The following is a 576,716-nucleotide window of genomic DNA, read 5'->3' on the forward strand; positions in this document are numbered from 1 at the left end:
ATTTCAATTTTATCCAATAATACAACAAAAGTAAAATCTGCTCCATGATCAAGATTAATTGCGCGTATCAAAAATTTCAATTTCATAATCATCTTTTAACTTTCTTTTATTTTACTCCATTTTGTAAGATTTATTATGTAACTTTTTTTTTTTTTTTTGATTTCATATGCTTTTGAAAGTTTTTACCGACGAGTAATTTTTTCCTAGTAGTCTTTTCAAATAATTACGATGTATTTTTATGCAACGGTTTTGCCTTTTTCATCGCATAACTTCATTTCTTCCATTGATGAAGAATATCCCAAAACTCCCGAAACATGCGCATTATCTTGATTACAAATGTCCCCTAAACGACGTAAAATTTGTACATGTCTTCAGTCATTCTATGAGTGATCATTTCAATTTTATCCAATAATACAACAAAAGTAAAATCTGCTCCATGGTCAAGATTAATCGAGCATACCACGAGCTTAAATTTCATAATCATCGATATACTTTCTTGTATTGTTGAATTATCCTATTTGTTTGTTATCATGTTTCCAAATTTATAGGTTTCATCTAAAAATGAGTTTTCTTTTCATAGTGAGTTATCTGTTGTATACATGTAGCACAAAGAAAAAATCGCTGTCCCTTTCAGGCCGAATTCCTCCAATCTATTATGGTATGGAAAAAGACATGCGATAAAAATGTTAAACTTTTACAGAATCTCATGGCATAAATTCTATTGTACTCTTGGAATGCAATAAAAATAGCCATTGACTGCCGCCATTTTTCAAGCACTAAAACGGTTTTTGTTTTTCGTTTCTTCCTCGCTTTCTTGAGTATTTGTGACCGTGAAAACTTAAACGTATCTAAGAGATTAACTTGAACTTTTCTTTGTATCTTTTGAATGCCTTATTGTCACTTAGCGGATTATTTTTTAAGAAGATTTTTGTTATTGACCATTTTCGAAAGGTAATCTTTAATTTTAAAACCCAAAAAAATTAAAATAAAAGCTTAATTCCCCAGAAAAATTAAAGGCGTTCAGTTTAATGTAAAACCACAAGTAGTTAACACTCTCACTACCTCACTAGTAGTTTACATTGCACTTGTAGTTGACACTTATAACGAAAAAAAAATTACAGCTGAAATTATAAAATTGTACAGAAAATACGAAGTTATAAAATGATGTGTAAGTTTGCCACGCTATCCTTTCAGCTTATTTTTAGCTAATTCTTTGGTGTGAAGATTTCTCTTGTTAGCTAATTGTTTTCTGAATAAAGAGATGAAAAATAAACATTGTAAATTTTAACACTACTTTTTGTAATTTTTGCACAATTTTAGCATTACACTCGTTAGTTTATTTTTTCTATATAAAAGCCAACTACTAATGCGGGTGTAAACTACATGTGGTTTTGCTTCCGTTTACATAAGGATGAAGTCATATCCCCCTTCACAAAAATAAAAGCATTTTCTTTCTTTCCTAGTTTAGTTGTGGTCAGGATAGCAATCCTGATTAGTAGTACTTCTCCAACTATTACTGGACCTAAGATGTCTTGTGGTGCTTTAATTTTTTGTCTTTCAGTTCATGGAATAATACGACCTAAAGGAAAATGTATGGTAAATGTTCTTCGATAACAAAAATAATCATTTCACATTTTTCAATTTAATAAATTTCAAATTAAAATTCTTTTTTCTCTCCGTTTCTATATTAAGTTTACTGATATAACCTTAGATCCACATTAAATTTTAAATCACAGATCATGAGAAAAACCCTAAGCAAGTATTATGAAGTAGGATCAGTTGTGATAAACAGAAACTGAATTTGAATGTTTGAAGTTTAGATCATTCCGTTTCTTTTGGATACATTGAGAGATAAAATATTGTGCACTGTGTCCAGAACCACATCCCTCCGAGAGTAATGGGTATGAAAATGATGATTTTATTACGGTTAGCGAATGAAATCACATTTCCTCAGCGAGCTCACAGGTTGTATGTGACCCGCTGATCCCTCCAATCAGCGGGTCACAAACAAATCATTTTTAAATCAGTTGAAAAGCAATATCAAAAAAAATTTTAATTGTGAGCTTAATTTATGAAAAATAGAATCAAAAGTATAATTTATATCAAACTTTAATTTTCCTGTAAAAAAATAGCAAAAACGACAAATAATTGGTTATTCTCTATGTACCCCATGCGCACAGCATGTAAGAGATAAAGGGAATCACCAAGTGAAATTCATAACCAATTGTTTTTAATAACCTTAAACATCATTAATAAAACTAGTTGATGCCAGTTAGCTAGAATATGGGGACCTGCTGGGGAAAAAAACGTAAAATCAATAATCTTAAAAGAAATCAGCATTTTTCACAGTGCCATTTTCAAACTATGGTTACGCCTAAACGATTGTTTGGAATTTACACCGAATTCTCAGATATCTTAGGCATGTTATCTATACTGCATTCACGGGAAAAATAGACTACATGTAAGCAAAGAATCTGATTGACATGCTCCATTTGGCGACGTCAATCAGGTGTTTGGCTTGGCCAAGAACAAATTGGCGTCAAGCAGACGGCAACTGCAAATGCTATTGGTTTTCTTTTTTTTATTCCAGAGAAAATCCCTAAAATTGGCTACAGTGGCAAACCTTCTGGCAACCTATTTGTTTACTTTCAGTCTATTTTTTCCATGAACACAGTATAGTATTCATTCACAGCAATAACATGGTTTCAAATATTCCACAAGTGTGAAAATAGAATTTGTTTCCATCTACCTCACGTTAAATTTTACTCCAACGGACCTTGCATTTGCAGAAGCGTACCAATATACCATTGTAAATACATTTATCATCGAAATTCCAAAAATCTTGGTATAAGTTATTTTATACAAATATCTAACAATCTCTATCAAACTAGTATTTGTCTAGCAAAAAAACATAATAATTATTATATTTTTTTCTATTTCTATGTAGTTTGAAAATTTCTATATATTAAAAAATATGGAGGTAGAAATTTCTGGAGAGGGTTTTTGCATTTAAAGGGACTGTGATTTATTTACTAATATTGTGATACTTTTACTAGTAGTCTGTGACACTTTTACTAGCGTTTTTGATGAACGCTGATTTTAATCTTTGAAACAAAAGGTTTAATTTTTGCCAAACTTGAACTCCAATATAATTTACAGTGATATCATTTTAAAGCTAGTGAAGTGGACCGAGTTTGTAGTAGATATGACTAGTCGTAGTTCAAACGATTATTTTTGAAAATGCTGTTTACAAATTTTAGCGCTAATACAACTTTGAGTACTTCGAATGTTTCAAAGCTTGTAGCTCGCTGAAAAATGTAACTATCTCGATGAAAAAATTTCATTTTGTAGGATTTTGTCTGTTTTTTTCAAACATGTTGTTGTTCTGTGTGTAGAATTCCCGGGAATCTCAGAATTCAGTCTTAATCTCAGAAGTTTCGGCTCATTTTTCTTCCTTCTACAGTAACTCGGTTACGGGTACGAATTGGACAGGATAATTGGTATTTCTACGCTCCACTTGAGCTCTTCTAATACACCCTTTCGTTTGCAGACTAAGTCAAATTCACCCTGTATAGCGTATATATGTCATTTAATTCACTCATTCTTCCTCATCCCCTCGACTTGTTTATTATTTTCTTGTACTTTTTCTACTTAAAATCTGCTAGTCCTACAGGTACTATAGTTTTAACGGATTCACCTTTTTTCATAATACCTATGAGACTATATGTCTATTATGAGACTTTATATGTTTGTCTAAGACTGTTTCTATGCTCTATAGTTGCCATTGATTATTCATTCAGTGGCGACTATATGACAGAAATAAGAATCTAGTAAGTATTTAAATTCTGAAGTGAAGTATTTAATTTTCATAAAAATATAATGTAGTTGAAAACGTTGGTGCTAAAACTTCTTTAAGTAATTGTGAGATATGTCCGTTTGTTGAAAGAAAAAGCCAAATAAATGTTGATTTTGTGAAGTGTTTTCCTCTCTTCCGGGTTCATTCATCAAATATATTCACAACAAAGCGTCGGAGAAAGAGTTATTGAAAAATATATGTGATCATTTGGGTCTATCTGACTCAATTTTGAAAGACAGTCTTTAAACAAAGGAGTTTTAAAACTCCCTTGAATGTTTATTCGCATTACTATTCATTCATGTTTTCTATAAGAATGTCCGCATAGATCCTACTGCGTTTTTTTTTTTTTTTTTTTGATCGACTGTAATTTTAAAAAGAAGCGCTCCGTTTTGAAGAAAGGTAGTTCAGTTTTAAACAAAATTTACGGTATATATATTTTTTATAAATATGTGGCTTATGATATTTAGAGCTTATGATATTTCTTAGCTTTAGATCTTCGTTCTAACACGTATCTAAGAGTGTCTTGAATAAATAATGTGATCTTTTAAAGATCCAAAGGGTTAAAAGCACAAAGGTTTTAGTAAAATCTTTGTGCATCGAAAGCAAACAGGAAATAACAATGTTTAATTACAGATCACTGCATACTCGTGTTTCCGGGTTACAAGAAACTCCTTGCATTGAAAAGGGTGTTTCTTTCTAACCCCAGAACACGTGTATGCAGAAATCTTCATTTATGTGCAATTAAAAGTTATTATTTCTTATTTTACGTATCTGTCTTCTTTTATAGTGAATTTATTAGATGTTTATGCTCCATTTTAGTATCGGATTAATTAAAGTGGTTTCTTCAAATATTTTTATGTATTACTATGAAATAAAATTGCTCTTCTATAAAGACATATCACGTCTTTTTAAGAATCTTATCTAATTAGATAATGCAGATCATGATAGATAGATAAGACGCATGAATGAATTTACGTAAGACATAAATCATCTGCTTAAGTTTAGCCATATTTTTCAAAAAGTAGAATGCGATTCAATAAAACCTTTGTTAATTTGATTTAATTTGTTGTTGATTTGTTAACGCTACTTTCCATATCACATTTTTGATACAAATATACTAAGTGTCTTTTATACTTATATTGCAGCATTTTTAATAAACGTACACAAGTGTGTTGTCCACTTCCCTGACCAAACGACGTGATACAGAGAGCTTAAAATTTATTTTCGCAGAATATTTTAAAATGCCGCAAAACATTTTTTAATTTGTTACTTATCGAGGAATATTAATTACACTGAAGATAACCAACTTTTGAATTAAACATTTCATGCTTTAAATTGAACTGTTTTTGATGCCAAAACTTCGGAGAACTATCTTAAGTGTGAACAAGAGTCGTTATCTAAAAAAGTATTTCGTTTAAATTTTTCGCTTCTTTAAAATGTATGTACAATATATTTTTCTTTTAAAGGAGTTATTATTTCACTTTTTCCCATTTTAATCTCTCTTAAGATTTGACAGAGCACAAGAACTTAATTTCCAGTAAAATTGAAAAAATGATACAGCTGTCAGAAAAGATTTCTTGCGATATTATACTTTCCTATATTACTAGCATATTTAGTCCTCAAACATATGGACAGTAAATATTAAAAGAATGTCATTTTCTTGCTCAAATTTGCATAAACACCAAGACACTTTTAGCGGTGGCAAAAAGAGGAAACAGCTCTGAATCAATGTTTGCGAAAGACCAAAGTAAGTAATAAGGAACTTCAAAACTATGGTTCCAAAGACCCTGCAAGTTTATTTCAAAATTAAAATAAATAGTTTTTCCTTCTGAGAAGAAAATTGCGGCAACGGAATAATTTCCAAAAGAGAAACTAAAAGTTTTCCTCTGAGAATTCCCAAATTTATGCAGATTTGTATGGAAGATATTAGCAGACAAATCTTTCCAACTTTAAGACTTTAGAGATGGTTTTTTATGTACCTGATTTAATGTTCTTTCACTCAGGACATTGCAAAATGTCGCATTAATCTGAATTACCATGTTACGAAAATGTCACTTCGCTTGAATGAATTTATTTCTCTCGGTTACAAATAAATTATGCATGGGCACCCAGCGATTTAAAATCGCGATGAAAAGTTTGTTTTCGACATTTTTTCATTTAGAATTCCTAGAATTTCTAAGTCTTCTCAAATTGCGAGGTTTCGGGTTAAAGATCGTTTGAAAGCACAACTCATGAGTTCTTTCTTTTTTATCGATTACATTTAATAACTTGCGAATAAAATAATTTTGTGACCGAAACAGCTGCCAGGAAGGGCAGATGAAGAATACATGAAAAAAAAATTAAAACGTTACGATTTTTTTTTTTTTTTTTTTGCTCGAATCGAGTTCAATATGGCAACAGTGAGTGTTTAAAGAGTAGAGTTCATTGTTCTGTTTGAAAATACAACCATACAATACAAATGTAACCAGCAATAGACTTTGAATCCAACTAGGCTTGTCCTAGTCAATTTATTAGTCCCCAATGAAGATCAGTGGTCCTCTTAAAGCTATTTACACTGTAAAAAATGTGTAAGGTTACTAGTACTAATGGGTGTAACGTTACACGAATTCTGAAGTATGTAGTATTATTGTTTTCAAACTCCAACTGTTGAAGGAACCTTGCACTATGGTAGAATCCAAACCGCATGAATCAAGTTCAGCATCAGCGCAGAGCAGGTAAAATCAGCGTAACGAATACCGGTCATTGTGGCCGAGCGATGAAAGCTCTTGTTTTGTGACTTGTCTGAAATTCACGTTATGGGTTCGGATACCACTCGGGTTATTTCTTAGTGCAGTAAAAATAATCAAACAATTGTGGTACATTGGTTGTTAAAAAACATGAACTTGATAAATATTGAATGAACGAATAACTAAAAGCAAGAGCTGCAAAGAACTGCAGCAAATTTTCTCTGACAATTCAACAAAATTACCATTTTTCTGCAAAATTTGTCATTCTGCTCGGCAAAATTATCATCATTCGGTGAAATTTAGAGTTAGATTTGGCAAGGTTTAGAGTTCCAATCAGCAAAATTATCATCATCCGGCGAAATTTGGAGTTGCATTTGGCAAATTGAGAATTTTTGCTCTCTCGAAAATTTTAAGTTCGGGGCGCTTCTTCTTAGACAAGACAGTGTGGCAGGAACAGGGTTGTCGCACTAACGTATACTGAGTAACCATTGTTCACGCACGTAACATATGAAGATACGTAAATGAATCTTGAACTGTCTCTTTTTATTTTCAAATGCTCTTTTTTGATGTATTCGTCATAGTTTATCATTACATACGACCTCTCTAATATGAACTAATTGCAACCAAGGTAAATTGGGAACATCGAATCGTTCGGATGACAGAACATATGGTATTTTTACTTGTTTTGTACATAACAACATAGAACGTGGCTAAAATGGGTCATAAGTGTTGCAGAAAAGAGAGAAATGTTTTAGAGAATAAATTATGTATTTTATTTAATAAATAGTAAACATAAAATACAAACAGTATTTTAGCACAAAACAATTATATTAATAAGCATACCATATAGCACTGTTTTACTTTGCATTATGTGCTAATTAGTCAAAGTTTTAAAATTTAGAAAAAGTCACCCATTTTCTTTTGCACCAATAATGAAGCACGTTAAATGCTATACTACTTTTATTTACAGTATACAGTGAAACCTGTGTTTAACGATACTGTCTATAATGATAACCTGTCTATAACTTTTTTTTTTTTTTTTTTGGCCCCAGCAAAATGTCAGCAAGAATAATCAAACTGCCTGTAACGATAACCTGCCTGTTACGATCCTTTTTTTAGGTCCCAACAGTATCATTGTAGACAGGTTTTACTGTATTTGTTTCATCTCAGTGCTGTTCTGCTTAATAGGCGTTTGGATTACTGGAGTTCAGATTAACGATATTCTTCTGAATTATTATTATTATTCCCCTTCAAAAGCCTAAAAAGAATTTGAAAAGCTCTGATATTCATAGAACATGTAGATTCTTATAGCACGTTCCCCGGTATATTCAACTTGTAAGATAGCAGAGAGCAGTTAGAAACATTCTTTCAAGTAGTGTGGATTCAGTGAGAGTTATTGTGCAAATTGATGGTTTTTTTTTTTTTTTTTTTTTTTTTCCTGCTAACTTTTAAGATGCATGTGAAATCGTTTTCCTTTCATTTTATTATGTTTGGTTGGAAACAATTTCATAGTGATATCCGGAAAGAGGAGATCTTAAGCTACTTTTTGAAGCACACTTTTAGTAACGTGCACTTTTACGTTACATGTGATTCTTTTTTAGGTGTAGTTCGTGTAAATATGGACCCCCATTTAAAGAGTGCCCCTAATTATACCACATCTTTTTTACTTCCTTTTACAAAAAAGGAAGTATTGTATTCGCAAAAAAAATTTCACTCAAAAATTGACCTTAATTTCCATTTTACTCACCCGCGAATGAACATTGAGTTTTTTTTTTCGACTCGACCATACGTGGATAAGTGCCTAAGAACGTATAGACTCGCGAAATATCCATAATGACGATTCCCGAGTTAATTACAACGAATTTCTCTCGTGAAGTCTGTATGTGCGTATGTATGTGCGTATGTACGTCACATAACTCAAAAACGGTAAGTCCTAGAAAGTTGAAATTTGGTACGTAGACTCCTAGTGGGGTCTAATTGTGCACCTCCCCTTTTGGTTGCATTCGGGTTTTTCTAAAGGGGTCTTTTGCCCCTTTTTCGGGGAAATCATCGTTAATTTCGATGTAAACTCAAGTGGTGTTATAATTTGCCGGACACTTGGCGATATATCGCCAGTCTTTTGGCCGCTAAGTTTTGTCGCCAACTTGGCGACAAATTTGGCGTTTTTTTTTAAATCTGTTTTATATTGGCCACTGTTGGTGATATTTAGAGAGTAAACTATTGAATCACATTGAAATTGCCAGCAATGGGGAAATGACATTAAATTGGAGTAAAAGGAAGTCATGTGATGCACACATTAGCTCATTTAAAGTACAAATAGAATTAGACAAGCGGTACATTTTTTATCTTTCGTGAGGGAAAGTTCTCTGAAGACACTCGCGAAGAGGTGTGGGTGAAATGTGTTATGTGCCAAATGGTGGGCACACTTAGATTTTGTCTGTGCCGAAAGAGCCAGTTATGTTTGTAATTTCAGTAAATGTTTTTTTACCCTGCAATAAATAAATTATCTACCATTTTGTATGATTTTATCCCGTTTTAAAACCATTTTTGGTGAGTTTTTTGAAGAGTGCCCGTATTTACAGAGTACACCACATTTTTTCGGGTTTCTTTTTTTAAAGCTTTTTGCAAATCGCCGTTTTTGATACGAAATCATTGATATTAATCATTGTTTAACCTTCTCGCACTTAGGATACTTGCTAAAGTGTTTAATGAAGGACAAAAATCTAGATTTTTTGAATTGAAAGTAACTTTAAATAAAAAATAAAAGAGGGTGCCCATATTTACACCTTTTCCTCTAATAATAATTCACACGAGTCAGTAGAGACTCAAAGACATATGGCTCTGCATTTGAATCCCGGATGATATTTCCTCACTTCCCTTATAAGTATCGAAAACAAAGTGAATAATAAAATTTATGAGATAATTAGGTAGAAATGTTTCATCGCTCAATGTATTTTTTAAGTACTGCATTTAGTGATCAGACGAAAAACACATTCATTTTTATAGCAAAATTTTGAAAATTTTTTTTTTCAAAATGTGTGGTTAAAGAGCGAAATATACAAAGGAGAAATAATTTATAATATCTTAGCCAATAAGCATTGATGGAAAATACTCGTATAGAGTTTTAAAGATTTGAGTGCCTTTTTTTCTATATTTATTCATGAAATCTCTAATATTAACTAACAAATTATGTTTTCAAATAATTTAGAAATATACATTACCTTATATGAAAAATTGTTACACATTAATAACAGAACTAGTTGATTACACAAACAATTCAGGTGTTACTACCAAATAACGTAATAATTACGTAAATATTACATACATACGCAATAATACTGATGTTTTTATTCATACGTGTCAAAAGTATTTTCACGGAACATTAATACCTGAAATTAGTGTTTTACATATAAAAGTCTTAAATTAGCAAACCGAATTGAATAAATCCAAACACATGATCTTTAAAGCATTTCGTTAAAGTTTAACTGATGTAGAATTTATATATTTACGCATAAAACGTTAAACTTACAGCTGGGAATAAAAGCTTATCTAAAATTACGCCAAGCAGCCTCAAATACTGAGATAAATGATACGCATATTTGATCGGTAAATTCCTTTATCATTTTTGAAATAAAAAATAGATGAGCGATTTCTAAAGAGAGTTAATTTTATTGTCTTCTAAATTCTGCTTTATGAGCCGCCAGTAATTTACCGATGTTAACCTAAATAAGACTCTAAAATTTATACAATGGCTTAATTTTATCTCCATAAACTAAGAACACCTATTACCTTAAAATAATTCTTAATCAGGTGCTTAAATGTGTTTGAGGCTGCAAAGCTTGGAAGTATTTTAACAAGAACTTTTAGTACATCGCCAAAAAAATGGCCGCCTGTTCACAAGGCTGAATGTGCGTATATTTATATTGGTTATAAATATACATTAACAGAGGAGACTTGCCAATCTTTGTTGGTTCTACAAGGAATTCTGAATAGGCACAAGCGTATTAGTAGAACATAAAATTTATGACCGCTTGAAGAGGGATTTTGCATAGAGTTTATCTCCGCTGCCTCATTTATATGTTACCGAAAATTTTACAACATTTTAGAGTGATTACAGAAGTATTACGAGTTTATAGGCTCTTTTCAAATCCTCTTTTGCTGTGAAAGACTCGGTGATTCCCTCAGTAATAAGTGCTGCTGTAAAATTTTATCACAAGGCTACAGCATTGTTATCGGTTAACTTGAAGAACTCGCGTGCTTAAACTTTCCACTCTTGTTTTTGATTCTCAAAATAGTAAATTAGAGCTTTAAAGTTATTTTTTGTCTAAATTTATTTGAAAATTAAGTACGCGTAAAAAGCACTTAAATCTTAGAATAACTTTAATAATTCCTCAGTTTCATTAGAAATACTACCAATATTATAATTTGACGTTATAGAACTTTTCAGATATTTTAATATTGACGAAAATTGTAAAAAAAAAAGTATTAAAAGAATAAATACACCAGTATATAATATTGTATATTTTTGGGTTCCTAATTTGTGTTTGTGAACCACAACCGGTTATTTTTTGTACCTCAAAGTCAGACTGAACTTAACTCACGCTATCACTACTTTGCAGGAAATCATAAAAACGTTTGACTGGTGCATACAAAGAATGAGTCAAGCGATCTTACAGCACTCGTAAATAACTATACAGGATTTTTTATGAACTATTTATTTATTTAAGCCATGGCAGCTGACTGACATGTTAAAAGAAGTATGTCATTCGGTTACCATGTTTTTAACACTTTTTTAATCGTTCAAAATGTATCTAAAGAATTTATTTATACCATTGAATTCAGTCTAAAAAATACAATATTTCACTGGAAAAGATTGTTTTTACAATGCATATTGTGCGTTGCGTTGAATATTATAAAATTGTTTTGCTTCAAAAATATCAATCACTTATCCGTGGAATTAATTACCCACATACTAACAAGAAAAAGTTTTTCTCAAAATTCAGTCCAGTTGAGACAAATATTTAAAACAAAATATCATAAAGAATTACTGCTGTTGATGCTTGGAATAAACTGTTCATAGCATAAATAAATTCAAAATTACACTCAAAATTAACATTCGCTAGAGGGCATGCAACATGGCACATGAGTAGGACATGGAAGAAATAAAAACGTGGTACACATAAACCTAAGAAAATGGGATTCATCGTACCATCTAGTGATGATAATATCATTTTGTAATCTGTCCTCTTCATTTTTTATAGACAAGAAAATCGCCCGTAAAGGTATGACGGTTGAAAACTGCTTCTACATTTCAACAAAGCCATTGCCTGTTTGGTGATATTTTGATAGTTGGAATTGTAACCCTAACTCTAGTGTGTTCATTGTTGACCATTTTTTTGTTTCTTCATTCCCCTGAAATGACAGTCTTACCAGTAAAAGAGTTAAGTTGCCGGACTTTTCAAAATAAAGCATTTCCCTGCATGTCGAACATTGCCAAAACATATTATCAAATTATCATGCCACACCGCAAGTTTCATTGTTGAATCTCGCGCGTTTCTTGATCATCGGTTATTATGTATATGAGGATATTCTATTAATTCGAGCTTTTGAAGCCAATTTTTTACATAAATAGAATGCTTTTGGTACTGTCTAATCAAAAAACAAATTTATTTTTAGAACTACAGTAGATGTTTCATAAGTTAAATTGAAAACTCTTCAATTGAAACATATTTATCATTTTAGTAATGCCGAAAGTACGGTGTTCTGCCTCAGCTAATACCGGTATTAAAAAATTGAAAAAGATCTTAAAATACCGGTATTCGGTATTGCTATCACTATAGTTGGGGCAAACTTAACCTGGCAGCATTGTGAATGCTATGCAGATCCTGATCAAAGCATTGCGACGCTGCCAGGTTAGGTTCCCCCAACTATAGCTGGAGAAGAACAGAATCGATGGTTCTCGGGTGCGTGACTGAATCTCAACTCTGCAGGTGAATCTGCTTTTAAATGACAACTCTCGGCTACGAAAGGAGTATTTATCTTCAATTAAAAACCAAAAGACAATATTTTTGCATTGTTGACGAGAGAAGCAATTCAACATCTTGTTTTTTTTTTTTTTTTTCCTTAAACAGAATACTGAATAGAATATCTGCTACACTAAAAATACTGAACTCTTACTACAGAAAAAAATCATGGAATGAAAAAGTTTCATTGACTTCTTAAAATATTTAACACACGACAAAGTTTTCATCTTTATAATACATATATTATTTTCTTAAAAGGAATGGATATTGAATCAGTAAAACAAGATTTCTACATTATTAAAATTCCTAATTTTTATTTCATAGTATCAGAACTTTTCTGTGTAATTCATTATGTTACTTACAATATTACGATTTGAAACGGCGTTTCTCAACCTTTATTGAACCGTGGACCGGCAAGAACTTTTGCAAAATATTCGCGACTGGTAATGCTTATTTTTTTCTTTCCCGTTTTCTTTCTTTTTTCTACAAAAAAAAAAAAGGATACCTTGCATTTGCTGACCGTTTAAAGCATTTTTCCCCTGAACCGTAAGGTTTCCCCCTCCCCCATTTTTTTTTCTCTTTGCAAAACAAAAAACTTTCGCTTCGAAGACCGTTCAAAACTTAACTTGTGAAAACATTTTGCGAACGGCTCTCTTCTTTACAAAAAAGTAATAATAATAAACGAAAAAATAAATACATAAATAAAATTTCACTTAGTGTTATTAAATTTCCGCTACAAGAAATATTTAAATGTTAAGAATAGAATAAGTATTAATTGCAATAATTATACATAAGTAATAAACATTGCTTTAAAAAAAACATAGAAGCCAGCGAAAATTAATCATAAAACTCACAAAAAGTAGTCGTACAGGATATTATTAGTTTTTTTTTTTTAATCAAAGAAAAATTTTTTTAAGCGGATCAAAAACCTCTGCAGACGCCGGTCAAACGTTTCTGCGGACCGAAGCAAGTCCGCCGGATCACCGGTTCACCGGTTGAGAATTGATGTTTATAGGACGACATTTTTTAATAAATTAAAATCAACCTTCAAAATTAGCTTTTAAGCAGTATTTGCTGAATTGATGAATTGTCCAGTGAGTTATGTAGCTTTGCAAACCTTTCGTTTTTAACAAGAAAACTAATATTTTGACCTTACCAACAAAATACGGCAATGGGCTTTTTACAATTTCTTTTTGACGTGAAACGTCCTAAAAAAACATGAACTGATGCATCGTTATCCTATAAACTATAAACCAAAGAAACTTTCAAGCTCATACCGTAAGAAAATAGCCTTTAGAACTATTATTTAGTAATCATTTGCATTCTTTAGTACATAAATTCAAACTCCCAAAACATCTAACAGCACTTAAGCTTCAAGCCTGCGCCATCAACAGGAACAAACTGCTTCACCAAATTTAATATTTAAAAGATCTTTCTTCCCGGGGTTGAAAAATCCGTGTTGATGTCTCACCTCACCTTTTGCATTACTCTCAGAGACACTCTAAAGCAGAATACGTATTCCAAAAGAGCCATTTCACATAAAAATTGCTTTGATGCTTGAAGGTTCTGCAAGGTAGTTATAAAGAAATTCCTCTTGCTCTAATGTTTAGTAACGATATTCTTGGTGTCACGTCCCGTTTTTACGCTCCTCAGCAGGAGTTAAATAAAGCTGAAATCGGTCAGCCATTTTGATTTGATAAGTTCTCAAACTGCCGTTGAATGTTTTTCACTTAACATTGTTTGTGATTCGTAAGACTTTCAAAAAATAATTTGGTAGTCATTCGAAGACCAACCCTAAACATTTTTATTGAGAAAGGAGCTATTTTTCTAAAATATATTTGAATTAATAAAATTACTAGAATTTAAAATATTTACGCTCAGTACAAAAACCTTTACGTAAAACTCTTCGGATAAAAAGGAAAGAATATTTTAGAAAGGTCAATATCTCAAACAAACTTGTAGAAGATATTTCAAGTAAAGTACAATTTTTGTTCGTTTATCTAGAATTTTTTTAATTTCCCCGATTTGCTTATTTACCCACTAATTTTGAGTATTCATTTAAATTTTGATTTAATTCATTTGCTTTCTAAATGGCTTACAATAGTGTGGGAAATGTGTTGCAGTTATTTTTACAGTAACAAGCCATATTTAAATTAAAAATTAAAAAGAAAAACTCTTATTAAGTGAGGCAGTTGAGCAACAAAGGGAAGCATGTGACAAAATCAAAATTTGGAGATATCCAGTATAAATGATAGGAAAACATCTCCTCTGTTGCTGCATTTCTGTTTTTATTTAGTGTGAAACATTAATAACAGAAATATGCTGCATAATTAAATCTGTAGTGCATATACAAATTCTGTTAAAACTGATATGGATATGAACTAATTTAAAAGTTTTTGTTATAAGGTTGAAGATAACTTTTCTACAAGAAACCTAAAGGGGAAAACCGGGAAAAATCTTTAGAATCCTCTAGCAAGTAGTAATAATTACATCAGTAGCCACTCTTTTGAAATTCTACTTTGTGATCCCTTTTTTCGATTCAATGAGCTAAACTATTTTTGTACAATTGGTAGAAGTTGATAAGTTCAAAATATGTTTAAAAATATTTTTTATAAATTAGATCATAAAAAATGCTTTTAAATGCTGGTAGAAAAAAAGACCTAGTACTTGATGCCTTTTGTACATTTTCAAGTTATTAATGCATATAAAAATTGTTATACAAATTGCTACTCGCTCTAATAATATAACAAACACACTGTTCTCTTACAATAGGTAAGACAACACAATACCTCACCGTAAGTCTTCGTTAGGCAGCACAAAACCGTACAGTGAGTCTTCGTAATGCAGTACGAAACCTTTCAGTATGTTTTTGTATTTTAGCCTTTACCGCTAAAGTATTTAGAAGCAGGGATAGGGTAGCGATTGACAGATGATTTTCAATCGCCATTTCTTTAATTTAGTCGACTTGTGACCGGTGGTGACCACTAATTTTACCCTTTCTTAAGGAATACTTTTTTTTTATTTTAAAAGGAAGCTTAATCTACCGATTCGTTGAGAAGGAATAAAACTTTGAGAGAGTGAAGCTTTCAATTCTTGAAGCACGGATCCCAAGTCACGTGATATGTTTGAAAATAAAGTATAGGGGAAAATGAGATTTCGTCCACTCATTTCACGTAAAACGTGTCCTCCATTCCCCGAAGTTGAATCACGTGACTTGAGATCTTTACCTCAGCATTTCCATGCCAGTGATTGGAGTGCTGACGGTGTATTTTATGAATCAATGACAGGTGACTTAAAAGCATAACAAGTAAATATAAATTCCTTTAATATAACACTTTCTTTATCAAAAACGCAAAAATTTTGAAAATCTTTAAAGTATAAATCAATAGCATTTGCTTAAAAATATTATCAGAAAATACTAATTCCTTGAATCACTGCATTTTGCTCGGTAGAAAAAGAAACTATTTCGAAGCAGAAGAAAGTACTTGGAAAAAAGTTAATGACTAACTAGCTCAATTACTGAAAATCAGTGTACATGAAGTAAAGTACAAAGGTAAAGAAAAGCGGCTGGAAATCTGTAATTAATTTTTAATTGGTGGCACGAAAATGAGGTTTGCCGCATAAGAAATTCATTGGTTTTTTTTTTCAGATGAACTTCTGCTTGCGTTCACAAATCATTTTCAGTCTCCATAATTAGTGCATGCTCGATTAGAAAAGAGAGTTTTTTTTAACATAAATTGACGTAAGAAACCAGAAATTTCACGTTGCAGTACTTGTTTTATAAGAGAAAAACAAAGTAATACTAAAGAAGACTTTTTACATTGTTATTACTTGTTTATCTTTCAGTATAGTGTTACTTAGATTTGAGTAAAATATCTTTAAATTTCAACTTTTGGATGTAAACCTCTATCAATCCAAATTATTGGACACAAAATGTATACGTAGCACCCCCCACCCCCTCCGCACAAGCATTTTTAAGGAGTTTGAAAATCAAACTCCCCTATGCCCGAAGTTGCCTCCCCGACTGAAAAAAAAAATTTCAATGGTTGAGAATCACTGCATGGAGTTTCAACGATATAAAATCAAATAACCTGAAAATAAATTTGACAAAATCGGTCAGGAAATTGGAGAGTAGAAAAAGTAAGTTATGCACTAAATTCTATAGATTTATTTGAGCAATTAAAATTGTTGATTGTTGTAACTGTGCCGTGGCTTGGCGTTCCTCTCAAATCCATCATCTTTCTAATTTGTAGATAGCGAGTCACGTAGTACATTGTTTGCGTTGCTATTGGTAGATACTGATCAATCAATTTATTTCGTTAATTGACGTGTCCGAGTACTTGAGATAAGGATAATACAAATGACGATTCTTTACATTGAATCTAACTTAGAAATTTTATACCAAATATATTTAAGTGAATTTATTTATAAGTTCTTATTTCATTGTTTTTTTTTTCTTTTGTAATTCCTTTGTGAATTATGGTATGGTTTTAAAAATATTACTCTCTAAGAGTGCTCTTTTCATATGATAACTGATATGAATAAAAAGTAAGAAAAGATAGACTAAAATGAGAGCAAATTTTTAACTCTTAGAAACACGAAATAATACGGTAGAGAAATTCGAAAAGAAAAAACAATGTGTATCATAGAGAGAAAAAACAATATCACAAATTCGGCATCTTGATTGCGAAAATATGAATTCTACACAACAAATTCAACATTTTTTACTTGTTTTAATTTGATCTATACTTAATGTGTGTATGTTTTTTTCTCCTTTGTTGAGTGTTTTTTGTAATATTTTTACGAAAAGTGTAAACTTTTTAAATTTTGAATTTTTCTTTTTTTTTTTTTTTTTTTGAATACTTTGCTTTTTCTGAAAAACTGGGTCCATCTTTTCGTCTTAAGGCAAGTTAAAAAAACAGCTTTTACACTTTCCTTCCAAAAACACTTTTATATTTCTGTGCCTTAAGTCCAAATAAATGTGTATCCAAATATATGTAGGTCCAAATAAATGTGTGTATGGTTTTCTTTCAAGCGTCGATTGTGTGTATGTGTGTGTGTGTGTGTCTTGTAATATTTTTACGAAGGGCATAAATTTATTTCACTAACATAAACTTTTTTTTTATTTTAATTTTATGCTTTGCTTGAATACTTTGCTTTTTCTGGAACGCAAGATCCATCTTTACCCCCAAGGCAAGTTGAAAAAATCGGCTTTTACCCCTTCCTTCCAAAAACACTTCAACAATTTCTGTGCCTTAAGTCCAAATATCCTTGTTATTCATCATGTTTTCGGATTTTAACCGGTTACGTCCATCACGAACGTTACTCACATTGAAAGAAAACCGATCACCGGAATCCTTTCGCTCAATAACCGATTCCGTCGGGAGCGATTCTTTCTGAAGGATCCGGTCCCAAAATCTATGAGTTCGGGAAGTAGCCGACAGGGGACTCGTAGAGCAGCAGTAGATTGCCCTTCATTCATCTCGAGTGGGAAATCCTTTGAGATCGATGAAGGTCATAGTCCGTTGATAGATTTTTCGTGCTCAAAAATGAGTTCAATAAAATTTCACTGTGTCTCAAAATGCAATAAGAATGCTGCTTCTGGAGAAAATGCCTGTATCTTTTTTCGACGTTTTACTTTGTAAATATTCAGTTAAATTGCCGTGTCATAGTAGGGGAATGTGGGGCAATGTGAAATGGTTAAGATGACTGAGTTTTTTTCATAATGAACAAATCGGAAATTTGTTTGGAAAATTACAGTACATAAAGAAAGAACATTATATTTTAGGATAAAACTTGCGTTGAAACAGTATTTTTTACTTTTGGCAGTAAATATGAGTCTTCAAAAAAATGTGGAAATTTTTCACTTTTTTTATGGGACATAGTAAAAAATAAATATTTTTCTCGAGAAATATTTTCTATTCGACTATAAAACATATTTTTGACCAAAAGAATCAGTAAATAAAAGGTTGAATGAATGAATGAAAAGATAATGAAACAATAAACGAATAATTAAATGAATAAATCAATTAATATAAGAAAAATAAATGAGCAAATGAAAAAATGAATTAATAAGAAATTAAATGCAAAAATAAGTGAATTACTAAATGTAAGAATGTAAATTAATTAATTAATAAATGAAAACGTGAGCTATTTACCTTAAATAATCGAGTGAGTAAGTGAAACAAATTATTTCACTTTGCCCATCTACTTTTCCTCGTATGTGCTTGACTTATTGTACAGTTTATTTAAAATACAAATAAGCTCAATATTAACTAAATTTTTACTGCATTTAATATTAAGGGATCTCAATTAATATTGAAAGTGTTAGCAACAAGAACTTTATCATTTTAAAATAACAAAAATAATTTTTGACTTACAACAAAACATTACAATATGAGTATCATTTTTAAAAAATTGCCTGTATTTCCAAATGCTTCAATTTTTTACGGTATTTTTTCCCTGACTCGAATAGACTAAATATGGTACTACATAGTTAAAATAATACCAGATAGGTGGAGCTAAAAGCAGAGTAAATATTTCACCATTTCACTTTGTCCTATGCTCCCCTAGTATTGAATAAAAAATAGCAGATCGCAAAGGCATTCAACTATCAAAGGGACCTCTGGTCCTCAAACAATGAAGGACTGTGTGCCAGGCGCCTTGCCTTCAGAAGACAACACAATAGATGGTGGTGCCATCTATGGACAGTTCGAGAATTTAGAACCAGGCCAGGAGCCGAATAACTTTCTGGTCTAGCAACCCTTACCGTTCAGGTCGATACGCCACTACGGCCGAAGGCATTCAAAAGATTTACTTTTTCGTAAAAGGAAATATCAATTACTTGCTCTTTACTTAATAAATTTATTTGAAGATGTTATCTCTCCATGAAATTTTGTTGTAAAAGTTTCATATTGTTGTGTGTGAAACTGTTTGAAATACTAGCGGTACTATCACGGTGGTGTCCGTGCTAAGTGTAAAAGCGGTAGCATGGAACAAAACATGAAATGTGTGTGAAACAAAATAAAAGTTCTTCTCTCTCATAAAAACAAGAATTTTGATATTTAATTTAATTAAGAATCAAATTAAATATTAAAATTCATTTAACTAGAACCGAATGAAAATTGTCTCTCTGAAAAAATCGGAGTTTAGTTAAAATATGCATTTCAATCAGAAAACATTAAGCATCACCTCCCAACTCGAGGAAAAAAACTTAAGTATGCATCACACTCAGAACAAACGAAATAGTTAAAATGCACCCTCTTCTGGAATTGAAAAAAAAAAGGGTAAAAGGAAAAATACGCGTTACATATGAAACGAAATTAAAATCGTCCACACCCCACCAAAGATAAAAGAACTTAATTTTTTTAAAAAATATAGATTGCAATTAAAAGAAGTAAGGAAAAGAAGCAAAAAATGGCATAAAATTTGTGCAATTCGGAGTAATGTATATGTGAATCAAGTTTAGCCTAGGATTTTCCTTAAACTAGAAACGCTTATACTTCCGTGCTAAGCGCAAAAGTTGTACCAGCAGCTAAGTTCAGCTGTTTCAAGTTTTGTCTCCATGTATTTGATTCAGATGTATCTTTTTCAAAATTTTCAAAAAATATTTCCCATTTACAAATGAACATAAAACATTGTATTTAAGTGAAATATGTGACAAACAACCTCCTGGTGACTGTAACTCAATTTTGATTTTAAAAAATGCAGCTACGACTTTTGTGTTTACACGGCAGTAGAACTCATCAACTTAGAAATTCGGAACGAACTTCTTTGTGCAGAGAGAAAAAGCATTTTAAATTGATTTAAGATGTAACAGAGAGCGAGAAGTTTTTTTTTTTTTTTTTTTTTTGCCTTCACGTATTACGCAATTTATGAAAAAATTAAACTTATGCACATTCTCGGGTTCAACGATTGTTCTATAAACAACTATTTCATGCTTGATCAAAAACTAGCTGTACCTCCACGGCTTTGCCCGTAGTAGGAAATTAAGAGGTAATTTCGTTCGCCTGTATATTTACAAATAATGGACAATGAATTTCTCGCAAATTTGCTATGTTCGTTTTCTCGCTCATGTTATGGTAATTTGCTCGTCCACGTTATGATAATTTACTCGTCCATGTTATGATAATTTGCTCGTCCACGTTATGATAATTTGCTCGTCCACGTTATGATAATTTGCTCGTCCATGTTATGATAATTTGCTCGTCCATGTTATGATAATTTGCTCGTCCATGTTATGATAATTTGCTCGTCCATGTTATGATAATTTGCTTGTTAAAATATTCTTAAAATTAGAATAGAAAAAGAATAAAATCGAATTTTCAAAAAATTCACTTCCAGGTGCTCACCCCTATGCTGCGAAATAATTTTGTGCCAAATTTCATGAAAATTGACCGAACGGTCTAGGCGCTATGCACGTAACAGACATCCAGAGATCCAGACATACAGACTTTCAGTTTTATCTTTATTACTAATAATAAAGCTGAAAGTCTCTCTGTCTGTCAGGATCTCTGTGACGCGCATAGCGCCTAGATTGTTCAGCCGATTTTCATGAAATTTGGCACAAAGTGAGTTTGTAGCATGGGGGTGTGCACCTCGAAGTGATTTTTCAAAAATTCGATGTGGTTCTTTTTCTATTTCAATTTTAAGAACAACATTTTCATAAGATGGGCGAGTACATTACGAAATTATCATAACGTGGGACCGTAACATGGGCACAAGCCAACTGGCGAGACACAAAATTATCATAACGTGGAACCGTAACACGGGTACAAGCCAAATGACGAGAAAATTCATCATACATTATTTGTAAATATACAGGCGAACCAAAAGACCTTTTAATTTTTCTATTACGGGCAAAGCCGTGCGGGTACCACCAATTATTAATAAAGATTAGAAAGTTATTTCCATAACGTAATACAACACTTTAGTCAAAGTCTTCTTTTGAACAACAACCAAACCCTTGCTCAAAACTCACTTTCAAAAACTATGCTACATATACATGTAAGATATTAGAAGTGAGTGTAGAAAGGCCTGAGGAATATCTATTAAAATATTTTTCCATTCATCTCTATCTTTTCTTACCTTTTTTAAAAAATATACTTACTCGCAGTGATTTCCCGGCCTCTCTTTTTCACTCCATTATTCTAAGAACACCGAGGGAAATTTCTCTCCAAACTACCAGATTCTGTCATATTTAGGATTTTACTTTGAAACTTGGAGCATAAGAACCTTGATGCTCCCGGACCTCGTTCCCTTACACGCCATCATCATAAAGTCAACTATTTTCACCTACCTAATCTAAAACTTGAAAGAAACTAATTCCAGAAAGTGCTGGGCGAACGATAAGTCTTGATATTTGGTAACACACTTTGCCGCCTTCAGGAGATCATTGAGGGGGCTGAATGTCTGCTACAAATATTTCAAGTCTCGTAAAAGTCGCTACTTCCAAACTTTAGCGCTCTGCACGGAGCATAACTCTAAAAGATTTTGATGAATCTGTTCCTGGGGGATAATTTTCTGATATTCACGTTTCTCTGCTGGCAGCGAAAGTTCATTCGATGTGCATGTTGTAGTATATTTTGGTTTCCTAAATTGGTTTTCACTATGACATGCTTCAAATTCCCATGACGATAGTTACCATTCAATCCCTTGGTGGAATGGCAAGTCTTCAGCATGAATTCGAAACAGATGTTTTGGATGTCCACTTTGATAGTGTTATTGCAGCAATGCTAATTATGAAGGTCTTAGAAGTTGATATAATCTAAGATAACGGTGAAATGTGTAAATATTGCCTCTCGTCTAGTAAAGTTTTTGCTTTAGATGCTTCAGTATAACTGTATTCGTATTTGTTACTTTGTATTTCCATGTGAAATGCTTTTCATCTTACTTAAAGAAGTCTTTTTACAAACTACCATGCCACCCGCTCGTATGTTTTATGTCTTTCTTTTTTTTTATTTAGTTATGTTAAAATCAAAGGCGAAGTTAGTAGTCGCCTGCATCCTTAGGGCGGCTAAATGAAAAATTGGCGAATTTAATTGGCTAATTTAAAAGTTCCTATCAGTTGCCACTCGATTGCTACCTCACAGAATGAAATTATGACCTTAAAATGTACTAAAGGCGCAATTGGCAAAATTTTCTCCGCCAAAACTACGATGCAGCCTTTATGAATTAACTTATTAGAAATTATAAATTTGCATTAATTAATGTATTTATAATTATTAAGTTCAAAAAATTAAAAAGAAACGTGTAGTTCTTTGAGTTAAAAAAGTGGCCACTATTCCGAAAAAGTTGCTATTAATGAAACTGTTAATACCAGCCACTGATAACCAAACGATTTCCCCAGTTTTTAATTATTGCTACACTGTTTGTCAAAATTATTTTTCAAACACTGATTTTACTAAATAACCTTCTCTTTTGAAGACATCGGATTTATGTAAAAATGCCGATATAAAAGTCCTGCAAAAACTAACATAATCAAATATTACGTCGAAATAGATGAATAATACTTTAAATTTAACAGAGATTTTTTAAATTTAAATGCTTCAGTGTGGTATGACTTTTCCACCATTTCTTACTTAGTCTTTTCATGAGTGGTTTTCTTAACCAAAAAAACGCCCTTTTTGGAGTAATTACCATGCATCCTGTTCGTATTTTCGTATGTTTTATTTTACTTTAAATTTAATTAGGTTATATTTTTTAATTCATTTTATTCATGATCTCTAGTCATACTAAATAGCGTTGCTCTTTTTGAGACATATCATATTTATTTCAAAACTAGAAAGCAGTCCGTCAAAGTATGACGGGTGAAAATTGCTTCTACATTTAAACGAAGCCATTGCCTGTTTGATGATATTTTGATAGTTGAAATTGTAACCCTAACTCCAATGGATGAACCCTAAACTCCTAAATGGTAGCATTCATTGTCGACCCCTATTTCGTTTCTTCATTCCCCTGAAACCGGATCGAGTTCAGCCTTGTTACAATAAAGCCTTTCCCTGCATGTTAAACATTATCAAAACATATTATCAAATTATCATGTCGTGACGCGATTTTCACTGTTGAAACTCGCGGGTTACTTGATCATTGGCTATTATACATATGAGGATATAATTATAATTATATTCAGTTTTTTTTCTTTTTTTTAACAATATAAATTTAAGCAAAAAAGATAACATCGTCCTGCCAGATGAGAAAATATAGAGGACTTTGAATAGGTGCAACCGCATCAGGCCACGTGTCTGTAAGAGTTCGTAGTGAAATATTGTGATTTTCTTTTTTTTAGTTGTCAATATATAGTCTTCAGAATAAGTAGATAAGATTAGTGCTTTACTTTCAAATATTAACAATATGAATTTAAGCAAAAAAGATAACATCGTCCTGCCCGATGAGAAAATATAGAAAACTTTGAATAGGTGCAACCGCATCAAGCCACGTGTCTGTAAGAGTTCGTAGCGAAATATTGGGATTTTTTTTTTAGTTTTCAATATATAGTCTTCAGAATAAGTAAATAAGATTAGTGCTTTACTTTCAAATATTAACAATATAAATTTAAGCAAAAAAGATAACATCGTCCTGCCAGATGAGAAAATATAGAGGTCTTTGAATAGGTGCAACCGCATCAGGCCATGTGTCTGTAAGAGTTCGTAGCGAAATATTGTGATTTTTTTTTAGTTGTCAATATATAGTATTCAGAATAAGTAGATAAGATTAGTGCTTTACTTTCAAATATTAAAAAGTATCTTTTGGTCCATTTACAAACTCCGGGTATAACATAGTATAGTACATATTCGCCACAAACAATTTCAGACTGTCTTTTTCGGTAAGAGGGGTTTTTAAACAAAAAATATTACCTTTAATGCATAACTAGCTGCGTTTCCCAGCTTTGTACGGTCTACCTTGAAAATTAAAAGTTATTTCAAGTGACGCGAGTTCAACAATCAGTCTGGAACAAAAAAAAACTCTAAAATTTTTCCGACAGATTTAAAAAAAAAAAATCCAAAAAGGTAAAGTTTTAACTTCCCCAATTACAGGAAAAGCATCAAAACAAAATCCAGAATTTTATATGTTCATATTCACGAAAAAAAAAGGCAAAAGATATTTCTTTTTTTATTTCTCGTTACAAATTTTAATTAAATCAGTGTTCAACAATAACGGTATCAACAATGAATTTCTAAGGCTTACCTACATTTTAGCATGAAATTAGTTAAAAACAGTTATAATTCACGTTTTAATTACAGTGGAACATTGAAACAAACTTTATCTGATGCAGCAAAATTACAGGTTTCTTTAGGTACTTTACTCTAATTTTTGCGAGCATTTTTTCTCCCTCATATTATTGAAAAACCCCATTTTCGGATCCGTAAATTAAAATTCGAGAGTTTTGGTTCTTTTTTGACGTTTGAAAACACCCCTACGGTTCTTCTCGGGAGCCCAAATACCTACCTGCCAAACTTGGTCGAGATCCGACTTAATTTGTGGATTTGTATAGGGAACATACATATATACACACATATCGCTCATTTGGAAGAAGAGTGGTACCACACTATGAAGAAATGAAATTTTACAGGAGAAACGTTTCGAGTTGAACTCTTCAGGCAATTTGCATTAAAAAAAGTTAGTTAGCTGTGCTCGCCAGTATTTAATATTGGAACAAAAAATCTGTCATTCTTTTCCAAAGAAGATAACGTCCTTTGAATGCCTTTAAGCGAAAAAAAAAGAAAATTAAAAAAAAAATCGTATTGTTTCACTCTTCTTCCAAACGAGCGATATGTGCATACACGTATATTCCCTGTTTTATTTATATAGATTATTTTTTCTATTCCTTTTTAAGAACAAATAAATCCTTGAATTTCATCAATAAATTTAGATAATATATTTAGAAAGAGATTTGTAGCGAGAGAAACTATCTTTTATTATAGTTGTGAAAATACGCCTTGACATAGTTAATGGGAGAGAAATCCATTTTAGAGGAGTGAGATGCGCTAACACACTAAGATCAAAGTGAAGATCAATACCATAAGAAATAACTAACTCTAAGAATGAAAATAGAAGAAACCAGGAGAAATAAAATTTTATTTGCTTGATCTGTTTTGATTTTCAACATTAAATATGTTTGATAATTTGTATTTTAAAAACTGTATTACATTCAAATGTAATATTTAAAAAAATCCAATTACTTTTTTCTCCATTTTAAACGATGCTAGACAGCATTTAAAATGCAAGTCGTGAAAATGCGCTTGACTAAGTTGCTGAGGTATATTATCGAATTTCAATGCGCGATAAATCTCTTGTAGTGCAGCAAAATGTTGAAAAGTGGCAAAACAAGCAAAAAACTGGGTAACATTGTAAAATTTAATTGTTTTAAATTTGCATTTTGTTTAGATTTATCAAATTTCATATGCATAATATTCGTAAGCTTAGTATATATAAATGTACACTTTTAAGCTTTTAACTATATTCCTTTCTTATGCGGTTACAAAACTTTGGTTCATGTTCAGTGGCGGTTTTACCATGTCGCAAATATCGCAATTGCGAGGTTCCTTAACGACCATAAGGGCCCACGGAAATTCAAAAATGGACCTGATAAAGGTTTTTCTTTAATTCTGCGATAGACAAAACCCTTGTGATAGATCCTTAAAAATGCACTGCGACGGATCCCCAAAGTTAAAATTTCACTACTGTGCCTGTTCGTCTAAAAACGTTATTTTCAGTGTAGAGAACAATTATTCTAAATAAACTCACTTTTTTCTTTCGTTTTCTTCCCTCGCATAGAACAGTCATACATCAAAAGTCAAGATAAAAAATCAATGAAATTTATGAATTTATGCATCGAGGTTTCCTCAAGTCAAAATGATAGTTGCAGCTATCAGAAATAAATAAATAAACGAAAAGAAAAAAACAGAAATTATTTTTCCATTTCTGTTTTATTCATAGAATGTATCTAATTTGACATCATTTCTGCTTTGGAATACAACGCTGAACATGTCGAATGCGATGATAAGTTTATCCCAAATCTTTCCCCAAATTGTGTGCCGAAGACGCGTGTTGTTGCCGTCTTGTCACCATTTTCATGTATGTGTGAGGGGTGAATTCAGATTGAAGAGTTCTTCTCGAATGAGCTTTTTCATTTCCTGACATTCTCTCTGGGGTAAAAGTTCTGCCACATACCCTTTCGGAACTCCCTGCTAGTCACCAAGTGAATTTTCTCCAATTTCATTCCTCCCTTTTTCACTTCCGTTCTACCTCACATAAGAATCTGTAATGAGTTTTTTTCGTTGCCTTGTTCCCCTGCTTGTGTCAATATTTTTTTACCCTAGTAAATGTAAAATGGCAAAGAGCAGGAGAGCAATTTGAATGCTGGAATATTTTTCTTTGTAAAAGGAAATAACATGTGGGTCTTCGCCGTTATCTTTTCTAAACCGAATGTGATTATATTTTGGCGTTGAATTTTTCTTTATTTGGTTATTTATTTATTTCTTTTTCTCTTCGATGCGAAAGAAGTGAGGCGTAAGAAAAATTCAACGCAATCACTTTCCTTTTGAAATTACAAGAACCTGTAGCCTTTTTTTTTCTTGTCTTGACAGAGGCAACTTCTTTTGACTATTGCTTTTCAAGCGTGTAAAAAAAAATTAAAAACAATTAAAAGCAATAAAAAAATAGCAAATTTCAAAAAATACAACTGTAACTTTTCTGTAAATTGTAAATGAGACCTTTCTTTCCTTGAGAATATCGAAGGTAATAGTATCCAACCTCCAAAGTCAAAAATGGCAAGTTTACAGGGGAACATTAAGAATTTTTTTATATTTTCATTCCTGGTTATCAGTAATGTGAGGCTGGAGGCTGGATACCTTCCCCATCGAAAATGTAGATAAAATCAAGTTAGTGATGAAGGAATTCTTACTGAAAACTGGATATTATTTGGTAATTGTAAAGAACCCATTCTCCAGAGCGCAAAAAAGAGATTTGTGTAAAAGCATGCTCTTTTTTTACATTGTTTTACTTCCAAGTACTAAAGGGAGGCTCCTTTTAACTCCAAAGTTACATTTCCAAGCACTGAGAAAAGTTTCCTTGCTTTTTTAAAGTTTCATTTCCAATCCCTGAAGATGGTCCTTGTAGCTCCCAAGCTCCATTTCCAAGCACTGAATGAGCACTTCCAAGCTCCTTGTAACCCAAAACTTGTACCTTAGTTGAGATTGTTTACTTCCACTGTTAATTGATTCTTACCCTAAGGAAGAAATTTTAGAGCGAACTCTATTCCACAATTTACTTTATCAATATATTCTATTCTGTTTTAATCATTAATTTCATTCATTTGTGTTTTTAATTTGAGTGAATTTTTGAAGCGGCAGCAATTTTTTTTTTTTTTTTTTTGAATGGATATATTCTCTCTAAATGTTTATGTAGACGTATTTTAAATCAAAATAAATGTACCAAATAAAAGATTCCAAAACATCAATCATCATTTCTAAACTGGAGATTCCCCCCCCCTGCTTGTTTTGCTCTCCAACCCCCGTTCGCCACTTGCGAAGGGTGGCAATTGATGATTTCGATAAAAACTGACTCCCACAGACAAATGCGCAAGAATATATTACATTCAAACTACAAATAATATTCATTACAAATAATATATTACAATTATGAATTATTACATTATAATTCATTGCAAATAATGTATTACATTCACTACTGTACTTAATATTATTCTAGTGAATTTTTCAGTGCTAATCATACTGATATCCGGCAAACTGCCAATCTTCAGCCGGTAAAGACCTAAACCGATCAACAAAAGCAATTTGTGTCGTGTAGATGGATAATTAGCATGAAATTTGATTGGATGAAAATTTGAAAAAAAAAAAGCCTATCGCTTTTACTGTTTTCAGATTATTACAAACTTAGGATAACCAATTCATTTTAAATCGTAGCTTGAAAAATATTTTTGAAGCTTCGTAAAGCTTTAATTTATATATGAAAAAGTAAAACAGAAGCTTAAATTTTTCGGCGTCACTTTTGGTTAGGGAGAGTTTAAGTATCAAGCAAGCGATAGCTTTCTTTTATAATTGGTTTATTCAACGAAAATGTCAACCTGTAGGCCAAAATTTCAAACTGAATCAATATTAATTTGTTATAGGGTAAGTGCTGCAGTAGTCGGCCAGTGTCCAGTAGTCGACCACAGGTACATAAAACTGCTTATAAATAGAATATGTATAGCTCAAAATCGGATATGATGCATTTCCACATCCCTTTACTTGTCCCCAATTATCATCCAATAACAGTGAAGTTGTAATTACTTTTCATTCAGTAGTAATGAGTCATTTTATTTTAAATGGTGTGCACCTTCATAAACTAGTTTACGATTCTGCTTATTTTTTTATTAAGAAGACACATCATCTTTAAATGTTAAGTACTCTTCTTTTTTTTCGTTCTACTGTAAATTTGCTTTAACTTATGTTTTAATGGATTGTATGACATAACGTTTCAATTAAAAAATAAACTCCTTCTTAGACTCAAGTATTTTTAGAGGGGTAGCTGATCACTGGGTACTGAATTCTTATGCATTTTCAATAGTCGGCCATCGCAGATTGACCACTGGTTCTGTACTATTTGCTTGATGTACCCAATAGTTTACTTTGTACTTAATATAGATTTTCTAAAGTTCAAAAAATAGTAATTAAAATAAAGTACTGACACAGTGGCAATTTAGCTGTTTTGAGAAAAAATTTCCTTTCTTTCTTTAAAAGACAATGTTTAAATTTTGTGCCTTAACTTCTTCTGACAAATATAGTCGTTTCATCATTTTACTGCTTCTAATGTTGGGTTTAGTAAAGAATTCGCAAAATCAGTGTTGAAAACAGGTTATAAATTCAGTCCGTCGTTGCATTTTGAATATAAGTTCTAATACTCAACTTGTCATTACCAAATGTTAGTTTAATAGTTTAACTTTTTTTTTAATCAAATCATGATGCATTGATGAAAGTGATAAAACAATTGAACAGATTGCAATTAGTATTTAATCAGCAACAAATAAACATTTCCATTGTAAGGAATTGAGAGGTAATACTTCAATAGTTGCGCAATTGTTTCAATGAGCGTTGAACATGTAATTATTTATTCTATTGCTCATTTTGCTAAACAATTTGCTTCACCAAAAGTTCAGAAAACCTGTATTCTATTCAGAGTAATCATTCCAAATGCTGGTACTACTTCTTATTACTGCTTCTAACCAAATATTTAATTCATTGGGGTTTTTCACAAGGAAATCTAAGTTTAATTCTTGTTTAAACGTATGGTGAATTTATTTTTAAATAACATGGTTTCAAAGTTGCATTACGTTGCTACCCCACTCTTTTTTTGTTTATTCATTGTTGATTAATGTTCTTGTTGAAAGCTGTAAGATTATCATCATGACATCCCCTATTTCTTAATTTCCATTTACCCACATACAGGCCCGACATCCGGACAATAGGCGGGGGGAGGCAATTTACCCTCTTTATTTTCAAAACATAATATAAATGTGCATTTTTGCTTGTATTTTGATGCATTTTTTCGATAAAATGCACTGAATTCATACCCTTTGCCTCCCCCTCCCCCCCGAGAAAAACTTTGAAAATAGGCTCCAGTTCTTTTACAATAAAAGTACCTTTTTTTATGATACATTTTGTTTTAGATGTACGTACGATTGCCAGTCTTTTAGTGCTTTTTGAACAGATTTTTACTTGCTTTGTTTCGAGTTGAAATTATTTACAAAACTACAATTTTAATTTTATGTTCCGTATTTTGAAGTTTCGTTTTAATGAACATGGACCAACCAAGTATCAATCGTATTGATCATTGGTTCACTCTTTATCGATCAAGAATTTTATCAACTCTTTTATTCAGTCTTTATCTTAGCATACCCAGTTAAAACTTTTTGCGCCAGAGGCGGGGGATGGGGAGGACAATCTTCGTTCTCTTGGTTTCAAAATACCTTTCCCAACAAATCTATGTCTTTTTCATTCTTTAATTTCTATTTTCGCAGTATATGATATTACTTTATTAAGCGATGTAGAAGATAAATAATAAAAATATTATTGCATATGATGCATATCCAAACTAGTTGCAAATTGAAAAACAATTTTAACGTAGATGTTACGAAGACTTCAAGAATGCAGAATTCTTTCGTAATTACTGGAATAATTAATTTTGTAAGTACAATGCTATGCTGTAAGTTCCGCATTATAAATTTTGTTTAAATTTATTCACTCATTCCCCCATAAGAGTAATGAAAAAGAAACGGACCACTACTGGACTCATACATATCTGAGCACTCGATTTCTATGGCCGACTACTGGAGCATTTTTTCGTGTTAACAATAGATTAGTTTTTGAAATAAAAATATTTTTATTTCTGAAACAGTTTATTGAATCATTATCAGAAAGGTATAGCCTAAAGCCTTACAATGTGTTTGTCGTTGAATTGAATGCTGAAATTTATAGGTTGGCAAAAAAACAGCAATCGCTGTCTTAAATGGTCGACTACGGGAGCTCTTACCCTACATAATTTTAGAGATAACATTCTTAATTTTCGAATATCGTAAAAAGTTTTTCAAGATGGATGCCGTGAGTAGAAAAATTACTGCTAGGAAATCTTCAACAACAACATGTAAATGTTAACTATAAAAAAATTCAAGAAACCCGACTTCTAGTTTTTCAAACATACATTTGATATAAATAATTTCTTTTTCCAGTCCTTGCTTATATTTTGAGATTTCAGTCTACAAGTAAATGATTATTATATGTTTAAAAGTCATGTTATGCAACGAAACAATCTCTGAATGTTATGTTCCTCACGATGGAATAACCCAATTATTTTATTCATCATCCACTTAAACCTTATATAGCATTTTTGACCATTATTCGGACTTTTATTTTACTTGTTATGTCTTGGGAAGTAGCGACAACCTTTTTAATCATTGCCAACCACAAAGAGAATAATATTATTTAAAAGGTTATTGTTAATATAGTTAACAAATTAATTTCAAAAATGAACTTAATCCAAGGATGAACATGGAATGGTGGATAATGGACTTTTGAAACTTGAGAAACTTTGAAAATTTACCAAGTTTTCGAGGTATTCCTCCATTCTATTTATGAATTTAATAGCTTTTCTTTTTCTTTCTTTTCTTTCACAATACACTTATTAAGCGTTTACTGGGCTTTAACCCACGTCAGGTTCATTATTCCTCATTTATATGTTAAAGATTCAAACTTTTTTTTTTTTTTTCATAATAGACTTATTGAGTGTTTACTGGGCTTTAACCTACATCAAAAGTATTCCTCATTTATATGTTAAAGATTCAAACTTTTTTTTGTTTCACAATAGACTTATTAAGTGTGTTTACTGGGCTTTAGCCCACGTCAGGTTCATTACTCTTCATTTATATGGTAAAGATACAATCTTTTTTTTTTTTTTTTTAAATTTTTTCGTGACAAGTAGAAACTAATCAATCTCTTCTACCGATTTTTGTTCTCTCAAATTAAAATTTTTAAGATTGCCATCAATATTAATTATTGATTTGTTTAAATAATGTCAACATTTTAGCTCTGCATTAATTTTTCAAGGATTAATTCAAACTTCTAATTTCAAAAATGGCAATGCCCTTTATTTTATGGAATGTTTCCGCAATAAAAAGGGTAAAAAATATTTTTATAACACTACTATGTAGCATATTTCCTAGTTTGCTTTATGGCATCAAACCCCCCTTTCGTAGCATCCTTATTGTCCATAAAATAGAATTATTACGTCATATTTCCTCCCATGTATTCTACTCTGACTTTTTTCTTCATTTTTGTGTGTTGACTTATCTATAGCTTTGAAAACCAAACGAGCTCGAACATCAAGAGAATTTATTTCGAACATTCATGTTTTATTTAGGAAAAGTCCCATTTCAAAGGAAGCGTGAACGTAAGCTCTAGCCGAAAGAAAACGTTTACCATAAAAGAAATAGGTTGTTTTTGAACTAATCGAGACTCTTTTCCCACAAAGTGTTGGGGGGGGGGGATTTCAAGGTTGAACCAACACTAATAACAGAAAGTCATTTGTTAAATATACGTTAGCCAAACAATTACATTACTTACGGCAGAAGATACTTTAGAATTTGAGCTCTAACGTGTTGTAATTGATCTTGGGCATTTTTATTAGAACTGGCAAGCTTTTGAACTTATTATTAAAAAAGACTAAGGTTTTTCTTTTTGAGCAATCACGATTGCTTATTGTTCTCACTTGACTGTTTTTGGCGTGCTATGATTTTATTCCCCCGCCTCCCTCTGCAGCATCACCGTCGACCGGCCTCATGATGCTGCTCCTCTAGCGAAAACCTTCTGCAGATTGTGTCCATATCCTACACGCATACATACACACATACCCACACACACACACACACATGCATGCACACACGCAAAAAACATGTGATTGCGAAAAACATAATTTGAATTCAAGATGTCAAAATTAATTTTTTTTTCTTTTTTTTGTAAAAAATATTGCTGCAAAAATATTGAAAGTCCTTAAGCCTAAGAACTGGAAGAGCTTAGCTGCGAATAGAGGAAGTGGGAAACGGCTGGTTCAGAGAGAGAGAGAAGGCCTTGATCCACCCATGGCTGTCGTGCTAAAGTTAAAAACTGATAATAATGCAAAAGGCTTCCTGCTAAATTCCATTTTTTCATCTAAAATATTTAGCTGTAAAAATTGAACATAAAAGGACTCTCCCCCTCCTTTCATGTAACCCTGGCTCTCTTTTAAACTAAAGTTCTACATATAGGGTCGTCATTTAGTAAAGTTAGATGCTTACAGGTTAGAGGAATTGAGATAATAAGAATCAAACGCGTTACTTCAATGAGTAAAAGTTTGTTCAATATGGGACGTTTAACTGCAAAATCAAGATTATATTTTTCTAAATACTTTGATAACTATTTTTTGAAAATCCTTCCTTACATCTAACAAATATTCGTAGTGTATTATTCGAATTAAAATCAAAATGCTTTCGAAATACTTCAGTTTCTCAGCTTCTTCAAAACCCTCTTACAAACACTATAAATGCTACTTTCTCAATAGCAGAGGCAGACAAAAATTTTAATTTCAAGAGCTAGAAAAAAAAAAAACTTTTAGGCTCTACATAAATTATTTCACGAAGCTTAATAGAAAACTCAGTATAATATGTCTTCTTAAATATTCCTGTTTTGAAAGAACTAGTCGCCAAGCAGGGCGGTAACCAAACTTCTGTTTCGGGGAGAGTTTAACCAACATATTTCTCGTGAAATCTATAAAATTCGATTTCATTTGAATATTCTATTCATTTTTGTTCCATAGGTTAATTAAATGAGCCATAGGTTAATCATGCTGATTTGAGGGCATTAATATGGTCAAATGTAAAAGATGATATATCTATTAAATGAAGAAAAAAATTGATGTGCATAACATAACATTACATTACATTATTTCCCCTCTGTTAAGTGTTTTATGCATTTTTTGTAACTCAGAAAACAGATGCGTATACTCATGTACGCTCTTTCGAAGCAATATTTCTTATATTCATATTTTTTGAGCAATGATAAAAATATATTAAATATAGAATATGGCCTCTTCAAATTTAAAGAATTGCGATGTTTTTGTTAGCAACAGGTACAAAAATTTTGAAGGAAGTTTTGTAAGAAATGATGTTTACAGTAACTACAAAAAACAACAAAACTAAATACTACAGAAAAGCAATGAGTTTGTACATTTCGTCAATAATAATTATTATTTCATTTTTCAAAAGAAGTTAAAAAATAAATAAAGAAAGAATGAAACAATAATAATAAGTTTTAAAAGCAAAATGAAAGATATAATAAAAAGCAAATCTTGGAATAGCTTTAAAATTTTTCGAAGGGGGTTTGGATGCTAAAAACCCTCCCCTCAAATGCGGCCATGTCACCAAGATACTTCTTTTAGCCGCCTGAGTGACCTGTAGCCCGACATATCGTCGCCTTAGAGCAGCACTAAGACATCTAATCCTAGAAATAACACTATGATATCCTACTGTTGCTCTGAGGCGACGATATGTCGAACTCCTCTAATAAGCACCTGAAAATGAAGCTCAGTAATACAGCATAAAATGTGGTCGGACTTATCTCTGTTAGTCCTAGATTATAGAAGATTTTCAAAGTAGAAAGAGGATTTAGCCGATTTAATGCATCTAGCATAAGTTTTAAGAAGTAAAATTTTAATGACGTTTAAACGTAAAACTTAAAAGTATTCAAGATTAAGTTATTTAGTGTCCTTAACCAAATGAGCACCAGAAGGATGTAAGCCACACAATATTTTTCCTAATTAATCGAGATTGAATAAAGGTAGATTTTCTCTTTAAAAAATTTGCAACTCTTGTTCATTAGCAATCGGGCTTCTCCGGATTAATACCCTTGACTTAAGGCAAAGATTAGAGCTGTACGTGTTTCTGTTCAATATCTTAAATTTGAGGTTTATGAAAAGATTTTCCTGGCTTTTGTCTCATGCTTGTAAATTAATTTTGGAAATCTAAGTTTAAATGATTATCAAGAAAAGCTTTTTAAAAGGTGTTAAAATCAGCTGTAAAAAATTGGCACCGTTACCTTCGGATTTAGCTAAAATTATTTATACAATTATTGGATTACTGGGGTGATGAGTTTTGAAAAGAGAAACATTTTTTGTAATCCTAGCTTTCAGCCAGAATAAAATTAGAATAAGCATGGATATAAATTATAAGGGTAGCCTGAGTTACAGGAAGCGGTAAAATTTACTATAGGGATGCAGATTATTTATAGATAAATAGATAAATATTGAGCTACTTTGCTACAAACGAAGAGGGAATAATTATATTTTCTGAAAAGTTTTCCTGAAATAGATATTGAATACAGATATTGATTACTAAATACAGAGACATTAAGAGATAGTAAAATATAGAGTTATAAGTAGATAGATAACTAAAGACACATGCACGCCGATTATAAGTTATTGAAATAGCTATAGAAACTGTTTCCTTGAGAGTAGTATGTATATAGATCGATACAGATTGATGAATATAGACAGAGGTAAGTAGTTAAACATAGAGATAGATAGATAAAGATATAAAGATGTTTATAAATTCGTAAATATAGAGAATTTACATAAATATAGAGGTATGCATAAATATACATAGATTAATAGTTACAGAAATAGCTCAACTAGATAAATTTAAAAAGGTTGACAAAAGTAAAAATTACTACATTTTATATATACAGTGCCGGCCAAAAAAATATTTACATTTAGTTGGCAATTAAAAACTTAACATGCAAACTTCTTGTCTTGACTTTATTTAGCATGTTCCCTAGTTATTTGGTCGAAAACCTAATATTCGTCCAGGTTGTGGCCGAATATTTGATATTCGGCCAATTCACAAGGCAGCATGCCAAGTAAAATCACGAAAAGAACAGTTATGTAAAATTTTTAATTGCTAACCAAATGTAAAGATTTTTTCGCCAGCACTGTACAGACTATGTAGAATTTACTTTTATATTTTTGTGAAAGTGTTGCTTATACGGACGGCGATATAAGCATTTCTTTCAAAAATGCAAATTTTATTTTAAGGTTTTCGCCTCATAGTACGCAGTTTTCCGTCAACCGTTACTAAACTTTTAGAATATTTGACATCATACAAGAGAAACATAATAACAAAATTTGTTGAAATATGAACGTTTAAAGCAGTTGAGTTTTCTTTGCGCATGCGCGAAAGATATCAATTTATGACCTTCATAATCCAAAGCCCCAGATAGATTCTACACCTCGTGCTAAAATTCCAGCTCGATATCTTAAAAATTCAAAAAGTTATCAGCGATCTCATAAGCCGAATTTCAATAATTCTTGGATAGGCGACGAATCGTAAGGGGTCGTTCGCACTACTGGTAACACTTGCCTGCCTTCATTCAGTGTGATTCATGATAAAAACAGATTATTTGTGAACGATCCCTCATGAGTCTTCGCCTATCAAAGAACTGTTGAAATTCGGCTCATATGATCGCAGATAACTTTTTGTATTTTTAAGATATCGAGCTGGAATTTTATCACGAGGTGTAGGATCTAACTGGGCTTTGGATTATGAACGTTATAAATTTCTATCTTTCATGCATGCGTAGTGAAAATTAAATTGCTTTAAAACTTTAAAGTTCTTAAAATTTTCCATATTTTAACATCATTTTTTTTTTTATTATTATGTGTCTCTTGTATGCTGTCAAATATTCTGAAAGTTTAGTAACGATTGACGGAAAACTCCGCGTGCTATGAGCCGAAAACCTTAAAATAAAATTTATATTTTTGAAAGAAATGCTTACATCTCCATGGGTATAATAGATACTTTCACAAAAATATGAAAATAAATTCTACATAGTTTGCACACTGCTGGCAAAAAAAAATCTTTACATTTCTTTAGCAATTAAAAATTTTACTTAACATTTTCTTGTCGTGATTTTACTTGGCATGCTTCCTTGTGAATTGTCCGAATTCCACATATTTGGCCACAATCTGGACGAATAATTTCGTATCCGATCAAATAACTAGGGAGCATGCCAAGTAAAATCATAAAATAGAAGTTTGCATGTAAAGTTTTTAATTGCCAACCAAACGTAAAGATTTTTTTTACCGGCACTGTATATATGTACTGTAGATATCTAAAGTACAACTTCGTTTATCTGGACTAACTGGGACCAAAGGCAATCGGGATGATCGAAATTCCAGATAATCAGGTAATACCGGAAATAAGCAAAATACCTATATTAGGTTGGATTACTCAGAAATCCGAAGGAACGGGTGCTGGATAAAGGTTCCAATGTACCTTTATATATAGTTTTCTTCTGTGCGTGTATTTGTCACAGAATTCTTCCTAAACGGAAGTTCTGAGTTAGAAGAAATGTTGTATATATGTGATTAGACTGACATCGTTACTTATGCTGTTATTACATTAAAATTCTTATTAACTGAAATTGCGCTCTCATTGACAATATTCTATTTTTATTCATAGAAATAACGTTTTAAATTGCAGGTTTTATATATATATATAATATATATATATATATATATATATATATATATATATATATATATATATATATATATATATATATATATATATATATATATATATATATATATATTGCAAATTTGTAAGGTGATATATTGAAATGAATATTTGACGTGACTTTTCATTTATTTTACCGATGTATACGTGTGAATTCAATAACAAACAATCTAACTTGCACAGTTGAATCGTCAGTTCTCTTTGAATTTTATGCATCTTATGAAGTATTAGACAGCTCAATAAAAATGAAACAGAGAGTTTATAAAGTTAATTATGACATTAATAAAATTGAAATGTACAGTACAACATCTGTCGGGTCCGCTAGTATACATTATAATAGGCACCGCACAACAAACGATAAAAACCCTACAATTCTTTCTGCATCCGATGTGAAGCTTCATGAAAGTATATATGTATAGCTATATCCTTATTCTTTTCCGTTATTTATATGTATTTTTATCGTGCTACCCTCTGACAAGGAAACAGGAACATTAAATGCATGAAATTTATTTTTATGACTAGTATAACAGTGAGAAAATATTTCATTTTGTGGGAGAGCTGAATCGAAAATCAAACTAAGGAATGGGGAGAGCGATTCTCTCAAGAAGTCGTGTAAAAATATCTGTTTTCATTGTAGAAATTTTTATGGAAATTGAAGCTAGTAATTTATGGAAATTTACATGTGATACTTGTGATAGTTACACATTTTAAAACGCATTAGCACGAATAAAATGATGTTTATATACGTCTGAACTCATTTAATGCAAAACAATGTATCTTTAAGAGTTGAAAAAATAGATTTGTGCTTGAAAAGTAAAATAAGAAGTGACGTTTTATTGCAGAAAATCTGAAATTTTGTGAAGTAGTAAAAAAAATTGTTGTTTCTTATTTTACTAATGTAACCTATTCTAAACTGGCAATAAGGATTAATTGATACTAGTGTTCGCCCAGTGGTCGAAATTCGATCATATTCATAAATGAATATTTGAGAAAACTTGTATGAATTTAACTGCTTAAAACATTTTTTATTTCTACTCTTACTCATGTTAACTGCATATCTGAAAACATACAATTTTTATACGGACACACAATACCACGGTAATAATTTATTCCAATTTTGCTTTTTATCTGTTAATCTCAAAATAAATGGATGAAAGGGAATATTTCGGTAATGGGGTCGTTTCCGAAATTTTCAATGTATTTTTTACTGAAAGAGGATGCTTAAAAACAAAGGGTTTAACCATTTTTTAAATAATTCAAAAAATTTAATATTTTTTAACAACTATTCTAATTGGTGTGCACATTGAAATTAATATTTTGGCATCAGAAGCAATAAAATGCCACTCATTGATGCTATTATCGCACAGTGCAAATTATCATAACCCGAAAACGCGGTTGAGAGCAACCGTAAATATTTAGCTCGGCAATGGAGTCGCACGCCAAAGTACATCACTTATAACGTCACAAAGACCACGCCTTATTTCCAAAATCGGACAGTCAAAAAAGTTTTTAAAAAAACAACTGTTGATAAAATAAAAGTTTTTTCTGGCTCAATATTTTTTTTTCTTATTCTATCAATTTCAGTGACTAAAAATAGTACTTTTGATCGAAGGAAACAACCCCATTGAGAAATTGGTCTGGTCAACAAATTGCTGACTTGAATAATTTTATTTTGGATCTCATGTTCTTTGTGCTAACCCTATGCAAATAAATATTTCCCTACTCTTTGTTCTCATATGCAAAGGAAAAACATTTTTTGCGCTGGCATTGGAAACAAAAAAATTGACGCCAATAGATTAAAATCAACAATTATCCAATTTTCGAAATCTTCCCTTATGAAATCAAGCATCAAAACTCAATTTATACGTAAAACTTCTGTATGAACAATGTCACTTATAAAACGTCCACTATTATCGACTATTATCTACTATATTGAGTAAGTTGCTTCTTCGTCATTAGAAATATAAATTTCCAAGTAACAAATGAACGAACTCTACTCGTGGCAACTGTCCATTCGAAAACACTGGACGTCGCAATAATAATTCATTTTTAAAAAAATGTCGTCTTTGTGATTTGTTTATAGTTTAGGGCGGAGCGTTACTGATGTCACACTTTTCAACATTTTCGACAATCTTCCCCCTTTGTCACAAAGTTTCGCACTTCACCATACCCCATCTTCCTTTAGTCACATATCACGCTGTTTTTCATAACGTTCCTATTAAAAAAAGGCTTGTTGTCACGTTCACCCCATTGTATGCTCCTCTTGTCATGTCTTTCTTCTCCCTTGTCACAAGCTGTTATTATTTCGTGAACCCCACCTTAAAGCGGGACTTCATTCGTGGACTGCGCTTATTTTCTGGTAACCGTAAGCAAATATACATTTCCCTGCTCTTTGTTTTCGTATGCAAAGAAAAAACATTTCTCGCGCTGCAATTGGTGCCAAAAAATTGACGCCAATAGATGAGAAGCGCCAATTTCCCAATTATCGAAATCTTCCCGAATGAAATGATGCTGCAAAACTCAGATTATGCGTAAAACTTCTGGATGAACAATATTTCTTTTTAAAAGTTTAATATTATTGAGTAAGTTGCATTGATCTCTGCCATTGAAAATATAAAATTTCAAACAGTAAAGTGAACGAATCCTATTTGGTACATTAAAAATTGTCCATTCAAAAACACTGGACGTCGGAATAATAGGGTAATTTTTTAAAAAATCGTGTTTGTGATTTGTTTACGGTTTAGGGGAAAAATGACAAATGCACTTTTCAAAATTTTTGATCTCTCACCCTTCGTCGCAAAGTTTCACACTTCACCACAACCCCTCTTCCCTTTGTCACATATCAAACTGTTTTTCATAAACGTTCTTATGAAAAAAAAAAGCTTGATGCCCCATTCTCCCCATTGTATGTTCCTCTTGTCATGTATTTCCTCCGCCTTGTCACGAACGGATACAATTTAATGAACCCCACCTTAAAGAGAGACTTCATTCGTAGTCAGTTCCTTGCAAATAAACATTTCTGTACTCTTTTTTTACGAATGAAAAAGAAAAATATTTCTCGTCTTGGCACTGGTACCAAAATTTATAAAGTTCTTCAATTTCACAATTATGGAAGTCGTTCCGAATGAAATGATGCCGCAAAACTCCCTTAATACGTAAAACTTCTGTACAAACAATATTTTTTGTAAAAGTAGGCATGATCTTGCCGTTAAATATAAAATTTTCAACAGTCAAATGAACGAACTCTACTCACGACAGCACATAATTGTCCATGCGAAAGCACTGGACGTCGTAATAATACGCCTATTTTATCAAAAGTTTCACCTTGAGATCTGTTTGTGGTGATAGCAAATGCAGGTATTATTGGGAGCTGGAACTGAAAATCGTCCCTCACTCCGTAAAATAATTTATTTAAACATTAAAATCGCGAAAACATAACCAAAATGAAAATATTTTAAATTCCCGTAGTTATCCAAAAAGCCTCAATAACAAAAACGAATGCAAGTATTTCATTTCTTTATGCTCAAGCAAGAATTGGCAACACCACAATATTATATCCAGCAATTTCTTCACGCTAACTATGTCGCGTGAAAAAGCAAATAAAAATGAATTTTCACTAACTTTTAATTGCTTCTAGCGCTGTTTCTAGCCAACATAGCGATTTCGATTTTCGCGCGGTAACCGGGTAAATCGTGTTTTAAAGCACTTTTCGTGAGCTTTCCAACCATACCAAGCTCGAATCAATAAAATGCATTTTTCGTGTAGAAAAAGCGGTTTAAAAAATGAATTAAAACTCAATGTTTCACGCTTCCAACAATGAATTTCAACAATGGAAAAGAGATAAAATTAAAATTTTTGAGTTTCGCTAACTAAAAAACGCTTATAAATTTTTTTCTAGTGGGTTTAGGTTATTGGACCTCGGGTGTCTTGACAATTTTTTCGTTAGGAGCGTTTCTTAAAGACCTTTCGAACCATATCAAATTCGAAAAAATTGGACCATACGTTCTCGTAGAAGGAGCCATTTAGGACGAAAATGCGTTTTTTATTAATATCTCCGTTAATTAGCGTTCGATTTCAAAAATTTTTATTGATGACACTAAAAGTCGGCAATAGCTACCGAACAAAAAAAGAATGAAGGAAATCGGTTCACAAATAGAGGAGAAATCGGTACCGAAAGAAAACGGCTTGCCTGTTAATATATAAAGATTAGCATATTGATGATATAAAGTGCAGAAAATCTGCAATTTTCAGAAGTAGTAAATTAAGAAACAAAATAGTTGTTTCTTATTTTACTAATGTATCTCTTTCTAAACTGGCGATAAGGATTAATTGATATTAGTACATTGATGATAAAAATTGCAGAAAATCTGCAATTTTGTGAAGTAGTAAAACAAGGAGCAAAATTGTTGTTTCTAATTTTACTAATGTATCTCTTTCTGAACTGGCGATAAGGATTAATTTATATTAGCATATTTATGATACATTACTGACGTCCGTGTACATCCAAACTAAAATTATTGCAAAAGAAAATTTAAAAAGCCGTTATATAGATGACAAGTTTTAGTAAATTGTTAAGAGTTTTCGGTGATCCTAATGAATAAAGTTTTGAGAGGATTAGTCTAAAGACGCCATTTACCTAAGTTGATCGCTCTTTATCAGCGAATCGAACCGGATTTTGAGTGAGATCTTTTTCGCGAATAAAATATTTCCTTTTTTGTAAAAGGAAGTAAAAAGTCATCTTGCCTTTACTACATCTAGTGCGCTAATTATTTTATTCCTTTCTCATGTGAATAATAAATTTCATTTCACATTAACAGGCTATTTCCAATGTTTTTCTGCTTGAATCTTGGCAGTTACCAAATACTCTTAGTTTTTAATTTCAATGCATCTAACTTCTCGTGATATAATTCTTAGTCATATTCTTCAAGAACCCGTTCTTCAGTTGCAGTCAACAATTTTTGGAACACGTTCTCTCTGCTGGAATTTATTCCCTCCTTAACTGCAAAAAAAAAAGTGTTGTTACTAAACACCTGCTGCAGCTTATGAATTAAAAAAAATATTACTCAAATATAACTCTTTATAACATGAATGTGTGTGCAAGTCGGATGGCGATAGCTCTGAAATTTGCATGAAGCTGTGACATTCAGAAATATTTCTGTATCGATGATATAGCATTTTTTTTTTCAAATGTATTTTATTCAGAATTAGTTGTATCTATTTGCAAAATTCCATGTTGGAAATTTTTTTACGGCTGCAGTTTTCATTTGTGAAGATATAACAAAGAGCGCTTTTAATAACTAATAGATTTTACCAAGGTTTCATTATTTTAAAGAGGGGTAATGCAGCTAATAATTTAAAAACTGTGACTTCAATACTTTAAATTTGTTCTACCTTGTTCTACTTCATCATCTAATTTCTCTTTTTAGTTCTATTCTGAACTAACTATGGTAATTATGCTAGGTTTTTAAAATTATTTTCTTTATTTTTTATAGTCCGCTTTTTTTAGCTTCTACTTTGTTTTACTTTTTGTAATTTTCATGTTTTCCTTTATTTCCTTATTATCTCGCCTCCTTTTTTGCCTTTCTGCAGCAGTTAATGGCATTAGTGCGATTTGTTTGAGGTTTATTACTGAAAAGAGAAATGTTACTGATATTTTAAATAAATTTTAAATAATTAAATTCAACTATTTCTAAATATTTAGGGGATTAATATTAAAGATATCATCATAAATGAAGAGAATATGACTTTTTATAAACTTGGGTTTGTTTTTGTTTAAACAGTGCAAACTTTTATACAATTTTGTGACTGATGTTACATTAGAGAGAGTATGAGGCCTAGTTAAAAAAAATTGTTAAAAGACAATTATAACAGTTTAAAGTTTCTTTGTTGGTCTAATCTCTTCCTATGTAAACTAAATTTCAATTAAAAAAAATAAGATTGTAGACATAACAATTAATTTTCTAAGTGAAAAAGGGGATTAACTTTTTGAGCCGCTTATACAACGACACATGGGCACTGAGTAGTGTTGTTCAAATTTGCCTTTAAAACTTACAAAAAATGTGTTTATAACTTTTTTTGCATAGTTTTATAAAAATACAGTCTTTTTAACCTCATATGAAAGAAAAAGGTTACTGATACAATGAAGTTTTTTTTTTACTGTGATGTCCTAGTTTCATGGAATTGCCCTAAGGTGGTTTTCCGAAAATTCAATAAGAGTGAAGGAGTATGGTGGAAACTGAAACTAAGAGTAATTATGTGATAGAATACATTTTTATATTCATATTTTTAATATTCTCTGTTGAAATAAATTTAAAAAGGTATTTCAACTGGAATATTTTTTTTCATAAAATGTGAATATTTACAGGAAACTACTAATAAACTGGTAACACTTTTCTACTGCAGAATAGACTTTCTCAAAAATGTATTTTTCACTGAGAGAAAAACTTTTTCTCCATTGGAAGGAAAACCTGTCGGTTGTCCTGTTAAGATGACGTTAATTCAGGAGCAGAAAATAATACATTGATGACACTAATGCATAAAAGATTATCTCTTTCATTTAGGGTTGGTTGGGGTAAGTGGGACCCCTTTTGAGAACAGTTCGTTTTTGAAACCTAATGCAAAAGTTTTGAAACAAAACAATTGGAACTTATTGTCTTATTTTATCTTGTACATTATTAATGAAGTAAAGTCCATCAGTATGTTCTAAAATATTGCTTTAAATATTCTTACCGAGCGTATTTCAAAAAAAAAAAAATCAAATAGGTGTCTCACTTACTCCGTAATAAGGGGTAAGTGCGTCACCCCCCCCCCTTTATTTTAAATTCAAATCAAGCATATCTAAAAAAAGGGGTAAGGAGGTTTTACAGGGTCTGTTCAATAAGTATCGGAACTGGTTCGCTGTGTCCTCCATGGAGCGGTAGAAGACACGAAGACCAGTTGGCATCGGTGGAGGGGGTCCTCCACCCCTCAGGCCCCCTGGCCCATACAGCCCAGACCTGACTCCACCAGACTTTTTCTTGTTTCCGTGAATGAAACGGGAGCTAAAACGACATCGGTACAACTCCATCGAGGCGGTTCAAGAGGTGACGACAAAGGTTCTCAACAGTATTCCAGAAACCGACTTCCAGCGAGCTTTTGACGAGTGGCAGACGCGCCAAACTAAGTATATCAATGCAGGAGGAATGTATTTTGAAGATTATTAAGTAATTACAATGATACCTACAAAGAAATTTGATTTTTGGAACCTTTCCCGATACTTATTGAACAGACCCTGTACTTGATAAAGTATGTTCATTTTTAGTTTTACAATTTACGTTAGTTAGTCGATTTTCGAGATATTTTACTGTCTTTTAAATTTTTATAAAAGAAAAAAATCCACGAAACCCAAATTTCTAAAAAACCAATCACTGTGGTGAATTTTAACGTAATCTCTCGCACTGTGGTGAATTTTAACGTGATCTCTCTCCCTCTCTCTCTCTCCCCTTCCTCCCCCCTCCCTCCAACAGCACAGCTTAACACTAATGCAAATTTTAAAAAATCTTAACCATTCCCATAACTAGTCATCTTCCCTAATTAAATTTAGAAAACCAGCCGAATATCTCATTTTCTCTCTCTCTCTCTCTCTCTCGTTTGTGTAAAACTTAAAATCTAAACCTATCTATCTCTCTCACTCTAGCGCATGCTCTCAAAACTTGATTTTAAGTAACATGCTAACCAAAAATCAATGGAAAAAAAATGGTTAATCTCAAATGAAAAGTCTTATAATGTGAACTTCGAATTTGCTTCCTCCTAATATCTTCCCTGAAATACTCTCAAGATACTCAGGAATCTAAAGATATGTCTGCAATAGAATATCAAAATACTCAGAAATTGCACAAAACGAACCCCTATACTGCAGCTGCCTCATTAATCTTTCACTGCTTCGTACGAGTGGGTAATTATAATTCCTTTGCAGTTAACTGCATAACAAAATAATATTCAAAGAAATCATGGGGAAAGATTATTTTTAATGTACTCAAAGTATTAAGTGAGAATTCACGAGATTTGTTTAATTACGACGCAGTAAATGCTGATTAAAACTTCTGCAAAGAAGCGAAATCCTTCAAGAGTTTTCCCGCAGAGAAATGAATATCATGCAAATATATATTCAGCTAATTCACTGCCTGAGATAAAAATTTTCTCTGATATATGGAGAAGTTTAAGGTTGTAATTAACTACAGCGATAAACCACTATCTCACTGTATTCCCTAAGCAATAAAAGTTTTCTCCAAGACGGATTTTGAAAATTTTTGATTGCAACTTTTGTTGCATATAATTTAGAGCGGAAGTATTGCTTAAGTCTTTCATTATCTTTATTTCTTTAATGCAAAAAAGTTAGCATTCATTTTCGAGTTGTTTAAAAATGTATGATGTTTCCGAGATTTTAAATTTTACTTTAACGTATAATGTCAAATATTCATTTCTGTGTACTTTTGTAAGCCTTTCTTCGTTATTTTACTGGGATTAGGAAAAGTTCTTTAAGGATATGTTTATGAATGTTCAGATCATTAAAAATCTAGTTGTAATTTGATATGTTAATATACAAACATCAAAAGTTATTCTTTTCGTTTTTTTGTGCTAAATTTAAAAGAAGAAGAATTAAACTTATATAATGCAAATTGCATAGTGACGAAGATTAGCATAATGAAAGAAAGCAAACGCTTCTATGCTTCGATGTTTACAGAGGGACATCAAAAAAAAAAAAAAACATTTTTTTTTTTAGTTAAAGATTATTAAGTTTAAGATTATTTTTCAAGCTGTTTATGACAAATAATCATCAAAAATATATTTTCTCTGTTTCCCTTTGCCATTGTTACGAGATTACATGGGGTTAAGTGCTCGCTGAAAAGTGCGTAAATATTTTTTTTTTTTTTTTTTTTTTTTTTTTTTTTGCGTGTGGCCGTAAGTTATTCTTCTACTTTTTCAGGGTCTAAAATGTTTTTCAATTACTTCTAGATTAGTAAGGGTGAACCAATTTCCCGCAGATCTGACACTTATCTACGAATGCATTTTACATGGCTCATACTTTGGATTATTACAACTTTTTTAATTTTTTATTTTTTTACATTTTTATGTTTCTTTAGTTATTTATTTCTGTTTTTTAAATCAAACAGCGGAGAGACAACTGAAAATATACAAAAATTAAAGTGTAATGTTTTACTGATGTCGGTTATAAAAGTGAGATCCAAAAATAACAAATAAATATAATTAGTTATTTATTTTACTTTTAAAAATGAATTAGCTGAATAAATAACAATCAACCACATCTTGTGCTTGAATATGATTAAAATGAATAAACAAGTAATTACAATTAATAGAAATATGTAGATGCATATGACAGAGTCACAATATTACGTGGCAAAATAGAAAGCGAATTTTTTTTGCAATTTTCCCTTTTCCTTTTATGAATTTTATTTTGATTTGCGTTTTGCATATAAAACTAAAATTAATTAATTAATCTTAATTGATGAATTAATATTTGGAAAAACTGTATTAACATCAAGTGTCATTCACTACCAAATTTAAAAAAAATGTACTTGAACTTCAGTGGATGAATAAAAAGTATTTTTTTAAAGACTAGCGGCGTTGCCCAGCTTTGCCCGGTCTACCTTGAAAATAAAATTGGGCCAAGTAACGTATGTTCAACAACTAGGCAATCAATAAAAGGAAAAAAAAAACATCATGCAAAATTTCCCTTCCAAACAATGACGACAGATATAAAAATACCTTTAAGAAATTAAAATGAAAAAGATGGATTTGAATAGCGTAACCATGGAAGAACAAAAAAAATAAGTTTAAGAAAACAATGGATTCAAAAAGCGTAACCGTGGAAACGCGAAAATAAAATGGTTGACAACTTGAATGGAGATGAAATTTTGGCACTTGATTTAAAACGGCTTCTAACGTTTTTTTTTTTCCTTTGGAGATAGAAGCTTAGTTTTTCGACCATAAGTCGAGATAGATCTGGAGTAAAAAATGTCGCTTCTTCCAATGGTGTCAAAAAGAAAACTGTGGGACTATTCCTTCACTTTTTATTGATGGATGTAATAAAGAAAGTAGTTCCTAAATGTCAGCTAAGCCTAAAACAATTCGAGGTAAAATCGCGAATAACTCCCGCCGTAATTGCGTTAGAGCATTGAAACAAGTTGTGTAGAAGCAGAAATTCTACCCTTTCCAATTATATGTAATATTAATGTGTGTGCAAGTAATTTTTCACCAACATATTCGGGAATTTGTGTGAAAATTGGGCCTAAATTGGAATAAAGAAAGAGCTACTCATCGAATTTTTTTTTCGAACTGGACTGCAAACCTTTCCGGTGCTGAAAGAAAGTTACTCTGAGAACTTCAGCGAAATCGACTGGGTAGTTCTCGAGTTTTGCGCGTTCACAAAAACAGACGCTTTTTGGAGAATTCATTTTATACTATGTAGAGATGGAAAATATGAATAAGATACATATAGGGAGAGAAATATGTAGGGAGAGTGTGAACCAATAGTAGGAAATAAATAGTAACGTAAATAAAACAAATTGGGTAGAAAAACTTTTTTAGACAATTTGGTTTGTTTACGCTGCTTCTGTATTTTAATCACTGAATCAACCGTCATGTTTTTCCGTTAACATTTATGATCAGTGCTTCCAAATTATGGTACCCTCTCAACCTTCCACCTTGGAGGCCACTAATTTCGTTACCCAGTGATTAGTTTTTAAAAAGATAAATAGCAAAATCTATACCTGAGAGCCAAAGGAACGTAAGTCATATTATGATAATTTCACAGCAGAGAGGAAAACTTTTTTCTTGCGCATGTAAATGATGGGACGCGCGCTCTTTTAACCAGGGTGAAAAATTGAAAAGGATTTTTTTTTGGGGGGGAGGGAGGGGAATCACATTGCTTACTGTTTTTATTTGACCTTTGAATGGCGTTCCTTTGATTTTATTCCCCCCCCCCGCCTCCTTCTGCAGCACCACCGTCGACCGGCCCCTCCCGATGCTGCTTCTATAGCGAAAAACGTCCACAGGTTGCGTCCGTATCCTACACACACACACATACGCACCCACACATACCCACACAATCATGCCTGCACAAAGACACACACACACAATCATGCCTGCACACTGACACAAACACACACCTACACACATACACATACACCTTCACACATACACACACACAGATACAAACACACACCACACGCAGACACAAACACACACCACACACAGACACAAACACACACCTACACACACATACATATACACACAAATACACACACGTACATATACATACACATACATACACACACATACATATACACACACATACACACACATATCCACACAATCATGTCTGCACACAGACAAGAAAACACATACATACACACACACACACGCACGCACACTCGTGATTGCGAAAAACATCTTTTTTTTTTAAAGAATTACGTTCACATGGCCCGATGCGGGATAGGCTTCTACGTACAATGCACTAATAACCAGAAAATCGCAATTTTTGGACTTACGTCCTTCTGTTTCTGAGGTACAGAAACAAGACCTACTTTTAAAAAAAAGAAAAGAAAAAAAAAGAGCTCTCACCGTCGCTGTTCGAGACGAAACTAAATACGTACGTTATATCTGTGCGTTCGATCTACCGAGGTAGTGAGTACAGATCAAAATAGATCATGACCTGCTCTTCTCGAAATATTATTTTCTCACCCATTTTAAAACTTCATTTACGTAGCTTTCTATTACTGCTGAGCCGTTAAACAAACAATCCTTCAGTATACAAATAAAAGAATAAATATTATTATTTTTAGCAGAACATTCTGAACAAAAAGAATGCCTTGAGTCAACCATTTCCCCCAAAATACGAATGCAAACATTTCCTGTTTTTCGAATTTCAGAAGGAAGATGTTTCAACAACGGATTTTCAAAAATTAACCTGATTAAACACAATATAAATAGTATTTTTACCAACCAACACAAGATGTTACTTTTTTATTAAAATGTCATCCCTGCCAAACGTTATACGATGTGCTCCTTTAACGTGGGAATTTTGCTACTTTTCTTCTTGTTAAAAATAATCGTAAGATATTCGACAAACATAAGATCTTTCACCAAAACATTTTTCTAAATATTTCTAAAACCCGACGTCACTGAAAGTATTTTTAGATGCAGAAAATTATTTTTAGCAGTAAATAAATAGGGTTTCAAACTTCTTTTCACGTATTATTTTACTACTTACACTGTGTTTCAAAAAAATAAGCTAATTAATTAATCATCAGTTTTCATATTGCTACATAATTTTGTGTACGGAATGTGATCCATAGAAAAAGCCTGATTTGTTGATTGGCCACGAGACATGCATTTTGCCTTTTTCGAAGCTTTTACTATCTTTCCCACTTGCAGGTTGGTGAAGCTTGAACTGTGTTATTTCAGTTTTAAAAAATTTCTCTGATCGAGGTTAGTTTTTTGCTGTTAGTTTTTTTCTGTAGAATAAAGAAATAAGAATCGCGTCGTTTTGGTTTTTAAAGAGTCGTTTGTATAGCGTAGTGGTAAGACATTGGCATTATATGCCTTTGGTACCGGGATCTGACCCGCGATCCAAGTGGGCAGTCGGTGGATTTTCAAGACGCAGAAAATTGTCATCGCCTATGTCGTATGACTATGTAACAGATTCCGTGGGTATTCGTTTAGCATTAAGTACCCTCTGAAAATTTAAATTCCTAGTGCAGTTTCGCATCGACGCCAGCCCTGGTGCCTCCATCCATGATAACAGACTTAATAGGCTTAAAATGTATAGCCTGGAGCAAAGGAGAGCCAGAGGGTACATGATTCAGTTGATTAAATTTATCAAAATGAAAGATGTTAACGAGTTAAACTTTCTCACGAAAAGCAAGACAAGGGAACATTGTTTTATGCTATTCAAATCTCAGGCTAACCTATAAATTAGGAAAAATCACTTCTTTAGCAGGGTCGTGGGCACTTGGAACAGCTTACCGAAAGAGGTAATAATGAGAAAGGGGGTGAATAGCTTTAAGAGGGCCATTGATCTTTATTGGGGAGTTATAAACTGACTAGGACCAACTTAGCTGGGCCCAGAGCCTGTTGCCGGCCGTCACATATGTATTTGTATCAACTGTGACTTAAAATTTCTCAATGGAGTCAAAGGAAGGACTGGATATCCTATCGAGGATCATTCTAGGTAAACAAGAAGAGAGCCTCTAATGCAGTCTCACTTGGAATAAAAAACAAGATGTTGAAAAAAAAATCTGAAAAGTTAGACTAAAATGTATGCAGAATAGAACTTTTAGAAACAGAAAGAAATTTAAGAAGAAAAATAAACAAGGTCATCTCTAAAGAATAAAGCGTACTGTTTCAAAATCTAGCTATAATTCTTGATTCTGAAATCTTTAATTTATAAGAAATAAGTTCAGTTATTTTATTTTCCCTTGTTTTATTTTTGCTATTATTTTCATGTAATGTTAGAATTAAAAGATACAGCAAAATGTTGCAGTTTGGTTTTAAACCGAAAAGAAATTTATAAAATAAAGATACGTAGTGTATTTAAAAAATAAAATGGTTTCCAGCAGAATACTATTTTTACGAAAACGTACACAGTAGGTTTCAAATCACGAGAAGTTTGATTTATTAAAATGCTGAAATGGGTTTTTTACTACAAAGAACTACAAAAATAGTTGCTTTCAATGTTGAATATCATCAAAGAAGAAAAACATCTGCTTTCGAAAGATTTTCCAATTCCATGTCGAAGATTTAAAAAAATAATAAAAAGCTTTTCATTTCGCAAAGTAATGAATAATTCAAACTAATGGATATTTGTTTTCTGCCTGAATTCCCATAAATTGTTGCTTTATTATTTCTAAAATGTACGATGTTATTTAAATATTAACTTTCGGTTAGCTTTCTACTACAAAAATATTTAGCCGCTTCATTGTCACGTGCAGATTCAAATGTAAGTATTGAAAGTTGAAGTTAAAAAAACGCTGCGAAAAAATAAATTAAATATCGTCGCCTCAGAGCAACAGTAGGATATCTTAGTATTATTCCTGGTATTAGATGTCTCACTGTTGCTCTGAGGCGACGATATGCGGACATGATTGTACATTTTGTCACGTATTGAAAGGATATTAATTAAACACGTTTATGAATAAATTATTCAGATGGGCTGCAAAAATTTCCTTTGCTAATGATATTCTAAGTCTTGGAATATATTTTTAAAAAGCATTAAGGTGGGGGTAGAGAAGTGAAAACATGTGCAATTATTATTCATGGTAATGTTTTGAAGAATTCATGAAGCAAAATTTCTTAGCATTAAGTCAATTAGTGCAAAATTTTGTTTTGTTTGCTAATTTTAATATTTATGACTAGAGTTGCAAAGAACAATTTAAAAGCTTTACGTCTTTTTGCATGAGCATGAGAAACAGGGAGTGATTCGTAAAGAGTTGAACATTTTTATTGCAAACCCTCCCCCTCCCGTAACCCATACTTCAGGTATACTCATGTAGACATTCCTCATAACGAGAAAAGAGAAAAATCTCAAATGGTACTTTCCTTATAACAAGATAACAGATATGTTTTAAATGCTAAGTCGTACTTTCTTAATAACAAGAAAACAAATGTGCTTCAAATGATAAGTCGTACTTTTCGAATAACTAGGAAACAGGAATGTTTCAAATGATAAGATGTACTTTCCTAATAACAGGAAAACAATAAAAAATAATTATTAAATAAAACAAAAAAAAGGACTACGTAAAAACCAAAAAAACTAAAAAGAAAACAAAATCTAAGCCTAGTAGTTTAAAATTTTATCGGGGGGCACGGCAGTGCTCCCGCCAAGTCGAGCGCGAAGCAAACACTGCCGTACCATCCTTTACTAGAACCATTTCGCCGCATTTTCAGGCCCCTGTTTGAGTACCTCTGGATGAGACCAGAAAGCAGAAATTTTCGTCATCCAGCAAGCTATAATCACATACTTAAAATCCAAAATTTCAAGGCTGTAGGTTATTTAGTTCCGAAGTTAAGCGAAAGCAAAGTTTCGCATTTATGACACTCACTCACTCACTGATGATCATCAAAATAGAAGTAGTACTTCCCATAAACTTAGAGAGGTGAAATTTAGTACAGAGTTAGGGTTTAATGGCCACATAAAGGGAAAACTATAAAAACTATGTTAATCGAAGATCTGGAGTGACGCTGATTAGAAAACACAAGAGCCCAACCAAACTATTAGAGATCGACATACCGTCTTTACAAAAAAATATTCAACTTGGTGGGCCGCTTCATCTGATGTCAAAAATCGAAAGTTTGAAGTATCTAATGAAGAACCCTCAGCTGTATTAGAGATATGGTAATGCCCCCTTCTACTATTGGTACATAAAAAAAACCGACTGTCATTGCAAAAGTTTAGCGTAGCGGGACACATCTTCTAATTTAATCTAGCCTAACTTGAGTCTACTCGAACATTACACAAATTAAATGTTTCTACAAAAAGAAGTGAAATCCCACTAAAAACATTCTGTAAAAAACTAGCCAAATCTCGATGGAGCTGCTTGTTTATCTCTAAAAAGTAATGAAATCTAGACAAAGTCATGACAAGTCTAAGGTTCCTTACTGCGATTTCTTTATTATTATAGTTAATGTTGTGTGACTTGGCCGTTAAAGGGTACACAAGGGTACAAAACCAGGTGCTCCATGACACCATTGCACCAATCTGTCGCCAGAACCGCTACCCATTGACGATGGAAAATTGCCACTTGGAAAACGTGTAAACAAAATTGACTTGTACCCACTAACATATAAAGAATGTTTAACGGCCAAGTCACACAACATTAACTATAATTATAAAGAAATCGCAGTAAGGAACCTTAGACTTGTCATGACTTTGTCTAGATTTCAATACTTTTTAGAGATAAACAAGCAGCTCCATCGAGACTTGGCTAGTTTTTTACAGAATGTTTTTGGTGGGACTAAGTATTACTGCATAACTACTCCATTGAAATAGTTTTATAATCGATACACACATAAAACAAATCATAAATTCAAAAGCAGAATAGAAGGTTCAACAGTCAGGGCACAATAATTTTTGACAAGTCAAGGAACCCCGTAAAATTTGAATGGGCCCCGACTGTTGATCCTTCTATTCTGCTTTTGAATTTATGATTTGTCTAATGTGTGTATCGATTATAAAACTATATGAATGGAGTAGTTATTCAGTAGTACTTAATAACATTCTAAACTACTGGGCTTATACATTTTTCTTTTTAGTTTTGAATTACTTGAATCATTTTGGTATGACATGTTTGTAATATGACAAGCCAATTCAAGCAGAAAAATTTGCTTAAAAAGTTCAAATTTTTATTGAAACAGTACAATATTGAAACTGCTTTCAGATTTGTTGCCACGAGTCACAGGAAAGGACTGTTGAGAGCATTGATTTAATCGTTAAACGCACTGCAAAGAGATCAGTAAATTCATAGATCAACTTCCAAAAAGATGAAGCAAAAAGGATCCAAAAAGATTCATTCTCATCCTTATACACAAAATATGCACTATTTGAATCCTGTAACAAGTTCTGTTATTGAATATAGTAAGTACTTCAACAATTCGAACGAGATATCACTTCGAAGTCAACAGACTCTCAGTTATAAATAATGCTTAAAATGATTCTGCTGAATTAAAAACACCAAATCATAAGAATATGCCAAAGGATTCATTAACGTTTGGACAAGTTTTCCAAGTCGGATAGAAGGGAAAGAAATTAACAAAGAGCAATGTTGGATAGGTACTTCATATAGAAGATGAAGGAATAGAAATAACTTGTTTGAGAATGCAATATGTAGAAGAATATAGAAATAATGTGGGAATGATCTTCGTGTTTGTTGAGAAAGAAGATAAATGTTCTACGCATTATGATAAATTATTGTATATTTAAAGAATTCAGAATTGCAACAGATGGCTTAGGAATTAGATATCATTGTTTCAGACTGCTGTATTAGCTGAATAAATGTTTGTAAGTTGAAATTTTCCAAGTTTAATTGTTTTGGACTTCTTGTCCTTCCGTTACTGTCCTTCCGTTACCCTTAACAAATACATAATTTATATTCTCAAAATAATTATTTTTTAAAACTAGAGGTGGAATTGTAATGTTTGAACACTCCTGAACGTGCTCTAATTTTTGTAGAATTTTTTCCTTTTATAGTTTAGCTGAACTTTAGGGGAGAACATAATAGCGTGAACATCATCTCGTAAAAATGTATTTCCTTTAACTTTTTTTAAGTTGGATTTAAAAAAAAACGTTACTAACAAAATATTCTCGGCTTTGACTCTTATAGCAACTTACTATGATGTGTATAAAAGTCTATGCATCAGTTTTTGAAAAAATATGTATTTTAATATGCTTATAGACAGAAATGCATCGATTTTTTTGTAAAACTGTCCTTCCGTTACCTGTGGAATTCACCATATGCCACCTTTGGCCAAAATGCGCGAACTTAAATCAACCACAGCTAGATTAACATCGCGGAAAAGTCGTAAGTCAAATCTTTCTCCCAAAACTAAAAAAGCCGAGGTACAGGTTGCGAAACTCAGTCCCCTGAATCACAACAAAAACAAATGCAACATGTTAGAGATGAAAATCGAATTAGTACGTTTAGTAAACAAAAAATTCAGGCGGTGAAAACGCTACCTGCATTTGTCGCACGCTGTGTAGCGCGCAGGTAGGGTGCGACACGACCTCGAACTGACAATATGGCGACTGGTTGTTGATAAGGTGAATTTTGATTACTATCATGTGCTTAGTGACACACCTAAGATTAAGGCAAATCGATTAACATAAGATTTATCAAAATCGGCCAAGGGGTTTAGCCTGTACAACGCCACATAGGAGCAAACATAAATACATAGACTCATAAACACATTACCCTCCTTTGCGTCGCGTACAGCAGTTGGGTAGTAAAAATGATAAGCAATACTTTCCTGATAACAATAAAACAGATATGTTTCAGATAAGTCGTACTTTTCTAATAACTAAAAAGCATGTGTTTCAAATGATAAGTCGTACTTTCCACACGTACTTTTCACTAGAAAACGGAAATTTTCAAATAACTAGTCATTACTTTAAAATTTGTGAGAAAACAAAAATTTTCATTTTGGTCACCCTGGCACCAAAAGATCATGAATTAAAAGTTTACGCAAATACGTTCACAATTTATATCCCAGAAATAAACAATCATTCAAAACCGCAATCATTTTTTCAAGAACATTGCGTGCAAAACAGAAAATTTCAAGGTAGGAAAAATTACCAACAAAAGACTCGCTCTCTAGGACCATTTTTTTTCTCCAAGGTACTCTATACCCCCCCCCCCTTCCCAAAAAAAATCTCGAAAGGGATATCATTTGTGGCAAATAGCCCGTCGAGGCTCTAAAGGCTTCGAACACAAAAAAAGAAAAAATATAGTTTCCTTATATCAATTAAAGAAACTATCGCCACTTCCCTTGAGTAGCGTAAGTCCCTTGAATAAAAAAAAGTGTTTTTATTCAAGAAAGCAATGATTAACGAAATCAACTCAAGGAAAACTTCTTTGGACTTGGAGAAAATAAATAACCTAATATATACATAACACCACTCAGCAATGAAAAACTTCTCTTTTTTTTTCCACAATAAAAAAAGAACTGAGAAACGAAAGCGCTTTGAATAAAAATCATGCTCAAAAAAACTTGCCTATTTACTAACATACAGTGGTGTATGAATAATTTATTTAACATTAGAAAAATACTTTTTTCACAAAAAGATTGCTTCATCGTAGCCTAATGTTAATATTTAAATAAAATACATTATTTTTTAAAAGAAAGAAAAGATTTTAAAGGAGTCTTGAAGAAAAGACAGCAAGATTTATACCTCGTGAGAAGTTTTTGGTTTCTTCTCAATTTTTATTATATTAAATGCTAAAAAGAATATTAAAAAAAAAGAGTTTTTATTCTTTTTTGAAGTATTTTCAGTTAAATATTCTCCATATTTTAGCTTATTTAGTAATACACATTATTTCAAAATCCCAAAGTTTTAGCTTCGAAAATTAGTTTTAGTTTTGCCTGAATCATAATTGTATTCTTTAAGCGTAGTAATCTGAAATGATTTTTCTTGTCAGGTGCATTTTTCTCAGGTACAGAGCTGATACGGATAACCAACCCTGTTGAATGTAGTATTTGAAACTAGAAGGTAATCTTCAACAAATGTTCATGTGATATTCATCGCTGAGGTATTCTTTTGTTATTACTTATAGGTTTTGATTTTGTTTTATGTTAATTTCTTCACAAATTATTGCTTTTTTTTATGCAATGCTTTTTTGTGCAATTGCAAAACATTTCTATTGCAGAAAAATGACCTTACTTTTCGAATATTTTTCTAAACTCTTAAATGTTTGTTACGCTCTTAAATGTTGGTTTTCATTAACTCTTGAAATATGGTTAGCGGTCGTAAACAAATGAGGCTGTTTGAAGCAAAAGGATGCAAGTGGACTATTTTAAGTTTCGAGTAAAACGCGTTTAAAGATCAGATCCTAGGTAGGCTTTCATTAAGTTTTTTTTTAAATAATGCTATACAGCAGCCCCTACCAGGGCTACTAATACAATCTCTTGCCCCAAGACAGAGGAAAGGTTCACCCACCATTTGTACTGGTCATCTCCAAATTTTTAATTTTGCACTTGCATCCCTTTGCTTCTCGCTACCTCAAATGGCGTCACACTTTGAGGAAGAGAGGAGTTCAGGATATTGTGACAGTTCGTGACTAGAGGGAGGGTGGGGGTGAGGTGAAGTGTGAGACTTGGTGACAAAGAGGGGTGGGAGTAAAAATGTTGAGAAAAATTGTGGCATCATATATGGACAGCGCCTTGTCAGTATTAAACATAAACCAAACAAATCCCAAAACTGTTGCATGCATTATACAGATAGTCCGGTTATCACATCCTGGGATTGCAGTTTTGTCCTTGTTGGGGACTCATCAGACTAGAATAGTGAATAACTGAGCTGGAAGTAGATTTCATCAAATTGAAGCTGAGAGTAGTAACAAACTCGTAGATAACGAAATTTATCTCATCAGCTAGAGTTGGCAGTCATACATAATCTTCAGCGTTGTTTTTTCACTTTTTATTATATAACTAGCTGCGTTCCCGGATATGCACGGGATACTTAAAAAATGGTTGCGGTTTTACTTGTAAGTTGAAAGCAAGGGTAAGGTATAAAGCAGAAAGTTACAACTTTTAAGCCTGATAACATGTGTCTCCAACTCGGTTATTCACTATTTCAGACTGATGAGTCCACAACAAGGGTGAAACTGCAGCCTTTGAATGTGATAATCGAGCTATCGGTACATTCATGTAGTTCTGTCTTTGCTCTGGCTTAAGGGCAGTAACCGAAACAGTACCAAATACTGTTATTATCTCTTTGATTACCAAATTAAAATTTTAAATCGTTCACATGACATGAAAGTTAAATGTTTTTTTTTTGAATAATCACGTGCCGTTTATAAACGTTTGCATACTTTTTTTTCTGGATGTCGGGATCTCTCTTGGTCTGGGTCTCTGTGACGCGCATAACGCCAAGACCGTTCGGCCGATTTTCATGAAATTTGGCACAAAACTAGTTTGTAGCATGGGAGTGTGGCCCTCGAAGTCATTTTTCGAAAATTCGATTTTGTTCTTTTTTTTATTCCAATTTTAAGAACATTTTACCGAGCAAGTTATCATAACATGGACGAACAAATTACCATAACCTGGACTAGCAAATTACCATAACGAGGACTAGCAAATTAATGTAACGTCAACGAGCAAACTACCCTATGCTACCATGGGCGAGCAAATTAACATAGCAAATTGGCGAGAAATTCATCATCCATTATTTGTACGTGTACAGGCGAACCAAATGACTTTTTAATTTTCCACTACGAGCAAAGCCGTGCGGGTACCACTAGTTACTTAATTAGTACATTAATCTGAATGTGATAGCTCAGACTCAAATTTCTGAAAATAACACTAGGAAATTTACTAAAGATGGTCGAGATTTGATTGCTACGGAAAAAAGCAATATTGATACAAAAGTTTGCAAAACAGTTTGGAAGCTCAAGAATTTGAAAAAATAAAGGTAAAAGCAGAATGAAAAGCAGCATTTAAAAAAAGGGGCCATAAAGTTAATAGAAGCAATTTTAAAGAGAGTAAAGTTTAATCTTAGAAAACCATATGCATAAACAATTAGGTTACCTTGTCTCTATTGTTAATGTACACCAACTATTAAAAGTTAAAATATTTCTGTAATAGCAATTCGTTAGTTTTAAAACCACGAATACCAATCAAACATTCTTTGTAAAACTAAAGTGTACCAATTGCTTAAAATCATCAAAAAATAATTCAAAAGTTCTGGCTAAATCATTAAAATAGCATTTTATTACTGTGGTACAGCTACTTATTTTTTTTAAATCTATCCTTAAAAATAAATGCAAAAACCACGTGAAGAGTTTCACAAAAGAAAAAATTTTAAGACTTTATATCAAACTGTCAAATAATCTTTAATGCATACACAAAATATGAATCTGCATATTTTTAGAAGAAGCCTCTTGGGAGACCTTTTACTTACTTCCAGGAAAATCTTCTTCGAAAAGTTTGTTGCTTCGCTAGATATTTCTGAAATAAAAGAAAACTAATTCAATAAATTTGCTTCTCAGAGTCAAAGCTTTTGACAAAGTACTTTTTTCACTCATGGCTGTTTCGAAAATACGCTTCTGTGCTCTCGATTTTTCTCTCTTGCTTTATTTGCTGCTGTAGCTTATGTAAATCGCTGATTATGTAAATTGTGTAAAATATTAATTATGCATAACTGTATCAAGAAGAGAAGAACAGGTATTTGGCGTCATACTCTTTTTGAACGAAAAGAGGGTTTAAGTTTTTTTCAGTGAATGTCAAACGTAATGTAGTTATATAATGAGGAGTTTAACGAAACACTACGAGACAGATTTAACTGTTTTTACCCCTCGATGGAGTTCTCTTCACGTCAGCTTAGGTTCAAACCTTTCTTAAAACTAAAACTAATAAGCAAATATGTTAAAGTTAGCTCTTGGGCGCCATTTTGTCTCTTTAATAAAGTAAAAATAACAGAAACAAGTTGACATTGAATACATCAATGACTTCGTAGGTGGTTTGTATGGGGCGGTCAAGGGGGCACTTGCCCTCTCACTTACAAAAATAAAGGGACTGGTCCTCTCACTTTTCAGAGTTAAAATTTACTGATGAATCGAAAAATGTTTATTATAGGGTGGTTTGATTTATTTTCGAAAGTAAAAACTAAAACTTTCGAATAATGAACTTATATCATCTTATTTTATAAGAAAGGAACTTTGAAATGGAAGGGGAAAGTCTGTGGTGGCTATCCGTCCAGATTTTCGATGCGATATTCCACATTTTTACAAGTTATTATATCAATCATGTTAAAAGCCGGTAATGCAGCCCAATTTAAAAAAAAAGAGCTTCTTCGGACACGTCCCCCGATACTTCTTCCCCCCCCCCACCTTTTTTTTTTGAGTACCTGCCACCTATGAATGACTTTGTTCACAAATAGTGTTCGTTCATTCTTTTCTGTTAACAGGAGATATAAATTAGGTCAGTAGTTTTAGCTTCCGCAATACTAAAATGTTATGTGATATTTTTTGTTTGCTGTGAACCCCTTAGCTGTGAAGCATTAAACACCAAACCTGTTTGGTAAACTGCAAAACATATCTTGGCCCAATTTGTATATTTGCATTACATATAATCTGTTAAGAGGGTTAATCAAGAAAGCAACATTCTGAACTAGATTTTGAAACAATAAAACGGGTCGAGAATGCCTGGTCAGAGAGGGAAAAATAATTTGTACGCAAAAACCGAAATAAGGTAATAAATTTTATGATCTTTTATTGCTTACTTCTGAGTCTAAGTAGGTAGATAGTCTTCATTATAATTTTTTTTTTTTTTTTTTGCTGTGAAGTGTGCTTTTCAAGGAACATTTCTAGCAATCGTTATATTTTTTTGGTTTCATGAAGTACTTCATAATGTGACTAAACACAATTTACATGGATTTCATCAACCTATAGAGTGTCCGAAAAGTATTTGACAAATTTTTGAAAAACCATAGAAAAACAACAAAATTGTTGTGCAAATATGCAGTTTTCACAAGAATACTTCACATGTTGCGATTTTTTTTTTTTTTTTTTTGACGTCATAAGAAAAAGAAAAAAAAGAAAAAAGAAAAGTAAAAAAGAAAAAAGAAAAGTAAAAAAGAAAAGAAAAGTAAAAAAGAAAAAAAGTAAAAACTTCTAACTTGTGTTTAAAAGTCGCATTACAGTCGCAGTAATAAAAAATCGTAATATGAGGTGTTTAATTATTTTACTAAATAAAACACAATATCTCATTACTAGAATTGAATGTGTGAACCGTTTGTTGCTCAAAACACATCTAAACGGTCCTCAAATTCATCCCATGTTCTAGCTGTTCTAGCCAGCATGCTATGCATAATCTTTATGACCATAGCTTCCGATGTTTCTTATTGGTTGTTTCGTTAATCCTCAATTTTTATTGTATAGTCCCCCCCCCCTCTCACCCTTCTCCTGCATCCGTTCTACATCCGTAAGCTCACATATTCTTTCATAACAAAAAAATCGTTGGAACCCCACATTACTTGTCTACAATTTTGTTGTCAATTTTTGCATATTTAACTTTATTGATTTTGCATTTACTTTTAGCATTAAAGTATTTATTTATTTGCTATGTATTTCATTTCTTTTTTTGGGGGGGAGGGGGGGTTAGCTTAGTACTTAATTCGTGCTTCTCAGTCACAATGATTTTACATGTATTCAAGTTCTAAAACCACTTCATTTCCATGACTAAGCAAAACCTGTGATTTGTACAAGTATTGTTAAATTTGATATACAGAGGAACGTCGGAATTCATAGAGCTATGGACGATAAAAAAAAAAGAGTATTGATGAAGCTAATTTAAAATGGGAAAAAATCTAATCAGTGACTTTTTACAATGTTATTGTGAAGAAATGGAACAAAAAACATCATTTATTGCTAAAAACAGCTGCAAGCAAACTAGTTTGCGCTGAGCAATAAGATCGTTTGTGAAATTTCTTTTAAAATCAGGGTATTACCATTGAAACAAAGGGTATTTCGTTTGATTGTTAAGTAAATATAACTACGTTCGTATTTAAGTTTATTTTAAAAAAATTTAAAAGAACGTTTTTCTAGTTCGAAAAAAAAATTGTATTAAAGAAAAAAAGTCTGTTTGATATTCAACGAAGGCAAATATTTTGAATTTGAAAATAAATAACTTTAAATTAACTTTGAATAGAAAACAAATGTTCCGTAAAATTACTTTTTAACGTGTTATATAAAGTTTGAAGTTTGTCTTGTTTTGTGAAGCTGACATGGAGAATCAATTTCCTACTCTCAACTTCTTCATACATCTGTTTGTTTTTAGATTTAAAAAAAAAATAGCCATTTTTTACAGAATTGTTTCAAGCAAAAGATTTTCCACATTCTGCGAAACATCGTATTAAATAACAATCGACAAATTTGAATTGTCGACGCTTTTTTAGTTGAAAAAAATGTCAAATATTGACAGAAGTGAGATCTTTTGCGGATCTAATGCAGATAAAAAGGTTTCTAACTTTCTGTTTTTTAAATGTGCAAAAAAAAAGGCAAAAACTGTATATATTTAGACAAATAAAGCAAAAAATATATTTGCTTTATCATGCGCATGTTATATTCTTCCCTTATGTGTATGTAATCGGTATCGTAGAATATGTGGTTCCTTACTTATATTTTACGTTTTTGGAAGATAAGTTTCCAAATCTGTGCACAAAAACATTGATGTAAAGGCCTTTTTCGCGTTAGTTAGAATTTATTATTGGAATGCAACTGATTTAACTGGTCGAAAAACCTTCATAACTTTCTGGGGGAGGCGGGGGTTAACTTGAGTAGGACTTTTATATGATGAAACATTACTTTACCGAAAAACGCTGTATATCAACGATTCTCAACTTATGGGACGTTGAGGAATTTCAAGGGATGCATTACTGTTTTTGAAAATTAAGAAAAAACGAGCTGATGTGTGCATCACATGACTTCCTTTTACTCCAATTTAATGTCCTTTCCCCATTATGTCTTCCTTTTACACCAACTTAATGTCATTTCCCCTTTATTGGCACTTTTAATGTAATTCAATAGTTTGCTCTCTAAATATCACCAACAGTTGCCAAATTGAAACCAAATTTTAAAAAGAAAATAGCCAAATTTGTCGCCAAGTTGCGACAAAACTTGCCGACCAAAAAACTGGCGATATATCGCCAAGTGTCCGACAAATTATTACACCACCTGAGTTTACATCAAAATTAACAATGATTTCCCCCCAAAAACGGGAAAAAGACCCCTTTAGAAACACCCGAATGCAACCAAAAAGAGGTGCATAACTAGATCCCATTGGGAGTCTACGTACTAAATTTCAACTTTCTAGGACATACCGTCCTTGAGTTATGCGACATACTTACGCACATACATACATTCGTACATACAGACGTCACGAGAAAACTCGTTGTAGTTAACTCGAGAATCGTCAAAATGGATATTCTGCGTGTCTATACGTTCTTAAGCACTTATCCACATGTGATCGAGTCGGAAAAAAAACTCAACATTCATTCCGGGGTGAGCAAAATGGAAATTAAGGTCGATTTTTCAGTGAAAAAGTTTTCGCGAATACAATACTTCCTTTTTTGTAAAAGGAATTAAAAACAGGCTAGCTGTAATTACTCAATTTTGTGTTAACATTCACATCTGCGGAGTCGGAGTCGAAGAGTCTGAGCCGGACTGATTTTGGGGTGAAGGAGTCGGAGTCGAAGATTTAAAATTTCAAGAGTCGAAGTCGATCACTTTTTCCCCAAAATCCGCAACTCTGCCAGTGCTAGCAAAGTTGGAGTAGGAGTCGGAACCGGACTGATTTTAGGTAAATGAGTCGGATTCAGAGCTGGAGTTTGTCATTTTTCCTCCAACTCCACAGTCCTGTAAATATGTTGGACATTATCACTTTTTTTTTTTTTTTTTGAGATTTCCAGTTTAGTTTCATCCACATTCCTCTTTAAATCTGTATATTCAACATTTACATACCTTAAGTCAGAATATCGATCTGGACAAAGTGGCCATTGAAGACGTGAAAGTGATTGGTGTTACATGTCTACCTCACTCTGATACCACAAATGAATTTGTGTTCAAATTTTTTATCCTCAAAGTTCATGCGTTCGCATAGTAGCTCATATTAAATTTTGTGAATGTAATCAGGGCTGGATTTACGTATAAGCTGAGCAGGCTATAGCTTAGAGCCCCCGTTTTGTTACCCCCCCCCCCCAACTCCCAGAAAATTGCATGATTCGTTCAAAAAAAAAAATAAGAAAAGTAGGGAAGACCGGGATTAGTTTGCATAAGGGGTTAGTACGCATTGTGATTTTAAAAAACCTCGCGGGTTGATTCAGAGCGCCACTGAGCCTATCACGTGATCATCATGGATACGTCTATTTTGCATGAGAACGTCAGCTAGATCCAGCCATTACTTTGAGTGGAAGGAATGAAAATGTGATTTTCGTTATCAGTAAGTAAAATTTTTATTATTCAGTATTTGTCGTTTCGTATAGTAGCGTATTCACACAGAGTTAACATTCACAAGTTTTTAGTATCTTTGGACATTTAGCTAAGAGGTTATAAGTCCCTTTCTCCTGTAGTTGATGAACATTTGTTTGTTAGCCATGTTTATTTTACTTGCCGTGTTGGCGTTAGTTAGCATACGTAATCGGGGGCTAGTTGACATAAGCTGACTGTGTATGCCAACTATCCCCGCAACAACGGATAAGTTAAGGTATGCCAACATTTAAAGGCAAAGAAAATGAAATGTGTACTTAGCTCCACTGATGAAAAGGAGGATTTAGAGATTAAATGTGTAGAGAGTAAGAATAGAGTTTAGGTTGACTTGGATTGAGTTTGGGCAGTGATAATGATGACAAAGATGGAATTTTGCCTTTGCAAAGTCAGGTTGGTGTGAAAAACTCAAACGGGAAAAAGGTCTTAGGGACTCAGAGTCATAAGATTGATGTTGGGGTTCTCATTGTGGGGACTGTGTAGCTGTGAAATACTTTTACATGGCATACCATGGGAAAAATTACGGAAATTGGGAATGGCGAATTTAAAGTATCCACCGGGAAGAAATATGAGGGAAACTCGTGCTGGGCTGAAAACATGGACATAATCCGATACAAATCTAATAAAATCATCAAAAAAATTGAAGCATCCGTTATGATAAGCAGTGACGCCGCACTTTATTGAGTTGATATGTGACTTAACTGGATGATTTTGACTTCTTATGATTTGCACATTTTTGTCAATATACTTTTTATGTACTTAAAAATGTTTTTTTTTTCTTTTTTGACACATACAATGTTCAATTTCAAGCACATTAACATTATTTCTAGTAGAAACGCTTTCCTCACATCATATGCCAACTTACCCCGCTACCTATGCCAACTAACCCCTGGGGTTAGTTGGCACTGCTGAGGCGTCTTCGGAAAATATTTTTCACGAGCTTTCCAGTGAATTTTAGATGATGCTCCCAGTGTTTTTTGTGGTAGCCAAGATGTTATCCTATGAGAGGCATAAAACACTTTTACCGAAAATAGTACAGAAATAAATACAAAAATCAAAAAGTGAAAACTGTGCCAACTAGCCCCCCCCCCCCCCCCCAACTCTCCCCTACTTCTTGAAAAAATAAATTTTATTTTCTAGTGCTTGAAAACCTTGCAAATTTGGAAAAGTGTGGCTACAAACGACAAATGGGAGGGGGTAGAGGGAAGGAATGCTAATGTATGTCAAATTCAACTCCTTGTTACATCCTGCATCAAAACTGTAAAAATCATGGTTCCCACGTTTCTGAAACACAATTACATTTTTTTTTTTGACTTTATTTTGGCAGTATTTTGGAAATTATTTTGTTGTTGCTTGCTTTTATCTTACTTCTACTGCATATTGTCAATCTGTTTAGCATGAAAATATATTACACTACCTCTATTCCTTTTTGTTTTCTGTCCTACTTGTAGTTGAACGAAAGTTGTTGTCATGAAAAATCTATAGTTTATTTTTTCTTTTAAACTTACAATAGCCATTTCTTACAAAGTTAGAACAATACTGTAAAAATTTACAATCAAGTACAAAAATATCAGAGACTGGAAAGTACAAATGAAGTACCTCAAGTGAATTTAATTGTTCTAGAGTTCTCGAATATAATTAGATAAGTCTGAAAACACTAAGCTAAGTGGGCTCCAAATGTATTTCTTAACAAGTGTATAAATTATGAAGTGTCCAAATGGACAGTAAATTACTCTTGTACCTATTTCCTAAATCTGTTCACCATTTCTTTTCAAATATTTTTTACTATTGATCATGTTATATTTAATTCATTGTTGTATCAGTCGGTGGGTTGAAGAGGTGTTTGAAAAGTAATTGTACTGAAAGAAAGCTGATGTGAGCAAGTAACAATGCATTGTCTTTTTTCTTCCCCCTTTCTTTCTCTCTATCAACTGATGTTATTGATTTGTCGAACCAAAAAACAATTTTTACTGTATATTATCTTAATTTCCGAAAGAGTACATAACTTTTAAAAAGTTCTGTTTGTCTATATCTATCCTGATATTTTTGTAGTTCCAATTACACCTTATAAGGCTTCAAAAAGCGGAATTTTATATATTTTTTTCAAAACTTCCTCTGAGGTAGAAACCCCCTTGGGTTTCTACCTGAGGACCCCTACAATTGGGGATATTCTATACTTCCAATGTAAGGGAAGTCCTACGTCACTCTCTTGATACCATTCCCCGGCTTAAGGTCAATCCAAAAAGGACAGCAGGAAAAACACGTTAAAACACAAACAAAACAGTTGAGTATTGCTGTATGTATCAGAGGAAAGAGACAAATATAGAAAGGGGTGGGGATAAAAATTGCCTCTTACACCACCGAGAGAAAACGTTGTTTGGACTACAAGAGGGGTCCCATACCTGAAATAGCTTAGTGCCTCGTTAGGTCCAAATCCGGTCCTGAATGTATTTATCCATATTTTGCACTTATAACCAGTTCCAGAAATTGAGAATCCCTGCTGTATATCACTTCACTTATGAAAATAAAAATGATGAAATAGTAAAAGAAATGGGCATGCTAAAACGTGGCCCACAAAATTGTTTTGATCTGAAAACCCCAAAATAAATTTATTTCATTTAACAAAGTAAAATATTTAAATATTCGTGTTTACAATTTGTTGATTTTAAATATATTCATATTAATTACAAAACAATATTAATTTATTAATAAATTAGTTTATTTCGGACAAAAAAATGCGTAAAAGCTTTTATCGAAAATGTAGCTTCCGATTCTCTTGCTAAAATGCATTCACTAGTGAACAACAGGTGTTCAGTTCATCCATTATATCGATGTTCTTAAAGTTCTCTTTGAATCGTAATTCTCAACCACATCGATTTTTTCCTGAACTACAAATTCAGTCACATATTTACATTTTTTTCTTTTTTTTTTCTAGAAATGCAAACTGAACCAGTAAACACATTCGACAGTTTTAGAAAATTTAAATTCCATGGATTTCGTGTAGTTAAAATTTCAAAAAAAAAAAAAAAGAAAAAATGGCTTTTTAAAAGTTATGTTTTTGAATAAATTCTGTTTAGATATTTTATTTATGCTTAAAACTATACAAAGAGAGGAATAATGATTCGTGATTTTTAAAAGTTATTGTATTACACATGACGAAATCATTTTAAAAAAAAATCTCTACGCAGCAAGAAATGTATGTAGGTATAATGTGGAATAAAAGATACAGCTAAAAAACTTTGATATCAAAAAAAGTTTAAAACGTATTTAGTTTAAAACAGACAAAGTGAAAATAAAAGTATATTGTTACAAAGTTTATGATTTTTAAATCTTAATGGATTTAATTTGCAGCAATCTTGATGAATTTGATGTTTATTCCATTAACTAGAAAATAACCCGTCATGGTATGACTGGGGTGAATTGCTTTTTTATCAGAGATATAACTCAATCCGTAATTTAAGTACTTTAATAAGTTTCTTTGACAATGTCAACTTTTATTGCGACCATTTTACGAGACAGCATTTCACCAGCACGTCGTTCTCGGTAGTTGTTTACCAGAATACAAAGCTGACAAAAACCTAAAAATATTCGATTGCATTTTTTTTTTCTTTTACAACTGGCCACGTTGCCTTTTGCGAACTTCCTTGTTCACTTGCAGTCGTTTGGAAGAGGAAATGCTGCTGCCACTCAGTTCGAAAGAATCTTTCAAGTTTTATTCTTGAGGCTCGACAACTGGGGTTGTCTCGTGGGAACGCTATGGAATCGAGTCGGACGATTTTTCTGTATTTTACGAGGCAGCTTTTTCAGAATCCTGACATTGCTTTCATTTCTGTTTTCTTTTTCTGAAACATTTTTTTTTCTATTTCTATTTTTGGCAACGGGTGAAAATTCGTTCACCTCTGTCGTAAATTTCCAGCGTCTTTATACGATGTTCTCCTCCGCTTCAGAGGACCAAAAGGGAATTGGAGTGGTATTAAAAAATATCTAGAAAAGTTTTCCTCTGGAAAACACTATTGAAAGTAGGAAAGGTTTTGAATTTCGGGAATTTAAGGCTTTATCCGAAAGTCATTCGAAAATGTCAGAGCTCTTCCCTAAGCAAATGATAAAATTGATGTCTCCCAGAATCGTAAAAAGAAGTTCTATCCAATCTTTAAAAAGAAGTTTCTACGGAATAATTTTTTAGACAAATGAAATGATAATGAGTAGGCACAATATTTTTTTCTGTTCATTCAACAGAAATGAAAAAATAAGAAAATAGATTTTAAAACAAAACAAAATGATAAAAACAAAATGCACATCAAAACATTGCTCCTTGAATTTGGTATATCTAAGAACATTGTTTTGAAAAAGGTTTATAAATCGAGTTATTATTTTCTTCATCTTTTTTGCTAATAATAAAGCTGAAAGTCTCTCTGTCTGGATGTCCGAAGGATGTCTGTAGGATGTCTGGATGTCTGGATCTCTGTGACGCGTATAGCGCCTAGACCGTTCGGCAGATTTTCATGAAATTTGGCACAAGGTTAGTTTGTAGCATGGGAGTGTGCACCTCGACGCGATTTTTTCGAAAATTCGATGTGGTTCCTTTTCTATTCCAATTTTAAGAACAAAATTATCATAAGATGGACGAGTAAATTACGACATTATCATAACGTTGATCCGTAACATGGGCACAAGCCAATTGACGAGATACGAAATTATCATAACGTGGAACTGTAACATGGGTAAAAGCCAATTGGCGAGAAAATTCACCATACATTATTTGTAAATATACAGGCGAACCAAAAGACCTTTTAATTTTTCTATTACGGGCAAAGCCGTGCGGGCAGCACTAGTATAACCTAAAACCGCACACGTACAAAACATTATAGTTTGAGATTTTACAGCATTTTATTTTTTTCGTTTATCTAGTAGGAATATGTAGTATATCGTAAAGAAATAAAGTTTAAAAACAGAAAAAAAAAAAAAAACAATAAACAAAAATTTACATCAAAATAATTCTATTAATAGACTAATAGCAATATTTTTATGTGCATGTTTGCTTATTATTACTATAGTAGTAACTAATATTAGCAAAATATTGCTAATTATTAGTTTATCTAAGTACACAGTTTTGAAAAATGTTTTTAAATTAAGGTTTTAGTTTTCTCATATAACCTAAAAACACATACAACCACAAACTAATACATCGAGATTTTATTTCGTTTTATTTTTTTCTGTTCACACATTCAAAAGCGATGTGTAGTCTCCCATATGAAAATTATGTTTGAAAAAAAAAACAAAATAATAAGTACAAAATGCGCATTAAAATGCTTTTTGAAAGAATTGTTTTATCTAAGAACACTACTTCGAAAAAGGTTTTGAAATTAGAGGTTTTGTATAAACGTATAATTTAACATTAAAAACAGCGGGAAAACGATTTATATACTTGAAGGCTAAAATAAAAAAAAAAAAACTTTCGAAAGCGACTTTTCAAACTTACAAAACTACCGTTTTGCAACGCTCAGTGGCCCTTTTAGCTTATAAAACTAAAGGGCCATAGTTGGTAAAAATTAGTTTGAAACCCGGAAAAGGGGTGATCTTCAAGGCGATTTTTTTTTTTAATGTCTCAGTTATGCACATTTCTAACATGTTCTTTTTGTCATCGAGTGGGAGCAGAAATGTGCTCTAATTATGAGTTCTTTACTGAAATTCTATTTTCTACGGAAAGGAGAGGAGGATTTTCACGGAACTCATAACGCGTTTTTTTATCTGATTCTTTCGAAGAGACGATTTAAATCTTTGCGAATGAAGGTTGCGAAGCCCACTTCGGGGGGCTGGTGAGTGCCAACGAACAGGGGGCGGAGCCCCCTAGCTTATTAAATAATTATTTTCATGGAAACAAAATAAACAGTTCTTTTTTTTTTTTTTTTTTGCAAGTGACGGGTCATTACGGACAGTTATAGTATGCACTGATGGTTATTTGGATATTTTTATCCAAAAGAAAGAGTTGAAAGTTTTATTGATATAAATGCAAATGTGTGTGCATGTGGTGTTCCGTGTTACTTCCTCTCACATATATATATATATATATATATATATATATATATATATATATATATATATATATATATATATATATACTAGCAAGAATACCCGGCGTTGCCTGGGTCAGTAATAATTTAATAATTGTAAGAAACAATCGCTACATTCTTTCGTTTTCTGTTTTAACTGAAAGAACTGAAAACACACCGCTTTGACGTGATTAAAAATCGAGCTTCTTCCTTACCCATAAAAGTAAAATAACAATAAGTATGAAGAACCGACGAATATTCATTTAGGAACGAAAGCACGAATTTAAGCATATAAAAATTTGAAGAATTTCCAAAATATGAACTAGCAAAAACAAAGATCAATAAATAAACCGTGCGCTTTCTTCATTTTATTAAATAGTACACACACACACAAAAAAGAAAAAAAGAAAAAAAGCTCTCTACTATGTTTCCCTTAGGGTGCGAAAAGTAGAGCTTCCAAATGTTTAAATGACTTTAAACTCATGTTTGCTCCGGAGAAGCCATGATTCAAAATTTTCGTTATGATTAATTTTAATATCGCTGTTGTTAGGCAACGAATTTTTGTAACAATGGGTTTTATATTTAATTACATAGAGTAAAGAAATTACATAGAGAACCCTGCTATACTAAGAAATAGAAGCCGTAAGTTGCACCGCTGTATCCTAAGATCCTTAGCTTCTTGCTAAGTATTTTAAGATACATCTTGGTTCAAAACATTCCATTTCTGAATCTGAATCAGTTAAACTTAGATATTGTTGCAAATTTATGAAGCACGTTTTTGAAATTGCACTAAAACATGAATTAAAATGCAAACCAATCCTCCAGCAACTTTATACGGTCTCTTTGCGAGATTGGTGAAAACTATACTCGAGAAGCGATCACGTTATCATAACCCCGCTCATCATTGCACCGCTGTATCCCATAATTCCGGCTTCAATTTCATCTCCATTTTACTATAGACGGGGCCTATCTATGTGTATTTCTTCACTCTATGTTTAATCATAACATGGGGAAATACATAAAATTTACTGTTTTCCAACATAACTTTTTTATGAAGTTTACCCCGGACAGAAGTAGCCCTTTATGTATAAAGATAAATGTCATGCTTGCTCCAGAGAGGCCTTGTTTCAAAATTTGCATTATGATTACTTTTAATATTGCTGTTGTTAGGCAACGAATTTTCAAAACAATGGGTTTAATCTTTAATCATTTGATGTGGAAATTACATGACATTTACTGTTTTCGATCACGACCTGCTTAAACTAAATTTTTTAGCGATAAATTATAGCCTAAGTTGTTCCCTGATTATGTAGCTATCTATGGTGAAAAAATGGTTAAAATCCCTCAAGTAGTTTTGAAGTTTACCCCGGACATCTGGACAGAGATTAGCCCTTTATATATATATATATATATATATATATATATATATATATATATATATATATATATATATATATATATATATATATATATATATATAATCATGTGATCAGACACTTAAGCAGCAGAATATCCAACAGCCAAAAATATCCGCATAAGTTGGTTAGATCATGCAAAAATATTAATTATAGAAATGTTGTAGTTTTAAGAAAAAAAAATAAGGGAATTCATAATGAGTTAATTGCTTTCAAAGTATCATCATCAAATCCCACCAAAATTTTTGATATCTGCAGTACATTTTGCAATGTTTCCGTTCAGTCAATCCGTAAAAGAAAACATACTTTCAGTTTCAAAATTATAAAGCTGCCTAAACACAATCTATTAAAAAATACTCTACTTAAAATTAATTTCAGATCAGGATTTTTTTGAATGTCTATCAATTTTCGGTATTGCTGCTCCGTTTTCAAAATAAAATAAAATGTAAGAACTTTTGCGTCAGAAAAATTTGACAGCGGATTAAATCCCTAAACATTGAAACGTCCTCATTCATAAGAAAATGCAGCTGTTTTTATTTATTTTATTTTTTTGTTCATTACAATTTTCCTTAATTACGCTTACTCTTCCGAAGTAGCTGTCAGTATAGGTTGCTGTAAACCCACTATCGATCTTATGTCTAATACTAATGAATAAGAAAGATTTTCAAAAAAAAATCTCTGAAATTTAATTAGTATAAGTTCTACGAACCGTTCTTGTCAGTATTTCTGCGACATGCTATAATACAAAAATTTAATCCAGCTAAACCTATGTTTACATAAAATAAAGTTTGTCTCATATCTTTTTAGTAAAAAACAAAAGAGGTGTTTACTAAAATTATGAATCTTAATGTAAAACATATATTTTACGTACCTAAATTCTTTATTTTGGCTTTTTCAGACCTCAGAAAATTTAGCATTGTTTCAAACAAAACCGTAAATTAAAAGTAAGAAAAGTGCAGTGCAAAGTTTAATAAAGTAGTTTCAAATTCCGCTATGGGTGCTTTGTATTTTTAAATTCAAATATTTTATCATGTCATATTTTTCTATATTTTAATCATGTCGTAAGTCAAACAAAAATAATAATAATGAACTTAAAGACATAAAATGCATATGCAGTTCCTAATCATTGAGAAGAGAGAAGAGGAAGGCAAAATGAAAGTTCTGAAGCCCTTCTAGCTGATGCATTTTCAAGAAACTTTGCACTGTATACTACTTTTCTGGCCATATTCAACTGGTTTGATGATAGAAAAAATAAGTGGACTCCGTAGCAAATACGTATTGTAATGGAAGAAATCATCATCATTAAGGATGGCACGACAACCCAGGTTGGGCCGAAGTCTACTCTACCATCTGCCTCTAGCTTCCCCTGTTAGTAGCTAAACTTTTCCAGTTCTTAGACCAAGGACAATATTATCCTCTTATACAGCGTCTACTCTACACAGCTTTGACATTCCACGTCTTCTAGTACATTATGATTTGGCCATAAAAAAAAAACTCTCTTTAAAATGCTGTTTTTATGAAGGTGGATAACGTAGTCTACCCAATTAATACTGTGTCTAAAGCTAAGCTGTAAGCGGCTAATCTTAATACTGTGGACAACATCTGGGAGTTTAAATACCTTGTACATTTCAAAATTGCATATTCTCCAACGGACTGCATTTTCTCCAATTCCTCTAAAAATGCTTCCTATATGATTCTGCGCTCAAAAATACTCAAAAGTCTCTTCTCATCATTGACAGGGTCAAGTATCTGAAGCAATCACAGAAATACTAATAACACTTAAACATGTACGGACAGCCCGATTACGAAATCAAAGATACTTGGCAACCCAGCGAACCCAGTACCTAAAAATTCAAATGGTTTATCGAGTTTAAATACCACTGCAGGCAATGGCACATGGGTCAATGGGACTTCCACAATTTTGGCATTGCTAGAAACTGACCCCAGGGTTTTCGGACCCACTGATTTTACGATCCTGTACTCGGTAGTTATTTTCGGCGTCGTGCTCCAAACCCGAAACCTTCCGACTTCGAATCCAACTTCCCATCCACTTGACTACCCTCAACTCGACATCGAGATAATGCAGTTTGACCCTTACTTAGGATCATTAGTCTGGAAAAGCCGTAACTGAACTAGGGAAAGGTAAAATGCCGTTTCATTGAAGCCTGAATAAATTAATACTGGTAGCTAAATACCCAACTTAAACATTACCATTCAAAGCTTTTACCTTCATTAGAATGGGTGGCGGGAAAAAACGTTGTATGTAGGTATTAAACATTTTTTTCGGTGGAAAAACGATGAATATAGTCCTAAGAATGAATCACCTGTGTTTTTAGGTCGTTTACACGGTCAGAAAATGCTGCATTGGTCTTGTAAGTAAAGTGTTTATAATTGATGGAAGAACGTTGTATGTTGTAAACTTGCCTCGGAGCTTCCTTGCAATAGGCAGTAAGTAGGAAATTGAATGTAAAAACGTTGTATGTTGCTCTCAGTGGCCTGTTTAGTGTATTGAACTAAGCAGATTCGTTTTTTGTCTGTAGTGAAAAGTTGTTGTTTTCAACAAACAACGTTTTCCCCGCCACCCATTCATTTGAAAAGATGAACTGCACCATGCTTATGGATTCTCGTTGGTGTGATATCCTAATTTTAGCTACCGGTGTGAAGAAAATTGCACTCTTAATGAGAGAACACCAGTCTCCAGCTAAGTAATGGCTATTACAGATTGATAGTCCCCAATAAGGATAATATTGCTCTCTCTCGATGTTGTTATTGGACTGTTGGTTCATGCGTGTTGTTATGCATTAGCTCAGTTTGGGGTCGATAGCTTTCCAGCAAATTGATAGACAGATAGTTATTTAAAAGTAAGATAAATTAAAAGATTCCTTATTTATCATTTATTATTCCATCTTGAAATAAGCGCAACTATTCTGAAACAGTTTATGAATTTGTATAAATATATTCCAGAATTAATTTCTTAAAAACAATTTTAAAAAAATACCACTGATATACCAATAATACCAATAATAATACCAATTTCAATAAAACTCGTGACATCGTTAACCTTTTTGGTTAAACTTCAGAAACGATTCTCTCACTAAAAGCGCACAAATCAATTTGTTTAATAAAATAATTGGATAAATTCTGAAAAGAGGAACATTATGTTTTTATATGAAGCAATTTCTCGCGATCAATGGTACTTGTTTAAACACTATGCAAAGAACGGCAGCTCTAAATTGACGTTATTAAGGGACAGAAACAGTTAGTTGCAAAGAATGGCTCCAAAATCCGGATTTAACAGATCTAAGTTAAACAAAAGGGACTCTCGAAATTTACCAGAGCGTGGAATTAAATAGAAACTATTTCACTTCTAAATGGGAATTCTATTATTTAATCCCAGCCAAATCTCTTTGAATTCCTTTTCTAAAAGTCAATAAGAAATTGCTGAAGCATTTAGTACACAAGAGTAATTCTAAATTGAACTCTTTTAAATTAAGAAACTAAAGTATTAGAAGACTTTGCGTCTACTGTTCAATTGATGGACTTTGATCTTGCACTTTGAGAACTACTACCTTTATTTTCAATGCAATTTATTTCTGTCTTTCCAGAATTTACCGTATAATATATCAAATTCTGCAATAGCATCAGATTTTTGGACATTTTGATTTTGAAACCTTCATTTCCATATCGTTTTGTATACCTTCTTGAAGTTAAAGAGCTATTTTATTATTTAGGTTTTTCTTATTTTCTGTTTACCAATAATACCAATAATAATACCAATTTCAATAAAACTCGTGACATCGTTAACCTTTTTGGTTAAACTTCAGAAACGATTCTCTCACTAAAAGCGCACAAATCAATTTGTTTAATAAAATAATTGGATAAATTCTGAAATTATCCAATTATTTAATGGACCTTTAATTAATGGTAACTGTTTAATTAATGGACCTTTTGAAAGTAATAGAAATTTTAAAACCTGCAAAAGGTGTAATAACTTTTTTATAATCTATAATGTATGCAGAATTAAGGGATTTATTCAAGTAATTTATATTTCTAAGCTATATCTACCAAAATGTGGGGGACAAGCTTTCAATCAAACGTTAAGGGGACACTGGACCTTGAAAACAAACTTTTTTAATTATTGATGGATTTGCATGAAATTTTAACCATATACTTTAAACACTAGTACAAGCTTAATTATAAAATTTCATTAAAAAATTTTAATTAGAAGACCAATTATTTAAAAAAATGTAAATAACCTTAACAAAACTTTGAAAAGTCCCTTGCGTAATTATTTTGATTTCACAACACTGAAACTTATTTTAAGTCATTATCTATGCTATAATAAATAAAACAAAACTCACAAAATTGTCCTCATATTCAAATAAATTCAAAAAATAAAAATTTCAAAAATTTGAGAAAAATTTCCTCTTTTTGAACGTCCAGTGTCCCCTTAAATAATTGTTACCAGAAAGTTTTATTCCACAAAAGAAACTCAATTTTTCTTCGTCTAAATTAGTTTTTTTCGGTGTGGGGGAGAAGTATTTTTAAAAAACACAGTTTTGTGCTCAATCACAACTAAGAACTATTATTTAAATGAAATTTAACTCTGCATATACGATCCGATTAAACTGAAAATCCGGATAAAGGGGAGCCGAATGAACGAGGTTCTACTGAAATTTAAAATCACATTACAGATTCATCGAAATTGTTAATGAAAGAGTTTACAATAATGTCAAAGTGTTATTTAACCCCCTGCAATTACATGTCAATTGACTAAACGGTATTCGTCAATTTATAGTGGAAGGCGCTAACCGTTTAAAAATAATTATTGGACCAACTTCATGTGACAAGTCATCAATTTTTCTTCTCATAATTTCTGGCTTTAGTACAAATGTTTTCCGATTATGCAGTATGTCAGCAAAATCCACGAACGCTTACGAAACTTGAAGAAATAATCAGTGACAAATGTGCACTGTGCAGCCATTCCATTGAAAACTTGCCAGAAGATGATTACAATTTCGCTCCCCGGATTACGACAAGTGTTTGAGCCGAAAGTAGACATTCTGAAAAATTATTAACATTTTCGAAAAATTGTGCTTCGGTTTTTACTAATTTTTCTTTGATTTACAGGTTTACTATCAGCAACGCCATCTATTGCAAAAATTTTGAATTAAAATTAGGACAAGGGAGAAAACATGTATTCCCAGTCAAATGAATTTTATGCAAGAATTGACTTTTTTAACATCAACCTTTTTCCTGCAATAATTTTTTTTAAACCATCAGTTCATTTCAGGAATTCTGTAGTAATTCGTTCCTGCAGCCTTCAATTGAATTGTATTATTTTCTTTTATCATCATTCAAAACTCGGAAATAGCCAGAATTCGTTATAAGTTTTTCAAATAAATAAGAAAACTAAATTCTGAAAACAATTTAAAAATAAGGAAAGGGTGGTGAAATATCTGAAAAAAATTAAAGTGCTTTTGTAGCAGAAAAACACTTTTGGTAACTAATCTGGTTTTTGTATGCGTTTCGCCACTCATCTTTATCTTCTGTGTGAAATACATTCATTACAAAACAGAGTGAGATCAAAAATAAAATTCTAAATTAAACTAGATAAATATATTTCCAAAAAGCTTGAGTTTTGAAATTAAACGGAACTGATAAAAGTTTACTAAAAAGTTACTCATAATTATCAATTTTTAACTGCCTAACAGCAATCACGTGCAAAACACTTTATAAAATTATCTATTATATTGCCACACATATTAAAAGAAAAATAGTTTTATTCTAAAAGAAATCGTTTCTTGAACCACATATTGCCATATCAGAATGCAAAGAAATCTTCATTTTGGATTTTTATATTCGAATTCTGTTTCGAACATTCTTTGTATAAGTTGAGATAAAATAACTTCAACTTCTATTGTCATCTTCTCTAGCGATGCCTTTGTTTGCTATCTCAGGGTGTCTGCTTTTGATACCATGGTGGCAACATCTGAATGCCTCTCAATTCGAAATCTTCTTTCCATGTCGCTACTTTTCTAAGAGCTACGCAATACAATCTCGTGAAACATCCGTCGAAAATCTAACATTGGTATCTGACGGATGCACCAGGGAAATATTTTTTTTTCCTTCGTTGAGTTACACTCCGTGGGCTTTTGTGAATAGCCAATGTTGATATCAAATGCAGTTTTTCAGGTTTGCTATTTATACGAATAGAAAATGGAATGCGTTTAGCATGAAAGTGACATAAGTTACTCTCTTGTATTAAACGGATTATAAACAAAAACCAGCATCAAAAGCCGCTATTTTATTTTCAACTACCTCTCTTGAGATTATGACTAAAAGGAAGAAAGTTTTTATGCGCATTTGAAAAATTCAAAAGATATAACCTGCAAGTCTCCTAATCTTTAAGAGTATTAATGCTTTTAAAGCTTGGTTAAATATTACTGAATTGGGAGTTTTTATTTAAAATATTTTTATTTAATTTACATATGAGGCAGAGAGTAGCAAACGGGTGTAAGTGGCAAAATTTAAAATTTGGAGATAATCAGTACAAAATGGTAGGAGGACCTCCTCTCTGTTTTATGGCAAGAAATGGTACTGGTGACCCTAGTAGGTGCTGCTGTTAAGCATGATTTAGAACAAAAAATCAATGAAAGCCTACCTAGGATCTGAACTTTGAATGTGTTTTACTCGAAACTTTAAAAAGTATACATACGAGGGCAAATCAAAAAATCTTTGCGCTTATTTTTTTTAGCCAAAATACGGCTGTGCATACAAAGCAAACATATACATTCCCAGCAGTGACTGTTCCTTGAACCGTACCAGCCGTATCTGCTTTTTGCTCGGAAGAGCGGAGCTGCTATCAGTCATTTAAGATGACGGTTGTTCTTCAGACATCCACATCTTATGAGCAGCGAAGTGTTATTCGTTTTGTATGGAGCAACGGATAAAAGCCCAAAGCAATTCACAAGGTCACCTACAGTCCAGACGCTACCCTACAGATTTTCACATTTTCGCCTCAGTGAAGAAGTTTTTGGCAGGAGAGAGGGTCATATGTGACGGAAGAAGCCAAGAACGCGGTCCGACGGTAGTTCCACTGGCAGCCGGAAGAATTTACCACAGGGGATCTCTAATTTAGTTCTGCGATGGGACAAATGTCTGAATCGGTGTGGTGACATGTGGAGAAGTAATGCAAGGTACGTAGTACAATACGTATATTTGTAAATGCCTGTATGTACCTGTTTTTGGCGAATAAAAAATAGGCGCAAAGACTTTTTGATTCGCCCTCGTACATCCTTTTGCTTCTCACTACCACGTATGTAGTAAAAGTATTTGCCGGCTGCCTAATTCCTTTTATGATTTCTGTTACTTCATCTGTCGTAAATATTCCCCATCCTAAGTTATCTAGTGTCTTTGGTGGCTAATATTCTATGCATTATTTCTTTTTCTTTAGTATTGTTTTAACTTTATGTGTCATAACTTAGCCACATCCTAAATTATCTAGTACCAATGGAGCTAAACTTCGAGTTATTGTTATCTTTTTTTCCATCATCCTAATTGCTAACATCAATTTTAATATCATGTATTATATTTAACATTGCTTAATTATTTATCATCCAAAATCAAAGTTATTGTTGTAATCATTTATCATTATCATCAACAGCATCCACATCAATGCAATTTAACCAAGGAATATATTCGAGAAATATATTTACGTACGTACTATATATACAATTATTTTGCAAATTTTCTTGAGAGTATCACTTATATTCACGAAGATGTAAGCATTTCTTTTCAAAATACCAATTTCGTTAATAGTTTTTTAGCTTATAACACGCACAGTTATCCGTCGTGGGCATACCAGTCTTTCAGAAAACTTGACATCGGACAAGTATAATACTAAAATTTAAAATGTACAAGTATTGGTAGAGGTAAAAGAATTAATTTTTCACTGTGCATGCGCGAAAGATATCAAATTTTTCCTTCATGATTTCACACCCAAGTAGTTTTGGCAACTCATAAAAAAAACTTCAGTTGAATATCTTAAAGATTTAAAAAGATATCGTAATCTAATGAGCTGTGTTTCATTAGTTCTCCAAAGAGTGATGTATCATAAGGGATTCTTCACAAATAATCTGTTTTAATCTCAAATCACACTTTAGAAACGTTGAACGATTACAAGTGTTGCGAATCCGCGAACGAGCCCTTACAATTCGCCGCTTATCTTAAAATAATTTATGTTCGGCTCACTTTGCCAAAATCTTCCTAAATTTTTAAGATATTCAACTGAAGTTTTTTAATGAGTTGTCACATTTACTTGGGTGTAAAATTATAAATGCTATGAGTTAGCTTCTCCCTGCGCATGCACGAAAAAAATTACTGTTTTAAACGCTCATATTTTATAAAAATTTTAATAATTTTATTTCAATTTTTAGTATTATACTTCTTGTATTCAGTCAAGTTTTCTGAACGTTTGGTAATCCAGAATGGAAAACTCTGTACGTTATGAACTAAAGACCTCTGAATAAAATTGGCATTTTAAAAATAAATGTTTATATCTTCGTAAATGTATGTCATGCTTTCACAAAAATCCACAAAATAATTGTAAATATTATGCAAATTATTTCATGAAATTCATAGAATATATCTGCAATTGTTTTTGGATATAAAAAGAACTTCCAACAAACAAATTGCAAAAAAAAAAAAAACATAATTAAATTCACGTTTGAAATCTTTTAAGCATTTGTGCAACAATTTGATATTAATAAATATTTGTAAAAAAAAAATATCCTTGAGTTTTCGGATTTTGGGCATCTGAACAGGATATTTACCCAAACTTAAAAATGCGTGGCCATGGGCACGTAATATACCTCACCGGAATTGCCTCTTTACGATTACCACTTGTTTGCTTCGACGGGCCGACACTTGCGGAGCAGTGCTTTGACTCGCACGATCATGTGAAAAATGGGTTGGTAAACGGTTTTCAGCAGCAAAAAAAAAAAAAAAAACAATTTTTACTAGCGTTGTAGTCAAAAGTTGAGAGGAGGAAATGACCACCGTGGAATGTATGTTGAATAATACACTTTTTTTTTCTTCCTCTGAATTTAGCATGCTGTTTAAGGAAAAAGAATCCGCATTTTTTACTTGTAGCCCTAGTATTGTCAGAACAACGCGATTATTTACTAAAACTTTGGCGATTTCTCCTAACTTCCAATTATAATAACTCTCACACTTCACAAAAGGAAAGAACAGCGTGCAAATGAAACTTGAGTTAAAATTATGCAATGGATATCAATTGGAACTCAGCAGATAGGCCTGGGAAAACCAAAATATCTTTATACCAACCTCAAACTAGTCTAAACCAGTGAAATGCAAACTGTGTTAACTCACAAATTGGGTAACAGAGTTCTATTATCGAACTACAACTGACAGAGTTGCTTGCTATTTAAAGCCATTCCACGGAAAATGGTAATTTTGTTCCGCACGTGACGCTTCATATATTTCATTGAAAGTGATACACTGTTATAACCATGGGTTCCAGACTAGTGAATCTATTCCCCCTAAGGTGAAAGCAGGGTGCCCAAGGGTGCCATGTTGGCCAGGAAACAGAGCAGGGGTGTGAAAACAGCAGACAATCGCAGACAGGGGTACCAAAACAGCAAGCAATCGCTACATGACACGCTGGCGCATGCGCTGCCGGCATACATTCAACCACTTCAATAGGGCGGACGAATGATAGGTTGCATCTATGCGTGGCCATCTATGTCTTTCATATTGAATGAAGTACACTATTGGATTAAATCTCAACTTTTCTAGGATAATTCTTTAAAATATCAAGTAAGTACAGCTTTTGATCACTTTGTAGCTTTTAGGGCTTTCAAACATAGTTAAAAGTACGTTCACTGCTTTTCGGTTACCGTTAGTCCGTTACGGTACCGTAGTATGGTTAGTTGTTTAGTTTCAGTTTACCGTTACTGTTGTGAAATTTCCATCATTCAAAACGCTACTAAATATATCTATCATTATTTTCTTGATTACTTGATAAGCATAATTTAATCACCAAAATAATAACCGCAATAAGATTATCAATAATCAAGAAGTGAGAACCTAAATAAAAATGATTCTTGTGCTTCGTAGATTACTACAAAACAGCAAGCACAAAAAATTAAAAAGAAATCTCTCTCCGTCATTTTTTTTTTCATTCAAGTGTTTAAATCATTTCCTGTTAGCGGTTAATATTTCGATAGCGTTAGGAATTTCTTTAGGTTTTTAAACTGTCGAAAAATTTCATATGTGCATTTTATTTTATTGTTACTCTTGATTGAAATTTTGAACGTTCGAGAAACGATTTTGTTTTTCCGTAACTGTAATATCCCAGAATATTTTTGGCTCTTCATGTAAATAATCCATAAGTACCTCTACACTTTACTTTCGGTGTGGTTATTTCTCACAAATGATCATTAATTTAACTATAATTATTGAAATAATTACTCGTCGTTAACTTTAAATATATTTGTGACAACTCTTTGATACCAAGTAAAGTGGGTAGATATTTATTGTTTTATTCATTTTTAATATTACTTTGTAAAAAAAAAACCTCATGCAGAATTTTTTCACAAGTTTTTAACGGTCCGAGTGTTATTATAATTATTATTATGTATTTTATTTATTTTTAAGAAAAGGATAAAAATTTCACAGGTCCGCAATGTTTTTCATTTGCTTTTACCGACCCGTGAGTCAAAAGAGGTTGAGAAACACTGAGTTAGAGCACGATCAGATGAATTAAAGCAATGAGCACTTCTTAACTATGTTGAAAACTCTGAAATATGATCAAATGCTGTAATTACAAGTTTTAATCATTTCCAGTACTGAATTCATGCAATGTGAAAAAGTCCAAAACGTAGAATATCATGAATCAAAACAAAACTATTAAAAAAAAAAAAAAGAATTACACAACTGTATCCAAAAACGCACACAATACGGGGGAGGGGGAGGAGGATCTACAGTAAGAGTGCCATTTCTCTCTCCGAAGGTTCATTCTTTTCACCCCGGCTGCCGATTTTTTAAAAGGTGCCTGCTTTTCACCCAAGTTAGAGGTGTCATTTCGACTCCGTATTGGGTGCCGCTGGTGAACAAGCGTTTCACCCCTGAAAGGTGCCGAATGCAACCTGTAGTTTTAACAGTGTAGTAGCTTTGTCAGTATTAGATAAAGGAATTAACTTTGAAGATAGGAAAAGACTACTTCAAAAAAATTCTTGCTCATAAGGAAGACTTGTCTGATGACTGTATAAAAAATTTCAGACAACAGTAGATGATTTGGAATACTTTCAAAGAAGGATCCTTTTTATAGAACCAATTACAACTCAATAAAACTGTTTGATAAGTTACAAATACCAAAAGATTTTTTCCTATTTGGTCCTATTTGGTTCATAGCAAAATGAAGGAAGTTATTCAAAGGAAAGAGATATCGTTAAGATGCTGAAGGTTGTGAATGATACAATTGAAAGAGGAGCACAAATTAATCGAAGAATTTCACAACCAATTTACCGAATATGAGTCACAAAAGCAATTTATTTTAGACAGTCCATGACTATCGAAAAAAAAAACATACTATCGAGATATGGGAAAAGCGTACGATTAAGGTAAAGTTTTTAAAGCATTATTTCATTCTTATTCAACGTAAAATCATTAGATAATATAAAGTAATTAAAAAAGATTAATTTTAGTGCTACTTCCCTATAAAAATATTTTGCAACACTAGGAGAAACGATGTACTGGGTCTGAAGTAAAAACTCGAAGATTTGTGGGAAAATTATCAAAAGTGTTCAAGTTCAACGTCCTACGGGCACCGTGTTCAAATTTTGCACACGTTAGTTTTTATCATAGTGTCACAAAACTAGGGGGCGTCACTTGTTGAATTCCGAATTTTTTTTCGGAATTATTTAAAATTAATTAATTTTGTCTTTTAAAATTTAATTTATTTGTATGATTCACGAGCAGGACATCCAAAGACAACCTCCTATAACTTGGTTATGAATTAGTTAATATTTTCGCTCTATTAATATATAAATGTAAAAATGAATTGCAGGCTTTGAGAGCAAAGGGTCCACTGTTTGTTAAGAAACAATAGTTACAACAATTTAAAAAAAAATACGTATTGGGCGATTCTATAAAAAATTAGTCCCTTTCTCCCGCACGTAACGATTCATATATTTCATTAAAATGTAATTATTTAAAAAAGTAATGATGAAATCTTTTGCTTAAGGAATGACACATACGTTTGTAGTTTGTTAAGCAATAACAGTTTTATCATTACCCTTTTAAATTACACTGTTAAAACTGCAGGTTGCATTCGGCACCTTTCAGGGGTGAAACGCTTGTTCACCAGCGGCACCCAATACGGAGTCGAAATGACACCTCTAACTTGGTTGAAAAGCAGGCACCTTTTAAAGAATCGGCAGCCGGGGTGAAAAGAATGAACCTTCGGAGAGAGAAATGGCACTCTTACAGTAGATCCTCCTCCCCCCTCCCCCGTATTGTGTGCGTTTTTGGATACAGTTGTGTAATTCTTTTTTTTTAATAGTTTTGTTTTGATTCATGATATTCTACGTTTTGGACTTTTTCACATTGCATGAATTCAGTACTGGAAATGATTAAAACTTGTAACTACAGCATTTGATCATATTTCAGAGTTTTCAACATAGTTAAGAAGTGCTCATTGCTTTAATTCATCTGATCGTGCTCTAACTCAGTGTTTCTCAACCTCTTTTGACTCACGGGTCGGTAAAAGCAAATGAAAAACATTGCGGACCTGTGGAATTTTTATCCTTTTCTTAAAAATAATTAAAATACATAATAATAATTATAATAACACTCGGACCGTTAAAAACTTGTGAAAAAATTCTGCATGAGGTTTTTTTTTTTTACAAAGTAATATTAAAAATGAATAAAACAATAAATATCTACCCACTTTACTTGGTATCAAAGAGTTGTCACAAATATATTTAAAGTTAACGACGAGTAATTATTTCAATAATTATCGTTAAATTAATGATCATTTGTGAGAAATAACCGCACCGAAAGTAAAGTGTAGAGGTACTTATGGATTATTTACACGAAGAGCCAAAAATATTCTGGGATATTACAGTTACGGAAAAACAAAATCGTTTCTCGAACGTTCAAAATTTCAATCAAGAGTAACAATAAAATAAAATGCACATATGAAATTTTTCGACAGTTTAAAAACCTAAAGAAATTCCTAACGCTATCGAAATATTAACCGCTAACAGGAAATGATTTAAACACTTGAATGAAGAAAAAAAAATGACGGAGAGAGATTTCTTTTTTATTTTTTGTGCTTGCTGTTTTGTAGTAATCTACGAAGCACAAGAATCATTTTTATTTAGGTTCTCACTTCTTGATTATTGATAATCTTATTGCGGTTATTATTTTGGTGATTAAATTATGCTTATTAAGTAATCAAGAAAATAATGATAGATATATTTAGTAGCGTTTTGAATGATGGAAATTTCACGACAGTAACGGTAAACTGAAACTAAACAACTAACCATACTACGGTACCGTAACGGACTAACGGTAACTGAAAAGCAGTGAACGTACTTTTAACTATGTTTGAAAGCCCTAAAAGCTACAAAGTGATCAAAAGCTGTACTTACTTGATATTTTAAAGAATTATCCTAGAAAAGTTGAGATTTAATCCAATAGTGTACTTCATTCAATATGAAAGACATAGATGGCCACGCATAGATGCAACCTATCATTCGTCCGCCATATTGAAGTGGTTGAATGTATGCCGGCAGCGCATGCGCCAGCGTGTCATTTAGCGATTGCTTGCTGTTTTGGTACCCCTGTCTGCGATTGTCTGCTGTTTTCACACCCCTGCTCTGTTTCCTGGCCAACATGGCACCCTTGGGCACCCTGCTTTCACCTTAGGGGGAATAGATTCACTAGTCTGGAACCCATGGTTATAACAGTGTAGTTTATCCCTTAAATACCATAAAAGATTTATAAATTTTCAAATCACTGCATCATCTGCATGATTGTAATCATTTTGTACGCTGCTAGTTTTTTAGACACATTATATTTTTTAAAGGAGCCTCGATTGGGTTAGTTGTGAAAAACCATATCTTCATACATCATTTAACTGTAAAACAGAATTTAAGGGCTTTTTCTTCATGTAAGACCAATTTAAATTGTTTCCTAAACATACAAATTTTCAAACAAAAATTCTTTTTTTCCACCTATCTGGCTCAGGGGTAAGCTCCAGGTTGCCGAAAAATGTTTTCTCTAGGAGGGACTTCACCAAGAAATTTTATTACAAGTTATATGAAAATTCTCTGTAATCTTAAATGGAAAGATCTTTCTTAATTTCCCCTCATACAAACAATAATATGACGTAAACTTCGACTTTTAAAATTTAACTGGCATGAGTACGTGATTGAAACGTTATAAGTTCTAAATGATGGAGGTCTTTACACAAAATTTTTGAACGCTTAAATAGTTTTATTGGGTCTAGAAGTAAGAGATGCAAGAATTTCTTTTAAGTGCATGATGACGGCAATCCAAATGTAATATATCGCCGTTCAGTTTCTGCTCTAAAAAATTGCATGCACAATTTACAGGGCCGGTATTGCAAGCAGTTGTATCAAACAGTTAGCAATATCATATACAACTGAAGAAATTTCAAGTCCAGTACCTGAAGTTATCTGAGGACTTCCGAGTAGGGTTTGTTCACGGTGACTGACGTTACAATTTGACTCTATTTTTAACTTATAAATGAGCACTGTCTTGAAATTAAATTTTGTTTCTTCTTAAATTGATCTAAAATATCATGGTTTGGTACATCACTGCCCCCACATTTGTTTTCAGACTTGAGGAAAAAATTTAGTATGAAATTAAGGGGGATAAGAAAACGTGACTGATTGAGACATTGAGAAAAGTGACTTATATATAATTTGAAATTATCTTCAAACTAATAACGTAAAATCTAAACAGATTTCTTCCCCTTAAAATAAAAATTTTAGACTTGATGAAAATACTTTGTTTTATTGAAATAACTTAAAAACTGAAAGTATAAAAATTATTTAACACCCGTGACTGATGATACAAAGATTTTGTGACTGATGTTACATTTACAATAAATTGCTGTAATTATGAATTATTTCTCCTTAAAAATAAAATTAGCATTTAAAATTGTAAAATTGCATTTGAAATACTAGAAAAGTTCATTTATAAAGTTTTAAAAGTTATATTTTTGATGCATTTCATAAAATAAAAATCATCTTGCCTTTACTACACCTAGTGCGGTAAATATTTTATTATTTTCTCATGTGAATAATAAATTTCATCCATATCGACAGGCTATTTCCAATGTTTTACTGCTTAAATCTTGACAGTTACTAAATACTCCTAGTTTTCAATTTCAATGCATCTAACTTCTCGTGATACACTCATATTCTTAAAGAACTCGTTATCCAGTTGCAGTCAACAATTTTTGAACATGTTCTGCTGGAAATGATTCCCCCCTTTACTGTAAAAAAAGGGTTTTTGCTTAACACCTGCTGCAGTTTCTGAATTAAAAAAAAAAGTGTTACTCAAATATAACTCCTTATAACATGACTGTGAGGGTCGGATGGTGATAGCTATGAAATGTGCATGAAACTGTGATATTTAGAAATATTTCTGTATCGATGAATTAGCACTTTTTTTCAAATGTAATACATGAAGAACCAGTGGTATCTGTTTACCCAATTTAATGCCAGAAAAATTATACAGCAGCAGTTTTCTTTTGTGAAGATAACAAAGAGCGCTTCGAATGACTAACAAATTTACCAAGGTTTCATTATTTTAAAGAGGGGCAATGCAGCTGCTAATTTAAACCTGGAACTTCAATACCTTAAATTTGTTCTATACTTGTTCTACTTCTGCACCTAATTTCTCTTTTTATCTTATTCTAAACTAACCTTGGTAATTATGCTAGGGTTTAAAAAAAATATTTTATTTTTTTGTTAGCATCTGCTCTTTTCAGCTTCTACTTTGTTTTACTTTTTGTAATTTTCATGTTTTCCTTTATTTCTTAACTAGTGGTACCCGTACGGCTTTGCCCGTAATAGAAAATTAAGAGGTCTTTTGGTTCGCCTGTATATTTACTAATAATGTGTGGTGAATTTTCTCGCCAATTGGCTTGTACCCATGTTACGGTTCCACGTTATGATAATTTCGTAATTCACTAGTCCATCTTATATTTTTTGTTCTTAAAATTGGATTGGAAAAAGAACCACATCGAATTTCCAAAAAATCGCTTCGAGGTATACACACCCCCATGGCACAAACTAACTTTGTGCCAAATTTCATGAAAATCGGCCGAACGGTCTAGGCGTTATGCGCGTCACAGAGATCCGGACAGACAGAGGGACATTCAGCTTTATCATTAGTAAAGATAAAGATAAAGATTTATATCGCCTCCGTTTTTGCCTTTCTGCAGCAGTCAATGCCATTTGTGCAATTTGCTTGAGGTTTATTAACGAAAAGAGAATTGTGACTGATGTTACATCTTTTAAATAAGTTTTAAATAATTAAATTTAACGATTTCTGAACATTTAAGGGTTAATATTAAAGATAGCGTCATAATTTCATCATCATAATCATCTTTTTATAAACTTGTTTGGGTTTGTTTTTCTTTAAGAAATGCAAACTTTTATAAAATTTTGTGACTGATGTTACATTAGTATGCGGTCTAGTTTAAAAACAACTGCTACAAGACAATTATAATAGTTTAAAGTTTCTTTGTTGGTCTAATCTCTTCCTAGATAAACCATATTTCAATAAAAAAAAATAAGATTGTAGACATAGCAATTAATATCCTAAGTAAAAAAAAAAGATTAACCTTTTTAGAATCGCTAATGCACCGACACATGGGCACTAAATAGTGTTGTAAAAATTTGCCTATTATATAAAACTTACAAAAAATGTATTTATTACATTTTTTGCATGATTTTACGAAGATACAGTCATTTTTACCTCATATGAATGAACAAAATTACTGATACAATAAAGGTTTTTTTTTTTTTTTTACTAGGATGTCGCTATAATCATGGACACGTCCAGTAGCTGTTCAACGTTGTCACCTGAAGCTATCACGGTAAGCCTATCTCGGCGTTCTTTTTTCAGTTACATCTAGAAGTAGCTTTGTATCCTAGTGATTAACTACAAAATCTAAATTTAAATTCATGAAATTTAATTTTACTTCTCGAAGATTACGATTGATCACAAGGTCATTTGGATTTAAAATTGCTGCATCTACATAGGCTGTTATTAAACGCACAGCGCCTTTATCCCTAATATTGCATTTGTCTAACAATGATGAAAGATGATCAGATATCAATAGTTGTGAAGCTTTTTTGCGTTGTGATTGACCAGATGTAGAAAAAAGGTTCAACAGGTTAAGATAGATACTATTTCAGTTTCTAAATCTTGTGAATCGCAAGAAGAATTTGATGATAATAAAGGACTATGTACTGAAATAGAAGAAAAGTAATTTAAAGTAGGTTTTTGCATTATTCCGATCTGGATTTTTTTTAAATTTATATTTTAAATATTAAAAACTGCAGAATCATTGAAGTACATTTATAGCTAAAGATCAGGGAATTAAAATATAATTGTCATTTCTTATATTTATAGCCTTGAAACCTAGAGACCCTATTTGCCACACCTGTTACTTATACAGGAAATTTTGTAAATCAACTCTCCGAAAGCCTGGAGGAAGCAATTTGTTATTGTCAAATATCATTCATTAATGACCTAGGCCATCCATTAATGACCTTTAGAATCTCTTGTGTCCATCTTGGTGGAAAGAAATGTTCCCTTGCCGCTTGGTTTGGAACGAGCGCTGACCCAAGGCTATTCGTGCACAGGTTCCTTCTGTAACATGTAAAATTTTTCAGAATGAAAGTGAGAAAATGGTCGGTCTGGAATTAGCAACATATACTGAGGTTCAAAATTATTTTAAATGTAAAAAGTAGGAATATTTTTACATAATAACAAAAAAATTGAACCGCCGAAAAAACTGAAAAGCAAAAAATAATAAACCATTTTAATTAAACCTTAATAACTAAGTTCTTAAACTGATGTAAGTATACTTATGTATATATTTTTGTAATAATTCAGAGTTTTTAATTAACCTTAATAACTCAGTTCTTAAATTAATGTAAGTATACCTAAGTAGTTTCGAGTCGGTGCCAAACAAGCAAATTAATTATTTTTGTAAAGCGTGAGGCGCAGCGGTGGCGTATAGCGACACGCCCCTTCGCCGGAAAATGCCGAGCGTTCACGAAGTTAAACCCGAACGTCGTCGAGTGGTCTCGAAGAAGCACGTGTCGAGTATTTGGCTGCTACTGAGCTTTTGCCTCATATACAACAGTCAAAATGTTTATATCATTGTTCATCATACTGAAGAAGGATTTCTCATCTTGTTAAAAGCTCAAATAAATGGTTTTGTGGGTCATAGTATTATTCAGCGTAAGTATGGCATAACAACTGTAGCCGTTAATTGCATACATGATCCTCAAGATTTTTCTCACTGGTTGTTTGCCTCTCTCGTGCGAGGTCCCAAAGGTTTCAAAGCTCCAACGAGAGGTACTTTTCGTTGTATACGATCTACTAGTATTCATGATTTAATGATGGCGTGTGGAGGGAGCATTTTTTTGAAACATTTATGTTTATCGCCGGACATTTCACATTACATTGCTAATTTTATTTAGTTATTTCTTTAAATTTAGGTAATTTAGGGATCTTTATTTATTGTTTGGCACCGACTCAAAACTACTTAGGTATACTTACATTAATTTAAGAACTGAGTTATTAAGGTTAATTAAAAACTCTGAATTATTACAAAAATATATACTTAGGTATACTTACATCAGTTTAAGAACTTAGTTATTAAGGTTTAATTAAAATGGTTTATTATTTTTTGCTTTTCAGTTTTTTCGGCGGTTCAATTTTTTTGTTAAAAAGTTTTTATTTTATAATTTTTTGTGGCTATAAGCTACTATTGTGGCTATAATCTGTATGCTTATATTTTTGATTACTTTTAAAATAGCTACCTACCTTACTTTAGCTATGAACATATATATATATATATATATATATATATATATATATATACATATATAATCGTATTTTAACAATTATCTGTTGTGTTACATAAATAATTTTAAAAAAGCAGGCTTTATATACTAACATGGGTAGGCCTACAAAAAATGCTGCTCGGATGAGGAAAAGATGTTTAGAAGAATCTATTAATGAGAAAGAAAAAAGGTTGGAAACAAACAGAAAGAGAATTACATTAACACGTTCACAGGAGAGTTTAGGTCAGCGCGAGGAAAGACTGTCGAGAATGAGAAGCTACAATAACGATAGTTTATTGCAAGAAGGTGATAAGCAGCGCGCTCGTCGTTTAGATATAAGAGAGCGACTTTCAAATGAGAGTGAAGAGCAACACGCTCATCGTTTAGATCTGATAAGAGAGCGACTTTCAAATGAGAGTGAAGAGCAACGCGCTCATCGTTTAGATCTGATAAGAGAGCGACTTTCAAATGAAATTGAGGACGTCGTGTCTATACAATCCGTTCCATAGATGAGTCTCGTGAAATTGCTACCTATGGAAAGAAACCTCCAGATAATGTTGTCCCGAAAGATGTGAACAATTGTGGTGGACTTTTATCAGAGGTAAAACTTGCTGCCGAATCTCGTGTGATGTTGAGACGTAACATATCAGTATCTGACCGCCTCGTCAATGGTGCAATGGGTATTTTAAAAAAAAATAAAATGGCCATCAATACGTAGGGATCAACTAGAGGAAGGAGAATTACCGGACTGCATATTAGTTAAGTTTGACGATGAAAGCATAGGAAGCAGACTAAAAGATAGCGATGGTTGTGTCGCCATACCTCCAGTGGTTGCAACTTTTCAAGGAAAGAAAGGTTATGGTGACATTGAGCACAGGATGTTGCCAATAATTCTATGCTGGGCCGTCACGGTACACAAATTGCAAGGTACGACCCTTGATAAAGCTGTAATAGACCTCGGAAAGAAAGTGTTTGCTAAAGGACAGGCATATGTGGCACTGAGTAGAGTAAAAACACTTGAGGGTATTGCTTTATCTGATCTAGAGCCAAATAAGTTACTACACAAACCTCACGATGAACGAGCTTTAGCAGAAATGCAGAGACTGAGAGCTCTAAATCAAGAGACTGACAAATCTAAAGCTCATTCATCGTGAGTTGTTTTTTTTTTTTTTTTTTTTTTTTTTGTAATACACAACTCAGTAATAAAAAATCTGTGAGCGAACAATAAATCACTCCTAATATCTCACCTTTAGATAAGGAATTTTTCCAAATTTACATGGGACCAAATTCTAGGTATACTCTTTCCAATAAAAAAACAACTATCGAAATCAGACTATTCTGTAAAAGTTATGCGTCGTCTTACACGAAAAAAAGTAAAAAACCTTTGAGTGAACAATAACTCACCTCCGTTTTCCATCCTTTAGGATAGGAAATTTTTTTCCAAATTTATATGGGAACAACTTCTGGGAAAATTCTTTCCAATGAAAAAAGAACTATCAAAATCGGACGAACCTGTGAAAAGTAATGCCTGGTCACACATGAAAAAAAAGAACTTTTATATACGGGTCGACTTGAGAGCCTCCTCCGTTTTTTCGTCGGTTAAAAAACTAATCCTAATTACAAATACCAGAGATTGAGAGGTCTACACTGCCGTGGGCAGGTCAAAGGCAGTAACTGCATTTTTTTTTTTTTTCATTTTTTTTTTTTTTTTTTTTTTTTTTTTTTTTTTTTTTTTTTGCATTTTGTCATCTATTGTACGTTAGCTTTGTTGTACAAACTAACTTATTTGGTTTCCGCTGAAAAAAATATATAAATCCAACATTTTCTTATTGTTAATACTACTGAATCCAACACACATTTCTTCAAATATCTCGAAAACTCATTTCTGCAGATACTGCCGCTTACCTGCCCACAGCAGTACAAACGAGAGACATACAGGTCTGAAGCTCATTCATTGTGAGCTTTTTTTTTTTGTAATACCCAACTAAGAATCAAATATCTTGGAGTGAACAACTAATCACCCCCCTCTTCCCCCCCCCTTAGGGTAGGAATTTTTCCCTCAAACTTATAGGGGAATTACTTCAGGCTATACCTTTTCTAATAAAAACAGTATATCCAAAATCGGACTATTCTGTAAAAAGTTATGTGTGGTCATACATTAAAAAAAAATATATATACGTGTCGACTTGAGAACCTCCTCCGTTTTTTCGTCGGTTAAAAATAGTATGTCACCATCACTAAACTTCGCCCTATTTTTTCATACAAATCCTGAATATAAATGTTTGACGACTGGCACTGAAAACTAACCCTAATCACAAGTACCAGAGATTGAGAGGTCTACACTGCCGTGTGCAGGTAAAGGGCTATAACTGCAATTTTATCTTTTTTTTTTTTTTTTTTTGCATTTTGTCATCATTGTTTGTACGTTAGCTTTGTTGTACAAACTAACTTATTTGGTTTCCGCTAAAAGAAATATAATTCCAACATTTCCCAGTTGATAGTACTGAATCCAGCGCACAATTCTTCAAATATCTCGAAAACTCATTTCTGCAGATACTGTCGTTTACCTGCTCAAGACAGTACACACGAGAGACATACAAGTCTGCATCTCATTCATCGTGAGTTTTTTTTTTTTTTTTTTGTTATACCCAATTCAGCATCAAAAAATCTTAGAGTGAACTACTAATCGCCCCCCTTTCCCCACCCTTAGGGTAGGATTTTTTCCCTCAAATTTATATAGGAACAACTTCAGGCTATACCCTTTCCAATAAAAAAAAGAATATTCTAAATCGGACTATTCTGTAAAAAGTTATGTGTGGTCATATATAAAAAAATTTGTGAATGAACAACAAATCTCCCCCTTAGGTTAGGATTTTTTTCTTCAAATTTATATGAGACCAACTTCAGGGTATAACCTTTCCAATAAAAAAAGAATTATCAAAATCGGACTATTTTGTGAAAAGTTATGTGTGGTCATACATTAAAAATCTGTGAGTGAACAACAAATCAACCCCCTTTTCCCACCCTTAGGGTAGGATTTTTTTTTTTTCAAAATTTTTATGGGACCACCTTCGGGGTATACCCTTTCCAATAAAAAAAGAATTATCAAAATCAGACTGTTCTGTAAAAAGTTATGCGTGGTCATACATTTAAAAAAAAAAAAATATACGTGTCGAATTGAGAACCTCCTCCGTTTTTTCGTCGGTTAAAAATGAGAAAATCCTCTTTTTTTTTTTTTTTTTTCGAAACTCAAAAAAAAGGAGGTGAAGCCCTAGGGACACGGGTAATGGGTTAGTCATGGATTGACTTAAAATTTTGCAATTATCATTTATTTGTATAATGGAACAAATTGAGGGGGCGTCGCGTAAAATATCGACATCTTCAAAAATAAGGACCACCCTATATATATATATATATATATATATATATATATATATATATATATATATATATATATATATATATATTAGGGTGGTTTTTACTCAATGCACGTACGATAACAATTTCACGATTTCTGCAGTGCTCACCCGCTATCAGTATTCCGAGGAAGGAAATTCCTACCCCGTCAAACCGGAGATATGTTCGTCAAATTTCTTTCCCAAGACTTTACGGAGTTGCATTTCTCCTAGTTATTCCAGGACAAGTCGAAGCTCGCGGAAAAAGTTTTTGTTCCGAAAAGCGTTCGAGTTCTTCAAACATGATATGATAGGTGGGGGGAGGGATGCCACTTGGAAATGCGATAGTATTGAAAAGGATGCCACTGAAGTTGACAGTATTTTATCTCAATTTAACAAACAGTGTCAGAGCAAAACTTTAAAGCTGGAATTTTGACTAAACTTAAAATTTTTAAAAACAACGTTGAAAGAAATGTATCACAATACAGTTCATTGAAATAAATACGTGGTGCACGACTGAATTGATCTTACAAGAAGCAGGAATCTCTTTCAATCAGAAAAAGTAACAATTCATGTATGAGATAAATAAATACCTTTCTGCTGAACAGTTCCCTGTAACGCCGAAACATGTGTCGGCTGTAATTGGCAAATTTGTGCTTTTTTTAACGTTGTTTTTCTTACTTTACAATTCATGTATATTTTACATGTTTTTCAATTGTGCAATTGGGTTCCTTCCACTAGTTTATTTTCCTTCTTCTTTCTTCTTACTGGACAAGAACTTAATTCATTTTTGCTAATATTCTAGTCTCGTTCGTAAACAAAATACATTAAAAATCTCATTTCTGCGAATACCAATACAACGAAATATCTGTTTCAATAGCCATTTTGTTTGAATTCTATTACAATGAGAATCCCGTCACAACGAACAAAAGTTGCAATCCCTGGACAGTATTTCTTACTATCTCTACATTCTAATGGGATTTAAACGAATATTCCCTTTTAACCATTTTCAAAGGTAACTAAATCCAGAAAATCTCAAAAACGTAATATATATAGTATACATTACAAGAGTACCAGTATAGTATACCGCTGAGATCTTAATTTTCAAAAACAAATCGTGGGTGTTTAGAGGGAGGGGCTGGCCCTAACTAGCCATTTGAACTAAAATATGGTTAAATTGTTGACCTGCCTCGTCTCCAAAAATGTACAATATGGCCCGTGAGTAGAAAAAGTTGGAGATCCTTGATCTAAGATATATTCTAAAAAGAAAGAAGTTTGGTTTTCCTTTTTACCTTTAAAATATTTTTCAACAGACCAAAATATGGTAACGTCTCCATTTATGACGATTTCCCCAACTATAAAATTGTTTTGCAGTTGGTGCATTAAATACGTTTCTTTTCTTTTTTTTAATTTATTTATTACACTTTTTAGAGAGTATTTCATATTTTATGCTTTATCCCAGTTTTCATCATTAAGTTTAAAGGAATATTAATGAATATTTCTTTACTTTTGCTGTTGGTTTTATACAAATTGCCTCCGTTGTGTGACACACTATGCAAAAACATTAAACTTTAATAGCTTCTTCAAGAAAATGTACCTTTTACTAGAAATAACATTCTTGTACAAATAAAAAATTGATTCAATAAAATTACATCGAATACTTTCAACTAATCAAAGGAAACGTTCAAGAAATTCTTTTTCATCGCACACTAAATACCATTACATTAAATATAAATCGAAAGTCATACATTGATCCCTAATAACGAATAAAAAAATCCTCCGCACAGTTTTCAATTTATGAAGTGTTTGGGTTTATGTGTTTAGAAATAATTTTAGCAAATATGCTGTTTAAAAACATTTATAAATAACGCAATTATATTTTAAACTTATCTTTCTCTCTCATTTCTGTTTTTAAAAGATAAACAAGTTTTTAGTGTTTGCATAAAATATATCATGCGGTATTAAATATTCAATAGCTTTAAAGAAATAAATCAAAGAGAATCGTTAAACATTTCAGATGAGTATTTGCTAATTATAAACTGTCTCTCTAATGCAAAAATTCCGAACAGAATAAACATTCTAAAAAAATATTCAAAATTCAATGAAGGGGGAAATATTATATTTGAAGTTTGGAAAATGTTTAACCAGTTGATAATATTTGCTTTTCAATTTTAACTTTATCGGTGAAGCATTTCACAGTAATTGATATTAGTTATTCTCTTTGTGTTGGGTAAAAATGTATTTTACTAGTGTTTCAAGATTTTTATTTTGATTGAAGTCAAATAACAAACTTTTCGTCTAGTAAAAATAAAACTTTTTACGTCTGTTTATTTTGATAAATTGCAATATATTTTCAGACTTTTTGTTCCTTTCAGAAATTGAAATCGTGGTATAATTGAAATTCAGTTTCATATTGCAAATAAAAGTCTTAAGCAAAACTAATAAAAAAAATCAGTTATCAGTACAGTGATGTACAGCTTCCATCTGATTTAAAAAAAAAAAAAACAGGTAATTCACTACTGCTTGAAATTCAACAATTTGGAAGCAAAGTATAACATTCTTGCTTCAAAAGTGCATGCAGCAGGTTTGATCTCGGGACCTGTGAATTGGCAGGCAGTTTTGCTGCCCACCATACGAGTTAGGAGACTGTAAGTAATGTGGTGTATCAATTGGCGCTGCAATCTTTTTTTTTTTTTTCGGTACAATTTGATGTAATTTTTTCTTGGCTGTAAGCACTCTATTTTACTGAAGTATTTACCATAAACGTTTCTGAATTTTTAACAGTGTGCATTTTCCCCTACCTGTTAAAAAATTACATAAATGTGTTTGTATCGAAAATAATTTTTAATTTCCCGAAGTTTGTGTACTTTATACGTCAAGTAATTTTACAATTTTTGTACTTTTTTTCCCATTATTTTACCGCCTTAAAACTCTCGCTTGATATATCCTATTAAACTTCCGTGGCCAGGTAGATGTCTATTTATGTGGACGCAAAATATAGTTTCATGGAAAATGTTCGATGTCGCTTTTAGTCACTCATATGCACAAAAATAGTTATGCTGATTTATAGGTAACTTCAAAATAGACGATCGTTTTTTTCCTTCTACAGTCAGGTCGAGTTTAACGCTGGTATACATAATTTAACTACCATTTCAGCTCTGCATGAAAAAAAATTTTAAATGCTCCACAACTGCAAAACTTTTCGTCACATTTCAGCATACCATCAATTGAGAAACTAGCAGTCAAAATGATATTTGTCATCAAGCTTTATTATCCGGCTCCCTCTTTTCAACTTTTAGGCTACATTTCTCACTTTCTCGCGCAAGATATCAGAAGAGATTGAATTGCGGAACCGTTTGATGAATGAACTATGCCCAGCAACAATGAACCATCCTTAACGATATTCATGGATTTCAATAACAAAAGCTGCAGGGGGAAAACTTGGTTTGTTGTAGTTCGTATATTTATCTTATTTTTTGAAGTTTTACGACAATTCACCATAAATCAAGCCAAGCAATGATCCGAAGAAAAGGAAAAGCGCAGTTTTATGAATGAGTGTTTCGCCGCTCATGGCCGATAAATCACAGCGGAGAACGATTGATTAAGTGCTAGAAGGATAGAAATCGAGATGAAGAAAAGCATTCAATTCTTAAAAGATAAGTTCGACAGCTCAAGCGAATGCGTTATCAAATGTATTTGGGTGAAACCATCGTATTCATTATTTTTTCCCGTTTATAAACATTTTTTATACATAGATAAATACTGTTGCTAAAATTTTTAATTTATGATGACTTGTGTTGTCCCTGTATTTTTTTTTTTTTTTAAATTTTCTTTGCACGTTAATGAGGGATTTACTCTCACGAAGGCTCAGAACGCGCAAAGCTTTTCCTTTCATAGACGCCGTGTTAAGTTTTTGATGATAGCACCACCTGCAGCGTATTGGATAATACTTTTCAAAGGGGAGGGGATTTTATGAGGTAAGGAACAAAATTTTAAAAAAAATTACAAATAAAAAATAGTACACTGCTTGACAATTGCTAAGGAACAATTACCTTTTTTTGGAATAGTTAAGAATACACAATGATTAAAGAAACAGAACTATACATAGTTAGTAGGGAGGCTTTTATTATACGTACGAAATAAAACAGATAACACTGCATCGTTGAAGTAAAACTAAAAAATAAAATCCTACTTTAATGGTTTTTAAACAAACCACAAAAAATCGATTTAGGTCAGAATAATGGAGACATGAGCCTTTAGTATGATGTGTGATTACCACGGACACTAATGCACATTTTGCATCTGTTTGCCATACTCCACACTAAACTATCGAGGAGTGATTGGGGAATATTTTCCCATTCCTATCTCAAGGCGGATTTGAGTTCTTGTGCTGTTCTGGGATGGACTGTTCTTTGCGCAACACGTCTGCCAAGAGCATCCCAGGCATGTTCAATTGGATTTAAATCGGAAGAGTAAGCAGGCGACATGATACGGAGAATGTTTTCACTTTGCAGTGTGTCTGATACTTCAACGCTCCTGTTTGGCAGTGCTTTGTCCTCCATAAAGAGAAAGCCTGGATCTACAACCCCTCTTAAGAGACAAACATGATCCAGTAAAACTTTTCTGCAATACTTTTGCGATGTAACGCTTCCTTGTTCAAAAATGTGAAGCGGGGTTCTGCCATTGTGCTTTATGCCTGCCCAGACCATCACGCCTGGGCCGTACCGATACCGTTCACAAACAAATGTCTGGGCATAACGTGTTCCACGCTCTCTCCACAGTAGTTGGTGCCCAGAACTACTTGTCATACTGAAACGAGATTCGTCGGAGAACATCACTCTAGACCAATTTTGACGATCCCAACCAACATGTTCCTTACACCAGTGCAATCTCTCTCGACGATGGCGTGGTTGAAGTGGTATGCCACGCACGAGCTTCCGTGCATACAAACCAACATTATTTAACTGCAGTAGGATGGTTCTTGCAGAAACATGCTTACCGGTAGCGGTTGCAAGATTTGCAGCTATCTGTCCAGGAGTGAAATTTCTGTTCCTTTTTGCTATTAGGGCTACATAGCAATCCTCTGAAGGTGTGGTGTTCCTACCAAGACCCCTGGCATGCTTTCGCAAAGCATTTCCACTTTCAGCGGCCTTCTGTAACCGCGGGACGACACTTTTTGATACACCCATTTCAGCAGCTACAGTGGTGACTGCAATGACAGTAGCTACAGTGGTGTGGTTGACCTGCTTCCAGTCGTCTAACAGTCCACTCGTCCACGATCGTAGGTACTCAAATGGTATCTTGCTGACATTTTGGTCTTAAATATTTCAAGAACCAAAGAGAATTTCAAAGAAAAAAATTTTTCAACGTCCAGAGCTATTTTTGTGTAACACCAAACAGCGTGAATTTTCGTACAAACTTTGAGCTTGTATGCATTGTCTTTTATACAGATAACGGATCTTGATCTGCCACGCCATATGAACTTGAATTTATTTCAATTCGCCAGCTGTCTGAGGTACAAGTTTGAATAAATCACTTGTTCCTTAGCTATTGTCAAGCAGTGTATATATATATGTAGTACTAGGGGTTTTTCGCTCCCTGCTCTCTATCACTCACCAACCCGGAGGATCCGCAAACAGTTCCATTTCAATCGCTTTGCGATCCGGATTCGCCGCTTTCGTTCATTATATACTAACTACACCATCATTCATCATAGAACATTTCCCGAGAGACTCCCATCTAGTTAGTCGCCGTGTGGTAGGAACAGGGGACCCTTTGGGAGTGAAAGCAACTTCAATATAGAATGCTCATAAGTATAACCAATTTGGAGCGCTAAAGTAGTTTCGAGCTTGCCGACCTCGCCAGAATGAAACTATAACTGCCTAAAATTTGAAAAAATGTGCCAAAATTTCCCAGTGCCTAGATATTCAACTACAAAATATTTTTTTGAAGGAATGCATCAATATGATACAACAAATTTATATAACAGTGCCGCTCCAGTATTATTTTAATCTTCAGCAAACCATAGCTGTTGATCTATTTCAGTCTTTGCTTGAAATTTTAAATGCGCCATAGTGAAATTCAGTCCTCTTTCTTTATGTCACGACGTTTCAACAAATTTCATTGGAAATTGCGACGCCATCATTAGATTTTTATTTTTATTTCATATATATATATATATATATATATATATATATATATATATATATATATATATATATATATATATATATATTAGTCGAGGCGAAACCCCTGCTTTTAGTTTTAGGTTTGAGCTCTAGTTTATTGTTTTTAGCTTAGCAAGTGGTGCTTTTGCCCATTGTTACACTGTAAAAAATCTCGGAAAACTCTCTGAATATACAAAAAAGCTTTCCGTAATACACAGATTCGTACGCCCTCAGCAGTTTTCTGCTCTTATCAAATACATTTCCCGTTTAACAAGAAAGTAAGAGTCGACGCATGCGCAGCTCACGCTTCAATTTTATAGTCCAGCAGAAAATCCAAACTGAAACTCGTGAAAGCACGCAATGACTCATGTGCGAAGTAACATTCATCAAGGCCATTAGTAGAAGTTTTGTTCCTCGCATGAATTCACTGAAGATAATTTTAAAGTCTTATACTTTCTTGCTAATGTATCGTCATGAGATTGAATTTGAAGCTATGGTCACTTATTTTTAAGTACGAAGTGCAACTTCTGGACGTATGCTCGCGGAAGGAATACAAACTGAAATTAAAAACCAAATAACTGCCGAGAGGACGCCATGAAATTCGTTGCGTTGCATAACTTGTGTAGGTAATTTACTTTTTTCTTGGATACTTTTCTTCCTACCAAATGGGTAATTTTTGTAGGCAGAATTTTATTCTGTCATAAAAATCACCTTTTTGGTGACCAAAGCCTGCAAAAGACCACCACCGACGAATAGGTAAGTCGCTTTGCAACTCTATTACTTTAAAGTGATTTAGTTCATATAAATCTCGTTAAAAAAACTATTCCTCAGTATCATTTTTCCGTTGTGAACTATTGCGATTTGAAAATATTTTACATTACGTAGAACACATATTTAAAGTGCAAGTGTGTCTAGTTTTATTCTGTAAAATTTATGAATTGAAGATTATAAAAAAACTTTAAATAAGTGTTATTGTGTACTTTGTTTTTATGTGTCCATCTCAGTTAATATTTGGCTGAACATTTATGTATCAAGCATTATGAATTAAATGTTATAATATGCAAATTGTCAGGTTTGATAGTTCGTCTTTAAGGTTGCATGTTTTCATTCTCTTGTAAACAGTGTAGCTAGATTGTATGAAGTAAAAAACAAAAAAAAAACTATCTCTTGTAATTAGGAACATAGTGCTTCAGTATTATCTAAATGACGATATCTCTTTAAATATTTGCATTAGCGAAACGCTTTAAATTAGTTAAATGTGTATTAATTTCTTTAACAAATAGATTCATATATGTATTTAAAAGTGTCTTCATTTTTTTCGTTTTACGAGCCTCAATTTTACCAAAAGCAAAAAAAAAAAAAAAAAAGACTTAATAAAATAAATAATTTTGTATTTTTACACCATATTAAAGTATTTGACTTATAATTTATATGATACTTTGATTTATAATGTATATGATACTTTGATTTATAATTTATATTATACATGAAATATTATTTATCTCAGCAGAGCTTCATTAGTACGATTTATTTTAGTTGCAATGTACCTGCCCTTAAGGGAAAGAAGCTGCAAATATAACAAACAAGAATTATTTCTCAATAATATATTTTTGTATATATATGAAATACACAAGCAATGAATAGCAATGAGAAAAAGAAAATTAAAACTAGCAATTATTAGTATTAAGTTGAAAGGTTGAATTCGCGGAGCTCATCAGCCGTGGAATATCCGATAAATATGGTCAAAAGACCAAAAGATATTAAACTACTTACTAAATGGAGAGTGTTTAAGCTCTAATATATGCATTACATTGGGCCAAACGCACCATATGCTAAATTATATGCAATAAACAAGAGTTTAAACCTAAAATTAAAAGTAGGGGTTTTTTACCTCGATTAAATTAAGAAACAAGTCCCTATAATTTGTCTTCCTCAGGACAGTACCTACTGCATGCATACTAGTTTAATGTAGGACAGTCAGGAGGAATGAGTCAGTGGCAAAAATGGAACAGCTGCATTTACATGCCAAAATAAAAAGTAATATTATTTCATGTCATTGTTTTAAAAGTGATCATTTTTAAAAAAAACTATATTATTAATATACAATGTACATATGGGGAGAAGACGAGGGGCGTTCACCACGCAGACTGTGCCATTGACATTATCAGGGGTTGCTTTTTTAAAGGGGGGGGGGGCGCTTTATAGCATTTTATGGGTGCACCATCACTCTTATGGTGGGGGGGGGGATTCTCGTATATATGAAATGGAATAATCATGTAATAGAGTTCAATGTTTTAATAAATAAAATATATATTGCATTTTGCGCACACTGTAAAAATAATATCAGTAACCTATTTTGAATAAGTATTTATATTTGTGATGAGCTGGAAAAGGGCAAGAACAGAAGAATCAACCCGAATGAATACTGAAGTTTAAGATTGTTTAACAAACAATCCCCACTTTTCAGAAGATACCCCCCCTCCAATTCCCCGACGATTTTGTGATTAGGAATGAAACTACTAGATTATTTCATAATTTTTAACTGTGCATATGTTATGCTGTTAACCATGCTATTTGTCATTAGAAATTCAAAAAAAAAATCAACGAATGATTCTAAAATTGCTTGTATTATTGCTCTTAGATATGAAAGAATTGAAACTGATATGGTATGTAATACTATAATAAAGAATTATATTTTAGAAAAAATCACGGAAAAAGGATTCCGAAATTCTCGGAAACGTTTTTGAAAATTGTTTGGAGAATTCCAAAATACTCGGAAACGTTTTCGAAACTTTCATGAACCACAGCTGCACAGAATACTCAGAAACATTTCTGGAAATTACGGACAGAGGATTCCGAAATACTCAGAAACGTTTCTGAAAATTACAGAAAGAGGATTCCGAAATACTCAGACACATTTCTGGACATTACAGAAAGAGGATTTCGAAATACTCAGAAACGTTTCTGAAAATTACAGAAAGAGGATTCCGAAATACTCAGACACGTTTCTGGACATTACAGAAAGAGGATTCCGAAATACTCAGAAACGTTTTTGAAACTTTCATGAACCACAGCTGCACGATATACTCAGAAACGTTTCCGGATTTTTTTTACAGTGTACTCTATATTGCATGTACTGGAGCTTAAACATTCTCTTCTAGTTCATAGTTAAAAATTTTGGTCTTTTGACCATAATTAATGAATCCTCCACGGCTGATGAGCTCTGGATTCACTCTTTATCTATTCCTACTTAATAGCTGTTTGCATTTTTCCTTTTTATCATCACTTATTATTTATAATTTGTTTAATATTTGAAATTCTGATTGCTTAATTTTATATTTACTTGGCTTTTTAGTTTTGCTGCGTTGCGCATCTATGGGCTCTTGGTGTGGTCTTTTCAATATTTTTCACTTTTATTATTATTATTATTATCATCATTATTATTATTATATATATATATATATATATATATATATATATATATATATATATATATATATATAACAGAGGTGGCGAGTGGGGCTTATAAGTGCGGGGGCAAATTTTTTTAGAAACTTGAAGACTGGGGAGGTGCTTCTGATGTTTGCTTGCGTAATTGTTTTGGAATTGTAGTTTTAAAAACGCCATTTTAATTGAGTTTTGTCAACGTTTTGATGAATGGAGAAGATTTTCCAGGGTTGTCCTCATAATGTTTCTTTTAATAAAGCCTAATTAATAATAATAATAATAATAACGAAAAAATTTAGACTGTCTTCGGTAATGTAAGGGTAAGGAAGGCTCTTCCGGGGGAAAAAACCTTAAAATGATGTCTTAAAGACGCAAATTATAGCCATTTTTAGCAAACTTAGAGTAAGGGGTTTGGGGTTATTTAAAACATTTTTAAACGTCTTTTAAAACGTTATTTCGAACTTCTCTTTTATTGACTTAAAGAGGAACAAAAGGGTTTGGAAGTTCTTCCAGTATTTTTTTTTTTTTTTTTTTTTTTTTGAAATGAAGAAATCCTAAGAACTCTGGTTTGAACTTCCTTTTAGGGACTTCAAAAAGAGATCTCTGGATTTTTTTTTCCTAAATTGGAGTCATAAAAACAGTTCTACGCTATCTAGAAAGATTCACTTCCAGACTTTTTTTTCTCCAAAGTGGAGTTTTGATAACGCAATTTTAGATGATCTTTGAATTTAAAGGAAGGAAAGAGTGCTCTCGAGGATTTTCTCCCGGAAAATTTTTGAGATTGAAGCTTTAAAACTGAAATTTTGAACAATATTTGGTGACTTTAATGTTCGGGTAATCTCACCCAGAATGTTTTGAAATTGAAATTTTGACGTTGAGGCAATCTTTAGTGATGAAAAAGGTGCGGGGGCAGTTCACCCCCCCCCCACCCCGAATCACCGCCACTATATATGTGTGTGTATATATATACAGTTGGCTCTCTGTTTAACGACGGCTTTTCACGGTCCCAGATGGTCCACTATAGTGTTAAAAGCATTCTATTTAAGGACGCTTTCTACTTAAGGACGATTTTTTGAGGTCCCTTAGTGACACAACTCAAATAATTAGTAATGGAGAAAAACAAAGTTTTATGGAATAGTAGTTTTAAGTGATTTAGTTTCAAAAATTACAATACGAGCCAAAAAATTATGATGTTTATTGGTTAGATTTTTGCTGTCTAAATCAATAGTAAATTCTGAAAGTTCGGAAATTTTTCTTCTAAATTTCGTTATTTTAATCATATGTCACTATTGATTATATCGTTTTAACGCCACCAGTTATATAACATAACTAATTGCGGATTTTTTAGCAAGAAAGAGCATTGGAGCTGTGTCACTTTCTTTTCCGGGGGGGGGGGGTGCGATACAAAACATAATAACGTCTCTTCTTTACTTCTTCAGAACCTAACGTAAAGAAAACTGCATTTTAAGCAATTAATTGAACAATTTAATGAATGACTCAAACATGCTTCGTTCTTTACATCAATGTTTTTTACTCAATCCACAATCACCACGGAAGAAACCTATGCAAGTTCACTTGAAGGCTATTTCCATTATGCTCATATAAAACTATCTCGAACGAAAATGCATTGCTTTGGAAGATGTTTCTCAGTTCCTTCTCATTAACAGAGTAGCACTCTCGAACGGGTCTCGGATAATTAGCGTTCACTTGCGTAAGTGGTCTTGAGCACTATTCATCGACATCAAGAGGTAATTTCAGTGCGGACGTAAGGCTCGTTGAAGGACCACAATATCCGGCACAATATCATTCTAGTAAATGCACGTCATGAATTTAATTTATGCACCAAAATTATTTTACGGTTACTAATTACCGGTAGCCATATTTCCACATTAAGTATTATTACGTATCTTTAATATTAACTCGAAATTATTCGTAATTTTGAATAAAGGATGCCATGTATACAGGGGCGTGCACAGAAATTTTTGGGACCGTCACAAATGAATTTTTCGGGCTCTACTCCATATTGTTTACCCCTATATTTCATCCCTTGTTTTAAAAATATTGGGTCCCCTTCAGGATCGGGCCAACAGGTGTCCCTTCCTCCCCCCCCCCCTCCGTATGCGCGCCCCTGCATGTATAAAGCTTATATATGCACTATATACGTTCACTGCATAACCATTATAAGCTCTGTATGATTCATTTCAAACTACGAAGGAAGAAATACTTTTGAAAATTCATTAACTGAGCTAGTTTTGATACTAAACACCTGATATGTTACGCCATATATCCCAAATTACTGGAAATTATAGAAAGCCATCATTTTTTACGTGTTTGTACCACATCAACGGCCACAACTTCTGAAAAATACTGCGTAGAGGCAAAACAATTTTGTGTAACATAGCACAACCACCTTTTCCCCTGAACGCGTAGAGAAAAATAAGGAAAGATAACTCGGCTTGAAAACTAATCGTGCCAAGAATTGAACAGTTTGTTGACCTTTTTTACAGTAGATACACACTATAAAATAAATTCGGAAGCGTTCCTGAAAAATAATGGTCAGCTAATGAGTCTAACCCGAAAACATGAAAGTTTCCCATTAAACGGAACTGCCGGAAATCAACTAGGAATCTTTCTAAAGAATTCGGAAACCTTCCCAATAAAAACTATTCATGTTTCTAGAGAAAATTAGGAGCTTTCAGAGAAATCTTCCATATGTTCATACATAGTACCTAATAGCTTGGCACCTTCCTGATTTAACAAGAAAGCTCTGAAAACAAATACAGTAAACTCCCGATTATCCGCGACCGGATAATCCGGGGGGCGGATAATCCGTGAGTACAAATACTGTCCGACCATCACGAGAAAAGCCACCGCCGAAGTCTGCGCTTGTCTACTGCTATAGTTACGAGGCGCTTCTCATTTTTCTAATGGAAGCTTAATGCTGGAAAAACCCGTACGACTCCACAAAGGCGAGCAGACGAGTGGCGAAATGGCACCAAAAAGCCTTCCTGCTAACCCTTGCAGAAAATGAACAAAGTCCATTTCAATGGCAGTGGACGGGCTCAGACTTGACGGCGGGAGCTTTTCTCGTGAAAGCCAGACAGTATTTTTTCTGTACTTTATACATTTTCACCATTGAGAAAAAATACTAATGGAGGGAGCCATATCAAATGTCTCAGTGAAATAAACTTGGGACCCAATGTTTCCCAGGTCAGGTGACTTGTTTGGCTGAGAAGTTGTCGCGTTTTGGCACGCAATCGCTCTTTTGGCATTAAATATTTTTCAGACGACGCGACGGCGCTTATTAATGAAGTCGGGGCTATAAATCAGAGCAACTCTGGGCTCCAACTCCTTTACCGCATAGTAATAAATAAATAACGGATACAAATACAGGCCTATCATTCAAATTCCCTCTCCCCACTTCTTTCCGGATTTTAAAATATAATGTAATTGCATTTTTTCATGTATTTTGATGTTTATTCCCTAAAATGACGGGCATGTACAAATAGTTTAAAGTGTTCTGTTATTGACTGAAAATTTATGGATTCATATGTATTGTAATCAATGTTTTGAAATGATTTCATACGCAGGCATACTAGTATTTAAATTGAAACATAAAAATAGCAAATCTTTATTCTTGCGCATCTGCTGTTCACGGGAGCTTGGCGAGAAGATACTCGCCAACAAAGCAAATGTACACAAAATGCTTAAGAGCCTTTAAAATAATTACTAGTTAAGTAAAAAGTGTTTTTATGGAACTAAAATGTTATTTGCACTCAAGATATACAATGTTTTACAACTTTTATAGGTAAAATAAGTGCAAAAATTTAAAAATCATAGGCAACTGTGGAATATATACTCGTTGAATGCATATAAATGTTATTTTTTCTTTATTTAGAAGTTAAAAACATTCGTACATGCTAGGGAAAAGTTACTGGACCTCCTGGTGTGGCTTTTTCCTCACAGTTTACAATGCTAGAATACTGCACTATTACTATAAATCTAATTTTTCCCTTCTACAGTTAAAGGTTGTTATCATGCATGGCTTCAGGTAATGAAAACTTCTTCAGCGGTTACGGTCAACTTGAAATTGCTCCCCAGGTCACATGGTACTGTTGCCGTATCGGGATAGTAGGGTTGCACTCTCTCCATCTATTCCTTCTCAATGATTTTAACTGTTTGAAGAAAGTAAAGGGTGTTTTTTTAGAGGTATGGAACTTTAGGTTGGCAACACTGTTTCATATGTGTGCCATTTTATAGCTGTCACTGGTTTTGTTCAGTTCGGTTTGCCATTTCATCAAGAATAGACAACAAGTCGGTGCAACATGCCACACAGCGCGTGTCACAATTGATTTATTGAAAGAAACGTTTGGTGAACGAATAATTTCGCGTAATGGACCCGTGAATTGGCCTGCAAGATCATTTGATTTAACACCGCTGTACTACTTTTTGTGGGGCTATGTAGAGTCTCTGGTCTGCACCGATAAGCTACAGACGATTGACGCCTTGGAAGAGAACATTCACCACCTTATTACTGACATACGGCCTCTATTGCTGCAAAAAGTGAGAAACTTGGTCTTTCCAGTTGAACTTTCTCCGAGCCAGCCGAGGTGGCCATATGCCAGAAATAATATTTAAATAAAAATGGCAAAGAATCATCTTTCGAATAAAGCAACATTCATGGCAATTAACAACATTTAATTGTGTTTTATTTGAACTTAAAGTTCTCTACCTCTAAAAAAAAACACCCTTTATTATGCATCACTGCAGCTAAGTTTTTTGAGGAAGGACAATTTTTACCTCATTTGATCCTCATTATAGCCTGTTTGCCGGTTTATCCGCGATTTTTATTATCCGCTGCACTTGTGCCACCCAATTCCTCGGATAATCGGGAGTTTACTGTATGGCGGAAGCTAAGGCAGAATTTGAAGCAAATACAGAACAGCTTGTTTTCTTGAAATTCTTCTAAAGCTACAACATCCAGAAACTGCACTTTGCCCTTGTTTAGGGCTCAGTCAATCTGGAAGGGCGAGCTCAGATGAAAATGAAACACCTAATAAAAAAGCGGAATTTTTTTTTCACATTAGTTGGTAAAAATGTTTTTTTAAACTGAGAATTCTGCATTCAAGAAGTTGGTAGCGATTTAGGAAACTTTTTCGAATGTAGTACTTGTTTCTCACAAAAAAAGATAGAAACCCGTAAAAGCCCGTAACGTTCTCTGAAAAAAATTTTTTGAATAGTCAGAATTTCCTAAACTGCAACAGTGGGTTGAAACAAAAAAAAAAAGCAGGGTGGCCTCAAACGAAGCCACTATACCTCAAAGTGTTGATTATCTACACTGGTGTGCAAAAATTAAGTACGAGACGGTTTTTTCAATATAACTTTGTACAAAAGCTTTCTAAATCAACACATTTAATACCGTAAGATCCCCAATACGTAAGGACATGTGTAATGTAAGCAACACTTACTAAAAGAGAAATCAGAGGGATAAAAAGAAGCTTTATTGAAAAAGTAGCATGGAGCGCAATGCGACTGAAGGCCGAAACATCCCTATGATGGGTGTCCAGCAAGAAACATCCGGTCTTTAGTAGGGGATATGATCTCCCTCGACTGCTAGGCAGGTTTCACAGCGTCTGCCCATGCTGAGAATGAGGGTGTCAATGAGTTGTTGAGGCACTGCTGCCCATCCGTCTTGCAGCACCAATCGAAGCTCCCGAATCGTTACTGGTGGTCAGGTACGAGCTGCCAAGCGTCTGCCTAGAAAATCCCATACATGCTCGATGGGATTGAGATCCGGAGATCGTGCCGGCCAATCCATACGTTCAATATCCTCACTCTCTAGGAGCTGTTCGACAGCCACTGTGCGATGACATGGTAAATTGTCGTCCATGAAAAGGAACTGCGGACCCATAGCGCCTCTAAAAAGACGCATATATGGAAGAAGAATCTCGTTACAATAACGGGTCCCGTTGACTGAACCTGCGTCGAAGATGTGAAGGTCTGTACGACTACCAAGCATGATGCATCCCCAAACGAGAACACCGCGACCTCCATACCTGTCCCTTTCAATGATGTTCGAGGGATGATTGCGGCTTCCCCGCTCTCTCCAGGTGAGTACGCGATGAGAATTGCTACTCAGACTGAATCTGCTCTCATCTGTTAAGAGTACTCGTCCCCATCCATTGTCTCTCCAATTCCGGTGTTCCCGGCATCACAGAGAACGCCTTCTCCGATGGGCAGGCGTTAGAGGTACACACCGTATAGGGCGTCGTGCAAACAGACTACCACCGTGCAGTCTTCTGGCCACGGTAAAACGCGATATCGGTCGTCCAGTCGCCCATTTCTCCCGCTATCTGCCGCCTGTTTCTTCTGGCCTGTAAGACAATATACCGGTCATCTGCGGGTGTGGTTCCTCGTGGACGACCACTACTGAACCCCCGGATAGCTGTTCCTGTAGTTCGAAATTATCTCCAAAGTCGTGAAACGATGCTGTGAGCAATTCCGAACTCTGCAGCCACACTACGGCCTTCCTCCAACTTCTCAATGATTCGACCTCGGGTAAAAGCATCCAGATGTCGTCTAACAGATTGATTATTCGCCATTTCTCGCTGAGGCAGCAACTGGGTGTGATTTTAACTGCTATACGGCGTGCAATCTCTTTGCCAGAAATACTGATCTTACACCGACAACATGCTTTATACTACTCAGACACTCCCCCATTACGCTTGCCTGCATATCTGCGCATGTGCTACCGTACACTGTCAAAAAAATCCCTTTTTATACGCTACATTTTTTCTCATTTTTCGAGGAGAAATATCTGTTTTGGGAAAAACGATATTTATCTGTCATTTATCGCAAAAACACAGAAACTTTCTGTCAAGTCGGTCCGCGCATGCGCAGTTGACATTTTTATCGTTTTTTCACTTGCGTAGCCTACGAAGATCTGCCTGAGTGCAGCTCAATGGAGTGCAGCGTTTCACCCTCGTAGGCTACGTCACTTGCCGCCGGTTAACGTGGTCAGCCCGCCAAATGCCTCCCGAAAAGCCGACTACGGCTACGTGAAATTCGTTACTTCAAAAAGAATAGGGTCTGGTGGGGTAAAGTGGTCATAAAATCACAGGTTTTCAACTTTGGTGGATAATAAATACAACAAATTATTTAAACACTTCAACTTTTTTTGTTGTTATTTAACATTGCATTATTAAAGAACACAGTACATTGAAGTTAAGAGAAAAAAATATTGATTTAATTAGTTTTATAACACTGTCTTTTCCCTTTGTATTTATGACCACTTTACCCCATGGGATGGGGGAAAGTGGTCATAGCATGGGGTAAAGTGGTCATAGTTAAAAATAAATGCAAAATCATATTAAATGACCCTAATATTTGTATATTTTCAGTTATTTTTATGGTTACAAGTATATGCACTAATATATGTGTGTATTCACGAGTATATAAGTGTCGTGTAAATATGAGTAATCACGTTCATATATGAGTAGATACCGTGCATACCTGAGTAGTTACATGTATAGTAGACATATATACGCAAATATGTACAAGTGTACATGTGGATATATACATAAGTGTACATAAATGTATATACGGGTATACACGAGTTAATTCGTGGATGCATCCAGTGCGTGTTTGTACGTGTCTACTCATGTATATACATGTATATATGGAAGCACGAGTATATACGTATGTATACGTGTAAACACAATATATATTCAACAACACACGTATATACGTACATTTACGTGTATACACCAGTACATATATGTATTCACGAGCATATACGCTTTATATACATGTATGCCTACAGAGTGAATCCAAGCTCTTGAGCAAAAATCTAAGGGGGGTGAGAGGTGAGGATAAAAAGCAAAAAATAATAAGGAGCTTATGGTCGCTGACGCGCTACATGCACATAAAGCCAGAAACTGATGGATGCAAAACAGGTCACAAATTTTTTACCCAAAAATTATTTAACTCAAAATTTTAGTTTTTAAGAAATATTTAGAGCACTTGTTAAAAGTTATGGCCCGTAGTAGTTCTAATACACACATCGCAACAAAAGCGCAGCGACAGATGAAAGTTTTTCACAAGTCTCGTTATTAAAACAGAGAGTGCTTTGTGATTGCGACGCATGTATTACAGCTACAGGCCGCAAATTTCTTCAATCGCTCTAAAACTTTCTTACGACGTAAAACGTTGTGCAAAATTGTCTTAGTGAAACAAATTTGTGACCTGTTTTGCATCCATCAGTCTTTGGCTTTGCGTGCATGTAGCGCGTCAGCATTGTGTTTGTGACCATATGTTCCTTGTTATTCTTCCTTTTTATCCTCCCCTCAAACACCTTTTAAAAATTTTCCCAAGAGTTTAAACTCACCCTGTATACTTGTATGTCATATGCTTGTATGTGTCTACTCGAGTACGGTTGTGTATTCACGTGTCTACCTGAGTATATAAGTGTTCGTATACATACGAGTAAAAGCATGTGTAATTGTGTTAGTCGAATGTATATCTGGATAGATAAAAAATACCCATATCGCAGATACCCATATACGTATTTATTTGTGCATTTATGTGAATACGTTTAAATACGCGCCTACACGAGTATATGCGTATGCATATGTATATACTCGTATATTTAACCCCATTTATGGTAAAAACAATGAATATTAAGTGAAATTATTATTATATCTGCCTTATACATAACTATTAAGTGACATTAGAAGAACAATATTCGTTAAGCTTAATATTATGACCACTTTACCCCATCTTACCTAAATTGTTCTAAAAAATGTTCCAAAATATATTCAGCTAACTGCTAATGAGTAAGTGATCTTAAGACATGTAGGAAGCTTCCTGCGCCGTCAATCTGTTCATAATTCTAGCAAACAAAATTTCCCGAAGAAGTTAAAAGAGGTGTTTAGACTTTTAAATTTTTCATATTTACACAAAATATTTTTTTTACAAAATGAAATTTTGGCAGTTTTGAATATTTGTATTCAAAATGTAGTTTCTAACTAGCCGAACCTAAAATAAAATTTTCACATTCATTCGAACATTTATTTCCAAGCTATAGTCATTTATTTGACGTATGACCACTTTACCCCGTTGACCACTTTCCCCCACCAGACCCTAGTCAGCAGGAGTAATTAATCCGTATTGGGTGAGTACTTATTTTAGAATTTGATTCCATAAGTATGTATTGTTCCTCTTTACTTAAAAGCAGTACGTAATAAGCTTGAAAAAAAAAAATCTTTCTTAAATTCGCAGATGAGTTGACGCCGCCATATTTAAATTTGTATCAAAACAAAGCTTCTATTTATTCAGTAGGAACACAACAGGGCCGTAGCCTACGACTTCGTCAAGCTTCAAAACGTACTTTTATTTGGACTTACTTGAAAAAGATTTGCATTAAACCTAAATAATTGTTTTGGAAGTTGAGAGCACGATATTTCCAGTCAATTGATTTTACAGTAGCGAAACAAAAATGTTCCTTTTGATAAGCCTTGAGAAAGGTTTTTGTTGAAAAATTTCAATAAAAGCTGTGTAATTTCGTTTTAATAAAAAGTTGTCTTTGTTGAAAATGATAATACAAATTCGTGTGCTAGTAAGAATAAATCTTTGTCTATATTACTTGAAATAATTAATAAGTAAATTGAACAAACCTTTTAAAATTCTCTATCGATGAAAAATATTTTCCTTTTTGTTATGAAATTTAAAATATTCTGTATCATGGAATTTGATTCTTGTTTTCATTTTTAATACATAGGACCTGGTCTATAAATTTTGGGGCCCCCTGCCAAAAATCAGTAGGGTACCTAACCACACACTAAGTTCCTCATTCCCCCCCCCCCCCCCTCCGTCAAGAGTGACTGTTGTACGTTTTTAACTGCTTCAATATTTCTACTTAAATTTTGATTTTTTTTATTTAAATGTTTTATTTATTTATTATTATTGTTTAAAGGTTTTTAACTTGCTTAAACGCTTCTGGGTAGCTGTATGGAGATTTTATCCAGATTTTTGGAAACTCATTTTATTAATATGTATCAGCAAGGAAACAAGTGTCTCATAACTTTACATTACCCCCCCCCCCCTTTCCTTGCTTATGTGCTTTAGTAATATGTGAAGAGTTTAAATTTTTCTCACATTTGTACCATAACATTGAAAAATATATTGAACTGATAAAAGACTTGTTATAAAACATTACTATTTGTGTCAGTGATATTTTTTCAGAATGTTAGGGGAGAATTTTTATGGGGTTAATATCCAAACCCCTTTTTGTCCATGTGTTGAGTATTGCTTTTTGCATTGAAGTACTTTGTTAGCTTTCTTAACATTCAAATTTATGAAAAATCCAGGTAATGTATTAACTGCTATACGGCGTGCAATCTCTTTGCCAGAAATACTGATCTTACACCGACAACATGCTTTATACTACTCAGACACTCCCGCATTACGTCTGCCTGCATTATCTGCGCATGTGCTACCGTACATCACCTTACTTAATCTCCTGATTGGTCTTTCTGTCCGCTCTGCCTCTTCGTTTAGCTGATATGCTAATTTTTCGACTTCGTCCTTAATTTTTGCACACCAGTGTATATGTAAACGGTATCGATTAACAGCTCATATAATAAAATATAGGAAATTGAAAAAAATATTTTCTTGAAAAAGATGTGATTAGAAAAAAAAATGAGTTTAAAAATATTTAAGTACGGCCCTTCTAAAATACTATACTATAGAATCGTGAAGATTGCAATTACGAGTTTTGTCCTATTTTTTCCCCTTATACTTTTATTCATTTTTTTCTACAAAATGAAAAAAAAAATCAACATTCCAAAAAAATCTGCCTTACGATTTTTTTTCCTTTGATTGAGTAACTGAATTAGCGTAACGCTCGACACAACTTTATGCTTTACTTAGCATGAAATAAGCAGAATTTCATTATATGTACAGTGTCTCTCGATTTTCTATGCATAGGTTCTCAAACTTTTTGTTGTACTCCCAATATTTCAAAAAAAAAAAAAACACATTTGAAGAACAAGAAGGTTTTTCTTTAGATTTTCCTACACACACTTATTAAAACATAGTATTTCTCCTTTTTCGGCTTATTAGTACTGAATAATAGATCAAAAAAAAAAAAGAAAAACGGAAATTAACTTATTTTTTTACGTCACAAGGATACATTGCTATTTTCTGACTTTGACTTATTGCAACAATTTTTAAATCATGGGGCAAAAGCACAGAATATAATTACCTTTTGTTTCTGCGATCTACAAGTAACACATTCAAGAAAAATTTTTAGAAAATAAAGCGAATAACATAATTTAGGATTAGGATTCTGTGATGAGAATCATATCAATTTAATAGCTTAAAATGATAATTTTAGATATATTAGTATTAATTCTGAATGTCCGAAAATGATTTGTTACCTCTGGATGCTTCCTGTTATGGAATACTTCAAAAATAACATTAGAAAACAAGTACAGTTGGCTCTCTGTTTAACGACGCTCTATTAAACGGCTTTCTCAATTTAAAGACGGTTTTTCACGATCCCAGATGGTCCACTATAATTTTAAAAGCATTCTATTTAAGGACGCTTTCTACTTAAGGACGATTTTTTGTGGTCCCTTGAAAGTCGTTAAACAGAGAACCAACTCTACTTGTTTTATATAAATCAGTTATAAGCACTTCATACAAATAATATTTCTTTTTTCGATTACCAGCAAATCAATATCAACCTGTTTGGGACGTTTTAGATATCAAACCTACTGTTCACCAATGATTATTTGAAGATAATCTTGCGCAATGAATATATTCTTCGGTCTTGTTGTCAAGCGATTAATTTCTGCTGCCATATTCTCACTATGCAATGTAAAATAAGCTATAGTTGGGGCAATTTTTAATAAACAATTCACATGCCACTAATAGTTGCTCACAGTAAACAATCACCAAATGCGATAACTCGCCAGAAAAGACAACCACTCAAACACGCGCTCCAATCCAAAATGGCTAATCTTAAGCTGATGCGCCAGCTCGTATATATAAGGGTCTTAGGGTAAACTAAGGCCCCTATATACACGAGCCGGAGCATCAGCTTAAGATTAGCCATTTTGGATCGGAGCTCGTGTTTGATTGGTTGTCTTTTCTGGCGAGTTATCGCGTTTGGTGATGTTCAATGAGAGCGATTATTAGCTGCACAGACGTGAATTGTTTATTGAATAAAATACTATTTATGGCAAATTCGGTGAAACTCGAAACTTTGCTACGTTAACCCTAGCTCCGCAACAACGAAAAATCCGATCCAAAATGACTAAATTTAAGCTGATGAGTCGGCCTATCTTTATAGCGGCTCTGGGGCAAACCTAACCTGGTAGTTACGTAATACTGTGATTAGGATCTACGTAAGGCCCCTATATATACGAGCCGATGCATCAGCTTCAGATTAGTCATTTTGGATCGGAGCGCGTGTTTGAGTGGTTGTCTTTTCTGGGCGAGTTATCGCGTCTGGTGATAGTTCACTGTGATCCATTATTAGCGGCACGTGAATTGTTTATTAAATAAAATATTATTTTCGGCAAATTTATCGAAATCCGAAACTTTGCTGCTGTAACCCTAGCAGGCGCAACAATGGAAAATCCGATCCAAAATGGCTAAACTAAAGCTGATGCGTCGGCCTATCTATATAGCGGCTCTAGATCTACGTAGAGCCGCTATATAGATAGCCCGACGCATCAGCTTCTTCAGCTATTTTGTCAGATTTTACATTGTTGCGCTGCTAGAGTTACCACAGCAAAGTTTCGGTTTTCGCCAAATTTTCCGAAATTAATATTTTATTTAATAAACAATTCACGAGCGCTAATAATTGCTCACAGTGAACAATCACTAAACGCGATAACTCGCCAGAAAAGACAACCACTCAAACACGCGTATAGTGCCTATAAAGGCACTCTTTCTAGGCACTATAAACACGCGCTCCGATCCAAAATGGCTAATCTCAAGCTGATGCGTCGGCTCGTATATATAGGGGCCTTAGATCTACGTAGCCTTCGCAATGCTGCAGGGTAGGTTTGCCCCAACTATAGGTACAACAATTGTGCAGTTAAAGAGTTCTGTTTAATTCTGAATAGCAGAGTTTTTGTTTTATTGCTATTAAATATAGTACATATGCTCTCTTAAATAACTTTTTACAGCACCATATTGTCTTGACTTTCAGTTCTCCATTCTTCCTTTTCTGATAAAAAGAAACTTGCTTCGCCACATATTACGCATTTTGGTCGATATTGTGACCTAGCCTATATTGCGCGCTTGTCTTTCCTAATTTTCATTCTTAACGTCACTTAAAATAACTCTTATTTTCGAGGTAGACCGTGCAAAGCCGGGCGACGCAGCTAGTTAATAAACATAATAACAACGAATGCTCATTTAACCTCATTGTTCCTCCTATTCAACAAAAACCATCTGGTAAAACGATATTGATCAACTGCAGATGTTTAACTTGTTTTACTGCTGATTTTGACAAATCTTCGGAATGGTCTTTAAAGTGATAAATATTCCAACCACAATTTTGTTCAGAGAAGAAAAGTAAAATCACCTCAAGCAAAACAAGAGTAAACTAAGTTAAATCACAGTATAACTAAAGACTAGCGGTTCAACGTCAACTGCACGAGTTAAACGCTATATTACATTACTTCAAGGTGGAAAAGGAATAGTGTTTTAGAATTAGAAAGAAAGAGAAAACGTCAAATAAGAAACCGCTGACGCATTTGAAAAAACCGCGGAAATAAATCTGGATTTTCCAGCGCAGATGGAAAGAGAACATGACAGCAATTTTGAAATTCCAAATCATATATGGATAGGTATTTAGAACTAAAAAAGTAGAATTAGATCCAAATAGAAATATAACATTTGTAAGCAGTCGTAACTTTTGATTGAACAACAATGATAAAATTTCCGTTCTTAAAATGATTAGGTACTTAACAAAAATAGGAAACCTAATAATAACTCTAACCTTATAAAATTTGAGTTGTCTCATTTTTCTTCTCAAGTAATTACGTAATTAGCGCCAAATCAGGAAATTTTTTGTCTTCAATTCCTCCCATCGTCTAAGGATTTGTTTTGCAAAATGCAAATTAGTCCAGACATATTAGACATTAAAATCGCAAAGTGCGATGTAGTTCTCATTTTTTAATATGTTGTTTAGGTCAGTTAGGGTAGAGTAAACCTAAGTTTGCAGTTTTCAAAAACCTGTGCTCGCTGCATAACTCGCGAAAAACTGCGAATTTTTTTTAACTTTTTTTTGTGTTTCCTTTTTAACTCCTAAATTTTCCAATTTTTGATACTAAATGTGAATACCCATTTTAAAGCACATTAAATGATGAACAATTTAAGCTCAAGTGTCGCTCTGTGCGACGAATGATTTAAGAGATAACGTACTTCGAAAATTCGCCATTTTTGGCGAAAAGTAAAAAAATAAATAATTCTTCGATCACATTTCAGGCCAAATATCGACATAAATTCCTACTCAACAGGAAAAAAACTGGATAAACTGTTACAGTAAATTTTATTGACTTTTATTTAAGCCAAAAACGGAGTTTGTAGACTCAATAGTTCTTTTACAATCACGAGACAAACAAATAATCGGAAAATTCGATTTTTGAAGAAATGAGACAAAACACTTCTCAAGACAATATGGAAGATCCTATTCTGAAAAGGGGGCAAAGGATGATATAATAAGACTTCAATGTGTATTTATATAAGTTACCTGGGTTGGGGAAACATGGAAGTTATGAAATAAAATAAAATAGGCTGATAGTTGACAGCCCTATGCAGGTGACACAAACATTCCTTCCCAACGTATCTACATACCTTTCACATTGATGAATTTTCGACCGTATTTCGTTTTTCGACTTGAAATTTACCTACCGAGTTTGATTTTGAATAGATAATGTTTATGAACAAAAGATTTCAAAAACTTTCCATTAGAATAACAGAAATCTGGACAAAAGAATGAAAACAGAATGATTTCAAAAGGGTGAAACTGTGTTTGCATGTTACTTTTATTATTAAAACAATTAAACTACATTTAATATCTTGGTTCTTATGGTGTCCTTGATGGGCACGATCGTACTCTCGAACTGAAAAAAAGAAGGTAGTAATAGGTCGATTTTTTTTCCATTTTATTATTTTTTTTCTCATTTTTGTCGATTAGAATGACAAAGATGTTGTGGGAAGTCTTTTCAAATGGCAGATTGCACAAAGCTGTTCAGCTAAGACCACCTCTGCAACAACAGCATACTCCCATATATTCCTTCTTGCACAAACATGAGAGAAATCTGAAAAGGATGAGTCAGGCTGGTTCGTTTAATGTTGTGATTGGGGGTAACGAACCAATCTCAAAATTTATGTTGGTGTTCGACCAACTCTACTATGAGGCATCCTTCTCCTCTGCCAACCATTTGTTTATTTGTCAGTCCTGCGATACGAGTGGAATGAAGCTACTCTTTTGGTCGGTGGCTAATAAAGACGGTTCACAGTTGCATTACATGCTACTTTGACGAACTGGAATTAAATACTCTCGTAGGATATCGGTGGATGCCTCATTTCCACAAAGAGCAACTAGCTCCATCTCTTCAGCTGTTTCGTGACTCACTTCAAAAAGGAAAACTATGGTGGCGTGGTCAATCCAACACCGGTTCGCTTGAAAAACACCGCACAGTTTTGTTTTTCTTAGCCAGACATGGGAACATTGGGGTATATCACATCCACTAACTGCTTGAAAAGATAATGCGAATCTAAGAGCTATTCCATTTTTCCTTGGTTGAAAAAAAATTATAAAGCTGAGATTACAAATTAACTGGATTTCGTCACTTTTTTGGGATGGAAATATTTTGAATGTCTGAGACAAAAACAACAAATAACATCCCCAAAAAGAGATCCACATGCTCTCCATCAACTATCACGATCTATTGAGATGTACTTTTTTCGATGGCGGTTCGGGTAAACGTTTCAATCTGTTTCTCTTGTTGTTTTTTCTTTTTCTTTTTTTTTTCTTTTTTTTTTTTTAATGCCTCAACTCCAAACCTAAAGAGCAACTCATTATTGAAGTGTCGTTTACTACATGATTTGGAAACCCGCTTTTTTTTGAGGTACTCGGATGTTGAAAAGTCAAAAATAATCATCATATGGTTTAGATCGTCCCAGAGTCATTCCAGTTCTTCAATAAAGTTCGCAACGTGAACACAATTCATTAAACTCACCGAAAAAGCGCTCAGCTAATTTTTTTGGATATGTTAAAACTATGGATTTCTTCTTATGGGTTTTCCATTAGTTTCATTAGAAACTTTATTTACCAAGTAAGCTCACAAACTAGGCGAAAATTTATTGATTCGCGTAAACCGTTAAGTTTTTTTCACTGCACATAAAAAATCTTTTGAATACATTCCCTTTTTCAGATCTGTTGTAATATACAGGGGAGCATATTTTGCGTTAAAATCGTGACCTGGTAATCAAAAAATGGCTGCGTTTTGGTTAATGTTTCCAGGTGTATCTATATTTTTCCATTCTTTGTACTTGAATGATTTATAATAAGTATAATCATTCGCTAATATTACACCTAAGGTGTACAGAGCGAGGCGCTTTTCATTCTTGGTTTCTCGCTGATGCTTTACGTTTGATATGGTGAATCTGGACAGCTTCATTTTCTTTAGCAAAAAGAATGAGTGAATTTTTATTTTTTCTTTGTTTCTCTCTTTGTGCCCTTCTTCGGATAATTGGAATCTCATTACAAATTCGTCTGGTCTCAAAAATATTCTCTATTAGGTAATAAGTTACTTTCCAGTCAAAAAACGGAATGCGGATGAAAATTCATCAATGCGAAAGGTATGTAGATACGTAGGGGAGGAATGTTTGCGTCATCTGCATAGGGCTGTCAACAACTCAGGTAACTTATATAAACACACACTAGACTCTTATTATATCATCCTTTGCCCCCTTTTCAGAAGAGGATCTTCCATATTGTCTTGAGAAGTGTTTTGTCTCATTTCTTCAAATATCGAATTTTCCGATCATTTGTTTATTTCGCGATTGTAAAAGAACTATTGAGTCTACAGATTTGGTTTTTGACTTACATGAAAACCAATCAAATTTACTGTAACAGTATATCCAGTTTTTTCTAGTTGAGTAAGAATTTATGTTGATATTTGGCCTGAAATGTGATAAAAACACAATTTTTTTTATTTTTCGCCAAAAATGGCCAATTTTTGAATTACGATATCTCTTAAACTATTCATCGCACGGAGAGCCACTTGAGCTTAAATTGTTCAACATTTAATGTGCTTTAAAACGGGTACTGACATTTACTATTAAAAGTTGGATAGTTTAGGAAGAAAAACTAAAAAACGTCCAAATATTTCGCAGTTTTTCGCCAATTACGCAGCGAGCACAGGTTTTTGAAAACCGCAAACTTAGGTTTACACTACCCTAACTGACCCAAATAACATATAAAAAAATCAGAACTAGATCGTGCTTTGCGATTTTAACCCCCCCCCCCCTTTTTTTTTTCTTTTGTATAAAATGACTGGACTAAATGTCGAAATGAGCGAAAAGAAAATGAAATATTGTGACGTTGGGGGGAAAAAACCTTGTTTTCTTTACTTTTTCTTCATTATAATTTATCCTTTTTTTAACTTATACTGTACTACAATACTAATTTTTCGGGGGTTTCGTTTATTTATTTGTTTATTAATTAATTCATTTATTCTAGTTATTCATTTAATTTTATTTATGTTTTTATTAATTAATCAATTTATTTATTTATTCATTCATTCATTTAATTCATTCATTTACTTATTTGAAAACTTTAAAATCAGTGTTTTACAAAAGAGCTTTGGGAGGCATGATAAAAATTAAGATCATTTCAATATTCAGCTGTGAAAAATACATCAGATTCAACTAACGAAACCTGAAACCCAGTCATCTCACATTGTGCTTATTGGAACCTAAGTGAAATTGTCTGTTGAATTTAGCACCGTAGACTAAGGATGAACTATAGTTGGGGTAAGCCTAACCTGGCAGAGTCGTAATGCTGCGAATAGGATCTACGTAGCCTTCACAATGCTGCCAGGTTAAGTTTGCCACAGCTATAGATTGAGCATTAGGATAACTTTTAGGCTGTCAGCGTAAAAGTACTTCAGGCCACAATCACGTTTATATTTTGCAAGTTGAACGGTCAGTCTTTCAATCTTATCATAATTTGACATCAATATTTCAACAATGACATTATATACAGATCTCTATCCTGGTTATACCATGAGAAAATGGTGAAAATTTCTAAATATCAAGCCACCCTTTGTATAAAGTCACTTTTTTCTTATTTATCACCCATTTTTGCTTTTATCTTAAGTCAATGTGTGAAAGAAAGTTACTGACGAAACGTTTCAAATGGGTATAGGGGAGAAAACTGACATCAATTCAAAATAAATGAGCATTACCCCTCCAAACGTCTTGTCTCTCCCTTGCCGACCTTTACCAATAGCTATATATCTTTAGGCCAATTCTTCTAAACGCAATCACCCCCATGGGAGGTTGCAGTTAAATATCAATTCGCTGCGTTGAAGTTTTTTTTTGCCTGCACAAGAAGACACGAAAATGATACTTTCTTCAAATATTTTTAGATCGAAAGTGGATCAAAAAACAATAATACTTCTTGTCATGAATTTGCAGATTTATGTTTTTGAAAAACATACAGTTAAGACAGTCAAATAAAACTTGCAATTCTCACAATTGACTTAAGTCTGAAAACCCCGTAATCTAGACATTTGTGTTTAGTGATTGCAATACCGGTATACCGAATAAAAGTATTTCAAGCTATTTTTCAGTTTCATAACACCGGTATTTGCTGAGGTAAAATACCGGTATTTTCGGTATTAGCTAAATATAATAAATAGTTTTAACTAATGAGTTTTACATTTTGCCTATTAGATATCTACTTTTGCTTTAAATGTACATTTCTTTTTCCATGCTACAGAGATACAGAACCAAAGTCAATCTATTGATGTAAAAATATGACTTCAAAAGCACGAACTAATACAATATCATTAAATGAAAGTATTGGAAAGATTGTAAAATGATATTAGATGAATCGCACTTATAATCGTGTGGTTATATGCACCGTGTTTTTTCCCCCATTTCCGTGACCACTCACTTTCCCTTTTGTGAAATTTAATTTCAAGTGTAATTAAGAATGCATTTATCCTATAAATAATTTACTTCAACCATCCATTGCAGTATTACTCTTTTTTCTTCAATATTTGCGTCAACTGTACTGAATTTTGACAAAAAATTTTCTTGTTAGTATAAGAAAAGATAGTTTTGTGTCCCCGGTATTGGTGTATGATCTTGTTTTACTACTTAGCTATATACTTGGCGAAATAACATTTAGAAATTATATAGTACCTTGAAAATTTGCATAGAGGTAAGGCATAATCAACTGGCACATATTTTCAGACATTCACATAATTATAATTCTAAAGAATTTTGAAAAGAAAACGAAAACGATTTAAAGAAACTAACAAGATTGAATTTAGTCAAGTTCACTGTAAATTTCAGACAGGGCTAATAAAAAGCAAACACAAATCTATCCTGATCAAGGGGAAATCGTTGAAGACGATGTTAATATCGGAAAAGTATTTTCTGTCAAATAGAAACTACAACTAGCTATAAATTCAAATAATAATAATCATTATTATTATTACTAGAAAGTCGCCCATCAAGGTATGATGGGAGAAAATTGCTTCTACTCTTCTACATTTGAACGAAGCCATTGCCTGTTTGGTGATATTTTGATAGTTGAAATTGTAACCCTAACTCCAGTGGATTAACCATTAAACTCCAGTAGATAGCGTTAATTGTTTTCGATTCTTCATTTCCCTGAAATGACACAATCTTACCAGTAAAACAGTTAAGTTATCGGATCGACAGCCTTGTTACAATAAAACCTTTCCCTGCATGTTAAACATTACCAAAACATATTATCAAATTATCATGCCGTGGTGCAAGTTTCATTGTTGAAACACGTGGGTTACACGATCATCGGCTATTATTTATATGATAATTATAACAACACAATATGAAAGAAACTACACGCACAAAAGGGTTTATCCCAGAATAATACGCAAGACAACGAATTATTTGAAGAAGAAAGACTTCGAGGTAATTAAAAGCGGTTTATCGCACATTGTTAACATTTCCACCGACCTGCGTGAATTCAGAAAGTGTTTTCAACTGCAGGGGAAGTTTTTGCCCTAAACTCTGAGCCTTAGAGACTCAATAGATGCATTAAGTTTTTTTCTATTATTAATTTTTAATACATTTGTTCCTTCATTTTTTTAGTCAACCTCGGAGCTATCCTCGGATGACTTTTCACCGAAAAACGATTTTTCCTTGCAACACCAAAACACGTGTCTGCAGTAATTTTACAATTTTTGTGCTTCAAGACGTTAAGTTAATTGATTCATTTAATTTTCAGCACAAAGGTATTTATTCGTTATTCGTTAAAACAAATGTAGTTTAGAAAGTGCGTAAAAATGAATTAAATTTTAAAGGATCATTTCCTAAGTATATGTTACCCTCACCCCTGCTTTTAATGACACAACATTTTTTTTTTCAGTCATTTTGTTAATTCTTACTATACATATGATTACACCATACATTTTACTAATTAATCATTATTATTTAAATTATTAATTTTGGATTCAACAAAAAATAATATTTATGAAATATAATTTATTTTTAAAAAGTATGTACATACTTTATTATTATTATTTTTTATAAAATGATAGTTGAAGTAATGTTATTTTTTTAATTTTTTCTATTTTGAATAAATATACACTGGTTTACAACGTGCACCGTATTTCATGTGTCAATACTTTTCTGCTTAAACATAGCTCTTAGAGATAAACTTATAATTTTTATGAAGAAAATAAAAGTCTTGAATTGAATGGCTAATAGTAATTTTGAAAAAATAATTTAGATAAATTTAAATTGAAAGCGCGCCTACAATTAGCCTGCTGATCACAGACTACTCCCGAAAATTTTAAATTTTCATATCTAGTTAACATAATGTTATTTTATAAACAATGATAGAAAAATTGGCTCAAAGAAGGCGAATGAAACCTTTGATGATGCCTTTAGCTCTGTGTGCAGGTGCGGAGTTCTATTGGAAGGTCCATTTTTTGTTTCCAAGTAACTTCTGCAACCAAGGTAAGAAAATATCTTCCGAAATGAATAAGCGATAAGTTTCTTCATCCCTTGATCAACAAAAACAAGTGGTGTTTTCCTACTAGAACTTATTCCACCCCAAACCATTACAAATTGGGGTCGTTGACGCCATTAAACAAAGCAAGGTCTTGGAGACCAGGGTGTGTGCTAAGTCTCATAAAATGTTGGCATCCCTAAAGAAATACTTATACAATGGGATACAACATCAGTAAGTGAGTTATGGCCCACAGCAGAAATGTTTTGCCACGTTTAAGGTTCTGTATTAAGGCTAAAGGTAACCACTTTGAAAATTTGTGAATATATTAGACGAAATAAGGTAGTCATGTTTATTGTGAAGTTTGGTAGTAATATTTTCATTAACATTAAAATTATATTGCATTCTGTGTGTCCAAGTTCTTTCTTGACACCTGTGTAACATTAATTTTCTTCTTTAAATTGCCTCTTTCGAAAAAAAGAACCTTGATAAAAATTAACAAACGTTTTGGCTTAATGTAACATTAAACGTAGCTTCATTTTCCTAAATAAAACCGGAGAAAAATATTTATGCTTCAGAGATCGCGAACATAATAAACTTCCAGTACAATTTCCTCCCGCTCGCAGAAGCATCCCTTCCATCATTGACCCCTCCAGCAACAACAAAACTCTTATGAGGAAAGAATTCCCCTCCGTTGAAGGTAAGGAACTTCATACAAATTGCAGCATTCCACTTAATAAATCATTACTTCTTGCCACCAAAGATTTTCAGAAGCGAACAACCATCCCACACCTTGCGACTCGCCGATAAAGGCAAGACCATAATTTATGCCGAATGGGCACCACCATGGGAGCCTGGACATAATTCCTAAAACACCAAGAACTGCATAAGCCCTCAGTCGCATACTTCCGTTGCCAATATACCCTGGGCGGCAATTCATTCTCGTCCTCTCATAAAAGTAGCATGAGATGACGAACAGTTGGTGTTCGGAATCACTCTTTTTAGGTATTTCCCCGGGAAAGTAATAAACCGTTATCTTTTTTCCGGATCAAATATTTCAAAGTGATGAAGGAGTTGATCCGAATGTAATTTTTTATTATATAAGGATGGAGAAGATGTAAAAAGGCAATGTGCAAGCGTAAATCAACTTTATCCTTTTCGATTGCAGCTTTATTTATGAGCCCCAATGAAAGAAATTACGGGAAAGAAGGGTAGCATCAAGAGCGCCTCTTTTTGAATCTTCAAGAGTTCTTTTAGAGTCATCCTTCAGAGCCTTCGATCTTGGGCTTGGGTCCTCACCAAATTTGCTTTCTTAAAAAAAATGCTTGATTGAAAGTGTAAACGGAAAATATAAAGTAACAAAATTTAAAATATTTATTAAGCTTAGTTAAATGTTGATGGATGGAAGGGATGGAGGAGAAGCAGATCGATTAATTTAGTACAAAATGAGTGAGCAAGTAAAACACGTTGAAAAAAGTATAAAAATTTGTTGCTTCTGACAAATTCAAGTTTTCGGAAAAAAGGATTGCAACCCGGTGGTTGCTCCGTGGTTTTAACAGTTTTGCATAAATTTATAGTTTATATGTTGAGATTTTTGTTTTTTCTAAAGGCCGTTAAAAATCAATACGAATGAAATTTACTCCTTCAATGCAAGATTTTTACAAAGCACTTCAAAATGTTTTTTGACTTTAAACTTCTGTGCAGATCACGAGAAAAATACTTAAAAAAATCATAATTTCGTTTAGGTATGGTTTATGGTTAAACAACCAATTAACAACATCGAGTTATAATTGAAAAAAACAACATTTTATCCATCGTAAAATGTCCCACAACATAGATAAAATGTGTAAAAATGCTTTACTATTAAAGTGGTAGAAAAACTTATTCGTCATAGAATTAAAAGAAGTAGGCATTTTCAAGGGCACTAAACTAAGATGAAAAAAAAAAGCCCTACATTTGCGAATGCGAAAAAAAGAAATTGATTTTTGGTTTCCATCAGATTGGAGCATTTACAAGTTTTGAACTGATTTAATAGCATCTTCAGGGAGTATTTTCTTGGTTATTGGCAACTGCAGAGTTTCAACTTCTTCTTAGAATATTTTAGAAGACTAAGTTGGGTATGTTGCCAAATGACAATATGATGCATTTAATGGTTACTATTTGAAAATTTATCCCGTAATACCTGAAGCAATCATCAAATATAAAGTGTCTATGCTGTAAGAGATGTCCGCAATTGTAACTTTAAATGAAAAACTATGTTCGCACCCAATCTAGGTGAGAGGCACCGTGCTGATGGATGGATGGCATCTGTGTTGTATGATGTCTTAAACGGTCCCCTCGAAGAACCGGGCGAAACCTCGTCGAATTTAGCCTTACACTCGTACACTGTGGTTGTGCGGGTGTTGATCTTTTTACCACCTCACAGTTCTCAGCTCCCGTGGAGTTGGAGGCTGGCTTGGAGGAGAAAACCTGCAACCTTGCTGATGGAGGAGGTGAGGGTGCAGGTCTGCAACCCACCGATTCTGCAGTAACACTGGGCCGGTCTTTCCCGAGAAGTTAGGAGAAACCAAACATCTTTGATCGGAGGTTTCAACTCCTTCCCCAGCACAAACTGCTGCAGAAGGAGAGAACCAGCAACCTTGCTGCTGGAGGAGGTGAGGGTGCAGGTGTGCAACTCACCGACCATGAGGGTGACGGTGCATGTCTGCAACCCACCTACTCTGCAGTAGGGAGGCAGGGAGTACTCATTTGTGCACAAAGATGCAACAGGCGCTGGCGTCGACAGGAGAGGAAGAATCTGGTATGGGAGGCGAAAGTCACTGGACCAATCATTCCTGAGAAGGCAGGAGAAATCAAACGTTTTCGGTCGGAAGTTTCAACTCCTTCCCCTGCACAAACTGCTGTATCTTAACGAGTATGGACAAGTCAGCCACAGTCCTATCTATGCTCAAGCAGTGAGTATGTTTAAGATGGCTGTTGTGAGAGAAACCATCCCGTTGAAGAGGTTATCTCGCGATGACATTGAACATCCGATTCGATTCCAAGTCACTACTGACTACAACTGTATTTATGTCGAGGACTGCATACTAAGTGCCTTGCCTCCATTATTTTTTATACCGATAGATGGCAGCACCATCACCGGATCGAACAGTTAATGAGAATTTAGAACTAGACCAGGAGCTAATAGCTACCTGGTGCTAGCACCCCCAGAGGTATCGTTTCACTTGGAGGACATTGAGACCACGAGCATATTTAACGTCGCCCAGTCCCCTTTAAGGACGACGGTGGATCTTCGACCATCGAGGTTCGAACCCTCCGGCCCCGAATCCGACACTCTACCGATCGGGCTACCACGGCCACATTGAACATATTCAGCTTGTTATCCTAAGAAGAACAGACCTGATTCTCTCTGAGGATCATATGCCAAAAATACTGGCTTCTTAACAAAAATAGTATTGGGAAGGCTTTTGGTCTACTTACTAGTATTTACACCTTAATCATCGTTTGCTTGAACCGTGGGAGATTCATGATATTCCTATTGGGTGTTTGCTGAATTTTACTTCAGCTGCTGGTCTGTTTTAACACTTCTATTTGGGGACTAGTACAAAAGGGTTGTACTAGTCCCCAAAGGGGGGGGGGGTAGGTTTGGTTGAACCCCCTTTCTTTCATTTCATAATGCATAATTGCATGAACATTAACCGTGCGTCAATCAGGTCCCGCTCATGCCTTAGCGGCAGAAGTGCTAAATGGTTTAAGCGACTTTAACCTGTTGCTGACAGGTTTTTAAGAAGTTCGATAATCTACTAAAAAACCTTTTAGCTGTTGACACAGTGAATGAAATGGTATAAAAAAATCTGATTACAATACACAGATTTATGAAAATAGTCGAAGGTCTTTCTCGTAAATGGTGTTCAGAAGTTCAGGGACGGCGAGAGGTCATGTCGGCCCAGTCGGAAATAAGAAGCTTGGTCATTAGAGAGGACCGGTTCGGAATCGGAAAGTATGTCTTATGTGAGGGGAAAGGGGTTCGGCGACAGAACTGACAAAGGATCTGCCTGGGCTTTTAGTGGCCTTGGAAAAGTTTAATCATATATTTTTCCGGATTGAAATGCTGTCATGTGGACGCTCCTCAAGTGTACAATTGCTTCAGCTGAACTGTCTGAGTGTGCAACGTGCGAATAATATTTAGAGACAAGATCGGTTGTTTTAACTTTCAATTTATCGTTTTCCACCAACAAAAAAAAACCACCAACAATATTTTTACTGATTGTTCCTGTTGAAATATGCAATATAATTTAATCGCGGTGCGGATCAATTCGACTCAAAATGATGTTTAATTTATCACGAGGATGTTCATTTACCAGCTAATGAAGAAGATTTAAATGATAAAAATACATCTGAATATACCTTGGCGATACTCTGCCTCTGACAATCTCTGGTCTTTCTTATCGCCCGACTAATGATAATTTATCTGATAAAAATTAATTTTCTAAGAAAAGATACACATACGCAAAGGAAATTTCAAAAAGAAATCTGCAATAGCGTTCAAATTTTTAAATTTCGGAGTTGGAAAAGAAAGAATTTTGAATGTCACCCATATAGGAACAAACTATATAGGAAGAAAATCAAAGTGTGATGTTTTGAATAAATTTCGGGTCCCAACACCACATACTAAGCGCAATGTCATCTACAGGAGTCCTTCAGGTGCTTGAAAACTTGATACATGAATTGATATCGAAATACATAAAGAAATGTAATGAAGTTGAAATGTATTGGCAGATTCATTGACAAGAATTAAATATAACATTAGAAGAAACATATGCTTTTATATCAGTTTTATATACAAGTGGAATATGATGTATATAAAGACTCCTGTAGGATAGTTTGTAGTCAAAGGACTGGGAACTATCGGTTCATCCAGAACAAAATGTCAACAGACCAAATTCTTGAAACATGAGATTTTCATGTTTCGATATAAGCTCAACGGCCGGTTTTATGTAATATTTTCAACCCTGCTGCAATGCCGTGGTATTATATATAGACCTAAGTGGAACATTCACTATAGTTCGGGCAAACCTAACCTGGCAGCGACATAGTACTATAATTAGAATCTGCGTAGCCTTCACAAAGCTGCCAGGTTAGGTTTGCCCTAACTACAGTGTGCTGAAATTCATTAAAAATTTGTCGAAGAATTGCGAGTAAAGTTTGTTCTCTCGATTTAAAAAAAAAGTTACGAAAATAGAGTATAACAACAAATAAAGCGACGAACAACTACAAAATAATCGTAAACGAGTCCGATACCACAGTTTAAAATGTTATTATAAAACTATAGATGTCTGTTTAAAACATAATGCAGAACGCTCATTAGTGAACAGTAAGTTACTGCATGCAGACAGCATCTGCGTCTGTTCCCAGACAGCTTGGTTATCATATCAAGAGACTGCAGTTTTGCTCTTATTAGAATTCATCGTTCTGGATTAGTGAATGACTGAGCTGGAGGCAGATGTCATCTCATTGGAGCTGAGAGTGTCAACGAGCTGGTAGATAAAGTAAATTAATCTCACCCGGCGAGTGTCCGCCATGGTGCGGTTCGAATCGTGAATCGAAGGCAAAGCTTGGATATTTAGCAGAAAGTTATCGTCCCTAAGTTAGATCTAAGGCAGCACTACATGCAATATACCAAACAGCCCGGTTACCACATCTAGAGACTGCTGTTGCGCTCTTATTAGAACTCATCGGCATAGGCGGATTTACGGGGGTGCTAGGCGATGCGCCACACTCCCAATAATTTTGGTTGGATTTTCAAAGAAAATTTAAATGAAATATATTTTATCAGAAGAAAATACATATTTCTCCTCAAGAATTTTGTAAAACAACTTATATTTTTCTACAGCTAAATGCAAGTTATTTTACTTGAAAGCAAACCCAAAAATACAATAATAGGCAGCTTATTGTGTGATCTGGTCACCACACATCGCCAGTGCGAGAGAAATTGTGCTACACGAATTAAACAGAAGTATTTCTCCATTTAAAAAAAAGAAAGATGATAATTAATTACATAAATCAAATTAAACATTCCTTTAATTATTTTTCAGTACTGTATTTTATAATAATTTTGTACTCTGCAATTTAGTATTTATTGGTATAACATTACAATGTTCTTTTTCTTTGAAACAACCATGGCTAATACAGTCAAAAAATACGCTATTGTGATGTAGTTCCTCAAAATCGATATAAAGTCCTTACACATCATTCCAGTAAACAGTACAATAAAATCATTCTGAAATCAACTAAAAACCAACATTTCCACTACAAAATTTCAAAATTTTCTGAAGGGGGTGGGGCAGTGCTATCCCTGAGTTCCGCTACTAAAATTAGTTGCTTTTGTTGCCTTTAATATGAATAATAGTCTCCAAAATAGTTACTAGATACAGAAAATAATTTCTAAAATAGTCTCCTATTTTAAAAAAAAAAGCATTTATATCATTTTAATGCTACGAAGTGGGACAGACCTACGTGGGGTAAATTTTCTCCAAACAACGTTTAAAAAAGAAAACTTCAAAAAAATATTTTTCAAATTTTAGCCCAACCCTGAATAAACACAAGAGAGAAACCAGCACTGACACATTCTAGTATATTTTTCTCACTGTCTGACTGTTAATATTAAAGACAACAGTAAACGACTGTATAAAAAGAGCTCGAAGCGTCACATTCATATTTCCGATCGAAAGAAAATTAGCTCTCGTTTAAAAAAAAAAAAAAAAGAATGTATAGTACGAATAAAAGAAATTAAAAACCAAAAAACAGTTGAGAAACAGAAATCGCGATTGCAAAAACTAATCCTTTACAAAACTCGTACTCACAAAAACGATACCGTTAAGAAAATTGCGATCTTTTACGATCGCGACGAAACTTTACGAAACGTTTTTCATACAAAAATATAAATTTCACATTTTTTTTCTGGTCGTGAATGTTTTATTACATTTCATTTTCCCACTTTTAAAACGATCAAACGTTTTCAAAAATTAAACGCGGTAAAACTTTTCCATTTTTTCCGTGGTAACTAGGGAGTAAACTTAAAAGCGATTTTTAATTTCTTTTAACAAATTTTTTCTCCTAGGAGAAAAAAAAAACTAGCTTTTTTACGAATTTTAGTTACACTTACTAAAATAGTCGCTGTATTTTACAACTGATAGCAAAATAATTGCTTTTGACATCAAACTAGTCGCCTTCGCCGTCAAAATAGCAGCTTTAGTCGCCATTTGCAGTGCTGTATTCCCCCTCCCCCATCCCCTGTATTGCAATGGCGTAGCTACAGTTTCTGTCGCCCGGGGCGATTTCTCTATTTGCCACCTTTTCATTGAGACATATCCAATACCTTAAAGCATTGAAAATTATCGCTCAAAATATAAAAATTCATTTAAGGTAGCAAAGGGAAACTAATTTAATCCGTATTTTTCCTACAAAACGAGCTGATGTGTGCCTCACATGATTTCCTTTTACTCCAATTTAATGTCATTTTCCCATTATTGGTAATTTTAATGTGATTTAATAGTTTCCTCTCTAAATATCAACAACAATGGCCAAATTGAAACCAAATTTAAAATTTTCAAAAAATCGCCAAATTTGTCGCCAAGTTGGCGACAAAACTTGGTGACCAAAAGACTGGCGATATATCGCCAAGCGTCCGCCAAATTGTAACACCACTTGAGTTTACATCGAAATTAACAATGATTCTCCCCCCCCCCCAAAAAAGGGGCAAAAGACCCCCTTAAAAACACCCGAATGCAACCAAAAGAGGAGGTGCACAACTAGACCCCACTAGAAGTCTACGTACCAAATTTCAACTTTCTAGGACATACCGTTCTTGAGTTATGCGACATATATACGCATATACGCACATACATACGTACATACAGACGTCAAGAGAAAACTCGTTGTAACTAACTCGGGAATCGTCAAAAAATTTTTGGAAAAAAATAGAACCGACTTCAAAATTGCTCTAAAAAGGGAAAAATAATTTTATTCTTTAAACACCATCGATAATACTTTTAAACATAATTTTTGAAGTTGGCGCAAAAACAAAAAGTAAAATCCAGTGTAACCATGCTTCGTTAATATTTTTTTCAGAAAATCATCCAAAGTTAGAAACGAAACATTTATATCGTTACCCAAAGATGCTGTTATCAATGCATAATGTATGTGGTAGAAAAGGAACTGGGCCTGGTAAAATTTATAGTTGTAGTTGAATTATGGCGGTGAATGATCTGTTCTATCGTTTTTGCGCCAACTTCAAAAATTATGTTTAAAAGTATTATCGATGGTGTTTAAAGAATAAAATTATTTTTCCCTTTTTAGAGCAATTTTGAAGTCGGTTCTATTTTTTTCCAAAAATTTTTTTTTTTCATCCTTTTTAGTGTAAATGTATATATTTCTGTAAAAGTAAGAAGTTACCAGTATGAAACTTTACCCTTTTTTTTTCCTAAAAATGCTACATTAAAAAAAAAAAAACTATAAGCACATCTTAAACTTTAAGCGATTGACACTAAAAATGTATCTTTACCACTTGAGAAAATGCCGGAATTTTCCAGAATCGGAAAGATACAGAAATCAATAGAACATTCGAGAAAATACGAGAAACAGTAGAAACGAAATCTTAGTAAAATTCACTTCGTCCTAGTCGGAATTTGAACCCGGGTTGCTCGCGTGGAAGGCGAGAATTCTACCACTGAGCCACCGTTATACACGGAAGGTAAGCGTGAACTTCGTTACAATATTTAATCATTTAATAGGGAAATTGCATGAAATGTATGGTTTTTTGCCCATAACGTTTTTTCTAAAGGACAAATATGGTCAAACAAAGTAATGGGACCTAAGTTGAGCCATCCCCTATCCATTAAAGAAAGAATCATCAAAATCGGTTCACTAGTTGAGACGCTGTGAGTGGACAAACAAAAAAAAAACATACATACGGTATGAATTGATAACCGCCTCCTTTTTGAAGTCGGTTAATAATGGGACCTAAGTTGAGCCATCCCCTATCCATTAAAGAAAGAATCATCAAAATCGGTTCACTAGTTGAGACGCTGTGAGTGGACAAACAAAAAAAAAAAACATACATACGGTATGAATTGATAACCGCCTCCTTTTTGAAGTCGGTTAAAAAGGATATTTCGCGTGTCTATACGTTCTTAGGCACTTATCCACGTGTGGTCGAGTCGAAAAAAGAAAAAAGCTCAACATTCATTCGGGGGTGAACAAAATGGAAATTAAGGTCGATTTTTGAGTGAAAATTTTTTCGCGAATACAATACTTTCTTTTTTGTAAAAGCAAGTAATAAAGGGGGCGAGGTCAGGCACTTATCTTAGAGAAATATTCTGAATTTACATCAAAAATTGCAGTTAAAAATAACTTTTGGGGGAATGGGGTTCTCTACAGAATCTTTATCAAAACTGGAGTTAGTTTAATGGGTCTAAAGACCCTTAACCTTCAAAATTCTCGATTTTCTGGAAAAAATTCACGTTATGCATAATTTAATTCTGAACAACTTGATACCTTATTTATTACCATAGGCAAAAAAATTTTCAAGTTATCGTGAAAATGCGTAAACTTTCCCCATAGAGATTCATGTTTAGCAGCTGTTTAAGCCTCTTTTTCTTAGGTGCCAGTTTCTCGTTTTGCGTGCATTATATCTTAGAAAGTTTCTCATTTATTTCCGTAAAACTTTTCATGCAGGTTTGTCTGATTTATTTTTATGATCTGAACCTGAACTTTAAATAAAAATGAAAGTTAATATTTTTAAAAAAAAATATTTTCACCCAAAATTTTAGAAAATTTTGATATTAACTTATAAAATTTCAGAAAAAAAAAATTGAACAATTTTTAAAAAATAAATAAAATTAAGTTCAGATAATAAAAATAAATCAGATAAACATGCACAAAAAGTTTTTTGGAAATATATAAGAAACTTTTTGAGATATCATGCGCGCAAAACGATAAACCTGAGAAAACGCAACCTGAGAAAAAGAGGCTTGAACAGCTGCTGTTAACATAAATCTCTATGGGGAAAGTATACGCATTTTTTCGATAACTTGAAAAGTTTTTTGCATATATTAATAAATAAGGTATCAAATTGTTCAGAATTAAATTAGGCATAAAATATATTTTTTTTCCAGAAAGTCAAACATTTGGAAGGTTAAGGGTCCTTAGACCCCTTAAGCCTTTGGGGACGATAGAGAGTCAGCTTTTATTCAGTAACAAACAGGGTTGCCAGATTTAAGAACAGTAAATACGGGACAGGCTTATAGGAGTGAGGGGGAGGGGGATATTTTTGAGATTGAGTGCAATTACTGGGAATGGTGTATTTTTAATTGGTGACAAACAACCATGTTTTTATAGCTTTTGGAAGATTCCTCTCAGTATGTTTATAGGTGAGCACAATGTTAGAGGAGCTCTATCTCAGAGAATAAAGCAAACAATAGAGCGATGTTAAGTTTTCAGATCGACGTTAGTAGGAACAGGTGCTAATTAGTTTTTCACTTGCGTTTGCTATAAGAGAAACGGTGCAATCGAAAAATTTTCTTGTTTAATGTGACTACTTTATCTGAAATAGTAATGTAATGAATCGTGGAGAAAACTTGTTTTTTAATGCCACACCAGCCAATGGGGAAATCTAAATGAGTAAGCCTCCTGGTCTGCCGCCAATACAAAAACATACAAAACAAATCTGAATGATAACAATTTTTACACTTGCTGCCACATGATTTTTCTTTTTGCTCTTTATGTCACATTTTATGTTACTTTTCCCCTTAAAATAATGTCTCGTTTTGTAAATCTTGTTATTGGCTAGAATACGGGACTTTATCCGTCCCGTATGGAAGTTCCCCGGGACGCGGGACAATTTTTCAAAATACGGGACTGTCCCTTGAAATCCGGGACGTCTGGCAACCCTGGTAACAAAGTTCCAATAATTTGTTTTCCCTGCATTAATTCAGCACTGGCAAAGAAACAACTTTTACAGAAATATATTTGATATTAATATACATAAACAGATGTTATATTTCGGAAACATATTTGATATTACATATTTGAACATTTTCCGAAATTTAAGTTTTAAAAATACGATTTAAGTGTTGAATTACAATTTAAGGACATTAAGTGAATGAAGAAGGTTCAAGGGCTCACTACGGAAATATTTCAACTTTGAACTTTGAAATGAACGTTCAGTCATACCAAAACCTTACATTTCAAAGGGTTTTTTTTTTTTTTTTTTCTCCTTGCCTCCAGCATTAGATTTAAAGTATGATTCCCTTATTTCATTTTTTTTTTCACACCAAAAGTGCTGAATCGCCGCTCCAAAAAGTACGCCGCCCCGGGCGAACCACCCTCTCCACCCCTCCCTAGCTACGCCACTGCTATATTGTTGCACCTCCAGAATTCACGGACTAAATCCGCCTATGCTCATCGGTCTAGATTAGCGAATGACCGAGCTGAAGGCTCTAATCCAGACGCCAGACGGATAAATTTTAAATCATGGGGAGATTTTTTCTAAAATTTGTAATATTTTTGAAAAAATAAAGAAATGAAAGAAAAAAAAATGTTCACGTGTGTCCCCTTTCTTTTCACTTAATTCCATTTCTTTAATCTTTTTGTGCAATTATTTATTTCCCGAAATGTATATGTTTCTTAGCAATTGTAGAACGGTTTATTTTGTCTTATTCCTTATGAGAGAGAGTTCGGATTTTCGAAGATCTACTGTATATCCATTTCTCCCATGCATATTCAATCTCTGAAATGATTCCATGCATTAAAATAAGCAACTGAAAGATGTTTTTACATTTAAAACAATGAAAGAAGCGAAAAAAAGAAGTTTTAAAGAATCTGTCCCCTGCAAGCAGAAACGTCGAATGTAAATCTATTCCTCGCTAAGCTTTTTTTGATGAAAATTTCCCACACATCCGGGATCTTTTATGAACGCAGTCTGAATAACTTTACATAACACTGACTTGCCCTCTTTTATTCTTAGACCCCGGAAGAAATATTGTTGGTTCCATTTTCACCCATGCGATCTGAGCATTCATTCATTCTATGTATGCAATTTCAAGGCAGGGAAAAGTTACATACAGGTTTTTTTTTTTCCAAAACGCCAGCCAAATCCATATATTTATTTTCTTTCTTTTTGGATCGTATCAGCGTTTTCTGATTAGAACCGTTTTCTTCTCACGGCGTCTTTTACGCCCCCCCCCCCTCCATGCATTCTCTTCCCGCCCACATTCTCTTGCTGTCGGTTACAGTGCACCGAAGGCGCCACTGGGGTCCACAGGGGACTGCTGAAGATGACAATGCAATAAGTATAAAGCGAAAGGGTACGGAATGCAATGCAAAAATATGAGACATCTATCAGACAATTTCCAGAAATTATGTTTGGCAAAGAAGTTAAAACTTTTTTCGTCCCCAATTTTCTGTCAAAAGCAGAAAGTAATCTCCTTTACGGGAAGATAAACTGTAGTTTAAATAGATTTTCACTTGAAACTAATTTGCTGCTTGAATGATACTTAGTTTTTTAAAAAATGCAAAATGGAAGGGGGGGACAGCTTAATTGTTGTATTTTGATTAATTTATTGAATAATTGTATTAGCCCTGACAATCAAGGATTCGAATAACCAAGCATTACCATTTGAGTTAACTTGTGTTCCTTAGATGAATATTGAAAAAAGTATATAAATAAAGGGAAAACTAATCATTAAATTTAATTGCAGTCATTTTGTAGTTTGTCATTCATATAGATGAGTAGAGCAGGAAAAGTTTGTTTGAACGAGTTCCGGTGCCACGGATTTTTCAAAGAAATATATTTTTCGAGAAGATTTTTAAAGAAATTCATACATTTTGTACATCACAGTTAAAATAATTTTGACTCGATGATACTATCAAAGCAACATGGGTATCTTCTTCGGTTGATGACGTAACAAATATTTAAATTATTTCCACGTTTTATGGGTCATCGTATTATCGTCTGATTTTTTTTTAAATTATTATTATTACAGTGAAACCTGTGTAAGTTGATCACTTGAGGTGCAGTACTTTGGTGGTCAACTTAGACAGGTGGTCAACTTATAAAGGGTAATAATGAAAATATAATTTTTTTTCTTTTTTTCATTTCTTGTCTCATGCATTTATTTTTTAACTAATTGGAATACTTTAAACTCACTTTCATTGTTTAACATTACTTTAAAACAATAAGAAAAAAGATTGTTTAAATATTTTTAGAGATTATTTACCAGAACGATGCGTAAAGTATCATACAAATTTAAAATTTCTGTGAATTGATCGAAAAAAAAATGCCTTATTGCTTATGAAAAACTACTTACTTGATATTAACAATTCCTAAAAATTCATAACAAGTCAAAAGTGACTCAAATTCTTCATTTGATTTTTTCTTGTACAGTCATAGAAAAAAAACGAAACACTCGAACGTATTCAAAGACTATTGACACTAGAGACACGTGTAAGGTGTCATTGTTTCAGGAATAAAAAGTTCTACATAATTATGGTAAAAAATTGTTGTTAAGGGGTGGTCTTCATATTAAAACGAGCATCAACTTCAAATTTTTCAATGAGAACCCTCTTTTTTTATCACATATTTGTGATCAGAATACTTTTTTAACTTTGATACAAAGTTTTGCTTATTTCGATCCAGCCGTTACTTCAGAATCGAGTTTTGAAAAATTCCTCTCGTAATGTTAAAACGTATTTTGATATATTTACTCATAACACAAAAACTAGATTAGGCACGGCAAAGATTGTTTTTTTATATCAAAATATGAATCGAACCAATAATAAAAACATAATTTACAACACCTAAAATGTAATTTTAGTTTTTTTATGAATTATTTTAATATTTTTTGAAAAAAATATGATCTGAAACCATATTAAATTTTAACAGAAAAACAATTTAGAAGAGCTTTTATGTTGGAATCCAAAATTTGAGCTCAAAATATTCAGTAGTTTTTGCGCTATGCTTAAAAATTCTTTTTTTCCTACTTTAAGGGACCGTATACTTTTTTAAAACAGAACTTATGAAAGTTAGTTTCTTCGTAAAAAAAAAAAAAAAAAAAAAAAAATTGTTCGATAAAATAAGCAAACAAATTATAACGTGATTTTTCTACATTAGAGTTATGTCTATGAAATTTTTAAATGCATAAATTTATTCGCTGTCTCTGCAGAAGAACAACACAATATTGCAACCGTCAGTTTTTTGTGGATATCGTTCAGACGTCAATGTGTAAATAAAGTGAAACACTACTTCATTGTCTAATAAAAGAATATTTTATAGAACTTTTTAAATTAAAAGCTACACTTAAAATACTTCTGTTTTTTTTTTTTCCTTTCTGCGTTTAGCCATAGCTTTTTGTAAAACAATAACTCAAAAAAAAAAAAAAAAAAATATATATATATATATATATATATATATATATATATATATATATATATATATATATATATATATATATACATTAATTTGAATTCTTAGCATCTTGAATTAAAATAATATTTTTCGCAATCACGAGCGTGTGTATGCAGTGCTGTGTGTGTGCGTGTTGTATATGCAGTGCTGTGTGTGTACACGCGTGTGTATAGGCGTTCGTATGTGTGTGTTTATGTAGGCTTGTGTGTTTGTGTCTGTGCAGGCATGAGTGAATGTATGTGCGTGTATGTGCATGTGTGTATGTATGCGTGTGTGTGTGTGTGTGTGTGTAGGATATTCACGTAACCTGGAGACGGTTTTCGCCAGAGGAGCAGCATCGTGAGGCGGCCGGCCGACGATGGTGCACCGGAGGGTGCTGGTGGGGAAATAAAATGATAGCACATCAAAACAGTCAAATAAAAGCAATAAGCAATCGTGATTGCTCAAAAAAATTAACATGCACAACTTTTTCACAGAAACATACAGTAAAACCTCATTGCCTTGCTAGTCATGTTGCAATAGACAGTGTAGAATTAATGGCTCTTCCCGGTGATAATCTACTAAAAGGAAAAATTATTGTATTGTCTAAATCGGGAAAAAGTACTCGAAAAATAGCCGACAGTGTGAAGTTTCGCTTTTAACAGTATCCAGATGGGTCAAAAAGTAATATTTGCTCTTAGATAAGTTTACTGGTTTTAGGAATTAATTTTTTCTTTTTTGTATAGTGTTTTCAATGTGTTAAGATGTAGGAGAGGAAATCTCAGTCGCATTAGCGGGCCGCGTGCTTTGAGCTGTATTCTGCACAAAAGTAATAGTTGTGGCTAATTGTGAACTTTTTTTTTTTTTTTTTTTGACTTCGTCAAAAATTTAACAAAACATTAATTTGCGTGTTAGATTAAGTTGAGTTTTTGTCTATTCTTAATTATAATTTAAATACTATTTTTCTATTTACATTCTCGGTCATTGCCGTGCATTTCACATTAAATCATTCTCGCAAGACAAAGATAAAATTTTAATTATTTTCTTCTCTTTTGAACAACATGGAAAAATACCGTCAAAGAAACAAAATGAAAAAATTTATTGTTATCAACCAATGGGTGCCTATTTTATTATAAACACATGTTTTTCAGAATCCAGTATCTGAATATTCGGCTCTACTTTATGACACTGGAACTAATTCTACGTTCTGCTCTTATTCTCTGCACACACAACGGGCCGCCACATGGACCAACTTCGCGAGCTGAATGTGTCTTCACTGTGATATAATTGAGGTTTGGTCATCCCATTTGCTCGCTGCTGTGGGTCCTAATACTGAGCACAACAGCTCTGAACTAGATTTAACCGAGCAACGAAGCAGGTGTCATGTCATTGAAGCTGAGTGTGCCTAAAAGCTGGTGGATGAAGAAAATTTATCTCACCAGTGAGATGCCGTAAACATACAGCAGATAAATTTACTTTACGTACCAGTTTATTCACACTCTCAGTTTCAATGAGGTGACTTCTGCATCCCGCTAGATTTGTCTCGATTCCAATCTGCGAAATCTCCAGCGAGGACGAAATTGTAGCCTCGGGATAGATCAACCCGACTGTCGGGTATGCTGCGTGTAGTATTGCCATAGGTGCGCCAGCCTAATGCCTGATGCTATAGAAAATGTTAGTTTGTAGGTATATAGTGCGCGAAACAAAATCAAATAATGCTAAGTTTTGTTTGTAATGTTACAAAATCGGAGAAATGACAAGAAGTCAGATTTCGGTTCACCTTGGTTAAAGCTAAAATAACTTTTGTCTTTTTAAATTACGGGATGGACCATCTCTAATCTTGTTGCTAGAAACAGCATTGGGAAATTACTTTCCCAAATTGCTTTTAAGAACCCTTACATGTTTAACTAAAACCACCGATTGTGTTTTGCCTTTTTAATAATATCACGCATAATGATCTTTCGCAAAAATTAGGATTTGAAACAAATTCTCTTTTTTTGATTACAAAAAAGCCTCTAGAACAATCAACAGTCTCTGTGTTTCTTCACTGGGTTAATTCAAATAACCAAATTTTTCCCAAATAAAGTTCGAGTATGTACGGTTTGCTCATTAACGGGTATTTATATTCTCCTGTTTCTGCTTTGTTTTTTAGATTGATACTTCGTTCATTTTATGTATTTAGAGCAAATTTTCACGGAATAAATGGACCTTGCTTCGCTCGAGTCTCCAATCTATTTAATGCTGCGCCTTCCCACGTAGTGCGGTACATTTTTTATATTTTTTTGTGCGATGACCTAAACTTCTGCCGATGTTCTGCGAAATTAAAAACGCGCAATTCCATTTTATACCAAAAGACTTCCTATTCATTCCAAAATAAACCTGTAACATAGGTGCAATGCATTTATCAAACATATTCACATTATGTTTCTAGGTATTAGGTTGGATATTTACATTTCTATGAGGTTAATTTGCTGAATGTTTATATAAGCAATCCAATAGGTTCATATTAGAAAAGGCAAAAAGTTCCATTACTTTTAATTTTTCATTATTCGATTTACTAACAACGACCTATACGATGGACCAGCCAAAACTCATCCGTCTTTCTTAGGTTAATCCAGATACACAAAAATCAGTAAATATTTTTACTTTTTTTTTTTTTTTTCAAAAAAAAAAAAAAAAAAACGACCGTAAATCGCTTTTTGCTGCAACATAATCGGCTAAAAAGTATCGGATTACGGAAAAAAAAGACAACTTAAAAAATCATGAATTGAGCTGGATAATCTCGATCTTTTCTTTGTTTTCATTCCTTTACTTGATAAGCCGTGACCTTGAAAGAAGCGTTTTCAATGTGGTGACGGTCCCTAAAACGTTTTTCGTTAATAACTCCTGTTCTACTGCACGGAATGCAGTGAAATTTCGTATCCTGGCTGTATTTTGCGGTCTAAACATAATAATGTAACAAAAGTTAAGGGTTCCCATTTGAAAATCAAGAGTTGATGCTCATTTTGCTTTGTATATGGTCCCTTATCAAAATTTTACCTACGTAGTTTTAAAGAAAACTTTAAACCAAGTCGGATGACACCTTTCTTTCCTTTCTAGCATGTATAATGGCCGAATAATTAAAAGTGTTTCGTTTTTTTTTCTATGACTGTACATTTGTAACCATGGTAATCTATTTTTCAACAAAATAACTCCTTACATGGGCGGATTTATGGGGGGTCAGAGGGGGGCAATGCCCCCCAGTTTTGGGAGGGCTTTATGTAGTAACAACACATCTTCCAAAAATTAAAATTTTTTTTTTTCTTTTTTGAATATTTCAGAAGGGTATGGGTGGATATATTATAAGGGGGGGCATAGGGGGCAATGAACCCCAGTTTTGGGAGGACTTTATATAGTAACAACATATCTTCCAAAATTTTAAAACAAAAAATCCTTGCCATTATTGAAATCTATATAATTGAGTCATCAAAATTTTTGGAAAATTTTGCTGAAATTTCATAAAAGTCTATAAAAACCTAACAAAGATTGGTAAAATTGTAAAAATCCTTTAGCCGTAAAAGCTGACAAATTTTCGTAAAAATAACAAAAAATCAAACAAAAATTTGCAGGTAAGAGTGAATTACAAACAGGGCCAAATTTGCCTATAAGATAAACAAGCTATTGCTTAAGGCCCCTGCTTTGAAGTGGGTCCCTAACTCCCAAAAAAAAAAAAAAAAAATTCGTTCCTTAAAAAATAGAAATTGCTTGAAAAAACTAATTTCATTTTTAAGTGCTTGAAAACCTTGAATACTTCAAAACGTGTGACTACAAACCTTAAATTTTAAAATGTCTAACAAATGGTAGAGGGGGGAGGAATGCCAAAATATGTCAAATTCAGCTCCTTGCCACATCCTGTATTAAAAATGTAAAAATAATGGTTCTCACGTTTGTAACTATATTTGAAATAAATTTTTGTGAGTCATATGTTTCATATCTTGCTAGTTATTCAATCCCGAATGCAGTAATTTGAAAATTCTTTTGTATTGATTGTTTTTATCTTACTTCTTCTGCATATTGTCTATCTGTTTAACACGGGAGGGGGGGGGGGAAACACAATACACTACTTCTATTTCTTTTCGTTTTCTGCCCCACTTGCAATAGAAGAAAAGTTGCTGTCATGAGAAATCTATGGTTACTTTTTTCTTTTAAATTTAAAATAGCTATTTCTCAAAGTTAGAACAGGATTGTAAAAATTTACAATCAAGTACGAAAATATCAGAGACTGGAAAGTACAAATGAAGTGCGTTAAATAATTTTATTTATTTTACTTACTCTATAGTCCTTGAAAATAATTAGATAAGACTTTGAAAATCCTAAGCGAAATGGGCTCCAATTCTACTGCAGATTGTTAATCTTTTCAGCCAGGAAAAAAGAATGATACACTACCTCTATTCCTTTTCATTTTCTGCACTCTACACTTATAATTAAAAAAAAGGTTGTTATAATGAGAAATCTATAGTTTATTTTTTCTTACAAACTTAAAATGGCTGTCTCTTACAAAGTTTGAACTAAACTGTACAACTGTATAATCTAGTTATCAATTTCTATGTCTATCCAATTAACCTCTAAAAGGCTTCAAAATGCAGAATTTTATATCCATTTTACAAAATTTCCTGCGGAGGAGAAACCCCCCAGCCCCCTAAAATTGGAGATATTCTATTTCCCACTTTAAAGGGAGCCCTGCATCACTCTCTTGATACCGGCTCCCTCTCTTAAGGTCAGTTCAAAAAGGACAGCATGAAAACACACATTAATGAAAACGACACACAAAAAAGTAAAGCATGGACTTATGCATCACAGGTAAAAGACAAAAACATGAGAGTGGGGGGGGGGGACAATAAAAATGTTGCTAAAAAAAATCCTGCCCCCCAGGAACTCAGTCCTAAATCCGCCTATGACTCCTTATTGAAGTTTGGCTCATTTTCTGGGACTTAACACTAACCTAATGTTTTTCGATGGAAACATAAATATTCATATGTTTTTCTAAAACGTCTGGTTACTTATTTGAGGCATAACTGATGAAACTTTTAGTACAATCTAATGCTTTTGCCTAGCGGTAATTTACAAAGGGTTTTTACAATACTCCAAACCAAAGTTGGTGAATATTAGTGGTCAAGATAGAGAGGTGGTCAAGTTACAGAGGTTTTCCTTCATTACATAACATAGGACTTAATTCCGTTCCTGACAAAAGTGTTCAACTTATGCAGGTGGCCAACTTACAAAGGTGATCAACTTTACAGGTTTTACTGTATTTCTCTTTTTTTAATTACTTAATCATTACCCTTTTCAATCATACCATATCATGTTATAGTAGCACCAGGTTGGGTGGGATGCAAACGTCAACAAAGATGCATCGTCAACATGCGGAAGGACTTGCAAATTGTGTATGATGTGTACATTCCTCTAGCCTCTACTTAAGAAAGTAAAATAAGAAAGTACAGTCTGACCACGGATTATATGGAATTGGCAAACGTCCAGTTAAGGTGAGTCTACCTGAATGAGGGGGGAAAGTGAAAATATGATGCCAGTGTTCCTCTCGTTTGAATGTGACTCTGCTTAATTTAGCTGCTAACTTTCATCTGCAAAAGCTGACATCCCTGAAAACTAATAGATGCGTTCATTTCCGACAGTAAACCGGATGTTTGCCTTTCCATTTAATCTGTGGTCAGACTGTACTATGATAAGTATACTACTTTGGAATGGAGCGGAATAGATCCACATACCAATATCGCCACTAACATTACTCTGCAAATATGGCAAACCCTCTTCTTACTGATTGTTGTCATGTCGTCCCAAAGAAGAAATAAACGTGGCAAAGTCTTCTCTTATCGTCTCTCTCCTATCTTATGATGACCAGACTATAGCCCCTCGAAAAAAAACTCTGCTATCAATTATAAGTTGTAGCATCATAATTGCCTTATATTGAGCTTTCTCTTACCAAATTTTGGTAGGCTGCTCAGCGTCGTATTATATACATAATAGTTTAAATATAACGGCGTTGCTTCGAAGAATCATTGCTTCAGGGGACCGTCATCAAGTATCCAACTAAAACCTAAAAAGCGTTTTGACCGCGCAAGTGATAAATCTCTATGTTCTAAAATGTATTCTATCGTTCTTCAGGGTGCTGTTGCAGCAAAGAGGGAATCGACTTCGAGTAAGTATTGCACATAGTTCAAATATAAAAGTAGTCATCTAGGTGAATGTTCTAAAAGTATTCAATACTTTCTTACTAAAGCGTCTCCTGGCAGTCACGTTCCTCTCCCGTGGCAGCTGAGAAATCATCTTAAATTGAGCTCGAAGGGGCAATTTGAACGAGTGAGTATACCTAATAAGTTTTTTTATTACTCGTTTCAAAATCCTCTAATGGCAAAGACTTTTGAAAGTAATGGTCACTCGCAAGAATACCACTAAAAAGTAGTTACAAGTATTATAGTAAACATTTTCAAAGGAAGTGAGTGGTAAAACAAAACTTTCTTTGACGTTCAATATTTTTCTCGAAAATTTGCAGGCAGCGCAAAGGGCATTTATAGTCCACAAAAATCAGTAACCAGTTTCTATATACATTTTTTATGCTCTTGACATTTTTAAGTTTTAAGTTACGAGAAAAGTAATTTCAAGTAATGACATTTGTGAGCTTTTTGCACAATATTTATTGATTCACCCCCCCCCCCCACCCCTACTTTTAAGTAAGTTTACGTAAACGCTAGCTCGTAATGTTACGTAACGCGGAGGATGTAATGCATTCAAATATGAATTTAGTACAGAGGTGATCAGAACAGAAAAAAAGGAAGTATTTCAGTGAAATTTATACACAAAATGCCTTTTCATGCTAGAAATCATTGTGGAATGCAGAACATTTAAAAATACGAAATACAAATGTTTTTCCGAAATTCTTTTTTAAAATTTCATTGTTAAAACTGGACAAAATTATAAATGCAACGTGCGTTTTGCCCTGAAAAACCCTAGTAATAAAAAAATATATTTTTCGATGAGATTACATCTGATGAAGAGTCCGCATCAATAACTAATTAAATTAGTGCCCTTTTGAGTTCACAGTGTAAATGGAGTCATTTGTAGAAAACAATACCTGTGGTTGAAATTATTTCTTTTTATTTTCTCCATGGTAATATTATGCAAAGGTTTCCTCTGCGAGCTATTTACATATGAAATATGAAATTGGAAGATAAATTTTCTCGGAGCATTGATAATTTAGTAAACTTGCGAAACCATCATTGATTAATTTGTAATATGACTAATAAAAAGTCATTCATCTAATTGGGGTTCAATTAAGTTAAACGTTAGGTTTGCTGACAAAGTTTACAATTTTTCAATGTCTAATCGAGAGCATGACGGCTAACAGCCGACTCGGTTGACCAAGAAACTAAAAATACGGCGACTTAAAAGAGAGAGAGAGTATCTGAGCTGCCGAAACAATATACAGGTGAGTTCGATAGAATCTGCCATACGAAAGGGGGTTGAGAAGAGCTCAAGCAGAGCATAGAACCACCCTTATCGTGTCCAATGCTTAACTGTAACCGAGTTATGGTAGATATAAGGAAAATGAGTAAAAAAACAAAATTCTGAGAAAACGACCGATTTCTAAGATTCCTGTAGGACCTACAGACAAAATAAGTACATATTAGGAGCAGACTTAATCCTACAAAATGACACTTTTCCCATCAATATAGTCACATTTTACAACGAGCTACAAGCTTTGAAACATTGGACATACTCAGAATTAAAATGGTGCCAAAGTTTTCAATCGGCATTTTCAAAAACAACCGTATGAGCTACTATCAGGCAAATCTACCAAAAACTGACCCATTTCACTAGCTTTCAGATTATACAACATCAAATCATATTGGGCTTCAAGTTCAGCAGAAATTCGTGCTTTTGTTTGAAACAGTGTAAAAATCTGCAACCGAAAACACTTTGCAACATACCTCTTTCGAACTCCAGAAAAAGCCATGTTTTATAATATGAAATTATTACTTCCTACCTTAGCGAAAATACGTCATAATATAAGTTCTAGTTTTACTAAACTAGAACAAGACTGCGAGAATCATTTTTTATCTACATTTTCGAGAGATAAAAACTGTATTTATGCAGTAAAATTATCCTTCCATTCATCTCCAGAGTTTCTAGGTGAGTCTATACAAGTAGCAGTTAGCAGATTTAAATCATTGAAGAAATCATTATCATCTAAGCCTGAGGTACACAAGTAATACACGAACTTTATGAGTGAATACTATAACATAGGACCCATGGAAATGGTGCCTAATTATAAGGTGTTTAGTGATTCATCCTATTATTCACCCCATCATGGTGTAGTAAAAGAATCGAGTTCTACTACTAAATTAAGAGTCGTTTTTGATGCTTCTGCGAAATCAACCTCAGGCCTTTCTTTGAATGATCTTTTGATGACAGGGCCAAGAATTCAGCAAGAACTCTTCCCTATTCTCCTTCGGTTTAGAACGTATGGAGTAGTCTTTTGCGCAGATGTAGAAAAAATGTTTCGTCAAATTAGAGTGCATCCAGAAGATAGAAACTAGCAAAGAGTTTTGTGGCGAGAAAATTCATGTGAACCTTTAAAATCTTACAGATTAGTAACGGTTACATATGGAACTGCGAGCGCCCCATTTTTATCTACAAGAGTAATGAAACAGTTAGCTTTAGATGAAAAGGATAATTTTCCCTTAGCGGCGGACGTTGCTATTCGTGATTTTTACGTTGACGACCTTCTACCAGGAGCCCAAAGTGAAGAAAGAGCCAAACTCGTGGCCAAACAAGTTTTTGAGATGATGTTGAAGGAAAGTTTTACGCTGAGAAAATGGCTTTCAAACGTGCCAGATGTTTTAGAGGATATTCCCGAAAGGTTTAGAGCAAATAATACTTCTGTAGAGATCAATTGTGACACAAGAGTTAAGGTTTTGGGAATTCAGTGGCAACCATCTACAGATACGTTTCATTTCACTGATTCCATTGATATGGAGAAGCCATGCCCTAAGAGAAATATTCTTTCTGAGATTACCAAAATTTTTGATCCTATGGGATGGTTAGCACCTGTGATTGTGTACGCCAAGATCTTAATTCAAGAGTTATGGGGTTACGATGTTGGTTGGGATCAGTGGCGCACCCACGGGGGGGAGCTAAGGGGCTTAAGCCCCTCCCAGAAGCATGAAGACGAACCGCTTTGACCAAAGAAAGCCTAAAATTGCGTTTTTTTTTTCCCTTGAGTTTTGGAAATTTACCAGGAGTACTCTTTCAATCACCAAACCCCATCCTAATTTCATCAAAGATAACTTTCATTTTTTTCAATTTCTTTAAATTCGAAAAATTTCCGAAGGAGGGCCACTTACCCTCTCTTTTTTCTCTAACTGGCCCAAAAGTTGCCTAAAATGAGTTCTGGGGACCTATTAGAGGATAAGAAATGTCGAATTCCTAACATCACGAAAAATTGTTGAAAATCGTGCGTTATTAAAGACTTCGATTTTGAATATTTTTCAAAGGTAATCTGAACTCTTTCCCTTTATTACTAACTAGTGGTACCCGCACGGCTTTGATCGTAGTTAAAAATTACAAGGTCATTCGGTTCGCCTGTATATTTACAAATAATTGATGACGAATTTCTCGCCAATTGGAAGTGTTCATTCGCTCTCCCATTCCAAGTCATGATAATTTCGTAATTTACTCGTCCATCTTATGATAATTTTGCTCCGGAAAATGTTCTTAAAACTGAAATAGAAAAAGAACGAAATCGAACATTCGAAAAATCGCTTCGAGGTGCACACCCCCATGTTACAAACTAACTTTGTGCCAAATATCATGAAAATTGGCCAAACGGTCTAGGCGCTACGTGCGTCACAGAGATCCAGACATCCTACAGACAGAGAGACTTTGAGCTTTATTATTAGTAAAGATAAAGATACCACCAATCACAGCCTTCAATTGCGTTTTTCCTCAATCATCTCTAAAAACTTTCCGGAGAGGCTTTCGAACCTCTCCATTCACCTAGCATCTACTCCCCCCCCCCTCCCCTCATCTTCTATTAACATCCCTGAAATTTCATTTTCAAGGCTTGAGAATCATTTTCGGGACAGTTCTCCTGAAGCGCTCACCTCCGTTTATTCTCTGGCGTCAATTAGAACTCCTTAAAATTGTGCTTTTTGGGACTTGTAACCTTTTTTTTTTCGGGGGAGGGCCGTTTGAAACTTTATTTATTTTGACTTTCACTTCACTTGTCTAAATTTCCTGCGAAACTTCTAGGCCCTCGCAAACCAAACCTCGAACCAAAAGACCTTTTGATTTTCTACTATGGGCAAAACCATGCGGATACCACTAGTTTAGAATATAATAACAGCTGTTTCAAAGTTATTGTGTCGTGACTTACTAAGTAGTTGATCTTGAACTGGATCCACCCCCTGCCGTAGGTGGGGTTTGGTCTTTAGGGGACCAGGCCTGTCCCTATGCCGGTCCCAAGCCCGGGTAAATGGGGAGGGTTTTGCGATGGTGTAGCATCTATGCATGTAAAACTACCACTCTTTACTTACGCTTGAGCAGATCTGTATCTGCCCAGTGGCTATCGAGTGGAACAGTATGTAGGCAATGGGCACCACCGGAGTCAGGTCTGTACCTGGGTCCACGGTGTCTAGAGTCGTAAGTGGTTGGATTTCGTTCCCGTATGGGTTTAGGGGGCCCCGGCCGAAAGGTCAGTACTCTGGAAGCCCAAGATGGCATAGCAGAGCGGGGTTCCCTATTGTGTACCCCCTCCCCCACCCAAAAAGAAAAAATATTTTTAGACAATATTTAATTCAAAAAATCGTTTTTCTCAGTGGGATTTCTGACCTGAAGCTTAAAATGGAGCATAATTACAACTGTTGTAAGCATAATTTCTAAGTGGCTAGTTCATGGCTTATGCCTCGAGTAATTGCACTTTTGAAAAAAAAATATTTGGGAGCTTTAGTTAAAAATTAGGTATCATGAGCTTTCTGACCTGGATCAAAAACTACAGAGTGTGTCAGTACAGCGTTTACAAACTTTCAGGGCAGATAGAGTACAAATAGACTATGGGAAACCACATAGCAATGCATGGTCGGAAACGTTTTTCTGGCGCTGTAGTGACGACACAAATCACCAAAAAGACAAGACACACATTTTAAGAGAAGAAAACATGTTTATTATCCTTAGTACAGCAAAAAACTAAGAAAAGAGAACATGGAGGAGCGTCATCAAAGTAGGTGTTCGAAATTACGACCCCGGGCCGTGATGCATGCTTCACATCTGCGGCGCATTGAAGATCGAACGGGAAAGTGAGCGAGGTAACAAGAACCGCGTGCGCGCATGCACCGTCAACTGATGCTTTGGTTGACGTAACGACATCTATCGTGCACACCAGACAAAAAACTTACCACCATTTGTGTTGTATTGAAAATAATAAACATGTTTTCTCTTTTTATTTGTATTTCTTGTGCTTTGCGCCGCTACTATCGTGTCGGGAAAGCGTTTCCGACCATGCATTGCTATGTGATTTCCCATCATCTAGGTTTACTCTATCCGCTCTGAGAGTCTGTAAATGCTGTACTGATACACCCTGTATACCATATGGAGTGGATCTATAGATGCGTCCAGTAGCAGATTTTAGGGGGAGGGACTTATTGCTTTAGACGCGAAATGGTGATATAGTCAAATCCATATGTTCACAACCTTAAACTTTGACTTCTACTCAAGGCCAAATATTTGAGACTTGACAGCAAAGAAGCTTCACTTTTTCTAATCACAATATGACTAGCATAGCCTGAAAGTTTTAGGAATACTAAAATATCAACTATCAGGCTTTTTAACAAGAGCAGCTTATAAAAAAAATTAAGATGTCCCTGATTATGGGTCTATACGGGCGGAGGCGTACTCATTGTTATGTCTGGATTTTATACTGATAACTTTGACTCTATGTAGAACTAGTATCCAAACCAGGTACAATCTAACAACAGATTGTATGGAAATGGCAAAACGTCTAGTTAAGACGAGTCTATCTGAAGGAGGGGGAAAAGTAAAAATTTTACCTGCATGTTCCACTTATTTGAATTAGACTCATTGGCGTCGTCAGCTGAAATTTATTGGGGGGGGACCATTCTGACTCTGTCATTTTTAAGTAGCATTAAGAAAAATTCGTGTATATATATATATATATATATGAGACAAAAAATTAAAATCAAATAGAAATGGATTTACATTTAATACAATACTTTTAAACGGGTACATCTTGATTTATATATTACACAATAAGAAAAAAAAATAAATACCAACAAATACATTTTTTCTAGACTGCATATGGGATACGAATATCCGTGCTATTTTTTTGTGATCAATTTCGTCCAAGATGTTTTTGTGAACCTAACATAAAGCAACATGATTCAACCGCTTTTGTGTCATAGTTGACCTTAGATATAATTTCAGCTTTCTCAGCGCACTGAAGCTTCTCTCAGCTTTGCACGACGAAGGGTGGCACACCAAGAATAGCCGCAACAAATTTTCAACATTTTGAAACAGTGGACAGTTGAATTAACCGTTCTTAATGAATGAAATCATCAAAAACGAAATCCAGCTGTATTGAATCAGCCATTTTATGGAATCAAAGCTGTTTAGAACAAAATGTGACTCATATATATATATAAGCCGCGACAACTGTATAATTAAACTTTTATATTACATAGTGATAAACCCTGCAGCTCTAAGTTCTTGGCACAAGTTGGATTCGAAGGAGTTTAATTTGATGTTTTTTAATTAAAAAATTAAAGTGTATAATTCACCGTTATGACATTCACGAACCTACGAAAAACACAACTACAAAAATAAAATAAGACACAATTAAGCTCTCATGACATCATATTTTAATAATGCAACCTTTTAAAGTATTTTCTTAATTTTTTCAGGTTTTTTGTAACAAATGCATCAAAATTTTGCTTTTTTGTTGAATACTCCATACACTCAATGCATATGAAACCAAAAAACAGCAAAAACCATGCCCATGTAAATACATTAATTTCTGATTTCTCAAAGTCAGCAAGGAAAGTGCCTCTCCTGATCCTCACTAAGTGACAGGCCTGCCTTCAGAGGCACACCCCACAGATTGAAAAGTACTGGCCTACACAGAGAACAAACAGCATTTGGTGTATAATTGAATTCTGATCAGCGGACGATGGGTAAGAGAAAGAGAAATGAAACTGCTTTTTTTCTGACACGTGACAATAAGTTTTAAAATGGTTATTTCAATAAAATTTGTTCAGTAAAGCAGGATTATTAATGGATAATTTTCTGTCAAGTTTTAATAACTAAAAGGAGTATTATTTATTCCATTAAAATTTACAAAATTTGAAACATTTAAAAAAAAGAGAAAGTTGAAGCATCAGCTCCGATAGGACTCATAATGTCAAAATATTGACTGTAAAGCATACCTGATCAGCAGGCATTCATGGGCTACTAGATAGCAGGCCACTGAGAACTTTCATAAACTTTCCTTTCCCAGAAAACTTTGTCTGACGAGTCTTCAAATTTCGAGTAGTTTTTTGTGAAATATTGCATTATAAAGATATTCTCATTAGATGTAGTGATGTGGGTAATTAGGAATTTCATTCGGAAAATCGAGAAGCAACCCCATCTGAATAGTATAAAATCAGGAAGCCCCTGCATATATTACACTAAACAGAATGATACTTACCTATCACGGTCTTTTGACGTTTTTAAGACGGTTCTGTGGATGTTGATGATGATTCAGTAGTTAAAAATTGCTCAGGTTCATTTGATGTAGAAGGTTTGCTACATTTTCCCGTTTCAAGCCACCTCTCCATAGCCGTAATCGAATATGTAAAAAAAGGTATTTAAAGGAGCGCTCTTCACGTCACCTACCCTCAATTAGACCAAAAGACCACATGAAATTATCTTTATTTTTGTCGGAACGTTTTCCAATAGGGAAGCTCCTTTTATTTCTGTCTTTTTTTTTACTGGTCATCTTTCGCTTCTTTTTTCGTTGGTCTATCGGAAGTGACATCACAGTATCCATCGTTATGCTGGCTTACGATTTGCTTTTGAAATTGCACGTTAAATTTTAAACTTCACCTCTTTTTTTCTGTAACGTAACGCTTTTTTGGTCAAATTTTAGATGCAGCAAACACATTTGAGAAACCGCGCTTTGATAAGGTACTTTGAAGCCACGTGTTGAATGATGTCAAACACATGACACGTCCTTTCCCTTTCTACCCCAAACTTAACCTTTGACCAGCTAAGTGGTCTTCTAAATTTTTGTCTATCCTTTGGCCAGGGTGTGTTATTGCCAGCTGCAAAAAAAACGGCCAAAGAGGTCTGGTGTCTCATTTTGTTTCGGTAACATCGGTGTTGCTATAAATTGAATCGAATCGAGAAACAAACACTGCAAAACTCGAAACAGAAACCTGGAAGCGCCAAGAAACGAGATAAGAAAGAAAGGGGCAGAAATTTAGATCTCCGTCTGACTTCTGTTGACTTATTAGCCCGAGAGTCGTAAAAAAGGGGGGGGGGGGATTTGTCCATCTAGTTTCAGTATCTCAAAGTTGTCCCGTTTTTCCCCCCTAAATAGCAACAAATACGCTGGAATGATTTTCAAACTGGGGGGGGGGGGGCAGCGACATAACTCTGGACGGTTGACATTGCACTAAGGAAAAAGGTGTCCCCTTTCTAGCATCATCCTCCACCGAAGTTTGTGTGCGCAGAGAGCGGAGCAATGGTTTGTCATTGGAGTTCACTTTCCAACTTTCCGTTCACTATATACGTCACCTATTTTGTTTTTAGTTAGTTCATTTCTTTTTTTTTTTTTTTTTCGATGTTCATTTCGTTTTATTTGATATGAATTAGACATGGTAAATTATGTACTATGCAACTGTTTAAAGTCTTCAAATCAAAAATAATTTCCCCAAAATAATGAATTTCATCTTGACAATCAATCGAGGGGATCCGATTTTCAAATATTGAGAGGGTCCAGTCCTCAAATATTGTGGGGGGGGGGGGGGGTCCGGACCCCTTGGACCCCCCCCCCCCCCGGCCGCGACGCCCATGATTAGACTCTGATTAATTTAGAGGCTAACATATATCAGCAAAAGTCGACATCCATGAAAACTAATCGATGTATCCATTTCCGCCTGTAAACCGGATGTTTGCCTTTCTATACTATCTGTGGTCAGACTTAATGTGTATGCAATCAGGGGAAAAACTATTAGCAGACCATTTGTATAATAAATTTTATTTTTTAAAACTAATTATTTAACCAGTTGAAATAGTAACTATGCAAAGTTACATTAAAAGATGTCAAAAATGAAGCTTGACCTGAGTATTATGTCATGAACACAGGGTTCATACTCTATTTGGATGAAAAAATTCCATGACTTCATAAAAATTTTCATGACCTTGTTACATAAAGAGATAGTACTATTTAATACAAAACTTGCCATTTTTTGAAAATGAGCATTAGCAAAACTTCCACATTAATGTCACTATCTCATCCAAGCATTTAATAATTGAAAAACAATCAGTGTACACCTAAAAAAACTAAACTTCGTATATGTCTTCTTCATATAAATTTAAGTAAAGTAAAAATACAGTGAATCAAATATAATGATGCTTAAATGTGTAGTTCTTAATAAGCATTTTTTTAGAAACAGGCAGAACGATAATGAATGGGACAAAGGTTGAATGAGTTATTACTAAATTTCAATAAATTTGCTTTAAAAGGCTTTAGTGTCAACAGTGCATTTAATCATCCGAATAACTTGACAGTACTTTGGCTCTTCAAAGTAAAGAAACATTCATTACTAAATTCATGTTTCTAAACCAGATACTTATTTAAAAAACGCATTTAGCAGTGAATATATCTTCTGATTCAAACCTACTTGTTTATTTATTTGCACATTTTCAAATGCATAAAAATTAATAGGTTCAGAAATTCTGGAACATAGTGTTTGATTCTTGATATTGAACATAGCAGTGGGTCGCATGGATCAGTTTTGCGAGCCATATGTTGGGCACTACTGTTTTAGGGTATTAGAATTCCCCTATTTAAGTATTCTATCACCTAACTCATGTCTTTATTTTTTTAAACCTTCAAGAAATTAAGATAAATTTAAAAATAAATTTTATACAAGTTACGGAAACGAACTCGGATGCAATTGAATTGCGTTTTTTGAGTGCGTGTGGCAAAAATCAAGAACGTGCAAGTTCGCTACTACAGAATATAAAATAAAACTAGTATGCTGTGGCCATCACGAAACTTTCTTCTATATCCTTCTTATAATTCTGATCCCTCCCCATGCTTAACGAGGAAGCAATATTCCCAACGAAAACAAAATTACACATGCCAAAACTTGATGACCATCCCAATTCTTGATTTATCTCAAAAGCAAAGCAAAGAATGAAAATTGAAAATTATTTTAAAAGCCTTGCTTAAAATAATTACAAACATTTATCTGTTAACAGACACAAGATGGCAACAGTTAAAAATTTTAAATCATTGAGATAATATTTCGGATCATTTCCATGCGCATACCATTTCCATACAGGCACTCATTTTCTTTGTGATTGATTGTGGAACAACGATTTTCATTTGTCTTATTTTACTGCAATGGTCTGCTTATAAGAGCCGAAAAGTATCTTTTCAAATGATGTAACTTGTTAACATCATTTTGTTTTACACAACTGGAATTTTTCCAGATTTCGTTTGATTTTTTGAGTTATTTTTCAACGCTTAAAAATTTCGCAAGCAAGAAGTATTGCTATGCAAGAAACAGAAACTGCCGCGCCGAGTGCGCTGCATCAAGAGACTTCTGATCCACCTCCTGGGGTGACGCTGTTGACCAGCGAGATTTGCAAATTTACCGATTGGCATTTACATGCCTACTGCCAACTTAAAGGGCTTTCTGATGAAGCTGACCACTACCTTCTGAACCTATGCTCCTTAATGAATGAAAAGAGACTGATTTTGGACGCCAACGCCTGGGCCCCTTGGGTCAAGAAGATGAACCGTCTGGCCGAAATAATGCTGGTGAAGTTCCCGCTGGATGAAGAGGGTAAAAACCCAAATTTCATTACTCTGCGGGAGTACCATAGCATGACAAATCTGCCAGGCAAAAAACCTCCTAACTTTAAGGCCACAGTGCCGTATCAAAAGAAAAAAATCTACTGAAGACGGGTTTCAGAGCCCTACAAAAACCTGCAAGGTTAAAAAGAATGAGAAGGTTCAACCCTTAAAGGTTGGAAACATGTTCAATGCTCTTAGCCAGGGTGGGGGGATCTCCACCGATTTGTCTGACCCAGACATGGATACACAAGAGGAGGTTGTCGCAACCGTCCCTCCTAAAATAAAACCCATACTAGCCGTGTACCCAAAAGAATACAGGGACTTTGTCACTGGGCTTAAAACAGAGACTCAAGCTGAGTTCAAAGTAAAGGTTTCCGGAGAATTTGCCAGAATTTTTCCGGCCACTTCTGACGATCACAGAGCCATTTCGGAGTACCTGCTCCGAACTAAGATACAGCATTACGTACAGCTGGCTAAACATAATCGCCCTGTCAAAATTGTTGTTAAGGGATTGCCATTGACAACGGATAAAGATGATTTAAAGTGGGCTCTTGAAGAGCTTGGCTACGGAGTTAAGAAGGTTGCGCAGCTTGTGCGAAAGGGTTCCACTCCTTTGCCGATTTTTCAAGTTCACCTATCACACACTGAAGGGGTTGAAAAAGTCTTTGACTTGACCAACATTATATATACATATGTCACTGTGGAGGCATATAAACCTAGGAAAGGGCCTTCTCAGTGTCACAGATGCCAGAAGTTTAACCACAGCTCCGAGAACTGTTTTATGACCACGAGGTGTGTTCGGTGTGGGGGTGAACATCTCTCCAGTGACTGCCCGCACAAGGCTGCTAAGATGGATAAACCTATGTGTGCCAATTGCCAGGGCCCTCATCCTGCCTCTTACAAAGGATGCCCAAAATATAAAAACTTTATCAAGAAGTCCTCTAAAACTTCCCCCAACCCCAGGTCATTTACTTCCAACTCAACTAATTTCCCGGCACTCCCTAGTCAAAAAGAAGCTGAGAGTAAGAGCGATGGCACTGTGAGTGCCCCCAATGTTCTCACACACTCATTCGCCCAAAAGGCCCGAGGCTCAGCCATCGCGGGAGCTTCAAACAGAGCGGCTCAAGCCACCTCTGCTAGCGACGTGAGCACTCTGGCCCCAGAGCAGCCTCGTCGCAAACCATCAACCGGTGCTTTCTCGGAAGCTGCCGGAACATGGGACTCCATTAAGGAGATCTTGAACTTTTTCAAAGTTCTGAACCTCCCTGCCATCATTAAAACTATCAAACTGGTTCTGCCTGAAATTAGAAAACAATCTGACCCTATCAATAAACTTTGGGCTCTTTTCCAAGCTTTCATGGAAAGTGATGAGTTACTTCAGCGCACATAATGGCTTTCCCCCTCGGTCTTTCTCTTTTGTCGTAAAATGCCTGCGGGCTGCTCGACAATATCACTGAACTTAGGCAGCTTGTTTATGAACAAGCGCCCGATATTACCTGTGTGCAAGAGACGCATCTTAGACCAATCAATCGTGGAATTGGGATCCCCAATTATAACTTTTACCGCAATGATCGACTTCCAGATCAAAATAATTATACTAGGGCATGGGGGGGGGGGGTACCTTAATTTATGTTAAGAGCTCTATTCCACACCACCAGAACCTAACACCAAGCCTTTTGGCACTTGAAGCTACCTCTATCACAATTGCACCAAAAGGCTTTTGCCCCATCACGATTGTCTCTGCGTATGGCCTAACACTCAGACACATGAGGGCGAAAGAAAAAGCCTCGAAGCTCCTTCGGGATCTAGAAGCAGTCTTTCAATACCCTCAAAGCACAATAGTTTGCGGAGATTTTAACGCACACCATACCTTCTGGGGCTGCAATGGAACCACCGCCACTGGTAGAACTATTTTTGACTTTGCCCAAAAGGCAGGAATTACCATCGTAGCTCCTCCCACACCTACACGTATCACTGTGACCAGCGCATCTACTATTGACTTTGGGATGGTCAAATTGTTTCCCTACAGTTGCGAGGTGACTTCGCTTGCAAAGCTCTCCTCGGATCACAACCCAGTCAAATTTGTCTTTGACACGGTTACAGTGAATACTGCACTTCCACATGCCTCGAAACCTGATTGGCCCAGGTTTCGTAAACTCCTGAACTCTATTCACTTTGATTTTCAGGACATCAATACTGGGACTGAGCTCGATTCTTCTGTTCACAATTTAACTAATACCATTATTAATATCCATTCCAAAACCTCCATCCCCATTTTAAAGCAAAGCTATGCTAAGGAGCTCCCCCTCCACATCAGAAACTTAATTAGGTCAAAAAATCAGCTACGAAAAACTTATCAACTCCGCAGGGATCCTGCTTCCAAGTCCGACCTCAATAAGGCACAGGAGCTAGTTAAACAAGCAATTAAAAGGCACAAAAATGACTCATGGACTCAATATATTTCCTCCCTTACTGCAGACGACACTTCCATTTGGAAAGCCGTCAAGCGGCATCGGGGGACGTATAGACACATTCCGCCCATTAAAGGCAAAACCTTTCCAGGAGGCCAAACTGTAACTGCTATGACTGATATTGAAAAGGCAGAACTTTTTGCCGATCATTTCGAACAGCAGTTCACACCTAACAACACCAGACATGACGAAACTGAATCACTTGTTAACATCACACTCAGATGTTCTAAGCTATGTCAAAAAGTGTAAGAAAAAGAAAAGTCCAGGCCTTGATAGAATCACCAACTCTCTAATTAAAAACCTCCCAATTCGTACTATTTTCTATATTACCCAACTCATCAACAAAATACTCGAGTTGGGTCACTTTCCGCAGGAGTGGAAAACTGCTATAATAATCACTATTCCAAAAAAGGAAAGAGCAACAGCGGAGCCGTCGGAATACCGACCAATAAGCTTGCTCTCTGCTCTCTCCAAAATTACTGAATTCTGCATTCTCAATAAACTTCTTGACTTTCTTGCGGATCACAACATCATACAAGCTGAACAATTCGGCTTCCGCAGGAAGTACTCTACAAACCACCAACTACTTAGAGTCACAGAACTAATCAGAGAGGCTGAAAAAAATCATCAGAAAACCATCGGGCTTTTCCTTGACATAGCGAAGGCATTCGATAGGGTTTGGATTGATGCGCTAATTTACAAACTTATACGCCTTGGGTTACCTCATGCACTCAAAAAAATTATCAGCTCCTATCTTATGAATAGGCACTTTATCGTTCGAGTGAGAGAAACTCTCTCAACACCTAGACACATACGGGCCGGGGTGCCTCAAGGCAGCCTCTTAGGCCCAACTTTTTACTCAATTTTCTCAAACGATATCCCACACACGGACAACACGCATCTTGCCATTTATGCAGATGACACCTGCATACTAGCCAGGGCCCGACTAACTGAAAGTGAGGCCCAAGGCCCCCAATAATTTGGAGGCCCCCTGAAGGCTATTATTTTAAAAATGTGTGTATTTTTTGTATAGTCGTAATGCTATGGATAATTCTTTAAGTAATTTGGGGCCCCTTAAGAAGAGGGGCCCAAGGCCCAGGCCTAGTAGGCCTGTGCGGTAATCAGGCCCTGATACTAGCCTCCGCTCAGGGACTTTATCAAGCCTTTTCAGCAATTCAAAACCACTTAACACATCTAGATATCTGGCTAAGGACTTGGAAAATCAAAGTTAATGCCAACAAAAGTATAGCTACCTGCTTTTTTACAAGAACAACTGAGCTCCCTCCTATTAAACTGCATCTTTATACCGACCCGATTGATTGGTCTCAGCGGGCGCAATATTTAGGCATAACGTTCGACCGTAATTTAACCTGGCGACCTCACATTGAAGAGGTACGCAAGAAGTACCTCACTTCCAAAAAACCACTAAATTGTCTCCTGCACAAAAAAAGCGTTTTATCAACGGATAATAAACTGCTCATTTATAAGTCCTGCCTAAGACCCATTATTACCTATGGAGCGCCCATATGGGCGACTTCTGCAATCTCTAACTTTAACAGAGTTGAGAACTTGCAGAGAGTGATGGTTCGAGCGGCGTGCGACCCTCCCTGGTACGTCCGTACGGACAAGCTGGTGGAAGAGGTTGGCATCCCGACGCTCCACAACTTTTGCAAAAAGCTCGCCAAGAGATTTCACTACAACATCCCCCGTGTTGGCAATCCACTACTTAACATCCTTCCAAATTACGATCCATTGGATCCGGCAAATTCTCGCAGGCCTCGCGCTCTGCTAGCTTAGTTTCAATTTCGAAACGGGGTGAGTGAATCCGGGGTTCATACCTCGTTTCGACTCTTGTTATTGTGCTACACTCTGGCTGGGAGCATGCTCCTATCTATTTTCATTTCACTATTTTCTTTTTTAATTTCTTATCAACATTTTATCATTGTCTTAATTTTATTTTATTTTTATTCATTCAAATAGCCTAGAAATCCCCCACGGGGAAATAAAAGTATAAAACTTTAAAAAATACGTAGGAAGCGAAAAAAAAAAAAACTTAAACTTATTTAAATAAAGAAGAACTTTAGTTGAAATTTACTTTGAAGAGCCTTCGGCTAACCATTATGGTACTCCCGTTAGAGGAAGCCACATCTCTCGTACATCCACGCAACCATCTTCTGCGCCAAAATAAAGCCATGGCCCCAACCGGGGAACTATCAACATACCACACCAGAGGATAAGGGGCAGGGCCCCGGGTGCCTCAAGCAACGAACTTATATTTCCGTGGCATTTCCATGCAATTAAAAGCACGAGCTGAACGCAGACGACAGTCTGTTACGATTTATCTTTCTAATTGTTGCAATTAAAAAGCTATTTTTATTCACACAAATAAAAACTAGTATGTTGTGGCCATCACGAAACTTTCTTCTATATTTTTCTTTTTTTTTCTGATCCCTCCCCATGCTTGACGAGGAAGCAATATTCCCAACAAAAACAAAATGACACATGCAAAAACTTGACGACTATCCCAATGTCTGAATTATTGCAAAAGCAAAGCAAAGAGCGAAAATTGAAAGTTATTTTAAAAGCCTTGCTTGAATGAATTACAAATATTTTATTTGTTAACAAACATAAGATGGCAACAGTTAAAAATTTTAAATCATTGGGATAATATTTCCTATCATTTCCATACAATTAAAATCACGAGAAATACGCAGACGACAATCTATTACGATTTATCTTTCTTATTGTTGCATTAATAAAAATATTTTTATTCGCAAAAAAAAAAAAAAAAAAAATCAACACCTCTTGGAGCGATCGGCGTCAAAATAGAACCAAAGCCTGTTTACATATGGATTCACATATATTCCAAATTTCAACCAGAACGTAGCATTACTTCTTGAGATAGGGCACTCAAAATGGAAAAAAAGAACGGGTGATTGCGCTACCCCCTTTTTAGCTGTTGACACAAAAATAAAATCAGTTCTTATACCCACTAAAAGCTACTTGCCGATAAATTTTTCTTTCATTCCGTTCATTATTTCTTGAGATACAGCAGTCACAATTGACGACAAAAAACGTTCTATAACTCAACCCCCGTTTGAGTTATTGACACCAAAATTGAATCAGCACCTGTTCCTGTTAATACCAACATATGGACCAAATTTTTAATATCAAGCACGCGTAACTCGAAAAACGTCCCATTGCTCCACCCCCCTTGGAGGAATTCGCGCCAAAAACTAATGGGCACAAGTTCACATACGGGCACACATGTGTACCAAATTTCGTTCGATTTCATGCGGTAGTTTTTGCTGTAGAGCGGCCACAAAAAACTGGTCACACACAGACGTGACACACATACATACACACATACATACATACACACACACACACACAGACAGACAGACATTTTCCAAAAATGGTCGAAATGGACTCAGCACACCTCAAAACGTTCGAATCCGTCAAAATTCGAAAATTTGCACGAATCCAATACTTTCTTCTATATATTAGATATAGAAGAAAGTAAAAAAAATCAGCCCACCATGGAGCGATTGGCGCCAAAATTAAACCAACGCCTGTTTACATATGGATTCATATTTATTCCAAATTTCATCCAGAACGTAGCATTACTTCTTGAGATATGGCACTCACAATGGAAAAAAAAGAACGTTCGATTGCGCCGCCCCCTTTTTAGTTGTTGACACCAAAACAGAATCATTTCTTATATCTTCTAAGGGCTACTTGTCGATAAATTTTTGTTTGATTACGTTCATTATTTATTGAGATACAGCAGTCACAATTGACGGCAAAAAACGTTCTATAGCTCAACCCCCGTTTGAGCTATTGACACCAAAATTGAATCAGGATCTGTATCTGTTAGGGACAACATATGTACCAAATTTTGTCTGATTCCGCCAATTACTTCCTGGGGAATAGCAGTCACGCAAAACTCAAAAAACGTCCCATTGCTCCACCCCCCTTGGAGGAATTCGCGCCAAAAACCAATGGGCACAAGTTAACATAGGGGCACATATGTGTATCAAATTTCGTTCGATTTCATGCGGTAGTTTTTTCTGTAGAGCGGCCACAAAAAACTGGTCACACACAGACGTGACACACATACACACACACACACACACATACACACACACATACACACAGACAGACAGACATTTTCCAAAAATAGTCGAAATGGACTCAGCACACCTCAAAACGTTCGAATCCGTCAAAATTCGAAATTCGAAAATTTGCATGAATCCAATACTTTTTTCTATATATTATATATAGAAGAAAGTAAAAAATGTTGAAAATAATGTAACTTCAAAATGAGTGATGTCCAAGCAGTAAAATCACATTGCAAAAAAAAAAAAAAAAAAAAAAAAAGAACAGAAGCTGCTACAGAAGTGGATGCAATGAGAATTCAAAATTCTGATTTATTTTGGGATCGTTCAAATTCCCAGTTTTAATAGCTTTTATGTGCAATACTGTTAAATCACTCAAAATTTCTAATGCTCTTTAAGCAACTGCTAATTTATCTTTGCCCAGGACATTTTTTCATGACTCGAAATAAATTTCCATGACTTTGAATTAAAATTTCAATTTTCCATGACTTTTCCAGGTCTGAAATTTGCTAAAATTTTTTCCATGACTTTCCAGAATTTCCGTTAAAACCTTTATAACTCACACCAAGAAGAAAAGAAATTTTTTTTTTATTAATTTGTTTTATTACATAATATTATTTGTTATAACACTTGGTGCAATTTCTCACAGTATTTATTTTGAAGCGAGCTCTGGAGGGTTAAGACTTTTTATAAACAAAATATCTTAAATCAAGAATGTTAGCAAACATTTGTTTGAAGTAAAAAGTGCCAAAAATTATGCCTCTAATGCAGCTAGCTATAAATGCACTAAAAAGCACATTTTTTACGGAATATGAAATTTTTCTTTGGCTTTTTATTGTAAGTTAGTTCAAGTTGCAGTAAATGAAGTATACAAGAACCAAGTGAGAAAACACATTTTTTGACAAAAAATTTTATTGAAAGGTAAAAATCTTTCCGCTAGTTTTTTACATGTAATTCAGCTTATATGAAGTATATTTTGAGGCACATTGTACTGCCAAAGTATATATTCTAATTTAAACTTATGTGGGCACAAAAAAATATACATTTTGGCTCATCTTAAGGATTCAGAATTTTAAAAGACTGATACATAAATTAGTGACATGTCAGAGCACATTTACACATCTCTCATTTGCTGCAACAATGTCAAAAGTCATAAAGCATAAGATGTTGTAGAAGTAAAATGAGCAACACATATATGAAGGTATGTGAAATATTGAAATTTAATTGTATTCAGACATAATAACTCCAAAACTCATACTTTTTTTTTTTTTTTTTGCAGACCCACTTTTTAAGAGCAATTATGAAAATATACTTTGGACTATATTTTTTGAGCCAAGCATCATGCCAAGATTTCATAACAGAACATAGTACTAAATTGGTTACAAACTTAATTTTAATAAAACCATAAATACCACAAATAATAATTAAATCACTGGCCTTAAATTTGAGTTACAGTACTTAATTTTAAATTAACCAAAAAATTTCTTAAGGAAAAAGAATAACACAATAACTTTATATAACATAACTTGTAATTGAAAATTATTATTACAATTAAATTATAACATCTATTAGAAAAATTAATGAAAATACAAATTTAAACTCATTTGATAAGCAGACTAAATTATTCAATAAAGAACACATTAAATGTCAGAAATATCTTTCTTAGAAAATTATACAACTGCAATTAAATTCACTGTTGGCTTTTAAACTAACACATGTAAACATAGGGATGAAATAGAAATTAAATTACAAAATATGAGGTTCATTAAATAAGTATATAGATGCTTTATTTTAAAGTAGAGATTCCATGGAACTGGGTATCTGAAAAACGACTGTAGTATGTGAAGCTTAAGAATCTGAAACATTTTTGAATTCATATTCTTGCATTTAAGAAACAGTAAAATACCACCATGATATTATTTTAACAAAATAAAATGCATTATAATACTACAGTAGAACTTCAATTATCCGACTCTGACTATAAATCGCTGATTATCCGGATCAGTTTCTGAATTTCAAGGGGGGGGGGGGGTTAAGACAGAAACATACTGTAATTTGCAAAATTATCATTCTGTCTTCGCACTGTATTGTTCTTCCCACCGCAAAGCTGGTGTAGGTGCAGGGTGAACATTATTGCGACTGATTAGTCACTTTCTCATCTCAGGGGTCAGCTATATTATTGTGTTCTAGCATGCAGTACTAGCAAATTTAACAAGTAAAAGTTCTGCTTTTCTTAAACGTGTTTCTGCCTCTTTTTGTTTCTTAGTTAAAAGCTATTTTTCCTTAAAAATTGATTTTTTCTCCTATTTTAAACATACATACAGTAATTAAATAAAATACACTCTTTTTCAGAGAAAAATCCAAAGGTACGAATAGGGTCCAATTCCAGTTGATTTGGATAATTTGAGTTCTGTATTTGGAATACTAATACTTATTGGTTGTTTTAAATATTTGATTCAACAAAATTGTTTGCTAAGAACTATTTAGATAACAAAATAAGTTACTGTTTATCATAGAAGAAAGTTAGATTGAAATTCAAATGTGGGACAAGGGGCCATACATTATTTAAAAAAAAGAAAGTGATTACAGATTATTTATCTTAATTAGTTTTAGTTCATTAAAAATCAATTTTTCAAAAAAAAAAAAATTGAAACTTTTATTTATAAGATTAATATAGTTTGTGGTTTTCATAAAGCCTTAAGAAGCAATGATGTATTTGATGTGTGGTTGGCATGAATATCATTGCCCTGTATTAACTATCCATTAATGAGCTGAAAAAATATCTAGTCAAGGCAAATTGACAGCTGAATATTCAACCTCATGCTGTTAAATATTCAACATTTAGCTGATTTAGTATTTGTCACTTTCTGTTTTAAAAATGCTAATTTGAAAAATTCATACCTATACCTGTGTATCGAAACTTGAGATAATCACACAAAAGTTTTTTCTTAAGAAAGTAGTATTAACACATTATATAATTTAATGCTATGATAGACACAATTGTGAGAAGCACATAAACAAATGTCAAATATAAAATAAATTGTCATAAAATATATTGGAATATTTTAAACTACATGCACTTTGAAAATAATATCTCTGCATCATACGACAATACACTTCAAAGTTTTTCAGTTTCTAAAAGATCAATTTTCTTTAGAATTATCACACTAGTCCATCATTTCAAGGAATCACATAAAGAATTCTCTTTAAAATTTCAAGGATAAGATAAAGTGACTAAAAAAATGTTACAAAAGAGATTTCAAAATTAACCTAAAAACCAACATCTCTGTGGATTTGTCACACAAGTACATCTTTTAACACTAGAATTACGGGAGGGGTCATTTAGACCACAATCAAACTTTTTTTTTTGCTAACTAATCCTCTGTATTTTCATAAAATGCTCAATCCTTCATTGACTTTTCCTAAATCATTGTGCTGTGTAATAATGAAAAATTTTCAAGAAAATTGTAATTCTTTTAAAACCAAACTAAAGGGTTACAAATAAAAGTGCAGGCTGGTGTCATTTTGACCTTTTTGAGAAAAAAAGAACTGCAAATACATTCACTGAAGCTGAAACAGGGCAGAAACTCAAAAACGTCTCTTAGAACTTGAAGCATTTATAATGTTTTTGTATAGAAAAGGAAACATTAGCCTCTAGCTTCTGAAATGCGACTGAAAGTGCGCTAGTTTTTTGAAGAGCATTTTAAACTTTTTTTAAATATTTCATTATGTACCCTGAAAATCTCTGTATTCTTTAAATTAATTGCATTTATTATAAATATGTCTATTTTAAACTAATTTTTACAAATATTTAACATTATATAGGAAACTATGCAAATTTCTTCTCAGGGGTCAAAATGACCCCCACTGTATTTTTAGGTATGATTGCCGTAATTCTAGTGTTATAACAACTACAAAATGAATTTCAGGAAGAAACTTAATTGATTAAAAAACATTATGAAGGAGATTTCAAAATTTACCTAAACAATAATTGAGTAATTAATCAAAAGTGAACAAATCCACTTTTTTGAAAAAAATACTTTATGGCATTTTAGCGGGGAACATTAATTTCCCCTGAATTGGTAAAACCGATCGTCGAACAAAAATTAAAACAATGCAAATAATTTGCAGATTTCTAAATAAATAATTTAAATCAAAGTTTGTTGAAATGCAAGTCTATTTAAATACAGTTCTTAAATTTTACCATCAAACTACAATCGATTAATTGATTAAAGGAAAGAATTTTTTGTAACAAAAGAGCAATAGGACGGAAAATTTTAAAAATTTCAAAAATTGACTTGAAATATTGTTAAAAAATTCATAATTTATACAATTTAAATTCAACAATGATTAAAAATGCAAAAATCAGTATTGAACAACACTGTTTCTGCACAAAATTTACTTATTACAAAAATGATTGTCTAAACAAGAAAATAGACATGAATTTGTAAACAAATTTATGATTTTTCTTTACATAAAAAATTCTACAATTACTAGGCATTAAAAGACTATTTTTAATCTAAACTGATCTCTGATAAAGATTGCTTTTTTTTCTTTTTCATATTTCATTGCATCATTTCTTAGCAATAGATTTCTAAATACAAAGATTATTGCCATAGAAATTTTATTATATTATTTGAATACATTTAAATCAAACTTCTAAAACAAATCAAATAATTGTTTATACAATTGACTCATTACAAAAACTACATTTGACCAGTATGAAAAGATATTCAGTAAACAATATTGTACCAAAGTTTTTTTTTAACATTTACATGATTATTATGAGATTTCTTTCTTTTTTTTCTTCATGTCTGTAATTTTATTAAATGGACTGAAAAAATGGGCAGTCATTATAATGAGTGTCATGTATAATTATAATAAACAAATATTTTTACCAATATTTACAAAATAGATAATATATTAACAACAGAAACTATATTCAATTCTTAACAAACAATAATTAAATACTAAAACAGAACAAAAAAGAAACACTTTAAAAATTTCTTATTTTCATTTTTTACTCAGTAAAAAAATATGCATGGAATACATTGTGCTAAAAGAATAGAAAAGCAGCGACAAAGACTAGGAACAGCGCAATGCATACTTGCAAGAATACATTGCATCACACAATGTCTACAAAGGTATATAAAATATAGACTAGTGGTTTGCATCTTTTATAAGAGTCCAAGATGCTTTAAGTAAAAGTTAAAATGACAACTTCGGTCAGATTCGAACCAATGCATTTTCTTCAAAGACTGGACTTGCTCTAGCAGTAAATGAAGAATCATCAATGGAAGAAGACAAACATGAAATTATTCACAGACGCAATCCAGTCTCTATTCCAACAATGAAATATTACAAGGAAGAGCTGAACTTGCAGTTTTTTCTCAAAAAAGAGTTCCTTCTGCATAATGGACAGGTTATTAAACTCATTTTTTAATGAAAACACAAACAAATTATTCTTTGAAGTACATGAAAAAAAAATTCTTTAACACATTAAACATTGAACAGCATTTTGAGCTTTTAACATAGAAAAATGTTATTAAGGTTTTAAATAACTTTTAAGTAGAATAAAACCAGTTTCTTGACATGGTATTGATAACTGAGTTGGTTGTTTGGGAAAAGGGGAAAAACAGTTACACAATATTTAATATTTTTACACAGCAAAACTCTGCTTATACCAAAAATGAAAAGTTAATTTAACAATAAACATATCGAACAAAAAGAAAAAAAAACTAAAGATGCATGTGAAAAAAATCAATCTGTTTATGTTTGGAGGCAACACAGCTCAAACTTGAATTACCAGAATTTGATTTTTAACAACAGGTTTGGAAAATTAAGAAGATTCAAAATATAAATCCAATACTAAAACTGGATAAAATTCAGTCATTGATGCACACAAATATGAAAACATTTTATATTCACAGTAATAGAAATAGGATATGAATTCAGAGGCTGATCCTAGGATTCACAACTAGAAGATCCATGATCTTTTTCTTCACCTCTTTTGACCTGAGGGCTTGGGGGAGAGCTAAGTAAAGAACTATTATTGGAGGCTATTGAATTTCGAGGACTTGACTGATCATGAGCATTCTGAAAACAGAAGACAAAACAAGAGTTAGATATTTTTGATGCAAAGAGTAGCAAATGAGAACATTCAGTGTGGGGGTCTTGATTCAATAGGAACATTTAAAAAAAGCACAATTCTGATAAATAATGTGTGCAATTTTTTTTAATTTTTTTTTTTCAAAAAATTAAGATTTAATTGCATTAGTTAACTTAAAAATGTAATACAGGGGAATCCTGTTACAACAAACTTCAAAGCACAGTAAACAAGGGCAAGTAACAAGAGTTTTTTTTTTTTTTTTTTGTAATTTAATTCAAGAAATGTACTACAACTTAAAATTTATTTCAGCCCAAAATGAGTATTTTGTTGTAGTGGTATTTATTGCAACCGGATTTCACTGTATATTAATTAATAAATGATGAAAATCTAAAACTGATATTCAAGTTCCTAATAAATGCTTATTGACTGAATTTTACACTTGTGAGAGCAACATAACATTGTTATTGTGTGGATATTTTAATTGTGAGTAACTAGAACTAAATTTTATGGCAAAAAATAAGTTTGCAGAATTATCTTTTTAGATTTAAAAAAAAAAAAAATCAAAACAGAATTTAAATACGAAATGAACAAATACTTATGTGCAACAAAATTCAAGTAGTAAGCAATGTTAATCAAGCACAAGTAATTGAATTAATTGAACTGCAGACAGGTGTTTCAGGGTTTCAAGGAACCCCTTTTTCAATGCAACTAGGTATAAGTTATGTTAAGTCATTCCAGAAAAGCTACACAGTGGGGGGAAAAGACAGTTTAAAAGATTAACAATACAAGCAAACAAACTGAAACCCAAGATCTGTAGTTGGTTGCATAATTCTGATCAAGAAAAAAACATTACGCAACAAATTTCCAAAAAAAAAAAAAAATAATAATAATAATCCTAGAAGCATTATGCTAATGATTTCCTTCCCCTTCTTTTTGGTTTATATTATATACAACAGATAAACATGTGACTAGTTTGAAAAAGATTGACCACTTAATCTTTAATGAGAATTTATTCACTCTGAATGCAGGAAATGTTAGCTTCTTTTTATATCACTAAAGATGTCTGTAAGAAAAGTTTGAAAAAGTAAAATTATCGATTGGAAATTAAACTTTTTTTTACATTTCTAATTACTCATACACAGACCATGAATGTTAGACTCAGCTATTAGTAAATTGAAACACTAACTTTCACAAGAAAGCTGTAAATTTACAGGTGTACAAAACATTTGTTCAAGATGAACAAACATACCAAATGAAAACAAAAAACATATATCGTTGCCTCAGAGCAACAGTAAGATATCTTAATGTTATTTCTGGGATTAGATTTCTTACTGTCTCTCTGAGGCGACGTTATACAATAAGAACTGATAACCATCTCCATTTTGAAGTTGATTAACACTAGAATTATGGGAAGGGTCATTTTGACCCCAAGCACACTTGTTTTGCTAACTGCTCCTTGGTGTTTTCATAAAAAGCTTAATCCTTCCTTGACTTATCTTAAATTATTGTGCTGTGTAAAAATATAAAAGTTTTTTAAAAATTGTATTAGAAGCGTGGGAAGGTGTCTTGACCCCGTTAAGAAAAAAAAGAAATCCAAATGCATTTACTGATGCTGAAATAGTAAAAACTTTAAAATGCCTCTTGGAATATATAACTTCAAGAACTTGAAGCATTTATAATGTTATTGTACGTAAAAGGGAGCATTAGCCTCTAGTTTCTAAAAAGCAACTGAAAGAGCGTGTGTTATTATAAGGGCTTTTAAAACTCGTTTTAAATACATCAATACACATAGTTAAAATCCCTATACTCTTTTAATAAACTGTGTTTCATATAAGTATGTTTATTTTTAACTAATTTTAAAATGTATCACATTATGCTTGGAACTATACATATTTCTTCTCAGAGGGTCAAAATGACCCCCACTGTATTTCGAGGTATACGAAGACTGCGGCAATTCTAGTGTTAAAAACAAGTCACATTTAACTTAGTATATAAACCAAAAAGCATTAGATTGTTACTACTCACATCTTTCTGATCAGTTGAGCCTTTTCCAGAACTCACCGTGTAAAAAGTAGCAGTTGAATGGTCTTGTGATGAAACTGAACCATCCGGAGAAATTACAGATATTGACCCTGTAGACCGTTGATTGTGTAATTTTCCTTTGAAAAAAGAAGTTGATTTTGAAGAAATACTACAAGTGAATTCATTACAAGTGTACATTATGAAGTATGCATAAGAAAAGATTTTAAATAATTGTTACTATGGTGGTGAATTAAAATAAAAGCTTTTTTCCCCTTCACAGTTTATTTATGAATTTTCATTTAAAGTCATGAACACTAAGCCAAATATTTGATTTAGGTTTTAATATACAAAAAGAAGATCAAATTAGACATCCAAACAATGTACAACGCACAAATAAAATCAGAGCAAGGTGATGCATATCAAAAGGAATAACAATTATGCAAAATTAACAAAGCAGGATATGGTATTAAACAGTAATTGCAAAACAATAGTGACATTTAAACACTATTGTTTTGCACACAACAACTAACTTCATTCTGTAGTGCAAAGCTTAATTAAACCAACAAAGATGAAGAGATTGCTTAATATGTATATTTTATATTTCATACAAAATATGAAAATTTTGTCTGTAAATTCTTTAAAAATTTGATATGGGATGAAAGATTTCTTCTCCTTCTCTATTGATTAAAGATTTGTCAGAAAAATTTTATATTCCACTCGCAGTAGTGTGCTGTACAACTTAAGGGATGGGTTTTGCCTCAATTAATTTTAGGGGTTGGGGAAGTAAACAAAAAAAAATTACATTCACAAAAACTGCAGAATAAAATATGTTTTCTGATACAAATTCATTTTCAAGATTTTTTCTTTTTAAGATGAAGCATAACTCACCAATAAATTCATTTAAGCAGATTGTATTGCATAGACAAAAAAAAAAAAAAAAAAAAATCATGTTCATTACATCTTAAAGTTTTGCATTTTAAATATCATAACTTTGAGAGAAAAAAATAAAAATGAGAAAACAATTTAAAGAACACAAAAATTTTCGTAAAACAGTGCTGTTGAAGTGTTTAAAATCGATTTTAGTTTTTTTTTTACAACAGGGGTTAATTTCTACTGAAAAAAAAGTTGTATAGTCACCAGCAACTTTTTTTATACGTAAAAAGTCCGAATTCCATTTAAAATGTTAAAATTTGCATAAAAAGGAAAAGAAGTGTAGGAGTTCAGCTCCCATTACCTCTTATCCAAATTTAGCCCCAATTAGCATTGTTCAAACTGTTTCAAAACTTTTCCGAGTTATACTACAGGCATCTACTTACATTTTTACATAAAAATGTTTAGAAATCAAACTCATTGATTTTTGCCATTTGAGAGTCGCCTTAAGGCTCTTGGATACTTGATTTTTCCTTTAAAGCAAATAAGATCTTTTGAAGAAATTGAATTTAAGCACAAGAACTTGGAATCTAAAATTTCAATATTTCCACTACATTTTTTTTTTTTTTATATATACAAGTTAGTGCAAAAAATGTTTACCTGAACCCGGTAAACTTCTGTTTTTCTCTTCTGGTGGCAAGGAGTTTAGTTTATACTGAAATGACAAAAAATAGCTCATTAGCTCAGTTTGTCACAATAAAAATTTATTTTTAACTTGAAATACCTCATTAAAAGTAAATCTCAATAAAACAAACTCAAAGAGAACTTGTAATGTATTGTCTCAACTATAATTTGTCTTACCCAAAGAACAATAAACAACAGATAATAGAACAGGGATTGCAAATGTAGCTGATCTGAGAAGCAGTTTGTCTTAAACATGCTTGAATTAACGCCAGTGAACGAACGGTGAAAAAATATAAATTGTGAAATCATGTCAATATTAAAAACACTATTTTACATAACATGGTTTCAAAGCAAACTGTTTGTTAACATTATGCAACACAAGAACCAAAATATAGAATATATTTTTTTACTTTCTTTTCTAAGGTCAGTTAATTGTACAATTAAATGAGAGAAACATCAAGTATATAAACTTTCAAGTTGCATTTCAAAGTAGGTTTAAAATATCTTACTTGAGGTAAATCTACTAATTTCTGTAGCTGTATTCCAGCTCCTGGTCCCATGTGAGAAATATGATTGAAATTAGTTGGACCAGAGATTAATCTGGAGCGACGATCTACGTTTCTGAAATAAAAAATTAAAGAACCCGTATGTACTTTACCTGAAAGTTACAACAAACAAGCTGTTCTAACTAGTTAAAACTAGTTAGTCGCAGCTGTCACACAAAAATGTTCTGTGACAAATATTCTGCTTTTAAATCTAAATTCAATTTTTTTTTTTTAAAGGAGTGTCACACAATGTTTCTCACATTAAAAATTTTCAATTGTGAAAAATAAATCAATAAATGATCATTACAAAAGTACATGTAACCCAAATTAGGAAAAAAATCAAATTAATACCAGCATGGAAACATATGATAGTGATACAATAAGGAAATTTGAGATAAAGCATTATTTTTATATGGAATACTTGCCGACCTTCGAAGAAAAAAAAACAGAAGATTCCACTAGAGGAGGCGATTCACCAGCGACATATTTCACATCAAAATTATTAAATTATGTTTTTAAATAACATGAATACTTAATTTAAAGTGAAATAGGGATTTTTCTGAGATGTAAGCTAATTTTAGCAGCAAAAAAAAAAAAAATACAAATACTGCAAAGGTAAAATAAAATGAGGAGTGAATTTGCTTAAAATTTCGTACATTTCCCAGTCCCTACCAAAAAAGTAACTAAAAAAATTTAATTACTAAAATCCAGAAAAAAAATCATATTATTAAAATACAATTTAAAATAAGTGGGTGTAGGGTAGCACATGTGCAAATAACTTCTAACTTTCAAAATGATTGAAATCTTTTCAAGGTGCAAAAGGATTGAAATCTACTGCAATTTTCGGCAAAGCAAGTACTTTGTTTTGAACATGCAATATGGAAAGCTTCCAAAAATAAATTTTTATAAAATGGGTAATTAATTGAAAAAATTATTTTTAGTAAAACTCTTAAACAAGCCATATCCTTCAGTACCCAGATTTTTTTTTTTTTTTAATAAGAAAAAAATTGGAAGTAGTCAGATTTTTTAATCAAAAAAAATAGAATTTTTGCAGTATACACATAAATATGGGGAAAATGAAGTACTTAACAACTTTCCTTTTCTGGTATACCTATATAGTATGCTTAGGAGGGAAGGGGGGGGGGAATGGTGGGAACATAAGTGGGTGACTAGAAATAGGCGCCATCTATTGAGAAGAAAGTGAAAATTTTTGATGATTGAAAAAACTGCAAAAACAGGAGAAAATGAAAAAACGGGAAATCCGGAAATGAACGCAAAAAACGGGAGTGTCCAGTTAAAAAAAAGTAGAGTTGGCAAGTATGATATGGTATAGTACAGTGCAATTAGACATGAACCTCAACATCCAAAGTAAAAGTTTTCCGTCAACTCCTAATTGTTGTATACTGTCCACATATTGTTTGATAAAAAGTTACACTGTTTTCAGCGTCAGGTTTTGGGGGGAGGGGGGAAAGAAGTAGGTAAATAAGTAGTTTTTATCAGTTTTTCCGAAATATTTAGAAAACTATGGTGTTTAGCGCGAAAAGTGCAATATACAAAATAATCTACACTAAATTACGAACAAAATGGTCCTAAACATTATTTTGTTAAGTGAATGGTTCCAGAGTTACGGCGGGTGTAAAAGTAGAAAATTTTCGCATTTTAAAGATTTTTTGGAAAATGCAATTCTAACTACTACGTAAACAGAAATAACTAAACAATTTTATTAAAAAGGAATATTGTACAATCGTATTTCAGTCTAGAAGAAGCTAAGAGGCACAACATGGGGTTAGAAACGTAGAAATACTGGGAACGAGAACCGATTTTCTGCAATTTGTGTGAAGTGTGATAAAGCACTTGAAGTTAGACTACTAGCTTCAAAAAAGATTGAGAACAAAACATTCAGAGATACACTTGAAAAGAAAGTTAGCTGTTCAGTCTCTAGCCTCTATTACCAAGTCTATGATAATTAACAACACCACTGTATGTGAACTCTAATACCAGGGGTGTTTGTGATCCGAAATTTCAGAAATTTTCAAATGTTTTGGGTTGACAACACATTCTTAAACTGAAAAATTATTTTTAAAAAAACTTTAAAAATAATTTTCATCAATGATTTAAATGATTTCTGTATGCATATTTGAAGAGTTTTTACTGGGGAGGGAGAAGGGTCGAGCTTCCTCATAGTTTCAGAAAATGTCACTGTCTTCAAAATATTTTACTTGAGTCCACGTGCACTCCTGCATAATACTCTTTCACATCGGATAGTGTGCACAGTAAGAAAATATGAGAGACTTTAAGAAATACTGTCGAACCCGCTTAAGTGAATAGCCATTTTGCCACAAAAAAATATCCTAATAAGCGGGATATTCCAAAAACCGAGATAAAAATAACCACATTACATTGGTTTGGTACATTGAAAATGTATTATATTAAGCGGGATATTCTTTTTACCGATATTCTAATAAGCGGGCTTGTCTTTATTTTAATTCGAATTATGTGCATATCCTCCAAACTTGTTCGACGAATCAGGCTTGATAAGGAAGGGGAGCAAATCTCCCAGTGGTGTCTGTTTTGGTTCCAGATTCAAATGAATCATCGGTCACCACTTATTTAGAAAAAGCGTCATGTATCATTGATGAAGATCACCTTCTTCATCGTGTTTTCTGACATTTCCCAGCTACCTTCAGACAGATTTACGAGCAATACATAAATTTCATAATTGCTCATTATAGGCCAGCAACTTGTTTTTGATGAATACGAGCAAGGAACCACAAAAGATGAAGAACAATTATGTAGATCACGTTCTACTACTAACATTGAAGTCAAAGTTGAAGACTCAATCAATGTAACTATCAAACAAAGTGAATTTCTAGCTAACACTAAGAACAAAATGGGCCTAATTTCTCTCCTGACAATGTATTGCAATGAGGCGGTTGCACAGCTTATCAAGCATCGGGTGACGATGACTTATTTATAGTTTTAACAGCGATCAATAAAGCTAAGAATGGAGTTGAAGCTTGTGTGATCGGTAATGACATGGACTTACTAATCTTGTTGAATGTTCACACACCATCAGAAAACAAATTGAAAATGGTGGTACCAAAGAAAGACAATCAGCAGGAGAAGGTGTGCACTGTTTCGGACATTCAGCGAAGCATTGGAGATATGAAGGGTGTACTCTTTGCAATATACCCCTTCACAGGATGTGACAATGTACCATCTTTCTACAAGCAGGGAAACATTTCACCGTATAGGAAAGTGTAAGTCAACAACGCTCTTCGTACGAAGCTTCTAAATCTTTAACGGTTCCAAGATCCCAGTGCAGTGGCTGACGCAGAAAAGTATTTCTTTCTTGCGATGTTTGGAGCAAAGAATACTGAAGATCTAGATAACTTTCGTTACCAGTGGTACTTGCAGGCTATTGCAAAGCAGCCCATACATTCATTGTTCTCAAGTTGGCTTACCATCACTTCAACAGCTACCAGGCAGCCTTCATATAGAACCTACCACCAGGTTCAGCAGCGGCTGGATGAGGAAAAGAATTTACCTCCAGTGGGGGTGGAAGAAAATTGGTGAATGTCTGAAACCAATTACAACAATGCCTTCTGCAACTCCCTAGGAATTACTTTTCCTCATAGTGCGCATTTAAAAAGCCGAACACGTCCATAACTGCGAGTGCAGAAGTAGTGGTCTAAACTGCTCAAGCATGTGCAGTAATTGCTCAGGTCTAGGAAGTAATAACAGAGGCACTAATATCATAGACGAAGATCTAGAAAAGGACGGTGGTATGCTTGAAGAGGACTGAATCCTGGTGAATACATCACAATATGTCGCATTCAACGTTCTACATTTTTATTAAATAGTAGTATTGGACTCAGTTTATGAACGTCAAAAAGTTTGACAAAATATGGTTGCAATATACAGGCAAATATGCCTATTTTCTAAAGAAAAAACTTCAAAAGCTGCACTTATAAAAATGTTATTATTAAAAATGATATAACTATAAATCATAATTGTCATGAATTTTTATAATTTAAAATCATCTATGTTTAAAATATATTCATTCTTTTTGCGGCATTGTCTAGAGGAAGCTTGGGTTTCTCCGTGCCGCAGATTTATATAACTATGGTCCATGAATGCTTCTTTTCCCTTAAAAGTAGAGCCCCTTGAGTAGGTGGTGAGGTTGTCGTTCCTTCAAGGGCTAATCACAAACATACCACCAGCCCAATAAATCGCAATTTGCTTTCACAAAACACTCCTCATTAGTGATGTAAAATACCCGGGTATTTATTTTTAGGGGTAAATACCCAGGGTATATACCCGGGTAAATACCCAAAATGGGTAAATACCCGGGTATTTATTTCAAAAATTTATATTCATCTAAAATACTTTTCTGTATGTATTCCATTATGTATATATACAACCAACTATATACAAAACAATAAATTTTTGCCCAAAAATTGTATTTTGATCACATATTTAAAGAATTATTGTGTGAAACAGCTTAGCAATCTAATATGATATTCACATTAAATGTGTTGGATATGCCTAATCAATGTTGATAGCCAAATTTCAGATATAAAAAGCCATTCTACAAAAAGAAAAAAGCTTAACTGGTTACAAAAAAAAAGCAAACATCAATTTTTTAAGGTCCTAGTCTTTTATAACCCAGTAATATGTCCCTGCATGACATCAAAATGTAACGAAATGTCGCTCAATTTATTATTACAATTTATTTACCTATATCTTATGCAGAAATTTCCTCCAAACTTAGTTCAATTGTTCAGGTGTATTCTGTATCACACACACATATATATATACACACACACACATAATATACATAAACAGTTAAAATTCATTTAAAATTTTTAATCTTTTATTTTAGGGTTTATGTTTAAAAAAGATAATAGTCACCTTTTAATACTATCCAAAAATTTTTTGCAAAATGCGCAATTACTAGGGGATTTACCCTGCCTTCGGATAAATACCCAAAAAAATATTTACCTTCCCACCCTACAGGGGAGCAAATGCAAATGAGCAAGGCAACAGAAAAGAAAATTTTGCTTTTTTTTTCTTTTTTTTTGTTTATTAGTGTGAAAACTGTTTCTATATTTTCCATGACATCACTTAAATATCAATAAAATAAATAACACCATAGTTTCTTAATAACTTCTCAGTTTATTCTTCCAAACATCCCTCATGCTTCATTTTTTTTCATTTTGGATATGACTAACCTAGATTGTGATTTTGAAATCCTGAAGTTCATAATGAATTGCTTATACTTCTCCAATTATGACAATGAAAAGAAAGGTTCTTTGGTTCACGATATGTTTCTTTCATGATTTCATCAAGTCTTCCAATAAAAAATATTATAAACTGTGTAATACATATGTATTTCTCAGTTTTACCAATTATTTCATATTTTGATTTAAAAAAAAAATTCTCATTCGCTTTTTTGCATTTTTTATTAAATACCCAGTTTTTGGGTATTTACCCAGGCATTGGGTAAATACCCGGGTAAATACCCAAAAAATATTTACCCACCCGCTGGGTATTTACCCGATCCACATCACTACTCCTCATACAAAAAAGTAGTTTCCCTAGTGATAATGAATTTGTTTTTCCGAAAAATCTAAAAAATACGAAAAATTTCTATTTTTCACCTATTGTAACTCTGCAACCATTCACGTAACAAAATAATGTTTAGGACCATTTTGTTTGTAATTTAGTGTAGATTATTTTGTATATTGCACATTTTGCGCTAAACACCATAGTTTTCTAAATATTTCGGAAAAACTGATAAAAACTACTAATTTACCAACTTCTCCCCCCCCTCCCCCCAAAACCCGACGCTGATAACGGTGTAACTTTTTACCAAACAATATGTGGACAGTATACAACAGTTTGGACGTGACGGGAAACTTTTACTTTGGATGTTGAGGTTAGGCCTTTTTTTGGTCTATTTGCACCATACTAGTAATCTTTGGATGAGGTTGTAAAAAATCCTTCTCTTTTTCCTTAATTCGAAATCATGACTTTTGTGAAGGATCAATTTTCAGCCTAGTTCTACACATTTATTCCTAAAATATATTCCTTATTAATAATAGTATTAATAAATAAATAATGATAACAAGAAATAAGTAAACAATAATTAAATGCACAAATGAAGATATTTTCATAAAATATCCTTTAAAAAACAAAAATTAATGTGGCTAAATTGCAGTATAACTTCTTAAATATAGTTTACACAAAATAGAGGCATTGATTTCAATTTATTTTATTACGTTATCAAGCACTGTTTTATTATACAACCGAGTTAATAGGCCTCCATCTCGGGAAAAGAGGACCATTAACTCAGTTGGTAAGAGTGTTGTGCTAATACCATATATACTCGCGTATAAGTCAAGAAATTTAATACAAAAAATGAGATTAAAAGTTAGGGGGTCTATTTATATGCGGAGCAGAACTTACGAAAATTTTTCACAAAAAATTCTTGGAAAAAATACACTCGAAAACGTGAACATTTTGCAGATTTTCGTCCAACCCTTTTAAGCAGATGCAATAGAAGGAAATACTTGCACATTCTGTATAATTTTACATGGTCTGACTGTGAAATAAGGACTAAATAATTACAGTAAACGGCGGACAACACGATAAGTGCGGGAATCGCTGTATCTGCGAATTTTCCTGATAATCGCAAATTAATGCTCATTTTTTAAAAAATAATGTATAATATGGCTACAGAGCAGAATTTTATTGATATTCATTCAAAAGAAAAGCAAAAAGTAACAAAAATTGTAACAGCAAAATCGAACCCTTTACAAAAATCGCGATTACAGAAGTGAGCCCTTTTTGTGCAAAAGAGTAATAATCAGAAGTTTTTTAGCTAAAATGTTCATTGCATTTCATTTTCCTCCTTTTTAAAACTTTTATTTTCAAAATTAATGGCAAAACGTTCCCGATTTTATCTGAAAGTCGGGGCTCGACTTATATGCCGGTTTTGATTTTTTCAAAATTTTCCTTCTAAAAGTAGGAGGGTTGACTTATATGCGAGATCGACTAATACGCGAGTATATACGGTAACGTGTAAGTCATGGGATTGTCCTCCAAAGATACAGAAAAGGTAGATTTTGAATGACTAATTTTCCTCAGCTAAATTCTGAAAAAATAAACACACATGCAAGTCACATTTTAGCTGTTATTCAAAAACTTACACTTTACGAAAAAAGCCGGATTTTTGAATTCCTGTAGCTTCTTGGAGATTTCTAAGCTTAGAACAGGAGTTATAAATGCTTTTTGCTTGATTTTTAAGGTTTTTTTCAATTCTCATTGATTCATGGATTAAAAAAGAAAATATATTCCTCACATATACATGAAAAGAAATGGGAGACATGGTTTATTTGTTCTCTTAGGCTCTTATCCTGCTATCCAACACCTGAGAGGCAATACTTCCTACTCAAGTATTAGTTCAATGCATGGACGTTGAGAGCCAAGGTGGGCCCCTACTCCCTAAAACTTATTAAACTTATGCTACTATCTGATTCTGAGTTGGGTCTTCTTAAGGGACGGGCCCCTAGTTTCTGATTAGGCTACAATGGCTTTTCGTCGGCCCAAGCTCAAAGTTTAACAAAAAATTTTCAAAACTTGTTGCTGGTCATTAACAAATATCTTAATGGTTCAAAACCACTTATGATTGCACACACAACCATGATAAATATCAATGTACATCCTTCTCTGACCAGGCAAGTGAAGTACTGGCTCATATTCAATGAATGAAATCATTTTTAAAAAAAAAACTATTGCTTTTAATTTTCTTACCCTTTTCCTGCTCGATCCGGTTCTCTGACAGAAAACCGTCTACGGACTCTATTTAGCATAGCTTTACTTTGCCTGCTTTTCAAAGGATGATGATTTGCTTCTGGCACACATATTCTGTTAGATCGATGCAAAACATTATGAAGATAAATGATATGAGGCAAATCTGTTGCAAGGGAAAAGCATAACACCCCATTTTTGCATAATGGCTTTGTCTGTGAAGAAAATGTTTGAAATATGTATTAATAACACAAAAAAAAATGTTTTCACAACAACTCATATAACTTCCAATAAAATATTAAAATGCTGCAACTAAAAATAAAGTTTTTTGTAGTAAACTACTTCAAATCAATAAACCTATTATGTTAATTGAAACATTTTATTAGCTGAAAACTATGAATTTCAAGTATTGAAGGTGAAAATAGAGGATTCTTCGTATTTGTTCTCAACACCTCTTACTACATACCTTGTAATTTAATTAACAAAAGTAATTTAATTTTGCACTTTACATTTCTCTTTTTCATCTTTTAACCGTTCATCTAAAATCGGTCCTTTTCTAATAAAATGGAAGAATTTTGTTTCACAAATGCTTATTATGCTTGTTATTCAAAAATAAAATGAGCATGAGCAAAAGGTAAGCATTAAAATTGGATATAACATTACATTAATTTCTTAGATGAAAATTAGCTCATTAATTTTAATTTTTAACCTGCATGTTCCTTATACCCCATTCTATTTATACAATTCAGTCAGTTTTCAATACATGATACTGAACATTTTTATTCATGTAAAATATTTTTTTTCTTTCCATCTCTTCAATCTTGAGTTCTTTAAAATTTCTTGTCTTCCATGTTTTACAATTACAAGTAAGTTGTACATTATTCCCTGTAGTGCAGTTTATGGAGTAATTGTAAAACATTGTTAAAGGTTAAAAAAAGGTACTGGTGAGATAGAACTAAAATTTGAATAAAAAAGCAACAAAAATCCATTTAAAACATGTCTTTATCAGTCAAAGAAAAAAAATCCATTAAGTTTTGTTAATGATGGAGAAAAAACAATTACAAATAAAATTACATACTTTTTTAATATTTAAGGTCTGTAACCACTCCCCAGTTGAACAATCGAAAACATCAACATGAGTTTCACTGTACACATTTAAGAAACCATCTGTGTAACCTGAGTTGAACAATTAAATAAAAATATAACATAAATGCAAAATAAAATTGTGATCAAAAATTTTAAAAACTTCTACTTACTAACTGCTTCAGGAGGAGCAGGAAACATCAATTCTTTTTCCCTACTCTTTTTGCCAAAGCCATCAACATAAATCCCCAATTCTGCAAAGCAAAAAAAAAAGATACTCAAACAGAAAAATAAATGGCAGACTATCAATTGGTGAAAACATTGAAAACATTTCAAAACATTTTTGAACTGATGAGTTGAATCGAGGAACGGCGTGAAAACCTGGATTATTTTCAGTTAGTTAACTTTCAACGGTTTACTTTCAACAATTCTCAACTCCAGCGCTTGAATATGCTACCTTGCGGTGATTTACAAAATTAAAGAAAAAGGTAAAACATTGCGTTCCATGTGTGTCTGTTGGTAAATATAGGCAGTTTGTTCTGAGTATTTATTAACACATTCGATGTATCTTACATTGCTTTCAGCAACAGAAATTGTTTCGTCCCTTAATGATAATATAGAGCTTCTCAAAATAATATTATTTTTCATTATTTCCCTCTAAAAGGTGAGTTGATTGTCGTAAATGGCGAAATCATAAACACAAGAAAACTCTGGATTAACAAACTTCACACTTGTATGAAATTATCAACGAATATCATTATTTCCCTCTAAAAAGCGAGTTGATTGTCGTAAATGGCGAAATCGTAAACACAAGAAAACTCTGGATTAACAAATTTTGCATTTGCATGAAATTATCAAGGAATATGCTTGTTTGTTCGATTTTTTTTTTTTTTTTTTTTTTTTAAAGGATAACGTTATACCAGGTAATTGTTTTTTAAATCTTAAGCTCGAAAGAAGGAAAAGAAGCAAAACTTCATTAGCAGAAGAATTAGGGCTTCCATTTCCGCCCAGGTTAAAAACAACTAATTTAACTCACCTTATTTGACAGCAGCATTTAGTTGGAATGGATAGAATGCAAAATATTTTCTTGAATATATTATCGTAGAACAAAATGAAAAATGTTTAATGCTGAGAATTTTCATTGCCACAATAGTGCACCAAATTTATTGCTTCATTATCAACTTAATAATTCCACCAAACATTTGTTTAGGGTTATAGTTTTAGTATTGTGCTGTGGGAGCTAAGAACACTTGGCGAGATTTCTCAAGTCAGTTATAAACCATTTTTATTTTTTATCATGTGTGGATTAAAATGGTAGAGAAATTACAGAGTTCGAGAAGTTTAAAGAAATAATGGAAGATCAGTTAAAAAGAAAACTACCACCATGTATCAGTGAGAATTTTATTGATGATGCATGACAGAATTAAATCATAATTCAGAAATTAAAAACATACGAAACAGAAAAAATTAAAATTAACCGTTTTGGCAATTTGAGAAATAACTCAGCTACAAATGTAAAACAATTAGTGCTAGCCAAACAAAACAAAGAAGTATCATCTTCCTTTTTTGATAACACTGGTAAAAAACAAAGGTTTTGTGACATGAAATATTTATAGTGTTCTTATTTCCACAATAAAAATGTAGTTCCATCAAGAATTGATAAATATCGAATTCAACATCGTGGAAATGGCTGCTTACAAACTATGAACTACGAAATGTGCATTAATTTCTAACATTTAGCAATGCTTGTTGAATTCTCATTTCTTTCTGCGTGGACCAGAATATCCACAAGACTTTAAAAATTAATTTTAAAAGAATAAAACAAAAAAGTCATGCGAATAAACAAAAATTACTAGGCTTATTAGCATTTTCTGTGGTGTGCGTTTGTTTTACCTTTTTTCATCCACCATTAGACGGTGGTTGCAGTGCCTCCTATGGTTTGTTGGAGTTGTAAATTCTATGCTCATGTTAATTTAGCTTTAAAATTAATTCAGTAAATCTACTAGCAATTAACTGTTATCCATTTTGCATTTTGGCATCCATTTAAAAACTTTGTCCAACTTACCTGTCCCCTACCTAGGCATAGCAAGTAAAACAAAAACAGCTAAAAGTGGTTTCAAAAATCTAAAACCAAGACCACACACTTTTCAAGTAAAGAGGTTTAGGTAAAAAAACAATTTTGAGATTTTAAAAGGTCCTATATGGTTTTAAAGTCAAAGGCATTGCAGACTGTTAGTGATATTAGAGTCGGAGCTATATTAAGCAATATAGTAACCCCTTGTTACACCACTTCTTGTTATGTAGTGCTGCATTCAGATATGATACAACTTTCTATCTTCTGCCAGAAATTATCAGTGAAAAATATGCTGCTTTAAATTTGAGAGCATTGAAACAATGGTATTTCTCTGGAAAAAATTTTCCTCCTTTTAACAAATACCAATAACTGGTACATTTTCCATTTATTTGAATTTACTTTGTATAATTTGCAAATTTAGATTCTTATTTCACCAAAAAAAAAAACAGTTAAATCTTTCCAATTTAAATTTTTCATTTGGGAAGAAAAACTGGTAAGCTGATTTTCTGTTATTGTTTTAGTTTAAGAAGTTTTCCTAATTTGATGACGGGTAAAATTTAGGAACCTCAAATAGTTATTTTTCATTACTGGTAAAATTGCAATTTTTGATCCGTCATGCTTTTTGTTGTCTTTCGACAAACTTGATATAATAAGAAGTTACTATACATCTGCGGAGTCTTTAGATAACCCACTGATGAATGTGCTTGAGAATGAAATGGTTGATGTACATTGGGACAAAGAAGAGAGTGTTGGGCTAGTTATCAGCAAAGTCAATGAAGGAACTTGTACATACAGCTGGGATACAAGCTTGGGGTTTCAAATTGTTAGCTGGTAAATTTAACTAGCCAGATCAGTCTTAGCCAACGACTAATTTTAATAAATCAATGAACAAATTTACAATTTTTGAATGTACAAAACGCAAACACATGTACTTATGTTTTAAAGACGCTGCATACACCTTCATACTTAAGATAAATAAGACACTTGTTTACTTCTTTAGCGGGGTTAATTTTCCCTAACTGAAGTTTTTACCAATCTTATAACATAATTTTGAGGTTGGTATTTTCCTCTGGAATTTTTGGAGAATTTCCTTTTCATCAAATTAGAGTTTGTTTTGCTAAATTTACATTTTTATAGGGGAGACGGCGAATGCTGGTGCAGGTCCTGATACAGGATAAAAACTACCAGACATTCATTCATGAGTGGGAAAAACAGGAAGAATTATGAAGAACTCAGCATTGTATTGGATATGGCCTGCACAGAATGATATACACAAAATTAAACAGGAATGAATCAATTATTTGGCCTATAATACACATTTCACTCTGAATGTATCTTCTATAAAAAAAACAATTCTTTTTCGAACAAGTTGATCATATTTTAATGAATAATATAGTCACTACAAACATATACTAAAAAATTTAGATTATATTATTAAAATTATAGAAAATTAACACCGCAGTTTTATTATTTTATTGCTTAACTTTGAAGTAAAAAAAGAGAGAAATTTGAGTTAAAATATTTAAAAAGTTAATAAAGACATTTTTCGTGGTATTCAAATAATTTTGCATCTGATGATATTGCAACGGATCCGGCCCGACTTCCAACTTTCTTGAAAGGACAACAAAGTTCTTGATTAACAACACAGAGAATTTATTTACACTATGTACAGGAAAGATCGTCAACAACTGCTGAATTAATCATCAGCAATTAAGCAAATATCACACCACACCGTAAACTCAACGGTTACACATGTATTTACTTCCAAATACGAAAAACAACACAGCGAAATGCCTCGCAATAAACAGAGCTAATGCACTCTCAGTTCGAATTCTCAATCGAAACTAAACTTTTTATCACGCGGGACGCTTTTATAAACATCGAAAGAAATCTCTCAAATATTCCACAAGATTCCAAACGCTTCTCGAAAATAGTAGACCGTTATCAAATTTTATCAATGAACAAAAAAGAAACAGAGGGATCGTATACTTTAGCCATATGTATAGGGGTTGTATATTCATTACGCGAAACTATTTACAGGTTACGTTACTATAATAATTACTATTTACAGAATTTGTAACATTGCCCCCTTCCTAAGGACTGCACGTCCCAGGCAGTACAATCCCCAGAAAGGGTGCCATACTTCTATCACAAGTTCACAAATACACACATTAAATAATAACCAATAATGCATAGGAAACACAATAATAACAAGAAATATTACTAAACATTAAAAGCAAAAAAATTATCTATAACTTTTATGTTATCAACCATGATTGTTTACGTAATACTCATGAACTATGGCCATAGTATGGGGCTAACCGATCATAATGTACAACCCTAGGTTTTGCATTAGGTGATTTTTGGATCCTCACTACGATGTCATTCAGTCGGTTAAGGACTTTGTAGGGTCCATCCCAATGCGACTGCAATTTGGGTGAAAGACCTTTCCGTCGGATGGGATTCCATAACCAAACCTTGTCGCCTTCGTTGAATTCATGTCCAGTAGACCTTGTGTCGTATCGGGTCTTCATCTTCTCCGCCGCGATGTTGATTCGCTCTGGAGCGAAGTTATGAACGTCTTCCAACCGGGCCTGGAGATCCTGGATGTACTCCTCAGCCAATGAAAGCGCATCCCGAGGACGACCGAAGACGAGATCACAAGGTAGCCGAAGCTCTCGTCCGAAGAGCATCTGAGATGGGGCATATCCGGTAGTCTCGTGGACAGCACTGCGGTAGGCCAGCAGGAACAAAGGTAGCTTCTTCTCCCAATCATGTTGATTTCTGGAGACCATAAGCGAGAGATTATTCAGTATTGTGAGGTTAAATCTATCCGCCATGCCGTCCGATTGTGGGTGTAGTGGTGTTGTCCTAGTTTTCTCAATTCCGAGAATTTGACATAGGCCCTTAAACACAGCAGAGATGAAATTCCTCCCTTGGTCGGAATGGATCTGCAAAGGTGTTCCATATCTCGCTTCCGGCTATTTGGTGAAGTAGTCGATGGAAACAAGAATGTATTTGTTCCCATCAGCAGTTCTTGGTAGAGGACCCAGGATGTTGATCCCAATTCGTTCGAAAGGAGCTCCAACGTTGTACAGATGTAGCTTCCCTCTGCTTCTCTTCTTCGGTCCTTTACGAGCAGCACAGGCGTCACAAGAATGGCACCACTTCTCCATGTCATCCTTTGCCTTGCTCCAGAAGAAGCGCTCCCGAACTTTATTGAGGGTTTTCAAGACACAAAAATGTCCTCCAGTCGCACTACTATGCATTTCTTTCAGAACATCTGAAATCCTTGATCGGGGAAGTAGTAACTGGCACCTAGATGTTTTGCCGTCATCAGATTCCCATTTCCGGTACAGTACGCCGTTCCATAAATGGAGTGAGTTCCATAAAGCCCAGTATCTTTTTGTTGCAGGACTGAAGATGGAAACGGCCAGCTAGGTAGCCGACTGTCACTTTCCATGAACTCCAAAATTGGTTTTATGTCGGGGTCTTCAAGTTATCTTTTCGAACTTCGTCGTCACTCCATGGATCAGGTTCTGATGATGTTGGAGTCACTGTCACCTGATAGGCAGCAGGGCTAGTCGCTCCATACTGTTTCTCGATTCGGGAACAATAATTGCAGTTCTCAGGACAGGGTCTCCTGATAAAAAGTCAGCATTACCGTGAGACAACCCTTTTCGGTGCTTCATCTATATGTCATATTCTTGGAACCGCTGTATCCACCTGGCTATCTGGCCTTCTGGATTCTTAAAGTTCATAAGCCAAGTTAACGAGGCATGATCTGTCCAAAGCAGAAACTTTCGGCCGTAGAGGTAATGATGGAAGTGTTCTACAGCTTTCACTATGGCCAGTAACTCCTTTTTAGTGACACAGTAATTTCGCTCCGACTTTGATAAGCATTTGCTCCAGTAAGCGATGACATGTTCATTGCCGTCAATTTCTTGGGATAAAACAGCTCCGATGCCCTCGTGGCTCGCATCAGTGTCTAGGATGAAGGATTTTCCAGGCTGAAGATATGAGAGAATAGGCGTTGATGTTAAAGCCTCCTTCAGTCGTAGAAATGCATCTTCGCATTCTTTGGACCATTCAAACTTTTGCTTGCTCTCCGTCAGCTAATGCAAAGGTCGTGCAATGTTGGAAAAACCCTCCACAAACTTCCTGTAGTACGTGCAGAGCCCCAGGAAACTTCGCAGCTGATGGATGTTTTCGGGACGACTCCAACTCTTGACCGCGGATACCTTTTCTGGATCGGTTTGTACACCCTCAGAAGAAATGATGTGACCAAGGTAGTTCACTTCCCGGCGGAACAAATTACATTTGGACGGGCTTAACTTCAGATTGGCTTCCTTAAGCTTTTACAGCACTTTCCTAAGATTAGCCAGATGTTCATCGAAACTGCTTCCCACAATGATGATATTGTCTAAGTAGACCAGACAGGATTCGTAGGAAAGTCCTCTTAACACTGTCTCCATAAGACGCTCGAACGTAGCTGGTGCATTGCAGAGGCCGAAGGGCATCACTTTAAACTGCCATAAGCTTTGTCCAGTTGTAAACGCCGTCTTCTGTCGGTCATCAGGGTGTATCTCAACCTGCCAGTAGCCGCTCTTCAAGTTCAGGGTTTAAAACCACTTGTGTCCGGAAAGAGTGTCCAAGGTGTCGTCTATCCGTGGAAGAGGGTAACTATCTTTCTTCATGATTTCATTCAGCCGTCGGTAATCGACACAAAATCTGGTGGAGCCATCTTTCTTTCGGACTAAGACGATGGGAGAGGCCCAAGGACTGGATGACGGTTTGATGACATCATTCTCCTTCATCTCTTTCAGGAGGGTCTCAACCTCTTGCTTCTTGGCGAACGGTAGTCATCTTGGATGCTGTTTAATAGGGGGGTGTTCTCCAGCATAGATCCTATGCTGCGTTAAATTCGTCCGGCCCACATCCACCGATGAAGATGAAAACAGATGCTTAAAGTCGTCCACCAATTGTTCTGCAGCAGTTCTTGGATCTTTCGATAATGGCGCACTCCCAATTAACTTCGATGTCAAGGACTCAGAAGACACAGTCTCGGGGGAATTGATTCTTCTAATGATGCAGTTTACTGGAGTACAAGTTGCCAACACTTCACCTTTCCGGATATTCCTTGGCCTTTCACTCACGTTGACGACTCGCACAGGAATTACATCTTTAGAAAGGTTCACAAGCGTAGATGCTACCAGCACTCCTTTTGGGTTATTGCTTAAGTTGGGGTATTCAATGAGTCCAAATCGAAAACTATTGCTTTCTTCAATGGAGTCAGGTATTAATGATTCTGACCTTGAGGGAATCGATTAATCTGTTTGGGCTATTATTTGATGAGTGGATTTTACATCATTTTCTGCGTTGAAGATGGCTATGTCTTCTCTCATTGATTGCAGTTCATTAGTCTTGAAATCCAGGGTAAAGTCATACTTCTTTAAAAAGTCCAATCCGAGAATGAAGGGGTTCGTGATATCAGCGACGAATGCCGTATGATGGTAGGTCGCATTCCCAAACACTATTTCCAAGTCCACTTTGCCTTCAATCTTGATTTTGTCACCTGTCACAGTCTGCAGACTTACGCGTGGCGATGTCCACAACAGTTTCAATCCAAATTCACGAGTTACATCCGTCCTAATGATTGTCACATTGACTCCAGTATCGACAATCAGTCTGCAGGGATTCCCATTTACATGTGTGTAAATGAAAAGTCCATTACTGCCGCTACTAGAAGAGGAAATCTGCAGAGCTCTGGTGGTGATTTCCTTCCCTCGCGTAGCTTGGCGAGCCGGACAACTCCTTCGCAGGTGCCCTTCACTACAGCATTTCCAGCACTTCTGCTCTTGTTTCTTTTCAGCTGTTATGCTGTTCAGATGTCTTGCCAAGTCACCTAGTTGTCTCTCAAGTTCAGCGAGGTGGGACGACCTGGAATCAGACTCATCAGCTTCCTGAGTATGGATTCGATGGCGATCCACACGGGCTGTTTCTTGGGCGGCCTCGTATCTCATCGCATATACTACAGCAGAATTCAGGTCTTTGACATCCGCCATCCGTAGAGCTTTCCGGATTTCCGGATCTCGAACCCCGTCGATGAAGTAGTTGAGTGCCAGGTTGTCTCGAACATCCGCAGGACAGTCGCAAAACGCAAGATGAGACAGCCTCTCGATGTCCGCCGCAAGCTCTTGCAGGGTTTCCCCAGTTTTCTGGAAACGGGACTTCAACTGGAGTTGGCTGAAATCTTTCTGGCACTTCTCACCGAAGCGAAGCTCCAACGCAGATGTGAGGGCGGCGAAATCCAGGCGCTGGCTGTCCGGAAGGGTCTGAAGAATGTCCACTGCATCACCTCTCAAGGATGCTGCAAGGTGGCAGGCCTTGGTAGCAGAGTCCCATCCGTTCGCTTCCACCACTATCATGAATTGAGTTTTGTGAACCTGCCAAGAATTTTCCCATCATATGTGGCAAGTTTAATGGACAGTCGAGCAACCGATGTGGGAGCGCCAAACTGTACAGAGCTACTTTCCGCCGGTCGCCAATCTCCTTTCCACGTTCTTAATTTCTTCCTTAAATGAAGTAAATTTCTTTTCTTCTTCTTCCAACTTATTTTCCACATTGGCAATGCGCTCTTCCACAGTATCAAATTTTTTTTCCAGAGCATTATCTCCCGTGGCGGTTAGTTGATTCTCCATCATGGTTTTCATCGACGTTAGGTCACTTTTCATTTCATCTTGACTTGTAGTAATTTTAGCAGTTAAAACATTATTTAACAGTTCTTGATTAGTCACTAATTCATTTTTTAATTGTTGTTGATTTGCAGGAAAACTTACAGTTAAATCACTTTTTAATTGGTCTTGATTATTTGCAAAACTTTCAGTCAAGTCACTTTTCACAGCATTGATTGCGTCAAGAAGTTGTTTTAATTGATCATCCATTGCACGAGTAATCACCATAAAAACAAAGTCTATAAATTCAAACAGTCTTTATGAAAAATGTCCAAAGTCACACTTACTCCAAGAAAGTCCAGAAGAAGCCCCACGTTGGGCGCCAATTGTAACGGATCCGGTGCGACTTCCAACTTTCTTGAAAGGACGACACAGTTCTTGATTAAAAACACAGAGAATTTATTTACACTATGTACAGGAAAGATCGTCAACAACTGCTACGTTAATCATCAGCAATTAAGCAAATATCACACCACACCGTAAACTCAACGGTTACACACGTATTTACTTCCAAATACGAAAAACAACACAGCGAAATGCCTCGCAATAAACAGAGCTAATACACTCTCAGTTCGAATTCTCAATCGAAACTAAACTTTTTATCATGCGGGACGCTTTTATAAACATCGAAAGAAATCTCTCAGATATTCCACAAGATTCCAAACGCTTCTCAAAAATAGTAGACCGTTATCAAATTTTATCAATGAACAAAAAAGAAACAGGGGAATCGTATACTTTAGCCATATGTATAGGGGTTGTATATTCATTACGGGAAACTATTTACAGGTTACGTTACTACAATAATTGCTATTTACAGAATTTGTAATAATATATTTAATGCGACACAATGATTTACGAGGTTCAAATTTATATTCTAAAAAAAACAACAACAACAATGCATGACCCAGTCGATTGCAAACCAATATTTTAAAGAGAATTGAATTGAAAGCCCTTGAATGAAAATCCCCCGACCAAACTTATGATATTATAGCTCAGTAATTCAAAAGTTCCTGCAATATTTAAATGAAACTCTCAAATGACCACATATCAACTCTAGTCAGAAAAAAAATTACTGGACTCACTATTTGCACACTAATAATTTGTGTTTTGAGATTTCAAATTATTTATTAAAAGTACCCAACTTTTACATGGCCAAAAGAAATACTTCCTTATATTCAAACAGAAAAAAAAAAGTTCGCAATGCATGAATATAATAATGTAATAACATATTCATACATCAATATTTATAATTCCACTTTAATTGAATACAAAATAAAAATAATGAAATCTATATTTCCATTTCTTTAAAAACAAAATATACATAAAAGATTAAGATACTTTCCACAGTACATTACTTGCTGTCTAATATTTTGAGTTGTGCGGAAAATTAGATAACTCTGTAATACCAAACAAGAAATTTGAAAAAAAATAACAGAAACTTACGTGAAAAAACTAACAGGTACTCATTATTTTCTAACTCTACAGCAAGAAAAGGATCCATGAGATTGTGTGATAGGAATGATAAGTCATTGCAATCTGTATTTACAAGTGCTGGGGGAAGAAAATGTGAGATAAAAGTTAATACTGAAAACAAATAAAAATTACATCTATCATGTAAAATAAATGACTTAATAACTGAAACACTTTTCATCATGAAAGGGAAAATATTTCAAATTCAGGTTTTAAAATAAACGCTGGCTTTAAGGCTCAGTGGTAATTATGAGTTCATGAAAAAAAATACCTGAAAGTTTTAAAGAGAAAACCAGGGATGGGGGGTCATATTTTTTAACTAAGACCTATAACACTTAAATCAACATAACTTTATACACATAAAGATTAACTTCTTTTGACAAGCATACAAAGCACACTTCTTCTGTTAAAATAGTTTGTGTTAACATTGTGTACATTTTTAACTGAACTGTTAATGCATTACAAAGTTACTTTTGAGCTGGTGTTACTCTAATTATGTCCAAGAAATTATGTTAAGGGGAAAGCAAAAGTCTCCCAAGAGATTTTCTGTTTGACCCTTGCAAATATTTTTAGGATTCTTAAAATTACATTTGCTACTGAACACATTGAAATGAATTCAACTGGGTACAATGCATAAATCTTTAAAAAATATAATATGAACTGGTTTAAAGATTTCATCTCTTTTTAATACAGATGTCAAATACTAATAAGAAATACTATATATGTAATTTAAAAAACTTAAAACAATGGAAACAAATAAAATTCAGCCAATGATACAGTATTTAACTTTTTGACATTTGTCACTCTTAAAAAGCATGAAATTTCATTTAAGGCTTTACAACTTATGACCCGAACCATAGTAAAACATTATTTTGGTATTTAAAAGGCAGTAGGAAACAAAACAAAGTCCTCATATGAGAGGAACACAACCACAGTAGGACAAGTAAATTTTTACTTTTAAAAGATTAAATTTGCAGCATAGATTGTCTTTCGAATGCAAGAAGCAGACCCATAGTTTATGAACTGTTTAATGAGCAAACTGTGAATTTAGTTTACTGTGGCTGAGCATAAACCTTCCTTCGCCTCCTGTGTAAACACTCAAGACTTAGTACTATTGTTGTGAGTCCCACAAAACTTGTATTTTTGAGTCTGATTAATAGTTATTTTATGTTAAATGACTTTTTAAACAGGAAATATCTTGAACAATTTTACATTTAAGACTTCAACTTATGACCCAAATCATAGTAAAACATTAATTTGATATTTAAAAATCAGTAGGAAACAAAACAAAGTCCTCATATGAGAGGAACACAACCACAGAAGAACAAGTAAATTTTTATTTCTAAAAGATTAAATTTGCAGCATAGTCTTTCGGATGCACGAGGCAGACCCATAGTTTATGAACTGTTTAATGAGCAAATTTTGAATTTAGTTCACTGTCGCTGAGCATAAACCTTCCTTCGCCTCCTGTGTAAACTTTCAAGATTTAGTACTATTGTTGTGAGTCCCACAGAACTTGTATTTTTGAGTTCAATTAATAGTTATTTAATGTTGAATGACTTTTAAAACAGGAAATGTCTTGAACAATTACAGGCAAACAATTTTTAAGTTTCCGTGTGTCCATTTTAAGACATCATAGCTAAAATGCAACTGAGAGGTTATTTATCAGTCAAACAACATCCTCTTTCCCTGTTAACAAAAGAAAGGAGACGAAGTATTATACTAAAAGAGGGGTGCCCAATCTACAGCCCATGGACCACATCCGGTCCGTGAAGCTGATCTGTGTTGTTCGTTATTTTGTTTAATGTTAAAAAAAGTTGTTTTTATTTTCTTTCCTTTTCCATAGTTAGAATTTTTTTTTAATATTTTGAAATTCTATGTGTTTTGTCTTGTAAGAAACATTTTAATTGACCTGCGGCCCTCGTATAGAAAAAGATTGGTATCAACTGTACTAAACATGTGTAGAGAAGACATTTTTAGGGTTGGTCATAAAATATCATAGATTATGACAAACGTGTTTAAACTTACAAATTGGAGGGCTGTCATCAAGTACAGAATAAAGGTGAAATGCAGATGGCAACCCAACACAAAGCCTATTACCAATAACATCTAAAGTATGAGCAGGAACTGGCAAGCAAATTTCTTTCCTCCTGAGATGCCTTCCTTTTGTTCGGTTTACTTCATAAACAAAAACCTAAAATTTAGGGAGGAAAAAACATTTCAAAAAGGGAATTTAAAAAACATTAGAAAGATAAACAACTCACATATACAATATTTAGCTATTTCTCAAAACAAAGACAAATTTAAAATAAAAAATGAAAATAAAATTTTAAAGGAACCAGCCTATCCCTTATATAATATTTCTGTTTAATAATGAATATAAACTACCTAGTGTCAAACACTATCATCTTTTCAAGTTATCTAAGAATTTAACAGGTTTCATTGAATAAATGTTAATAAGTTTTAATAAAATATGCACTTTAACAAATCCAAACAGTGATACCAAATGGACTTCTACAAATTCATACGTATGCAGTATTGCACTCTTTTTGTTAACTATCAACAAAAATCATTTGGTGTTTTACTCTTTAAGAGTATAAGTTAGTAATAACTGCTCAGCATGATTTTCTACTGCCACAAAGAGCATTACAAGATAGTATGAAAGATTCTGAAAGTTTTTTTCTTTACCTCTCCTTGTATGTGTGTAAAGCAAAGTCATTTGGCCATCTCCCCATATCAGACAAAAAAAAACTACTAGACATATGTCATGTATCAAAAGGTATAGAACACCCTTTATTTGATTTTCAAAAACTTTATTGTATAAAGCTAATTTGAAGTGTTTAGAGTAAGTTCAACATTTTCCATAAAATAATCATTTGAAATCAGGTCTTTTTGAAACACATTGTACAGCAGAAATATCAAACCATTGTCAGTTATTAAAATGGAAAGAAAACTTTTAAGGAGATTGCATTTATACTAACAATTAAATTAAGGGATCACCATTATGTTTGTGATTTTCTTGATCAATAAACTTTTGTGCTTGTGAAGTTTGAAGGGACTGTTTATGCTATTATTAATTTTTAAATGCCATTCTGGAACAAAAAATAAATAAAAAAACTTAGAAAAACTTTTCCCGTGAGTGCCTTTTTCTAATTGTTTCCCACCCTGTGTCCCTTTTCTTTCACACTTACTAAGCTTCTTCATTAAAATTGTAGCAGTAGAGAAATGTTCAGTAGAGAGATGATTCAAACTTAGAGGAGAAATTAATACAACAACTCAAAATTATTCAGTTCTTCTTTGAAAATAATAATAATAATATATACAGGTAGTTATCAAAATAATGGAAACACCTGTGAATAAAAGTGACCTTTTTGAATGCACTTTGTAAGGAATAAAGAATAAAACTAGGTGTCTGATTGCTTTATAAAGAGCAATGAATGTATTTTGGCTGTATGTGGTGGCTTAATTGAAGTTCTGGAAGGCTTGGATTTTTTTTCAAGCGAGCGAAATGTCGGACCCCTCAAATTTAAAAGAGATGAAATTTTTGGGGCGCATCTAGCTGGAGCAAGTGTAACTGAAACATCTCAACTTTTTGGCGTTTCTAGAGGTGCAGTATCTAAAGTCATGACAGCATACACACAGTGCAGGAAGACAAGCTCGGTAAAGCAAAATAGTGGCGGAAAGAGAAGCTCAGTGAAAGAGGTCAACGGGTATTGAAGCGGATTGTAAGGTCCAAAAAGCGAACAACAGCAGCAAAAGTGACCACAGAACTCAATCACGACTGGATTCACCAGTGTGAGTGATTACAGTTAAAAGGGACCTTTATAAACCGAACATTTATGGAAGAATAGCGATTCCCAAAACACTTGTCACAAATGTCAATGCTAAACGTCGTTTACAGTGATGCCACACTCACAAATCCTGGTTGATTGATGAGTGGAAGAGAGTAACATAGTCTGACAAAACATCTTTAGCACTTTTTCCGACTACAGGACGGGTATGAGTTTGGAAGACACCAACACCAATCGTATGATCGTGATTCTCTCCTTTCAACGGTCAAGCATGGACAGGGATCTGTCATGATATGGGCAGTCAAGTCGTGGGTTTTGGCAGGACCAGTCATAACCCTAAAAAGAAGGATCACTGGGGAGAAGTATAGACACATTTCAGCTGACCAGATCCATCCTATGATGCAAACTTTGTTTCCTGAAGGAGATGGAGTTTTCCAAGCTGATAATGCTCCAATTCATGCAGCGAGACTTGTCCAATCGTGGTTGATGAACACAAGGGTGAATTTAAACATCTGCCTTGACCAGCACTGTGAGCTGACCTTATTATAATTGAACCGTTATGGTCTATTTTCGAGCAATCGATACCCTCCACTAACGTCTCTCCCAGAGCTTTCACAATATCTCCATGAAGAATGGTACAAAATTCCTCTGAACACTATTCAACATTTGTATGAATCGATTTCTCGGCGAATCCAAGCTGTATTGCATGTCAAAGGTGGTCCTATACCATAAAAATAAAGAATTCTTTATAAATCTCAAGTGTTTCCATTATTTTGATAACTACCTGTATGTTACTAAAAAAACAGCAAGCTCTATTAAACAATGAAAAGTTACAAAATATTTCATTTTTAACAAATGCTATATAATATGCATTTATTCATATGTTAATATGTAGGGGGAGGAGGGTTTTCTTTTTGGAATGTTATAATAATAAAAGTTTTATGGAACTTAATTACTAAAGCTCTAGATTAGCGGAAGCCAGTTGCCATCGGGCGATCATTTTATTGAAAAGGGCGACAAAAATCAAGTTTTAGTCACTAAAACTGACAAGATCATATTGTATATCGTGCTACGACAACACGGTTCCCATCCTGAGATATCAAGTGCATCAGTCGACTCCACCTTGGCAATATAATTCAGAGCAAACCCCCTTAAGAACGTTAGCATTTTACACTGAATGTATTGAAAAAAAAGACTACCATAAGTCAAAAATGGCTTCCATTTTTTTTGACTCTGGTAGCCAGTGGCTATTATTCAAAATTCCTAGTCTAGAACTTTATTAAATCCCTTTTTTAAATGTAAGTTTGTAGTGTTAATATTCATGGACTCTTGCTTCAATGAAACCATAGTGAATGTTAAGGTGCTATTGAAATAAACATCCTTCAGTTGAATGCGTATAACAAGTAAATATTATGCAAATAAATTTTTAAAAAATAGTAACACAATAAATAAAATTACAAAAATTACCTGTTTTTTAATGGCAGTACAAAACAAATAAAGAGAAGAACTTCCGTTATGAACACACATTGTGCAGAAGGTAATGCAACCTTTTGTATCTGGAACTTTGGTCCACTCAACATCTTGACCATCTAATGCACCAACTGGTATTAATCTCAAAAAACGCTGCTTCCCTTTAAAAACAAATACACTAGTTAAAGAAGTTTGTTCAGTATATTATTACAACAGAGTTTTATGAACATTAGTTATTGACTTATTAAACATGCTACAAAACATAGAAAATGAACTTCAACACAACATGTAGTATAGTTAGCATAGTACAAGTAGTCGTAAGTAAGCTTAAACCTTTCAATAATTTAATTATTTTGCAACAATCCAAGATCCAGTCAGAATCAAATTGATTCCTTATCAGATAAATGAGGAGTAATAAGCTGACTTATTACAGACATTAAAACTTTAAATGATTTTTCATAAAACTTTAATTATTCTAGAATAAGCAAATTCAAGGAAGCATGTTTGATGGCTATCAAAATATTTGAAATTTTACATGATGCATTAAAACCTCAAACATGGCATGCAATGACTGGCAAAGCAAGTGTTTGATGTTGCATGCTTACAAAATTTACTTTTGGGCAGAATTTGCAGTGACATATTGAGAGAGAAAAATATTAAAGGCCCCTTTTTTTTTCTAACTTATGACTTTCTCTAACTTTTCACGATTTGCAGAGTAAATTTAAAAAGACATGCAAGTTTTCCCAGTATTTCAAGGATTTTTCATATTCCTGAATTTTTTCAGTCATGTAACAACCTTGCATTTAAAGATACATTTGTCAATTCTTTAGCCTAAAAATGATGCATGTTTCAGATAAAACTAAACTTAATTTGTGTGTGGAATAAAAAAAAACTCACCGGCCACAGCAAGAAGAAGTTGTTCATCCCCAATATATTCTAACTGAGAAACTTTTTTACCATCACCAACACGAGCAATTTCTGCAGAAAAGAGAAGCATTAAAACAACTGAATTAGAAAACATTTGAAAAAGGAGAAAATATATCTTGTTAGTCAAATAAATTTAAGTTTTAAAACTGTTTTTAGCCAATTATGTCCACAGTAAAGCATTCTTATATGTTTCATTATGAAAAACAAAAATACTTTTTTAACATTTCAAAGTAACCCATAAAAAGATACGCTTTCTGATTTCTTTTCTGAACTGCTGAATTGTCAGCTAGATTGGACAAAAATCGAAAAATTTGGTAGGCAAACTTTTTATTGATTTAATTTCAGTAACCTGTTTATCAAAGTTTTGTAATAACTCTTTTGTCACTGATCTTTGAAATATTTGCTGCATAATTTTACTATGCAATATGCAATGCTACAAATGATGTCCAGTTAAGAAGAGGAAAGATGGATCAAAATATCCATGCAGTTTCTAAATTAAATAGACAAAAGTTTGCGAGGCTGCTTCAGGAGGAAGATGGAGGATGGAGCTGATCAGTCACAAAAAGGATGCCTTGTTGTTAGGCCAAACCTTGAAAGTTCTAAAATGAGGAATGTTGAAACACCGAGTATAACATCTCTTCGATGACTTTAACCCATCAAACGCCGCTATACAAACTGTATAAAAAATCTAGAAAAAAATTACTATTTTCATAAATGATATTTATAGTACAGTGCAGTTGAAATTTTCAAAAAAACTGCAACCGTTTAAAAATTATAGGCTGTTCCCGTAGTGGGAGCTTTGGAGCTTTCGAAGGGGGAAAACATCCACTGTTTCGACTGCATTCGATTTCGTTTCTACTTCTTTTTCTGATCGCGTTTTAAAAGAGCCGCGTCTCAAATATTATATTCTTGTTCTTTTATGAAGAAATATAGAAATCCGTCACAAAAATTACGTACTTATGTGCATCTGTGCAAAATCTATTTCAAAATGGGAGCTATATTTTATTTGCATTTCAAGCGAAAAGAGAGGGTTTTCAAATCCCCGACTTTCCAAGATTTTACATGACTTCTGCTTGCAGGGTTCATACCCTTTAGGCAGAAAAAAATTCAAGCACTTTTCAAGTACTTTTCAAGGTAAAAAATTTTGTTTTCAAGGCAATATCATAAATTTGTACTAAAAGTATTGTATGCAGATTTCATTTACTACAAACACATAGAAATAAGGCAATAATACACAAAGTATAGGAAAACAAAATTGCTTTTTCTACAACGAGAGACGATTTGATGAAAGATCTACTGCGTTGAAAGTTTTTCTGAAAATTTTGAAAAGTTTGGTCATAAAGAGAAGCAGATACCAAGAGGTTTAATTTTGGGGTTTTTTAAAGGTTACAGCAGTCAGAGGTTTGTATACTTTCTAGAATCAGCAAATTAATACTTTAAAAAAAAAACTTTCATAAGTGCTTTTAACTTTTATGGGAAGAAACTAAAATACCCAAGTTCAATGGCATTGCCAGAGAGGAGTTTTTGAAGTTACTCCCCCCCCCCCCAGTTTCAACATTTATTTCCAATATCTATACAGTGGTTTATTACAATATAAGGGCGGTTAGGACAAAAACACTACCCAGAAAGTTATTTCAGTTTGCACTATTAAGTTCTAATAATATTAGGTTTGCAAATCATTTATAAGTATGCAAATCAATTATTCGTATGTATTTATTAGCTGTTCAGCCAATAAGGCATTTCAACTGTCCTGAAGTAAATTTAAAAATTAGGAAGTAAGAAAAGTTTATGAAAGTCCACAGTCCAGTCTCTACACCTCAAAATATACAAAAGCAGCTTAAGCAGTGATAAATACTCTGAATGCAAACTTGAGCCTATTCAGCTTTCATTGATTAACTTGCAATAGACAATAAATGTGCAAGTTCAGATTTATAGAGCCATATTTCGAAATTGAAAAGATTCACAAGAAGTTGACATATATTATGACAAAAGTAGTTTTATTTTGGGAAAAAATGGGTTATTGTTGAAATTAGAATTTAAATTTAGAAAGGCAATAATATTCAGGTGTAATTGTGATTTGTGAGTTCATAAAAAATTACCTGAAAGTTTCAAAAAGCAAAATGGGGCGAGGGGGGGGGGAATAATTTTTAAAACTAAACCCCCTATTAGTTGAATATACATATGTACAACAATAATTTTTGCTATGCATACAATTCATAAAATAGTTTATTAAGTCAAAATATTCTGTATAGAAATACCATGCCCATTGCCTGTTGATAACCAGCAACAGGCACTGGGCCTAGCTAGGCTGGTACCGGTCAATTTATTAGATCCAAATGAAGATGAATGACCCTCCTTAAACTATCTACCCCTTTGCTGATTAAAGCCTCTTTCAGTAAGCTCCAAGTACCCACAACCTTAATAAAGTAGTAATTTTGAACATTTGAGGAAAAGGGGAAAATTGGAGATATAGGGAGGTAAAAGCATAAAAACGAACACTACTGGATCAGGGTTGCCACGGAAGTTCAAGAATGAAATTCCCTGACATTTCCAGGTTTTCCAGGTGGTTTTGAGAAAAATTCCAGGTTATCGATCTCCACCTTCATTTTGCAACATTAATATATACATCTCAAATTTTGATAAAACTTACCTCATTTTCAAACTTTACAATCAATGGTTACCAAATTTAATTTACTCAAGCTGAAATAATCAAAAATATGTACTAAGGGTGGTTCATTTTTTTTTTCTCTTAGCTTGAGTCTAAGACACCCCCTATCTTTTTTAAACTTACTAATAGTATTGTGCTGTAAAAATTTTAGCTTCTTACTCAAATTTTAAGAGGTTGCTCAATGACCCCTTATTTTAACATTAGCCCTAGAATAGAAAAAGTCACAAATTTAGAAACATTTAATTTCCGCAGATGTTTTTTTTTATGTAAGTAATTATTTTATTGCAATGAATATGCATATAACTCGTGTAAATTGTAGTATGTAACATTGTTTTTTCAGTTCAATGTATTTTTTACTTTCTTCTATATCTAATATATAGAAGAAAGTATTGGATTCGTGCAAATTTTCGAATTTCGAATTTTGACGGATTCGAACGTTTTGAGGTGTGCTGAGTCCATTTCGACCATTTTTGGAAAATGTCTGTCTGTCTGTGTGTGTGTGTGTGTATGTGTGTGTGTGTATGTGTGTCACGTCTGTGTGTGACCAGTTTTTTGTGGCCGCTCTACAACAAAAACTACCGCATGAAATCGAACGAAATTTAGTACACATATGTGCCCCTATGTGAACTTGTGCCCATTAGTTTTTGGCGCAAATTCCTCCAAGGGGGGTGGAGCAATGGGACGTTTTTCGAGTTATGCGTGCTTGTTATTCCTCAGGAAGTAACTGGCGGAATCAAACAAAATTTGGTCCATATGTTGGTATTAACAGGAACAGGTGCTGATTCAATTTTGGTGTCAATAACTCAAACGGGGGTTAAGCTATAGAACGTTTTTTGTCGTCAATTGTGACTGCTGTATCTCAAGAAATAATGAACGGAATGAAAGAAAAATTTATCGGCAAGTAGCCCTTAGTGGGTATAAGAACTGATTTTATTTTTGTGTCAACAGCTAAAAAGGGGATAGCGCAATCACCCGTTCTTTTTTCCCATTTTGAGTGCCCTATCTCAAGAAGTAATGCTACGTTCTGGTTGAAATTTGGAATATATGTGAATCCATATGTAAACAGGCTTTGGTTCAATTTTGATGCCGATCGCTCCAAGAGGTGTTGATTTTTTTTTTTTTGCGAATAAAAATATTTTTATTAATGCTACAATAAGAAAGATAAATCGTAATAGATTGTCGTCTGCATATTTCTCGTGATTTTAATTGTATGGAAATGATAGGAAATATTATCTCAATGATTTAAAATTTTTAACTGTTGCCATCTTATGTTTGTTAACAAATAAAATATTTGTAATTAATTCAAGCAAGGCTTTTAAAATAACTTTCAATTTTCGCTCTTTGCTTTGCTTTTGCAATAATTTAGACATTGGGATAGTCGTCAAGTTTTTGCATGTGTAATTTTGTTTTTGTTGGGAATATTGCTTCCTCGTCAAGCATGGGGAGGGATCAGAAAAAGAAAGAAAAATATAGAAGAAAGTTTCGTGATGGCCACAACATACTAGTTTAACATCCTCCCCATACTTATGAAGTTTGGGGAGGGGGTCGAGCACCCTCTTTCAGTTGGAATAGGAAGTTAAAATTCTTCCTGTATTTTACTATCCAGTCTAAAAACATTGAGTGGTGTCCTGTTTTCTAGGAGAAACCTTTTTTTTTAAGTGTATTTTTGAACTACCCTAATGTACTAACACAAGTGAAGCAAATCACTGTAATAAAGAATTAATGAAAATGTAGCATATCTAATTTTCAATAGCGAGGAGCCACTGCCTTACATCAAGTGAAAGAACTGCGAAATTAACAATTGTGACATCTGTATCACAAAAATAAAGTCAATTGCTAAAATAATCTGAACTAGAAAATTATGAAACCTAAACTTTTTCAGTTATTGCCTTCCACCCCTCCAATCCATTGAATTCACAGCGCTTTTACACTTTGGCCTGTAAAAAAATCATGCATCTTTAGCTTCACATATTTCCCCTGCTTGTTGCTCATAAAACAGGGGTGCTCCCCCCAAGTTCAAAGCCGCAACCCCCCCCCCTCCAATATTTCTAAACGCCTTAGCGCTTTTTTTTTATTTTTAACCCTCTTTTTTTATTTGTTTTTTTTAACCTATTTATTTATTTTTAATTATTATTGTTGTTTTAAAGAAAAGTGTGCTCGCTCCTTCGCAATAAAATACACACAAAGATGAAAATAATAAAATAATATGAGTAAATAATTTGAATAAAAATTAAGTAAAATAAATAATAAAAAAATCCCCCCCCCCAAAAAAAAAAATTTGATGGTGCTACTTGCGCCATAATCACTTCTGTCATAAAGTTCAAATTTGAGCAATGATCAGAAACTTCTCTAATGATCTCTCTCTGCAGATTTTTTTTAATTGGATTACTTTTATTTTGAAAGAAAGAAGCGCATTAAAAGCCTTTAAAGATCACTACCAAAATACTAAAAGATTAGCGATACTTCTGTAAAAAAGAAACTTTAAAATTGTCTAATGAACTAAAGTTACAGAACAAAATTGTTTAGAAGAATACGATTTCATTAATCAATTTAAAGAAATAATATAAAATATGAAAAGATTATTGCATCTCAGTAAGAACTTCAACAAAACAATGTACTGTGTATCATAACAACTTCAGAACTGCTGATGTAAACAAGCAGCGTTTAAACAGAGCCCGCTCAAACTAGGAAGAAAAGAACCTTCTGCGCATGTCCGGCGCCGACTGCTATGGCGCATGCGCCAATGGCAGAGAGTTGATAAAAAGAACTGCAGGGGGAAGAAGAAAGAGGGGAATGAAAAAAGGACAAATGGGAATGGCGGCGGCAAAAAAAAAAACAAGGCTGAAAGTTTTTTTTTTTTTTTTGACGTCATAGACCGCGTACCCGCGCTAAGAACGATCAACAACGATCGGAAATATGCAATTTTTCATTTTCCCTGACATTTCCCTGATTTTCGGCCATTTTCATTTTCCCTGACAATTCCAGGTTTTCCCGGTGCGTGGCAACCCTGTGGATTTCAAGTGAATAATCATAACACAACCACCCCTGTTATACACCTTATTTATTTTAGCAGACATAAAAAAATGATGTACTTATAAAGAAAATTATATAAATCAACTTTATATTTAAAATACAAACTTCAAGTTAATTTTTTAGGTGCTCAACTGCTGAAATTTAAATTTTTTTAAAAAAAATCTATTATGACCAAAAATTAGGTAAAGATAATCATTCAAAATTGCAAAAATAAATAAGCAAATAATTAAACAAGACCAAGGTAATAAATTCTTTAACTCTTTAGTTATTAAAATAAAACATAAAATGAGCAAATCTGATGTAGCAGTGTCAAAATAACAACTAATTGCTAAAAATATAAAAATATTTACAAAATGCAAAAGGATTGAAATCTCGAACAAGGGAAGCAAATTTTTGCGAATTAAGTTTAATGTTGTCATGTTTCCCATAAAATAAACTTATATTTTACTGAAATTAAACATAAAATATGCTAATCTACGGTAGCAAATATGAAAATAACATCTGATTAGTGAATATATTTAAATATTTGCAAGATGCAAGATTGAAATTTCAAACACGAGAAGCAATTTTTCGCAAAGTCTTAGTTCGTTCGACGTGGCATGTTTCCCATGAAATAAATTTATTTGATTTTTATTAAAATTAAACAAAAAATATATTAATCTAAGGTAGCATATGCGAAACTAACATTTGATTAGCCAAAATATTTAAATATTTGCAGGATGCAAAAAGATTGAAATTTCAAACACAAGAGCAATTTTCCGTGAAACCCGAGTAAGTTCAATGTTGTCATGGTTTCCAAATTAATTTCTTTGTTAATTAATGAAATTAAACAAAAAATAAACTAATCTAAGGTACCATATGTCAAAATATCTTTCGGTTGTAAAAAATATCAAAATATTTACAAGATGCAAAAGGATTGAAATCCCAAACACGGAAGCAATTTTTCGCGATGTTGCATACTGAACACATGTTCAGAAAATTGCATTGGTGAAATACTTATAAAACTTCTAAGCACAATTCGTTAATTTTTGAGAGAATTTAAGCACTAAGAAACTTTTTCAAGGTTTTCAAGCACTTGAAAATGAACTTTTTTTTTCAAGCACTTTTCAAGGTTTTTCAAGGGCGTACGAACCCTGAGCTTAATGTATAGCTCATTTAGCCTATATTTTCATTCATATACTTGCCGAAATGGTTTTGAGTCCAAAATAGTGAATTTAGACACATTTTCAGCACCCCCAGTGACAGTTGTACTATTTGTATTTAATGTTCATTTTTTTTTCCCTTTTCTTTTCTCCCATCAGAAAAGGACATTTGCTTTTTTCTTCATTTTCATTGAACTATTCAAAAAAAAAAAAGTCATGTTTTTTTTTTTTGTTTTAAGATTTTGGAAGATGTGTTATTACTACATAAAGTCCTCCCAAAACTGGGGGGCACTGCCCCCTATGCCCCCTATAAATCCACCCATGCCCTTCTGAACTATTCACAAAAGAAAAAAAAGTATTTTTTTAATTTTTGGAAGATGTGTTGCATACATAAAGTCCTCCCAAAACTGGGGGGCATTGCCCCCCTCTGCCCCCCCCCCCCCATAAATCCGCCCATGCTGAGAGGGCAGTCTTTTAGTCTATTTTCTCTTATCAGTCAAACTATCTTGAGAATAGTAGACACATTAACAAAACATAGTTCCAAGAATTCTTTTTCAAAAGACCCAGAAAGGAGTATACGTGCTTCGTGTGACGTAGGTTGCCCCTTTCTGCCCAGCAGCATTCCTTTCTTCATTGTAAGCCCTCGCACATAAAAGAGGAAGAAGGCTACCGGTCCCCGCCAAAGCTCCCGTTCCGGGAGCAAAAACTTTATATGCTTCTAGCATTGCATTAAACTAATCGTTTCATTCCGGGTTATTTTGTATGCTATTGGTTGGATTATCTGCTTTAAACATGCAGAGCACTTGAAACAAATTAAGAATTCAATAATTTAGTTTTTTTTAGTTTTTACGTCTTTGTAAAAAAAAGCAAAGTTCCATTTTTTGGAAAAATGTAGAAAAATGTATAAAATTCAAAAATTCTACTGATTTTTTTTAAATAATATACTCCGTTTTGTTAAAATTCACATGGAATGTATTTTTTATAAATAACTTCAATTTCCCCAGCTAAAAAACGACTTCAAAAAAACTGCAGATGAAAAGAAATTTTCGCGTATATTTGAAAAATACTTCAGTTGTTTTGGTGAATGCAAAATGCTTTTATTTTATCTTTTTTGGCAATTGCAGTTATTTTGCAGATTTTTACTATCGAAGCAAACTGGACCAACTATTTGGTGACTTTTTTAAAGTTTCAAACGCAACTTCATAAAAACTACACTTTTTTGAAAGTTAAAAAAAGTTATATTTTTCTCGACTATATGCTATATTGCTTCGGTGTTTTTAATTTTTTTCCTTTTTGTAACATTATTTCATTTTTTAAATGAAAATATAAGTTGTAATTTTAATTATTTATTCCTTTGAGTTACGTGTTACAAAGCAACCACCTTTCGAAATTCCAAAAATTGTATGTATGCAAGTAATGTATTTATCCATTTACATGAATACTGAACCTCAGCCCCAACCAAAACTATAGCAAACAACCAAGACTATGACAGATAGGCATACTGACGTCTAAACAATATTTTAATGAATTTACATATTGATTAAACTAATTAATAATTTGGTATTATTGATCAAATTCAACTAACATAATTTTGAATTATTTAAGGACAAGCTTGAATTTGTAAAAAAAAAAAAAAAAACCCACCTCCATTTTATTTTTATTTCCCCGTAAAACTTTTCAGAAAGGTTTTTTTTTTTAACTTTTTGAATAACAATTCAAACAATCGTACTTCTTACAAAGTTGATTTTTAAGTGAAGATATTCTAAAAGCTAATCCCCACCTTTCGAACTTAGAAGAACGTTGTCTATTTTTTTTGCTATAGTTAAAAGGTTTTGTGTATTTCTTGTAAATCTAATATGGATCTCAAGAATGTTCTCCTTTTCCCATGAGAGAAGCTTGCAATGATTACTACTTCCTTAGTCCATTTTTTAAAACTCACGTGCTTTGTATTCCTATCTATTGTCCCTCATGTCAAACGTTAAAATCTGTCACGTGCAGAACTTACGTACCCGCCCCGCCATTCTACAGGCATAGGCTATACTAACACAGGTCTCTTATCGCTTTTCAGAAATTCCTGCAATCATCTTTTCCAGATGTTTTTATCGTTTTACTGAAAAGATTTCAATTGTGAAGAAAAATTAGATCTTGTCTAAGCAGCCCTAATTGTCGTGCTAGCTGGAGTTTCATAATAAAACATTGCTGTTTAATCCGGCTCGACTTAGCATTGAAATGATATGTTATGTATTCGTCATTTTAAATAATTAAAGTGATATCTGGAATGTCGTGAAATTCGGCTGTTGTAAAACGAGGTCTGACTGTATGACTCCTTAAAAAAGTACTATTAAGTAAATTTCATCCAAAAAAAAAAGGAATGATAACATTGAAACTTTTAATCTTTGTTTTTTATCTATTTTCTATTGTATTTATTTGTTCACATATTTTTATTATTTATTTATTTATTTATATATTCTTATTATTTATTTATACATTCTTATTATTTATTTATAAATTTTTGAGAAATCATGATTGATTTCACTTACAAACTAATTTTTGCCGTAGCGTGACCTTAGCTCTTTTTATGCACGGTATGATTCATAGATATAGCGAGTCACACGGTCGATTGATTTATATGACGAGTGGACCTTATGTGAGCTGTTGTGACGTTTGAGATATTTGATCTCTTTCATGTTCCTTGATCACACGTCGCACCTAATGAAATTCATTAAAGCTAAATTCTTGAGGATAAAATAAATGTGCTAGTCTGGCTCAAAACATAAATATATTACTTTTATCATTGACACTTGTAAAGTTATGCCATATTTATTAGCTTTTGAATAATGTTGGTGAATTCAAGAGGGATTCGGATTTAAACAATGTCAAATTAGTCTCTTATAAAAAAAAAAAAGGAATTTAAAATTAAATAAGAACACATATCACTTGAAACAATGTCCCGGAACCTAAGTACAAATGCACCGGAACACCGCGGTCGTGGCCGAACTACTAGCCGCGCCGCGGGGTTCCCCAGCAAAGAACTACGACGGAAGGTAACCACTTTAACCCTGAAAGCGCGCTGTTTTTTGCTCCGCTTCGAAATCAATTTATTAGTGCAATTTTAAGTTTCATCGTTCAAAAACCCATGCGAAAGGAATGAAATATGACTCCGGTTTACGAAAAGGTAAGACACTTGAAAATTCACCTGTTATTATTTGAGTGATTAACTTTTATTTAATTAGTGCATAGCAGATTAGGGTTATCTTGAAAATGTAATACCTTGTTGGAAGTTTTTAATTTTTGTAATTTTTATTTTTTAACCGATTGACTTAAAACTTTGAGCGAACATTTATGTTATCAATATCCAGGCATGAAAAAAATTGTGTTATGATATCTTAATATTAACCAGTCTAATTAATTTAATTACTTCGCACCACGTGGTCGATTTCGACAAATTTCATGATTTTTTTATTCTTACAAACAGTTCTATTTGTTATTGTGTCTCGAAAGTTTTTGTACTACTTTCATAATCATAGCAATGTATTTTCGTGCAAAATTAGGCTGGAAAATTTCAATTTTAATATCCTCCAAATTAATAAAATCTTAATTTGTATTTCGGAGGAAGAGTTCAAGTTTTAATAAGATGTTTTATAAAACGCACTAGGCACATCTATCTGTAGTCAATTTAGGCATTTCTATTAAAGAATTGTCTAAGCTTTAATTTTGAAGTGGTTTGGGATTTCTATCGCATTAATCCTATTTGTTATTAATTGTTCACTAATATTTTTAATTTGGTGGGTAACGTTTTTTCAGTCTTTTTTTAAAACTCAAGAAAAACTGCAGTTTTCATTTTATGAAATTCTGGTGGTATTTGGAACCAGAGAACAGCAGAAAATGAACTGCAGTTAATCTGCAGATATATATTTTTAAATTCTGGTGTTATTTGGAATTGAAAAACTGCAGTTCAGAAAATTTCAGTTAGACTGCAAAAATACTGCTGTTTTTTTATTTTAAAATTCTGGTGATATTTGGAACTGAAAAACTGCAGTTCAAAAAGTTCAGTCTTTTTGAACCTCCATATTGCAGTTGAACTGTAGATTAATGCTTTGTTGAACTGCAGTTGCTCGGTTCCAAATACCACCAGTTTTTTTGCAGTTTAACTGCAGTCGATTTTTGGCTGGGTCTTCAGAGAAAAAAATTCAAAAGTAGATGTTCCCGCAGTGGGAGCTTTGGTGCTTAATGGGTTAAAACTCATTGATTATGAGCAATTTATAAATGAGCTACTGAAAAATGGAAAGCACTCAATAACTGATGATTTTTTTAAAAATTAATAATTTTAAAGTTTTAATTAGAAAATACACTACATAAATGTAACATTAGTATTTTGAATTTTATTTTTGAAACTCAGTATTTTACTAGGAACTAATGTCGTCTCCCCCCCCCCCCTTCTCCCCCATGAAGGAGAAAAATCAAGGACATAAATACTTCTTTAGACATTCTTAAGTAATGGAGGGAGAAAAATTGTATATCAAACTGCTTTAATGTGATGAATGATTGCTGTGAAGGAAAAAGGGTTTTTTAAAACTGATTTTTAAATCATTTAAAATAGGACTAAACAGACCAAAATGTTAAAAAGTTGGCATACTAAATGGACTTAAGTATTAAAAATGGACTTTTCAAAACACGAGGACTGCTTAAGAGCCCTGCTTTCTACATTGAATTATAGAGAAAATGAAAGGATGACGTTATGCTTCAATAAACATGGCCCACTTTTTTTTGACCTTTGTTCAATATGACTTCCATGCTTCCCTTTTTTTTTCAGCTATATGAAAATAAATTCAATAAATTTTACTGGGGTGTTTGAGTACAAATATTTACGTTTAAAAATGGTTACTTACCTTCTCTATCAAGATCAATACAATATAAACCTTCTTCTGTACCGAGAACTATTCTTTCTGGATCTTAAAATAGAATTTTATCAAAGTGCATAAGTAACAGTTTAAAGCAATTACATTTTGCAATAAAAATCCCTAACATTTAAAATATATCAAACAAATTATGACATAAATATTTAAGAAATCTGCATTTACCAATGACAGAGGCAGAGGTAGCATTCTTTATAATACTTAAAGTATTATCAAGAATTTCTTTTGATTGGAAAACCTGAAAAGAAACAGTAATTAGGTAAACTAATAACTTATTGTCAAATGCTAAAAAAAATGAATCAATCAAAAGTCATTATCTGAAGTTTCAAAACAACTTACAGCTTTTGAAGACAATTTATTCCTTCTTAGAATGCGATGAAGCTCATTCAATGCATCAACCCATTTACATTTCTCGCTTTCCTTTTCAACTATCATAAGTGTGTGATTTTTAATACCGGGAGGATTTAACATTGATGTTGTTACCTTAAAAAGTTTTTAGGAATTAATTATGTAGTTATACTTTAAAAATACAAATAGCGGCAACGTATATAAAGTTTTACTTTTTAAATAACTGAGAGATGAAAGCAAAAGATGAGAGACAGCAAAATGCGAAATTGGCACTCAAAATCTTACAAAATTTACCTATTTCTTAATGCACATTTTTGGGATTAAGAAATATGTTAACTCATTAAAATCAGAAATAAGAATGAAAATAGTATAAGATAGATAAATTAAATAATAATAATAATAACAGAAAGATAAAGAAAAAACATTCTCAAAAAATTCGTTGGTCTGTACTTCTTATTGCATTCATATTAGAGTCCCTAAATTATGATTGAAGTTATTTCAATGAAGTTAATCGTAATACTCTAAAATGTAACAAATAATCAAGAATATAATTAAATTTATTGCACTAACGCTTAATGTGCTTAGTGTAAGGGGTAAAAGCAGGGTTAATATTTTTACATTATTTTGTAGAGAAACACTTTATAAATTTCAAGAAAAAAAAAGGTAAAACAATATTAATTACACAAAGAGCTAAATTTCAAGCACATTAAAGATGAAGAAATGAAACATTTTTATACTTAAATCTATTAACCTATTGACTAAAAGTAGGAAAACACTTCAGACACAGAAATACCTTTTTTTTTATGAAAATTATTTTTATTGTTAAATTACTTAAGTTAAAATGATACAATATATATATATATATATATATATGCAATGATGATCCCCTTTTCAAAACCAAAACTAATAAAGATTTAACCATGATGGTGAATGTTGATAGATAGATTTGCACTCCCATCAGAAGTTGTCTGCACCGATCAACATCAAACTGACAGTCAACATGCATGGTTCACATGTATGAGAGTTGAGAGTGCAGGGAAATATTCTATCTTGAAATCAGAGCTTATTTTTGCCACTCAATATAATTGACACAGCAATTCTTAACCAGTATTCGGCAAATTAAAATAAACTTACCCGAAAAATGCATGGAATATCTTTTTTGCTAGCATGAATGACGTCCGACTCTAACACTGAGCTTACTGAAAATTCTTCATCCCTAAAAATGAAGAAATAAATGCAATAAATTTCATGTCAATGCTTGAAATAACAAGTCATTTCCACACTATAAAAAGCATTACTTGCCTCATATCTAACACTTGGGAGATCCATGTATTGGGTTGTGTACTCTTTTCTTGGGCTAAATCATACAAAAATAACTTAAAATCACAGACAACAACAAACTGCCTCATCCATCCTTTTTTGACACCACCAGGTTTAGGAACCTGAAGAAAAAGTTTCAATTAATAGAGCTATCAGTTGAATTTATCATTTTTATGTTGTTGCAAAATAATGCACAGCTAAAATTTGACCACAGATAAAATATTTTTCATAGTTTAATAGAAAAAGAAAACTGTAGGCTGTGATTAAGAGGAGTAAAACTTTATCAAGATGAATTTATCGTAACTATCAATCCTTCTTGACGGATAAAGAATACTTTTTTGAAGTTTTTTTTTTTTAATTTTAAATATGGGTTATATAACTTTTGTGAGTTATAACCAAAAGAAATCAGGGCAGATTCTGAATTCATTTCTAGAGTGATTATGAATTAATTTTTAATTTAGATAAAAGGGGAGGAGAGAGAAACAAAAAAGGAGAGGATGGAAGTGGAAAATAGAAGTAGATCTTAAGGGGATATCACACGAAAGAAATTACATCGCAACCGCAATAGCAACCGTTACGCTATCCGGAACTGGTTTTTCTACTCACTTCCACAAACGATTGCTCCAAAATTCTCGTGTGCTATGGAAATTCGCAGTTGCTCGTATAGGGGCAAACTTTTTCCTCCGCTAGAAAAAAATTGCCTTTAATTCTGGGCAAGTTACGAAGGAACCAATCGGGGCGCTGGGATTTCGTGACGTCAGGCAGCGTCACTGTAAAATACATTTGCAATCGTGGCGACAGAAATGTGGGGATTCCTTTTTATTGTTCTATTTATTTTATGTTCCAAAAATTTTCAGTTACACTTTAAAAAAACGGATGAGCGATACTTAATCTTTGGTTTTGCATCTGATTTCGAATTTAAATTGCTACTTATATGTTAGTTAACATCAGTGCGAATTTTATGCATTTTATATTGGTGTTTTTCGTTTCATTAGGTTTTTGAAAATTGTTTTGCACAAATGTTACAATGGGGTCGTTTCCAAAATTTTAAACGTATTTTTTTTCTGAAAAAGCATGTTTAAAAACATAGGATCTGACCATTTTTTAAATAATTTGTTTTTGTTTAATATTTTTAAAAAATTACTTAAATTGTGGCGCTTTCATTGTTTACATTTCTGTCGTGTGACGTCACGAATGATGAAATGCCATTCGTGTTGACATTCACAGAGCAAAATATTTAATTCGCATCTTTACTCACGACGTGTATTTGTGACGTCATCAAGACCACGCCTTGTTTGAAAAATCAGACATTTAAAAAAATTAATTAAAAAATAACGGTTGGGAAAATGAAAGTATTTTTGGGTCCAAGTTTTTTTTTTTTTTTTTTTTTGCTTATTCTATCAATTTCAGTGATAAAAGTACTACTTTTGACTGGAGGAAATCACCCCATTCTGATACTTGAACAATTACAGTAAATTTTTTCCTTAAAAAAGTTACGTGAAAATTCCTTTTTAAAAATCATAGCAGTGAAGCTGTACTTTTCTTTTTTAATTCAAACTGATGGGTACATACAGTATGTACCATTTGAAAATACTTAAAATGTAGGAGAATGTAAGGCAAAGTGAAATGATGAAATATTTACTCTACTTTTAGCTCCACCTATTTAGTAATATTTTGACTGTGTAGTAACACATGTACTCTATTCCAGTCAAAAAAAAAAAATAAACCCTCTGAAAATCGAAGAATGATAATACAAAGAAATTTTTAAAAATGATACGCACTTTGTAATATTTTGTTGAGATGTCAAAAACTATGTTTGGCATTATTAAATGATAAAGTTATTTTTATTAACATTTGAAATATTGATTGAGACGTACTAATATTCAATGCCGTGTTAATTTGCTCAGTATTAAGCTTATTTGTATTATAAATGCTTGTATAGCTTGTCTAAATGTGCATCATCGTTTCATTACATTTTTTTAAAGCGTCACTTTATTTTTAAATGTCTGGAACTATTTTAATAAACTCGGCCACAGATTTTCCTGGGTAAAATATGTATCTAGTGGCGTTATATTTGTGTAAGTTAAAGTGTTAGCACATCTCCAATATATTTATGAACTCGAAGTTTAAAAAAATAATTATGAAAGGCCTATTGATCAGAGTTTGCTGGGTTTTTTTTTTTTTTTTAATTTTTCATGTTTGTTTTTAGCTATGAATTTAGGTATAATTTGTTAGAATTAAAATTTCTTCTTACATGTCAATAAGTGACTAATAATTCCTATGTAAAATTAAGATTCAATTTAGTAGTTATGGGAAAAAATAAGCCTAGAGAAGTCATATATTCTGTATGTCTTCTTTAAATGTATCACTTTAAGAGTATCACTTTAAATCAAACATTCAATTAATAGTAATAAAAGTTTTCTGTTTTTCTGAAATTTTCACCATAAGTTCTACAAATTAATGTTAAAACTCAAATATGAATTTAACAGGAGGAGCTTTAGTGACTGCATGAAATAATAATTGATGCTCTAGCTCTGAAATCATTGCCTTGATCATTTCCCTTTTTTTTTGCCATCTTTTCATAAATCCACATACAATTAAAGCTGCAAGAGCTGCATTAAGTATTTGATTACTAATTTCATCCATAAGTGTCGAATTAACACGACGCAGCGTGATAACCAAATGTGGAATTGACGAAAAGCGATGACCAAGTGCAAGCACATGGATGTAAGCTAAAAAATGGTAGCCCCCGTTGGGAACAAGTCGAGCAACCGTCCGCGCAACTGGCAGTAACCCTGTAGGCAACTTCCCGTCCGAAAAACCAGTTCCAGATAGAGTTGACGGTTCCTACTGCGGTTACGATGTCCCGTAATTTCTCTATTGTGATATCCCCTTTATATTTTTATACAATCACATTTCCAATTATTGAGGCTGATATGGGGGGGGGGGGGTCTGAGACCAAGGTTGTTACATGTTACGCAGTCTTTTTTTTTACTAAGAATGAGAAAATATATTACCTTGACGTAGCCTTCATAAGCAGTTCCAATACCTCTTGTTGGATCAATTCCAACAGGCCTTTTAACTGGAAAAAAAGAGGAATATTTCCAGTAACATGGAAATTACAAAATAGTTCATTTTGGTAAAAGACACATAAAAGCTTAAATTGATTAGTAGTCAATAGCACACAAAAGATTTTGGCTTGTACCTATATAGGGAGAGGGCTACTTGAAAATGTTTCTAATAGTTTTTCTAACTACCTCATAGAAAAATATGATGAACCCTTCCAATACTTATTTTCTCATAATTTTTATAAGAAGTTAACATCTTGAAATAGAACCAAGTATAGAATGTATGAGCATGTGAAAAAAAACTTAAGTCATTTTATATTTTTATGATAAAAAATGAACCATACTTCACAGCAAAAGACTTACTTTGATCAGAGGGAACAGGACACACAGCTGGCACTTTTTCTTGGCAAGTAACATGACAAGCAAACCCACAAACTGTAATTTAGAAAACAATTAACTAGAAAAATGAATGAAGCAAGACTGTAATTAAAATCAGAAAAAAAGTGAACTAGAAATTCTAGAAACTCAAAAAAAAATCTGACTTTTTTAATTTAAAAAAAAATTGTGATTTTTATCAACCCTGATAGCAACGAACATGGTAGTTGAGAATGATCTGAAATGTCCTACCTTCACAAACTGCACCTTGTCTACATAGTCCAATCATGAGTGAAGTACAGTGGTTGCATTTTATAGGACTTGGAAAAGTTCTAATAAGAAACTGATGAGCCTTAGGCTAAAAAGAAATATAAGTTGTTTATAATGCATTTGGCACCACATTTTAATCTTTATAACAAAATTAAGAAATATGTTGTAACACATATGACAGAAATTTATTACTTACTTTTGGAGTAATTAAATTGATAACAGGGCGGGAATCTAAGACAGGTGAGAAAGAAAAATTCTCCTAGGAAAAACAAATCATTGATTGAGTAAAAGAAAAATAGTATACAAAATATTGAGTGTTACTATGCAAATATTCAGTCACTTCCAAATAAAAAAAAAACAATAAGATTATGGGGCATATTTATAGGTGCATCATATATATCAACAACTTTTGTGGGGTGTCATGTACAGTAGGGTGGATCGAAAAAAATGAAATTTCGAATCTTAATTTGGAATACCCACCAAAAGCTGCGCATGTGTAAGAACAATACACATGTAAAATATTATCAAGTTTGAAGAACTCCTTGAGGGTCCTACCAAATCTTAAACTTGTCCAAAAATAGGAAAAAAATCAATTTCCAAAATTTTTATGAAAATAATGAGGCTTAAAATTTTTGTTATAATACGGTAAAAATGCTTCCTTTGAACACTCTTTTTACGTACCTTCACAATTATTTACAGTCTTTACACCATTAAGTTCGCACATAAGCCGTTAAGTTTCGCGAAATTAACCAAAAACTGACTTTTTTAAAGCTTTTTTGCACATTGCAATATTTTTTTCTTTTGAAGTCCAGTTTTCTTTTTTACAACGCCTGTACAGAATACAGTTTTAAACAGAAGTAAAGTTCAACTTTATTATATTAACAGCCCAGCATCCACTAAAAACCGGTGGCTGCATTTCGAGTTCCAACTTAACTTGTGCGAACTTAATACTGCAAAGAATGTAAATAATTTTGAAGATACATGAAAAGCGTGTTAAAAGGAAACATTTTAATGGTATTAGAACAAAAATTTTGAACCTTATTATTTTCATAAAAATTTTGGAAAATTGACATTTTTTCCTATTTTTGGAGAAATTTAAGCCTTGGTAGGACCCTCAAAGAGTTCTTCAAACTTGATAATATTTTACATGTAAATTGTTCTTACACATGCACAGCTTTTGGTGGGTATTCCAAATTAAGATTCGAAATTTCGTTTTTTTCGATCCACCCTAATGTACAGTACTAAATTTTTATTAGCGAAAATTGAAACTAATTTCTTCTGAAAAGTTATAAGTAATATTTGTAAAAGTAATTTTTCTGGACTAGGGTTTTCAAAACAATAAGGTATTGAAAGAAAATCATTTTGTTATGTATCTGAAATTATCTATATGAGAGTTGCATGAAAGTAACAATTATTATTAAGTGTTATGTATAAAGAAAAATAATTTTTAATGGGTTTAACATTTATTATTAAAATTTTGGAAACCCCTGAAAAATTTCACTGAATTTGCAAGGTTCCTCTCAGTTCTGTAGTTGGGAGGGGAGTACAGCGTCCATCTACTATTTTATTTAAATGCAACTGGCTCCCTACTTCATAAATCAATGTCAGTATTTTTTTTTTTATCTCAATAACCTTTCTATTAGGTTTTAACCATATTTTTTTGAACTCTAAAAAAATTAAACACTTATTTAACCATATGAATTCAACAAAATTTTACAAAAAAGGTAACAATTCGTTAAAATGAACAATGTTATAAAATTCAATTACTGCACTAGCTTCCGATGCTGTTGATTTGCTACTGGAACCTGAAACAGGTTGATTATCTTCCACATCTGCATCATCTCCAGCACCAGCAGATTCTCCACTATCACTATGCCCAAGTCTTTGAGAAGTGTCTTTTAAAAATTGGTCCAAAAAAGACATCCTTGATGATGGACGATCAAGTACTATAATTAAAATAACATAAGTCATTTTAGAATTTACTAAAATGACTAAAAAATAAAGTGTTTTGCATTGAATTTATTTGTGAGTAATTTTGAATTAAGTTTCAGATATGAGATTTCTGGAAAGGAGAAATGAGGATAGTCATACAAATTAGAAAACAGGAAACATTTAACAGAATTTGCCTTTAGAATAAAAAAACAAAGACTTGAGTTTTATATCAGCTTGACATTTTTATAGGAGACTAAATTAGCAATTGAATTTCAACTGTTTTGGAATAGAAGATTGTTTGAAGAAAAAAAGTTTTCTCTAGCAGGTGAAAAAGGAAGCAGCAGTTTTCTGTAATTATTTATTTTCTCCTACTTTTAATCATAATTCTTCAAAAAAATATTCACTCACTTTCTTATGCGATATTTATACCATGTAAAAATAAAGTTTTAGGGAAAGAGAAAATTCCATCATTGAAAGAATCATTTTTAGTACAGTTTAGCAGAAGAACAGGAATTTTTTTTACTTTGGCATCTATCAAGACAAAGCAAGAAATTGTATTTGCACAGTTTTTTCACCACTGCATAGTTGTGCAATCCATTAAAACAATACAAATGCTCTAAATAAAAAAAAACAGTAAACATCGTAACCAAATCTATATCTTCTTTTTAGTTGAAAGGTATTCAAGTTGTATTTATCTCTGTTAAATAAGGAAAAATAGCTTAAGTACTATTTTTCTTTAAAGGACAAGAATTGTTATTCGCTTTCGCACACATAGAAGATTTGAGTTCACTTTAAAATAAAGTTAAAAAATATTCATTTACAATTTAAATACAGTTATTGAATGCTCTGAATGCAAGATTCTCTCTCTTCCTAGATCTATATCTTTGATTCAAAAAAAAAAAAAAATACATCAACTGAGGCACAGTGTGAATTTGAACTTCAACATTTGGCAGCACAGCAATCACAGGCTTGCACAAACTGCTATAAGTAACAAAAGGGTTTAGTGAAAATACAGATACAGCAGTAAACTTTTGACTGCAGTTTTAAGCAGAAAGATATATTTCTGCTGCTATTTACTTGCCATAAATTTACAAAAGAAGCAAATAGAAAGAAAATTGGAATTTTAGGATAAAATTGTAGGAATTAATAGAGTTGATAAAGAAAAAAGCTTGCTAATCGATATTGATTACTTGACAATGGTACAAAATAAGAAAATCTCATCTTTGATGAGGAAAACAGTTGCAGCTTATCTTAGTATCAATTCTATAAGTTCCTAATATAATCAATTACACCAACTGTCCAAGCATAGGTTGCTATTGTATCTTGGGCACGCTAGATATAGTAAATATAGCAAGTTTGGAAAATCATTCTACCCTATAATGTATTGCAACTAAGTTCTCTGTCTTGCCGTATGAACACTTAAGGTAGAGTAACAACTATATTCAATGCTTCAACAGCAATTAAAACGAAAGCATGCTCATTCTATTATTAATAAAATTAGCATTCTTTGTTACAAATAGCAAGCAAACTGCATTATTTTACGAGAAAAAATCCCAATAAAATATGTTCATCTGGGAGTTATTCTTTCTCTTGGAGTTCACCTTATTAAAATCATTAAGAGTGTCCTTTAACTTCCTACCATGATTTCTTAAGAGATTGCTAATAACCAAATCTTATTAGTTAATAATGCTAAGCAAAATCATTAAGAGCAACTTTTTAGCATTCACATAAAAAATGATGTGCATCAATTTAAGTGGGCAAAGTATATGCCATGCTATGTTTTAGACAACAGTTAAATAAAGTTGGGGTATGTGTTGTGTTTAGTGCAATATAATATTAATTCTTGCAATATAATGAGGGCTTTGCAGTTGCATGAAAAAAAAAATTAAAACTTGAAAATAGCCAACAAACTTGTTGGGGAAAAAAGTGTTTCTTTCTAAAGTTTAATTTTTGCTAATGATTAGAAAAGTCTTAATATATTTACCATCAATAATTAACTTGTGGTCAGCATCTCCTATGATAGCATAATGAAGGGAAGAAAGTCAACAGAAAATATAAAAGTACATTCGAAGTTAAGACAGGAGGCATGCGAACACTAAATTTCAGGAATGAAAATAGCAATGATTGTAACTATTTAAAGTAATTTAAAATGTAGAAATAGTTTAAAGATTACCATTTTGACATTGAAGATCCCCATTATCAGCAACTATGTTAATAAGAAAGGAAAATTAAAGTATTAAACAAGATCAGAAGGTTATGAGAAAAAATAAGGTTAGGATACAGTATGTTTCAACCAATCAAAAACAGTGTAAGATTATTAATAAAATACATGAGTTTGAAGCCTATTGTACTTCTGCACATTCACGTAAAAAAAAAGAAAAAAAAACATTCATTACTCAACTTATTCTAGTGTGCAGCATAGCTCAATTACCTTTACATCTGAAGTCATATGCTCAAAAAAAAATTAAATATACATTCCATACTTAATAGAATTAACAACAAAGCCCAACAAAATCCAGGTTCTTGAGGCGGGAGCAATAAATATATGCAACATATTGGGTGACAAAATTTACAGGATTACGTTTCTTTTCTTTCAAGATATCAAATGCAATAAAAGAGAATAAATCAATTTTTCAGTTTTTCATTTTTTTTTCTGTGTTTAGTTTACTGGATTAAATTAAGCAACTTTATCATTATATATCACAATATTGAAATTTCAATGAAAGAAAAAGTGAAGAAATGGTTTGAATTTCTAATTTCTAACTTCAGTTTTTAAAGCTGACAAATAGAATCAATTAATTAAGCACATTATAACACTGTGTGCAAATAATGTTTATTATTGCTTCAATATTAATAAAAAGAAAAATAGTGTCCATTCACTACTTACAATTATCACCTGAATCAATACGACGTTGCAATTCTTTTATTTGTATTTCTTTCTTCATAACATCTCGTTTAAAGAATTCAATTTTTTGCAAGCAATCTTTGTGTTCTCTAAAATGAAGAAAAAAAATATGTATTCTTACTACTATAAAATATGACTCTTAGTTTAATAATGAAATGACTGTATCAACCATTACACAAATTAGCCTTATATATAACATCCTGCCTCATTGCCAAAAGTTTTTATCACTATGCAAGTTTCATTTCCTTGATTTTTATGTGCTATGAAGACCCTTGATTGGCCATAGGATGACCCTTGCCAGATTGTCACATAGCCTCTTTCATTTTTGTCGACTTCATGCATAGGCGGAGTTGCCAACTTTACAAAGTGAAAGATCAGCAGAATTTAAATTTAAAAATTAAAGAGAAAAAAAAGGTTTTATTATCTTTTTATACAAAGCAGGTTATTTTGTAAAAAGCAGATTTTTTACAAGCACATTGCATCCTGGAGATGCATTGTATCCATCTCCAGGTTCTGGACACGAGCTATCACCTCAACAGATGGGATGAGAAACAGATTGAACACATAAACTTAGCAACATAAATACAATTTTGACTATCTAGGAGTCATGTAAATTCTATCTGCCTATTCTTGGAATTTTCGATAATTTGAGGATTTTGGACATGTGTTCCTTTGGATCTAAAAGTCTTTGTACTACAGATTCTTTCAGGATATGTCCTCTTTTATTCAAAATAAAACGTGCAGAGGACGGATTTGTTACCTTTTGATCAAAAAGTCACACTTTACCCTTAAATAAAATTAAGTTTTCCACGTTTGGACATCTTGAGAGAAAGTGATTTGATAAATGTCACCTGAAGGATTTAGAAAATGTCATAAAATGATTTTTTCTAAAAAGTAAATGTGTTCCCTTTTGATAAATTACTCCTCAAGTCATGAAATAACCTACATGAAATTATTTAGAACAGAAGAAATTGAATAGTGTATACTACCTCTGGAAATAAATCTTTTACTTTTTTTCTTTCACAAAGCATTGGAAAGTTTCTAAGAATATATCCCACACGATATTTTGTGCTCCACGTATTGTAAACATTCAAATCAGTTTCTAGTGGCTTTATGCTTTTTTAATCCCTGTCCAGCCTCCGTGAAAATCATGGGGTGAGCTTTAGCCTCCTATTTCTGATGCCCCTGATATTTCCTGGCTACAGCAATCAAAAGCAATGCATGAGAAAGGTTAAAATCTGTCCATCTCTTGCAATAGATTTTTTCCCTCATTTTACATACTAAATGGCTGCACCAGATCATTTTTGATGTAACTGGAGGCATTTATTTTAAACTAGGTGTCTGCACTCTCTAAATATAGGTACTCTTTGATCAGCTAATTAAGCTCTTTGCGAAACGTGGCTTATGCTGTTTGATAAAATATTTTTTACTATTGAGAACATTATGGATTTTGCGTCTAAAATTATGTATTCTAATTCTAAGAGATGTATGACGGACACTAAGTACTTTTGTCTTGATTGTGATTTTGGCTTATGCATCTCCATACTTTGAAATATATCATACAAAAAAAAGTATTTATTAATGCTCTGCATATTTTAATGTTTAAAACACATATTTTTTAATTTTTCTTACTTACTGGAAAACCAACATTTAATCCTAATAACGTTGAATAGTTGCATTGTCTAAAACCTTTTTCTTTTTTTTTTTTGAATTTCAAGCTAAAAAAGATTTTAAAAATTTAAAATGAATACATACATTGTTTAAACCTTTAGAAAAAGGAAATTTTATGACTGCTTTACTGAAAATAGTAAGATTGTTAAGATGGACGTTAAGCCATATTACACTTGAGTTTAACTTTCTCTTTATTAATCCTCCTATTTTCAAATGAGTACAAAAATTAGCACGACATGTAAACTAAACAGTGATTACAGAACTCTTACTTTTGTTCAGCAACCAATTCAGCTCGTACTTTACTCAATTCCTGACCAATAGCTTGTTTAGCTTGAATCTCACTTTGAAGACTTGACTGCAAATTCAGTAATTCCATTTTATCCAATTTTTGAGACCTACGATTTTTCCAGTTCTTTTCCTAAAACCATGTCAATTCATATAAGTTCAGGCTTTATTATAATAAAAAGATTAAATGAAAACAATCTACTAAGATCTGAATACAATCATACCACAGTTGAGGTAGGAGGCACACCAGTCATTTTTAATGCATCTAGTTCTTCAGTCATTTTTGAGGCTAATGCTTGAAGATACCCTCGAGCATCTTTTTCATCGCTAACCCTGCAAATGCATTTAAAAAAAAATCATCACCAAGAAGTAAGCACCACCAAAAAAGAAATATAAAAACACTTTGGCAAAAATATTCTGAAATAACTATTGCCTCTGTTCCTTTCTTTTGCTGATCATCAACAATTCATATGCTAATTTTTAAACTTATTTTGCTATTTTTTACTTAGTTGAGGAACTCATTTTGAAGGAAATTTGACTGCCCCTTTACATGATCAATTAAGTCCAATCATTGATCTCAATATATGATTCTCCTACTACAAAGGAAAACATTAAATAGGAATGATATTAAAAAAAAAAAAAAACTTTAAATTAATGATGACAGTATGATGAGCAAAAGTGACTAGAAACAAACAAATTTTTTTGAAATGAAACTGGTGTAGGTGTGTTTAAATGTCTTTACTGAATTAATAATTTTTCACTATTAATCAACCTTTTGATCATTTTTCATTTTTAACTTTACCTATTTTAACTTGGAATGAAAGCATAAATTAACCCTAATTTATTCAATAAATTTTCTGAAATTGAATTTCAAAAATATAACTATAGATAACAATATAAGTGCTTTTCCATACATAATATATAATTATATTATTGAGTAGATTATTGCGACACTAATTTCCTATTCACTTTCAATTTCCTCTACTAAACCTTCTAAAAGGAACAATATTCGTGTCCTTGAAAGTGTCCGTGTTAGAAAAATTTTAATGCGTATACCAGAGGTTCAGTCATCAGAGAAAAAAAAATGGGTGAATAAATCTCACCCTCTGTTGAAATTAGAGTCAAGACTTTTAAAAATTGAGGTATATACATATTTAAACCTCTACACAGATTACAAGGTTTGAGACAAAGAAATTACTACCTCTAATTTTGCGGTGAGTTTTAAAGCATATTTTAATGTGAGAAAAAATTTTAATGCGTATATCAGAGCCCCTGTCATCAGAGGAAAAAAAAGGGAAAATAAATCTTACCCTCTATTGAAATTAGAGTCACGACTTTTAAAAATTGAGGTATATATATATATACATATTTAAATATCTACACAGATTACAAGGTTTGAAACAAAGAATAACTACCTATAATTTTGCAGTGAAATTGGATACACGGTTCACATTCAAAATATAACAGAAAACTCTCAGGTACCTTATGGCATTTACACTATTTCAATAGATAAAAAGTATAGAGCTTATAAAAAATAACCTAATAAACAAGGAAATACGTTTTGATAACATTTTTATTAAAATTAATCAGCTTTTAAATTAAGAGTACATTTTTTATGTAAAAATATTCATATTAATTGATTTGGAACTTGTTAATTTACAATTAATTCCTCTTTGATTAGCCATTTTTGTTTGAACTTACAAAATCAAAAGATTCTTCAGTCACATATTTGTTAATGCTATTTTCTTTTTTTTTTTTTTTTTTTTGATTATTCATTTTTTAAATTAAGTTGAAGTGAAACATTTTTTAATGAATGGACACAAAATGTAATAAATAAATTTTTAAAAAAAAGAAAGAAATGTACAGTTTTTGTACTTTTTTATGAGAAAATTTCGCTCAAATTTTCAAGATCTTTTCAAATTTTGGCATGTCCTATATTTTTTGGATAATCTAGCTTTTACTCACTTTGAACAATTGTTAATAGATCGTTGACACAATTGTTGTGAAAGAAAATTTGTAAGAAAAATACAGTATAAAAAGGAGAAGGTTTAATTCAGCAAAATCAGGGTTTTGAAAGTCGTCATTTCAGTTTCTTCAACAATGTTAAGGATACATTTTTCTTTCTTTTTTCTCCTTTTACTTGTTTTTCATGATTCAATTTAACAGGTGTGACAAAATCGTGAGAAAATTACCAATCTTTTTTTTTTCTTTTTTGAGTGAGATTTCTTTAGAAGAGCGCAATTAATTGCGCTTTCGCACTCTATTGAGAACCCTGGCATGTATGCATAGCTATTATTAGACCAAATATAATTTTGGGTAAGATTTTTCAAATATTACCATTGAATTATTTCGCTAATTTGAGCTTCCCATTGATTGATCGACTCCTTCTTTTCTCTAATTAGGTAGAAATCACTCTCCAATCTCTTTTTTTCATCTTCAACTTTGCTCAAAGCTTTCATATACTAAAAAACACAAAAATCAAGATTTCAGATTCAGACAAATACAGTGTAAAGTAACGATAAAAGATAATACATTTACAATATTTCAATCATTTAAATTTTAAGAGTCATTTTCTTTTAAAATATTAAATAAAAGTTGATTGCTCCACTCTCATTGACAAAAAAGAGTTATATTGCCAAGAGAGTTTGAAAAGCAGACAAGTTATAACACTGTGTATGTGAATCGTAAATAGCAGAGGGTTTCCCTTTCACCAGTAAGAAAAAAAACATTACCTGCTTCTGCATGTAAAAATCATTTGCTTATTCCAACTTTATTAGCATTTTTTCTTTACACTTCATTCATTTACAATTAAATTAAATCAAATCAAGTCAAAACATAATATAATATGAACATCAAAGTAACTTTTTTTTTTTTGGTATTGAATATAAATACAAATTAATAAATTTAAAAAGATTTTTCATAATTCAGTTTTTAAAAATTTCAACTCCATTAAAAATTAATTTTTAACCATAGACACTATGTGTGTAAGTAATGAGACTGACAACATTGTGTGTGATCTGACAATATTGTTGTTCCGTTGGTTTAAACAGGGTGTTTATCCTAGTTAGATGCACAGACAAAGCTCGAACAATCAGGTGATTTTTGAAAAAGCTATCAATTAAGTTGTGTGTTTGATCTTTAAAAAGTTGAAACAAGCCAGTAGGAACATTCTCTATGAAGAGCACACAAGTTCTTTATTGCACAAATTAGGGAGACCTTCTATTCCAAGAACCGACCAAAATGTTGCATGTATGAGAGCAGATCGTCGTTTGACAATAAGGAAGACGGGTAAATAGTTAAAACTGAAGCACTTTCACCGTACATGAAATTATTACTGAAGACTTGCATATGCGTGTCACACAGCCTGTTCTATAATAAAATTTTTGACCTCAAAAGCCTTTTTTTTCCCCACTGGCATTCCTATTCAGCTGATATGAGTCCTTGTCCCTTTTTACTTTTTCTAAAATTGAAAAATATCTTAAAAGAACTTTTTTTTGATACACTGGAGAATATTCACAAGAATGAACGACACATTAAAAACCACACTAGGTGAAACCTTTCACAACTGCTACCAAGAATCCAAACAATGATTCCAATGGTGTATAGTTACTGAAGGGAGCTACTTTGAACAGGACAATGTTGTTTGAAAAAATTAAAAGCTTTGGTAAAAAAAAATATCCCATTCCTTCTGTAACACACCTCATTATTCACCATGTATACAAGTTCGGTCACTTTCAAAATAAATGAACACTCAAACATCTGCGAGTATTAATTCTTTTTCTTTTTCAATACCCATTCTTGAGCAGAACTTATTTCTGCAATGTAAGACATGTTTTGACCATTTTCACTGAACAAACTTGAATTTGAACCCAAGAAAATCTTAAGTAGCATTGGAAAATAAAGACAAAACAGTGTTCATTCATGATTTAGCAAATTTAGCAAAACTATTTCTGGTGGATTAAATGTTGATGGAGGCAATATGATTGAATGAATTGATTGTGACATGAATGAGCCAAGCTTCAAGCATGTAATCTTATGAACAAATGGTAAATGAAGCAAGAATGATAAGCAGTATGAATTCAAAGAGAGCAATGAAGAAGATGGTAAGTTAAAAAGAAGATGAGCCACAATGCAGCTTTAGTTCATGTTAAATGAATTATACAGTATTTAGAAGAAGAGGCTGCATTAGTTTAAGATAAAATATTGCTAAAAAATTTAAACCGCAAATAAAGAGAAAATGTTTCAATGTAGAACAGTGGACACTTTTAACTGAATTTCTAAAGTAAATCCAAAAATTTGTAAGCTGTGAATAATTTTGTTATTCCTCAAGTAGTATGACTAAGTTACCTATTCTGTGTATGAAGTGTTAAAATGCACATTTGAGTTGATTTGTTCCTAATTTTTAAGTTTTGTGGGTTATCCATGAAATTGGATCGTCTTCAATAGCCACACTGGGAAATCCTATGAATAATCAGGAGTTTACAGTTAATCTAATCGAATAAAATGGTTAAAGTAATAAAAAGTAAAAATGTCTGTATGTATTCCACTCATTTGGAAAGCACTATGTTGCTATTTAGAGACATGCTCTACCTCTCCTTTTTTATAAATATTTATGAATATTATGATGAAATATATCACTGTATTGTTTTTTAATTTTAAGCGCAGCTGCTAATTAAAATATACAAAGACAAATGTTTAGCACAAAACTAAGAGAACAATAATCTTTTTTTGTGTAAGAAGAATTATGCGGAAAAGATTGGCATGAAATGCCACAATAGTATGCAGTCTAAACTGCTGTATCTTTCTATGTTTATTAATTTTTCCTGCTAAGCTTTTTTGTGTAAAATGCATTTCACTGTAGTATTTTTACTTTATTGTATTTTTTAAATTTCCCATTTGGAATACTAAGTAATTAACCTCTTAACTGCGTAGCCCGAGCTGAGCTCGGGGTGAGGTTTATGTACCTTTAACTGTGTAGCCCGAGCCCCTTGAGTAGGGGCAGTGGACTTTCCTGCAGTACTCGAAGCAACTAACCGCGGGTGTCTTAAGATAAATTCCGAAAAAAGGAGCAACCGCGAGTAGGTGGAGAGTCAGTTGTCGATCTAATTTATTTCCGCTCACTGGACAGGCGCACGTGTTCGAGACCTATGAGTAAGTTCATCCTAACGCTGCTTGAAATGGATGTGTACTCAGAAATTGTGTATTTTTAGATTGAAATTAGGTACTAAAAATGAATATTCTCGTAAAATGCTGAAAATGAAGTTTTCATTATAATTAATTATCAAATACAAAAAGATCTGAATTAGAAATCTTAGTCTGAAATAAATATAAAAGTATAACTAGCGTCCCAGCATAAAATCTTTATTAATCTGTTCAAATATAAATAACCTGTCAATTATACTTTTTCAAAAATATCATAAATTTAATCTCTCTTATAAAATGAAAGTTCATGGCACTAGCGTCCCTAGGTGCCCTAAGTGACACTATTGTCCGATGGAATATGAACTTAATCTAATAATGTGGGTTATTTCATGTATCTCTTTTTTTTTTATTATTAATTCTTTTCGATTTTTTGCGTTAAATCCGGAATTGAGAGGAATATTTTCTTGTCACACAACACAGTTCCGTAAAATTAAATTTTTAATATTTGCAAAAAAGATCATGCTTACAAGTGGTTTAAAATAATGAAATAAAAGCACCATTTTGGTTTTTAAAAAATGCAAAGTCCCCCCCCCCCAAAAAAAAAAATGCTGTCATCTGTCTTGGAGTTACAAGCCCGTTTTTCAAAGCAAAAAGATACAAGCTTATTGGTATAAAATGCATACTTTTCCATTAATTAAATTATTTTTTATGAAGTATGTAATACCATCACGAAACTCTTATGCTTTATCAACTCTTGAAGAGGAAGTATGAAAGGTTTTTAGAGCAAATTCAATGTGTTCAGAGTACTCCCCTAAACATTCGAGGTAATCTACAATACTTATCACTTAAAATTAATCCTGAACTTGGACTGATATTTGCAATTCAAGTCTTCTGAAATATATTTACGAACTGTTACGACAAACCCCTCTCAAGATAAAATTCTAACTTGTTATACCGATATCTGTTTTGCGCTTTTCTTTTCTCTACAGAATGCCTTTCCGTCAAGATCTTAATAAATTTCCTAGTATGAAATAAATAAATATCTGAACTAAAAAGTAAATGGGGAAAAAATCAACAACTTTGGAAACAGCACAAGTTTACCAAAAACTCCAGTTACATGTTTCGGGAAAGGAGGGGGGGGGGGGGCAACGAAGACCTTTTTCATAGAAAAATTTTTTAAACTTAGATATGGACTTTATTGGATGTTCTGATTACCTTATAACATTCAAAGCTCACATCTTCTTATATTACAAGTTTCTCATTGCAATCCTCCTCTTCACTGCAACACCCTTCTATCTGCACCTTCTTTTTTTTTTTTGCAAATTAGTGCTGTTTTAAACGATGTTAAACTTATTAATCAATAAGTGCTTCAAGTTTTTATTTAAAAATAGAAAAATATTACATATTGCACCTTTTATGCAAATGTTTTCAAAGGAAAATATTAATTATTTTAAGATGAAATTGCGAAACGCTTCTCATACACCTGGTAAAGCTCGAACTGAAAAAACTGCAGAGAAACATGATGCATTATTATATATGCAGGGTGTCTCAGTTAAATGTTTCAGAGCTCCTAGGAGGGGTGGGATGCATCCTGACGACTTGAAATTATATCACATTGCGGGGTCGGAAATTCTTTCTCTACCCGAGAAATTCGACATATGCCAAAAGTATTGTGCGAGTTTTGTTGGCAAAAAAAGACCATTAAATTTAGATTTAAAATAAATATCTAGTACGTTTTTCTCAAATTTTGAGTTGTGTCACTTTCTTTGCAAGAGTGCGAGAGATTATCTTAAAATTATATCCGGTAATATTAAGATAATTAGATAAGTTAAGTTTAAAGTTGGAGATACCTGAGGGGAGGGGAAGGGGGTAGGTAGACGGTGCCTGTACAGTGTACAGGTGACTTTTTCTAAAATTTAATTTTAACGTTATTATTGATTAACAGACCTTTTCTCAAAATGTCCGGGGCACGACCTCAAATATTGGGACTAATGGTCATATCGTACTTCTTTCAATTCGATGCTACATTTTTTAATTTTTATAAAATAATAGGAACCTTTTCTTTTGAAAGAAAAGAGGGCAGTTGTCCCCTATACTAGTCGATTATAAATATATGTAAACAGAGAGATAATCTAGTTGGACGTTTTTATTTTATTACAAAGAGTCAGCTGAATCTAAACTTGTGCGGCGTTTTAGTTTGTGTAAACTAAACGTAGTGCAAAAAAATCGTGGCATAACGTGAATCAATTAAATGTATCAATCTGCAATGATGTAGTTTAAAAGAACAAAGGGGAAGGGATGCTGCCCCCCGAAATATTTGAATTTCTATGGTAAAAATAATGCAAATTGTTACGTAAAATTGTTCAAAACCTTTACTTATGCTGTTGCTTTTTGTGGTCCCAAACCCCAAGTTGAGGCTAGTAGTTTTCCTTCTAATCAATATGTTCTTCCTGTTTTTCTTTTTTTTTTTTTAAATAAGATTTAAAAAGTGGCAGTTATCACATCGGGTCACTTTTACTATTATAGAGTGACAAGGTAGAAAATACAACACGTGTGTGTGAGCTGTTTGCACACCAAAAAGATATCTATTCAGAAAGGCTTAGAATCCGATGCGAATAAAAGACTTCAGACACTCCCAAGAGAAATAGATGAATACGGAAACAGGTTCGCTGTCGTATCAGTGCATTCCATTAGCCCTACTTTCTTTGCCACAAACACAATTGTGGAATGTGAAGTTTTATAATAGCAAGATTCACTAACAGTTGGTGAATTTGAATAGAAAATCTTAAGTCAAAAAAATGTCAAAAAATAAATAAATAAATAAAATAATAATAAATTTAATCAATGATAAAAAAAATCATTAAATAATACAGTAAAATCTCATTGCAGCGAATACAAAAAAAATAAGAAACAAGAACAAATTTTAATAGTTTGAAAGAAGAAAGGATAAAACTACAAAAATGTATGCTTTCCCCTCTTACTTATATATACACGTATAATATGTGTGCATTAGTTTAAACATATACTAACACAACCCAGATCTTTTTCGAGTACTAATTCTAATCACAGAAACTAGATTCTAATGCTCGTTCAAGCACGAATTCCCACGTTGATTCTTCTACAATAGTTCAGGTTTTCTTTTGAAAGGGGATTAATTCTTTGCTCTTGCTTTTCATGGGTGCAATGTCTGACTGATAAGGTGTATACTGGCTGTGCATGCGCACTTCACAGTAGCTACATTGTTGTATCTACAACGAGAAGGCCTTCACTCTTTGTTGAACATTCGATGCATTTAGAACATTTTCTTCTTAGCGAATACTTATATGCTTCATAATGTCAGACGCAGATTATTCGAGCAACGACAGCTCTGATTATAGTATTTATTCTAATGACCAAGAATCTTCTGATGAAGAAAACAGCGCAGATGACAATTTAGCCAAATACCCCCCCCCCCCCCCCTATCTCCGCCGAAAGAATACGTACTCCCACGACCCGACAACGATACTTGAGTCGCTAGTCACCATCTTTATTTGTGGGCCCTCCCCTCCCCTGCTTGGTGGTTGGGTGGACCGGTACCAGTAAGGAGGAAAAATTTGCCGGTCCTCAGGGTTTTTTGCTCGTCCTCGATTTAAAATCTATATAAATAAAACAGCTAATATATATATATACGTATGTGTGTGTGTGTATGGCGCCCTATATAAATCCACAGTTTACGTCGGATCTCGAACAATTTGGCAGGGAGGTACTTGAGCACCCAAGAAAGAACGTAAGGGGGTTTTCGAAAGCGAAAAAAAAAACCAAACCGTTTGAATTCTAATAATAATATCCAAAAATGGCGTTTTTCTGTAATATGAGGGCAAAAAAAATGCTCACAAAAATTAGAATAAAATATCCATGGAAACCACTGATTTTTCTGCATCATTTGTTCCAATGTACCAAGGTGATTAGAACGTGAGTTACAACTGTTTTTAACTAATTTCAATCTTAAGATGTAGGTAAGCCTTCAATTTGAAATTCGTTGCTGCTTACGGTCATTGTTGAACAATGATTTTATAAAAATTAGTAGCGTGACGAAAATCATTGAGAAGAGAGATCTGTTGCCGTTTTTTTTTTTTTTTTTTTTTTCTCGAATATGAACAAAAAAAATTCTACCTTTTGTTTTGAGGCTTTTTCAATAATTGGGGGATTTAAAAAATTTCTGTTTTGGTAACTTTTTCTCGCTTTGTCAGGAAATTTTGAAGATTTTTAATATTATTTAGCCTGATCGTTTGACATAACTTTTATTTTCGAGGTAGACCGATTGAAGCCCAGGTGACGCAGCTATGAAATAAACAAATTAAAAATTCTTTATTCAAAAACAAATAAAAAAATAAATGTAAAAGTCTAATAATATCCTATGTAACGGTTTTTGCATGAATTTGGTGATTAATTTTCAAAATTGTCTGATTTTTCTCAAATGCTCACTTACTTATGGATAGTTGTTACAACAATTAGCTATCTACAACCTTTGCTATAAAATGTTTTGCAACAAATCTCTAATATGTAGTAAAAAAAAAAAACTCGACTACCCACTAACTTTTTCCACAACAATCCGCAAGTCAAAAATTTCCCTTTTTTTTGAGGAAAAAAAATAAATAAATGAAAAGAAAAGGAGAAAAAAGGGGGGGGGGGGATTCTCCGGTCAGATTAGATTTTTAGCAGATTTTTCAGGTTCGGTGAGTCATTTTCTTTTCTTTTTCATATAAAAAAATAATAATAAATAAGGCAAGAAAAAAAACTGACCGGTCCAGGAGTTCTTTTAAAAAGATGTTGCCGGCCCGCGGGTCAAGAAAGGTTGAAAGAAAAATCAATTTAGTGCTTAGGTATTATAGCAGTCACTGGCGTAATCAGAATTACCATCTGGGAACTGGGCCGTAGCCTACGGCTCCTGCTTTTGAAATGCTCCCAAGTGACTTAGATTTTGATTTAGCCAATGGCTAAATCCAGTGGCGCACATGACAACCCCGCGGTGCGGGGGGGGGGGGGGGCGCAAGAAGTATGAGGGCGTACGTTCAGAAAAATGAGCACTATGTTGAAATTTAAATTTTGCGTTTGGGGGGGGGGGGAGAGCATCAAAGTCTATCTACGCCCCTCTCCCCATATTTTAGTCGGATCCTGCATTTGATTTTGATTTCAGCTACAGTTGAGGTAAACCTAACCTGACAGCGTCGTGATGTTATTAGGATCTGCTCAGCCTTCAAAATGCTGCCAGGTTAGGTTTGCCCCATCTACAGTTACATTTTGTAAGCAAACTCTTCTTCAATTGTAAGTTTGTAGACGTCGGTTCCGAACGACAATATAACATATACGAAGCATTCAAGTTTATCGTTTAAAAAAAATACAATCGCTATTGAATTTTTTGCCGGCTTGAAATTATTAATATAGAACAGGATAAATTATAAATGTTTCAGTCTGAATTTCATTGCTAGAAAACATTGGTTTTAAGTTGGTTGGAACCAAGGAAACAGTAGCACACTCAGGTAAATGGGTGTGACTCAAGCCATAGGTGATGAAAGTTAATGCCCCAGCTTTTGGCTACTATATTAAAATTTATGCAGCAAAACTTCAAACCGTTAGTTTGTAAAAAAATAACATTGCTTATCATAGTATAATCATGTAGCAAATACTAAGCTTCGCAGTCTTAATAAGCAATCTAATTATCCATAGAATATAAAGAACTTCATGTTAAAGTTTGTGGTAAGGGAAAGTTATTTCAACTTCCATCATTTTTTTTTAAATCTTATTTTTTCAATTTTTAAATTAAATTGATTTAACTGCGCAGTTTTAAAAGTTGAACAGCAAATTTCAATAACTAAACTAGTTTGATTAGCATTTACAAAATATATAACGTCTGTCTGAATATAAGTAAATATTTCGGAATTTCGTAGTAAAATGCTTAGAGGTCCTTTTGAAGCTAGGAGAATTTCAAAATGGTTTCCAGAACAAACCTAAGAAAAGAGAAAGCCAAAATGAATACATTCCAGCTGTCATCGTCAACCTACCCCTTGCACCTCAGGGACAACGTTCCCTCCCACTCTTTAGAAACCATCGCGCGCTGGATCCCCATAATGGCTAGATTGATCAAGCAGAAGCTCCTTTGTAAAACGAAAGGAGTAGCAACCCAGGAGGTCCCGGAACCAAATGCATTGCTGGGAAGTGAACATTTCTCTTCAAAATGTTTACGCATAAAAGGACCTTTTTTGGCGAAGAAGTTCTCACAGTAAAGAGGTTAAAATTCTAAAAACCTGAATGAACAAAAATTAATCAATTTTAGTCACTCCCCCCCCCCTTGACAATGGTGGATTTAAATATAGCAGATAACTAGAATAGTTTACATTTAAGAAATAAAGTTTAAGTTGCATATGACACTACACATAAGATAATCCGTTAACATAGTACAAATTTTGATGAATCAATTCTTTTGGATTTTGTATTTTCTCCCATTACCTTTATTTTAGTATATTCTGCTTCACTATTTTCTTTTATGAATCTCCTTTGTATTTAAATTCAATAAACTAATGTAAAATGTAGCTGTATTTATTTTTCACCAAATAAAAAATAATAACAACATAAACCTTTTCAAGATCAAATGCCATCCTTTTGAGCTCATCTTGCAACATTGCTTTATCCCGCTCATGAACTCTTTTTATTTCTTTGAGAAGCTCCTGATGTTCCATTGTACTATTATACAGAAAATAAATATCAATCATTATATACATAGACACAAGGTAAACATCACTAAGAATATTACTTATCAGCTAATAAAAGTAGTTTAATCTAAATACTGCAGAACAATACATTAAAGTTGAATTTTTAATCAAAAACAAAATACTAGTCACTTGATCAATTTAAAATTTTGCAGCTAAATTAGACTAATCATTAGTATCAAAGAAATATTAAAATTCAATTTCAAATACTTATGCACCTTTCAGATCGAACTTGTTCCACCTTATCCTTGAAAAATGCAACCTGAAAAATAACCATAATTATTATAACAAATACTACCTTTTCAATGTCTTTTTAATGAAAATAATAAAACAATACAAACCTCCTTTTCTGCTTTGAATTTGAAATTTTCTGCTTCATGTAACTGCTCCATCAATGCATTTATTTCAGCACTATGCCTACCTTGCAGCTGAGTAAGGGTCTCTTTATGCTGAGTAGTTAAATTTTCCAACTCAGTTTTTAACCTAAATTTGAATTGATTCCAATTTATTAAAACAAAGCTGAATATAATATATGTAAGTACAATGTGGTTCTCCCAAAACAAAATTCAAGAACTTATAAACATTGCAGGAAGCATAAATACATTTGAGTAAAATAGCAGGAACACATTTGATAAATAATATAATACAATTCTGCTTTGTTACCCATGATAAGAAAACAAAAACATATAATTTACCTATTCATTTCTTGACTACTTTCATTTTGATCTGGAGAAAATGCTCGTCCAACATGTCGACGTTTCATGGCTTCAATTTCCGTTTCCAAACGCCGCACATTTTCTTCCATACGTTCTCTCAGCCTTTGCTCTTTCATAAGATCTGTTTTGCTGTCTTCAAGTTGAATTTCCAACTATTTATTTAAAAAAATCTTTCTTTTGAATATAATAGAATCAGTAAAATAAAACTGCATTTTTAAATTTCTACGTTAAATCTTTCAAAACAGGGGTCGTAATCTTAAGTCTAGTAGGCCGCATGTGGTCCACATTTTCTCTAAATGGCAGCAGACAAAACGAGTCAATAATGGTCAATAAAAGCAAAACAAAATATACAATTTTTTAATTTAAGAAATGTGCCTCATTTCAAAGCAGCAAGCACAGCAGCATATACTCCACTTATAGCACATTGATCATCTCAACATGCATTGCTAATAAATTCTAAGATAAAAATTTATCCATGCCTTAAAACAGTACAAGTGTTAAAATTTTTAGTTTTCAATGTTCATTGAATAGTGTTCAAATCTCAGATTCAAGACACGTCAACAAGAAGTCATTTAGAATTAAAATAGGACATGACTAAAGAAAACATCTCGATAGAGTTAGACTCTAACTTGCCCAGTATGTTCAACTAATTCCAATAAGAGTAGTGACCACTTAAGTTCCTGTGCTGAATCACATGATGTAGCAGTTACAAATACTGCTCATGCTTTTAATAGTTTTAAATATTTTTCTGCACTATATTGGACTCTCAATCAAAGACTGTAGACAGTTTTGCCTAAGTCAGGCTTAGGTTTTAAAAAAAGAAAGATTCAGAACTTTGAATTTATGTTTTATGATCTAAAATTAATGTACTTCTCATGAAATGGATGTCTCTATATCATCAGTGATCAAATATATCAGGCTGTGAATCATTACTTCTAAAATAGCAATGTATAAAAATATTAAAATTTTAATTTCCATAAAATTTGAAGTTTCTCAAACTCTGAAGTGACTGTGGAGAAATATGATAATAACTAAGTTTGATATTGGAAGATCCAAGTAGAAAAACAGAGATTGGGGGAAAAAAAAACCTTGATGTATGACTTACCTCTCTCCTAAGCTTGTCAGCTTTTCTCATGTCTTGCCTAAATGCATCAATCTTTTGTAATGCATTTTCAAGTTCTTCTTCTTTGTCCCGCAATTGACGAGACAATTTTTGTTTTAAAGCTCTAACTTCTGACAATCTAACAACAAAAATAAAGCTACTTAATTTGAAATATAAAATGTACAAAAAAAATTGATGAACACATTTAAAAATTGTAGTACCATTTTAAATGACAATAACATAACAATTTTTTGAATGAAAATTCATTTAAAAAACATTAAATGTTCAAAAAGAATATATATTTAACTTAAAAAATAGAACGGATTCAACAGCATGTTGATTAGAAGTATTCAGCCGAATTGGATATTAAAAAGCAGGAGAGACTAAATATAAATAAACATGTTCCAATCAATTTAATGCAATAATACCATAACAAAAAATTTAAAAACTTAATATGAGGAACTTTCAAACTTTTTTAAAGCTATTAATAATAGTTTTAGACATAAAATTCTAAGGTAAGCTTTTAATCAAAAGATAAATCTTGCTTAATAATAGTTTAATGCCTAATTATTACTAAACAAGAATATTGATTAATAATAATTTTAGACATAAAATTCTAAGCTAAGCTTTTAATCAAAAGATAAATTTTTCTATCACATTTAGAAAGAAAGATTTATTTTATCTCTTTCATCAACCAATTACTAAGCTTAAAAAAGTCGATATACTTGTAAAATTGTTTCTTCCAAAAAAAAAAAAAAAATGAACTGAATGCTATTAAATAATGGAAGAAAGGATAATCTGAGTGTTATTTGTAGCGAAGTTAAGTAGAATCAGGGTACGTACTCAATTTCAGAAATAAAATGAAGGAGTTTTGAAGGAGTAAAATGAGATTTTGAAGGAGTACTAATGGGCTAACCTTAAGTGATGTTACTTTGTGTTTTCAATATATTTGACTCCCTTCCCCTTTGTCACAAAGTGTCACACTTCACCTTACTACTCCTCTTGTCACAAGTCACATTATTATAATAACTAAGTGATGTCACTTTTTGTCATCCTCTCTGTTCCTCTTGTCATAATTTCATGGACCTGTCTCCCCCTCAAGGCTTAACATCACTTGTAGATGCAGATGATCCTTTTTACAATATCGTAACTGCAATTTACTAAACAATTGTTTTTTTAACACAATCACTTTCTATAGAGTACTTCTACTTATGTATCTTTAAATATTTTTAAAAAAATTAAACAAACTGACTTTTACTGCTAAGAGTGTGGTGGAGGGAAAAGCAACAATCATAAAACTTGAAAAAATAACCAAGCACCATTTAAGCATGTTTTACTTCACTTATGAAATGTCTTAGTCATCTAATAATATTTTCACCTTAAACTTTCATGACTTCTGTGATTAATTTGTAAATCACATCTTGATGAAAAATATAAATATACGAAATTACTACATCAAAATCATCCTTATACCTTTTTCCTTGTGACGATGTTAAGTTGTCAATCGAAGTATTTTATGTTACTGTCATAGAGGAAAATTATGTAGCCTTGAACTAAAAAAGAAGGAGCTTTGAAGGAGTTAGAACTAAAATGAAGGAGTTTGAAGGGCCCTTCCAAAAAATTTCCTGAATGAAGGAGTATTGGAGGAGTTTTGAAGGAGCGTACGAACCCTGTAGATTGCCTCAGACAGAGGTTCCTAAACTACTGGATACCGTGAAGTGTCCATGGTATCAAATCTTTGTTTTTAAGAAAGCAAAAGAAGCAGAATGGTTATTCATGGAAAACTCATCTGTTTTCAGATATAACTTCAATAGAAAAATAATAAAAGTGCGAGGCATTGTTTCTCTGTCCTAATATTCTTATTCAAATAAGAAAATAATGGGCAGGGACCTCCTACAATATACTTTCTTATTTTTTTCCTCTAATTCAAACAAATATGCAACATGTTTATATTTGTCTGTGGACATATCTGTCTACTAGGGTAGCCAGAATTCATTTTGAGGGAGTCAAAATAGTCCTAAATCCTTACATGTATCTAAATTACTATAATGCCAATTGCATAAAAACCAAGGACTATGGGGATGATTTCAACCCCCTGTAATGTACCCTTATCATGCTATCACAAAGACAAAAGACTAGGGTGCCATGAGAAAATTCTAACTCTTCAAAGAGTGCCATGACATGAAAAAGTTTGGAAACCTCTGGCCTAAATTGACAAAATGTGAATAAAAGATAAATATTACTTTATGTTTAGACAACATAAGCATGCAGGTAAGCACTGCAATTAATAAAAAATGACTAAACATTTAAAGAAATTCAAGCATACTTATCACTAATTTCTGTGCATTCTGTCATAGCTGACTTTCTTTGCATTAAGGCATCTTTTAGTTCTTTAGATTGCAGTTTCAGTTTTTCTTGACATTCAATAACTTCCTAAAATGCAATTACATGCTCAATAGTCAATAATAAAAAACAAAATAATTTTGTACATATTTTGAAAATGTATTATTTTTATTCATACTACACTACTGATAAAAATAACTATTGTAACCTCTATCTACAGAACTTTAACAGTGTGTGTTCATGACTTTTGTGACCTTTCAAGAGTACCAAGAATATTGGTGTCTCTACAAGACAATATAAGGTCCAAACTGGATAACTTGAAGCTTATAACTTGAATATTCCTTTATCTCGACGTTTTCATAGGATCCCAAACTCTTGAGACTGTTGTGGAAACTTCCTATAACTCGAATGTTTTAGCTGGTCCCTTGGGACTTCTTAGTTTTCAAGAGTTCATTGTATTTTTCAATCATTGTGATATTTACAAAAATTATAAGCTTTTCCGTTCAACTTATGCTTGAAAAGAATAAAATTGAAATTTTTTCAAATAAACTCACAGAAGGAAAAATATTCCTACTTCCTATACAATATGAAAATGCCAGCTTTATCAGGTTTTATGTAATGTCTAACAATAACGAAAAATATGATTTACAATAATGGGAATAGGTGAAATGTCTTCTTTTAAAAAATACAAGTATGAAAAAAGAAAAAATATATACAACATTGAGGAAATAAAAATTATTTTTTAGAAGAAAAACTAGTCTATTATAGGTCGTCAGTCATCAAAACTCAGCATAGGTAGTCAGTCATCAAATTATAAGATTTAGAAATGCTAACATAGCTATTTTTAGTAGTTCAAAAGAAATTTAAAATCTAACAAATGCTGATAACATTGTCCATGGCTGTCCATGCTTGGTTTTTAATCAGCAAAAAAAATTTTTAAAGAAAATCATTAAAATCTTGGTTATTAAGCTCAGGTTAAAATAACTGAAAAATGAGGTAGTGAGAAGCAAAAGGATTAAGTAGACTTTTTTTAAGTTTCAAGTAAAACACGGTTAAAGTTCAGACATTAAGTGGGCTTTCATTGAATTTTTTTCTAAATCATGCAGTATAGCAGAACCTACCAGAGCTACAAGTAATATCTCTTGCTCTAAACAGAGGAGAGGTTTTTCTACCATTTGCTTATCTACAAAAATATAATTTTGTCACAACTTTTTGCTTCTCACTGCCTCAAATTTAGTCAAGATAGTTCTGTTTGTATGACTGCCCAGCACCCTAAAATATCTAAGGGGATGTTCGAGCACTTTTATAGTATCTGAGTCTTTTTTTTTTTTTTTTTTTTTGGTTTGACAGTTGAAGATAACAGAAGTTGAAAACATTAGCCGTTTTATACAATACAATGCAAAATTTAAAAAAAAAAAGCTTTTTGCCTTAAAATTATTTTCCATTTTCAAGATGTATAGGTGAATTCAACATTCATCATAGTTTTATAGAAAGTACCTTTCCTTTATGATTCTCACTTTTATTTCACAGAAAAATAATCAATGCTTCATTGAATTCAAGTGTGCAGGCATTATGCTGATAATTAATTCAATGCCAGAAATCTCTTTTTTAAGGTATGGATATCTGAAGTTATTGAATTTTTAATGATTCTCTTCCACTCATGATAAGAGTGGTTTTGATTGCATATACTTTTCACTTGTAAAAAAAATAATAGAGAACATCTTAGCATTTTCAATCAAATACAGATTTTTAATAGACTTCAGCACTTAAATTATACATACTTTATGTAAGTCATCCTTTTCCAATTTTATAGCTTTCAATGCTTTTTCTAATTCTTTAATTTTTAATAACTTTTCGTCTTGAATGTTTTCCAAATCTTGTTTAGCAGTTAGTATCCTTCGATGGTCTGTCCTATGTTTCTGAAGCTCTTTCTCTAATTCTGCACATAAAAAATCAGATGTAAAATTTTTATTATAAAATTTTTCAAATAGTTTAATTAGTTTATTTATGCAGTTATAAAAATGTTTAGTTGCCACTGAATAAGTAGAGTTGCATATTAATTTATAAAAATAAATAAACCTATATAAAATTATGGAGCCTTAAGCAAAAGGATTTAGCTTTTATTTAAACTAAAACATCAACCACTAAAAATATCAGTTTAATGCGTGAAAATATATCGTTGATTTATTTAAAAATATTATTTTAAGATATCTTTTTAATATGTATTAGGATATTATCCCTTCACCTTACATTCTTTTAATTAGTTTTCTTCTCCTTTTTAATTTCTTTTAAATCTATACTTGCTCTCCCCCTTTCATTCTTTCTTTCTTTTTTTTTTTTTTTTTTTTGTCAAGCAGTGAGACATGTATGGATGCTTTATTGTATGAAAAGTTTAACATTTTATTAGTTTATAATGAATTACAGTTAAATTCAGGGATGAACCTGCAAAAAGGTTTAAAGTGGAAAACCATAAGAAGTTGCAAACAGGACATATTTAACAGAATCTGCATTAAGAAAGCAAAGACTTCAGTTTTATTTATTTTTATAGGAAGCATTAGCAATAGAATTCCAATTGTTTTAGAATCAAAGACTGTTTGAATAAAATAAATTTTTCTGTAGCTGGTAAAAAAAGAGATATTTTAGAGCAATTATGTATTTTTCCCTACTTTTACTCAAAATTCAGAAAAATATTTATCTATTTTCTTTAGTGAAATTTATTGCATATAAAAATTAAATTTGTTTAGGGACAGATAAAATTCCATTGTTGAAAGCATTGTTCTTTATGTAGTTTGAGGGAAGAGCAGAAGACTCTGGTATCAAGATTAAGCAAGAAATCACAGTTGCACAGAAAGCAGATTCCAAGACAAAATCATGTTTTAGCATACCAATTCTCTAGATTTTAAAAAATAAAAAATAAATAAAAAACATAACCAAATCTAAACCTTATCTTTATTTGAGTAAGGTGCATTGACCCTTGTTCCATAAGAAAAATAGTTCTAAACACAATTTTTTCCTCAAACGACAAGTATTCTTACTTTCTTCAGCATACTTGAAAGACATGAAAGGTAGAAAATTTAGACTTGAATTAAAATAACGTTACATCATTTTTCTACACTTCAAACACAATTTCAAAAATCTCTGTGACCACAATTTTCAATTCCTGTTGAGGATGCAAAAATATTGTGCATTTCAACTCATAAATGCGGAAAACAGAACAGAGAGACAGAAAAACTTAAAAACAAAAAACTGATAGTCGAAAATTGGAGGAGAGAAAAAGATAACAAAACTATAGATAAAAAAGACAAATATAAAATAAGTGAGCAACTCTAAAAACATCTCTGTGCTACACATTTCTTTTTTTTTCTTTATTTCTGTCAGAATAAAATTAGTCATTGAAAATCCTCTCTTAACATCTGCCTGTTACAAAACGAAGTTAGTAATTTCACTCACTCAACACACACACATATTATAAATACGGAGGAGGGGGGGGGGACTTGGCAAAAAAATCTGGAAAATAAATTTCCGGAAAAAAAGAGAAAACTTGAAACTGGGCGGTCATTCCAAGCTCGTCAGCTTGTGAGATCGAGATTTTCGCTCACGTGATCGGTTGTGACGTAGAAATGTCGCAAAGTAGTATTCTAATCTACTCGAACGTAGCTTGCGGCTAGGTTGAGCTGACGAGAGCTCCAAGCTGACGAGCTTTGAATGACCGCCCTGGAAATCGTAAATCTGAAAAAGAATCTCATATCTAAAAAACTTACTCTGATTGTTTATAGATTAATATACTTTTTACAATCAATATTAAAATATAATTTAACTTATTACTAAGCCAGAAAAGATTTTGCACATTATGCCTTTTTTAAAACTCTATTGCTGAAATCAAGTCAGTTCATCATCAGTTTAAGTCAATATGAGGTAGTGAGAAGCAAAGGGATGCAAGTGGCAAAAGTAAAAATTTGGAGATAACCACTACAAATGGTAGGTGAACCCTCCTCTGTCTTGGGGGCAAGAGATGGTACTAGTAGCCCTGGTAGGTGCTGATGAACAGTATGCTTTAGAAAATAAATTCAATGATAGCCTATCTAGGACGTAATCTTTATACATGTTTTACTCAAAACTTGAAAATGTCCACTTACATCCCTTTGCTACTCACTGCCTCATATGTTAATTCTTCAAAGGCATTTTATTCACATTACTTGTTCATGAAATTCTACATAGCCTTTTTTTTCTTCATACAGTAAAGTCTCGAAAATCTGAGTCTCAAAAGTCTGAAGTTCCGCTTCATTCAAGGTGCTTTGTCGATATTTTTCAGGTATACTTTTTATTGGATATCCGTATCCGCGGATATCCGAGGGAAATAAAGATCTGTATCCGTATCTGTTACTTTTTTGACGGATCTTAAACGGATCTTTTCTATTCTAAAAATTCTTAAATATTTGAATAAAAGACTATTAAATTCCATTTCAATTAGGTTTTATTCCCTATTTAAATTATAAAGTATCATTTCCGAGGCCAATTTGTATCCCCCGTCGCAAAAAGGAAGGTATAATAAGTTTTAAAAATGTGTATATGTGCGTCTATTTGTGACATCGTAGCTCCTAAACAGATAAACCGATTTTGATAGTTCTTTTTTTCGTTCAAAAGCTGACTTCAAAGAAAGTGTGCTTAGATTAGCCTCGTTTTTGTAGAACTTTAATTATTGGAGTGAGGGAGATATTAATTAAAAGCCGACTTAACGTTTTTCACAATTATGGTAGTAAAAATTTAGCCGTACGTTAAAAATATTGGAGCTAATTGAAAGAACGAAGTTTTCTGCGTTTTATATTTATTTGGAACTTCCATGTTATATACAGTAGAAGCTATTATCCTGCTAAGTAAGTTCTAAATGCAATTCTAAGCCTTTATACAAGTGATTAGCAGAAATTTCATAGTTGGAAAACAAGACGAAAAAGCTCAATGATTTAAAATTTCTATCTGCTGGTGCTGTTGGTTCATATTTGTTAACAATGTGTGTTCTGACCCGCGAAATTCATCTTCATATGAGGTCGGCCCTTGAGGATTTTTTTTTTATTTATAACATTGGTTTTTGTTATGTATTTGGGGTTTGTGTTATTTTTCATTTTGGTTTTTCTCGGCATTCTTAAAAAAAAAGTGATACTAAATTCTCTATTTACTGATTGTAAAGGTGTTCCCGGCTCTGTTATTTCGTCGGTTGGGGTAAGTTGGTTGGAATGGGTCAGCGCTGCATTTATGATGAAATAAAATGTTAAAAAATATTTCTAGCATGTCCAGAAGCAGCTTTACACTCTTGCTCCTGTATCCTACATCTAACGAGCAAGTTAAAAATAATTTTTCTCATTCTATCTAAACATTTATGCAAAGCTGACACATTCCTTCCAACTCTACTTCAATTTTAACGGAGATTTCTTTAAAGAGTAAATCATAATCTTGATTATATTTTCGCCGTAGATGACATTTTTTGAAGAAATTTTACACTTGCGTAGTTGATTTGGGTTAAAAAAAGAATTGAGGTCCGTATCCGCGGATCTTGACATAAATGATCCGAATCCGTATCCGCGGATCTCCTTTTTTAACGATCCGGCACATCACTACTTTTTATAGACAAAAAAAGTTTTAAACTGATAATTGGAATATTTAGGTATGTAGAACTTCCTTAACAACATACAAAAGGGAAATAAAAATATATTGAAAGGTTTATATCATAACACTTGCCAAGGGCATGAAATATTCATTGAGAGTTAGAGATGGATTAAGAGATGCCTTGGGGAAAGTAGGAAGTAGGTTGATACAAAAAATAACTTGAAATTAAACCAGTTTTGCTTCGAAGAACAAACAATAGCTCTTTTGGAATATCTGATTGCAATTAAAAAGAGAAGTGCAAAACTTGACGCTATATGAATTCTTTAGAAGAAATTTTATCCTTCTATGACTAATGCTTATGCATTATGTGAGGTATATACATACGCTCACACATAGACCCAAATGTCACAATAAAACTCATCAAAATTTATTCGCGGAGGATCAAAGGGCATTTTTGAGTGCCTGCAACACGTACTAGTACATGCAGATATCAAGAAAAAACTAATCAAAACTCATTTAGGGTGAACTAAAACATAAACTTATGTTGAAATTTGAGTGATAATTTTTTTGAGGACAATATTTCCTTTTCATAGCATGAGGAAAACAGCGCGTGGCCTTACAGGGTTCAAAAGATTTTTGGATAATCCTAGTTTTCAGTAATCCGAGGTGGCGTGAGACCCAATTACCTCGGATTTTCGAGACTCTACTGTAATTCAAATATTTAATTTGAAATGAAGAACAACTACATTTAAAAAGCAAAATAGAGTAATTTCTTAATTTTGTTCTAAATCCAAACAGTTACTATAATTTAAATAAAATTTATATTTTACAATTACTGCTATAAAATTATTTTTCTTTTTTTAATTAGCTGATCTTTACTAACAAGTCAACATAAATTTGGTTTAAATTTCCTATCCATCATTCAACATTTATTAAATGTTCTGACAAAAGCAAAATCAAAGATAAGTTTAAATACCTAAAGATCTTTTCCTTAAGGTATTTACTTCATCTTGCAGCTTCCTAACTTCGAGATCTGAATAATTTTTAACATTCATGATCTCTTCTCCATCAATGCTTTTCTGAACAGTATTACTCATTTCTGAAACAATTAAAGTGGTAAAATAAAGTATCTTAGGAAATTACAAAAGAAAATTAAGTAATTGATGAGCATTATTAAATGTATATCATTTGACTTTAAACTCACTTATAGGTCTTTTTAAAAATATTGCTAATGAACAACATGAAGAAAAAGAACCTAAAATACCAGACACATTTGATATTTTGAACTTAAGCTCAAAAATTTTAAATAATGAAAAAAAATTAATCAATTATATTTAAGAAAAACAGAGTAAATAAAAATTAGTGAGCTCAATGGAAGTGCATGAAAGCGTCTGAAATATAAAGTTTTTGTACTAGTAGAAGCACTAGTGAAGGGATCAGCACCCTTTCTGGAGTTAATAGCTATATTTTTTCACCAGTTGAATTTTTTTTTCCTAAATAGCTACAGATTATTACATACACAGTCCAGTCACATTAATGTGACCATCTGTCAAAAGCCAGAATAACCACCTTCTGCAGAGCGGACTGCTGCGAGACATGCAAGAAGAGAGTCACTTAGGTCCCTGAAGGTGTTCTCTGGGATGTTGAGCCATGCCGACTCTAATGCGGGGCCAGCTGCGCTAGATTACACAGTTGAGGATCCATGGCGCGAACAACTCGATCGAGATGGTCCCACAGATGGTCGATTGGGTTTAAGTCAGGTGAGTTTGCTGGCCAGGGGAGGACCGTAAACTCATCCTGGTGCTCTTCGAACCAGGCACGTACACTGGCTGCTGTATGGCACCTCGCATTGTCCTGCTGGAAGATGCCATCATCCTGAGGAAAAACAATGTGCATGTAGGGGTGGACATGGTCTGCAAGGATGCGTACTTGTATTGATCCATCGTGCCTTCCACAATGATCAGTGAACCCAGAGAATGCCAGGAAAACATTCCCCAGACCATAATGCTCCCGCCTCCAGCTTGGACCGTTCTGGCAATGGTTGCAGGGTGGTTCCTTTCGGAGGTTTCACGCCTTATACGCCAATGTCCATCTGTCCGATGGAGAATAAAACGCGATTCATCTGAAAATGCTACCTGTCGCCACTCAGTGGACGTCCAGCTGCTGTACTGGCGTGCAAATTCTAGCCTTCGTCGTCGATGAATAGCAGTCAGCATAGGTGCACGAACCAGGCGTCTGCTTCGGAGGCCCAGATGCAGCAATGTTCGCTGAATAGTAGTTTGGGAGACACTTTTGGTAGCCCCTTGGTTCATTTTGGTGGTCAGTTGCTCAACGGTAGCCCGTCTATCTGCCCGAATGCATCTCTGCAACCGTTGTTCGCCTCTGTCATCTATGGCCCGTGGTGCACCACATTTGCCACGTCGCTGATTTTGGACAGTCAGATTTTGCCATGCACAGTACACTTTTACTACAGTGGCACGCGAACAGTCCACAAACTCAGCCGTTTCGGAAATGCTTCCACCCTTGCCCCGAAAGCCAATGATCATGCCCTTTTGGACGTCGGATAAATCGCTTCGTTTCTGCATTACGCCAACGATTGAAATGTTTTCCGAAGCCCTCACACACCCTTTATATACGCTCAACTGCACTGTGCTGCCACCTGCCTTCTGTGATTGGTTATTTAACTCTGACGTGGAAAGTACCTGGTGGTCACATTAATGTGACTGGACTGTGTATATTGCTACTATTAGATATATATGTAATAATGTGTAGCTACAAAAGATAACTAAATATAATAGTTATTTTCAGAGAAACATGCATTTATTTTGAAATCAAGACACTTATTTTACATAATAACAAAAAAAATATAATTCCATGTCTTAGCCCTTTCCAGCGTGGGTCATTAAAATTTTAGAAATGTTGGGAAAAACATTATGAGAGTGTGTAATTGATCATCTACACATGTGTTTTAAACTTAAAAAGAATAATTATTTTTTTCAGAGTAGGTGGTGTCTTCCTTTCCGCACCTCAGAGTCAGAACAATGTAAGTCACGTTATTATGATTTCACAGAGAGAGGAAGAAAGGTTGTCTGGCACATGAAAAAGATGCAAAGTGCAAACTTTTAACTCTGGTAAATAATTACAAACTTTTTTTTTTTTTTTAGAATTTCGTTTACATGGCTCGACATGGAATAGAATTCTACACACAATGCACTAATAAACTGAAAATTGAAATTTTTGGACTTACGTCGGTCTGGCTCTAAGGTATAGATTTGTTGACACGGCCCATCTCGGGCAGAAAAAAACCCTGTTCATCCAATCAAAAATGAAACAAAATCTTTTACAGTAATGTAATTGAACACCTTAGGGAAAACAAAAAAATGGTCAACTGTTTAAGAGTAAATTTTAAAAAGTTAAAATTTTACAAAAATTACCACTTTGAGTATAAAAATTAGGGAGATTTGAACAAGAAAGTTAAGGTGACAGAAAAAGCCCTTTTAGTAATGCTGCCATCCATGATCGTTAAAGAGAACAAAATACTACCTGCTGCAACCATTTTTGTGGTTTTAAAGAGAATCTTTTTTTTTATGTCCCTTTTTGTGACCACCGCTTCGGAAAGTGTTAAAGAAACAGAATAAACCTAATAGCAAATTTGAAAATACAAATAAATGTAAAAAATAATAGTATATTGTTTGGTATAGCTATGACAAGTGCACTTCAATTATTAGATATTTCTATAAAGAGGATAACGAATGATATAATTCCTTCACTTATTAGAAGGTTTCACTGTAATCATTTCAAAAAACAAAAATCTATGTATTCTACACTCACATAGCCATACATACAAGAATATTCACCTTATCAAAATTTATTAACTTACCTTTCACTTTTTTTGCTAAATCACTTTTTTCCTTTTCTAATACTTCTACTTTCTGCTCTAAACATGAATTTGGGATTCCATCTATCATATCACAGATAGAGTTACCAAGTTTATGAAAACCCAAGTCTGAAAGTTTACTGCAAAAAGTAACAAGTTTGTTAATTTATCATATGAGAAGTTATAATCAATACATATTACACAGACAAAGTATCCAACATACCTCCCTGAGGTATAAGTAAATCCAATGAAAGGTAAATGAAGCCCGGAAAACACAGAATTAGAATTTGGCGGAGAGGATTCCTAGTTGAAACACAAAAAAAATTGCAATTTTAAACCATATTATGCAAAAGAAAATAAATAAACTTCATAAAAATGAACAATTCTAAATGTCTATATCATTAAAGTTATATACTAACAAAAAAGAAAAAACAAAATAAGTCTTCACGTTAAAAAATTCTAAACAAAAGTCAAAAAGTTAAAAATACATTTTTAAGTTAACTACAAAATTAGTATGAGATTTTTAAAATAATACAAAAGGAGAGTGAGAGGCCTGAAACTAGCCTATTGGCAAAAATAATGTTTGGCAAATATATGCATCAACAGGCCGAGGACTGCTGATGGCCTTTGAAAAAAGTGAGAAAGGTGACAAACTTGAAAACAAAGGTGATTAAAAGGTGACAAAAAAGTAACTAAAAGGTGACCAAAAGCAATTTGTTAAGAACTCAAAAAACAGAAAAGGATTATCCCTTTTTACTGACTTTTACCAAAATAGCCTATATATTTCTTGTGAAGATTTCTTTACAATTTTGGAAATGAATATTATAGGACTAGAAGTAGTAAAATAAAAATTTTAAGACATTTTCAAAAAACTTTCAGTGTATTTAGTGTAAACTCTATGTAACCTTATTATATATATATATATATATATATATATATATATATATATATATATATATATATACTAGAGGACCCGCACAGCGATGCCCGTGCTAAAAATTTAATGGAAGTCCGTTGAATAAAAAAAATTGGCTCCCCCTCCGCCTCTGATGTGAAATTATCGTTTTTCTTTGTACAAAATAAGTACACACCTTTTCAAAAAAAAAAAACTATTAAGGTTTCTCTGGAATTTAAAACTTTTCGTCAAATCATTAAATTAGATTTACAGTTGCTTTAAAACTCTATTTAGCGAGTGAAGCGGTTTTTACTGCAATTTAAAATATTTCGCCATATAAACAAAAAAAGACATCAAATAATACCTTTAAAATGTAAAAATAATTCTGCAGCTCTATTGTTTATCGAAAAACTTACCCAGCAACTAAGCTATCATAATCCATTCGTCTAATGAAAAAAAAAACATCTCGTGGAACATTCAAAAATCATTGTCAAAAAAAAAAAAAGAAGAAGAAAATGTCGTACATTTCACTCGGATAAAAACAAATCAAAAGTTTCTTTTCTTTCAAAACAAATCGCCAAAACAATGAATTACATTAACGGTTGTCTTAAAACAATAATCCTAGACTGAACCCCCTGCTCAGTGCCTAACATGCCAAGCGACCACGCTACCGGAACCCATCCCTTTTGCGAGTGAAGCGGATGTTTTTTCTTTGGCAATAATAAATGTTTCGCCAAACAAAAAAAAGGTATAAAATCACATTGACAGTAGCTTTAAAATCTTTATTTATTAGGAGCTGCGTTGCCCGGCTTTGCTCAGTCTACCTTGAGAACAAAAATTGTGTCAAGTGACATATATTCAACAATTAATCAAAAAAGTAACTTAATAACTTAAAGAATAACTTAAATAAAAGAAAAAAAAACCACCATGCAAAATTACCCTTCAAACGATGATAACAGATATTAAAATACTTTTAAGAAATTAAAATGCGAAAGATGGATTTTAAAAGCGTAACCATGGAAACATGAAATAAAATAAGTTTAAGAAAATATACAATGGATTCAAAAAGCGTAACAATGGAAACGCAAAAATAAAATGATCGACAACCTGAATCAAAATGACATATTTCGAAATTGATTTAAAAACGCTTGTAACTTTTTTTCCTTTGAAGATAGAAGCTAATTTTTTCGACCATAAGTTGAGAGAGATCTGGAGTAAAAAATCTCGCTTTTTCCAATGCTGTCAAAAAGAAAACTGTGGGACAATTCCTTCACTTTTTATTGATAGATTTAATAAAGAAAGTAGTGCCTAAATTTCAGCTAAGCCTAAAAAATTTCGAGCTAAAAACGCAAATTACTCCCGCCGTTATTAAGTTAGAGCATTGAAATAAATTGTTCAGAACGAAAAAAATTCTACCCTTTTTAACGATACATAATATTAATATGTGCAAGTAATTTTTCACCCCTTTAATTGCCAATAATAGGCACTTCACGTTAAATTTGGGCCTAAATTTGAATAAAAAAAAGAACTATTTATCGGATTTTTTCGAATTATAGCCTATGTTACTCAGTAAGAAAGCACCTTTCATATAGTGAAAGAATTTTTCAAATAGGTGCAGTGGTTCCGGAGATTACCTCGAACATATAAACACACAAAAATCCGCCCTCTCTCTTTATAATATTAGTAAAGATATATATATATATATATATATATATATATATAGCTTAGCAAGTGGTGCGTTTGCCCATTGTTACTCTATATTACATGTACTGGAGCTTAAACATTCTCTTCTAGTTTATAGTTAAAATTTTGGTCTTTTGACCATAATTAATGAATCCTCCACGGCTGATGAGCTCTGGATTCACTCTTTTTCTATTCCTACTTAATAGCTGTTTGCATTTTTCCTTTTTATCATCATTTGTTATTTATAATTTGTTTAATATTTGTAATTCTGTTTGCTTAATCTTATATATATATATATATATATATATATATACTATATATATATATATATATATATAATCGGCATAATAAAGCTTGAAATTGTGAAGTAAAAAGCAAGATGATGCATTTCTTGAACATATAATTTATGTTATTCAATCACGTTTTTAGTATTGTTTATTTTTTTCTCTTTTTTTTAGCTTGTTGAAAAATTATCAGCATTCTTTCTTTTTTATTAGTTAATACAAAGCATAAATATTAAATCGAAAGTCTTGACAGTAGAGAATAACTGAGAAAACCAATTTGAAAAATCAGACTTTAACAAAATGATAATTGTACTTACAATGCAAAAATAAAATGGTGAAAATATCATTTCATATGCCTGAAAATGTTCATGATTTTTTCTTTCTTGTTTTATTTATTTTTTATTTTTTTAACAAGCTCTGAAAGTATTCCATGACATGTCCATGGGAGGTAAAAAATGTAGTATTATATCAAGTTATTAATAATTACAAATACAAAAGTGATGACCAGCAACAGGCTCTGGGCCCAGCTAGACTGGTCCTAGTCAATTTGCAATCCCCAATTTATCAGGCTTAGGAATAAAAAATAATGCCGAATTAGCAGGAATGCTGTCATGATCTCTTCTGATTTGATCAAAATAGGGGTGATAAAGATAACAATGTGAGGGTACTTGATGTGAGGGTACTTTTTTTTTTTTTTTTTCAATTGGGACTCATTTGTTAGATGCGTTGGTTGGCTGTTTTTTTTTCTTCTTTTCTTCTTTTTTTTTAAACATAAATTTATTACTTATTGAATCTAGGAAAATAATATCGCATTTATCAAAAATACTGTCGTAGTGCATTTTGTTCCAAATAGGTTCACAGCAGTTTTTTTGTTCCAATTCAATAAATAAATAAACACTAACTGCCACTTATAAAATCTCTGGATTATAAAATCAGTAGCTTTTTGAAATGAATGTGGAAGAACCAAATCATTACATTACCAAACCATGTTAAAACCGTACTTAAATAAAATCAATCTCGCCATTGCATAAAATAAAGCTTTTGGCTAGCATTTGCTTCTAAAAGCTTTATTTTTACTGGAACGAGCCATATAAAGCATTGAAACCTAAAAAAAAAATTTCGGAGATTCTCTGAGACGCACCAAAAAAGGAAATGTTAAGAAATGTTTACACAGACGAAGTTCACTTCGCACTTGCGCAGCAAAAATAAAACCCAAACTAACCATTTCTGTGCAAACAAAAAGTGACACTATAAACACAAACACAAACCAAAACTTTTCACTATTCCGTGCTCAAAGAAAACATCGAGGCACGCCTCCTTAACACATCACCCCTTTTTCAAATCGAACCACTTGTGGCTGTTTAGTCGCGACTTTTGAAGTCAGTAAAAGTAAAAAAAGCAAGTAACGCGCCTGGCTAGAGATGAGTGTGAGATTCCGTGAGATTCAGACTTCAAATGATGTCATTTGATAAACATGGAAGACAACTTGCATTCGATGACCACTCACTCAACAAAGTGTGTGGAAACAAATTGCACAGCTGAACTTTAGTCGAACAACACTCTATGGCCAGAAACACGATAGGAAACAAAATGGCGTTTAGACGAGACTTGCGGAAAATGCGTCTGACGGTCGAAGGGGGATAGAAAGACTGGTTCTGCTCATAGGGTGCAATGCAAGTAATAAAAAAAAAATTCCCGGATTTTCCGGTAGCATAGCTATTTTTCTTAAACAACAACAAGGTGGGGGGGGGGGTATATTTAATGCTACTTTTTTAATTAATTTCACTGTTAACATTCAGATACTTTTCAAGGATTTAATTATTTTTAAAAAAATCATAAGACGTGAGAAAGGTGACAAAAGTTGCAAAAGGTGACTAAAAGTAACTAAATTTTCAAAAGGTGACTAAAGGTGAGAAAGGTGACGGACTCCTCGGCCTGCATCAATAATTCTTTCCCACTCACATTTAGAAAATTTTCTTTAACAATTTTATTCAATAAAATTAATAATATTTTAATTCAAGTGAAATTAAATTTTTTTGAAAAAAAAAATTGAATAAGAGGTTTAATTTAAAATAATCTCATTTAGTTATTTAGTAAGATTGCTAACACAAGCTATCCAAATTACTTCTATATATTAAAAAAAGTAATGTCAAAGAAATTGTGAAAGGAAGTCTGAGTTGTGAAAGGAAGCCTTGTGGTTCAGTAGACCCCATAGCACCTACAGCCTTGAAACTTTAAAATTACTTTGAGGCCCGGGGGTGCGCACCTAGGGTTTTTTATTGCAAGTTTCAAATTAGTTTTTTTTTTCTTTTTCCAATAAATATTTTAAGCTAAAATTTCACTTAAATTGCCTATTAAAAGGATGAAAAATTTCCAACACCCCTTAATATTATATGTCCTTTGAAAGAGGGTTTTTTTTTTCTTTTTTTTTTTTTCTTTCATCAAATAAAGTGTGTTTAAATTTTTTCAATTGATTAGAGCAGCAGATATAAAGGTTTCTATTTCAGAAAAATTCTAGACTCAACTCAATTTAAGCCTGTAAGAGCAAAATATGTTACTTGAGACCACAAACTTGAAAGCGACTTTTCAAACAAACAAAACTGCTGTTTTGCAGTGCTCAGAAGCCTCTTTTAGCATCTATAGCTGTGCAAGTTGGTAAAAGTTAGTTTGGAACATGGGAAAAGGGCACTCTTCAAAGCACTTTTTTTTAATTATTTTTTTTAAATATCTTGGTTATGCATATTTCTATCAAGTTATTTCTGTCTTTGGGCTCTAATTATGAGGGTTTTAACTTAAATTGTATTTTCTACAGGAAGGAAAGGAAGATTTTCATTTTGTTCGAAACGGAGCTCATAACACATATTTTTAATCTGATTCTTTCTATTAGATGATTTAAATTGTCCCAAATGAAATAAGATTGCGAAGCAATCTTCGGGGGTGGCTGAGCGTCAGCGAGCAAGGGGCGGAGCCCATAGTATTTAAAAAAACATTTAAAAAATGAGTTGGCTAATTTTTATGGTTATTTTGATGAGGACTACAATCTGAGTGTCTTGCCTTCGTTACGCATTATATATTTTTTATTACAGTTCAGAATACATATAACAACAAATGAAAGAATTTACATCAGAAAGAGGGGAAAGTACATCCGGAGCAAGGGTGTCTTGACCCACCACCTCAAGTGGGAGAAGCAATCGCTTAGACCACTCGGCCAATGGGATCACAATTACAGGGATAAAAGTGACATTTGCCAACAAAAATATAGGAAAATATAGGAATTTTCTGCAAACAATATAGGAATTTTTCGAAATAATATAGGAACATTTTGAAAATAAAAAAAGAGCATATACAGGAATTTTTATAACAAGGCTGGCCAGTATGACATTTATTTTCAAAATGCAATACTACTATTTGATTAAAAACATGTAATAACACTACCTGACATAAGTGCAATACATACGCGTAAATAAGTCTTAAAATATAATTCTGCTTTGTTCTTATAATTTTAAGCACTTAAGCATCTTGTCTGATTCCATCCCATGAATGACCAAATATAGCGACTGTCTGCTGTAATTTACAAATTTGTGCTTCTACTTACGTTGTTTGTTCTGACTTTACTATTCAGCACAAAGGTATTTATTTATCTTATAGCGACTATGTTTCACATGTAGCTGCTGGTCCGGTAGCTTTCCGGTTGGAAAAAAAATGATAGCTCCAGATTTACCCTATTATGTTGTTTGTATATTTAGTTTGTGAATGAGCTGCTTTTGAGATGTGGAATTTTGTGAATGGGGCCGCTTTTACGATGCGTAAATTTGTGAAGGGGCCGCAAAGCGGACCCAATTTGGGTCTGGAACGACCCCAAAGTGTGCATGTCTTTCCGACTTCCTCAATTCCTTTAAAATCGGGAACAGCTTTGCGTATTCTTTTTTGAAAACTTGGCTGTGCGGTCTCTTCGGAGGCATTATTATTAAAATGAACGTTTAGTTGATACGCGAACTGCAGCACCTACAAATCCACACAATTAAAACCAAAGCAATCGAAGTTAAGATGAGCTATCCCGCAAGTAGCAATAATTGCAGCCGTAGCCAAATGCAAAGTTCCAAAAAAAGAAAAAAAATCTTGCATGTGGAGACCTGAAACGGTAAGTGGCCGGAGAGCCCTTCCTAGAATGACATCGTCAAAACCTACACAGCCCATGCGCCCATCATGATCACCCAAGTTCATCGACGCCGAGTTCGAAAGTGAAGTTTTGAGGACTTGCGCAGGAGCTTCATGGTCGCAGAATTGAGCTGCACAGACGAGCTAAAGTCGAACGCTGCTCCACTCAGGAAGAAACACGGTACAGGGTTCCCAACACATTTTAGCTTTAGAAAAGGGTAAAAGAGGACCATTTTCAATTAAAAAGAGGACTAAAGAGGACCAGTTAAGATTAAAAAGATGACCTTGGGTGGACCATTCATTTAAACCCAAGGAAGCACCAAAAGGCAAATTAGCTGCCTGCTGCTAAATCCATGCAGATAATTTGTTAATTAACCATAATACTGAGATTTTTAATGATACAATTCCTTTATCACCTTCTGCACAACTGTTCTTTTTATCCATTGAATAATAATATTATTTACACAAACATTTGGATGAAGGGGGGGGAGGCACTTAGCTCAGCACTTAAGGCAGCCTCCTTAGAATTAAATAGGCAAAATGATACATTTTGAATTGAACCAGGGATGCTGGTAGTCCCACAGAAGGATAGATGAAGCTGTGCTTCATTTTTCCTTAGTTTAAAATTATTTTTGTGTTTTTCTGTCTTGTAATGCTTCTTAATGCATTATATCCCTTCACAACCGATATGAATCTATCACACACCAAACAGATCTACTGTATTCAAAGTTTTCCTAAAAATGTCTGAAATGCTCAATTACAAAGGGAAGCAGATCACATGAGGAGTTTTGCAATTTTCATATTTAAAGTATATTTTCAAGAATCATAAAGCTTACATTAAAAAAATTACTCCATGATTGCAGGACCATGAGTGCTTTGAACATTTATGGGGGGGGGACAAATCCCCCTTAGCAGGCATCATGCCGACTGCCTTGTCTAGTGGTCAGAGAAGTCTGACTGCAACAGGAAGGTCCGGGTTCGAATCCCGACTCGGGCATGGACTTACTTTCTCTCTCTTGTCCTTTCTTTGTGTGAATCTGTTGTCATGCTGTGAATAATTGCCTACCCTATAAACTGGTCCTTATGACATGTGTGTACTGTGGAAATCGGACTTCACACCAAATGACAGTGCGGTTGGAAAAATGAAGCAGCGCACCCCAAATTGCCAGCCTAGCTGGCACATGACAACAACAGCAGGCATCATGACAATGAAATGATGTACACAAATTCAACCTAATAAAATTACATAATTCAACTTTGTTTCATATACAAATGCTACTTTAAAATGTTATGTACTCAATCATTTAAATTTAATATCCCCCCCCCCAACACAAAAAAAAGTAATAAATGAAAATAAGCAAATAATAATCAAAATTAAGTTTGGAAAACTAAATAAACTTCAATTAAACACAAAAATTATTAATTTTTTAGTTATTTAAATAAAAATTAAATCCAGTTAATCTGACGTAGCATGTCAAAATAACTTCTAATTGTCATAAATATAAAAATATTTATGAGATGCAAAACGATTGAAAGCTCACAGAAGCATATTTTCACGAACCAAGTTCAATGTTGGCATGTTTCCCATAAAACATTTATTTTCTACTAAGTTAAACATAAAACATGCTAATCTAAGGTGGCATATGGAAAAATGACATTCGATGGGGCAAAATGTTTCAATATTTACATGATTCAAAAAGATTCAAATTTCAAACACAAAAAGCAAAGTCCAAGTAAGCTCAATGTTATCATGGTTTCCAAAATAATTCCTTCGTTAATTATTGAAATTAAACGAAAAATACGCTAAACTAACGTAGCATATGTCAAAATAACTTCCAATTGTGGAACACATCAAAATATTTACAAGATGCAAAAGGATTGAAATTTCAAACGCGAGAAGCATTTTTCCGCGAAATCCGAGTAAGTTCAATGTTGCCATGGGTTCCAAAATAATTCCTTCGTTAATTATTGAAAATAAATGAAAAATAAGCTACTCTATAACAGCATATGTCAAAATAACTTCCAACTGTCAAATACATCAAAATGTTTACAAGATGCAAAAGGGTTGAAAATTTCAAACGCGAGAAGCAATTTTCCGCGAAGTCTGAATAAGCTCAATGTTACTATTGTTTCCAAAGTAATTCCTTCGTTAATTATTGAAATTAAACTAAAAATACGCTAAACTAACGTAGCATATGTCAAAATAACTTCCAATTATGGAACACATCAAAATATTTACAAGATGCAAAAGGATTGAAATTTCAAACGCGAGAAGCAATTTTCCGCGAAGTCCGAATAAGCTCAATTTTGTCATGGTTTCCAAATTTTTTCCTTCGTTAATTACTAAAATTAAACGAAAAATAAACTAAACTAAGGTAGCATATTAAAATGTCAGTAATCCAACGTTATTAAGCACAAAACTTGTAAATGATTGCAGACACGTGTTTCTAACACAATCCAATGATTTTTGAAAGAATTCAAGAAATAAAGAAACTTTGCATACATTTTCAAGGTTTTCAAGCACTTGAAAAAAAAAAGACCTTTTTTTTTTCCATGAACGTTTCAAGGTTTTTTTTATGGGCGTACGAACTTGGTTTAACAAGCGCTGCGGCGGCGTGTTTGGGTGTACAGTAACTTTTAACGAAATGAAAAACTTTTAAAATCTGAAATTTAAGTAAAAACTATATAAAAGCGGTCTAATCAGACCAAAATGTTAAAAAGCGGTCTAAAGCAGACTAACCATAAAAAACGAACTTTGGCGGGAAAAGCGGACCATTTGGGAGCCCTGCTAATATAAAATGGCGTCTGGGCGTGGGTCGGGGAAAGGCAGTAGCAAAAAGTCGGGGGAAAAGTAAAAAAAAAAGGAAGCGGAAACTGAAAATATAGGAAAATATAGGAATTATAGGAAAATAGGAACTTTTTCAGAAATATAGGAAAATATAGGAATATAGGAACGCTGCGATGCCTGCAATTAGTAAACAAAAAATTTCAGCCAGTAAAAACTACCTGCATTTGTCGCACGCTACCTGCGTGCGACACAGTGTGCAACACCCAATGTGCGTCGATCCCGAACTGACAAAATATGGCAACTGGTTGTTGATAATGTGAATTTTGATTACTGTCATGTGTTTAGTGACACTCCCAAGGTTAACACAAATCGATTGACGTAGGAACAGACATACATACATACATAGACTTATAAGTCGTACACGCACAGTCGGGTAAAAAATACTGAAATACACTCAAATTTTATTGAATGTCAGCAAACAGGGTTTTTTTTTTTTTTACAATGAAACAGCTAAGGGAAAAGCTTTTGCAGCTTGAATACATATCTTGATATTTAAATAATGAATGTACATAGTTGGGACAAACCTAACCTGGCAACATAGTAAATGCTACGTAAATCATTATCACAACATTACAATACCACCAGATAACTAGGTTTGCCCCAACTATTCTGCTGTGAGAAGGTAAAGGGCAATATCTGTAGAAATGAGCTTTTGAGTATTTGAAAAAACACATTTTGGATTCCATACTAACAATAGAGAAATGTTGGAATTTTATGTTTTTTTTTTTTTTCAGGCTTTATTTTTAGTGGAAACCAAATAAGCAAGCCTGTACAATAAAGCAGAAGTACAATAGACGACAAAAACACATAAAAATTAAAAATTTACAATTACTGCCCTTTACCTTCCCAAGGCAGTATAATCCTCATCATCAGAAACATCATTAGAAAAAAATTCTTTTTTTCCCCCAAACTTTATGAGTAAAAAAAATAATAATAATTTTATAAAAAATAGAGTATTATATGATTTTTTTTTTTTTGTACAAAACAATCCAAGTAGCACTTGTACAAAAATAAATTGCTGTATTTTCCTTGATGACACAACTAAAACTGGAATAGCCTTAAAAATCAATTTCAACAAGATTATAAACTAAAACGGATGCCCTTGAATCTAACCAATGTTGTCTTACAAAATTAAGGACCTTTTAACAGCACTGCACATCAATTTGTATTTAGATTTTTATACCCATGAAATACATTAGAAAAAAACTACTGCTCTTGAAAATGGTTGACTTTGTGGTACTAAAGAATTTTTCAAACCAAAAAGAATCTAATTCAAACAATATTGAGTGACTAATGCAACCAAAATTTTCATCTCAGAGGAGGGGAAAGTTGAGTGATACCAAGTCCGTTTTCTCATGATTGATAGATAAATGGTCACACACTACAGTACACTGCACTCCAGTCTACTCCGTACCTTCCACAAAATGTAGTTTAACCAGTTGGATGAGGTGATGAAGACAACCTTGTTGTTTTACCCAAAGCAGGAGGTCCTTAAAAGTGTATATATTATAGTGAAAATTTGAAATCTAATAATGTCAACATTAGTTGGTGAATATCCATATTCACATACCAAAGACACTGGCAAAAGACCAAATATTTTGAGTGAATCACTGGTGAAAGTCAACATTCTCCTAATTTGGTCTTTCTTGGTAGCATCCATACATATAGAGCCATTGAAAGCAAATTGGTGCAAATCAAAGAAACAAGATTTTGAGAAATTGAATAGTTTAATAACCACTTTTGCACAAAACAATGCTGCTGTTCTGTTTTACAATTACAGTCTATTGGCAAATGGTACTTTCACCACTTTCCCATGAAATATAATGCGGTTTAAATTAATGTCTCCTGGCATGAATACAATTATTAACAAAAGAATTGACTTTGACTATTTTCCCTCTCAACAACTCATATACTACAAACGGCTCACAAATTGACACAATTTACCATTCACCCTTTGCTGCACCTAACATGAAATCAAGAGTATATAGTGTAGCAAACAATTCTAGAGAAAAAAAAAATAACGCAATAAGTCTCCCAGAAAATACATGTCAAGTGTGTTATGTGCATTTTCTCAGAAAAATATTTAAAATGATTCTAAATAAAATTACAGTTTAAAGAAGACTTATCAACTAACTTACAGACTGTTTCAAATCACTTTCATCTACATCAAAATTTGAAGTATCTGTTGGACTACTAACTTCAGGAATGTATGGTGCTGAAGCTGTAAGAGATAAGATTATAGAATGTTCAATACAAATTATTGGGCAATAGAGGGGTTAATTTCTTGAATGACATAAAAGAAATTCTTTCAATTATATTTACAAAAAATAAATAAAGAAATTCATTTTAAATGAATGAAGGAATATCAATGCTTATAAATTGAAAGGTTCCTTCAATTTTTCCAAGTTTAATTAAAACCATAGCTCTAAACGAACAAAGCAACACTTTAAAAAATGAAGTACAGCACTGAGCAAACTGTCATAATTATTCCAGTTCACAACCTTAAGAGGTTTCAGAAACATTCTTTGTCAAAAAGAAGAAAAGGTTCAGCAAGTATTTCACTCTGAGTAAATTATTTAAAATTGTTTACAAGACTGGCTTCAAAACATATAGCTATAATTACTCACATATTTTTCAAGTAACTTTATAACAAATAGCTCTTACTATTCCTTGCATTTTCCCAGTCAACTTCAATGAACCAGGGATGATTTTTAAAATCTTCAAGGCCATTTTGCCCTAACCTACACTCTGATGAACATATCAGACTCTTCATCAAACTTTTAGCATCGTCTGAGACAATAATGGTAGGATCCTCAGGAAAATCAAAACAGTTCTAAAACATAATGCATTGAAGTTAAAGGACCTTCTTTAAAAATATAGCAGATATAACGAATAAAAAGATTAAAAGACAAATAAATTATACAATCAAGAAAAGAGAAAAAAGTAACAATTCAAAAACTTTGGCAGCTAATAGCAACCAATTTACAAAGAAGGGACATGTACTGACCTAAAAACATGATTCCCAAAGTAATTGAATGTTTGAATATGAAAAAATATATTTCTGGCAAAACTGCCTAACACTGGATGCTATGAATAAATGTATGACTTGATGTTTTTACAAGTACATAAGCAAGTAAAATAGTTTTTGAGTTAGAAACCTAAGTTTTGATTTCTGCTAATATTTGGCAGCATTAAAATTTTGAAAATTAGCTGATTATTACATCAGCATATTACTGGCTACTAAGTCAGTCCAGCTTGTATACTGAAGTCACTTCCCTCCCTAGTAAGGGAATGACACTTAAAAAAGCATTTGGTGCTGAGGGTATAGTGCTATTCAAAAAATAATTAAATTTTTTAGGATCAATATTTTTTTCATAAAGCCCTAACATATATCTATCTCTATAAAAGGTTTCATCTGATTCTATCCACTTTAATTTTTTTGAACTTAATAAGCTCAAAATGACTGCTATGAAAATTTGCTGATTTTGAACATTAGTTCATTATTACATCAGCATATTACTGGCAACTAAGTCAGTCCATCTTGTATACTGAAGTCACTTCCCTCACTAGTGAGGGAATGACACTTAAATGAGTGTTAGGTGTGAGGGTATAGTGCTATTCAAAAAATAATTTTATTTTTTTAGGATTTTTTTTTTTTCATAAAGCCCTAACATACACTGAAGTGACAAAATTCGTGGGATAGCAATATGCAAATATACAGATGGCAGTAGCATCGCATAGAACAGGTATAAATGCGCAGTGCTTTCGCAGAGCTTTCGTTTGTGTTCAAGTTGTTCATGTGAAGAGATTTTGACGTGATTATGACCGCACGACGGGAATTAACAGATTTTGAACGCGGAATGTTAGTTGGAGCTAGACGCATGGGTCATGCCATTTCGGATATCGTTAGGGAATTCAACATTCCCAGGTCCACTGTGTCAAGAGTGTGCCGAGAGTATCGAATTTCAGGCATAACATCCCACCATGGACAACGCAGTGGTCGACCGCGTGCAATTAACGACCGAGATCGGCGACGTCTGCGTAGAGTTGTGAATGCTAACAGACAAGCAACACTGCGTCAAATAACCGCAGAAATCAATGTAGGACGTACGAGGGACGTGTCGGGTAGGACTGTGCGGCGAAATTTGTCTTCCTTGGGCTATGCCAGCAGAAGACCGACTCGAGTGCCTTTACTGACAGCACGACATCGCTTTCAGCGACTCTCGTAGTCACGTGAGCATATCGGTTGGTCCCTAGATGAATGGAAAACCGTGGCCTGGTCCGATGAGTCACGATTTCAGTTGCTAAGAGCTGATGGTAGGGTTCGAGTGTGGCACAGACCCAACGAAGCCATGGACCCAAATTGTCTACAAGGCACTGTTCAAGCTGGTGGTGGCAGCATAATGGTGTGGGCTGTTTTTACATGGCATGGACTTGGTCCTCTGGTGCGACTGAACCAAACAGTGACTGGAAATGCTTATGTTCAGCTACTTGGAGATCACTTGCCGCCATTCATGGACTTCATGTACCCCAACAACGATGGGATTTTTATGGATGACAATGCACCATGTCACCGGTCCACAACTGTTCGCGATTGGTTTGAAGAACATTCTGGACAATTCCAGCGAATGATCTGGCCACCTAGATCGCCCAACATGAATCCCATCGAGCATTTATGGGACATCATCGAGAGGTCTGTTTGTGCCCAAAATCCTGCACCATCAACACTTTCTCAATTATGGACGTCTATAGAGACAGCATGGCTCAATATTCCTGCAGAAAACTTCCAACAACTTGTTGAGTCCATGCCACGTCGAGTTGCTGCACTTCGCCGGGCGAAAGGAGGACCTACACGATATTAAGACCTATCCCATGACTTTTGTCACTTCAGTGTATATCTATCTCTATAAAAGGTTTCATCTGATTCTATCCACTTCAATTTTTTCTGAACTTGAAAATGACCCATGTACGTTTGATTTATTAGTGCGGCATGTTTGATTCAAATATCCAACACTTTTTTAATGTAATAGCTGAATTTTTTTTTTTTTTTGAAGATTTAATTTATTAAAGCAGCTGCTTCAATTACCACCGATTCAATTACCAGAATTATTTTTCTGAACTTAATAAGCTCAAAATGACTGCTATGAAAATTTGCTGGTTTTGAACATTAATTCATTATTACATCAGCATATTACTGGCAACTAAGTCAGTCCATCTTGTATACTGAAGTCACTTCCCTCACTCGTGAGGTAATGACACTTAAATGAGTGTTAGGTGTGAGGGTATAGTGCTATTCAAAAAATAATTTTATTTTTTAGGATCAATATTTTTTTCATCAAGCCCTAACATATATCTATCTCTATAAAAGGTTTCATCTGATTCTATCCACTTTAATTTTTCTGAACTTAATAAGCTCAAAATGACTGCTATGAAAATTTGCTGATTTTGAACATTAGTTCATTATTACATCAGCATATTACTGGCAACTAAGTCAGTCCATCTTGTATACTGAAGTCACTTCCCTCACTAGTGAGGGAATGACACTTAAATGAGTGTTTGGTGTGAGGGTATAGTGCTATTCAAAAAATAATTTTATTTTTTAGGATCAATATTTTTTTCATAAAGCTCTAACATATATCTATTTCTATAAAAGGTTTCATCTAATTCCACCCACTTTAATTTTTTCTGAACTTGAAAATGACCCATGTACGTTTGATTTATTAGTGCGGCATGTTTGATTCAAATATCCAACACTTTTTTAATGTAATAGCTGAATTTTTTTTTTTTTTTTTTTTGAAGATTTAATTTATTAAAGCAGCTGCTTCAATTACCACCGATTCAATTACCAGGTGCTATATAAATAAATATTGATTTTATTTCCAGTGTTAAAACCATTTAAAAAGTTATTGAAAGCTTTCATGGCAAAAGATGTGTTTTCAATAAAGAACACCTTTTCAAAGAAGCATTTTGCTTAAACATTTTTTTATAAAAAGTACTAGATCTATATTTGTGCTGCCTTCAATAATTATAATAAAATTCACTGAAAAAGGGAAGTAGGATACTTACCTTATGATTCATTATTTTACCATATGTTTCTACTAAGGATTCAGCATAAAATGGTGTTTCCCCAAAAAGCATTTCATACATACAAACACCCAAAGACCACCAATCACATTCAGGGCCATATTTTCCTTGTCCATCTTCCATAGCCTACAATTCAGAACAAGAAAGTAAGAAATATTCAAGGCAAAAGAAAATGTTCACCAAAAATACTTTTAGAACAAAAAATAAAATGTACAGTATTTATTAGACTTTTAAATACATACACTTCTTTAAAAATATTACAAACATGACCTTACATGAGTTAGTTGTATAAAAGCTCATAACATTAACTATTCTTAACTTTATAACCCATCCAAATTCTTTATACATCTGCTTCTTAACATTAAACTATTTAGAACAAATTAAGAAATTACCCGTAGTATTTCAGGTGATATATAATCTGGTGTTCCTACAGCAACATTTGATTGCACCTACAAAATCAAAAAATAATCACAACACTGAAAAGTACCGTATGGAATAGATGTGAAACTTAGAAAGTGTTAACTTAAAATAAAAACATTCAAAACTTACTGAACCATCTTCTAGTAATTTTAAACAGGAACCAAAATCAGCTAAACGTATGTGACCTGATGCATCCAAAAGCACATTGTCTGGCTTGATGTCACGATGAACATAACCCAACTGATGAATTGAGTGAACAGCTAATATCATCTCTATTATGTAAAACTTAGCCATGTCTTCAGGTAAACGATCCTCAAATTTACTCAACAATGTTAAAAGATCACCACCACAATAATAATCCATCAAAAAATACTACATAAAAAGAAAAATATATATATATAGAATGAAATTTAAGTTATGTGTCATATTACAAACACAATACTTTTTTTTTTACTATGCAATAAAATTGAAAAGTGCAAATGAAGTTTATGGGATGTTATGATCTAATTAAATAAAACTTTCCTACATCTGATTAAGCTTATTTTACGAACAAATTGTTCAACAAGCATTTAAATTGTGTCAGCATATTTCATCACGTAACAATAAAAGCACATAGCAATTTAAATCAATCCAATTTCACAGAGAAAGAACAAGCAAATTACTTTATAATTCGTTTCATATAAAAACAGCTCAAATTAAAACAAATAAACCTTTAACAGAAATAAAGAGCAATTAAAATAACATATTTTTCTAACACTTGGTGCATCTAAATGTTATGTAGGCAGCAACGTAAAGCCTAAAATTGCAGAAATTCTTTAGCAGTCAGAGGCCAGAAGTAAAAACTTCATTAGGAGCCACTTTGTTTATAATTTGTTGAAATTAATAATCCTAAATACATTACTTAACATATGCAACACATTTTTAATAAATTAGCTTATAAAGTCTGCATTTTGATAATGGTGGGGAAAATTTTGATAATTGGAAAAGAATAACAGTCCAGAGAATAACAGTGGTAATAAAACCTATGCTGCTCAAGCTCATGCAGGATACTAGAAATCACATTAGTTTGGTCTTTGACAGTATAATACAGGCAAATATTTAATATTATTTTTTCTTCTTAATTTAGAAAAAGTGATCTGCTAAAATGTTAAATTTTACACAAAAGGGGTAGTAAGTTCCATAGTAAGCAGTTAATTAAAACCGTCTGTTATTTTTTCCATCATGGAAACATAGAATCTGCTATGGTTGGCAGATCAGGTTCCTCAATAGAATTCTTTGGCAACTGTAAGAATAACAACTTTTGAATTTTTCATAGCTGCTTAAAAATTAAAAATAATTGAAATGTTTTTCTAGAAGATTGTTAAACTGATATTGAGATACAAACAATTTTCATAAAATAGAACAAAATAACTTTAGGAAAAAGTAACTTGTACAGTAAATTCCCCGATTATCCAAGGAAAGGGGGGGAGGGCGAATTTTGCAAATAGTTCTTAAAAATAGGTAAAAAACTATACTAGTGTATGAAACAGTTTTTAAAAACCTATAGAACTTTCAAACATTTCAACTAAAGCTAAAAATGATAACAGTGTCTGTTAAAGCTAACCAAGGATTGCTCATTACTGCAACCAGTTAAAAATAATATGCAAGCAAATCGTGCAAGCAAATCAACTAAAACATATCAAATTAGGTTATACCGGAAAAGAGAGAGAATTTTGTTCAAACAATTGAGTGTGTGTGTGTGTGTGGAGAGAATTGTGTGTGTGTGATGTGTGAGTGAATTGAGAGAATTGTGTGTGTGTGATGTGTGAGTGAATTGAGAGAATTGTGTGTGTGTGATGTGTGAGTGAATTGAGAGAATTGTGTGTGTGTGGTCTGGCCACTTGTTTCCCGCCTCAGATTTCAACTGGTAGTGTAGGACTAAAAATCAGTTTGCAATGTATATCTAAAACCAAACTAGTCAGGTTTCGGTGAGCATGGAAGATTTGATATCATTTGAAGGGAGGGGGGGGGGAGAAAGAAATATAAATAGATTTTCTATTTGCTGTGTTAAAATTGGTGCATTTATACACTGAGTTAATCATTGCTGAAAAAAAAAATTTGTGAAGCACTGCGGATAAACCACCTACGGATAATTGAAAGTTTACAGCATACTAATAAACACATACTAGATTGTTCTCATCTTGAAATGCATAATGTAAATTTGTAATCCATCGCTTATCACCATATACTAAGACGTCCCTTTCTTCTTGAAAACAAGCAGTCTGAAAAGAACAGAAACATTCATGTATAACCAAAAAGATACAAAGGATTTATACACTCACGTTATTAAAATTACCAGTTAGTTCTTTAATTTTCCTATTACTTTTATGTCCAACCCTTAGTGAGGGGGGGGGGGTGCCACAAACTTCAGTGAAAAGTTTAAAATTTGCTAAATGATATTAAAATAATGAAGCATAGAGTTTTCCTTATAGAACTACTTCCCGATAACTCCAGATACAATGGTGTGTAAGTGGTCAAACCAATTTCTCCTTCAACAAAACCATGCAGTCTGTCATCATGTGAATATGAATGTTTGGTAAATTTAACTTCAGACTGCATATTGAAATCTACCTTCCAGAATACTTATTCCCCACTTTGTCTGGATAACAAAAAATACCAATGGTGTGTTGCTTATTGGAAAAGCAACGCATGTTCTTCCGTTTGAAACACACTTGTGCGAACCCAGATTTTTTTAATAAGTAATGAATAATTTACTTAAGTTTACTTAACTACAAACTACAAGCATCTACACTCTAATGACAGGGGTTACTTGCTGAATATTAGTCTCTGGAAGGGATCCACCGGCTATAAAGTTGGGAAAGCTCAGCAGTAATCTATTTGACGTTTAGCCTAAATACAGTCCCTTTAATATAAGATTAATATTTTTTTCTATGGGTGATATTCTTTATAAAAATGTATTTTAATAACAAATGAATTAAACATTTCTTTGCATTAAAGAAGTTACAAAAAATATTCATAGGTTAAGAATAAGACAAGTAATTATTGTAATAACTGTACAGAAGTAATAAACAGTGGTCAATACAAGGGGAGGGTCATGGAGGTGATGCCCCCCTAAAAGAGTATATTTTCAATTCATTAGAAGTAAATATTCAAACTATTATTTGTTCCATTGCTTATGAAATTTTATTTGCAACGTTTATCCCCAATTAGTTGCCTTATTCCTGATCGATTTGGTACTTTTTATTGCCCCTAAGCAGATTCAAAAATTTTTTGTTCCCAAAACTGTAGGTTGTTTTCTTCAGCATGCCTCCCCCCCCCCCCTAAAATGGTTTTCTGTATCCGCTCCTGGTAATAAACATTGTTGAAAAATCATAGAAAGGTTCAAAAATTAATTACCCTCCATAGCAGAATACTACTAAATTTGCGGCGTACGTCGCAGGACAGATGCCTTAGCTGCAGAACAATTCTGTTCAAATGTGAGAGGAAAACTGAAAAATTGTCTGCATAAATTCTGCAAATTTCAGTGAAATTTCTGCAGAAACCGCAGTGCAGAAAATTTGCAGTAACCGTGAGGAAAATCTGCAGAAACTGCAGTGCCGAAAATCTGTAAAAACTGCAGATTTTCTAGAAAAATCTTCCAACTCAAGATAGAATTAGAGGAAAATCTAAAATTTTCGCAAATTACGATAATTTTGCGGAAAGCTTGCGATGTTGAATTCGATAAGTCCTTTGCAGGACTTGCCCAATCAATCTTCATCCACTGCAATTTCCGCCATACACGTATGTTTTGGAAACATGCCAACATTGAAACACGACCATCGCCGGAAATTGCGCGTCTTGTTTGAGATTTCAATCCCTTTGCATCCAGAAAATATTTCAATTATTTACAAAGTTTTGAAGTGTTTTATTCTATGCAATCCAAACTCTGCTCATTTTTTTATTATTTCAGTAATTTTTTTTATTTAGTGACATTATTTTAATTGCTCCTTCATCCCATGCAAAATTAACCAAAAAAAAAAATGGGGTTTGACATCAAGGTTCGGATTTTGGTAAAATTTTGCATCTTTGCTCTTTCTATGCATTTTAGAAAGCATATAAACTATTTTTGGAGAATATTAATTGGTTTAGGTTTAACACCTTGTTAAAGTTTTTTGATTTTATAGTTTTCATGATCAACTATTTTTATAAATTCAGTTCTCTTTGATTAGTCATTTGGTTGAAAGCTGTGATGTTTCAGGAAATATCTCATTTCCACAGAAATAAATAGCAACAGTCCAATTTTAAAAGAAAAAAAACTCCTATATGAAAGGATTTTGATTTTTTGCACCCAATTTGTAGAAAATGTCACGTTTTTTTCGTGTACAATGCTTGAAGTACTTGCAGAACAATTTTGGTCAAATGATTTTACGTTGGTGAACATCATAAAGTATTCTGCTTTGGGGTTAATTACAAAACTCAAGTAAAAGATAGTGTACAGGATATTTGTTTTCTATTGTCACTATGTTTTCTTTCTTTTTTTGAGGAAGGAAATTTTTTTTACGTAGACGAGCAAAAATCTTTGAGGACCAGTCAAATTTTTCTGTGGACTGGTGCCAGTCCCCCCTGGAGCACCGGCTGAGAATCACTGGTGTAGATTGCCTCGAATATGTTATTTTAATCTGCTTTTATGCTTTGTCTTAAAGTGATATCTGCTGTAGAACTTACTTTAAGTACTTCTTTACCTTAGAATTAAATATAATACTTTTAATTGTAGTTGCACTGACTCGGCTTTCTTTTGAATTTCATACTCGTTGAACTTTTGTTGCCTGCTTGGTTTCTATCATGTATCTGGTGGATCTGACTAGTCCAGTTCATAAGATAAAACCGGTTAACTCCACAAAGTTGTTTCAAGTCAATATGGCCCACCAACTTGTGAATCCTGATAACTGCTTTTAGTAAGATTTTGTTTTAGTCGTAATTTTAGGTACATCATGTTTCTGTAGCATTTCTTCCTGGTTAAAATTCACACAAAAAACAGGATTGTAGATGAACATATCAGTAACCAAGTTTATATTAATGATGTCTCAAAGACAGGAGGACACCTTTGCTTTACCTAATTTAGAAGTGTTCATGTGAGTGTGTGATAATGCAATGATTAAAAAAAAAAAAAAAAACTCCTGCTCAAACTTAAAATGGCATAATTAAGCAGAAATTATCAGTGCTTGGATTGTGAGTTTGAAACACCAACTTTCTCTCTCATATGAGCAAAATTTATTAATACAATTATCATGTAGGGGGAAGTTGTCTTTGTGCTCCTGATACAAGGTTTTTTTTTTTTTTTTTTTAAGGAAATTTTTCTTGGAGCCACAGTTGTCTCAATGCTATAAAGAAGAGGTTACAGTGAAGCTACTGCAATTAAAAACCAAACATTATATTACCTCAGCTCTTTTTAACATTTCCCATTTGTTCAAAATTTTCATGGCATAAATTTTGGCTGTAACTTTATGTTTGACAACTGCAACCTGAAAAATATAGAACATACAAAACCAATTTGAATATTATTGCTTACTTTAAAAAATTGCAGAAAAATAAAAATTGCATTTTTAAATATCGCTTAACATTTGTGTTCAATCGAATGATGCCTAAAATTCAACACATACGGTAAAGTCACCAGTAACAGACAGTCATAAGTCTGGATTTAAACAATGAGCATTTTAGGCGGATAAAACTGATATTGCTGTGGCCCATGAATCCGGGTTGCTATCCTGTCAGTTACTGTATATCACAGGGTTGGCTTTCTGCCGGCAGAAACTAGTTTTTGCCGTGCCAGTGGCAGAAACTGGTTATAACCGGTTAAAACCGGCAGAAACTGGCAAAAACTTAAAATCGTCTTAAAAAACTAAAGTAATTACTAAATGATATTCGTTTAGGTAAACAAAAAAATTTAACTTCATTTAAAAAATAAAATGTTATGCTAGTGCCCTTGATTTAGTTCAGAAAGGGAACTTTTCAATTGCTGATGCTCGTAATATTTGGATTAATCTAACAAAGGACGAAAATCCTAGGGTTCTAGGATAGAGGAGTGACATAAAAAATTAAACTGGCATTACTGTTTGTAATTTGCTCGACTGTTTGTAATTTGCTCACAAATAAGCTTCATCTAAATTGCTTGGGATTGAAATTATCATGTGCTTCCAGAAGAAAGTCAAATTTTACTTGCCAATATTAATCTAGATTTTGTACCTAATGTCACAGCTTTGCAAAACAAATTGGCCCCACTTCTCGAAACTCATTTTTCCAGTTGAATTTTTACCACTACCCTAATTACTACATGATGGACCAGTTTAAAAAAAATATATACAATTTAAATGTTTTATGAATATTGCTTGTTCCTTGATACAATAGATAATTGATAATTTAGAATATTCTTGCAACAAAAGAGCCTGCTAGCTCTTTTGTTGCAAGAATATTCTAAAGTTTCTCATTCGTGCGTATTAAATTGAGAAACTATTTAGATTTTTGGAACCAAATTTTCCATGAAGCAACTGAAGGGTCCAAACAATGTACCATTTGATTCTGATTTGTGATAATATTGTGAATTAAACTGTGCTTTGGTTAACAATTGGGCAGTTCTCAAAAGGTGGGAACAAAAAAGTTAACTTTGAGCAATTTCAAAAATTTTCGAATTTGATATCAATTTTGCTTTTATTCTATAGTATGCATACCTAGAACACAATATATGAACATGAAAAGACAGCAGGTATTTGTAAAAATTGTTAATTAGCAAATTAAATTAGCAGTATGTAGGTAACACATTTTGGACATTGTTGTCCTGTAGGTAACGGATTTTGGACATCATCATAATGTAAGTTTCACCATTTTTGACAACTGTTAATCTGATTTTTAACTTTTCCAATGAAAATTTTATTTACTACTTTTTGAATTTTGCAATTTAATGATAAAGAGGATATTAATGAAGTACTTGAATGGCTATACATACTGCTCTTTACATATAATAAAGTTTTGGAATGATTTTGAAGAAGTTGATGAAAGGTAGAAAAAAGCTTCAAGGAAATAATTATACAAACTTGTACTTTGATTTATTGGGACAAATAAGAAATAAAAATAGAGACAAATACGACATATATATTTTTAAAGGAAAAATAAACAAAATATGCTTTAAGAAAGAATGTAAAAAGTGACATGAGTTTTAATAATGAATATTTTTTCTAATGTCATAAGAATTAAAACGATGTCTAAAAAAAATTATTGAAAAAAGAAATTCGTATTTCTATTTGGAGATCGTTAAATTATGTTTAAAAGAAAGAAGAGAAAAAAAAAATTCTAAAATAATAAAAGCGGCGGGGGAAAAAAATGCTAGCGCAGGTGATAAAGGCGCCAAAAATGGTGCAGCTGACGATTAACTACATTTGTCAAACTGGAATCTCCCTCTGGTAACCTTTAGCTTATCGTATACTGTGTTGTCGCCAACGGAGGTTTGCTTGGCGATTTTCGCGCAAAATGGCTTTCGTTCGATCATAACAAGCCATGTTTCTACTGTAATTTATGTATTGTTCAATGTGTAACGTATTAATTATGCAAAATACCAATGGATTAAAAAAGATAACATCATAATAATCTTTTTTATTGATGTTAGAAGACAGTGGATTATAAAAAAATTATAAATAAACGGACAGAATTATCGGCGTCAAGATCGTAACGCCATTTGGACATCTCACATGTATGTTTAAGAAAAATTATTTTTCTTCTAAGATACTGCATAAAAGCTTATGAAAACACTTTTAAACAATTAAAAACTGATTCTGAGGATCGATAAATACCTTTAAAACGAAAACATCATATACTTAGTTCTCAAATAATAGCATTGTAAAGATCGTAACTTTTGGACATGCATCAAACTTCAAACTTACTTTTCTCTAAAATCGTTTACAAAGTAAATAATCTGTCTTTACTTTTGTTATTTGTGTAAAATATTAACAAAAAATTATTCAGTGTACGATTCATGCCTTTAATTTTTTTTTTTAAAACGTATGGAAATAATTAAAAAAAAATTTTTTTTTATGGTACATTTGCTCAGTTAACGTTTTGGTATGTCCAAAATTGTGCCATTTAGCAAAGAAAATATTTTTTTAAGGGCATTTGAAGAGCTTTTTTTCCATAATTTATGTCAATTCTTGTCTCTATACAGCATTATACTTTACCTCAAAAATTTTAGAGTTAATTAAAATGAAAGTTATTTGGTGTTGAAGCTTCAAAGTTGAAGTCTGTGTTTGCTCCCACCTTTTGAGAACTGACCAATTAATTATTTTTTCCATGCATTTTCTACTGTCTGTCAATAGTTTTTTTTTTTTTTTTTTTTTGTCATTTTGAGAGTTTTTGCCGAAAATGAGGCAGAAAGTAGTTTTTGCCATGCCGGTTTTAACCGGTTTCTATCAGTGGTTTTAACCGCCCCGGCAGAAACTTGCCAGTCCTGGTCCATCAGATCAATGTCTGATCTCCATTTGATTTTTTGGTGTCTGTTAGTAAGGGTTGGACCTTTTTTTTTCTTTTTTTTTTTGAAATTGAGCAAATAAAAATAGAATTAACTAATTCAGAGGGTTTAGAAGAGCCCAAATGTTAGATGAGATTTAGTAGCATGAGAGAAAAGTAGTACTGGTGCCATTACCCTATGTGACAAAAATAATAAGTAAAATATCAATGGAACAAATTACATCAGCATTAAAACATAAACCACAATGAGAATATAGGTAAGTTATTCCTAAGTTCATGATGCTTTATGAACTTATTTTCCCAACTGCAACTGGAAATTAACACAAGTTAAAAACAACATAAAATTATGTGTGGCATGGCACCCTCAAGTCAGTTTGGGATTTACTGGTTGACTTGGATAAATGGGACTTGACGGATAGCATAAAATGTTTCAGTATGGTACAGAACATATCAGAATGTAATTAAATATATAAAAATGTTTAAGTATGAAACGACACAGGAAAGGTAAAATATAGTTTACATTCTTAAATTTTTCAGTGAACCAAAAATGGATGATTCTGTTGAACTGATCTGGAAAGGCTTCCAATTTCATGCTATCCATACCGGTGTAAAAAAAGCCATCACCCATGATAGGAATACTTAATTTTTCTAAATTTCATACATTTAACTTTGAGTGAATAACTTGTGAATAAACAAAATTTTCTCACAATTTCGACAAAACAAATAAATAAGTAAATAAAATAATTGGACACTGGTTTTGGATACACTAAAGGTTTCTTTGTTTTTTTTAATTTCTTGAACAGCTAGTGGTGAAATTCTGTTTGGGACTATAAGATGCAGATGAATACTCTGTATATATGCTCTCCATTGTTCAAAGTAGTTTATAAAATTATGGAATTGAAAAAGGTTTTACTAACTTCACCAAATGCTCCTCTTCCAATAACTTTGAGAACTTCAAAATCTTCTCTACTAAGCCGAAGACGCTTTATCTTTTGCAGTACAGGTTTTACTGAAAAGAAGAAATTTTTCACTACACAAATATACAAAAACACACTACAAATATAAAAAAAGGTTCAATAATTCTACATTTTATATCACATCAATGCAAGAAAGGTCGATGTTTAAGTTTCTTATCTTTAGAAATCTAGTTTTTATTATTATTATTCTTTAATTTTTTAAGGAACATTGCAGTAAAGTATGAAATCAATTTCGACAAAATAAAGAGGTTCGAGTCAGTAGTAGTTACAAGTGGTACCAGTCTGCACCAACTCAGATGCAACTGAATTAAAATTTTCAAGTGTGGCAAAATCACAAATGTGAAAGACCTCAACCAATTTGAAACATAAGGTAAGCGTAAAGCAATCAGATTTTGAAATGTGTAACAAATTGGGACTGCCGGATAAAAGCATATATAAGAGCTACAGAGCATAAATTTTACACTTAATTCGTAAAAGTTGAGATCTCAACCTGCCGGAAACAGCAGTTTTTTCTATGTTTATTGCAAGTTGGAAGTTTTACAGAATCTGTATTTCTAAATAATATTTTTAAAAAATAAACATATACATAAGAATATAAAAAATACATTTCAAAAATAAAATTGCATATTAATGGTATTTTTATGATTAAAATTTTTGTATTTTTATTCCAAAATAATTCAAAGTAATGAAAAATACAAAGAGTAACTTTTTTTTGGTAGAATTTTTATTTCAACCAAAAAATTTGCTAAGAATTTCCAGTTATTTTCTGACTTTTACCAATAAAAATTTTAATAACACTCCTTTACGTTAGATTTTAAAAATAGAGAGAGCGGGGGGGGGGGACACCATGTTTTGTAATGCACATCATTATTTCCTCAGAATGAATGTGAAGTAGAAGTTTAATAATAATGGTATTTTTATGATTAAAATATCGATCGCAGGCTTGCATGTCTCCCCCCCCCAGCCCCTCTTTCCAACAACACAAACAATTATTATTCAGTGAAGTCAGTTTTGTCTAGCACTGATACAATTTTCTTGCATTTAAAAGTTCTTATTTAATAATGTAACATTACAAAGGCAAAAATTAGCATTGAAATTGGAGATATAAAATTAAAAAAAATTCAAAACCGAACTATAAAAAATTATAAATAAACTTTAAAATATTTTATTGTTCCCTTTTAATGAAATAATGTAACTACACGAAAAATGTTCAAGTGAAATAATCATTAAATTAAAAAAAAAAAACCTCCAATGTTCTTTGGGCCACTTTTGAGCACAGGAGACAAGTGATAGTTCATACAATGGCTCCCAAAAGTCTTCGTACACCTACGACTTTCAACAAAATAGGCTCCAATCCATTGGTTAGAATTAATATTTCGGAATAGGTATTTAATTATAAGATCTATAATCAATTTTTAACAAAACTACATGAAAAGTTTTTAAAATATATTAAAACTTAATTTTTTTAAAATCAAAAACCAGAAAGTGTCGGAAATTTTATCTCACAAAAGTCTTCGTACACTTGATAAAATGTCTATACATTATTGAATAATCTAACTTTCGATTAAGTTATTAATTAGTAGAATATCATACAGTAACCATAACACCTTTTAAACGTCTGGGAATAGATTGCATTCTTTGTCTTTCATTTTTTTGCTTAATTTCTGAGTAAGTGTTCAACCACACTTTGAGTCTTACTGTTTCTAGCACTATTTTCGTTTGAAAGGCCTATTTTCGCAATCTAGCCTCCGGATATCTCTAAATACGTTACATTAAGTTAAAATCTGGAGATAGAGGGGATATTTTTTAAACTTTAGTACAATTTTCGAGGCACTAGAAGCAAACGTTTAAAACAATGTGCTTCTTATCGTTATCTTGATAAAAAACAAAGTTCTTTCCAATAACCAAATTTTTGGCTAAGGGTTCGAAATTGGTTTTTAAAATATTTAAAGGAACAGCATGATTCATTATTTCATCAAAAAATTACAAACTACCAAGTCCTGATGCTGATATGCACCCCCACACTAGAACACCTCCACCGTCCTGATTAACTGATACAACTAAGTTCTTAAGATTAAGTTCCTAATTTTTTCTTCTACTTACAATTATACAACAATTTAACAAAAAATGTTAAATTAATTTTTATCTGTAAGTAAGACGTAATTCTAAAACGTTTTGAGCTTATTTATCATTGATTTTGCGACGAAAAGCTTAAGCTTTCTGTTTTTCGTACGACCAAGAAAATTTCTGCGGGAAGAGGTCCCATTTAATCCAGCTAATCAGAGAACTTGGCGAACAATTTTAGGTGAAAATTAAATGTAAATTGTTTCATTTAACTCTGGAGAAACTTTTACAGCACTCAAATGTGTATTTTTCATAAATTTCTTAACTTTAAATCTCCGATCACGTTTTGTCAACTTTGCCGGTTGACCTTTCTTACCATGTTTTCGATCCGATTCCTCGCTTTAAAGCATTTTATCAAGCAATTTACTATACAAACAAATGAATCAACTAATTTAGAGACATTTCAAACCAATTTACCGTTACTGTGGGCAAAAAAATTTAAATTTTTAATGGTGTTTGCGGTTTTTTATGAATACCAGCCATTTTATAGTAATAAGCACAATATTAAGGAAAAAATAAACAAAAAATGATACCCAAATGACTTATAATGGTCAACATAATGCAAAAATATTAATAAAACGGCATATCATAATTTTAATCATGAATTTATTCGAAAATATTTGAGTGTACGATGACTTTTGTGGCGTGTTATTTCTCTGTCTCTTCCTTTTCTGACCCATTTCAAAAAAAAAAAAAAGATCCGTCAATATTTTGAAAAAATCAATAGGTTCTATTTAGAATGACATAGGAATGATGAGAAAAAATACTGGACTTCATATTCGAATTCAGTTTTGAGTTATTTTGGTTTTACTAAAAAGTTTCAAAGTGTACGAACACTTTTGGGAGCCACTGTATATTTCATAGAAAACAGTAATAAAAGGGTAATAAACAAAATTTTGGTGCTTAAGAAATCACAAACGAATGTATGTGTGATTTTTTTAAGTAAAACATTTTGTTCATTACCTGTTACATTTTAATGTAATGTATGAGCTGTCATTCCGTGGAACAAAATGGCGACTTTTTTATGGAATGGCTCTTGAACTAGTGAATAAAAACAATTATTTTTAACTGCAGGGGCGCCTATTCCCTCAAGTTCAAATCCCCCCCCCCTTTCGTAACCCTCTTTCCCTTTGTTTTTTAGCTTTTTTTTTTTAAATTTATTTATTTATTTTAAATATTGCTTATTTGTTTATTTATTTATTTATTTTTAACTAGCTGCGTTGCCCGGCTTTGCTCGGTCTACCTTGCAAAAAAAAAATACACTGCGTCAAGTGAAGTATCTTCAATAACCAGGATAAAATGAAAGAAAAAAAAATCATCATGCAAAATTTTCTCGCCAAACAATGACGACAGATACTAAAATACTTTTAAGAAATTAAAATAAAATGAGAAAGATGCATTTAAAAGGCATAACCATGGAAACACAAAATAAAATAAGTTTAAGAATTGAAAATGAGAAAGATGGAAATAATGGATTCAAAAAGCGTTACCGTGGAAACGCAAAATAAAATCGTTAAAAACTTGAATAGAGAACAGATTTTTGAACTTCATTTAATTCGCTTGTAATTTTTTTTCTAATGGAGATAGAGGGTAAACTTTTGACCTTAGGTCGAGTTAAATCTGGAGTAAAAAAAGCAGCTCTTTCCAATGCTGTCAAAAAGAAAACTGTTAGACAATTCCTGCACTTTTTATTGATGGGTTTAATGAAGAAAGTAGTGCCTAATTTTCAGCTAAGCCTAAAAAAAATTCGAGCTAAAAACGTAAAAAACTCCCGCCGCAATTAAGTTAGAGCATTGGAACAAATTGCGTAGAACGCGGAAAATTCTCTCCTTTCCAACGATATATAATATTACTATTTGCGAGTAATTTTTCACCCCCATATTCGGGAATTTATGTGGAAATAGGGCCAAAATTGGAACTAAAAAAAAACTATTCATCGAATTGTTTTCGAACTGGTCTGCAAACCTTTTCAGGACTAAAAGGAACAAACTGTGAAAATTCCAGCAAAATCGGCCGGGTCGTTCTCGAGTTTTGCGACGACGACACAGACGCTTTTTGGAGACTTTATTTTATACTATATAGAGATTATTATTTTTTTTTTGTTAGAAAAGTTCTGTGCTAATGACATACACACAGAGAAACACATAAACTAAAAAAAAAATTAAATAAAATATAAATATCATAAAATAAATAATTGAAGTTAAAAATAAATCAATGAATAAATTTAAACAAATAAGTTTTTAAAAAAATTTAAATCACCCCCCCCCCCTAAAAAATTTGGACGGCACCAACTTTCACCATAATTCCCCCTCTCATCCCCCCCCCCCTGAGGGCACCCTTGTTTAACTAAACATTACAACAAGCTTGCAATCTTTCGTAAAATTTACGACATAATTTGGCAAAAAATTTACACTGACAATGGTCAACACTTCAGCGAACATTTACGTTCATAGAATGTAAGATAAAAATTCCCAATTACAAACCTACACTATTTACTCAGTTTGAATAAACACTCAAACTGCACATAAATTGCCTATTAACTGCTTCTTTTACCCTCGAAAAACCCACGACATCACTACATCTCCTTCAACATATTTACATAGTAAATCTTTCAGGCATAAACTATCATTCAAATGCAATACAAAGAAGAAAATTCGGAAAACACTTCCGACAGGATGAAAGAGCGAAGTAATCAAAGGAAATAGCGGTGGAATGCCATACATCAAGAGAATGTGGGCGTTTCTTAAGAGCGAAGTTTAAAGGCAGAAAATAGCACTTTCCGTATTTGAGCAACCGCCTTCACACCTCTGCGAATGAACCGCGAACAAGGGAAGAAAAACTTATGTTTAGTTTAACACAGCAGGAGATAACATTGTTAAAAATAAACAAGTAAAATGAGAATGTTAGCTTCTGTCTTCGAAGAAAAATGAAAAAAAATGCTACTACAGTGGCCAGCACTTATATGTTATATATATAAGTGCAAACGTATATATGCTATATTGCTCGGTCATTGACAAATCGCGTTTAATACAGTGGACGCCGGGCAATTGAATCAGTGGCTAATTAAATCAACCGCTTTAATGAATCAAATTGTCAATAACAGAACAAAACCCAGCTTTATTGAATTAGCCGCTTTATTGAATCAGCCGCTTTATGGAATCATAACTGTTTGAAACAAACGTATATGGGTTAAATTGCCGCAGCCGTTTGTTGCGCAGTCGAAGGTACTAAAAGACATTGAATTGAAACACAAAACAATGATGTAACTAGATTTTTTTTTCCATGTACTTCATTCAATATACCGATATTCCTGTTCACACTCCAGAGACTGCAGTTTCGTCCTTATTATGGACTCAGTCTGGAATAGTGAATAACCAAGCAGGAGGAAGTTAAACCCTAGAGTTCTAGGGGGGGGGGGTGCATGTCTACGCTACGATGACTACAAAAAAGTAAAAACGAACACAACAAACCGAAAACAATGGCGTGGCGGGGAATATTCTTTAATCTATTCAGACGTAAGTGCGTACATAGACTTCGGTGAGCCCCCCCCCCCCCGCAAGATTTCTAAGCGCGTCTCCTCCCCCGCGCAGGGTTGCGGGGATGTTGTGTACGCCACTGTCAGACATGTCTAATATTATGACATGTCTCATATCAAAATTATTTTAAAGTTAACTCCTCTGCTCGGCGATTATGAAACTGCTCGTTCTGATTGGCAGCAGTTTTACGTTGGACTGATAATTTCCACTAGGAAAGAATTTTATAAAAGTGATAATTTTACCAAATTTGTGCTAATTCGATGCAGATTTTTCGTCGTGAATGAATCAGCCACATTAAATTCGGCCGAGAATTGCCGGAGAAAAATCTTAAGTACGTAGTTGCTTGTTTGCTGTGCCACTAAATCAAAAGTTTAATCTAAATCTAACATTTTCTCCGAGATATTTTCTTTACTGTTTGAAATAATATTAGAACAGTAAATTTCGGTACATAAAAGCGGTAACTCATTCAAAATATTTGCTACAAGAACAAATCAAAGGCGCAGCAGGTGGGAAGCAGACCTGTCATTTCTCATTTTTCCGGGATACATACTCAATGCAAATTCCATCGGAATACAGCAAAAATCAAGTTCCAGATGGTCTGGTGGGAAGGTCCCCCCACTTCCCACCTGTTTCGTAGGTTTAACTCAGAACCTCAGTTTACAAGTCCTATATTTTCAATGCAACTGTCGTGTAATACAACTAGATATAAAGACTTTCTCAGACCTCCTCATGGGAAAATTTTGCTTTGATAAGACTAGCCCCCCCCCCCCACACACACATACCAAAACACGTCGAGAAAACTATTAAGGATTTCGCGAGTCTCATAAGGGATAGCAGAGTGACGCCCAACCTGCGGCTCACGGGCCACATCTGATCCGCCAAGATGATCGCTGATTCATGTGGCCCGTCGTTTTGTTGAATGTTACAAATCGAACAGCTCTGTTAATGTCAATGTTACAAATTTGGAGCGAAATATTCAGAAATTGGTTTCTGAAAAACTGACGCATATAATAAAAGAAGCATTATAATTTCATAACAACAATGATTAATTTTTAATTTTATTTTTTCCTTTCCATATTCTCCTATGTTATTTATAAAAAACTTAAAACATTTTTACATTTTATATATGTTGTAACCGGCGAGAACCATTTTGATATGAGAGTTGAACAGCACTGAGTTCTAGAAATGATCCGTCAAAATGGTAGGTGCGGGGGACTTCGAGGTGTCGTGTTCATGTCATGTGTTATATTATAGGAACCCAATGAAGACAAACTCAAAAGGATATAAAGAGGATGTTACTCATTAATTAAATAACCGGTGTCCTGCCAACATATGACTCGAGATAGTGCGGAGGGTAGCTAATGTTTGTGATACAAAGAGAGGTCATGTCAAATCCCTGTCTAGGATCTCGATTTAAAAAATATATCTACTGGTTTTTTTTTTTTTTTTTTCTCTACAAGAATATTGTTTGTGATAAAGCTACTATTACTATTTTTTTCAAATAGAATTACTTGTTTATTAGTACATTTTATTTTTTCCAACATTTCTATTCAATAATTTTTAAATTAATTCTACAGACGGTTCTGTCAATCTCCATAAGGAGGCATTGCAATCGTAATAAAACAGGTTGAAAAATAAAACCATCAAACTTATTGAACTCAAAAACGGAATAAACTTGAGTTTGAAAATGCAGAAAGTAGCAATACTCAAAATATATATATATATATATATATAGGTAACTCGTAAGTAATCAATTATTTCTTTCTTCAGCCCCCCCCCCCCCCCAACGATTTTATTTGCGTTGAATTTTCCGTTCAGTCAATTACGTAATTTCCGACATTTTTCTAAGGCATTTTGCCCTCTTGCTAGTGATGAACATATCCAAGCGGGGTAGAAATAGAGGACTGCTGCCCTTCCCCTTTTCAGAATAAAAAAATATTTAAATGAAACCTAGGGAAAATTTTTTTAAATTTATCAATTATTTACGATTGCTTCAAATTCTAATCTTTTTTTTTTTTTTTTTTTTGGTTTAAACCGGGTTTATGTGGTTTTTTCACAACTTGTATGAAAAATAATTTCATTTTAAGAAAATCATGAAGATTTTATCAATTAATTGCTAAGGCATGTTTAATATTCATATTTTTACCTAATTTCTTTGTAATTAATTAAATAATTAAAAGTAAAATCTTGTGTTTTCCTCATACGTAGAGATTTCTATAGGGGAATATTGTTAGAAAATCTTTAACTATTTAAAAAAAAATACAATACATAAATGGGCCTTGGTATAAATAATCAAAGAATTAGTTTGCTGTGATAGTTCAGACATTATTAACTACTACAAATAATCAAGAATAAATTCTTGTAAATTAATTTCCTCATAATCATAGCTAACTACGATAAATAAAAAAATAAAAAAATAAAGTTAAAATCACGCATTCTTAAACATGGAAAGTATTTTGCAGTATCTACAGTGATAGTTCAAACATCATTAACTACTACAAATAACCAAGAATAAATTCTTGTAAATTAATTTCCTCATAATCATAGCTAACTACGATAAATAAAAAAATAAAAGTAAAGTTAAAATCACGCATTCTTAAACATGGAAAGTATTTTGCAGTATCTACAAATGAATCACAAGCCTGGTGTGCATTACAGAACTTTAAAAATCAAAAGATCAACGCATATTTTGTTTAAAGATTTAAAAATGCTACAAATCATGTAATTTATTTACCTAATGAATCACTGACAACAATTATAGAAACAAGGCAAGTAGGTTTTAAGAAAATCGTTATGTTTTCCGTTATAGACATTATTTCTCCTGGTTTAATGCATTTAGGAATAATTTTTTTTTCTATCAAAGAAAAAAAAAATATTTAACAGCTTCAGTATGAAAATACTCTTTTAACATATTTTAATAATGAAGATTGTCATAAAAATTAATATTCATTGATCCTTCGACGACTCATATATGAGACTTCTTTTATTATATTGGGGAAAAAAAGTTCTTTAAAGATGAAAATTTGGCATATATTTTTTTCCCTAACAAGAACACTAAATATTTTCTGTTTTCATAATTTTAAATATTTTATTTTCTTGCTTTGACTGCACATCGTTTATCGGGGATGCAAAAAGTGTGCAGGTATAAGCAGAATTTTATGCCAACTCTAAGTGTTCTTAAGTTTTTTTTTTTTTCCTCTCTATTTCTTGTCATTTAAATACTCAAGCGTTAGCGTTAAAATTTATATACACTATGCATCGCTTCAATGATAGGGTCTGGTGGGGTAAAGTGGTCATAAAATCGTAGGTTTTCAACTTAGGTGGATAGTAAATACAATTAATTTTTTAAACACTTCAACTTTTTTGGTTGTTATTTTACATTGCATTATTGAAGAACACGGTACATTGAATTTCAGGAAAAAAAATATTGATTTGAGTAGTTTTATAACACTTTTATTTCCCCATGTATTTATGACCACTTTACCCCATGGGGTGGGGGAAAGTGGTCACAGCATGGGGTAAAGTGGTCATAGTTAAAAATGGATGCAAAACCATTGTAAATAACCTTAATATTTGTATATTTCGGTTATTTTTATAGTTACAAGTATATGCAAAAGTATATGTCTGTATACACGAGTATATACGTGTCGTGTAAACATGAGTAAACACATTCATATATGAGGGGATACAAGTATCAGATACATGTATGTGCATGCCTACTCAAGTATATACGTGTATACACGAGTATATAAGCATGAATACGTGATTACCTACAGGAGTGTATGCGTGTCTACACGAGTATATACGTGTCACGTGTATATACGAGTATATACGCATAAACGAACGTCATACGCACGTATGCACTTGTATCCCGGGTATATACGTGCATACCTGAGTATATACGTGTAAAGTAGACGCATATATGCAAATATAAGTATACATCTTCTATCTATACATCTATACATATAATAAAATAAGATGTTTGTGTGTGTGTGTGTATGTGTGTGTGTGTGTGTGGCGTGCATCCCGGGAAAACGGTAAGGCCTAGAAAGATGAAATTTGGTATACAGGTGTAGTTTTTGCTGAAGTTGTGCACCTCGGGCTTCGATTTTTGATATTTTAATTAGAAAAAAGTTATTTAATGTTTTATGTGATTTTTAGCACTTTTTAGTACTTTTAACCTCACAGACCCCGAACCAATCGCGCCAGACAAATATTTTTGGTACTATAGTGTCGGAAATTTAATTTTAAATATGATGAACAAAAAAATTTTGAAGATAGAGCAATTTTTGTATTTTTTATGAATTTTTGAAAAAACCTTTAATTTGCATGTTTTTCTGGGTTTTATTTTTTTCTAATATCATCCTGCGAGAAGTATCAAAGCCTCATTTCTGAAATTTAAGTTGGTAATAGTAAAAACATTTCGCCCTCTTCAGAAGAAAAAAGTTCTTAAAAATACGCAATAGTTTTTTTTTTACAATTTTTTTAATGCTGAACACATCATGTCCTTTCACGCATCAGTCGAAAAAAGCGTTCTTCAATCTTTTATGCCTGTGACGTCACTACTTGGGTTTTGATTCGATATTTACGATGGAATCTTAATCGCAAGCAATGTTAATCTTTTTTTTTTACTATATAGCTTACTTCTACATTTTCTGACGTGATGACCACGTGTTTTTTCGGCAGCGCTTGCTTTTTTTCTTTCCTTTTTTTTTTGTTTTATTTAGGGATTGCATTTATTTCTTTTTCCATCCCCCCCCCCCCCCAAGCTGGACCTTTCGCTGTATCTATATTACGTTACATTTCATAGTTGTGCGCATTAATTCAATAAAAACAGCGAGATTTTTTTTATCTTTGTCAAACGCTACTTTTTGCACACTACGGGGAATTTGAGCTTTTTTTTTTTTTTTTTTGCTCTACTTAAATAAAAAAAGCGGTTTTTTGAGTGTTCTTTGTTTTTATTAGGAAATGGGCGAGGAGGTCAAAATAAATAGAGATGGATAAGAAAATGTAGAGATAGATTGTAAAGGTAGATAGCCGCCGAAGGCGGCAATCTTGGCGTAAAAATGTGAATGGCACAAAAAAAAGATAGAGATGGATTGATTAATACTGCTGCCAAATTTATTTAAACAACCGCCGAAGGCGGCAAACTTGAAGTAAAAAGGTAAATGACAAGTTAGCCAAACAGCCGCCGTAGGTGGCTGCTTGCACATTGGATGTCAATGCCCCCCTCCCTCCCCCACATACACCATGACTTTGAAAAACAATGCTTTCACATAAAAGTGGAAGTGCTTTTTGTTATTTTTCGACAAAATTTGCATGAAGAGTACGTCGTTTGTGTCTCCCCTCCCCCTCCTTTAAAAATATTCCAAACGACGAAACTGGAGACAGATCTAGAAAATATTTTATTCAAATTATTAATGATATAGATAGATATAGATTGATTGACATCGCCACGAAATTTATTTAAGCAGCCGCCGAAGGCGGCAACATTGACGTAAAAAAACGAATGATAATACTGATTTATAGAGAAAAACATTGATTAATGTCGTCGCTAAATTGTTTAAGCAGCCGCCGAAGGCGGCACCCCTGGCGTAAAAAGGCGAATGGCGTAAAAAGGCGGACCAGCTGGTCGCCGCAGGCGGCTAGTATAATAAAATAAGATGTTTGTGGGTGTGTGTGTGTGGCGCGCTTCCCGGGAAAACGGTAAGGCCTAGAAAGATGAAATTTGGTATACAGGTACAGTTTCTGCCGAAGATGTGCACCTCGGGCTTCGATTTTTGAATTTTGAATTAGAAAAAAAGTTATTTAATGTTTTATGTGTTTTTTTGCACTTTTTAGTACATTTTACCTCACAGACCCCGAACCAATCGCACCACACAAATATTTTTTATACTGTAGTGTTGGAAATTTAATTTTAAATATGATGAATGAAAAAATTTTGAAGATAGAGCAATTTTTGTATTTTTTATGAATTTTTGAAAAAACCTTCAATTTGCATTTTTTCCTGGGTTTTATATTTTTCTAATATCATCCTGCGAGAAGTATCAAAGCCTCATTTCTAAAATTTAAGTTGGTAATAGTAAAAACATTTCGCCCTCTTCAGAAGAAAAAAGTTCTTAAAAATACGCAATAGTTTTTTTTTTTTACAATTTTTTTAATGCTGAACACATCATGTCTTTCCAGGCATCGGTCGAAAAAAGCGTTCTTCAATCTTTTATACCTCTGACGTCACTACTTGGATTTCGATTCGATATTTACGACGAAATCTTAATCGCTAACAATGTTAATCTTTTTTTTTTTTACTATATAGCTTACTTCTGCATTTTGTAACGTGATGGCCACGTGTTTTTCCGGCTGCGCTTTCTTTTTTTCTTCCCTTTTTTTGTTTTATTTAATGATTACATTTATTTCTTTTTCCACTCCCCCCCCCCCCCAAAGCTGGACGTTTTGCTGTATCTATATTACGTTACATTTCATTGTTGTGTGCATTTAATTCAATAAAAATAGCGATATTTTTTTTTCTTTGTCACTTGCTTTACTTTGTTACTTTTTGCACACTATGGGGAATTTTGGAGATGACTTTTTTTTTTTTTTTTGCTCTACTTAAATAAAAAAAGCGGTTTTTTTTGAGTGATCTTTGTTTTTATTAGGAAATGTGCGGGGATGTTAAAATAAATAGAGATGGATAAGAAAATTTAGAGATAGATCGTAAAGGTAGATAGCCGCCGGAGGCGGCAATCTCGGCGTCAAAACGGGAATGGCACAAAAAAAGATAGAAATGGATTGATTAATACTGCTGCCAAATTTATTTAAACAGTCGCCGAAGGCGTCAAACTTGAAGTAAAAAGGTAAATGACAAGTTAGCCAAACAGCCGCCGTAGGTGACTGCTTGCATAGAAAGGTGAATGGCGTAAGAAGACGAACTAGCTGGTCGCCGCAGGCGGCTAGTGCATACATAAACGGGTTACACGAGTTAATTCGTGGATACATCCACTGCGTCTTTGTACGAGCCTACTCAGTCATGTATATATGGAAGCACGAGTACATAAGTATGTATACGTGTATACACGATTATATACCTGTATAGACTCATATACATACTATTACGCGCATACACCAGTACATATATGTATACACGAGTTATACCCTCACATACGTGCTTGGATGCCTACAGAGTGCATCCAAGCTCTTGGGCAAAAATCTAAGGGATGTGAGAGGGGAGGATAAGAAGCAAAGAATCATAAGGAACTTATGGTCGCTGACGCGCTACATGCACACAAAGTCAAAAACTGATGGATGCAAAACAGGTCACGAATTTGTTGCACTAAGATGATTTTACTCAAAGTTTTAGTTTTTAAGAAATATTTAGAGCAGTTCTTAAAAGTTACCGTCTTTAGTAGCTCTAATACAAGAATCGCAACAAAGACGCAGCGACTGATGAAAGTTTTTCATAAGTCTTGTTATTGCAACAGAGAGTGATTTGTGATTGCGGCGGATGTAAAAAACAGCAGAAGGCCGCAAATTTTCATCAATCGCTTTAAAACTTTCTTAAGACCTCAAATGTTGAGTAAAATTGTCTTTGTGTAATAAATTTCTGACCTGTTTTGCATCCATCACTTCCTGGCTTTGCGTGCATGTAGCTTGTCAGCATTGTGTTTGTGACCATATGTTCCTTATGGTTCTTACTTTTTATCCTCCCCTCAAACACCTTTTAATAACTTGCTCAAGAATGTAAATTCACCCTGTATACTTTTATATCATATGCTTGTATGTGTCTACTCGAGTACGTAAGCGTATATACGTGTCTACCTGAGTATATAAGTGTTCGTATCTATACGAGTGTAAGCGAGGATATACGTGTATATATGCATAGAATATATGTATGTATAGATAAAAATACTTGCAGATGCCCTTATACGTATTTATTGGTGCATGTATGTGAATACGTTTATATACGTGCCTACACGAGTATATATGCATACGCATATACTCGTATATTTAACCTCGTGTACTGTAAAAACAATACACATTAAGTGAAATTAATAATTAATATATATCTGCCTTGTACTTAAAGATTAAATGACATTAGAAGAACAATATTCGTTAAGCCTTATATTATGACCACTTTACCCCATCTTACTTAAACTGTTCTAAAAAATTATCTAAAATGGATTCCGATAATTGCTAATGGGTAAGAGTTCTTAAGGCATATAGGAAGCGACCTGTGCAGTTAATCTCTTCATGATTCCAGCAAACAAAATTTCCCAAGCAAGTTAAAAAAGGTGTTTAGATTTTTAAATTTTTCAAAATCACACATAATATTTTTTCTTACCAAATAAAATTTTACCAGTTGTAAAATTTTGTGACCAAAATGTAGTTTCTTACTGCCCTACTCTAAAATAAAATTTTCACATTCATTCGAACATTTATTTCCAAGCTATAGCCATTTATTTGACGAATGACCACTTTACCTAATTGACCACTTTCCCCCACCAAACCCTACATAATCTATCTCAATAAATCTTAAGTAACGAAGCAAATTATTTAGTAAATGAAGTTTTGGTTGAAGTATGCTTTTCGGACTATTTTGAAATGCAAAAGACTGAAAAAATAATAATAATTGAATAAATTAAAAAAAAGCTAATTGGATTTTTTCTCCATGTAATTTTCGAAAAACTTAGTTGGCCTCCCTTGTTTATTTATGTACCTAATAGGAAAGCAGCATCGATTTTTAAAAAAATGAAAAAAGCAAAAGAAAAGCTATTTTATTTAGCAAACTTGCATTGCCTTAAAAAATATAAGTTTCTAAATTTATTAAATCTAATTTATCTATAAATCTTTGCTAGTTACTTTGCATCAATTAGATTTTACTCTTTGCAATAATGTGTAAAATTTATGAAAACATTTGGGGGGAAACGATGAAGTTTTTGAAAAAAAAAAAAACTATTTTTGAAAAAAAACCACTAGTTAAACCCATTGTTTAAACCGTGGTTTAAATCATGGTTTAAACCAAACAACCCTGATTAGCACCAGTTGCATAGCATTCCCGCAACCCCCGCGGCGCACAGTGGGGCAAGCCTAATGTTAATTTTGGACATTGGGCGGAAAATTAAACCATTTAGTTTTGCATTTTTACTGTTGTATTGATAAACTAAGAACATATTCCCACTAATCTTACTAGTTTTTAACATTATTACCCGAAGATAATACCTTGAATTCGAAGAATTAACTAGCTACTTCGTTAGAAGACAATTTAGTAAACAGTAGATAACTTGTTTAAGAACTGTTCAAATTTAATAGTGTGATGTGCTGGGCTTTATGCACTCCTAATAAATAAGAAAAACACCCAAAAACGTTTCTTAGAAAATACGAAAATTTTGGAGATAATTTTCAAAGTATTTTGAATGTATTTTTAATTACGAAAATCGCTAACAAACGCTAACAAAACTATTATATCCCAAGCATTGTAGAGAGTTTCAGCTTTCATAATCCGGTTTCAGTTTTTGCCTAAACCTGCCTATTCAAAAGATATTGAAAATTAAAGATAAGTAAATATTTTACTACGAGGACGACGAAACGAATACGAAATGAACGTTGCACGAAACGTATTATTTACGTTGGTTTTTTCACTTTAATCAAGTAAACATGTTTACAGTTTTCAGTTTGTTTACTTTTTATTGCAAATTATTTCGAGGAATCAGTTTCATTGTGTCATTTGTCGACTGTGGGACAAAATCATATGAGATGCTTAGAAGCATGGTTTCGTTTGCTTATTTCGGGGACTACAAAAAATGGTACTATTTTGAGTTATAAGTGACAGTAGACGAAAAAGACACAATAATCTCCCAAAAATACTTCTCATAAATTGTATGTACACAATAACAAACACATCACAAAATGAGTAAAAATGAAAACAAGGAGCAGGCATATTTTGAAAAGATCAAAATATTATGCATGTACATCAAGAAAAGTGTTTTTCTTCAAAAAGCAAACGTTTGTCCTTAATAAACATCTAATTTCTTTTATTACATTCTATATTAGGAGAACTTACAGCAAGCTATTTACTTTTTAGAGCATTAAAAGCTATTTACTTTTGATTTTAGTCCAGCAAGTTGTCTAACAAACAAAAGTAAACACTTTTTAATTTAAATATCCATTTAATACTTCACCAGATTTATCCAAAATAAATTCTGAAGGAATTATCATGCCTAAAAATTTCATCTTTTATTCTGAAGTATCATCGTCAGAATCCCCGAGTTCAGCTATCCAATATCCGAAAGTAATCAGTGACGCTTCGGATTTTTTTTCGTGTATGCCAAGTTGTAAAAAGTCATTAAAAAAATAATTTAAAATATCGTCAGTTATTAAACAGCCATAAACGAAAAAAATAGAACATTGTGATAAAAAATGAATTTAACTTTAATTTTTAATCTATCGTCTGCTCATGCTTCATTTAATGATATTTTCTAAATAGGTCTTGGCATTACTTAGAGTTGTTGTTTATGTTCTAAAGATTTCGCTTATCAATTATTGCTATTCGGTGATCTATAAATACGTTTTTTGTGCAGTCTAAAGTTTTGTACTTAACAATGTAATTCTACGATGGCTCTAGTGTATACGAATTCTAGTGTACGCTCGCTTTGGTAAGCAAACTTGAATGATATCGGTGCTTGACCCCATAGACTTGCTGGTGAAAGATGAGTTTCAAAACCAACCGTGACCTTTTTATTTTTTTAAAGACAAATTCTATTCCTTTTACCGATTACGACCTGGCTCTGGAAAAATGGATTGACACTCTTGGTTCTGAGATTACAAATACGACAAAGACGAAATTAAGAGATAAATTGAGAAAATTGTGCAATTATTTATCAACGAAGTGGTCTTCGTCAAATAGAACTTTGGAACCGTTTCTCAGGAAAAATGAACAGTGGCTGAATATGGATTTGTCTTTTTTGGAAGAATTCATTTATGAACATGTGCCTTGTTCATCAACAGGTATTTCTCCTACATTACGCTCGAAATCGTTTGAACATTTGTCCGATCGACAAAAACGCAGAAAAACTGAACATTTAAGAAACTGTTCTGACGAAAAGTTTAATTTGTCTTAAACAAAAAGCTCAGGTCTGACGACGAGGCAGTATATATTTTTAATTTTATCCAAAACCATCCCGAGCATATTAAAACAATAAAAGAATTTTATGAAAATCTCTCTAAACCTAATAATATTCCTGGTTATAATGAAAAAATGTTAGCCATGTACGCAACTGCTAAACTTACGAGGTTTCAATATGATGCTCTCAGAAAAAATGCAAAAGATTTGGACAGGAACATTTATCCGAGTTATAAAAAAATTCAAATTACTAAAAAAGAGTGCTATCCTGATAATGTAAAAGTTACAGATTCCGGAGTTAACGTAGGTTTACAAAATTTATTAGATCATACTTCTTCCCGATTCATAAAATTGTTATCTGATAAAATTGAAAAAAGCTCCCCTCAGAACCTCACTATGATATTAAAATGGGGATGTGACGGTGCTTCCAACCAGTCGCAGTACAAACAATCTTCTAGCACTGAAATAGATGACTCAACGGTATTTATTATTAGTGTAGTCCCTCTTAAAATTATCAAGAAAGATTGAGATATGGTGGTTTGGATCAATGAAAAGCCTTCTTCTACTAGATTTTGTTGACCAATAAGTTTCGAATTTGCAAAGGAAACGAAAGAAACAGTAACAAATTTCGTAGAAAAAGTGCAATCGCAAATAGATACCCTTCAGCCATACATACTCGTAGATCAAGATCAAGTTATTACCATAAATTATGAATTGCATTTAACTATGGTGGATGACAAAATTTGCAACTACTTAACCGTTTACCCGCCAATGTTCCAAAAATGGAACATCATATTTAACTGAAAATTTTCCCAAGAAATAACGTTAAAATAAAAAAGTTTTTTTTAACACAGTTTAATCTTATTTCAAAGTAATTTTTGATTTCCTAATTAATTGTTTATATATTTTCAATTATTTATTGCGATTTTTCAAAGATGGGTGTTTTTTTAGCTTTTTGCAACTTTTTCTTATAAAATTTACCAAAAATTGGCTTTTTCAGAAAATGTGATGATATTTATCATAGTTGTGAAAAATACTTCAATGTATGATTTTAAAATGCTTGTAGAAATGTACAATGATATTTCCAAAAGATGTACCCCTTCAAAATAGCATGTTCCAATTTTGGAACATTGGCGCTTTTAGGGAGTCAAATTTCCAAGAAGTAAATCGTTCGACTTCAAAGGGGAAATTTCATTTTTCGTAATATATGTTTCTTTTTTCTTCTCATTTTCAATGTACTCTGATGTAGGTGTTGACAAAACCAAGTAAGTTTATGTTTTGACAGGATATGAAGTTTCGTTAGCAAAGAAAATAAAAACAGTCTACTGTTTGACGGACTATATGGCTCCGCATCCACACGTGCTCGGACAGCTGCATTGTCACGTGATAATAAAAAAATTATATTAGTGAGCGTTTTATTCTTCATATTTTAAATGCAGTTCAATAATTCGCTTGCTTTGTTTTCGAGCGAAACAAAATTCTGTTTGATGTATACCAACTGTTCATAACTGTTAAAAAATGTCTACAAGATTTCTTACTGTAGAACAAGCTGTGGCTTATTTAGAGACATTGTCAGATTCGGATTTGTCAGAGTAGATATATGCCAATTACCCCCTGATGAACCAGGCAATATCACTGAGGAAGAAGACATTCTAGAAGACGAGTTACAACCTATTACACCAATTGATGTATGTGGACAGGTGGACATTTTTTTCGCCAACTCTCGTGAAAATTTAACAAAAAAATCGGAGGAAGAACAAAGTCTGAAATCATTAGATAATAAAAGTAAAAAGCGAATGAAAACGGAAAAAAAGAAAAAGTTGGAATTATCAGGAAATAAAAGTAGAAAAAGAATGAAAATGGATTTAACTTGGGAGAAGAAAGCTAATTTTCAGAAACTGATTTCGTCAGAAAGTATTGAACCACTTCGACACGCATTTCCGAATATGGTGGATTTATCTCCAATTGATTTATTTTTTAAAATTTTACCTTTGCAGTATGTTGAACACTTAGCAAATATGACAAACTTGTATGCATTGCAAAAAGGAGAATCAATAGATGTTGACAGAGATGAAATCCTACAATTTTTTGGTTTGCTGCTATTGAGTGGGTACCATTCCGTTCCTTCTGAAGATATGTATTGGAGCAGTGCAGAAGATACATCTGTGCCAATTGTACCAACAATTATGCCTCGAAATCGTTTTCGAAAAATGAAAAACAACTTTCATTTGATGGACAACCAGGAATTAAAACAAAATGACAAACTTGGAAAAGTATACCCTATTTACGAAGAATTGTGTAAAAACCTTCAACAATTTGGTGTATTTCATGAAAAATTGAGCATAGATGAATCTATGGTTCCCTACTACGGTCGACATTCGTGTAAAATGTTTATTAGAGGAAAACCAATAAGATTCGGCTTCAAAATTTGGATGCTGTGCTCTTCAAGTGGATACCCATATTCCATGGAGATTTATTCAGGCAAAAAAGAAGGATCCCCTGATGTGCAATTAGGATCCAGAGTTGTAAATGATCTATTATCAGTTTTGACTGACACGTCTAAGCATGAAGTATACTTTGATAACTATTTTACATCATATGACTTAATTTCTCAGCTATCAAAAAAAAAAGTGTACGAGCAACAGGAACAATTCGTGAAAACTGAACTGGCCATTGTCCACTGAAATCAAAAAAAGCCCTTTCTAAAGAAGATCGTGGAAATTTTGACTATCTATCTGATGGATCAGTGTACATGTGCAGCTGGAATGATAATGCAGTGGTTACAGTAGCATCTAATTGTTATACACATGAGCCACTTGCATCTGTAAAACGTTACTCAAATGCGCAGAAATGCAAGATAGATGTGCCACAACCTCATCTTATCAAGAGATACAATGAAGGAATGGGGGGTGTGGACGTCTTAGATAAACTTTTAGGGAGCTACAGACCTCATTTGAGAAGTAAAAAATGGTGGTGGAATTCTTTTTAGTAATGCTCTGAATATTTCAGTTGTAGCTAGTTGGTTATTTCATTGTGAGTTACACGAAGTCAAGATGAAGCATTTAAAGTTCCGAAGAGAAATAACAACTCACCTCCTAAGAAGAAAAGTACGAGTGGAAAGTCATCCAGGGCCTCGTTGTCATTTACATAAACAATAAAGAATGTCTGACGGACATTATATTGTATCTGCATCCCAAGGACGTTGTGCGGTGTGCAAAAAAAATACTACTAAGAAATGTTTCCATTGCGACAAACGACTTCACCAACAATGCTTCCTTTCATATCATGGGCATTAGATATTTCTGTATTGGATTTTCTGAATTCTGGTATGTACATAAATGCAATTAAAAATATTATTTTTTCCGTAATAAATATGCTAAGATAAAAACCGCATTCAAAACCTCTTAGTTTAAAAAAAATCCCTGAAAAAAAAAATTCATGCAAAGCGCCAATGTTCCAAAAATGGAACACACTGAAAAACATAGTAAAAAAATTTTTTCTGGAAATTTTATTTTATTTCTGTATTTACTAGACATAAATAGACATAATTTCAAAAAGTTACTCAAATTTGATCTTCCGTCAATAGTTCGGCGGTTAAACGGTTAAACGGAAACTACTTCCTCGATGCGTTGTTATATTTGCGACGCGTTACCTAAAGAAATGAATAATTTAAGTGTGGTGAACAGAAAAGAAATTAAAGAAGACCATTTTCGTTTTGGTTTATCACCTCTGCATTGTTGGATACGTTGTTTTGAATGCCTCATACACATTGCTTATAGGCTTGACTTCAAGTAGTGGAGTGCGAAGTCACCTGTCCACAAAGAATTGTTACAACAAAGAAAGGCAAGAATACAAAACGACTTTAAATCTAAGCTGGGGTTGATGGTAGATTATGTCAAACAAGGCCATGGAACATCCAACGACGGAAATAAGTCACGAAAGTTCTTTGCGAATGCAGAATTATCAGCTTCCATAACCGGAATAAATCTTGACATGATAAAACGATTTTGCAAGTTATTTCATCTGGATTCACGATTAAATTTAAAAAATTTGAAATATTATCGAAAGAGACAGCTCAGATGTATGTGAATTTATATGGTTGGTATTTTATGCCCGTTACAGTGCATAAATTACTTATACACGGACCCGAAATAGCTAAGTATGCTACAGTACCAATCGGTCAACTCTCCGAAGACGCTCAAGAGGCAAACCATAAGTATTTTCGAACGTATAGGGAATTGCATTCAAGGAAAACGTTCAGAATAGATTACAATAGAAACGTTTTTAATAATTTATTGATCAATTCTGATCCTCTTATCTCAAATTTGCGTCCAAAGATTTGCAGTTTGCACCACGAAATGTCACAACAAGTGAAGAATTTGCTTGAAGATGATGGAATGGAAATTGGCTGAAATACTGTTTTAAAAATTGTTTTTAAATGTTAATCAAATGTTTTATTATGCACTAATGACTTAGTATTTGATTATCTTTACATTTTAAATAACAAAATATTATCACATTTTTAAGTAGAAATCGGTTTTACTGAAATGTCCAAGCTCTCCGTACACTTGCCCCACTGTGCGGCGCGGGGGGGGGGGCGCAAGGGGTATAGGGCGCATGCTCTGAAAAAGTAGCACTATGTTAAAATTTAAAACATTTAATATAATAACATATAGATATGGGTACACTTATAAACTTTTTGGGGAAGGGTGTGCGCACATTTTAATTTTGCGGGAGGGGGGGGGGGGGTCACCGAAATCTATATAGGCAACTGACTAGCACCCAATTGAAAATGAAGCAACAATGATGTCAATGTTCTTCAGTTGATTTATTGCTCATCATTTTACACCATGGGGACGCAAAAAAAGAAAATAAATAAACGAAGTCGCACAAACTTGAGAGCGCGAAAAAAAAAAGGCACGCAGGATCAAAGGCGAAAAAAAAACGAGGGCGCACGGCGCATAGATTAAAGGGGCAAAAAAAAAAAAAATTGAATTCTGAAATTTTGAATTCAAATTATGTTTTTCGCAATCACGAACGGAGACAGGACCCTACTCATTGGAGTTATTGTTTCTAGAAACGGCTCCTGTCCCCCCCAAGCCTGCCTATCCTCCTGGGTTTTTACGTGTGCATAGTTGTGTGTGTGCGTAGACCTGTGTGTATGCACGTAGGCGTGTGTGAGGGTATGTGTGTGAAGTCGTGTGTGTGCGTAGACCTGTGTGTATGCACGTAGGCGTGTGTGAGGGTATGTGTGTGAAGTCGTGTGTGTGTATGTGTGTGAAGTCGTGTGTGTGTATGTGTGTGAAGTCGTGTGTGTGTATGTGTGTGAAGTTGTGTGTGTGTGTATGTCTGTGAACGTGCGTGTGTGTAGGACATGGACGCCTCCGACCAGGAGAAGCGGGTAGCTCAAAACCGGAGCAGCCGCGCCGCGCCGCCAGCAGAGGACGGTGGGCGGTAGTGCTGCATAGGCTTCTGGTCCAAGTTGAAAAAGGCACGGACACCAAAAACGGTCAAATGAGAACAATAAGCAATCGTGATTGCTCAAAAAAAATGAAGACGCACAGATTCAAGGGCGAAAAGAAAAAAGTATGAAAAAAAAACAAAGTTGCACAGGTTTGAGGGGGGAAAAAGAGGGGGGGGACGGGCCAGTCCGCCCCTGGGAAGAACTGTATATATATATATATATATATATATATATATATATATTTTTTTTTTTTTTTTTTTTTAATTGATGCAGTAACAATTCGATTAAAAAGAAAAAAAGAAAATTCGCGTTTTGAACTTTAATTACCATCGATATCAATCGTCAAAACAATAGCTTGACTTAGACTCTTTAAAAACATGGGGGTGGAGAACTCAACATTGTTTATACTTCTTAACCCTATCATCGTTCACAAAAAATAAAATTAAAAAACTTTAATAGTTCTTGATGCTGATCAGTATTTAAATAAACACAGTACGTAGAAAGAAGTCTTATCTAATTTTAGGTTTTTTTCGTACTCCATAAAGATTTCTAGCACTATTTACGATTTCGCAATATTCAAATTTCTGTTTTACAGTTGAGTCTAAGGGTGTTTGTGATCTAAAATTTCCAAAAATTTTGAGCTAACTACACATTTAAAAACTAAAAACATATTTAAAAAAAAAACCTTTTAAAATGTTTTTTTCCCTTTAACGAATTTAATAATTTTTGTATGCATATTTGAAAAAGTTTTTCCGGGGAGCGGGGGGGGGGGGGGCTCGAGCTTCCTCATAGTTTTCGAAAATTTCACACCGTCTTCCGCTCAATTAAGAACGATGATTCAACACGACTGAGGGAAAAATAAATGAACTAAAATTAAATTGCAGGAATTTCATTGCGCTGTACATGATTCCTGAATGAGAAATATAATCGTAGCGAATTTTTTCACCTGTCATTCATAATAACGCCTACAACTTTTCAACTGCCATTATCAAGAATCGAGCAGGAACTTCACTATATTTTAATGCAATATTGCACCAGTGTAATTACTTTGAAGAATATTTGGGTTGTACAAGCCCCAGAAACCGCTGTCAAAACCGAAATGAATTGTAATTCCGAATGACTAGCTTAGCAGCATCTTCTAGATTAGGGCAAAGAAAATCTCAATGGCCTTGTTTGTGTGCGATGAGTGTGGCAGGCGGGTAGGCGCGAAAGGATACCTCATCTCCCCCCTCCCCCACCTTCATGAAAAGTATTTGAAAGTCAACATGCGTCACGACGGACTTTTAGAAAGATTTGAATTGTTTACCAGCGTATCCGGGGTCAACAGCGTGCACCCTGCACCTGCTCTCTGGTTTCGTCGCACGACAACCTTCCGAACAACAAATAGTTGCTTCTCTACTTCGCCAACAATTAAATCGATTACATGTGTTTGAAGGTGAAATATGGAGCAGAGAAAACTTAGAAACAAAGAAGCAAGGTAGGAACATCGCAGCAGGAAAAAAAAAAGAAACAATCAGAAAAAAAAGTAAATTTAAAAAAGCACAACAATATTGAACATTTTTTGCCTTTCCTACATTTGATTAATCTGCTAATCTAATTTTAACATTAAGATTTCAACACCAAGTGGAAAAAATTCATTAAAAAACAGTACTGAGAATTTTAAAAAAGAAAATTTTTAAATATGATGTCGAGAGGAAAAAATATTAAAAATTACAAATTTGAAAATAAAGAATTGCAGAAAAATAACATAGCAGAAGCAAAGATTAAAAATTCTGCTTGGATTTACAGTCCTCAGCCAGTGGCGTCCTACCTTTTGTCCTTCGTAAGAATTATTGCACATCTGTCACCCCCCGCCCCCTAAATTAAAAAAAAAAACTGATTTGACTTCATTTTATTGAATTTTTAAAATTTATCAAACATGCTCAGATTTTTTTAGTGTTGATACTAATTTATAAACCTTCATAAAGTTTTCATAATACCATTCGAAGCAAGTTTCCTTCGCCAGGATTTGTTTGTTAGGGCACATAAATCGCATCTGCGCAGATTGTCAAAAAGTTAGATAAAAGCATCAGTGGCGATGTTTCAGCCCCTTCCGTGAAAAACATCTAAATGCTCACGTAACGCTGATGGTTTTCATAGGGGAGAAACACAGACAAATATTAGACCCTAACTTATTTAATACTTCGAATCCTCATATAAATAATAGCCGATGATCGAGTAACCCGCGTTTCAACACTGAAACTCGCTATCCACTGGAGTCAGGGTCCCAAATGAGGTCTTACCAAACTTCTATATAAGGGTAAGGGCAGAAGAACTTCTTTAGATTTGTTTGAAATAGATCTATTGATAAACCCTAGAATCATATTGGCTTTGTTACTAGCAATGCTGCACTGTTGGTTAAACTTTAAATCCTGACTTATTAAGACCCCCCAGATCAGTAACTTTGTCTGCCTGACTAATGACTGAACCTTGCAAATAATAACTCGTACACTTATTTCCATGCTCTAAATGTAGCACTTGACATTTCCCAACATTAACAGCCATACCCCATTTATCAGCCCACTCCGTAATATGATCTAGATCCTCTTGCAGCTGATTTGCTTGTTCTTCATTTTCTACAGTCCCCATAACTTTGACATCATCAGCAAAACAATTCATGTTCCCAGAAATATTTTTGTGAATATCGTTCATAAAGACAATGAACAAAACAGGCCCTAGCACTGATCCTTGAGGAACCCCGCTTAAGACTTCACTCCAATTAGAATAATTTCCCCTCACAACTACCCTTTGTTTCCTTCCGGTCAGCCAATTTTTTACCCAAATGAAAGTTTTCCTCCCTATTCCTATATCAGCTAATTTGCTAAGTAGAGCAACATGCGGTACCTTATCGAAAGCTTTTTGAAAATCAATGTAAACAACATCTACAGGCTTCTTATTGTCCAAAGCCATGGTAACTTTGTCATAGAAATGTAATAAATTAGTTGCACAAGATTTACCTTTCCAGAAACCGTACTGAAAACTAGTCAATAGATTATTAGTCTCTAGAAAATTTACTATCTTAATTTTCATCAATGTTTCAAAAATTTTGCAAACCACCGAAGTTAGACTCACAGGTCTATAATTTCCCTTTAGACCCTTTCTTGAAGAGCGGTGTAATGTTAGCCAGCTTATTCCAGTTTCCTAAACTTATTTGCATTTCACAGCAATACAAGTACAAGTTACTTGTGATCCCATGTCTTCTTACTTTGGCCATGTTATCTATTACATGGAGTTGTTCCCCACCTCTAGAGACTACATCATTGAAATTTTTAGGAAGAATAGGAATTAAAGAGTTCCATTTCTGCAGTTTTTCCTTATCTTCGCGAGCTTTGAAAAGCGAAATGTTATCTTTGCCTGATCCTTACCAGAGCCCACCAGGGGGGGGGGGTGAGCAGGGCAATCGCCCCGGGCGCCTTTGAAGTGAGGGGGCGCCGCAAGGCGCCCCGCATTTCAACGGAACACGACGACATTCACACAAAATGAGGCATCGTTTAAAATTCCCCGATTGTATGAAATTAGGGGCGCCTTGTGGCGCCCCCTCATAATAGAGAATCCTTGCAATGATTCTCTATTTTTTCCTCGGGCACGAAAATATTCCTCTGAGTCTCCAAAACATTCGTTTCCTTTGTATTATTGAAGCAGATACAATTTCTGAGAAGATAACTGTTAATAATCAAACAAAAGGCACAAAAAAAAAAAAAAAGTATTGATCGGATAGGAAAAAGATCAAAAGGGGTCGGGTCAAAAGTTTGAAACTTTCAGTTTTAAAAACGCAATTCAGCCGTAAAAACTCGGTTACAGGCCATGTTTATTGACATTAGGGTAATGGAGGGAGCTCAAAAACTGTTTACGATCAATTCCTTCTCCTTCTGCAAGTTTTCGAAATTGAAGTTTCAAAAACGCAACTTTAGACAAACTTTGAAGATTTTATGGATAGGGGGATCTGGAGCATTTCCCAAGAAAATTGTTCAAAATTATGATCCAAAAATATGCAAGCAATGTTTTACATTCAGGGGCTATTCCACTTAAAGTTTTTGTATGCGTCGTTTAAAAACTCCATTGCTTGTGATATTAAAAGAAAGGCGGCATAGGGATCCTTGCGTGAATATCTTCTTAAACTCAAGTCTTAAAATGCAATTGTAAGGCTATATTTTGTACTATTAGGGCCAGTGATTCTTCGAAATCGGAGCTGGGTCATTTCACGGTATTTTTGACATTTATGTAGAGTCCGTAACGGCACCTTTTTTCCCACAACTTTTTTATTTACTGTTTGAATTGTAAATTATTTTAATTTGAGTTGGTGTGTTGGTAGGAATAGCTCAAAATAAAATAATATGCTAATCAAACAGTAAATTCAAAAGTTATGGCAAAAAAAGGTCACGTTACGGACTTTACATTAAAAGTCAAAAATACCGCGAAATGACCCAGCTCCAAAAACGCAATTCTGAGCGATTTTCGATGTTGTTGAGTATTTAAAATAAATACATTTTCAGCAAATTATTTATTCGTGCTGTTTTTAGTTTGAATGAGTAGCTTATTACTTTCTTCTATATCTAATACATAGAAGAAAGTATTGGATTCGTGCAAATTTTCGAATTTCGAATTTTGACGGATTCGAACGTTTTGAGGTGTGCTGAGTCCATTTCGACTATTTTTGAAAAATGTTTGTCTGTCTGTGTGTGTGTGTGTGTGTGTATGTGTGTCACGTCTGTGTGTGACCAGTTTTTTGTGGCCGCTCTACAGCAAAAACTACCGCATGAAATTGAACGAAATTTGGTACACATATGTGCCCCTATGTGAACTTGTGCCCATTGGTTTTTGGCGCGAATTCCTCCAAGGGGGGTGGAGCAATGGGACGTTTTTTGAGTTACGCGTGCTTGCTATTCCTCAGGAAGTAACTGGCGGAATCAAACAAAATTTGGTCCATATGTTGGTATTAACAGGAACAGGTGCTGATTCAATTTTGGTGTCAATAACTCAAACGGGGGTTGAGCTATAGAACGTTTTTTGTCGTCGATTGTGACTGCTGTATCTCAAGAAATAATGAACAGAATGAAAGAAAAATTTATCGGCAAATAGTCCTTAGTGGGTATAAGAGCTGATTTTATTTTGGTGTCAACAGCTAAAAATGGGGTAGCGCAATCGCCCGTTCTTTTTTTCCATTGTGAGTGCCCTATCTCAAGAAGTAATGCTACGTTCTGGTTGAAATTTGGAATATATGTGAATCCATACGTAAACAGGCTTTGGTTCAATTTTGACTCTAATCGCTCCAAGAGGTGTTGATTTTTTTTTTTTTTTTTTTTTTTTTGCGAATAAAAAAAAATAGCTTTATTAATGCAACAATAAGAAAGATAAATCGTAATAGATTGTCGTCTGCGTATTTCTCGTGATTTTAATTGTATGGAAATGGTCGGAAATATTATCCATAGACTAATAATAAGAGTAGACCGAGCTATGGCAACCTTTTTGCTGCTCATAAACCAAACCATGTGACTGGTGGATATCCTAGCAACAGCGGGCGTTCATCGTAGCAGACGATCAACGCCAGCGCGAAATAAAATAAATAGAATTGATGGAACACGGAAGAATGATCTTTTATGGAGTCTGATTTGTAAATTTGTTATTCTAAGTTGTAAATATTTTGTTAATATAGTGAGTTTTTCGTTTAGATAGTATTGTGCATTTTCTTTAGTCAATTTCAATAACTCTCTAAGCAAAACTAGTATGTTGTGGCCATCACGAAACTTTCTTCTATATTTTTCTTTTTTTTTTTTTTTTCTGATCCCTCCCCATGCTTGACGAGGAAGCAATATTCCCAACAAAAACAAAATGACACATGCAAAAACTTGACGACTATCCCAATGTCTGAATTATTGCAAAAGCAAAGAGCGAAAATTGAAAGTTATTTTAAAAGCCTTGCTTGAATGAATTACAAATATTTTATTTGTTAACAAACATAAGATGGCAACAGTTCAAAATTTTAAATCATTGAGATAATATTTCCTATCATTTCCATACAATTAAAATCACGAGAAATACGCAGACGACAATCTATTACGATTTATCTTTCTTATTGTTGCTTTAATAAAAATATTTTTATTCGCAAAAAAAAAAAAAAAAAAAATCAACACCTCTTGGAGCGATCGGCGTCGAAATAGAACCAAAGCCTGTTTACATATGGATTCACATATATTCCAAATTTCAACCAGAACGTAGCATTACTGCTTGAGATAGGGCACTCAAAATGGAAAAAAAGAACGGGTGATTGCGCTACCCCCCTTTTAGCTGTTGACACAAAAATAAAATCAGTTCTTATACCCACTAAGGGCTACTTCCCGATAAATTTTTCTTTCATTCCGTTCATTATTTCTTGAGATACAGCAGTCACAATTGACGACAAAAAACGTTCTACAGCTCAACCCCCGTTTGAATTATTGACACCAAAATTGAATCAGCACCTGTTCCTGTTAATACCAACATTTGGACCAAATTTTGTTTGATTCCGCCAGTAACTTCCTGAGGAATAGCAAGCACGCGTAACTCGAAAAACGTCCCATTGCTCCACCCCCCTTGGAGGAATTCGCGCCAAAAACTAATGGGCACAAGTTCACATAGGGGCACATATGTGTACTAAATTTCGTTCGATTTCATGCGGTAGTTTTTGTTGTAGAGCGGCCACAAAAAACTGGTCACACACAGACGTGACACACATACATACACACACACATACATACATACACACACACATACACACACACACACAGACAGACAGACATTTTCCAAAAATGGTCGAAATGGACTCAGCACACCTCAAAACGTTCGAATCCGTCAAAATTCGAAATTCGAAAATTTGCACGAATCCAATACTTTCTTCTATATATTAGATATAGAAGAAAGTAAAAAAGAAGCAAGCGACCAAGAAGAATCAGCAAACGGTAAGATTTTTACCTACAGTTTCAATTTAAGATACCGATAAGTACATTTTTGCGCTAACGCAAAACGTTTACGCCATTTCGTTCAGGCCAACGCTGACAGCTCCAAATGAAATAAAAGTTACCGAAAACTGATCAAAAACTATTACTAATGTCAAAATAATGCATAACTAAAAGAAATACAGTTCAATCTCTGCACCTGGAAGTTTTTTTTAATGAAAACACATTGTCTTAAAATACATGTCGAATGGCAAACTATAGATAATGCTGCCATCTAGCAACCATGCTGCCAAAGTCTTCGCCAAGCCCTTCCACTAGTCACATGATACATCTATGAACCAATTTTCTTCATCAGCAAGAATGAGAAAGCTCGGTCTACTCTTATTATTAGTCTATGATATTATCTCAATGATTTAAAATTTTTAACTGTTGCCATCTGTTTGTTAACAAATAAAATATTTGTAATTAATTCAAGCAAGGCTTTTAAAATAACTTTCAATTTTCGCTCTTTGCTTTGCTTTTGCAATAATTCAGACATTGGGATGGTTGTCAAGTTTTTGCATGTGTAATTTCGTTTTTGTTGGGAATATTGTTTCCTCGTCAAGCATGGGGAGGGATCAGAAAAAGGAAAAATATAGAAGAAAGTTTCGTGATGGCCACAACATACTAGTTTTTTACTTTCTTCTATATCTAATATATAGAAGAAAGTATTGGTTTCGTGCAAATTTTCGAATTTCGAATTTTGACGGATTCGAACGTTTTGAGGTGTGCTGAGTCCATTTCGACCATTTTTGGAAAATGTCTGTCTGTCTGTGTGTGTGTGTGTGTGTATGTGTGTCACGTCTGTGTGTGACCAGTTTTTTGTGGCCGCTCTACAACAAAAACTACCGCATGAAATCGAACGAAATTTAGTACACATATGTGCTCCTATGTGAACTTGTGCCCATTAGTTTTTGGCGCGAATTCCTCCAAGTGGGGTGGAGCAATGGGACATTTTTCGAGTTACGCGTGCTTGCTATTCCTCAGGAAGTAACTGGCGGAATCAAACAAAATTTGGTCCATATGTTGATAATAACAGGAACAGGTTTCCCCCTCAAGTCCTGCAGGTCGCCTCAAAGTGTGCTTTTTAGCCGGCGAGGGGGTGTACCTGGGCGGAACGGGTGAAGTACGTCGGGAGAGTTTTCTCCTGGTAGGGTCACCCAAGGCGTGAAGGCCGTTCCACTTTGCTCAGCTAAGCATCTGCAGGCACCGGAGCCAAGTCAGACTTCTCTCCATTGGAGCTCCAGGTACCTAGAACCATGAGAAGCTGCTTTTTCCCTTCTCCATGAAAATATGTCAACTGCTCGGTCTTTAAGAGCGAATTAATAGCTATTAAGGAGGGTTTAAATCAAATTCTCCACTCCACAGACTGTAGTGACATCTGGATTCTTACAGACAGCCGTAGCTCAATTCAACATCTACAGGACTGGAACCAAGTAAATGACCTAGTAAGCATTCAAATCATCAATATGCTTAAAACTATTTCAAAGCGAAGAGACGTCCACCTTCAGTGGATCCCCTCCCACGTCAACATTCCGGGAAATGAAACCGCGGATGCTTTGGCAAAAAGAGGCTGCTCTGAGATGGCCACGACTGATTACGACCTAACCTTTGAAGAAATTTTCTCTGCGGCGAAAAATAGAGACCGGCATGCCTGGCTAGCTCCTCCAGCTCATTCTTGGTACAGTAGACCAAAACCAGGAGGTGCATTACGTTTCAAGGCCGACAGACAGGACCAAACGGCCATCTCAAGACTCTTCAGTGGGCACCTGAAATGCATGTCATTTGAATCCGGCCGTAAAGTCTTCCCAACGTGTCCCAAGTGCCATCTGCTGCCGGCCTCCCCGCAACACCTACTGGATTGCTTGGGGCTCACTCTTGAGGATGTCCGCGATATCTTCTATATCTAATACATAGAAGAAAGTATTGGATTCGTGCAAATTTTCGAATTTCGAATTTTGACGGATTCGAACGTTTTGAGGTGTGCTGAGTCCATTTCGACTATTTTTGGAAAATGTCTGTCTGTCTGTGTGTGTGTATGTATGTGTGTGTGTCACGTCTGTGTGTGACCAGTTTTTTGTGGCCGCTCTACAGCAAAAACTACCGCATCAAATTGACCGAAATTTGGTACACATATGTGCCCCTATGTGAACTTGTGCCCATTAGTTTTTGGCGCGAATTCCTCCAAGGGGGGTGGAGCAATGGGACGTTTTTTGAGTTACGCGTGCTTGCTATTCCTCAGGAAGTAACTGGCGGAATCAAACAAAATTTGGTCCATATGTTGCCCCTAACAGGAGCAGGTGCTGATTCAATTTTGGTGTCAATAGCTCAAACGGGGGTTGAGTTATAGAACGTTTTTTATCGTCAATTGTGACTGCTGTATCTCAAGAAATAACGAACGGAATCAAACAAAATTTTTTTGACAAGTAGCCCTTAGTGGATATAAGAGCTGATTTTATTTTGGTGTCAACAGCTAAAAGGGGGGTAGCGCAATCGCTCGTTCTTTTTTTCCATTGTGAGTGCCCTATCTCAAGAAGTAATGCTACGTTCTGGTTGAAATTTGGAATATATGTGAATCCATACGTAAACAGGCTTTGGTTCAATTTTGACTCCAATCGCTCCAAGAGGTGTTGATTTTTTTTTTTTTTTTGAATAAAAATAGTTTTATTAATGCAACAATAAGAAAGATAAATCGTAATAGATTGTCGTCTGCGTATTTCTCGTGATTTTAATTGTATGGAAATGATCGGAAATATTATCTCAATGATTTAAAATTTTTAACTGTTTCCATCTTATGTTTGTTAATAAATAAAATATTTGTAAATAATTGAAGTAAGGCTTTTAAAGTAACTTTCAATTTTTGCTCTTTGTTTTGTTATTACAAAAATTCAGACATTGGGATGGTCGTCAAGTTTTTGCATGTGTAATTTTGTTTTTGTTAGGAATATTCCTTCCTCGTCAAGCATGAGGAGGGATCAGAAAAAGGAAAAATATAGAAGAAAGTTTCGTGATGGCCACAACATACTAGTTAGCTGTTGACACAAAAATAAAATCAGTTCTTATACCCACTAAGGGCTACTTGCCGATAAATTTTTCTTTCATTCCGTTCATTATTTCTTGAGATACAGCAGTCACAATTGACGACAAAAAACGTTCTATAGCTCAACCCCCGTTTGAGTTATTGACACCAAAATTGAATCAGCACCTGTTCCTGTTAATACCAACATATGGACCAAATTTTGTTTGATTCCGCCAGTTACTTCCTGAGGAATAGCAAGCACGCGTAACTCAAAAAACGTCCCATTGCTCCACCCCCCTTGGAGGAATTCACGCCAAAAACCAATGGGCACAAGTTCACATAGGGGCACATATGTGTACCAAATTTCGTTCGATTTCATGCGGTAGTTTTTGCTGTAGAGCGGCCACAAAAAACTGGTCACACACAGACGTGACACACATACACACACACACACACACACACACACACACACACACACATACATACACACACACACACAGAGACAGACAGACATTTTCCAAAAATGGTTGAAATGGACTCAGCACACCTCAAAACGTTCGAATCCATCAAAATTCGAAATTCGAAAATTTGCACGAATCCAATACTTTCTTCTATATATTAGATATAGAAGAAAGTAAAAAGGGGGTAGCGCAATCACCCGTTCTTTTTTTCCATTTTGAGTGCCCTATCTCAAGAAGTAATGCTACGTTCTGGTTGAAATTTGGAATATATGTGAATCCACATGTAAACAGGCTTTGGTTCAATTTTGACGCCGATCGCTCCAAGAGGTGTTGATTTTTTTTTTTTTTTTTTTTGCGAATAAAAATATTTTTATTAATGCAACAATAAGAAAGATAAATCGTAATAGATTGTCGTCTGCGTATTTCTCGTGATTTTAATTGTATGGAAACATAGACTAATAATAAGAGTAGACCGAGCTTTTTCATTCTTGCTGATGAAGAAAATTGGTTCATAGATGTATCACGTGACTAGTGGAAGGGCTTGGCGAAGACTTTGGCAGCATGGTTGCTAGATGGCAGCATTATCTATAGTTTGACACTCGACATGTATTTTAAGACAATGTGTTTTCATTAAAAAAAATTTCCAAGTGCAGAGATTGAACAGTTTTTTTTTAGTTATGCATTATTTTGACACTAGTAATAGTTTTTGGTCACAGTTTTCAGTAACTTTTATTTCATTCGGAACTACTACGTCAGCTTTGGCGTAAACGTAATGGCGTAAACGTTTTGCGTTAACGCAAAAATGTACTAATCGGTATCTTAAATAGAAATTGTAGGTAAAAATCTTACCGTTTACCGATTCTTTTTGGGCGCTTGAATATTTAATTGCTTAGAGAGTTATTGAAATTGACTAAAGAAAATGCACAATACCTTCTAAACGAAAAACTCACTATATTAACAAAATATTTACAACTTAGAATAACAAATTTACAAATCGGACTCCATAAAAGATCATTCTTCCGTGTTCCATCAATTTTATTTATTTTATTTCGATCGTCTGCTACGATCAACGCCCGCTGTTCCTAGGATATCCACCAGTCACATGGTTTGGTTTCTGAGCAGCAAAAGGGTTGCCATAGCTCGGTCTATTCTTATTATTAGTCTATGTATGGAAATGATCGGAAATATTATCTCAATGATTTAAAATTTTTAACTGTTGCCATCTTATGTTTGTTAACAAATAAAATATTTGTAATTTATTCAAGCAAGGCTTTTAAAATAACTTTCAATTTTCGCTCTTTGCTTTGCTTTTGCAATAATTCAGACATTGGGATAGTCGTCAAGTTTTTGCATGTGTAAGTTTGTTTTTGTTGGGAATATTGCTTCCTCGTCAAGCATGGGGAGGGATCAGAAAAAAAAAAATATATATATATATATATATATATATATATATATATATATATATATATATATATTATATATATATATATATATATATATATATATATATATATATATATATATATATATATATATATATATATATATATTTTTATATATATATATATATATATATATATATTATATATATATATATATAGAAGAAAGTTTCGTGATGGCCACAACATACTAGTTATCTTGTGGGATAACATTTTACAAGATAAAGATTTGGATTTTTAGCATTTCCATTTTCAAAAAGTTTTTGAGGCATTAATGTTTCACAAATATTAGAAACAGATTCATTGCTTGTGTTTTAATTTGTATTATGCATAGCCATGTGACTGTTGTGTTCATTAATATGTAATTTTTATGCAGACAAAGAAAGGAAAAGAAAAACGAACTCTTTTTATCTTCTTCAAATTATGGATAACTTTGTCACATTTTCTTTAAAACTACATGAGCAGTAGTAATTTAAAACAAGTAATAATTTCTGTGTAACAATGGGAAGACATTCTTTGAATTAAAAAAAATCTTGTAACGATATATGCACACGTACATACAACACAGCACACAGCAGTGGCGCAACTAGAAAATAATTTTTTAAAGGGGGAGGGGCATAGTAGAAAAAAAAATCTCATCAATTTGTTTTGCACATCATAAAATCTATCAATTTTGAAATTTGTAGTTTTAAAAACGCAATTTTAGATGGTCTTTAGTGATGTATGTGAAAAGAACGGTACAGGGGACGCCGCGGAAATTTGTAGAAGTTGAAGCGGTTATAGGCTATATTTATTGACGTTAGGGTAAGGGATGGAGATCCGACACTCTCCTCGATCGTTTTTTTTTTTTTTTCTTTTTTTGAAAAATAAATTGAAATCAATTTCTCCTCCCCCCTCCAATTTTTTGAAATTGCGGATCCAAAAACGCAATTGTAGACAAACTTTGAAGATTTTTTACGAGAAGGGGTTCTGGAGCCAGGGTCTGGCTAGAGGAAATTTTAGTCCGCTAACGGACCCTTCACAAAAATCCGATCTCCCAAAACGGACCTTTCACAAAATCCCGATCAACCAAAGCAGACTCTTCATAAAATTCTGATCAAACAACAACGGATCTTTCACAAATTGTTTATTAAAAGAGCAAATCTCAAATCAAAATAGCGAAGCATATTTCCGTGTTGTTGGTTTCTTTTAAAGAAATTAACAGCTGAAAGTCAGTTAGGTTTATAATTTTGCTTCTTTGTTTCATGCAACGCTGTTGTTGTAAACTTCTTTAAAAAAGTGTCAAAGCGTCAACCTCTTCTCTGAATAGGCGCGCCGTAAGCACTTCTCTCCCCGCTCGCTCTTGATTTAATAAACAATAATATAGAGCGAAATGAACTTAGAACTGCAAAGGATAGTAGGGTTGGGGAGAAAATGTGATCGCTTCAGATAGGGTTACCAACTTCAAACTTATCGCCACTTAGCGCCTGGCGGTGTGATTTTTAACTGTTATTTTCCGAGAAAATTATACGGGTTTGATTTTTCGATGCTAAAAAGGATAAATAACTTGAAACAAACTCTTTTATGTACCTTTTTTTTTTCTTTAGATGCCAATATTTTGAAAAATGCAATCTTTTTACTTCCGATATGAAAATCATATTTCATTCTTTTTCAAGCTAACTTCGTTTTATTAGGATGCAAATAAAAGTCTCTTTATTTTTGTAACAACGCTTATTTCAAGTTTTTAAAGCGGAATTCCATTTTCTTTTATGAGTCAAAAATAAAATTGCTGAATCGATGCTTTGTTTTTTATTTCAATATGGGAATTTGATTTTTCGAATTTTCGATGTTTAGTACGTTTTTTTAAGAGCTAAACAAATAAAATATTTTCTTTATTTTTGTAAAAATCACAAAAGTTTATAAGTTTCCAACGAAATTCAGTGCTCTTTAACAGTGTCTTGGTTCAAAAAAATTAAATGCTGAACCCCTACCTGAATTTCTTTGTTACAATTATATAATATATACAACATATAACATTTCTAGTATAATTTTACATGATGTAGAGTGGTAAATAAATATTGATACTTGAGTGGTATCCATCTCCCACAGAGCGATGCCCCCTCCCCCCGAATACACGAAAAATACTCAAGAATGATACTCTCAACAGAAAAGAAGGAAAACACTGAACTTTAAGTTCAATTATGCAGTTTACGCCATCTCAAAATTTTAAATTTTCGTTTTTTGCAAAATTATTTTATTTTTCACAAAAAAACGGAGTTAGTGAAAAATCCTGTACCGACCCGACCCCTAGGAGCTCTGAACTGGATTTTTTTTCCAAAATTGAAGTCCTAAAAGTTTAAGTACAATATTTTATGATATTATGAGGAGGGGTTCAGAAACTATTCCACTTAAGTTTTTCATAAGTGGCTTTTTAAAAAACCTATTTTTTGATGATGTTAAAGAAAGGCGGTTCGGGGATCCTTGTATGACCTTTTTATGATAATGAAGTCTTAAAAATGTGATTGTAGGTACCATAAGGAGCAACAATCTTTCCAAATTGAAGCTTCAAAAACGCAATTTTAAACAATTATCAAACACAACTTTAAGCAATGTTGTAAGATATTCGGAGACTTTTCCTGGAAATTTTGTGAAATTAAAGATCTTCAAATGAAAGTTGAGATGTTCCGTAATGTTTTAGGACGGGGGCGGAGGGTGGGGGCAACTAGCTGACCAATTAGCTGTAACTATTGAACATTTTTAATTAAGATTTCTTTTTAAAAGAAATTGAGATTTACCCTAACATCTCTCATTATTTTTTCGCATTAAAATCTCTTCTGCCCTATTGTGTTTCTCAGATACGTTTTGATTTAACCAGGGCCGTCGGCAAGGAGGGGTGTGACACCCCTCCACTTTTTTGGAGAAAGGGGCCGCCGATTTTACGTTATTATTAATTTCTAATGTAAGTAGTAAAACCGCAAATGGAAAAAAAATGCGGAGAATTCTTAAATGAAATTTAGAAGAAAAACGAAATATAATTAAAACTTTATCTAGCAGCATCAGTAAACCTGAAATCTAAAACATCCGGTACTTATCATCTATCGCGGCACTGGTCACCAAAAAAAAAACAATCAATGGGGCCGCGAAAAACAGCTAAGAATCGTTGCGAAAAATGCGGAATATTAATCGCCAAGTGGGGGCCGCGGGAACGATTACATACCGGTCGTCCCTTATTAGGAAAAAAAAGTACTGTGTAAACACATGCGAGAACTTTAAAAGTTACTCCAACATTTTTAGTAAAATCTGTTAAGTGGAGTAGGCATGAATCAATTCTTTTTGCAGAAGTATTACATTAATCTGTTTCAAACTGCGGCAGGGTTCTTTGAAATTTAAAAGAAAAATAAAAAAAAAACTAAAACATAACTAGCAACATCAATATACCTGAAATCTTAAACATCCGGTACTCAGAGCCGCCCTTAAGCCGATTACAGCAAAAGATCCCAATGGGACCCCGCTCCAGCATGGACCCCGCTCTAAAAAAATATTTTCTTCCTCACAAAAGAAAATGAAGGGTCCAAAACTACTAGTCTCAAATAAATTTCCTGAAGAAAAAAATAAAACATATAGCCAGCTAAAAATTTTTAAATCCATATCTAAGGCGGTATCTGCTGTATCCTATAACTTCCGATCAAGAGAAAGGAACTAGGTAGTGGGGAACCAAAGTACAAATTTTTAATGACTATTAGCAGTCCGCAATAACGTAAGGGTCAAGGACCCCTATCCCAGGTTCTACTCGTATTACATGGGCAATGCGGAAATTTACATGAAACTCCGAAATTTCAGGAATTTCCAAAGCTATCTTTTTAATTTCATTTATATATCTACTTTTATTATTTTTTTACTTTCTTTATTAGTATTGATAAAAAAAATCTTAAAACTTTGCAGCAATGCCAATTTTTTTACTACACAATTAACACCAACGTAAGTGCAAATCTGAAAAATAAATAAATAAATTATAAACTTCAAATACTGCATATTTAATACGCAGAAAACATCTCTATAACAATTCTAAAGAAAGCAAATTGCCATTCTTCTTCTAACGTTTATACATATAGAATGGAATTTGGTTTTTAAATCTTCAAGGTAAAAAAATTACTTGGAGCCAACCAAACCCTGACATCTCTCTTAACGTGACTGAAGATGCGTGTTTAAGACCTTTATTTCAAAAAGTTCAGGAGAAGGCTACTCAAACGCTCACCCTTACCTCAACATTATCACAAAAAACTGACTAAAATTACATCATTCAGTTTTCAATTTTAAAGGATTTCCAAGGAAGGAAGTGATTCATAAATTTCCTTCTTCTCTTCTATCGTCTCTAAAGGTAGCCTAAAATAGTGTTTTTAAGATTCAAATTTCGAAATATTTCATGAGGAAGGTCTCTGAAACATTTTTACTATCTAATGACCCCTTTCTTTAGCATCAGCACAATAGCTTAAAATTTCCCTTTTAGAAAATACTACCACAAGAAAACACTCGAACCCTTCCTTCAAATGGATAGCATAAAATTCATTTCAGTATCGAAAAAATTTCGGGAGGAAACTCCCGTTTCCCCTATCGTTACCAAACAGGGGATAAAACTGAGTTTTTTTGCGCTATAAAACCCTCTATTTTGAAAGTTTTCCGTAGGAGATCACTAAATTCCTTTCTTTTCCATTTTCATCAAACATCATCAAATGGGGACAAAAATTTCTGAGAGGAGTCCCCAATTCCCTATCGTTACCAAAATTAATCTAAACTTATCTTAAATTTTAAAATAAAATTTGGTAGGCGGGGAACCTCCGCCTCTCCCCCTTTCTCTTCAGTTTATATAAAATTGTCCTAAGCGGCGATTTTAGACGTCAGCTTTGAAGACTCTTCCAGGGACTGTGGGTGCTTTATCTGACCTGACCTCTAATGTTCCTCTTCTCCCCCCCCCCCACTCAAACCTCATCTCCGTACCAAAACTGCCTTTTTAAACTTCAATTTCGAAAAATTTCCAAGGAGAGCTCCCCCGTTCCCTGCAATTCCGTTCCACTTCTGACACCTCAAAGACGTCTGGTCTTTTGCTTGTGGTCAAAAATTACTTTTTTTTAGGACAGATATATTTTGGTGCATTTTCCTTTTCTGTCCTAAGTTATAAATTGCGCTACCCGCTTACTTCCAACGGTGAAGGGGTTCTCACTTCTCAAAGTTGCACAATAATAATCGATAGAAAAATGATTTTTTACTGGGTGGGTTGATTTATTCCATGAAAATAAAAATTAAAAACTCCAATTGAATGGACTTTTATCAAGTTATTTCACAATAAGCGAACTAAGAATTGGAAGAGAGAAGTCTACGGTGACCATCCGTACCGGTTTTGGAGACAATATTCCACATTTTTTGGAGTTTATTTAATCAGTCATGTTAAATTCCCATAATATCGTCCAATTTTACAAAAAAAGAAGAAAAAAATCAGCATCTGGGAAGTTATTCCCTTAGTCCCACACTTCTTTTGACACCCAAATTTTCTCGTGCACCAACCGCATGTGATTGGGCATAAAGATTCTCAGAGCTACTTTTCTTACGTTTTTAAAATGTACACTTATTTTTGTGGCCATTCATTCATTAGTTTCTTAAGAAATAAAAATAAATAAAAATCGAACGTGATATAGAAATTTGAAGGAAGACGGATAATTGTGGAAGTTTCGAATCCATGCCTGAATTAAAAATTAAAAAAAAAATCGGTCAGCACTTCTCGAATTTGTACGACCAATCTGTAAGGGGCCCCGCCAGATTTCTCTAATCGGGCCCCGCATGTGCTAAGGCCGGCTCTCCCAGTACTTTTCAGCTGTTTAAAAACTATAAATGGGACCGCAAAAAAAAAAAGCTAAGATTCTTTTCAAGCGACATTCGATGCGGAAAATACGAATATATCACTAAGTGGGGCCGCGTGAACGGGATTTTACAAATCGATCATCCCGTCTTTGAAAAAAGAAGTACTGCATAAATATGCGCAACAATTTCAGATTTTCAGTACACTGCCACAGTGGTGCTCCAAGAAACTTTCCTTGGGAGAGAAGGGAAGATGGGGGGTCATATAATATGTTTCGAAATTAAAGGTCGGATAGCGCAATTTTAGGCACTTGCAGTGTGTTCATTCAAGTCATTTTGTTGCTATATGCGGGGGGGGGGGGCATGAACTCCCTATTCCACCCCTTGGCTACACAAGCGATAAAACTGGATACAACCGGATACAACTCTCGTTGTTTAGACAGTTTCGTAGAAAAAAGATGCTATTTTGTATCGAAAATCGAAGGGACTAATTGCTTTATGGCCCGCGGATCTGTAGCTCTCGCCACGTCTGGTTGTCATTTGATAGTACATCGTACGGGACGGGGCTCAAGCAGTGCTTGCAGCCAGGGGTTGCTTGCAGCCCTGTGTGGTACCTTCACGTGTTCTAATGGAATTCTGCCTGGTGTGTCCAGTTTGCATTAGAGTGCCTTGAGAACAGAGTGGTGACAACAGCGGCGTTTTTTCCCCCGGACAAGCGCGGCCCCAACTTTCGTCCAGATGCGAAGAGAAAATTTTGACCATTTGGCGATTTGCCACCAAGTGTGAATCGTTATCGCGGTTTTGGCAGCAGACGTGACTTCAGTTTCTGAAGCATTTGGCAGAGGCTATGAGTTTCTCTCCATTCTTTCTTTTCACTTATCCGCCAAAAACAAATACATACATAAGATTTCTAAGAAAAACGAATTGAAAATGACAAGCGACATCACCATTTTTTTTACATATTATGTGTGCGTGAATGAAAACAAAGTAAATGACAAATTTTAATTTTCACAAGAGAAACGAATCAGAAAAGACCATTACTTTAAAAATTAAAAATTTTAAAAAACCCCGACTGAGTCGCAACTGTAGAATCAAGAGGGAAAATTGAAAAACCTTTTAAAAGCCTTATATTATTAAAAATCATTGTCAAGTATTTTATTTGCTATTGAATAGAAACTGGCAACATATTAAATTTCCTTGTCGGCAAACAATGAATTTGTTTATCAATCGCGTGAATAAAGGCTAAATCTTTATTAAAATCTTCTTTTAAAAAACGTTATAATTCGAATTCTATGAAATATGGAAGTTCCAAACACATTCTATCAGACGCGGAAGAAAATTCTCTTTATTTTGGTATTAAATTTAAAAAAAATTAACTATGTTTTCACTGCACAAATTGCGAAAAAACTTTTAGACGGGTTTAATTAATATCTTCCTTAATTAATGTGATCCAAAGATGCAACCTAGCTAAGAACACTCTCGATCAGTTCTCCTTTCGAACATTTTTTTTTTTCAAAATCGGTCCATCCGTTTAGGCGCTAGAGAGTCTCAGACAGATACACAAATACACGGACACGTCAAACTTATAACTCCCTTCCATTGTTTTTCGGGGGTTAAAAATGAGTCTTCTTGAAAGAAAAAAAAAAGCTATGATAATTGTTTTTCAACGAGAGAAAATTCGAAAAATAAATAATGAATTTCCATTGCTTATCAATTAACGTGCTTATTAATTGCTTATTAATTAACGTGCAATAAAAAAAAGTTCCTCTCGAAGCAAATTAGGAAGCATAATATATCTGTAGCTGGGCGGTTCAAGGCAAATCACCTGATTCAAGATCGAGACTTTTGCACTATCTTACTCAACATTTTAAACTCTATTTAGAAGTACAAGAAGAATTATCTGCGAAGATTTCAATGAACTAATTTTCATTCTATAAGCTCATATATGGCAATCCAATCGAGTAATAAAAATTATCAGAAAAGAAAAATTTCTAACTCGTCTCTTGACTTTATTTTTGTGACTAAATTCCCTTTCCCTCCCAGGTACAGATACATGCATACGAATAAGTTTAATTAATTTCTGCTATATCCGATTTTTACGAGAATAAGAATTGAAAAAATCAAAACAAACTATTAGCTATAGATAACTGAAATGTACCTACTGTTTTAAAAATGTTGAATTGAGCATTCTTGATAAAATAATTCAATTATAGTTTCTCACTGTATAAATGCAGACAATTTCTAAACAAAATAAAAAATTCACTTTTCGAATGGTTATCGCAACGTATATTTAAAAAAAAAAAACTTCAAAGAATTAAAAAAAAAAAAAAGTATATCGTCAGCTGAATGCTACAACTAGGTAACTGTAAATTTGCATAAAGTTGAATGTTTTACGAAAAGGTTGTTTTATTGATATATTAATTTCGTGAAAAGATACTAATTCCTTGAGTTTTTTTCGAAATAGTATGAAAAATACTGATTTGAATTTGCGTAATTTAGGATATACCCCACACTATGAATATGAATGATTTAAATTAATTTTAAACTTATTTAATTTTGAACATTCACACTGAGTTATTGGAATTGAGTTTCACATCCCCCCCCCTTATGGTTTATGTGTGTAAACAATAAAAATGTGCACCAGTTTCAATTTTCTCTATACTGAATCATAAATAATAAGCAGCTTCATAGAATAAACTTTAAATAGTTTCCATATAATAACTAATATATATTTCTTTTTCTTACAAACAAGATGCATTTTATTCTCAGATAATTATTTCATTTGAGTAAAAATATTACGGGATGAAACAAGCAAAACTAACTTCTAAAACCCGAAAATCAAACGCTCCTGAAGCGGAGAATGGTTGCCGCAACGTTAATGAAGCCAAAATGTCCGCCAACACTATCGGAATCCAAAATCCCAAGATCAATGCTCTATAATTAAATCAACTTCTCGCTTAGAGTTCCAAAAATGATAAAAACTGATAGTCCATACATTTATGCACTTGAGACATAAGGTGAAATGTCAGTACAAAACTGATTATTCACAAAAAAAAAGGTTTTTCTGAAACCTATCCAATCTTCCTATGTTAAGTCTACGAGACTTTCGTCAAGATGCCCTCCGGCGGACAGAGGCGCTTCCCCGCTTCTCAGGGGGGTGTGCTTGTCGTCACTCTGATCATTCAAGGCACTCTAGTTTGCATGAGGGGTTTTTGTTCCGAGTGTGACCTTGCGAGCCCTATTAGAGCAATGCTGAAAAAGAGAAAGGGAAGTTGATACATTTACGAGAAAATGTCTGATTCTATTTTCTTACTCGTCCACTGTCAGTTGAGTGTTGACAGAAATTTTTCCTATTATTAATTAGAGCTCATGCTCAAAGCCAAAGACTACTGGATGAGCTGCATAGAAAAGCTGCATCATTCAGCAACATTAAAAGTAAGTAGTAATAAGTTTTTTGAATGAACTGATTTAGTCCATAATGTAGTTGAAAGCGGCACTCCGCTTTTTCCATTTCATTTCTTAAACTTTTATTATTTATAAAAGATTAACTTTATTTGTTCCTCATAAAAGCACTCTTACTCTCCCTCTGCCCCTCCCAACCTTCGCGTGTAACTGCACTTTTTACTTATTTTTTCTTTATTTTTTCAGTTAGAAAAAAAGAACAAAAAAATTCTACAACTATAATCTATAATTGCCTTAACTGATTTTGCAACCATTAAATGGTTATCTTGTGTATGAGGTCATTGTAATAATACCTTAATAGGTAAGATTTGTCTTACACAGTGGTACCCACTGCGCCACTGAAGTTTTTAGAGGGGTGTTTTAAGGGGTATGTTACTTTTGGGGGGGGGCACCCGACTTGGGGTTTTTGTGATAATGGAGGAGGGGAGGATGTGCTCTTGCTCTTGGGGGAGATGGACACCCCTGTTTTACAAGGGAAAATTTATTCCATTGAAGAGATTTGAATTTAATTTTAAATTATTAGGGTCCCCGCCCCCTGCTCGTTGATGCTCAACAACCTCCAAAGATTCTTGCGGAATTTTATTTGGATCGCGAAGATTTATGCCTTTTAGGAAAAATCAGATTAAAATAATTGCTACGATTAGAAAAAATGAAAATTCCGTTCCACCCCCTCCCCTAAAAAAATAGAATTTAAGTAACGAGTTCAATTTATTTCGAACAATTTTAAAATTCCGCTCCCTCACGAAGAAAAAATAACTTATGAAAATATATTTAGCAAAACTATTAATAGACTATTTTTTTAAAAAAACTTTAAAGCCCAAACTTTTAACTTATCGTATCACATAAATCGTTTGAGGTGCTTGATATCAGATGTCTTAGATTTCTCATTGCAGGCTTAGACGTTATCATTTTTTCAGAATCCTTGCAAAAATGTAAATGGAGAGCACCCCATACTTTTTTATATTAAAGTTGATTGTTTGGTCAATTTTTTTATTCCCATTGTTTTAAGCTAATTTATACTTAGCTGTAGCACTGTGGGGCATCCTCTCCCTGTTGAATGTACTCTACATTCAAAAATTCTTTTTTAATTTTTAGTTCATTCTCGTACAAGAGCGTGTCAATTAGATTTTTAAACTATTATTTTATTAATATTTTACTTAGCTATTTCTAAGAATCATTGCTTTAAATGAGGTATCTGTAGCGCCTAAAACAGGTATCTGTAAAGAAAGTATTTTCTTCCAGCAGCAATATTTTGTGGCAACACTGAAATTGTGCTAAAAAGAAAAGTTACTTATTCCTGGCGCATAGGATTAAGAGATAGGACATTTTCATTTCCAACTGCCTTTATGAACTAGGAGAGTCCAGCTTGTTGCTCTTTGTAAAAGTTTCACATAAAATGGCTTCAAAAAGAAAGTTAGTTGAACTTGAGATTGATAACAAGTATGAAATATTAAAATTAATTGAAAAGGTAGAAAGTCGGAGAAAATTAGTTGACACTTACGAATTTTCTAAAACTACAGTGTCTAATTTAGTAAAAAACGAGGGAAAAAACAAAAATATTTGAATAACATTTTTAACTATTGTTTCAAAGCAATGTTAAACAATAAAAGTGAGTTGAACAGAAAGAGTAAGAGCCAATTATTCCAGAAATGAATACATGGTCCATGGTGCAAGAAATGACAAAAAAAAAATTACCATCCTTTTTAAGTTGACCACCTGTCTCAGTTGACCATCAAAGTACTGCACCACAAGTGATCAACTTACACAAGTTTCACTGTACTTGAAAAGTGCTTCAATTTTATTTCTTATCTAGTGTATAAACTTTAAATTGCTTGAATGTCAAGGATTTACTCTCTCGTTACCTATTTTGCAAATCTCCACACCATTTCTTTTAAGAGTTTTATTACTAGTTATTTTGTTTGTCGTTTGGTTAAGGGGGATGATCAAAAATAAACTTTTCCAAAGGCCGATGTGAGCAAGTGAAGATATGTTGTTCATTCTAGTCTCTCTCGATCAGTGTCGATGATTTAAAAAAAAATTATTTTGCATTTTCTTAATTTGCAAAAAAAAGTGTGAAACTTGTAAAAAGTTACTGTTTGCCTGTTTTTTATTTATATTTTTCTAGTTCGAATTATGCTGGATAAGGCCTCAAAACGCAGGATTTTACATCTCTTTTTCCAAATTTTTTCACGGGGGAGAAATCCCCGGACCCCCCCCCTCTCAAACTGAGTATGCATTTAAGATCGTCCTCTTCTCACACCCCTCTCCTGATACTCCTCTCCCTCCAAGTTCAATCGTACAAAAAGTGTGTATGTATGTGGGGGATTGTATCGAGGAAAAAATGCTTTGTTAATCTTAATTAGGTAATATTAAGATTAAATTATTATAAGTACAGATGTGTTTTATTTATAAATTGATAGGGGGGCATTAATAATAGGATCTACGTTTTGAAAACATTTTTTACGATTGGACTTATATCTGCATTTCCTCTAAAGCCTTTCACTCCTTTACGGCATGCAATCTCAATGAAAGATCACCGCAAAAAAAAAAAAAAAATGCTGCCTCATGACTGTCAATGTTGATTAGTCTAGGATATACTCAGGACAAAACGCCAAAGGCTAAGATTTAAACAAACTAATTTTTGAACTTCTTGCATTTATATGGTATTTGTACAAAGCATTAAAAACTTCATTACTCTCAAAATTTAAAATTGACTTGTAAATGATTGCAGAATATTAAATATGCTTGCGCTTTTTTATAAATTTTAATCTCTGTCTTGGACAATATTCAATTTTTTGCACCCACTCGGTATTGGCCGAGTATCTGATCAAAATTTGGCCGAGTACCGAGTACTCGACAAATTGGCCGAGAATGCCGAGTACCGAGTAGTTACCGAGTACTGGGAACGTCTCTACTTAGAAAGATCAATGGTCTAAGGCAAATATTGAGGTTCAATGTGTTGGTGTTGAGGGGAAAAAAAAACCACAGATAATCCGCACTTCATTATTTTTTTAAAACTTTTTTAGCAGATAATCCGCAGATTACATGCAGGACATTATGGTACAATTATTATTTTTTTTTAAATTTCAAACAGGTACACACAAAAAAAAATAGAAAAAAAGGGAAAAATAAATAAAAAGTTATAAAATATTTTCTCAAAAAAGTGAGGGGGCCCGGGCTCCCTCTGGCCCTTCCTACAAGTCTCCACTGGTTCTGCAGATTGACGAACGCCCTGCTCAAGATCCATCCTCGATGCTCTCTCTGCCATCTTTAAAACACTTGTGCCTCCAAAATTCTGTGCCTAAGACAGACAACTTCCGAACACTTGTTTACCATCTCTCAAGTCTTTAGGTGGGTAGACTAGGGTCCACTGGCACGCTGAACAAGACAGATAACATAAGGTATATTCATGGGCGGCCCTAATGGAGGGAGGGGGGGGGGGGCAAGTGGAAGCTCAAGCTCTCCTTCGCCCCCTAGAAATTAGAACTTCCTTGCTTTTAGTACTTTTTCTTTGCCGAAGTGTAAAAACATTTTCTCCCCAGCCATTTATGAATAAGTTATTAAAAATGTCAAATTTTCATAACTCTTATCTGTACTGAAATTGGTTTCCATGAGGAAAATATCCTGCTAAACCGTGGGGAAAATATCTGAGCCCCACCCCCCACCTTAAAATTTAGCATATGGGCACCTATGGGTATATGATTGGAAGCGTGTTGCCATAGCCCAATATCATTTTCAAAAATAAAGAAACATCGCTCGTTGAGAAGTTTTTTTTTTGCTTAAGGAGACTCTAAAATTTCAACAAAAAAAAATTGTTTTCCTCTTCATATTTTCAAAGTTTAGACCTTTAAGAATAAGCCTCTAACAGGATTTACGGAACTTCGAATTATTTTCGGAGTTATAGTTAATTTTGCTAAGATAAAGAAAAAGCCAGCAAACGAGATCAACAGAGTGACAAAAGTTCCGAAGTAAAAGCTTCCGAAGCTTCAAAAGAAGGCAGAACTGCTCTTATGGCTGATTGATCTGCCAAAAATGTAGCTTTTGAGGCATAGGAAGAAACAATGTACAGTGAAACCTGTGTAAGTTGACCACTTGTGGTGCAGTACTTTGGTGGTCAACTTAGACAGGTGGTCAACTTATAGAGGGTAATAACAAAAACTTTTTTTTTTTTTTTTGCCCCATGCATTCATTTTTTAACTAATTGGAATAGTTTAAACTCACTTTCATTGTTTAACATTACTTTAAAACAATAAGTAAAAATATTTTTAGAGATTATTTACCAGAATGACACGTAAATTATCATAAAAATTTAAAATGTCTGTAAATTGATCGAAGGAAGAAAAAAAAAGTCTCATTGCTTATGAAAAACTACTTACTTGACATTAAGAATTCCTAAAAATTCATAACAAGTCAAAAGTGACTTAAATTCTTCATTTGATTTTTTCTTGTGCATTTGTAACAATGGTAATAATGCTTTTTCCATGTGGTCAACTTACAAAGGGTTTTTTACAATACTCCAAACCAAAGCTGGTGTATATTAGTGGTCAAGATAGACAGGTGGTCAAGATAGAGAGGTGGTCAAGTTACAGAGGTTTTCCTTCATTATATAAGATAGGACAAATTCTGTTCCTGACAAAAGCGGTCAACTTAGACAGGTGGTCAACTTTACAGGTTTTACTGTATATGGCAGGCATGGCTGTCCAAAAAAATATAAGTACAGCACAAGGGCACCCATATAGGGGGCAAGTGGGGGCTCAAGCCCCCCCCCCCTAGAAAAGAGAACTTCCTTCCTTTTAGTGTTTTTTTTTTTTTTGCAAAAATGTATAAAAATTTCTTTTAAAGCCATTAATGAATAAGTTATTAAAAATGACAAATTTTAATATCTCTATAATCTGTACTGAAATCAGTTTCCATGGGGAAAATTTTTGAGCCCCCCCCCCTTTAAAATTTTGCATATGGGCGCCCTTAATATAGGATACCATTAAACCACTCAGGCTGCCCGAAATGCAACTGCAAATTTAAACGCGTTATTCTAGAAAGCACTTTTTATCAATACGGTTAACAAAATATCTCAAGTTCAAATTCACCGATTTATTTAAAATTTGGTACAGACTTTCTTAATACTATCAATTTTGTCTCCACGTAGGGGTTTCTGTATTTTTTTTTTTTTTAACTATTTTTAAAAAATTACTTTATTTGAAAAAAGGAGACAAAAATGTTTTTTTTTTAAAGACACCATTTTATGCAAAAATTTTCTTTTTTCCCAAATTGGCTACATTCAGACAATTTTACATCCTTGTTTAGTAAAAATCAACCTTAATTTCAAGTTTCAGATCACCAGGAGGATTGGAATCTTGTCAACCAGTGTAGACACTTTTTTTTCTGAGTCCCCACTTTGCCGGCCTCTACTGATTTCAATTTTGAATTTCTTTCCCCACCATTATACATTTTTATATTTCTCAAGTATCAATAAAAAAACTGATAAAAATTGAAACAAATGTTTTAATTTTTTTTTTTTTTAGTAAGCCCGTAAAATCGCGCCTCTAGACTAGAATACCCCCTTAAAAGCTTCAAATGACGTTATCTTCTTTGAAAATAATGACAGTTTTTTTGTTTTAATATTAATCACTGGAGAGCACAGCAAATTTACTTTTCTTACAGCAAATTTCCTGAAAAGTTAAACTTCAAATACTTCTCCTGTACATTTTCATTTCTTTGTATTGTGGTACTCTTCTCTCAAATGAGCGACATATGGTCAGTACTTTTGGCAACTGAGACTTGAATTATTATTTTCACAAACTACGAAACATATGGTCATTACTTTTGGCAACTGGCATGCGACTCTTTTGGTAGCTATTTTCAGTGAAATGCTCATCCCTTGGCAACTTTTGGCCTATAATCTAAAGCTTTAATATACATGTATATGTTGTTTTAGTGCTTCCTAGTTTAAAATACATTTAAAAACTTTTGTTTTTCCAATTTTTAAAATATACCATTTTAAATTTTGTGAAAACAAATTTTTTCTTGTAAATTATTGAAGTTATAGAGCAAATATAAGTGCATTCAGTTGCCTTTAAAATGAGCTGTTACACAACTCTGAAGCTCCCACAGGACTTGAGTTATACCATTTTAAAGAACAGCTGGCTAGCAAAAAAAAAGAAAAAATGTACTTTAACTAATTTCAAAATTTAATTATTCAATAAACATGAATGCTTGTTTTTTTTTTTTTTTTTTTTTTTTTTCAAATTTTTATAAGAATTTAAGATGTTGGAGTAAGATTTCTGAAATTTTCATGAAAATCTGAGATGGTCTGGTTTAGAATTCTCTTTTTGTTGATTTGACATTGAATGATCCAAATGATAAAAAATTGGTTCTTTGATAAATTACAAACAATACTTAAAAATAGGGTTGTTGTAAGTTGTAGGAGCTTTTGAGTGCCTGTGCAAAAGATCAACTTTTAAAGTATTTAACAGTAGATGCAATTACAGTGAAAAGCATAATCAAAGTTGTTCTAAAAATTTCCATTTAAAATTTAAATAATTTTGTCTTTGTTTTATAGATTTATTATTTTACTGCCACTAATGGAGTTTCTTTAATTCGAAAATTAAATTTGGCACTTTCAAAGACACATTTTCTAGAGCTGCCTCTAGTTTACAATCCAAGATCAACAACTGCATTCATTCATTTTCAAGATTTTCATACAATCGAAAATTAACTTATGTCTTTTATAGACTTTTTATTGCTTTTTGAGATTGTAGAACCATGTTGCATTTCTATATTTCAAAAAAAAAAAAAAAAAAAAAAGACTGTATGTGATCTTAAATTATTAAATCAAGAAACTTCAAATGGGGAAAAGGAAAAGTTGAAATTGGAAACAAAAGTTGATTTTTATATTAAAAGTTAATAAGCCAAACATCTTTTTCCCAATTAATAGATAATCTATAATTATTCAATTTTTTTTGCAAAACAATTTCTGTCTTGATAAACTTATTTTGTCAATTAAATGCAAAAAAAAAAAAAAAAAAATACAATACACTGCACACTTAAATATGGAAATAAATTATTAAAAGAAAAATAACTTGAACTTGCAAAAAAGCAAATTTCTCTCTCTGTTTAAAAGTTTTGAAATTTCCTCATTGACTAAGGTAGTTAAGTAATTTTGAATGACTAAAATTTCTCCAAATTTTGCGATGTATATTTTAAACACAGCGTTACAATAACCAAAATATAATTACAAAATTCTAGTTCGGAAAACACTTTTTGCATGTTGAAAGACACCAAAATTTGTCCCTCGTCTCTTCTTAGTCACACCACTGATTGAACATAATTTTTTCTCTATTAAATTAATTACAAATTACAATATGAGAAGCTTACGTAATAAATAAGACAAAAAAATATGGAAAAGGTTTTTTTTTTTCTAATGAAAAAGGAAAAATGCAAAAAGAAGTATAAAACTTGGTTGTGATTGCGTGTTGGATGTCCATTATTAGGCACAAAGAAAAAACTTTCGAAGGTGTTGAAAAAGACATTTTTACCCCCATTTAGCCTTCTTTGCAAGCTTTGACTAATCAGATATTTACAGTTCAAAGCATTCCGGGTGAAAAATATTGGGGTGGTAACTAAAAGCATGATTAAGGACTTTTCAAAACAAATTAGGTCTTTATATAGTGTGCAAATCCTGTTCTCCCAGAAAATTGCCATTTTTAGTCGTTTTTTTACAAAAAGTTTCTCAGTTAATGAGATTGGAAATGCTATTGAACTTTCAAAGAGACAGACTAAATAAATACAAACACAAATACAAATAGGACAACCAGCAAAAGGCTCTGGGCCCAGCTAGGCTGGTCCTAGTCAGTTTATTGGTCTGCAATGAAGATCAATGACTCTAAGCTATCTACCCCCTCTTAGCAAGTGGCCACAACCCTACTAAAGTAATAATTTTTCCTAATTTTCAGGTTAGCCTGAGATTTGAATAGCTTCTTAAAACAATGATTCCTCGTCCTTCTTTCCCAATCAATGACCCTCTTAAAGCTATCCACCCTCTTGATCATTACCACATTTCCCGTAAGAGTCATTCCATTTCAAATCAGGCAGGCAGGTATGAAAAGTGTCATATGACCATCACCGATTTTTTTGAAAAAAATACAGTAGTTACAACTAAGGTACATATGAACTATCCCAAAAGGATTTTGCAAGAAAAGTTTTTTTTCTTCAGTTACAGCCTATTGAAATTCTGCATAAAATCCGCCATTTTGGAAAAAAACGGCAAAACACTCCATTTGAAATGGACACTATTTCAAAAGTATTTAACCTATTTGAATAATTCTTTTTTCTAAAAATAAATAAGGACCCATATATCCTCTAGACATCGTTTTTGAAAGTTTAGTTAGATTTTTTGATAAAGAAAAAAATTCATTTTTGCCGCCAAAAAACTGCATTTTTACCAATTTTATGATTTTTTTCTCCATGAAAAAAAAGTTTTTTTTACTAAACGGAGATGGCAGTCTAAAGCCCTTATATTATAGTTTCATAACATATTTTATTAGAATCCTTGAGTGCATACAGCCTCGTAAATAAAATTAGAAATTTTGAAAATTTTCAAAAATTAGCGATTTTTGAAGTGATTTTACTCAAAAAACCCATTTTTTAAAAATCTAAAAATTGGCTCATTTGTACCCCATATAATGCTTAACTAGTGGATAGACACCGTATCCGGTATTTTTTCCCATAAAATGTTTTATGATTTTTTGAAAGTGACCTTATCGCCCATGGCATGCATGTAAAACAAAAATGTCTAATAATTTCAGTCACTGAAAATCTGATTATATTAATGCCTAATAGCTACAAAAACGGTGCACTTTATCAGGAACAACTAAAATCTTACTGAATTTTAATAATATATCAGTAACAAACTGCTTTTGATGATCCAGTCAATTCGTCTTTTTGTAAGACTCTGTGTGTAGTTTATAGGTAGAAGAGCCTTTTGTGATTATATTAATGACTAGCTTTGATAATGATGTACTTTATCAGTAACAGTTAAAATCTTTCCCTTTTTTTAAATAAATATTAGTTTATTTCGTCTCCAAAGCTATGCATTCACCGCTACTTTCATATGCAGCAACAAATCATATTTTTTTCTCTTTCAATAGTCATTCTCTTCAACTCAATTACACGACAGGGGAAATCATCAAAGGGAAGAACAATTCAATGCATTTAAAACGATTAATTTTAATTTCGTGCTTTGGTTGTCATTGGCGAATGCTGTCACATAATTTTTGGATCCTACCTCGTATGATTACTTTTACACGTAAGAATATTTATACTAAATTCAAACCGTAAAACTCACTTGTAGTTTAAGAATTTAAAAAGCCCACCTGTTTTATGAGAGAAGTAATCAATTGAACATGGTTGTAAATTGAGGTAACCAAACAGATCTCACTAAAGGTGACTATTATAGCCAGGGATCCAATTTCTAACAAAAGAAGTGCAGGATCCCTATAGTCTTCAGAACTTGTTTTTATGCTTAAGTGGCCTGAATTCGGTCAAAAATACAAAAATTCGAGTAAAACAAATAAGGAAGTACGGGAGCTCAGCTCCCATAACAATTAGGCGCTGATCAACAGAAAAATATATTTATATAACGAAATACAAAAAGGCGAATTGACTGGGTCATCAGATATTTTGAAAAAAACTGCTGGGTTTTATTCAGAATGGCATAGGAATGATGTGAAAAAAAATTGGACTTCATATTCGAATTCAGTTTTGCGTTATTTTGGTTTTACTACAAAATTTCAAGGTGTACGAACGCTTTTGGGAGCCACTGAATTAGTCATTAATATAATCACCACAGGCTCTTCTATCTAAAGACTACACACAGAGTCTTACAAAAAGACGAATTGACTGGATCATCAAAAGTGGTTTGATATTGCTATATTATTAAAAGTCAGTAAAATTTTATTTGTTGCTGATAAAGTGCACCATCATTGTAGCTATTAGGCATTAATCCATTAATATGATCAGATTTTCAGTGACTGAAATTATTAGAAATTTTTATTTTACATGCATGCCATGGGCGATAAGGTCACTTTCAAAAAATCATAAAACATTTTATGGGAAAAAATACTGGATGTGGTGTCTATCCACTTTTTAAGCATTATATGGGGTTCAAATGAGCCAATTTTTAGATTTTTAAAAAATGGGTTTTTCGAGTAAAATCACTTCAAAAATCGCTAATTTTTGAAAATTTTCAAAATTTTAAATTTTATTTCCGAGGCTGTATGCATTCAAGGATTCTAATAAAATATATTATGAAACTATCATATAAGGGCTTTAGACTGCCATCTCCGTTTAGTAAAAAAAACTTTTTTTTCATGGAGAAAAAAAGTCATGAAATCGGTAAAAATGCAGTTTTTTGGTGGCAAAAATGAATTTTTTTCTTTATCAAAAAATCTAACTAAACTTTCAAAAATGATGTCTAGAGGATATATGGGTCCTTATTTATTTTATAAAAAAGAATTATTGGAATAGGTTAAATACTTTTGAAATAGTGTCCATTTCAAATGGAGTGTTTTGCCGGTTTTTTCCAAAATGGCGGATTTTGTGCAGAATTTTAATAGGCTGTAACTGAAGAAAAAATTTTTTTCTTGCAAAATCTTTTTGGGATATTTCATATATCCCTTAGTTGTAACTACTGTAATTTTTTCAAAAAAATCGGTGATGGTCATGTGACAGACCCTGCCTGATCTGAAATGGAATGGCTCGCAAGCTGTTCCAAGTGCCCACGACCCTACTAAATTACACCGGTATTCTCCACTCCGGTTAAAACTCGGACCGAGGCTTAAACCTCGAAGTTGCAAAACTACTCTATTCTCAATCCCGGTTTGGCGTTAAACTCGGTCACGGAACGCCCACTTCCAGAGCTTGGCTTGTGACCGGGACTTCGACGGTTTAAAACTAGATTTCCTTCTCATCATTCATTCCTTTGTGAGCAAACAAAATGGACGACGGCCGTTTGGATTATTTTGAGCGATTTGCAAATGCTAGAAATTATTGATAAACATTCGCTAAACATTCTTGATGTCAGAGAAACAAAGATTAACTACAAAATTTAATCGGAATTAACATTTGTTATAGGTGTTATAAAAAAGTACGGCCGAAAACATTAATGTAATGCTCAACAGAATGGTGCGAAACAAATCATTTTTTTTTTTTTTTGAAATCAGATTTATTTCTGCCGCACCGTTTCGTCGTATTTTAAACTTTCGCTTCAATTAACAACAAAAACGTTACAAAAGAATACTGCATGAAAAAATAACTATTTTTTTTGGGGGGGGGGGATTAGATGCCACTTCTGAGAGAATATCTTAGAAAATTTTCGCCCATTACAAACTATCCTTTATCAAATAATTTCTGGAACACGAAAACTTATTTTTTTTTAATGCAGCATTGCTCCAATTTTAAAATGCTGGTCAAACAATTTTTAAACCGCTAATAGTTTTTTAAACAAATTCTTCCCTGAATTATAGTCATATAACGTCACAACAGAGCTTTGATAATTGCTAAAGTTTTGTTTGAAATTTGTGAAAAATGAGACAAAATAGCACTTGCCATTATTTTTATGAGTTTGGGGAAAATGAAAAAATGGTCTGAAGCAAAATAATCAGGAGTGCTCACCTCGGCTGGGGGAGGAGGGGGGGGGTCAAGGAATAATTTCTTTTTTAGAGGGGTCATCCAATTTGGGGGATCTTTGTAGTGTTCGGGAGGGAGGGGTGTGCCCTTGCTCTAAGGGAGGGGGGGGGCACCCCTGGAAAAATCAATTACTTTTCTTAAACAGTAGTACCTGTTGCGACTTTTTTACTCAGATCAATTATTGAAGTAGCAAGGTATCTTATTCAATAAAGAGACCGAATTACATAAATCATTCCAAGACAGAAAATGACAGAATGAAGCTGAATGTTCCACAAAATTTCAATGTGCAACACAATAATATCTAAACGAATTTAAAATTTTCTTTGTTCCAAATAATTATAAATAAAACGGTTCAGGAGATTTTTAATTGCAGAAGAAATTACTATTACTAGCTTCATGAACACATTAATGTGGAAAAATATCTCAATGGATGAAATAACATTTGATTTTATGCTAGGGAATGTAAATATAGAAGCAATTAGAATGTGACTTTATTTTTGCGTACAAACACGCATATAATTACAAGATAGGGGGTGAGAAAGAGCTTTGAAAAATAAGTGATTGTAAAAATTAAGGTGTGAATGATAACAAGGAATTTTTACATGGGCGTACATATGCAAAATTTTAAGGGGAGGGGGGGGGGCTCAGATATTTTCCACATGTTTTAGCAGGATATTTTCCCATGGAAATCGATTTCAGTACAGATTAGAGTGAATAAAATTTGACATTTTTACTTATACAATAACGGTTGGAAAAGAAATGTTTTTACATTTTAGCAAAGAAAAACATACTAAAGCAAGGAAGTTCTAATTTCTAAGGGGAGGGGGGGGGGCTTGAGTCCCCACTTGCTCCCCCTCCCCATATGGGTGCCCTTGAATTTTTGGATGATAAAAATATAAAATTATTTTTTCAACTTTGAAAAAGAACTATATTGCTGAAAAAATAAGTTCTTTACATGGAAAACTAATGTAGGGAAAAATGCAGTTTATGAATTTGTTCTGTGTCGTTTATATTAATAAGTTTATGGATTTTAAAGACAATAAATATTAACAAATGTTTCACAAAATGGAACAGACAGAGGGGGGAGGGGATCGGGTTCTGAAGCAAATACATTGTAAAAAGTTTTTAATAATATTGTAAATTATTTTTCTTTCATATGTTTTTAATTCTTTTCTTTCTTTCTTTCAAATGCATACACAACATAGTAGAAAATATTAAGCTTCTTTATTATTCAAAAATGTTTACTTCACACACAAGAAAAAAAAACATTTATGACCGACAGATTTTCAATATTAGAAAGAGACTAATATATTAATCAGTAGCGTATCCAGAGGGGGGGGACAACGGCCTCCCCTGGAATTGCTCCCAAAGTGGATTTCAAAGTTAATAAAATAAATAAATTTTGATTAATTATCTGAAGTTTTTTCCCGATTTTTTCTTAAATCATATTTAATCCATTAAATGTCAACGAAAACAAAGCACAATATTGCGCTTGGACGGGGCACGTTACATATGTGTCTAGGGCAAATTTTACATAGAATTTATTCGTAATTAAACTCGTTTTTTAATATTCGTAATTAAACTTGTTTTTTAATTACAACTATAGTTACAACGCCAAAATAAAAATAAGTTGATGTTTCTAAAAAATAGCACAAACCTAATATTTATATAAAACATCTTTTTGAAAGAGGGGGGGGAGGATTTCGTAAATTACAGCCCAGCCCAGGTGAAACCGTTGCCAAGAACATGACTATATTATTGAATTAGTTTTTATTTCATCTTGATTAATAACAAGATAAAAAAAAAACATTTAATTAATTACAAGATGAAAAAACTTTTTAAGTTTCTTTCCAGAAACATTAAAAATATGCATTTCAAATTGAGTCTAATAAAAAAAAAATTGCATGAACTATAGATCCATTTTGCTACTCCCAATTCTTATTATATGTCAAACATTCTTCAGCGTGCGAATTTACTACTACGTGGAATGCAGTCAGGCAGAAAATGTCACGTGAGTCACTCTACCCAATGTAACAGCCGTTTCATTTCTACTTCAGTTAAAACTCGGCTCCCCTTAATTTGTGCTTGAAATGACTTGAAGAATACGCACCGCATTCGAAACTAGTTTCCCTTACTTCTTGGTTTTGGGGAGCCGAGTTCCATCTCCGTGCTGTGACGGTATTGAGAATAGGGCCGTTAGTAACATTTCCTGATTTCCAGGTTAGCCTGAGATTTGAATAGCTTAAAACAATGACACTTCATCCTGCTTTCTGTGCAAAAAGTTAAACCATTAACATCTTTCATTTTGATAAAATTAAACAACTGAATCATGTTTCTTCTGACTCTCCTTTGCTCCAGGCTTACATATTAAGCCTATTAAGTCTGGTATTATAATCTAAATCTGAAACTCCCCTTACTAGCCTAGTAACTAGTAACCCTTCTTTCAACCCTTTCCACAATACAGAAATATCTTTCCTGGGATATGTAAGGAGACCAAAACAGAAAATTTTATTTGAATTCTATTATTTTAACAATGCTAATAAAAGATAAATTTCAATAGACATTTAAAAACATCATTTTTGCTTACCATATTCGATAAAATTTGAAACTGTCTTCTCTCGCCTCAAAGAAGAATTACGACATTCATCATACAATACTACCAATGCATCTATAAGAGTTTCAATAGACAATGATTCATCCTTCTTCCCAACTGAAATCCTTAAGAAAATAGAATCCAATTCAGCCGCTAGCTCTTCGGGTGGTCGCCCAGACATTGTTGCTCACAATTAGAAGGTGCAAAATTATGACTGATGAAACAAAAGCATCATACTGCAGAGATCATATAAGACAACAGCAGAATTTTTTCTAGAAAGAAAACAGCATATCAATAAAATATTATTTACTATAATTCGTTTCTCACTACCGTTACAAAATGAAGTACAGTCAAACCTCCCTTAACAGACACTCTCGACACTCCCAGATAGCGACACTCCCAGTTAGCGGACAGTTTCTGAATCCCCAGACCCTCGAGATAGGCATATAGGGTATTTCACTCCTCGTTAGCGGACACTTCTGTTAGCAAACAGTAAATCAGCCGAGTTTCGGTTTATTTTTCTGTGTCTGGTAAGCTTTTGCTGAGCACTGCGTTTGTGGCAAGAATTATTTATACTCTCTTACGATGTTCTGGGGTTAACCAGTACCAATAAGAGGGTTAGTAACACCCCTTTTTCTCAGAAAACATGAGCCATTCAAGTTGAACTTTTTAGTCGAAGCTTATGAAAGTTTTGTTTTCATTTCTTGCTCGAAATTCCAGCAAAACACAGAAGAAAAAAAAATCTTTCTCCTTTTACACAGTGGCTTGCTTTATCAATTTTCACCAGAGAGAAAAAAAACTCTCTTGCCTTGCAACTTATAGGAACCAGCCCTCCTTTCCTACTAGATTTTGTGATACGAGCTTCGGCGTCGGATCCTTTTCCTCCAGACGCTGATGAGGAATTGGTACAGTATTGCCCGATTAAGTGAAAAGTAGACAATTGCGCTATATTTTGCTACGATCCAAAATAAAAAAAGGTGCTGAAAATCAGCGCCATTGATTCCATTGTGCATGACTGGTTTTGTTCAGCTAGAGGAAACAATTTACAAATGCCTACCTATTTTTTTTCGGAAATATTCAGCGAATTACTTATTTATTAGTTAAGTTCACTTATGAAAGCAATAGGTCAGTAATTTAATTTAGAACTATGCACTGCATGTGTAAGTTTAAAATACAAAATTAAAATGCCATTATAAATTCAGACTCCCCAGTAGCGGACACTCCCCATTAACGGACAAAAACTTTGGTCCCTACAGGGTCTGACATTGGGAGGTTTGACTGTACTATCTAAACAAATTGGGAATAGGTTCCCTACAACAAGTGCTGGAAAATATCAAATACCAATCAGTTCATTTTGGCAGAGAAGTGGATGATATGAGACTTCAAGACAATAAAATTTCCTATAAAATTAGACAAGGACCATTTCTGTAGGGAGAATGATGCCCTGGTAAAAATTTGCAAATTGATTTTTTTTGTGACCACCCTAGTGGAACATAGTACCTTGTGGATGGACATGGACACTTTGGTCTAATATTTAAATTGTCCACCAATTTAAAATAGAAAATATTAATCTACAGTGTAACTATGATTTAACGATTGTCAAGGGACTGGATATAGTTATTGTTTAATCGAGGATGTTGTTAAATCGAGGAGCATAGACATTCAATGTTGTCAAATTTGGACCAGTGAAATTTATCATTAAATTGAGGAAATCCTTATATCAGGTATTGTTAAATTGAAGTTATAAGACTGTATTTTAAGAAATAAAATACATTTTCCATTTAACATTGTAATTTTATCTACATCAGACTTAGACAAAATGAAAAGCTTTCTGCGAACACAAATCCTAACAGGAAAATTTTCTGCAAATAATAATTTTGCCTAATACACCCTTTATTTATATTAAAATATGAAAAAGGCAAAAAAAATGATTGAGACTTTTGTTGCAACAGTATAGAGTTTACGCTTACTTTTAACCAACAGAAGAAAACTGTCTTAACCATTATTTTTTGCTCAATACCAATCACACCATCATTATAATTATTTTCATTTTATAGTGAAAAAACTAATGTAGATCTGATAAAACATGAACTACCTGTTTTTTACTTGAACATTTTATGAAGATATTTGGTTTTGTAAACAAATCAACAAAAACTACTATTTATTTAAAATGAAGTATTTCTACAAAAATAAATACCATATTTTCCTGCATATTATCTGTTAAAAGAGTAATCAATGAGGTGAGAATCATACGCTGCCGCCGACTGATCTGTGCTTTCTCTCTCTCTCTCTCTCAACGCAAACGCACTGAAACTCAATCTACAGCAGGATTCACCAATAGAGAACATTTTGTAGTCTGTAAAGTTGTTTTTCGTATCATGAATTTTCCTTTTATGCGATTCAGGTTGTTTAAAATAAAAAAACTATGCAGTCATAACAGAAGCAGTCTCCTTTTGTGACCGTTTACTCTTTTGTCTTTTAACTAATTAACGTACTATGATCAGAATTTCAAGAAGAAATCTTTATTTTTTAGATTAATTTTGCATAAGATTCGGAAGAAACAGAAATAAAGTGAGGATTTTTTTTTTTTTAATTTCTTCATTTTTTTTATTATTTTTTTTTAAATAACATTAGTAGTTTTTAAAAAAATTTCTGCAGAGCGAAAAATTTTCTGCAAACGCCGTTCGCGCGTTTGTCTATATTATGCAAGACTGATCTACATTATTATAGTTATTAATTTAAAGTAAATCCTGGGCAATTCTCAAAAGGTGGGAGCAAACACAGACCTCAACTTTGAAGCTTCAACACCAAATAACTTTCATTTTAATTAACTCAAAAATTTTTGAGTTAAATTATAATACTGTATAGAGACAAGAATTGACATAAATTATGGAAAAAATGCTCTTTAAATGACCTTAAAAAAATATTTTCTTTGCTAAAAGGCGCAATTTTGGACATACCAAAACGTTAACTGAGCAAATGTACCATTAAAGAAAAATTTTTTTAAATTATTTCCATACGTTTCAAAAAAAATTTAAAGGTATGAATCTTACACTGAATAATTTTTTGTTAATATTTTACACAAATAACAAAAGTAAAGACAGATTATTCACTTTGTAGACGATTTTAGAAAATAGTAAGTTTGAAATTTGATGCATGTCCAAAATGCTATTTTTTGAGAACTAAGTATATGATGTTTTCATTTTAAAGGTGTTTATCGAGCCTCAGAATCAATTTTTAACTGTTTAAAAGTGTTTTCATAAGCTTTTATGCAGTATCTTAGAAGAAAAATAATTTTTTTTAAACGTACATGTGAGATGTCCAAATGGCGTTACGATCTTGACGCCGATAATTCTGTCCATTTATTCATAATTTTTGATGATCTACTGTCTTCTAACCTCAATAGAAAACGTTATTATAATGTTATCTTCTTTAATCCATTGGTATTTTGAATAATTAATATGTTACGCATTGAACAATACATAAATTACGGTAGAAACATGGCTGCTTATGATCGAACCGAAAGCCATTTTGCGCTAAAATCGCCAAGCAAACCTCCGTTGGCGACAACACAGTATACGATAAGCTAAAGGTTACCAGAGGGGAATTCCAATTTGACAAATGTAGTTTATCGTCAGCTGTACCAGTTTTGGCGACTTTATCACCTGCGCTAGCAATTTTTTTTTTCCCGCTTTTATTATTTTAGAATTCTTTTTCTCTTCTTTCTTTTGGAAACATAATTTAACGATCTCCAAATAGAAATACGAATTTCTTTTTTCAATAATTATTTTAAGACATTGTTTTAATTTTTATGACATCAAAAAAAATATTCATTTTTAAAACTGATGTCACTTTACATTTGTATTATTTTTAATTTGAAGCTTTTTTTTGCCTTTCATCAACTTTTTCAAAATTATTCCAAAACTTATATTTAACCTTATTTATCATTATATGTAAAGAGCAGTATGTAAAGCCATTCAAGTACTTGATTAATATCCTCTTTATTATTAAACTGCAAAATTCAAAAAGTAGTAAATAAAATTTTCATTGGAAAAGTTAAAAATCAGATTAACAATTGTCAAAAATGGTGAAACTTACATTAAGATGATGTCCAAAATCCGTTACCTACAGGACAACAATGTCCAAAATATGTTACCTACAGACTGCTGATTTAATTTGCTAATTAACAATTTTTACAAATACCTGCTGTCTTTTCATGTTCATATATTGTGTTCTAGGTATGCATACTATAGAATAAAAGCAAAATTGATATCAAATTTGAAAATTTTTGAAATTGCTCAAAGTTAACTTTTTTGTTCCCACCTTTTGAGAACTGCCCTCCTTCCAAACATAAAAATGCAATTAATGTAGTAAATATATAATAATTTGGTTTGTATGAAATTCTGCATGAGTAGACAAACAATTTCTTTCCTGAGGGATGATTTGATAACTGATAATCATCAGGGTCTGATTATCGCACAGGCCCACTAGGCCTTTTTTCCAAGAGGCTCCAAATTACTTAAAGAATTATGCATAGCATTGAAATTAAACAAAAAAATATGCGTATTTTGGAAATGACAATTTAAAAATAATGGCATGTTAGTAGTAAAAAATTTTCTTAAAGACGAATTTTTATTAATTTTGCCAGTAACGAATTTACCATGTCACAACTGAGAGAGGCATAAATGCATGTTATAAATGATTCGCATAATTCTGTGATAGACAAGGATAATTACTAAGTGGCTATAAAGCCTTTAGAGGGCCCGAGGGCGAATAGAAAACTATTTTAGAGGCCGTCATGCCCCCTGAAGAATGCCCCCCCCCCCAATGAATGAACGGGATAAATGCTGCAAATTATCTTATACATATAAAATCTGAGTATCTATCTATCTATCTATCTATCTATGTCCAAGCTTCTTCTCCCGAACGACAGTGAACTGACCATCGAACCAGGTATCGATGGATTCGTCATCTTCTCGTCTTCATGTTTGGCTATTTAACATAATCCTCCGATAATAATTTGCGGAGATATCAATTAAAAATTATTAATTATGACTCTTAGATTTCAAAATAAAATCCATATTTTTCGAAGGCTTTCCTCCATTCAAATTATTATTCAGTGCTTCAACTCAACTTTCCGGATGAACGCTTTTATTAAAATTTACAGCGTGAAGAAAATCATTGAAAAGAAACATCTGTTGCAATTTTTTTTCTCGAATATAAAGAAATAAAATTAGGCTTTTGTTTTAAGGCTTTTCCTGTAATCAGGGTGTTTAAGTTGTTTACTTTTCGATTATTTTGCCGTAATCTGCAGCAAAATTTTGCTGTTTTTTTTTTTTTTTTGTTCAAGCCTGATTGTTAAATACGCGTCACATGACATAACTTTCATTTTCGAGGAGGACCGTGCACGTCGTAAAGTAAATGAGTGATTTACATGCAGTTTATTTTTAGTTACCTAACCTTAGTTAAACCTTGTTTACGCGTATTTATTTATTCCTTAACGCGTTAGAAACTAGTGTCAGTGTACTACAAAAGCATCAACTGGACTGCTCTTACATTTTTTAGGTAGCCCGTGCAACGCCGGGCACGCAGCTAGTAATTTCATAAAAAATGAAACAAAGTTGAAGTTCAAAGATTTACTGTCAATAATAATTAATGAAATGTAAAGATACTGTAATCATTCACATTTTATGCATGAAGTGTTTGAACACAATGTGGACGGATAGGGTTGTCAATGGTTTCGGGGGGGGGGGGAAGCATTGATCCCCATGACCCTCCCTTTGTATCCCCCACTGAGAGGGGCTTCATACTACTGCGGGACTAGGGCCTCATTTTTAGTTAGTCAGGTCCTGATAATCATGGTAAAACATGCTAGATCATAAATTTACCTTACATACAAATACAAACCAAGTTGCTAAAAATATCAGTAAATCATTCAAATGGTTTTCTGATAGGTTAATCTCTTCTGTATGAAATGAATGAAATAAAAGAAAGGGGAGTTCAACCAAACCAAGCACTGCAACCAGAGATCTATTGAACTAGTCCCCAAATAGAGAAGTCTTAAAACAGACCAGCAGCTGAAGTGAAATTCAGCAAACACCCAATAGGAATATCCTGAATCTCTCATGGTTCAAGCAAATGATGACCAAAGTGTTCTAACCCTATAGGCAGAAAACAACTTTGCAATCACACAGGGTGTGAGCATTAGTTTCCTCATTAAAGAGGTAACCTCGCAAATTGGATCATTACTCATACTCAGTATTATAGGTGCTTCTCTTTAAGGTGTAAATACCAGTAAGAAGACCAAAAGCCTTCCCAATACTATTTTTGTTAAGAAGCCATTTGGTATTTTTGGCATGTATGGCCCAGAGAGAATCAGGTCTGTCCTCTTTAGGATGACAAGCTGAACATGCTCAATGTCATCGCGAGATAACCTCTCTGACGGGATGGTTTCTCTCACCACAGCCATTTTAAGCATGCTCACTGCTTGAGCATAGTTAGAACTGTCGCTGACTTGTCCTTACTTGTTAAGCTACTTCAGTTTGTGCAGGGGAAGGAGTTGAAACTTCCGACCGAAGACGTTTGGTTTCTTCTACCTTCTCAGGAGTGGTTGGCCCAGTGGCTTTCGCCTCCCTTACCAGCCACTTCCTCTCCTGCCTGTACCAGCGTCTGTTGCATTTCTGTGCACAAATGAGTCCTCCCTGCCTCCCTATTGCAGTCAGTGGGTTGAAGACAAGCACCCTCACCCCCTCAGTCGGCGGTTTGCAGACTTGCACCTTCACTTCCTCCAGCAGCAAGGTTGCTGGTTCTCTCCTTCAAACCAGTAACCAGCTTCAAAGGAGCTGGGAACTGGGAGGTGGTAAAAGATAAAAGGTCAACACCCGCACAATCACCCTGTACGAGTGCAAGGCTAATTACAACGAGGTTTCACCCAGTTACTCGAGGGGAAACCATTTAGACATCATACAACCCAGATGCCATCCATCCATTAGCACGGTACTTCGCACCTTTGATTGGGTATCCATTTTAGTCGCCTTTTACGGCACTCATGGACTATGTCGGGACCATTCTGCTCCGGTCACCACACAATCTGTTCAGTAACTTTTAGATAATTGCATCATCATTCAGAAAAATGGGGAATGAAATTCAAGCATTGCGAAGGATTATTAAAATTTGATTATAAGGATTAATTTTAATTAGGTTGTTTTTAAACAGAAGTTAATATTTCATACGGTGTATAACTTTAGAAATTAAAGTACTGCAAAATTTAATATCCAAGGGGTCTACTTTTTATCTTAGTTGCATATTTATGTATGAGGCAGTGTGGCACAGTGAGAAGCAAAGGAATATAAGAGGATATTTTCAAGTTTTGAGTAAAACAAGTTTAAAAAAACTTAGTTTACTATTCGGTTGCCGAATAATGAAGTATTCAGCCAAACCGAATAATTCGGTTTGCCTGCCGAACATGCAGTATTACCAATCAAATATTCAATGTATCTCTACTCTTGATCAAAATGAAGTGAAAATAAGATATCATAGCTTTATCGTACTTAATTTACAAAAAATAAAATCTGCATCTATAATTTATCATAGTGCAAACATCTTAATTTATTGAATGGTAAGACAGCAATGTATTTTTCATGCTGGCTTTCTAAAATATATTTGATGATTAAAACATCACAAGAAACTGTCTTTAAGATAGTGCTAGACTTCTTCTAGGATAGTGGAAGAAACGAGAAAAAAAAGAAACTGGAAAAAATTAAAAGAAAGGCGAAGAAACCAATACAACACAAGATAGTTAATAATTTAAATAAATGAAATTAGCATAGATAAACTTGTAGAACAATTGCATCAAATTTTAAACAGATGGATGATATCATTAACCAATAGTGACAACTTTTGTTCTGCAACATGTAAGAACTGAGTCAAAATGTACTCTAGTGAAGGAGCAGGCTTTTAAATGCAATCAAACACTAAAATACCAATATGTGCATTCACTCAAACACACATACTGTCAGCTCCGCTTAATCGGGTAACAAATAAACGAATACTCTGCTCATACAAATAAAACCTCTTGTAACTGAATATTTCCCCATTGACACAATGTTAAAGATCCCCGCTTAATCGAATAAATTAAATTCCCCGATAATCGAATAATATTGATCCGCTTTCGCAATTATTTTTGCTGAGAAAAATTTTGAATTAATTAGAAATAAATTAAATAAGAACAATAATTGACTATTTTTTGCAAGCAATAAACTTTTATGGAAATTTTCAAAAAATAATGTGCTGAAAAAAGGTGCTAAAACAAAGATTTCATAACTCAAGTTGTATGATACTTTTTATAATTTTCATACGTGCTTGTAATATACGTATATATTAAACTATTTTGTAATTAATTTCACTTATTTCAAAAAGCTTTTTACCAATAACATTAATTACTCCCTCAATATAACTATTGATTTACTAATTACATTTTAAGACAAATTTTAACAATTTAGAAAGGTAATGAAAATTTTCCTGCTTAATCAAATAATATTTCGTGGAACCGATGATATTCGATTAAGCAGAGCCGACACTCCTTTCAATACAGAAAAATAAATCTTGCTACTAGCTACATTTAAGGAGTGGGGGGTTCGTTCCCTCTTCAAGTGCAGCCAGGAATGACGAAGGGTTTCATTGAACATCCCTCAGAATCCACTTAGACACATTCAAAGAGATCCAAGAAAATCTTTTATTTCTTTTAGAAACTATAGTATCAAAAAACAACTAAATGTGGCTCCATAAGTAATCCATTTGTCAAAAACCCGGTTGTGGTGCATAATAACTCACTTGTTTTGCTCACGTGCATTATTTAGGTTATTTTCCAGAACTAATCAGACTCAAAATCATGATTATCTGTGAAACTTTAAAGTTCATCAGGTGAACAAATAATGACTAGCTTGAATTTTCTTTTTTTTTTTTTTTTACCTACTTTAGAACAAAAACGGCGGTATAAGAGAACAGTGACAGAGATCATCAGTGAAGTTTTTTGATTTTATATAAATAATAAGCACCCATTATTTACTAAGTTAGTTAACTCTCTTGGCAAATGTATAAAACAATAATCAAGTAGCTTACTTTATTTGTGACTCACATATGAAGTACTGAAAGTTTTTATTACATTTGTGACGAACGAAGTAAACAAAAATATATCCGAATCCCACTTATGCATTTCAAGATCAACCGGAACTAGAGAAAATTAACAGAACAGCTAAATTTTCCAGTAATCGAGTGATGACAGCTCATCCATAAGGTAATAAATTGAATTTCACTAATGTATCCAACAAGACACATCACATTTTGACATCATAAGCAACACACAATTCTTCTTTGTCATTAAAAATTTTAACACATTCTGTTCATCGCCTTACCCCCAATCGAAAACATGGCGAAGTCCATCAAGTTCGTAAGCTTATTCTGCAGCGCTGCCATTAAGCAAAAAATTAGTCAATTTAAATCGCAATAATGAGCGGGAGGGGGGGAGATAAAAAAAATAGCAACAAGTATTAAATTCATTACTTGACTTTAATTAACAGACACTTCAAAGAGTTTCAAAGAGCGAATTCCATTTATCTTTAAACTAAACATTCAAACTGCAAAAGTAAATTTTTATACGTTTTATTGAAGAAAATTTAAAGTAAATATTTAAATGATTTATATATTTCGTGACAACGAAAAGAAGTGCATTACTTTTCTGAATTTTTTCGATTCACGTTTTAATTTTGAGCTTCTAGCTAAAAAGCGATGTGGTAAAAATGATTGAACGTGCGCCCTCTAGCGTCTGAAACATCAGAAGCACAGCGGAAGGTAATTTTTCCAATTGTTTTAGAATATCTTCGAGAAGTTCTTTTTTTTTTAATTTGAAACAATAATAAGGATGATTTAAGTTTCGTTACAGCAATGTTATATGCTGTTTACAGTTGTTTTTAATCTTGGAATCAGAATGCTCAACATATCACTTTGCCGTTCTATTAAGTTTTTAGTGTAAAGTCTATGTGGTAAAAATGGTTCTATGTTGTGTACCAAATTGTGGCTCTGACAGTTCGAGTGGTGATTACTCAGTTACATTTCACGAATTTCCTCCAAATCCGGATTTAGCCGCAAAGTGGATCAAACAAGTTAACAATGCTCTTCAGAAAAAACCAATGTGGTTTCCTCGAGGGAAACCATGGATTTGTAGCAAACATTTTCTGCAAACAGATTTCAAACCGGATTCAGATGCTTTGAAACCACGTTGTTTACCTACAGTTTTTGGGTTCAAATACATTGGATCGAATCCAGACATTCCTATGAATAATAATGTAGATAGCGGTAAATCTCCTCTAATCGTTAAAGTTTTAAAACCAGTGCAAAACAGTTTCGAAAAGAAAAATGAAACGATGTTTAAAACTTCGCCTTCACAATCGAATTCTTCAATCGTCAATCAATGGCAATCTTTCCGTGCAAATGCAACTTCAACACCGCCTAAAAACTATGGGTATAGGTACAGAAGAATTGCACCTAAAAGTCCCACAGAAAAATTAGCTGATCACATACGAAAAAAATTAAATGATTTTGAACACGACACAGCATCGAAAAATAACGCTTTGAAAGTAAATGGTAGCAGTACAAAAAAACTGTCAAGAAAAAAAAAACTAGAGGAAGACGTTATTGAAATTGGCCCAAACACATTTCTAAAAATTAATCCAGAAGTTATTAAAGTTAATAAAAAACAAACGCCATCTGGAAATACAGTTTTGCAATTCATCATGGATCAGAAGTTGGCTTCAACTTCACTTGATGAATTTTTACCTAAACTTATTCAAGGTGATGCAAATAATGTTAACCAGTCTAATTGTTCTAAAAGTCTGCCTGTGCAAAAAAACAATGCTCAAAATGGACCGAACAGTACAGAGGAGCCTGTTGTTCAACATGTTGTGGGACATTTAGTTGATACGCATGTATGTAAGGAATCATGTTCTGGTCTTAAAAGAGTAAATCATGTTGAAATGGAGGAACCTTGCTGTAATGAACCGAGAGACAATGAGTCTGAGATGATTTATAATAATAAAAACAACAATGTAGAAGATACTGAACAATCTCATTCCTCTGACAAAAATTTAGATAATTCAGATGCATCTTTTATTGATAAAGCTCCTGTTCTATTAACAACAGATGTACCCCTTGCTCATTGTTATATGGAAAAACCTAAATACTTGACTCAGCTTAAACAAAAATCAGTGCAAATATGCAAATTAAAATCAAAAATAGCAGCTCTTACTAAGAAAGTTGAGGAATTGGAAGATAAATGTATAGTTCAAGAAAGACAACTATCGTATTCCTTTATTAAAAGGCTGAAAGCTATTCGTAAGAATGCTGGAAAAGGAGACCCGTCTGCAACGTATGTTTTGGAGCAGATACGAGCATATTCAGGAACGGCAAGAATGCGTTGGTCTGATTCTACCCTAGCGCAGTGTGCTGTATGGTGTAGGAAAGCACCATATGCTTATGAGTATTTTAAGAAAGCTGAATTTTTCAAGCTCCCATGTTTGGGCACAGTTAAAAGGTATATGAAAAAACATCCAGAGATAAAATTTCAGAAAAAGATCACAAACAGTGAACAAAATGCAGATGATGATGAAAGTTCATCTGATTTTGACTTTGATGATAGTGATGATTCCGGGGAAAAGGAGGAGGACGAAGAAGCTGGTTTCAATGCACAGGGAAGTGAAACAGCTAAATCTGGCGCAGGAGAAGCCAACACCTCGAATACTGTCCATCATACAAATGACACTGTTAAATGTGCTGAAAAAAATGAATCATGTGAAAGTAACGTTATCGAGTCTGCATTGTCCAATGAAGACGCTGGGGCAAAAAGCGATGCCAATTTACAAGCACATGAAACACACGGTGAAGCTGAAAAAACAGCCAAAGAAATCCCTATCAGTTTTCCAGTGGCGGTGAATAGTTCAAATTTAGAAGTGCAGGAAATAATTTTGCCTTCTGGTGAAGTAGTGCAGTGTTATAGTTCAAGTGTTTGCAATGGAGATATGGGAGGACAATATTACATCATACCAAATGTTGGTGATCAACATAATGCTTCTGACCATGAATATAGTGTCGTTCAGACAGAATCCCTTCACATATTACAAAACCTTGAGAGTTCACAATTACCTGTACAGCAAGAACAGCTTATTTTTATTACTAATTCGACAGAACAGGTTGAATGTAGTGAAACTGAAGTTATTACTGCTTAGATAGAATATGAATTAAATCCAAATATATAGTACAAAACTGCCTTGAAGACTGGGGGGGGGGGATATATATGCTTAGCATACACATTGTTTACCAGTATAAGTTACTGGTTTTAAGCCAACAGACCTAGTTATTCTGAAAATATAAAATTCACATTAAGTACCTACACAATAATTTATTACATCAACTTTTGAACTATTTTTGAGGTTCAAGGAGTTAAAATACTTTGATACTTTGGCATAACAAAAAAAAAGTGCTATTGGTTCTTTTTCATTACGGGTATGTCACTCGGCTTAGCAACTTGTTTATATTCTTGTTTTTTATACCCCTATTTTTGTTTGTGTTCTTGACGAAAACTGAAATATTTTGTTTGCATGGTTGCCGAGTTTGCTTTTTTTCTTATTTTACTTGTTCATAGAACTTTCATGTGTATTGATTAATGAATCAGTATAATTTATTTAACTCATTAAGTTGCGTGTTAATAAATAATTTAATGTTGACTTGGCACATAATTGTAAGTAACTTATGTCATTATACAGCTTTTTTTTTTTTTCATTTTGCAGACTATTTTACATTTAATGACTTGTGTTAATTGCAAATAATTTTTCATTTTGATGAAACTTCTAGTTTTATTTCAAGGTTTGCTTTGTTAAAAGTGAATTTAATGGCAAAAATAGTTTTGACAAAGAGTAGGTTCTAAAATTCGACCAAGCATAACGACAATAAATACCTAAAAAATAATTACTAAGACTAAAAGTGCACTGTGACATACCCATAATAGAAAAGTACAATATTAGTAATATCCAAATCATCTTTCCAGAACTGTTATATATTTGCATGTATTTTTACAGTAAAACTCTCTTTTAATGATCGTGAAGAGACCCTGCTAATTGTTTTATATAACCAAGTGCTCGTAAAAAAAGAGGGGGGGGGGGTGAATAGAATGTAAAAATTTATACATTCTTGCTTTATTTATTTTTATTATCATTACTTCCGTACAGTGAGTGAAGTTAATTAGCTTTAAAAGTTTTTATTTTGTGTTATTGTTTTTGAGAAATACTCTTTGCCTGAAAAATATGTCTTTTACTTCTGGGTTACAAGAAAAGTTTGAAGTTTTTCTGTACATCAAAAGCTATCGACTGTAATGTGGGTTGCTCCAGAGCCATAGAAGAACAAGGGCTGGGTCTTAGCGCCGCGAAAGTAGGAACGAGGGGAGAAGTGCCAGTGACGTCACCGGGTACACTCGATCTGGGACATTTGTATAGTGCTTGCTTGCGTAATTCTTCACTCTCTTTTCCGATTTTTATGTTTAAAAATTTCTTGAGGGTTAAGCTTCAAAAAAAAAAAAAAAAAAAAAAAAAGAAATACAAGGGTAAATGTTTTGAGTCCCATCGACAAGTTAATAAGCGATACTAAAAACAAAAACATAATTAAAATCTACAATAAACATAATTAAAATCCACAATACAAATTTTTAGTTTCTCTTGTGTAGTTTTGGATATTCTTTATCCAATATGCGTGTTTTAAAGGGGTAGAAAGCGGAAATTTCGCACAATAAAATTGAGCTTATAAAGAAATGAAAATAATTTACTGTGCTTGTCAAGTTTCCTCTTGTGTGTACATAATTTTGTCAGTTTAGACTTTAAAAAATAATTATAATATTGTTTTTTCCAACTTGTCTCAAAGAAAATGAAAGAGATAAGATAGATATAAGGAATAACTAAAACATATTGGAATTTCGTGATACCCTATTTGAATATAAATACTGCCGATGTTTTTTAGAGGAAGTTTTTTTTACGAAGTAACTATAACTCTGACCAAGAATCTTAACAAATGTTGTTTTTGAAAACTGAAGTAGAACCTCATTAACCTGGACTAATAGAGGATCCATGTCATCTAGATTATTTAAAACGAATTAAGCAAAATAACCTATAAATTGAACCAATGTTCATAAGTAAAATATTTGAACACAGTAAAAATTGTATTTTGAATTCAAGAGAATGAAATATAAAGTTGCATTAGAAAAAGTTAAAAAAATAAAAATACAGCCTTACAAAAATACGTTATTACGCTAACGCGTTCTTTATTTATAAAGCGAAGTTTAGATTAATAGGTGTTTACTGAAATTGTTAATCAGCATTTTAATCATTTCAATTTAAAAATAACATATTGAAATTTAGCAACGTAAACCAAATTTAAATCTTCAATGATTATCACCAAATTTATAAAGCTAACTTATTTGTAGACTGAAAAATTTCTTCACGTCTGAATTCTACAAATCATAACGTTACAGTAATAAATGAAATCTTTCCGAATATTCTACAAAGTTTTTTTCTGTGATAAAGTCCATTAAAAAAAAATATTTTTGCCGGCTTACCTTTTGTCCTCAGAAAGTTTTTCATTCAAATATCGAATTCTTCCAAATGTTCTTACTCGAAAAAAAAGTTCAATAGCATTTTTATATGGTCAGGAAATTGGTCTTTCAATACAGAAGAACAATTAAATGGCCTAGCTTTTGTACAATCATAAAAACTCGAATGTATCTGATTTAAAAGCTTTAAATGATCACAAAAAAAAAGCTCCTATACAAAAATAGATATACGATTGAGATAATCAAGATATAGTGCTCATTTTCCATCTCCCCTCTCCCATCTTTACGTCATTGTCACATCAAAGCGAATTATTAATTATTTTAAGCATGGGGATACAGTTTTCAAGAAATTAAGTTAAATCTATTGAATAATATTTACAAAGAAATTTCATGCATTGCATCTAAATGCATTGTAATTTTACGGTTAAAGGAAATTTATTACGGTCTCACAGTGCCATTACTAAGCTAATTAAATATCATTATATATAATATTAAGTTGCATTGTGACAGGGTTGAACCAAATCCTACATTAAAAAATAACTTCGTACACCACATTTTATGAAATTTGTCTTGCTCTTTACCTTAACTTTTTAAAATTCTTCCCCCAATTATTTATTGAAGCAGCTTCAAAGTTAGTATTCCATAAAAAAAAAAGCATTAAAAAACAGAAAGGAAGGTTGTATTCCTAATTTTTTGGATGTGTTTTGAGCTCTTTGAAAATCTTGAGGGAAAGCTTAAGTTTCCAGAACTTTTTCAGTAACTAGGTCATCAGCACGTGAAGGCGTTTTCAATACTTTCAAATATAATTACACACAAAAATTTTCGATTCTAAAAAATGTGACTTTTATGTCTACTTTAGCATAACATGAAAGAAAAATAACCTGCCAACAGATTTAGCGCAGGAGCAGGCGCTTATTTCTGAAGAAACCCTAGTCAAATGTTATAAAACATTTCCAAATTAAAATTAAACCTTGAAAACAATATTCATATCCTTATTCATAATGAGTGATTTTTAGCCTTGTCTGGGAGTGACCTCGGCCCCTTCAACTACCTCTTAAACAACCCTTGCACAGAGTAAAAATTCTTAAATTGTATTTTAGCTAAGGCATACTACAGTTCTTTCGGCATACGCTGTGGATATTGTCCCGCGGAGTGTACCCGATGACGTCAAAAACGAGTTTTCTCCTCTCGCTGTCCACTTCGCGGCGGATGAAAAGATCAAAGGAACGAGCTAGCCCTTGTTCTTCTATGGCTCTGGGGTTGCTCGGCTTCAAACTCTTCATGTTTGTCATTATTGTTGTTTCTTTCATTGTTTTTCATTAAGTTTGAATATGAGCTGCAATATCTTCAGAAGTGTATCTCAAAAATGATTTCATTGGCTATCAAAAAATACATAATTTTTCAAATGCTTCTCTACACCACAGAATAAAAAATATTAAAAACTCATTTATCACTCATTCTCAAAATTTATGACTCACCAACTTTTGTCAACTGACAAATTTTTCAAACAAAGGATAAGCTGAGCTGGAAAAGTCAACAAAAAATAATTAACAGCAAAAAGTTGTTTCCCGCTTTAAGAGGGGTTCGCTCGCATTAGTAAGTTTTGCTGCGAGCAAGTTCAAAGTGTACTAACTAAATCTTTCTCATTTTCTTGCTAAACCCATGCTCCTTATAAGCTAGTTTGGCTGTAATGCATATATCCTTCCAAATAAAAATTTTAATTCTTCAGTTGAAAGAATCGACTTTTTCTGAGGAGATCTCTGGCATTTTTTGTTTAAATATCAGTTTGAATATAGTTAAAAACTATTTGTAAAAAAATCTAATTATTCCAAATTTCAAGAACCTACAAACAGCAAAGAAATTTTATTTGGCGATATTTAGATTCTTAAAAATGAAATCTTTTTCTCAAATGTCATTAACACAAAAGTTTACTCTTTTACATAACTTTTTATTTATGCGACACAAATGTTAAACCATAGAAATCAAAGCTGAGTTAAACTGGCAATGTGTTTTAGCTATTGTTCATTTACTTGTATAATGTATTTAAATAAAGAAAACTATTTTATAATCTTCTGTTCCTAAATGCATAATTTTCTACTTCAAAGAGTTATCTTGTAGATGGAAACACTTTAAAAATATTTAATTGTTCTTCATAATTTTCTATTTTACTACATAAAATGAACTGCAGCTGTATTGCCCAATAGTCAAAAATAATTATATTTTTACTTGAAAAGACAAATAATATTGTATTTGCTAGATTGTAATAAAACTTAATTGCTAATTGTGTTAGGAAATTGTGTTAGATCTAATTATGTTTTGATGAGGAAGAATTAAAAATACTTTTACAGCCAAACCTATTTATCACATTAAGCCTTCCTATATCAAAAAGTTTGTTTCTCTACATTTTAGAACATTAATTCAATGTTTTCCCTATGTTTATCTCGAATACTTTCATAACAAAATTACTTCATTTTTAAATGTGAGTGGTTTTTTTTTATTATTTTTAGGATTCCTTCAGGTCAATGAATCTACTTCTAAGTACATGATGAATATTGTGCACTAATATGCTTTGAATGTATATGTAAAATAACATTTCAATCCATTTAAATACTAACCCAATAGAATATCACCGAGATGCTAGACTATGAGCGGTTTTACATTGTGATAATGATTATAACATACGAGGGCAAGGTTATTAAATAAACCCATATTTCACTTGAGTTTTTTTAATTTATAAAGAAAATCATAACTTCATAACATGTAAGTTTTACAGAAGGATTCAGAAACTATTTTTGTGTTAATTTTAAAACAGTTGCCGATTTGTTCTTTAAGCCATGATACAGTTGAGGTAACATATTGATACTATATGCTGTTTCCATTAAAAATCATGGTTTTTCCAAGAAATCTATTATTTTGCAAACAGGTTCTTGAATCAAAATTACTCTTTTTAGGTGCGTCTACACATTTAAAAAAAAAAAAGTCAATTATTGATCCCATCAAAGAAGTATTAGTGAACGAATCGCCATAATACGGTCTCTTGAATTCGAAACCAGTGAATTAAATTTATTCTGCAACTCTGGGCCTCCGACTCCAGTAATACTTCTTTAGCAAACAAAAATGCTTTTATTCAAAATATGCTGTGTGTGTTTTGTGTTCTTTTTAATTAACTACGTAAAAAAATGTAAAAGAAAGGTCAATCAAAAAGTAATAAATAAAATAGTGAAATTAATTCATTCTTTTTTGGGGGGAATTCCACCTCCCCCCCCCCCCACAAATTAAAAAAAAAAAGCTTTTAATGGAAATTTTTAAAAACTCACTTTAATTACCTTGCAAATTTTAAGAGCTAAAACTATTACTTTCTGAACAACTATGATGGAAATGCATATCAAAAAAGAACTGAATTATCAATATTAAAATTCTTTTATTAGCCATATGTATGAAAACTTAAAAAAACAATTAAAATAAAATTATTTACAATTCTTTTTACACAATATAGAATACAATAATTCTATATAATGACACAAGCAGGTGGATAAAAATAAATTTGACAGTTCATTGTGATAGAATGATTTTTAATAACAGTTTAGAAGTAATGATTTGTCGATAAAATTGAACAAATTGAAAGATGTTTCTAATAAACTGCAAGGTACAAAAATGCTTATATGACACTTTGTGTATCAAAAAAGGTCTTGTGAAATCAATAAAAATAACATCAGTAAAAATTATTTGAACTAAAATGTGTTATGGGGGAATGGAAAAGAGATCTCCTTATTTGTGCTAGATAATTTTTATTGGATTTTCTAGGAAAAATCATAAAAATAATTTTAATAAATTACAAAATTTGCAAGCAGTTGCTTTCATTAATATAATTTTTATCATTTATGTTTTCAGCACAGTTATTGTTTTTATTAATCATAAAATGATCAAAAACAATCATAAAATAAAATACATATATATTTTGAAAATAAGTTGTCAAATTTTAATTTCTTATCCAAATCCTAAACACATTTTCATGGATTTAGGTTATAGTAGACGTTAACAAGTTATAGACAGAATTTCGGATACAAATAAAAGGAAAAAAGTTTTCAATGAAATATTTCAAAGTTTGAAACTTAAAATAGAAATTAGAATCAAATACCTAAGGCTATTAATACGAAAGAAAATATTTGACAGTCGAATCTACAAGTCCTGATAGTTATAAAGATATTTACCAAGAATGAAAAATTTTGATGCTTTTAAGTTAACATAAAACAAAAAGATATAATTTAAAACATTTTTTTTTTTTTTTTTTGCCTTGTCAGATATGGTACAGTTTATCCAAGGAAAAAAGTAAATATTTCAACTCAAAAACTAACAGAACTTAAAATGAATATTTGCTCAAAATGTATCAAATTACACACACTACTTTACTTACAGAAATTAAAAAAAATACAATCAAAAGAGAAATCAGCTTTTCAGGGAAAGGTAGAATGTCTGCTTAGAATTTGGCTACAATAGATAACTTTTGTGTGAAACCATTTATGACCTTGTAATGTGTTTATTTATATGTATGGAGTAAAATTAATAGTTTACCTTATTTCTTTCAGTGACAGGTCATACTACGTCAAAAATTATTATGTGTAAAATACTTTTTCTATAAATAATGAGAGTGGTCATTGACTACATCTGAATTATTCGAACCATTTGAGACATAGTGGCTTTGTTTGTGGCCACTAAGCCCCATAGAGTAGCAGAAATATGAAGAAGCAAAAATTATGTACAAGCAGAAACATTTTAATACAGTAGAGCACTGATTACCATTTGGAGGGAGTGTTTTGATAATTAATATATATATATATAAATTTAGAAGCAAAAAAACTGCTCTTTTACAGGAAGAATAACTGCCTCAGACGTGGGTTTCAGCACAGATTCAGTGATCTATGGCTTTTACATTTCATTTATTTTATTTTAAAAACTTAATGAAATAGATTCCAAATTAAGAAATAATTAATGATAGTTTTAACAATCAGAAAGTGGTCACTTGAAATTCATATCATACCATCATACCATAAATTATGAAAAAAATAAATAAAAAACCTTCATGATTTTGAAGTACATTTTTTTAAAGATTGAATTTGAGTAAGTTAGTTATAGAAATGCACAATAAATAGCATTAATTTTAATGACTGTACCTGTACCAAAATATATGAAAACATCTTTACTCCATTACACACTTTGCATGATTTCAATGAGCATCTGAAAAATCATTTTTTCTCATAATTATGTGGATTAAAGAGGATTTACTACATTCGACAGAAAAAGATACACACATGGCCTTGATATTATTTATAAACTCTGAAACTTCTAAAATCGCCATTATTAGTATAAGGATAATGTTCCCTAAAAACCATTATCATGAATACAACAGATCCGAAAAATCCTCATGGGAATCAGGAAAGAAGTTAGTGGAAAATAGGTAGAAAGTAATTAAAAAATCATTTAAATTAAAGCCTTAAAAAGTTTTAAAATGTCTTTCACCCCCCCCCCCCCCCCCCCGTAAAATTACAAATATAAGTGCCGAGAATTTGTAACACCTGTCTTATAAATTAAAGAGATAACTATCTAACCTTAAGTAAATGCTTGAAATCAGTCCCACAGTTTGGGGAAAAAAAGCAATAAATTTTGCTTTTGACAAAACAGTGCCAGCAGCACTATCACTTCTTGCAAAAATGAATTTTGTATATAAATTTAAAGAGTTAAGATTGATACATATTTGGATAATCAATGCTCTACTGTATTTTCTACCTTGCTATTAACTTTTGAAGTAATAAAATTAAGATAATTTTCTATGTCTCAAAAATGCTTTAGAAATGAAACTGACAATTTCAAATTAAAAATATCAACATATAGGTAGTTAAAAATTAAAGAGAATAAATCCTTCTCAATGTATAGAACTAGAACTATACCCTGTTTTACGAGAAGCGATAGCAGAAGTAAATAAAGAATTGCTGGTTCGGCCACACATTTGGTTTCCTTGGTATAATGGACAATCTTTCATTTCGAACAAAGGTTATTTGGCCAATTTCTTTGTATCTTTAACGTGTCATTACATTTACTCTTAAGCTTCCACAACACGAAACTTTCTCAAAAATAAAAAAAAATTCTGCAGAGGACCAGGTTTTTTAAATATTATTCATTTATTTATTTATTTAATATGACATAAAAAAGATCAAAAGTTGCAAAAATTTCAAGCAAACAAAAAATTATTTCAGAGGAAGGCATTGCTTTCATCTTCCCAAGCACCAAATACACAATAGCCGCGTTCATAACGCACTTTTCGACCCGGTAAATCCCCGCTCTGGCTCCACAAAAAACCAATTGAAAATTCCACATTTCCATGAAAAAAGAGGTTCTCCCATTATACCAGAGAAAGCGGTTTTTACCTAGTATCCTTAGCGGCTAGTAGACAAACTTGTTTCGCATAATGCATTCTGGGTAAAAGCAAACATTTCACTCCAGAAGCTAGCAGGAGTAGAAAGACTCCACATAAACCTAGCAAATAACCGGAATGCAGTGAAAAGCAGGTTTTTTCCGGGGTCGAAAGTGTCCATGGAAATTGCCCTAATGGTATTTCCAGAGGTATCTACCTGGGGGGGGGGGCATGGCGCAGATTGCGGCATTGAAATTTTTAGGCGGCTGTTTTGAGGGGTACTTTTACTTTTGGATGGGTCTTTGTGATATTAAGAGGGGTGCACCCCTGATACTTCCAAGTTTCATGTTCTTGCTTTGTTTCCAACAGCTATTATTTCTCATGAATATTCTTTGCATGATTAAAAAATAACCAAAAACTATTAAAACAGATCAGAAATGTTATTTATCAACTAGATAAAAACTAATGCAAAATACATGAGGAAATCATAAAAAGTGCTCTTCACTACTAATGGATGCCATACTACAAAGAAAATAATAGATTAGAGATGCACCTGCCTACCTTAGCACCTTTAAAAAAAATTGTACAAGATAAGAATCTCTGCAATATAACTGCTTAAAGTTAAATATCTGGCAGGGTTGCCAACCTTGGAGGAACAATTTTAGGAGCATCTGTGCTGATTTTGAGGAGCAGTTGAAAATTTTGCGGAGTATTTTGGTATTTTGTATGAAAATCAATAAAAATAACTAAAACCACTTATCTAAAATTGTATTAAAGCTTTAATCATCATTTTAAGCAATAGTATAAAAATAATTCTTCTTTAAATTAATAAAACAGCTTTAAACACTGTTCCAATCTTTGAGTTTAAGCATCTTTAATTTCCCATCTTTCCATGTTTGTTATGATAAAATAGCAAAATTTAAGCTTGAAAGCGTTCGGCCGGGAAATGCGGAGAAAAAGAATCTCTTTGCGGAGCCACAGAGTTTTGCCATTTTTGCGAAGCACTTGGCAACCTTGTATCTAGTCAATATCCCAACAATGTTGGATTTACTTAATCTTATTAAACTCTTTTATGACAAAAATTACAGCAGAATCTAATACTACTATAGGGACAGTATCTGTAGAAATGAGTTTTTGAGATATTTGATGCAACTCGTTTTTGATTCTATGCTAACAGTGGGGAGATGTTGGAACTTGACTACGTTTTTTTTCTGCTTTTTGTGGAAACCAAATAAGCAAGCTCGCACAATATAGCTTAAGTACAATTGATGACAAAAATGCGAAAAAAGAATTTTAATTTGTAGATACGGCACTTCACCTTCCCAGGGTAGAATAGTTTAAAACATTTGTTTTTCTTAATGTGAGCATGTTGAGTTCTGGTTTTTCTTGGAGGGGGGGGGATATATTGCATAAATTGGCCTGAGAAACAATTCTTATATTTTAAAAAATCTGTAAGATATTCTTTATTTTACAGCATTTTGTTTTCTGTAAAAAAGAACTAACTATACAATGAAAAGATATTTCCTTTAAGCAAAATCAACAAAAATCTAAAGCTGGTACCATAGGCTTAACAAGGAATTTAGCAATCAGTTAGAAATAATAACTGAAGCTTGAAAAATTCAATTTTTACATAACTGTACAGCTAAAGTAGAAACTATACATAATCTGATGAAGAATAAATAAATCTTAACAATGATGAAGAGACACACATTCAAAATAATTTGACATTCAAAGTGACACATTGAAATGATTATACAAATAACAGAAGGGTTAAAATCATGCAATGTTTATCTAAGCTCATTTGGCTATAAACAAGTTCATAAATTTTTAATCATATTTCCACTTTTAAAATATGACCAAAGATATTTGAAAAATTATATGTAGCTTTTTCTTTTTCAGTTAAAAACAATCAGGATGCCCAGTATTCTGAATTATTAGAGGAAAAAATTAAAATTCTGTAAAATTTGAAGAAAAAGAAGAAATATAATTTTAAAAATTCATACATAATTGCATTCTGAATATAAATACAAGTTCATTTGAGATTGATACTAGAAAAAATAGAGTGGGTTTAATAAGACTTAAACACTTTCTTCTACAATTCATGTTGATAAATTCTCTAAAACTATCTTTTTCAGCTTGTTTATAATAATAAAATGTGACACAACAATTGAAAAACTCAAAATTTAAAACTAGATTTATGAGAAGTATGCACACCACAAGTGTAATTCATAGCCTTCAATGGGTAAAAATAACAGCAAAATTTAAATGATGCAGTTTGGCGACACAAACGTAAGATTTTAGTTTCATATTAAAGCCGACTACAGTAGGAGCCACTTAATGTGATCACAGTTAATGTTATCATTCGTTTAATGTTATCAGAATCACGAAGACCCAGAACACTTGTATATTAACATGCGTTAAAAAATCGGATATTGTAATCAGTGTATTCGTTTATTGTTATCAGTTTTTCATAGATTTTGAATTTTTTTCCCTTTTTCTTGCTCCTCAATCAACAGAAATACAAAGACAAACACTGACAAGTAGCTTCCAGAAATATAAGTTCCCTTCTCATCAGTAAAGCAGAAGAATTTTTCTCTTTAAACAATTTGACAATTCAACCATGATGAGTCAAGGCAGTACATCTAAAAATTTCTCAACCATTACTTTGTAAGTTACAAAAAAAAAGTGTGACGTGATTGAAAACAAATTGAAAATTTAAACAACAAGCGAAACCGTGCTGGAAATGATGGTGAAATTTAATCTGATTGAATCTGCTTTGAAACTGTGGTTTACAAATGTCAGTGAAAATGTTGCGCGAGTAAATGGTACGTTAATCATAGGCGGATTTAGGACTGAGTTCCTGGGGGGGCAGGATTTTTTTTTAGCAACATTTTTATTGCCCCCCACTCCTATGTTTTTGTCTGTTTCCTGTGATGCATAAGTCCATGCTTTACTTTTTTGTGTGTCATTTTCATTAATGTGTGTTTTCATGCAGTCCTTTTTGAATTGACCTTAAAAGAGGGAGCTGGTATCAAGAGAATGACTCAGGACTCCCTTTTAAGTGAGAAATAGAATATCTCCAATTTTAGGGGGCCGGGGGTTTCTCCCCCGGAGGAAATTTTGTAAAATGGATATAAAATTCTGGGGGGTAGTTTTCCCCCTTTGCTTTAGGTTCTAATTTGTTAAAATAATCGTCAATTATTATAAGTGTTGCAGCTTAATGTATAGCTCGTTTAGCCTATACTTTCAATCACATACTTGCCCAAATGGTTTTCAGTTCAAAATAGTGAATTTATTCAGCACCCCAATGACAGCTGTACTATTTGTATGTAATGTTCGTTTTTTTTTCCTTTTCTTTTCTCCCATCAGAAAAGAACATTTGAACTATTCAAAAAAGAAAAAGTCATGATTTTTTTGTTTTAAGATTTTGGAAGATGTGTTGTTACTACATAAAGTCCTCCCAAAACTGGGGGGCATTGTCCCTATGCCCCCCCCCTATAAATCCACCCATGCCCTTCTGAACTATTCAAAAAAAATGTAAATTTTTTTAATTTTTGGAAGATATGTTGTTACTACATAAAGTCCTCCCAAAACTGGGGGGGCATTGCCCCCCTCTGCCCCCCCCCCCCATAAATCCGCCTATGACGTTAATGCAGAAAAAACTTTGCTTTAAAAACTTTTTTACTGGCTTTTGAAATGGGCAAACAATACTTTAGCATCGGACGGATGGCTAAAGTATTGTTTGCCCATTTTAAATGTGGAAAAAATGAACTATGTCATTCTGATAATTTATAATCTTAAACAGCGTTTAGTTGAATAATTGTAATTTGCAGCTGTATGCTTCTTAATAGAAAAAATCTTCATTTTGTGCTCCCTTGATTCCTTTTGACTATTGTTATCAGTCGGTTATTGTTATCAAATAATATTTGTCCCAAAGTGATCACGCTAAGCGGCGCCTTCTGTATAAGCAGGGCTGCAGAGCCAAGGGTCAGAGTGATTTTGAGGTAAAGGAGTCGAAGGTTCTAAAATTTCTTGGTATCAGAATCAGACATTTTCCCTCCAACTCTGCAGCTTTGACAAGTCCAAATAGTGTTTCTTTTTTTTTAATTTTCCTGCTAGTGAAAAGATTGCATAAATAAGTTAAGGTTCTGGGGACTACTTCATATAGGCTCAGGACATTCCCGCACTGCAGGCTTCACATTGCCATAAGTGATCAGGCTGTTTCTAAAACTATTCCTATTGGACATCCTGATAAACAATATTCAATAAGTTTTACTAATATTATATATAGTTACCAGCATCTATATAATATATATATATATATGCAGTTGAACTCGGAAAATATGAAACGCAAAACATTAACAAATTTGTTTGTTTTAGCTAAAACTTTCGGTTTGATACCCCTATCTATATTATGAGCGACATTTTAAATGCAATTAATTAACTAACAAAAGTTAACTAAACGTGGTCATATTAGAAGAGTTCAACTGCGTGTATTCATATATATATATATATATATGTGTATATATATATATATTAGTCATTTCTATATACAGTAAAGTAAACAGTCACTTTTCACAAAAAATAAAAATGATGCTATGACAATGATTCTTGCAATTTTGAAAGTTTACTAAGTGCATCTGGAACTGACTCTAAATGATCAATATCTTCAGGCATTGGATTTTCTGTAATAAAAAGTGTTGATGGTGGCGAAAACAAGCTGCACTTCTGAGTAGGCTTGCAGTAATATCTATATACACAATATATTTTTTCTAAAACTTCAATTAATTCTAAAATATGTACAGGTTGTAAAACAAGTGAAAATTTATCACACACATGTGTACTAGTAGTCCCAGGAGAGCTAATAATAAAGCTTAATATAGTTGATAGCAAGTCTAGAAAAACAGATTTATTTAAACTACCATCAGGATGACGCCAAGTTCTAGGCAAAAAGTATACCTTTTCACTTAAATCAATATTTGTGCCAGTGAATTTCCAATCATACAGCAACTTGGCTTCACTATTTTTAGGATCCAAGTTATCTCTTTTAGACTTATCAATAACTTTTAAGTTTTTCTTTCCTTTCTTAAGATGGCACAATTCTGAACTTTTAGAATGTTTAGAAGACTTTCCAGTGCCATTTTTATGCTGTGCCAACTTTGAAGTTTTGGCATTCTTTGAAGACAGTTTTGAACTATTAATATTTTTACTATCAGTTACACTATTTTGTTTTACACAGCAGTTATTTGATAACACATAAGACTCCAAAATCCAACTCTGAGCATAGCAAGCACAAATGTAAATGAATGAAGACACTCCGACTCTTATCACCAGTAGTGACTGCCGTAACAAACGAAGATGTTGAAACAGAGTAAGTTCTCCATTGAGAACTTGAAATGTTTCCCATATCTCTTTTTCTGTTATTCCCAGTATATCAGCTTTCAATATTACATCAAATATGGCATTTGCATCATGCAACGTTTGAAGAGAATACACGTCATAAATTGATTTTATGAGTTCAGAGAAATTCTGGTTTTGCTCAAAAATATGGGGAGGGAAATAAAACACAACGTGTGAAATGACTTCTGAGATATTATCATCAGACAATACAATATTATTCCTATTAATTGTTACAGATTCTGTAACTGCAGATCCCTTGGCACTCTTTCTAACAATTTCTTCCGGATTAATTGGCAACACTTTGTTTCCATCATGAGGTGTTGATTTACAGAATATCCGACAAGAATTCAAAACAATATAATCCTGAGAATGCTGAACTCTTTCAATGGGTGGTTGTGACAGCTCTTGCCTTAATAAATACAAAGCAAACCTAGAGGCATTTGTAAAGCGCTGGATTTCGCTTGATTGATATACTTCGCTACTGCTAACTTCATTCTGAAAAGTTTCAAAAGATTTGGAACTAACATTATCAAGAACTAAATGCTCTGTTTCTGCATTTTGATTAGTAGAATCAGACATATTGAAAGAATCCATCTGCTGAGAGGCATCATTTTTCAATAACCTTGATAACTCGCATGATTCTTTGTCACTTAATGTTTGACTCATACGTTGCACAATATTGGAGCGAATCTCTTCACTAAGTGTTGTGTCAAATAATATAATTTGATCTGGTATTTCAAAGCACAATGACAGTTCATTCACAAAAGCTAAGGACAACACAGCAGCTGCATGACCAGGGGTTATCTCTCCGGTAAGTTCAAGACTAGAATTACTAGTCTTCAAATGTTTAAAAATTTCCTTAGTTTGATTAAACATTTTAATGGGAAATTTTGTTAACATGCTATTACTGTAAGTGATAGAAAACTTGTACGGAAAAGTAGATAGGACAGATCTTTCTAGATCTTTTCGACATGACTTCTTCTTCACTGCAATTATCTTCTCCTTACGAAGACGAGAAACAATGGATCTTAAGACATTTTCAGGATAATATTGATACAAATGATTCAACAAAAAAGCCCAATGTTTATCATTATTAACAATGGCCATAGCTGAAACTACAAGAGAATACAATTTCATACATTTTATTTCTTCTACACTTTCTGGATTCTTATAGTTGCTTTTCAAATGAAATACATTTTTCGGAGATTGAATTTGATATTTACGATGAAACTCAACCAAACTTTCTGGCACAATTATATTTTTACAACGATCTGATGTGGGTAACGTAAATTTTTGAATAAGTCTTTTAAGAACTGCAGTGAAAATATCCTTCCATGCGTCTTCTTGAGATTTTGGTGGTTTAATCTTTTCAAACTCTTTTACAAGCTCCATATCTTGCTTAGCTTCTCCAAGAAAGACAGCAAGATTGTTGGTCGTAGATGGATTTAACATCATGTACCGCATTCTTCTCTGACAAGCTCGAGAACTTTTATCAGCAGATAACTCTGGTACATGTTCATGCAAAAGATCTCGTATAACAGTATATGGGGCAACAAGAGTTCTTGATGTAGGATCTAAAAACGATGATGCAACTTTGCAAAGTAGTAAGAAACTATCTTCTTGAGCAGCCCATTCACAACGTGACTTATCCATTTTTTTGATTGCAGCCTTGTCTTTTTCATCATAATAAGGCATACGTTTTTTATGTGGTCGCATTTTTATCATTCTATACTTTATTCTTTCCCGTTTTCTAGTAACAGGTAGATTTACTTTTCTCTTTTTAATCATTGACTTTTCTTTTTGTATTTTACTCAGATTTGAATACATTAAAGAGTTTTTAGATAATCTTTGCAACCGGCCACGAATTTCAGGACATGGCTTCTCTTTGTTTTTAAGAAGGTGTTGAATTGTATATGCCGACTTAACAGGATTTGATTTATCAATTTTTACTTTTTCACATAATTTAGCATTAGTAGATGATTGCCAATTACGCCTCTGATGTAAAAAGAGAGATGAATCAAATCCTGCAGCACCTAAACCATCTCCAGGTATGAATCCATTGTCACAAATTTCATCAAAATTCTTATTTCGAATTGTTTCTTGTAATTCTGGTTTGTGACTAGGTTCAGCAATTGCAATTGTTTTACCAGCATATGTGCTGTACTTTCCCAAAGGTGTATTGAAACAAACATTTTCCAGATTTACCCAGAATTTTTCCACATCCATCACGGAATTGAAAGTAAAAATCTTCACATTGTAATGTAAGTCATTATTAATATGCAAATATCCAGGAGTGGATATTGTAGTATCTTTGAAGCTTGCATTCCTGTGGACATATACATAAACCTGATCTTTCTGTTTCATTGATTGTGGGCCAAAAGAGAGCAACCCCATATAACATAAACCTTTCATCACATCATCAGCTGAAAATAAATATTTTCTATTACGAAGCAGATTGTTGCGCATGCTTTGAGGTAGGTGCTTTAAAAGATAATGAGCCTTCTCTTCGTGGTTTAAGTAATCTTTTAACTCTGTAATTTCATGACGTAAGTTTATAATTTTAACAAAGACTGATAACGGCATGCGTGAATAAATATCAGCAACGAAGCACCACCCACTTCGGTTGTAATCTGGTAGAGGAGGAACAAATCGTTTCCAAGTATTACTATTGTGATAAATAATGGGCTCAGTATCATTTTGGCAAGCACCTTCATATTGGTAAACAAGGTAGAAAAGGTATTGATGAAGCATCTTCATCCTCAGAAATTTAGGATGAGAGTGATAAATTGTTTTAAAAGTAGGTTGCTTGTATAGAACATTTTTTTCGGGATTTTCCTCCGTCAAACTGTTTTCTAAACTTGATAGCCCCAATTGGTCTGATTTATTTGCAGTTTCTTTACTTTTATCATTTGATGTGCTGAAGTATCTGAATTTTGCTTGCTCAATTGCTGCTTTTACACAAGGATCTGTTGTCTTCAAAGTAGTATCACAAATAAATTCAATTTCCACTTTTTGGTTTCCTAATTTTAAAACAACTTTGAAAACATTCAGTTTTTTTTCATTATATAAGTGCTGTATCAGTCGCTTAGTGGACTTTTTATCAACTTTAAAACTGTAACCTTCCTCTTTCTCTTTTTCCATTACATATTTTTGAATATCAGTTAAAGTAGAAAGACGGAAGGATTTTAGATGTTCAAGTATGATGTCAACTCTTTTCAATTTACGCTCAGTCATTTGAGATGACGATGAAAATGCCTTCACAAGTGATTTTGCTTCAAAGCTAACAACTTCAGGTAGCTTTTCATCAAAATTTTCAAGTTCATTGCTTTGAAGCGCAGAATCGTCATCACCATTATTTTGGGGGATTTTGTTCTCTTTAGATAATTTATTTCCTTTTGACAGTTTTTTACCTGTTTTAGAACTTAATTTATCATTTTTCTCTTTGTCATACCTTTCAAAAATTATTTTTTCCACTGTATCATTAAATCTGACTCTTTTGCTTCTTGGCAAAGTAATTTTATCATCAGCAATTGCATCAAACTTACGTTTATTCAAAATACCATTAGGGGTACAATTATTAACAGATGACGGAATCTTATCTTCTGTTTTTTGCTCTGCATCACTTACAATTGGCTCTATCTCTTCAGGTACATCTTTTTCTTTTTCTGCTTGCTCTTTTACCCTCGCATAAGCAATGTTTTGCTCTCCATAAATTTTGGAGATATATCTAGTTACTTTCTGTCTACCTCTATCTTGTAGCACAGATACAATATAGCCTCTTCTGGTTAAATTACGTAGCATAGCTCTTACATCTAATCTGGGGAGGGTGATGATCCGTCCTATATCGAGAGCACTAGTGCCTTTTGGTCCCGCTTCCTTGATAATATTGTACACTTGAGTTATGAAAGGAACATCAATGTACACTTTAGAATGATCAAAGTAAATGTTTGGTGCAAAAGATGAAAGTTTTTTCTGTTCAGTTTCATCTTCTTCCTCCACATTATCATCATTCTCATCTGCTTCAGAACAATGTTTTATCATTTGCACTACTCTGACAATTTTATCCTGACCATTGGTGGTATAACATTCCTTTGGACTTGCATTTGGATAATACTCTTTATGAGTCATAGTAACTATTTTAACCCATTTACTAAAAGGACGGTAAAACAGTTTCTTGAAAGAAGTTTCTTTAACACCAAGTTCTTGCCTTAATAGTTTACTAATTTCTCTTTGTCCTGGTTTCTCCTTCAAAACATCACACATACATTTCATTAAGAATTCCATTTTTGTTTTTCTCTGAACGTAAAACCTAGTTAAGTGAAATAAACTTCCAGTTGTTGCTTGATTTTTCCTGTTCTTCATATAATGAAGCTGTTTCGTTATTAACCCTTTCAGAGTCAATTTTTTACGATTGTAATGAAGTTGCTTGCAAAAGTTGGCTTTGAGTGACAGCAATCCTCCTTCTCCTTGTGTTACTTCTCCAAGAAAGCGCGATCTACCAATCCTTTCCAACAAGCAGTATTCTTCAGCTGATAAATCAATAAGAGGATTGGTTTCTGTTCCAATAAGAGCTAACAATCTAGCTTTGGGAGATGCCACTAACACTAATGAGTCCCCCCATTTTTCAACAACCTGATTCAAAGCCAAGAGTAACACATCATCATACCTAATATCATTTGTAATGCACTTCCTAGTTTCATAAGTTGAACAAGAGCCCCGGATATCTCCATCTTTAACAAAAACAACAGGATGGTAAGGGTCCTTTAACTTTTCAGGGGCTTCTAGCACTATCCCTAATTCATCATCTATGTGTTCATACCTATTATAAATAGGAACGAATTGTCTTGGTTGGAGCAACTCATAAATTTCAACTTCTTTATGCACAGCAATACATTCCCAAAGGAATACCTTAGAATCATCATCCAAAGCAAGCGGAAAATGAGGTCGATGTTGAAGTCGTTCCCATAACATTGCCAATGTTATGCCATCTAGCCCTTCCAAGGCAATTTCATCCAGAAGACTGGACATGAAGTCAAGTGATGTCTCCATATCAAGAGCAAAGCATAGTCAAAAATAAAATCCTAAAAAAAAAAAAAGAAATGGTTAAAGAAATGACAAAACTCATCATTATCAAATGCATAACAAGGCAGTAACACAATTTTTAAAATGTGGTAAATACAACTTTAACAGGCAATTAAAACATTAAAAACCCCAAATCCTTCCCTCTTCTATTTTTCTTTTCTACCAAAATATTTTGAAAACAAATTTCCTGAAAAGCATGGAGTTTTTAGCTTGAATTTCAAAGGGATGTGCAACAAAACTTTTCTCCTTAATGACAGTGTTGTTGATTTTTCCACCGTAGAAAAAAACATACCAAACAAAATATCATTTCGTCCATTTTGTTCAATAGTTTTCATGCAGAAATAGCATGAAATGTAATCAAGTTTTTGTTCAATATTCTATACATTGTGTATTTTAGGTCTAATTTGAACATAGTTTGTGTTTACTTTTTGCTTTAAATTTAGTGCAAATGGGTATATCTATTTTACTTCGATGTATACCCATTTTACCCTGTGCTTTGGGGTAAAATGGGTATATGCTGTTTAAAGCTGAACTAGACTGTAACTAATGAGGAAAATTAAAAAAAAAATCAAGTTTAATTCCATTGGAGGATAAAAACTTAATCCAAAACAACTACAAAAAATGTTACTGAATCAAATTTATGAACAAAAGGTGTATTGGCAAAGACTTGCGGGTTCGGTTGAGGTAGTATTTTTATAACTTGTGATGTCTGCACATCATCGATGTCATCTTTCTTGGGGAGCCACATAGGATAAGTCCCATATATAAATATACTTCTCAGTATATTCACCTTCAGCTGAGATTTCAGTGATTAAACCTATGAATTCGTGAATCAATTCCCTCCACAAATTTAATAATGACTCAGTCGCCAATGGCTGGATTTAACAACTAGGAGAACCACTAGTTTTCACTTTTACTTAATTGGTTGTTTTGTCAATTATTGTTAATGCACTTTCTTTCTTTATTTATTAATTGCATATTTATTTATTTCTATTTATCTTTTTTGTGTGTATGTGTTTCTTGCCTGTTCTTCTGTGTGCAATCTTGCAGCCACCTGCTCTGTTGTTAAAACTTTTCCCACCTTTGTACACTCTTGCATTTCTTTTGTAAATTTTTCATAGTATTACAGTGCTAAAGATCCCTGACTTTTCCCTGATCTGTCGCCATCCTAAGACAGTATTGTAGCTTTCACAGGGTTAACATGAGGGGAAACTCGATGAGGGTAAATTACTCATTTTTGGGCACTTTTTAGCTCCTGCCGCCCTGCTCAGGAACTGAAAAAAAGCAGGTAATCTTACTTTAGAGTTTTATTCAGTTTTTACTCTTCATTTATTACAACACTTTCGGGAAACTCTGAGAGTTGTAAATTATTCTCATCTGTCGGCACCTTTTAGCCGACAGCCCTGATTAGGGACCCTAAAAAGGTAGGCAACCATACTTAACCATTTTATTTCCATCCTTTACTCTTCATTTATGATAATGATTTTCAGAAACTCGATTAGGGTAAATTACTCATTTTTAGGCACCTTTCAACCCCTGGCAATCCTCGTTAGGCCACGTGAAAGAGGTAAAGATTCTTTCTTTCACTTTTTATTTACAACTTTTACTCTTCATCTATAGTAACAATTTTAGGAAATTCGATCAGGATAGGTCAAGTCCAGTGGGATCTCGTCCTATTGGTTTAAAATCCAAAAATGTTTTATCTTTAAAAGTGTTCAGTATCTTTATTGTTTCGTCTAGTAATTCCCCAAATGTCCCCAGGCAGCCATGCATTCTTCTTGGGACCACTGTGAAATTTTACTATTTTTATTCAACTAATTAGAGACTTATTATTTATAAAACTATTTTCCATTTTTAAATCTTTACCGAGCCTCTGCAGGATAAATAAGAGCTATTCAATACAAATACACAACTCTTATTTATTTTTGACTGTTAGGTACAAGTCACTTTTATTTGGGGAAGGGCGCTGTGCGAAAATCCTAGTTCTAAAAAGGGCGCTTTGATCAAAAAGTCTGAGAATCACAAGTACAGTCCTGTCCTGTTTTTTTTTCTGAAGCGAATAAAATTACGACATTAGTCATTGTGCTCATCCCTCTACTAAAATATTGATTTTACGAGGTGTTTTTCCACATTACTTTTTAATGCGCAGATTTCAAAATTAGTATTATTTATAATCTTACTTGTTTCTATTGCAATAATGACCATTAGCAGAACAGGGAGTCATGCTATCCGCTCTGATAGCAACTTAAGTACAGTCAATAAGTCAAACCATTCTCGTATTCTTGACCAGGGGGGTGCACAGAAATTTTGGGGCCCGTCACAAATGACTTTTCCGGGCCCCCTCCATATTGTTTACCCCTATATTTTACGCACAGTTTTAAAAATATTGGACCCCCTTCAGGCTCGGGCCAACAGGTGTCCCTTCTACCCCCCCGCCCCCGTTCTTGACCATAGTTATGTGCTGTCACCTTCACTCTCACACAGGGCCGCGCCGTCCATATGTGCAAGGTCATGCTGGGCACGACGCCGCCGAAGTCAAAAAGGCGCCGAGCTCTACCAATTAAAAATGATCCAAATGGGGGGGGGGGGGACTCTCCAACCAAAAAAATAAAATTGAACTTTTCATCATATCTATAAAAAATACCTGTGAAATTATACCGCTCATAAAACAAACAATTCTCCTTGCTGCCTATCTATATGGGGGGGGGGGGGGAGTGCCTTGTTGTATCTGAATATGCTATTTAAAAGCGCAATCTTTTACACTGAAAACATATGATGCTAATTAATGCATACATTAGCATTTTTCTTCATATGTGGAGCCATGAATGTTATTACGGTATATCTAAAATTTCACAAGGTTGAGCATACGAAGCAGCGCAAGAAATTTGCTATTCCCCGTTTTGGTTCTTGCGGTGAATATGTGTTAGGCATAAATGCCTGTTAATAACAACAGTAAATAATTAAATCTCATCATCTCACAACACCAAGAGTAAAAGAATGTTTTTCCTTACTTATAATGTATTACCAATCATTCTGCATGACGGGGGTAAAAGATTCTTATCAGCACTCATTCACATTGGTCGAATCGACCGAATGTGTTTCACTTTCGTTCACCTTTGGTGGGAACTCCGTTGTGGATGACCTCACATGGATGCTTCTAGAAGGAATCTGAAGGCACGTGTGCTTAACGATAGCAGTGACGAGTGTCCGTTCACGTGACTCGGATATGCTAATGAACCAGGGGATATTTAAACTGCTCGGGGCTTATGTTCTTTCTCTCTTTGAACATCTCTCGTTGTTGTAGGCGGTCGCTCGATCGGCATTCGAACTTGCCTGTTTGTGCCGCTCGCCCTTTATTAGAAATGACGAGCTGGAATTAGCTTATTTCCCAATTGGTTTACTTCATCAAAGTTTTTAGTCAATAGTCATGCAGTTTGCATTGCAGCATTAGTTATCTCATGCAAAAGTAGCATGTGGAGAGATTATGTTCTTAGTATTTATTTTTATCATTTACAGTGTGTTTTAACTATTTACATTATTGTTTAAATTAGGGATGCACCGTATATCCGGTTACTATCCGGTATCCGGCTGAACTATCCGGAACTATGAGGTATCCGATCCGGCAAGCCACTCCGGATCCGGATATCCGACAGTTTTTTGCAGGATATCCGGGCAGTTATCCGGTAAAAATGTAAGAGATATCCGGGGTTGATGTGGGGTTATCCGGTACGAAATGAGGGTTTAATTTTGAATTTACTTTTGCAAAAATTCCAGTTAAAGCTTTCACTGTTTCATAAACTTTTTGATGATGCTTTCTCTTTTAATTGCTGCTTCAAAAATGACCATTCCTCTTCCAACCTAGCTTCTGGCATTTCCTCGCCTCCCCCCCCCCTCCCCTTCGTGAATCTGCTGACGGCATGTTGCCAATAATTTCTCCCTCCCTCTCTCACTCTCTCTGCTTTAACACACTGAAGTGAAAAGTCGACCTTGAAATGGTTCATATCAAAGCGCTTGAAGTTGGAGGAGCGGCCGTGTTGAAAATTAAAATGCTGTCAAGTTCCAACTTGCGGGAGGAATGCATTCCACTACTCCTCTCGCGTAAGTTAAAATTTAGCGTAGTAGAAAAATGTATGAATTCGGATTTTTAGAAACACACTAAAAAAATTTTAGGCATTTGTAAACACCTCTCACACTATTTTGAATCATTTCTTAACTATATATTACCGTTTCTTGCATAAAGAAAACTGTATTATTCAACATAAAACTCTGTTACGATGTACAAAATTAATGGTCAATGGGAGAGAGACATGTAAATAAAACAATAATATAGTTACAGTGTATTAATAATTTAATAATGCACGCTTTGGTGCCATTATATCTCATGAACATTAAAACGAAGAATGAAAGAAACTAATGAAAAATGAGGAATAGTTGCACTGAAACAAAGCAATATTTAGAGTAGTACGGTGTGGAAACTTCCGTTTTCAGTGATAACTAAAAGGATGAAGAACCATCAAGAAACTAATATGTACTGACCAATGACGTAGTCGATGCTTGCACCCAGCACGCGCAGTTGTACAAACGAACTATTTTCGAAATTATATTTACTTGTATATTTCTACATATGCTAAAATCCTTTCATTGCATTCATTTATATCCAAAATTCTTTGTTGCGTTTGTATTTTTTCAATTTTTAGTTATCCGTAAAAGTTTTCTCACCCTTTTTTAAATTATTCCACTTCCGTAAAAATGAGTTGAAATCTACCTGGAAAAAAAAAACCATCCACAAAAAAAAAAATCTCAGAACAAACGTACAATTCATTTTATTGAAAGCATAACACATTTTAGAGGAAGGAGAAAGGAGGGTGGCAGATCGGGCAAGTGAAATTCGAATTCTCAGGCTTCAAATAATCTCTGTATGAACTAAAAATATAAATAAAGAAAAAACGGAGAGAGCTTTTTATTTATTTATTTATTTTTTTCAGTTTTAATTTCTAGTCTTGTCATTTTTTCTATTACTTTTGCTTTGCATTTAGACTTAGCAAAACACAGACCAATAAGTTTTGGTTTAGATCTAAACTAAAACTGATGACATCAGTTCTGCTTCATGATTTTTGATTATAATATAGGGCTATTTAGATCTGAACTGAAACTAATGACGTGATAGTTTTAGTTCAGACTTTTTGCTCTTTATACTGAGGCTAGGATTGCTTTCTTCAGATTTAGATGAGATCGCTTGCCGCTTAAACATTTACAAATATATTACATTTATAAACATTGTTCAAATATAAATTTATAAATTCATTTAAGAAAGATTGAACATGTTTAGCATATTTTTTAATATTATATATATGATATTAATTTGCATCATTAAGAATGTGTAACTTTAGTTTTTGGAATTTCGTAAAATTTCAAGTTGATTATTTAAGAATTGGTTTATTAATTTATTTTTAAAAGCGTGAACGTGTTTAACACGACTCTTAATAGTTTGTTTAAAATATTAATTTGCATCATTTACGAATGTGAATCTTTATTTTCTGAAATTAAAGTGAAATTTTCAGTTCATTATTAAAGTATAATTTTATTTATGTTCAAAAAAAATTGTTAACATGTTGAGAACGAGCATTTTTACTGGTATAAATGTGATATACCCCCCCATTTGGCGACATCCGATTTTTTGCACGAAATTGAAAAATTTTTCTCGCCAACGAGGCGATAATTTTTTAAGCATGGCATCCCTGGTGAAACTAACCTGTGTTTGGCAATGCGAAGGCAATCTTGTTCAAACTTGTTTACTTGGGTTGTTTACTCGGTTTCACGCAGGAGAGATACGTGTTGTTTCGTGCAATATACCTTACAGGAAAGCTTATTTTGTGTTAGTTTAAATTCAGTAGTTGTGTTTTGAAGTAAAAACATTAGAAAATGCCAGTTTTTTCAAACTTGAAAGTTAATTAAAAGTTAACTCCAACAAGGTGTGTATCTGAAACGTGCCATTGTCATATGATATTTTGTTTTGAACTGAGTGTGAGGATTTATACCATAAAAAGGTAAGTTCTTTATTTTAGAATTAAAAAAAAACTCTCACTTCCGAAATTCTTTGTTTTTTACAAATCCTTGAGGGATTCTTGTAGTTTTTAACTTTATTTTTACTGTATGTAAATTAATTTTACAAAAATAGTACAGTTATTTTGTTCTAAAAGTTAATTCCTATCGATGCCACTAATTATTTAGACATATTCTATTAACGTGCCTTTTTTAGGTACTGAATTTCTGAAAATAAGTTGACTCCAGCATTTTATAAAAATATAAAGGTGTTATGTGAAATATAATAGGTATTTTGAGAGCATATGTCTGTATAGCAAATAAATGTATGGTATTTTTGTATTGTTTGTGTTTAGGATGTTTTGTTGAGACATTTCTACTTTTCATACATCGAAATTTGAGTAACTAAGCGCTTTTTTGGCTGAAATAGTTATGGATTTTGGGGATGTTTTCCGCTTTAAACATCGCGATTTGAATCACTTTTTTAGCAGAGTATGAGAAAAGTTTTTGTTCGATGAAATGCATGTTGGAAAATAGCTTTCATTTTTATTGGTACATATTTCATTGGTGAGCTGTTATAGTAATTTGTCAATTTAAGCATTTTAAATACTTTCTAGTAATTGTTCTTTGTGTACAAAATCTTTCTAGTCTCTGGTACTTTTGAAGAGTATATTCGTGATGTTTTTTGTTGTGGTTTTATGTTGTTTTTATATATATTGTGTTCTGAAGTGCTTTGATCATGTTTTTTTATCTGATTTTTTCCTGTTGGCGCTAAAAAAAGCATCGCTAAAAACAATGTATGACATATGTCGTCATACATCGTTTTCTTGGCGATGCTTTCTTGGCGCCAACAGGAAAAAGTCGCCAAGGGTGGGGTATATCACATCAGTTCCTTTTTACTTTCTTCTATATCTAATATATAGAAGAAAGTATTGGATTCATGCAAATTTTCGAATTTCAAACGTTTTGAGGTGTGCTGAGTCCATTTCGACTATTTTTGGAAAATGTCTGTCTGTGTGTGTGTGTGTGTCACGTCTGTGTGTGTGTCACGTCTGTGTGTGACCAGTTTTTTGTGACCACTCTGCAGCAAAAACTACCGCATGAAATTGAACGAAATTTGGTACACATATGTACCCCTATGTGAACTTGTGCCCATTAGTTTTCGGCACGAATTCCTCCCAGGGGGGTGGAGCAATGGGACGTTTTTTGAGTTACACGTGCTTGCTATTCCTCAGGAAGTAACTGGCGGAATCAAACAAAATTTGGTCCATATGTTGCCATCAACAGGAAGAAGTGCTGATTCAATTTTGGTGTCAATAACTCAAACGGGGTTGAGCTATAGAACGTTTTTTGTCGTCAATTGTGACTCCTGTATCTCAAGAAATAATGAACGGAATGAAAGAAAAATTTATCGGCAAGTAGCCCTTAGTGAGTATAAGAGCTGATTTTATTTTGGGGTCAACAGCTAGAAAGGGAGTAGTGCAATCACCCGTTCTTTTTTTCCATTGTGAGTGCCCTATCTCAAGAAGTAATACTAAGTTCTGGTTGAAATTTGGAATATATGTTAATCCATATGTAAACAGGCTTTGGTTCAATTTTGACGCCAATCGCTCCAAAAGGTGTTGATTTATTTATTTATTTTTTTTTGCGAATAAAAATAGCTTTACTAATGCAACAATAAGAAAGATAAATCGTAATAGATTGTCGTCTGCGTATTTCTCGTGATTTTAATTGTATGGAAATGATCGAAAATATTATCTCAATGATTTAAAATTTTTAACTATTGCCATCTTATGTTTGTTAACAAAATATTTATAATTAATTCAAGCAAGGCTTTTAAAATAACTTTCAATTTTCGCTCTTTGCTTTGCTTTTGCAATAATTCAGACATTGGGATGGTCGTCTAGTTTTTGCATGTGTAATTTTGTTTTTGTTGGGAATATTGCATATTGTCAAGCATGGGGAGGGATCAGAAAAAAAAAAGAAAAATATAGAAGAAAGTTTCGTGATGGCCACAACATACTAGTTTAATAATGTGAATCATTATGTTCTGGAATTAAAGGGAAATTTTGAGTTGATTATTTAAGCATAAGTTTATTAATTTGTTTTTAAAAAGTGAACGCGTTGAGAACGACTCTTAATACTGTATTTAAGATGTTAATTTGCATCTCTTAAGAGAGTGAATCTTTGTTTTCTGGAATTAAAATAAAATTTTCAGTTGATTATTTTAGCATAAGTTTATTAATTTTTTAACTGGGGTGCCCACCTAGGGGGGGATGTTTTAGGGGTATTTTTCTCTTTGGGTGGGGGGGGGTATTTATGGTTTTTAGGGGTGGGCCCTTGCTCGTAGGGGAGCACCCCTGTATTTAAGATGCTAATTTTCATCTTTAGAGAGAGTGAATCTTTGTTTTCTGGAATTAAAGTAAAATTTTTAGTTGATTATTTTAGCATAAGTTTATTAATTTGTTAACTGGGTTGCCCAGCTGGGGGGGGGGGTTAGGGGTGTTTTCTCTTTTTTTTGGGGGGGGGCTTTCTATTTGGGGGGGTATTTATGGTTTTTAGGGGGTGAGCCCTTGATCTTACAGGGGTGATTGTGTTCCGGTATTTTACCGAATTTCCGGTATTTTCGGACTTATTTCCGGTATTTTTATGTCCGAAAATACCGGAATTATGTTGTTTTTTTTTTGTTATGCTTTTATCTCCCTACCGCCGCAATTTTTAAAAAATTATATAATACTCATCAAATATACCTGCAAGAGCCTTAAGATGGACACCTATCCCTTAAGATGGACAAATGTCAAGATAATTTTGTATAACACCAGCTCAAAAGTAACTTTGTAACCCATTAAAATTTTAATCAAATGTGCACACACTATTTTGACTCTGACTATTGAACTATTTAATACTATGGCATAGGTGCACTTAAGTAATAGGGGCCAAAGATTACCCCCCCCCCCTGTTCTCGCTTTGAAACTTTCAGGTATTTTTTGATGAACTCACAATCACCCCTGATCTTAGGGGGGGCACCCCTGTATTTAAGATGCTAATTTGCATCTTTAGAGAAAATGTACCTTTATTTCTGGAATTAAAGTAAAATTTTAAGTTGATTATTTAAGTTTATTTATTTATTTTTTGAGTCAAACTGCCCCTGTTTTAATATTTTCTTTTTTAACTTGCATGTTAGAAAAATTTTACACGTGTATTATCTGTAATAAAAATGATTTCAAAGCAAAATTTTAATTTTTGTTATTTCTAAATTGGAAACAAGAAAATGTATTACTTTATGATGAAGTTTTAAAAAATTTCTACACATCATGCAAATCTAATAACAAATACGACTCATTATACGACCTTTAAGATTTCAACTATGAATAATTAAAAGTTTAAACCATGTGTACATTACATACAGAATTAATTTTTGCCGAAAGTTTGTCTCTTTCGAAAAAATCAGTCGAAATAAAACAATATTTTAATGCTTCATTTTACATACAGCACAATTCCTAAATTAAAATATAGAGGCTCTGAAAAAGTACATTTGAATGTACTTAACATGTTTTTAAAGAAATGATATGTGGAACAAGTTTGATTTATTGTCTTGAAACGGCATTGTAGAAAATATGCGAACATGCAATGCAATCGAAATGCCGGATATCCGAATCCAGCAGGTAAGGGGGCATCGGATATCCGGTATCCGGCAGAATCACTATCCGGTGCATCCCTAGTTTAAATCAACTTCATGAAAGTTAGAAATAGTTTGTTAGTCTTATTTCCGAACTCACTCTGCTAGTATCAAAGAAACATTGGGGAGATATTATTAGATTAGAAATTCTCCCCAACAATATATTATATTATAAGTCGTGCAATATGTCTTTTTGTGATTTTTAACCCATTCCTTGCCCCGGCCGATTCAGGCTCGTCGCAAGAAAATGGTTCCTAACTGCCTTCGACAAACCTGTGTAGTCACGGCGTTTCTAGCAGTTTTTGCTGCGGCCGAAACTTCCAGAAACTTTGTGTCGGCGGTACTTCCAGGAGCAGAACCCTGTTATTGCACTTCTCTGTTGGGTTCTGGTGCTTTTAGGGGATAGGTAATCAAGCTCTTTTCCTTAGCCAAAAGGGATGTAACTTATAGTATTTTAAGAAACTGTTGTTCTAATTTATTTTATTTTACTAAGATATTAACATTTCAAGTACTCTTGGATGGGACACGTATAATGCTTTAAATATTCAGGCAATACATTTTTATCTTTTCGTGGAAGCTTGGTTTCTTAGCATTCTGGCATTTGAACTCATAATCAACAAGTGTGAAAATGTTTCCTTACTCATTTTACCAATATTTCTATGATTGAATAAAGCAAAGAAAGGGAAATATTTTTTTCTTGTAATCAAAGACCCACCGTCTTACACAAGCATCCTTAACTAAATGTTTCATAATCCTCAAATTTTATAATTTATTTTACGCAATAATATTTTTTTAAATTCTCTTATATACATTGGCTCCCAAAAGTGTTCGTACACCTACAAGAATGAAATAGGCCCCTATGCATTGGTTAGAGTTAATATTTCGGAATATGTATTTAATTATAAGGTCTATGATCTATTTTTAACAAAACTACACAAAAATTTTTAATAAAACATTAAAACTTAATTTTTTAAAAATCAAAAACCAAAACGTGACAGAAATTTTCTTTCACAAAAGTCTTTGTACACTTTGTAAAAATGTCAAAAAATTAGTAATTAATCTAATTTTTTACAAAATTATTATTTAGTAGAATACCATGCAGTATCAACAACAGCTTTTAAATGTCTGGGAATAGATTTCATTGTTTTTTCTTTTTTTTAAGGCAATTTCTCAATAAGTGTTCAGCCGCACTTCGAGTCTTACTGTTTCTAGTTCGCTTTTCGTTTCAATGGCGTATTTTCGTAAACTAGCCACCAGATATCTCCATATATGTTGCATTAATTTTAAATCTGGCGATTGAGGAGATATTTCTAAGTTTAAGGACAATTTTTGAGGCACAAAACGAAAATGTGTACTTATCGTTATCTTGATAAAAATAACAAAGTTGTTTCCGATTGCCAAATTTTGGGCTAATAATTTAAAATTGTTTTTTGAAATATTTAAATGAACAGCATGATGATTCATTATTTCATCAAAAAATTCCAAATTTCTAAGTCCTGATGCTGTTATGTACCCTCACATAAGAACACCTTCACTCTCCTGATTAACTGACCCAGCTAAGTTCTTAAGATTAAATTCCTCATTTTTTCTTCTATTGACAATTCTACAACAATTGAACCCAAAATATTAAATATATTTTCATCTATAAGTAAGACGTTGTTTCAACACGTTTTGAGCTTTTTTATCATTAATTTTACGGCGGAAAGCAAAGGATTACTGTTTTTCGCACGAACAAGAAAATATCTGCGGGAAGAGGTCCCCTTTAATACAGCTAATCAGAGAACTTGGCGAACAATTTTAGGTGAAAATTAAATGTAAAATGTTTCATTCAATTCTGTAGAAACTTTTCAGCACTCAAATGTGTATTTTTCATAATTTTTTTAAACTGTAAACTTCCGATCATGCTTTGTTAAATTTGCCAGTTGACCTTTTCTTACCTTGTTTTCGATCTGATTCTTGTCTTAAAAGCATTTTATCAAGCACTTCACTGTAGAATGGTATAAATTAACGAATTTAGAGACATTTAAAACCAATTTTTCGGCTACTGTGAGGGAAAAAAACAAATTTTGAATTGCATTTGTTGTTTTCTACGCATACCAGTCATTTAAAAATAATAAGCAGAATACTAGGGAATAAATAAACAAAAAAATAAAAGCAAATAACTTTACAGTGTCATTACCATGCAAAAATAATAAAAAAAAAACACATATGATAATTTTAATCATGAATTTATTCGAAAATATTTCAGTGTACGATGACTTTTGTGGCGTATTTTTTCTCTGTCTCTTCGTATTTTGACAAAACTCAAAAAAAAAAATCTGGCAATATTAAAAAAAAAAAACTACTGGGCTTTATTCAGAATGACATAGGAATGGTGTGAAGAAAAAAATGGACTTCATATTCAAATTCAGTTTTGCGTTATTTTGGTTTTACTACAAAATTTCAAGGTGTACGAACACTTTTGGGAGCCACTGTATCTTAATTTTTACGAGTATGTTTTTCTTTAATTATAATGTGTTTACTACGCTTTTTATTTATTTTTATACTATTATTATTTTTTATTTTATTTATTTTTAAATGATGATATTTTCAAACTTAAATAATAACTTTTTATATTCGCGGCATCCTTTGATGGATTTTTAGTGATACGGTTTTGAATATTTTTAATTTCACAAACAAAAATTATGACGACCGCATTGACTATATGTAATAGTTGGCCATGAAAAAATATATATATACTACAATACAAATGAAATGATAATATCTTGAGTTCTTTTCGCTTTACTCATACAAAACGAAACATTCCTTTTCTCCCTTTCTTTTTTAGGTTTTATTTATTGTTTTAAAATAGCTCCAATGTTTTAATTGCACCTTCTTTTATGAAATTTTAAAAATAGGAATAAAATATTTGGTTTCTTTTCAATAATCAAATTGGCATGAAACTAACTAAAATTTATCCAAGTATGTTTAAAAGATAAAAAACAACCCGACTCGATTTCAAGCAAGATTTTCTTTTTTTTTTCTTCTGAAGACATATTCCCAAATACAAGCAGTAAAGCTTGCTTTGAAATTCCTTTCTGATTCAAACTGTTTTGTTGTAAGAAAATAATGTGGAAGGTCTGACCGCAAGACACCAAGAGGGACACCTCCTTAGCGATTCGACCTCTCCCAGGCTGTCTCTGTTATTCCTCTCTCAGCTGGGGGCTTTTAGTTACATGCACTAAAGTATCCTTTAGGGAAATAAGGGATTAGCCGCAAAATTTGATCTTTTGTAATCATTTATCTTTAAAATACTTCCCACGCTTGAGCAACTGATATTTGGACACTCAGAAAGGATTTAAAAGTCAGAGTTACGATAAAAGAACCGACCGGCTCTGTGTTCATTGGTCGTTTTGAAGGGTCACAATATATCAAAAGAACCGAAGAACACTTTTTATCCTCTTAGAAAGTCATTCCCACAGTTAAAGCGTTTTTGTCCATTCAATTCCCATGCTCACAGGTTGGATCGATCAATTGTTTGAAGAATCTTTTGTTGAGCCTTTTTGAAAGATAGATCTTCTTACATTTAACAGTTTTGATTTCTTAAGTGTTTAAAAAGAGAAAAAAGAAGATATACTGAGATAAAAGCAAAAAGAAAAATAAATCAATAAAATAATTAGTGTTATAAAAATAATTGCTTTTCGTCCTATCCTCTATTGTTTATTATTTTCCCGTTATTTACTGTGTAAATTTAATAAATATTTTAGCACATATTAGCAACCTCATATTTTATTGCAATACTTAATCTAGCACCTAAAAATTAATAAAGCGAAGCGATTTTCAAATGCAAGCTCAACAGGAAAAACAACATTAAAATCCCGATAGCAAAATGGGGAGAAAAGTGCTGTTACAACGTAGCAAAAAGCAACTCCGTTTTCGTTATCTGCGGCATGTGCGTTAAGTGGTTTCGGGCTGGTCATGGAATGGGTTAACTACTAATCGTGGTAGTTTTACTGCATCATGTTATCATACATCAAAAAATACGCTAAGCACATTTGCATATTATTTACTTGTGCGTAATATGCATCTATTGCAGACAATGATTTAGATTAACTTTTTAGTTCTGAAAAGTAACGACTTGACCATAATTACTCAATTCCTCTACCTCTTTTTCTTCAACTATTTGTGTATTAAATTAAAGAAAGAGCTTTGGACAATGTTTGTTTTAGATATTAAATGCAATGCCTTTTTAACGATTTCGTAAGTTAGAAGCATTCGTTTTAACAGCAAGTTTCAATTTCAGATTTTAAAGCGGAAATCCTCTGCAATATTATCCTTTAATTCTGAAATATAATCAGTACCCTCTTGTTCCATGACGCAACCAGAGGGGTGTAAAGATCCAGAGGACACCTCTTTGGTTGCACCACCCGGTGCCCTGTCTTCTCCAGAATGCTTAGTTGAATGGTTTTTTTTTAATTATTTACTACTGAAGGGGGGGGGGGGGGGGAACGCATCCAACAAAGTGATTTTAATAAGGAAAAAATAATGATGTTGGGTTAAAACTTTCATATCCACAAATGGATCAGCTACTCTCCCTCCATCCTATTTATTTTCTTTTTTCTAGTTCGCCATAAAATAAGAAAATTTTATAAAGGCTACTCTGCCAAATACCCCCCCCCCCCCCCCCACCAAAAACACTACGGAGCATCTCAAATTTCGTTACAAGATCTTCAATTTGGCAAAATTTCGTGAAAGCTCCCGAATACGAAACAACATATCTTGAAACTCCGTTCGAAAATCACTTAAAATTGCGTTTTTAGAGCTTCAATTTCGAAAGATTGCCGGCCCTAATATTACCAAATATTGTCTTACAATCACGTTTTTAAAACTTCAGTTTCAGAAAATATTCAGGCGAGAGCCTCTAAGCCCCCAAAGCAGAATACTACTAAATTTGCGACGTACGTCGCAGAACAGATGCCTGAGCTGCAGAACAATTCTGTTCAAATGTGAGAGGAAAACTGACAAATTTTCTGCAGAAATTCTGCAAATTTCATTGAAATTTCTGCAGAAACCACGGTGCCAAAAATTTGCAGAAACCGCGGTGGCGAAAATTTGCAGAAACCGCGATGCCGAAAATCTGCAAAAACTGCGGTGCAGAAAATCTGCAGAAACTGCGGTGCAGAAAATCTGCAGAAACTGCGGTGCAGAAAATCTGTAGAGTTTGCAAATTTCTTAAAATTAGTAGAAAATCTAAAATTGTCTCAAATTACGATAATTTGGGGGAAAGCTCGCGATGTTGAATTCGATTAGTCCTTTGTAGGTTTTTCTCAATCAATCTTCATCCACTACAATTTCCGCCGTGCATGTTTAGGAAACATGCCAACATGTCCATCGCTGGAAATTGCGTGTCTTGTTTAAGATTTCAATCCTTTTGCATCCAGAAAATATTTTAATTGTTTTGAAGTGTTTTATTACATGCAACCCAAACTCAACTCATTCTATTAATTATTTCAGTAATTTCATTGTTTAGTAACATTATTTTAATTGCTCCTTCATGCCATGTAAAATTAACCAAAAAATGTGGTTTGACACCTAGGTTCGGATTTTTATAAAATTTTGTATCTGTGCTCTTTCTATGCATTTTGGAAAGCATATAAACTATTTTTGGAGAATCCCAATCGGTTTAGGTTTGACACCTTGTTAAAGTTTTTTTGATTTTATAGTTTTCATGATCAACTAATTTTCCAAATTTAGTGCTCTTTAATTAGTCATTTGGTTGAAAGCTGTGATGTTTCCGGAAATATCTCATTTCCACAAAAATAAATAGTAACAGTCCAGTTAAAAAAAAAACTATGTGAAAAGATTTTGATTTTTGCCACCCAATTTGTTTAAAATGTCACGTTTTTTCGCGTACAATGCTTAAAGTACTTGCAGAACAATTTTAGTCAAATGATTTTCCGTTGCAGAACATCGTAAAGTATTCTGCTTTGGGGCTCTGAGCATCCTTCCTTAAATATCATCAAAAATTAGGTATTTCAAACATGACTTATGAAAAATTTAAGTTAGAATAGACTCTGAACCACTTCTCCTACTATTATGGAATACTGTTCAGGTTTTTAGGACTTTAATTTTGAAAGAAATTTCAGGGGGGAGATCCAGAATTCCGTTTTTGTAAAAAGCTTCAAAGTTGTCTACAATTGGACTTTTTGGAAGTTCAATTTCGAAAAATTGGATTGGAGAAAAAGAATTAATTTCTATCTATTTTTCAAAATAAAAAAAACGATCGGATTGAATCCCAGAGTTCCATTCCTTTTTTTAACGTCAATAAACATGGCCGATACAATCACATTTTAAGGCTTCAACTTCTATAAATTTCCGCAGAGTGCCTTGTACCCTTTTTCCTCATAACACTACCAAAGACCGTTTAAAATTGCGTTTTTTCAAACTGAAAATTTCAAAAAATTTCTGGGGGAGAACACCGGACCCCCTCTTACTAAAAGAGTTTCTTTTTTTTTCAATTTGTGCATCCTAAAACTATTTTCTAGTTGCGCCACTGCTCCTGTTGTCATGTTTTGACAGGCATAAAAGTTTTTTTTTATTATTATTCATCACTTAGAAATTAAATAGATATTTAAAGTGGCTTTAACTTAGATATTAAAATATTTTCTTCTTCCAAAACACATTATTATCATATCAGAGAAGCTGCTGAATTCAGAATAATTTCGAGATACGTATGAAGTAAAAAGTACACCATATTGCGAAATTAAATATTAACATACTATTTTTTGTGTAAATTAAATGTCAAACGTATTTTTTTTTAAATTTTATATTTGTCTACAAAGCCTCCCTCCTTGTACCCTTTTTCCTCATAACACTACCAAAGACCGTTTAAAATTGCGTTTTTTCAAACTGAAAATTTCAAAAAATTTCTGGGGGAGAACACCGGACCCCCTCTTACTAAAAGAGTTTCTTTTTTTTTCAATTTGTGCATCCTAAAACTATTTTCTAGTTGCGCCACTGCTCCTGTTGTCATGTTTTGACAAGCATAAAAGTTTTTTTTTATTATTATTCATCACTTATAAATTAAATAGATATTCAAAGTGGCTTTAACTTAGATATTAAAATATTTTCTTCTTCCAAAACACATTATTATCATATCAGAGAAGCTGCTGAATTCAGAATAATTTCGAGATACATATGAAGTAAAAGCGTACACCATATTGCGAAATTAAATATTAACATACTATTTTTTGTGTAAATTAAATGTCAAACGTATTTTTTTTTTTAATTTTATATTTGTCTACAAAGCTACCCTCCGGGTGTCAACTATATTTCCCTTGAACGCCAGAGCATAGAGGCGCCCAAAAGACATTTGCACGACGGCGCCGATCAGGCTTGGCGAGGCCCTGCTCTCACATCCCTTTTTTATTCAGGAAACAACATGGGTTCATTTTGTTCTCAGTATTGAACCTTGGAGCAAAAGATAAGCCACAGTGGTTAGTGGTGCCCTGGGAGCAAACCGTTTACGAAATGAGAGGGGACTAATTGCCTTTATAAGGGTCAAAGAGAACATTTTATACACAAAGAATATTGCTTTTACATGTGAAAACATTCGAATGCAAAATCACTTCTTGGTTCCACATAATTTGTTTCCATTTTGATAAAATATTGTTTTGGAAAATAAGAAACCAACAGAAGGGTGCCTTTCGAGAGGGCGCTCCGGGAAATATCTCGGTCAAGTCTACGACCAGTCCGGGTCTGATGAGTATTAAAGTAATAATATTACAGTTAGTCATTCATAAATAAATATGTTTCACAAGTGAAGTATCCTGCCCTTCTGCTAGCTTCATGGTTTGATTAACAGCTGCATTTTCAAGAGCCATCTGGTATTTTCTGTTTACTGTGAATATTAATTTTCATTAAAAAGCTTTAATGAAAATTAAGATGGAAACATAAAAAATTGTTTCAAAATTTAATTTTCCTATTAATTTCTCTTACTGCAAAGCAAAACAGAGAGGTTTTTTCAGACATCAAAACCTATTGTTTACTTCTGAAAAGTTGTGCGGGTTATAGAGAATTGCGTTATATAGGTCAGCGTTGTAAAGGTATTCTACTGTATATAGTGATGTGGATCGGGTAAATACCCAGTGGGTAGGTAAATATTTTTTGGGTATTTACCCAAGGCCTGGGTAAATACCCAAAAACTGGGTATTTTACAAAAAAATGCAAAAAGTGAATGAGAATTTTTTTTTTAAATCTAAATATGAAATAATTGGTAAAACTGATACATACATATGTATTACACAGTTTATAATATTTTTTATCAAAAGACTTAATGAAATTATGAAAGAAACATATCACGAACCAAAGAATCTTTCTTTTCAATGCCATAATTGAAGAATATGTTTGCTTTTTTTTTTTTTTTTTTTTTGTAACCAGTTAAGCTTTTTACTTTTTGTAGAATTGCTTTTTACATGTGAAATTTGGCTATCAACATTGATTAGGCATATCCAACACATTTAATGTGAATATCATATTAGATTGCTGAGTTGTTTCACACAATAATTCTTTAAATATGTGATCAAAATACAAATTTTAGGGAAAAATTTATTGTTTTGTATATAGTTGGTTATACAAGGTGTTTCGTTTTAACCTGCAAGACCTTTATTTTTGCAACCGTTAGTCTTAGATGCTTACTTCCAATTGCAAAAATATTCAGATTCAGAGTAAAGATATTGGAAGTTTGAAGCAAAAATAAAAATGAGTCAAATGATACAAAATTTAACTTTTTATACGGCTCTAGGTCCCCTAACTTATATTTAGGGAAATGATCTGAATTTAAAACTTACTGACACAAAAAAACTTGACATTTGTGCAATGAAAACTCAAGGAGATATTCCATTTGAAAGTTTTAAGGGACCATGCAGAAGATGAGATTAGAACTTATTACCCTTTCAGAATAATGACAGGTTGGCAAAATAAAAAACACAAGGTATTATATTTTTCATTTCTACTCAAAAATTCATGCAAATGTTATGCCGTGATACGCAAAACACGCTGCAAAACCTTGAACAATTTGAAAAATCACTCTGCACACATATAATTTTATATAAACACTCATTAACTGCTATATTTTCCCCCAAAAGATGTTACTGACGGGGAGTGTAAAATGGTGTAAGTTACAAAACGCTGCGTTTCATATCTGAGTGAATATTGGTCGTACTAATGACAAACTTTTTTTGTAATTGTTTTTCAGTGGTATATTATTTCCCTAAATATCAACAAGTCAGAGGCCCGTGTAAAAAGTTAAAATTTGTATTTTTTTACTCATTTTTATTTTTACTTCAAATTTTCAATATCTTAAGTCTGCATCTGATTTTGAACATTTTTGCAATTGTAAGTCCCAAAGCAGAATACTTTACAATGTTCTGCAACGTAAAATCATTTGACCAAAATTGTTCTGCAAGTACTTCAAGCATTGTACGCGAAAAAACGTGACATTTTCCACAAATTGCGTGCCAAAAATCAAAATCGTTTCATATATATATATATATATATATATATATATATATATATATATATATATATATATATGTATATATAACTGGACTGTTGCTGTTTGTTACTGTGAAAATGAGATATATTTCCGGAAACTTCACAGCTTTCAACCAAATGACTAATTAAAGAGCACTGAATTTGTAAAATTAGTTGATCATGAAAACTATAAAATCAAAAAAAACTTTAACAAAGTGTCAAACCTAAACCAATTGAGATTCTCCAAAAATAATTTATATGCTTTCTAAAATGCATAGAAAGAGCAAAGATACAAAGTTTCTAAAAATCTGAACCTAGGTATCAAACCACATTTTTTTGGTTAATTTTGCATGGCATGAAAGAGTAATTAAAATAATGCTTTTAAATAAAAAAAATTACTGAAATAATAAATGAAATGAGTAGAGTTTTGGTTTTATATAAAAAAAACACTTCAAAACTTTCTAAATATTTGAAATATTTTCTGGATGCAAAGGGATTGAAATCTCAAATGTGACACGCAATTTCTGGCGATGGACGTGTTTCAATGTTGGCATGTTTCCAAAACATACGTGTGTGGCGGAAAATGAAATGGATGATGATCGATTGGGAAAGTGCTACAAAGGACTTATTGAATTCAACATCGCGAGCTTTCCGCCAAATTATCGTAATTTGCAAGAATTTTAGATTTTCTTCTAATTTTAAGAATTATGCAGAATTTCTGCAAAATTCTATCTTGAGTTGGAAGATACGTGTAGAAAATCTGCAGTTTCTACATATTTTCTTCACTGCAGTTTCTGCAGATTTTCTGCACCGCAGTTTCTGCAGATTTTCTGCACCGCAGTTTCTGCAGATTTTCTGCACCGCAGTTTCTGCAGATTTTCTGCACCGCAGTTTCTGCAATTTTCTGCACCGCAGTTTCTGCAGATTTTCGGCACCGCGATTTCTGCAGAAATTTACAGAATTTCTGCAGAAAATTTGTCAGTTTTCCTCTCACATTTAAACAGAATTGTTCTGCAGCTCAGGCATCTGTTCTGCGACGTACGTTGCAAATTTAGTAGTATTCTGCTTTGGGGATTGCAAGTACACATCTAGGACTAACGGTTGCAAAAATAGAGGTCTTGAAGGTTAAAACAAAACACTCTGTATATATACATAGTGGAATACATACAGAAAAGTATTTTAGTTGAATATAAATTTTTGAAATAAATACCCGGGTAAATACCCATTTTGGGTACTTACCCAGGTATATACCCTGGGTATTTACCCCTAAAAATAAATACCCGGGTATTTTACATCACTAACTGTATAGAAATTTTTTTTCCTCATATATATTTTGTAAAATTTGAAGAAGCAAGTTTAAGGTTAAAAAAACATTCTGATGCATTGCAACACTGCAATGTACGGTTGGTGATGCATCACGACGAAAAAATTCCTACATTGCGCAACTCTAAGATTTCGCAATGATTTCAATGATTTCGATCAGTACTGGAACTGTCGAATTAATATGGTGGGTAACAATGTAGGATCTACACCCCGGGGCCCTTTTTATCTCATGGGCAAAGCAGGTATTGTCCAAAGGCTTTTCTCCACCAAGCACAAAAAAAAAAAAAAAAAATTATTATGCCGATTTTAACATTTTCTCTACTAAATTAATAACAGTAAAAAAAACTCAGCAAGTATGATTTTAATAATATGCAATTTACAATGATGTATGTGTTATCCCACATACAACTGGCCAAAAATATCAATACCCGCAAATTAATTGTAGTGGGTGCAATTCTGAATTTTAAAAGAAAAATCAACTGCAGCATGATTGATGTGTAAAACCTCTTCAAAAAATTCCAAAGAAAAAAATTGTCAACAGCAACTGATAAAAATCGCGTGTGAACAGTATAATGGAGTACTCAAACAAAAACATAAAATGGTTGCAAAGTATTGAATTTTTGGTTAAACCCCGTACCCAATTAGTTTTTTGTTAATTTTTCAAAAACAAGATCTAGTCAAGAAAGCCTAGATTGACACCTGTGTGCTGTCAGAGCAAAGAAGGCAGAAAGGACCAGGTTTAGTCGTTTAAACTTTAAAGCATTTATTACCAGCAACAGAGTAAATAATTTTACAAGGGCTCTGAATATTTATTGGAAAATTCCCTGGTGTCAGCTCATCTGAGCCCAGAGCATGTTATTGATCGTGATAATGAAAAAGATTGTTTATGGTCAACAACTAAATTTAAAAAATAATAATAAAAATAAAAATAAATGCATGGTCACATTGGGCAGCAAGCTAACAAGACTTCTTTCTTCGAACAGGGTAAAAGTCTCTATTTTTTTTTCCATTTTCAATTATTTTAGACTTCTGCATCGAAATTTTTATTTGAAAGTTGCTGATGTGTAAAGAAAATTAAGAGCTCTACATAAATGTCACTTGACAAAATAATAAATCATTGAATATGCTTCATGACGTATACAAAAGGAATAATTGAATTAAATACGTAAAAACACTCGGTTTAATAACTATTAAATGGCAAAATAAAAATATATTGCAAAATATAGATTTTGAAAATATAAAATAGACATCACATTTATTCCTGGCAGCATATGAAATAGTTAGCATTGCAGTAGCAAAATTTTATTACTTACAAGTGATTCAGAAGTTTTACTTCATACTTTTTTTTAAAATTACCGTCAATATAAGCAGAAAATATAGTCTTGAATCAACATAAGTTTCTTGCACATATCCTTCACAAGCCGACCATCATATTACATCCTTATGACGTCACATGAAAACATTCAACTCCATTGCCAACTACGTTAGAAAAAACAGAAACTACATTTTACACTCTGCTCTAAGCTAAATAGCTAGAAAAATTTAGGTTTGAAAAAGAAAAAATAGAATCGGGAATCTCATTCTCATTTATAAAATCCATTCTTTGAATGAAATATTGACCAGCGTAAGGAATGTCAATATATTCTGAAAAAGGCTTTTAAGTAACTGGCAACTGTCATTTGTATTCCCCTCCCCCTCACGCACACCCCCCCGCCGTCTCGTAGGCTACGACTGACTGGTCAAATCGTTTGTGCACGTTGGTTGTTTAGTTTAAAGGACATCGATGTGTTAGAGGTGCGGCAGGTTACATTCAAATGTGGCCGGATAATCGTTTTCATACAATTTTCTGCACATTGACCATATCATAGTTGAAATTTTCCAAGTTTGCACTTTCATTGGTTATTTTCGCATTCAGCTATATTGTTGCATTACATCTCATTGTGTGACAGAAAATAATTCCTATAATGAATCAATTTCGATGGTATTCATGTATATTTATTGTCTTTATCTACCACATATCAGTTGTGATATGTCATAGTCATAGCCATTCACATCATTCTGATGAAAATCCTTCTTTCAAATATTCAAAGCAAGCAAACGATAAGTACTCTGCACCAGAAGTTTCTTTCGCTCCTTATGCAGCTAAACCTAAAACTATTCCTTGGTTTGAAGCTCTGGGATCAACATTGCTTATTAGTGCTGCACCTTTTTTAATACTTTTCTTTATACCTATTGATAACAGAGCTGAGCATGAACCTCTACTTAAAGTGTTGTTAAGTTTTGCATCTGGAGGACTCTTAGGCGATGCATTTCTGCATCTCATTCCTCATGCTTTGATTACACATTCCAGCCCAAGTGAGTCTCACTCTCATTCTCACTCTCATTCACACTCTCATTCACATTCTGATGGCTCTGAATCTGATATAGCTGGACATGATCTCAGTGTTGGGTTGGGAGTTTTAGCTGGCATTATTACTTTTCTAATGGTGGAAAAATTCGTGCGAATAGTGAAGGGTGATCACGGTCACTCTCATTCACATATATTGCCTGTTAAGGAAGTTGACGATTTATCCAAGAGAAAAGTGTCTGATGGTGACGACTGTTGTGACAACGTTACAGAAAAGGAACCTAGTAAAGATGATAGCAAGAAGGAATTGCCAACTGAAAAGGATGACATGAGTGATGAAATTAAAGAAACTTCTGACGAGAAATCTGATGGTAGTATAACTTTTGATTATTGAGCTTTGATTTTTATATATTTGAGTAGGGGAAGGTGGGGCACCTTGGGACATCATAAATTTCAGCTTTAATTTTGCAGGCAGAAATTAGTTCTCTTAGTACATCGATGACAGCACGATCAACTTCAGTGTACTTAGGAATTTCTCACATGAACAGAAAAAGACTGATCTAATTTTCCTTGTTTTAAAAGGTTCTGAGTTACATTTGAGGTTTCCTTCTTAAACTTTTTAAGTAGGAAATGAAATAATTTCTATCAGAGCATGTGGGAATTAAAGCATGTCCTTTTATAATTTAACGGGTTAAAAAATGTATTGTGCTGCTAAGTCTGACTTTTAAAAGTTGATATATAATAATAATAATCTAAGTGGGCCAGGTTGGGACACTGTCCCAAGCTGCTCCACCAATGTACAGTACAGAAAAAGCCTATTTCCTTGTTTTTACAAAATCTGATGAGTTTGAATGAACTAAAATTGAGAAAATTGTTCCTTTTATAGAAAATTGATTTTTTCTTCTAGGTAAAGTATTAAAATAGCAGAAATGGTGATATCAAGGAAAGGAAATAAGAAGTTCGCTAGTGTTGATGAAACAGCTGGTGTCTGTTGTTGAAACAGCAGCAGAAAATGTTATATTAGTAATAAGATTTCAGTCAGGGTGGGTAAAAAACGGTTTTTTTTGGTTTAAATACTATTTGCGAGAAAAACAATTTTCGGAAGGTAATTAAGGCTCCATGTAATTAACAGTTATTCACTAGTCACATTATACCTATTTTCTTGATTAATTAAAGAGATAAGAACAAAATCTTGTAACTAAATTAAATAATTAAAATAGCTTTCTGCGGGGGAATATTGATTGAAATGTTTGACTTGATTAACATATTAGTATGCATGTATATATAGACCCTTTATGATACGAAATAATTCAAGAAATGGTTGTGATGCGGGTTAAGATAAAATATAATGAAGATCCAAGAAAAAAACTTTATAAAACCAACATAATATGAATAATTATCGAATAAAGGTAAAAGTTATATTTTTAAGCATAATCTTTTCAAAAGAACAATTTTCATATTTTTTCTTTCTGATCTTACATAATGCTGATTTTTATATACACAATGTCGCAAATATTGAAGTAAAGCAAAATGTACAACAATACATGATTGAACAGTCAAAAAATCAATTGCTGTTGTACTGACAAAGTTTTAAAAAAAAGTGCTGCTCTATATTCGACTCCGTTCTTATTTTGGAAAGACTTGGAAAAGATATCGACTATCGCTAAAACAAAGAACTAAATCAAAAATACAAAAATTGGTGTAACATGGCTTTAGAACAAATACATGTGTAGCAAATTCTACTTCAAGAAAAAAATTTTGCCAAAAACGTTATATACGTGAAGTATAAACTTTTTTTTTAAATTTGATTCAAAAAATATTATTTGTGTTCACCTGCAGAACAAATCTTAATTTTTAGGTGCAAACAATTAAGTTAGACTGTTGATTACCTTACAAGTCAAAGTTAAAATTCCATGAAAGTGCAAATAAATGGGCAAAAATGTCACACACCTGCAACAGGAGTGAGCAATATAATGGATTGCATGTACAATAAAAGATTCAATCCTTAGTAAATCTTAACTAATCATGCAAATTAAGCATAATGATGGAAGTTGACTGAAATCTGCTTTATGGCACGTATTTGAAATAAAAAATATATTAATATTTTTTTTCGATTAAAGCTTGTAATATATTTTGAAGAAGCAACTTTGCAATTTTAGTATTTATCTCTGCAACTTAGCATAAATGGAATTTTACATTTTTCAGTATGTGTGGGGAAATCAATGTAAACCTATAAAATTGATTTTTTTTTGGCTTTTTTTTAAACCATTTTTAAAAAAAACCGCATGGTTTTTTTAAAAAAACCAATTGATTTAAACCGTGGTTTAAACCAACGTGGTTTAAACCAAACAACCCTGATTTCAGTTATTTAAGATGTCAATTATCAGGATTATTGCTCGTGCCCCACCTAGTGGGGTAGGGTTGGGGCATTGTAATGACTTAAATTTTTTAATGAAAATTTAACTTGATGAAGTAATGGAATAAAACAAAATTTAATTGAAGCAAAAGTGTCTAAATTGCATGTTCAACCGAGTTTGTTGAAAATATCTAAAAAGTCCCGAGGTGCCCCATCTTCCCGTAATGAAAAAAAAAAGTTTACTACTCATGAGTGAAGAGTTTGAACTAATGCAATCACTTCCGTCACTCGTCTGGTCTGCTAATTCTATATTAGCTACCAGTTTGTTTCGCACTCTTGGCTTCCTTAAGAGGTTTTCCATCTCCAGCTCAGTCACTTTCCTATGCCGGGCTGATGAGTGCTAATAAGCACGAAACTGCAGTCCTTGGCTGGAAATGACTGAGCTGGCGGTGTATTTCATGTAAAAAACCCATTGTTACGAAAATTTGTTGCCTTACAACAGCAATGTTAATAGTAATTATAATGAAAATTTTGAATCAAGGCTTCTCTGCAGCAAGCATGAAATAAAAAAGACAATTGATTTTGGCAACAGTTGTAAAATAGAAAGTTTATTGTCAAAAATTACACAGACCTGCAAAATTCAGGTCATGAAAAAGTGATTGTACGGTATTGAGTGACTTTTATTCTACTGAATGAGCTGATTTCAAGTATGACATCCATTTTTCTTAATCATAAAGATATTTTCACCAATTGGGCAGAAAAACCTATTTTTTCCTGTTCTGAGAGAGTCTTTTCAAAATATGTGTAAATAAGAACGGATCTTTCACAAATTGTTCATTGAAAGAGCAAATCTGAAAGCAAAATAAGGCATATTAAACCGATTATTTTTGGAACCTTTTTTAAAGTCAAGTTAGAGGGATCAGCTTATACAAAATCTGCTAATTTTGCAAAGAAAAAAAATCGGCACTCTTGTGATGCTTCTGAGAGCGATAAATAATTGCTACTACCAAATAAATGTAATACTTGTTGTTTGTTTCTTATAAAGAAATTAACAGCTGAAAATAAGTTTGGTTTTAAATAATTTTGTTACATACCGTATTTTATGGAAGAAACGACGCACCCGGCGTAAACGTCGTACTCGCAATAATGAGCGCAATGTACGAAAAACGTATCGTAAACGCCGAACCCATCGCAATCGCCGCGCTAACAATGATGAGTACACAGTATGTCACTGATACTTTAGACTGCTTAAAAGGTAGCAAAAATAGAAAAAACAATTAAAAATTCATTTATAATCATTAAAAACATTTACAGCGCTTATGGAAAAGGTAAAATTAATGTATGACAATTGAAAAAACAACAATAGAAGAACAAAAAAAGTAAACAAATCGACGAGACAAATCGGTTGTCAGATACAAAAAAAAATTAAGTTCGTGCATTGTAGTTTTTTAAGTGGTTAGCTCCACTACAGCACGCTTTTTAAAGCGGGTCGCATCCTATTAATTAGAAACTACTTTAATTAAATCCCTCGAAATCGCTTGATTCAACATCAGAATGGAAGAGTGAGAGAAGTTCATCTTCCAATTCTGCACCATTTTCACGCGATTCTTCGTCGTCTGAAATAGTTTCGACAATCTCTGGCACATTTTCATAAAAGATTTCTGCTTGTGCGAAAGCTCCTTTTATAGTGTTAGGCGACACTTCTTTCCAAGCAAACGATACCCATTTCGCCACTTCTTCATATGACGCTCGCTTAAGGTTGCCTGCTTTTGCGTATGAAGCATTTGCGGCCATCCAATTTTCCCACTGCTTCCGTACGTGGCATTTAAAGCTGCGATTGACGGTTAAATCCAGGGGCTGTAGCAGCTTTGTTAATCCACCTGGAATAACAGCAAGAGAAGCAGATGCGTGTTTTGTGTGCTCTTTAACTGAATCCAACAAATGAGCGCGCATCGAATCAAAAATAAGGAGGCCCCTGGGTTCGAAAAAAACATCCCTTTCATTTCCGCCACACTTCCGTTATCCAGTGCAACATTACGCTTTCACACATCCAGCCTTTTTCGTTGCACTGGATAACCACATCCTTCGGGAAATTTTCCTTCGGAATCGTCTTCCGCTTGAAAATTATTAGCGGTTTTAGCTTCTCCCCCATCTGCTGAACAGGCGAGGACACACGTAAATGAGGACTTTTCATGTCCTGTAGTCACAATTGCGATGGATTTTTCCCCTGTTTTGCTGACTGTCCGTTTGGGAGGACAATCAAAAGTCAGGGGAATCTCATCCCTGTTAATCACTTGTGAAGCTGTCAGCTTTTTATCAGCAATCGTACGATGTACGAAATCCAGAAATGACTTTTTTTTTGCCTCCCAGTCATCAGGCAAACTCTGTCCAACAGTCATTTTTTGCCGCACTGATAACTTTTTTCGGTGCATAAACCGATAGCACCAGTTTGAGTTGCCGTTGAAATTATGTATCTCCATATCAGCGGCCATCCTTCTCGCTTGAATGCGAATATGCACTGTGGAGAGAGGGGATCCCTTTTCCCTTTGCTCCAAAATACACTTTTCGAGCCTATCTTCCAAAACAGGCCACCGGGCAATTCCGCCTCTTCTAGCCCGTTTAGTTTTCGGCATCTCTTTGAGCTCCGCCTTTTCTGATCGCCAACGACGGTTGCATCGCTCATCAACTGCAAATTCGCGTCCTGCAGCACGATTTCCAACACTCTCCACCTTTTCAATGACCTGAAACTTAAAGGCTGCAGTATAGCTCATGTGACGCTTAGGAGCCATGAGAGAAATTCAAAAATATCGAACGAACAAAAGATAAGAAGCACTAGTAGAAAATAGGCTCGCAGCTTTCCAATACTGAATCAATGAGAAAGGAATGCCGTTTCACCTTTCCCCCACTGGTTTGACCAGGGAGCAGAGGTGGAAGAGTTTATTTTTAACACCCCAGGAAAAAAGGGGTTGGGTAGCCATGCGAGGCAACTTAGTTTTCAGATCGGAGCTGGCGCCATCTTTTGGCAACAATGAAATATACTGAAATTCGAATATCCGTTTTTTTTTTTTTTTTTTGAAAGCAAATAAAAAAAATTTAAAACATCATAAACGCCGCACTGGTATAAACGCTGCACTCCACTTTTTTTTGGTTTCAAACACGTAAACGCCGCAGCGTTTCTTCCATAAAATACGGTAGTTTGTTTTATCTCTGCAAATAGGAGCAGTGTTGTTGTAAACTTTTCTCAAAGGCTTTGGTAAGCACTTTTCTCCCTGCTCATGATTTCATAAACAATAATAATAATTTATAACAGCGAAATGAACTTAGAACTGCAAAGGGATAGTAAATATGAATGGTGGGGAAAAAATATGATCGCTTCTAAGAGGGTTACCAACTTCAAAATTATAGCCATTTAGCGTCTGGCATTAAACCTTTATAATGACTTGATTAAAAAATATTCTCATCATCTTACCAGCTTGTTACTTTCTTCTATATCTAATATATAGAATAAAGTATTGGATTCGTGCAAATTTTCGAATTTTGACGGATTCGAACGTTTTGAGGTGTGCTCAGTCCATTTCGACTATTTTTGGAAAATGTCTGTCTGTGTGTGTGTGTATGTGTGTGTGTCACGTCTGTGTGTGACCAGTTTTTTGTGGCCGCTCTGCAGCAAAAACTACCGCATGAAATCGAACGAAATTTGGTACACATATGTGCCGCTATGTGAACTTGTGCCCATTGGTTTTTGGCGCGAATCCCTCCAAGGGGGGTGGAGCAATGGGACGTTTTTTGAGTTACGCGTGCTTGCTATTCCTCAGGAAGTAACTGGCGGAATCAAGCAAAATTTGGTCCATATGTTGCCATTAACAGGAATAGGTGCTGATTTAATTTTGGTGTCAATAACTCAAACGGGGGTTGAGCTATAGAACGTTTTTTATCGTCAATTGTGACTGCTGTATCTCAAGAAATGATGAACGGAATGAAAGAAAAATTTATCGGCAAGTAGCCCTTAGTGTGTATAAGAGCTGATTTTATTTTGGTGTCAACAGCTAAAAAGGGGGTAGCGCAATCACCCGTTCTTTTTTTTCATTGTGAGTGCCCTATCTCAAGAAGTAATGCTGCGTTCTGGTTGAAATTTGGAATATATGTGAATCCATATGTAAACAGGCTTTGGTTCAATTTGGACGCCAATCGCTCCAAGAGGTGTTGATTTTTTTTTTTTTTGCGAATAAAAATAGCTTTATTAATGCAACAATAAGAAAGATAAATCGTAATAGATTGTCTTCTGCACATTTCTCGTGATTTTAATTGTATGGAAATGATCGGAAATATTATCTCAATGATTTAAAATTTTTAACTGTTGCCATCTTATGTTTGTTAATAAATAAAATATTTGTAATTAATTTAAGCAAGGCTTTTAAAATAACTTTCATTTTTTGCTTTGCTTTTGCAGTAATTCAGACATTGGAATGGTCGTCAAGTTTTTTCATGTGAAATTTTGTTTTTGTTGGGAATATGGCTTCCTCATCAAGCATGGGGAGGGATCAGAAAAAAAAAGAAAAATATAGAAGAAAGTTTCGTGATGGCCACAACATACTAGTTGATATTTGCGTGTGGTGCAATGTTTATCTGTTATTTTGGGAGAAAATTCTATGGGTTTGATTTTTCGATGTTTACCGTATTTTCGGGAATAAGCGCCGCACCCGATGTAAGTGCCGCATCGTAATATATTGTCAAAGAAAAAGTTTTTTAATGTATGCGCCGCACCTTCCATAAGCGTGCACGCAGCATGAAACAACTTAAAAGCACAATAAGTAGTAAAGAAAGCTGGATTAAATGTAAATAAAAAATATATTTTTTTATTTCTTGCTAGTATTTATAATTAACAATAATGAAATATTTTTAAAAAATCCCCATTTTGTACTTTTTGCCTTCGGCATCCTTCGATTGGCCATCACTTTCGATGGTTAATTTATCCGATTTCCAACGGCAAACGCAGCTCTCATCAATGCCAAACTCTCTGGCAGCAAAACAATTTCCAATTGCTTCTGCCTTTATTACCTTAAACTTTAAGGCTGCAGTATAACTTTTCAATTGCTTAAGATCCATTTTCAAAAGCAACTCTGAAAAAATTCCGTAAGAAAAGATAAGCCAAGAACGCACGAACGACAGCAAAAGATGCAACACGACGATGTGAGCTCTAATAAGATTAGAGCTAGGAGACAAGTTTCCCATTAGGTTGCCTGACCAAGCAACCCATTTTTGTGAGGGAGGTGGTAAATTCTCTTTATAAACTGGACATCCATCCCTCTCTCTGACTAGTACTTTTGCTCCATCCTCTCCCTGACCCCTTCGCTAAGACGCGATAAGGCTTGTTTTGCCCACGTGTATCAGCGTTTCTCTGCTCAGTTAAACATGTGCAATCGCTGACTCACCTTCCCTGCCCCTCTTTGCTTTAATTGTCGCCCAAGGTCGAAAGATTTCCTGACCCCCTTCGCTCTGCCTCGATAAGGCTTGCTTGCCGATGGGATCAGCGTTTCTCTCCTCAGTGAAACACGTGTAATCGCTGACTCTCCTTCCCTCCCCCTCTTTGCTTTACTTGTAACCCAAGGGCAAAGGATTTCGCAAAATAATAGCAAACGATGTGATGCCATCTATTAGCAGCATTTTCAACTTTTTTTTTTTTTTAACTTGGAGAAAAAAAACACTGTATCCGCTGCACCCGTCATATGCGCCGCACCGGCAATTTTTTTCTTGTTTACGCCGCGGCGCTTATTTCCGAAAATACGGTATTACCAATTGCACGTCTACAAGACCAAAAGATTCTCTTGGCCTTATCGGTAATTTGCTTAAAGTGAGAATTCCATGTCAAAGTTTTGTCAAAGATCACACCCATCTTGACCTCACTAGAGTAGGCAAGAGGCGAACCAAAGAACTTAATTATCTTCAAGTCTTTGAAACATTTACGAGTGAAGGGAACCAAATAAGTCTCATTCGGATTGACCGTAAGACCTGCCTCCAAACACCACTTTTCAATTTCCTTAAAGGCAGACCCCATGAGATTTGTAACAGTATCATGGAACCTACCCCTAATAACAAGGGTTATGTCGTCCGCATAGCCAATGCAGTGCAGACCTTTGCGACATATTCTTTCCAGAAGTTCATCAACCACCAGGCACCAAAGCAAAGGGGAGAGAACACCCCCTTGTGGGCAGCCACGGCAGTTACTGCATTATCCAGTTTACTGCATTATCCAGAGCTGTTGTCAGCTCATAAAGTGCAGTCTTAGTGGATCTTCCAGGCTGATAAGCATGCTGGCACTTAGAAAGAGGATTGGTTTTCAAAACACAATCCCTAATGTGCCTATCAATCAGTTTCTCCAGAGTTTTTAGAAGAAAAGAGGTAAGACAGATGGATCTAAAGGCTTTCGCCACATTGTAGTTTGGCTTACCTGGCTTGGTAATACTAAATACTTTTGTTAAAATGTAAAATAATCAGCTAACTAAATTAAGCAAATGCATAAGCAGCAAAAAAACTTCCATCAGTTTGTCTTCAGGGGCGTAGCTAAGGGGGGGGGGTTTGGGGACACCCCCCCCCCCGAAACGTTAGTCTCAAAAAAAAAAAGAGAAAAAGAAAAGGGAAGAGAAAAAAAAATAACTACGACTTTTTTCTGTGTAACAAAGGTCAAAAATTCACTTTGCTCCCCCCCCCCCCCCCAATGCATTGAAAATCTGCTCCATGAGTGACCCTCAAGTATACAGACGCCTCCCTCTGCTGCAACAATTTTTTGATAATTGAGTGAAATTTGACTCTTCCCTTTAGAAATGAGATTGTTAAATCCACGTATAGGCAGCCTTTCTTTGTCATAGATTCTGCAAATTGTCAAATATGTTTAATTTTATGAGCCGCGCAGTGGGAATATTGCATACAATCGAATCTGTATATTTCGAATTTCACATTAAAAAAATCGAGATAAAGAGGTTTTGAATTACGAGGCTTTAAGAAACTTTTTATAGAAATTTGAAATATGATGGTGAAAATTTGAAATCGATACTAAAGACAATATGGGCTCTTGATTAAAATTCCTCTTTATTAGTTTTGTTAGGTATTTATTCTATTATTACATTATTAAGTGCTTTATTGCGAGTTTAAGGAATCATTTTGACAGTAAAAGAAACTTTAAGCATATCTTTTTCAAGAAAAGTCTATTATTGCTTTTTGGTCCCTGATTTTTTTTTCTTTTTTGGATTCATTATTTATCCTCTTGTGGTTAGCAATTGCAGCAAATCTAACTTGGCCAGTAGTCTACGATTTTCCTTTTTTCATCACTTGAAAAAAAAACTTATACTTTCTTTTCACTCCTATCATTTCGGTTTTCTAAGGAATTACAATTTTAAGAAAGAGAGCAACCAAAGAACAGTACTAATCCAGATAACAGAGCGAAATGGCTTTTAACTTGAATGACCTATAACCATGAACTTTAATGTTCATCTTAACCTGCCAAACCTGTGAATTTCACCCCTTAACTCTTCTTCCAAGAAAGTGCGCGAAACGACTGTCCTTTGGTTAATCTTCCTGGAAATGCATTTACTGCCTCCTCAGCTCTTGAAGACAATTCCTCTGTTTCTGAGTTGAAGAAAATGTTTTTGTTTGCTGCTTTGAAGATCATTGGGCTTCGAATCCGAAAATGATAGCATAACTGGAATTCGAGACGATAGAGATTTTTGTTGGTCTGGTCTCGTGTGTGTCATAGGTCATAGTCGAAACTACCTTTGCTAACCAGAGTATCCATTGCAATCACATTGATTTTTCAGCCAGTATTTACTGCATATTCTTTTGGAAACGTACAGTCTGTTTAAAGTAGTACATTCTAAGTGAAAGTTGTTGCATGATGAAATGAACAAGACCGATAACAAGCTTTTTTCAACTCAAAGAAAAAAATTTAAATGACGAAAAGGATTGCTCTAAAAAGAGAAAGTTAACGTCGTCTGAAGGAAATGAAGTACAGTCTGCAAAGCAGCGTTAGTCCCATCGGACCCTTCTGAAGGTAATTTTATTTTAATTCAAAAGAAAAACTGCATAGCATTACATGAATAAAATGTTTAAAATCGAGATGAATCTAGATTATTTCTATTAGCTTGGTTCGGATTAAAAAGTAGAAAATAAAAAAGACTTCTGTTTATAATATCCGAAAATTGCTGTTGCTCTCTCAAATAGATATTTATGTAAATTCTAAAGCAGCTAATAAAATTAAAAATAAATATCTTTATAGATATATCTTTATGAATATAATATCTTTATAGTCTGACCACCGATGAGATTGAAAGTCAAACATCCAGTTTACAGGCGGAAATGGAAGTATCTATTAGCTTTCAGGGATGCCAGCTTTTGTAGATGTGTGTTAGCCTCTAAATTAAGCAGTCACACTGAAATGAATGGAACACGCTCATCAGATATTTGATTTCCTCTCTGATTGGGATAGACTGGTTTTGACAAGACGTTGCTAGAAAATTTCACTTTAAATTAAATGGAGGGAAAAGAAAAAAAAGTTGAATTTTCTATAACATTAAAAAAATTAATTCTTTGCTTTTGTTTTGTTTGACACAAGTATCGGAATTGGGGCACCCCATTCCAAAGTATGTAAGATTCACCTCCCTCTTATTTTTTTTTAATACTAAAAAAATTTACATACACACACACACACATATATATATATATATATATATATATGTATGTGTGTGTGTGTATCTTATACATATAAAATCTGAGTATCTATCTATCTATCTATCTATCTATGTCCAAGCTTCTTCTCCCGAACGACAGTGAACTGACCATCGAACCAGGTATCGATGGATTCGTCATCTTCCCGTCTTCATGTTTGGCTATTTAACATAATCCTCCGGTAATAATTAGCGGAGATATCAATTAAAAACTATTAATTATGACTCTTAGATTTCAAAATCAAATCCCTATTTTTCGAAGGCTTTCCTCCATTCAAATTATTATTCAGTGCTTCATCTCAACTTTCCATAACAATGCTTTTATTAAAATGTATAGCGGGTGAAGAAAATCATTGAGATGAAAGATCTGTTGCCATTTTTTTTCTCGAATATGAACAGGTAAAATTCTTGTTTTTATTTTGAGGCTTTTCCTGTAATCAGGGGATTTAAAATGTTTACTTTTTGGGGTTTTCCGCAATCTGCCGCAAAATTTCAGTGACTTTTTTTTTTTTTTTTGGTTCAAGCCTGATTGTTAAATACGCGTCACATGACATAACTTTCATTTTCGAGGAGGACCGTGCACGTCGTAAAGTAAATGAGTGATTTACAAGTTATTTGAGTTCTTTGAGGGTTTGTACCTGGAAAACGGATTGATGTAATTCTTGTACGACCATGTGGATAGAATCCATCCAAATATTTATCTGAGTGGTATGTTGCATTAATAAACACCCGGGCAACGCCGGGTAGTAGACTATTTTATGTAAAAAGCGGATTGTTATTGTGCATAAATATTTCCGATATAGTCTATCAGATGTAATTCAGTTTAACGTGAGTAAAGATTATAGTTGATAATGCATATATTTTCCCCTTTTGTGCTGACTGAAAATGTACTCATAACTTGTATCATTGATAACGATTATTAACGTTGATGAGGTGTTTTGGCAAAAATATGTTTTACTGGTGTTTTGCAAACCTTGCTTTACGCGCATTTATTTATTCCTTAACGCGTTAGAAACTAGTGTCAGTGTACTACAAAAGCATCAACTGGACTGCTCTTACATTTTTTAGGTAGCCCGTGCAACGCCGGGCACGCAGCTAGTATATATATAAAAGAAGAACCCCCCCCCCCCCCAAAAAAAAAGTCGGTTCTAGCTACGCCTCTGTTTGTCTTTGTTCACAATTTCAAACACTGGCCAAGTTTTGCTACTTATTGTATTTAGCATTATTTTATGATCACCAAAAATATCTCGGTATTTGGCGACAATATCTATTTGACAAAAACCAGTAATAGACAGTTTTACAAAGTAGGGAGGGAGAGCAATATGTAAGACAGCGTTTCTTAAATTGTGTTCTGCGAAACCCCAGGGTTCCACGAAGCTCTCTCAGGGGCTCCATGAGACTTGCATGCTTTCATTCCTTATCTTTTCAATTTGTCACTTAAAAAATTGATAAAAAGGCTTCCCGAAAATTAAAAATAAATTTACTTTTACTTTCGTATACTAATCTGAGCTTTATTGCCCCCATCAGGGTTAGCCACAATAAAAAATGTTTTATTTGTCGCCTGAAATTCGCCTTTAAGATTCAATTTTGAAATTTTTCTCATCAGTTACAAAGCACCTCTTTTTCACTTTTAAACACTTCAATTTTGAAAAATTTCCGAAAGAAGCTATTTATCACCAAAGATCAGGGTTGTCCTATTTTGTCCACCCCGGAAAAAAACGTCCCAGACAAAATGTCATTTCGTCCATTTTCTCCACTTCATCAATAAATAGTCAAGTAATAGTTTAATACAAAAATAGTATACATAAACATGTATATAAACAATTGATTGTAAAATATTTTAAAGGAAAAATAAAAAAAGTAAGATCAATTGAAGTTTATGTAAGTGTGTTAATAAATCAAATGAGTGTTAAAATAAATTATAATGCATGTAATAACTAGCATTTATAAAAGAAGCACATCAGCTGTAAATTTTAAGATGTTTATCTGTGATATGGAGGTTTATTGTCCATGATAAGAGCATTTATAAAATTAAAAAAAAAAAAATAAAAAGTTTTTAAAACATTAAAAATCATATTTTAAAAAAAAAAACTACTTGATATTAATTTAAAAAATGTTGGCATGAATTGAAATCTGTACTTGCAATACACATACAAATGTGATGATAAACAACAGGCTCTGATTAAAGGCTGTTCCCTATTAGTCTCCAATGAAAATTAATGGCCCTTTTAAAGCTATCTACCCTCTTGCCTATTATAGCCTCTTCCAGTACACTGTGCTGAGTACCCACAACCATACTAAAGTAGTAATTTTTCTTAATTTGTATGACATTAACATATCCATAAAATATGCTGAGTACATAAATATTTTACTATGGGGCGACATCAATAAAAACTTGAAAAATATAAGTTATAAAATATTTTTAGTGTATAAATCTTTGTTTTGTATGTCTCTAAGCACTTCATTTTACTTTCCCTTTTAGTTTATTTTCTACTATTGTATATAATAGTCTAATCATAACCAATAGCTTATTTACATTGTTAAATTTTATTACCTTTAAGTAAATTATGATCTAAAATTAGCTGCACCAATGTGTAATTAAAATGTTTTTCAGATTTATGAAATTCTAAAGCTAATGATTCTATTTTAATTAAATGATTAATTCATAATAGAAAATGTAGTAAAATGATGTAATAATATTATAACACCATAACAATAAATTTATGTATGTATAATCAGTTTATTTTTCATTTCGTCCAGTTTTGTCCAGTTTCTTCCGCCGTCCCAGACTTTTTACAAAAAGGTGGACAAAATAGCAACCCTGCCAAAAATAGTTTTAAAATGACTTCAATGTTGAAAAATCTATGGAAGGGCCCCCGAAATTCCTTTTCCTGCATCATTGCCAAATCTTGCTGAAATAGCAATTTTTGACGTAAATTTCAAACATTCTAATCTTAATAAGCCATTATCTATGGCAGCAGTTGAAAAAACAATTTTAACAATTAACGAGCGAGGACCATCAGTTTGAAGTCAACATAACACACAGTGACATCAAAGTTTCTGATTTATAAATAACTTTAAAAATTGTGGTAAAATAAGAGACATTTAAGTTTTAAAGTTTTCTTTGTAAATTTTAGTGAATTATTAACACTATTGTAGGTAAAACACATCAGTATTTCTTTTCCTAATTAAGAAAATATTTTAATCATATAACTCATGCATAAATTCTGAGGTTTATATCCCTTTTAAAAATACTCAGAATCAAATAGGCTCGTACGAGAGGGTGAGGGGGCAATTGCCCTCTTAGTTTCAACAGTAAAGGGACTTTGTCCCTCCACTTTTCCCAAGTTCAAAACTAAGGGTCGAATGGGAAACTGTAGTGATGGTCTATTCACGTGTTTAAAGAAAGAACCGACTTAATAAGTGCTTGTTTTATGCTTTTTTCATGTTATTATTTCGTCAAAATTAAAATGGAACTTTGATTTGGGGGGGGATGAGGGAATCTTCTGTGACCGGCTGGTTCCACATTTTAAGTTCATTTCTCAAATTTTTGGAAGAATGTCAATTCATAATTCCCCAATTTTTTGAAGAAAAAATTTAGCTTTAAAGGTGTCACTCACCAACCACCCCCACCCCCACCTCTTTTGACTCCCACTTTATTGGGGCGCCAACTGCCTAAGCAAATAGGAGTGCTTTGGTGTTTTATAATAATAAATAATAATTAGCATGGTCTATAATGATTTAATTATGAATTTAATGAAAATAAATGTAATAGTCTTTTTGTGATAAGAACCTGGGTTCCCTCTCAAACATAACCTTGGCTATGTCACTGCAAACTATTGACAAAAAACAAAGGGTTCCACGAAAAAAGTGAGCATTTAAAAGGATTCCACTAATCAAAGAAATAAAGAAACGCTGATCTAAGGTATCCCAAACCGCAAATTTGGTAACATTTTAAATCGTCCCAAAAACCCACAATAATTAAAATTTCCCAGAACAACTAAAGCAAGTATAGTGGGATTACGGGCAGCTACATTTTTTAAAACCGTTTGTTTCAATAGCCATATAGAAAAGCTTTAGACTATGTTACAAATATATATATATATATATATATATATATATATATATATATATATATATATATATATATATAATAAATTGTTATTAACAAATGAAATTTCATGTTTTGGAAATTCTTTAAATATTTGCATAAATGTCGTGCTTTCGTTTCTAACTGAATACTATTTCGGTTTTTATACTTATTGCTATTTTACTTTTATGGGTGAATCACATCAAAGCGGGGTGTTTTGAGTTCTTTCAGTTAAAACAGAAAATGAATGAAAGTAGCGATTATTTCTCACAATTCTTACTGACCCAGGCAATGCCGGGAATTTTTGCTAGTATTTAAGTAAAATTATAAAATCAGATACTTCCTTGTTATAAGAATTTCAGGTCCCTGATCTGTTTACACATTTTATAGGTTGTATCTTCTTTTTTTCTTTTATCCTTCATGTTTTTCTGAGATCATCCATGATAGTTTCATTCTCACAAGCAGTTTTGTTTTCTTAGAAGCTGAGGATGACATTAAAGTTGCTGGTTATTTGAATCTTGCTGCAGATTTCACTCACAATTTCACGGATGGTTTAGCTATAGGGGCTTCCTACTTGGCAGGAAGTGGAGTAGGAGCTATTACAACTGCAACTATTCTCTTGCATGAAGTTCCTCATGAAATCGGAGACTTTGCTATTTTGATACAATCTGGGTGCAGTAAAAGAAAGGTATGTTGTTTTTTTTTAATTTAAATTGAATTTAACCTTACTGAAGCTCTTTCTGAGTAACTATACAATTTTAGACAGAAGTGTAACTTGGCCACGTAAAGTGGGAGGGGGCAACTTTTTTTTCAAGGGAAATTTATTTGATTCATATTTTGCTATTCAACTAAATTGATGAAAAAAAATACTTTTTTAAAAACTAAATGAATGAATTTCAGAAATCATAACTTTTAATGGAATTTATGTTATTCAGTATAAGCAGAACAGAACTACAGAGAGTAATGCGCACATATATCCAGAGAAGTTTCACTCTTTCCCAAAAAATATGCTGACCAGCTTTTGTTATGTTCATAGTTTACACGCTCAATTGTGCCAAGCAGTTGTGCTTACGTTTTGTAATCCTAAAGTACGGATCTCTTTTTCTAAGTTGTGTCGGTTTAAACTGGCGAATAATTCCATGGACTAATTAAAAAGTTCAAGGAATTAAGAACTTTGGATATGATTTTTCTTTTTTCTGAAGTTTTCCAGGATACCAGAAATGAAGAACCTGTACAGTGTACCCACCCTGTTACTAGTGACCTTCTATGCCCTGAACCGAAGTGATACTTTTATTTCAGTGACGCAATCAGAAAAATAGTTTTTAGGAGGGGGGCACATCAAATGAGAAAAGAAAAATTTAGACCTGATAGTGTTATGTATTAACTTTAGGACAGTAACTGCAACTGTCCAATAAAGAGATCGGAACGGTCTAATGTAATGTAACAGGATTGCCACACCAAGCCACGAGAGATGTCGGTTGGTTCTGAGCGTAGCGGTCTTCGTTATAATACGGAATAGTTTATGTATGTATAATGTAAATAGTTTAGTGCTAGTAAATCATGTTAAAGATATCACTGCCTGATCATTATGCCTGTCTACAACCACTCGGCAACACAACATCTGGCAAAAAAAAATCGAATTGAATTCAAGTAGTTTCGCTTTTGGATTTTGAGCTATGACCGATGCGTGAAGACTGCAAAAGGTAAAAACTTTGATCTTTTTCCATTGTAACGAAAGAAATATTGAGCAGCAGATTGAAGCTTTATTGAAACAAAACGAACTGTTAATGAAAGCGCTTCAGAACAGGGAAGCAGCTAGTCAGAAAATTAAGATTTAATTAGAAAAATTTCATGAAGAAAGTGAAAATTTTGATTGCTTCATTGAACGATTGGAAGCATATTTGTATGTTCAGACAGTGCCCGAGGATATTCCAATTTTCCATATTTAATTTCCTCTTTAAGTCCTAGTTTATATCAGCTCTTAAATTTGATGGCTCCTGACATTCCTGCTGACCAAAACTTAGAAAAATTGAAGGATGTTTTAAGAAAGCACTTAAATCCGAAACCACTTATTATTCCGTCATGTCATAAATTTTCAAACAGCAAAAGGGTGAAAGTATTAGCTCTTACATTGCTGAACTTAGGTCTTTGGCTGTGCATTGTGAATATGATAGCGCTATGCTAAACACAATGTTGCGGGATGTCTTTGTAAGTGGGTTGCGAGACAGATCAATTTTAAATAGGCTGTTCAAGGAGGATAACATAGATCTAGATAAAACTTTGCAAATATCACTTGCTATGGAAAAAGCATTTAAAGGTGCCAGTGATATAATGGGGCGAGGAATAAATGATATAAGCATAGAGAGAAAAATTAAAGACTTCTCTAAACATTGGAATAAGAAGGGTAATGTTTCTGACAGGTAGAAAAAATCAGAATATTGTACCAGGTGTAACGCACTAATCATTCAAAGGAGAATTGTAGATTTATTTCAGCTAAATGTAATTTTTGTTCAAAAATTGGACACATACAGAAAGCATGCTTTGCAGCAAAAAAAGCAAACTCAACCTATTAAACAGAAACAGGTGAATTTGAATTAAGAAAAGTAGTCGAAAATGAAGTTCGATTATTCGAATTTTTTAAGAAGAATGCGTATTATGTGAGGAAGAACCAAAACAATCGCTGATAATGATAAATGTTAAAATTTAAAATAAAAATTGTTCACTGGAACTGGACACAGGAGGCACTGTAAGCGTAATGAGTATGAGACATTTGAGAAAAATTTCAAAGAAAATTCAGTGATTCATTAAAACTTACAATGGAAATTTGTTAGTACCCATGGGGTATGTTACAGTAAAAGTAGAATATAAAAATCAAGTTTTGTATTTGAATTTGTATATAGTAAAAGAGGATTTAGATACTATTTTGGGTCGTGAATGGCTCTATAACATGAATCTTAATTGGAAAGCTACAATAAGTGTCAGGTCTTCAAGTAATGTAAACTTAAGTAAGCTTTTGGAAGAATATAAGGAAATATTCAATGATAAATTCGGTGAAATCAAAAACTATGAAGTTAAACTGGAACTAAAAGAGGGTGTAAGACCTGTGTTCCGGGGATGTTGAGTCATACCCTTTGCTCTTAAAGATAGAGTAGAAAAGACAGACTGGAAAAAGAGGGGATAATTGAAAAAATTGTAAGCTCGGAATGGGCTACGCCGGTCGTTCCGGTAGTAAAAACAGGTCGTAGCATTAGGCTATGCGCTGATTTTTCAGTTACCCTTAATCCAAATTTAATTGTTCCTCAGCATCCCTTACCCAAATTAGAAGAAATTTTCACTAGCTTAAACGGGAAGAAACAGTTTTCGAAACTGGATTTCAAACATGCTTACTTACAGATGAAAGTAAATTCTGAAAGTCAAAAGTTATACTCACGATGAACACTCAGAAAGTGTTATACATCTGTAAAAGACTAATGTATGGGTTAAATGGTGCGCCTGCAATGTGGCAGTTTTACATAGATGGGTTATTCCAGGGCATGGAAGGTACAAAAGTATTCATGGATGATGCGAGAATCACTGGGGTAGACGAAGTGTCTCACTTTAAGGCCTTAGAAATGTTTTTTTTAAAATGCAAAAAGCATAATTTAAAATTAAATCTAAATAAGAGTAAATTTTTTTCAAAATGAAATTAATTTTTTGGGTCATAAAATTGATGCAAATGGGTTACACAAGATGGATGAAAAAATTTCCGCAGTTCTTAATGCCCCTGTTCCAAAGGATGTTCAGGAGGTGAAAAGTTTTCTGGGCTTAATGATTTTCTATGGTAAATTTTGCAAAAATTTATCTAGGATAGCAAATCGGCTTAATCACTTAACTTAAAAAGATGTAAAATTTAAATGGTCAAGGAACAGTCAGATTGTTTTTGAGCAAATAAAAAAAGAAATTTGTTCACCTAGAGTTTTGGTGCACTATGATCCAACTTTACCTCTGACCTTAGCAACCGACGCATCACCAGTTGGTGTAGGATGTGTTTTATCTCATGTATACCCTGATGGAAATAACGTCCTATTGCGTTTGCATCCAGGACCGTGACAAGAACTGAACAAAATACTCGCAAATTGACAAATAGGCACTTGCCTAGTTTGGGCAGTAAAAAAGTTCTATTTATACATTAAGGATGAAGATTCTTCTTGAGTACTGACTACCAACCACTTGTGTCAATATTTGGATCAAAACGTCGATTGCCAGTGCTAACGGCAACTAGGCTTCTGCATTATGCATTCATTTTGCAAGCATACCGATTTGATATTAAACATTGTAATACGAAAGACCATGGAAATGCTGACTTTCTCTCTCGTTTACCAAGAGCATCTCAACAGCTCTAAATTAAAGATGACATTACCATGTATCAAATGTCACAGATTAAAACCCTACCCATTACAGCCAGGGTCCACTCTTAAAAACCCTGAAAATTAGGAAAAATTTGCAGGGGAGAGAAGCACAGTATTGATTAGAAGATGGTTGTATATTGTATGGATAAAGAGTATGTGTTCCTGAAATTCATAAGAAGCAAGTCCTAGATGAACTGAATGAAGGACATCTCGGGAAAGTAAAAATGAAAGCTATTGCCAGATCTTTTGGGTACTGGAAAGGCATAGATAAGGACATTGAGGAAGCCGCTAGCAATTGTGCCAGTTGTGCTAAGTTCAAAGCTGAACCACCGAAAGTTAAAGTGCATCACTAGGAATACCCAAGCTCACCATGAGAAAGAGTTCATGTAGATTTCGCCAGGCCAATCTTTGAACATATGTACCTACTTACTTTAGATGCTCATTCTAAATGGTTAGAAGTATATACCATGAAGTCAACAACAGCCAACAAAACAATAGACTGTCTTAGAGTCTTTCAGTCGATTTGGATTACCAGTTGTACTTGTGAGTGACAATGGACCACAATTCACCTCCAATGAGTTCGAAAAGTTTATGAAGTGCAATGGAGTGAAACACCGCAGAACTGCTCCATTCAAACCGTCGAGTAATGGCCATTCGGAACGTTACGTGTACACATTGAAGCAGTCTGTCCGAGCTATCCAGGATTATGAAGGTAGCATCACTCAAAAGTTGAGCAGATCTCTCCTATAGTGTTAGAAAAGTACCTAATGTTACGACAATGCATAGTCCTGCAATGTTATTCCTGAAAAGAGACATTCATACAATAACAGATCTGCTGCTCCCTGATCTTAAGACTAGAGTTCAAGAGAAGATCAGAAAAGACGTATATGAATTTAGTGACAAGAAATTTGGAATCGGTGGCAACTGAGCTGGCGGGATATTTCATGTATTTCTGCTTTAGGCCTGGCTATTGGGCGGTAATTTACTGAATACACCTCTTACTACTCAGCGCTTTGTGACTGCTTCTACCTATTACAAATGATGTTTCCGCGTCAAGGTCATTCGCCAACTCTCTGTGGTCAAGCTTTACCTGCCCTCAGTAGAATAGTACTGCCACTGCATGAGGTGTATACCTGATGGAACAGTATTTTTGCAATTTCTATAATTTTTATTTGTTGCTGTAAATTATGAAGTGTTAGTAGTACAGGGGTGCCCACCTGGGGAAAAGAGTCGTGGCACAGACTGTGCCATTGAAATTTTTAAGAGATGTGTTTTAAGGGGCATTTTCCACTATTTCGGGTGGGGGGAGGTCTTTGAAATATTTGGAAGGGTTGCGCCATTTCTCTTAGAAGGTGGGCAACCCTGGACAATATTTTCATAATTTTTAATTTGATATTTTTTTTCTAGGCTATTTTTCTCCAGCTGCTAACAGCAGTAGGAGCACTAACAGGAACTGTTTTCAGCTTGCTAGCCGAAGGAATCGATGAAAGAGCTTCAAATTTGTTTCTCCCATTTACTGCAGGAGGTTTCATTTACATTGCAACAGTTTCGATAATTCCTGAATTGTTGGAGAACACAAAGTTCTGGCAGTCTGTGAAAGAAGTTGTGGCGTTATTGGTTGGCGTTTTAATGATGGTCGTGATTGCTCAATATGAATAATGATGAACTTTTTGATTTTTTGATCTGAAGGACAGAATCGTTTATCATCTGTTTCAAATATATTTATATTGTCTCAAAAATATTTTATTTTTCTGATACAAATTTTGTTACATCAACCGGGACTTGATGGGATGTCATGTAAAAGTGTATAATAAAATGACTATGAACAATTCAAGTTTTCAAATAATCTGTTTCTTGTTTTCTTGTTTATCCTTTTGAATCGGCTACCAGCTAAAATTGTTTTAAAGATTTTCCAATAGTAAGTGGAATGATCATGAGTGGTATTTTATGAAATCCGCTTTTTTTGCCTTTAAAGATAAAGCCTATGAAAATATCGAACTGTAATCCATTGATTAAGTTTAAGAGGCTCTCACTTTCAGACTCCTGTGGATGACGAGAACATATTTTAAACAAAGGTAGATAAGTACCAATAACGTAGGTTACAAGAATGGGGTTGTTTCCAAAATTTTAAAAGTATTTTTTTTTCTGAAAGAGCATGCTTAAAATGCAGGATTTGACCATTTTTTAAATTTGAAAAATTTTACTATTTTAAAAAACTATTTAAATTGGTGCACAGACTGATTATTTTTACACTTCTGCACATGACATCACAAATGAAATGCCATTAATGTAGAGCCGCTATATATACAGGCATACGCATCAGCTTAAGTTTAGCCATTTTGCATCGGATTTTTCATTGTTGCGGAACTTGGGTTATTAGAACAAAATTTCGGGTTTTGCCAAATTGGCTAAAAATAATATTCAATTTAATTAACAATTCACATGCCACTAATCATTGCTAGCAGTGAAAAATAACCAAATGCGATAACTTGCCAGAAAAGACGACCACTCAAACACGCGCTCCGATCCAAGATGGCTGATCTTAAGCTGATGCGTCGACTGGTATATATAGGGGCCTTACATTATCGCAGAGTGCAATATTTAATTCACTTCTTTGCTCATATGTAGTGGCAACAATATGGTTGATAGCAAGCGTCAAGTGCAGTATTTAATTCACTTCTGAACCTGTAAACGCGGTAGAGAGTAAGCGTAGACATTCAGTGCGCGAGTGGAATACACGGCAAATTGCATCATTTGTGACGTCATAAAGACCGCGCCTTGTTGGAAAAATCAGAGATTTAAAAAAATTAATTACAAAATAACTGTTGGGAAAATGAAAGTATTTTCTGGGCCCATGTTATTTCTTTTGCTCATTCTATCAACTTCAGTGACTAAAAGTAGTACTTTTGATTGAAGGAAACAACCCCATTGAATTTTTCGCTTCAATGTAAGGGTTCCGCACCAGGGTTCCATGCCCCACTCTGCGTTATTGCTTCTTAAATCTCAGCACACATCAAAGTCTAGTTTAATATAGAAAGAAACATTTTTTACATAAAAATATCATATAATATACAGGGTGTTCCGTTTTAACCTGCAAAACCTTTATTTTCGCAACCGTTAGTCCTAGATGTATAATTACAGTTGCAAAAATGTTCAAAATCAGATGCATGGTTAAGATACTGAAAGTTTGAAGTGAACATAAAAATAAGCCAAAAAATACAAAATGTAACTTTTTATGCGGGCCCCATGTCAAATAAATTATATTTAGGGAAATAATTTCCATTGAGGAACAATTCCAACTCAAAAAGTTTGAAATTAATTTGACCAATATTCATCGAGATATGAAACGCAGCGTTTGTGACTTATACCATTTTTCACTCGCCATTAATAACGCCTATTGGTGGCGTTAGCAGTTAACATGTGTTTAAAATTATACGTGTGCAGAGAGTAGTTTTTCAAATTGTTCGAGGTTTTGTCACGTGTTTTTGCATACCACGGCATAACATTTTCATTTATTTTTGAATAGCAATGAAAAATTTCAATACCTTGTTTTTCTTACTTTGACGACCTGTCATTCTTCTGAAAAAGCGGTAAGTTCCAATCTCACCTTTTGCATGGTTCCTTAAAACTTTAAACTGGAATATCTCCCTGAGTTTTGGTCGCAAAAATGTCAAGTTTTTTGTGTTAGTAATGTTACAAATTCTGAAAATAGTAATTATTTTTGTGATTAATTTGTTCTAATCTGGCTAAATTATGCGTTTGTTCCATTATTTTGCGTCTAAAATTATCTTAGTAACATAACCTGTAAATAGCTTCTTGTAATGTACATACAACCGCCTAACATTTGACTGAAGTATACGGTCCCCCCATTTCTGAATGATAAGATTTGTGAATGGAATAAAAAGAAAATACGAGAAGCATTTCGAATTTTGTCGAACTTTCCAAAGCAGTATAAAAATCCGAGTGGCATTTGAAGGAGGGTCAGTTATGTTTTTAGCTGTCTGAGATTCGTCTGAGCGTTGCTCTGTTTATTGTGAGGCATTTCGCTGTGTTTTTGCATATTTGGACGTAAATACGTATGCCATTGTTGAGTATACGGTGTTAATTGATATTTGCCTAATTGCTATGATGAGTTTAGCAGTTGTTAACGATATTTCTTGTACATGGTTGTAAATAAATCTCCAGTGTTTTTCTCAAGAACTGTCGTCATTCAAAGAAAGTGAAGTTGCATCGAACACGTAACAGTAATATGTTTCAGATTATTTCCTTAAATATAAGTTAGGGGACCTGGGGCCCATATAAAAAGGTAAATTTTGTATTTTTTGACTCATATTTATTTATACTTCAAACTTTCAATATCTTAACTCTGCATCTTTGAACATTTTTGCAATTGGAAGTATGCACCTAGGACTAACGGTTGCGAAAATAAAGGTATTGCAGGTTAAAAACAGAACACCCTGTATGTAGGGTGCAGGGTGCCTGCTTAAATTTGCTGCTGCACCAATATTTTTTTACCCAATAAGTCATAAAAACAGGGTTTAGGTACAGTAAAGTTGTAATGAGTTGCACATTGCAGTCACTTAAAGCACCACCTGGTGACAAAACTCAGTTTTTGGTATCTTATCACAGAAACGGTTCGAGATTCGGGGGTGAAGTCGACTATTCCGCACAGTAATGTCCAGCTGTGAAAAAAAAATCGAAGACTCAAACTCTTAATGTGTCGTTTTGCAAGTATTGGATTAAGGTGAAAGGATAAACTTCAGCGGAAAAAAATTTGTACTGAATTTAGGGCCATTCATTAATTACGTAAGGGGCCCCGGGGGCGAGGGGGGTTGAAAAATCTGTACATACCCTTACTTTGAGGGAGGGGGTCGAACCCATTCTTACGTAATATTTTCAAAGTCGGTATTTAAAATTAAAAATCGCAAGGTCAATTGGTTTGGGCAGTGATCATTTTCGTCTGGAAGATTTAAAAAAACGTATTAGAATGAGCTGTTTTATTTATTTGTTTTACAAAGAATAAATAGTGTAAAATATTGTTAAGAGTTTGTGATACAACTTCAAACTTTTTGAAATGACAACACAGTTCTTGAGAAAACACAGGAGATTTATTTACTGCTATGTACAGGAAGCATAGTTACAACTGCTAAATAAATCATCAGCAATTAAGCAAATATCAATTAACACCTTTAACTCAATGGTTACATGTATTTACATCCAAATACGCAAAAACACAATGCAAAATGCCTCACAATAAACAGAGCTAATACACACTCTCAGTGCAACTTCTCAATCGAGACTAACTCTTTATGCCGGGGAGGCTATTTATAAATCCCTGAAAAGTTTCCACAATATTCCATTGAGAAATTGCAATTACATTCTACAAATATCTCGTACTTTCTTTTTATTCATTCATGAATCTTATCAATGAAAAATAGGAGGACAGTATACTTCAGTCAAATGTCAGGGGGTTGTATATTCATTACAAGAAACTATTTACAGGTTACGATTCTAAGATAATTTTAGATGAAGAATAATAGAATAAACGTCAAATTTAGCTAGAATACAACAAATTAATCACAAAAAATAATTACTATTTACAGAATTTGTAACATTGCCCCCTTCCTAAGGACTGCACGTCCCGGGCAGTACAATCCGCAGAAAGGATGCCAAACTTATATCACAAGTTTACAAATATACACATTAATTCATAACTAATCAAACACAGAAAACACAATAATAACAAGAAATATTACTAAACATTAAAAGCAAAAAAATTATCTACAACTTTTATGTTATCAACCATGGTTTTTTACAAAATACTCATGAACTATGGCCATAGTATGGGGCTAACCGATCATAATGTACAACCCTAGGTTTTTTCCATTAGGTGATTTCTGGATCCTCACTACGACGACATTCAGTCGGTTAAGGACTTTATAGGGTCCACTGCAATTAGGGTGAAAGGCCTTTCCGTCGGATAAGATTCCATTACCAAATCTTGTCGCCTTCATTGAATTCATGTCCAGTAGACCTTGTGTCGTTCGATTGTGGGTGTAGTGGTGTTGTCCTAGTTTTCTCAATTCCGAGAATTTGACATAGGCCCTTAAACACAGCAGAGATGAAATTCCTCCCTTGATCGGAATGAATCTGCAAAGGTGTTCCATATCTCAAGATCCAATGTTGGACTAGAGTTTTTGCTACGGTGGTAGCTTCTTGATCTGGAATGGGATATGCTTCGGGCCATTTGGTGAAATAGTCAATGGAAAAAAGAATGTATTTGTTCCCGTCGGCAGTAGAGGACCCAGGATGTCGATCCCGATTTGTTCGAAAGGAGCTCCAACGTTGTACAGATGTAGCTTCCCTCGTCTTCTTTTCTTCGATCCTTTACGAGCAGCACAGGCGTCACAAGAATGGCACCACTTCTCCACGTCATCCTTCGCCTTGCTCCAGAAAAAGCGCTCTCGAACTTTATTGAGGATTTTCAAGACACCAAACTGTCCTCCAGTCGCACTACTTTGTAGTTCCTTCAGAACATCTAAAATCCTTGATCGGGGAAGTAGTAACTGCCACCTGGATGTTTTACCATCGTCAGAGTCCCATTTTCGGTGTAGTACACAGTTCCGTAAATGGAGTGAGTTCCATAAAGCACAGTATATTTTTGTTGCAGGACTGAAGATGGCAAAGTCCTGCCAGCTAGGTCGCCGATGGTCACTTTTCATGAACTCCAAAATTGGTTTTATGTCTGAGTCTTCAAGTTGATCTTTTCGAACTTGGTCGTCACTCATTGGATCGGGTTCCGATGATGTTGAAGTCGCTGTCACCAGATAGGTAGTAGGGCTAGTCGTTCCATACTGTTTCTCGATTCGGGAACAATAGCGGCAGTTCTCGGGACAGGGTCTCCTTGATAAAGCGTCTGCATTACCGTGAGATAACCATTTTCGATGCTTGATCTCCATGTCATATTCCTGGAGCCGCTGTATCCACCTGGCTATCTGGCCTTCTGGATTTTTGAAGTTCATATTTCTTTAAAAAGTCCAATCCAAGAATGAAAGGGTCCGTGATATCAGCAACGAATGCCGTATGATGGTAAGTAGAATTTCAAAACACAATTATCTACAACAAATCTAGTACACTTGCCATGAGGATTTGCCGTTAAATGTGGCGAGCTTAATTGAAGGTCGTGTAGCCAAATGCACAATGTCAGCAGCACAGCTTCCAAGCATCACCCAGTTGATGAAATTTTCTACCTTCTTCTTGCAATTTCTTTTCGATAGCATTGCATCGGCCAATTTTTCTCAATTTTTCTTCAAATTTTTCTTTAAATTTGTTTTCCACTGTGATTAATCGACATTCAACTGCCTCAAATTTTCCTTCAATAGCATCAACTCGATGCTCTATCTCATTAAATTTATTTTCCATCACAACCTTTATGGAAGGTCGTTTCTAATTTCCTCTTGGTTAGAAGCTAAGTCATTTTTCAGCACGAGCTAAGTCATTATTCAGTTAAATCACTTTTCAATTGTTCTTGATTATCCGCCAATTCATTTTTCAATTGTTCTTGATTAGCTGCCAATTCATTTTTCAATTGTTCTTGATTTGCAGTCAATTCGTTTTTTAATTGGTCTTAGCCGCCATATCATTTTTTAATTGGTCTTGATTAGCCGCCATATCACTCTTCACAGAGTTGATTGTGCCAAGAAGTTGTTTTAATTGATCATCCATTGCATGAGTAATCACCATAAAAATAAAGTTCAAATTCAAAGTCTTTATAAAAAAAATGTCCAAGGTCACACTTACTCCAAGAAAGTCCTGAAGAAGCCCCATGTTGGGTGCCAATTGTTAAGAGTTCGTGATAAAACTTCAAACTTTCTTTCAATGACGACACAGTTCTTGAGAAATACATTGGAGACTTATTTACAACTATGTACAAGAAATATCGTTAACAACTGCTAAATCAACCATAGCAATTAGCAAATATCAATTAACACCATACACTCAACGGTCCCACACGTATTTACATCAAAATACGCAAAAACACAGCGCAAAAGGGCTTCGCAAATCAAAGCTAATACACTCTCAGCACAACGACTCAGTCGAGACTGACTTTTTATCACGCAGCACAGCTATTTATAAACATCAAAAGAGAGCTTCTCAAATATTCCAGAAAATCCTACACCATTCTACCACTTTCTCATTTCTTTCTATTCATAAATTTTATCATTCAGAAATGAGCGGACCGTATACTTCAGTCGCATGTTAGGGGGTAGTATATACATTACAAAAAGCTATTTACAGGTTAAGTTACTACAATAATTCTAGATGAAGAATAATGGAATAAACGCCGAATTCAGGCAGATTACAACAAATTAATCATAAAAATAATTACTATTTACAGAATTTGTAACAGTATGTAAAAGATTTTTGGTGGTGGATTGAGTTTCAATTTAGAGGAAGTCCGCACATTCACATGCTGATCTGGTGTAATGATTCGCTGGATTTGAATTCGCCCTCAGGAATTGAATTAGACAGCGTGGTTACTTGTTAGATTCTGACAGATGATACATCACGTCAATTAGTCTGTCGATTACTAACCAATCACCACACCACTACATGCTACAACAAAACGATTCCAATACGTGTAGATTTGGATTTGCAAGACCTGCATCCGATGCTGCAAAAGTACTGGATGACCAGCAAGCCAAAAAAAACTGTGGTAGGTTTTACGAATTGGAGCAAGATGAAGCTAAAATATTGATTAATCATTATCACATGAGACTACTGCTTCTGTGGCGTGCGAATATTGATATAAAGCCCGTTGTATCAGCAGTCGGTGTGGCAATAGTGCTAAGTACATAGCGAAATCTGAACCCAACGCAAATCCAAAGAGCAATGACAGAAGACCCCACTAAACTTTGTGAACGATTAGGAAACTTTCAGCAACAAATATTTACTATTATAAGTGCTCTCCTGAGTTATCGCCAGGTCTCAGCGTCGGAATGTGCATACAGGTTATGCGATTTAAAAGTGAGGGACAGTTCAAGAAAATGCGTCTTTGTTTATATTTGCAAATCACAAGAAAGGTACAGGATGATTTGACACTGACGGTCCTGAACCTTTTTAAAAATATCTTCGAACAATACGAAAATCGCCCACGAAACTTGGATGACTCACACTATAAAAAAAGTCCAAAATGTTACTGGTTTTTTTCCGTGGAAACTTTCTGGATTTTATAGGTCTTCATCCACTTCCTGAGAAAATCAATTATCTTTGTACAAAAGTTTAATGAATTGCTAAAAGATGCACAAAAGCAGACTTTCCACTTTTGTGAAAACTTTTTTTGCTACCAGTTTAAGGATTGACTGAGCATGTTTATTAAGTGTAACGGCATCAGCTTGATTACGGCCCGTTCTATATGACTAATGTTTCAGTAAGAGCGAATTTGTCAATGAGCCAATGGATAAATGCAGCATTGCAAGGCAAGAATTGCCAGCAAGGGATATGCTTAGTTTTTACTTGCAAGTCCTTCATGGTTGCTTTAGTGCTTCTAGAGCTCTCTTGGCAGAGCAGGGAGATTCTAATTTTTTAATTAAAACCCACCTACCCTATTTTTCATTAAGGTTCCTGAGACACGGCTGGTCTTAACAGAGGAGATTTCCCAATGCTTTAAAAAATTTCAAGGGTAGTTACATGTGTTCAACCGTAACGCCAAAACAATTCATCCAGTTTTGATGAATAAGGTGTCAATTGATTCATTATTATAGCCCAAGTAACATAAGAAGCTACTTTTTAACGAACTTCAAATGGAGCAGGAGAGGATTTTTTGCTTCTTACTTTCTTTTACAAAAAAGGAAGTATTGTATTCGCAAAAAAATTTTCACTCAAAAATCGACCTTAATTTCCATATTGCTCACCCCCGAATGAATGTTAAGGTTTTTTTTTTTTTTTTGACTCGACTACACGTGGATAAGTGCCTAAGAACATATAGACAAGCGAAACATCCATTTTGACGATTCCCGAGTTAGTTATAACGAGTTTCTCATGACGTCTGTATGTACGTATGTATTTTTTTCGGATGTGCGTATTTATGTAGCATAACTCAAGAACGGTATGTCCTAGAAAGTTGAAATTGGGTATGTAGACTCCTAGTGGGGTCTAGTTGTGCACCTCCCCTATTGGTTGCATTTGGGTGTTTTTAAGGGGGTCTTTTGCCCCTTTTTGGGGGGGGGGAATCATTTTTGATTTCGATGTAAACTCAAGTGCTGTTTCAATTTGGCGGACACTTGGCGATATATCGCCAGTCTTTTGGTTGGCAACTTGGCGACAAATTTGGCGATTTTTTTTTTAAATCTATTTCAATTCGGCCACTGTTGGTGATATTTAGAGAGTAAACTATTGAATCACACTAAAATTACCAATAATGGGAAAATGATAAATTGGAGTAAAAGGAAGTCATGTGAGGCACACATCAGCTCGTTTTTAGCATTTGCGTATGTTCCACTGTAGTGCCTAAACTATTTATCTGACTTTTATGCATAAGCAGTTATCAAAGTTGTCCTATATTTCCAATAAATCCTATATTTTTCAAAAAAGCTCAAAAACCATCCTATATTTCCAAAAAAAATCCTATATTGTTAGTACCTCAGAGGAATTCTACACTTTATGCGTAACGAGTTATGTGACCTTCCATTGAAAATTATGCCCTGCTTCATCAAAAAAGAAGCTCTTAAAGGGAAAACTGGTGAAAATTTACTTGAGTTAAATCTAATAAAAGATTTGAAATTTCATGTTAAAACATTTCCCAATAGCCCCAAATGTCCCTCGAAAACATTTATTCAAGTTAAAAAATATGAAAGTATGCTGCACTTGGCCTAAAAAAATTGGTAATTTTCTTCAAAAAAGAATATTTTTATATATATTTTTTAAAAGCTCAAGGTAAATTATAAAGTTGAAAAATATAAACAATAAATTAGGTAATTAGCATTAAGTTGGAGATTTTGGTCTCATGCAATATTTAAATCTCACATAGTCCTCAAAAATATAGGTTTTTTCATTTTAAATACATAATTTTTTTACTATTCATTTGCAACTTTTGAAATTTATTTGTGACGTCTGTATGTACGTATGTCGAAACGGAATGTCCTACGAAGTTGAAATTAGGTACGTAGACTCCTAGTGAGGTCTAGTTGTGCACCTCCCTTTTTGGTTGCATTGGGATGCTCTAAAGGGGGTGTTTTGCCCCTTTTGGGGAGGAAATCATTGTTAATTTTGATTTAAACTCAAGTGGTGTTATAATTTGGCAGACACTTGGCGATATGTCGCCAGTCTTTTGGTCGTAATTATTATTTTTTTTTTAATCTGGTTTTAATTTGGCCACTGTTGGCGATATTTAGAGTAAACTACTGAATCACATTAAAACTGCCAATAATGAGAAAATGACATTAAATTGGAGTAAAAGGAAGTCATGTGATGCACACATCAGCTTGTTTTCATTATATTGGCGCCTGAAAACAGACTATCTCAAGCAAAGCTATTTTACTGTTACTAATAAATAGAAAAGTGACATGTAATACCCCCTAAAAAGGGAATTCAAAAATTATTCATTACTCTTTTTTGTGGTTTCGATTAGGTTTTCTTTTCTTTCTTTATCAAGCAATAATTTACACTTCTCAAATGCAATGAACCTTACAAGAGATTAAAAAGTATTGCTGCATATTGGCGGGAAGGGGCACGACTCTCCTGAGCCCCCTCCCCCCATCTTTGTACCCGACCCTTTTTTAATGCTCTAAAAATGAATTGAAAAAGACATTTACTTTTTCCCATGGTTTTGACATTTTTTTTAATTTTTTTCAAGCAAACATTCAAGTATTACTGCAGGTTAACACCTCTTTCGAACATTTTTTTTTTATTTTCAAAATCAGTCCATCCGTTTAGGCGCTAGAGTGCCACAGACAGATACACATACACAGAGATCCAAGGGTGCACATATGGGGCGTTGGGGGGTAAGTGGGGGCTCAATTCCCCCCCTTTGAAAATAGAACTTCCTTGCTTTTAGTACTTTTTTCTTTGCAAAAAAGTAGAAACATTTCTTCTCCAGCAATTAATAAATAAGTTATTAAAAATGTCAAATTTTAATAACTCTAATCTGTACTGAAATCAGTTTCTAAGGGGAATATATTCTGCTAAACCATGGGGAAAATATCTGAGCCCTCCCCCCCCCCCCCCACTTAAAATTTTGCATATGGGTACCCTTACACAGATCCACAGACACGTCAAACTTATAACCCCCTTTTTCTTTGTGTGTCAGGGGTTAAAAATTATTTGAATGTATTCTCTGATTATATTGTATGATTAGTTTTGAGAAGTTTAAAAAAAAGAAAATTAAAATTTATAAAATAATCTGGCGAAATTCATTTTCATTTTATCACATAGAAGTATGTTATTAAGTATAAAAAACTAAACACCGAAACATATGTAGAATATTACGAGGGGGATCCAAAAGTAACCGGATTTTTGTTTTAAAATATTTATATATGTTTATTCACAAAATTTCTTTTGCTTCTTTCAAAGTGTTCACCCTTAGATGAAATACACTTTTTAATTCTTTTTTTTCCACTGTTAGAAGCTCCCCTGGAACTCTTTAGCTTTGACCATGTTCAGTGCCCCTTTCGAAGCAGTTTTTACAGCCTCTACATCATCAAAATGCTTCGATTTCAGAATTTTTTTCATCCTCGGGAACAGAAAAAGATCACAGGGGGCTAAGTCTGGTGAATACGGGGGTCGAGGAATGACTAGCCACACCTGAGAGGCCAAATAGCGGTAATAGCGAAGGCTAAGTGTACGGGAGCGTAAACATGGTGAAGGAACCATTCTTCTGATCACCCGCACGAGCACCATTTCACTCTTGTTTCTTCTAAAGTTTCCTCAATCATAAAACGACGACTCTCGTTGATTTTTTGGTGGATTTTTTCAAAGTTTTCATCATTTCGAGACGTTGAAGGGCGCTCAGAACGAGCATGATCTTCAACACTCATGCTACCATGTTTAAAGCGCCCAAACCACTTGAAAACTTGTGTACGGCTCATAGCATCATTCTTGAAAGCTTGTTGAAGCATTTGGTAAGCTATTCCGATGTCGACTTCTCAAGCAGGAAGCAAAATTTCAAGCTTACAGTTTGATCTTTTAAATTTGCCACAATGAGTTTGCAGACGGAAAGCAACAACACCTGAGAAAACCAACACTACGATTAGACGTTACCAACTAAACTGACGCCACTTATACAGCTGGTTTGTGAAGGTCTCTACTTGAGCTATCTAGCTGGAGAACAATCTACTACATCTAGGATTGGCATCGCAGCATTAGTCCGGTTTCTTTTGGGTCCCCCCTCGTATGTGTATTATCATATTATGTCAAGCTTTTTCCATACTACTGTTTTTCAATAGCTCTAAAAAGATGCATGAGTTTTGCTGGAGGCTTTTTCAGTACACCATTTGTAGAGTACTGCAATAATCAACAACTATCGTTTGGAGTGTACAATAAAATGTGCCCTTTGCCTCGTATAGGATGGGAAGGGTTCTTTTGCCCCAAAAATAATGCTATTGATGAAAACACGGGTTATGACTCCACAACAGTTAGTTTTACAGAGTTTAAATAATTGTGGACATTTAACAAAAGATCTTCACAAACCCCATAACCTTCTAATAATTTTTCTAATATTTTTCTTTTCTTATGGGTGTCATCCTTGGCTTTTGCTCAAGAAATGCAAATTTCGGACAAACACAATGTTTGTAGTGCTATATCCGATTTAACTACATTAATGTTTGTCACTGTATCAGTGTATTTGATTAATTACAGCAGGGAGTGAACGCTGATTGGTTTCACCAAGTCACAGTCTAAGTAAAAGTTTTTATATAACTTCGCTAATTTTACCTCTCACTTAAAAGATGACATTCAAAAACTTGAGCCGCATAACTTACTGCGAGTCATCCTGCGTTTCATCCAATTTCAGTCACCTCTTTGCCGAATATTGCAGATTTGTCAACAAATTCATCCAACATAATTTTCAAAGTACCACCCACATTTATAAAATCAGCTTCATGGTGACAAAAACATCGACAGGCACTTTCTACAGAGAGCATAAATAATGATAAATTTTTCATTGCTTTTTTCTTCTGAGAGAAATATTGTGCACTTTTAGTAAGTTCAAGGTTTTGAGTGTTTTCCTTAAGCTTACCGAAGCTTTCCAACATTGTATTCTGGCTACTCCAGCCAGTGGCGCTGACTCCATGGGGCCTGAGGGGGCCCGAGCCCCCTTAAAAAAAATTTGAGGGGGCAGAGCCCCCCCCCCCCAATAATTTAAGAAAATTATTAGTTATTTAATAATGCTTTCTAAACTCACAAATATGTCCCAGTATTTTTTATTTTCCTTCTTTGAGGATAGTTACCTTGTAAAATACATTCAGTAATGAGTTACAACAAATAATTTTTACGATAAAAAGTATGTCAACTGAAAACGAGTGGTGTAATAATAATAGTGTTACGGTGCTGCGAGCACTTAGAATTTGTCCCAGTGTGCGAACCTGCGGATAGTCCGTCCGATTAACAATGGGGCAGAAGCGATTGAACAACTGAGCTGTTCTTAACCACCGAGATATTTTGGATGAATTGGATATTCGAACAGTCGTCGACGACTTCAAATTCGGTAGTCTAGTCAGGCGGTCGACATTTGACAGTTCTAATATTGGTATTTAAAGCAATTTTAAAAATCTCAGTAAAATAGAGAATTAACTACGTACAGAATGTTAGATTTAAAATTTCAAAATATTAGTACTATTTTATTACCGTATTACTATAGTACTGCATTAGTTATTTTCAAATACTTAAATATTTTTAGGGTATAAGACCCTATAAAAACCCGCTATTTACATATTATATTAACTTTATTAAACAAATTAACTGTGGGATATTATTTTTATTTAATGAACTCTGAGCCTTATTAAAAGCAAGTTTGAATTAGCTATTTCACTTCTAGTAGGGATTAGAGGTTTAACTCTAGGAAGGGGCAGTTGCCCCTACCTGGCTATGCCCATGGACCACAGTGTTTTTAAGGTTTTGGCTTAAAGCATTTACCTGTCGACTCGCATTTGAATTAAAGATGCATGACAACAAGTGAATTAGTATTATCTCAGACTGGCTAGTGACTTTTGATAAAAAGTTTTTGAAAAAAAACAGGGATGTTGTGTCCTCTTTATCTAACAGCTTAAATATTTATCTCTAGTTATTATTTCATAGAAAGCAAAATGGAGCTTTAAATGAGACGGAAAGTGTCAACTGTGACCATCCATACCAATTTTCGAGGCTGCATCCCTAAATCAATAATAAGAATCAGCAAGAATTATATCAGAAGCATTTTAAACTTTTTTTTTTGCCCCACAGTGCTATCTATTAATCATTTTCAGCATAAGTTTATGGTAATGTAAACTTGTTCTGCAAGAAAGGAATTTAAAAAAAAATTTTTGGTTTAGGAATTCACAATTATTTTAGCCCTGTAGTAAAGAGAAACACAAAAGTTAACATAATAAACATTTATTGCTTTATCTATTTTACAAAATATGTGCGTTTATAAGACAGCATCTTTACCTAAAGAATGAAATGCACAACCCAACCAGTTTTACCAAACGTAGCTTTTATATTGATGTACCTGATTCCGGTCTCCAAGAACACATGGCAGTATGGATCAGTAAACAAAAATTAGACAATTGAAGTCTGAAAGGAAAATAAATATGAATCAATCACAAAACATAAATGAACTGGAATTTTATAAATTTTACATGTCTTGGCAAATTGCACTTTTATTTGGGTTGAAAATTTAAGAGGTGAAAGCATCTTTAAAAATATTGCGAAAAACAAAAATAATTAAATAAATATTGAGCAATATATTTTGTTCTTTAGTTCTGGGCTTGAATCGAGTTGAGCCTACGTCTTTTCCCTTAAATAGAAACCTTTATATCTGCAGTTGAAAACTGGAACAAGCTTTATTTGATGCACAAAAAAAAAAAAAAAATCTCTTTTGATAAACACAGAATGTTGAGGGGTGTGGGAAATTCCCATTCTTTCATCCCTTTAATTCAATAGACAATTTACTTGAAATTTTAGCTTAAACTATTAATTTCAAGAAAACTAATTCGAAATGTAAAATGAAAAACCCCAGGTGCAAACCCCCTAGGCTTGAAGTAATTTTGTAAAAAATGTCAAGGCTGTAGGTGCTATGAGGTCTCCTGGCCGCAGGCCCGCCATCCTTTCACAATTTCTTTGATGTTACTTTTTTTTCAGTATATAGAGATACAGAATTTTAGACATGCAACATGACCTTAGTTAATATCTCTGTAAGGGAATGGTGTAACAATGGAGATAGCCCACACAGTACAAGACAGCTTGATCGGAATTGAGGATTTTTAAGGGGCAACTGGCTTTATGTAAATATTGTTGTCTGTACTCAGACAAGCTTTTGTTGAAGACAAATGTCCTTACTCCAAACAGGGATTTTTAGGGGACTGTTTTCATTATTATGATAGGAAATTTTATGGGTGATTTTCAAATGCATTGACACATTAGGTTTAAAACAACTTGAAATTTTTTGTTGTTATAAACATTAAAACTTTTCTTGATATTAAGAGTCATTTTTTTAAAGCTGGACACTTTTGATAGTTGATGTCTTCAATTTTCGTAAAATTTTCAGGATGTGTTAGTGGTATTATGATAAGAAAAACTGAAATTAAAAAAAAAAACTGATTTGTTTGTCCTTGAGTAGGGGTCAAAGTTTAAGGTCATGAAAAAAAAGAGCTAAATATATGATTGATTTGCTTCAAAAGCAATGAGTGAACCAAGCCAATTTTTCTAAATAAGGATACTATTTGATACTAGGTACATTCTAGTATAAATATTTTGGTGACTCACTCATGGCTTTGAGGGCAAAAGTCAATTGAAAATGCAATTTTTTTTGCTTTGTTTGGGCTTGGATATCTGCTAAAACCTTGAGTAACCCTCGTAAATAAGTATATGATTAACTACTCATCACAGGAGAATTTCCCAAATATGAAATTAAACTTCATATGGTTAAAAATATTTAGCTGTTAATATTTTTTTTTTAACATGGAGTCTAACACCTTCTCTGTACGGCTATAGAAGTACGAACTGTTTAAGAAAAATGTAGCCGCCCGAAATCCCCTTATATTTGCTTTAGTTATTTTGGGAAATTTCAATTATTGTGGGTGTGATTTAGAATGTTTTGCGGGAAAAACATTCTTTCCGAATTTGCTGGAATTGTTTTGGGATACCTTGGACCCAAAGTAAATTTACTCCCCCTCCTTAATTTGTAAAACGGTATGTTACTAATTTTCATTAAAGAGATATTGTCGCCAGATGCCGAGATACTTTAGGTCACCATAAAATGGTACTTAGCAGTTTCATACGAAATGTTTCCAAAATAAATTGTAAAATTTGGCAATTGTTTGAAATTATGCAAAAAGAAAAATTAATAGAAGTTTTGTGCAGTGTTTATGGATTTGCCTAATTTAGTTGATGGATTATTTTACATATTAAACATTTTTTAAAAATTATTTTAATGGCGATATTTTGTTTACATGGTGAAAGCTGAGATACATTGTTACGAAGTCTTTGGTTTTTCAAAAACAGCGACAGTTGAAAAAACTGCCAAATGCATCAGCTACTGAAATCTTTCTACAAAAAAGTTTGGCGAGATTTCTGCAGTTGGATTGGACAATAAGAAAGTGTCCAATTAGCAAAAGTAATATTTTTTTTTTAACATTAATTATATTGAATTTATATTTATAAATGGAAAATAATCAGCCAAATCCATTTGCCAATCTTGTGGAAAAACGTTCTTTAAGATTTGACTTGAGAAAAGCCTCGAACACTCAGACAAAACGCAAAAATATTCAACAATACAATTCTAGATATCGACTGGGAGTTGAGATGCTACACTAAATAATGAATCGGGTTGTTGAAAGCCTTCGAACATGGGACTAAAAAGCTCATAACTTGTTTTTTATACAACTTAAAACTTTCTAACAGATGCCATCTTCAGCAGAATAATCAGCGCTTTCGACGGACACATAATGTTAACACGTGCAATATTTTTTCACCCCCCTTATAGGGGCATTTATGCAAAAATAGGGACTTAAGTTAGGATAAAAAAGGAACTATCAATCGGATTTTTTCGAACTGGTCTATAAGCCTTCCTAGTACCAAACTAGTATGTTGTGGCCATCACGAAACTTTTCTTCTATATTTTTCTTTTTTTTTCTGATCCTTCCCCATGCTTGACGAGGAAGCAATATTCCCAACAAAAACAAAATTACACATGCAAAAAACTTGACGACCATCCCAATGTCTGAATTATTGCAAAAGCAAAGCAAAGAGCGAAAATTGAAAGTCATTTTTAAAGCCTTGCTTGAATTAATTACAAATATTTTATGTGTTAACAAACATAAGATGGCAACAGTTAAAATTTTAAATCATTGAGATAATATTTCCGATCATTTCCGTACAATTAAAATCACGAGAAATACGCAGACGACAATCTATTACAATTTATCTTTCTTATTGTTGCATTAATAAAGCTATTTTTATTCGCAAAAAAAAAAAAACATAAATAAAAAAAATCAACACCTCTTGGAGTGATTGGCGTCAAAATTGAACTAAAGCCTGTTTACATATGGATTCACATTTATTCCAAATTTCATCCAGAACGTAGCATTACTTCTTGAGAAAGGGTACTCACAATGGAAAAAGAGAACGTTCGATTGCGCCGCCCCCTTTTCAGCTGTTGACACCAAAATAAAATCAGTTCTTATACTCACTAAGGGCTACTTCTCAAAAATTTTTTGTTTGATTCTGTTCGTTATTTTTTGAGATACAACAGTCACAATTGACGACAAAAAACGTTCTATAACTCAACCCCCGTTTGAGCTATTGACACCAAAATTGAATCCAGGGTTCATACTCTATTTGGATGAAAAAATTCCATGACTTTTCCAAGACTTTTTCATGACTTCAATGAAAATTTTCATGACCTTGTTACACGAAGAGAATAGCACTATTTAATCTCAAACTTGGCAATATTTTGAACTGAGCATTAGCAAAACGTCTATATGAATGCCACAGCCTCATCCACGTAACTTGACAGTATTTTGGTTCTTTGAAGTAAAGCCATATAGTATAGTTCTTTATGTTTCTAAACCAGATCTTTTTTTGAAAAAAAAAAAAAAACGATTCAGTAATGAATCAATCTTCTGATTCAAAAGTATATTTGTTTTGTTTACAAATTTGCATATTTTCAAATGCATATAAATTAATAGGTTCAGAAATTCCAGAACACGTTTAATTCCGGACATTGAAAGTAGCAGTGGGTTTCATGGATTAGTTTTCTGTGCAGTATGTTGGGCTTTACTGTTTTAGAGCATTAGAATTCCTCTTTTTCTGTATTCTATCGCCTGACTTAAGATCTTTATTTTCTAAAACATTCAACAAATTAAGATAAACTCTGATAAATTTAAAAATAAAGTCCTTACAAGTGATGGAATCGAACTCGCATGCAATTGAATTGCTTTTTTTTTTTTTTTTGAGTGGGCGTAGCAAAACTAAGAAAGTGAAATTTTGCTACTACAGAATATAAAACATAAGAAGTGTTGAAAATAACAGAAAATTCAAAATAAGTGATGTCCAGGCAGTAAAACCACGTCGCAAAAAATGGCAAGAGGAACATGCAACAGAAGTGGATGCAATGAGATTTCAAAATTCAGATTTGATTTTTATATCGTTGAATTTCACTTTTAATAGCTTTTATGTGCTATATTGTCAAATCACTCAAGATTTCTAACGCTCCTTTTGCTACTGTTCCTTTCTCTTTGTCCAGGACATTTTTCCATGACTTGAAATAAATTTCCATGACTTTGAATGAAAATTTAAATTTTCCATGACTTTTCCAGGTCTGAAATTCTGTTATTTTTTTTCCATGACTTTCCAGGATTTCCATGACCCGTACGAACCCTGTGAATCAGCACCTCTCCTGTTAGGGGCAACATATGGACCAAATTTTGTTTGATTCCGCTGGTTACTTCCTGAGGAATAGCAAGCACGCGTAACTCAAAAAAGTCAAATTGCTCCACCCCCCTTGGAGGAATTCGCGCCAAAAATCAATGGGCACAAGTTCACATAGGGGCACATATGTGTACCAAATTTTGTTCGATTTCATGCAGTAGTTTTTGCTGTAGAGCGGCCACAAAAAACTGGTCACACACAGACGTGACACACACCACACACAGACAGACAGACATTTTCCAAAAATTGTCGAAATGGACTCAGCACAACCTCAAAACGTTCGAATCCGTCAAAATTCGAAATTCGAAAATTTGCACGAATCCAATACTTTTTTCTATATATTAGATATAGAAGAAAGTAAAAAGGACAAACTGAAAGTTTTAACAAAATCTAATGGGTAATTTCTGAGATCTTAGGGAAACACACACACCCACACATTTACGAACACCCATTTTTCATATATATAGATAAATATGGAAAATATATCTCTTCGATAAAATGAGTTAAAGGTAATGCAACACCCATAACTATGGATCTACTCATTGTTTTGGTCTCTTTTATCGTGAATGGTACTCCCTTCTCAAGAATATTACCTTTTAAAAGTAACTCATGAGCGGCAACACTCATGAGATTTATAGAAGAATTTCTTCACTGGAATTAATTCTATCAGTGTTTTTGAATACTTTATTGGGTCTCTAGTTTCTTTAACAAAAAGATACATTACTGCCTAATTGCATATTTCTATACTTTAAATATATATATGTAAGAACCCGCCGCTCGGTTCTTATTACGAATCTTGTTTTCGCAAGTTGCAGTGTTGTGGCGTGATAATCTACCACGTAGGAAGAGGACAGAGCTACATTCACTAATCACATCTTTATTTTTACATGGAATATGGCAGCAGGAACTTCTCTTAACTAACTAACTTGTTTAGTTGTGCCACGATTTTTATATAGGGAATATCATTAAAAGATTACAGATAATTATCCCTCGATCATGTGATCGCACGTGATCTATATAGGAGGAGCAGATTGCAATAACGAAATATTATTGGGCTTTGCACCGCAGACAGAGGCTGGCTTAAGTCTGGAGGGAAAAAAAGTGTCTGGTAGATACTTAAGGGGAATCTCATCTGAGCCTGGAACATAGCCATATATGGTGTGAGAAGCATTTAAGTGTGTAATAAATAATGTCTGTGACTCATACGCTCTGACATATAAGTGAACAGAACTTAATATGGAAAAGGCCTAGCAAAGTATTTTTCATATTACATCCCCCCTCCCCCCAAAGAATACGACAGGATTGAAAAAGGGAAGAAAAAAAAATGAAGACGGGAATTATCTGCAACCTCTTTCCTTTTTTTTTTCTTCAATCTGAAATGTTATAACATTATACACCTTACATATACAATAACACTACAGTTACTAATAAAAAACACAGTACAATTATAATGACATTGTAGTTTGAGGTAAACTTATGTAATACTCAATACTTTTTGTAAGTTCTCTACATAATTCAACATATGTACTCAACATTCTTTCTTCTTTTAGCTCAAAGATGAACAATAATATTATTTCACTCGTGAGATAGCTTGAAGTTGCTAGGTACATTATATTTCCTCAGTTTAGATACATGAACTGTTTGTGTTTCTATTAACGGCAATCTTTCTGCATCTGGTTTTGTAATTTGGTTCAATTTCCTGTAGTCTATGCATAATCGACTTTTTTTATTTTCGTCTTTTTTAAAAACTAGGGTAACAGGCGCACTATAAGGACTTGAGCTCTCTTTTATTATTTTTGCTTTTACCAGTTCTCGAATTTGATTGTCAATTTCTTCCTGTTGTTTAGGGGACGTTTTATATGCCCTTAATGTCACCGGTAAGTCTGATGTTAACCTTACCCGTTGTGGTTCAATTCTAATAGTTCCAACATCATACTTATATTATCGAAAATATATCGTCATAATTTTGGAGCATTTCCTTCAGATCCGCATTTTCTCCGTTTTCCGATTCCCCGTTGATTGACTGACGTGAGCGTAGGCCTCCACCCCCGCAATCCAACACGGAAACCTTAGAAAAATGAAGAGGATCATTTATTTCGCTTCTCCAAATTTTCTTTTTTTCTCCTTCTTGATTACTGGTGCTATTAATTGCCTTTTTTATGCTATTTTCAATTCGATTTTCCTCAAAACATTTTTTCTTTTTAGTTTTGATAACTCTTTTTCTACGCTTACTTTTCTTCAATTTAGTATTTTCATTTCCAGGATCATTATTTTCACTGTCCTTAACCTTGATTTCAGGCAAAATGTGCAAAGACAAATCATTTAGCGCGGACTCAGAAAAAGTGATCAGTTTTTTCCGATCCTGCATAACGACCCCGTCTCATACAGTCAATGACTAAATGAAATCGAATGCAACTCTTTAAACCTAATATGGCATATGGTAAATCGGTGTCTAGAATAAAAAATTCCACCGGTCTAACGATATTACCAACTTTAAGGTGGAGCGTGCATGTTCGGTTAAGTGACAGAATTCCCTGGGTTTGCTTAACATTCACGATTGTTTTTTCTTCAATCGAGACATTTAATGTTTTTGCAATCACACTAGGAATAATGTTTAAGGTTGATCCTGTATCTAAATTTAAACAAATCTTTTGTAATAAACTCGAGTTTCTTTTATTTTTAGTGTACACTTCATTATATAATTTATTTTCATTATATAATTTATTTTCACTTTTGTAGATTATTTCGCCTTCTATATATCCGGGCACTAGTAATTGTCATGCTTCATTTGAATTTTCCTCTCCTTCCCTAAATTGTTTATCCTTATTCGGGGACTCTAGTAATGGTTCAACCGTCGAGGTATTTGGTTTATTTATGCAGGTTTGTCCCCAATGATATGCGTTAATAATTCCTTGTTGTGCGCAGAATTTACAAGGATTAGGAGGTAGCTCCAGTGTATAATGTGTTGTTTGTTTTTTACGGACGTTCTTTTCCTTATTTTGGTTTAAAACACCACGTTTGTCCTGTGGTTGACTAAAATTATTTCGTGGAAAATTATTTCTACTTTGGTGAGCGTAATTAGGGTTTTGCCGAAAATTGTTTTGCATTTGGTTTCGCGGTACCCAGTTTTGATAAAATTGGGTAGGTCCCCTATAAGCACTTGGTTGTTGTGTCTTGGTCTTAAATTCATTTTTTGACATTTCGTGTGGTACCTCGTTAATTATCTTAGTGACCACTTGAAGCCATTCTGTAGGAGTTTGCGGGTCTTTAATTAGCAGAAAAGGTTTAATTTGTTGCGGTAACCCATCTGAGAGCCCTTCTAGAATATGTTTGTTACTGAGATTTATTTTCCTCCCCAGTTCTACTTTTTCAGTGAAATAAGAGAATAATTCTTTGGCGTTTCCCGAGAATCTCAAGTTCTGGAAATCTGTGAAACTACTCATCGGGGTGAAATAATGTTCCTCAAAAATGTCTATTATCTCGCGAAAAGAAGTGCAACACAAACATTGATTAATATAGATTTTTAAGGCGGATCCGCGAATAAATTTCTGAAAATTTTTTAACTTCCAGCTATCGTTTAATTTATTTAGGTTCGTTTGTTGGTTAAAATGAGCTAACCAAGCTGAAAAATTTATTCCCAACTCTGGCTCAAACAATAAGATTTCTGGATTGCTACCCGTATTTGTTTGTTTTGCTTCATTTTCAGAAGCAGAAATCCCGGCTAAATTTAGTTCTTGCATTCTCTCAGTAACAGTTTGGCCTTCCGCATATGTGTTATTTACGTTTAATTCAGGCGATACCTCAGCTTGAGTTGCCGCATCTTTTCGATTTGACTCTTTGTTTTCCATTTTTGAATTATTTTTATTAGAAGGGACTATTTCTGGGTCATTTTCTATTTCAAGGTTTTGACTAGTTTTGCCACTATGCAATATCATTATCTCTAATTTCACCAAACTTTAAAGCATTTCTTCTACTTTCCACATTCATATTCAAATTACTTAGTAAAATTTTAACAAATGATACAAATTAAAGACATATAAAAATAGTACCACAAAAGAGACTATCTTACTTTAAATCAGAACAGAAAACACATTTACATTGCATGACACATTTTTGGCAACCAAAGAAAATACTACCATAACGGCATGAGCCTTTTAAAGAGCTTGGCCGATAAATATTATACATATTAACCATAATTAATGCAAAGAGATCATGAAAACCTGTCCCTAAAAATCACAATATGGATGAAAATACGTATTTCAAGAAAGTAAAAGTATCATATTCCGAAATCTAAAAACAAATGTAACTCAATCACCAGCCTGATCTCAAGATTTCAATTGAACGAAAGGGAAAAAAACACACAAGAGATCCTTAAGATCCTTGTAAATCGAACTTTCAATGAGCGAGGCCCCTTTCATCTGATCATCACAGTAAACCATATGGTGGCACAATTTATCACCAGCAAGTGGATTCTAATGATGCTTTCGCACACAGGATGGGTCACACACACACATTCAACAGATGCGCTGAGCACCAACACTCGGAAAAATCTTCGCTGGAGTTCCACTGAAATGATCTCTGGTCTCCATCTGGCACTTAAAACTTTCTTAGGATATTCTGAAGTGGTTTCACTGTTGTTAGCGGTTAACTCCGAAAGACACTGTTTCGATGTCTTGAAGCAAAAAATCCTCTTGCGGATGAAGCATGGTATTATCTTACGCAAATCACTCAATGCTGTAAAAATTTTAAAATGCTACAGCTCTGCCCTCATTTATCATCCTACCGGCTTGTAAGAACCGCCGCTCGGTTCTTATTACGAATCTTGTTTTCGCAAGTTGCAGTGTTGTGGCGTGATAATCTACCACGTAGGAAGAGGACAGAGCTACATTCACTAATCACATCTTTATTTTTACATGGAATATGGCAGCAGGAACTTCTCTTAACTAACTAACTTGTTTAGTTGTGCCACGATTTTTATATAGGGAATATCATTAAAAGATTACAGATAACTATCCCTCGATCATGTGATCGCACGTGATCTATATAGGAGGAGCAGATTGCAATAACGAAATATTATTGGGCTTTGCACCGCAGACAGAGGCTGGCTTAAGTCTGGAGGGAAAAAAAGTGTCTGGTAGATACTTTAAGGGGAATCTCATCTGAGCCTGGAACATAGCCATATATGGTGTGAGAAGCATTTAAGTGTGTAATAAATAATGTCTGTGACTCATACGCTCTGACATATAAGTGAACAGAACTTAATATGGAAAAGGCCTAGCAAAGTATTTTTCATATTACATATATATTACAAAATAAATGGGTAACACTCATGTGAGATGATTAAAATACTCTTTGCCTTGAATTGGACATTTTAATATATAACATGTAAGGAATAAATATATCCATTTTTAGACTTACACATTCTAAGAAGAAAATAATATGGATTCCTTAACACTATTGCTAACTACAATAAAGAAATATTTTGCACATAAAAATTTTTTAATTCCATTGGTAACACTCATAAGTTGCACTTAAGGACACAAACTGCATTGAAATTTTAAACTGATACATGAACAGTTCAGTAAAATCTATTTCAGCTGTGTGTAACTAACAAATATTACTTCCTTCTTCACTGCACAAAAAGTTAAAAAGTTGCTTGAAAACATACAAAAATGATTTAGGAAAGGAAAATTTTCTAGTCAGGATAAAGAAATTTCCGTTACTAGCTGACTAATGAAATAGAAAAGGCTTATTAACCTATGATCATGAAAAAAAAGCACTGAATGCAATGAATTAAGTGTAAAACAATGCCTTACTACATGCTTTTGCAATGCCAAAAAATTAATTTTATCAACATAAAACTGAATGGATTAAGTCAGGACACCAAACTGTCAATCGTTTTGAAAATCATCGCTTATGCAAATTTCCATTTCTTTTAATCATGCCTGAAGGAGGAACATGTGTGTCACTTGGCATCGCTTTTATTTTCGAAATAGACCGTGGACTGTGTACCACAGCTAGTAAATCTCTGTTTTCTCCCCCACCCCAACAAACTATCATGATGTAGAACACGTTCATTTTCTTTTTTTTTTTTTTTTTTTTACTAAACCATTTCAAATACTTTTAAAACGTCCAAAAAAATAATATCAATATTTAGCATAGAGTTGGGCAATGTTGTTCCTTTTAATGATTTGTTCATTCTTTTGATCCATTCATTTCAACTCGTTCATTTGAATGATTTTGTGCATTTAAGGAAAGTTGTAGGTGATCTCTCAGCACAGCATACTTACATATATTCGAAATGTTTCATTAGATCAGTAATATTTTTTGAAGAAAAAATAACTAAAATGATTTAAAGGTAAATATGCCTGTGAAAAATTAATCAAAAAAAATTATTCATGTTTAGATGTATAAAGCAATTATTGTTCATTTTGTAGGGTATTTCTCAGTTCCCAAATGGTAAGATATGTTTTCCATTTCAAAAATCGCAAAGTTTCATTTCAGAATGTCCAAAAATTAAGTTATTACATTTTCCCAGCTACAGCATTGTATATATACATATAGTATTACACTAATAGATCATGTATAGTGAAAGAATTAACAATAAATGTATTGGTAGCTCAGCCAGAGTACCAGATAATTCAATTAAAAAAAAAAGACAACTTAAATACTAGGGAGCTTCAAAATTATTCCACACTACCAATGAGAACAGAAAGAAAAAGTGCAACAGTTTTTTAAATGGGGAAAAAATTAAGACAGTAAAAATCTTTATTAAAAATCTAGATATTGAAAGTAAAATAAGCGACTTGGAAGTTGCCAAGCAAGTTAAAAATAAAACCAAATCAGTATAGATGGCAGTTGGCTGGGATGTCATAGAAGACAAAAGGACTGACAGAAAACTGATAAAATGTATTTTTAGAAGTAATTTTGGGGACAGAAAGCGTGGGAAGGATTTTAGGCAGGTGCAGGACAGGAAGTGGAATGTCCAAACATTTTATTAGTAGCCCAAATGAGTTACACAAAACATTACTAATGGATACATAGGAAAATTGTAAATTGCGATTAAAGAAATATGATGCAAAAAGTAAAAAAGTTTGAATGAATATATTGTACTGCACTGATAAAAAGGAAATTTGAGACTGATTGAGAGATGAAAATTTGAAGATGAATGTAATTTTTTTTTTAAAGTAATTTTATTACCAGTGCATTAATACAATGTTCCTAACTGCTCACCATTCAAAAGAATGGTCGTTCATTATTTAAGTGTTTTTTAAGTTCACTAAATTATTTCTAAAGTACATTATCAGTTTAAAATTCAACTTCTAAAACGTTATGAGTATATATGACGAAAATAACTAATTACTAAACGTTGGAGTTGAATAGTTTTTTTTTTTTTTTGCATTGAGGGGGGATTCCCAGCCCTCAGATTACTCATGAATCAATATAAGAGTAAAACATCCTTGATTTTCTATCTTTTTTTTTTTTTACTTTTTAGAGTCCTATAAATAAGAGGGGAAAAAAACTAAATGTTTTTTTGACATAATTTATATTTAACAAAATATTAACATTATATGAATAATTATCATGGTAATGCCTTTCAAAAAGCTCTGTTAAGTTACTTTTTGAAAACAACAAATAAAACTTATATTATCAACTTAAGTTACCAGAGATAGCATAAACTTACAACTTCAGCACTTACTCAAATATTGTCATTTCTTAAATATTGACACATTAATCAAACAGGATAATAAATACACAATAATAACGGAGTATGAGCTAACAAGTTAAAAATTACCATTAATTTCAATTCATTTGAATTGAATTCTTTAAAGGATTACAAATGCACTCGGTAATATCATTCAGCATTTTCATATCCAAAAATGGGCAAAGTGTCTGAAAATAAAATACAAAAAATCATAGCAGAGTATCACACCTTCAAAGCTAAAATAGCATACCTTTATATAAACAAGACACGAACAACAAATGAGTAAGTCTGAGGTAAACTCGGAAACTACAGAAATAACTGCGTTTAAATTTTCAATTTGTGTTGGTTAGTGCTGGGAAGGTTTATAAGACCAATTCGAGAAAAAAAATGGTGAATAGTCTCTGGCGAGCATCACAGAGCAAATAACTATACTTCTTTGCAACAGAGTCTCAAGGCTCCCTTGGGTCAGCAGTTAAAGCATTGGGTTAACATCACAAAGTTGCATAAACCCCGTCACAGATGCTTTGCTCAACCGTCACAGCCACATCTGAATCTATTATTTCAGAAAGGGCTTAAGTCTAACAAATGCAACTTTTCAGGAATCAATAAAAAGTAATTATTTCATTCAGAAATGAACTACATTCTACGAAATTTTTTTTGACTAATCTAGCCACAAGTAGGATCATTACCTCACCTTAAATTACGTTTCATTTCGTCACTCAAATTAATTAATTTTTTTATTTATTTGGAATTATGCTCTTTCTGCAAAAAATATCCTGAAAGAGTTGTTTACAGTGATAAAAATGTAAATCAAATGAAACAGATTTGTTTCAAATTGATTTACATTAATAAAAATAATATTACAAAGTGACAAAAATAATTAGTGAAATCCGTATTCATAAATTCATTATCTTAAAAAAATACATCGAGTGTTGTATCATTTGTAACATTGTAAATATTTCAATTTAACATAATGAAGTACTTGAAGAATATTGTAATTATTAATATTTCAAAGGCGCATAAAAAATCTCAAAGCACTGATTCATGCAGAGACTGACATTGATACATTTTTAATTCAAAGACAGTGTCATGTCTTTTAATCTGCTCTGAGCAAATTAGACATCTCCTTATAAGTGTTTTGCCACCTTTTTCAGCGCACAGTTATAGAAAGCAACTCCAATAATTTATATTTGTTTCACTTTCAACGTTGGAAAAATCTATAGATAGACCATTCATAACTTTAAATCTGTACCTCAGAGTCAGAGGAACATAAGTCACATTATGATAATTTTACAGTAGAGAGGAAAAACTTTTTTCTGGTGCATGCAAAGGATGGGATGCACGCTCTTTTAACCCTGGTAAAAAAAACTGAAATGGTTTTTCATTTTCCATTAACAGATGACGTAAAACATTGTTTTTAGGTGAAATAGGTGTCTACGAACCACCTGGTGACCGTAACTCAATTTTGATAAAAAGTGCAGATATGACTTTTGTGTTTAACACTGCAAAGTTACCTTCTCCTCTAACACGCTTGAAAATAGGGATGCTACTCATATTCTGATCACCCTGTATGGGTAGAAAATAATCCTGTTCTAAAATTATTTGCACTTTTTCTGCAGCCATAGTTTTTAATTTATTCTAGTACAATAATTAATTTATCTTAAAAAAACCCTTATTAAATATTGATTTAAAAAAAATGCTTAGATCTAAAAGTCATATATGTTGAAGAATTAGATAAGGTTTAATCAAAAAATGTTTTTGTTTTCAATAAAGTAACATTTTTTATGAACTCTTTTTAGAAATACTACATTTGTAGCATATATTTAAGTAATTCAAACAATGTGCAGACACTATTTTTAATGTTTTCCTGGAAAAAATGTGCGAAATTATAATAAGTCAAACATTAGAAATTATCACATCTGATAAAACAATGTAAATATTAATGAATTTTTTGGTGAGTCAATTTTAGACCATATTTGATAATCACAAGTTTGTAATTTATTTAAATAAACTTAATTTTGTTAATTATTTAAATAAAATTAATTTTTTTTAAACATATAGCGGAGTTGAGTATTTTTAAACATAATAGTTATTTGATTTCACATACCTTTTTTTTAACTATGACTACTTTAACTCATCGCAGGTCATAAATACATATGACAAAGAAAATGTCATAAAATATTTGTATGATTTTTTTCTTCTTAAAATTCAGTGCAATACATTCTTTATTAATGCAATGTAAAATAACAAAAGAAAAAGAAAATCAAGGTTTGAAAGAAATTCTTACATTTTTTACCCAAGTTGAAAAATTATGATTTTTAAGACCGTTTTACCCCACCAGATCCAATGCAATTTCGCATAAATCACACACTATTGCAAATGATTAACCATTAATGCAGTACTTTAAAATATACCTGGCAGAGAGCAAGATTATCTTCAGAAGGGTCCACCAGATCTAATGATATACAAATAGCAGCTGCAGCTAGAGATTCTGGCATAAAAGATATACATTCCACACAGTTATACATCTCTAAAGCTAGTTTAGCACTTTGAACACAAATGGAGGACCATTTTTCTTCCATGTAATCATAAGTTCTTATGCTCATTAAAAATAGCGGCAGAAACTAAACAACAAATAAAGTTTTTAAAAAAATCTGTTAGTATCAAATGAACAAATGATAGAGTGTGAGAAGCAAAGGGATGTAAGGGACAAAAGAAAAGTTTTGAGAAAAATGAATGCAAAGTTCAAATCATGTGTAGATTTTCATTTAAACTGTTTTTATAAATTCTGCTGAATAGCAGCACCTATCAAGGCTAGCACTTAGATCTATTTTTCACAAAACAAATGAGTACTTCACTTACATTTGCATAAATTATCTCCAAAATTTTCATCTTTGTTACTTATACCCTTTGCTTCAGATTATTATCACAAAAAAGAGCAATACATAAAAATTAAAACATTACAGTAAAACTGGAGATTAATGATTACAGTGAAACAGGTGGTTATCTTTCTCACAAGAATAAGGGTGCAGGAAGACACTTCTTTTGTGCATACATGGACTAAATGCAGAGCTAACTGCATATGTATAAAATTAAGTTTGGTTTTATTTTATTAAGTTTTACATGTTGTCTCCTTTGCAAAAAAAAAAAAAAAAAAAAAAAAAAAACCAAGCATAGCACTCAAAGAAGGTGAAAGAGTTTCTCTTACTGGGCACAAAGCAAAGTAAGGATTGTATGAAATGACACCACTATTGGCTTCAATTATAAAAGGTAAATTAGAAGTGTTAATTAAAAGAGACCTTGGGTAAAAAGCAAAATGTTTTAATTGGGAAAGTTCTTCCTTACATTCTCTGCCTTAACCTTTAATCTCTTGTTTTCAAATTCTGTCCTACATTAATTCTTTTTTTCATGAAATAAGGGTTTAAGGTAGACTTTGGGTCTAACATACAACTTCCACAACATGGACAAGGGGCGTAAATCTTGACCAGGGCATGGATGTTATTGATCAGGGCAGCACTCTCCAGTCCAAGTGGCTCAGATACCAAAACATGCATCTTTCTAAATGTAATATCATACATAACTAATATCGTTAAAGTTTGCTTTAAAAAAAACATGCAGTTTAAATTTCAAAAAATCACAAACCCTAATGTAAAACTAGATAATTAGTCGATTTTAACACACATCCTTGGATTTTATTTTAAAATATGGCAATTTTAAATTTTGATTTAATATTTAATAGTAAAAGGTAAAAAAAATCTTGATAAGCATATGTTATTAAGAGGGCAGCTTAATAGGGAGTTTAGAGCTTTATGAGAAAGACTCATGAGTTGGAATACTTCCTCTGTAACTTGACTTCAGACAAGTTTTCAAAAAAGAAATAATAAATTTGTTTAAAGATCATAACAGGAAAAAGGTAAATCCTTGTTATTGCACAGTCTAAAGATGCTATAAAGATTAGCTCGCCAGTTGAATTAATTTCAAATTTGCCTAACTTTATGACCTCTGGTTTTGCCTTCACTAAAAAATAAAAATTTAACCCACTAACACATTCCCTATTCATAAGCTTAAAAAAAAATCATACTCAGTTTAATACATTTACTAATTTAATAGCTCACATTTTTAAGTAATGAAATTACGTTTAAAGTACTTTTTTTTTAGTACTAGTACACTAAGAGTCAAATGGTATAAAAAATACATGACATTATCTCATCTAGTACTGGTATTGATTTAACTTACTTTAATCACATTTATATTTGCTTTCATGATGGTAAATAAAGGGTGTGGTAGTACAATTTGCTTATTTGAAAGGCCAATAAAACAAGACATTACAGGACTTGGCTAATCTTGTCCCAGTACTCCAGAATGTGTCAACCCATGTCATAATTGACTGCCTACTAAGAACCCAAGCTTGGGGGGGGGATCTCGAAGTGTGTGCAGAAGGCTAGCCAAGTTGCTTCTCTTGAGAGACCATTTGAAAAGTAAGTCTCTATGGCAAATGCATATTGTTCATTTACCCAATGCGTTCTCCGTAATAAACAGCACTGAGAATAAACTCTCCAAATCATCTGTCCACATGAGATCAGCCAGGCCCTATTACAGCCATTTCGTGCTTCGCAGCGGTGACTACAATTAAGCTAATTTTGCTGCCACACCCTGTGCTAATAATCTTAAGAGATGAAAGTTCTGCTTAATTTACAAAGTGTCCAGCTATTTCGTTAAAATGCAATATCTGCAAGTCATTCCATATGAAATCAATCAACAGTCTGAACAGTCATCTGAAAAATTCATAGTTTTCAGTTCAATGTTAGTGACAATCAGAAATTTGACAAAACAGAATCTTTACGTTTTTGGATTTTTAGTGTTTGCGTTATTAGTTTTAGAAAATGCAAAAATTGCAAATTTGACAACACTTTGATAAAAAAAAAGGCAAAGTGATTTCGTCTAATCAGAAGAATTGCATTGCAATATAAAGTACCTCAAGAGCAACTTTATGACTTGTATTTCCTTCCAACATCTTGAAAAGAAAAATCTCTAAGTATATCAAATGTTTTTCAAATGTTTTTAATGAGTTGTCTGCAAGTTCAGTAGTTGTCCTTCCATTTAATACTCTGCAAAAGATACGTTATACATAAGCAAATGATTTTAATTTGAAATCAATTTTCAATTTTCACATAAAATGCCTTGAATAAGTAATTAAAACCTAACAAACTGTTATATGTTTAGATTATATCAATTCATTAATCAATATTTTAAAAAAAGTTGAAATACTTAACTCATAATTACACTAAAGCATCACAAAATATATCCTCGAATTGTTTGTTCTTTTTAACAAAATCAAGAGAATCTTTGATCTTTTCAACATAATTGAACAAACATTCTTCATGTAAGCAAGAAACAAAAAATACACTCGGTGCTCTAATAAAATCACTAAATGCAGCAAAAATGTTAGTTAAATTAAAGAATGTGTTACAGATTTACATTTTATAATACCTTACATTATATAAAAATATTTTAAACTCATAAAAATGCCACACTTCAGGTAAAAATGATTCAATGTTAAAAAGTTATTTTTAATGTATATATATTTGCTATAATTTATCATTAGTATTTCGGCCAATATTTTTCCTTTAATGACCAAGCACTTCTAAAATAAATATATATTTTACAGGCTGTCCTCTCACCGGGAAAGTCATGGGAATAATAGATTTCAACTATCATCAAATTTGGTAATGGTAAATCAGGATTTTCAGCATAAAATGCTCAAAAATCACGAAAAGTGTCAACTAGTCATAGTTTTTTAGTTTTAAAACATACATGTTTAACAAAATTTAACAAATTATGTTTAAAATTTACACATTTAGTTTTTTTTTTTTTTTTTTTGCTTTTAAGTGTTAGTCCAAAAAGCTCCAATATTTAGACATTGTAAGATTTCTTCTGAAATTTTTATCTGGTAATTAGAAAACTACTCACTCATAAAGTGCATCTATTTTAGTCTGATTATCAACATCTTCTTTATTCAGTCTTATCGCTGAGCTCACAGCAGCTGCAGCTATAAACTAGGAACATATTTTTATGATATTAAGCTTAATAGCAGAATGAAAAAATAATTACAAATTTAGATGTCTTACTCTAAAGGGTAAATATAAATGTTAAAACAAAATAAGATGAAAAAGTATACAGCAATACGACCTTGACTATTTTTGAACAATCTACACTCTCATTTAGAGTTTATAAACTCTTCAAAGATCATATGAGGCAGTGAGAGGCATAGGGATGTAAGCGAAAAAACTAAAAACTTGGAGATAATCAGTACAAATAGTAGGTGAACCTCTCCTCTGTCTTGGGGAAAGACAGTACTAGAAGCGCAGGTAGGTGCCACTATACAGCATGATTTTTTTAAACATTTCAACCAAAGCCTACCTAGGACCTTATCTTTAAAATGCATTTTACTCAAAACTTGCAAATGTCCACTGACATCTATTTGTTTCTCAGTACCTCATATTTACATGTGAGACAATACACTCAATTAAATTTGCTCTTATTTTTTACATTAGAAAATTTCAAAAAATGGAAGGATTTATACATTTATTTCACATGTTCCACTATTTACAATGTTTGCTGAAAAAAGATACAAAATGTTTTGTAAAAAACGTTAAGGGCCAAATCAATCTCAAACTAGGTATTTTCACCAACAAAATTGCAGCATAAAAAAGTTTTTGAGCTGCAGTCACTTGGGCTTGAAAATGAGAAAGACATGCTGAAATACGAGGTAGGGTCAAAAAGTTCCCGGAATTGGTTAATACAATTTAATTGAAAATATATATTACATTCTTACATTATTTTCCTTCAAAATACTCTCCTCCTGCATCCACACACTTATTCCAGCGTTCGTACAATTGTTGGAAACACTCCTGAAAGCCGGTTTTTGAAAGTTCTTTCAGCTGCTTCGTCGCATTTTCAATCACCTCCGATGAATTAGCAAAACGACGTCCCTTCAATGCTAATTTCAGCCGTGGAAACAGGTAAAAATCTGGTGGTGCAAGATCGGGAGAATATGGTGGGTGTTCCAGAGCGGTAACATTGTTCTTAGCTAAGTACTGTTTCACCAATAGAGAGCGATGTGAAGGGGCATTGTCATGCAACAAAAACCAATCATTTTCTGCCCATTTTTCAGGTCTTTTTCGTCGAGTTGAATCTTGTAACCGTTTTAAGATCTCTCTGTACATTTCTTTATTTACTGTTCTCCCTTCAGGAATAAATTCATAATGAATCAAGCCACGGTAATCAAAAAATACCTCCAACATTACTTTACCCCGGCTTCTGTCCAAGCGAAATTTTTGTTTTCTGGGTAAACTTTTTGACTTCCATTCAGCAGACTGCCGTTTCGTCTGAGGGTCGTAAAGAAAGCACCAAGTCTCATCACCTGTTATAATTTTGCGCAGGAAGCTGTCGTCTGTATCAGCCATTTCAATCAAGTCCCTGGACATGGTCACTCTCATTTCCTTTTGCTCAGGGGATAACATTTTCGGAACCATGTGTAAGCAAACACGATGCATGTTTAAGTCATTATGAAGAATGCTGTGAACACTCCCATGTGAAATACCAAGTTTGGAGGCAATAGTATCGATGTTTGTTCGCCTGTCCGCATGCACAAGTTTTCGAACGCGCTCAATATTGTCATCTGTAGTAGAAGTGGAAGGCCGCCCAGTCCGAACATTATCTTCAATTGTTGTGCAACCGCCAAGGATACGCTTGTGCCACTCGTGTTGGGCTAAATGCCTTTATTTTTGTTTCTTGAAGGATTTCACCAATATTGTTTTAAAAAAAATTGTAACTTACCTTTTGCCATTCCGCGAAAAACCTTGCACGGGAAATCCCATCCACCTGCCACTGACACTCAAATGTTTGAGTTTGAATCGGAAGTGTTCGGAAAATTTGTGGCACGCTATGATTGGTTGCCGCCATTCGGCAGAAGTCGGTAAACTTCCGACAAAGCACATGTCAATCACATAAGATAATCTGTTGAGGTGTTGGGTGCTGAATGTCAAATTAGATAAGAATTGTGCAACCTGCAAGCTGTGTTTTTCCGGAGTTGAGCTGTTCTTGCAAGATGCAAATGAGGTAACGTCACATTGTTACGAGCACGGTCGGATCTGGCAATAAATATTCGGACCGACCATAGCTGGATCTTCACTTCTTCTCTCTCACTGGTATTTTCGTTTTGTGTTGTTTGTGTATGTGTTCGTCCATGTCCTCATAAAGTTTTTGCTACTGGCCTCTCAGGGGAGGTCGGATTTTTCCGAATGATTTGTCATTGATGCCCCCAGTTTTTGGAAGCGTGTGCTGTTATGATGTTCATAAAAATGAAAAGTTATAGTCCGACTTAAGTGGGTTGTTTGGTCTTCAATGCTAAAGAAAAGGAGCGAGTCCATCTTCAATATTTTCCTGGATATGGTGAATTTGACCCCTGAGGCATGAACTGACCTGCGTACAATTATGGGGAAATTGCGATGCCGTCCTTCTGCCTGTGTGGAATTCACTGTGGAAAGCCGACAGAACTTTTGACATCTGCATGGACTTACTGTAAGATCCTTTGACTTAGCATAATTTAATATTTTTTGGAGGACTAAACTATTGTAATGTAACTATTTTATAATACATGTTAAATAAATGTTTTCAATGTTAAAAAGTGATTCATGTTTTATTTTCTTCGGGCAGACCACTCCCTCAAAATTCAGTTGGAAATGAGTTGCCTAATTTTCAGCTTAGCTGTAGGCTATTAACTCTATAACATCTAAATATATCCAACAACTCGTAAACTGCCGATTTCTTCATCGCAGAGTTTCCGTATGCTTTTCTCAGCATCTCAAGAGTCTTTGAGGGTGATTTCTCCAGCAACACACAGAATTTAATATTGCCACGTTGCTCTAATGACGACATTACACAATTCGACGAAAGAGAAATCAGAGACTACAATATTAATACACCGCACGCACGAGACTAACAACATCTGCCTGTTGAACCTCATATAACCTTCACTAGCAGTGATGCCAACCTCCCAAACACAAATTTCCCTTCCAGCGAACAAATACTTGACTGTAAGCGACTATTCCGGGAACTTTTTGACCTTACTACGTAGACAGTTCTGAATGACAACATGAATGCAAACAGTTGCAAATATTATAAAAAGTAATCATTTTTATGTTTATTTATGCTTAATTTGTTGTAATCTGGCTAAAATAGGCATCTGCTCTATTAATTTTCACTCAAAATTACCTTATACTGGAAACTTTACCTGTATGTTGGCTTTGCCTAGTGATGTAAAATACCCGGGTATTTATTTTTAGGGGTAAATACCTAGGGTATATACCCGGGTAAATACCCAAAATGGGTAAATACCCAGGTATTTATTTCAAAAATTTATATTCAACTAAAATACTTTTCTGTATGTATTCCATTATGTATATATACAATGAACCAGTGGTTGAAAAAACTACATTTTTTTTGTAGCGAACTACAACTACAACTACTTTAGTACAAATGTAGTTAACTACCACTACAACTACTTTTTTCAAAATGTAGCAATTACAAACTACTTTTGAAATGCAGTCGCTACTTCGCTACTTTTTAAAAAAATAAATAAATAAAAAGCATACACATACACAGTTTGAAGATTGAATGAAAATGGTTTAGATTAATATATTGGTTCATGTGAACATGGAAATATTACTAAAAACTATTATTCTTTCTTTCCTTTACAAAGCCGATTCTTCAATTCAAACATTTTTTAGGATTTTTGCGATTATTCCCTGCAAGAAAGGATTTAAAAGTGGAAGGAATTCAACCTTCAAATTTTTAATCCTTTAATGACAGTAAATATTTAATTCAAGAAGTGCAACTCGGCTATTTGAAAATTTAGATAGATGCAGTCAAAATTTGATTAAAAAATTTTACATAGACATACATTCATAAAATTGATTTAGAAGATGAAAAGCATCTTTTAAACAAAATGAAAAATCCTTCTCATTATAGGAGTTATTTTTAAAGGAACTTATATTTTGTAGAATTAATTAATTGATTTTGAGCTTTAAGCTAGGGGTGGGCACCATCTCTTTTCTTACGCCCCTGATAAAATGGAAATAAAAGCATTTTTTAGTTTTACCGAATAACCTCAAAAACTTACAACATTTAATAATTGACCTTTTATTACTTTAATATATCAACACTCAATCAGTAAAAAAGAAGAAAAAAGAAATAGAAAAAATATCCCAAACGGTACTACTATTTTTTTTAAATCAGATATTAATAATTTTCTGAAATATGAAACAAAACTAAAAATGCTTACTTTATTTCAATGTGCAATTTTTAAATACCCATTAAAATTATAACTATGCTTCCTTGACGAGGGGCATAATTCTGCTTTGCATAGAAAAAACATTAGTTTCTCTAACCAATAGGTTGTTGGGGAACTAAGATGTAGTATTTTGGTAACGGAAGGATATCAAATTGTCTTTCTTTAGTAATGGAAGAATTTCCTGGTTGAAAAAAAAAAAAAAGAAATTTTAAATTACTTACCAAAAAAGTTTAACTAGACATTCAAAAGATAAAAGTTAACCTAAATATTATATGCTGATAACGAGTTTATTGAAATTCTAGTGTGTACAGAAAAGAGATTTTTTTGCTCTGTAAAAATATAAAGAGAAAACTTGATTTTGCCCTTTATTATCTGGAAGTCATCAAACTGTTTGGGAAAAACATATTAAGATCCAAGAAGTTCATTTATTTCTAAGGAGAATGGTATATGGCAAGTGACAGAATCTTAAGTTTTAAAACTCATGTGTCATGTCGCCTTTTTCCTGGAATTCACCCATTGTCATAAATCGGCGTAAATATTTCGTTTCACGAATTTTCTGGTCCCCATTAAGGAGCATCGAATGATGGATTCGGGCTATACAACGCGATTCGACTAATGCGAAATGTACTAATACTGTTTCATTTTATGCCATTCTCTTCAATTGCTTTTGTACATCCAAAGAGTATTTTTATTCAATAACACAGCTTTTTTTAAATGCAGTAAAATTTCAGCTCTTTATGGTTCAATTCTTGCAAGTTTTTCTCGAGCAACGAATTTTGCAGCTGACCCCACCCAGTACTAATCGAAACATCGGATTGTTAATGTACAAATCGTCACTTCGCATCTTTTTTATTCTTAATATGAAGTTGATGAAACACAATTTCATATAAGCGGGCTGTTTATCTTCAGTTTGAAAATGGAAGGAAATACAAAGTTTCTGACAAATGAAGAAATGTACAGATTTTTGATGTGCTTGAACTAAAAGGTGCCTCGAATAAAATTACTGTATCCACTGTGCAGTACTATTGTATTGCTGCATTTTATTATTGCTACATACTATACGTGCCATGCGTACTGTTTCATTTTATGCCATTCTCTTCTATTGCTTTTGTACATCCAAAGAGTATTTTTATTCAATAACACAGCTTTTTTTAAATGCAGTAAAATTTCAGCTCTTTATGTTTCAATTCGCTAATGTGAAGTTAAGAAATGGGCTAAAACAGTTTGGAGGGTCTTTTCAAGGGTCTAAAATAATTGCTATGTTCATAAAAAAAAAAATCATTTAGATGCCCTTTTTCACAACGCGAAATATTAATCTACGCGAGGAGTTTTGGTATGCATCCCTAAATTGAGATTCCACTGCATGTGCGGCATTGACACCGAAAGCTTTTTGCTTAACGGGCAAAGTTTACAAGAAATACAAATTTTTCCTTTATCATACGTTTCAATAACACTATAATATTTATTTTTAGCCGGCAAGGGCAGTTCAATATCATTCTCTTCTATAACATTTGCAGTAGTGTCCCTTTTAGGTGGATATTTTGGCACAATAATCTCATTGACATCTAAAATGTTCATACATGGGACTTTCTTTGCTGCCAGAAAAGACAAATGCGGTACTAAATTGGCAGTTATCGCTTATTCTTTTATTTCTAAGTCATGCTCTATTCAAGACGAATATTGGAGAAATGTGAATGTTTCGATGCCAAACAAACTAATGGCGTCAAACAGATAGAACGTATGGCGTCAAAATAACATGTCTGAGGTCGGCTCGTATTTTTCAGAGTCTTAAGAATCTGATTAGTGCAAGTTTTACTTGCGTAAGACTAGTCAGATTCGTTTGAAAACTCGATCTTTTTTTTTTTTTTTTAAAGCTTTATTCAAAAGTAGTTTTCTGAAATCGCTACAAACTACCTTTTTTTTGTATCGAACTATTCTCTACTCTACTTTTTTCAAAATGTAGTGCGCTACACTACAAACTACTAAAAAATGTAGCTACTACAGTAGCGTCGCTACTTTCAACCACTGCAATGAACCATATACAAAACAATAAAGTTTTGCCCAAAAATTGTATTTTGATCACATATTTAAAGAATTATTGTGCGAAACAGCTTAGCAATCTAATATGATATTCACATTAAATGTGTTGGATATGTCTAATCAATGTTGATAGCCAAATTTCAGATATAAAAAGTCATTCTACAAGAAGAAAAAAGCTTAACTGGTTACAAAAAAAAGCAAACATCAATTTTTAAGGTCCTAGTCTTTTATAACCCAGTAATATGTCCCTGCATGACATCAAAATGTAACGAAGTGTCGCTCAATTTATTATTACTATTTATTTACCTATATCTTATGCAGAAATTTCCTCCAAACTTAGTTCAATTGTTCAGGTGTATTCTGTATAGTGATGTGGATCGGGTAAATACCCAGCGGGTAGGTAAATATTTTTTGGGTATTTACCCAAGGCCTGGGTAAATACCCAAAAACTGGGTATTTTACAAGAAAGTGCAAAAAGTGAATGGATTTTTTTTAAAAATCTAAATATGAAATAATTGGTAAAACTGATACATACATATGTATTACACAGTTTGTAATATTTTTTATTGAAAGACTTGATAAAATTTTGAAAGAAACATATTGTGAAACTTTTTTTTTTTTTTTTCAATGTCATAATTGGAGAAGTATAAGCAATTCAATGATGAACTTCAGGATTTCAAAATCACAGTCTAGATTAGTCATATGCAATCCAAAATGGAAAAAAAAAAAGAAGCACGAGGGATGTTTGGAAGAATAAACTGAGCAGTTATTAAGACACTATGATGTTATTTATCTATTTTATTGCTGTTTAAGTGATAACGTGAGATATATAGAAACAGTTTTCACATTAATGAGCAAAAAAAAAAGAAAAAAGAAAAATATTGTTTTCTGTTGCCTTGCTCATTTGCATTTGCTCCCCGTAATTCATGATGAAAAATTTTTTTTAACTATTTTTAATACACGCAAATAGTGATGTACAGTGGAAGGTAAATATATTTTTGGGTATTTATCTGAAGGCAGGGTAAATCCCCTAGTAATTGCGCATTTTGCAAAAAAAAATTTAGGTGGTATCAAAAGATGATTTTCTTTTTAAAACATAAACCGTAAAATGAAAGATTAAAAATATAAAAATTTATACATTATAATTTTTTTAATTAAAGGCAAAATGAAATCTTATCAAAAAAACTGTCAGAATTTAGAATGAACTATTTTAGACTCAAATTCTCTTCTTTTTAAAATATTATTTTGAGATTTTATTTTAAGAGTCACTCCATCAGTAACACAGGATTTTTGAGACAGTATCAAAATTCCTTACTGCTGCAAGTGCAGCTATACGTTTAATTTTTCTTTCCCATTATCAGTTCTTTATCATTTTGAAACAAACCTCAGCAGTTTCTTTCCTTTAGAATTAATTTAAAAAATTTTTTAAACACCTTCTAACACATTTTACTGAAAAAGGATTGGTCAAGTATTTTTATGCTAACAATTATGTTGTACTGCATTTATTTTTAGTAGTAAATTGTTTTGTTTTTAAAATTAAAACATTGTAAAACAGCTGTAACGTCTCTTTTTTTCTCACACTCAATACATATGCTTGAAATACAATAAAAAGAGAAAGTCAAAATATTGAAATGAAATAAGTTAACTAAGGACTGATACGTTATCACGGGGTAGATCAGCCACTTAGTTAGCAAGGTCCATTCTTCAGAACATCTTTGGTTTGTTTTTTTCTGTTTTACAATTTTTAATGTGTCTGTGTATTATGTATATATATAATAAAAGTGAAAAATATTGAAAAGACCACACCAAGAGCCCATAGATGCGCAACGCAGCAAAACTAAAAAGCCAAGTAAATATAAAATTAAGCAAACAGAATTACAAATATTAAACAAATTATAAATAACAAAAGATGATAAAAAGGAAAAATGCAAACAGCTATTAAGTAGGAATAGATAAAGAGTGAATCCAGAGCTCATCAGCCGTGGAGGATTCATTAATTATGGTCAAAAGACCAAAATTTTAACTATAAACTAGAAGAGAATGCTTAAGCTCCAGTACATGTAATATAGAGTAACAATGGGCAAACGCACCACTTGCTAAGCTAAAGACAATAAACTAGAGCTCAAACCTAAAACTAAAAGCAGGGGGTTTTGCCTCGACTAATTAGGAAAACAAGTTCCGATAATTAGCCTTCCACGGGACAGTACCTGCCAATAACAAAATTGTCTTACCTTGAAATCCGCGTAAACAAATCCTGTCCATTTATCAGGCTGAACAATGGACAATGGCTGAACAATGGTGGTGCGTTTGCCCATTGTTACTCTATATTACATGCACTGGAGCTTAAGCATTCTCTTCTAGTTTATAGTTAAAATTTTGGTTTTTTGACCATAATTAATGAATCCTCCACGGCTGATGAGCTCTGGATTCACTCTTTATCTATTCCTACTTAATAGCTGTTTGCATTTTTCCTTTTTATCATCTTTTGTTATTTATAATTTCTTTAATATTTGTAATTCTGTTTGCTTAATTTTATATATATATATATATATATATATATATATGCAGATTACGCCTGAACACTTGAACTAGGTTTGGAGGAAATTTCTGCAAAAGATATAGGTAAATAAATAGTTTTAATAAATTGAGCGATATTTCCTTACATTTTGATGTCATGTAGGGACATATTACTGGGTTATAAAATACTAGGACCTTAAAAAATTGATGTTTGCTTTTTTTTTTTTTTTTTTTTTTGTTACCAGTCAAGCTTTTTACTTTTTGTAGAATGACTTTTTATATCAGAAATTTGGCTATCAACACTGATTAGGCATATCCAACACATTTATTGTGAATATTGTATTAGATTGCTAAGTTGTTTCACACAATAATTCTTTAAATACGCGATCAAAAAGAATTTTCTGGCAAAAATTTGTTTTGTGTATGGTTGGTTATACATATACATAGTGGAATACATACAGAAAAGTATTTAAGTTGAATATAAATTTTTGAAATAAATACCCGGGTAAATACCCATTTTGGGTATTTATTCGGGTATATACCCTGGGTATTTACCCCTGAAAATAAATACCCGGGTATTTTACAACACTAGTTTTATATAAACATTATCTTTCGGAAAAATTTTGTTGATGCGAGATGCAACAACTGAGAAAAAAGGACAGGGGTCCTTCGGGAAAGGGGGGGGTCCGGACCCCATGCCCCCCCCCCTTTGGCTACATCCTTGGTTAAGGCGTTCAAAACCATCACAGATTTAACATCTTTTTCAAATCAACATTTAGAAATAATACAGAATTTTTAATTTTCTGGATAAAGTTTCATTTTTGGAATATTTTTCTTAATTGAAGTCCAACTATACTCAGACTCACAAATCTTCTTTACAAAAACTTTTCACGAAAAGAGGGTCAAAAAATTCCCACAATGAAAGTTTAGAAAAAAGATATTTATAAAAAGAAAACAAACCTTCATATCATATTCACCCTCAGATGTTCTGGCACGAAAATTGTGGCACATAATTGCAGCTTTACAAACTGTGACTTTAGTAAATCTCAGCTTTTTAGCTAAACATGATAAAAACGAAAAAAGTAATGAGTTCAGACAGAAAAAAGTTATAAATATTACATGATCACAGCTCCTATATAGCCGTGGTCCACGGAAGATACAAAACAGGGCCGTATCCAGAGGGCGAGGGGCCCAAAGCCCCCCTCTCCCCTTCCGGAAATGTTTTGTAACGTAAAATAGAAGAGAGTTCTCTCTTTTTTTTTTTACTTTCTAATGTCAGAAAAGGAAAATAACAAAGTTTTTGAGTCTTAATTTTGTAACTATTAAACAAGAGACATATTCGAAGAAATACGGAAAAAGCAATTCTAGTTTTTAATAGCTGTAAAGTATACTTAAAATTGAGACACTTACTAGGACTTCCTGCTTTCTTTTCTAATTCAATTCATGGCCAAGGCAGGCCCCTTTTCAGTTTGATAGACTTGCTCCCCCCCCCCCTTTCCAAAAAAAAAAACTCTTATAAAACTTACACTACATTGATTTCAAGCTCAAGGGCCCGAGGTCCCTACTTTCTGATTATACTAGTATCTGATTACCAAAATGTGCCAAATTCAGCTCTTTGATACATCCTGAGTAACAAATGAAAAATCCTGATTCTCGCATTTTTGAAGCATATTTTTCCAGATAAATTTTTGTGACTGATAAGTTTCATGCCTTGCCATTTACTTAATACCAAATTTAGTACTTTAGAAGTTCTTTCGTTATTGCTTGTTTTTATCTTACTTCTACTGCAGACTGTTAATATCTTAAGATGAAAAAAATATAACACCATCTGCATTTCATTTGTTTTTAACTTAGACCAGGTGTGTCTTACAAAGTTATAACCATTATGTAAGACTGTGCAATCAACAACTGGAAACTGCAAATGAAGTGCTTTAAATAACTTCAACTGTTCTAGAGTCTTCGAAAATTATTTAAGTTTTTGAAATTCCTTGAAAAGTACTTCAATTTTGTCTCTTATCAAGAAAAAAAAGTCTGAATTATCCGAATGGCCAGAATATTACTCCTGAGTTACTTATTTTCTGAATCTCTATACTATTTTCTTCTAAACCATTTCGTAAAATTTTTACTGTAGGGCACTTGATGCAATTGGGGACAAGGGAATGATGGGGAAATAATCAAAGGCAAACTACACTAAAAGCCGATATGAGCAAGTAACGACGCAATTCTTTTTTCTCCTCCCTTGTTTTTCCTATCTGTCAATTGATGTCAACCATTTGTCGAACAAGCAATTTTTATTTTGAATGATCTTGATTTGCAAAATAATGCATAACTTTAAAAAGGTTCTGTTTACCTATTTTTCTTCCTATTTTTGCAGTCTCAATTACCCCCTATAAAAAAAAAGCCTCAAAATACAGATTTTTATACCTGTTTTTCAAAAACTTTTCCGAAGAAGAAACTTGGCCCCCTGAAATTATGGATATTTTACATCCCACTTAAATGGCCACTTTCCTATTATCTTTACTGCTACAAAGGTGAATTTAAAAAAATAAGAAATTAAATTAAAAATAAAAACACTGGAAACATTTTTAAAAAATCGAGACATAAACATGAGAGTAAAAATAAAAAAAAATATTTAAAAAAAGACGTAAGGGGGGGGGGATGGTCTGTGTGTGTTTTGGGGAATGCGTGAATTCGGGCCCCTCCCGGAAAAAATTCCTGGATGTGCCCTTGATATCTTTAAGGAAGTTAAAATAACTTCAAATTGCACAAAAGATTAAAACATTTAAATTACACAAGAAGCTGTTTCCAGCGACATCCATGTTCAATGCTAGCAAGGTTACAAATTATAACTATTTCCTTAACTACATCAAAATAGAAAAATGAAATAGGCTAATCTTCAATAATGTAGGTTAAAATAACTTTTAACGGTCAAAAATATTGAAATATTTACACGATGCAAAAGGATTGAAGTCTCAAAAATAGGAAGAAATTTCCAGCAGTGTACACAGGGAAGGGGAGCACACAGGCTGCGGCAATGAAATTTTTAGGGGCATTTTTTAAAAAAAGAAAAAGAAGTTTTAACAAAAAAAAAAAGGAAGCTCTTTGACCCTTCCAAACGGTAGTTTGTTGTCATCACATTATCAAAACCTGCACAACACATGCGCTAATCAAGATCACAGAAGTATAGCAACACTGAGTTTGGAAGCATAGTTATGTCGACTTGACGTGTAGCAGTAAAGTTTGAACTGAAAGTGGAGAAACTTAGCTCAAAGTGGAGCTTTTGGCATGCCTGTAACTGTTTACAGTAAATAATGACCAGGGCAGACATTGTTCCAATGTCTGTGAACTAGAATTCATGCAAAATTTCCTTTTAAAAAAATGCAGTGCACATCCTGAATAGCAAAAACATTACAGTATAACTTCGATTTAACGATACTCGATTTAGTGATTTCCTCAATTTAATGATACATTTCACTGCTCCAAATTTAACTGTATTCAATGGATATGCTCCTTGATTTAATAATATCCTTGATTAACCAATAATTTTTACCAGTTCCTTGACAATCGTTAAATCAAGGTTATACTATACATTAGGGTGTGCGGAACAACATTTTTTTTTAGTTTCGATTATGGGTAGGGCAGAAAAGGTGCCATTAGTAGAGCAAAGTTCACATAAAAAATTAAAAATTTTTTGCAATTTCTTGATCTGCTGCAATTGGGTTGAAGTTTTGAAAAAAAATGCTGTTTTTTCATGTTTTCAGTCAAAATTAGTAAAACTAGTATGTTTCTATTTCCGATGATGAGTTACGAGGAAAAGGTGCAATTGGTGGCACTTAACTGCCATAAAAATTTTGAGGTGTGTGATATACTCCTTTCCTTTGCCAAAAATGAGTAGAAGTTTTGGCAATTTTAGGTTTTTTTAACGTTTTCAATAAATTTTCTCAAATAGTAAAAATTTTGTTTTTGCCATATTTCTCTGCCATAATTATAAGTTTTATCACATGTGATGCATTTTTAGATGCATGGTGTGTCATAAATTAACTATTTATTGCATAAACTTTAAATTTGAAATGTGATATTCGAAAACTTCGTGCAGCTGCACTCAAAATTAGGATTAAACAGCACAGAACTCACCAAAGAACAAAAAAGTATGTGTGGGTGTATAGAAAATTTCTGCTTGTACCTTCAACAGAGTGTTTTTATCAACACTTTTTTTAGGTAATAAAAGCTTTTTCTGAGTTGAATTTCTGCATTTTAGAGCTTTTACTTCTTAAAGTATTGCTACAATGAAAGCATCTTTTCCTTCGTGGCCATCTGCAAATTCCGTGCCATTTTAGTAATATTTTTATTTACTGCACACAGCTAACATAGGACTTCAGATTCTAAAATTGTTTTGGATACTATGTTTATTCTTGTTTCTTGTGACGAAAGATATTTCGTGGTTCAAAGTTGAGAACCAAAACGAGCATATCGTCGTATTCCGTTAACCTGAATTTTAATTTTGGAACCTTAAACCTTAAACACTCGAATTTCTCAATCCTTGCTTTTTCGTTTAATTGCTATCTATCTTTTCAATTAATATTCATCACAATGTTTTTATACCTTGGTTTTCGTCAGTTTTCATTGCTCTGTTGGCATTGTTGGAATTTTAGGATGGCCATGTTATTTACTTTTTTAAATCCCTTTTGCGTACCCTAGTCGTTTCTTTAGGCAAATCATATGGGCAAATGAATTCATATTCAGAACAGTGCGAGACATGGTAAGGCATTTTTGGTTTTCGATTTACTTAAGTGCAAACAAAGAGTTCTGTAGGCAGCTGTGAGCCACCTAGACTACGTAGAGGTCCTGGTAGAACACAGTCCAATTGAAACAGTTGCACAACTATCAATTACATGCTTTTGGTCCGTGCTCAAATTTTCAGTATTTTCCATTTCTTTTGCCAATGTAGAAATATATGACAGAGGAAACCTAGAGTGATAGCATCAGCTTGGGTTTGATTGGGCAAGAAAGTTCTTAGGTTCAGTACTTTCTCTTATTTACTAGGCGTAAGACTGGGAGTTCGTTCGTTTGAAAAATGTACAACACAAATGTTGCAGTTCTTTATTTACTTCCTTCTTTTTTTAACACCTGCAATGACACCATTGTTTTTCTTTTCATGTTCTTATGGGAGTGGCGTTTCATGCTCGTTTTTAGTTAAGAGATAATAACTTTGTTCTAATTTTAAGAGATTCACTAGTGATTAAGAACAAATTTTGCGTTACTCCTGTTGGTTTTTAACAGAAATCAAACAGAGAGCTACACTGCTTTTTCTAATAGCATATTTTAAATTCAAAAAAATATATCCAATAATTAGTTAATTTATAACACACCACACATCTAAAAATGCATCATGTGTGATAAAACTATATAATTATGGCAGAGAACTATAGCGAAAACAAAATTTTTACTTTTTGAGAAAATGTATTTTAAACGTTCAAAAAACTGAAAATTGCCAAAACTTCTACTCATTTTTGGCAAAGGAAAGACCTGTAACACACACCTCAAAATTTTTATGGCACCTTTTCCGTGCAACTTATCATCAAAAATAGAAACATACTATTTTTACTAATTTTGGCTAAAAACATTATAAAACAGCATTTTTTCAAAACTTCAACCCAATTGCGACAGATCAAGAAATTTTGCAAAAAAATTCGAATTTTTTGTGCGCATTTTGCTTTACCAATGGCACATTTTCTGCACTACCCATCATTGAAATAAAAAAAAAAGTTGTATTTTTTCAAAACTTCAACCCAATTGCGACAGATCAAGAAATTTTGCAAAAAAATTCGAATTTTTTGTGCGCATTTTGCTTTACCAATGGCACATTTTCTGCACTACCCATCATTGAAATAAAAAAAAAAGTTGTTTTTCGTCCCACTCTACTATACATGCGAGTACACCCCCCCCACTATGACTCAAATATCATAATTTAAAAATGTGCTAGTTTCATAGAACAGAAGTTTTGCCACGCAATCAACAAAATCATGACACATTACGGGGGGGAAAAAACAACTGTGTAAATAAAAAAAAGTTGTGAAAAAATATCAAAACTAGATGCAAATATTGAAAATTTAATGCAAACAGCATTTGCGCATTTCAGTATTATCTGGGTCTGGTAATGGGGATTATAGGCAGCAAAAAAAAAAAAAAAAAAGAAGAAAGAAAGTTCCTAGAGCATGAAAATCCATTTGTTGAAAATCGCCCTACACACACAGGAAAAAAGTGGCCAATTGTTCATTTTCCCCACAAGCCACTTTTTCAATATACATTTTCTTTTTTTTTTTTTCCATGTGACAAAAGGGTATTTTTAGGTCAAAAGAGGGAATGAAATACGAAGTTAACTAAGAAATGTTTCAGTCAATGATGAACTTTGTGCAAAGAATCAGTTGAATACCAAGATTATATATCACATCAATGTAATCAGCCATAACAAACTTGACTTAAGATTGAGTCCTCCAACTGAAAAAAAAATAAATAAATAAGAGAACATCATTAAGTGAAATGAAATGAAGAGGTAAAATACATTAATGACAGATATTAGTAAATATGAAAATACAAAATTCAAGACACACGCACAAAAAAAGTCAAACACAAAATGTTTTTATTGCCTAAGTCATGCAAAGAAAGAAAATAAAGTTCAGAGAATTAAACTTTTAGAGCAATTAAATATTAGAAGACTGAAAATCTGAAACATAAAACTTTTTAGAGACAAGTTCAATAAGCGATAACACTGTCAAATACCGTTATGGACCAAAGAAAATTTGAAATGACAGGCTTGTCTTTAGTATCAAAGGCAGGTTTGAAAAAAAAAGGGGGTGAGAGAACATTTTTTTTAACTAGGTTTTTTTCAAATTTAAACACTATTTATAAGAAGAATGATTTTATTTTTGGAAATTCAGGAATATTTAATGATTTAATCATTAATGAATGTTAAATATTCACAATTGTACTACTTGATAACTAATTAAATAATTAAAAGTAAAATCTTGTAATTTCATTTCCACTTTTAGTAGATCTTTCTATAGGAGAGATATTGTTTTAAAATATTTAACATCGGAAAAAGTACCAGAAACTTAGTAAATATGGACCTTGTCACCAGAGCTGCCCATCCAGGATTCAATGGCGCAGACTGCGCCATTGAAATTTTTAGGTTTTTTTTTTTTTTTTTTTTTTGAGCGGTTGAAGATAAAATTAGAATCTAAGAATACACATCAAAAAAGAAGGTTGAGATTGCCTTTCAAAAAATTTTCTAGTACATTTTTCACAATTTTAATAAAAAACTATCAAGATTTTGGGAAAACTAAGTTGAAAGAAATTATTTTTAAATGAAAAAGGGACACTGCTTAGTCAGAACTAGCTAACAACGCATTTTTTTAAAAACCTTGATAACTTTTTTTTGAGCAATCATGATTACTAATTGTTTTCACTTGACCATCTTTGACGTTCCGGTACCCTTTCCTACCTCTGCAGGAGCGGCTCCACCGGTTCAGAGCACCCTCCCCTGGGATTCGCTTCTCCTCTTTAATGGCGTTCATGTCCTACACACACCCACGCTCATACACATACACACTCTCACACGCTTCTTTACACACACATGCCAACGTGAATTCACACAAGCCTACACATACACAACTATACACGGGCAGTTCTCAAAAGGTGGGAACAAACACAGACCTCAACTTTGAAGCTTCAACACCAAATAACTTTCATTTTAATTAACTCAAAAATTTTTGAGTTAAACTATATAATACTGTATAGAGACAAGAATTGACATAAATTATTGAAAAAATGCTCTTCAAATGCCCTTAAAAAAATATTTTCTTTGCTAAAAGGCACAATTTTGGACATACCAAAACGTTAACTGAGCAAATGTACCATTAAAAAATTTTTTTTTTAATTATTTCCATACGTTTCAAAAAAAAATTAAAGGTATGAATCTTATACACTGAATAACTTTTCGTTAATATTTTACACAAATAACAAAAAGTAAAGATAGATTATTTACTTTGTAAATGATTTTAAAAAAACGTAAGTTTGAAATTTGATGTATGTCCAAAAGTTACGATCTTTACAATGATATTATTTGAGAACTAAGAATATAATATTTTCGTTTTAAAGGTATTTATCGATCCTCAGAATCAATTTTTAATTGTTTTAAAGTGTTTTCATAAGCTTTTATGCAGTATCTTAGAAGAAAAATGATTTTTCTTAAACATACATGTGAGATGTCCAAATGGCGTTACGATCTTGACGCTGATAATTCTGTCCGTTTATTCATAATTTTTGATCATCCACTGTCTTCTAACCTCAATAAAAAAGGTTATTATAATGTTATCTTCTTTAATCCATTGGTATTTTGCATAATTAATACGTTACACATTGAACAATACATAAATTACAGTAGAAACATGGCTGGTTATGTTTGTAACAAAAGCCATTTTGCGCTAAAATCGCCAAGCAAACATCCATTGGCGACAACACAGTATACGATAAGCTAAAGGTTACCAGAGGGGAATTCCAGTTTGATAAATGTAGATCATCGTCAGCTGCACCAGTTTTGGCGACTTTATCACCTGCGCTAGCAATTTTTTTATTTTTAATTTTTTAGAGTTAAAAAAAATCGTCTGCAGTTGATTTGTAAACAAATATCAGTTGGTAATTTTCATTCTATCTTGAGATTTGAGTGATAGTAAGCCTTTTTAATTAACAACATGTTTTGAAAAAGTGCTTTAAACAATTTAATTAAGTTCTTTTATGGAATTTGTAATTATATGCTTTTTGAAGTCATTATTGATTTTTAATACCTACAGTGACTCCCAAAAGTGTTCGTACACCTACGACTTTCAATGAAATAGGCCCTTATCCATTGGTTAGAACTAATGTTTCGGAATAGGTATTTTATTATAAGATCTATGATCTATTTTTAACAAAACTACTTGAAAATTTTTAATAAAACATTAAAACTTATTTTTTTTTTTAAATCAAAAACAAAAAGTGCCGGAAATTTTATCTCACAAAAGTCTTCGAACACTTTGAAAAAATGTCAAAAAAATAGAAAATAATCTAACTTTTTACTAAGTTATTATTTAGTAGGATATCATGCAGTAACAACAACAGCTTTTAAACCTCTGGGAATAGATTTCATTGTTTTTTCTTTCTTTTTTTGTGCAATTTCTGAGTAAGTGTTCAGCCGCACTACGAGTCTTACTGTTTCTAGTTCGATTTTTGTTTGAATGGTGTATTTTCGTAATCTAGCCACCAGATATCTCCAAATATGTTCCATTAAGTTTAAATCTAGCGATTGAGGAGATATTTCTAAGCTTAAGGACAAATTCTAAGGGACCAAACGCGAACGTGTGCTTCTTATCGTTATCGTGATAAAAAAAACAAAGTTATTTCCGATTACCAAATTTTGGGGTAATAGTTTTAAATTTCTTTTTAAAATATTTAAATGAACAGCATAATTCATTATTTCATCAAAAAGTTCCAAATTTCCAAGTCCTGATGCTGAGATGCACCCTCACACAAGAACACCTTCACCGTCCTGATTAACCGATCCAACTAAGTTCTTAAGATTAAATTCCTCATTTTTTTCTTTCACTTACAATTATACAACAATTTAACCCAAAATGTTGAATTTATTTTCGTCTATAAGTAAGACGTTGTTCCAAAACGTTTTGAGCTTATTTATCATTGATTTTATGACGGAAAGTGTAAGCTTACTTTGTTTCGTACGAACAAGAAAATTTCTGCGGGACGAGGTCCCATTTAATCTAGCTAATCAGAGAACTTGGCGAACAATTTTAGGTAAAAAATAAACGTAAAATGTTTCATTCAATTCTGCAGAAACTTTTTCAGTTCTGAAATGTGTATTTTTCATATTTTTTTTAACTGTAAACCTCCGATCACGCTTTGTTAACTTTGCCAGTTGACCTTTTCTTACCTTGCTTTCGATCCGATTCTTGTCTTTAAAGCATTTTATCAAGCCCTTTACTATATAATGGTATAAATTAACCAATTTAGAGACTTTCAAACCAATTTACGGCTACTGTGAGTTAAAAAATCAAATTTCGAATCGTGTTTGTTTTTTTATGCACACCTGCCATTTTTAAAATATTAAGCAGAATATTGGGGAATAAATACACAAAAAGTTAAACGCAAATGACTTTACAATATCATTACAATGCAAAAATAATAAAAAAAAACACATATAATAATTTTAATTATGAATTTATTCGAAACTATTTCAGTGTACGATGACTTTTGTGGCATATTTTTTCTCCGTCTCTTCGTTTTTTGACAAATTTCAAAAATAAAATCTGGTAATATTCTTAAAAAAAACTACTGGGTTTTATTCAGAATGGCATAGGAATGGTGTGAAAAAAAATTGGACTTCAAATTCTAATTCAGTTTTGCGTTATTTTGGTTTTACTACAAAATATCAAGGTGTACAAACACTTTTGAGAGCCACTGTATTTGCAAAAGGATTTATTGCAAAGTTTAATGCTCACACGAGATTATGTCTCCTAGAAGTAGAACAAAAAGTGAGGTTCTGGTAGAAGTACATTCTAAGTTTGGAAAATATCTGCAGAAATGAAAGTTAATAATTCAGAGAAATACAAATGTTATTTAATAAAAGAAGCTACGAGTTTGTATAGTTATTTCCATGAAGCTTTTTTTTTTACCTTTCATCAACTTCTTCAAAATCATTCCAAAACTTTATTATATGTAAAGACAGGGGCTGACATTACATATTACTTATTTTTGGCCTCCCGAACAGTAAAAATATGCGTGTGTTGGCGCTTTTGGCGGAGTTTTGTTTTACTGCGGAGGAGGCGAATTGGCGAGGACCTTGCCTGGGTTCCGGGGGAAATGTTTGGGAAGAAGAAAGGACGAAGGGGAATTTTTTTAGTGATGTAAAAAAAAGCACAGTGCAGTGCAGTCGATTCGAATACAGCCCGTATGCCTTGTTGTCCTGATAAGAAGGAGGTAAGGCATTTTTATTCATGTATCAATAGAAAATGTGCTTTTCGTTGATATTTAAATATTTAGTGTCTTGTTGTGGGCTAAGTCATATTTGCAACAACATAGAGATATTAATTAATTCACTAAAATAAAAGCTAAATAATTTTAGTAACGGCTCTGTTTCTTTTCCATTCTAACGAACCTGATAATATAACAAATGAACCTCCATATATAATATATTTTAATAATATCACTGAAACCAACAACCTGGGTCTGTCCAGGATTTTTCACATGGTCCGTTTTTTGTGGAATATCAAATAATTTTGTGAAAAATGAATTAATTTTGTGAAAAATCAAATAATTTTGCAAAAAAAAAATTTTTTTTTTGTTAAAACGAAATTTTAGAATGTAGAGATGGCACAAACTGCATCAATTAAACTTAAAGTTGAGTGTTTTCCTCTTCTATGTCGAGAAAATCATTCTGGAGTGGTCTGATATTTGGCGGAGGGGGGGGGGGACATCGCTCTCTCAAGTATCAATATTTATCTACCATTCTACATAATGTTAAATTATACTAGAAATATTTCGGTACAGTATTTAAAATAATTGTAACAAAAAAATAAATTAATAAAATAAAATTCAGAATAGGGTTCAGCATTTAACTTTTTGACCCAAGACACTCTTAAAAAGCACAGAATTTCGTTTAAAACTTATAAATTCCGTGATTTTAACAAAAATAAAAAGATATTTTAATTGTTTACCTCTTAACAAAGCATAACAATCATCGAAAATTCTAAAAATCGGATTCCCGTAGCGGATGCAAAGAGATCGCAATTCTCAAAGTGAAGGCATCAAAAGTATAAAAACAGCTTGTGAAAGAAATATTTTTGATAAAATTATTTTAAAATTGCATTTTAGAGTCCTATGATAAACATTTCATTAATATCTGTGGACACAGTTGAAGCAAAAAAATAAATAAAATAAAATGAACCATCTATTCAGCATTTTAATTTTTGACTTAATAACAGAAAATGGAATTTTGCTTTAAAAACTTGAAATGAGAGTTCTAACAGAAATAAAAAGACTTTTCATTTATTTGCATCCTAATAAAGCGATGTTAGCTTGAAAAAAGAACAAAATATGATTCTCATATCGGATGTTAAAAGATTGCATATTTCAAAATGTAGACATCTAAAGAAAAAAGAAACGGTAATTAAAAGAGTTTATTTAAAGTTAATCATCCTTGTTAGCATTGGAAAATCAAAACGCATATAATTTTCTCCCAAAATAACAATTAAACATCTCACCACACACACCGTAAAAACGCAAATATTGACAAGATGGTAAAATGATGGGAATATTTTCTAATCAAGTCATTATAAAGGTTCAACGCCAGACGCTAAATGGTGATAATTTTGAAGTTGGTAACCCTATCTGAAGCGATCATATTTTTTCCCCCACCCTTACTATCCCTTTGGAGTTCTAAGTTCATTTCGCAGATATATATTATTATTGTTTATTATAAATCATGAGAGGGGAGAAAAGTGCTTACCAATGCCTTTTCAGAAAAGCTTACAACAGGACCACTGCTAATTAGCTGTGATAAAACAAAGAACCATTATATTTATTTGGCAGTTAGAATTATTTATCGCTTGAAGGAGCATCGCAAGAGTGCCGATTTTTTTTTTTTTTTTTTTCAAAATTAACCGATTTTAAAAAAAAATCAATACATATTATATTAAATATTAAATATATTATATTAAATATCAATATATTATAATCTGATCCCTCTAATTTGAATTTAAAAAAGGTTCAAAAAATTATCGGTTTATACACAGAAATATGCGTTATTTTACTTCCAGATTTGCTCTTTCAATAAACAATTTGTGAAAGATCCGATCTTGTTTATCAGAATTTTGTGAAAGGTCCGTTTTGGTTGATCGGATTTTTGTGAAGGGTCCGTTTTGGTTGATCGGATTTTTGTGAAGGGTCCGTTTTGGTTGATCGGATGTTTGTGAAGGGTCCGTTAACGGACCCAAATATCCTCTGGCCAGACCCCTGGTAAAGAGCAGCATGTATAGCCATTCAAATACTTCATTAATATCCTCTTTATTATTAAATTTCCAAACTCAAAAAGTAGTAAATAAAATTTTTATTGGAAAAGTTAAAAATCAGATTAACAATTGTCAAAAATGGTGAAACTTACATTATGATGATGTCCAAAATCCGCTACCTACAGGACAACAATGTCCAAAATCTGTTACCCACAGACAGCTGATTTAATTTGCTAATTAACAATTTTTAGAAATACCTGCTGTCTTTTCATGTTCATATATTGTGTTCTAGGTATGCATGCTGTAGAATAAAAGCAAAATTGATGTCAAATTTGAAAATTTTTGAAATTGCTGAAAGTTAACTTTTTTGTTCCCACCTTTTGAGAACTGCCCACACACATAACCGCCTAAGAAGAGGGGCAGGCTTGGGGGGACAGGAGCTGATTCTAGAAATAATAACTCCAATGAATATGTTCTTACTGTCACAGCTTGTGATGGCAAAAAACATGATTTTGATTCAAAATTTCAGAATTCTTTTTTTTTTTTTTCTAGATTCGAGATATTGGGTTGTACTGCAAACTGGGACGGAGAAAGAAAACATCAATTTTGTTTTCAAACTTTTTAGTTTACACTTTCTGGGTCATTTGTAAAAAAAATAAATAAAAAATACTGCAACACCTTTAATTTTAAAATTTTATCTTCGTTTTTCCTTCAAATTATTCAAGATATCCAAGTTTGAGTTATTTTGAAAAGTTAGTCTGAACAATCTAGTGTAAAAATCTTTTTGATATCATGAGAATTGCAAGAGCTATGAATTTTTTGCTTTAACTGTGCGGGGTTATTTCGTTAATTGGAAATCTGGTGATCTTTCTTCATTGGTGTCAATTTTTGGCTTCAAGCGCCTGCGCGAGAGGTATTTTTCTTTGCAAATCAAAACAAAAAGATCGGAAACATCTATTTACATAGGGTTACTATAAATAAACAGAGTTTCCAAAATATTATTATTTACGCCAAAAATGAGACGACCGCGCCAGATTCCCAATTATCGAAATATCCTTTGAAAAAGTGTATTTCAAAAAGTATGATCTTGAAAAAGTGTTCAAGATATCAACCACAAAATTCACAGGGTTAGCAGTGATGGTAAATGAAACAAATATAAAACACAGAAATGATTATGGAAAAAAAAGGCACTACTTACATCAAAAAAACTAAATATTTAAGACAAGAAACAAAAGAGAGAAACAGTCAAGTTCAGAAAGAATAACTTCGAAGAAGAACCGAAACAAATAATTCGAACTTTTCTTCTCGGTTGCAGGGAAGTTTTGCTTGCGTTCATTTATCGATCGGTAGCTACTGGTCGAGGTAGGCTCTACGAGAACATTTGCATTTAATTAATGGATATATTCGAATAATTCGAATAGAGCAACTGGTTAATCGGTCGCAAATTAAGCCCATTGTAATTCTAATATACAGCTACCTGTTATTCGATAGTATGCAAAAAGTACTTTAGGCCATCTTTTTTTTAGGACGTTGCTACTACTCCTCGAAAATAGCAGCAATGATTGGCTAACGTAGTCTACTCCAGTACGGACTACTTATTGGCAAAATAATCGCTCATTTTGGCGAAAAACTTCTAATTCTACAGGAAATAAATTACATGACGAATTATACAGTTGAGTAATATTGTCGGTTGCCATTTTTTTCTTGCGTGCAGAGAAATACGCCTCGGAATCAATGTTACAAAAGCTTGAGGCTTTGTCGTAAGCGAAAGCAATTTAAATGTTTCCTTTTTGATTATTCTTTAAGAAATGCTGATGTGTATGAGAATTTTGTGGGATCCTTATTGCGATGAGGACTTCCCTTGAATTTGCTTTTTTCCTTTTTGTGTGTTTGTGTGGGGGGGGGGGAGAATGCACTAGTACTAGAGCTCTCATGGGTTTTTGAACTAGTATTATAGCGTCCCTACGGAGATTTTTAGAGGGCGGAAATGGTTAAGAGGAATGTATTGGAAAGGAGATCTCTTAATACTCTAATGGAGACTTTTTGGGGAATGTTTTTCTTTTTATAATATAGCTTGAGTTCTTGAGTATTAAATGTCCTCCTTCACAGGGGTACCCACCTAGGGGGAGGATCATGGCGTTTTCAGGGGGATTCTTTTAGGGGTATTTTTTTCATTCGGGGGGACTCTTGCTCGGGTGGTTTTTTAACGATATTGAGAGGAGATGCGCCCTTGCCCATCGGGGATGAGCACCCCCTGTCATTCAAATGAAGCTTTTCAGGGACTACTGTCCTTAATTTGATGCGTCGCTTGAACAGGACCCGTTGACGTTATTTATTAAGAAGAAATATACGCGGAGAGAGAGGAGAGTTCATGGTGCACAGGCTGCTTTAATTAGTTTTTTAAGGGGGTAGTTTTAAGTGATATGTTTATCCTCATTTTAGAGGGACTCTCTTTATGGGGGGGGGCACTCCGGTCATAGACGCTCATATGGGTGGCAAGTGAGGGCTCTAGCCCTCCCCCCTTAGAAATCACGGAGACGTCACCCTAAAGGCAAGGGCGCACCCGTCTCAATATTGAGCTCCTTCCCCCTAAATGAGAAAAAATACCCCTCCCTATAAATATTTTAATGGCGCGCAGTATGCGCCATGACCCCCCCCCCCATCCCAGGTGGGCACCCTCGGAAATCAGAACTTCCTTGATTTTAGTATTTTTTCTTCGCAAAAATGTATTAACATTTCTCTAGCTACTAATGAATAAGTTATTAAAAATGTCAAATTTTAATAACTCTAATCTGTACAGAAATCGGTTTCCGCGGGGAGAATATATCCTGCTACACATGGGGAAAAATATCTGGTCCCCCTCTTCTCAAAATGTTGCATATGGGCGCCCATTTTCCGGGATCAATATGATATATCAAGGGGTTTAAATGGAGTTAGGACATCGCTCATGAGAAAGATTTAGGCACTCTTTTGATACTATTAAATTGTTTCTTTATTCCAAGATAGTCACTTTTGGAGATCGGGAGGTGTCGACTGCCCCCCCCCCCGTTATAAAAAAATTTTTTGACTAATGTCAACAATACTTTATCTTAACGAACATTGGCAAGGTCGATGCTATTCCGAAACTGTTGACTTTTTTTGTTCAGCATAATTTTTAGTATTTCTTCAGGAGAGAAATCCGACACTGCCTCTGTTTCGGTTTCTGACTTTATGTATATCGCGCGTCACGTTAACCAAATATTTATAAACGAATAAAAATTTTATGTTTTAAATATTTATTTAGCGAGACTTATTTTCGTCGTCATGGTTACAAATCGTCTGCATTCAAGGGCTTATCTCAAATAGTTTTTTGCATAAAGGGGTTTTTTTTTGTGTAAAAATCAAATATTTTCAGGAAAAACATCTAAAAAATACTTAATTCTGGTAAGGATAAAAGTATAACATTATACGTTGTAAGTTTAATCTTTATGACAAGTGCACGAGTGCAATTTGGTCATATCTTTATTACCTCATCCTAATTACTAGTTTTTTTTTTTAAAATATGCCTCCTTTTACCTAACCTAGAAAATCACTGGTCATGATATGATGAGTGTGAATTTGTCCTCTACTTCCATTCTATACATAGAAACAAGAAACTCAACGAGTAGGGTCCTATCGCAATTTGTGATTTGGAAAAACATAATTTGAAATCAAAACGTCAAAATTCAAATGAATGCCAGGGCCTTTTTTTTTTTTCAAGTTACAACAATTTATACGTTTTGAAGTAAAATTGTGAAATCAAAGTTTGTGTGGTGGTCTTTGTATTAATGTGGGGTCTCTTGACTAGAATGTGCTACGCTGCAAATGCTTAAAAATGACAGAATCTTGAAAAAGAGAGGAAAGGAACAAAATTTTGAAATCTAAGAAATCATGGCTGAAACTAAAACAAGTGAAAATGTGTGAGGGCTATCAGCTAAAAACAGATAAATAATTATAAATTATGTATTAATTTGAAAAAGAAATTCATATCCTCTCTAATATGCACACTTGAATGATCCATGAGCAGTGCATGTCTGAAACAATTTCTTTTACTCATCATTTGTCCTAACATAACTGAACCAACACTTATTTGCAATATTAGCAACCAAACTTCAAATGATTAAAATGTTTTTTTTTTCCACCACACTTCTAAGATTTATATGAAATGGCTAGATGTAGCTGTTAAAAAATATCGTAGCTAATTTGAGAGGTTGCAGAAAATTTATAACAATCTGGTAGAAAACATTAAATATACAGACACAGAGATTTGATACAAGAACTTTATTTATAGCTTCCAAAAATATACGCATAGTAGGTACCAATTCAAATGATCAAATCTTTAATTTCTTCATGAATGAAACAGAAATATATCTGTTTAACAAATTGGATTTGATCAAGGGAAATGGAGCAAGCCTCCAAACAATATGGTAAAAATCTTTTAAAAATTAACCAATTCCTCTTAAATGAATTGTTATGAGGCATGTTATGTCTTCAGATACTTCCACCCTTTTTTGATGACAAGCAGACAAATTACACAGAATAATTTCAATATTTTGCCCCAATGTCTCGTTAGTTCTACCATTATCCTGCTTCACACTGTTCCTTCAATGCTCTACGTAGGATGCCTTTAAATATGTCTTAACAAGCTTCTAGGCAAAAATCTAGATAAAAGAGGATCCAAGCTTTAAATCTTCAAGAATATGCTCCTACTTAGTCTTCCATTGAGCTTAAAAATTTACTTTCTGAATTTTCATTTAAACTATTTTACAAAAATTATGGGTGCTATTAACAAAGATGGGGTAAGAGATATTAAGACATGAAAGAAACAGGTAATCTAAAGAAGCTCCAAACATCTCTATATGGAGTAAAATTGCGTAACACTTTTTCATCAGGGGTGTGTAAAGAGGTGTCAGAAGGTATAAAAATTACTTAACAAATACATAGTAAAAATTAATTTAGGTTAGCTATGCCAATCACTGTAAATTCAAGAGATCAATGAGCCTGAGCTGTTATCTTTCACTAACAGCTCAGTTAGCAAAAGCTAACACAGTTAGCTTTTGCTCCTCAGATGTGTAGACAAAATACTACACAGTACAATTAACTCTCAATCACTGTACTCAAAGTCCTGAAAAAAAAACCGGCTGTAACCTTTTGAGTTACGGGAAGCAACCACAGCCTTCTCAAGAGTTAGGGACCCAATGAAATCTATGAGATAAAAAAATATTAGAATTAGAGTCAACTGCATAACACAAATCAATGAATAATAAAAAGTTAGAACATAAGAAAAAAATTCATGTACACTTGTTATTTGATGATTTTAAAGTTGAATAATTTCCTCCTTGATTACTTATTACAGATTAAAACTCATGAAATATCACACACATTCATACTTCTGTTGAATCAGTTATTACTCTTCAGGCTCCGACTAAATTGAAAAGCATAAGCAGAGGAAATGACAGCAAATGAAGCCAAATCTCTCTACTATGTGCCATTTAGTCAGGAATTTTCAGTTTTTGCATCTGCACATGCGAAATACTTCTTGGACTGAGGGGGAAAAAACAACTTAATTTAAAACTTAAATGCACAAATATTGCCATGCATCATAATCATACTGGAATAATACACAATGCATTGTTTTTTCTCCTTTTTCAAATATCAAATTGCAGTTGGTTCTGTTTAACGACATTCTATTGAATGACTTTTCATAGTCCCAGATACTCCACTGCAGTTTTAGAAGCATTCTATTTAAGTACGATTTTTTTGTGGTCCCCTGAAAGTCGTTAGATAGAGTCAACTGTATTATATTTCTCATCTATTTCTAATTAAATCATTTATTTAATAGTTTTAATAGGTTAGCATGCTGTTTTTAATAGCTTACTCTGCTTGACTTTTTTTGAACACAAATCAATAAACAATCACAAGTTAGAATACATGGGAAAAAATTCATGTAGGCTTGTGTCATTTATCAACTTTTAAAAATACTACTAAGATAATAAGTAAAAATACTACTTTATCTACTTTAAAAATACTACATACAACTAAAGTTGTATGATTTTCTACTTGATTACCTCTTACAGATAAAAACCCTTGAAACATCATACAGATCCATACTTCTGTTGATTCAGTTGTTACTCTTCAGGTTCAGGCTAAACTGAAAAGTACAAGCAGAGGAAATGACTGACAGTAAATGAAGCCAAATCTCTCTACCATGTACCATTCAGTAAGGAATTCAGTTTCTGAAGCTGCACGCCCAAAATACTTCTTTAACTATGGGGGGAAAAAACAACTTAATTTAAATCTTAAATGCAACACTTTTACAATGCATCACAATGAAATAGTACACAATGCATGAGTTTTCACTGTTTTCATAAACAAATTATTATATTTCTGTTGTCTATTACACCACGTTTCTACTTACTCAAATGAACAATATAGAATAGCATCCAAAAGGAGAACAATTATAATAAATTAATATGAATTTCTGTCTTCTGTGCATAGAAAAAAAATCAAGAATACCAAATATCAAGCGGGGGAAATGCTTTGCACACAATGCATTTTAATCTGGAGTGCTCACAGACATATAAGATAAACACACCAGTTGTGATCAGTGCTTCAGCAGTAGCCACTTCAAGGTTAATACTTGAGAAAATAGGATTCCAGGTCTCCCAATGGATTCAAAAGTGCTTCAAACATCACTTACACCTCAATAGCGAAATATTAAATACATTGTAACATTTTACCCGCATCAAATCATATTATCGACATGCAAGGTCGAGCGAAGCAATTTTGTAATAGATTAACTAGGTGCATCAATTTTTAAATAAATATTTCGATTCTTTAAGAATTGAAGTTTTCAATACTGTTTTTTTGGGCACTTATCTAGTTCTTTTGTGAAACATAAATTAAACTTAATTATTAAAATTTGCCTTACCAAATTATTCTTGGGTACTTTTCGTTCGTTCATGCGCGTCAAACCATTGCAGTCGCCTAACGTCATAGTTGCCATAAACTCCAGGTCAAAATCACTAACGATTTAGTTGTTATTTACATCTACTCGACAAGATGCTGTCCATATTTAGATAAAAGTAGCCTCACAAAAACTGGCCCAGTAATACATTGCCATAAAAAGAAGCCAGGAATATAATACAAACATTACAGTGCAACAAGAATAACACACAGTAAAAGAGCTGTAAAACACTATTGAAAAGATATTACATGAAGCAATTTGGCATTAAGTATAAAATAATTACCTATTGCTATTTTAATTGCCTGTTGAGCTGTAGGAGCTCTTAGTATAAAAAATGTCACTCAATGCAATAAATGTATTATCAAACAGAAAGCTACATTAATGTTGATTAAAAATACAACAAATCGAGGTCTCAAAAACAATAGATATCTTCTTTGGTGACTAAATACGGTTCATAAAACCAATCATCGGCAAACTTAGAGTCATTAATGAATTGCGACACATTTTGAGCAGTGTATTTATTTATAACCTTATAAAACAGCTTATACATGCAACGTAGTATTATTTTTTTAAAGAGGAAGCAACTTGTAAGAAAATTAGATTATATTTCTTATATGTCAGTTCGGTGTACTGGTCAACACACAAAACTTATACTCACTTATAGATTTCCTTTCATTTTTGTTTTCTTTCCTTTTTTTTGGCACTCTCGTCAGCCAAAAACATTTGTGTATTTTAATTTGTAATACACCAATTCGACATTTCCATGTTTTTAACGTGTCGAATATGAACATCACTCGTCAATTTAGCAGAATCTTGCACATCAAAATGCACAAAATTCTCTTTTTCCGTAATTTGTCTTGTAAGCTTTCAAATGAGGAAAACTTCGCCCCTACTTCAATAGTCATTCCTCTATAATTACAATAATTAGATCTTTAAAATACTATCCATATAGGAAAGTATGCCGAAAAAGCACGAGGCGCAGTTGTTTCTCACTGGAATAAACAACGCGAACGTGATCGCCAAATATCGAGGACGTCTGAAACCACGCCAAGTTACTACAAAGGTTGCTAGAAAAATCGAGGAGTAGCAGACACTTCCTTTTTTTTAACCGGTTAATAAACGAACGCGACCCCCAGCCGAATTTCATTGCGACCGCAACCTGAATTTAAAGCCCAGTTGAGGTCCCCCCCCCCCTTCTCCAGTGTTTTCTATTTATGCTTTTAAATGCGTGAGTCCACATGGTTTTAGTCCATGTATTTGAACTAAGACAAAAGAAAAAGAAACTATTCAATCTATTTTGAGAAACTTTTCAGACATGGTAAACTTTCTTCATTCTAACAATGCAGTTTTTATAATTTTTTAAAATTGCATTCTTTTTTCGAAGTGAAAATCCTGCTGTACTTCTGTGGCAAAATTGAAGTATTAATTTACATTCATTGAAAATATACCTTTGTCTATTACTTACCTTACAGATTATGGAATTAATATACATAAAAGTTTCTATTTTTGTTTTTACGTTAAAAACGTATACATGAACATTTAAATAAGACCTTCTAAGTTCAAGAAGACGCTTGCATTTTGACAAAATTGCGTTATGTTCAACTGCTAAAATTTCATTGATATTTAATGCACATTTCATACTATATTCCAGCTTGAACCGTTACACTATTAAATACAAATGAAATAATGACATCTGGTTGTAGGGGTGCCCCCCTTTCCCTAAGAACAGTGGTGAACGCTCCGTAGGCAAAGATTGCAAAGCCTCCCCCCCCCCCAAAAAAAAGTATGCTGCAGTCTGTGCCATGACCTCCCTAGGTGGGCATCCCTGCATCATAGTATGGTTGCATTTTCAAAAAAAAAAAAGTTGAAAACCTTTTCATAAACCAAAGTTGTTTTTTCCTTTCAGTTAAAAATCCAAAAAAACTTACGTTGTGCAAAGTTTGACATTTGTACAGTGTACAATCTCTTGCATTTTCATACACAAAACTTTGCTGTTTGCTTAACATATTAAAATGAGGAATGTTATTGAAGAAACTGCTTAGGGCTACCAATTGTCTTAAAGCAGTATTAAGAAATCTTGATATTTTAGGGAAATCCTGAAGTTAAATTTTTGTGAGGGAGGAGGGGAAATTTTCAATTTACAAATACAAATACAAAAGTGACGACCAGCAACAGGCTCTGAGCCCAGCTAGACTGGTTCCTAGTCAATTTACAATCCCCAGTGAAGATCAATGGCCCTCTTAAAACTGTCTACTCCTTTGCTCATTACCACCTCTTCTGGTAAACTGTTCCAAGGTTCCACTACCCTGCTAAAATAATTTTTCCTAATATCCATGAGGACCTAATTACCCTGAGATTTAAATAGCTTAAAACAATGACCCCTTGTCCTGTTTTCAGTGCTAAACTTTAGCCCCGTAACATCTTTCGTTTTAATAAATTTAAACAGCAGAATCATGTCCCCTCGGTCTCTTCTTTGCTCAAGACTGTAAATTTTTAGCCTTCTAAGCCTGGAATCATAATCTAAGTGGGAAAGTCCACTTATTAGCCTTGTAGCCCGCCTTTGACCCTTTCCAATACATTAATGTCTTTCTTAAGATAAGGAGACCAAAACTGAACAGCATACTCCAAATGGGGTCTTACCAAACTTCTATATAAGGGCAGAAGAACTTCTTTAGATTTATTTGAAATAGATCTATTGATAAACCCAAACATCTTATTGGCTTTGTTGCTAGCAATGCTGCACTGTTGGCTAAACTTTAAATCCTGACTTATTAGGACCCCCAGATCAGTAACTTTGTCTGCCTGACTAATGACTGAACCTTGCAAATAATAACTTGTACACTTATTTCCATGCCCTAAATGTAGCACTTGACATTTCCCAACATTAACAGCCATACCCCATTTATCAGCCCACTCCGTAATATGAAATGAAATTCCAAATTTCTCAAATGATAAAATATGAACAGACAATGAGATATTCTACATCACAAACACACACTACTATCTGCATCCAAGGAGTAGAGACATTAGACATTATTTTTAAAAAAGTTGCACTAATGCAATGCTATCTCAAAGTTTGCCTAACTGTTAGAAAAAATTTGCTGCATAGGAAAAAACTTTGGGGAGGTCACAGTGGTCTCCCATTAGTGAACCCTTGGTTACTTTTCTGAAAAATTTTCATTTTGCATTTTAATGTATTTATGACTCAATATATTTGTTCGACTGATAACTTTGAGTATTAATGGAGCATTAAAAGTTGATTTGGTGAATTATTTTAATAGAATATTTCATATTTAATGGATTGTTTTTTTGTTATTTATTTCTTATTAATATTTATTGTTACTATGTTTTATTTATTTTCATGGCTTAAATGATAATTATTTAGTGAATTATTTGTAAATTTAATCTTTTTTTTTTTTTTTTTTTTGTCTTGTGTCAAAGTTTCTTTTGTTTAAAAGATTAAAAGATCTTTTGAAAAGACCAAATGTAGAGTATGGCCAAATATGTAGTTTTTTTGTAACTTTGACCAAAAATGTAATTGTTCTTGCTAAATGCCACTTAGAAGGCCAACATTACTTGCGTCCGTAGCAATCCTTAAGCTACTTGTGCTCCCTGGGTAGTGCCAAATGAGTAACAGCTTTGCAGCCGGAGACCGTCTTTTCTTCATTTTCTCCTGCTTGTCACATTTTTGTGCCAAAATGTAATTCAATATGAGGTGTAGGAAAGACGCATTGCATATTCTGCAGTGGAATGCAGGTGGGCTTACTCAAACGAAAAGGGCCGAACTTATATAAAGATCTTGTATCACCACATTAAAGTGGATATTTTTACAATCTCAGAGGCAAATAGACTCAAGAAGGATATAATGAGATTTGCTTTTTCTGAATACAATGTTTTTCATTTGGAAAAGGGAAGGAAAGTATCCAGTGGTATACAGGGGCGGATACAGAATTTTGTTTTTTTTGGGGGGGGGGGGTCGTGCTCAAGAATGTAGTCTTACATAAAAAAAAAATTTCTACAAACATTCCCCCCCCCCCGGTAAGAACTCTTCAAATATACAAACAAAAATCATTGAAATCATAAAAGCTCTTCAAATATGCTTACAAAAATCATTGAAATCATTGATAAAAATCATTTAAAAAGTTTTCTTTTAAAATAATTTTTCAGCATTAGAATGTAAGCTGAAAATTTTCGGAAATGAGAACTCAAAGTTTTTAGAAATTTTGGACCAGAAAACCCCTGGTTGGTTCAGTATTTGCATAATACTCGACACTTATCCATCTTAGATTATAAATTTGCATGATACTCGACACATCCATCTTACTGTATACAGTAAAATAACATCACTTAAAATTGTAGTAAAACATCACTTTAAATAATAGTAAAAAATGTGACGAAAATCTAATTAAAAATTAAATATTCCATAAATATAATACGGATTTGATAAATTGCTCACCGACTGATTAATTCCAACTGTAGAAAATTGGAGGTTGATAAAGACCTCGCAGTCTCAGAGTCTACAGGAACTTTATACATGTTTTCATTGGGGGGTTTCAGCGGGTTCATCAGTTTTTTCAACAGTTCAAAAAAAGAGACTACACTGCTTTGTCACCCAAACGCTTCTTTGTTTTTGTTATAGGTCAGGTGTTCCCAAAGTGGGTGCCGCGGCATCCTGGATCGCTTTGCTGCAAGAAAGGGCGAGGGGTGCCGTTAAAAAAATGTAATTTGTCAAAGGGTGCCATAAGTCAGAAAAAATTGGGAACCCCTGTTGTATGTAGTTCTTTTCTAACAAACGCGGCTTTTTTCAACACGGTTTCGGTCTAATACGGTGGGTTAGTTTACGAGAACCTTAGTATAATGAGGTTTTGTGTTAACACGCCACTCAAGTTTTACATTTCCTACATGATACTAAATTCAAAACACTGATTTAAACGAATACACTATTTACAGTACATTTCAAAATAAACTCAGCACAACTAAAAACGAAACTATCTAAAAATTACATTAGAGACTTTACATTGAAAAAAAACATTTACACACTCAAATGGTTTATCAATTGAAGTGATGCCTGTGAATTTGCATATGGTTTTACAATAACTATCGTTGATTAAATTTGTTGCATAAAAAGCAATCGGGCGCCAGACACTTCTTTGTTACTTTTCATTACACTGGCCCCTGAACCCAGAGTCGCAGACTGTCTCAAGAAAAGCTATTTTACTGTCTACATATTTTAAATACATATGAGATAAATAGAAAAGTGACTTTTAATCCCTCCCCCCCCCCCAAAAAAAAAAGGAATTCGAAACTATTTACTGTTTCTTATTATGGTTTCAGTCAGACTTTTCTTTTTTTTTTCAAGCAGTCATTTTCACTACTCAAATGCAATGAACCTTAAAGCAGATTACAAAGTATTGTCGCAGATTTTAATGGGGGAAGGGGGGGGCATGGCCGCCATGACCCCCCTCCCCTCCTTGTATCCTTGTATCCACTTACGGTTTCGATCAAGTTTTTTTATTATTTCGAGCAAACATTCAAATACTGCTGCGAGTTTGGAGGGGCATGACCCGCCCCTTATATCCGTTACTGGTGGTATACTGGTTGGGAGTCGAGGATTCTCAATTCAAGCTTTGAAATTATAAAATCAATGGGCGACACAAATGATAAGATTGAAATTGCCCTCTTGCATTGCTGGATTAATTGCTGCCATTTTAAAGTTTTCTCTGTATATAACCCACCTAATAACAATCTCAACCTGGGTTTAATTGATGTCAATAGAAGAACTGTGGTAATTGGTGACTTGAATGCTCACTCATAAAAATGGGGTTATAAAGATAGAAATGTGGCAGGAGATGCTGTTGAAGAGTTCTTGTGTTCCAAAAATTTGGAGCTAGTCTTTATAAACGTGATAAACCAACTTTTCCACAGTACATGAAAGTGTCTGGTAATCCAGATTTGCTGATGGTTTCATCCGATATTACTACTACTAACAGAGTTGTTATGGAAGATTGCGGTAGTGGCCATTGCATGCTGCTGGCTAATATTGACCTCTCTATAGGTAAGACAGTACACACCAACAGCAGTGTCCTGGAATTTTCGCAAAGGAGATTGGATAGGTTTTAACGATTTTTTGGAGAATAATCTAGATGAATCTAAAATAAATTTTAATCAATACCCCAACAAAATCGTTACCAGTGTCAACAGCATCTTCGTAAATGCTGCCAAGAAATTTATCCCTCGTGGCAGATTGAAGATATTCAGTTGCTTTTGGAATGATGACCTCAAAAAGGAACATGACGAGCTTAGGGATAAAGCACAGGAAACACAAGATCCTTAGGATGCAATTTATGGAGAAGGAGCAATGCGATCTTAAAGAAAGAGATTAATGGTGCTAAAGGAGCTGCTTTTAATGAGTTTATCTTGAAATGTAAGCTATAAACTGGAAGCAATGAAGACCTACAAATTCATGAACAGACTTTGCTCAAAAAATTGTAAAATTATTAAGGAACCAATGAAATTAAATAATAAAACCTTATGTAATGATGCTGAGATTTCAGGTTCCTTTGTGAAACTTTTTGCCTCAAAACAAAGAAAATCTTGGAACTAATGTCATATACTCCACCCTTGGTGACTTTTTCCTGTTGATGCCAGGAAAGCGTCGCCAAGAAAACGATGTATGACGAAATATGTCATACATCGTTCTTACCGATTCTTTTTTAGCGCCAACAGGAAAAATTCAGATAAAAAACATGATCATAACACTTCAGAATACTATATATATATATAAACAACATAAAACCACAACAAAAAAACATGGCAAATATACGCTTCAAAAACACCAGAAGCTAGAAAATTTTTGTACAGAAAGAAAAATTACTGAAAAGTATTTAAAATGCTTAAATTAACAAATTACAATAACAGCTCACCAGAGGCGTAGCTAGACCCGACTTTCGGGGGGGGGGGGGGGAGGTTACTTCTTTTATACACAAACATATATATATATGTGTGTGTGTGTGTAAATTTTTTTAGTATTAAAAAAAATAAGAGGGAGGTGAATCTTACACAGGGCCGATCCTAGGGTGTCGGCCGCCCGTGTGCAAAGACCTAATGTGCCACCCCTCAAGAGTAATTTGTAATATTTCGACTAAACTTTAACGTTTATATAAATCTTTCTTTAAATTTATATGCCAAGTTCGAATTTAAAAAAAGGGGGGAGGGAACAGAAAAATGATCTTATAAAAAGGAAGACATTTTTTATCGTAAGAAACTCCTTAGGTACAATTTATATCTTTGAAGAAAGTAATAAATACCGAAATTTGCTAATCGTAAAAACGCATTTTATAGTCTTTCTTCGGTGACATCAGAGAAGGGACGGAGGAAAGGGAGGTGTCAGGGGTTCAGGGGAGGAGGATTGCTCCAAGAAAATGATCGAAATTGGCGTATGAAAAATATTTTTAGTTAATCTTTAGTTGTGTTTGGTTGCAAGGACAAAAGAGTCAAGTATATTCAAGGTGCATGGAAAATTTTTTGAAATTGACGTCAAATATCGCAATTTGAGGCTTTAGGTGAATGCAATGTTGCAGTTCTTTCCTAAAATTCTTTCAAAATTGAAATTAATTTGAAGCTATTTTTAAAGACCGTAGCTTAGGAAGAATCGGTGTTCTTCCCGAAAAATCACCGAAACTGAAATTTTAAACCCGCAATTTTGGGTTACTTTGTTGACGTTGCAAGAGGGAGGGAGATTCAATCGTCTCCTATCGAAAGATTTCGAAATATAAGTTTAAAACGCAAATTTAGGCCATCTTTGGTGACGGTAGGGGATCTGGCGGCTATTCTCCGGTAATTTCTCGGCTCTATTATTTCAGAAACCCGTTTTTGGCTAAATTTGAAAACAATAGGGGAAACATGAAAATATTCCGAACCAAAATATTTTTCGGAACTGTAATCCATTATAGGTTATTTTTGGGAAGGAAGGATTTTGGGACTCTTAAGCGGATATTTCTAAAATCGCAATTTTATATTATCTTTGGTGACTTCAACAAAACTGGGAAGCTTCTACGGATCTTTCAAATATTTTTCAAGATTAATGTCTGAAAAATATAACTATAGACTTTTGTCCACCTCACCTCAACGATTGATGAATATGCCCTAGCCTCTGTGAAAAGTTACATAAGCCTGGCAGTTCTTCTCCGAAATTCTTTAGAAAATATAAGTCCCAAAATCGTATTTTAAGCATTGTTTGATAACGATGGGACTAAGAGCGAGCGGGGGTTCAGAGTGCCCTCACGAACTGTGTTTTTGAAACTGAAGTCAATTTCAGGCTAGTTAGGCAGGAAGCTGTGGCTCAACGGAACCGTCTAAAAACGAAATTTTCAGGTATAAAGATTGCGTTGGAGAAAAGGGGGATCCGGGGTCTTTCCCCAAAAGTTCTTGAAACTGATGTTTGAAAAATGCAATTTTAGTTTGTTTTTCAATACGTTAAGTGAGAGGGGGTGGAATTAGGGGCTTCTCTAAAGACGCTAATTGAGACTGTCTTTGGTAGTAATGTTTGTGAATGGATTTCGAGGTCCTCCACTGCAAAAATTTCGAAAAATGCCAAAGCAATTTTATATGACGTTTGATGATAGGAAGGGCTGTTGTCTGAAAACACGTTTTGGATTTTGGAGCCAAAATTTTAAGGCTATGTTTAATTAAGTTAAGGTGGAAGAGGTGGATCAGAGACTTAATTGGGTCCTTAAGATCGATGGTTCAACGAGCAAAATTTTCCGAAAGTAAAGTCCTAGAAACGCAATTTTAAGCTTTATACAAATACAAATGTGACGACCAGCAACAGGCTCTGGGCCCAGCTAGGCTGGTCCTAGTCAATTAATTAGTCCCCAATGAAGATCAATGGCCCTCTTAAAGCTATCCACTCCCTTGCTCATTACCGCCTCTTCCGGTAAGCTATTCCAAGTGCCCACGACCCTGCTAAAGTAGTAGTTTTTCCTGATTTCCAAGTTAGCCTGAGATTTAAATAGCTTAAAACAATGACCCCTTGTCCTGCTTTCCCCGCAAAAATTTAATCCATTTACATCTTTCATTTTGATAAATTTAAATAACTGAATCATGTCCCCTCTGACTCTCCTTTGCTCCAGGCTATACATGTTAAGCCTATTAAGTCTGGTATCATAATCTAAATCTGAGAGTCCCCTTACTAATTTAGTTACCCTTCTTTGAACCCTTTCCAATACGAAAATATCTTTCTTCAGATAAGGCGACCAAAACTGAACAGCATACTCCAAATGAGATCTTACTAAACTCCTATATAAAGGCAGAAGAACTTTCTTAGATTTGTTTGAAATAGATCTCTTGATGAACCCAAGCATTTTGTTGGCTTTGTTACTAGCAATACTGCACTGTTGACTAAACTTGAAGTCCTGATTTATAAAGACACCCAGATCCATAACATTTTCTGCCTGATTTATGACTGAACCCTGTAAATGATATCTCATACGCTTATTTCCATGACCTAAGTGTAGCACTTGACATTTCCCTACATTAACTGCCATACCCCATTTATCTGCCCACTTAGTAATATGATCTAAATGCTCTTGCAGCTGTTTTACTTGTTCTTCATTTTCGACAATCCCCATAACTTTTACATCGTCAGCAAAACAATTTATGCTTCCAGAAATATTTTCATTGATGTCATTCATAAATATAATAAACAAAAGAGGCCCTAAAACTGATCCCTGAGGAACCCCACTTAAAACATCACTCCAATTAGAATGATTTCCTCTCACAACTACTCTTTGCTTCCTACCAGTAAGCCAATTTCTAACCCAAAGTAAAGTTTTTCCTCCTATTCCAATGTCAGCTAACTTGCTGAGAAGAGCAACATGCGGTACCTTGTCAAAAGCTTTTTGAAAGTCAATATAAACAACATCCACACATTTTTTGTTATCTAAAGCTGAGGTAACCTTGTCGTAGAAATGCAATAAATTAGTAGTACAGAATTTACCTTTCCTGAAACCATACTGCAAACTAGTCAACAGACTATTAGTCTCTAAGAACATCATGATCTTAATTTTGATCAAAGTTTCGAAAGTCTTACAAATCACCGAAGTCAAACTTACAGGTCTATAATTCCCAGCAAGACCTTTAGACCCCTTCTTGAAGAGTGGCGTTATGTTAGCCAGCTTCCAGTCCTCTGGCACCGTCCCCGAGTTATAAGAAGCATTGAAAATATTCAAAATAACATCCACTAATTCCTCTGCACATTCAACTAAAATTTTTGGATAAATATTATCTGGTCCCGGAGCTTTAGTTGCTTTAATCTTTTTCAAATGAAATAAAACCTCCTCCCTGGAAAATACAAAATCCTCAAGCTGTATAATAGCTTGTGTCTTGTTAGTGTCAACTGTTGAGATACAGTTATCGTTAAACACACTGGAAAAAAAGTTATTCAGAACATTTGCAATATCCCTATCGTTTTGGATTAAATTTCCATACTCATCAACCAAAGGCCCAATTTGACTGTTTCGAGCTTTCCCAGAATTAGCGTAAGCAAAAAACCTCTTAGGGTTCCCATCAATGTCATCTGCCAGCCTTTGCTCCAATTCCCTTTTCTGAATCCGTACCAAATACTTAAAATTTCGCCTTGCCTTACCATACTGGAGCCTCTCCGCACTCTGACCAGTTTCTTTAAACTTACGAAAAGTGGCTTGCTTATAATTAAGAGCTTCTTTAGTCTCCCTGGAGAACCACATGGGCCAAATTTTGGTATTAACACCTTTTCTCCTAAATGGAACAACGGTTTTAGCAAGTTTATCCTTAAATTCCGTCCACTGCTGATCTACGTCACTATTTTCCAACCCTGACGAAAAAACCTCTTTCAAGCTCTGCCTAAGTGCAAAAAAATCAGTGTTTCTGAATTTTCTTTAGTGTTTCTTTCTTTAGTTTCGTCAAGGAGGTCATGGCATCCTTTTGGATTTTCAGTTTGGAGCTACATTTAAATTTGCTTCCGGGGGCAAGGGTCCCTGTCCTCCTACCTGATCTGAAACCGGGCAGTTCATTCAAGATTTTAATCAGAAAAATTGTCGTAAAGGGGGAAAAGTTCAACATTTTAGTTCGTCATTCATATATGTTACTCTGAAGGGAGTCGCAATTTTCCACTTCCTCTCCACGCATCCACGATTGTTAAACAGAGTTTGTTACATAGCTTATTGTTTGAAATGCTTGCGAGAGTATCTAACCAGTATAGCTTTTTTTTAAATAAATAAAATATGTCTTCAGTGTTTAGGTCTATAAAAGCTTGGGGGGCAGACATTAGTGACCGCCTTTGGTGCTCCTTTTAGACGGCACCAATTCATGCTTCAGAAGGGGGTCTTTCCCCTCCCCTGTATCCATGTCTGATTACGGGTTCTGTCACAAACTTTGCAACCAAATGAAGCATGTGTGTTAAGAGTAGATATTAATAGACAATGAACGAATGAACCAACACAATGTTCCCTAACATTCTATTTCTCTTAAACTATGCTATGCTGTCGGGAAATCGACACATACTTTGACAATTGAACATTTAAAAATCAGCGTATTCATTTCACTTATTATAAGCTATCTTGTGAGAAATTCTTGAGGAATTTTGCTTGATTATAAGAACTATATGATGCGGCCTCGGCCGCCCCTTACTTTGGCCGCCTTGTGCGGCGCACACTCTGCACACCTGCTAGGATCGGCCCTGATCTTACATACTTTGGAATGGAATGCCCCAAGTCCGATACTTGTGTCAAACAAAACAAAAGCAAAGAAATTTTTTTATATTTTCTAATGTTATGGGAAGTTTAACTTCTTTTTCTTTTCCCTCCATTTAATTTAAAGTGAAATTTTCTAGCAACGGTCTTGTCAAAACCAGTCAATCCAAACCAATGAGCGTGTTCCGTTAATTTCAAAGTGATTGCAGACTGCTTAATTTAGAGGCTAACACACATCTACAAAAGCTGGCATCCCTGAAAGCTAATAGATACTTCCATTTCCGCCTGTAAACTGGATGTTTGACTTTCAATCTCATCGGTGGTCAGACTATAAAGACTATTTTTACTAACTTGGTTTGCACTAAAAGTTTGAAAAAATAAAATAAGACTTCTTGAATTATAACCCTTAAAAAATGAAATTGCTTTTCATATCGTTATATTTATATGTTGCTTTTTATGTATTTACATTTATGCTAATTTCAAAGCAGTTAACAAAATTTGAATAAAAAAAAATAGGGAAGAAATATAGGCGGTAGAAAGTTGTTCGCTCAAAGCTGCATACCATCTGTTCTCCTCTCAAGTTAGATTTGCAGCAATTGCTAACCTCAAGAGGATAAATAATGAATCCAAAAAAAAAAAAAAAAAAATCAGGAACCAAAAAGCAAAAAGGCTTTTTCTTGAAAAAGATATGCTTAAATTTTCTTTTACTGTCGAAGTGGTTCCTTAAACTTGCAATAAAGCACTTAATAATGTAATAATAGAATAAATACCTAACAAAACTAATACAGAGGAATTTAAATCAAGAGCCCACATTGTCTTTAGTATCGATTTCAAATTTTCACCATCATATTCCAAATTTCTATAAAGTTTCTTAAAGCCCCTGTATCTCAAAACCTCTTTATCTCGATTTTTTTCTTTCCTGTGAAATTCAAAATATACATATGCATACAATTGCATATGACTGTATGCAATATTCCCACTGTGCCACTCATAAAATTAAACATATTTAGCAATTTGCAGAATCGATGACGAAGAAAGGCTACATATACTTGGATTTAACAATTCAATCTCATTTCTAAAGCAAAGTGTCAAATTTCAGTCAATTATCAAAAAATTGTCATAGCAGAGGGAGGTGTCTTTATGCTTGAGGAGCAGATTTTCAATGGCATTGGGGGGTGGGGGGAGAAGCAAAGTGAATTTTTGACCTTTGTTACTCAGAAAAAAATTGTTTTTATTTTTTTCTTTTTCTTCCCTTTTTTTTTTCTTTCTCTTCCCTTTTCTTTTTCTCTTTTTTTTTTTTGAGACACATGTTTCAGGGGGGGGGGGTTTGTCCCCCCCCCTTAGCTACTCCCCTGCAGCTCACCGATGAAATATGTACCAATAGAAATAAAAGTTATTTTCCACGCATTTCATCGAATAAAAACTTTTCTCATACTCAGCTATAAAAAAGCAAATTGATTCAAATTGCGATGTTTAAAGCAGAAAACATCCCCAAAATCAATAACTATTTCAGCCAAAAAAACGCTTAGTTACTCAAATTTTGATGTATGAAAAGTAGAAATGTTTCAACAGAACATCCTAAACATAAACAATACAAAAATACCATACATTAATTTGCTATCCATACATGCTTTCAAAATACCTATTATATTTTACAAAAAATAACACCTCCATATTTTTATAAAATGCTAGAGTTAACGATAATTGATGATATAAATCAACGGGCTGAAAATTGTATGTTCTTGCTGACTCGTCTTGCAGGAGTTAGATGGGGCTGTGCTTCCACCACTCTACTTGCTGCGTATAGGACCTTTATAAAACAGGTTATGATTTATTGTAACCCTCCTCGTATTACAACATCATCTGCAGATATAAATAGACTGGAACGATTAGAAAATAATGTACTCTGTCTTGTCACTGGTGTCTTCAAGACCACACCTATTGACGCCCTCCCCTTTTATGTACCAATGAAACCCCTATCCGGTATGAAATAAGGAAATCAGCTTTGAAGCTCTATCAGTAATTAATTTGTCTACCTCATGGAGGTATATGGACGTCATCTGGACCTCGTGGGCCGAAGAAGACTCAGGATGGCTTTCTTTAAGCTGTATTAAATGAGATGGCCGGTCTCTGCTTACCATCCCGTATTGAACCTTTGATGCCTCCACTTAACCCACAGGAGGCTTGTAACGTTTTACATCACTTAGATCTATTGAGCCCCATCTCAAAATCCCAAGTCTGCACTGCCACTTTGTTCAGCAAGGGAATGAAGACTATTTACAATCGGAATCATGAGAATCGGAATCATCTGAATCATGGCTACTCTTATTTATTGATGGATCCAAGCTTGAGTAGCCGGTGTAGCCAGAGTTTATCGTGAACATTTTGCTTGTTATATTTCAAAGGGAATGGCCAAGTCAGCCTTCGATGGCGAGGTTGAGGCAATTAGAGTAGCTCTGACCCATTTGGATGCTTGCCCATCTTAGCTGAACAGGCTGTAATTTTCTCAGATTCACAAGCTGCAATTCTCGCCATTGCCAACTGCACTCAAGACCCTGGCTCTATGTCCGTGATGCAGAGTTGATCATTAATAAGAGGGTTGTGCGAAAAGTATAAGATGATTGTATTGCAGTAGATCCCCTCGCACTGCAGTATACCTGGCAACGAAAAAGCAGATACGCTGTCCAAAAAGGGTTATATCTATCAAACCCCATATAACCTTGCTAGCTATAAGTCTTCTTTGTCTATGATAAAGCAAGTACTTAAGATGACTCATGACTCATTATTAAAGGATCGTATTAAAGTAAAATCGTGGAGACACAACCTTTTGAACATTCCTGGTTATCTAAGAAGCAGTGCTGTTGCTGCGTTTCGTCTCAGGACCAGGCACGACTGTTTATATGCCGGCAAACTTCGGATTGTGGATAGCCCTGCCTGCTCCCTCTGCCGCAGTGGTGCACCGATGGATGCCGATCACCTCCTTGTCTGTTCCACCCTAACACAGACCAGTATTTTCTCTCGTTACTGGGAGACCAGGGACTTGTTGAACAATTTAAACTCTTTGTTTTTATTTTGTTCTTGTGTTTGCATGTTTTGTTTTGTGTTCATTGTTTCTTTTCTTTCATTGTTTGCTTAAAAATTTTCCCCTTGTTTTTGTCTCTGTCTGAAATAAGGATGCTGTTTGTCTCTGCTGCATTGGAAATAAAAATAAAAAAAGACTTAAGTTCCTTTCACTTGGCAAAGTAGGAATTAAAGCAAAATGAAGCAGTTCCTCAGCAAGAGGCACCCAATTTGGGAAGAGTTGATTTTGTCATCAAAAGATGGCAGCTGACAAAACATGGCTATAGTAAATAGAGTAAAAACAATCACCAAGATTCAAAATGCGCCATGGCCTATCTATATACAAGAAAAAACCAAGTTCCACCTCTTAAAATCACTTTTATAATTTCTTAGTGACAACTTATAAAATCACTCACAAATTGCAGTATCGTATTGTTCTCAGTTGTAAGCTTTTTCAAACCAAATTTTACTAGGTTGAGTCATAAGTTTTTTCATATTTTCACCTACAAAAGAGTACTTCTTGACAGCACCTATTCATGAGCCCCAATTGGTGGAGGTGTCGATTAATGGTACTTTGGGAAGGACCAAGTTCTGCTGATAATGCTTGGGTGCTAGAACTCGGCTGGTGTTAAAAACATGGGCGGATTTATGGGGGGGCAGAGGGGGGGGGCAATGCCACCCCAGTTTTGGGAGGACTTTATATAGTACAACACATCTTCCAAAAATAAAAATATATATATATATATATATATATATATATATATATATATATATTGGAATAGTTCAGATGGACATGGTTGGATTAATAGGAGAGGGGGGCATAGGGGCAATGCCCCCACCCCCAGTTTTGGGAGGATTTTATATAGTAACAACACATCTTCCAAAATCTTAAAACAAAAAAATCACGACTTTTCTTTTTTGAGTAGTTTAATGAAAATGAAGAGAAAAACGAATGTCCTTTTCTGATGGGAGAAAAGAAGAAAAAAAAAAGGGGGGGGGGAACGAACATTAAATACAAATAGTACAGCTGTCACTGGGGTGCTGAAAATGTGTCTAAATTCACTATTTTGGACTGAAAACCATTCGGGCAAGTATATAAATGAAAATATAGGCTAAACCAGCTATACATTAAGCTGCAACACTTATAATAATTGACGATTATTTAGACAAATTAAAACCTGAAGCAAAGGGGGGGACTCCCCCGCCCCCATTCTCGCTAACAGAACGATCTAGTCCTTATGATTTGTGTCCACATTTCAAGTACATTTATGCATAATATTTATGTTCTTAGTAGATTAATTGGCCCTTTAAGAAATTCTAAAAAACATAGTTTTTTTTCCTTCCTTCTCTCTCTCTCTTTATCGCAAACTGAATAAATTTCAGTTATCTGAGTATTCTGATTAAATGAATCTTTTTACTTAGAGGGAGAGTACAATTTTACTTACTTTATAAATACTGTTTAAAAAGTAAGGTAAGTCATAATCATCTAAGTCTAAGTGAGTCAGTCCTTGTCATAATTGAAATCTAAATAACTGAGTCATCAAAAGTTTTGGAAAAATTTGCTGAAATTTCATAAAAGTCTATAAAAACCTAACAAAGATTGGTAAAATCGTAAAAATCCTTTAACCGTAAAAACTGACGAATTTTCGTAAAAATTACAAAAAAAATCAAGCAAAAATTTGCAGGTAAGACTGGATTACAAACAGGGCCAAATTTGCGTATAAGATAAACAAGCTATTGCTTAGAGCCTCTGCTTTGAAGTGGGTCCCTAACTCCCAAAAATAATTCATGATTCGTTCCTTAAAAAATGGAAATTGTTTGAAAAAACTAATTTCATTTTTAAGTGCTTGAATATTTTGAAACGTGTGGCTACAAACCTTAAATTTTAAAATTTCTAACAAATGGTAAAGGGGGAGGAATGCCAAAATATGTCAAATTCAGCTCCTTGCCACATCCTGTATTTAAAATGTAAAAATCATGGTTCTCACGTTTGTTAACATATTATTTGAAATAAATTTTTGTGACTCACATGTTTCATATCTTGCTATTTATTCAATCCCGAATGCCGTATTTTGGAAATTCTTTTGTATTGATTGCTTTTATCTTACTTCTTCTGCAAAACTTTACTTTGGGTTAGAAATTGGCTTACTGGTAGGAAGCAAAGAGTAGTTGTGAGAGGAAATCATTCTAATTGGAGTGATGTTTTAAGTGGGGTTCCTCAGGGATCAGTTTTAGGGCCTCTTTTGTTTATTATATTTATGAATGACATCAATGAAAATATTTCTGGAAGCATGAATTGTTTTGCTGACGATGTAAAAGTTATGGGGATTGTCGAAAATGAAGAACAAATAAAACAGCTGCAAGAGGATTTAGATCACATTACTAAGTGGGCAGATAAATGGGGTATGGCAGTTAATGTAGGGAAATGTCAAGTGCTACACTTAGGTCATGGAAATAAGCGTATGAGATATCGTTTACAGGGTTCAGTCATAAATCAGGCAGAAAATGTTATGGATCTGGGTGTCTTTATAAATCAGGACTTCAAGTTTAGTCAACAGTGCAGTATTGCTAGTAACAAAGCCAACAAAATGCTTGGGTTCATCAATAGATCTATTTCAAACAAATCTAAAAAAGTTCTTCTGCCTTTATTTAGGAGTTTAGTAAGGCCTCATTTGGAGTATGCTGTTCAGTTTTGGTCGCCTTATCTGAAGAAAGATATTTTTGTATTGGAAAGGGTTCAAAGAAGGGTAACTAAATTAGTAAAGGGACTCTCAGATTTAGATTATGATACCAGACTTAATAGGCTTAACATGTATAGCCTGGAGCAAAGGAGAGTCAGAGGGGACATGATTCAGTTATTTAAATTTATCAAAATGAAAGATGTAAATGGATTAAATTTTTGCGGGGAAAGCAGGACAAGGGGTCATTGTTTTAAGCTATTTAAATCTCAGGCTAACTTGGAAATCAGGAAAAACTATTACTTTAGCCGGGTCGTGGGCACTTGGAATAGCTTACCGGAAGAGGCGGTAATGAGCAAGGGAGTGGATAGCTTTAAGAGGGCCATTGATCTTCATTGGGGACTAATTAATTGACTAGGACCAGCCTAGCTGGGCCCAGAGCCTGTTGCTGGTCGTCACATTTGTATTTGTATATTGTCCATCTGTTTAGCACGGAAAAAAATCACGGAAACTTCTATTTCTGCCCCACTTACAACTGAAGAAAAGTTGTTGTCATGTGAAATCTATGGTTTCCTTTTTCTTTTAAATTTAAAATAGCTATTTCTCACAAAGTCAGAATAGGGTTGTAAAAATTTACAATCAAGTACTAAAATATCAGAGACTGGAAAGCACAAATGAAATGCGTTAATTAATTTTATTTATTCTAGAGTCCTTGAAAATAATTAGATAAGTCTTTGAAAATCCTAAGCAAAGTGGGCTAAATTACTTCTACTGCATATTGTTAATCTGTTTAGCCAGAGAAAAAATGATACACTACATCTATTCCTTTTCATTTTCTGCACTACTTATAATTAAAAAAGGCTGTTGTAATGGGAAATCTATAGTTTATTTTTTCTTTCAAACTTAAAATGGCTGTTTCTTACAAAGTTAGAACAATACTGTACAACTGTATAATCTAGTTATGAATTTCTATGTCTATCCAATTAACCTTTATAAGGCTTCAAAATGCAGAAATTTATATCCATTTTACAAAATTTCCTCCGGGGAAGAAACCTGGCCCCCTAAAATTGGAGATATTCTATTTCACACTTAAAAGAGAGCCTTGCGTCACTCTCTTGATACCAGCTCCCTCTCTTAAGGTCAATTCAAAAAGGACAGCATGAAAACACACATTAATGAAAACGACACACAAAAAAATAAAGCATGAAATTATGCATTACAGGAAACAGACAAAAACATGGGAGTGGGGGGCGATAAAAATGTTGCTAAAAAAAAATCCTGCCCCCCCAGGAACTCAGTCTTAAATCCGCCTATGGTTAGAAAGCTTCCAGCAAAACTTTGTTATGGACAACAGATGGCTGTCCAGACCTCGGTTTCTCTTCAAAAGTCCTATCACCTTCCTTGAAATGCTTAAACCAGTTTTGTGCAGTGTTCTCATTCACAGAGCCTGGACCCTCAACATCATTAACTTCTTTTGCTGCTACCATTGCTTTCAGACCTTTTTTCCAGAGGATTTTGCTGTCATAATTACCAGATTGATATTTTTTAATGTAAGAAAGTTTATATTTTACAGAAACTAATTTCTAATATTTGACTGCAAAACTGTAACATGTGGACAAATTGCTTGTATCTGCAAAACCAAAATACAGGAAAGAAAACTTTAATGGGCGATTTAGATGGAGCAATAATTTGATTGACTGAATCTTATGGGTTTGCTACGGGATTGTTTTTGACTGTTTTTAAATTGTTTTGAAAAATCACAAAGAGTGGTTTTAGATACCCCACATAAAATTAAACAATGGGTTAGCTTTGCAGATTCATAGGTTAGGAACCACTGATCTACAATGTTGATGCGAATATAGTAAAACCCCTTCTAACAGACACCTCTCTTATGCGGACAATTTTTAATTCCCTGATTCCAAGGCAAAGAACATTATTAGATCCCTGTCCTGCGGACACCCCTCCATTGTGGACAAAGAAATCTGTCCCGTTAATGTTCGTATTAGAGGGGTTTTACTGTGTTTGCATATTTAGTAGTACAAAAAAAAAACATTCCGAGTCGTTTTGAGTTTTTCAAGGGTTGCAAGCAAAGAAATTTTTTCGTAAAGCAACATAAACCATATCCACTTTTGTGTAAGAACATTAAATTTGATTCACAGATTAGTCGCACCCACTATCTTAAATTTTTCGAATTTGGCCATGTGTCCGTTATTGAAATATGGAGCAATTTTTGAAAAAGTAATGCATTTGAAAAAAATATTCCTCCTTAGGTTCAGTTTGTCCTCGTGTGGAAATCATATTCATATTGCATTAAAAAGTGGAGTTTCATTTTAATAAAAGCATTGTTCAACAATAGTCTGTTATCAACAATGGATTTTCAACTGACCGCTCACCTACATTTTTGCATGAAATTTGTTTAAAAACAATTATAATTCACGTTTCAATCACCTTGGAACATTGGAACAAATTTTATCTGATGCTGAAATATCAGTGCTTTCAATCCATGTTTTAATTCTAATTTTTGTGAGCATTTTTTCACACTTGTATTTGATTTATGACAAATGTTCATGAAAGTTGAATAGAATAATAATTTATAATTGAATAATTAATATGAGAATAGAATAATGCATCGTCATCAGGTCTAAGGTCACATGCAAAAATTTCAGAGTTTGATAACAAGAAGTGGAGGTGAAAACTGAGTTGCAAGTTTTGAACAAGATGTATAAAAAGAGAGATAATGAACTAATAGTGGGAATTGAAAGGAAAAAAAATAATGAAAGATAAAAAACAATTTATTTTATTTTTTATTTTGCAGGCCATTTTAGGTGTTCAGCTTGTTGTGACTATGGTCATGGCTAGTGTGCTAAATAAAATATCTGCGCATTTTTCAGTAGCAAGATGGTTCTTATCACATCGGTAAATATATTACATATTCATTTATTAACTTATACATTTATTTGTTTAAATGAAGGACCATTTCACAATATTTTGGACAAATATAGAGTCGGTAAGTAGCATGACATGCTTTATGCCTCTATTTCATTTCCTATTTGGTTAGCACATCATTTTAATTTGAGTTTGTGTTCTGGTAGGACAAACTGGAAATAAAAAAAATTGCTAATTGAAGAGTAAATCAAATAGTCATAGCTAAAAAAAAGTCATGTTACGAACTGTACATAATTGTCCATAATACCGTGAAATGACACTGAAGCAATTAGCTGTTTCTTATTGACTTCATGCAATGTAATGTGAATATAAAGCGGAATCCGCTTCATTGGACTACCAATTAATTGGAACAGCCACTTATTTGGACCAACTACTAAATAACCAAAACAAACCCCATTACATGAGCCTAATTTTATTTGCTTACTAACCGCCTTCGGCGACCAGCTGGTCCGCCTTTTTACGCCATTCGCCTTTTTACACCAGGGTTGCCGCCTTCGGCGGCTGCTTAAACAATTTAGCGACGGTATTAATCGATGTTTTTTTTTATGTATCAATATTATCATTCGCCTTTTTACACCAATGTTGCCGCCTTCGGCGGCTTCTTAAATAAATTTTGTGGCGGTATCAATCAATCTATATCATTAGTAGTTTGAATAAAATATTTTCTAGACCTATCTCCAGTTCCGTCGTTTGGAATACTTTTAAAGGAGGGGTATCCCTAACCCCACTTTTATGTGAAAGCATTGTTTTTTCAAAGTCATGGTGTGTGGGGGGGGGGGGCATTGACACCCTGTTGAAGTTTTTTAAATGACAGGCATGTCTCTTTCTTGATGTCTATCTACTATATCGACCTCTGCGTTTGTCTATCTGTCTGTCTATCTATACGATCAATGCATATCTACCTCTGACAGTAATTAACAATCTATTTTTTATTTATATGCAAGCAGGCGCCTATGGCGGCCGTTTGGCTTACTTGTCATTCACCATTTTACGCCAAGAAGTAGTAAAATAACAAAAATCGCATCCATTTTTATGTGAAAGCATTATGTTTTCAAATCGTAGCGGCGCCCCCCCCACCCCCCGTTGATGTGCTTTAAATAACGGGTCTGTCTGTCTCTCACTGTACATCAACCTGTAGATTTCTCTTTCTCTAGATCCATGAAAATTTACCTCTGATAGTAATTAACAATCTTTTTTTGCAAAGAAAAAAGTATTAATTCGAAAAAAAAAAGAAACATTTTTTGTACACTCAATGTATATCTATCTACCTATTCGATCTATCTCTAAATTTTCTCATCTATCTTTATTTATTTTGATGTAACCTCCAATTTTATTCCCTAACAAAAAGAAAAATCATGCAAAAAAAAGCGCGCTTACGTATTTATTCATATAGCACAAAAAACATCCGGGGGGGGGGGGGGGGGACAAAGGAAATATCTGGAAAGAAAAAAAAGTGAATGAATCCTTCGAAAGGAAGAAAAGAAAAAAGCAAGTTACGTACTTTAGTTAGCCCCCAATGAGCCCCCAAAACACAATAAAACTAAATTACATGATAAAGTGAAGTAAAAAAACCTTAAACTAGACAGTAATAATGAAAAATTATAGTAAAAAACACTTATCAAATTAGCAGCAATAACACTCCCTGCATCACAGGCGCCCTCTAGTGGCCAGTCTTCAAGTTCATTTAAAGTGATTCAGAAAATTTGAAATTTGGTACATTAAAAATTATTGGCTCCTGTAACCTCCCATTAAGTTAGCAATATTTTCAGGGGTAGTGTTAAAATCCCCGTTAAATTGCTGCAATATTTGAGAAAGAGAGTTCAATGAAATTTTAAATTTCTTCAGCTTAGTTGCAAAAAAGAAAAAAATGTCCATTTTCTCCATCGAAAGAATGCGACAAGTTACAATGGATAGTTCTTACATTGTTCACTGAAATTTGGGAAGATTTTGAAAACTGTATTATTCATATGCATCATTGTTCTTTGATGGATATCAGGTTGATCTTTTCTTCAAAGGATAAATTTCATAAATAGAAATATTTCTTTTGAATGTATATTCACCAATGCTGTGTTTCTCGCAATAATCATAATAGAATTTTAGTGTATTGTGTAGATTAAATTTGGTCTTGAAATGCAGTTCCTGTTCGCTTAATCGGACTAGCCAGTTAGTAGGGTCGAATTAGTGCGCTTCCAACGTGGTCCAATCAGTTAGAATAAGCTGTATTTATAAAATTTGTAATGTTTTTTATCTCGTCCAAATTTTCTTTTGCGATGCATTTTTTTAGTTGAGTATTTATTGGATTTAGTTACTTGTTCTCATCATAGAAATTGATTGCGTAAATTGATAACATTGTTATTTGTTTTTCTTTCAGTTTAATTAGATATCTTCATCCAACAGATGAAGAATTATTATCAGTTGCAGGAATACAACGTAACTCTGGCAAACCAAAAGGAAAAAGGAGTAAAGATAGGTATAGTTTGCATTTATATGTATTTCTATTCAGTATGAAATTTCTGTAGTATGTACAGGGCTGTTCAGAAAAAAGGCTCAGATTTCAAATATTATTTCTTCCAAACTGCAAAAGAAATAAATACAATCCCAATGTCCCAAGAAAAAGAAAATTAAATTTTTTCATGCATATAATACAAGCACCATCTTTTACATGGCAAACACAAAATTGATGGCTCGTTTCTTGCCACAGGGGTCTCTAGTTATCAAATTCACAACTTTGATAGAATTTTCAATGACAATAGTGAATCTGCTAATGCTGAGATGGTTGTTAAATGTTGAACCCCAATAATGGACAGACACATGCAGTGGACCAAGCGAGTGCTTAAGCAGCTGTATAATGTATCCAATTGTCTTCTTGTATTTTTACTTATACCAGGGCTGTCCAACTGCAAAGAGCCCACGGGCCAGAATTTCGGTCACTGATCACCTGGCGGGCCGCAGTTTGAAAAAGTTGAACAATAACCTCTTATCTCTTATACAATAACAATTAATAGTTGAATTATTAATTATAAAACAATGAAACAGAAGGATTTTAAAACAATTCGCTTACATTTTAGTGAGAAAACTGAGGCCAATCCGCCTTCTTGACAAGGGCAGGAATGTCAACATTGATGCGGGTCGCATAATATGTGTTGGCGGGCTGTATGCGGCCCGCAGGCTGCCAGTTGGACAGCCCTGACGTATACTTTAATATTTGTTTGTAGCATATCTGTATTTTCTGAGTAAAGCATGTTAAGTCTGGTGTAACTGCATGTTGAATAGAACATTTTTTATGCAGCAAAAATAAATATCCAGTTTACAGGCAGAAATGGACACATCTATTAGTTTTCAAGGATGTCAGGTTTTTCAGATGCATGTTAGCCTCTAAATTAAGCAGAGTCTCATTCAAATAAGTGGAACATTCACATCAAATTTCTACTTTTCCCCCTCTTTCAGATAGACTCGTCTTAATTGGACGTTTGCCAGTTAAGAAAGGTTTTATGCATTTGTACAGTAAGCCAAAAGTTAAACCTCAGTCCTGAAAGTGCTCTTTACAAAATATGCTTAAAATAAACCTTGAAGTTAATTTTGTTTCTTAAGAATTTTTTTTCTTCTAGAAAAGAAGAAACCTCTGATGAATTTTTGATTCCTAAAAATATTGAGCTGCAGCTTGATGCTACGGCTGTTCACCCACAAGACATGATACAACTTCATTATTATTCAGAGTACCAGTGGCTATTAGATTTTGCTTTATGTGCTCTAATTGTATACATCTTAACAGAAGTTTATTATTATTTGGTACCTGTGAAAGATGAAGTGAATTTAAGTGTGTTATGGTGTGTTCTTGTTATTGGATTTGCAATGTATCCTTTTTTGTATTTCTGTAATCAAAAATCCAATTTTAATATTTTTTTCATATGTATATTTTCAGAAATAATTTTCATTGCTAATCAAGTAAATTTTATTTTTTGCTTTCTGTAAGGAAAAAAAAAAATCCCCATGGTGTTAATGCTAAATTAAAAATGAAAGATTTTTTTTTCTATTTCCCCTTCTTTCATGTGGTATTTCATATATTAGAGTTTCTGCCTTTCAAAAAAAAATTTTTTTTTGTTTTCCGAAGAGAAAAGGGGGGGGGGGGGGGAATATAATGCTTCCTTTGAAGGCTCCTGTGTGCTTTCATTCACTTCATTGTTTGCTATCATTTTCTTTATAACCCTCATTGTTTGGGCATATAGATAATAATGTATGTACCTTCATATTTGCACTGGCAAGTTGCTATTAACAGGGTTCGTACGCCTCCTGAAAATCCTGAAAAACTCCTGAAATTTAATTTTTTCTTCTAAGGGCCCTTTAAACTCCTGAATTTTTGTTTTAATCTCCTGATTTTCCCCCTCTCCTCCTGAAAATAATTTTTATTAGAAAAAGTGCGTTATCATTCTCAAAATAAGGCTTTAACAATCGCTAATTTTAATTCCATGTCGTCTCCGTTTAGGCGACCATATTGAATCGCTGGCAGCTAATTAAAATTCTCGTATTATACAGAGCACTCGGTGCTTTTCGTAAAGACTGTTCGAACCGACTGACCGGTTACTCTGTTCGAACATGCCCATTATGTTTACTGATCGTAACTGCCAGTAGAGAATGAAATAAGAGCATGTGCTAGATTTAGTGTTAACAGCTAATTGATGATCATATACAATCTGTGGGTGAATTTGAATAATTAACCATCACCTAAGAATTGATGGCATCTGTTGCTGGAGCTCGGCAAAAGTACCTTGCATATTTAAAAGAGCAGAAAAAAAACAAGCAGAAGCTCATTTGTAGTGGGAAAAGAAAAATATTGGAAGATCAAATCAAAATTATCTGGGGGAAAAAAAGGTAGTGTCTGGAAATTGACATTTATGAACTGAATAAGTCTTCAGATGAATACTCAGAAAAAGCAGAAAAGGACAGTAACCTTTCCTCCTGTATCTGTAAAAGTAATGCTTTAAGGCGCAAAGGTAACGAAAATTTTGATAACTAAAAAAGGTTGAGATAGACCTTGATAAATTCAGTGCCAAAATAAAACTCTGTAAGAAGAGTTAATACTGAATCTATTGACTTTGTTAATATTTTGTAAATTCCTGTTATTTTTGAATATTTTGAATCCAATTTTTATTTATTCATTTATTTTTGATTCAATAGTGTGTTTTTTAAATTTTGTTATTTTGTTTGTTGTAATGTTAAATTTTGACATCAAAGTAGATTAAATGTTACTAAAACTAATTTTCTTGTAAAAACCGCTCGTGTTATTACTCATGAAAATTTTGCTTTTGACTCCTGAAAACTCCTGAAATTCATTTTGTCTGGAAGAGTATGAACCTTGTATTAATTTTAAAACATTTTGTGAAAAATGCTTACAACTTTTCCCTTTAAGGGCAACAAGAGGCCATGGCAGCCTGGTTGGAAACTAAGGGTCTGGCTCCAAACCAGAGTACTTTAATCATTTTATTGGCGGAGGGGGGGGGGGAACCAGACTGATTTTATTAGCTCAGAGACCAAACTTACTGCTCCTTGGTGCTTAGTGGCCCTCTGTGAATTAGGAAGATTTGCCACATTATGCATCATTCGATACAGCACGTTATGACTATTTTATTAATTTCATTTAGTATCTCATACAGAGAACAAATGAACAAGAATAATTTTTGAACTGATAAAAAAAAGCATTACAATTTATCATTTATATAATACTAATGGTACCCGCACGGCCCGTGGTAGAAAATTAAAAGATCTTTTGGTTTGCCTGTATATTTACAAATAATGTATGGTGAATTTCTCACCGATTGGCTTGCCGACGTTACGGTTCCACTTTATGATAACTTGGTAGTTTACTCGTCCATCTTATGATAATTTTACTCTGGAAAATGTTCTTAAAATTTTAATGGAAAAAGAACAAAATCGAATTTTCGAAAAATCGCTTCAACGTGCACACCCCCATGCTACAAACTAATTTTGTGCCAAATTTCATGAAAATCGGCCATACAGTCTAGGCGCTATGCACCTCACAGAGATCCTGATAGACAGAGCTTCAGACTTTCAGCTTTTATTATTAGTAAAGAATATACAAGTGTGTAAGAATAGAACTTTAAAATGCAAGGGGAAAGTCTGCAATGACCAGCCGTCTCGATTTTTGATGCCATATTCCACATTTCTACAAGTTATTAAATCAATAATATTGAAAGCTAGTAATGTAGCCCAATCCCCACCCTTTCAAATCAGCTTCCAGGGGTCACTCCCCCTAACACCTACACGTCTTTTGACCGTCCTTTTTTTTTGTTTTTGGTGCACCACCCGCCTATGATTTTAAGTACTATTTGGGCAAATTACTTTTCACTCCAAGTAAAAGTTTGCTTGATACCAACTTTTACTTAAGCATTTTCTGAGTGCTTGTGGGTGTATCCTTTCATGCTATAGCTTTGCTGCTTAATCAAATGTACAATTTTTTACTAATTTCTAATCATAAAGTGAATGGGTACTATTTAAATGAGTTTATAAAATATATTTAATAAATACGCAACTAAGTAGTCTATTTGCTTACTATATAAATATTATGTAAGTGCATTGGTAAAATGTGTATTAGGCATTATGGCAAAGCTTTTGTGTTAACCTTTTTTTAATGCTATCAAATCTCTTGGAACCCAAGTTAAACCTCATGCATCCTGAAATTTTTCTTTCATTCACATTGACTCTCTTGTGTCTTGGAACAGCCCCCTGGGTTCCTTGAGGATCACATTTGGGAATATTGATGGGAACTTTCTTTTTTTTAGTTTAAGGGGGTATTCTAGTCTAGAAGCTTGATTTTAAGGTGATTTTACAGGCGTAAAAGAAGAAGAAAAAACTAGTCTCTATTTTCACTATCCATTTTTTATCAGTTTTTATTGATACTTTAAAAGTATAAAAATGCATAATAGTTGGAAAAAAAATCAAAATTGGTGGAGGCTGGCAAAGTGGGAAAAAAGGGGGTCTCCTGATTGACAAGATTCCAATCTTCCAGGTGATCTGAAACATAAAGTTAAGGTTCATTCTTATTAAACAAGAATCTAGAATTGTCTGGACGTAGCCAATTTGAAAATAAACATTTTTTCACAAAATGGCGCCTTTTTGATTAAAAAAGGTTTATTTTTTGGCTCCTTTTTTGAATTTTGATATTTTTTTAAAAATAATAAAAATCAAAAATTACAAAAACCCCTACGTGGAAACAATTTTGATAGTACTAAGAAAGTCTACCAAATTTCAAATAAATCGGTGCATTAGAACTTGAGATATCTCGTCAACGGTATCAAAAAAACTAGTTTCGAGAAAAACACTTTTAAAGTTTGCAGTCTCATTTCAGGAAAAGAGTTTATTTTCTAACTCCAAAAATAATTTGAATTTGCGTAAATCCTCTTAGAAACTTATTCTTAAAGGCCTAAACTTTGCGAATAAGAAGGATGAAAAAAACTGAATTTTTTTTTTTTAATTTCTAGACTAGAATACCCCCTTAAATCTAATCTTCTGTCACACTACGGTAGTTTTCCAACGCATTTTCCTATTTTATCTTTAACTAATTCAGAAAGATATTACTTTCTCTAACTGCACTGTATTTCCGAGGAGAGGAAGCTGTGGGAGAGCGTTCACTTTGTTTAACTGCAGGGTTCTTGTTCTTCTTCATTGCAATGGTAGTACTGATTGCTGATGAGGATGTTCTGGAGTTTGGACTTGAACCAGGTAATTTTTAGGTTTTCCAGTGTCTTTTGGTTTTTTTAATGAAAAATCTACTTTATCAGCATTTTAAAACACATTCAATACCAGTAGAACCTCACAGTAAAGAGCGCTGGGGAAAATGGACATTTTGTCTCATAGTTAAAGGTAGGCCTGTCATTTGGGGGTGGGAGAGTCGAGAGAGGGCAATTGCCCCCCCCCACACACACCTCGGCTTTGAAAAACCAATGTATTTACTACAAGTGAGCATGATTTTGGTTGTTTTTCAGAAAATTTGTATTGAGTATACACTCTTTAACCTGGAGGTGTTTGATTTGATGTACACAGTATATTAACTTAGTATAATTTGATAGTGAAACTCTTAACATTTAAGATTAAATACTGAAAATCTTTTATGCTAAACAAAATTCAGAATTATTCAAGTTTTTAAATTAATTTTTTTAATAACTAAAACTTAATCAGAAATTTGCTAGTAGCAAAGTTTTGTTACACATAGAAATTATTTTGAATTAATTTGTTGCATGGATTTGTGTTTGTTGTCACATAATTTACTATGTAATACATTTTTAACTATACAATTAGTGTTCACATTTAAGTTTTCTATTCAGAGCTTCTCATAGGCCAAGCACTGTCCATCTGCATCAAGCCTGCTTCAATTAATTGCTGAAAAGGAAAATATGCATATAAATTTCAGAAAGAAATTTACAATTTATATGTGCTTCCTTGTATATCTTTATATCAAACTTTCGTCATTTAATTTTTTGATGAAAAGTGAAACTTGAATTCCAGTGAATTCCCTATTTATTCTTATTCATTTGCATTTTCTTTTTGTAATTTTTTCTCCATGATAATTGGTTATCATCAAACGGGAAACAGTCCTCATAAAGACTTGAGAAGAATACTGCCGTGTGCAGGTAAACGGCAGTATCTACAAAAGTGAGTGTCTGAGATATTTGAAGAAACGCGTTTTTGATTTCCCACAAATATATCAATTAAATATTGAAATTTGATTTTAGGCTATTCTATATGTTTGTATTGAAGTATTTTTTGGGCAGTTTGTTTCAATTTGATTTTGCAATCAAAATTTTAATTAAAGCAGATACTGCCGTTTACCTGCACTTCGCAGTAGTCATTTTCATGCACTTTTACTGGTAATCAGCAGTAACTGCACAATGTACTATTGAATGACCAATAATTACAAATTCAACATAATACGGAGTAGACATGTCATTACGAAGTATATTTATTGCAATGCGAATAATATATTTTACTTTAAAAAAATAAATAATGCCGTGTACACACTTGACATAAATTTAATATCAATAAATGAAATGTAATTTAAAAATAAAATAAAAAGGCATATGTTTTGATTGCTTACGGCATTGTCGAAAACTCTTTAATGTTCCTACGTTGTCACTTGGCAACTGGAAGATTCTTTAGGCATTTTTAAAACTACGACAAATTGCTTAATGTTCCGCATTTTGCAATAAAGCAATAAATATCCATGAAAATTTAGGCGAAAGAAATGCTTCGTGTGTTAACAATGACTCTCATCGAACTACTAAAAGTGCAACAGCTCAGTATATATTACTAATTGTGAAAAATATCGTCTGCGACAAAACAAAACAAATGGAACATAATCATTCTGTTGCAACACGTTTATGGTCTGCCAAGCATTACTTGTGTTTACTCGTATGTTATCTTCTATAACTGTACATTAGCAAAAAATAATTTTGTTTTATTGTTTTTAGAACACGGATATGAAGAATCAAAGATTTTTTTTTTTAAAAATGTTTGCGGGCTGTGAAATTACAAAACGTTTTCTTCGACTTTATTTGAAATGAAGTATGATTATTTTCCCCAAGTATCTCCCCCTTTTAAGTATCTCTTTCGCTCAAGGACGAGAGACGGTAATTCTCAAATTTTGCCGAAAGATAAAATACGACCTGGCACACATACCTGCATCTAATGACTAGGAATCATTTTAAAAAATGCAATATTTTCTCTAAATTTGCCAAATCAAGGAAATTTTTGAGAGGTCACACAATGACCTCCCATTGGGGCGTTACTGCTTGCCCTTAGTTGAGCTAAAAAGAAATCGCGAAAACCGTTTATGCGTCTTGGTTCAAATTTTGGTGGCTATTCATTTTTGTTCCATTCTCCAGACAATGGTTATGGGCAGGTATAGAGCAGTAAGTACATGCTGCTGATTACCTGCATAATGTAGCGATAATATCAGTTACTGCTAATCACCACTGATAAAAAAAATGCTTTTATTTAGCGCTAACCAAATAAACCTGTTTGCACCATAAAACTGAAGAAGCATAGATTTGAAAAATTCCAAAAAGAAAAGAAAATGGAAAAAAATGCAGTTACTGCCATTTACCCTCCCACAGCAGAACGATCATGGGCAAAAAATTTCATGAAAATCAAAAAATTTGCAGTTACTGCCGTTTGCTGCCCACGGGAGAAAGTTTTCGTTCTTCCGTGTGCAGGTAAAGAGCAGTAAGTGCATTCTGCCAATTACCTGCAAAATGTAGCGACAAAAGCAGTTACTGCTGTTTACCAGACCACGGGAGAAAGTTTTCGTTCTTCCGTGGGCAGATAAAGAGCAGTATGTACATACTGCCGACTTCCCGCAAAATGTTGCCAAAAAAGCAGTTACTGCTAATTACCACTGATAAAAAAAGTTTTTTTTTTTATCTACGGCAGCCAAATAAAAGTGTTTGTACCATAAAACTATAGTAATAAAGATTTCAAAAATGCAAAAAAATGAAAATCGAATTAATTACTGCCGTTTACCTACACACGGCAGAATACTAAATGCAAGGAAAGAAAAAGTGGGTGGGGGTGTGAATTATGCATTTAAGGTATTAGTAGAAATTTCATTCAGGAAGCCTAGTAGTACCATGGGTTTAGGACAAGAAAAAGTTAACTTTAAAAAATATATTTCTGTTATAACTCATAGGGCTATTTCTTCTGGATTGTGCATTCTCAAACTTAGTTTGCTCCTCCCACTGGTGCAGTAGGGGTTATGGGAGTGCTATTTGCACCACTGATTATTGAAAAGTATTTCTTCTATGTGTAGCTAATGTTAATTGAGTGGTATAAAGCATGATGTGTCAATATTCTTTGGTATTTATAGTTTTGGATCCAACAATGTATCAGTTGTCTAATTTGTCTTGGGGAATATAACCCCTAGTCCACTCTCATAAACACTCATGATAATATATATCATCGCCTGAGAGCAACAGTAAGATATCTTAGTGTTAGTTCTAGGATTAGATATCTTATTGTTACTCTGGGGCGACTATATATCAATTAAAATTGTTTTCAATTGTATTACTACAAGAAGCTATTGCTTTTATTTAGCCTATTCGAGCTTCAATGCAAGTGCTCACAACTTTTTAAAGGATCAAGGCCTTGATTCCAGGTGAAATTTACTTATTTTAATTTTTGTGTTGTGATTTTTTGTTTTACATTTTTGAAGCAATTTTTAAAATAGATACTTCTGAGACAAATTTGATTAAAAAGCATTAGTAATTGAATTCTAATTTTGGGAAATTGAAGTACTATTCATACTTCTTTCTGCAAAACCACATCCTTATCGTTTAATAAGTATCCATCTTTCTGTAATTTTTCTAATGCAGTAGAATGTAATAGTAAAGTAAAAGTATAAAGGAAAAGTACGTAGCTCAAAGTTTTATTACTTTTTACATGCACTTTGCTGATGCCTCTGTAGCAGCTTTTGAAAAAAGTGGAGATTGAGAGAAAAAGATATTACGTTTATACAATCAGTTAATGCTCTAAAGTTGAAAATGTAAATGCATCTAGTCAGCATTTTATTAATTATCATTTATCATTAGACTTTTCTCAGTTGGAGTTTTAGCAGTATTATTTATTTTTTCCAGTGGAAATTTTTCTTTGATATTTTTGTAAAAACAAAGATTAACTTTTTGGTTGAAATAGATAACTTCATGTTAGATAGTTCTTTTATTTAAGCCCTATTATTATTATTTTTTTTTGGTTTTATTTAATGCTTCAACTGATCCATTGGTAATGATGCATGCTTTGTGCATACAGTCGAACCTCGTTAAACCGCCCCCCGAAAAACCGCCACCCTCTTAGTTCGCCAAGAAAGACTGAAAAAAACCCATTCCGTATTGGAATGTAGTACAAATTCCCTCATTAAACCGCCACCTCACTGTCCGCCAACCGCCATTGTTTTTCCACGGAAACTATATACTCAGCATGTTAAAATAACTGTTTAAACCGCCATATTGAAAGCAGGACTAGAGAAGATAGACTATACAATGGATACTTTTCAATGCCCTCTATTCAAAGAATGTCAGACAGTTCAAAGTAGGAGATAAACCATTTACTAGAGCGTGACTACGTACACAGAAATCATGCATGTGCCATCACTTGCACCTGCCTCTTCTTGTTGCCCACAATGTGTTGCCCTTTACAAATTTCCCTAGATTAGTCACCAGGTAATTGTCCAGCTTTCTTTCACTCTCTGTCAACATTCTTCTCCACCTTTACTTTCTGGCCATTTAACCATTAATCCGTCCCCTGCGAAGCTCAGTTCCCCAAGGAGCATTGTTTTCAACGTCTCCAAGAATTCTTAACCTGAGCTTATCAGCTCTTCCACGTTTCTACTCTTCATTTTAACATTTCGCCTTTACTCAGCTGTTCTCCACCCCTTCTTGGATCTGGTTTGGGGCTTGGGGGAGGGAGGGGGTAAGGCTAAACCTTTGACATCTTATGCAGGTTTTGCAAACGACTGTTGTTTCTTGTTTAGGTATCAGCGTTCTATAACGTCCTGCTCTCTCATTTCGCAGTGTAAAAATGTCGAAAACTATCTTAAGCGTGCACGAAAAAATTCTAATTTGTGAGTTTAAGGAAAAAAATCAAGCCGCAAGCCAGCAATCTATTGCCAATCATTTCTCCGATATTCTGGAAAAAAAAGTTAGTCGAAGAACCGTTGGAGATATTCTGCAGGAGAAACAAAAGTGGTTAGGATTAGAGAAATCATTACATGCAGTCAAGAAGATAAAAACTGGGAAGCACGAAAATTTGGAAAATGCTCTACTCATGTGGATAACCCAAGTGAACGAAAATCACGGTGCTGTGACTGATGAAGTTATAAAGGAACAAGCAAAAATTTTTGGCAAAGAACTGAACGTTGAAAACTTTTCGTACAGTAACGGTTGGCTTGACCGATTTAAAAAAAGGAATGGCCTGTGTTTGCACACTCGTCACGGTGAGACTGCTACAGTTGATGTCGCAAAACTTAATGCTGGGAAAACAAAGCTAGCTGAAATTATTGCAGAGTACAACTTGAAAGATGTTTACAATATGGACGAATCTGGATTGTTCTTTGCGATGATGCCCTCCAAAACGATTTCAAATAAAGCCGAAAAAGGTGTGAAGAAGAAGAAAACCAGGATAACAACTGTGCACTGCACAAATGCTGATGGTAGTGACAAACGACTATTAGAAGTCATCGGTAAAGCGAAAAAGCCTCACTGCTTTAAAAATTTTCGTCCGGAACTCTATGTGAAGTATCGTTTCAATAAAAAGGCGTGGATGAATGAAGTTGAATTTACTGACTGGGTGAATGTGTTTAACAACGCGATGAAAATGCAAAAAAGGAACGTGCTGTTAATTCTCGACAATGCACCATGCCACAAATTAAAAAAACTGTCTAATGTGAGAATAGAATTTTTGCCACCGAACACCACAGGAATTCTGCAACCAATGGATGCAGGAATTATCAAATCGTTTAAGGCCCATTACAGACGGTTCTTGGTAAAGAAAACCGTGGAGGATATAAATGAAAATCGTAAATGTGATGTTACGTTGAAAGATGCAATTTACTTTGCAAAAAAAGCCTGGGACTGTGTAAGTGAGGACACAATCAAAAACTGTTGGAAACATACCGGATTGATAAGAGCCGATGCAAATGTTGACCAACAGATTTTTCAAGACCCTGCAATTACAGCTTTTAATGAAACATTTCAAGAAGCGAATGAGGTGCTTAGCCTTGAAATGAATGCGGATGAATTTTTAAACATTGACCATGACGAGCCAATATTTGAAGTGTTGACAGATGAAGAAATAGTTAATTTTTTTAAAGCTCCCGAAGTATCAGATCACAGCGAATTGGATTGTGACGAAGAGGAATCAGAACCAAAAATCACCGGGAAAGAAGCACAGGATTACGTCAAAAAACTTAGACTCTACTTCGAACAAAATGAAAAAACTGACAGAGAAATGATTAACAATGTACTCCGTCTTGAAAAAAATGTGGATGAGCTATGTACCCAACAAAAAAAAAAAACAAAGCACTTTAGATAGTTATTTTTTTTAAACATTAAACTGGTTCATGCCGGTAAGTTTATCTTTTAAATATTTGTGTTTGGTTTATTTATTTTCTTAGTATCCATTTTCTGTTATGATTCAAAGATCAGTTGGGAAGGAAAATACATATTTTTAACTATATTTTCTTAATACCATGCATTTATGAAGGATAGGGGGAAACCTCGTTAAACCGCCACCCTCGAGTTTCGCCAACTTTTGGCCCGTCACTAAGGTTGGCGGTTTAACGAGGTTCGACTGTATGTGTGAGTGTTATATTAACTGTCCGGTATTTCCTTGGAGTACTTTAAACAGTGTGATCCATGTTCTTAAGATTTTGCTAACCATGAAAATCTTGTTTGAAGTTAATTTATTTCGTTACATGTTTCTTTTTAATGTAGCGTTAAATGTATATTCTCTAAAAAATATTAATAATAAATTTCTATTTAATAATGATATTTGTTGATGCCTGATTTAATTTTCAATGCTTCATTATGGTATTTTATTTTAACAGTGGACCGGCATCTAAATTGATGTTCAAACTAAGTCTTGCTTTGTGGTGTGGCTTGATTGGGTGCTTTTTTACTTTTCCGGGTCTGAGATTTGCCAAAATGCATAAAGATGCCCTGAAATATTGCTCTGAAAGACCCTTCCTGAAGTAAGAACTCTTAAAGTAATTTAAGTTATAGTAGAAAGGAAGGATTTTTTTTAAAAATTATGATCAAAATGTTAAATGTATTGAAGTATTTTTAATACTCAGCTAGAAGCAATTATGATCCAACAACCTTAGTTTAAAAAATACTTACCGCATTCACATAGAGTTCTTGTAACTTCCTTGAATCCCATTTAATACTGCATTGTTTTTTTTTTTTAATAGTAAAAAGGCTTGCTTCCTGCACCCAACTGGTCTTTTCCGAGTTTTACCAGTGGCCGGTGATATCTGTTTGAGCATTTTTTATGCTGAAAAATTGTTAGAAAGTGTATAAATTTTTGACTTTGATTAAGTGTAGCTATTCTATGCAGTGATTGCTCTTGATAGTTTGAAATTATTTCTGTATCTAATAACATGTTCAAGATTGAGGGTACTAGAATAAGAGGGAGACCAACTACAAGGTATTTGGACAGTGTAGAAAAAGATTTGAAGATTTTGGGAATAAATAGCCAAAAAACCATTCAACAACTAAAAGGTTTTCATTAAATTTTCATTTTAGTTTCCTTGGGAGAAATCTTACATTAACTAGTTACTTTTTGAGTAAGAAATTCTTCATCTACTCTTATTTAAAAGGGAAGAATTTTTTTTGCCTGATATAAATTTTATCATGACTTTCAACTGTTTTTAATATTTTTTCCTATGATCAACTATTATTCAATTAAAAGTAATACAATATAATTAAAGTTCTGAATTAGAATGCAATAATTTTATGTAGTTATATATTTTTGTCTAAAGTTGGCTGCACATCTTAAACTATTTGCTGCTGGGCCATTTCACAGTATTTTGTCAATGTAGAGTCCACAACATGACACTTTTTTTCCCTGCACATTGTTTTATTTTTAGTTTATGTGTTGGTAGGAATATCTCCAAATAAAATTTTGTGCTAATCAAACAGTAAATTAAATATTAATGGCAAAAAAATGTCATGTTGCAAACTCGACATTTGGACAAAATACTGTGAAATTGCCCTGCTGCTAACATCACCACATGGTTGTTCTTTAAAAGATACTTGACTGACAAGTGTCTTGTTATTTCTTTGAGTGTGCATTTATAATAGATTCATAGTTGTAGTGCTTCACATCTTTAGATATTGTTATGTTGTGCATAAAACGTATAATGTATGATAAACACCAGGGACATGCATAGAAATTATATTGGTTTCCCCTACCTCTGTACATATATTCAATTCCTCCTCTAAAATATCTGGTCCGCCCTTAAGCCCGGACCAACTGGTGTCTCCCCCCCCCCCCCCGTGCATGCTCCTGTGATTAATACATAAATAACATTCTTCATTCTGAGCATAATATGAGTGTTATGTAATGTCCTTTTTGTTTTAGATTTTTACACAGTGTTTGCTTTTAAAACCCTCTTTATTTTAGAATGCTTCTGCATCTTAGTTTCATATCTCCAGTGTTTGTCGTTCTGATGTGGGTTAAACCAGTGGCTAGGCACTATTTTACGGAAAGAACATGGTCTGGAATGACTGGAACTTTGTAAGTCAATATGTAGTTTATTGGTAAATTTATTTTAAATTCTTTCTTATACCTTGCTTTATACAAATATACTTTATAATTTTTATTCTCAGTGTTAGATAGCAATCGGTGTTCTCAACAATTAATTAGAACTAAAGCTTTTTAGAATACCCCCACTGAAGATAGAAATTGGACAATTTAAATGCCTTGCCAATAGGCGGGAAATGTAAAAATTTTTGTTGCCTCTTTTTAGTGGGTACTTAAAATTTTTAGTATTATCAAGTATTTACAAGTAAACAGATTTTTTGATCCATTACATACACATCTCTACATACAGTGAAACCTGTCAATAACAATACTGTCTGTAACAATAAACCTGTCTACAACGATATTTTTCTTGATCCCAGGGAAATGTCAGCATAAATAATTTAAACGGTCCATGACAATAACCTGTCTGTAACAATATTTTTTAAGGTTCCAACAGTATCGTTGTAGACAGGTTTTACTGTAGTATAAAATGAAGTCTCCAAAAAGCGTCTGTTTGTATGAATGCACTAAACTCAAGAACTACCCGGATGATTTCGCTGAAATTTTCAGTATCTTTCTTTTAAGCACCGGAAAAGTTTGCAGATCAGTTCGAAAAATTCGATAAGTAATTCCTTTTTTATTCCAATTTCGACCCAATTTTCACATAAACTCCCAAGTATGGGGTGAAAAATTACTTGCACATATTAATATTACATATCGTTGAAATGGGTAGAATTTTCGGCGTTCTACGCAATTTGTTTCAATGCTCTAACTTAATTACAGCAGGAGTTATTTGCATTTTAGCTCAAGTGTTTTTAGGCTTAGCTGAAATTTAGACACTACTTTCTTCATTTAATCTATAAAACAAAAGCAAAGGAATTGTCCCACAGTTTTCGTTTTGACACCATTGGAAAAAGCAAAGTTTTTTTCTCCAGATCTACCTTGACCTATGGTCGAAAGTATTATCCATTTTCTTTTGCATTTTATTTCCTTAAACTTATTTTGTGTTTCCATGGTTATGCTTTTCAAATCCATCTTTCTCAATTTAATTTCTTAAAAGTATTTTAATATCTGTCGTCATTGTTTGGGAGGGAAATTTTTTAAATTTATTTATTTAAGCCTGATTGTTGAATATACGTCACTTGACACAATTTTTACTTTCAAGGTGGGCCGGACAAAGAGAGATAATGTGTGAGATAAATTTCTCATGTAGCTTCAATTATAATATGAAGTGCACACACCTCCAGTATGCACACTGACTTTCAGCAGCTCTATTGTAGGTGATCCACCTGTGAGTCATGCGAAACATGTTAAAAACAAGGTTTTTATAACTTTCTGTAATGATTGCAAAAAGAAATGTAGTGCTTTTTTTTTCTCCATGCAAGAATTTTCTATACAGTCACACTAATTCCATGTCCTAAAATAAAATACAATATACAGTGAATAGAAATTGCAATACTGGAATGCCAAATAGCCATATTTCAAGCTATATTTTGCAACTTTGCAATGTCGGCGTTGGCTGTGGTAAAATACCAATATTTTTGGTATCTCAGGAAAATATTTTTTTTTATTTATAGAGTTTTGAATTTAACTCATTAGGTGTGTACTTTTATTTATTTAAATGTTCATTTCTTTTACAATGAGACAGTATGAAAATCAATCTATTGGTGCAGAAATTTTGTTTCAAAAAGCATGAATTAATAGAGTATCAGTAACTAAAAGTCCTGGAAAGAATACAAAATGATATTTTCATTGCTAGATGGTGTGATGAATTGCGTTTTTGTACATTTGTGTGCCTCATATTTTTATTTCTTTCTGGGTCACTCACTTGCCCTTTTGTAAGAACTAATTTCAAGCAGGAGCAGGTCCAAGGAAGGACTACTGGGGAAACATTCCCCTCCCAAAATCCTGAATGAGTCAGAGGGTTCAGTCTCAGATGGCTGCGTAATTGATGGCACACCTTAATCATTCTATTCTTGGTACAGTAAATGATTTAAATTTTGAATTATCACTGCAAAGAAAGTCTTTAGACAAAAATATTCCAAAATAACTTGTCTTAGCAAGTCAGATCTTCAGGGGAGCAAATCAGGGCCTTTGCTCTTGGGGGAAAACTCAAGTGTATCGAGAGATCAAACACTGATGTCATGACTTCTTTGAAAGCCAAAGAAAGCTTAAAACTGAGCTTTCTGACCTTTTGTTTAGGAAATTTTCTGTGGGGAGAGTCCTGATCCCAATGTTCTCCCTAATATCACCAAGCCAAAAATTTCCAGAGGTGATCCGCTTTTCTATCTCTTCTCTCAACTTGGCCAAACATACCCTAAAACTGTGTTTTTGGAACTTCATTTTCAAAATATTTCTGGTTGGAATTCCTTTCCTTGTTTAATGTTGCCAAAGATGACTTTTAAACATGTTTTTGAAAGGAAGAGCTCCAAATCTCCCACCCCTTCCCCTAACGTAACCAACAATTGCATAAAATTGCATTTTTAGAGACTAAAAATCGAAACATTTCGGAGAGACCCCTCAAGCACTCTCCATTCCCCTAACATCACCAAACAATCTAAAATCTCATTTTCAAGCTTTCAATTTTAAAAGATTTCCTATGAGAGCAAGCAGCATCAATGTCTCAATATGTAATCTGAAACTGCATTTTTAAAACTTCAATATCAAAAAGTTTCTGGGAGCAGCCGCAAAATTCTGATTCTTCTAACATCATCAAAAATAGCGTGAAATTCATTTATAAGACTCCCAAACCTTCACTATTTCTTGAACGTTTTTACCTGAGTTACCCTAAAAATCGCCTCTTTAAGAGTTTAGTTTTCAAACTCTCCTAGGGATATCCCTATATCTCCTCTCACCTAAAGTCTCCAGAGAGAGCTTAAAAATGCATTTTAAAGCATCAGTTTCCAAATATTTCTGGGAGAGAACCCCCAAACTTTTCCTCCCCAAACAAAGTCAACCCAGAATTGACTTCACACAACTTCAAAAAATATTTCGGTAGGAAACCCTAAACCCCTGCCCTTCTTTCTCCTATTGTTATCAAATAAAACCTATTGTCACAATTTTAGGACATGAATTTCAAAGAATTTTTGGAGGAAAGGCACTTGACTTTGCATTTAGTGACATTAGGGTGTTTTCCCTGCATGATAGTCTACAATTAAGCTGTTCAAAATTCAATGTGTTGAAAATTTTCTAGAGAAAGAGAGACCCTACTGATTTCTCATTTTCTTAAAGCAACCAAAGATAGCCTAAAGTTATATTTTTGAGACTTAAATGTCGAAAAATATTGGAAGAAGAAGAGAGAGAGTTCCCTTACCTTTCATATTCCTTTAACATCACTAAAGCCGACTTGAAATTTTGTGTTCAGAACTTTCTGTGAAAGAGTAACAAAGAGCCTTTAATGCCAAAATTGACTTTAACTTTCAAAAAAAACCCTTCTCTTTTCTGCTATTGTAAACAAATAAGTCTAAAAATTGCGCTTTTGAGAGTGAAATGTCAAAAATTTTCCGGAGCAAAAAATACCCCAAAAATTCTGCATTAAGGCTGCTCTTCAGTGGGGAAGAAAAACGATCTCGCTTGAAAATGGGGCTTTTCTTTAAACGAAAGCACTGTTCATCAGTGAAGTGATTGACACTTCAACAACCAATAGAAAGAATAGTGACCGATGAAAGTGTGGATCATGTGACCTGTCACATTTTGCAGAGGGACAGACTGGATGCTCCCCCTGCTGTGCAAGTCATGGGAGGTATAGCTGTCGGCGAAATGAAACCGCAGCTTTTTACAGACCCTTCCAAGGAAATTCTTGTTCTTTCCCTCTTGACTACATAGGTAAAAGAAAAATAACTCAATGTAAAAGGTGCGGCATTTTACAATCCTACTTGTGATATTAATTTATTTGTATTCGCACTAAAATTAATTTTGAAACGAAGATTTTTTCCCCCATTAATACGGTTTCAGATCTCATCTAGGAACAATTAACAATGAATGAATATTTGCAATAAATAAATTCATAAATTCGTTTTATTTTTAGAAAAATGTTCGTTATTGAAAATTGATAATTTCAAAAATGGAAGGAAAAAAAAAGATAGCCTGCATGACTACACTGAATTTTAACCAAATGAACTCTAAATTCTAACCAAAAAATTTTCTTTAAAAATGGATGATTCTACTTAATATATTTGAAAAATCAAGTGCCGAATAAAAGTGGGGACTAAAAATACCAGTTATCGGTTGGCAAAATTGTTTCGCTTCCGCTGCCTGTTTGCCACTCTCCCCAACCCATCCGAGTTGCCAGAAAACATTCTTCTTAAAAATGAAACTAGATTCTCTTTGCGTAGTTAATACTTGATTGTACAATTAACATTAATGCCACTAATTAGTTACATTAACCTTTATTTGAACTGATAATATTTATATTTTAGTGATAAATTAAATGTTACTTTGTTGGTTAGTTACCTGTTTTACAAATGGAGTGGCGACTACAAAAAATGTGGCTACTATAATTGTCTTTTCTCACCACTGGTGACCAGAAAATTCCCCCAATCTTTATCGTTGAATCCTTTTCTTTTTGAAAAAATATTTATTTATTTATCTAATTACTATATGCAGATGAGAAGGCTACGATAGCATTTCTCAAGGGGTTGTTATGGTGAAAGTTCTTTCAAATTGAGCATAACAACGGCAAAGTCGCGGACGACTACGGAGAAGGATTTCCTGAATTTGAAAAATTAAAGATTTTTCTGTGATCTTTGTTTGTATGCATTGGTTCTCACCCTGCTCCAAGCTCAAAGGTACAAATCACCCCTTCCCCCACTCTCAATGTTTGTAAACTATTTTGCGCTGAAATTTTGGAATAAAGCTAAACCTAGCACTTTTAGAGTCTCAAATTCCCAGTTACTAAATTCGGCAAAATACATGAGGTATTACATACACTACATGACCAAAAGTATTGGGACACTTTCAAAAATCCACAATTTTACGGATTTCTCGAGAAATAAAAGTCCTATTGCTCTCTGCTCTGCAATTTTTTTCACATGAAAAGTATACTCCAGACGTCAAATCCAATAACAATTAAGTCTGCTATTCATTTAGAGGACCAGCAACAAAATATACGTTCTTATCATGAATCACTCTGTAACGATGGCAGGAAAGTGTTGCCAGTTTGCGAACGACTCCTTACCATTCGTCGCCTATCCTAGAATTATAGAAATTCGGCTCATTAGATCGCTGATAACTTTTTAAATTTTAAAGAAATTGCGGTGGAATTTTTTTCATGGATTGTAGGAAGTATCTGAGCTTTGGATTATGAACGTTATAAATTGCTATCTTCCGTGCATGCGCGGTGAAAAATTAATTGCTTTAATTGTTCATATTTCATCAATTTTTCCATATTTTAACTTCAAATTTTATTATTATGTCTCTAAAAATGCTGTAAAATATTCTAAAAGTTTCGTAACGTTTGACAAAATACTCTGCATGATATGAGGCGAAAACCTTCAAAAAAAAATTTGTATTTTTGAAAGAAATGCTTATATTTCCGTGGGTATAAGAGATACTTTCACAAAAATATAAAAATAAGTTTTTGATAGATTTTTAACTCATTTCTGAAAATTATAGCTTATTCCTAGCAATTTACAATGAAAAATGATCAAAAAACCTTTTATTATTTCCTCAATTTGTTGTTGGTCCCTAAATGAATAGCAGACTTAATTTTTATTGGAAAATGACAACTACAGTATACATTTTATGCGAAACAAATTATAGAGCAATTGGTCTATTATTTCTCGAGAAATCCCTAAAAATGTGAATTTTTGAAAGTGTCCCAATACTTTTGGTCATATAGTGTATATAGTGCTTCTGCTTCAACACATTGAGTTTTTATTAAAATTTTCTAATAAGTCTTGTGAGTGTCTGATCCTCGTTAGTTGTCATAATAAATATTAAGGGTTGTCCTTTTTCTCAGGAGGTATGAAAATATTACCTAGATATATATCTGCCTGAAAAAAAAAATCTCAACGCCTCGCTCTGCCAGATTTTAAAGTTTTTATCGCTCTGCCTCGTTTTTATGCATCTTGCATTTAATGATTCAATAATAAAAAATAAAAAAGGGCAAGAAACAGATTTGCAGGAAATACATAAAGTTACGACAAAAAAGAAAATGAACAGCTTACATTTAGGAAAGCAATTATAAGTACAAGTAAGGGTATTTCACAATTAAAAAAAAAAAAGAAAAGAAAAACCAAGACCAACTTTTTTTTTAAAGTTCTGTGTTACTCACTTCTGTGCCGAAAAATTATAGTATCGTGTCTTCAGTCACAGAATAAAATGAATGTTCTAATCAAATGATTATTAGTAATTTTATCATTCATACTGAACAAAAATCTTTTTTGAGATCCCACATTTTCTATTCTATTGACTCCTAGTAATATGTAAATACAGCGAGAGAAAGGATTTAGCTTCTTGTCTGGAAATTTTGTATTTGGATGAAATTTTGTTTTTAATTTCATCCACATTGATGTTTTTTTTACTGAAATGTAATTTACACCCCCCCCCCTCCCCTTTTAAAAGTAAAATCTACTTAAGTTAAACCTTGAATGAACACAATCAATTAGTAACCATGGCGACGAAAATGTAACTTCTTAGTAAATATTAAAGCAACGAGCTAGAGTTATTCTTGTCATCATGACAATCTGAAAAATCAGAGCAACATCAGCTTTGGTCAAGTAAAGATAATAAGCATTCGCAATTGCTCAAAAAAAAAAAAAAAAACTTATTTTTTCTGGAAGAATAAATATTGTCCTGAATTTCAGTTGTTTTCCAAAAATGATAGCGCTGTTGGAGAAATAATATTTAAGCAACGTACTTAAAAAAATATAAAACATGTTTTTTAATTGTAAAGACTATCTGTACAAGCTTGATTCTCTCTGAAAAGTATGGAATAACACAAGTACATGATTTTTTGACTTAAACACTTAAAACTTGCAGTTAATCACAATATCGATATATTGAAGCTATTTCCAAAACAATTAATTAAAAATAAGTATTTTAACTTTTTTTTTTTCATTGTTTCTGGCAATAAATAAAAATTGAGGTAAAACGCAGTTATTATGACACAAAATGTAAGCTAGGAAATAGTCTTTAATAAAAATAAAATTAGCTACAATTCGCATTGCTGCACTGGAAAATAAAAATTATGCTATTTTGTTTCTCACGTAATGTTTTAAAAACTGCATAATATCGTACATATCTTAAAATAAGGAGTAATATTGCGACCCCATAAGAAACGTTTCAGGATTCTATTTGGGGTCAAATTATGCATCGTTTTCCTCCTTAGGAAGTTTTCTAAAGAGAAATACAGTGCAATCCTATTACAACGTATACTAATGCAACAAAATACTTGTTTCAACCAAATAAATTTCTAGTCCCGATTCTGAAATTCGATGAATTTTACTGTATGTTATGAATTACATGTTCAATGTGTATCTACCTTCTAAAGAAATTTGACGAGTCTGGCTCTTAAAGACACAAATAATTTTCAAAAATGTTTGTTGAGCTGTGGAAAGCACTTTATGTGTGTACATTTGTAGTAACATAAAACACATGTAAAACGATGCAAAATACCTAGTACAGTAAAACCTGTAAAGTTGACCACCCTTGTAAGTTGACCACCTGCCGATGTTGACCGCTTTTGTCGGGAACGGAATTAGTCCTATCATACATAATGAAGGAAAACCTTTATAACTTGACCACCTCTCTATCTTGACCACCTGTCTATCTTGACCACTAATGCACACCAAATTTGGTTTGGAGCATTGTAAAAAACCCTTTGTAAGTTGACCACTTGTTTTGTTTTTTGTTGTTTTTTTTCCATTAAGAAAATTATTTTATTTTATTATTATTACTACTATTATTATTATTATTTTATAGCTTTCTAAGAATAATTTTAATGCATTGATGCCATACCAGCATTTTATCAACTAGATAAAACAGCAGCATTAGGCTTATGCTGCTATTTATTCTTCAAACTTGTTTTTCTTTTGTTGTTCTATTTGAGAGTGAATTTTGTACTCTCTTTGTAGTAGTAATTTTCTACTGATACCTGTTTTCCTGACTTCCAGGAAAACAGTATCAGTAGAAAATTACAAAGTTTTTTCTTCCAATTGCAATATTTTGTGGCAACACTGGAATTGTGCTAAAGAGTAAAGTTACTTATTTCTGGTGCAAGGAATTAAGAAATAGGACATTTTCATTTTCAACTGCCTTTATGAACGAGGAGAGTCCAGCTTGTTGCTCTTTGTGTTATAAGTTTCACATAAAATGGCTTCAAAAAGAAAGTAATTGAACTTGACATTGATAAAAAGTATGAAATATTAAAATTGAAAAGGGAGAAAGCCAGAGAAAATTAAGTGACACATATGGAATTTCTAAAACTGCAGTGTCAAGTATAGAAAAAAACGAGTGAGGAAAATATTTGAATAACATTTTTAATTATTGTTTCGAAGTAATGTTAAACAATAAAAGTGACTTGAACTGAAAGAGTAAGTATCAGTCAAAAAATGAATACATAGTGTAAGAAATGACAAAAAAAAAAAAAAAAACATAACTACCCTTTATAAGTTGACCACCTCTCTAAGTTGACCACCGAAGTACTGCACCGCAAGTGGTCAACTTACACAGGTTTCACTGTATCTGGAATCTGGAATATGATTTAATCCATATATAAAAATATTTTTCTACTGGAAGGGAAAAATGTCAACTTTTCGCATTCGACAGCAATGTAATGATGTTCATTATATTGTTAATAAACAATTTGACTCAGAAATATCCCTTTCCAATCTATTTCTTTTCAAACCACGAATTTGAAAAAAAAAAAAAAAAAAGCAGATGTTGCTAATTTAACAGCTAATAGCACGCATCTACATGAAATCACTTTCAAAAGCACTTGATTCTTCAAGAAAGCCTTAGGAAAAAAGAGGAGAACGTCCAGCGAAGGTCATTGAGGGGAACTAATGAGAGAGTAATAAATCTTACACCCCATTAGCGCTCTTCCCTCAAAAAAGGGAATTTACTATGGTAGGCAGGGCGAATGCAAAAAGTGAATGTATTTTGAAATTTTTTTCAATAGTTAGAACCCAATATTTATTTAAAAAATGGTCCCATTATTTCAAACAAGATCTCAAAAGAGAACTGGAAATATTTTACGTGTCATGGCGTTCTTAAAATTTCGATACAGAGCGAAATGTCCAACAGTACCTCGTTTTCGAAAAAATTCATTTTTCTCAAATTTTAAAAAATCAGAGAATGGACACATCAAAAAAGTAAAAACTAAAATACACAGACATAGTCTTGAAAAATACTCAGAAGAAAGAATTGATCCGAAAACTTCACAGGAATTTGTAAAACAAGCTCCAACTTTCCTCGTAGGTTAACATTAGATCCAAATCTTTCAGACTCTCAGTGAAGAGCACCCTTAACTAACATCACCAAAAATTCCGCACTAACTAACATCACCAAAAATAGTCGAGTATTGCATTTTTTAAACTTCAATTTCCAGGAGGAGTTCCTGACTGCATTACAACCCAAGAGATGGCCTAAAATTCACTTCAGTTTTTAGAATAAATTGAGAAATCCCCCACCCCAAGCGTTAACGTTACCAAAAAAATGTGATTTTTAACAGTAGTTTAGAAATTCTTTCTGAGACCTCATTTTTAGATTATCATGAATTATTGCAAAATTTGTACTGCCTACTAGTCCATGCATTAACAAGAAAGTTGTTTTATTGTGTCATTTTCTTTGAAAGCTTACTTGTGTAAGTGTTTCAAAACTGGGTGTTTGACTTAGAGTCATTATTCATGTCTGTAAGAAATTAAGACATGGTGAATTCTTCAAAGTAATAGGTAGTGGTAATCTATAAATGTTTGATATGAAGTAAATTTTTATGTTCATAGTAATGTATGATTAACTATTGATATCATCGTCATTTTTTTTATTGTTTTCTGTTTTTGTATTGTATAGGTTAACTCCAGATTCATTTGAAACAACTCGTTTAGTACTAATGGTAGCTACTGTGGGAATTAGATTCTTTTTGATGCCTCATTATCTTCAGTCTTACTTGAATATGGCTCCGGAAAAATTGAAGGACTTAAGAAAAGAAGCTGGAAGAATTAGCAATGTACAACTTCAAAAAATGGTAAAAAGTTTGTTTCCTAGTTATCCTTTTTAACCATTAATAGCAAGAATTGATTGTTTTATTCTTTTGTTTTTGTTGTTGATTGGAATTAATGCTAAATATTATTTAACTGATTTCCATTTGAATTACTATTTAACATGTATACTATTTAATATATAACGTATATAATGTATAACATGTTTACTATTAACATTACCATTTAACATGTTATTTTGTGATTATAATAATTAGTAGAAATTTTATAAAAGTGTTTGCATCAAACTATTTGCATATTCTGTAACCATTTTTAGAAGTTCTATTTTGAAACTTTTATGTAACTTTTTGTCAATAATTTAAGTTTTAATCGCTTTGTTTCCTCTGTGTTTTGCAGATTGCTAGAGTGTTTTACTATTTATGTGTAGTCACACTGCAGTATTTGACTCCTCTAATGCTGTGTTTGTTTTCGACGCTGCTTCTTAAAACATTAGGTTTGTAAATCTTTGTTTTAGAAATTCAAACTGCTTTTATTAGAATTTTAAAAGCTAGAATTTAAAATTCTTACTTATCTTTATTATGTGTATTTTGGTTGAATATTTTTTTCATTAAACTCATAAATAAAGAAAACATGGTAAAAACTTTTTAAAACAATTTTTGTACATGACCTTCGCAGCTTGCTGATAGAAATTTTTTTGTCAAAATGGTAGATGCCTGGGATTGCTATCATGTTAGATCCATGATCAAAACCCCTTAAGATAGCATTTGCATTGAACACCACACTTAGCGTATATGCTGAATGTATTCCATTTTTTTTTTTGTGATTTGTGTTTGTTTGAAACTAAAAAAAAATTAAATTTTCAATTGGCATTTGATTAGTAGTAAACAATTAACATATTATTAGCACTTTAAATAAGTGATGACTTTTCATGTCAATTGATGAACATGGAAAGGAATTAGAAGATTTGTTTATCATTTAGCAAAATGAAGAATTGAATGGTCAATTTCAGACTGTTATACGGAAAACTGAGTACACATATATGACGGACATTGCCTAAGACTAAATTTTAATTTTAAGTCATAATACATGGCTAGTTGAGTAATTTATTTGATAACAGGAATAAGTTGCTTAATCACTTAGTGGCAAGTTGCTTCTACCAGTTTAATCTGATTTTTCTTAACTTTAAATTTACCTTAAAATTAATGTCATGAAAATGGGATTAGCCAAGCTGAGCCTGTTACTGGTTATCACTTTTGTAACTGTAAGCCCCACTAGATGGCGCTAACACTATTGGGCCATGACAATTTCTGACTTTACGTGCTAAACCGATGCAACTGTGATCTGCTATGCATCCATCATCCAATGTCAATGTTTCCAAGTTTGCTTCTTTTTGATTGGATGTCGCCCATTTTGACCGTATGAGGCCCTGAACGGAACCCTGCATCCACCAATCAATGGCAATGTAATGGAAAACTGGGGTTCCCTGTAGCACCCTCTTTGTTACCATGAGTTTCAGTAATTGTTACGGCCTATAAGCATAAGCAAAATTTAGTGGGGCCATGGTATAATATAATCTTTCTATCTTGAGTTCAAAAAATTGTGCATGTATTTTTAAGCATTTTCTTTTCCTTTCAGGTGATTACTCGTGGGGCAGCTATTTTGGTATTGAGGCTATAGTTGAAGATACCAACACAACTTCAAAAATCTCGTCTTTGCCCATGAGTGGCGATATATTAGAATCTAGTCAACAATTTTCACTTACACTACTTAGCTTAAAAAGGGTTTTCACTCCTATTCTTTATCGAGGAATTTTAGGATTCATGACGTGGTGGCTATGTGCTGTTTGGTTTGGCACCAGTGCAATAGGTCTTATTTATTATTCATATTGTGTGTGAGACTATTATGATGAACTATTGTAGTCTGATTGGACGAATGTTTCTACAGTATTTATAATGGTTTTCCATTCAAGAACTTGAAAGCATAAGATGTGCAATCATGCGATGCTTTACACATGTTTTAATCATCTGACAGTAAACAGAGTAACCACTGCAGTTTTAGCTACTTCCTACCACTCAAACATCAGCCTTATTCATTACCATATTTTCCTGCATATAATTCGCAGATTATTTGCTAAAGTAGGCGAAGTTTATGAGGTGCGAATTATGCGCAGCCGTGGATTATCTGTTTTTTTTCCCCCGCAACACCTACGCATTGAACCTCAATATTTTTACAGTAGGATTCACCAATCGAGACCGTACGCCGACTGAATGTTGTTTATTTTACAAAGCATGCATGTTCTTCGCTGCCTGCCTGTATGTTGGTTATTTTACGTTGCTTGAATGTTCCCCTTGGAGATTCAGGTCATATAAAATAAGCAAGATTACAGTGAAATAGGTAGCCATTTGCACAAATTAGACCATTTGCTCCTTTGTCGTGACTCTTTGTTTTTCAAATAATTAGCATACTATAATCAAGATTTTAAGAAGAAATCATATTTTAGATCATATTTCAGATTAATTTTGGTTATGCCTTCAAAGTAATTACTTTTTCACGTTTTTAGTTTAGTTGCTCAAACGGTATGTTAAATTCAAACTTTATCTTTTTACATTGTATTATCTGCGGATTATACGAAGCTTTTATTTCTTCAGGCTGATTTTAGGACCTGCCGATTATAGACCGCCCGTGGATAATATGCAGGAAAATACGGTACATTAGTTAATTATTTATTTGATAGATACTCCCAGTCATTTTTTCTGGCAACAATGTTCATCAACTGACATCATTCATAAAAAAAAATGTGTGTGTGTTTTTTTAATGGATGATGTCAGTGTTTATTTCACGTGTTTCTGTTCATAAATATTTTGTTTTCGTAGCAGATCTTAGTGGGTATAACTCATTTTCATTTTGAATCATTTTTTGGGCATTTGTATTAACATTTGAGTGGACGACTTCTGATCTCTTATTTCATAAGTTATAACTTGTGTGTTGTCACTGTGAGTTTGTTATTGAACAAACATTTTCTTACTGATCAAAAGAAAACATTGTTACATTCTTTACAATGTTACAGAATTTCAAAAACATATTGTTTGCATTTGATGAGAATAATTTTAGTTTGCAGGAAACTTTCTAAAATTTTTGCATTTATTGATATTATAATTCAAGTCTCAGACTGTACATGTGTATTTATTTGCACATATAAGTGCTTGTATCAGAAAATTTATATTTTACACCTGCATACTTGAAATTAAAAACATATTCATTGGGCTGGAGTGAGTGTCCTTCTTATTCTAGGCCAGTGGTTTCCAAACTTTTTATACCTGTGCCGCATTTTTTTTCATGTAGAGATAGTTTTGCCCCCTTTCCTTCAATTTTCATACTAATCTAACTTCAAAAATACTATCCTGGTGTCACAATTTATTGAATGAGTTAAGTAAAAAAAATTTAAAAAGCCATATTTCATTTGTTGTAGTTTTTATGCATCCAAACGTATTATATAATTGTATCATAATTTGAGTTCTGATAACTTTATGACATTGAACAAATTGCAGAAAATACATGTTAATAGGAGGAAAAACTTTATTTTGGGTTAGAAATTGGCTGACTGGAAGGAAACAAAGAGTAGTTGTGAGGGGAAATCATTCTAAATAGAGTGATGCTTTAAGTATGGTTCCTCAGGGTTCAGTTTTAGGGCCTCTCTTGTTTATTATCTTTATGAATGACATCACTGAAAATATTTCTGGAAGCATGAATTGTTTTGCTGATGATGTAAAAGTTATGGGGATGGTAGAAAATGAAGAACAAGTAAAACAGCTTCAAGAGGATTTAGATCATATTTCTAAGTGGGCGGATATTTGGGGTATGTCAGTTAATGTAAAGAAATGTCAAGTGCTACACTTAGGTCATGGAAATAAGCGTATGAGTTATCGTTTACAGGGTTCAATCATTAGAAATTGTTATTTATCCGAAAATGTTATTGATCTGAGTATCTTAATAAATCAGGACTTCAAGTTTAGTCAACAGTGCAGCATTGCAAGTAACAAAGCCAACAAAATGCTTGGGTTTATCAATAGGTCTATCTAAGAAGGTTCTTCTGCCTTTATATAGGAGTTTAGTAAGACCCCATTTGGAGTCTGCTGTGCAGTTTTGATTGCCTTATCTGAGGAAAGATATTTGTGAGTTGGAAAGAGTATGGGACTTTCAGATTTAGATAATGATACCAGACTTAATAGGCTTAATATGTATAGCCTAGAGGAAAGGAGAGTCAGAGGGGACATGATTCAGTTGTTTAAATTTATCAAAATGAATGATGGTAATGGATTAAATTTTTGCACAGAAAGCAGGACGAGGGGTCATTGTTTTAAGCTATTCAAATCTCAGGCTAACCTGGAAATTAAGAAAAACTACTACTTTAGTAGGGTTTGGGCACTTGGAACAGCTTACTGGAAAAGGTGGTAATGAGCTAAGGGGTGGATAGCTTTAAGAAGGCCATTGATCTTCATTGAGGACTAATAAATTGACTAGGACCAGCCTAGCAGGGCTAAGAGCTTGTTGCTGGTCGTCACATTTGTATTTCTATAAAACGGCCAGATTTAGGGGAGGGCAGGCGGGGCTACTACCCCGGGGCCTCCACAACAAAGGGGCCCCCACAATGAAATTTTTACAAAACATCCTAACTTTCATGGGTCGAAAATATCAGATATATACATGTAAAATAAGAAAAAACGTCAAAAAAGCACATGCTTTTTTGACGTTTTTTCTTACTTTACTGTTCAGCACAAAGGTATTTATTTATTTTATATATATCAAAATATTCAGATAAATATCAAAGATCGGATATTTTTGAAAATATGATCTTTTCGAACCCTGATCAGGGGCCTCCACTCCTTCGTTGCCCCAGGACCTCCACACTTCCAAATCCGGTCCTGGTATAAAATATAACATAAGTGAAATATGTACAATAATAATGTGATTGATTGGCTTTTTATGAAGCAAATTTTCCCAAACCATGGTGTCATTGCATAGATATTGCTGTTCTTAGTGCTGGCATTCAAACCTAAATGTCATAACAAGGATATTTTGTTAAATCATATTTTCTAATGCTAATTTTCCCCCAAAAAATGTTAGGAGGAACTGCAAAGCCCTCCTTACAATAAGCCAATGCCTTCCTTATGAGGCATGCCCCAAAGATTTGAAACCTTCTTAAATTAGTTTGAAATAGATCTATTGATAAACCCAAGCATTCTGATGTTATTGATTGGTACAGCTCTTCTTTTGATTGTATCTTAGCGATTTAATCTAATGGTTAAGGAGATGTTTGAAAAATTGAGTTAAAACCGAAGAACTGCATACTAAATGTGTTTTAAAATGTTGGTCATTAATGATACAAAAACATTTTTTTATAGCATTGTCTTCTTCCCAAAAGACGCTTACACTAAAACTCTGAATCGTCATTTCGAAATCCATGCAAATTTGACTATGTAACTGAATTCAGAGAGTAAAAATCTTTTTTTTTTCTATTCACATGAAAGTGATTATTTTCCTTACTTAAAAATATTTGAAACATTCACAATTTTATATCTAAAAGCAAGCAATGGTTGAGAATTACTATTAAAACAGTCCACTAGTGCAGTCAGAAAAACCTTCTGGAGGGTTTTATTTGATCAAAAATACCCTCTGAATGGGATGTTTTGATCAAAAGTACCTTCTCAAGAGGGTTTCTTGAGCAAAACAGTCTTTTCATATATTTAAACTACTGTATTAGAATATGCATTTATGCTAAAACCAATGCCTCTGGGGGGTGTTTTTTACCCTAAAACCCTTTACTGTGCAACTGAAACAGTCTAGAGTTTATGAATAAATACGTTAAATCTTAAGTTATAGGTGAATTGAACTCCAAAGGACTATTTAAACATTGTAACCAGAATTTCAATGCAAGACAACTTGAAGTTCAGAATAACCTTTTGCATTTATAAAAATAGAAAAGGAAATACCACTTTTTGAGTGTATGAATTTAAAAAACAAAATGAATTCAGGAGTGAACCTCAAAATATTTAGTGTAAGTTTGAAACTTTCTTTTAAACAAAATTTAGTAGACTTAATATTAAAAAGTGTGGAACTACCATACCTCACCAAACCCATTCCCTCACACGACACTGATGACCTAAACTTTGAGAAAAGAAATCGGTTCATTCAAAATTCATTTTTAGCAGTAGTAAAATACTTACACATTACCTTACTGCAAAAGTTCTTTTTATTTTTAAAGCAAAATAAAGTATATATATATATATATATATATATATATATATATATATATATATATATATATATATATATATATATATATATATATATATATATATATATATATATATATATATATATATAAGAAACTATTTTCTACCAAAAATCATTCAACAAAACAGAATGTCTGCCCTTCATAACCTAGAAAAGTCTGGGAAATGTTCCAGACACCTAGAGAATTTGGAAAAGTCATGGAAAATTTTAATTCCTAAGGAATAGATAGTTTTTTTATTAAATAGTCAGATGACTTTACTTTTTTTTTTTTTTCAACTGGAGTGTTTTTGTAATTCAGGTAAACAACATTTTTTACATAATTTAAACTTTTTATACCTAAAAATATACCATAACAATTAGATATCCAAGCTTTTTCTATCTTTTCTTTTTTAAATTTGTGCTAAAAAATAAAAGTACCAATGTGTTTAATACAAAAGTTTGTTCTAGTGTAATATCTATGGGCTGTATATATATTTTCATTTTAAACGCATAATATTTTTTCTTAATTCTCTATTAAGTTATGATTAGTCTTCATTGGTTTTATTAAAATTACTTCCAACTACTAACATTATAATTTTTATACACTTTTATAGCTACTTTTATTTTTGTGGTAAATGCTGTGTTTAAGTAGTATTAATTTAGGGGAGGGGGAGGACATAAAAAATGAAATTGAAATTTTAATACTGATATAGGGTTTGATATTAAATTTGACAGCTTGCCTACCAAATAATTTCCTACTTTTACAACTTTTTGTAATTTGACATTTGTAATTGTATATAATCCCTGTGAAAGTAAATATACTTTATAATTAAGCAGTAAGTTATCATCCGTAAGCCAGGGCTAAGGCTTAAAGGCCATATATCTCAGCTTCAATGAGATGACATCTGCCTCCACCTCTGTTATTATCTATTCTAGACTGATGCTCCATAACAAGGACAAAACTGCAGTGGTATAACCGGGCTGTTGGTATATAACGACCTTTTAATGTTTCCTGTGTTGTTTGCACTGGTTGTACCTAAATAAGCCATGTATCCTCAAAAGGTTATAATCTCATTCTGCCCTATCACATACGTCCACTAGCTTTTACATGGTATGTAAGGGGCAAAATGAGAAGATTTAAAATGATAGTATAAATCAAATGATAAATGTTTTGAAATAAAAGTATTTTGTATCTTTTTTAATGAGAGATTTTTTGAAAACTCGAATGTTATGTTGTTGGTATTAAAAAGTTAAGGAAAGCCTATAAAGTCAAAAAAATTAGAAACTGATCTGGAATTGACACCATGAACAAAACTTACCAAACATCTAGTATATGTTGATGAAATATCTCGTATTTGTATTTTTTTCATCAAGAACAAGAGTAATATATATTTTTTTATAATGGTCAAGTTGTTACCAATCTGGTGTAACTGTTAAAAACATTTGGCATTGGGTGGAAGTGGCTAAAACTAAGTTCTCTAATTTACATGTTCTTTTTTAAAGAAAGACCTTTTTATAATACATACATTCAAGCCTCAAGATATTTCCATTTAGATATTTTTACTATGGATTGTTGAAAGTAAATTATGCATAGTCTTTTGTTAACATTGTTTTCAAGTTTTATTAATACTACAGTCAACCTTGTGCTCTTAAACGTGATAAATTGTTAATCATTTGGAATTATTTTCATCACATTTTTTTAATGGAAACTATTTTGAAGTGGACAAAATAAACTGTTGTGTTTAAATAAATTCATATTAAACATTGTTGTATTGATAAGGTTATTTTACAATGCTTTCACATTTAGCCTTAGTTTTTCTTTTAAAAAATATTTAGCGAAATGTTAATTACCTTAAGCAAAAACTTCTTTAGATTTGTGTTTTCAACATTGCAAAATTTTTCTTTTTTGTTTGTTATGCATCAGTAGATGTTTCCCTATTTGGTGCAATCGCAAATCTACAATTCTTTTCAAAGGCATCTTCTCTTCCTTCCTTCTCCAAAAAATAGTAGGGGGATGTAGGGCAGAATGAAATAGTTAAGATAACTGAGCTTTTTCAAAATGAACAAATTGGAAATTTGTTTTGAAAATTACAGTACATAAAGAAAGAACATTGTATTTTATAATAAAACTTGCATTGAAATAGTATTTTTTTTCTTCATGGGGCAAAGGGAAAAAATGAAATTTTTTTGTAATGAAATATTTTTTATTTGATTATGAAAAATTTTTTTGATCAAATGAAATCAGTAAATAAAAGATTGAATGAACAAAGAAAAGACACTGAAAAAAATAAACAATTAAATAATTAATGCATGAGGACAAATTAATGAATGAGTAAAAGAGAGAATGAATAAGAAAATAAGTGAATGAATGAATAAGTGTGAATAACCATATTAAGGCATGTTAATAAAGTAATTAATAAAGAATAGATAAGAGATTTAATAAGTAATTGAACAATTAAACATAATTAATTCTTTCACATTGCCCCACATGTAGTTAACTAATTGTATGCAAAATATTTAAAATATGAATAAGCTTAATATAAACTAAATGGGACTAAAATGCACAGGGTATTAGATGGCCTCAATTTATGTTTCAAATGTTAATTTCAAGAAGTTTATCATTTGATAATATAAAAATAATTTTTCGCTTACAGCAAAATATTACAATATAGGAATCAATTTTTGAAAATTGCTTGTATTATCATATTCTATGATTTTCAGAGGTAATTTTTTTTCAACTGGAACAAACAACAGGTGTTTCTACACTGTTAAAACATTATGAGATAGGCGGCGCTAAAAGCAGAGCAAATATTTCTCCATTTTACTTTGCCCCACATTCCCCTATTTTCCTTCTCTTTGCAAGACTTGCGATAGTAATTTTTCTTTCCTTGTTCAATAAGAATTTTTTGGGATTTTAATATAGTTTATCTATGAAGAAAAGAAAGCAAAAGGAGAAAATATTTTATCCTTGAACTGAATCTGTTTTTGCAGAATTTTCATTTTTTAAAGCTTTTTTTTTTATTTTGCTTTGGGCATAAGATATAGAGCCGTTAAAAAAATTTTTTTAATAGGTCAATTTATTGTTTTGTTCTAAAGACTTTTATTATGCTTTGTGGTTAAAAAATGCATGGGATTCTGAATTTCGAATTGAGCATGTGGTTATTTGAGCTGTATTTCAAAACATTAAGTGTAGTAAAATCACAAAAAAAAAAAAAAAATTTGAATTTTTGGCATCTTGAATTCAAATTATGTTTTTCGCAATCACGAGCGTGTATGTATGAATGGGCCTGTGTGTTTGTGTAGGCGCATGTGTGTGGGTGCATGTATGCATGTATGTGTGTGCGTGTTGTGTATGCAGTGCTGTGTGTGTAGGCGTTCGCGTGTGTGTATGTAGGCATATGTGTTTTGTGTCTGTGTACAGGCATGAGTGTGTGTGTGTAGGAGTGTGTGTTTGTGTCTATGCGCAGGCATGAGTGTGTGTATGTCGGATATGGACGCAACCTGGAGACGGTTTTCGCAACAAGAGCAGCATTGTGAGGCTGGTCGACGTGACGGTGGTGCTGGCAGAGGGTGCTGGTGGGAAAATAAAATGATAGGAATTCAAAACAGTCAAATGAGAACAATAAGCAATCGTGATTGTTCAAAAAAAAAAAAACTAAAGGGTGAGTAAATTTTTCAAAGCCAGAGTTGACCCCCTAAATGTGATCCTGAAGTTGTCCATTGCATTGTTCATAGACCCTGGAAAGTCTCAAAATCCTCATTGGGTGCTGTGAGTCCTGTCTTAGTCTTTGAAATCCTGTACGATCTTAAAGTTGTCTTGCTCGATTATACTGAGGATATGCTCAGGATCCAACTAGGGGATCTATTTACTCTACTGAGGAACTAAGATTGTTTTACGATTATTGAACCTATTTTTTATGTCATCTCTGGGGCCAATAGTAAGGACGTGGCAAAAGTGCTCGGGACATCCTGGTGAACAACTCGTGCTACATAGGATACCTTAAATCAGGACTAATTTCTAATAAAAGAAGTGTTGGAGCCTTTGGTTTTCATGTGTAAATAGCCTGAATTCCATCTAATATGCAAAAGTTACACAAACCTGAAATGAAGTGCAGGAGTTGAATTTCTGAGCTCCTGTGCAAATTAATCCCTGATGTAAAGACCAGTGGCGTAACAAGAAAAAAAAACTTGGAGTAGGATATGGTTAATTTGGTTCTTTTTATGGTCTGAACAGGAAAATTTGCGAATTTTGAAGCGATATGTCGCTTGAATCCCCCCTTTGGATTCTTTTCTGGTAAATCTCTATCCTGAAAGGGAAGGGATGTCTCCCCTCCTGACCTAAAATGACAGCCTGCAGCCGCACCCTAGAATACAAAGTCCCTCTCTTAAGATGAAGAAAAAATGTACGTAGGTACCAATCCAACATTCAGAGGCAGTTAGAGATAAACATTTTAGGAGTGCTGGGGTTCATGCTCAAGAATACGGTTTAGGTGAGAAAAACTGCTGGTTGTTTGGGTGTTATTGAAAAGCACCAAGTATGGGTGGAATAAGGCGGCTAGCAGATCATAAACTTTATTAGTTAATTCATGGGAGATAAAAGTATTATTTCAAACAGTTGCTATAACAAATAATTCAAAAAATGACTGGAATCTCTTATGTTTAATCATAACAGCATTTAAACTTAATATGCATGATGATATATAGAGGTGCCCCAAACTAACATTTTAGGGAGGAGGGGGATTTTCTATTTTCTGAATGGAGTTTTACCAAATGACGAACTATCAGTATAATATCATTACATTTTTTTTAATTTTTAAAATTGCATTTTAAAAATGCTGTCCTCAACTTAGCTGAATAAGGAAAGTTTTGGGAGGTCACAGAGTGACCTCGCATCGGGGCATCCCTGATAATATTTCAATTATATTCGAATAAATATGTATGAATACATATATAGTATTTTAAGGGAATGTAAGTAATTTTAATTTAACCAAAAATAAGGATTGTTTGGTCTTTCCACCTTCTCTTATGATTGAAAAACCAAAACATTTTAAAACTACACACTAAAGAAGAATGTATAAATCCGGCGAATTCACTTGCAGAGAAGCACTGAGCAAAATACACTTAACACAAACAAATAAATACAAATGCAAAAGTGACGACCAGCAATAGGCTCTGGGCCCAGCTAGACTGGTCCTAGTCAATATACAATCCCCAGTGAAGATCAATGGTTCTCTTAAAACTATCTATTCCCGTATTCATTACCACCACTTCCGGTAAGCTGTTCCAAGGTTCCACAACCCTGCTATAACAATTTTTCCCAATATCCATGTTAGCCTGAGATTTAAATAGCTTAAAAACAATGACCCCTTGTCCTGTTTTCAGTGCTAAACTTCAGCCCCGTAGCATCTTTCATTTTAATAAATTTAAACAACTGAATCATTTCCCCTCTCGTTCTCTTCTTTGCTCAAGACTGTACATTTTTAGCCTTCTAATAAGCCTGGAATCATAGTCTAAATGAGAAAGTCCATTTATTAGCCTTTGAACCCTTTCCAATACATTAATATCTTTCTTAAGATAAGGAGACCAAAACTGAACAGCATACTCTAAATGAGGTCTTACCAAACTTCTATAACGGGAACTCTAAAAATAAATCTGGGGTTTCGTCTCTGTTATTAGAAGCCAAAAAAGGCTATCAATCATAACTCTCCAAGACCAATCTGGCATGCGACGCGACTATTTGCGGCTGGTTACATGTTCTTTTGTGAAGTGACTGTTGAGGACGATCTCTCAAAAGACGATGTGACTATAAATAACACCCTTGCAATATTCTTTCGGGGAGGGGGGGCATTCTGCCCAGGACTGCCCCCCCCCCCCCGCGTTCTATCCGACATTGTTACGTTTTACAATAAAAAATGTATGCATGTTCTTTGAAGTCATAGAAAATTTACTTTGCGGTAGAAATGCGTATTCTTTAAAACTTTTCCTTGCATTGCCGGTCTTGACAATGCCAGTGGTGCCCGCCACTACTATGAGGCACTACTAGGGACTACCCTGGAGGAGAGTCCCTATGGCACGAAACATCATTCACAAATTGCGAACAGGTTCAAGGACTCAAAAAGAAAGGGGGGGGGGGGGAACAAAGGTGCACAGGTTTGAAGGTGCAGAAAAGGAAAAAAAACGAGAGCGCACAGGCGGAAGGGCGAATAAAAGGGAAAGAAAAGCAAGGGAAACCACCCCCCGAGGCGCAACTCCTAAAAAAATTCAGAGGTGCAGTTTGCGTCAAAACCTCTGAGCACCTCTGTATTCATAATGCATATTCCACAATATAAAAAGTTTTTAAACTGGTAATTTTCTTTTGAGTAAGTTGTATTTTTTCTCTTTTTGTCTTTCCCAACGTCCAACGTTCCCTTTTAGAATGAGGACATGTCTCCCTATTTGCGTTAAAAAATTCGGTTGGCATACTTTAGAGCAAAAAAAAAATAAATATTCATGATGCAATAGTGAAAAAATAAAGATCTTCCAAACTATTTGGAATCTTTTCACCGCTTCGAGCTTTTATAGCACAAATTTTGGGCTCCAGTTTATAATTGAAGTGCTCCGTGAAATCGAGTTAAGCCAAAAATTCAGAGCTGTCTGCACTTTTAAATTTCCGATAGAGGGAGCTGAACTACAAAATATTTTTCGAAAGTTGTGTTTTGTTATTTACACTATTTTGGCGAACGTGTATATGGTTGCGTGGGATCTTTTTCTATAAACTGTGTCCCTGAAATGTATGATTTTATAGTTTTTTTAATCAATCCTTTAGTTTTCCTTTGTTAATTCATTCAAAAGTTCAATTTGGCATCCTAATTTTTACTATTACATGTTGCTCCGTTCAGTTTATATTTCTAGTAAAAATTTCTGAATAAGCATTGTTATTTTACAAAATTTCTCGCTTATCAATTCTCGTAAATTTTATAGATTCGCAGTATTTCTAAACTTTTTATAAATGATGCTTTTAAAACGCTCCCACTTAGTCAGTTTTACCTGCATAAAATAAGAAAAATTATACCCATACAGAGTTTGTAGCTAGCTATCTTTTTTACATTTGTAATTCGTAGTCAAACCTCGTTAAACCCCCCAACCTTATAGTACAGTAAAACCCATAGGGAGGATATTTCGATAATTGGGAATCTGGCGCGGTCGTTTCATTTTAGGCGTAAATAATTTTTTTTGGTAACCCTGCTGATTTACAGTAACCCTATGTGAATGTCTCTTTGTTTAGATTTGCGAAGAAAAATAACTCTCGTGCAGGCGCTGGAGCCAAAAATTGACGCCAATAAGGAAAAGGCGCCAGATTCCCAATTATCGAAATATCCCCGAAAAAAGTCCCACCCCATTGTGTGTCGGGTTTTGGAATGAGGGGCATCTAAAAATTGTTATTTTGGGTTTTTTCTGAATTTTTAGAGTGCATTTCAAGTGGGATTATTATATCGTGCTAAATTTTTAAGCATTAAATTAAAGGTGTTTCCTCCCCAAGAGGGATGACACAACCCATCAATGCTACAGAGCCCCTCTCCCCATAAAACGAAGCAGTACTCCCGAAACCTCCTCCATACATTTCAAGTGGAAATATTGCAATTTCATGCAAATTAAAAGTTGGAAATCAAGTGTGTCCATCCTTCAAGAGCGATGGCGCACCCCCCCCCCCAAATAAAATAATACCCCAATTCCCTCCCCCCCTCTATTTCAAGTCGAAGTATTATTACTTCATGCAAATTTAAAATGCATGAAAGGACTGATCATCTCAAAAGAGCAGTGACTCAACTCCCGAAACAAAATAATATACTTAAAGATTACCCCCCCCCATCTCTGGGTGGCACATTTGATTAAATGGTCATAAAAATTACGCTGAACTGTTTTCCCCTTACACTATATTGCTTTTTTGCAGTATTTTAAATCAAAATTTTTAGTTTACGTTATATATGCATGCCTCAAATAGGTCATGAGATTGAAATTAACTCTCTGTCAGAGCTGGAGTTTTCAAATGATTTCTCCCCCCCCCCCACTAAACTTGTAACAAAAGTCTTTGTTATCAAGACCTTTTTTGGTATTTAGGTCCTTGGCAAAATCATTATTGTTGCAGCTAAGTCTAACACAGTTTGTGCATGTATTTGAGACTTCAGTCCACTTTCAGACTTTTAAAACATTCACTTTTTCCTAAACCCCTCAGAGCAAGAACAAGATATGAGGGCCAAGAAGCCTTCTAGAGACGCAGATGATATTTCTGTGGTGCTTTCTCCTTCTTTATAGCCATCAAAAATGACACTAGCTTTCTTATATTTACAAGTGACATATACATTTTATTGATGGCATATTTCCTTGAAGCTTGCAGATCATTTCCAAAAAAAAGCATGATGGAGAAGGAATCTTCCATCTATAACATATGACACCAGCTGTTTGTTTTGTGATGGATCTTATGCTTCAGGTAATAACAATTTAACGATACAGAATTTCTTTTTTTATGAAACCAGATTCATTGAATACTGATGGAGGATCAGCAAATAACTCGTACTGGAAGTTTTTAGCAACTTGTACGTACCATTCGATTTAAAAGATGTTTTGGGGTTGCACATCTTTGCAGATAGTAAGTATACTCTCGTAACAGAAGTGAGAGACTTAAGTCAATATCCGTAGAGAGAAAAGAAACTTCCGGTGGCTTTAGAAACGTATTGTAACGGATCCGGCGAGACTTCCAACTTTCTTGAAAGGACGACACTTCTTGATTAAGAATACAGGAAATTTGTTTACACTATGTACAGGGAAGATCGTCAACAACTGCTAAATTAATCATCAGCAATTAAACAAGTATCACTCAACACCGTAAACTCAACGGTTACACACGTATTTACTTCCGAATATGAAAACAGTACAGCGAAATGCCTCGCAATAAACAGAGTAAATACGCTCTCAGTTTGAATTCTCAATCGAAACTGAACTCTTTATCATGCATAACGCTTTTCATATACACCGAAAGAGATTTCTCAAATATTCCACAAGATTCCAAATGCCTCTCGAAAATAGTAGACCGTTATCAAATTTTATCAATGAACAAAAAAAAAAATAGGGGGATCATATACTATTCCCGAATGTAAAGGGGTTGTATATTCATTACGGGAAACTATTTACAGGTTACATTACTACAATAATTACTATTTACAGAATTTGTAACATTGCCCCCTTCCCAGGGACTGCACGTCCCGTGCAGTACAATCCCCAGAAAGGGTGCCAAACTTCTATCACAAGTTCACAAATACACACATTAAATAATAACCAATAATGCATAGGAAGCACACTAATAACAAGAAATATTACTAAACATTAAAAGCAAAAAAAAATTATCTACAACTTTTATGTTATCAACCATGGTTGTTTACGTAAATATTCATGAGTTATGGCCATAGTATGGGGCTAACCAATCATAATGTACAACCCTAGGTTTTGCATTAGGTGATTTTTGGATCCTCACTACGACGTCATTCAGTCGGTTAAGGACTTTGTAGGGTCCATCCCAATGCGACTGCAGTTTGGGTGAAAGACCTTTTCGTCGGATGGGATTCCATAACCAAACCTTTTCGCCTTCGTTGAATTCATGTCCAGTAGACCTTGTGTCGTATCTGGTCTTCATCTTCTCCGCCGCGATGTTGATTCGCTCTCGTGCGAAGTTATGAACGTCTTCCAACCGGGCCTGGAGATCCTGGATGTACTCTTCAGGCAATGAAGGTGGATCCGGAGGACGACCGAAGACGAGATCACAAGATAGCCGAAGCTCTCGTCCGAAGAGCATCTGAGATGGGGCAAATCCGGTAGTCTCGTGGACAGCACTGCGGTAGGCCAGCAGGAACAAAGGTAGCTTCTTGTCCCAATCCTGTTGATTTCTGGATACCATAAGCGAGAGATTATTCAGGATTGTGCGGCTAAATCTCTCCACCATACCGTCCTAGTTTTCTCAATTTGACATAGGCCCTTAAACACAGCAGAGATGAAATTCCTCCCTTGATTGGAATGAATCTGCAAAGGTGTTCCATATCACGAGATCCAATGCTGGACTAGAGTCTCTGCTACAATGGTAGCTTCTTGATCTGGAATGGGATATGCTTCCGGCCATTTGGTGAAGTAGTCGATGGAAACAAGAATGTATTTGTTCCCATCAGCAGTTCTTGGTAGAGGACCCAGGATGTCGATCCCAATTCGTTCGAAAGGAGCTCCAACGTTGTACAGATGTAGCTTCCCTTTGCTTCTCTTCTTCGATCCTTTACGAGCAGCACAGGCGTTACAAGAATGACACCACTTCTCCACGTCATCCTTCGCCTTGATCCAGAACAAGCGCTCCCGAACTTTATTGAGGGTTTTCAAGACACCAAAATGTCCTCCAGTCGCACTACTATGTACATCCAGGGCCCAATATAGGCTGATTTTGCTACCGTTTTTTGGTACCTTCACAAAAATCTTGTTTTGAAATAGGTACTTTCACAAAAATCAAGTAATAAAATCAGGTAGCTTCACAAAAACATCGAAAATTTCACAAAAATTCGCATTTTAAAATATAAAATTTGTTTCTCTGTTTAAAACAAAATTTACTTATAACATAAAATTCTAAGCAGGTTTATATGAACAATCGCTTAAATAGCAACCTTTTTGTGGTATTTTAACTAATTTTTAGCTGTTTCTCGCCGAAGTGTATTTATGCAATATTATCGCAATCTTTTAACATGTTTTGAGGAACCGTTTTTCTCATAATTTCCAATATTGCACACAGTACATAGCCCATTAAGCTGAAATTACGATGGTATTTTTGGTACTTCTTAGGTTTGTGGCTCTCCCCCCTCCCCAAAAAACAAAACCTGTTAAAAATAATACCAAATGACATTTACACTTTTCAAACTAAAATTTCATTTGTTCTACTTCTCTTTTACAAAAATTAGGATGCCTCTAAAAGTTCACAAAAACAGTGCTGATAAAAAAAAAAACTTTCACAAAAATAGAATGATGCAATATTTTCACAAAAATAGGTAGCGAAAAAAATATCCTGGATTGGCCCCTGATATCTTTCAGAACATCTGAAATCCTTGATCGGGGAAGTAGTAACTGCCACCTAGATGTTTTGCCGTCGTCAGATTCCCATTTTCGGTGTAGCACGCCGTTCCGTAAATGGAGCGAGTTCCATAAAGCCCAGTATCTTTTTGTTGCAGGACTGAAGATGGAAACGTCCTGCCAGCTAGGTCACCGACTGTCACTCTCCATGAACTCCAAAATTGGTTTTATGTCGGGGTCTTCAAGTTGATCTTTTTGAACTTGGTCGTAACTCCATGGATCAGGTTCTGATGATGTTGGAGTCACTGTCACCTGATAGGCAGTAGGGCTAGTTGTTCCATACTGTTTCTCAATTCGGGAACAATAATTGCAGTTCTCAGGACAGAGTCTCCTTGATAAAGCGTCTGCATTACCATGAGACAACCCTTTTCGGTGCTTGATCTCCATGTCATATTCCTGGAGCCGCTGTATCCACCTGGCTATCTGGCCTTCTGCATTCTTGAAGTTCAAAAGCCAAGTTAACGAGGCATGATCTGTCCGAAGCAGAAACTTTCGGCCGTATAGGTAATGATGGAAGTGTTCTACAGCTTTCACTATGGCCCATAACTCCTTTCTGGTGACGCAGTAATTTCGCTCCGACTTTGATAAGCATTTGCTCCAGTAAGCAATGACATGTTCATTGCTGTCAATTTCTTGGGATAAAACAGCTCCGATGCCCTTGTGGCTCGCATCAGTGTCGAGGATGAAAGATTTTCCAGGCTGAGGATATGAGAGAATAGGCGTTGATGTTAAAACCTCCTTCAGTCGTAGAAATGCATCTTCGCATTCTTTGGACAATTCAAACTATTGCTTGCTCTCCGTCAGCTTATGCAAAGGTCGTGCAATGCTGGAAAAACCCTTCACAAACTTCCTGTAGTACGTGCAGAGTCCCAGGAAACTTCGCAGCTGATGGATGTTTTCGGGACGACTCCAACTCTTGACCGCAGATACCTTTTCTGGATCGGTTTGTACACCCTCAGAAGAGATGATGTGACCAAGGTAGTTCACTTCCCGGCGGAACAAATTACATTTGGACGGGCTTAACTTCAGATTGGCTTCCTTAAGCTTTTGCAGCACCTTCCTGAGATTTGCCAGATGTTCTTCGAAACTGCTTCCCACGATGATGATATCGTCTAAGTAGACCAGACAGGATTCGTAGGAAAGTCCTCTTAACACTGTCTCCATAAGACGCTCGAACGTAGCTGGTGCATTGCAGAGGCCGAAGGGCATCACTTTAAACTGCCATAAGCCTTGTCCAGTTGTAAACGCTGTCTTCTCTCGGTCATCAAGGTGTATCTCAACCTGCCAGTAGCCGCTCTTCAAGTCCAGGGTCGAAAACCACTTGTCCGGAAAGAGTCCAAGGTATCGTCTATCCGTGGAAGAAGGTAACTGTCTTTCTTGGTGATTTCATTCAGCCGTCGGTAATCGACACAAAATCTGGTGGAGCCATCTTTCTTTCGGACCAAAACGATGGGAGACGCCCAAGGACTGGATGAGGGTTTGATTACATCATTCTCCTTCATCTCTTTCAGGAGGGTCTCAACCTCTTCCTTCTTGGCGAACGGTAGTCGTCTTGGATGCTGTTTAATAGGGGGGTGTTCTCCAGTGTAAATCCTATTCTGCATTAAATTTGTACGGCCAACATCCTCCGATGTAGATGAAAACAGATGCTTCAAGTCATCCATCAATTGTTCCGCAGCAGTTCTTTGATCTTTCGATAATGGCGCACTACCAATTAACTTCGATGTCAAGGACTCAGAAGACGCAGTCTCGGGGGAATTGATTCTTCTAATGATGCAGTTTACTGGAGTACAAGTTGCTAACACTTCACCTTTCCGGATATTCCTTGGCCTTTCACTCACGTTGGCGACTCTCACAGGAATTACATCCTTAGAAAGGTCCACAAGCGTAGATGCTACCACCACTCCTTTTAGGTTATTGCTTAGGTTAGGGTATTCAATGAGTCCAAATCGAAAACTATTGCTTTCTTCAAGGGAGCCAGGTATTAATGATTCTGACCTTGAGGGAATCTTTTCATCGACGTTAAGTCACTTTTCATTTCATCTTGACTTGTAGTAATTTTAGTAGTTAAATCACTATTTAGCTGTTCTTGGTTAGTCGCTAATTCATTTTTTAATTGTTCTTGATTTGCAGTAAAACTTGCAGTCAAATCACTTTTCAATTGTTCTTGATTAGCTGCCATATCACTCTTCACAGAGGTGATTGCGTCAAGAAGTTGTTTTAATTGTTCATCCATTGCGGGAGTAATCACCATAAAAATAAAGTCCAAATTTAAAAAGTCTTTATTAAAAAAAGGCCAAAGTCACACTTACTCCAAGAAAGTCCTGAAGAAGCCTCACGTTGGGTGCCAAAATTGTAATGGATCCGGTGCGACTTCCAACTTTCTTGAAAGGACGACACAGTTCTTGATAAAAACACAGGAGCTTTATTTACACTATGTACAGAAGAAATCGTCAACAACTGCTAAATTAGTCATCAGCAATTTAACAAGTATCACTCAACACCGTAAACTTAACGGTTACACACGTATTTACTTCCAAATACGAAAACAACACAGCGAAATGCCTCGCAATAAACAGAGCAAATACGCTCTCAGTTCGAATTCTCAATTGAAACTGAACTCTTTATCATACATAACGCTTTTTATATACACCGAAAGAGATTTCTCAAATATTCCACAAGATTCCAAATGCCTCTCGAAAATAGTAGACTGTTATCAAATTTTATCAATGAACAAAAAAAAAATAGGGGGATCGTATACTTTAGCCGAATGTAAAGGGGTTGTATATTCATTACGGGAAACTATTTACAGGTTACATTACTACAATAATTACTATTTACAGAATTTGTAACAGTATTGTGATATCCAAAATGGGAGACAAAAAATGTGTAAATATTTAGCATTCTACTGTTGTATTGTTCTCATTAAGACTTGTTCTATCGTTGAATTACTACAGGTCCACTGTGTTGGATCGTTGGGTAGCCTGATGTAACACCTTTATGAAACTTTTTTATCGCATAATGTACCAAAAGTTTCAGACAGTGTTGCAAGCATATATGAGCATATTTAACATAATTCACATAATCGGCTGCGTAAGAGAAAGGAAGCTTGGTGTTTGCGAACGAGAAACCCCAACCGACTCAGAAGGTGCAGAATTGCCCGTCTCACTATTGGCGATTTCGATTTATCCCCCCTTACGGTGATAGCAAAAGATTGTAGAAAAACTGAAGCAAATTAATTAAGAAGAAAGAGGCAAACTTCAGTCAATTTAGACTTTTTTTTTTGGGTTGCATAGGGTTTTTGATATCACTACAATGCTCTGAACAGTCAAATAACTGCAGTCACAACTAAATTGATTACTGAGCTCGTTTAGATCATTTTAGAACAAGCCTACTGACATTACTATATCCTTGTGTGGCATTTTGTATTTCGGAAAGGTTTAAAATCAGTGCAATTTTTTAGTGAACTTCAATGCAATTGTTGATTTCAATGGCGGCTCATGCCTTGAAAAACTGAGGGGGCCAGGTCATGGGTGCACTCACCCCCCCCCCCCCCGTCAGATTTTGAAGACAAAAAAGAATTTTTTCAAAAATTACTTTTAATATTTAAATTTTCTCAAAATAGTTATTTGTGTTATATTAATAAAGTTAAGTCCTTTTTAAACAAGGGACAAGCTACAAAATACTTAAATTATTAAGTAAATCACGAAATATATTAATCTCATGTTTATGTCCATGATCGCCGCCAGGGTGGTGCACTTTCACTCCCTGACTTTCAAAATTAAAATTTAAAAATAGATTGGGAAAAGCTACAAAATACATCACGAAAATTGTTAATTTCACGTTTATATCCAGTACCCTTTTCGGCGCTGCAGTAGGTCTCCCCCTGCAGGACTGATAAGGGGCTGCAGAGGAGACTTTTAAAATTAACTTTCAACATTTTAAACTAACAACAACAACTAACATTTGACTTTCAAAATTAAAATTTAAAAATCAGATTGGGAAAAGCTACAAAATACATCACGAAAATTGTTAATCTCACGTTTATATCCAGTTCCCTTTTCGGCGCTGCAGTAGGTCTCCCCCTGCAGGACTGATAAGGGGCTGCAGAGGAGACTTTTAATAATAAATGAATTTTAAGAAGCAATATTAATCTAATATTTTTTAATAGTAATATTGTGTTTAATCCTTTAATAACTAGTTATTTTGAATGAATAAAATTAATTTTATTTTAAGCAAGACCAATTTACAAAAATTCAAAAATATTATCAGAGAAACATGTAAAAAATATAAATTAAAACCCTTTAACAAAGATGAAAATGCATCTCACTATTCGCTTTAAAATAAATAAGGTAAAAATAGATAAGCTAAATTTTAAAAAAGGAAAAATAAAATTAAGACACAAGGTAGTAAAAAATTCTGAGCGATTCTCATGCGAGTGTACCTGAGGGAGGGAAAAGGAGGGGGATGGGGTTCAGGAAATATATTTTTTTGATATTACTTTGTTGTATTTTCACCCCGAAATTAAATGATTCCTCCTAATATTCTCAATTTTTCCTTCAAAAGGGAAATTAAAATTTGAATTTAAAATTTTCAATAGTTACAGCTAGTTGCCACTCCCCCTCTCCCCGCCCCATATTATTTCTTTCTCTCCTTTTTTAAGTTTGTCTAAAAATAAAAGTCTCTCTGAAGCCGTCCCCCCCCCCCTTCCCGCCAAAAACATTACGAAACATTTAAACTTTTATTTCCAGATTTTCAATTTCGCAACATTTCCAGGGAAAGTCTCCGAACATCTTAAAACATAGCTTAAAATTGCGTTCGAAAATCGCTTAAAATTGAGTTTGAATATCGCTTAAAATTGAGATTTTGGAGCTTCATTTTCAAAAGATTGCTGTTCCTAATGTTACCAATTATAGTCCTACTATCGCGTTTTTAAGCCTTCATTTTCAGAAAAGATTTGGGCAAGAACCCCCAAACCGCCTTCCTTTAATATCATCAAAACATAGGTTCTTTAAACAGCGACTTACGAAAAATTTAAGTGGAATAGTCTCTCTTCCTGGTATTACCATAGAATCTTGTGCTTAAGTTTTTAGGACTTCAATTTTGAAAATAATTCAAGGGAGAGCGTCAGTACCCCTTTTCGTAAAAATCTTGAAAGTTTGTCTACAATTGCATTTTTTGAACTGCAATTTCGAAAAATTGGAGGGGGAGGAGGAATTGATTTCTATTTATTTTTCAAAATTTTTTTAAAAAAGATCGAAGAGAGACCTAAAGCTCCATCCCTTAGTATAAAAGCAATAATTATGGTCTAAAACCGCATTTTAAGTCTTCGATTTCCTCAAATTTCCATGGAGTCCTCTACTGTTCTTTCCCCTAACATCACCAAAGACAGTCTAAAATTGTGTTTTTAAAACTACTAAAAGTTTCAACATTGAGAGATTTAATGATCAAATCAATCAAATTGATGAGATATTTTTCCTATTGTGCCCCTCCCCACCCTAAAAACTATTTTCTAGTTGCGCCACTGCTGTGTGTTGTGTTGTATGTACATGAGCACATATATTCTCAAAATATTATTTTTTTAATTCAAAAAAATATTTTCCCTTTGTTACACAGAAATTATTACTTGTTTTAAGTTACTGCTCATGTAGTTTTAAAGAAAATGTGAGAAGTTATCAATAATTTGAAGAAAATAAAGAGTTCGATATTTTGTTCGAATTGTCTGCAGAAAAATTCTGTATCTGGCCCATGGAATAATATGCAGAAAGGTGCACTCGCATAAGAATCGCTGAGAATTTTTTTTACTACCTTGTTTTTTAATTTTATTTTTCCTTTTTAAAAATTTAGTTTATCTATTTTTACCTTATTTATTTTCCCACACATACATTCCATTTTTTTTTAATTTCAAGCACGCACGCACCAAAAATAAAAAAAAAGGAAAATAAAAAGTTATGAATTATTTTCTGAAAAAAGTGAGGGGGCCCGAGCCTCCACTGGTTGATTTTAGATTGCAAATTACAGGCCCCCCTTCAAAGCGATGGCGCACCCCTGAAGTGTTACAGAGTACCCATCCAGAATAATATCCCTCAAAAAAAAAGAAAGAAATACCCTTTGAAAAAACGGCCTAAAAATTCCAATGGCCGGACCCCCCTCTCCCCACCTGTGCACCCTTGTTATTTAGCATTTTTGTCTGTCATAGTTTATCATTTTCTTTTAAAGAGTGATTTCTGAATAATCTTTAATAGAAATTATTTTTTAAAGAAAGGGGATTATTTCGTCCCCTCCCCCCTTTCCCCACAAACACGATGAGCAAAATGCTGGGACTTTTTACCCCTTCTTGTTGGTAGGCTAAAAAGTAATTTGCAACAGGTTTAAAACTTTTTTTTTGGATGTTTGGATTTGGCCATTTTTTGGCCTAATTTTACTGTACTATTAGTGACGGGCCGAAACTCGGGAGGCTTTCCTCAATCCTGCACAAATGAATGTTTTCATAGAAATATATTTGAAAGCATGTATTTTCAAATATTAATAACAGCAATTGGTTTACTTACAGTGTATTACTGACGCATACTTGCCAACTCTTTTTATCGGGAGACTCCCGTTTTTTGCTTCCATCTCCTGATTTCCCGTTTTTTACAGTTTTTTCATTCAATCATCGAAGTTTCACTTTCTTCTCAATAGATGGCGCCCTTTTCTAGTCTACCAATGTCAGGAAATAAGATTTTTTCCTATTAATAACTCATTTAGTCAAAATTACTTTTTTGGAAGCTTTCCACATTGCATGTTCAACGAAGCACGTGCTTTGCCAAAAATTGCAGCAGATTTTAATCCTTTTGCATCTTGAAAATATTTAAATTTTTTGAAAGTTAGAAGTTATTTTCACTTGCACTACCCTATACCTACTTCTTTAATGTTTTATTTTTATTATATATTGATTTTTTTCAGATTTTTATAATTATATTTTTGTAGCTACTTTTTTGGTAGAGACTAGTGAATGTGCAAAACTTTAAGCAAATTTACTCCTTATTATTTGGTTTTTCCTTTGCAGTATATTTTTCTTGCGTCTACCAATTAGCTTACATCTGCAGAAAATCCCCATTTCACTTTAAATTTACTATTTATGTTATTTAAAAGCATAATTTAATAATTCTGTTGTGATATGTCGCTGGTTAATCACCTAAATACCTCTAGTAGAATCTCTTGTTTTTTTTTTCGAAGGTTGACAAGTATGCCGACGATTCTTTGGATACTCGTTTTATTTTTCTCCAGAATTCGAAAAATGATTAGCAATAAATAAATGGCATGGGGATTGATTTTTATTCTGTAACACCCAAACTAGAAATTTTTTCGTACGTGTTTAAGATTGCCTTCAACGTCTTTTCAGAACAAAGCAAAAGAACACAAACAGAATTAGAATATAAACTATCGTTTGCTGAAGTCCATGTCAATGACCAGTCAAGCATCAACCTCATCCTGACTGGAACAGAGAAGGGGTTATAGAATGAATGCTTTCATAGCTGCGTAGTGAAATGTCAAAATGAAAAAAAAGGTTGAAAGGATTTGGAGAGCCAATAAGAAGCAAGTTAAAAACTGGTACTGATGTTGGAAGCATTGCTTTTTGGTGACTGAGTGCAATAGGGGGCGCATTAAACAGAAAAAGAGTAAGAAAGCCGGACACTTTTACCTGGTGATTAATCTAGGTGAATTTTGTATGGGGAGTGGCATTTGTGTGACTTTTCATGATCTTCCTCTGTGCCTCGTCTTGAGCATTCACTCAATTTTAGGACAGCAGGGGGTCCATTTAAGGGAGGAATTTTTATTGCATTTCTCCTGGGTGTTTAATCCGAAATTTTAGAAAATTTTAAGTTGCTGTTTCCGAAAGTTTTAGACCTACAACACATTCTAAAACTGAATAATTATTAAAATAAAAGTTTATTTTTTTTCCAATGATTGTTTTATGCATATTTGAAGAGTAGTTAGGGAGTGGGGGAGTAACGTACAGAAACTTTGATGTGGAAAAATGTTTTGCCTTACTCGCAAAACATTATCAGACTTTGCTGCTGAAGAAAGAAGTTCTCTGTAATCTTCGTATGAAAGATCACTGACATATTAGCAAGCAGGGGCAGAGCACCTTTGTTTAAATAAAAATTAGTACAGTAGCCCCTCGTTATATTGCACCTCGTTATATCGCTGTTTTGGATATATCGCTCTTTTCCTTTGTCTCAAAAAATATTAATCTAAATTTAAAAAAGGAACAACCTTGTTTTAAGTTTTAAAACCATTTATGAAAATGTATGGTATTACTCAGAAGAGGTCTTTTTTTTATTTTGTTAATGAACAAACTGAAGATGCTTCTATTCTTCTGAACTCTCTTTAAAAGCAGCGTCAATTCCTGTCGTCCAAATATACATATACCGGCAAAATATTTCAGTTTAAGATAGGTATGATTAAAGTGAAAAACCATCATAATTATAACACAAATTATCAAGAAGATACAGCAAATAGCTATTTCAAGGCTACAGTGGAGCCTCTTCAGTGCAAAAAGCTCATCATACAACCAGAAAGTCGCAAGAGAACTGACTTTTGTACTGATACTAAGGCCTTTACAATGAGCGAGAGACGATTGAGGTGTCATACTGGCCGAAGTAGAAGAAAACATATGCCCTTCTCTGACTAACCTTTTGCACAGAAATGATTTGTGCTTCGTTGCACAAATCAAGATTTACATCTAAGAAAGAAAGAATGTTCTGGATTGGCGAAAGAGTTTTCTGGAAGTACTATCAAAGTTTATTGGGAATAAGAAAGAGGGTGTTAGAATGCTCACTCTTATCTCGCGGTAGCTAAGAAAGATCATCTTCATTCGCCATTTGATGTTTGTATCTTCTGACTCTGAAATTTTCTTAAATTTCAATCTTCTTTAAATTTTAACGCATGTACATTCGTGAACTACATCAAAACTGTTTGAAATTCATGTCAAAAAGAAGGATTGCTAATTTAGTTGTGTGTTGGATGGATAACTATTTTTAAAGACCTTGATTATATCACACTTTCAGGTGTATCACACTTTTTCTTTGTCTCCTGAAAAATGCGATATAACGAGGGGTTACTGTCCTACAAAACAAATAGATTAACTCAACACCAACAGTTTAGTTGAGTTATTTTACACAAGTGTACAATTTTGTGCTCATGCACCTGTATCCCCTTTCCTGTTTGATCCCATTGTACACACATATATATGTATGTGCATCACTATTTAAGTTCTGAAAACTTATATTTATAGTTTCAGGTTTTTGAAACAAATATGTAGACGTTTTTTCACCAAAAAGACGTTTTTCTTTGGAAGTGCTCTGTTAAACCTACTATACCCTCTATCCATGGCTTGGCGATCTCATGGCAAAAACAATGTTGAGCTGATACAGAATTTAAAGAGTAAGTTTTTACTTTTTGTGAAAAAATATACTTTTTGAGAACAAAAAAGAGGGGGACGTTGGACCGATCTCAATTATTTTAATACTATTAATATTTTTTATTTTATGACCAATAAATAGCACCTATGGTCCTACAAATCCTGTAATAAAATCACATGGTACAGTTATATTGAACAAATTTTATTCCAGAAAGTTATTTCAGTAGTCCGGAGTAATTTTCACGAAACCTGTAACTTTATTTTATTCATCAAGATTGCAGAAAAAAAAGTTGAACTTCTTTTTTAAAGTACATTCTTTTAGTTCACAATAATTTGTAATTTTTTCATTTTTTTCAAAAAGAAAAAAATCATAACATCACTTTTTCCGACCAAGAACGTGGGGTAGGTTGGTCCACTCTTTATGGGGCACTTTGGACTGGAGCAATTTACCCCACATAACTTAAAATAATTTTTCTTCTCTTAAATCTCAATAATTGTTGCAATATACAATTGCATTAAATTACTAAACCTTTGATTATGTCAATATCTGAGCTATTCTTTTATAATGAAACAGGACTGGTGCATAATTAATTTAAAAGTTTTTTGCAATATTTTGTACAAACCTTGAGGATCCATTCAGTTCATTTTTTGGCAATTTTGTGGAGCATTTTAAAATTGATTTTCCCAAATTGATGGTTTGCAATAATTGGTTTGAGCAATCTTTACCTTTATTGAGCTCTTAATACTATTTTTGAGAATTTGTTTCAAGAAGTGGGTGAGTTTGCATTGTCTCTGCCCTTAGGTATCTAACACAATTACCGTTTTATTCTTACCCATAATTACACACTACTGAAAAATCTTAATCTGAATTTTTCAACATGCAAATAACTTGTTTTAGCTAAAATAAGTGTAGAAACATAAATTTAAGTTTTTTATACTTATTTCTAAAACTTGTCCAAATTATTTTTTCTCACTTTAGTGAACTTTTTTTGGGGTGTGATAAATTTTCTTGTTTTCAAAGCCATATTTTTGGTTGATTGAATTATTTTATTTCAAACTTTCTTTTCTTACAAAAACATGATTTTTGAATATTTTTTATTTCATATTGCACTTTTTCTTTTATAGAAAATGGAATCATAAAAGATCCTAAAGTTGAGCAAGTTATGCTGTCTGTAGACAGGGTGAATTATTGTAAAAACAATCCTTATTTAGATTCTCCACAAGGAATTGGCTATGCAGTTACTATCAGTGCACCACATATGGTATTTAAGCATTTTATACTTATGTCTGTATAATTAAATTATCATATATGTATTATCTTGAAAAAATGCTTCATTTGTAGTAATGATAATGATTGTCACATGATTATGTCTTGGAATTGTTATATATGGTCTTTTTTTTTTCTTAGCATGCACATGCTTTGGAGTTACTGAAAGAAAATTTGTATGAAGGAGCTAAAGCATTAGATGTTGGTTCTGGAAGTGGCTACCTTACGGCATGCATGGCTTTAATGGTAATACATTTCAGTTTTTGATTGTTGAATGTTTATACAATAGAGGTACTGTCAGCCCTGCTTAATCGGGTAATGGATAAATGAATACCCTGCTTATACGAATAAAACCTCTCAGAACAGAATATTTCCCCATAGATGCAATGTTAAAAATCCCTGCTTATTCAAATAATGGTAATTAGCTTTTGCAAATATTTTCACCGAGAAAATTTTTGAATTCATTAAAAATAGTAAATTAAGTAAGAACATATGAGGCAGTGAGAAGCAAAGGGATGTAAATGGACATTTTCAAGTTTGAGTAAAACGCGTTTAAAGTTACGGAGCTAGGTAGACTTTCATTGAATTTTTTTTTTCTAAATCATGCTGTATAACAGCACCTAACAAGGCCACTAGTACTCTCTGGCCCCCAGACAGAATAGAGGCTGACCTACTATTTGTAACCGTTATCTCCAAATTTTTAATTTTGGCATTTACATCCCTTTGCTTCTCACTGCCTCATATAAAACCTCATATATATTCTCATAAAAACATAAAGTAACATTTTTTGCCAACAACGGACAAGAAAAAAAGCATTCATATTCCATCAAAACATTTCCACCTATTCTATAGAATTTCTTTTGTTTTTGCCATTACCATGGGGAAAAAAAGTACAGCCGATAACTGAATTAAAGAACACAAAGACACACATTTTAGAGGATAAATCTTAGATCTCTTAGAGGATCTCTTTAGAGGATATCTCATTTCAGCGCAATGTTTTGAAAGTTATTTACGAGTAAAAAGGAGATTAGTTTTCTGCTGTAAGCCATGTGATTCTCGGAAAAGTGACGTAGGATGTGCCCTTCTTCCCAGATTTTTACCCATTTTTTATCTTTGATGTTTGTGTGCTTTCAGTAGGGTTTTTAGGTATTTCTGTATTTATTTAGGTTTTTCCTGTGTATTTAAATGTGTGTCAACAATATGTTTTTTTCTGGTTAAATGGTATCAGTTTTCAAACCACATCTTAACTTACAAAAAATATTCACTGTCTATATTCAGAAGGAACTGTTCCATTTTTTCTCTGCGCTTGAGCTATTGTTTGAATTTCCGAGTATTCTCCCAGTTTGTCCTAGGGAAATGAAGAATGTACAGATTAAGGAGGAATGAGTTTCCAAGAGCCTATTGTCAAAGGACAATAAGAAATTCAGCCCTTTTCACTCATAATGTAATATTTAAAAATGCTGCTTCCGGCTTGATTTCTTCGAGGCTTAAATGAAAACAGTTATGTCTGACAGATGAATTAATGCATGAAGTGTGTTGCCTAGGGACAGTGAGAAACTCAGCCTTTTAAATCATTTGCTTTAAAATATGCCGAAGATTCCTGACTTTAACAGCAAACAAATAATTGGAAAAACAATACTACATTTCTGACAGTCGGCAGTCTGACACACAACCAGCAGCTTTATTCAATATTTTACTTTTGCTTTCTGTTTTCAAAACTTTTCTCAAAAATTATTCTTACTATGATATAATGTGTATTGAGTATCATGTAAATGTAGTCAAGGGAATGACAGCAACAAATGCATTCACATCTTATATAAAAATGCAGAATTCATGTGTTTGAAAAACCACAAAACTCAAAGTAATTGATGAATTAACTTGGAAATTTTATAAGACATGTCTTTTCTATATAAGGGCGTTTCTTGAAGATCAGTTGAAACCAATTACGTCTGTAAAATGACTTATATTTATTTCAACTTATTGTTCAGTGCAAAGTGAAGTTAAATACAAGTATATATCCCGTAGCCAAAGAACAATAAAAAATTCAGCTTTTTCAATCATCTACAAATAAGGGAGATGATGTCTGTTTGAAAGTAATGTCAGGAGATCTCTAATAGCATCTACAGTACAGCACCTACAGTCTTGAAATTCGGTACAAAATTAAAACGTGATTGGATAAACTCAATTCAGTAACTAAGCAACTGACTATAATATTATTGGTTTGCATTTGGAGACCACAAATTTGAAAATAACTTTTCAGACTAAACCTAAGCCATTTTGCTATTTTGAAACGCTATATTACAACCAAGATCAGATATTGTAGGTAGGTACTGTTATTTTTCCTGAAATGGGAACTTTTGCAACGGGAGAGCATTGTTCATTTCCAATTGCAATGCATATTTTTGTTGAATTTTTTTTTCTTAGAGAAGACGCTTTGTTCCGGTTGTAATGGATCTTTTTATTTCTTTTTTCTTGGGGGGTAGGGATAAGTGAGGGAGGATTGTGAGGGACAGCTGTGGTTATATAGGGAATTTTAATACTACACAGAGTATGTTTGGATCCTAGGTTAAAAGTCATGTTCATTTTAGTCAAACAAAAGAATTTTTGTTTACGTAGGGAAGAGATTTTTATTAACTCAAGGGACTTTTTTTAAACTCAGCACATACATTACCATGCAGGTATAGCTAGTTATGAATTAAATGCAACTTCTAAAGAGGTAACCTGAGTTTCATGCAAAATTTTAATTTTTAAAAACATAGAACAAGCATCTGGCTACAATTCTTGATTACAAAAAGTTTAATTTGTCAGAACCAAATTAAAGCTTTTTTTTTTTTTTTTAGTTTTACTGAAATAATTGTCAATTTAAAGATTTTTTGTTTGATGTTTCATGCAATGCAGTACAAAAAATTATGTAAATGATTCTTCAGATTTTTTAACTTCCTTATTCTGTATTATATTTGTTTTAATGCATTCAAATGATGTATATGCTTGAAAGTAACAATCTTGAAATCTTATTTAATTTCTTAGGTTGGTGAGAAAGGTATGGCTGTTGGAATAGATCATATTGAAAATCTAGTAAATATGTCGATTGAAAATGTGAAGAAAGATCAGCCAGGTCTCATTGAAAGCGGAAGGGTTAAGTTAGTTGGTGAGTTTACGTTTGAAGGAATTAAAATGGTGATAATAAAAAAAAATCTAGAATTTAAAAATATGAAGAATGATTTAAGAAATCAAGTTTATGCTCTGCTATATATTTATTTTTGTCGTATAAAATTTGCATTCTTAGTTTTATTTAATTGATGATCTACCACAATGCTAATACATAGTTTCCAAGCATGTGCAAGTTATGCTTTCTGCAATGCACTCTACAATGCTTTTGATTTATTGAACACTGTAATAGACTATACTTCAGTCTATTTTAAGAGCGATATCAAGAAAAAGTTCCGAAACATCTTGTTGTTTGCAGAAAATCTTGTTGCATTGTCACTTTTTCATTATGGCATACTTATTTCTATAAAAAAAAGAAAAAAAAAGACTTATTTAATTCTTAAGTACTCATGGCAGTAAATTTCATATTCTGTTGTATAATTTATTTTTTGTATTGTTTTCAATTTTAATTGCTTTATACATAGACAATTCATTTTATGTGTATATATCAGGGACGGTCAAGCCATGGGACGTGAGAGCATTAACAGCAGCTTGCGAAGACTTTTTGAAAAAATTCAAAAAAGTGAAGAAAATACTTAACAACGTGTTTTAGCACAGATTCTGATTCTGAGATCTAGTACAAATTATAATTCTTCAAGCTGCCACGTTTTCAAATTTTTACCACATGTAAAAATAGTGGAAATAATACAACTGACTTGACATACATGACACAGTACAGTAGTGTTGTGTTAGTGAATCATTGCAAGAATAGCAGATTGGTTTACCCTCATTTAAATTAAATAAACATATGAGGTTCTATTGCACATGCTGTGTGTTCAGCTTTACAGTAATTCCTTAAACCTTTTTTGACTCTGGATTTTCATCTGGACTCTTTGGAAATTTTTTTACTGAAGTCGGCACAAACTCTGCAATAAGTAGTATACACAAGTTTAAAGTAAAATATGTGAGTTTTTTTTTTCAGTTAAAAATGTTCAATATGCCTTTTGCAATGCAATGCAGCAATCATCTTATCAACAAACATCTAGTTTGCTGCACATGCTGTGTGATTCTTTTTATGGGGATTTCGTTGAAGACATTCTTTACGGATACATTTGTGCAGCATTATGAACTTTTGACATTGTGGTACTACATTATTCTGCAGTATTACAAACATGGTTCACCGATATATATCATGATATATATATCCAATTTTTATTTTGAAAATATCATGATATTTTCGATATTTATTTTTTCAACTACGGTATTTTCAATATAAAAATTATATTAACCATAGTAATATTGTTTATTTATTATTAAAAATAACTAAAAAGTTATGCACTATATTTTTATGATGTATTAATCCATCATTAATACAGGAAAGTAATATAATATTTATTTTTTATTTTATATTCCTTTTTATTATTAGTAATGACACAATTTTAAATCATATTAAAAGTGCCTAATAAAACATTAAATGTTGGTCAGAAAAAAAGAAAGAAAATGTCTTATGACTGCAGCAACTAATGCATATTTTTATTTCTGAATCATATAGCTGTAAAAGTAGCTAACAGAAGAAAATTGAGGAAAACAGCTAACACCAAATTAACTTCATTAAAATTGACAAAATAAAAGAATGAAATGAAATATTAGATATAAATAATGAGAGAAACCTTAATTTTAGGTCTACATATTGTAATAACAATGTAAGAAAATAAAGAGTGATTTTGAGGATGCATTAATTATTTTGAAGACTTTAGTTAATGCTAATTGAAAATATCCGATATATAACAAAATATCGGATATTTTCGAAGATGTCAAGATATTTTCGAATCCTGATTACAAATCATTATGAGAATGTTTCTACAAAATGTATGGAACAAACTGGATTATGGATTGTAAGTTTGTTGTGTAACAAGAAGGTCGCATATATAAAACATTTTTAACAACAAAAAAAGCCTTTGTTTATTTCTCTTTATATTCATGTATCACTTATTGTAAATCCGTAGTAGTTTCAAAATTTGATTTTTTTTAAGCAGGTACATCATTTGTGCTCACCCTGTATATTTATATATGTATCAGAGGTGAATTGGTGCTTGAACACTATTCACCTACTGATTTCCCTTTCACAGAAAACTGACCATGGCTCAACATTCAATTATTTCTGATTGCCATCTGGCTACTGGAAAATTTAAATTTATCCCTGTTATATACCATATATTATGTGAAATTTACTATGTTTTATTTTATAAGACTCCTAACGCATAATCTTCTGCTGTACCTATAGTTTTCCTGTTAATAATTGGTATTTAACTATTTATTTCTGAATTAATGTAGTTGGAGATGGTAGATTAGGCTATGCAGAAGGAGCTCCTTATGATGCTATACATGTTGGAGCTGCAGCTCCAGAATTACCTCAAGAGGTAAGTTAGATTTAATAACAGCATATAATGCTTATTTTTCAGCTGTAATAGATTTGAATTTAAGACTCAACTTTTCAAATATGTTGATGTATGATAATAAAAATATTAGAATATGCTTTTGATGAGTAAATGCTTTTTAAATATTTTGAATGTAATGCAAATGAATTGATTTTTGATCCTTTGTTAATTGACATTTAATCGCAGATTAAAATGTCATTTGTATTGATATTTCAACCAGCAGTCTGACCAGAAGAAAATTGGGTCTGTTTGTGACTCTTCACAAATTACCAATCAATAAAAGTGGACACTTCATAAAAGCTGATTAATTAAAGCAGATCCTTAACAAAATTCTGTTCAAATAAAATAGATTGTTAACGAAATTCTGATTTGCCAAAGTAAATGTTGCAGAAAAAAAGAAGTCAAGCAAACCCAAAATCAAAGTACTATCTTTCCCAGCTGATCTTTGTCACTGAATAATAAAACAGAACATATGATGTCACACACAGAGAAATGTTGTCACCAGTGAATTTAATTTTGTATAATTTGTCGCTAAAAAAAGAGGAAAAATGCCAATTGAGTAAATAAAATATAAAAAAGTAACTAACAGACATATTCACAGAACACTAATTTTGGCAATTCTTGTGAAAACTGTATGTTTTTTTCTGAAAACATTGCATTCTCTGAGTTTTGGAAAGGAAAGTTACAAGCAGAAGTCATGTAAAATCTTGGAAAGTCGGAGATTTGAAAACCCTAAACATAGCAGATACCCTGTCTATTACATATATGTATATTGATGCAATCAATAATCTCTCTTAGTTATCTCTTTCGAAAAAGTCGGGAAGAGAACCTCAATTTTGAAAAGACTAGCCGGTGCCAAATGGGGAAACTTATAGACTACCTGAAATAAAATTTACACACATATATTAAACGTATTTTCAAATATGGTTGTGAGGTGTTTGTTTCTTCCACACAGAGGAAGATTAACTCTTTGGAAAGAGCCCAGAACAAAGCTCTTTGACTCATCATAGAAGCAGTTAAAACAACTATGCAGACTTACACTTTTAACCCACCAATCACGACTGAAATCAAGAAAGAAGCAATTGGTACATTTGGTAAAATGAAAGCGTTGCATAGAGCAAAATGGATGAACAAAAGCAAACCAAGCACTTTGAAAACTCATGTTCCTCCCCTAAAGGTTTAAAAAAATTACTACAAGAATTCGATAAAAACAAACAATTGTAACAAAATCATGGCTAAGCCCCTTGAATATATAAATATCAATTACAAATTAGATATTAACGATTTGGAAAGAAACACAGACAGAATTTTTGAAGCAAACACAATGAATGTTACATAAACTGGACTACCCAGAACTAGAATGGACAAGAGTAGGTTTGGGCGATATCAGAATTTTAATACCGCGATATATCGCTTCCCAGTATCGATACTATCAATGTATTTAGGTCGTTAAATTCAATATTTTATGGGGAGGGGGGGGGATTGAGAAGCATATAAATGCAATGCCTAATGTCTGCAACTGAGAAAAACCATCGGGAATCTTGGTGAATAAATATTTCAGCAATTTATTCTAATAATAATAGCCACAGAAAGGATGCTCATGTGTGTGCATTTTTTTTTTTTTTTTGGGGGGGGGGGGGAATCCTAGTCATTCACAAGATGGAAGTACACACGATGCTTAAAAGCCTAAGTTTCCAAAACTAAAGCAGAATTGGATGTTTTCTTTAACTACAAACGAATGAAAGTAACGCAAAATGTGCTGCAAATTGTTTTTTTTTTTTTAATTTTTTAAATATGTAATTTTCTTGAGAAATGAAATGTTCTTAAAAATTAGTCTTATCTTAATTGCCTTGGACGCAAATGTGCTAAAAACTTTTCAACTGAGTTGTAATTTTATGAAGGTTTATTATTTTTAAATTGTTTTCATGCTACAAACTCAAGAAAAATTATTTATTAATTTTTGGCGTAGCCGCCATATTTGGTCATTCACAAGATGGAAGTACACAATACTTTTTATGTACCAAGGTTTCTGAAAATGCCATTGGATGTTTATTGCAATGCAAACTTTTGAAGACAACGCAAAATGTGTTTTTTTTTTTTTGTGTGTGTGTGTGTGGATAACTCATAATTGTTTTCTGTAAAATGCAAAATTTTATCATAAGAATTTTTTAAAAAATTCATATTGATTTAGACACTTGTGTTAAAACTGACTGTTTTGTCTTAATTGTAGTTTTTAAGGATTATTAATTATTTATAACTACTTTTATGCTAAAAATTCAAAAATCTACTTATTATCTTAAATTTGTCACTTAGTCGCCATGTTTGGTCATTCCCAAGAAGGAAGTAGACCAAAATTTCCAAAAACAGAATTGAATGTTTATCTCAATGTAAACTATTAAAAGTAACATAAAATGTGCTATAAATTATGAATTTTCAATAATTATTTTCTGGAGAAGAAAATTTTTAATTTTAATGCAAGCATCCTTTTAATAAGCGAAAGGAAAAACAAAGAGGTCATTGGTGGCATGGGTCTATGATCGGGAGATGTTGATTTTTGTTATTTTGCATAATATATTTCAATTAGTTCTTAATTAAGTCCGGTTCTTTGATATATCAACGGATTGAAATCTGAATATCGTTACCGCGATAATAAATATATATCGATATATTAAGATATATCGGTATATCGCCTAGCCCTAGACAAGAGTGTACATAGATAGCTGAAAAATACAAGACAGCTCTGGGCCCAATGTATCCAGTAAACTCTTTTCCCAATGTGCTTCTGTGAGATTTTGATGCAGATATCTTTGCAATCTAACTAGCACTGGGGAATCTTAAGCAAACGATCAGTTGTTTCTCAAAGGTAGTTATTCTAGTTGATTCCAAAGCAGTCATCCAGATTGTAAAAATCATGAAGCTGAAACTCGGATCATCTCAGACATTATTGAAACCTTGGAACTTTTTTTCAATTATAATAAACAGGGGTGATTGTGTTCCGGTATTTTACCGGATTTCCGGTATTTTCATCTTGATTTCCGGTATCTTCCTCTTCAAAAATACCGGAACTCTTATACTTTCAGAAAACCCACTTTTGTAAAATTTAGGTTGATGTTTAATGAAAAGCCGAAAGTCCAAATTGAAGACGTTTCGTTTGGTATAAAGTGTAAGCTACCGTCATATTTTGCAATCTCCATGGTAATTGTTGAAGAACAGCTGAGGTGGGAGATGGAATAAAGGCTAGATAAGAGGAGGAAGGAGGGTTAATTGATATTTTTCCCCTTAATATTTTCTTTTCAAGATGTCCAATAGCGTTTCTCTGTTGCATATCTTAATATGCAAATGATGTAACTAGGGGTGCCCACTCCCCGCGACTGCGATGGCACCCCTCAATTTTACCCAGCCCCCTTTTTCCTCAAGAATTGCCACCCACTAATAAAAAGACTTGAATTCTTCTAAATTAATTTCTCAAAGTTTCTGTGGTATAATCTCCTCATGATCCCCCCCCCCCTCCGACACAAACACATGAAAATCCTTACTGTAGCTATATTATGAGAATAAATTGCTAAAATATTTATTCACCAAGATGGCCTATGGCTTTTCTCTGTTGCAGATGCTTATGTAATAGGTTTTGCAGCCCCCCCCCATAAAATGAATTTAACAACCTATATATATATCCGATATTGAAAAAGCATACGACCGTACCTGGAGGTATGGGATCTTCAAAACCCTGCACGAATATTGATTGCGAGGTAATTTACCCATTTTTCTCTCCAATTTTCTGAAACATCGTTCTTTTCGTGTACGTGTCAAGTCTGTTCTGTCGGATACCTTCATTCAAGAAGAAGGAGTACCCCAGGGAAGTGTCCTAAACGTAACTCTATTCATAATAGCAATCAATAGCTTAATTGACCAATTGCCTCCCACTGTAAAAGGTACCATGTTCGTAGATGATTTTCAAATTTCTTTCTCATCAACGAGCATGAGTATCGTTGAAAGACAACTTCAAATTGCAATCAATAAAGTAACCCAATGGGCGGAAGAAAATGGCTTCACTTTTTCTGCTCAAAAAACATTCTGTATTCATTTCTGCCATAAAAGAGGCCTTCATCCTGATCCAAATCTTCTCCTCAATAATCAACCAATAGTTGTAAGAGATCAAGGAAAATTCCCCGGTCTCACACTTGATAATAAACTTAAATTTATACTGCATATACAAGAATTAAAAAAGAAATGTTCATTAAAATTAAATATCCTTAAAGTCTTAGCGAACACTTCTTGGGGTGCTGATACAGAGTCTCTGTTAAGAATATACAGGGCTCTGATACGCTCAAACACTTGATAATAAACTTTAATTTATACTGCATATACAAGAGTTAAAAAAGAAATGTTCATTAAAATTAAATATCCTTAAAGTCTTAGCGAACACTTCTTGGGGTGCTGATACAGAGTCTCTGTTAAGAATATACAGGGCTCTGATACGATCAAAGCTTGATTATGGCTGTCAAATTTATGGCTCCCTGCAAAAACCTATCTGAAAGCTCTGGATCCAATACATAATCAGGCACTGCGCATCTGCACAGGAGCATTTCGAACTTCGCCTATCAATAGTCTCCATATCCTTGCACACGAACAATCTTTAAACAATAGACGCCTCAAACTCTCTTTAAATTTTTACTTCAAAACTAAACCTTGCACCAATCACCCACTACATGTCCATATTTTTAATCCATCTAATGTTGCTTTATTTCTGCACCGTCCTTCGATGACCCCAACATTTGGGATCCGAATGCGTCAGGTACTTTTAGACCTGCAGCTACCAGATTTCAAAACTGTCACCACAACAAAACTAATTGAACCTTGGTGCGAAGTAATACCTTCTATAATCAATAACTTATCAAAATTCCCCAAACAAACTACTGCAGATACAGTTTATCAACAAGTCTTTCATGAGATCAAAAGCAAATATTCTGGTTATAAAGACATTTTCACTGACGGATCAAAAACAAACGATCACGTCGGCTTTCCCACAATAATTAATGATCAAGTTACGGCAAAAAAATTAAACACATCTTGTTCGGTATTTACTTCAGAAATAAAAGCTATATTTTCATCTCTACAATCAATATCCCAATCCGGTTACAAAAAGTGGGTGATATACACTGACTCAAAGAGTTCAGTGGAAGCCATCACTCACTGCAATAATAAAAGCCATCCTATAATCATCCAGTCATATCTTTTATACAAAAGCTTATGGAAAATAATTTTCAAGTTACCTTTTGTTGGATACCTGGTCATGTGGGCATTGCAGGCAATGAGGCTGCCAACTCAGCTGCCAGAGCTGCAAGTATCCTGGTCGATAATAGTGTACCTTTCGATGATAGTAAAAATGCCATTGTTGTAAGCCTTAACACGTATTGGCAGCGAACGTGGAATTCAGAAATCCAAAATAAACTGCATTCGATCCAGCCCTTCACTATAGGTTTCACATCATTACAACTTACCAGGAGAGAACAAGTTTTATTAACTCGTCTTTGCATCAGTCATACGAGGTTCACCCATAAATACCTCTTATGCCGTGAACCAGCTTCAACTTGTATCAAATGTAACGTCAACCAGACTGTTGCATATTTTATGCAGCTGCCCAAATTTTAATCAAATTCATTTTAAATATTTTAACGATTTTAATCCATCTTTGAAAGACTTGCTGGGAGACCCACCCCATCGCAATTTATACTCCTTTCTCCAGGAGATTGGCTTCTCCTTTTTAATTTAATATCGTCAAAATGTAATTTTGTTTGTTTTCTTGAGTAACAAGGTTCTTTGACAACCTATTGTTTCATACGTTTTTAAAAGTTTTTAATGTTAATAAGTTTTTTATTAGTTGTTTTAAACTTCTGATGTTTATACCTTTCTCCACAAAACAATATTACTTTTATCATATCTTGATTTTATATTTATGTATAAATTTTAAACTAAAAAATCGTATGGTGCAGTATAGCCCTCAAGGGCTCTTGCGCCATAAAAAATAAGTAAACCAACCAACCAACTATATATATCAAAAATATCGATATTTAGAAAGCGATATATCGTGGTATTAAAATTCAGATATCGCCAAGCCCTATTGCACAGTGATCATAATACATGCTGCCCCAATTGCCCCAAACTTATTTAATTCTGAAATCTTTAACCACGGATTGTATGGAATTTTCAAACGTCCAGATAAGACGAATCTATCTGAATTAGGGGGAAAAGTAAAAATTTGATGCCGCTATTCCGCTCATTTGAATGAGACTCTGCTTCTGCAAAAGCTGGCATCGCTAAAAAATAATAGATTCGTTAATTTCTGGCTGTAAAACGGATGTTTGTCTTTCCATACAATCTGTAGTCAGACAGTATGTACTTTTAGTAAATCAATGTAATTAATTTTTAAGGATTCAGATATAGTGGAGGAAAATTAAACATTCTTTGAAAAATTTTAAGAAATGAGAAAAATTAAAAGAATTTAATTCCCTCCATGCACAAGGACGTATTAAGTCCAATTAAAACTTCGAGTTTTAGCCCCAGCAAAGAATTATGTACATAAATAATGTGTGCATACAGGTAATGTGTGTATATAGATGCCCTTCGAAACACTTTTTCTTCTTGGAAAAAAAGTTCAGGTATTTTTTCATGGAGTCACAATCACCCCTGAATAAAACAATCAGTTTTCATTGGATCCCTTCACATGTTGAAGTTACTGGAAATGAAAAGGTGACTCACTAGCCAAGAAAGGAACATAGACTTAAAAAGCACATATTTGAGAGATTAACAGAGTCTTAAGTCTGACCATGCAACAGAATCATCTGGTAAATCATGGGCTAGTATCCAAGACGCTTGGAAAATGTTTTGGCATGAGTCTCGTAAAAAGGCTGTGGCAATCTTCACATTAAAAGCTGACCATGATTGCATGGCCAAACATCTGAGTAACATAGGCATCTTTTCATCTAGTACAGTGAAACCTGTGTAAGTTGACCACTCGCGGTGCAGTACTTTGGCGGTCAACTTAGACAGGTGGTCAACTTATAAAGGGCGGTATTTTTTTTTTGTCATTTCTTGCACCATGTATTCCATTTTTTTTTTTTTTTTTTTTTGAGGAATTCACCCTTACTCTTTCTGTTCAACTTCACTTTCATTGTTTAACATTATTGAAAGTGAAACAATAATTAAAAATACTATTCAAACACTTTTGTTATTTTTCCCTTGTTTTTAACTATATGTAGTTTCAGAAATTCCATATATGCCAGCTAATCTTCTCTGGCTTATAGCACAAAAAGCAACAAGCTCAACTCTCCCAGTTCATAAAGGCAAAATTAAAATGTCCTATCTCTAAATCCCTTGCACCAGAAACATGTAACTTTACTCATTACTCATTAGCAGGCCCAGATCTGCGTGCAAGGAGTGCGAGGGGCCCGCGTCCTTAAAGGAGCTAACGGCCCTAGAAACTGAAAAAATGGAAAAAAAAAAAAAAAAGCACTAAGGCTTATTCGTTTTACAAATAGACACTGCTGGCCACTAGGGAGAGATCCTACATATTTTGTTACAGGGGGCCCAAAATGTATAGATCTGGACCTGCTCTTTTTAGCAGAATTCCTGTGCTGCCACAACATATTGCAACCGAAAGAAAAGACTGAACTTTTATACTGACACCCATTTTCATTGAACAGAGTACAAAAAGCTAACTCAAATAGAACAACAAATGAAAAACAAAGTTTGTAGAATAAAGAGCAGCATAAGCTTTATACTGCTGGGGGGTTTAGTTAGTAAAATGCTAGTATGCCATCAAAGCATTAAAAACATTCTTTGAAAGCTATCAAAGAAAAAAATATATTATTATTATTATCATTATTATTATAAATAAATAATAAAATAAAATAATATTCTGAAGAAAGTTTAAAAAAATAAACCAAGTGGTCAATTTACAAAGGGTTTTTTACAATACTCCAGACCAAATTTGGCGTACATTAGTGGTCAAGATAGACAGGTGGTCAACATAGAGAGGTGGTCAAGTTACAGAGGTTTTCCTTCATTATATGAGATAGAGCTAATTCCGTTCCTGACAAAAGCGGTCAACATAGACAGGTGGTCAACTTACAAGGGTGGTCAACTTTACAGGTTTTACTGTATATGCCTAATCTATAGTTCGGGCATTATGAATACAGAACATTTTACATGTTCAAAACTTGACAAAAAGTCCTAGAAACAAGGAGAGATAAGCAAACTATACTAAAACTCCATAATTTACCTGAACTCTTTATAAAGTCTTCCTTTCTTATGTTCCTTTTATTGCTGTTAAATTCCTTTTTCTCATGTTGTTTTGTTGATTTGCTCTAGTTCTCATATTAATTGCTTTTGTATTTTGCTGTCGTATGTACTCTTACAGCCTGTTCACTGACAAGATGGAAAGGCAAACATCCAGTTTACAGGCAGAAATGGATTCATCTATTAGTCTTCAGGGTTGTCAGCTTTTGCAGCTGTATGTTAGCCTCTAAATTAAGCAGAGTCACATTCAAATGAGCAGAATATGCGCATGAAATTTTTACCTTTCCCCCCTCATTCAGATTGACTCATCTTAAGTCGATGTTTGCCAATCCCGTATAATCTGTGGGCAGACTATGATACCTGAGCTGTCATAATTAAACTTGTATGGATTGACTATTCCAATAAAGCCGCATGTAACAACAACATATAGTATAGATACCATGGAGACTTCGTGGCACCCCTTGACACTCCCTGCGGCTTCCACTTATCAAACCCTTGCTGTAGTACACTGCATTTTCTTTGGGTATCAAGTTAAAATATTTTATTCATAAACTTTAATTCATGTAACTAAAAGAAACTGCTATGTTTTATTTGTAGATATTTTCTACAAATGTATGATGAAAATAAGTTTTTTCTCACATGTAAAGGATTGTGGTTTGTTATTCCATTTTAAATTCATCTCATTTTTTATAGCTAGTGAATCAGTTAAAACCTGGGGGAAAGCTGATTGTTCCAGTTGGTAAAGAAGGACATAATCAGATGTTGGAACAGATTGAAAAACTTACTGATGGAACTGTAAGAAGAAGTGCATTGATGGGGGTTGTATATGTTCCATTAACAGATAAAGAAGCACAGTGGCCTGGGAGGTTGTGTAACATTTTTTAAATATTCCTTTTTAATTCAACTTTGTACAAACTCATTCAAATTTTACAATAATTTTAATAGCGTTGAAAATAAATCGTTGCCTCAGAGCAACAGTAACACATCTAAACCCAGGAATAACACTAAGATATCCTACTGTTGCTCTGACCAAATGCTTTATGTTTTCTTTTGTTAAATCCTTTTCATTGAATATTTTAGCTGCTAATTAATTAATTTTAAAAACATTTCTGAAGTTCATCATAACTGCATAAAAATTAAATAAATAAATAAATAAATAAATAAAAATAACTCATAAAACACATTACCTCCTGTAGTAATATAATGGCTGTTCAAATTTTCTAACATCATGTCTTTTTTGTTGTTTGTGATTTAAGGGGATCGGAATCATCAGGAGTTGAGTCCCACATTTATTTAGCGTTTTTTGTTTATTTAAACTGAAATTTGATATTGACAATTTATTTGTAGTTTTTTGAATATTATTGACACTATCAATGCTGTGTTGAGCATGTATAATGTATAAAATCAGATAATTTCTTTTTAGGTATTTTCTAAGTTGTGTAAAAATGAAATTATAGCATGCATTGTAAAAGCTATCTATTATCATCTTGTCTTTAAAGATGTGCCATGTTTTCTGGTGTAAATGCTTTTTTTTTTAAACCTAAAAATTTATCTTAAAGTGGAGGGGATGGGACTTTAGTCTTGTTTAAAGGCTTATTTTGTTTTAAAGTGCATTTAATAGGCAAAACAACATATGATATCGTCAAGCAATTAATTTCTATGTAACTTTGTTTTTGCATGACAGCAATGAGCAAAGGATCATTAAGGTTTGAAATGAGTCAAGTTGGAAATTGGAAAAATACCCAATTCTTTATGTTTGCCATACTTTTTATGCTTAGGAAAAGGTCTAAAAAGCTATTAATTTAGGAAGCATTGCTTCTAGCATGTATATATGAGTATGTGTACGCACTTTTTTTTGTGTTATTAACAGTCATGTATTATTTAAGGAAGAAGTGTGACGTCCACATCAGAATTTTTTTTCTTGTTTGCAGATTATTATGATGAGAGAGAAAAAAAAAAAAAAAAAAAAAAAAAACAGAAAAGTTAAGATGATTACAAAAGTAGCTAAATGGCATTGACATGACATTTGTAAATTTCTTAAAGGTCAACTCCATTAGCATTGATCAGATATTTTTGTGACATTTTAAAAAATATATTTTTAAAAATATAGGTCTGTTTCTAGGAAAATTATATAAAAGTTTCTTGGATGGGTTTTGTATTTAGGTGTGTCTTATGCACCAGAAAATACGGCAATTGCAAAAATCTCTGAACTAAAAAGTTTAAAGAATGTTGTTATAAATGTTTGTTTTTTTATATGTAACTATTTCTTAACTTTTTAAGAAATGTTGTACATTATGATTATAATACTATGCAGTGTTGTTTTTACTGTGGTGCTTATTCATTGATAGTTAAGATTTTGAACTTTAATTCAGTCATTCTAATTTTATGTTTTTTTTTCTTTCTATTTCTATTTTTTATGTAGGTAAAGTAATGTTACGTAAAGTTAAACTAGAGTACAAACCTCAAAATTTGTGTTTATCTGTTTTATGCTGCTGGATGTTAACAGTATCATCTGTTGATAAATTCAAAGTTGTTCTCCTGGCTAAATGTTAACTCTCTGTGGGGGCAAAGAGAATTTTGTTTGAAACTATTGCTGTACGATTTTATTATGTTTTTCAAATTAATGCCATACCGTTAAAATAATTTTCAGGTTTTTGGTTTTCTTGCATGAGGAAGTTTTCCATTGCTAGTGCTGATAAAAAAAAAAAAAAATGTGGGTTCTTTATAAATGTTTTAATTTTTAGACTGCTGGCAAGTATTCTTCGCCGAAAAAAATGATCATCGTAAATTCTGAAATGAAACTTCTTTTGTTCTACTTTTGACACATATTTTAGGTAAAACCATACTAATATTTCTTTTATAGCCTTTTAGTTTTGTATGTGTCATGCCTGAAATATATCTGTAAAACTTTTGCTGAGTGATTCAGATTTCTACTTACTGGTTGTGCAGCTGACCTCTGCATAATTATTTCAAGTTTTGTTATTTAGTTATTATTTTTTCTTTGCTAATGTCACTAAATTTCTAAAAACTCAAATCTGACACTGAATTAAGTTTTAATCTGTTTTAAAAGTTGCCATAAATGTTCCTTTCTTTCTAAAATAGTCTTAGTATCAGAAGCGGTTTCTTCTTTTAATTTGTTGTTTTTATTTTTAATAATATTTCTTATAAAAAATGAATTTCCTTATCTATCATAAATAAAATTGTAATTGGAAGCTTTATATTTAACTATTTTTATTGAGAATTATAATACCTTGCATCTATCTGCCTTTTTTTATAATTGTAATTTTGAAACCAGCTGAAAACAAAAAAAAAAAAAAAACATTAAGTTGTTTCGTATACAATGCAAAAGTGTTCTGAAAATTCAACATGTATAAATGCATGTAAATAATTAGAAAAGGGTGAAAGTTTTTTCCAAAAATGTGTAAAACCTAATTTGCATTAGTTTCTATCTGTGGTCCGTCTGTTAAGTAGTTCTTCTTTTGAATTCTTGCGTTACTTTTCGAGTTATATCAATAAGGTCTACCAAGAAAGTGTTCAGTTGTACTTTTATTGCGATTGAGATCTGCATATATTATAATTTTTATGTCCTCGAGGTATAGCAGTTATGCTTAACAAAGAGCACTTGATTGCATGCTCCCTCTTCTTGGAAATAGACATCAAATACTCAGGGCCGGATTTAGGGGAGGGCAGGCGGGGCTACTGCCCCTGGGCCTCCACAACAAAGGGGCCCCCACAATATAATTTTTACAAAATATCCTAACTTTCACGGGTCAAAAAAAATCGAAAATATCGGATATATTCATATATATATATCGAAATATTCGGATATATATCAAAGTATCAGATATTTTCAAAAATATGATGATCTTTTCGAACCCTGATTAGGGGCCTCCACTCCCTCGTTGCCCCGGGGCCTCCACACTTCCAAATCCGGCCCTGCAAATACTAGCTAGCACTAGTTGTTCATGTAGGGTAATAATATTTTTGGGGATTTTATACATACAATCTTTAGTTAGAAGGGCAACAAAAAATAGTTCACATACATAGGGACATACAGACGTTTTCGAAAAATGGTCAAAATAAGTTCATCACTCCTTAAAGTGTAAATCATGAAAATTCAGTGAAATATAATGAATTCACTATTTTCTTGTAGAAAAAAAAATGAGTAGCTAGAAAAAAGCAAATTTGTATTTTGAGCAGAAATAAGGTTATTTAAAGATATATTATAAATAAATTTCTGGAGAAAAGGAGGAGTTGGTCCCCTATTCTAAGAAACTTATTTTTACTTTTTGTAAATATTTATTTCTTTTCTGTCTAAAGGAGATATACTTGTTAATGAGAAAGAAAAATTTTAAATTTATCTTCTTCAAAATGTAAGTAAATGCTTACAATACTGGAGACAGAAAATTATTCACATAAAAGTTTTATGAATAAATTTTCATTCTATTCTGTCTATTTAATGTGTTTTCTTTCCTTTTTCTTTTTCTTACAGAAGGGAAACAAATGAACTTTAACATCCTACCTTTTTTTTCGAAGCATTTATTTCTCTTGCAATCCTGACACTCCCAGCAATAACTGGACGCTGCTTAAGACAAGGTGTAGACATATTATGTACTGGAATAAATCATTGCCATATCCAGATTGCCTACTTGAGCTGCCTATATTGCTCCTTTTTGCTGTGACTCGTTTTAAGCATCAAATACGTGTTGTCTTGAGATATTTGATTTGTTGTAATTTAACTCTCTAAATTTAGAATTTCAGTTTTGGACTGGATTTCAGTACTACTTTTTTGTGCTTATTTTGCAAAAAAAGTAAATGCTTATTGTTAACTGGTGATTTTTTTTCCTTCAAAATACATGTTTGTTTTTGAATTTTAAGAAGTAATAAATGATTGCTATTTACGAAATCTTCAATCTGTGATTTCTCTTTCAATTTTTGGATTGTTTTCTTTAACTGAAATTTGAATGTGAATAATACTATGTGAATAATATGTAAAATAAAAGAGAACTGTAAATTATAACAAATGCTATTAAATTATTTCTGAATGTGGAATGGAGTCTTTTAAAGTTTCATGATTGAATTAATTGAAAATCATGTAGTCATCTACTCTGCAGATTTATGGATTTCTTGAAAATTTATTGTAGAGAAATTGAAATAATTCGATAATGCAATCAATCCTACTTTTATACCAAACTGAACAGTACTAATATAGGAATTTTGTATTATAATTATGATAATTGCAATTGTACTTAAAATAACATATTTACGAAAACATGCAGTGAGTCGATACCTCAATCTCAGCAATGTATCTGTTATTACAATACATGTAAACAGGTAGAAGTATTTGAATTAAAAACATGTATTTCACTCACTATTAATATGTTTATACTATTTGTTTCTTTCATGCTGAGCTCCATGGAGTTTTTGAACTTTTCTGTCAATAATTATTAAAAAAATTCATTATATTTTTCTCAAAAAAAAAAAAAAAAAAAATCATTTTTTCACTATTATACTGTTTTTTTCTGAAGGACATAGGAGGGACAAAAGATTACTTGAAACATGGAAAAAAGAGGTTTGAAAAGAAAATTTCAGAAATTTAGAAGTGCTGTCTTTGAAACTAACACATACGAACTATGAATGTTAAGCTGTTGCCTCCTCCCCCTGTCTCAGTATAAGGTTTATATATCTCATCTGTATTTCAGTATATATTTTGTTGCTTTTCAAGTGGATTATAACTTGAGTACCATATACCTTCATTCCCCTGGGGGAAAATGACGATCATATTCTGATTTGTTACACATATTCTAGTTTGTATTAGTGTATAAAAAATGTGCCTTTGAAATATTAGGCATTTTGACAATTTATAGAGCTTCTAAAGTAATTATTATATTTCAGAATAATGTTGTATCTATATATTTAGGAGCACAATGGATTAAAACACCCAGCACACCTTGTACTAGATTATTGGATTCAGTTCAAAATGAATGCTCATGCATTTTTTTTTTTTTTTTAACAGAAAGTGTTTTGTAGCCAATAAGATGATCATTTGTTTTGATAAACATCCAGTTTAAGAAGTTAAACATCTAACTCTATTTTAGAATTGAAAACAACTTAAAAAATATATTAAAAGTATTCTAATCGTTTTGAAGCTTTTTCCATGAAACTTTTTGAGGGCTGTCATATGCAGCAAAATTCAAAATGGTATAACTTGACATTTTGTAGTTGAGACATTCTCAAATTTATAATTTTACTTAAAAGTTGTTGTGGAAACAAAACTAGTATTAGTTTTTAAAGGAAATTATGTATGTTAGCTTTTTCAGATAATGGTTACATTTTGTGCAAACTTTCACTCCAATGGTATGGTTTTGTACATGCATAATAAACATATGCACAAGCAAATTCCTTTATGTACATATATAGATTATAAGTAACAAATCTGCTGCTTTAATGAATTAAACATAAAACTTAATTTTGGCAATAAAAAATCCACTTAATTTTAATTGGATTTAAATAATTTTTGAAAACAGCTAAAATGTATTAAGATCACACCTCAGAATGTTGATAAGAACAATTTCAGTATCTATGTTTCCCAATTTAAAATTCAAGTGTGCGGAGAATTTACAGTGTCACAGTTAGCAAAGGTCCCCAACCACTGCCTCAAAGGGGATCCGAAAAGGCGCATAAAAATATTAATTCGGTTCATCGCTGATGGGCTTCAAAAAATGCCTTCTGACAGGCCATTAGTCCTGTAAATCAGCTACTGATCATGTTGTAACTGGTATAAACTAAGTTATGCTTACTGATGACTTTTTAAAGTAGTATAGTTGTAGTAGATATAGAGAATAACACTTTTAAACTTAACAAAACTTATTGTTTTTGTTGGCATCTGAAATCAGAAATAGTAGTAACAGTAACTAAATGAAATGCAGGAATGGCGCAGGGAAGTACGTTGTAGCTGCGCAAATGTTACTATAGTTCTGATGCAACTTTTCGTTCACGTGAAGCGTGACTGCTTTTTGCTACAACTCAAAAAGTTATGCAAGATATCAAAGAGAAGTTGTTATGCATAATGTGCAGAGTTGGATTTACCTGCAAGCCAAACAAGGTTCAGCTTAAAGCCCACACTTTATTGGGGGGGGGGGAGTTTCCAAATGGGGGGCAAAAAAAAAAAAATCCTGATTTGGTCCTAAAAAAAGGACTTGAAAAAAAAAATAATTTCACCTTCAAGTGCTTGAAAATTAAAAAAAAAATGTAGTTGTAAACGCAAAACTTCCAATAAATGCGAGGGGGAGGAAGATACCAAAATTTGCTAATTTCAGTTCCTGTATCAAAAATGCAAAAATCATGAATCTCTCTTTTAGGAAGCACATTTATGACTTTTAGTAGATTTTTGTAACTCACATGTTTAATTTCTTGCTATTTATTTAATCTCAACTTCAGTTTTTGGAAGTTCTTTTGTTATTGCTTGCTTTTATTTTACTTCTACTGTATACTGTTTATCTATTTAGCATGACAAAAAATATTACACTAACTCTATTTTTTCTTTTTCTGCACTATTTGTGACAGAAAAAAAAAATTGTTATAAACCGCGAATAACTGCAGTTTTTTGCGGAAAACAAGAAACAGCAGCAAAATGAACCTAGTTGACGGATCTGGGGTCTCTAACTTTTCATTTTTCGAAATTGTTGTTTTTGTGGGATTTGGGTAAGGGAACATTTGAGGGAACTTCCCTGGAAATTTCTCAAAATTGAAGTTGTAAACTTGCGACTATTGGTCATCTTTGGTAACCTTTAGAAAAGAGAATGGGTTTCTTCAATCGCTTTTCGAGTAAGTTTTTTTGAATTGAAGTTCCAAAAATGCAATTTTAATCATTTTTCAATGGTGCAAGGGGATTTGGAGAGTCTCCCCTGCTATTTTTTCGAAATTTGGGACCTGAAACTGGAGTTTAGAAGATCTTATTGGGAAATTGGGAGCTCTCCTCACAATTTTTTCAAAACTGAAGTCTTAACGTGGTTTTAGGTCGTCTTTGTTAATCTTAGAGGTTAAGGAGGTACAGTAAACTCTTGATTATCCGCCGAATAGGGTAGCACGGTAACCGCGGATAATCCAAAAAATAGGTAAAAAACGATGTTTAGAGCATACAATGGCTAAAAAATATTAACACTCACAAAGTAAAAAAAAAAGTCTGTTTTGCCACTAACAAAGTTTACGGACTGCAAGGGAGGGGGCTCACATGAAATAGCTTAGTGCCCCCTTAAGTTTAAATCCGGCCCTGATAATGAGCATAGGTGCCACTTTTGAAGAATAAATTCTGTCTTTAAAAGAATAAGCAGACAGATTTCTGTCCTACGATGAAGTGTTTTTTTTCCGGAAGTTCAAGGGGGGAGAGTTTTTACGGGAAAATGTTTTTTGTTGATAATCGTTAAAAACAATTAATATTCAAGGGTTCATTTAGAAAAATAATTAAATCCATTTACGAACCTTTTTTCTCTGCTGCAAACCAAAAGAGACTTTTCATGAACTCTGAAAACGGACTCTTCACAGAATTCAGTAGTCTAAAAACAGAGTTTTGCGATACCCATCATTAAAATAATTATATTTAAAAAAACATTTCAATTAAAATTGTTTACAATTGCTATTGTTGAAATGCTGGCTTTGGAAACTACGGGAAAAATATTTTTTCGGATTCCAGAATTAGTCGAGTTTCGAATCGCGACCGAAAATTTGTACTTGGTTCACGCATAAAACGATCGCCATAAAAAGGGTTTCAGAAGATGTATAAGCTTCTAGGAGCATAATTATCTTGCATGTAAAAACAAATTTAAAAATTGAAGAATTGACTTATTCACCCGCAACAGAAAATTTTTGTTTTTTTTTTCCGAAGCAACGGGCAAAAATCTGAATATTTTCGTAATTTTACTCCAACCCTTTTAAAAAACACTTATGAAATTAATGCTGACACAATCTGAAATAATTTCATATTGTCCGACAGTTTATGAAAATGTTTATTACACTCAAATCCCTACTATATGAAAAGTGCGGCAAACGCCGAATTCTTGTTTCTCAAATCTGTAGTCAATTGCCTTGAGAATAGAGCTCATTAAAAAAAGAAAGGAGTATGTTTTAAGACAACAGGAAATTGAAAAGGGCAATTGATTCAGTATCAATTAACTATTAATCCAAAAATTAAAAAACATTCGTTTTCGCGAAAGTGAAAACTTTTCAGAAAGCCCCGATCGCAAAAACGAAACCGTTTTGTGTAGGATAATGAAAATTGTTCATTTCCAGTCTCTTTTTAAATAAGTTTATTACACTTCGTTTTGGAACAGTTATTTCCCTCAAAAATCCAGTAAAAACTTCCCGATACGTAATTTTTCTTGTTATGTGTTTTGAAACTTAATTTTTGGTCATTTAAATACTAATAGTCTTCTATTTGGGTATTATTTAATAGTGGTTTTCTGATTTAAAAAAAAAAAAAACCATTGCTATACCGCGTTAATCGATCCCCCCCCCCCACACACACAGACTTCGAAAGAAGAAGTTCAGTCTTACGATTTTTTTTTAAAGTGCCACCCATGCATCTGAGCTGTGGAGCCTGGTGATGCAGTTAGATTTTTCCCCTGTTGCGCCAAGAGTGGCGCAATCAAACATTTTTTGAGATAATCTTTACTTGCATCTGCAGAAGTAATGCAAAAATTGACATAAAAGTTGATGATGCATAAATACTTTGCTATGAACTGGTGCTGATTAGCTTCTGACTTCAATCGCTCAAGGAGGTGTCACAATTGAGCATTCCTCTTATTCAGTGGTACTAGTATAGAAAGTAAGCAAGAAATAAAATAAAGATAGGTATAGAAAAGTGCTTAAACAGGAATTGCTGCGGTTGAGATTTTGATTCTTATCACTCTGAGCAGGGACGTGCACAAAGGGGGGGAAAGTACATTTGTTGGCCCGAGCCTGAAGGGGGCCCAAAATTTTTTAAATGAGGGGTGAAATACATGTAGGGACGTAGGAATTAACAATATAGAGGGGGAGGAGGGCGTAAAAGTCATTTGGGACGGGCCCTAAAATTTCTGTGCACGTGCCTGACCCTGAGTGAGGCAATCGAATGTGTTTCTCATTTAAATAATGTCTTTTGTGTCTCTCTATAGTGCTGAATACCAATTTTTCAGTTTAACCAGTTTTGTTAACCTCAATAATAATACAACTAGGGCTTAATTTTTATGGGCTTAACTCAGCTCCTGTATCCCCCCCCCCCTTTGAGCTGGGGGGAGGAGAATTTTTACTTTTCGACGAAATTAAGGAAATTAATGTCTAAAAACAAGTTCTGGAGAATGAAGATCGCATTTCTCCTGTTAGAATTCAAGCCCTGAATGCAACAAACTTATGGGAAAGTAAAAATCAAATACAATAGTAAAACTCAATCTTTTCTAAATAATTAAAACTCTATTCTGAGTGGTTCTCGTTTGTTATAGTGTTCAAAAGCAATCCGATCATCGACAAGCAACATGAGAAAGCATTATAAAGAAACATGCAAGAGCAGTATAGATCAGTAAGAAAGAGCGGAAACTAATGCTTGTTTTTGTGACAGCGGTTGCGCAATGACCATAAGATATGAGTCTGAAATATGAAATTAAAGAATAGGTGCCACCCGATCGACAGGTAATTAAAGAGCAATACTTACATTACAAAGTCATTCAAGGTCGGATTATGAGTAACTTGAAGTAAAGCCGTGTTCTGAAGAGAACAAGCCAAGCGGCGAAAGCGGGTCACGGTTGCATTCTAATGTCTGGAGGCTACAACGAAATCGAAATTGAAATGAGTTTGAAGAATGAGAAGGAAAGCAGACTGGGCATGTTTTGTTAGGTACTTCGTTTTTCTTTGAGAGGTGCTTTCAAACTGGTTCCTGGACCGCTAAAAATAAATAAATAATAACCGAGTTCATCACGTTTTGAAGTACTTGAATATTGCTTCGGGATGCATCACAGCACGGGCGGATGTAAGACTGAAGCACGGAGGGTGGGGCATTTACTTTAGAGTAAGGTAAATTTTTAAGATATTTATATTTGAAGCCTTCAAAACGACTGAACCCATAGTCGGCTGGTGCACCAAAAAAGTAGGCTGCCATAGGAGACGCTGGGGGAGTGAGGGGGTTGGCGTAGTTTAAGTATAGGTGGTTCCCTAATTGACTTTTTTTTTGAAAACTGAACTATATTACAGGATTTAAATGTCAATAATAATTAAATGATCATCTCATAAAAATTCTGGACATGGCCCCAGTAGACTCTCCCTCCTTCCCCATTTCAAAATTCTATATTAATTTTTATGAAAATAATAATGTGAGAAAAATATAAACACCCTTATCAAGTCAATTCTTCTTTGTTTATACACGTGAATTCATCAATACTAGCATTTTTTGATCGATGAATAATTTTGAATTTAGAAAAGTGGAGGGGCAAGGTCCTTTTGCTTTTGAAAGTAAGGAGGTGGTCGCCTCCCCCCCCCCCCCCGTGCGAACCGTTTTCAAACTGACGACTTCACTTTGTAGTGTGTTTCTCTGATGTCCAACTGGAGTAAATTCCAGGTTCCTGCTTTCATCAATGAATAAGGGGGGGGGGGGGTCATTTAAATTTTTAAGTGGGCTATAGGGGTGGGTATTAGTCTAAATTTTGTGAGGGTGTCTCGATCTTGGAACCTGCTTTGTAGTATTTGGGAGAAGAGGGGGGGGGGGGCTCTGTTTGAGGTGCTTATTTGTCGCCTGTACCTGAAAGAGATTTTAGTGCCTAGCACCATTCTGATGTGATAAGTCTTTAAAAGGGTGATTCAAGATCCAGGGGGAGACGCAGTCAATTCCGAGTACTAAATAAATGTTCAAGCGTCTGCTTTCATTTTAACTAAGATTTTGCATACATAAATGATTTTTGTTGTATTTTTAATCGTAATTAAAAGATGAGATTTTGACTACGATTCGGCTGATCACAATTGAGCTTTCAATGTTACAAAAAATGTGGTCAATTCTTGTCAATTAAGATTACGCTACGCGATTTCTCTAAACATGATACATACATACATAGACTATATGTTATCCTTTTGAATTTCATATGAAATAACGTAAGATATAAATGCACAAGTTTATATATTTTATTCAGAATTACCAACAAAATAACCACACTTTTAAAAGCAATACATTCAGCTCATTATTTTCTCTCTTCTCTTTTACGTCCTTCACGTCATTTTGTTTATTTATTTATTTCAATTTCTGCCTGAATGCTGCTCTGCTTCGGCTTTCCAAACGATTGGAAACTCCTCGCTCACTGCTTGATCACCAGGCTGCAATCCACCAAGTGTCGGAGGAGAAACTGTCCAAGGTCTCTTTGCTATTATTGCGTCATCACCTGAAGAAATTAATTAATACATTTCACAGTGGCGTAACTATGGGGGGGAACCCCCCCCCCTCCGAATCGCATGTCCGAACAAAAATTGCACAGGAGAAAAAAAATCGCAAAACTTTTTCCCTAAAAGAAAAAAAAAGATTTTCCTCTGAACAATATGTTTAAAAAAATCCCCCCCCCCACCACCAACAGCATCATTATAGATCGCCTTAATATTGTTTTAGGACATAAATGTCAAAAAATTCCCGAAAGTCTCTGAACACCATCTCATTCTTTAATGTTACCAAAAAGGTCGACATCGCGTTTTAAGGACTTTAATTTAAAAATATTTCTACTGAGAGGCCCTTGAAACTCCTCTCGAGACGCATTATTTGGGCAATCATGGGGATCAATTGACACCCCCGTCCTTTAATTTAAAAACGTGTGGTGATTAAGCAACTTGCATGTATTTTGATGCTTTTTTTCCATAAAATTCATTGAGTAAATACTCTTTGCCCTCCCTCCCACTGCAAAATTTTGAAACGACAGTCCTACTCCCTTCTCCCCTAACAAAATCAAACCATCCAGAATCGCGTTTTAGAGCTAATTTTGAACATTTTCAGAGGATAATCCGCTCACCCTTTAACCATTACATCATTTCTAAGAACATTGGAAATTGAATTTTTGGAAATTGTGTTTCAAAAAATTGCTGGGGAGTCTCTAAACACAATCATTTTCCATCACAGTTCCAAAAAGTTTACAATCGTGCTTTGGAGATTTTAATTTCGAAAAATTTCCACGGGGACAGTCCATGAATCTCTCTTTCCCCTAATGTAACCAAGATCGTCTAGAATTGCATTTGTAGAGCTAGTTTGAGAAAAAATTCCAGAGGAGAACCCCGAACCCCCTTACATCGTTGAAGATCTTCTAAAATGCGTTTTGGAGCTCTATTTCGAAAAATTGTTGGAAAGAATCCCTGGACACTATTCTTTTCCCAAACGTTACCGAATGTGGTCAACTACTGAGTTTTAAAGCCTTCAACTTTTGGATCATTTCTGAGACGAGGACCCTCTAACCTCCCCTCTTACTAATATCTGTAAGATTGTCTATTACTACTGAGTTTTAGAACTATAACTTCGGGAAAATTCCATGAGAGAACCCCCGGCGTCCCCCTTTTCTTGAGAGCATTATTTCATATTGCTAATTCCTGTGTTTCTTTATGTGTAGAACTGTAGATATATCGATAAATAGATAATCCGGACAAAAAAAGTTTTTTTTAGTTATGGAGGCATTTAAAAAAAAGAGATTTTATTCTTTTTAGAAAATTGCTGGAAAAATCGCAGATAAGTACGCTATACAAAACTCAAACTAGCTCTGATGGAATTAAAAGAGACCAGCTAATAATCTTTAAATAGACTCAAAAATAATAGAAGCACGACACAAGCACACAATTTCCAACCTCCCAAAAAAGGCGCTAAATACAGAATTTCTGATACGCAAATTTTCCAGATTATGAGTGTGTGAAAGTTCTGAGTAAAATAAGCATTATATGTCATAAGGTTACAAAAACCTAAAAAACAAAATGTTTTCGTAATTATTTCGAAATAGAAGCAAAAGTTAACAAAATCGCTATCGCGAAAATGGTCGTTTAGGATAATCGCAGTTACAGCAAAGAGCAAATCATTCTCATGTGCGATAACAAATTATGTGAATGCTCGGTCCTAAATTCGTTCAAAACATTTTGTTTTCATGCTCTTCAAAATATTAATTTGCAACTTTTCTACCTTTGATTTAAAAAGAAATTTTTGAAATCATGTTCGGTTTACCGAGAGTTCTGGAAAACAGAAGTCTGGATTTTCGTATGTATGTTTATATATATATATATATATATATATATATATGTGTGTGTGTGTGTGTGTGTGTGTGAAAAGGGAGGGACTTCAAATCCCCCCCCGCCCCGTTTTTTACTTCGCGATGACCCAAGATGTAACCCCCCCCCCCCCCCCGAAACCACCGTCTAGTTTCGCCACTGATCGTTTTAGGTGAAAATGATCAAAATTTACTGTTTACTGCTTTGAATTAATAAAAAGCATACAATGTGTCGTACAATCTTTATATACTAAATAATTTAAGTTGAAAAAAAAAGATTGGTAATTGCTCCTGTTTTGTTACAGAATTTGCATTTAAATTACCATTTCGTGTAGAAAATTATTTTACCTATAGTAGGGAAGGCTGGATGTTTTCTCTGCACTTAATCTGAGTCGGCACCGAAACTACATTTACAGAATTTACTTATTTTTGTCGAAGATTAACGAAGGAGGGACTTGGATTACGCTGTTGACTACGAAGGCTCAATGTTAAGGACAAAGAAAGCTCAAGGTAGAATCTTCTTTAGCATACAATGTGTTGTACAATTTTAATTTATGTGCTAAAGAATGAAATAAGTTGAAAAAACAAGAAGTTCTGTCTAGAACTATTCGAGCCTACTTTCCCGTATAACCCTACTACTTTCTAGTACCTGATCAATATTCTCAAAGATAGCTAAAATCGCAAATTGTTTCAAACATATTTTTTTAAATATTTTAAGCTAATTTCTAGAAATAAAATATTTCTCATTCAGCTAAAAAAATTAGATGCGTAAAAAAAAAAAAATAATAACGAACAAATAAAATAGCAGCACTTTTTAAACAAAGCAGCACTTTTTTCCATTAAAAAAAATTCTTTAACAGCTTCCAAAACGCAAAAATAATTATTAAAATTAATAAGCTCATTAAAAGAAATACATCATATCAAAAAAAAAAAAAAAATCGTTTCTTTTTCCCCTGTTGCCAAAAATAATTTTTTAAATGAATTAATGCACTGACGAAAATAAATAAAAACAATAAAATGTCAACTTAAAGAAATACTTTTCATTGTCAAAAAAAAAAAAAAAAAAAAAAATCGTCTGCGCATATCTTTATGTAGAAACATAAATGACTTCGAGTTTATCCGCCGAAAACTGAATGCCTAAATTAAAACTTTAGTCTGAAAATAAAAACAAGTCAGATGAATAATAATTATTTCACAGTTAAAACCATAGCTGCGGAGTCGGAGTCAATCTCATTTTGGGATAAAGGAGTCGGGGACAAATATCCAAGAATCGGAGTCAGTCATTTGTCCTCTGTGTAAAAATTTTTGCCAAAGCTACGAAGTCAGAGTCGAAGTCGGGGAGTCGGAGTCCGAATAATTATCGGGCACAGGAGTCGGATTCGGAGTCAGGTGCCCCTAAATTCTCGGAGTCGGAGTCTGGAGTTTGGCGTCAAGAGCTATTTTCAACAAAATTTGTTTGAAAAAAAAAATCCGCCTTCAAGTACGGAATCTACATTGACTTTCAGTTTCCCCGTAGGCGCTAATGTTAAGGGATTTGAACTGTTCAAAATTGAACGGAAAATTGTTCAATTATTCGTTAGGTACAAGCAGGGCTGCGGAGTCGGTAAGAAAATGGCCCGACTCCGACTCCTGGATTTTGAAACGGCCGACTCCGACTCTGGATTTATTCATTTTCTGTTTTATTTTATTTTTTTCAATTAGTCCCCTAATGGAAAACCTGTAAACAGAAATTGAAATATTAATTCCTTTTTATGAAGTTTTCGCGTTGTATTTTATTGTAAACCTAAGATGCATACAACGTTAGGAATTCAATTTGAAAACTAAATTTGTCAATAGTTACATTTTTGAAAGTGAGATTACTTAAAAATCCCATTTCTTAAAAAAGTGAAAATGATTAATTTGCTACTCTTTAATGTTTAACAAATAAATGTTGATCTAATCGTGTGCTTTCAATTTTTGAAAGCTGTAACTTGAGAAAAAAAGCTTTTTTGCAAAGTCAAAAAACCTTTCTTGAGAGGGAGAGGCAGGGCCCTACTAACTAAAAGTGAGACCCTAAGCCCACAATAATTTGGAGGCCCCCTGAAGACTCTATAGCGGAATGCAGTGGTTGATTTACAGGTTTTAGGGCCCGGCGGAATGTATTTTTGGAGGCTCCTTTGCCTATCACAGAAATATGTAAGTCCTTTATCATGTGCATTTTTGAATCTATTTTATGGCCTCTCTTAATTATGACATGGTAAATTTGCTTTTGGCAGAGTGAATAAAAATTCTCAGTGAAGAAAGTTTTTTTTCAAATTAACAAGTCATTGTTTTGAAAATGTGTGCATTTTTCGTATAGTTGTGATGCAATGCATAATTCTTTGAGTACTTTGGTAAGTATTTTCGGGCCCCTTAGGAAGAGGGGGCCCCAGGCCCAGGCCTAGTAGGCCTCTGCGGTAATCAGGTCCTGGGGAGAGGTCTGCACCGGGTGACACTCATCTGGTGGGTGACAACCCAAGTTAATTTCAGAGTTAATAAAATATATAAATGCTTCAATGCTGAAAAATTTCCCCAATAAATCTTTAATTATATTTCACTAGCTGCGTTGCCCGGCTTTGCCTGGTCCACCTTGAAAATAAAAATCGTGTCAAGTGACGTATATTCAACAATCAGGCGTAAAAAATAAATTAAAAAAAAACATCATGATTTCCGTTCCAAACAATGACGACAGATATTAAAACTTTTAAGAAATTGAATCCAGAAAGATGGATTTAAAATGCGTAACCATGGAAGCACAAAATAAAACAAGTTTAAGGAATTAAAATGCGAATGAAAATGGTTTACAATTTGAATAAAATCGAGATTTTTTAAACTTGATTTAAAAAGGCTTGTAACTTTTTTCTCCTTTCGAGATAAAAGCTTATTTTTTCGACCATAGGTCGAGTTAGATATGGAGTGAAAAAGTTCGCTTTTTCCAATGGCGTCAAAAAGAAAACTGTGGGATAATTCCTTCACTTTTTATTGATTTATTTAATGAAGAAAGAAGTACCTAAATTTCAGCTAAGCCTAAAAAAATTCGAGCTACAAACGCAAATAACTCCCGCCGTAATAAAGTTAGAGCATTGAAACAAATTGCGTAGAACGCGGAAAACTCTATCCTTTCTAACGATATGTAATATTAATATGTGTAAGTAATTTTTTACCCCCATATTTGAGAATTTATGTGAAAATTGGACGTAAATTGGAATAAAAAAAAGAATTATTCATCGAATTTTATTCGAACTGGTCTGCAAGCCTTCTCAGGACTTAAAGGAACAAACGGTGAAAATTTCAGTGAAATCGGCCGGGTAGTTCTCGAGTTTTGCGAGTTCAAACACACAGACGCTTTTTGGGAACTTCATTTTATACTATGTAGAGATCTATAAAGTTTAAGCATAAATAGAGCACTATATTAGGAAGAGAGGCCGGATACATGTACGTCTTTAGCAAGTTTTACACAAAATGCAGCGGTATACAGCTTTGTACGAATAGCTGTTACTATATTGGAGGGTGGGTCACAGTAAGACGTGGGGTACAGTGCGACAAAGCTATTTTTTAGATTTTTAAATTATAATCGGGAAAGGATGTTAGGTACCCATAAATCAGCAGCAGTTGACCTTTTGGATTCTGGGATATGAAGTTGCTGCTCGTGTTTGCAATCAAATGATCGTTATTTTTCTGATTTTAGGCAAGCAATGTTTTTATTTTGACTCTCGCATTAATTGATTTATAACATTTTCTTTTATGAATTAAAATGAGACATTTGATCATTTTCTTTGTTCCACTTATGAAGCTAATTATCATTAAAAACATTTAGGATAGGCTTTATACGAACTTCTTAAAATGTTAAATCAGAAGAAAAAGGCGGAGTGGAGTACAGTGAGACAAACGTCAATGGGCAGAGTGAGACAATCTCACTTTGCCCCATCCTGAATTCTGATTCGAAAGGGATGTTTTTTTTTAAATTTATTTTATGGGGATCTGAGAATTTTCAACTTGCTGTTTAATTACTTTACAGGTGTTTTTACCTTATCAAAGATGAATTAAACCACGCAAGCTGAAAATAGGGACTTTTTCTAAAGATTCCATGAGAAATTCATTTGTAATTTACCTTCGGATTTCAAGTGACATTTCAGACAAAATCGATCATAATAACCTGTTAATTATAAACAAACCTGATGCAAAAAACCCCTCTTGCTCTAGTGTAGCAGTGAGTGTTTTCTTAGGTTCTTAGAGTTTCAGAGGATATCCAAAATCAGAAGAGAGAAAAGATTGAGTAATAAAGAAAAAGCATAAAAGGGTAAAAGTGTCATTGCAAGAGATGCTCTTGGAAAGCAAATTTTAGAAGAAAAAAACACAAAATCTAAAAAAATGAAAAAAAAAAGTGTCAAAAATGTCGAAAAAAAGGAGGTTTATTTGACACACCTGATGAAGTAGAAAAACGTAAATGGCGGACCTGATGTTTTATCAGACCAGATTGACATATGCAAAAATCTACCTTCTGGATTTAAAGAGCTGGATCGTAGGACACTTGAAGTTCAGATAGAATTTGTCATCAAACAGACACTATTTTATGTTAGAAAAGTTCTAATGGTAGCTGATATCGATGGAGACTTTTACAGTTTTTTTTTTCTGAAAAAGTAAAACCAGTGTGACTGTTTTTATTTGATCATCTGTACCAGATGTTACATCCGTTACGGATAACAATTTTAA

General features: G+C 33.3%; 6 protein-coding genes across 11 annotated transcripts; 3 read left to right on the top strand and 3 right to left on the bottom strand.

The window, feature by feature from the left end:
* Positions 1 to 164,398: 164,398 nt before the first annotated feature.
* Positions 164,399 to 341,571, bottom strand: LOC129222424 (serine/threonine-protein kinase MRCK alpha-like). Of its 2 annotated transcripts, XM_054856936.1 has the most exons (46): positions 341,253 to 341,571; positions 332,127 to 332,404; positions 274,338 to 274,429; positions 270,348 to 270,431; positions 267,096 to 267,191; positions 265,060 to 265,302; positions 264,903 to 264,959; positions 264,493 to 264,636; positions 261,091 to 261,259; positions 260,565 to 260,647; positions 248,782 to 248,861; positions 248,562 to 248,698; positions 245,658 to 245,780; positions 240,862 to 241,019; positions 239,064 to 239,170; positions 236,741 to 236,876; positions 235,615 to 235,787; positions 235,261 to 235,402; positions 235,138 to 235,181; positions 234,788 to 234,893; positions 225,369 to 225,493; positions 223,256 to 223,364; positions 223,016 to 223,164; positions 221,058 to 221,164; positions 220,344 to 220,376; positions 218,006 to 218,184; positions 216,435 to 216,497; positions 216,221 to 216,326; positions 215,957 to 216,028; positions 215,543 to 215,607; positions 212,508 to 212,647; positions 212,340 to 212,421; positions 211,197 to 211,340; positions 211,023 to 211,095; positions 210,831 to 210,893; positions 199,069 to 199,149; positions 198,169 to 198,332; positions 194,939 to 195,104; positions 192,884 to 192,991; positions 182,806 to 182,886; positions 182,628 to 182,725; positions 181,553 to 181,764; positions 173,699 to 173,810; positions 173,166 to 173,220; positions 171,639 to 171,772; positions 164,399 to 169,600 (listed from the first exon to the last, which is right to left on the bottom strand). In XM_054856936.1, the coding sequence occupies exons 2-46, from the start codon at positions 332,311 to 332,313 to the stop codon at positions 169,469 to 169,471; spliced, it is 5,214 nt and encodes a 1,737-aa protein (XP_054712911.1). In that variant the 5' UTR covers positions 332,314 to 332,404; positions 341,253 to 341,571; the 3' UTR covers positions 164,399 to 169,468. The 2 variants fall into 2 exon arrangements, with proteins under 2 accessions (XP_054712911.1, XP_054712912.1); XM_054856937.1 differs by lacking the exon at positions 220,344 to 220,376.
* Positions 341,572 to 344,538: 2,967 nt separating this feature from the next.
* On the bottom strand, positions 344,539 to 385,631 carry LOC129223115 (general transcription factor 3C polypeptide 1-like). The gene is made up of 3 exons (XM_054857682.1): positions 385,541 to 385,631; positions 361,999 to 363,669; positions 344,539 to 344,543 (listed from the first exon to the last, which is right to left on the bottom strand). The coding sequence occupies exons 2-3, from the start codon at positions 363,635 to 363,637 to the stop codon at positions 344,539 to 344,541; spliced, it is 1,644 nt and encodes a 547-aa protein (XP_054713657.1). The 5' UTR covers positions 363,638 to 363,669; positions 385,541 to 385,631.
* Positions 385,632 to 385,939: 308 nt separating this feature from the next.
* LOC129222056 (protein catecholamines up-like) lies at positions 385,940 to 407,971 on the top strand. Of its 2 annotated transcripts, none has more exons than XM_054856481.1 (3): positions 385,940 to 386,945; positions 402,217 to 402,425; positions 407,533 to 407,971. In XM_054856481.1, exons 1-3 carry the CDS (start codon positions 386,192 to 386,194, stop codon positions 407,782 to 407,784), a joined length of 1,215 nt encoding a protein of 404 aa, XP_054712456.1. In that variant the 5' UTR covers positions 385,940 to 386,191; the 3' UTR covers positions 407,785 to 407,971. The 2 variants fall into 2 exon arrangements, with proteins under 2 accessions (XP_054712456.1, XP_054712457.1); XM_054856482.1 differs by having other exon boundaries at positions 402,220 to 402,425.
* Positions 407,972 to 421,694: 13,723 nt separating this feature from the next.
* LOC129221992 (uncharacterized) lies at positions 421,695 to 463,235 on the bottom strand. Of its 2 annotated transcripts, XM_054856400.1 has the most exons (8): positions 463,119 to 463,235; positions 455,296 to 455,360; positions 449,823 to 449,920; positions 439,922 to 440,007; positions 438,927 to 439,059; positions 436,366 to 436,575; positions 434,042 to 434,139; positions 421,695 to 421,890 (listed from the first exon to the last, which is right to left on the bottom strand). In XM_054856400.1, the coding sequence occupies exons 2-7, from the start codon at positions 455,327 to 455,329 to the stop codon at positions 434,050 to 434,052; spliced, it is 651 nt and encodes a 216-aa protein (XP_054712375.1). In that variant the 5' UTR covers positions 455,330 to 455,360; positions 463,119 to 463,235; the 3' UTR covers positions 421,695 to 421,890; positions 434,042 to 434,049. The 2 variants fall into 2 exon arrangements, with proteins under 2 accessions (XP_054712375.1, XP_054712376.1); XM_054856401.1 differs by lacking the exon at positions 455,296 to 455,360 and having other exon boundaries at positions 463,119 to 463,200.
* A 6,881-nt stretch (positions 463,236 to 470,116) lies between these two features.
* On the top strand, positions 470,117 to 519,402 carry LOC129221916 (transmembrane protein 161B-like). Its single transcript, XM_054856293.1, has 11 exons — positions 470,117 to 470,223; positions 489,188 to 489,288; positions 491,690 to 491,788; positions 492,927 to 493,172; positions 496,901 to 497,055; positions 500,422 to 500,482; positions 503,927 to 504,070; positions 505,504 to 505,617; positions 515,635 to 515,809; positions 516,180 to 516,276; positions 517,419 to 519,402. Exons 1-11 carry the CDS (start codon positions 470,221 to 470,223, stop codon positions 517,676 to 517,678), a joined length of 1,455 nt encoding a protein of 484 aa, XP_054712268.1. The 5' UTR covers positions 470,117 to 470,220; the 3' UTR covers positions 517,679 to 519,402.
* A 9,311-nt stretch (positions 519,403 to 528,713) lies between these two features.
* LOC129222111 (protein-L-isoaspartate(D-aspartate) O-methyltransferase-like) lies at positions 528,714 to 563,092 on the top strand. Of its 3 annotated transcripts, none has more exons than XM_054856556.1 (9): positions 528,714 to 528,826; positions 542,470 to 542,618; positions 543,721 to 543,857; positions 544,004 to 544,108; positions 546,890 to 547,010; positions 549,344 to 549,429; positions 558,439 to 558,611; positions 560,490 to 560,579; positions 562,238 to 563,092. In XM_054856556.1, exons 2-8 carry the CDS (start codon positions 542,564 to 542,566, stop codon positions 560,521 to 560,523), a joined length of 711 nt encoding a protein of 236 aa, XP_054712531.1. In that variant the 5' UTR covers positions 528,714 to 528,826; positions 542,470 to 542,563; the 3' UTR covers positions 560,524 to 560,579; positions 562,238 to 563,092. The 3 variants fall into 3 exon arrangements, with proteins under 3 accessions (XP_054712531.1, XP_054712529.1, XP_054712530.1); XM_054856554.1 differs by having other exon boundaries at positions 528,743 to 528,826; positions 542,476 to 542,618; XM_054856555.1 differs by lacking the exon at positions 560,490 to 560,579 and having other exon boundaries at positions 528,743 to 528,826; positions 542,476 to 542,618; positions 562,238 to 563,088.
* The last annotated feature ends 13,624 nt before the right edge of the window (positions 563,093 to 576,716 follow it).

This window comes from Uloborus diversus, chromosome 5 (assembly GCF_026930045.1).
Source record: "Uloborus diversus isolate 005 chromosome 5, Udiv.v.3.1, whole genome shotgun sequence".
Taxonomy (NCBI): domain Eukaryota; kingdom Metazoa; phylum Arthropoda; class Arachnida; order Araneae; family Uloboridae; genus Uloborus; species Uloborus diversus.

Bases quoted from the DNA above. Each gene is read 5' to 3' on its own strand.
- LOC129222111 (XM_054856554.1), top strand. The intron at 542,619-543,720 runs GTAAGTTTTTAC...TTTCTTTTATAG, and splicing joins GCTGATACAGAATTTAAAGA to AAAATGGAATCATAAAAGAT. The intron at 558,612-560,489 runs GTTGTGTAACAT...TTTAATTTTTAG, and splicing joins GAAGCACAGTGGCCTGGGAG to ACTGCTGGCAAGTATTCTTC.
- LOC129222056 (XM_054856481.1), top strand. From the start codon at position 386,192: ATGAATCAATTTCGATGGTATTCATGTATATTTATTGTCTTTATCTAC. The intron at 386,946-402,216 runs GTAGTATAACTT...TTGTTTTCTTAG, and splicing joins TTCTGACGAGAAATCTGATG to AAGCTGAGGATGACATTAAA. The intron at 402,426-407,532 runs GTATGTTGTTTT...TTTTTTTTCTAG, and splicing joins CTGGGTGCAGTAAAAGAAAG to GCTATTTTTCTCCAGCTGCT.
- LOC129221916 (XM_054856293.1), top strand. The intron at 497,056-500,421 runs GTAATTTTTAGG...GCTTTTATTTAG, and splicing joins GGAGTTTGGACTTGAACCAG to CCTATTCGAGCTTCAATGCA. The intron at 505,618-515,634 runs GTAAGTCAATAT...TGTATTGTATAG, and splicing joins TCTGGAATGACTGGAACTTT to GTTAACTCCAGATTCATTTG.
- LOC129221992 (XM_054856400.1), bottom strand. From the start codon at position 455,329: ATGGCTGATTACATTGATGTGATATATAATCTTG. The intron at 449,921-455,295 runs GTATTCAACTGA...TATCATGTTTAG, and splicing joins TGATGTGATATATAATCTTG to CTAAAAAGCTGAGATTTACT. The intron at 434,140-436,365 runs GTATATTTTAAA...TTTTATTTTCAG, and splicing joins ATAATCTTGCTCTCTGCCAG to ACACTTTGCCCATTTTTGGA.
- LOC129223115 (XM_054857682.1), bottom strand. From the start codon at position 363,637: ATGGAGACATCACTTGACTTCATGTCCAGTCTTCTGGATGAAATTGCC.
- LOC129222424 (XM_054856936.1), bottom strand. From the start codon at position 332,313: ATGTCTGGGCGACCACCCGAAGAGCTAGCGGCTGAATTGGATTCTATT. The intron at 270,432-274,337 runs GTTAGTAAAACC...TATATTTTTCAG, and splicing joins GAAGAGGAGCATTTGGTGAA to GTTGCAGTTGTCAAACATAA. The intron at 182,726-182,805 runs GTAAGTAGAAGT...TGTTCAACTCAG, and splicing joins TGCTCCTCCTGAAGCAGTTA to GTTACACAGATGGTTTCTTA.